The 576716-nt window shown below is 48.2% G+C and overlaps 4 protein-coding genes, 2 long non-coding RNA genes and 1 pseudogene across 13 annotated transcripts; 2 read left to right on the forward strand and 5 right to left on the reverse strand.

Moving 5' to 3' along the window:
• Nucleotides 1-49491: 49491 nt before the first annotated feature.
• Nucleotides 49492-294571, reverse strand: ADARB1 (adenosine deaminase RNA specific B1). Of its 6 annotated transcripts, XM_039494225.1 has the most exons (13): nucleotides 294437-294571; nucleotides 212453-212489; nucleotides 194685-194705; nucleotides 188245-188427; nucleotides 141893-141967; nucleotides 133976-134907; nucleotides 109865-109979; nucleotides 98214-98382; nucleotides 97315-97463; nucleotides 96368-96536; nucleotides 84435-84616; nucleotides 57067-57245; nucleotides 49492-53707 (listed from the first exon to the last, which is right to left on the reverse strand). In XM_039494225.1, the coding sequence occupies exons 5-13, from the start codon at nucleotides 141918-141920 to the stop codon at nucleotides 53531-53533; spliced, it is 2100 nt and encodes a 699-aa protein (XP_039350159.1). In that variant the 5' UTR covers nucleotides 141921-141967; nucleotides 188245-188427; nucleotides 194685-194705; nucleotides 212453-212489; nucleotides 294437-294571; the 3' UTR covers nucleotides 49492-53530. The 6 variants fall into 6 exon arrangements, with proteins under 6 accessions (XP_039350159.1, XP_039350161.1, XP_039350163.1 ...); XM_039494227.1 differs by lacking the exon at nucleotides 194685-194705 and having other exon boundaries at nucleotides 141893-141963; XM_039494229.1 differs by lacking the exon at nucleotides 194685-194705 and having other exon boundaries at nucleotides 98259-98382.
• Nucleotides 294572-395356: 100785 nt separating this feature from the next.
• Nucleotides 395357-498415, reverse strand: FAM207A (family with sequence similarity 207 member A). Of its 2 annotated transcripts, none has more exons than XM_039494030.1 (6): nucleotides 498135-498415; nucleotides 485641-485749; nucleotides 409663-409731; nucleotides 403505-403658; nucleotides 397436-397504; nucleotides 395357-395986 (listed from the first exon to the last, which is right to left on the reverse strand). In XM_039494030.1, exons 1-6 carry the CDS (start codon nucleotides 498255-498257, stop codon nucleotides 395863-395865), a joined length of 648 nt encoding a protein of 215 aa, XP_039349964.1. In that variant the 5' UTR covers nucleotides 498258-498415; the 3' UTR covers nucleotides 395357-395862. The 2 variants fall into 2 exon arrangements, with proteins under 2 accessions (XP_039349964.1, XP_039349965.1); XM_039494031.1 differs by lacking the exon at nucleotides 498135-498415 and adding an exon at nucleotides 486461-486681.
• Nucleotides 498416-514157: 15742 nt separating this feature from the next.
• Nucleotides 514158-525144, reverse strand: LOC120374404 (prolactin-releasing peptide-like). 2 transcript variants are annotated; one of them, XM_039494033.1, is made up of 3 exons: nucleotides 524727-525144; nucleotides 516954-517114; nucleotides 514158-514865 (listed from the first exon to the last, which is right to left on the reverse strand). In XM_039494033.1, the coding sequence occupies exons 1-3, from the start codon at nucleotides 524735-524737 to the stop codon at nucleotides 514702-514704; spliced, it is 336 nt and encodes a 111-aa protein (XP_039349967.1). In that variant the 5' UTR covers nucleotides 524738-525144; the 3' UTR covers nucleotides 514158-514701. The 2 variants fall into 2 exon arrangements, with proteins under 2 accessions (XP_039349967.1, XP_039349966.1); XM_039494032.1 differs by lacking the exon at nucleotides 524727-525144 and adding an exon at nucleotides 519022-519136.
• Nucleotides 525145-529747: 4603 nt separating this feature from the next.
• LOC120374402 lies at nucleotides 529748-531514 on the reverse strand. Its single transcript, XM_039494028.1, has one exon. The coding sequence runs from the start codon at nucleotides 531484-531486 to the stop codon at nucleotides 529834-529836; it is 1653 nt and encodes a 550-aa protein (XP_039349962.1). The 5' UTR covers nucleotides 531487-531514; the 3' UTR covers nucleotides 529748-529833.
• An 11808-nt stretch (nucleotides 531515-543322) lies between these two features.
• Nucleotides 543323-545293, forward strand: LOC120374406. The gene is made up of 3 exons (XR_005586073.1): nucleotides 543323-543556; nucleotides 543905-544047; nucleotides 544133-545293. It is a non-coding gene; the product is annotated as an uncharacterized LOC120374406 (long non-coding RNA).
• A 1092-nt stretch (nucleotides 545294-546385) lies between these two features.
• On the reverse strand, nucleotides 546386-549466 carry LOC120374405. The gene is made up of 3 exons (XR_005586072.1): nucleotides 549338-549466; nucleotides 548332-548472; nucleotides 546386-546781 (listed from the first exon to the last, which is right to left on the reverse strand). It is a non-coding gene; the product is annotated as an uncharacterized LOC120374405 (long non-coding RNA).
• A 22410-nt stretch (nucleotides 549467-571876) lies between these two features.
• LOC120374483 overlaps nucleotides 571877-576716 on the forward strand; it is a 5485-nt pseudogene continuing 645 nt past the window's right edge.

Consider the following 576716-nt stretch of genomic DNA (forward strand, 5'->3'; position numbering starts at 1 on the left):
CTAGCAGCTGGACTGCAACTCAAGATGTGAGTTATTAAACCTAAGGCCCAGTAGCTTCAGTTAGCTGAGCTGTCTGTGGTTAACGTAGCAGACACCTTGTCATGTGTTACAGCATCACTTGTGTACAATATTTGTAGTTACGTGTTTTGGTAACAGCTGGGTAACAAGTACTGACAGAGGCTGGTGTGCTGTCGCCTTGCACCGTGAGAGCGCTCATCAGCCATGGAAATTTCTCCTGTCATAACGTCTGGTCAAATCACAAGGGCATTGATCAGCTGAGCAAGTCCACTCCCTGCTGCTTACCATGGCGGTGAACTACGCCGAGGACTGTTCTCGCTCAATGGGTTTGGAATCCAATGGAAGTTGTGCCCGTTAAGCCAATGATTTGCCCTGACGTAGACATGATCTGTGAGTCTAATGTGTCATTCATAAGCAGTGTGTGACGTAGAGCTGGTCACATGACTTAGGCAAAGCTTTTTGGCTCTAGATATGTTTTTTGTAGGTTTGTTCATTATACTTCATTTTTCAGACTAACTGCAGCCTCTGGGTGGTTTATGGACTGTCACCCCCAATAGTGCCAGCCCCCGCAGCTCCTCATAGACTTAAGGTCAGAAGGGACCATTATGATCATCTAGTCTGACCTGCTGCACAATGCAGGCCACAGAATCTCACCCACCCACTCCTGTAACAAACCCCTAACCTATGTCTGAGTTATTGAAGTCCTCAAATTGTGGTTTGAAGACCTCAAGCTGCAGAGAATCCTTCAGAAAGTGACCCGTGCCCCACGCTGCAGAGGAAGGCGAAAAACCTCCAGGGCCTCTGCCAATCTGCCCTGGAGGAAAATTCCTTCCCGACCCCAAATATGGTGATCAGTTAAACCCTGAGCATGTGGGCAAGACTCACCAGCCAGCACCCAGGAAAGAATTCTCTGTAGTAACTCAGATCCCATCCCATCTAACATCCCATCCCAGACCACTGGGCATATTTACCTGCTGATAATCAAAGATCAATTAATTGCCAAAATTAGGCTATCCCATCCCCTCCATAAACTTATCAAGCTTAGTCTTGAAGCCAGTCTTTTGCTCCCACTACTCCCCTTGGAAGGCTGCTCCAGAACTTCACTCCTCTGATGGTTAGAAACCTTCGTCTAATTTCAAGTCTAAACTTCCCAGTGTCCAGTTTATATCCATTTGTTCTTGTGTCCACATTGGTACTAAGCTTAAATAATTCCTCTCCCTCCCTAATATTTATCCCTCTGATATATTTATAAAGAGCAATCATATCCCCCCTCAGCCTTCTTTTGGTTAGGCTAAACAAGCCAAGCTCTTTGAGTCTCCTTTCATAAGACAGGTTTTCCATTCCTCAGATCATCCTAGTAGCCCGTCTCTGAACCTGTTCCAGTTTGAATTCATCCTTCTTAAACATGTATAACGGTACTAACACCTCCTTATCTTTACTGGAAATACCTCGCCTGATGCATCCTAAAACTGCATTAGCTTTTTTAACGGCCATATCATATTGGCGGCTCATAGTCATCCTGTGATCAACCAATACTCCAAGGTCCTCCTCCTCCTCTGTTACTTCCAACTGATGTGTCCCCAGTTTATAACCAAAATTCTTGTTATTAATTCCTAAATGCATGACCTTGCACTTTTCACTATTAAATTTCATCCTATTACTATTTCTCCAGTTTACAAGGTCATCCAGATCTTCCTGTATGATATCCCGGTCCTTCTCTGTGTTAGCAATACCTCCCAGCTTTGTGTCATCTGCAAACTTTATTAGCACATTCCCGCTTTTGTGCCAAGGTCAGTAATAAAAAGGTTAAATAAGATTGGTCCCAAAACTGATCCCTGAGGAACTTCACTAGTAACCTCCTTCCAGCCTGACAATTCACCTTTCAGTTCGACCTGTTGTAGTCTCCCCTTTAATCAGTTCCTTATCCACCTTTCAATGTTCATATCGATCCCCATCTTTTCCAATTTAGCTAATAATTCCCCATGTGGAACCGTATCAAATGCCTTACAGAAATCTAGCTAAATTAGATCCACTGTGTTTCCTTTGTCTCAAAAATGTGTTACCTCCTCAAAGAAGGAGATCAGGTTGGTTTGGCACAATCTACCTTTTGTAAAACCATGTTGTATTTTGTCCCAATTACCATTGACCTCAATGTCCTTAACTACTTTCTCCTTCAAATTTTTCCCCAAGACCTTACATACTACAGATGTCAAACTGACAGGCCTGTAGTTGCTCGGATCACTTTATTTCCCTTTCTTAAAGATAGGAACTACGTTAGCAATTCTCCAGTTCTACAGTACAATCCCTGAGTTTACTGATTCATTAAAAATTCTTGCTAATAGGCTTGCAATTTCCTGTGCCAGTTCCTTTAATATTATTGGATGAAGATTATCTGGGCCCCCTGATTTCATCTCATTAAGCTGTTCGAGTTTGGCTTCTACCTCGGATGTGGTAATATCTACCTCCATATCCTCATTCCCATTTGTCATCCTACCATTATCCCTAAGCTCCTCATTAGACTCATTAAAGCCTGAGGCAAAGTATTTATTTAGATATTGGGCCACGCCTAGATTATCCTTAACCTCCACTCCATCCTCAGTGTTTAGTGATCCCACTTCTTCTTTCTTTGTTTTCTTCTTATTTATATGGCTATAGAACCTTTTACTATTGGTTTTAATTCCCTTTGCAAGGTCCAACTCTACATGGCTTTTAGCCTTTCTCACTTTATCCCTACATGTTCTGACCTCAATAAGAATGTAGCTTTCCTTGCTGATCCCTCCTATCTTCCACTCCTTGTGGGCTTTCTGCTTTTTCTTAATCACCTCTCTGAGATGCTTGCTCATCCAGCTTGGTCTACAACTTCTGCCTATGATTTTTTTCCCCTTTCTTGGGATGCAGGCTTCTGATAGTTTCTGCAACTTTGACTTGAAGTAATTCCAGGCCTCCTCTGCCTTTAGATGCACAAGTTCTTCAGTCCAATCCACTTCCCTAACTAATGTCCTTAATTCTTTAAAGTTAGCCCTTTTGAAATCAAAAACCCTAGTCCCAGATCTATTTTTGTTTATCCTTCCATCTAGTTTGAACTGAATTAGCTCATGATCACTCAAACCAAGGTTGTCCCCTACAACCATTTCTTCTATGAGGTCCTCACTACTCACCAAAACCAAATCTAAAATGGCATCCTCTCTTGTTGGTTCTTTAACTACTTGGTGAAGAAATCCATCGGCTATCACATCCAGAAAAATCTGAGCCCTATTATTGTTACTAGCACTTGTCTTCCAGTCTATATCTGGGAAGTTAAAGCCTCCCATGATCACACAATTTCCATTATCATTTACTTCATTAAAAACATTAAAGAGGTCTCTATCCATCTCCAAATCAGATCCCGGCGGTCTGTAGCACACCCCAAGCACTATCTCAGGGGAGGCTCTAGTAGCTTTCTTTCCCAATGTGATTTTTGCCCAGACAGACTCTGTCTTATCCATTCCATCCCTTCTTATTTCTTTACAGTTAACCTCATCACTGATATACAATGCTACTCCTCCCCACCCCCGAGCTCCGGGGTCTACTCTCCCCTCTCCCATGGCTCCAGCCAGAGCTTGGGGTGCCTGGGCTCAGGGCTGCTGTTCCCGATGGCTCCTGCCCAGGCTCTGGGCCACGCAGGCTTGGGGCATCCCCCACCCCACCCCACAGCTCCTGCCGGGGATTGGGGCATCCATTTTTCAAACTGTCTGGGGCCCTTGGGCACAGGCCCTGGGGGCCCATGCGTTAATCCACCCCTGGCCCTGACTAGCAGCTAGGAGCCCCCGGCTGTGTCGCTCCCAGCAACGCTGGGGAGATCAGACCTACCTCCACCTCCAGGAGCCTGCTCCAGCTGCAGGAAACTCCATAGCTGCTTCCATTAGAGCTGGGCTCCGAAGGCCGCACAGAAGGGAGCATGGGACTCCTGCAGCCCCCCTACAGCAGCTTTTGGATCAGGACCCTCACGGTTACAACACGCTGGAATTTCAGATGTAAACGTGCAGTCGTGAATGTGACCGATTTTAAGACCCCATGGCTGTGAAATTGATCAAAGTGAACTGTGAATTTGGTAGGGCCCCAGGTAGGAGAGTGGTGAGGCTAGTCCCATGGTACCGTTTCTGTTCCCTAGCTGGATAATAGTGACTGTAATAAGGTGGAAGTGGACAAGAGGTTTGATTCTCTTCCGGAGGTCCGGGCAGCGCCCTCCACCAGTGCCAGTCAGCGCGGCGGAACTGGCTGGCTCGTGTCTTAGCTTCACTAGCCCACAGGCCCGTTGTAGCCGTCTGTATCCTTGGCTACGCTTCAGGGCTGCTCATGTGTTGGGTGATCAGCCTGTCTGACAGCTGCATTTGATGGTGTCTGTAACTTGTGGCACATGTGAGCTGTAGTGAGACCCTTGGACTCCCCCGTGTCAAAGGGCAGCACGTCTGATTAGCCGGAAAGGCCAGGCCCCACGGGAACTGCTGCTAAGGAGACCCACCCATGGGCCAAACGAATGGCTGGGCCATGCTGTGCACGTCAGGTGGACTATGTGGCTTCACACAGGGCCATGCTTTACTTGATGTGCCTGAGTTTAGCTTCGACATTCCACTCTGCTGGCTCAAGTGTCTGGTTTGCCACTCCCACTTCCAGCGGAAACCAGTCTGCTTCGCAGTCACACGATAAAGTTTGTGTGCAAGCCACACACAGCTCAGCTTTTTCACAAAGCCTGGGGCAAACAAAACATTGTTGGCACATTTGTGCAAACGAGTGACTAGCAAGAGCTTAGGAATATGGCAAATCAGCTTTAATTTTCCAATTTCCCTCTACTCGGCCCCATGATTTTAAACACTGGGTCTCCACTTGTAAGGTAACTCCCTTCTCTCCGTGTGCCAGTATATTTATGCCTGTATCTGTAATTTTCACTCCATGCATCTGAAGAAGTGGGATTTTTACCCACGAAAGCTTATGCCCAAATAAATCTGTCAGTCTTTCAGCTGCCACCGGACTCCTCGTTGTTTGTGAGGATTTTAAATGTTTGGAACCTACGTAAACACTTTCATTTCTTGTTAGTGTATAGAGCTATGAAGCTGACACTGACACTCATGTGCGCAGTGTGTCTTGCTGCAGACCCAGTAATACTCACATCCCCATTAACTTGGGGGTGGAAATATTTACACCTCCAGCGTCTTTGAGCCATGTGGACTATCAGTTCACATTCCCACTCATTTGCCAATTGCCTGGAAACGTCTTTGTTTCATTCATTATTTGTCAGATTTGATACCACAGAGCAAAGTCAGCAAGAGGCTAATTTCTTTGGCCCAATCCCAGCCCCTCCCACTGCTGATGCCTTTTGGACAGAGCCCGGCTGCCTGTATTTTGTATTGTACTGGACATAACAAGGTATTGGCATGGAGGAAGTTAGTTATTACATCTTTAGCCAAAGAGTTTCATTCGGGGTCCTTGAAAAACTGACCAAGCGTTTAATCCATGCCCAGTTCTGCGTGAGCAGCCAGGAGCTGAAAAGACTGTTTTGGTTTTGGAGGGGAACGTGGCACGGGAGGAGGATTTTGCTTGGCGCCGTGGTCAGGGAGCCTGTGAGTGGAGCTCCCCTGAGCTGCAAAGAGACACAGTGCAGGAGAACGAATTGCAGGACTCTGGTGGGCAAGTTGCAGCGTATTGTTGCCATGCCGCCGAGCATGTTCCACTGCTACTCGGATCAGGCAGTTTTGTGTCGTTTGCTCATTTATAAGAAGGAGCCAGGCCAGACCGGTGGCTTCCAACTAACCAGGGTTACTAGATAGACGCAATGTGCCAGGCCAAGCCACAGCCACACACTGCCGCTCTCCGACACGGGAACGCAGGGAGCCCAGCGCGAGGGCTCAGAAACTATTTAAAGGGATACTCCCCTATTCTTCCTCCCCCATGCCTGTAAAATGACATACAAAGTATTAAAATATATAACACGCTGCAAATCCAGTGTGAGAGGTGGATCTCAGCTGCCATAGGCATCACAGCTCTGCATTGGTCGCTCCTAGGGAGGATAACAAGACGGCTGTGTTCATGGGGACGTGCTGCTCTTGCTTTGCCTGGTTCATCTGGCTCCCAAGGTGCAATCTCTGATCTAGAAGTGAAAGGACTCAAAGTTGCAGCTGTCCTCTGTGTTAGCGCCCAGCCCCAGCCTGCACTGTCGGTGCACGAGGCGTTCTCCCCAGGCATTTGCAGGCTATAGCCGTGAGGGTTTTCTTCTGTCACAGGAATCTCCCCCACTCAAATTAGGCCCAGTGCTAATTGGGAAAGGGTTTAGCAAGGCATCAAGGGCTTGTTCCTGCAAGGGGCTGATCACTGGACCTGCTCCAACCGCCACTTCAGCAGAGGCCGCGCTTCACATGTGTCAGTGGGGCTCTTGGGGTGCTTAGAGCTCAGCATGTGCCGACGACGTGCTTGGCTGGCACAGCCCCCAGGCAATGAACTGGAGGTTAAGGGGTGCATGTACCCGGCTCTGCTCAAACAAAGGCGACGCCCATGGCTGCATTGCCTCAGTTTCGTGTGCATGGCAAAGGGGCCAGAGCTGGGAAATCCTCGCACTGCTGTGCACAAGAACTGCCCACAGGGCGGTTTTAACGAGTGAAAGGCCGGTCTAGTCCCCCTTTACGGGGCGGCGAGGGAACCTGGCTTGACATTTACTTCTGCGTATTTTAAAGCAAATTCAGTGACCGTGTCCTGCCCTTTCACCCGTGTTCGTCTCTGTGACTGCTAGAAAACAACCCGCCCTGCAGAGAGGAGAGCAGCAAGGGGAGCATCAGTGAGGAGTGAGCCCCAACTTCCATAGAAACCCGGCGCAAATCTCCCCTGCGCTCACAGCTCGTGTGGATCTTTTCACCCAGAACCTCTTTCTAGCCAGGACGTGCTGCTGACAGTCTCAAGAGACTCGGGGGGCTTCAGGCATGTGTTTATTCACTCTGCCAGAATCAGTCTGGGCAGCGTGGTGCCTGCCCACAGTGGAAAAGCACCAGGGGCCAGAAAGCTAGAAAGCCTGACCCAGTTGTCAGAGGGAGCCTGTGGCTCAGAGCTCGCCCAGCTCCAGGGGTGGCTGGGGAGCAGAGAGAGCCCCCTGCATGCCTGCTCTCCCCTCACGGCTGCTCCATGACAACACAACGCAGGCGGGAGTTGTGCCAAGTCACATGAATGAAATATTCCAAGATTGGCCCTGAGCCCCAGAACCCAACTCTGTGGCAGGTCAATGATGGGGCTGTTTCCCTCAGCTCATCGGGCTGGCAGCAGCATCTTACAGTCACACGGCACAGCCAGTGTCCTACACCCCAGTCACTTTTCCTGCCCGTATCCACGGTGTCTGCGGGTGATTCTTAGCGGTGTGGCTGCAGAACCTGACCAGGGTGCCGATGCTGGAGAACGGCCGTGAGAAGGTCACGCATGCAGCTAACATTCCCTGTCTCCAGCTCTGAGACATGGCACAGTGTGAGAAATGTCACTCGCTCAGCCCTGGGGGGCTCCGAGCCGCCTGCTTTACAGGCCACAATTACTTCAAATCTCTCCCCAGGAAACGAAGTGACAAGCACGAGCCACTAGCAAATCCTGCTTTGTTCAGGACAAACACAACACACAGACTCCTAGCAAACATGGTGAGAGCCGGTCAGAGCCAATGCCACGAGACGCACTGACCTGCCCTCACACCAGAGCCAATGGCTGGGCCAGGAGCAGAGAATGTGCGGCGGCACGCGCTAAAAGGCAGAAAACCCAACCTGTCCTAAGTGGGCCATGAACTGATTGTTGAAAGAGGGAGCCATTTAGCTGTGGAAGCCCATCCCCGGTGTGTAAGCCCAGTGCTGAAGGGATGGTGACATTCCATTTGCACTACTTGATTTGCTGTGTGACCTTGGGCAAATCAGGCCCGCTGTGTGCCTCAGTTTCCCCATCTGTAAGAGAGCGAATATTAGCCTACTTCCTTAGTAGGGGGTGTTGTGGGATTACCTAGTTACTGTGTGCAGAGCGCTTGGTCTGATAAAGCGCCATGGGCCGGGTTCTGATACACTCACACTGCGTTGTACCTTCGCCCTGCACTCGATCCATTCGTTCAGTGGGGCCGTTTAAGGCATGGGGCTCTCAGAAGCTGACCCATATAAATGCTGTGGTTTGCCCAGCACAGCAGCCCGTCTCAGTCCAGCACCCTGTAAATAAACTGCTCACAAGCCCCACAGATAGCGTTTTAAAAGTCAGTACCCAACGGCTGCCCTGTCTGCTCTGGAGAGTGCAGCTGGGCGAGGGAGCCACTGCTGCAAACCGGCTCCTGCCACAGGCGCTAGGTGCCACCCTGCAGCGTAGACAGGCCCTTTGCCGGTTGTTCAGCTGAAGATTTATGTGCAAAGCTGAGGTGGCAGCAGATCAGTTCCTTCATGGAACCAGACGAAGGATCCCGCCACCTGCCAGTGGGAGCCTCGTTCAGGTGCCAGAACACGCTCAATCATTGGTAAAGTCCAGCTTTGTGCTTCACCCTCCACCCCACCATTACTGCCCAGCCACGGTCTTGCAAAGGGGAACCTCCAGGCTGCAGGAGTGAAGGCAGCAAATTGAATTTGCAAATAAAGGCTGATGGGAGCCTGAACATTTTACATAATGACAAAAAGCAGCTGGCGCGGCCATGCCAGAGCCAGGGAGTGGAGTCGTGGCACTAGGAGCATGGAGGCTGCCTGCCGTATCAGCCATCTCACACCGCTGTGCATGCCTGGGGGATGTGGCAAGTAGCTGACCAGAGGGGGCAGCTCTGCTTTCTGCATTGTTCACGTTACATTGCCAAGAAGCCTGCCTGCATGGCTGCTGCACAGCCTGGCGTGCTGGGTCAGGGCAAGCTGGGTCTGCCATGGAGCGCGCAAGCAGCTCACTAGCATGGAGCCTTTACACGTGTTCTTTTTTGCTGGGTTGTTTCCCTTAGGCTTAAAGTCCTGGCGTCTGTGACTCAGCAGAGACTGTTCTCCTGTCTCCAATGCAGCTCTTAAAAACCTATTTCCAGGCAGTATTTCTGTGGTGGGAGGCAGCCTGGAGCCTGGGTGTAGGCTATGGCCTTTGGGCTTGATGGGGAGAGAAGAAGGAGTTTGAGTGCCTGCCCTGCATCACTGGCCATGTGTCACCAGGTCCCAGTGTGCTGTGTTGGCAGCTGAGATTGGTCTTTAAACCTTGGGATCTTAAAGCACAGGCCAAGCTCTACCAGCTCCCACTGTAGCTGGGTCAACCTCAGTGTCACCACTAGAGGGGGACAGAGCACCACCAAGAGTGGGTTACAGACACCACTGTGTCCACTAGAGGGGGACAGAGCACCACAGTTGTGGGTGTGGGTTACAGACACCAGTGTGTCCACTAGAGGGGGACAGAACACCACAAGGACTGTGCGTGGGTTACAGACACCAGTGTGTCCACTAGAGGGGGACAGAACACCACAGTTGTGGGTGTGGGTTACAGACGTCAGTGCGCCCACTAGAGGGGGACAGAGCCCCACAAGGAGTGGGTGTGGGTTACAGACACCAGTGTGTCCACTAGGGGGGACAGAACCCTACAAGGACTGGGTGTGGGTTACAGACACCAGTGCGTCCACTAGAGGGGGACAGAACACCACAGTTGTGGGTGTGGGTTACAGACGTCAGTGCGCCCACTAGAGGGGGGACAGAGCCCCACAAGGAGTGGGTGTGGGTTACAGACACCAGTGTGTCCAGTAGGGGGGGAGAGAGCCCTACAAGGACTGGGTGTGGGTTACAGACACCAGTGCATCCACTAGAGGGAGACAAAGCACCACAAGGAGTGGGTGTGGGTTACAGACACCAGTTTGTCCACTAGAGGGGGACAGAACACCACAGTTGTGGGTGTGGGTTACAGACACCAGTGCGCCCACTAGAGGGGGACAGAGCCCCACAAGGAGTGGGTGTGGGTTACAGACATTTATGCACAGTAGCTGAGAGTTTCCCAGACAATGGAGGCATAACACTGGCTGCTTTCCCTGTGTGGGATGGATGGGTCTCAAAAGGTCCTGATTGGCTAGTTCAGAAATACAGTGTCTGTTGCAGGGTGTGTGTGTGTGTGGGGGGGTGCGGGCTCTGGCTGGGGGGGGGGAATGAGGGGTTCAGAGGGTGGGAGGGGTATCAAGGCTGGGCCAGGGGGTTGGGGCCTGGGAGGGGGCCAGGGCTGCAGGCTCTGGGCGGCACTTACTTCGAGCAGCTCCTGGAAGCAGCGGCATCCCCCTCCCCATCTCCAACATGGTTCCCAGCCAGTGGGAGCTGCGGGGGAGGTGCTTGGGGCAGGGGCAGCATGCAGAGCCCCCTGGCTGCCCCTACGTGTAGGAACCGGAGGGGGGGACATGCTGCTGCTTCCGGGAGCTGTGTGGAGCCACGGTGCACACAGAGCAGGGCAAGCCCCCCCAACCCCACTCCCCAGCTGGAGCTCCCTGGAGCAAGGCCCGGCCCCTTCTCCCTGGTGGGAGCGCGAGGGCAGGATTAAAATGGCTGAAGGGCCGGATGTGGCCCCCCGGGCCGTAGTTTGCCCACCCGTGGGGTACCTATAAAATGAAATCATAACATGCTTTCTATAGCCTAGACTTAACCTAGCTACCTCACATCTTGCAGCGTAATGCTTGTAGTGCAGAGAGCCTGAGACAGGGGCCTGGTCTGAGGCCTGAGGCCTGAGCTAAAGTAGTGGGCAATCTTTGCTGATATAAAGCAAAAGTCAGGCTGTGAGCACAAGGCAGGCCCTGCTGTAAAACATGCCTGCGTGCAAGCTCACAGACCCTGGCAAGAACAGGGCTGGTACTGCAAAAACACATTCCTGAGACATGCTAGGCACAGGACACTTGTGCAAACACCTTCCAGCAGGGTGGTACCAGAACACCCCATACCACGTATGGTACAAGCAGCCCCCACCCAAAGCTAACAGGGACACACTGACCCCTCCCAAAGAGACGGTCAGGATGACAGCGAGCTGGGTAGAGCTGTTTTGCTCAAACCAACATGTACAAGGTAATGGGTGGTAACTAACCAGGTCAGAGGGGCAATATGTAACGTGTTTGTATCTATGTATAAAGCTGTATCTCAGCGGGAGCTTCTTTGGCCAGCCGCGGGGGGCAGTGGAGACTCCTGCTCCTGACTGAGGGTATGTCTACACCACGAAATTAGGTTGATTTTTTAGAAATCAGTGTGTGTGTGTGTGTGTGTGTGTGTGTGTGTGTGTCTGTGTCTGTCTGTCTGTCTGTCCGTCCCCCCACTAAGCACATTACGTCAGCGGAGTGCATCCATAATACTGAGACTAGCGTCGACTTCCGGAGCTTTGCACTGTGGGTAGCTATCCCGCAGTCTCCACCACCCATTGGAATTCTGGGTTGAGCTCCCAATGCCTCATGGGGCAAAAACATTGTCATGGGTGGTTCTGGATACATGTCGTCACCTCCCCACCACCCAATCAGTGAGAGCAATAGCAGACAATCGTTTCTCTCCTTTTTTGCGTGCAGCCGCCATACCACGGCAAGCATGGAACCTGCTCAGATCGCCGCGGCAGTTATGAGCACTGTAAACGCCATGTGCATTATCCTGCAGTGTATGTGGCACCAGAAGCTGCAAAAGCAGGCGAGGCGGTGATGGCAGTGCAGTGACGAGAGTGATGAGGACATAGACATGGACACAGACGTCTGTCAAAGCACGAGCCCTGGCAATTTGGACATCATGGTGGTAATGGGGCAGGTTCATGCTGTGGAACGCCAATTCTGGGCCCAGGAAACAGGCACAGACTGGTGGGACCGCATAGTGTTGCAGGTCTGGGATGATTCCCAGTGGCTGCGAAACTTTCGCATGCGTAAGGGCACTTTTGTGGAACTTTCTGACTTGCTTTCTTCTGCCCTGAAGCGCAGGAATACCAAGATGAGAGCAGCCCTCACAGTTGAGAAGCGAGTGGTGATAGCCCTGTGGAAGCTTGCAACACCAGACAGCTACCGGTCAGCCGGGAATCAATTTGGAGTGGGCAAATCTACTGTGGGGGCGGCTGTGATCCGAGTGGCCAACGCAATCACTGAGCTGCTGCTACCAAAGATAGTGACACTGGAAAATGTGCAGGTCATAGTGGATGGCTTTGCTGCAATGGGATTCCCTAACTGTGGTGGGGCGATAGACGGAACCCATATCCCTATCTTGGCACCGGAGCACCAAGGCAGCCAGTACCTAAACCGCAAGGGGCACTTTTCAATGGTGCTGCACGTACTGGTGGATCACAAGGGACGTTTCACCAACATGAACGTGGGATGGCCAGGAAAGGTACATGACGCTCACATCTTTAGGAACTCTGGTCTGTTTAAACGGCTGCAGCAAGGGAATTACTTCCCAGACCAGAAAATAACAGTTGGGGATGTTGAAATGCCTGTCGTTACCCTGGGGGACCCAGCCTACCCCTTGATGCCATGGCTCATGAAGCCATACACAGGCAGCCTGGACAGTAGTCAGGAGTTGTTCAACTATAGGCTGAGGCTATGGCTACACTTGCAAATTTGCAGTGCTGCAGCAGGGTGTGAAAACACACCCTCTCCAGCGCTGCAAATTGCGGCACTGCAAAGCGCCAGTGTGGTCAAAGCCCCAGCGCTGGGAGCGCGGCTCCCAGCGCTGTCCGTTATTCCCCACAGGGAGGTGGAGTACAGACAGCGCTGGGAGAGCTCTCGCCCAGCGCTGGCGCTTTGACTACACTTAGCGCTTTGAAGTGCAAGTGTAGCCATAGCCTGAGCAAGTGCAGAATGGTGGTAGAATGTGCATTTGGACGTTTAAAAGTGCACTGGTGCTGGTTACTGACTCAGTTAGACCTCAGCGGAACCAATATTCCCATTGTTATTACTAGGGGAGACGTTTATGGCGACGTAGGAGGTTGAGGCAAATCGCCTGGCCGCTGATTACGTGCAGCCAGACACCAGGGCAGTTAGAAGAGCACAGCAGGGAGCGCTGCGCATCAGAGAAGCTTTGAAAACCAGTTTCATGACTGGCCAGGCTACAGTGTGAGAGTTCTGATTGTTTCTCCTTGATGAAAACCTGCCCCCTTGGTTCACTCTACTTTCCTGTAAGCCAACCGCCCTCCCCTCCCCCCTTCGATCACTGCTTGCAGAGGCAATAAAGTCGTTGTTGTTTCAAATTCATGCATTCTTTATTACTTCGTCATACAAATGGGGGATACCTGCCAAGGCAGCCCGGGAGGGGTGGGGGAGGAGGGAAGCACTGGGTGGGGTGGTGGAGGACAGGAGGAGGGAAGGACAAGGCCACACTGCACTTCACAACTTATTGAATGCCAGCTTTCTGTTGCTTGGGCAGTCCTCTGGGGTGCAGTGGCTGGGTGCCCGGAGGCCCCCCCACTGCATTTTTGGCCGTCTGGGTGAGGAGGCTATGGAACTTGGGGAGGAGGGCAGTTCGTTACACAGGGGTTGCAGCGGTGGTCTGTGCTCCTGCTGCCTTCCCTGCAACTCAACAATACGCCGGAGAATATCAGTTTGATCTTCTAGTAGCCTCAGCATTGCATCCTGCCTCCTCTCATCACGCTGATGCCACCCATCATCTTGATCCCACCACATGTCCTCGCGTTCATTTTGTGCTTTCCTGCACTCTGACGGTGTCGGCCTCCATGCATTCTGTTGGGCTCTTTCAGTGCGGGAGGACTGCGTGAGCTCAGAGAACATTTCATCGCGAGTGCGGTTTTTTCGCCTTCTAATCTTTGCTAGCCTCTGACACGCAGATGATACGGGGAGCATTGAAACATTTTCAGCTGCGGGCGGGAGGAAAGAAAGGGAGAGCAGTATTTAAAAAAAAGACACATTTTAGAGAACAATGGGTAGACTCTTTCACGGTGAACCAAGCTGTTAACATTACATGGTTTCAAACAGCAGCACCCTCATTTCCCATACCAGGCACCCATCGGGTTGGCCATTTAAAAGGACGGGCTGCAGTTTTGGGGTTAATGTGCAGCACAAACCCAAATAACCCCCCCACCCCCCCATTCTCTGGGATGATCGCTTCACCCCTCCCCCACCACGGGGCGCACAGAGGGGATGATTTCTGTTCAGCCACAGGCAAACAGCACAGCAGGAACGGTCACCTCTGAATGTCCCCTTAATAAAATTCCCCTATTTCAACCAGATGACCAGGAATTATATCACTCTCCTGAGGATAACACAGAGAGATCAAGAACGGATGCTGTTTGAATGCCAGCAAACACCGGGACCATACGCTGCCATGCTTTGTTATGCAGTGATTCCAGACTACGTGCTACTGGCCTGGCGTGGTAAAGTGTCCTACCATGGAGGATGGAATAAGGCTGCACTGCCCTGAAACCTTTTGCAAAGACTTTGGGAGTACATCCAGGAGAGCTTTACGGAGATGTCCCTGGACGATTTCCGCTCCATCCCCAGACACATTAACAGACTTTTCCAGTAGCTGTACTGGCCACGAATGCCAGGGCAAATTAATCATTAAACACTTGCTTTTAAACTGTGTGTAATATTTACAAAGGTACACTCACCAGAGGTGTCTTCTCCACCTGGCGGTTCCGGGAGGCAGCCTTGGGTGGGTTCAGGGAGTTATTGGCTCCAGGTCCAGGGTGAGAAACAGTTCCTGGCTGTTGGGGAAAATGTCTTCTTCGCTTGCATGCTGTGGGCTATCTTCAACGTCCTCCTCCTCTTCATCTTCCTCGTCCCCAAAATCCGCATCCCTGTTGCGTGAGAATCCATTGACGGAGTCCACGCACAGGGCTGGGGTAGTTGTAGGGGCACCCCCTAGCATGGGATGCATCTCATCATAGAAGCAGCATGTCTGGGGCTCTGACCCGGAGCGGCCATTTGCCTCTCTGGTTCTTTGGTAGGGTTGCTTGAGCTCCTTAAGTTTCATGCGGCACAGCTGTGGGTCCCTGTTATAGCCTCTGTCCTTCATGCTCTTGGAGATTTTTTCCAAATATTTGGGCATTTCGTCTTTTGGAACGGAGTTCTGATAGCACGGATTCCTCTCCCCATACAGTGATCAGCTCCCGTACCTCCCGTTCGGTCCATGCTGGAGCTCCTTTGCGATTCTGGGACTGCATGGTCACCTGTGCTGATCAGCTCGCCACGCTGGGCAAACAAGAAATTAAATACAAAAGTTCACGGGGCTTTTCCTGTCTACCTGGCCAATGCATCAGAATTGAGAATGCTGTCCAGAGCGGTCACAGTGGAGCACTCTGGGATAGCTCCCGGAGGCCAATACCATCGAATTGCATCCACACTACCCCAAATTTGACCCAGCAGGGTCGATTTCAGCACTAATCCCCTTGTCGGGGAGGAGTACAGAAATAGATTTGAAGAGCCCCTTAAGTCGACAAAAATGGCTTTGTCGTGTGGACGGGTGCAGGGTTAAATCGATCTAACACTGCTAAATTTGACCTAAACTCGTAGTGTAGACGAGGGCTGAGCTGCACATTGTCCCGGGCATACGTGTATAAGGGTACTTGTAGCAATTATAGGCACTAATACCATGCTCCGTCGCCAATAAACCTGCCCGGGTCTGTGGCTATTGGGCAGTTCAATCGGAGCCTGCTGTCCAGGCTATTGGGCCAGAGCCAGTGCAGCCGGCAGCGAGAACACACACGCAGCCAACATCTGACAACACCACTGACCCAAAGTCCACGCAGGGCTTTATGGCCCAGCTGGCTGCGACCCTCCTTCCCAGAGACACGCATGCTGCCAGCTTAGCCCTTTGGGAAGGACCCAGTGCCTTGCTCTGCACTCCGATATACCAGCCCCAGCCTCTGTCTTTATTCAGAACCCCCTGCTGTGTGGTTCAGTCTGTAGATTTCCTGGCTCGGAGATTTCAGTCTCTTATTTAGCCCTGACTGAGGATGCAAATAGGCCTGCAGTGTCCAGTGCCCATTGCTGGCGAGGGGGAACCTTTCCAAAGCACGACGTCTCTCTTGGGTGGAGACCTGTGTCCCTCTCTCCCCCCGAACAGGGATTCCAAGGCTGCATTGCTCCCTGCCTACACTGTGAATTCCCCAGGGAGGCAGGCCAGCGCCTGCACTTTGCGTTCTGACCATGGCCTATGACCCGTGTATTGCCGCAGTTATGTGTTCCCACACTGCTCCTAAGCACACACACCCATTCTTAAGCTAAAAGCATTTACACCATAAAACATCCGCCATGCAGGCGAGAAAGTTTTCCAGAGATCACCCCAACTCCAGCTAGGGCTCTGGTAGGTCCAGTCCTGCAGACACTCCTCTGGCTGTAGCTGGGTGACATGTTCATCCAGCTTAGCTCCAGAGCCAGAGTTGAGACCGGACAGATCAGCCATCTCTTTATACAGTCTGGGCCCTGGAGCGACCAGCGGACACTAACCACTCCCCGTAGGGCGGATCTTGGAATAACCAGAGGTGGGGAATTTGCATTCGCCTCCGCCTAGGGATTCCCCAGGAAATCCACTTGCCCCCAAAGACCACTCACTCTGGCACATTTTCAATCTTTTGAACTGCCCGGTCTCGTGCCTGTCACACCTCCCCGCTCAGGAGGCTACATACAATCCCAGCTCACTGTAATACACACACTTGACACAATAAGGTCTTCCAGGGATTTTGCTGTTTCCGTCACATTGAGCAACAGCTGCCATGGCTGATAGCGCCTGCAGGGCACTGGGGGCACGAGCCCCTAACTCAGGGTGAATGTGGAGTGCAAGCCAAAGGGGGGGTTTCAAAGGGAAAATAGCGCCTAGACTCCCTCATCTGCAGAGCAGTAACGAGACTTTCCTAGAAGATTCTGGAAGAAAACTGGCCGCTTCTGCACCAGGACTTATTGCAGCATAGGCTGTTTTAGTGCAAACAGTCTAGCAACCGACAAGATGGTGGGGAACAGAAAACCCAGATTTGAACAGGCTCTATTAATGGGAGACAAGATTACTTCATCTGCAACCCCCTCAAAGGCTGCAAGCCGTGCAGAGACGAGCAGGAGTGCTGTGTCTGCCCTGTAATTCTACCCCAGGGGACTCCTGCTCTGGGGCTCAGGTGCTGCATATTCAACCAAAACGCAAAGGCTTCTTTCTGCCGCCTGCTGGACGAGAGCTGTGCAGTCAGCATGTTTATTGGCACAGGACAGACATTAAGACAAGAACTCCCACCAAGCACTGACATTCCCTCTGCCTTTGGCTAATCCCCCGGTGAGGGTTGGAGCCTGTGGTGTATGGGCTCTGATTTGCTCACCGCTCTTCACAGGAGCTCAGGCGTGGGCAGCCTTGGACGGTCGATACCAACCAACGTGTCAGTGAGGAATTACAGACACGGCATTTAGCTATGACGCAGCCGCTTTGTGTGAGCACTAACGCCGGGAAAAGCAGGGGAAGAGAGCAGAGGGACCTTATCACAAATAACCTTTCCAATCAAAAAGAACCCAGGAGTAAAAATGCCATTATACATTTTAATTATTGCTGCTGCCAAGACAGAATTGGTAAGGCTCAAAATCTCCGGCAGCCTGATCCCCAGCGGGTGAGAGCCATCGGAAACCTGCCATTTAACCCATTATCCCTGCAAAGCCGCTGCAGGGAGTGGCAGGGAATCACACCCCAGATCCCACCTCCTGCTGTACTTGTGCTGAGCTCAGACTGGAGAGAGAAGAGCTGGTTAGTTGCAGGATCAGTCTAGCACTGCAGAAAGGAATAAAGGAATCGCACCCCCAGGGATGGGTGGGTTGGCCACCTCTGACCTACAGGGCAGGAGATCTTGGGTCCTTTCTCACACCAAATACTGTCCTGCCAATACAGCACAGTGTGAAGGAAGAGCTACCCCTGTGAGAGGGCAACTGAGTTCCCTGCACCTATTTCCTGATGACACATGCAAGGCCCCACAGCACTTCTTTGAAAATCACCTGAGGCAAACCTATCCAGGCTCCATTCTCTCTTTCCAGGGGGCCAGCATGGTGCTGAGTGTGTCCCAGCGCTCCTGTAGCCAGCAGAGACCCTGGGCTTCCCAGGCTATCCAGAGCAAGCCCCTCCAGTTCAGTAGTGAAACTGGGATCAGAAGTTGGTTGCCCGTGTTCAATCTGTGTGGCCTTGCACCAGCTTTAGTCTCCTCAGTTTGTCCCGCCCCCAGCATGAATTAGAGCAGCCTTGCAGCTGCTCTAACTTGCACTGGCTTGTAACAGAAGCCTAGAGTTTAATGCCCAGCTCCTATCGCCCACTGAAGTCAGTCACTTTGGGAACGTAACTGAAACTTGGGCTCCATCGCTTTCACAAGTGCAGCTGAGCAACAGAACTGAGTCTGCCTCAAACAATCCCCCCTCTCCACCCCATTCCCCAGGTACTGTGCCACGGGAGCTTTAGAAAGGCCAGAGAGCAGAAAGGAAACACTAACAACGGTCAGGCTGCAATTGCTAAGGCAGTTAAATGAAAGTAACAGCCCCCCAGCCTCACTCCTGGTCTGCGGCACCCTGGAGTCAAGCTGTGCCCTGCGGCGCAGGTGCTGGGCTGCAGCAGCCATTAATGAGGGTCCTACAGAATTTGCACCCAGCCCTAGGGCTGCTGGGGATTCTTGCCCTAATGGCATTGCTGCGTAGGGCCCATTGCAGGCTTCGTAGTGCTGATCTTGACCTGTCACTTTGAAGCCTGCCTGGCCACCACAGGTCTTTCAACACTTCCCTTAGTGTACCCAGGAGTGCAAGAAAAGGTTTTCAAATGCTGCCCGAGGCAGCACGAAATCAATTTACCTCAGAGGCATTAGATGACAAAACCAGGGTTTGCATTTGATCCGCTGCCATTACTGTAATAAAGCCATTGATCAGAGGCCAGGCCTGAGTGAGAAATTACAAAAGAAGATGCAGTAGGAACAAAACCTCCTTCCTGTGTTCAATATATGGAACAGATGAACAATGAAAGCTTCTCGCTACCATCATCATCATCATCACTTCAGTTCTCCGCAGAGAGGTGAGGAAATGGGCGAATTGATTTTTAAATTCTCTGTGATCTGCATTCTCTACAAGAGCTGGATGCAACCCCTTCTTCAGCCGGCTTTCGCAGAGACGCACGTAATCGCCCCCGTGGCCCATGCTGGCGGAGGACGGTAGATCAGAGCGGCACAAAGCACCGTAATGCTCCCTCACTCACCCCGGAGGAGGGAGGTCACTGAAGGGCTGGCAGTAGCCTGCCGCCAAGCTTGTCGCAGCTTAACTAGGGCCAGAGCCTGCCTGGGTTCCGGCAGCCGGCGAACAACAGTCTCAAGGGGCTGGCTACAGCCTGGCGGGGCTCAGGCAGCCAGCAAACAACACAGTCTCAAGGTAGGCTGGGGCCACTCGTCTTCAGAGCGAGCGCCCCTTGCAGAGGCATGAGGGTCAGCCACCCAGGGGAGAGGGGGCAGGGGGACATGGGCCCTCCCTACTCCACTGCGTCCCAGCCCAGGGCCCTGGCAGGGGCAGAATCAGATGCCCCGGAGTCGGCGGGGATCCAACCGCAACATGCCAACCCGGGGGCCCAGGGCTTTGCAGCCAGTCCTCCGGGGGCTGCCCCTGGGCCACTTCCTGCCTCCCCTGGGGTGGGTACCTCTGACATCCAGTCGTCGTCCGGCTCCTCTGGGTAAGCGGCGGCAGGCACTCCGGGCCAGTTGTCATCTGTGTCCGGGGCTTGGGCCGAGCCAGGCAGGGGATCCGCTCCGGAACCGGCTGGACGTCCTTCTCCTCTGCAGGCTTCCCCCTGAATGGGCTGCGGGTCTGCCCTTTTATACTGCTGGCCACACCCCTGTCCTTCCAGCAGGGGCGGGGGGGGGCTAGGCTCCGCCCTCCAAGGGGTGTGTAATACTCCCTCACTCACCCCGGAGGAGGGAGGCCTGTCCGCCTCACTACAAACACACAAAGAAGAGATTCCTCCGGTTTTAGACACAGATTCCACTGTTTTGAAAGAGAAGCATGATTGGCTCGGAACCAGTCCCCTGTCCCCACTGGAGCAGGGCTCAGCTCCTCCTTTGGGATGGCGTTCCCAGAGCTGGAAGCTCCCAGAGACCCCATGGCCAGTTTCCAAGGCCATTCAGCACCCTGCATGGCCCCAGGGGGGAGGGATAGCTCAGTGGTTTGAGCATTGGCCTCCTAAACCCAGGGTTGTGAGTTCAATCCTTGAGGGGGCCACTTTGGGATCTGGGGCAAAAATTGGTCCTGCTAGTGAAGGCAGGGGGCTGGACTCAATGACCTTTTGAAGTCCCTTCCAGCTCTAGGAGATTGGTATAGCTCCAATTATTATTATAACTCTGGGCTTGAATGTGGGTGCCAAGCCTCAGAAAATCAGGGGCTTAGCAGACAATCAGCCTGACAAACCTCATCCAAGTCACCCAAAACGGAGCAGCCTAGAGCAAGGGCCCTCTCGTTACACTGGCTCCTGCGATGGATCATGCTGGGGCCTCACATCAATGCGTGTGTTTGATGGTTTAGGTTTTCACACCGAGGCTGTGGGCCTGCAGTGAATCCAGCAGCGCTACCAGCGGCCAGTGGTTTCACAACGGCAACAGCTAGGGCTATGGGGCCGGTTCTGACCATGCCACCTCTTGTCTTCAAGTATGTAGCTGGAATATACGTCACGCCAGCCTTGGCCTGCTTGTTCGTGGGTACCGAAGCACTTCACAGCACGTGCCCATAGCTCTGTCCATCTTCACGGACCAGCCCAGGAGCACCGTCCAGCCAGCTGCACGTTCCCACGATGGCCGTGGAGCCTGAGGGCTTGTTTACACTGCAGCTGAGCACGCAGCAATCTGGGGTGTAAATCTACAGCACACCGGCCTGCCGCGCACTAACTGGCCATGTGGACCCTGCTCCCACGCATTCAACTTCCCGAGCGTGCGACGACATCCCCGCTTCGAGCAGCAGCTCATCAAGGCACACTGGGAACGTCTAGGCGGGAGCACAGCACCTAGCGCACTGTAGAGTCGCACCACAGCTTGGTGCGACAGAGGCAAGCCTTTAGAAAACCAAGGCTACCTTAGGCCATGGCTACACTAGTGAACGTACAGCGGCACAGCTGTCCTGGTGCAGCTGTGCGAGCGCCGGTGTAGCCGTGTTATGCCGACGGCAAGAGCTCTCCCATGGACATCATAAAAGCACCTGAACAAGCAGCGGCAGCTGTGTTGGCAGGACAGCGTGTGTGCTCGGGGTGTATTTTCACACCCCTGAGTGATGCAAGTTCGGCTGACATAAGGGAGAGTGTAGACACATGGCCTTACTTACCCACCAAAGCCATTACTCAGCTCCACCAGAGAGGCAAGGAGGATTGTGCAAAGCTAATCAGGGCCGGTCACTCCCCACCAGAGGGCTCAGCATGGAGGGCAAGCAGTGCCAGTTACCCCTTTGCAGCTGTTTCTAGCCTTGCTGCCTAGAGTGCTTCATGACGGTGAGTGCCAGCCTCAGGGCAGAGCCCCACACTGGGCGGTGTGTTCTGTAATTACATTTCACCAACTCAGTAACAACTGCAAACTCCCGAAGCACTCCAACAGTTTTACCACGGAGTCACAGACAGCCCCCTTGGGCACTCCAGTCTATCTTGACTTATTCAGGTTGCTTCCTGTCCCAAGAGACCAGTCATAGAATCATAGAATATCAAAGCAGGACCAACCCCAACTAAATCATCCCAGCCAGGGCTTTGTCAAGCCAGGCCTTAAAAACCTCTAAGGAAGGAGATTCCACCACCTCCCTAGGGAACCCATTCCAGTGCTTCACCACCCTCCTAGTGAAATAGTGTTTCCTAATATCCAACCTAGACCTCCCCCACTGCAACTTGAGACCATTGCTTCTTGTTCTGTCATCTGCTACCACTGAGAAGAGCCGAGCTCCATCCTCTTTGGAACCCCCCTTCAGGTAGTTGAAGGCTGCTACCAAATCGCTCCTCATTCTTCTCTTCTGCAGACTAAATAAGCCCAGTTCCCTCAGCCTCTCCTCAGAAGTCATGTGCCCCAGCCCCCTAATCATTTTTGTTGCCTTCTGCTGGACTCTCTCCAATTTGTCCACATCCTTTCTGTAGTGGGGGACCCAAAACCAGATGCAATACTCCAGATGTGGCTACACCAGTGTTGAATAGAGGGGAATAATCACTTCCCTCGATCTGCTGGCAATGCCGCTTCTAATGCAACCCAATATGCCGTTAGTCTTTTTGGCAGAAGGGCACACTGTTGACTCAAATCCAGTTTCTCATCCACTGTAATCCCCAGGTCCTTTTCTGCAGAACTGCCGCTTAGCCAGTCGGTCCCCAGCCTGTGTCAGTACATGGGATTCTTCCGTCCTAAGTGTAGGACTCTGCACTTGTCTTTGTTGAACGTCATCAGGTTTCTTTTGGCCCAATCCTCTAATTTGTCTAGGTCACTTGGACCCTATCCCTACCCTCCAGCATATCTACCTCTCCCCCTGAGCTTAGGGTTATCCATGAACTAGCTGAGGGTGCAATCCAGACCATCCTCCAGATCATTAATGAAGATGTTGACACCTGGGGCACTCCGCTTGATACCGGCTGCCAGCTAGACATTGAACCATTGATCACTATCTATTGAGCCCGACAATCTAGCCAGCTTTCTATCCACCTTATAGTCCATTCATCCAATCCATCCTTTTTTAAACTTGCTGACAAGAATGCCATGGGACACCATATCAAAAGCTTTGCTAAAGTCAAGATATTTCACGTCCACCGCTTTCCCCATATCCACAGAGCCAGTTATCTCCTCATAGAAGGCAATCAGTCACTTACCCATGGTCAATTTGCACCTTGGATCTCACACCAAAGACAACACTTGTAGCCAATCCTGTACTACGTTAATTAAGGATTTATGAATTAGGCACAAGAAACGAGAGTTATTGAAAGGTTAAAGTAGGCAACATACACAAACCTGAATTACAGTCTATGGTTCCAAAAGGTGACCGTTGCAGTAATCTGGTGGCACTGAATGTCTTTTGGGGCTAACCTAGGTTGACCCTGGGGGGTGGGGGGTATCTCTGCTTTTGTTTCCTAGCTCCAGCCCTGTGAGGGTCCAAACAGCCAGGAGACAAAGGATTTTCATGTCAGCTAACGTTAGTTCCTTCTTCCAGAATTTAAGTTGATGGGACAAGCTTCCTTAAACGCAGCACCTCCATGGGTGGGAGAGCACCATTAGCCAGTCTTTGCATTGTGATGCTTCCCAATGGCCCACTTAGGGGACGTTTACACTTACCGGGACGGTCGACGCGGCGAGTTCGACTGCTCGTAGTTCGAACTATCGCGAGTTCGAACTCCGGTACTCCACCGCGGCAGGAGGAGTTGCCGGAGTCGACCTTGGAGCCGCGGAGTTCGCTTCCGCGGCATCTGGACGGTAAGTAAGTCGAACTAGGGTAGTTTGAATTCAGCTACGTTATTCACGTAGCTGAATTCGCGTACCCTAGTTCGACCCCCGAGCTTAGTGTAGACCAGGGCTTAGTTTTGATAGTCCTTCTCCTGCCTGAGTTCACAAGTTCAGAACAGGCATTTGTACAGTTCTAAAGCAAAACATACATATTACCTTACAGCACGTGATACAGACACTATCAGTAAGATTAATGCATGCAGCAACTTACCAGCATTTCATAGAGTCTAAGTACAAAACTCACCCTTATAAGTCTAACACCGAGAGCATACAGGTGAGCTGGCCTGGTTTCCAGCTATCAATTTGTCAGTGCTCAGCTGATGCCTACAGGCTTGGCAAGAGCTGGTGTAACCTTTGGATGGGCTAGTTTACTTCATTGCCCTTCTCCAGTGCCTAAAAAACCCGTGTCCCATAGAAAAGCAGCTGGGGACCCGGAATTCAGTCTCTAAGGATTTTCAGCAAGGATTGTACAGGGTCAACTTTCCCACATTCAAACCCCCAAAGGAGTGAAAGGAATGAACTTAATTCTTAAGTATCGGCTTTATAAAGTCTTAAGAAAACATACAACAATTTAACATGGCTACTTTATAATCATTATCTACACAGTTATACATAAACATATATAAAGAAGGTAAATTAAATCTAAACAGGTCAGTCTCCACAGAAACACCGTGAGAGGAAACTCAGAGTTCCCAAAAGTTCACCTGAGTCTCAGAGACTTTGATCATCAAATCTATACAGTCTGCTGAGTCAAAAGCAACATCTTCCCTCCACTTGCTTGTAGAAATTTTCAGCTGGAATCCATGCAGTTTCTTCCTCCTCCTCTGCTGAAGTCACTCAGGGCTTGTCTACATGACAATCTTAAGTCGACCTAGGTTAGGTTGACTTACAGCCACCACAGTAATTATTGTGGTGGCTGATGTCCACGCTACCCTCCTTCTGTCGGTGGTGCACGTCCTTACCAGAAGCGTTTCCACCGACTGAAGAGGGGCAGTGAGGGGTCTGAGAGCCAGGGCTTCTTGCCTCTGGCAGGGAGATCTGTGCCCAGAGTCAGGTCGGCTGCCATGCTCCCAGTGGGGAACCCAGAGCCCGGGGGGCAGTCAGACTCTGAGCCAGGAGTTTTGGTGCAGCCAGGCTCCCAGCTTGGAGAAGAGAGCTGGGATCCCAGGGGGCAGCGGCCCATGTAAGTAACCCGCAGGGTCTACACAGACATTGCGTCATCTTAACTACACCGACATTAGCCCTATGCCTCTTGTGGAGATAGAGTGATGATGTCAGTGTAGTAGGTCTGACGGGCTTTCCCAGGGTGCAGCCTGGAACTGGGGTGCCGCTGAGCCCTCTGACATACCAATCTGGGCCCCCCTCACACTGTGAGGCTGTGACAAGCTGCAGGCTGCTCCCGCTCCTGCACTCACACAAGCATCTACACAGGCAGGGACACACCCAGCTGCAATTACATGAATGCTTCTCATCAGCCACTCATGAACCAACAATAGAGAGGCTCTAGCCAATTCCCCACAGCTCCCCAGCCTTGCACCCCTGGACTGTACCGTCCTGCCCTGGTCAAAAGCCTGATCAGTGTAAGATTAATACCCAGTCCACCCCTCCCTCAATGTGGAGAGGACAGGCACCAGTTTTGGTTCACTGAGTAGATTTCCCCTGCACTTCAAGCAGCACGCTGCTTTGGGTGAGAAATATAAAACAGATTTATTAACTACAGATAGATTTTAAGTGATTATAAGTGCTGAGCATACAGATCAAAGCAGATTACCTAAGAAATAAAACAAAAACACAATCTAAGTTCTATGAACTAGACAGGATTTGAATCAAGCAGTGTCTCACCCTGGTGGTACAAACAGTTCACCAATCTTCCCTACACTGGCAAGGCCACCTCCTTTCCTGCCTGGGACCCCCTTCCCCAGTTCAGTCTTTGTTCCTAAGGTGTTTCCAGGTGCTGAGTTGTAGGGGGAAGGAGTCGCTCTGGTGATGTCACTTCCCCCTTTTATAGCTTCTTCCACATTGTCCCAGGCAAATCCCCCAGCACAGTTTGTGGAAAAGTACAGGCACAAGAAGGAGTCCAGTATCACATGATCTAGTCACATGCCCTTGCATGCTTTGATGAGTCATGGCAGCCATCACTTATATACTGGCTGAAGTCTCCACAGGAGAACCCATCAGGTGAGGATGAGCTTTTCCCATGGTCCATTGTTTTCGCTGATGGGCCATTACCTTGAATAGCCCCTTCACAGTGTGCTGGCTAGCCTGGATGTAAACTAACTTGCGCGAGTTACCCAGGAGAAAGCACATTTGAAATACAGATGCCAAGTCAATATTCATAACTCCAGATACACCAACGATACATGCACACAAATAGGAAAATCATATTTAGCAAACCACAACTATTCCATTGGCACCTCACATGACCTATTTAGTACCAGACGCATCATAAGCACATCATAGTCATGGCACTGTGGTGAATATGGGCTGCAGAGTGTCACAGCAGGGTGCTTACAGTGGCAGGAGCAAGGCTGCAGTGTGTACACTGGCATAGGTCAACCTAAACTGCCTTATGTGCATTTAATTGTGTAGTGTAGACTGAGGCTAGAATCGCCACAGCACGTGTGGCGGAGACGCTCTATGCGGACAGGAGAGAGCTCCCACCAGCACAATACATCCCTCTCCGTGAGCGGCTGTAGCCGTGTTGGCAGGAGGCGCTCTCCTGTGGCCATAGCACTGCTCATGCCGGCACAACTGACATCGCTGGGGGCGTGGCTTATTCACACCCGAGCGACAAACATTACACGACCTCAGGGGTCGTGTAGGCCCGGCCTCAGTTAGCCAGCAGCTAACGAGTGACCCAAGCCCTCAGTTAAGCATCTAGGTTTAAAAAACCCAGTTACAAGAAACTATAAAACGGAGACCAGCAAAATATAACTGACTCTTTCCCCATCGTCACACTGAAGAGAAGTCGGTGAATCGCACTGGTTGAGACAATTTAACTAAAACATTTCAGCTAAAATCAAATGACAATAAAAGAAATTCGTTTTCCCCTCCCAATTTCCCCTTTCTATAACAAACGCTGCCAGGGCTTGGCGGGTTATAACAGTATCACTAACCTGCTGCAAAATGCTCCTGAGTCAGGGAAAACCGCCTGATCTCTGCTCCTGGGCTCAGCTTCTCCCAGCTCACACAACAGGGCACTTGGCTTTGCAAAGCACCTGCCCTGACTCCTCGCCCTCCCCAGCAAGGGAACAGATTGGACCCGAAACTACCACACCCAATCCCAGAAGCTTCTGGATGTGGAGAGCTAATTGGCCACCGGCCTAGCAATAAGAACCCAGGTGCAGCTCACTCCTATCCGCCCCCCCCAATAAATCCCTTAACGAGATCGCTCCCTATTAGGCGTGTGGATTGCACTGGCCCCTGGTCTACCAGTGCCACAGGAGACACAGTGTAAACACAAAAATCCTTTTATCACAACACTGCTCTCCCTGTAAGGACTTTGGGAAATTCTCTCGCCTGTGCTCACCTGCAGATGAGCCGCAAGCCATGACGATTACTCAGATTCAGCTGTTTGCCCATCTGGTGCTCGTCTGTGCTTCACCTCAGTCTGTTTTAAAATTACGAGCCACAAGTTTCAAAAATAGTCACCGAAAGCTAAGGCCCTAAATCCGAAAGTGGCCTGGCCTCCCAGAGCACCAAGCACTCAGCGGCTCCCATCGCCGTCTTCCCCATCCCCGGGCTTACGCTGTGCGGGGAAGTAGGGCCGGCCTTGGCTTTTTTGCCACCCCAAGCAAAAAAAAAAAGGGGGGGGAGGAAGGGGGCGGCCAGAGCGGCAAAGCGGGGCGGAAACCCAACCCAACCCCAAAAAAAAAAACCCTGCGGCACAGCCGGAGCGGCAAAGCAGGGGGAACCCCCCCCCCAAACAAAAAAATGGCGCAGCCGGAGCTGCAAAGCAGGGAGGAAAGAAAAAAACAAAACAAAAAAAGGGCGCGGCTGTGAGAGCCCAGGAACCAGGCCCAGGGGGTCACCACCCCCAGAGCAGGGTGTGAGGCCCAGGCCCAGGGGACATGAGCTGCTGCTGTGGGATGCGTGCAGGGTGGGCTTGCTCTCCGATGCCTCCCACCCCTGGGCCTCCCCTCCACACTGGGCTGGGAGACGCGTAGGTTTGGCTAGAGCCCAGTGAGGCATTAACCCAGCCCTGGGCACGGTGCCCCATCTAGACCCATCCTGGGAAATACCATCTTACAGCACTGCACTGCACTCTTCTTAAATACAATACAGGCCGAGGGAACTGGAACTGGCCACAAGGACTGGAACGTTGCCTGTTCCCGGCTGAGGTTATCAGCACAAGCCAGCGGGTTTGACAGACCTTGCACTGCAAGGTGAAGTGTCTCTCTCTGGTCCGCGGAGGCTTGCAATAATTCTCGATTAGCTAGAGCACCGCTGTGCAGAGGTATGCGCTGATGCCAGGCACAGAATTTCAGAACCTCATTAGCGAGGGATTTACTAGAGGGTAGTGAGGGTATAGAGCAGCAGCTCAGGCCTTGTATGCCTCTGTGGAGCCCATTCCCCCAGATCCACCCAGCTAGAAATAACTGGCACAATCCATTAGGCACCAAGTATATGTGGTCGTTCATCCCCACCCCCTCCCAGAGGGCTGACCGCACCAATCCCCGATTGGGGGAGCACATGACACAGACTTTGGGGGCAAACTGATCACCCGGCCTTTTCACTGTTTGGCTTTGTGCAGCCTCCATCAACAGCAGCGTGATATTGCACAGGCGACAATGCCAGCGCCATCGTCACCGCTCTCTCTGCAGACACATTGAGTGGACAAAACCAACCCGCCTGGGGGAGAAGAGGAAATGACAAATGCAGGGCACAGCCTGGTGGGTAGGGCTCTGGGAAGGGAAAGGCCCAACTAGAGCCCTCGTTCAGAGATGTTCAGGTCAGAAGGGGCCATTATGGTCACATGTAGGGATGAAGTGAGAAAGGCTAAAAGCCATGTAGAGCTGGACCTTGCAAAGGGAATTAGAACCAATAGTAAAAGGTTCTATAGCCATATAAATAAGAAGAAAACAAAGAAAGAAGAAGTGGGATCGCTAAACACTGAGGATGGAGTGGAGGTTAAGGATAATCTAGACATGGCCCAATATCTAAACAAATACTTTGCCTCAGTCTTTAATGAGGCTAATGAGGAGCTTAGGGATAATGGTAGGATGACAAATGGGAATGAGGATATGGAGGTAGATATTACCACATCTGAGGTAGAAACCAAACTTCAACAATTTAATGGGATGAAATCAGGGGGCCCAGATAATCTTCATCCAAGAATATTAAAGGAACTGGCACATGAAATTGCAAGCCCATTAGCGAGAATTTTTAATGAATCTGTAAACTCAGGGGTTGTACCGTACGACTGGAGAATTGCTAACATAGTTCCTATTTTTAAGAAAGGGAAAAAAAGTGATCTGGGCAACTACAGGCCTGTCAGTTTGACATCTGTAGTATGCAAGGTCTTGGAAAAATTTTTGAAGGAAAAAGTAGTCAAGGACATTGAGGTCAATGGTAATTGGGACAAAATACAACATGGTTTTACAAAAGGTAGATCGTGCCAAACCAACCTGATCTCCTTCTTTGAGAAGGTAACACATTTTTGAGACAAAGGAAATGCAGTGGATCTAATTTAGCTCAATTTCAGTAAGGCATTTGATACGGTTCCACATGGGGAATTATTAGCTAAATTGGAAAAGATGGTGCTCAATATGAACATTGAAAGGTGGATAAGGAACTGGTTAAAGGGGAGATTACAACGGGTCGTACTGAAAGGTGAACTGTCAGGCTGGAAGGAGGTTACTAGTGGAGTTCCTCAGGGATCGGTTTTGGGACCAATCTTATTAATCTTTTTATTACTGACCTTGGTACAAAAAGTGGGAATGTGCTAATAAAGTTTGCGGATGACACAAAGCTGAGCGGTATTGCTAACACAGAGAAGGACCAGGATATCATACAGGAAGATCTGGATTACCTTGTAAACTGGAGTAATAGTAATAGGATGAAATTTAATAGTGAAAAGTGCAAGGTCATGCATTTCGGGATTAATAACAAGAACTATTGTTATAAGCTGGGGAGGCATCAGTTGGAAGTAACAGAGGAGGAGAAGGACCTCGGAGTATTGGTTGATCACAGGATGACTATGAACCGCCAATGTGATATGGCCGTTAAAAAAGCTAATGTGGTCTTGGGATGCATCAGGTGAGGTAGTTCCAGCAAAGATAAGGAGGTGTTAGTACCGTTATACAAGGCACTGGTGAGACCTCATCTGGAATACTGTGTGCAGTTCTGGTCTCCCATGTTTAAGAAGGATGAATTCAAACTGGAACAGGTGCAGAGAAGGGCTACTAGGATGATCCGAGGAATGGAAAACCTGTCTTATGAAAGGAGACTGAAAGAGCTTGGCTTGTTTAGCCTAACCAAAAGAAGGTTGAGGGGGGATATGATTGCTCTTTATAAATATATCAGAGGGATAAATATTAGGGAGGGAGAGGAATTATTTAAGTTTAGTACCAATGTGGACACAAGAACAAATGGAAATAAACTGGACACTAGGAAGTTTAGACTTGAAATTAGATGAAGGTTTCTAACCATCAGAGGAGTGAAGTTCTGGAACAGCCTTCCAAGGGCAGTAGTGGGGGCAAAAGACATATCTGGCTTCAAGACTAAGCTTGATAAGTTTATGGAGGGGATGGTATGATGGGATAGCCTAATTTTGGCAATTAATTCATCTTTGACTACTAGCGGTAAATATGCCCAATAGCCTGTGATGGGATGCTAGATGGGATGGGATCTGAATTACTACAGAGAATTCTTTCCTGGGTGCTGGCTGGTGAGTCTTGCCCACATGCTCAGGGTTTAACTGATCGCCATATTTGGGGTCAGGAAGGAATTTTCCTCCAGGGCAGATTGGCAGAAGCCCTGGGGGGTTTTCCCCTTCCTCTACAGCCTGGGGCACGGATCACAGTTGCTGGAAGAATCTCTGTACCTTGAAGTCTTTAAACCATGATTTGAGGACTTCAATGGGTCAGACACAGGTTTGATACAGGAGTGGGTGGGTGAGATTCTGTGGCCTGCATTGTGCAGGAGGTCAGACTAGATGATCATAATGATCCCTTCTGACCTTAAAGTCTATGATTCCATCCAGTCCAACCCCCTGCTCAAGGCAGGACCAACCCCCAACTAAATCATCCCAGCCAGGGCTGTGTCAGGCTGGGCCTCTAAAGTCTCTAAGGATGGAGATTCCACCAGCTCCCTAGGGAACCCATTCCAGTGCTTCACCTCCCTCCTAGTGAAATAGTGTTTCCTAATATCCAACCTAGACCTCCCCCCACTGCAACTTGAGACCATTACTCCTTGTTCTGTCATCTGCCACCACTGAGAACAGTCTAGATCCATCATCTTTGGAACCCCCTTTCAGGTAGTTGAAAGCAGCTATCAAATCCCCCTCACTCTTCTCTTCTGCAGACTAAATAAGCCCAGTTCCCTCAGCCTCTCCTTGTAAGTCATGTGCTCCAGCCCCCTGATCATTTTTGTTGCCCTCCGCTGGACTCTCTCCAATTTGTCCACACCCTTTCTGTAGTGGGGGGCCCAAAACTGGACGCCGTACTCCAGATGTGGCCTGAAGGAGGGCCAGGGAGCTCCCTGCCAAAGGAGAGCAGGTAGGAAGCGGGTTTGAAATGGCACAGGAGGGAGAGCGAGGGGAGTCTTGGAGAAGTAGGCGCCTCTCCCCTGGGTAGGGGGCACAACAGGAGATGAAGGGATGGGGAAGCGCTGGAGGCCAGGGTCCAGGAGATGGAGACAAGCACATGGAGAAGATGTTTCCTGCAGCATTTGAACTGCAGGACAGAAGCTGCGCAGTTCGGGTGGGGAACCTGCAGCCCAGCCAAGCATGACCCTTCGGGGGGGGGGGGCTGATCAAACGGTGAGTCACTACTCCTGTGTGGCCTGCCCTGGCTCCTTGCGGCTGAGCAGGCAGCGGCTGTTCTGTAGCCCAGGAGAGGCGCTGAGCTGGGGAAGTGCTCAGCCTGAGGCCACTTTGAGATGCTGATCTGAACTGGATGGAGGGGCGCCTGTCACCCGCCCTGCAGAGCTCACTGGGCGCCTGGAGTGGCGCACGGTCTCGGAGACCCTCTCCCTCTCAGGCACATTCCTCGAGCTGCTGTTCGCACTGTCCCAAACTCTTCCCTCTTCTTAACCCTTCTCCACAAAGGAGTCGGAGACCTCAGAAACCTGGCATGAGTCTGGCCCGGGGATTGTAGTCCTGAGCCTCGCCATGTGCGTAGGATTCAGCTTCTTCTCCCAGTTACTGGCTCAGAAACCAGCATTAATACGACTCAATCAATGTAAAGCCGGAGCTGCTGGCAGCTGCGTACGTGACGGGGCTCTGGAAGGGCCAGGCTAGCTCCGAGGACTTGCCGGTGGTGCACCCAGCCTCCACGGGTCACTGGCTGCACGCCAGCCCGGGTGTTACTGACTGGCCGTTTGCTCGCCGGTGTGAGCTGATTCAGAGACCCGAGCTAGCGGAGTATGAGAACTAAGGCCAAGGCTCGAATGCGTGACCCAATCGGAGCACCAGAAGACAGGAGCTCCCCTTGCACGGCAAGTGATTGGGTTTAAAGAACATGCATGAGACATGTGTAGTTCAGTCAGTGTGCGAGGTAATGGGAGTGCGTTACTACACCCAGCCGGACCCTGCTGGTTGGGAGCTCGGGACATGTCCCACACAGGTGGAGAAAGGCAAGGAGTGAGCGACAATAATCCTGGGGACAAAGACAAAAGAGAGGACAGAGTCATATGTTTGCAGGGTAGAAGGGGACGGTCTGAACTCCTGCCTAACCTGGGCCAGAGGGTGTCACGCAACGATTCTTGCATCCAGCCCATCGCGGCTGTTTCAGCGTGCAGGGGAGAAGTCAGCATGTGCTCTGGAGGCAGGACAGAGCCCCACGCAGGCCTCTAGGCTGCGCCAGAAGGAGGTGGAGCATTAGCGCCAAATGGCAACAGGCTGGAGGTACAGGACTCTGGGTTGGTGGTGACACAGCCAAGGACACCCAGCCGTAGGATGACCTGTCACCTCTTCGCCAAGCACAAGCCATTTTGAAGGACTCAGAGTGGGCTAGTTTCTCATTGGCAGAAAAGTGAGTGGCACAGAGACCCCCCGAGTATGGCCCCGTTTCCTGGATTGATGTAAAGTACAGGAGTCTCGATTCAGGCAAACGAGCCAGTTCAAGCCACACAATCCCCGTCCTGGTTGCCACAATCTGGCCGCAGCCTCTGGCTCTTGGGCTTTCTTTTGGCCAATGATTTATTTGTTTAGCCTAGAGCTGCTTGAAATCTTTTGTTAAGAAAAAAGAAAACCCTGTCCTCAAAGATAAGTGGGGTTGTGTTGAAAATTGGGGGGAAAGTCTCATTTTCAACTAAATCTTTGACCAGAAATTTCATTTCTGGGTGTTTTGCATCGAGATCTTCGTTTAGTTTCAAATTGGGACAACTGAGATGTGCTGCACGTGTCAAACTTTTAGGTTTCCCCCGTTCCCCAGTGAATGCAGCAGAACCAATGACACCCAAGGCTTGTGCCGTGTTGGGTTTGCTGCTCTGTAAGCTGTCCAAAGTGAGAGAAGTTCTGAAAAGTTCCAGCAGGGGAAAAGGCAGAGGGGAAAACAGAGGAAAACGTGTCTCTCCTCCCACACACAGCCTGGTCCTTTGTCATTTGGTTGTATTCACAGGTAAAAAAAGGAGGAGAAAAGAATACAATGAAAATTCCAATCGTTGAGAAAATATTTTTGATTAAAAAAATTAAAAATCATTCTCTGGGAGCTGAGAACAGGGTCAACTGGGGACGTGTTCCCTTTTCTGACCAGTTCTTGGTTCACTGTTGGCATAACAATTCCTCCCCTTTTAGATTGTGAATTTGTGGTTTCTTTTCTGGCTGTGTGTGAAGTTGCTCCACTAGGGTGACCAGATGTCCCAGTTTTCTAAGGACAGTCCTGACATTTGGGCCTTTTTCTTGTATAGGCTCCTATTACCCCCCACCCCGTCCCGATTGTTCACACTTGCCGTCTGGTCACCCTATGCTCCACAGACAATGAAAACAAAACAAACAAAGCAGTAAAAGGGTCACCCCCTTCCCTCCAGCGACATTGTGACTTTCCTCTCCCAGGACTCCCCGTGTTACCATTTCCAAAGCCCCTTCCGTGCCAGTCTTGAGGTGCATTGGTGTGCGTAGCACGTGGGAGCATTACATTCCACAGCACTCTCAAGATAGTTAAGACCAAAGCAGATTGTGAAGAACTTCAAAAAGATCTCACAAAACTAAGTGATTGGGCAACAAAATGGCAAATGAAATTTAATGTGGATAAATGTAAAGTAATGCACATTGGAAAAAATAACCCCAACTATACATACAACATGATGGGGGCTAATTTAGCTACAACGAGTCAGGAAAAAGATCTTGGCGTCATCGTGGATAGTTCTCTGAAGATGTCCACGCAGTGTGCAGAGGCGGTCAAAAAAAGCAAACAGGATGTTAGGAATCATTAAAAAGGGGATAGAGAATAAGACTGAGAATATATTATTGCCCTTATATAAATCCATGGTACGCCCACATCTCTAATACTGTGTACAGATGTGGTCTCCTCACCTCAAAAAAGATATTCTAGCACTAGAAAAGGTTCAGAGAAGGGCAACTAAAATGATTAGGGGTTTAGAGAGGGTCCCATACGAGGAAAAATTAAAGAGGCTAGGACTCTTCAGCTTGGAAAAGAGAAGACTAAGGGGGGACATGATAGAGGTATATAAAATCATGAGTGATGTTGAGAAAGTGGATAAGGAAAAGTTATTTACTTATTCCCATAATACAAGAACTAGGGGTCACCAAATGAAATTAATAGGCAGCAGGTTTAAAACAAATAAAAGGAAGTTCTTCTTCATGCAACGCACAGTCACTTGTGGAACTCCTTACCTGAGGAGGGTGTGAAGGCTAGGACTATAACAATGTTTAAAAGGGGACTGGATAAATTCATGGTGGTTAAGTCCATAAATGGCTATTAGCCAGGATGGGTAAAGAATGGTGTCCCTAGCCTCTGTCCGTCAGAGGATGGAGATGGATGGCAGGAGAGAGATCACTTGATCATTGCCTGTTAGGTTCACTCCCTCTGGGGCACCTAGCATTGGCCACTGTCGGTAGACAGATACTGGGCTAGATGGACCTTTGGTCTGACCCGGTACGGCCATTCTTATGGTCTTATGTTCTTATGTTACTCAGGGGCCCAAGGTGGGGGATCGCCTGGCAGGGCTGCTGCTCTGCACACTTGAAATCCAAACGGCACCTTTTAAGGGCTAGATCTCAGCCACTGCTTTTTCCAAAACATACCTGGGGAAATGAAAAGACAAATGTGAAAGCCAGGGAGCATGGGAGCGACTGCATCAGTGAGCCAGGGTGCTTTTCTTTGGCAGAACATTGCTCTGATTTGCACTAGATTCTCAATAACGCAGAACAGTTGTGTTTGCCAAGGGCATTGGCTGGGACATAGAGGAAAGAGTTACATTAAAAGCTAATAAAATCCATGTCTGAGAAATGTATTGACAGGCTAGTAAATTCAGTCTCCGGTTTGAAGAAGTAGCTAGAAAGCACAATTGTGGTGCTGGTCCTATGCCTGCACATTTCTGCTAGGGTAACAAAGTGCCATGTTTTCACGCAGGCCAGTCCATTACTCCTCGCCACCACATTAGCTAACTAATGAACTTTGGATCCTGCAAGAAACTGCCTGTGACAAATTAAATCTCCTGTTTCTACTCAGGGCTACTGCAGAATGTGGCTCCATGTCCCATCTGTTTGCCAAGTCTCTCCAAAAATATGCTCCTGGATTGTTTTAAACAATGGTTTCCTACTGATCCTGTGCAGAGACTCAGTTATGACATAAAACATGGGATTCCTCCATGCTCGGGAATGTCAGTGGAAATAGCCTCAAAGTTCTTGCTTGTATTATATGTGCTAGAGAGGGACAAAGAACTTCAGAGGAAGTAACCAATCCACTTCCCTGCTCTGTTCCCCCCCCCCCCCCGCCCCGATCACAAGGTTTGGAGAAAGTTCGGTTTACCTTTTTGTATCTTCCTGTGTATCTCGCCTCCACACAGGACTAGACACGTGGGCTAGTCCTCAGCTGGTGTAAGTCTGCCTGGTTCCATTGATGCCAGTGGCACAATGACAATTTACACCCGCCAAGGATCTGGCCTTGATCTGACCAACAAGAGACGATTCTTGATTCAGCCAAAGTCAGATGTGCTGGAAATCTGCCAGGAACCCCCGCTCGTGTGTAGCGTTCAGTCCAAGGCGGTGTAATCTCAGCCCCGCCAAAGTTCCTGAGTGTTACCCACAGAAAACACAAGTCTACATCATGTACGTTTCTTTCATATTTTCCTTGGTTATCAATTTTCTTATTTTGGGCCTGATCCTGGATGCTGTCAGAACCTCCATTGATTAGGTGCAGTGTAATGGGGGAAAACAACTTATTGGGAAATGTAGAAAACCTGCCAAACAACTGCCACAAATTCTTTATACCAAATCTGTCTAGACGTTACCATCAGTGCTGATAGTAACACTTCCCGTTATCACCCTCTTCTCAGTTCAGTAGAACTTTGCCAACCTTCAGCTGTGTAGGCTGACATTTCCCAGGCTTGTTCTCTGCCGCAAGCGGGGCGGCTCTAGGTATTTTGCCACCCCAAGCACGGCAGGCAGGCTGCCTTCGGCAGCTTGCGTGCGGGAGGTCCCCGGTCCCACGGATTTGGCAGCACGCCTGCAGGAGGTCCATTGAGCCGTGGGACCAGCGGACCCTCCACAGGCATACTGCCAAAGGCAACCTGCCTGCCGCCATCGCGGAGACCGGCAGAGCGCCCCCTGCGGCTTGCCGCCCCAGGCACGCGCTTGGCGTGCTGGTGCCTGGAGCCGCCCATGGCCTCAAGTTGTACAAAAACCCTGCAGCCTTTTCTGAGAGCGAGGTTAGTGAAAAATAAAGGAAGTAAATAATCTTTCTTTTTGTGAATGCCTCAGGAGTCTGGAGCAGGAACTTGAAATTTGGCAGGGGGTAGTCCTGGGGTCAAAGAGTGCCTTTTACCAGCTTTATGAAAATTTGTTCAGGTTATGAGACACAGGGAAACTCCCCCCTCCATTTTCACATACTCAGTAAAACTTCTTAGACACATGCTCAAATTCTCTGAAAATTTCAACTGCACTTTGTGTGCTCTCAAGCCCAACGGCACCTCCTGGCTTTGCCTCCAAACAGCTGAGCAGAATTATAGCTCCAAAGGTGACCCTGCTGCCACAGGTCATCAAAACACCCTTGGCCTATGGGAAAGGTCACTGAGCTGAGAGTCTGCTGTGGAAAAAAGTGTCCAATAAACATTTAAATCAGGGGTGTCCAAACTACGGCCCGCGGGCCAACTGCGGCCCGCGGGTCAGTTTTTATTGGCCCGCAGCGGCTCCGGTTGAGCTCCCGCCGGCATGCCTGCGGCAGGTCCACCGGAGCCTGGGACGAGTGGAGCTGCCGCAGGCATGACTGCGGCGGGTCCCGTCTTCCCGCGGCTCCGGTTGAGCTCCCGCCGGCATGCCTGCGGCAGGTCCGCTCGCCCCGGGCTCCGGTACACCTCTTGTGTGTGGCCCGGGCCTTTGCTTATTTTTCTATATTTGGCCCTCACCAAAAAAACTTTGGACACCCCTGATTTAAATACAATTTTAAACCTTTTTTTAAAAAACAGACCATGAGACCCAATGCACCCGGAGCAAATGGCTTGTGGCCCTGACACACTGTGACGGCTTTGCCGGTAGCTCTGCTAGCCTCCCCTTGAGGATTCCACCGTGCACTAGCTAATTGCACAGAGTACCTGGATTTGTGTTACTCTGAGCTAGTGACATTTCCTACTGCAAATGCTCGATTCACCATTGTCAAACGTGCCTCAGCTGGTTACATCCAACCCCCTAGTTTTCTCCCCAAGCAGAGGGGCCGCTCCTTCACAGGGGCAGCTCTAGCTTTTTGCCACCCTAAGCACGGCAGTCAGGCAGCCTTCGGCGGCTTGCCTGCAGGAGGTCCGACGGTCCTGCGGCTTTGGCGTACCCGCCACCGAATTACCGCTGAATCTGTGGGACTGGCGGACCTCCCACAGGCAAGCCGCCGAAGGCAGCCTGACTGCCGCCCTCGCAGGGACCAGCAGGGCACCCCCCGTGGCTTGTCGCCCCAGGCACGCGCTTGGAGCGCTGTTGCCTGGAGCCACCGCTGCTCCTTCATGTGGGCTAGATTCTGGCTGCATTTCAACTTCCAACCAGTTTGGTGACAGCTGTTCCTAGAAAAAAACCTGTGCTTGGAAATGCTTCAAGCCTGAGAAGTATGTTACTCTCCCCGAACTCAAACTACTGAGCAGCGTGTGCCCCATAGTTCCACATGAAACCTCCCTCCGTGCCCAGGCTATGCATGGCAAAGTGCTCCCCACAGGGGGCACGTCACAGGCGGCACGTCACAGGCTGCACCCCACAGGGGACACGTCACAGGCTGCACCCCACAGGGGGCACCCCACAGGGGACACGTCACAGGCTGCACCCCACAGGGGGCACCCCACAGGCAGCACGTCACAGGGGGCACCCCACAGGCAGCACGTCACAGGCTGCACCCCACAGGCGGCACGTCACAGGGGGCACGTCACAGGAGGCACCCCACAGGAGGCACGTCACAGGCTGCACCCCACAGGAGGCACCCCACAGGCGGCACGTCACAGGCTGCACCCCACAGGCGGCACGTCACAGGAGGCACCCCACAGGAGGCACCCCACAGGCGGCACGTCACAGGCGGCACGTCACAGGCTGCACCCCCCATCCCAATTTTTCACACTTGCTGTCTGGTCACCCTAGGCTAGGGGAACCCACTTATTCAACAAAGAGCAGAAGAACAGACGATCTCTGGCCAGCTGGCCACTAAGGAGGGTGGGGTAGCTACCTCCAGACAGGGCCTGAGGGAGAAAAGTACAGGTAACTAGAGATACTGCGATGAAATGGAGCACGGGTGATTGAAATGGGCTGCTAGCACTGGGGTCTGCAGGCGCATGGAAGAGTCTCCCAGAGAAAGTGGTGAAGAACCTATTCCTGTGAAATGTAGAACTGGCGACTAAAAAGCCAGGCGTGCTTAGGACAGGCCCTGGGAACAGCCTGAACTGGCCAGCAAGGGACGGCGACCTAGGATGGGTATCTGCTCCCTTGGAGCAGTGCGGAGCCCGGTAATAGATGAGAGCAGCAGCCCAGGGCCAGTTCCACCCCTTTCCTCAGACAGGGCCAGAACGGGCCCGACTACCTATTGTTCCACTGGCTGGCAGGGGCAGGGAGCTTGTCCGGAGGCCGGGAAATCCTGTAGCAGGTTCTGAAGACAAGAACCGTTCTGGTGTTTCAGCTCTTTGATATTATAAAATGCTCCTTGAGGCAGAGACGTTTTGTTCTGTTGGTCCAGCGTCTCCTGGTCTCAGTGAGGTCCTGGTTCCTGACCGGAGCTCCTGATTCTTCTAGCATTATACTAATATGATTAGAACGATCAGCCTAACAGGACACCTCCGCCTCTATTCATGATGATGAGGATGATGGTGCTAGTTTGGAACATCTTTGCACTGGAATAAACACTGTGCAAGGGCAGGACAAGGCTGAACTGGGAACAGAACCATTGGTACAAAAGGTGTCTAAACTCGTTTTTCTCTCTCCTTGTCCCTCTATCTAACAAGAGTCTGGCTGTGCCAGCCAAGATGCTCCCCCTGTGTGCCACACTGTAAGCCTGTGACCAGAAAAACAGCTAAACCAACGCCCACTGCTGGGAAAAGTATGACCCTGGGCTGGGTCTGTGTTTCCCAGCAGCTAAACTACCATTTCAAATAGATGTGGCATCCTTGATCGTGGTTATCCTTTTTCTAACCTCTGTGTGCGTTTTCTCACAACAGCTGCTCCAGCCCACCTAAGTCGACTCTGTTCCCCTCTACAAGCTCCCCAAAGAGTTTGCAATCTGATCTGAGAACACAGCAGGGCAGTGCGGGCAGGGGAAGGAGAAGAAAACCAAAGATGTGATCCCATGGTCACATGGCCTGGCTGCTGTGCAGCTGCTGATGGTTTCAGAGCCCTATAATAATAATTGGAGATATACTGATCTCCTAGAACTGGAAGGGACCAAGTACTGATTTTTTGGCTCCAGATCCCTAAGTGGCCCCCTCAAGGATTGAACTCACAATCCTGAGTTTAGCAGGCCAATGCTCAAACCACTGAGCTATCCCTCTCCCTTTATTTTTTATTAGCCCTGAGCCCTGTGAGGGAGCCTGCCCTCACCACTCACTCCCAGCTGGCACTGGCTGGGCAGGAGGCGAGTTGGGACTTGTCTGTTAAACTCTGTTTTGTTGTTATGCAGCCTCCAGTTCCCCCTACCCTCCACTGGGCTCTTACATCCACCTGTTGCAACCCGTCTGACGTGCAACATCTGAGCTCTCTGGGGCAGGGACTGTCTGTTTCGTCTGCACGGCTCCTAGCCCAAAGGGTCACTGACCTTTGACTGGGGCTCCACCGTGCTACTGCAATAAAGCTAAGACATAATAATAATGGTCCCAGGCCAAAGTCAACCACCTCCCAAAACATCCCAATCCCTCTGAGAAATCCAACCCGAAATGCCCCGTTAAAGTGATTCGTCCTCGCGGGTTGACAGGAGCTGTCACAAGGGAATGGAAGGAAAATCTGAACAGCCATTTGCTTTTTCCTTCTGGTTGACGATTGCTCAGCACTGCACACAGCAGTCCTGGCTGCTCTAGCTGGCTTGCTCCTACCCACTCCCATAGGTCAAAAAAATGTCGGCACTTTTGTCCTTAATCTGCAAAACTATTTCCAGTCTCGATTAAATATAAATAAACTGTCAGTTTAAATGAATTCCAGCAGCACAGGGGCTTAGTTAAATGATGTGTCTCAGCTAATCCAGTTTGCTCCACTCCCTGCACAATTCCTGTGAGCAATTTCAGGACGTTTCAGTTTTTTGAAGGGGAGGGAAAAGGCAACAGACAGTACAAGTATGGAGAAGAAAACGGAGACAAAAAAGAATTTTCTTAATGGGTTTCTTCTCCATAGACTCGTCTACTCACTATTAATCAGCACTATCTTAAATTACCTTCTTTGTTACCAGGAACCAGCATTTATTCATGACATTTTTTGCTAGTCTCCAGTGTACATCCAGACAGGTAATCCTGGAGAGATTACTTTCTGTCTCATTTATGTAACACAGGTGCTGGGTGCTGATATGACACAGAATCATATCCCCCAATTTGCCAAGTGTTGATTGCCATGTGGATGGAGCAGATAAGAATTATTAAGGTGTTGGGGAGCATAATACTTGGCAGGTGACAATATCCAACTTCTAATCAACAGAAATATTCCAAATACTATCATTTTGATGGTGTTTGCTTTTGCATGGTTTGAAACCTGGCACGTGCCTGGCCTTTGATTTCCCTGTATTAACGCTGGTGGTTTGTGAGGAAGGCTCAGAGTGACAGATAAGTGCCTCTTACAAAAAGCCTGTTTCTAAAGGTGCTTCACCAATACAGAGATCTCCTATCTCTCTCCTTCACCCAACCAGGAGCTAAGCTGATTAGCTTCTAGGTAAGAGGAAAAGCAAATTGTGGCTTGAAGGTCATCCCTCTCGGGCTTTGGGTAAACATGCCTGTCAGCTCTCAAAATGCAAGCGTCTCCTTCTGCTTTGAGCTAGTCTTCCCCTCCCTTATCATCACAATAAAAATATACGGGAGTCCATCAGCTTCAGTTAAAATCCTGATCCTTTATGGAACGTGCCCCATTCAGGAGGGTGAAATGCATCTCTCAATTCCTTAAAACCAGCCCTGGCAACAGAGCGCACCCTTTACAGCAAATCGTCTTCACTGAGAAGGACTTCTGCAGACCCTGGCTCTCAGGACTGGGCACCTGAGCCCCGGGAGGCTCGGCCCCAGACAGAAAGCGTGAGCCGCAGGCTGCAGGCACAGCCTTTGGTGAAAGTGAACATCTGGGGCAAAGGGGCACGAGGGTATCGTGTCACTCAAACTTTTCACCTCCTCTTAGTGCTGCCCCCTGGCCAATCAACACTAGTGGTGTGACATAGGTCCCACCCCCAAACGTATGCTGTGGTGCACAGGTAGGTCTCCTGGTGTTAGCGCTTCCTCTCCCCTTGCCCAATCCACGCTGAAACGAATCCGACGTTCCCATCTCCACCTCAGGGTTCGGGCCCTGTCAAATTCATGGCCATAAAAATTGTATCACGGACCGTGAAATCTGGTCTCCCCCTGTGACAGCTGGCCTTTGGTGTGCTTTTACCCTCTACTATACAGATTTCACGGGGGAGGCTAGTGTTTCTCAAATTGGGGGTCCTGACCCAAAAGGCAGTTGCAGGGGGAGTCACAAGGTTATTTTAGGGGGAGTCATGGTATTGCCACCTTTACTTCTGCGCTGACTTCAGAGCTGGGCAGCTGGAGAGCGGCGGCTGTTGGCCGGGTGCCCAGCTCTGAAGGCAGCGCCTTGCTAGCAGCAACGCAGAAGGGTGGCAATACCGTACCATGCCATCCTTACTTCTGTGCTGCTGCTGGCAGTGGCTTTGCTTTCAGAGCTGGACTCCCGGCCAGCCGCCGCCGCTCTCCAGCTGCCCAGCTCTGAAGGCAGCGCCGCCACCAGCAGCAGCACAGAAGTAAGGGCAGCAGTACTGCAAACTCCCCCTACAATAACCTTGCAACCCCCACACAACTCCTTTTTTGGGTCAGGACCCCTACAATTACAACTGTGACATTTCAGATTTAAATAGCTGAAATCACGACATTAACGATGTTTAAAATCCCATGACCATGAAATTGACCAAAATGGACCGTGACTTTGGCAAGGCCCTAACCATACTGTTTGTTTCTACTTCCAAGGGTGACCCAGTCCCTTGCCCCATTCTGTGACCTGCCCATGCTCCGCTCCACTGATCTGTCTCGATCTAGGTCGCCTCGTAGGCCCAATCAGGAACGTTAGACAATGGGTGTGGCACTGTAGAAGGTGGGACCTTCAAGTCCCAGACCAACCATACAGGATATCCAGGGTGGAAATCTGGCCTCTAGTGCTTCCCTGTTGGCTGTTTGGTAGCACCGCCCCAGAGGCCCTCGAGGTGCGAGAGCACATTTTCAGAACCTGGGGAAATGCAGACAAAACATGGACCCCTCAGAACTTCTGGGGGAGCTGCTCTGGAGTTGGTTTGAGCTCTGATGGTGCGTGGGTGCCTGCAAGGGAAAAGGGAAACATTTCACAGCATTTAGGAAATACAGGAGGAAATTGCCTTATCGCAGATTAACAAAATAATGAACCAATCTAGAGTTTCCATGAGAAAGTGAACAGTGACTCATGCTGCAACACGTGCAGCTGAAATGATGCCCAATGTGGCTGTCAAGCACCTTATTCCCATGCCAAGGCTTTTTACGGAGCTAGATTTACAAAGATGTCATCGTATTGACACCTGGGAAAAGACCAGTGAGAGGCAGAGCTAGGATATCCCTCTGGGCCTCCTCCTCCCCTCCCCCCCTTGTTTTGTCTCCCGCTGAGACTGCTGTGGTGAGTGTGACTCTGGACATAGGTGTTGTGCAGACACTGACTCTCACATACCTGACTCAGTGACCTGCCTGGCACTCCACCTCCTGGATCACTCGCTGCCCTTTGGATAGGCCCAGCCTCCCTGCGATTGTTTACCTCCAGCCTCCAGGCTGCCTCCTCCTGGGCTGGTCCCCTCTGGCCTGGAGAGAGCAGGAACCTCTCTCAGCAGAGGGTACAGGGCAGAGGAGAGGCATCTTCGGTTAAAGAGGACGAGCAGGGCTTTAAAAAGCCCGTTCCTAAGCGACCAGGAGAGCTAGCGAACAAGAGCGGCTAACAGGGGAGTTTTACGAGGGCGTATGTGTACATTCGGTGCAAGGAGCTCCTGGCCCTCAGAGACCGTGTACAGGTTTGGAGACCAGGGTGGCTGAGTTGGAGGAGCTGAGGGAGACAGAGAGGTACATAGATGAGACTTGCCGGGACACAGTAGAACGGTCCCAACCCTGGTCTGACAGCCTCTGTGCTGTTGAGGGGGATGAAAGTCTCACACAACCTACAAAATTTGGCTTTTGTGTACAGCATAGTGGGAAGAAAATGGAGTGGTAAGAGCAATAACCTGTCTGCTCGTATTTGGGTTTGAAGAATCATAGGAGAAAGCTGGTTCAGACACTATCCCTCTCCAAGAGCAGAACAGCAGAGAGGAGGGGTCTAGGGCTGGGCCAAAGGTGAGGCAGTGAGGGCAGAAACCCAGGAAATCCTACACTCAGAGGCAGTGCCGCAATTGGGTGTTATTTACCCCGTGCAGCTCTGAGCCGGTCTCTCGCACAGCTCCAGCAGGACGTCGGTGTGACCGACCGGGAAAGCTCACACTGCCCCTATGGAGACGTAGAAGGCGAGTCGGCACGGGCCGACTGGTGCTGCAGTAGCTGTACCTGCTGGCCAGCTGACAAAGCCACAGCCCAAAAGAAGGAAGAAAAACAAGCAGAGAGAAGCTGCTCCCTATAAAAACAACGGTGGGGCTCATGCCCCTGCATGGGGATCGGTTCAGTTCTGGTCTCTTAGTGGGTGGCTCTGGTCTGAACTATTGCTGTCATTTATTATTCGCATTGCAGCAGTGCCCCAGCCAGGCACCAGGGCTCCCTGGAGCCAGGTATGGGCCAGTCAAAGCGCAAGGAGGCGGTCGCGGCCCTGACTCCCCTTATGGTGGAAGGCGAGAGAACAGATGCGGGGCGCACACAGCTGCCTCATCAGGACCACATGAGGTGTTTGCGCCGGAAGTTGCAGGGCTGTGGATCAGGGCAGTGCGCAGATTAACTATTTTAAATTGGTAACAGTGTCTGCTCTGAGATCTACCCATGGTTCCCAGCACTCAGGTCCCTGAGCAGGCGTCCTGTGCAAGCCATGCTGCTCGGCTTATCCCCGTGGAAACAGCGGGAAGATGGGGGATGGCTTGACAGTGTCGGTGAGGGCTGCAGTGTATATTTTAATAGTCAGTGGTGATGAAGCTTTTCTCTTGGACGAGGGGCTGGCTCTCAGGGCCCCGAGGTTTGCAGGGTGCTCTCTGGGAGTAGCTGTTTCTGGAGCACCATTGTTCAGGGTGACCCCTAGTCAGACTCCCCGAGACTCACAGCAGAGGCTAATATTGTCTGCAAAGATGCTCAACCCTATCCAGGAAAGAGTAAATCTGCTCTGGAGCTGGCCAAGCTCCCTGCCAGCCAGGCTCACTGGTGTGCTTGACAGACAAAGGAAATTGTGCACAGGTGGAATTGAGGTCACTGTTGCTGCACACCAGGGCCTTGTGTTCCCTGTGCACCTCTGGAACCCCGGAGCAGCAGGGGTCCTGTGGGTGGGAGAAGCAGCTGGAACTCTGCCCCCTGGACCCTATGCCTAGTGGTGCCAACCTCAACTCCCCATGTAAGTTGACCAAGTAACCAGCAATAAGTCCCCAGGACCAGATAGTATCACCCAAGAGTTCTGGAGGGACTCAAATATGGAACTGCAGAACTTCCGACTGTGGTCTGTAATCTATGGCTGAAATCAGCCTCTGGACCAGACGACTGGCAGATAGGTGATAAGACAGTAAATATCATAATGCCATGATACACCCACAGCATGCAGTTCTGGTGGGGCCATCTCAAAAGAACTGTATTCAAATTGGAAAAATTACAGAGAAGGGAAAGAAAAATGATTAAGGGGATGGAACAGCTTCCATATGAGGCGAGATTAAAAAGACTGGGACTGTTCATGTTAGAAAAGAAACGACTACGTGGGGATATGATAGAGGTCTCTACAATCATGACAGGTGTGGAGAAAGTGAATAAGGAAGTGTTATTTACTCCTTCTCATAACTCAAGAACCAGAAGTCACCCAATGAGATTAACAGGCAGCAGGTTTAAAACAAACACAAGGAAGTATTTCTTCCCACAACGCAGAGTCAACCTGTGGAACTCCTTGCCAGAGGATGTTGTAAAGGCCAAGACTATACAAGGGTTCAAAAAAGAATTAGATACATTCATGGAGAACAGGTCCCTCAACAGCTCTTATTTAAGATGGTCAGGGATGTGTCTCCATACTCTAGATGTCCCTAAGTCTCTGACTGCCAGATTGCGGGGGCTGGATGACAGAGGATGGATCCCTTGATTACTGCTTTGTTCTGTTCATTCCCTCTGCATCACCTGGCCCTGGCCACTTGTCGGAAGACAGGATACTGGGCTAGATGTGCAGATCTGTGTGTGAGTTTCTCCCCTCCCTTTCTCAGTAATGCTGGTACTTAAATTACTGTAATTAGGCATTTGTGTCAGCATGCCATTGGGGCACAGGGGCAGTTCACACTTCTTACAGCGATTGTTTTAGGTTCTCTACAGATTACGGTTGTACACATCAAGGATATTGGTGTGTACTTGGTTCACATTTTCTGGTGCAAGAGACCCAGGGTTTGTCTACAGCTGGAAATTAACCGCAATAGCTCTGTGTGGACACACTTATTTTGGACTAAGAGTGCCCATTTCTGATTTAGTTTGATCCACTTCCATAGTGGATTTGGACACAGATTAAGCTAAGTCAGAAAAAGGCCCTCTTATTCCACAATCATGGGGCACTGCTCTGGCACAGATATTTTTGTAAATTTCCAACTGTAAATAAGCCCTTACTATTTGTTTTGAGTTTTTGTTTTAAATGAAAGCTGAGATTACAGAGAACAAGATGGTAGCCTCAAAAAATGTACTGAGACCCAACCCAATTTGCGCCCTGAAATTGTTGTGGTGTATTCCTCATGATGTAACTAACATGATAACTAGGCATTGGAAGGACCTACACAATGTTTTATGCTGGGTGTGTTGTATCTAGAGCTTCTGAAAAGGGACACAGCTCCCTGATCTGGATACATTTTTCTGACACTGACAGTAGTGATGTACAAATAATAATTCTTAGTATTTATATAACTATGTATTTTCAAATCTCTGTACAAATATTAAAGGGAGGGCTGGACTCGATGACCCTTTGGGGTCCCTTCCAGTTCTAGGAGATAGGTATATCTCCACTTATTATAATTAAACGAAGCAAGGTAGTATGCAAAGCAGAGTCATTAGTTAGGATAATCAGTGGAGTGTGCTTCAGTAGCAGTATGGGGTGGAGTGGGGAGTGTTTGTGCCCCAAGGCAAATAACATGTCTAGAGACACTGCTACGGTGAATATTCTGAGGAGGGGTTAGGAAGGATGGCGAGGACAACCAGAAATAAACATCGTCATGGAAGTATTTGACAGTGCTCTTTTAATGTCTCTTTAGCAGTTAGTAAAGGCAGGTGTGTTGTCTTCACAACATCACAAAGTCAGAAATAGGGCAAGAGTAACTGCTTCATGCAAATAACGTAGAGCAATTTATTTACATTGTATTTTAATTTTCTAACCATGTATCTGCTGACTGCAACTAAACTGGTCTGTGCATGATAATATTGAAAACATTTTAAAAAGCAACATGATGACATTTTGGGCTTCCTAGGCTACAGACTCTGTCACTCAAAGATAAAAATTCTTTAAAATGTCACAACTGCTGTCTCCAAATGGATTAGATTATGTACATAAATTACATTTCTTATATCTGTTTTATAGTTTCACTAAACAAAAACACAGCATGACCCCTCACAAAAGCCTTCTGCTGTACTGTTGGCATGATTAGCAGCAAGAGTACAAAATTGTCAACACAGGGATTTCAAAATCTGTGTTACTTTTGATGTTTATTTAAATGATTTTGTTTTGCTTCATTATTAAAGTCAACAATATTTAAATGTATAGGATGAAATCCTGGACTCACTGAACTCAATGGGAGCTCTGCCATTGACTTCAATGGAGCCAGGATAACACCCATAATGTTCTTCTAGTTCTGTTGTCAGTACAGCTTATTCAGCCATTACAGAAGTAGTGGAGGGGAAAAAAAATCTTTACAGTTTATAAAAGACACAGGGCCAGATTTTCAAAGGTATTTTTTACACTAATAGCACTTACCTCCTTTGATACATTTTGGGAGCTGACAGTGCAGGGAGGAATGAATGTTATATCCTATAAGGCCATTTGTGCTTTAGGAAGAAAAACAAGAACTTCCTTCTATTTTGTCTGTTTCAGTCAGAAACTGATTAGGCAACAAATCTAGTGTTTGAAATTGAGCCACCTTCCTCTGACAGTCTCTGTGCTTGTCATAAAAGACTTCTGCCCAGAACAAACAGTGACAATGTCAATTTTATGCAGAAGATTACAATGAAAACTTATTTTAAAAATTAACATCCTTAAAAGTATATGGCAGAATTATATAATAACATTGTGCAAAATAAGCCCACAGGACCATCTGAATATAAATGCTGCCAGGCACATAACTATGAGAGCAGCTCTGGTTCCTTTCCTGCTTGTTTATCAGAAGGCGGATGCCTGCTGAGCTATGTGCTATAATGTAATGATGAGTGATGCTGCACGATGGGTCAGATGATATAAAAGGTTCAATTCCTAATTTGGACAAATGAATTCCAAAACCAAGTTCCAGAGTTCTGGTCTCTGCGCTGTGGCTTCTGAACTCCCACTAGCACAGAACACAGGCATTACCAGGTGGGGCCAGACCCAAGGTCCATCCAGTCCAGTATCCTGTCTCCGACAACGGGGGATACCAGGAAGGTGTAAGAACCCTGAGTAGCACACGTGGGGTAATCTGACCCTCAAAGCACTTAGGGCTCATCCTAATCTGTAATTGGTTTAAACTTTGAAGCATGAAATTTAATATCCCTTCCAAAACTGCTTAATTACACCTCTACCCTGATATAACACTGTCCTCAGGAGCCAAAAAATCTTACCGCGTTATAGATGAAACTGCGTTATTTCGAACTTGCGTTGATCCGCCGGAGTGCGCAGCACCGCCCTCCCCGGAGCGCTGCTTTACCGTGTTATATCCGAATTCATGTTATATCGGGTCGCGTTATATCGGGGTAGAGGTGTAATTATAACTCTGGATATTCAACAAAGACAAGTGCAGAGTCCTGCACTTAGAAGGAAGAATCCCATGCACTGCTACAGGCTGGGGACCGACTGGCTAAGCGGCAGTTCTGCAGAAAAGGACCTACGGGTTACAGTGGACAAGAAGCTGGATATGAGTCAGCAGTGTGTCCTTGTTGCCAAGAAGGCTAGCGGCATATTGGGCTGGATTGGTAGGAGCATTGCCAGCAGATCAAGGGACGTGATTATTCCCCTCTATTCGACACTGGTGAGGAGTATTGCGTCCAGTTTTGGGCCCCCCACTACAGAAAGGATGTGGACAAATTGGAGAGAGTCCAGCGGAGGGCAATAAAAATGTTTCGGTAGCTGGAGCACGACTTATGAGGAGAGGCTGAGGGAACTGGGCTTATTTAGTTTGCAGAAGAGAAGAGTGAGGGTGGATTTGACAGAAGCCTTCAACTACCTGAAGGGGGGTTCCAAAGGGGATGGAGCTTGGCTGTTTTCAGTGGTGGCAGATGACAGAACAAGGAGCAATGATCTCAAGTTGCAGTGGGGGAGGTCTGGGTTGGATATTAGGAAAAACTATTTCAGTAGGAGGGTGGTGAAGCAGTGGAATAGGTTGCCTCCATCCTTAGAGGTTTTTAAGGCCCGTCTTGACAAAGTCCTGGCTGGGATGATTTAGTTGCGGCTGGTCCTGATTTGAGCAGGGGGTTGGACTAGATGACCTCCTGAGGTATCTTCCAATCCTAATCTATGATTCTGTGATATTCTTAACATGCATATAAATAAGTAAATAACAATCATATCACACTCTTATGCAGAAGTTTTCATCATGCCCAGTCTATATCTGATTGGGATTGTACCCAAGTATTATTGTAAATTGCACCAAAAACCTTTCAATTCAGCTGATATCATACGTTATTTTATAAGGCTGCCTGTTTTTAAAAAAACAAAACCAAAAACCACACAGCAATTTGGAGACAGGATAATATATTTTATACATTTTGTATACATTTTATTTCTGTGGGCTCACTTTTATGTTTTAAATAACTTTAAACATTTTGTTTCCCATCACATATCTGAATCACAGCTCACCTTCCCGTTCAAAAAACTTCAGGATGGTTTTTATAACAGACACTCTATTATGATAAAAATGCAAAGACTTGAAAGTATCCCCTCGGAGTGAAAAAGCTTGCTTTGGCAAAAGGCAAACGGATAATTTTCAGTGTATGGAGAGCCGTCAGCATGTTATTAAAAAAAAAAAAAGAAGGTTAGTTCCACTTCAGTTATGTAGCAACCTCAACTCAAAATGTCCCAAGACTCAAGTCTTTCTCCCTGTGAAAAATAATTTGTCTTTGGGAGAGATGGGAAAGAAAACAGTTTTCATGATGTCACCTTTACTCTTCCATTACAGACATGCAAATTGAGTGCACAACACTGTGTTAGCTGGGATCAGCAGCCTACAACTAATAATTTTACTCCCTCGCCAGCAGAAAGCATTATAATTTGTATATACAAGGTATCCAGTTGGAAGATTGTTTATATTTCTAGGTGGTTAAAATACTTAAAATCCGAGATGCATACTGGTAAACAAAACACCAGTGATGCAGCTCTACGGTGCCTGAAATTTCAGTCGTGAGCTGTTTTAGGTTTTAATGATGACACAGGAGAGGCACCATATAAAGATCTGCTGCTACCCCATGAATTAGTTTCTACCCTATAATAGTGTGTTTGTACTATCTAGCATGAGGAAGATACTAAAACTGTCCCCTGTGCAGGGAGCCCATTGTTGTACATGTCTAAGTTGCACACTATTTAACTATCACTAACTACACTAAAGGGTTGGGAGCTTTGTGGGGGATAGGAAAGAGCTAGCATATTAATGTGAAGAGAGTTTTTAACTTAAAGAACTCTGTATAGTATGATTCATCATCAGCAAGTGACAGGAAATGTTCTATCGGGTATTAAATCCTGAGCACGGACATAATCAAATGTTTCAAGTTTCACCTCCGGGTCCAAGTTCCTTTCTACACCCCTACAGAATATATATATATTTTAAAAATCCCTACATTTACAGTGTTCTATGTTACTAACCTATTATCTTTTATTGTAGCTAGAATGTAATTTGGAAAAACATCTTAAATTATATTTCTTCAAGTATTTATTAACTTTAAAGTTGTTACTCATTTAAATTTTGTGATGAACCTGAGATATACACTTATATCAACCTAAAAAAACCCAAGAACTCCCAGGATAGAATAACAAATCCTTGCTAAGATTAGCCACCACCACCATTACATACTAAATCGCACAATGAAGATATTCAAAAAGACCATCCAACCTTTTAAAATAAATGCCAAGCTAAATGCTTGATAGAGAAAGGTCAACCCCAAATTTCAACAGCTGTTGGCAGCCATGTTGCCTTTAAAGTTAAATGCTTAAAAAGCCATCCATGCTCGATGATGGTGATCTGTAAAGAATATAGAAATATTACAAAGAATACAAAGGGGCACAGAATAATAAAAAAGGGACATGGCAGAATTTAGCTGAATATAACAATCTCAAACAAATCTTTTAGAGGAACACTTTCCCCCCCTACAACTTCTGATTTTCACATATTACTGAACAAAAATGAATAAGCAGGTGTGTGGAAAGCCATTGGCTCCCAGATGACAGATATGGATTGCACATGATTCTGGAAAACATTTTTGAAAACATTTGGAAACTATAATGAATGAGAACTCATTCCTCATATCAATCAAATGCTGCTCTTTTATCAAAAAGAATTCTGCATGGAACTTTCACTTATAGTTTCCATATATTCATAGTAAATTTGAATGTCTTAAAATTTATGCCTATAATAATACTTAAATATATTACTCACATTCAGGACTTCATCAATGAAAAAATAATCTCATCTAATAACTGCCTGAACTTCAAAATAAAATCTGAAGAAAGCTCTGAATGAATCTGAATGAGAAATTTAAAAAGATTGGTAAAAATAGATAAAGATTCCAAAGTGAAATCATCAGGAGACAGAGTCCCTTAAAAACAGAGATTTCATTTAATAGTAAGACTAATTTAAAGAAAATCCACATGGTTAGACCAGCTAGAAAATTCACAAGTTGCTCTAATTTACAGTTCTCCACATTTTGGCTTCAATCCTGAAAATTTATGCACGTTTCATTTTGAGCACATGAGCAGTTCTGTGGGTCTACTTGTGCTTAACTTTAAGCAACTGCAAAAGTGTTCGCAGGTTCAGGGCCAAAGACATTTGCAAAGACAGATACAATGTAAATCTTGTATTTTGAAATAGCATGGATATTATTTGCCTTTACACATTCTGAATGTTTTTTGCCTACCAGAGTTTATTTTACACATTAATGTATTGCTACTAAGTCTCTAATTAGGAGGTTTAGTACAATATTCAGGCAACTTTTAGTCTTGATAATTTTTTTTCACTTTGATTCATAATTGAGCAATAATGATTGCAGGACAGGGCATTTCCAGCACATTGATTACTGGATGGAAAGAGTTTTTGCATCACTTTCCACAACACCCATGGAGCCACTACTCTCCAGGAAATGCCCCGTGCTGAGATAGTTACTGCTATTATTAATTTATTTTTTTAAAAAATAGGACTTAAAAATACTTTGAGGTGTTTTTCAGAATTTTTACACGCAATATATTTGATACACACAGGTCACATCATGTACTTAGACATATTGGACGTAACTAGAGAATTATACCTGGTATGCTGAGAAAAAGAGGATTTCTCCAATCCATTGTCTGACTTCCATCTTGCTTACAAATTGTTCTAAAAGTGCTGTCTATGCACCCGTTGACTTAACAGACCTGGCAGTATTTTCCCTGCTATTTTTCATTTTTACATTTAGCATATGTGAAAATTTTAACGTAAAAGAGCTTTTATGAATAAAATACCATTCTAAATATATACTAGAGCAAACAAAACTTAGAATTAAGACTTTTCTAGATCATCATGTATGTGAGGCTACAGGCAATACAATCTTCAGGGGACACAACAGTCCAGTGGTTAAGTCTCTGAAGACCACAAGAAAGAAGTTTAACAATTCTTTCATCTTTAGTAGGCCTCTAATTTCTTTGAGAAAACCTGTAATTAATATTTTATGAATTGGTTATTTTTGGCAAATCAGAATTATTTCCCCAAAATGAACAACTGTTTTTTTGAAGTTGCCACATTACTGTTAATGTTATGGTGGTGTTCGCATGAGTTCCTGGGATATACTTCTAAACAGGTTTTGTACACTACAGACTAAATTTCTTAACTTACAAATACTTATTTTTTGTTTCCAGTTTACAGTGGTACAAAATGATGACTTTACAATGCATGTAAATGGGAGGTAAAGGTATTTTAAAAAACAGAATAAAAAGCTGTATGTTAAAAACTAGGTCACAGACTAATAAATACATACATCAAAGACATAAAGTTTTCAGCAGCTGGTTTTAAAGAGCAAGGAAGAAGGGAAAAGCTAGCTGTCCAAAATCCATTCTGGCTTTGTCACCTATATGCTCTGCAATTAAACCTCTGCAATTAAAAAAAAAACAAGCTAACAGAAGAGCAGAAATTAACTTTGTAGCTTTTTTTTGATTAAATTAAGCGACGGACTAAAAAAAATGCAGTGTAAAACCTAATGCAATCTACATGTTTTCATGCACTTGCTTATATTGCATTAAAAAAGGGAATTATTTCTAACCCAGAAAAATATGAGTCATCTGGTACAGTTAAAGACAGCCTTACTGAATTTTTTTCTACAGTAAAAGGATTTTCTAGAGAAGTAAACCAAAATGATTTTTATAACAAAATATAGAATTATTGTAGCAACTTATCATTGACTTCCAATATTTGAGCAAAACATAACATAAATTTGCTAGTTAGTTTCAAAGTGTCAAAAAGATGCTTTGACAGCTGATGCCAGAAAATGATGCCGGACGCCAGGATTTCCAGAATGACCCCCAGTTCCAAAGTGATGTGCAGTCCATGAATTAGACAGTGAGAGAAAACTGATCCTGCTCTATTGGTTTCTCCACCCAGGCTCCAAGCCCTGCCTTCAGGAACGCTTTAAACAAACACTCTTTGGCAGTTTGATACTTAGTGGCCACCTGCTTAGTGTCATGGTACAGGTTCGGTTTGAGGATCTTTGAGCGCAGGCTAGAGGAAAGCTGCACAAATAGAAAAAGAAAGAAAACAAACTATTACACAAAGCCATTCCAGGAACCAAAATCAAGAAAAACGAGAGAATGAGTGCAGCAATTTGAAAGAACAACAAACACTGTATTCTACCCTTTTTGGATAGAACATTACTGTTGATTTGTATTCAACTACGTATCACTTCACAGCTCATAGCAAAACTATTGGTCCAGTGGGAACCCTGAGGAGCTACTCATTTCCATAAGCACTTTGAAGGTCAAAATGAAACCATCATTATATTGCTTGATACCAACTGGCTGGAATTCTCTTTGAAACCCACCCCGTCTACTCTTCACGGGACAGTTCACACCCACCTTTGTGATTGCAAAGGCTCCCCTGACAGCAGGGCTGGGGGCAGGAAGCAGTATTCCAGGGCCTTAAGCAGGAGATACACATACCCTGTGCAGCATGGGTGGAAGGCCTACGTGTAACCTCCTGTCAGCCTCCCTGCCCCATGAAAGGGGGGTGCATTACAGCAGGACCAGCTGAAGCAGCTCTGCAGCTTTACAGGATAGATTAATAAGCGAAATACTGAACAGAAGCTTCCCAAAGCCGTCGGTTCTGCTCCTGCAGAATGTAGAAACTCTGCAGGAGTGGAACTTCAGTTAGCGTCATCTCAGGGAATTTCACTGGTTTTTGGTGAACCTAGATTATTGGTCAACTGTTGCTCAGAAAAATCAAGGCTGTAATAACATTTCGAGTTTTAGGTCAGAAGGGACCATCGGATCATCTAGATCATACTAATCTGCCAAGTCTGTCTGAAACCTGTCAATTGCCCTTGTACTCTCTGTAGCTCTTTACTGTGTAAAATACACACTGGCCTTTGACAAAGGCACTTCTTGTGCTCAGTTCAAGCTTTAACCTAGCTGGACACAAGTGCAGACTTCCTGAGAATTCTCTCCTGGGGATGCTGGGGCACCAATCCTCCTCCTTCAAACAGATAACTATAAGGGTTATGATGGTTACAGGAGAATTTTCCCTTCCATCCCCCTCTTTAGGATTGTTCATTACTACTTCCTACTCAAAGAGGTGTAAATGGTGCTTTGAAAACTCATGTGTCAGATATTGGGGATAACTGGACCCAAGAAAGACTCTTATCTTTTTCATTTTTTTTATTGTCCTGTGAGGCAATGGCAACTCTTTTCTGTGCTACAGGATGATATCTTCAGCAATTTGGACACAGCATTCTGCATTTTTCCCTAGATGTAGAATTAATACCATTAAGCATGGATAGGAAAGCATTTTCTCCTGAACTGATGCTAGAAGCTATCAGTTTGTTTCTCATGTTCAGCCAACTAGCCCATCTTTCATTAAGTCAGTGTAGTTCTTTTTGTTTTCCCTTTAATTTTTCCAGTGTTTCTTCACTTGCAGCCTGCAGGAGTGGATCGGTGAGAATTTATATCTGTCTGGAAGAGACATCCAGGGTGAAGTGCTTTAATCGTTTCTTAAATTGTTCATCTTCTGTTACACGGAAGGTGAAGTTGTTAGCATAAAAGAAGGTTGCAACTTTCTTATCAAGTCCAAATCTGCATTTTTTCAGTTGTTGTATAGCACAATCACTGACTGGTCTACTTTGGGATGTCAAAGAAGGACAGAGATTACTGTTGAACAAGACATGTTAAAAAGCTGCTGGAAAGACTGGAACGTAGATTTAAATTATCAGTGAGAATATGTTTAGATGGTGATGATAGCATCAAATTTCTCACTTGCACAATCAGTAAACTCATCAGTGTTTTGCTCTTCTATTTCAACATAGTTTCCTTCAATGGCACATTTAATCTTGAAGAATCCAGAGAAAAATATTTGTTGCATTCTCTGAGATAAGCACAAATCCTTTCTAACATGCTATTTTACACATTCGGCAATGGTTACCTTTCACTTTGGAAGAATTATCTGTTTTCATTACTTTAGTTTATTCAATTGCTTGTTTCCTACCACTTCCCTCAGCATCAGCCAGTTAAATTAATGTCCTTATGTCTGCTGATCTCTAAAGACTAATGAGCCCTTTGCAGTATTGACATTTAGAGCTTTCACATTTACTAGAGTAGGACTGAGAAACAGCCACCTAGCCAATTCAGCACCGTGAAGACTGAAAACTAAGATGAGCTGGCCCAATGCATGTTATTAGGGACCCTGTCTACTCTGCAGAAGTTTCTAGATTCTAGTGAATTAATACCGCATAATGTTTCACAACTCCTCCCAATCCTCTCTCACCAACACCAAGTCATAGTGGATTCCACCCACTAGGCAGCACCACTTTGTCAAGCCATCACTTGTGACCCCACCCATTCATATCTGTTCATGAAAATATTTCAGAGTGACACGTTAACAAAGTTGGGGAGAGGAGGATGAAAAACATTTAAACCTAAGGGGTTATTATTTTTCTGAATAAGGCCCCCCCCACAAATCCTGCCTGCTCTACTGCCCTTAAAAAGACAGAAACGTCTTCCTTCCACATATTCTGGTGAGAAGGATCTCTGAACAGCGACAGGGGACTAAGAAGATGGCATGGGGTGAAAGTGACTGACAAGCTTATGCTACCATCTCAGCACCCGGCTGTCTATATTGCAGTAGTTCAGTGCCTTGCTGCACTACAGTAAGAAATGACAGACTCCAAAGGACTGTTCTAGGAATACTGATTCTGCTCAAGGCGCTGTTTGCTTCCATCAATACAGATGCTTTGAAGAGAGGACTGGGAGAACCCTAAGGATCATGGTTTACTGCTTGTACCTTTCCATTTTTATAAAGGATCAGCTATCATGAGGCAAAGAAATCCAAATGTTCAAAAGCAATTCTTTGGCCTTTACCTGCACCTCCTGGGAAAGACCAGGGGAGAAACCTGGCCGCACTTAAGCCACTCCCTTTGACTTCAATGGGGCTAGGATTTGACCCACAGGAGTGCCTCTTCACACTAAACGACAGCCCCCCCAGATGTGGCTGCCTTGCCTCATATGTCACAGGATGGACTCAGAGTCTGATCTGGCAAATCTTTGTAACCTTAGTAGTCTGTGGGCTGGGCTCCAGAAGAGCTACTAACAGAGTCTGTCTTGTCCAATACATTAAAATGATAAGCAAAGCTCAAAGGAGTCAACATTTTCACTTCACTTGTTCTAGAGGCAGGTAATTAGATCTTCACATACATTTACGCTAGAAATTATCATATTAAAGAAAATGTGGAACAAAGACACCTCTCTCTTCTCCATTGTTACCCAATTACTAACCAGCACATGATAAGCCAGCACATTACAATCCTTTATCAGAAAGGTGGTTATGAGACTGAGCAAAATTGAAACCCAACAGTAAACAAATACTCCTCTCTTTGGACGTGTACCTTTGCATGAATACGCATCCAGCGACTGTACAGAGCGTGCTTACAAAGGCGAGATGCACGACCCATCTCATCCTTGCCAGTTGTGGCATTAATAACTTCAAGACCAGTGTCTCCTACTGTCCAGTTTACACTGAAATTAGGTGCTTTTCCTGGCTGGCGGGCTTCTGCATTGCTAATACCTGAAAGGGAAGAGGTACATAATAATGAAAATGTGAAAATTCCTGCTCAGTTGTTTATAGATGAAGGAGTGACTGGATAGTGCTATACAGATCATACTGTTAGGCATTCTTATAGCTGTGGTTCTAAAATACCTCCATGATTTTCAACAGCTACTTCAGGATTTAGCCACGTCCATTCCATTACTATTTATGGGGAATGTGCAGCTAAAATGTCATCTCCTGCTATCACGCTCAGTTGTGCATGTCTGCTTGGTCAGAAATCTGAAAATCCATGCACGCTTCTATTGGTGATGGTAGGGAAGATAAAGAGATTATAGACAGATCTGTAACAAGATCACATTAAACAGTAATACTGGAGCATCACAGTATGCAATACACCTTGGGTTGATCTTAGTTTAGCTCATAAACTAAGCAGATTTGGGCCTATTGAGTAGCTGAATAGAGGAATGCCCAGGTTCCACAGAGTCTCACTAGCAACCCTGTACTGTACATGTCTGAATATTATTAAGTAGAATTAATGTCCTTAATCAGTTCCCAGTTTGAATTTGTCTAGCTTTAACTTCCAGCCATTGTATCATGTTAGACCTTTCTCTGCTAGGCCAAAGAGCCCATTATGAAATATTTGTTCCCAATGAAGGTATTTATAGACTGGAATCAAGTCACCCCTTAACCTTATCTTGTTGAGCTAAATAGCTTGAGTTCTTTGAGTCTACAAGGAGAGGTTACTCACCTTGTGCAGTAACTGGAGTTATTCAAGATGTGTGTCCCTGTGAGTGCTCCACTTCAGGTGTGCCTGTGCCCTGCGCCTTTGATCATAGCAATGCCTCATACACATCCTTGTGCCCCGCACTGAGGTTATATGGGGCTGTGTGGACCAACTTCCCTCAGTTCCTTCTCCTCTGCAAAGTCCCAAAAGGGAGACGCCGAAGCAGCAGAGAAGGAGGCTGGGTAGCAGATCACCCACAGCGGCACACATCTCAAAGAACTCCAGCTACTGTACAAGGTGAGTATCCTCTCCTCCTTCTCTGAATAGCATCCCTGTGGGTGCTCTGCTTCAGGTGTCTCCTAAGCAGGACCCCGCTAAGGATGCAGATGGTTCGGAACAGAGTCCAATACAGAAGAGAGAACTACATTGCCCACAGCAGTGTCATATCTTGCAGCAAGGACCAAGGCATAATGGATAGAAAAAGTATGAACAGAGGACCAAGTTGCCACTCTCTGGATGTCTGCAATTGGTACATCCTTAAGTCAGAATACAGATGCAGATAGTGCTCTTATTGAATGTGCAATCACTCTCAAAGGAGTTGAAAATGAGTTCAGTTGTAACAGATCTTCATACATCCAGAGATCTACTTTGATAACCCCTGTTTTGAAATAACAGAATGCTTGTTTCGGTCCACAAAGGATACAAATAGTCTTGCAGATCTTTTATAAGGTTTGGTCCTATCTAAGTAAAAACCTAATGCCCTCCTGACATCTAGGTTCTGATGTAGCTTTGGGGAAAAACAGGAGATCAATGATTAATTCATTCTGAGGACACCCAAGGTAAAAATCTTGGATGGGCCCATAACAAAATCTTCTCTCTGATGAATACCATAAATGTGTGTGTGGGTGTCTGGCATTAAAGCCCCTAATTCCCCAGCCCTTCCGGCAGAAGTGATTGCCACCAGGAAGGCTGTCCTCACTGAATAAACTAACAAAGAACAGGTAACTAGCGGCTCAAAAGGATGCTTCATAAGGCAATTAAGGACTAGGTTTAGGTCCCAGCAAAGCATAGGATCTCCAATATGTGGAGAGAGATTTGCCATTGTTATTGATCAGAACCCATCATCAGCATGGACGCATGTCCTCTGGAATGGTCGCTGAAGCATGCAGGGATTATGAATCTTTAGCACATGTGGCACGTAAATATCTTGCGATGCCGGCTACAACAGTACCATGCAAATGCCTGTTCTCATTTTCAGGTGACACTGCGAACAAGAAGTGGGCAGCATTATCTCCTGCAAATGTAAACAATCTTGTTTGTCTGAGTGATTGGCTGAACGAAGTAGTACTGAGTGAGCTTGTAGGCTCTAAAGTTTTAATTTTTTTTTCAAATGCATTTTTTTTGTACATAATTCTACATTTGTAAGTTCAACATTCCTGATAAAGAGATTGCACGACAGTACTTGTATTAGGTGAATTGAAAAATACTATTTCTTTTATTTTTACAGTGCAAATATTTGCAATAAAAATAAATATAAAGTGAGCACTGTACACTTTGTATTCTGTGTTTTAATTGAAATCAATATATTTGAAAATGTAGAAAACATTTAAATGGTATTTTATTATTGTTTAACAGCACAATTGTGATTAATTTTTTTAATTGTGCGATTAATCGTGATGAATTTTTTTAATCGCTTGACAGCCCTAGCTGAGACTCAGTCAATCCATCAGAACTGTTGCTTGGAGAATGCACATGGCTGAGAAGCAGCTACAGTGGAAGGAGGTTTCTTTTTAGAGTGTCTTCGCCTGCTGGAAAGGGGCGCAGCTGGTCTATGGCAAGTTGAATATGGGGCTGGTGTCCTCTCTGTGCCATCTGAGACCTACTAAATCGCCTCTTATTTACAAGACTATAAATCCCTAAGGATCACAGTGTGTCCTTTAAAGTGTGGAGATATGTATCCATCGAGTCTGCACAGAGCTTGCAACCATCAAAAGGGAGGTCTTCAATGGTACTCCGAACCCCTCTTGGGAAGCCCAAGATCTGCAACCAAGACACTCTTCTTATGACCACTGCAGTGGATACAGATTGTGCTGCAGTATCTGCAGCATCCAAGGAGGCCTGGAGGGATGTCTGCCAGGAACTGACCCTGTTGTACCTTAAATTGGTCACAATGTTCCTCTGGCAGGTGCTCAATAAAATACTAATTTTTTTTTGTAGTTCAAATAGTCATATTTGGCCATGAGCACCTGATGATTTGCTATTCTGAACTGAAGTGTAGCTGAAGAGTAAGACTTCTGTGTATGCGGTGGACTTTGAGCTATGCTGTCTGCCTTGTTCATAAATGGACTCCACTTCCAGGGAATTTGGAGCTGGGTGCAAAAATGGAAACTCTGATTCTCTGGCAGGGACATAATGCTTTTTGCAGGTAGGCAGTGCAGTAGCTGGGGATTGCCAAACAGCTTCAGTGGGCCCCATAAGAGCTTCATGGACCAGAGTGGTAATCTTCATAGATGAGGAGGTGTGTAAGGTATATAGCAGTTTATGGTGGGACTCCTGAACTTGCTCTAAAGGAATTTGTTGAATGTCAGCAATTTGCTTCAGCAGTTCCTGAAACTACCTGAAGTCATCCACCATAGAACGTAATGGAGGCATCACAGCTTCATCAGGTGAGGAGGAAATACTAGTAAGAAGTGTCACCTCTTTATCCACTCCTGCTTCTTGCTCCCCAAAGGTCTCCTCCTCTGGCACAGGTGGTGGTAGAGGATGTTGAGGAAAATGGGCCCTTCTCTGCTCCCTCAGGTGGTGTGAAGATTGTGTTGCAAATTGTTGATGACAGAACACCCAAAGATCCCATCAAGGCCACTCAGGGGGGCAAATGACATAGATGGAAGTATTCATGTGGATGCCAGTTGAGGTCTATTCTCCTCTAATATGTCAGCTTGGAGGGAGAGAGATGAATCTTAGAATAGAGAGGGGATGCCTGAACCAATATGTGAGAGTCTGAGGTGTCCTCTTCCACATACTACAAGTGGGGGAGGCAGATAGCTGTTCCACTTGCAAAGTAGATGAGGGTGAGTACGGTATTCTAGGAGCCAGAGGAGTGAGAGAATCTTGATGCTGATAACCCCCAGCACTTGTTAACAGAGGAGATTCTGGCTCCGATGATACCATCAGGCCTTTAGGGTACCTACATTCTTGTGGAACTGATGGTATCAAATACTGGGTCGAGCACGGACCTGTGGAGGATGTCTTCAGTTGTGATGCAGGTGGTTGGCATGGGAGTGTGTCAGCTCCAATTCCATTGGTACCACAGGTAGCCGAGCAGTCTTTGGTACCACTGACTTTCTGGTTGTTGATACGGAGTGTTGTTCAGGGATGGACCCAGAACTTTTCTCAACTGTGTCTCTGCCACTTTGGGTATGAATACCCAAGCTAGATACCGAGTCTCTCTAAGATAACTGACTCCACTTTGCATTTGCAGTACCAGCATCACTTGGAGCCTGTGTGGAACTCCTCTCGGGATCTGAGGTCTCCATAGTCTGCTTGTGCATTGGAGATTGATATTTTCTTGAAGATTTATTCCTCACCTCCTCTTAGACCAAATATTGAGGCTGAGGTCTGTGGTACTGTAGATATACTTGGTGCTGCAGTACCATGTATATGTCTTGCAGCCTCCAGTGACTAAGATCTTGATGTTGACAGGGCACTAGTGTTACTCGGGGGGTCTACATATGTGGGGCAGGGGCCTTCACCATGGATCCAAAGCTGATCATAAAGCTTTCTCCATCATGAGGAGTTTAAATTTGATCTCCCTATTTTTTCTGGCTCCATCCTTGAAGGACGTGCAGGTCTTGCACTTACTGGGGATATGAGTATCACCCAAACAGCAGAGTAGGGTGACCAGATGTCCCAATTTTATAGGGACAGCCCCATTTTGGGGGCTTTTTTCTTACATAGGCACCTATTACCCCTCACCCCCTGTCCTGATTTTTTACACTTCCTATCTGGTCACCCTACAGCAGAGACACTAGGAATGGAATAGCCTCATGTCAGGAGAGGCACTTTTTGAATCCCAGGGTGCCCAGCATTCTCATGTAAATAAACAAAAACTGACCCCTATGAAGGGAAAAATCTTAACCACCATCTAACTATATCTAGGAATAATTTTTATGGGGGGGGGGAACAAATGTTCCTACAACTAAAAACCACTAAAAAGGTATTTAATTATATGGTAAGTGACTAATTGCTGAATTCTACAGAGAATAGACACAGGTAAACTCTGTCTCAGGCCCAAAGTGATTAAGAAGGAACGGAGAGTGGTTCACCCACACAATCCCATATAGCCTTGGTGTGGGGCACACGGATGTGTGCGGCACATGCATAGGCCACGTGGGCACTGTTATCAAAGGCACAGGTGCACCCACAAGAACACTTCTCAAAGAAGACAGCATGTTTTCTAATCCTTTAATCATTCTCGTGGTTCTCCTGTTGATAAATTGGACCCTCTCCAATTTATTAACAACCTTCTTGTATTGTGGACACCAATACTGGAGACAGCATTCCAGCAGCAATTACACGTGTGCCATACAGAGGTGAAATAACATCTCTTCTCCTACTTGAGATTCCCTGTTTATTCATCCAAGTTTTGAATTAGTCCTTTTAGCCACAACGTTGCACTGGGAGCTCATGATCAGCTGATTATCCACCACAACACCCAAATCTTTTTCAGAGTTACTGCTTCATGGGATAGAGCTACCTGTCTTGAAAAGAGACCTAAAACTGAGATCTAGGCCACTCATGGTCATTCATGATTAAGGCTAAGATCTTAGAATCACAGAATATCAGGGTTGGAAGGGACCTCAGGAGGTCATCCAGTCCAACCCCCTGCTCAAAGCAGGACAAACCCCAACTAAATCATCCCAGCCAGGGCTTTGTCAAGCCTGACCTTAAAAACCTCTAAGGATGGAGATTTAACCACCTCCCTAGGTAACCCATTTCAGTGCTTCCCCACCCTCTTAGTGAAAAAGTGTTTCCTAATATTCATAATGTAATTCCTAATACTGTAACCTAGATCTCCCCCACTGCAGCTTGAGACCACTGGCTCTTGTTCTGTCATCTGTCATCACTGAGAACGGTCTAGCTGAATCCTCTTTGTCCCCAACAACTTCCTGGATTGTCTGTGCAGTGTTGTTGTCAAGGTTCCTTCCCCACTCTGAACTTTAGGGTACAGATGTGGGGACCTGCATGGACACTTCTAAGCTTAATTACCAGCTTAGATCTGGTATCGCCGCCACCACCCCCAAGCACTACCTTTTTTTTTTCTTGGGTAGTCTTGAGGGACTTCACCAATTTCCTGGTGAACACAGATCCAAACCCCCTGGATTTTAAAACAAGGAGAAATTAACCATCCCCCCTCCTTTCTCCCACCAACTCCTGGTGGATCCAGATCCAACCCCCTTGGATCTAAAAACAAGGAAAAATCAATCAGGTATTAAGAAAAAGGCTTTTAATTAAAGGAAAGAAAGGTAAAAGAAAACCCTTTGGGAGAGATTAGCATACCAGCTACTCTCACAGACAACAGATTTAAAACACAGAGGATGTTTCCCTGGGCACAAATTTAGTTACACAAAAAAATACCCAAATACCCAATTTTGATAATTCCCTTAATGATACCAAGACAAGTTACAAAGAAAATAAACATAAACCTATTTATTTATTTCTAAAACTTACTACTCTGATAAAAGGCTGGTTCCTTGATCTTTTTCACTCCGGCTGAAACTGAAACTCTAAACAAAGGAAAACTTCCCTCCTTCCTTTTGAAACATCTTGTTTCCCCCATTGGTTCCTCAGGTCAGGTGTCAGCTAGGCTAGGTGAACTTCTTAACCCTTTACAGGTAAAAGAGGCATTAACCCTTAACTATCTATTTATGACAGTTGTATTGCTCTCCCAGTAGATGACAGCAATTTGTCACGAATATTTTTAGTAAAAGTCACGGACAGGTCATAGGCAATAAAGAAAAATTCACAGAAGCCCGTGACCTGTCCCTGATTTTTACTAAAAGTATCCATGACAAAATGGGGAGCTGCTAGGCAGCTGTGGGGGCTGGCTGGGAGCTTTGGGGCCCCCCACCACCCGTGGAGGCTCAGAGCTTCAGGGTTCCCTACTCTTGGTGGCTGACACAGGCAGCAGAACTACTCAGAGCAAAACCTGAGCAAAAATCTGCTCAAACTTCCTGTGGGTAAGAGGACTTTTCACTCCCTCCATTTCCCCATGTAAGATTGCAACTTGGGGGCACACACTGGACATGACAACTTCCAAATAGCTACTGTAATATGCTTCAGGAGCATAACAGATACTAGCAGTTATATAACATATCTTCCATATACATATCAACAAAGAAGGCCTACTCTTTCTTACGCTGCAAAGAGTGTATAGACAACCATGCATAAGAACTACTGACTACTGTAAATTTAGCTTGCACACATTATAAAAATTCCCCAAAACAAGGTTCCTGCTTCCACTGACTTTGGAGAGACCGGATTAGGCCCAGCAACTTTTATACAGGTCACAAAAATGATTATAACTTACCTTCTAGATGTATCCATTATCTCCTGTCTCATGTTGGATACAAATCAATGATTCTTTTAAAAAAATATTAAAAGTTGGATTTTTATGTAAATAATTTTATTTACATTAATGTGCTATTTTAAAGAAAATTAAATTTAAAATTATTTAAAATTAAATTTGAAATTATGACCATGTAAGTTAAGGTCTAAACGTATTATAATCTAGTGAAATCATTTATTTTAAGGAAATAAAATAATATTCAAGCCTTTCATGTTGCTGTCAAAGTTTTAAAGAAAGTCAAACCACTGAACTGGCAGAAATCTCTAAGAACCTGAAACCAGAGTTTGTTAAGTGCTAACCCAGCTTTTGACTAGCCTCTTCTGCAGAGATAATATTTCAGTTTACTCAACCAATTCAGTTAAATAACTAGTTCATTCAAAGTTGAGAAAACAATTGGGGTTTGAAAAAGCACAAATGTTTATTTTCCTCTTCCAAACTATGAACAAAAATCAGGTGTGAGGGGATGAGTTCTACTGGTTCTAAAACCTTGAAGGACACGGAGACTGGACATAATCAGTTCAATTAACTAATTACAGATACTACTTCCTCTGTTTAATAAATGAGTTAGTTTTAAATGCAAAACATGTTTAATAAAAAAGTAAGTTTATGTACCCAGCACATGTGAGTTAGTTTTATTTAATTAATAATCAGTTTTAAAATGGTATTTTTGGACATTTTAACTGAATTCCAATTTCCATCTAAATGCAGCTTGACACAAATCACTAGTAAAAATCATCTAGTAAATAAGACATGTACCTGTCATTCACCATTTTCTAACATAATAAAAACTGTAACAAATAAGAATCTGAGTGAATGTATGTTAAGTTACATAGGTGCTTAAATATATATATATATATAATGTAGTCTCCTGGTTCGCAAAAAGTAGTACCAATTTATACCAATCAATGAGAATCAACCTTACTTTAGGAAAATAATGTAACAATATAAATGCAATACAAGATTAAAATCTATGATTTAAATCAAGGTTTCCTGCTTGCTGATTTAAATCATGATTGTAATCGGTGATTCAGGTCACTTTGCTTTAAATCAATCCACCCTGTTCCGTCAGCATTTTCAAAGCTCGTTTCCACTATGTGATTCCCATTTCAAAAACCCTGTGAATCTTTCAAAAACGTACACCTAAACTCAGGGAGGGTGCAAGGATGTTTCGCGCCCTAAGCAAAACTTTCACCTTGCGCCCCCACACCCCCCGTGGCAGCTCCCCCGCCCTAAGGTGCCCCCCCCGCAGCATCTCCCCACACCCTCCCCGCCCTGAGGCACCCCCATAGCAGCTCCCACTCTGCCCTAAGGCACCCCCGCGGCAGCTCCCCCCGGCCGCTGCTCCGCCTCCTCCCCTGAGCACGCCGTCGCTGCTCCACTTCTCCCGCCTCCCAGGCTTGCGGTGCCAATCAGCTGTTGGCACCGCAAGCCTGGGAGGGAGAGAAGCAGAGTGGGGTGGCATGCTCAGCGGAGGAGGCGGAGCAGAGGTGAGCTGGGGCAGGGAGTTCCCCTGCATGCTGCCCCCCCCCACTTGCTGCAGGTGGCTTTCCCCGTGCCCTCCACCCCAGCTCCTTCTGCCTAAATGCCGACGATGACTGGGGCGGCCGAAGATCCGGCCACTGCGGTCGCCACCAAAGGACCCGAAATGCCGCCCCCCAAATGCTAGTGCCCTAGGTGACTGCCTAGGTCGCCTAATGGGTTGCACTGGCCCTGCCTAAACCATAATTGGGCTTGTCTGGCAGATCAAATGAAAAAGTCTTCAGTTCTGGGTCAGGTGCTAAGGTTTGCAAGTTCTTCAAAAAACTTTAAAGCTGCTGCTTTAAATGCACCAATTCCAGAGCTGCATGGCTTCCTGACAGAGTGGGGATGATCTGGTCAGTTAATGTGATGCACAGCTGTGGTGTTTGTCAGCACCTGTATTGTGGAACCCAGAAGAGGAGGCAGAAATGCTTGGTATACCAGACAGATAGCTCTGAGCAACAGGACATTTATATGGAAGCAGGTTTCTTGAGACAACCTCAGGCTCTGAATTTAAGACTATCTATCTAGATGAGCTCTCCATATCTGAGTAGAGTCACCCAGTGTCTTGCTAGGTAGAAATGCAAAGAACGGGTACTCTGTTGCACACCTGATGAGGGTCTTTCCACCACTTTAATGAGAAGAGGACTTCTTGCAGGACTGTGACCATCATGCAGTGTCTGCTGAGTGGATACACTGATTTCAACCACCTTCACATGAAGCATAGATGAAGCCTAGCAAATAGCACCACATAGGTGCATGAGGCCATGTGTCCTAGAAGTCTGATACATATTTCACTGATGTTCTTAGGTGTGCTTGAAGTTGGTTGATAAGATCTACTATGGTTTGGAATCTCTCCTGTGAAAGATAAACTCTTGCTATCCTGCAGTTTCACAGTGCTCCTAGGAATGCTGTGCTCTGAGCCAGTCAGTATGAATTTTTCTCTGTTGACTCTGAGGTTCTGTGCGGTAGAGAGCTTTAGAATTAATTAAATGGAGTCAGTCACTTGTTGGGGTGATCTTCCTCGAATCAGCCAGTCGTCGAGGTAAGGATAGACCTGGATTCTGTGTTTCTTTGGTTGAGCTGCCATGATTTCCAAGCATTTGGTGAATACTCTGTGTCCTGTACAAAGACCTAAGGGCAGGAACTTGTGCTGGTAGTGAGATGTTCCCACCAGGAATCTGAGGTATGCTCTATGGGCTGGATGGATTGATATATGGATATATGCATCTTGCAGGCAGACATCTGTGAACCAGTTCTGAGGGGATTAGGGAGGCTAGAGTCACCATCCTGAACTTGAAAGGGCAGATGAAGGTGCTGAGATGTTGAAGGTATGGGATGGGCTGCCAACCACCTTTCGTCTCTGGGATGAGAAAGTAATGGAAATAAAATCCCTGCCCCTGAACACAAAGGGCACGTCCCTCCTCCAGTTGTAGAAGGGAGTCTACTTATTTTCTAAACAGTCTCTTGTGAGTAAGGATGGAAAAAGGACAGTTACCTGTTCTGTAACTGGTGTTCTTCGAGATGTGTTGCTCAGGTTCATTCCACAGTAGGTGTGCACCCATGCCGGAAGTTTTTCCCTTAGCAGTACTCGTACTGGGGGAGCGCTGCTGCGACCCCTAGCATGGTGCCTCTATACCACGCTATAAGGGGAGCTGCACGCTCCCCCCACCCTCGGTTCCTTCCTGCCAGACAACTCTGACAGAGGGGAAAGAGGGCGGGATGTGGAATACACCTGAGCAACACATCTTGAAGAATGCCAGTTACGGAAAAGGTAACTGTCCTTTCTTCTTCGAGTGATTGCTCATGTGTATTCCACAGTAGGTGATTCCAAGCTATCCCTGTTGGAGGCAGGTAGGAGTTCACGATAGACTGGGACGGAGTACTGCCCTGCCGAACCTGGCGTCATCCCTAGACTGGGAGACGATTGCGTAATGCGAAGTGAACGTGTGAACCGAGGCCCAACTGGTCGCTCTACAAATGTCTTGGATAGGGACATGGGCTACGAAGGCAGCTGATGAGGCCTGAGCCCTCGCTGAGTGTGCCCTAATGACTGGTGGTGGGGGAACCCCTGCCAGGTCATAGCATGTGCGTATACACGAGGTAATCCAGCGGGAAAGACGCTGGATGGAGATAGGTTGCCCCTTCACCCGCTCAGCCGAGGCAACAAAAAGCTGTGAGGATTTCTGGAATGGTTTGGTCCAATCCGGGTAAAATGCCAGGGCTCTATGTACATCGAGCATGTGAAGGCAGCGTTCCTCGTTGGAGGAATGGGGCTTAGGACAGAGCACAGGAAGAAAGATGCTCTGTTCCACGTGGAATGCGGAGACCACCTTCTGGAGGAATGCCGGGTGTGGGTGAAGCTGGACCTTATCCCAGTGGAAGACCATATAGGAGTGTTCCGAGGTCAAGGCCCTGTGTTCCGAGACACAGCGGGCCGACGTGATTGCTACAAGGAAGGCCACGAATGGTGAGACCAGGAACACGTGGCCAGGGGTTCAAATGGAGGACCCATGAGATGGGACAAAACCAGGTTCAGGTCCCATTGTGGCACGGGGGTCTAGCGTATGGGAATGAACGATCAAGGCCCTTCAGAAAGCGGGAGGTCATAGAGTGGGGGAAGACCGAGTGCCCTTGCACCGGCAGGTGGAAGGCCGATATGGCCGCCAGGTGTACCCTGACCCAGGCGGGTGCCAGTCCTTGGGTCATAAGGGACAGGAGGTAGTCCAGGATAAGCTGGAGAGGAGTGGAGGAGGGGGAGACTCGCCACTCACTCGCCCACTTGGAGAACCTGGACCACTTTGCCATGTATGGACAGCGCGTGGACGGCTTCCTGCTTTCCAGGAGGACCTGCCTTACCTGCTCTGAACACCTGCCCCTCCTCGTCTAGCCACGGAGCATCCACGCTGTCAGGTGGAGCGCGGCTAGAATGGGTTGGAGAAGGTGGCCCTCATCCTGGGAGAGGAGGTCCGGGTGAAGCGGCAGCGTCCTCGGGGGGGCCACCAAGAGGCGAAGGAGGGTCCCGTACCAGTGTTGGCGGGCCCATGCCGGGGCTATGAGGATGACTCTCGCCTTGTCTGCTTTTACCTTTTACTTTGTCGGTGAGGGGGAACAGTGGGAAAGCATAAAGGAGCCGGCCTGACCACTGCAGAAGGAATGCATCAGAGATCACGCCTCTCCCCATCCCTCCCCTGGAGCAGAACTGGGGGCAACGCCAGTTCTGGCAGGTTGCAAAGAGCTCGACCTGGGGAACGCCCCACTCTCGGAAGAGCTGGTGAGCGACCTTTGAGTGGAGCGACCACTCGTACTGGGGGGAGAAGACCCTGCTGAGGTGGTCTGCTTATGTATTGCATCCCGGGAGGTGTACGGCCCTCAGGGAGATATTGTGGGCTATACAGAGCTCCTATAGGCTCAGGGCTTCCCGGCAGAGGGTTAGGGAGCGAGTCCCACCTTGCCTGTCTGGGGGGAGAGAGGCTGTGGCCCTCGAGGAGTCCAGCAGCGCCCCGATGAACTCTGGGCGCTGAACTTGAACTAAGGTTGATTTGGTCTTGTTCACCACTAGACCGAGACCAGTGCATGTCGAGAGGAGCAGCTCCACGTGGGTCTTTACCTCAGAACGGGAGTCACCCTTGAGAAGCCAATCGTCCAGGTATGGGAAGATCTGTACCCCTTCCCACCTGAGGTAGGCTGCTACCACAGCCATACACTTCATGAAAACCCTGGGTGCCGTGGATAGGCCAAATGGAAGGACCGCAAACTGACCCCACTAGGAAGCAGAGGAAGCGCCTGTGCCCCTTGAAAATATGGATGTGGAAGTACACATCCTGGAGGTCCAGGGACACACACCAGACCCCCGGGTCCAGGGAGGGGAAAATTGAGGCCAGGGACACCATGCGGAACTTGGAGCGGGCCTGAAAACTGTTTAGGCCCTGGAGGTCCAGGATGGGCCTGAGGCCTCCTTTGGCCTTCGGGATCAGGAAGTACCGGGAGTAGAACTCTTTGCCCTGGAATTCTACTGGTACTCTTTCCACTGCCCCCAGGTGCAGTAAACAATCCACATCCTGCCCTAGGAGGTGGGCATGCTCCGGGTCCACCGGGGAGGGCGGGTGGTTTGGAGTGGAGGAGGTGGACTGCAACATGTAGCCCTTGGAAATGGTTCTGAAGACCCACTGGTCTGATGTTATATGGGACCACGCCATGCGGAAGGCAGACAAACGGTTGCAGAACACAAACTTTATTAATCAGGGGGTCTCCCTGGCAACTGACCCAGTGCCCCCCTGCAAACAGGCAAAACCTCTTTCCCTGTCTCTAGCCCTTAGAGGGCCCAGGCTGCGGGCTGGAGCGGGACTGTTGCTGAGACCAGCGTTTCTGGTCTCTCGGTCTCTTATACAGGGGCTCATATCTGCTCCATGCAGGTTGAGCCGATGGTTGCGGTTTGGCCTTGTCCTTAGCTGGAGGGACGTAGAGGCCCGAGGTCTTCATCCCATGCAGCCTGACATCCGTCTGGTCAGTGAAGAGCGCTTTCCCATCAAATGGGAGGTCTTGCATAAGGGATTGGACCTCTGTCGACAGTCCAGACAGGAGGAGCCACGACGCCCTGCACATGGAAATCGCGGAAGCCATCGAGTGGGCTGCAGTGTCGGCTGCGTCCAACGCCGCTTGCAGGGCCGCTTTCGCCGCTGCCATCCCCTCTTCCAACAGGGCCTTAAAGTCCCTCCTGTCCTGGTCTGGAAGGAGAGACTCCCACAAATTAAAGTCATATCTGCTCAGCAAGGCCTGGTGGTTGGCTACGTGCCGAGGAGTAAATTTTTCTACCAAAGGAGTTCAGTCGTCTGGCGTCCTTATTTTTTGGGGTAGGCGCGGGCTGGCCTTGTTGCTCTCTGTGGTTTACCGACTCTACCACAAGCGAGTTAGGTGCCGGGTGGGAATAGAGGTACTCATGGTCCTTGTCCGGCACAAAGTACTTCCTTTCAGCCTTCTTGGAGATTAGGGCCAAGGAGGCAGAAGTTTGCTGGAAATGTTGGCTACACCCTGGTGCAGGGGCAGAGCCACGCGGCCCGGTGCTAAAGGGGACAACACATTAAAGAGGGAAACGGAAGGGCCCTCCATTTCCTCGGCCTGCAGCTGGAGGCTGGATGCCACCCGCTTTAGCAAGTCTTGGTGCGCCTTAAAGGGACAGCTCAGTGGGGGAAGGGATAGCTCAGTGGTTTGAGCATTGGCTTGCTAAACCCAGGGCTGTGAGTTCAATCCTTGAGGAAGCCACTTAGGGATCTAGGGCAAAAATTGGTCCTGCTAGTGAAGGCAGGGGGCTGGACTCAATGACCTTTCAAGGTCCCTTCCAGTTCTAGGAGATTGGTATATCTCCAATTATTATTATAAAGTCCTCCTGAGTGATTGATGGCAGGGGAGCCGTTATGGTGTCGTCCATTGCCAGGGAAAAGGCTGGCATGGAGCTGTGGGCCTGGGCCAGTACCGGCGGGTTGAGCCCCAGATCAGAGACTGGGCGTGGGTCCGCCGATCTGTCTCTTAGACGGTCGGACGAGGCTGATGGGGCCTGACACACTCCGGTGACTGAGCTGGCCCCTGTCTGGGTGGCCATTGGCGGCCACGGTGCCCACTGGCTCCAATGTCCCTGCCATGGGGCTCCTTGCCACTGACCTGGCTGAGGGTCTGGTGGCGGTAGTTGCCCCAGCTGGTCTGTGTGGGCCGGGGATGGGCAGCTGGGTGCCAAGGCCGAGGTCACCGTCGAGTGCACGGTCTCACAGGAACATTATGAGTGGCGGTTCCTGTGATGTTGCCTCCCTCGGGACCTGGACCTCGATGTCGAGGACTGGTACCCGTCCAAAGTGCTACTTCGGTACCCATGACGGCAGCGGGAACTCCGGTGCCCCGGTGCTGAGTCATCACGAGGGGAATCCTGAGAGCAATGTCTAGCTGAGCTGGAACTGGAACAAGACTGACGACGTCTATCCCGTTGCGAACGGCTGAGGTAGTCGCATCACGAAGGGAAAGGTTCCTGGTGCCTTTCTCGATGCCTGTGCTTGCTGGCAGGTGGCATAGAGGGTCTCAAGACTCCTGTGCGGGTGATGACCGGGATGGCCTTATTGTCATCGAGGAAGGGCGCGAGTTGCCGGACGATCGGTCGCTGTGCGCCGAACGGTGCGGGGAGTGGCCCTCGGAGTGGGAACTGCGACCCACAGGAGAGGTCTGATGGGCACCCAATGGGGGCTTGCCCCGAGACCGGGGAGTCGTCACTGGCTGCGCGCCTGGAATCTGCAGACTCATAATGTCCTTCGCGGCCCACATAGCCTGTGGCATTGACGGCATCCATACCGGCAGAGACGTGCGGGCGCACGGTACCGGGCTGCTCCACTCAACACGAGTCAGAGGCCTTGATGTGGGGTACCGGGCTGCCTGATGTGGGACCAGCCTCCCCTCTTTCCTTATCTCGGCGCCGCTGCGAGGTAGGGCTCTTTCCCTGTTTCTTGGAGGGCGAGCAGTGCCGGCTGGTAGAGGGGGCCTCGCTATGCACCGACGATGCGGCGCTGGGTGCCGAGTCCACCTGGTGTGTCGGAGTTGGGGCCAATGCCGATTCCATCAGGAGAGCACGGAATCTAATGTCTCTCTCCTTCTTGGTCTGTGGCTTGAATGACCTGCAGATCTTACAACGTTCGTTGATGTGAGTCTCACCCAAGCAGCAGAGACACTCAGCGTGTGGGTCACTCCTAGGCATAGAATGGCGACAGGAGTCGCATGACTTGAAGCCTGGGGCACAGGGCATGCCCCGAGCCCACTCTAACAACTGAAGTAACAATTCCAGGAACAGTACCAATAATGTCAAGTAGAAAGGCTACAGCAGAGCTGGAGCACAAAGTTCTGACTACCTTTACTGGTGGCAAGAAGGAACTGAGGGTGAGGGCAGCTCCCCGTATAGCGCGGTACAGAGGCGCCATTCTAGGGGTTGCAGCGGCGCTCCCCCAGTACAAGTACTGCTAAGGGAAAAACTTCTGGCACCGGTGCATGTGGTGAGCATGCATACCTACTGTGGAATACACATGAGCAATCACTCGAAGAAGAAGTGGGGAGGAGATGGGAATAGACTGGAACCAAACATAATTCCCTGTGCTTATGATCTCCAAGATCCATCAGTCCAAGGTAATCCCAACCCAAGCTTCTAAAAATAAGAGAGACAGTTGCCAAAGAAGGAGTTGAATGGAAAGTTTCTCAGGTGGCCCTACACCTGGTGCTCAACACTGGTCTCAAATATGCTGCCTGTTGGAAGCCCCAGACTGTTGGGTAGCAGAAGAGGAGGCAGTGGGTAATTTATGATGGAATCTGTCTCTTCCTTGGTGGCTCTGAGATTCTCTAACATACGTGACAGCAACTGCACGTATATTCCTCCTCCGCTGTCCACCAAGGGCACCCAATTCTAGGCTTCCAATTCTTCAGCCATCACCTCTTTTGGGCAGAGACCCACGTCTCTCTCCCTTCTGTGTGGGATTTTTCCAGCTGCACAGTTCCCTATGTACACTGTCTTATTCCCAACAAGCCAGAGGGCCTAAACAGGCCAGCATCTGTGCTTTGCTTTCTCTCTCCGATGTTTTATGAATAGTGATTGGCAGCAGTTATAAGTTACCACACAGCCCTTGCTAAGCAAACACACTTATTCTTAAGGTGAAAACGTTACAGAGAAAAGATATAAAAAACAATAAAAGAACTTAGACCCATGTTTATAAGCTTACTGGAGATCTCCCCCCAACTCCAACAAGGACACTCATAGGAGTTGCCCCTTCAACCTCACAAAGGGGGTTTTCTGTGCAAACAACTTCGTAACGGCCTTGGCTCAGAAAGAGCACAATCATGAATAGTTCCATCGTTCTTTTATATAGCTTGGGCCTTTGATCTTCAGATTCTGGAAACTGGCAATCAGGAGACAATGGTCCCCTCCCTCAGGATGTAGCTTCAAAAGGCTGGGTTTTTGCATAACTAGAGGTGGGAAATTTGCATTTATCTCTTAGAGATTTCCCAGGAAATCCACTGCATGCGTATTGTCCCCAAAGACCATTCTTGTCTGCCACATTGTTCAATATAGTCCTTTGATCATCCATGCTCACAATAATACATTAAAATACAATGGTCACCAAAGATACTTAAACTTAATTCTATAAAGTTTTTCAAGGATATTACAGGAAATTGCCGTATCTGTCACAGTAATATTGGTAGGGCTCTACCAAATTCACAGTCCATTTTGGTCAATTTCATGGTCATAGGAGTTTAAAAATCGTAAAGTTCATGACTTCAGCTATTTAAATCTGAAATTTCATGGTGTTGTAATTGTAGTGGTCCTGACCCAAAAAGGAGTTGGTGAGTGGTGGGGAGAGGGTTTGCAAGGTTATTGTAGAGGGGGTTTGCAGTACTGCTACCCTTACTTCTGGGCTGCTGGTGGTGGTGGTGCTGCCTTCAGAGCTGGGCAGCTGGAGAGCGGTGGCTGCAGGCAGGGACCCTAGCTCTGAAGGCAGAACCATCGCCAGCAGCAGCACAGATGTAAGCATGGCACAGTATGGTATTGCCACCCTTACTTCTGCACTGTTGCCTGCAGAGCTGGGCCCTCAGTCAGCAGCCGCCACTCCCTAGCCGCCCAGTTCTGAAGGCAGCAGCGCGGAAGTAAAGGTGGTGTGGTATGGTATTAGAACATAAGAACGGCCATACTGGGTCAGACCAAAGGTCCATCTGGCCCAGTATCCTGTCTACCGACAGTGGCCAATGCCAGGTGCCCAAGAGGGAATGAACAGAACAGGTAATCATCAAGTGATCCATCCCCTGTCAAGTGATGCCATGCTTACTTCTGTGCTGCTGCTAGCAGGGCGCTGTCTTCAGAGCTGGGCACCCGGCCAACAGCCATCATTCTCCAGCCGCCCTGCTCTGAAGTCAGCGGAGAAGTAAGGGTGGCAATACCACGACCCCCTAAAATAACCTTGTGACCCCTTTTGGGTCAGAACCTCAAAACTGAGAAACACTGGTCTCCCCCCATGAAATCTGTACAGTATAGAGTAAAAGCACACCGAAAAACAGATTTCACGAGGGGAGACCAGATTTCACAGTCCATGACGTGCTTTTCATGGCGGTGAATTTGGTAGGGCCCTAAATACTGGACAGGAGAGCACTGTCTTAAAGGACAGCTGCTAGTGTGACGACTTACTCCTTGGGGTTGGGACACACAGACCCAAAGAGCACACTGTCACATGTGAGTCCTTCAAGGAGTGGAGGGTCTCATCCATTCAATTGTAAAAAAGTTCATTACTCTGAAATGGGAAGTTCTTAATTGTTATTTGGACCTCTCTGGGAATCACAGAGGCCTGGAGCCATACCAACCTCCTCATAGCTTTTGTAGTGGCCACAGTGCATGGTGCAATGTCATACATGTCCAGAGTAGCCTATAATGAAGTGCAGACAGTCAGCTGTTTCTCAGCTGTGACAGACTTCATCTCCTCCTGATATTCCTTTCAGAGCTTGTCTATAAACGGAGGCAACGTGTCCCAGTTTAAATAGCCATATTTTGAGAGGGGGTGTAGTATTAACCACCCTCATCTGATGAATACACTTTGCAGCCAAACAGGCTGAATCTCTTAGCAGAGACTTGGTACTTCCTGTCAGCAATTTTCAGCAGGGCTGGGATGGATGAAAGTGGATGCCAAATATTTTTGCAGACTCCAGTAGACCTTTGTTAATGGGTATGGCAAGTCTCCCTGGTGTAGAACGTCCAAGTGTTTGTGTTGCTTCTCTTAGATTCCTTCCTGAGGTATATCCAAGGTCTCTGCGATGCACTTCATCATGTCCTGGAATATCTTGAATTCCCATATTGAGTCAGCATGAGTGGATTTACTGCAGGCTTCCTGGAGAAAGGCTGTACACCCCAGGCCAGCCAGTAAGGTCACAGTGATCACAGATATGAGTATTGTGGTGGAGGGCACATGGGGTGGGTACCAGGAAGATTGATCCTTATGAACTACTACCCTCATGGACTACTCCCTACGATCCCCGTCTGACTCCCAATGAGCTACCCAGAGAAGGGAAGGTGGACATGTAGGATATGAGTCTCTACAATGCCCAGCAGAAGAAGGGGAAAAAGAATATGCTTCCTCCAGGGAAAGGGACAGTTTTGTCAGGTGTGCCATGTCTTAGCATAGGAGAGGTCAGTACCAGGTATACACTTCTTTAACCTGGCATATCAGTGACTCCAAAGCTAGTGGTTTGGATACCATCACTCTCCATCTCTCAAGGAGAGGTGACTCTGGTGTAGGGCCCACCGACAGTACTCAGTACCACTTATGGTTTCAGGGCTGAGATAGCTGGTGTCGAGGTAACAGGCACTGTCACTGTGCCTCCATGGGTCACCACTGAGAATACCAAATTCAGGACAAGCTGCTGGGGGAAAAAAAGCACAGGCACACCCCAAAACTGGTAGTTATTCTTCCATGAGATATACCAAACCAGCAACAAAAGTAAACTTCTGTCTCACCACACTGGTTAACAAGAAGTCAGAAATGCAGCCTCCTTAGGTATTCCAGTCCTGGATTCAACTCCCAGACACTAGACTTAACGATGTGCGGTTATTTAAAACCAATTTCATAACAAAAAGGTTCTTCTGATCCCAAAGGACCAGCCACATACCCAGGTCAATATATAACTCAGATCTTACCCAATAATCATGCTGTTGCCGATCCTTTAGTATCTAACATCTAAAGGTTTATTTATAAAAACAAAGAAAGTGAGAGTTAAAATTGGTTAAAGGAATCAAATACATACAACAATTTCAAAGTTCTTGGATCAGGCTTGTAGCAGTGATGGAATAAACTGCTGGCTTGTTAAGTCTCTGGTTGCTTCCAAATCACTGGAAGGTCCTCAGTCCCTTGTTAGAATGTTCCCATTAGTACAAGTTCATCATAGTCCAGAGGTCTGAGCAGGAAAGAGGCCAAATGGAGATGTTTCCAGGGCCTTTTATAGCTTCTGTCAAGTGAAAAGAAACCCATTGTTCTAGTTTGTGGAAAACAGGAGTCACATGGGCAAGTCACATGTCCATGCATGCTTCACTTAGTCATAGCAGAAGCCATTACCCGTACTCTAGTTAGAACATCCTCAGGAAAGTCCATTAAGTGTAGATAGGCATCTTCCATGGTCCATTGTGAGTTAAGTGTTCTTTGATGGGCCATTGAACTTGACTAATTCCTTCACAATGTGCTGGCTAAATACCTTGTAAGTGTTACCAGAAGCAAACACATTTGAAATACAGGTATAGAGCCAATACTCATAACTTCAAATACAAAAAATGATACATGCATACAGATAGGATAATCATATTCAGCAAATCTTAACTTTTCATAGACACCTTACTTAACATACTTTGCATAAGATTTGCTGTGATTATATAACAGTGGTAGCAACAATGATCTACATGCTCATATTTTAATCAGATGTCACAGGCACCATAGAAACAGTTGGCACTCAGGTGGAAGGAATGAAGGCTACCATCACAGGCACTCATTGCTGGGCTTCTGAGTACCGTAATAAGGTACTCGGTGTTGGGGTTGGTGCTGAAGGGTCAGTACCAGGGTACGTGCAGTGCAGAGATTTACACAGTACTGTATGTGCTGACTTGGAAATTGGTACTGGCGTACCAGAAGGGGCCTTTTCAGGCTTTGGGCACTTGTCATGTATCTGATGACCCTTTTATCTCAGTTTATCAGATGCCCGGGATGGCTCATCTTCAGAGCAGTGCTTCCTTCCGCCCCTGGAAGATGTCAATGCTGATGTAGTGGCAGATGAACAGGGCTTCTAAGTAGTTGTGGACTGGTAGCGTGAGATGAAATCACAGCTCCCCAGGGCAATTACAGTGAGAGACTGAACCAATGGCTGAGTCCTGGTTGTATAACCTCTCATAGATTCCAAGAGTTCTAGTCTGAGCTCCTGTATAACACAGGCCATAGGACTTTCTGGAATTAGTTCCTGTTTGAACTAAAGCAGATCTGTTGGGAAAATATCCAATCTTGATTTTAAAATTGCCAGGGATGGAGAATCCTTCACAACTCTCAGTAATTTGTTCCAATGGTAAATTACCTTCACTGCTACAAAATGAGCACAACTTCCAGTCGGAATTTGCCTAGCCTCAACTTCCAGCCATTGGATCTTGTTATACCGTTGTCTGATGAAAAGCCCATTATCAAATTTTTGTTTCCAATGCAGGCATTTATAAATTGTGATCATGTCACCCTTTAAACTTCTGTAATGCAGAAGCGCCCCCTGGCCGAGTGTGTGTGCCTGCACTCTCTCTCTCATTATGGTAGGTCTTCGGCGACTCAGCCGCTGGCTGTGTCACACAGTCTGTGCAAAATACAAATCAACCCCCTTCTGGGGCAAACAGTCCAACAGGGGACTATCTCAGTACCCCTCAGCTGGCATGTCTCTGTAGCCCTCACTGGCCGTGCCTCACAATCAGTCCAATAGTCCCTTGGCCCTGCTATGGGGCCATGTTCCCAGGGCTTCCTCCCTGGAGACTCTTCGCCTCTCTGGGCTTTTCTGGCCCCAGCTCTCCAGCTGGGCCACTAAACAATTCAGTTCCCCTTTCAGGGCTGTATCACAGTTTTTCTGGGCGACTTCCCTGTGGCCCCTTCCCCTTCTCCACCCTTACCTGAGGGCTTACAACTACCAAGTCCCAGAGGCCAGTGAGGGGCTCCTTCTTTGCTCCTCATGTCCCTGCCAGCAACTGCTCTATCTGTAGTCTTGTAGCTCCTTCAGCCAGCCATGCTCCTCCAGCTCCAGGCAGCAACTGCCCTCTGTTCTGCACTGCAGCTCCCTTGATATGGGCTTGGCGGTCCCTGATTGGCTGCTCCCGGCAGCCTCTCTGATTGGCTGATTTTCCAGCAGCCATTCTAAGCAGGCTTGAGGACTTTTCTACTGCTCCTTTCTTAGATGGAGTGTGATAGGACCACGAGGCCTCCAGCAGGGGGCCTCAGGGCCTGGTACAAACCATCACACCTTCTCTTTGTTAAACTGAGCAGATTGAGCTCCTTGAGCATACCACTATAAAGCATGTTTTCTAATCCTTTCATCATTCTCGTGGCTCTTCTCTGAACACCCTCCAATTTATGAACATCCTTCTTCAATTGTGAACAACAACACTGGACACGGTATTCCAGTAGCCAAATACAGAGGTAAAACGACTTCCTTACCAGAGTTCCCTCTAATTTTTTCCACGCATGTGCGGAATTAATTTTGTTATGTGCACCAATATGGAGGTGATTCATGACAAATCATCTCCATATTGGTGCACATAACAAAATTCATGTGGCGGGGGTGGGGTCAAGGGGTTTGGAGTGTGGGAGGGGGCTCAGGGCTGGGGCAGAGGGGCTTGGAGTGTGGGGGGTGAGCGCTCTGGCTGCGGGCTCTGGGGTGGGGCGGGGGATGATGGGTTTGGGGTGCAGACTTCCCTGGGGCTACGGTGGGGAGAGAGTTCTCCCCACAACTCTCTCTCCCTGCAGCAGCGCCTGGGATTGGGGGAGAGGCACTTCTCCCCGCTGCAGCAGGTCCGGGCTGGGGTGGGTTGGGGCTGCAGGATAGGCACCTCTTCCCTGTCCGCAGGTCCAGGCCGGGCTGGGTTTGGGCCGCGGGAGGGGTGCCTCTTCCCTGGCTGCGGCAGGTCCGGGATTGGGGGAGAAGCATCTCTGCCCGCCGCAGCCCTGAGCACCTGCGCAGTGCTTAATAGGATGCTGCGTGGCTTCACAGCTTAGAGGGAACTTAGCTCCTTACTCCTACTTGAGAGTCCCACTTATACTTTCAGAGATTGTATTAGTCCTTTTGGCCACAGCTTCAGACTGGGAGCTCATGTTCAGATGATTAGCCATCACGACACCTAAGTCTTTCTCAGACTCATTGCTTCCCAGAATAGAATCCCCATTTAGTGCCTGAAGAGATTTGCATTAATTTTTTTAGGAGGAACAGCTTCAGGCAGGCTTTCCTTGCTCTCTGAGTGTGGTTGGAAAAAGAGCAACAGACAGCACATTGCTCTGGGATGTGTTCTCACAGGCACATCAGACACCAGGAGAGCCCATCATTAATACCAATTGAAGAATCACATGAGGGACAGGTCTCAAATGCTGCTGATTTGACTTCTGCCATAACGCTAGTACCACTGTGAGGAGTGGGAAGTCGTAGGCCAAAAACCTTATTTACTAAAGAAGTATGTAGTTGTATATGTACTATGTAAATATTATATACAAAGCTAAGGAAAAATAACACAATGCTCAGAAAAAGTGAACACTGCAGTATTTGGTCTTGCAGTCATGTATGGTACGAAGGAACTGAGGGATGGTTGAGACTTCTCCTTCATTTATGATCTCACTTGGGGATCAGGGGGCGGTGGGAGGGCACCTAGGTTGCAAATGTGGCCCCTGTGGAGGCTGCTGGCAAAAGACCATGGAGTACATGCACATCAAGAATGGAATCGTGTGAACAGTCACTCAAATTTCTATTGCCAGTGGTTGTGCTCCCTAGTGAAGAAGTGCCTGACCTTCACGTTTGTCTGGAGGCAAACAGGTCCACCTGAGGTAGCTGGGTTCAGGGGCCATTCCAATCTGTCTATTTGCTGATAGCTTAGTCAGTCCACTGTCATGCTCAGTGTCTCTTTTATATTGATTGCCTTCATGGAGGCTAAGCGAGCTTCTGCCCACAAGAGACTCTGCTGATTTACTATTTAGATCTCAGCTTCTTGTGCCTGCTTGTTGATTTATATATACAATGGTCACGTTGTCTGAACGGCAGTGTGCTTCTTTCTCCGATGATACTGGAAGACCGGAAGAGGCAACCTGACTGCTCTCTGTTTTTGGATGCTGACTCTCTGTGACTGCCCATGTTCCCCCGTGCTATAGCTCTGCAGGTGTCTCCTCCATCCTGAAAGGCTGGGGTCTGCAGTCAAGATTTTAGGGGTCTTAGTGGTGGACAGAGTATCCACTGCATGGGCCTCTTGTTCCTACCAACTGAAGGAAAGGCACTCGAGACAGTACATTCAGGTTTAACCTTTCTGCTCACTAAATTTTCACAGCAGGCGCCTATGGATAAAGAAAGATCTTTATTTTTGACAACAATGCTGATTTCTAATGGAAGAGCGGAGAATGAAACTCATTTGATTCCAGTGTTCTCCAGCTATCCCTGCTGGCATTAACTGAGACTTAATACAAATTGTGTTTACCAGAAAGGTAGGTCAGAGCGTGAGTGTGGAGAGAAAACACTATCACTAAAGAGATCATTTTGCCTCTGAAACAAACCACTATATTCTCGCTATTCAAAATACAACTGAAACCTTCACCCAACTGAGCAAGGGGAGGCAGGATTGGGGGGCCTAAGTTTGCACAGCCCTATGTGGCTTCATCTGCACCTCCAGAGAGGAGGTTATTAGGAGAGGTGTGGACTGGCCAGTGGATCTGTGACTAAACAGATACACCATCTGAATCCAACTGTGCTGGGCTCTGAACACTACTGCTGCCCCAAACAAAAGAAAATCCATGAATCTATTTAATCTAACTCATTTTCTTTTTGTGGTTTCATATCCAGTCTGAAAGGTATTTTTCTGAAAATGCTGTTCAAACAGCCCAGAAGATTTCAGACTTCTATCTATGAATAATAATGATAAAGTTCTGATAGGAGTCTTAAAACAGATAGAACTATTTTATGTCAGATACATGAAGATTGCCCTTAAAATCCCGAAGCTGGAATATACCGAGCTGAAAATGCACTAAATACTCTACAGAGCAGTGGTCCCCAACACGGTGCCTGCGGGAGCAATGGCGCCCACTGGGGCATCTATGTGCGCCCAAGTACCGGCCAGCGGACAAGCATCCGTTGAAATGCTGCCGAAAAGCAGCGTCATCAAGAGGTGTTACCGCCGAAATGCCACCGAAAAGCGGTGTCGAAATGCTGCTGATTTTTGGCGGCATTTTGGAGGCAACGCCTCTTGATGATCCTACTTCAGCGGCATTTCGGCGGCGATGCCTCTTGACGTTGCCGCTTCTCGGCGGCATTTCAGCGGATGCTTGTCCGCTGGCCACAGTCCTCGGTGGCTTGTTGTCCGGCGCCCGCCACCCGGAAAAGGTTGGGGACCACTGCTACAGAGAATATGACAACAAACATTCCATCTCAAAGAATTTACAATCTAAATATGGAATCAGAAAAGCATACATGAAATCAGACAGCAACTATAATTGTCAGTTATTATGGTCAAAACAATTGACTGTGTAGGATTTAGTGTGCTGTAACTACTAGTTATTATTACATACTAATGTTTGTGGGAAGTCCATCATTTGACATTCTACTGAAGAGATGGACAAACTCCAGCCCGTGGGACCGTCCTGCCCGGCTCCCGAGCTCCTGGTCCGGGAGGCTTGCCCCCAGCCCCTCCCCTGCGGTTCCCCCTCCCCCACAGCATCAGCTCAATCCGCCACCAGAGCAATGCTCTGTGTGGCGGAGCTCTGAGCTCCTGGGGCAGTGCAGCTGCAGAGCCCAGCCTGACCTGGTGCTCTGTGCTGTGTGGTGGCGGCATGGCCCAGCTCCAGCCGGGTGGCGCGGCCGTAGCGCTGCCAGCCATCGGTGCTCCAGGCAGTGTGGTAAGCTGGCATGGAGTGGGGGGGTTGGACAGAGGGCAAGGGAGTTCAGGGTGGTGGTCAGGGAGCAGGGGTGTGGATGGGGTCGGGGCGAGAACAGGGGGTTGAATGGGGGCAGGAGTCCCGGGGGGGGGCAGTCAGGAAGGAGGGATGGTTGGATGGGGCGGCAGGAGGCAGTCAGGGGCAGGGGTTCCAGGGGCAGTCAGGGACAGGGAGAAGGGGTGGTTGGATGGGGCAGGGGTCCCGGGGACCGTCAGGAATGAGAGAAGGGGTTGGATGGGGCGGCAGGGGTCCAGGGGTGGTCAGGGGACAGGGAGCAGGGGTGTGGATGAGGCAGGGGTCCTGGGGGGGGGCTGTCAGGGAACGGGGGGGTTGGATGGGGCAGGAGTCCCCGGGGGAGGGCAGATAGGAGGTGGGGGCCAGGCCGCGATCCCCTCCCCTAACTGGCCCGCCATACAATTTACGAAACTTGATGTGGCCCTCAGGCCAAAAAGTTTGCCTGCCCCTGTTCTACTGTATCCTAAGCTGTGTGACCCTTATTAATGAACTTTCATTATAGCTAAATGGATAGTGGTTAATTTGATGTACCTGTTCCCATCCCCTATGCCTGTATGCAAAATTCATGTAATTTGTTAAACATGCTTTAAAAATTAGGCTTTTTCTGAAAAATAAAGAAACACAGGCTGGAAACCAAGTGCTATAAAACAAAGCAGTGTGACTAGCACTGGGGAATCACCCATGTTGTGAGGGAAACATTTCACTTTTAAACTTATCATGGCATTATTGTAACTAATAGAGACCTTCATTTTTAAAAGGGTTAAAAAAATACCTTAACAGTTTCTTTTTAAATAGAGATGAATGCAAAATTCAAATGCTGCCATTCCGCTTAATCCTACTTAACAACATTCTAAATAAAAAACAATATTCAAGGGCTTAAACAATATCTGGAACAAACAACTGCAACATTAGCTAATGACGGTAGCTGGAGATTATGAACAGAAATCTGACAAGCTATTTAAAGGTAATCCTAAGGGATGTGCTGTTGGGCTCCAAATGCAGCATGTGTGCACCAAGCTATGAGGTGGAAGTGATATTATTATGGTAGTTGGGCCATGCAGGCAAGTGGAGCGCCATGCTAACTAAAACATATGCTGCATCCAGCAGAGCCTGATGACAGGAAGAAAATGCAACCAATGGCAGCTGGGACGTTTTCTCTGTCATTCTAAGAATCGAGAAACAAATGTTCATGTATCTTGGCACACTGCTAACGTGATGGAGATGGCTCAACAAACAACTGCAATGGCAAGAGCAGTAACACTGAAACCTCACACTATTCTGTGGGTGGGAAAGGAAGAGCGATTTCACCAAACCCAGGCTTTCATCTTTGCTAATGTATTGCTGGGGCACCTGCGTTCTCAAAACAACAGATAAATACAGCCACATGAAATGGCTCATATAGAAGAGTTCACAGAAACTCCTGTTAGGATCTTGGAACACACAAAGAAGGTCCTGTAATAGTAATTCTAGCTAGTTATAGCTTAATTTCAGGTTTGGGTCATAATTTCCTTGCTGTAGTCATGAAACAACTTGCTCACAGTACATAATTTGCAAAGATTTGAGAATTGCAAAATTATGTTACTGTTGGAACAGATTCAGTTACCGTACAGCCTTCTCCATTAGATACTTGCCACTAAGTAAAGGTCTGTTGAGCGTATACAGAGGTGGTAGATCTTCTATCTCTGCTATCCGCTGGTATACTGCTCTGGATAGATGGTCCCCATGATATAAACTCCCCAAGATGATGCTAGAGAAGTAAATTGGCTCCACAAAGAGGCTAAGTAAGGATCCTTGAATACCCAACACGTTCCACCTAAGGGGAAGGAAAAAAAACACTTTCTTTTTAACGGAACAAGTAACCTCTACTAGAAACAAAAGGAGACAATCTCAATGGACTAGACTTTCAGTCTCCCCTATTGCCCAGAGCTTGACTTTGTTGTAGCTGTGTACCCAGCCAGAGTTCCACAGCATAGCTTTACATCATGCCTGTGGAGCACATATTGGAATCCCAAACATCAGCAGGTGCTGCAAATCTCCAATACGGCAGCCAAGGCCCAATTTCATAGGCAGAGTCCATGACTGTGGTTCCCCACTGCTACAGCTAGTGGGGCCTCTCCAAACATCCTAGTGTAGGGAGAGGGATGAGATCTATCCAGCTGAGTGAACGTCAGTCACACAGGACAGGATGAGAGCTCTTCAGCTTGAAGTGAGCACTGATGTCTTCAAAACAGATCCATCAGTGGGGAAGTCCCCTTTCCCAGGGTCGGCATGCAGGAGAGACAGGACACTTCCCAAAGATTCTCCTCCTCCCCATAAGAGACAATTCTGTCCCCTTCACCCACAAATCGCCTTTCCCCTATTGCTGCTTTGAACGGATAACTACAACTCCACAGCTGCGGCAGTGGCTATGGGCTCTGCACAGGGATTCTCTAATCTAGGAGCTCATATGCACACATTCTTTGCCCTTTTCAGCAGCTTCACAGATTTTGACTGGGGAAGCCTTGTCTGCATTGGTCTGACCATCCTCAGGGTGGGTCAGGTTGGTAGGGAACCAATATGTGAAGGAGTAAAGACCCATGTTCAAAAGCATCAGGATTTAGATGACTGCCAAGCATCTACAAGACTTTAAAGAACCTCAATCCCCATTCTGGGGTATTTGAGTCAGTCTCTGTCTTGCAGTTCACCTGCAGAATACTGCTGCAAAATTAATGTATCAAATTAAACCATGATGGCCTCCGAGTGGATGAAGAAGCAGGGGAGGTTCAATCAGGTTTCCTCTGGTGCCCTTGCATAGGAACTTGCTACAATTGCAGTTCTTGCGCTCATCTGAGCATGGGGCTTGTGGTGCTAGCCAGCCTTAGTAACAGGAACAGTTGGGGCAGCAGAGGGAAGCACACACTTGAGGCACAGTACTTCTTTGAGCTCCTGCTGGGATGGCACAGCTCCACCACATTCTCAGCACAGGCCAGAGATTACAGGACCCAACTGAACACATTGCTAAAAAGCGTCAAAGAAATAATAAACGTATAAGACTGTATAAGAGCCTTGTAAAATTACTAAAAAAGCTCAAGGCAACAATCTACTCACATACCCTTACTATAATGAGGATGAAAATGAAAACACCATATACCAGTTTACTCACCCGTCATTAAAAATGTTTGTCTTAGGTTACTGGGAGAGCAAGTAGCATTTTGCAGTAATGCAAAACGTGTAAGGGAAAGATTAAGTCATATTTTATATTCTATTGACATTCTATTTGCCAGCCAAATATTGGAAAATAAAAATAAAGGAGTTGTGAGAAAATTATTTCAAATCTATTTAATTAGTTTTAAAGCTAAACAAGGTTTACAACAGAACAACACTTTACATACACATTATATATAAAAGACTACATTAATGATCATCTTTATATGTGAGAAGTCAGTCACAATTTTAGAATTAGACCCACTGAGAACATTTCCAGACTTTACTAGAATTAGAATTTTCCTGGCACAAGCAGATATTTAGATGACCAAATACCTCATAATGGTTCTCCTTACCAATTTTCCAATTGCCTCAATATTTGCAGTATTCCTAATACCAAGTACAAGGAAGTATATGGACTACTGCAAATACAGATGTAGCGCTATTTAATACAAAACTGAAATGAATTAAAGGGCAAAGAATGTAAATTTTAGTCTTATAATTGCACCTGTAATCTATGTGCACTCAAATTAAGAACAGTTTCCCCAAGCGCAGCCTATTACATTTAGATTTCAAAAACACTACCAGGAAGACCAGAATGCATAATGTGACACTAACCAAAACCTTCCTGTGCACACCCCTGTGACCCTAACCAAAATCTTCCCCTGCCTCCTTTCTCATTGCCTTTGTTAAGTATCTCTAGTTTTTCAACTACACAATTTGGTGATCCTACCCAGTGTAGACGATGAAAACTAACATCTGCGCTGGTTTAAAAAGTATATTGATTAAAGCAAAACGAAATGTGTTTGCTCCTAGAAAACTAGATTCAAATTTGATTTAGATCACAACTAACAATGATCATACTAGTCCCATCAGAATCACTTGTGGATATTTTTCAATACTTTAAAATGATTGAGCAATATACTATGATTCAGGCATGCCTGGCTGGTTCTATGTGAGAAAAACATAGGACTTGAATGGAAATACTGTAGGTCGTAACCAAGACACAATGGCAGGGCTACGTGGGGAAAGTTTTTACAGCTGATTTCCACATTATACTTGCTTTTGAAGTTAATACTATTTGTTTTCACTCTCATTAACACAAACATGACATCATGTATTAACATTTTCTCATTTTCTAAATATACTGCAGTATTATTTTTTAAAAGGGTCACAAACATCTTCTCCTCAATGCAATGTCATGTGGATTGTCCCTCTGATTTTAAACTCCGTAGCTGTAGGAATGCAGTTGAAACCATGAAATATGTTATTTCATGGATATATACATTTAGGGCCCAGTATGGTGTTGTGCAACCTCCACAAATTTTGAAGTTAACAGGCCAAAACTCTCCCCTCATCTACATCCATTCATCTTCACTGCAAACAATGAGGTTACAAAGGTGGGAGAGCAAAATTTAGCCAAAGAGAAGTTTAGTTACCTCACAGGATGCATCATGTCCCTGTAGTATTATGGGGTCTATGAAAATTGCTCTCTTCAAATCAATGTATAAAATATTACGAGAAAGTGGCTGCCTCCAAACCAAATGTATCATAGAATCACAGAATATCAGGGTTGGAAGAGACCTCAGGAGGTATCTAGTCCAACCCCCTGCTCAGAGCAGGACCAACCCCCAACTAAATCATCCCAGCCAGGGCTTTGTCAAGCTGGGCCTTAAAAATGTAGGTGGCCTTGCACCTGTTTACAAACCAAACACAAACCTACCCCTCTCCCATGTGGCTTAAGAATAGGTTTATAATAATAGGTTTATAATAATTGATTAGCTTTTCAATTTTACACATTGTAGTATGGAAGACACAAGATCTGGCCCAAGGGCTCAGTGCTATATTTAGGGGGACTGGATGGCTCATGAAATTGGAAATGAAAAATAAATATTTCACCACTAGGTCATCAGTTCAAATTCATTTCAGTTTAGCTGTGAGCAAAAGTCCACAAAGCCTATGTGGAATAAACTGGTGATCAAAGTTCAGTTCTTAGTGGCCAGAGAGCCAAGTCACAAACACATGGCTACCTCTGTCCTTCAATCCTTTCTCACCCTTAACAGAGAGAATGAGGACTGAGGCCCTGGTCTAGGAAAATACTTAAGTGCATACTTACCTTCAAGCACACGAGTATCCCACTGAAGTTAATAGGACTGACTACTCAAGTGCTTAAAGTTAAACATGTGTTCTCATGTTTTGCTGAACAGAGGCCTCAATGGGCATGAAGCCTCCTCCCAACCTAAGAGCTGGTTTCTGTGGAACAGCCTTAGGCACATTAGCAGGGCAATGCACAAAACCTGCGCTGCTGGTGCTTGTGTGTTTAAGTTCATAGGGCTGGCAATCAACCCCTTTTCATGAGCATTTCTAACGCTATAAAATAGAAATGACATTTTAAACATATATTTCCATTTTAAACATCTGTGCAGCCATACGAAAAGGTAAAGTAATTGGCAATATGCAACATTTCTTTAACTACAACTCTGCACTTTTGTGAGTTACACACAATGCAAGGTGAAGCAATTCAAACTGACATGGGGAAGTGCTGCCCTCAAATACTGGCATGCAAGCATATCCTGAAGGGATTAAGAACTGATGTTAATTTCTGAGCAGCCTTGCATGAGGTAGGCAGTGTTTCTCAACCTTTTTGATACAGGGGACTGGCTTGCTGCCTTCCTAAGCTGTGTCATGGAGATCTCAGGGACTGGCCATTGAGAAATACTGATGTAGAGCACTCAGTGGATAGGAGGCATTTGTCAGGCATTCATTTTAATAATCACCAAGGTTAGCCAAGGTTATGTTTAAAAAACCTGTTCGATCAGGCATCAGAATTTCTACTGCTTTGAAATCATGTCCTAGAAACAATTAGAAAAGGTGCCTAAACATGAAAATGGAAATTAAAAGCTACAATTCAAAGTAGCAGTCCAGCCCTTTTTATAGACTCATAGACTTTAAGGTCAAAAGGGACCATTATGATCATCTAGTCTGACCTCCTGCACAATGCAGGCCACAATCTCACCCATCCACTTCAATAACAAACCCCTAACCTATGTCTGAGTTATTGAAGTCCTCAAATTGTGGTTTGAAGACCTCAAGGTGCAGAGAATCCTCCAGCAAGTGACCCCTATCCCATGCTGCAGAGGAAGGTGATAAACCTCCAGGGCCTCTGCCAATCTGCCCTGGAGGAAAATTCCTTCCTGACCCCAAATATGGCGATCAGTTAAACCCTGAGCATGTGGGCAAGACTCACCAGCCAGCACCCAGGAAAGAATTCTCTGTAGTAACTCAGATCCCATCCCATCTAACATCCCTTCACAGACCACTTTTTCACAGATAAGAGGTTGCAAGTTGCATTATAGTGACTCTCACTATCACCACTTTGGTTAAGAGTTTACCATTGTTCTCACTACTATGTTTATTAGCTGCTGCTGCTTCTCTTCGAAAAAATAAACATAAGTGATGCCATTTTATTTAGAAATCTGGTTACTGAATAGATCCAACAATTAGGAGTTTGCAAGCACAAGGCAAAGATTAAGGTGATTTGCTTGTATGATTCACGCTTTAAAGTTAGCTTTTAGAACTACAGAACAGCTGAACCTGCAATTCCTACTCATGCAAGTAGTCCTACTGATTTCAACTGGGCTACTCAACTGAACAAGGAGATGCAAGATTAGATTTTAGATTGAGAGTAGAAATTAGTTCTGGTCTGTCATATGACCTACCTCTTTATTATTATCTGATTTAATAAAGTTCCATAATCACTGTTTATTTTATGAAGAAGGAATTGCATAGCCTGTAATACAGCTTTTATCTTTGTTATCAGCTATACTGTCAACTAGGGCTGGTTGGAAATTTTCCATCAATTTTTTCTCTCACTCTCTCTCCATCTCCCCTTTCTTTTTTCTTTTTGTACTGATAGAAAGTTTGTTTTTTTGGCTCAAAGAATTTTTTTTAAAATGTCTTCTTGCTATGGAAAATTATGATGTTCCATCAAACCCGCCCCCCCCCGAAACACCTGAAAAATTTCATCTAAAATTGAAAAACACTGATTTAGAAATGTTGCCGCAGAAACTCATGAGAGTTGTAGTTCAGGTGCCTCATGTCCCCTTCTCCTCTCTGGACTGGTTTTCCAGCTGGACTAGTGGCAGTGTGGCCACAGGGTTCATATTTGTCCTGCTTCTGAGATCCCTCCAATACTCTCTGGAAATCAGTCTCATGTTCAGGGTGTGCAAAAGAGAGTGCTGGCTCTTTCCTGCTATAGAGTGCCCCTCTCACCTCCTTTGAGAAGACCCTTCTATGTGTCAGTCATTTTCTCAGCCCAAAGGAAAAGAGTTTCCAGTTAATACATAATTAAACTCCTACCAGCTGATTGTTGCTGTCAGTGCAGTTGTTTCAAGGATTTGATCAGACAAGCAGTTAATATATATACACAAACATATATAACTGCTCTTGTATCACTGACATTACAAATTAATTTTTTTAAAATTCTAATATTTACTCAGTTTGAAGAATTTTCTCTCTACGGCACATTAGATGAACTTTACAGAATTGCCATATACGTTCCTTTTCCCTTTATTCAGAATGCACTTTTTATCTGTGCTACTAACACTGCCTCAGCCTTACACACGTGTTCTTTTTTGTACTTCTTGATTTTTTCTATTTTCAGTCTTTTCACATTTAATATGAGAGAAGGGAAGCCACAGGTTCATATCAGAATCTTTCAAATGAGGAGAGTCCTGGTTTCCCTGCTATACTGTCAAATTTCTGCCTCAAACTAATATATGCCCATGGCCAAGTGGGCTGCAAGCGCTTGACATTTCTGAATGTATTTATTTAAACCAATTTCATCTCTGAACACAAGAGAGATAAATATATGCCTAATTCTGCATCAATACACTAGCACAGACTTTTCCAGTGTACTTGCTGTAATAAGAGGATGGGAATTTATGCTGCAATTTTTAAAAATTGATTATATAGAACACTTGTTAGAACTACTCTGGAGCAACAACAGGAATGAGGGTGTGTAATTGCAGCAGATGACAAAGTATAATGTTCATGACTCTCTTCCTAACATCCTGTTCTTTGTACGGTAATAGAAGTACACAAGGAACTGCTTTACACAATTAACATTCGTAACTTCAGAATGTGCAGTATGAGAGTTTATCTCAGACCTCAGTCTAATGCCGAAACAGTTTATAGACCTCAGTCTAATGCCGAAACAGCACTGGTTGAACAATGAAATTATATTTACCATAGAATGAAAAACTTGATAAAAAGTGGTATTTCCAGTGCTCAAAGTTATTCTTATTAATATCATTTGTGAGATCAACAAATGTGATCAATAAATGTGATAAATCTTTTGAAGCACTTGAAGGAGAAGAAGGTGATCAAGAACAGTCAACATGGATTCACCAAGGGCAAGTCATGCCTGACCAAACTGATTGCCTTCTATGATGAGATAACTGGCTCTGTGGATATGGGGAAAGCAGTGGTTGTGATATACCTTGACTTTAACAAAGCTTTTGATACGGTCTCCCACAGTATTCTTGCCAGCAAGTTAAAGAAGTATGGATTGTATGAATGGACTATATGGTGGACAGAAAGCTGGCTAGATCGTTGGTCTCAACGGGTAGTGATCAATGGCTCAATGTCTAGTTGGCAGCCGGTATCGAGTGGAGTGCCCCAGGGGTCAGTCCTGCTGCCGCTTATGTTCAACATCTTCATTAATGATCTGGATGATGGGATGGATTGCACCCTCAGCAAGTTCGTGGATGACACTAAGCTGGGGAGAGAGGTAGATATGCTGAAGGGTAGGGATGGGGTCCGGAGTGACTTAGACAAACTGGGCCAAAAGAAATCTGATGAGGTTCAACAAGGACAAGCACAGAGTCCTGCACTTAGGACAGAAGAATCCCACGCACTGCTACAGACTAGGAACCGACTGGCTAAGTGGCAGTTCTGTAGAAAAGGACCTGGGGATTACAGTGGATGAGAAACTGGGGTTGGTCCTGCCTTGAGACGGGGTTGGACTGGATGACTCATAGACTCATAGACTTTAAGGTCAGACCTTCTGAGGTCTCTTCCAACCCTAATCTTCTATGAGTCTATGATAAGGGAAAGAGCCTAAAAATGATTTACTAGTAATTCTGTTTGTGATAGACTCCTCTAAGCCTTATGGTGCCACCAACTGGGAAGCAAGGAGATAAAGTGTTGTGCGCTCCCACTCCTGATTATATAGGCCTCAGCCAGTCCCCATCACTCTTGTTAAAGAGACCTGCAGACTAAGAACAGTATGCAAGGCAGTGAGACAAATAATTCACAAATAAGCAATGGCACCAACCTACGACAAACGGAAAGGAGATGACAAACAGAATTAATAGGAAGTAATATCCTCTTGCCATATGTATCTATTTTCTTCTATCCAATGGAAGTGGATTAAAGTCCAGGCCACAGACATTACATGCAGTAACTTCAAAAGGCAGGCATTCCTTACTGTGAGACTGCAAGACACTGTGGCTGCTGGAGGTCTCCTGAGAGCAGAGAGTATGCAAAGACGTTCTTGCAGCCATCCAGATATAGGGGAATCAAGGAGAGAAATTCCCAGAAATATAACCTGTGAAAAGAGGGGTACCTTGATAATTACCCTGGCAGGTGACAGAAGTCATCACAGTTAGACTGTCACAGTGGAACAGGATGTAATAATTCAAGTACCAGGGGCTCCGACGGCAGAAGAGCAAGATGAAAGGTTGAGCTTGAGAAGACCGATACGCAACCTGCATTGCTCCATGGACCAGTGACTCTGGGATGGCCATCTGTTTACTGTGTCACCCCAGCCCAAGAGTCTCACATTGGTGGGGAATACAGAAGTGAGGGATGAAGAGAAGGCAGAAAGAAAGGGTGGATGGAGAAGCCCACCAGTCCAGAGAGACAAACCGCTAGTGTAAAAACAAGGGTTCCTCCAGAGAAGAGAGGGGGTGCCATATGGGCAACAGGGAAGCTACAAGGGAAATAGGTCCTGAACTTACTCCACCTCTCAGTGCTTAAGCCTCACCATCATCAAAACAGGGACACAAATACTTCCCTGTCTCAGTGAGATCATGAGGCCTGTCTCATTAGTATCTGTAAAGTCCTATTAGAACCTATACGCTGATATTTGCAGACAAAAAACCTACATGAATATGCAGTTATGGTGCAATGTATATAGCAGTATTGTAAGGGTAAAAAACACTACCAGAATGTTTTAGTTATCCCAAAAGAAGTCTCACAAACCCAGGAAATTCAGTGTTAAGGTTATACTTAAAAGAAATCTAAACATGTTACTGTATGGAAATGCACAGCGAAGGCACTCAAGCAACCTTAACACTGCAGTACAGCACACCATGCAATAACCATATGATTACGATCAATCCATTTAAGTGTCTGTGATCCCAGACTGCATTAACCTGATTTTTAAAGACTCAGTTTTTTCATATCTTTTCCTCTCATGGTGTCACTACAGGGTAGCATTAAGGTTGGGTGTCCTGGCTTGGAGCTCTGCTCTTTCACCCTCTCCTTCCAGCCTGAAGCAGAGCTCTCAAGATTTCTTGCCTCCTTTTCTTCTCTAGTGACCCTGAAACAAGGAAATAGAGTGAAAGAGGCAGCAGGAAGGAAAGAATAGGAGACTCAGGAGAAAAGGCAAACAACATCAGTAAGAGGATTTTCTGGCTGAGGCTAAGTGATCAGGGGCAGGGCTTCACAACTCTTTGCTTCACAGTAGTGGGCATCATCATGCTGTTTGTCTCTTAATCTATGGATGTAGGATGACAGAGGATTGATATAGAACAATATGATCTTGTGAGTAGCATTCAAATACAAAAGAGTCTTTGGATATTCAGATCTCCTTGGGAGGATATCCCTATGGAGCAAAGAGTTATCGAGGTTGGGAACGGAATATCTGTAGCTCGAGAGACTCGGGCAGGTGTAAGTGAGGTGAGCTAATTTTGATGAGTGGTGGGGCTAGCTCCCCACCATCACAGAATATGGTCAAAGGTTTGCACTGAGTTTGCAGCACTGACCGCTCCAGACTTCTTCATTGTGAAGGCCGGAGAGAAGACAAGAATGAAGAGGATAAAAGCATGAATGGAAAGCAGCACTTCCTAGAGGCCTGCAGCATTCTTAACAGGCTCATAGCTGAGCCAGCCCAGTAGCAAGCTGCTACTGAGGGACCAGAGGCAGAGGACAGGGCTGTAATGTTGTAGCTTAGTTTAGAATATACAGAGGGAGCTGTTCAGGAGCCAGAAAGTTTAATCAATGAGTTGCCTGTATGACCTTTTATGGGCAGAGTTAACTCAATAGTCTTTGTCAGACTAGAGGATTTACTATGCAAGTAATCTTCACCAAAATACATCAAGTTTGAACATAATGTTACTTTTGTATCATTACTGAACAGTTTTTATGCATTAAATTATTTCAATAATGCAAATAGTGTCATATCTTTTGTTAAATCCCAATAAAAACCCAATGGCATCTGAAATTTGTTAGTAATGGTATGGTACTGAATACTGGAAATTACATAGTAATGAACCCATTAAAGTGAAATTGACAGAACATGACTATAAATGTAAACACTGGGCCTCCTTATTCCTCATACAGCTTCTCCTCTATGTGTCTCAGGGTTGCATGTGCTTTCTTTAGTGACACACTCAAATTTTTACTCTGGTTACCCCCCTGAATTACAACAACTAGCTATGAGAGAGTCACCTGGGTTCTGTTCTGCGTCACCCAGAATCAACAAAATAGTCAAATGAACTCTGGCTGAGTAATCTGTTTTGGTTTTTAACTGGTGATGAATACAAACATAGTTTTCATGTCTCAGATGGAGTTTACGGAGTTGGCAGTTAGGTATGCCACCTTGAATTGTGAGCTAGGCAATTTGCTTGGCCAGTCATTATAAAGAATAAATAAGGAATGCATGTCATTCTTATGGAATCAATTTTCAGTGTGTAACCATATTTTAATCAGTGGATATTCTGGAGCCAGTATGGAATGGAGGTTTGTAAGTAGTGTAACATTTTTAAAATGGAGCTTTTACCCTCTCCCTACAGGTCCGGACTTATTCATAGAAATGTAATATATAAAATCATACTTTTCTCATGCGCTATAGGAACCCTGATGGTTCTCCCACAAGGAGAATGGAGAATCAAGCAAGTAGACCTCTCTCTGTGGTTTTAATTCTCATATAGCGCTTACACAGACAGTGAATAGGTTCAACCCACTTTGTATTTTACAAATGTATTTAACAATATTTTAATCAATTAATCTTGGTTTGATAAAATGCATAAACTACTTTTTATTAAAAAAATAAAAGGACATGAACAATATCCTCAACTAAGAAAGGCTGCCATTTCTTTTATGTGATTTGTGGGACCCTATGGGGTACTGTGAAAATGGAGCGCTGATTTGAAAAGCCAGCTTGCATTTTCCTGAAATTCCCCTGAGGTTGCTACACTTTTCAGAGGATACAGCTGTTTAATTTTGGGGGCATGGGTTGGTTGAGCTTGTCTGTTTAAATTTTAACAAAATCCTTAACTAATGAAAGAGCACAGTAACTAAAAAAAAAAAAATCAGTGTCACATTTTCACAAATGAAACCACTACTTTTATTGAAAGATTTTCCAGTCATTCAATTTTTTTTAAAAAGGTCACTTTTAACTGTATCAGCCAAGTAACAGGTTCTTAACTAACGATGTTTTGCCATTTAAAATGATAGTGTACATTTACACTTACATATGCAGTATGTAGACTATATCTACAACACACTGGAATAGTCTATATTTTGATAAAAGTTGTATACAAGTATGACTTACACAACATACTAATGAATTTTATATTTTGCCAATACCATACTATGTCTGATGAAAACTGCATGTTTTAATCAATCATCATCAAGATATTAACAATACAAAATGAGGCAGATATAACAAAGTAGCAAATTTGGTAAATTAGAGTATATGGCCCTCTAGCACCTTGAAGAGAGAAAATATGCTTGTGGGACAAGTTGATTCCTATTCTTCTTGGGCCTGAGCCTCACCACTGAAGCCAATGGGAATGTTGTCACTGACTTCAATGGGAGCAGAATCAGAGCAGCTAATCTCATGCTGGGGGGCTAGACCACAAGCCTCTACAGTCACCTCACGGGTCAACTAATGAGTGACTCAGACAAGACACTGTCAACGTGACGTCTGAAAACAATGTCGAATTTCCATCCATCCAGGTGCTCAGGCTGTGCGCAAAGCAGATATGAAGTACGCCCTCCAGCGACCTATGTTTTAGGATGCAAGCTGTAACCATGTTTCAGAATAAACCCAGAATAGTAGGGAAGAGACGCCAAACACTTAATATCTTACCTCGCTATCTTGTCACTGCAAGACATAGTAAGCAGTCTCTCTCCCTGTAACACTCCATCCCACGTCTGGATGGTAGTAGTAGATCGCACTGGAATTGTCCCTTCTCCAGATTCTATTTTCGTCCGTAGCTGTCCTCTTGCTTTACGGTTTGGATGTCTGTCTCCCTGATCTAAGTGACAAAAATTGTTTTAAGTCAATTGAGAAACAACTGTACAGAAGGAGTGGTTATGAAATGAGAGAAGGCAATGTATTTTTATGCTGGTAACCATCTTGGAAAAGGTCACAAAGTTTGGTACCAATTTCAATTACTCATTTAAATTTAGCTACAGCATCAAATATCTTTCTTGTATACAATATTCTCCAAAATACATTTGCTATTAAACCAAGCTTTTCAGGAAAGAACATCTCAGATATGGTATTTAGTTCTGAAGTTCAGTTCTGGGCATTTCAGTGCTAGAATGAAATTAACAAGTTAGTGTAGTTTAGCTATGTCGGTCCCAGGATAATAGAAAGACAAGGTGGATCTATGATTGGACCAATTCTCTCACTGATAGATGTTGGTCCAATAAAATATATTACCTCATTGACTTTGTCTCATTAACAAATCAGGAAATTCAGAGAAGAGCAACAAAAATTATTAAAAGGCAGCAATAATGAGGAAGCCCAATGAGTTCCATAAAGACTCACTGTGAGTTATTGGCTTATCCTTAACAGAATCCAGGATCTTCCCGGCTCTAGCCTAAATGGCCAGTTTGTCTTTTTATATTTAGTTTAAAGTAAATGGTCCAGATTTCCAAGAAGAGATCTTTCTTCCAAATAATAATAATAATAATAATAAAAAATCCATATACAAAAGGCTAGAATTAAAATGACTGCTTATTTCTAACGTTGCCATTTGTCTGTAATCAAATAAACTCTAAGCAATTCCTTTATAGCTAGAATCATACCCTCTTGTGCTGCTTCATGTGGTGAGAAAATCCTAGCATCTCCACATGGAGAGGTGCTGATATAGAGATGAAATTGCACATTTTCTTTCAGTTTAAATCCGCCCCGTTCAGACTTGATAAAGATGGATTTTTGTTGATCTTCTTTATTACTGGAATATAAACAAAGAAGAGAACTGTAGTCAAAACCTGAAGAGAAACAAATGCTGGAGATTAAGCCCAGTCTAACTTACTATACATTAAAATGATTAAAGTAAGGCATCAAATGTGGCACTTGAGAGTTATTACAAACCATACAGAAAGGAAAGAAGTTAGAAACAAGAAATAAAGAGTACTTGACACTGCCCGGTGAACTTATAAAGCACCATTAGTCAATGAAACAAAACTATCCATTTGCTAGTCCATAGAGTGGAAATCCATCAACCTCATGAAGAACCTGGAAATTTCCACTACATGCATCCGACAAAGTGGGTATTCACCCACGAAAGCTCATGCTCCAAAAGTCTGTTAGTCTATAAGGTGCCACAGGACTCTTTGCTGCTTTTAGTCCATTTGATGGCATTTTAATTTTATTTCCACTAATTCAAAGAACAGTTGAATAACTAAAATGTGTTTACACTTTAAAGAACTACATGATTAACTCATAACTCACTATTTCTGAACCATAATAAAAATATAAGAGTTCAATATAGTTATACATATTCCTCATTAAATGAGTCTTTGTTTGTTAAACTCACACTGTATGACAGGGACCAGAGTTTTCAATTAAAAATTTCAGTAGCTTCAGCTATTTTTTATGATATTTTTTTGCAATGGGACTCCTTAGCTTTGTGTTATGATTCAAGTAATCATCAGATAGACACATGATGTTCATAGCACAATCTCAGCCTCCTTAAGCTTACCTTACAAACAGCTCAAGTTGTGTGTAAAGAAATTTAAGCAGGCACCTGCGAGATATAATTTCTGCATGGCAATCGTTTAATGCAAGACCACGGTCACTCATGTATTCTCCATTTATGCATTTTGTCCCCGTGGAAACACTTATAACCTGGGCATCCTTCACATCTGTACCTGGGAAACAAATTTCAGAAAGAAAATGTAATTAACTGCACACAAATTTAATAACTGACTTCTTTAAAAGAACGTGTTTGAATTCCAAAAAATTAAGTATTTTTCTTCAAACATTTTCTTTATAAAAAAAGCTTCAATCTGAAAGCGGAGGTTACTTACCTGGAACTGGAGGTGCTTCGAGATGTGTGGTCCCTATCTGTATTCCACTGAGGGTAAGGTGCATGTGCCATATGCCCAGAGCCAAAGCTTTTCAAAGTAGTAATGTCCATGAGTCCATGCATGTGCCCTTACATTGCCTCGTGGTTTCGACTAGGTGGTAAAGGGCAGCAGGGCTGGCCTTAGGGGTGTGTGACCGCCCAGGTGCCGTGGTCAGGGGGTGCCGTGTGCAGTGCAGAGGTGTGTGCTGCTGGTGGGAAGGGTAGTACCTGGAACACTGAGTGACAGCAAGGAGTGCTGCGCATGGGTGGAGTTTCAGGGGGCATTGCCCCCCTCCCAAACTCACAGAAGCAATGCATGTGGGGGGGGGTACACCCAGATTTCTTCCTGCTTCCTCCCCATGGAGAAATGTGTTCGGGGGGGTGAGCGGTGACACTTGGAGCACCTGGTGTTGCTGCCCGCCTACCCCCCGAAGGTTCCTCTGGACTGGGAGAGGAGGGGATGAGCAGCAATACCAGGCTCTCTGTGCGTCCAGGTCACTTTCCCCACCTGGGCTGTGTAGCATCAGGAGCTGCTCTCCTGCCCTCCCTTATGCCGCCCACGTGGGGGAAGTGATCTGGACACAAGGAGCACCTAGCGTTGGAGGGGGTGCAGGGGCTAGGGGAGAAGGGAGTGCAGGAGGGTTTGGGGAAGAAGGGGCACAGGAGAGGAGTGCAGGGGTCAGGAGAGAAGGGGGTGCAGGAGGGGTTAAGGGAGAAGGGGTGCAGGAGGGTTTGGGGGAGAAGGGGCACAGGAGAGGAGTGCAGGGGTCAGGAGAGAAGGGAGTGCAGGAGGGGTTGGGGAAAGGGGTTATTCATTATGATAGTTATTACTGTCTATTTTACAAATAATTTCAGACATACGTTTCAGATTAGATGCCTGAAATCACACTCAGTTTTATCAGTGACACCATCTCTCAGCTTCTCTGCACTAGCACAAAATGAGTCCATCTCCCCCTCCGTCTGCCTAGGTTCTCTCCTTCCCTTATTCTCTTCTTGGGAGTATGCAGAAACCTACCAGAAGGAGCCAAAGATTTGACCTCCTTGACGCTGTAAGGTGTCCTTATTTATACACTTAATCCCATTTAACTCAGGAAGGTTCCAGAATCTGTCCCCAGCTCCTGCTGCAGCTCAGCAGTTCAGAGTTTTTGAGCAGCACTCTATTTGTGTTGATTTGTCTGCAAATATTTTAATGTTTGCTGCTGTCATGAGGAATACAGAATGATTCTATGCTCTACCATACAGTCTTTGTATCCCGAAGTAAAATCACATATGGCAGACTCCGATTGGCTATATACAGCACATGTTGCAAGAGATAAAGCATATCTTCTTGCTGATTCTGAGACAGACATTGGAGCTGTGTAATGCCATTAAAGCTAGAATGTTAGAATTTGCACAGGAATTACCCTACAAATTAATTCCTAACAAAGGTAATTTCTTCAGAATAAGCACTGGAATCATCTTTTGTAATACTAATTAGCCTAATCAAATTATTTTTGTTAAGATTGTTTAATAACAGACAATATATGTCCAAGTCCAAAATTTATATCCTTGATGCCATTGTTTTTGCACTTGTTTATATATATTTTAGTATTGCTTTTTGTTTTTTAGCTAACATAGAAGTTGCTGGGTGGTTGCTGTACAATAATAACAAGAGAACCCAGGCGAACCAAGCGCTATGTTCTGTATTGCGTTTGACTGACTATCGTGTATATGTTTTTTAAGCCTTAATCTCTTGAGACTCCAATTCCACAGCTATGGATACTGGAAGTTCCTGGAGTAGGTGATGGCGTGCTCATCCTGTTTTACAGGAATTTGTAAAAGAGTGCTCTTCTGCTTTAGATTACTTACCTCCCACTTTTTTTTAAAATTACAAATACAAAAACAAAACAGGTAAAATAAGTCTTTATCCTATTTGTTTGTTAAAATATTAACTCTGCAATTACAGACCAGCAAGAAGGAAAGCTGATCTATAAAGGATCCTTTCTCATGGCACTGTATTAAACCAGCTGGACAGAGAAGAGATATGAGACAAGCTCTAGGAAGTAACATCTTTTATGATGTACTGAAAGATTTGTTGTTCTGTATAGCGTTTTGAAGTTGAAACTTCCCCTCCCCAAATCATGTGATGTGACAGTGTGACAAATTTCTTGTAACTTAGCAGTTCTCCCACAGCCTCAACTATACCCCAAGTGAACTCTGGAACTCAACCCATTTAAGAGTTCATTTCAAAAGGGGGATGGGTAGCCCTTTGTTCTGAATCTTCCCTTATCTGTGATGTTTTCTGTGGTCTGTGATTTCAGGAGCATTTTACCTGATGGCTCTCTTGCCTACAACTTTTCAATCCTTAAAGTGTCCTGTGGAGTTCATCTTTCATCAGTAGAGCATGAATAACTCCTACCGTTGAGTCCTGAAATAACTACCAAGCAGGGGAGTTTCAACTGTCTCCAACTTCAGGTTCAGTTAGCTATGTAAGCAGCAGACAACATTTTTGCCCAGCTACTACACAATGAGACTAGGGGTGTCATGGGAAGTCTTCCAGTCACTCCAGAAGACCCTTCCAGAATTCAGGAGGCCGGGTGTGCGAATACTGAGAGCCCGGCCGCACCTGGGTGAAACACAGAGATGGCTGCGAGGTGAACCTTAAGGGATCCAAAGGCTAGGTGCTGATCCTTTAAGAACATCAAGTAGTCCAAGATGCATGGGATCCAAGCTTGGAGTGGTGCCACCTGCTGCTGAGCGCACCAGCAGGAAAACCTATTCCACTTAGCCTCATAGGTAAGCCTAGCTGACGGCTTGTGACTTTCTAGGAGCACTCGCCTTACTGAGTCTGAACAGGTGTGTTCAGCCTGGTTCAGCCACGGATCCTCCAGGCCGTGAGGTGGAGCGACTGAAGGTCCGGGTGCAGGAGGCGACTGATTCTGAGAGATGAGGTCAGGGCTGAGAGGGAGACGTAGGGGAGCCTGAATTGACAGGTCCAGCAGGATCGGGTACCAACACTGGCGTGGCCAGGCAGGGCTACCAGTATGATATCCGCCTTGTCCTGGCGGATCTTGAGGAGCACCTTGTGGACAAGCGGGAACGGTGGGCACCTTCAAAACAAGCGCTTAGGGTCTGGGGAAGGCTTAGACTGTCCTTGACCCTGTCCAGAGGGGGGGCGAGATGGTCTATGTCGGGAGTATCTGTTTCTCCAACGAGAAAAGTCCTGCCTCGGTCTAGGCAGGAAGGTGCGCTGCTGGGTGGTCTGGGGTTTAAATGACTTTCGTTGGTTAGCCGGGGTATGCATACCTAAGGATTTGATAGTGTTTCTCGTGTCCTTTAAGGTATGCAAGTGGGAATCGGTTTGCTTTGTAAACAAGCCCTGACCATCAAAGGGGAGGTCTTGGATGGTGCTTTGAATCTCAGGCGAGAGACCTGAGGATTGTAGCCAGGCATTCTGCCGCATGGCAATGCCAGAAGCCAGAGTGCACGCAGCTGCAGCTGCATCCGCCGCTTCGAGGGAACCCTGGAGAGAGGTCCGGGCCACCAATTTACCTTCCTCAGCAATGGCCCCGAGTTCCGTATGAGCCTCCGCTGGGAGAAGATCTTGTAATTTTAGGACCGAAGACCAAGAGTTAAAGTGGTATCTACTGAGGATCGCCAACTGGTTAGCGATCCTAAGTGGGAGACCCCCAGTAGAATAAACCTTTCTCCCAAAAATGTCCAGCCGTTTCTCGTCCTTTGATTTGAGTGCTGACCCTTGCTGGCCCTATCTTTCTCTGGTGTTTACCGCATACACTGCAAGCGAGCATGAGGCGGGGTGAGTGAAAAGATACTCGTAGCTCCTGGTGGGAACAAAGTATTTCCTTTCTACCCCCTTGGCTGTAGGAGGGATAGAGGCAGGGGTTTGCCAGAGAGACTTGGCATTACTTTGGATAGTCTTATTCATGGGGAGGTCCACCCTGGAAGGTCCTTCAGGGCCCAAAATGTCCAACATGGGGTTCTCCTCCTCCACAACCTCCTTAACTTGGAGGTTCATATTAAAGGGCCAAGCAGTTCATGGAGGATCCTAACGTCCATTGGGGGTGAACCAGACATGGACGTGCCAGCCACGGCCTCATCAGGGGAGGACGAAGACAAATCCACTGGGAGAGCTGGGACAGAAATAGCCTTTAGTCAGCCCCAGGTATCTCCTCTTGGGCCCCCGGGGCAGCCCCTACCACGGGTGCTGACTCCGTGGGTTGGTCTGGATCCGGAAGGGGGCGGCTGAGGGTCGCCTCGGGAGGACAGGTGTCCGCGTGTGACAATGGCTGGGCCCCCGGAATTGCCACTGAGGCTGCCAACTGGGCACTGAGGGGTCTTGTCCGAGGCTTCCCGGGCCTGACTGGGGAATGCCCAAAGCCCCTGAAGCTTTCCCTGACCTGCCGGAGGGGGATTGGGACCACAACGGTCAAGGAGGGGCAGTGCGTGAGGGGAGTAAAGGCGGCACCGAGCCCTTTGGTAGCCAAGGGTCATGTGGTGATCAGTGCCGTGAGGTTGATCACAATCGAGAGTGGTGCCGTGATGAAAAATGGTGATGCGATGAAGAGCAGTGCCGAGATGTGTAGTGGTGCTGTGTTGGTGAACGGTGCCATGTTGGAGAGCAGTGCCGCGATGGAGAGTGATGCCGCTTGGGTGTCCGGTGCTGCTTGGTTGACCGGTGCCGCGATGGAGAGTGGTGCTGCTCAGGAAACCGGTGCCACAATGGGGGGGCAGTAGCTGGCCGCGGACCAGTGCCGTGGCAACAGTTGAGTCGGGGATCGGTGTTCCGTGTGGCAGCGATCCGAACGGTGCCACGAGGTTGCTGAGCGAGACCAGGACCTCAAGCGGGACCACGTTCCAGCAGTCAACTGCGACCTCGAGCAGGAATGGCTCCGAGGGTTGGGGCTGTGAGACCAGCGCCACAAGTCTAACCGGTGCCATGAGTCAGACCGGTACCTGGGGCGGTGCCAGGACTCTGAATGACGCTGGGACTCCGAGTGGCATGGAGATGCTGGTCTAGGGGCATCACCGAACATCGCTGGCTTGCCCTTGGATGGTACCGGAACTCGGGCTGGGGCCAGTGCTGGGACTGGGGGTACAGGGACTGTCATTTCGATGAGCCCTCTAGTGGCCTCAAATGTGTCCGGAGTGGAAGGCAATGTAATCTCCTCCACTTGAATGGTACCCTATTCAGGGCTGGCGTGTTGCTCAGTCAGGGCCTGAACAACTGCTTCGACCCTAACGAGGGGTCCTCCCAAGGCTTGCTTCTTTCCAGCAACCGGGGAATGAGAAAGGTGCCGAGGTGGGCGTTTTTGGGCCCACGAGATCGTTGGTCCCAAGGTGGGCGTGGGATCTTCTGTGGTGCCGTAATCGGTACCGCTGGGGGAGCACTGCGCACTGAGGTGCTCGGGCCTGCGTCTTGAGAGGGCCTCAATGCAGACTCCATGAGGAGTTGCTTGAGTCGAATTTCCCTCTCTTTTCTTGTCTGTGGCTGGCAAGCCTTATAGATTTTACACTTGTCAGCCTGATGGCCCTCCCCCAGACACCTAAGGAAGGAGTCGTGGGGATCGCCCGTGGGCATGGGCTTGTTGTAAGACTTGCAAGGCTTGAAGCCCTGGGACGGCATGCCCCAGGGCCCCGCAGGGCAGTTGATGAGTGCTAAACTGCCCTCAACTACTAAGCTACGCTTAACACTACAGAGAAAAAACACTTACACTAACATTAACAATTAACTAACAATGATTAAGATAAGCTAGGGATTAGTGGAGCACTTAAGAAACTAAGAGACCACTGTTCCAACAACCGTCACGGGCGGTAAGAAGGAACTGAATGGGGGTTGGGCCAGCAGGGTCTTATATAGAATGCCATATCGGTGCTACTCCAGGGGGCTCCCCAGCCGGCCTGATGGGTAGCTGCTAGGGAAAAAGTTTCCGACTTTCGTGCACATGGCATGCACACACACCTAACTGGAACTGATACGAGCAATCACTCGAAGAAGAACTGAAAAGATTTAAAAGGCAAACAGTACATGACCTAGTTTATGTATGAAATGTATTGTAGTATAATGATATATATGAATTTACCATCCTGACAATTATTTTCAAAGTGCATTTTAAAAGGTTTTTGTATTTTATAGAATGTGGTTTGTCTTATAAGACTCACTTAACTTATCTGGAGATGGTGAAACAGCTCAGTGAAAAAGAGAGGTGTTTGCAGGAATAAGGAGAGGTTACTCACCTTGTGCAGACACTGGAGTTCTTTAAGATGTGTGTCCCTCTGGGTGCTCCACATCAGGTGCGCATGCACCTCCCATTGGAGATTTTTGATAGCAGTGCCAATTCAAGCCTGTGCCTGTGGTCTACACACCCTCTTGCCCTGCACCGAGGATATACAAAGCTGCATGGGCAAACCACCTCAGTTCTTTTTCTACTGAAAAGTTCTACAGAGGAAACTCCGAATCAGAGGGGAAGAAAGGAAGCAGTGTCGCATCCATAGGGACACACATCTCGAAGGACTCCAGTTACTGCACAAGGCAAGTATCCTCTCCACCTTTGGAGAAACGTCTCTGCGGGTGCTCCAGGCCAGGTGACTCCCAAATACTATCCCCACAGGGAAGAGGGAGCATTGTAGCAGAGTCTAATACTGAGAACACAACTGCATTGCCAATCGAAGCATCTGATCTAGAGCATAGTGCGTGGAGACAATACGTTGCAGTTCTGCAAATTTAGCAACTAGAACATCTTCCAGTTATGCCACAGAAGTAGATTGCAACCTTGTAGAATGGGCTTACAATCTAAGAGGCTGAATGTTGGCAGACTCATAATGTGAGATAATACGCCAAGAGATCCACCTCAAATCTTTGAGTGGATATTGTGGATCCCTTGGATCTGTCTACAATTGAAACAAACAGTCTGAGAGACTTTCTGAATGGTTTGGCTCTGTTCAGATAGAAGGCTAACGCCCTTCTGACATCCAAGGTATAGAAGGCAGCTTCTATAGAAACTTAGAATGTGGCTGTAGTGAAATTTCTTCCTTGTAATATATTGTAAAGTGATGGCGGGATCTGCCATTAAAGCCCCCGGTTCTCTTACCCGCTGGGCAGAAGTAATGGTCACAAAGAAAGCTTTTTTCATGGATAGGTGAAGCTGCAAAAATGTAACTAATGGCTCAAAGGGGTGTTTCATAAGGGAACTAAGGAGAAAGTTCAAGTCCCATATCAGGGTAGGTTCCTTAATCTATGGAAAAAGATTAATCAGTGCTGTGAGAATCTTGATGTTGTGGGGTGAGCAAAAATTGAAAAACCTTTCACAGAAGTATCGATGTTGTTTCAGCCACCAAGAGAACCTTAATGGATATCATAGTAAGACCTGAGCTTTTAAATTCCAAAAGATAGCCCACGATTGTGGAAAGACAAGAGTGAACAGGAGAAACTCATTGATGGGTACAAAGTGGGGAAACCTCTTCCATTTCTGACAATAAGTATATCACGCAGATGCTTTTCTACTGTTTAACAATACCTGTTGTACCTCTATTGAACAGGAAATCGAACCATCTAGGAGCCATGCCTGCAACTACAGAACTTCCAGTTTGGGGTGAAGTGTCTGACCAGCATCCTGAGACAATAGGCATCAACTGGTTGGAGTTCTCAGCAGTGGAGGAGAAGTCAAATCAGGTAAAGATATCACACTTATCTTGGACAAGTTGGTGCAATTAAAATTATATCAGCCTTGTCCTTCTTGATCTTGTTCAGTACTTTCAAAAGCAATGGTGTGGGTGGGTATGCATAAAGGCAGCCCTTCATCCTTGAAATAAGGAAGGCATCTCCTAGTGGCAGATTGTATCTTTGCAACCGAACACACCTGGTTACAACTTCAGTGTTTCTAGTGATGCTTCAATTGCGTCCCACTCTCATGAAGAATTTTTTGCACTTTGTGTTGAGGGCGGCAAAAAAGAGATCCACTTCTGGAAGCCTCTCGTGGTTAGAAATATGCTGTTGAGGACTTGTGAGTCCAGGAGAAGTGCCTGCTGAGATTGTTGGCCATGGTGTTCTGTATACCTGGAAGGTAAGAAGCACAAATTCTAGCGTTTTATTCCTTCGGCACAAAGCAAGGGAGAGCATGCCCCGCCCTGTTGATTAATGTACAACATGCAGGCCATGTTGTCTGTCATGACCTTGATAAATTTGACTCTCATCAGTGGAAGGAAATGAGTGCAAGCATTTCTGACTGTTCTCAATTCTAGAATGTTGATTTGAAGAAGATGCTCTTGAGAAGACCATTTGCCCTGAATGGTATGACACCCTAGATATTCTCCTCATCCCAAAAGGGACACATATAATCTTATAATCATGGTAGTAGGAGGTTGAATGAAAGGGACTCTTGCACAGACGTTAAAGGGGTCCTTCCACCAATTGACTGAGTCCAAAACACAATGGGGAACAGACATCTGTTTGTCTTGACTGCTTGCTTGGCATATAAACTGCCTTGAGCCATCCCTGGAAGCTTTGAAGATGTATCCAGGTGTGTTGGGTTATAAAGGTAGCTGCTGCCATATATTCTAATAGCTGGAGGCAATTTCTTGCTGAGTTTCAAGGACTTACCTGAACCTTTGAAATGAGATTTTTTTAGGGTTGCGAACGTGTCCATGGGAGCACATGGTACTGGGAATGATCGTGGTTGATTGTAAAATGAAGAAACCTCTTGTGACATGAAAATACATGTCAAGGGTCACAAACCAATCACTGGAATCTAAAGAAGGAATTATAGCTGCAAGGGTCACCATCCTGAATTTTTGTGGTTTCACTTAGTTGTTTAGATGCAGTTTGAACTAATATTGGTCTCCTTCCTCCATTCTTTTTGGGACCCAGTAAGCACTTGTAATAGAAATCCTTTTTCCTGTGCTGGACTAGAGCTGGTTCTGTGGGCCCTAAGCATAGAAGAAAGGCAACTTTCTGTCTCAGCAATTGATCAGTCCCTGAAAAGGGATGGGGAAGGAGGGAGGGATGGAGATTAAATGGATGGAATAATCAAGCACTGTGACCAAAACCCATTTGTTGGATATTATTCTCTCCCATGTAGGCTGGAAATGGGAAACATGGTATCCAAAAGGGGGCTGGGAAAGGAGGGTGAGACTGTAGGCTCCAGTAGAGTAAGTGATTTAAGAGTTTTGAGGAAACCTTTCAAAGTGTGAAACTCATCATCAGACTCAGAGAATAGCTTGACTCATCAAAAGGAAGGTCCTCAACAGTACTTTGTACTTCCATAGAGAAGTTAGCCAACTGGAGCCGTGTCCTTCATCAGCTCCTGAAATTGTCTAAACTCATCTGCAATGGAAGATGGTGGAGGCATTACAGCCTCATCTGGTGGTGATGAAGAAATACTTATGTGAAGTGTTACTTCCTTGTCAGCCTTTGTCTCCTGCTCTTCAAAGTTCTCTAATGGTTCAGGTTGATGAAGTGGTAGCGAAGATGTAGGAGAATGCCTCTACCTGTGCTCCCTCTGAGAGGGACTTGGGACCTTTAAGAATTGTTGGTGATATAGGGCCCAGGGATACCAATAAGGTCATTGGGAGGGCTCCAGAGCATAGGAGAAGGCACCCATCACTGGTCACACCAACTAAATTGGGGTCAAGATTGCCTGTCCCCAACAGTCTCTAAGTAGCAGTGTAGTGACTTCTAGAGTAAAGAGAAGATCCCTGAATTGAAACTTGAGTCAGAAGAATCATCCTCAACATATTTCAGAGACAGTAATAACTTTCACCCTAGATGGTTGATGCTGGTGAAGCATGAGGTCTCGATGAAAAATGTGAAGTCTGTAACTCAGAAGATCATGGTACAGATAACTGTTCGGTACCACTACGTAATGGAGACGCCAACATAAAAGGATCTCTTAACTATCTAACTCCTGCAGTAGTGATGATATGTGAATGGGAGTTGAGAAGGATCCTGTGGAGACTGACATCGGTCCCAAGGTAGGGACTTATCTAGAATGCACCGGTGCTGTGGGCACTAAATGCTTCCACTGAGTATGTTCAGACTCAGGCAGTACCAATAGAGCAGTCAGGGACTGTGTATGGATATCAAAGATACAGTAGAGTCTGATGGTGCAGACTTCTTTGAAGTTGAATGTCTACTAGAATGAACATGACCACCCAATGCTGAACAAGTTTTTGGTACAAAATCCATCTTATTGATAGAGTGGCTTTTAGAGGAAGCCTTAGATGATTTCACGGTACTGGAACCACTCAAATTCTCAACAGTACAGCTTTTGGGACCTGAGGTTTCCAGACCTGTTTTTTCAATTGGTGAATTAAACTTCTTAGTAGGAGACCAAACATTCCTGCTCCTCTTATCAGAACACACAGTCTTACTGCACAAGCCTCTTGATACCACAGATGCAGAAACAGGTGCTGTATCCATCGAGGGTCTTGGTGACCAGGATCCAGAGGTAGAGGGGCACTAAATGTGCTTGGAGATTGGTGTACAGGGGGATTCTCAGAGCCTGGGTCGGTGGGCAGTCTTGCTTCATCATTAACAATTTAAATTTTATTTCTCTATTTTTACAAGATCTGCTTTTGAAGGAGAAGCAGATCTTATATTTGGCTTGTCTATGGATGTCTCCCAAAAAACGGAGGAGCCGAGAGTGTCTGCCACTGATTAGGATAGATTTCCAGAAGGAAAGACAGTGCTCAAAACCTGGGTATCCTGGCATACCCCATATTCCAGAATAACCCCTCAAGAACAAATGGGGAAAAACCAACAACAGACTCCCTGAATTAAATACTACAACTAAACTAAACTAAACTAAGAAACAGAAAAAACTATGTTTAACTAACTACACGTAAGTGAAGCAAGCATGCTTGATGTTCCATCTCAGGCTGAAGGTGATCAAGAAGGAACTGAGGGAAGTTTGCCTGTGCAGCTCTATATATTCTCAGTACAGAGCATGAGGATGTGCATAGAGCAAGTGTGGGCAGAAGGGGCACTGCTACTGAAAATCTCTGATAGAAGGCGACTGGTGGCACATGCACACTGAAGTGGAGCTCTTACAGGGATACTACGAGAAGAACTTTGCTGCAGTGCCTACAATAAAGACCTTGCAAAGGTTTGACTTCAGTTATTCTGTTGTTCACTCCATCATTATGATTATGCATTAAAAATGTCCCAGAGCAGTTTGAGGAAAGAAAAATTAAGTGTAAAGATAAATGTTTTCTAACTATCAAGGTATTTATATTGTGTCCATTACCATGGCATCTGAACACTTAAATGTAGTACTGATTAGTTTTTTTACCTGTTGTCATGACAATTCCAGCAAGAACTTTTCTACGTGCATGGGGAGATGTGAAATTATCAGTCAGATCACTGAATTTATCCACAACCAAGCGTGCAACAGCATCAGCTAAAACCTGCAGAATCACAGAAATACATGTTAGAGAGAATCAAACAAGAAACAACTATTAAATACTGGCATTTAATATGATGGATTAAAAAAAAATCATCCACACTGTTAATTTTTTATCCTCTACTGATTAGGGCCAAGATTTCCCAGTGTCCACTAACTCTTGGTGCCCTACTTGAGATATCTAGCATCTGATTTTCCAGGATGCTGCACAGAACACCTCCTAATGAACTTGCGTACCCTAGTTCGACCCCCGCCCTTAGTGTAGACCAGGCCTTACATAATGATCACATATACTTAACACTCAAGGGGAGAGGTGAAGTAATGGAACCCTGAGGTCCCATCCATGAGAGAGCTATTGGGGCTAAGAAGCATTTGTTCTCAACTACCCTCTGGGTCCTATCAGGGAAGAGAAAAACCACTCAAGAGCTGTTCTCCCTATCCTAGACAGGATCACAGGCATTCATGAATACCGTATGGTCAACAATACCAAAAGTTGCTGACAGATCTAAAATAAAAAATAAGGACATGAGAACATAATCAGATCTAACACCAGATTCTCATAGGTCAAGGAAACCCAAGGGCTCCAGACATTGTCAGAGTTGATTCACCACAATCTTCTCAACAATCTTCCTTGGAAACTGAGTGATGAGAAATAATGTGACAATTAACAGAATTCTCAATGCCTGTTTCCTTCCTGGCTGACTTTACTGGATAAGGAGGACATGAGTCCAGCTTGCATGCGATACCCTAAGCTCTGACTTTTTCCAAAATCTTGGTGAGTGGCACCGGCTAAAACTCAGAGAAAACTGCATTTGTTGCTAGCTTCAGTCCTGGTTCTGTCGTTATAGACACTGACAATAATGTCTGAAGACCAGTAGTCATATATGCAAAGCAGATGAGAGGGATATATCCAGCAAATTTAAGGCCTCCTTGTTATTTGTTCTTTTTGAAAACTACACTTTTTCATGCTTTTTGCTGGCTAACCATTGCACATAAGGATTCAGTTATGAAGAATAATGACAATAGATTAAAACAAGATAGCTATTACAACTATGGCTTTTTTTATGAAGAACAGAATTTGCTATTGAGAAAGCTGGGCACGTGCACAAAGAAACTCGTCTTGGTCAGTGTAGCTGTTTTGTTGCAGATCTTGTAACTTGTAAAACCATTCAGCCAGCCTAGGAATTCCACTACTGAACTTCCTGAACAGTTTCACAAAGACTAGGATCTTCTTTAAAAAGTTCAACCAACTCAGGTGGGGAGGCTCTTGTGCCAACCGAACAGTTTCATGATGAACAGGATACTTGACACAGAACCCAATGATCTGTTGAAGATCCCCGTCTTTGACTAAGCAGATGTTCTCTGTTGAAAATCATCTTCTCTGACAAAACACAGATGCCACTGGGCTAACAAAATCCATTCCCTGTACACCATAATAACCACTACTTTCAATGCAGGAAGCACTACTGTGTGCAAATGACAAAATATGGTGGTGTATTACTCTCATTAACTATGCAAAAATACTTCTCAATACCATATCACAGAATGGCAGTAGCCAATAGAGAACACGTTCTCCAATGATCTGATTGTGATGAATAATGCTGCCAATTTTTTCCTACTTTTTGTTCATTAACAAAATAATTAAACGATGCCACAAAGACCTCTAAATAAACTCTCACCATGTAAACATTTCTATTATCTCCAGTGCTTAGTTTTTAAGCTAGAAAAATCACGAGCTGCAGAATGTGAATTTTTCTGACCCATCTTAAATTATTAGAATTCAGATTTTATGGAAGCGCCTCAGAAAATTTAAGCTTTACTTGAGGCCCAGCACTGAACAGGCCCAGTTCAGTGCTTAATCTCAAGAATACCACCAAGTCAACAAATTGGGTCTCCTAGCTGCAAAGCTGGAGATCTAGTTTTTACCATTACCATACCTAACCGCCCAACCTGTCCCAAACCACAACTTGACGGATCTTCCAGAAGAACTTGGCTTGCAGTCAAGCCACCAGTCAAAGGGATGTCATATGTGATGGGGTCAGGCCAGATGACTACAGGAGAGTGCTGGAAGGCAGATATATTAGCCCCAGGATAAGTAGGTCCCTTGTGGGAAGGTTCAACCGGACCCTCAAGGCCATGATAAGTAAAGTGGCAAGTTGGGATGGGAAAGACTGGGACACACTACTACCTTACCTCATGTTCGCCGTCCAGGAGGTTCCTCAGGCTTCTACTGAGTTTTCCCCTTTGAGCTATTATACGGGCACCATCCCTGGGGCATATTAGACATAGCCAGGGAAATCTGTGAGGAAGAACCCAATGTGGGGAGAAACATAATTGAGCACATGCTACAGATGAGAGACTAGATAGCCCAAGTTACCCCCATCATATGGGAGCACTTGGAGAAAGTGCAGAAGGCCCAGTGAGCTCACTACAAGCACCAAGCAAAGATTTGATGGTTCCAACCTGGAGACCGGGTGATGGTATTGGTACCCACAGCAGAGAGTAAGCTCTTGGCCCAGTGGCAAGGGCCCTACAAAGTGTTCGAATCCATGGGAGAGGTGAACTAAAAGGTGCGACAGCCAGAAACAACAGCAGATCTATCATGTCAACCTCCTGAAGTCTTGGCATGCTCGAGAGGCATGCTTAGTCCCCAAGAAGCCCTGCCCCGGGAAAGCAACTAGACCAAGCAGGTGAGGATATCCCCCGACTTGACGCCGGAAAAAAAGGCCGAGGCATACAAGATGGTCAACTGAAACCAGGATGTGTTCTCAACAAGACTGGGCTGGACGACCGAGGCATATCACCACATCCTCCCGAACCCTGGGGCCAAAGTGATTATAAGGCCCTAACGGGTCCCAGCAGCTAAAAGGGAGGAAATCAAGACTGAAGTGAAGAGAATGTTAGAATTAGGGGTCATCGAGGAATCCCACAGCTAGTGGTCCAGTCAGATCGTGCTGGTGCCCAAACCCAATGGCACCACAAGGTTCTGTAATGAATTTCGTCGACTGAACAAAGTGTCCCAGTTTGATGCATACCCTGTACCCTGCTTAGACAAAGCAACAAAGAGTCCATGCATGTCTGACGAAGTGGGTATTCATCCACAAAAGCTTATGCTCCAATACATCTGTTAGTCTTTAAGGTGCCACAGGACTCTTTGTTGCTTTTTACAGATCCAGACTAACACGGCTACCCCTCTGATACTGCTTAGAGGAGTTAGTTGACCGACTGGGCAACGCCTGGTTCCCTGACCACCCTGGATTTGACAAAGGGGTACTGGCAGATCCCACCAGCCAAAGAAGCAAAAGAAGAGACTGCTTTCTCCATACCAGAGGGGCTTTTCAAGTATACTGTTCTCCGCTTCGGGCTGCATGGGGCCCCAGCCACCTTCCAGCACCTCAATGGATAGGCTGTTGTACCCCCGTGCCACTTATGCCATCACATACCTGGACGAAGTGCTTATCCATACCCCAGACTGGGAGACCCACCTGGGAAAGGTGGAAGCGGTGCTGAACACGCTAAGGAGGGCTGGCCTCACAGCCAATCCGGCCAAGTGTGCCATAGGGCTAGCAGAGGCTAAATACCTTGGAAACATCGTAGGAAGAGGCATAGTAAAGCCCAACTAAATATGCTGGAAGCTATACAAATTTGGCCCTGGCCGAGCCGGAAAAAACAAGTCTGAGTGTTCCTAGGCAAAGTGGGGTACTACCAACGATTTATCCCCCATTTTGCCACCAGTACAAGTCCCCTGATGGACCTGGTAAAAGCCTGGGGCCCTGACATGGTGAGATGAACCGACACAGCAGAGGAGGCATTCACAGACCTGCGGACAGCCCTCTCTATTAACCCCGGGCTCATAGCCCCGGACTTTACTAAAGAATTCATTTTACAGATGGATGCATCCGAAGTGGGGTTGGGGGCTGTCCTGTCACAGATGGTCAGAGAGGACGAATATCCAATCCTTTACCTTAGCAGAAAACTCCTTCCAAAGGAACAGAAATATGCAGTAGTAGAGAAGGAGTGCCTCGCCATCAAGTGGGCCACGGAAACTCTACGATATTACCTGCGAGGCTGGTGATTTGTCCTCGTGACTGATCATGCCTCTCTCCAATGGATGCAATGGAACAAAGAGAAGAATGCAAGGGTGACCAGGTGGTTCTTTTCCCTCCAACCGTACCACCTCAGCATTCAACACAGGGCTGGAAGCCACCATGGCAATGTGGATGGCCTGTCACAGGTACCCTGTCTGATGACCCAACACCATGGTGTTGAGCAGGAGGGAGGGAAATGTGATGGGGTCAGCCAGATGGCTACAGGAAAATGCTGGAAGGGCGATATATTAGCCCCAGGATACGCAGGTCCCTTTTCCCTTGGTAGCTGAGCAGGGGTTACTCTAGGTTAATTAGGACATCTGGGGCCAATTAAGGGCCTGCCAGAACCTGTTAAAAGCCTCCCCTCCAGCCAGATAGGGTTGCGTGATAGGCGGTAAGGGAGGAAGGCGAGCTACTGGAAAGCTGGGCAGTGCAGACACTGAAAACATAAGAACATAAGAATGGCCATACTGGGTCAGACCAAAGGTCCATCCAGCCCAGTATCCTGTCTACTGACAGTGGCCAATGCCAGATGCCCCACTCCTGTTAGGGAGTGAACCTAACAGGTAATGATCAAGTGATCTCTCTCCTGCCATTCATCTCCACCCTCTGACATACAGAGGCTAGGGACACCATTCCTTACCCATTCTGGCTAATAGCCATTAATGGACTTAACCTCCATGAATTTATCTAGTTCTCTTTTAAACCCTCTTATAGTCCTAGCCTTCACAACCTCCTCAGGCAAGGAATTCCAAAGGTTGACTGTGCGCTGTGTGAAGAAGAACTTCCTTTTATTTGTTTTAAACCTGCTGCCCATTAATTTCATTTGGTGGCCCCTATTTCTTATATTTTGGGAACAAGTAAATAAGTTTTCCTTATTCACTTTCTCCACACCACTCATGATTTTATATAGCTCTATCAAATCCCCCCTTAGTCTCCTCTTTTCAAAGCTGAAAAGTCCTAGCCTCTTTAATTTCTCCTCATATGGGACCCGTTCCAAACCCCTAATTATTTTAGTTGCCCTTCTCTAAACCTTTTCTAATGCCAGTATATCTTTTCTGAGATGAAGAGACCACATCTGTACGCAGTATTCAAGATGTGGCTGTACCATGGATTTATATAAGGGCAATAAGATAGTCTCGTGTCTTATTCTCTATCCCTTTTTTAATGATTCCTAACATCCTGTTTGCTTTTTTGACTGCCGCTGCATGCTGCGTGGATGTCTTCAGAGAACTATCCATGATGACTCCAAGATCTCTTTCCTGATTCGTTGTAGCTAAATTAGCCCCCATCATATTGTATGTATAGTTGGGGTTATTTTTTCCAATGTGCATTACTTTATATTTATCCACATTAAATTTCATTTGTCATTTTGTTGCCCAATCACTTAGTTTTGTAAGATCTTTTTGAAGTTCGTCACAGTCTGCTTTGGTCTTAACTATCTTGAGCAGTTTAGTATCATCTGCAAAGTTTGCCACCTCACTATTTACCCCTTTCTCCAGATTATTTATGAATAAGTTGAATAGGATTTGTCCTAGGACTGACCCTTGGGGAACACCACTAGTTACCGCTCTCCATTCTGAAAATTTACCATTTATTCCTACCCTTTGTTCACTGTCTTTTAACCAGTTCTCAATCCATGAAAGGATCTTCCCTCTTATCCCATGACAACTTAATTTACGTAAGAGCCTTTGGTGAGGGACCTTTCAAAGGCTTTCTGGAAATCTAAGTACACTATGTCCACCGGATCCCCCTTGTCCACGTTTGTTGACCCCTTCAGAGAACTCTAATAGATTAGTAGAAGACTGAAGCAAAGAATTCATTTAGTTTCTCCGCAATGACTTTATCGTCTTTAAGCGCTCCTTTTGTATCCCGATCATCAAGGGGCCCCACTGGTTTTTTAGCAGGCTTCCTGCTTCTGATGTACTTAAAAACATTTTGTTATTATCTTTTGAGTTTTTGGCTAGCTGTTCTTCAAACTCCTTTTTGGCTTTTCCTATTACATTTTTATACTTAATTTGGCAGTGTTTATGCTCCTTTCTATTTACCTCACTAGGATCTGACTTCCACTTTTTAAAGAAAGTCTTTTTATCTCTCACTGCTTCTTTTACATGGTTGTTAAGCCACGGTGGCTCTTTTTTAGTTCGTTTACTGTGTTTTTTAATTTGGGGGTATACATTTGAGTTGGGCCTCTGTTATGGTGTCTTTGAAAAGTGTCCATGCAGCTTGCAGGGATTTCACTCTAGTCACTGTACCTCAGGATAAGCATTAGGAGAGAAGCCACACAGGTACAGAGGCAAAGGACAGGAGATCCCTGCCCAACAGGGCGGATGGCCCTTCTGGGCCCCAGAGGTCTGAGGGAAGAGACCCCGCCAGAGGGGAGAGACTGAACCAGGTGTCTGGTCTTTTGCCACCACGCCCCAGAGGGGCTACCAGAGACTGAGAGGCTCCCTGTGCATCCCTGTCAAGGAGGCCGGGACAAACATTACTCTGGCAGGGTGTGGACAGTAAACCCAGGGGCATGGGGAAAATCCCAAGGGAAAAGAGGAATATCCCAGCCCACCGCTAAACCGAAGTGCGGGACCCACCGAAGCAGAGAGGAAGCTCTGTCACACATATTGATGTTATGACAGAGCACAATACTGCTGGATGGAATTGTGCAATGGACTCCCCAAATATGGGCAAGTCTCAATTCCCACACAAAGAACTCAGGCTTTAGTCTAGCTGGCAGAGCAGTCCCTAATCACTGTGAAATATCTGCAAATCACAAAGACTTGCCGCCTCTCCCCATATTAACAACCAGACAAGGAAAGACAGCTAAGGCTGATGAAAAAGGGCTGAGTAACACTGCTTGTTCTTCAAGCATATCATCTCTTGTCACAAGCTACACTTGAAAAACATAGCCACTATCACACTCTCTAAAAGTATCTAAACATCTACCTGATTTCCCACTTTTGGTGGTTGTCTCCTCAAGTACCATTGCATAAATGTGTAAGAACATCCCAAAGGATGCAGCAACACAGTAGCACGGGATAAAAAACTGTAAGTGATGACCCAGATACGCAGCTACAAAGAGCAGCAAATGGTAAAGTAGGAAAGAAGGTCTAATGCAAAAAAAATGGCACCGAGGAAGAGCAGTGCAGCTGCCACGTTAAATGTCTGAATCACACATTGTAATCTTTGTCCCATGTACAGTATCTGCTGGGCACAGATAGAGCAAGGGAGTAATGAATCTTCTGCTGAGTTGCACCAGCACTCAGCCTCTATGAGACTGCAAAATGACAGCTAGCCTGTCATTCATTAGATAATCAGATTGAATCACATCAGCTATCTCAAAATGTGAAGGGGTTTTCCTTCCACAAACACACGGGTACTTTGGGGCTCCCTGCTGAGAGCTGTTTACCCGGAAGCACTTTGCTACACACAATAGTCTCCTCATGAGCTTGGTGTGCACTGATGAACATCACTGCTCGATCGGCACACATGTAGGTGCTCAGGCACAAATAAGGGCAAACAACGTCCACATCTACTCCTCAGTACCCTCAGCTGCCATACAAAGCTGGGAGGGCCATGCCTACTTGGATAAAAAATGGCTACACCTGAAGACAACAGTTAGTGAGCGGGGAAAAGATCTAACCAGCAGAAAGGAAGAGGAAACAAAACTGGGTTACAACCGGAATGGGCACTAAAGATCTGGAAGTCCCACTACACCTCTGAGAATCCATGAACGATCACATGCCATTGGCTGGGTGGAGAGCTGCCAGAGTGGTGTTCCTAAAACCACTGTAGGAAGCGATTTCCTCACTGCTTTCTCTGTTATCTTGTGGTCCTCTGTTGTACGTCATGCTGTAGAATGTTATTGTTGGTTATTGTGTGTTGCAATATGAACTAGTAGTCTGTATTTTTCTAACTGTGTTTCATTCTGTTTTAGAATCTGGAAAGTATATGGAACATATTTCTGAATGTCACTATTTTTTTTTCCACCCAGGTTAAGCCATACAAAAAGTAGTAAATTTGAGATTGTGTAAAAGTTCTCAGTTGTCAAGGTGTTGCAGAGATAGTGATGGAAACTGGAGAATGCTGTTGTGCAGACAGTATACTAAACTGTAAATCACTGAATGACCAAATAAATGATTTTGGTGTGGGTCCACAGGACCTGAACACATACCTCAATGGAGGGGAGTGGTGACAAAAACATGATTTCAAATACACATTGTGGGTCACATAAAAAGAAAACAGACAGATGTGAGGTAAAAAGGCTAAAACAAGGAATCTGGAAAAGGGGACTGAGCAAAGAACCCCAGAAAACAGCAGCCATATGCAATCACAGAGTTCACCAAGGCTCATGGATGTGAACAGCTGGCCCTTTGTGAAACATGTTTTTAATTGCAGCATAAGGTGCAGGCACTGATGGCTAGAAAGTAGCTATGTGAGGGTTATGAGCAGCAGCAGCAAAGTGCAAAGATCATACACAATACTTTTAGCTTTCTAGGACTTCCTGCCTGAGCCCCCCACTGAGTCACACAGGACCTGCTGAGGGTTTGCACAGCAGGATTTCTAAGCATTTAATGACTTTGCTTCAGAGACACAGAGTTCAGGACCCAACTCTGCTAGGCACTGTTCAGACTTCAGATAAAGACAAAGAGCTCACAATTGAATTTACATGTCACTGAGAATGGAACAGGTAGACAAAAAGACAAATGGAGTGGGAATTAATTGAATGGATGAGATGAATAAAAATGAATACAGTTTATCAGAGAAGCAGAAGTCAAGGTCACCATTTGCCTGACTAGTGCCAGCTGGCAGTGATTTGTAGCCATCACAGCAGAGGGAAGTTTTAAGGAGGTATTTATGAAAGGATAAAGTGGCAACTTTACGAATTTTGACAGAAAGTTTCCCGCACACACGGAGCTGTATGGGAGAAAGCCTGGGGGTGTCTGAGGGACAAGTGAATAAACTGAAGCTGGCATTTTAGCAAAGTGAAGGCTGGGGTCGACAGCTCAATAAACTAGTAGATCAGTTAGACAGAATGGTGTCTATGGGTCTTAAAGACAAAACACTTGCATTTTATGTGGTGAAGAGAAGGGGCCAATGGAGAGAAATGAAGAGCCAGTGATGTGGTCAGGGATGAGCCAAAAAAATGAAGAGAAGAAATTATTTAATTGCCTATGCAACAATGCTAGGAGCCTGGGTAATAAACAAGAAGAATTAGAATTGCTCATTTATGAGCATAAATGTGATGTAGTTGCCATTACTGAAACCTGGTGGGATGATTTACGTGACTGGAATACTAAAATCAGTGGTTACAACCTGTTTAGGAAGGATCAAGTAGACAAAAGAGGAGGGGAAGTAGCACGCTAGATCAAAAATGGCATTACGTGCTAGTGAGTCACTAATAACAAGCAAGAAAATGCTCTTGAATGCTTATGGATAAATATCCTAACAGATAAAGCACAAGATGGGCCATTAGTTGGTGTCTGCTACAGACCCCAAATCACACTAGGGAACTGGATGACCAGCTCCTTATGCACCTATCTACACTGTGTAGGAAAAAAGGCTGTGTGATCACGGGGGACTTCAATTTGAGTGACATATGCTGCCAATACTAAAACAGCCTTAGGATGCGTAAGTATGATCTATGACAGGGATGGCCAAACTTACTGACCCTCCAAGCGGCATATGACAATCTTCAGAAGTTCGAGAGCGAGGGCACACACCTGCCGGAGCTTGGGGCTTCAGCCTGTGGGAGGCGCCTGCAGGGCCGCCCAGAGGATTCAGGGGGCCTGGGGCAAAGCGGGGGAGCTGCGGCGCTTGTACTCACCTGGCGGCGGTCCGGGTCTTCGGCGGCATTTTGGCAGCGGGGGGCCCTTCAGTCACTCCACGTCTTCAGCAGCACTGAAGGGCCCCCCGCCGCCAAAATGCCTCCGAAGACCCGGACCGCCGCCGGGTCAGGGCTCGCAGGGCCCCTGTGGGCCCGGGGCAAATTGCCCCACTTGCTCCCCCCCCACCCCGGGTGGCCCTGGGCACCTGTAGGGCTTGGGGCTTCAGCCCCACTCCTGCTGAAGCCTCGAGACCCCCTTTCCCTCTGGGCAAAACAGAGGCAACGCGTGGGGGAGGCACGTGGGGTCATGATTTTGGCCAGGGTTTGCTAGCCCCGCTCAGTCACATGATACCACAGGGCCCCCTTCCTGTACAGCAGCTGCTGAAGCCAGCAAGCTGGGAGCTGCGGCTATGGGGAGAGGCAGTGGGAGCTGCAGGGACACCTCCTCTCAAAGCTAAAGCAGCAGCCCCTCCCCGCAGCTCCCAGCAGTTGGCTGCTGGCTCTCCATGCAGAGCTAACACCTGGGAGCTGCAGGGAGGGGCCACTGAGGGTAAGAGGGAGGGCATGCCAGAGAGTGTGTGATCAAGCTCTTGGAGTGGGGGGGAAGCAAACCTTTAAATCCCCCCAGCAGCCACCAGTCATCTCTGGCAGAAGCCCATAGTTCCACCACCCTGCTGCAGGGCAGAAACCCCGAGCTTCCCGCCCCCCGTGCAGTCTGGTAGGCTAAGAATGGGGGAGCTTGAGGAGCTCCACAAGCTGCATTTTAACACTAAAAGAGCCACATGTGGCTCACAAGTGGCAGTTTGGCCACCCAGATCTATGACAACTTCCTAACTCAAGAAGTGCTGCAAACAACATGAGGGAATTCTATATTAGATCTCATCTTGACAGACAAAGAGGAACTGATCACAGAACTAAAAATTAATGGTAGCTTAAGTACAGGTGATCATAACTTGATCACATTTATAATGTGCAAACAAAATAAAGTCCAGACCAGAAATATATATATATATATATTTGATACTTTAAAAGGGCCAATTTCACAAAGCTGAAAACAACCATGAGCCATATCACCTGGGATGAAGATTTTAATCAGAAAAAGATGTGAATGATAATTGGGAATAGTTTAAGAACATGTTACTAGATGCCCCAAAAGTCACACTCAAGGAAGAAGGCCATATTGGTTAAAAAACCCCACCTGGTTTAGAAGGGAAGTGAAGGCAGCTATAAAAAATAAAATATAACAAACAGAAGAAAAGCAAAGTAATAGTAATGAATATAAATCAGAAACTAGGAATTGTAGAAGATTGATAAGGAAAGCAAATGAACACAAGCAGAAATTTATGGCCAGCAGCATTAAGAACAATAAGAAGCAGCAAAGAGTCCTGTGGCACCTTATAGACTAACAGACGTATTGGAGCATGAGCTTTCGTGGATGCATCCGACGAAGTGGGTATTCACCCACGAAAGCTCATGCTCCAAAACGTCTGTTAGTCTATAAGGTGCCACAGGACTCTTTGCTGCTTTTACAGATCCAGACTAACACGGCTACCCCTCTGATACTTAACAATAAGAAGGAATTTTAAACGTATATTAGAAGCAAAAAGAATCCTAACAATGGTATTGGTCTACTACTAGACATAAATGGTAGAATTATTGATAATAATTCAGACAAGACAGAAATGTTCAATAAATATTTCTAATCTGTATTTGGGAAAAAAACAGATGACGTAGTCATATCATATGATGATTCTATTCCACTAGTATCTCAGGAGGATGTTAAACAGAAGCTACTAAAGTTTTAAGTTAGACATTTTTAAATCAACAGGTGAGGATAATTTGCACCCAAGAGTTTTAAAAGAGCTGGCTGATGAGCTAACTGAACAATTTATGTTAATTTTCAATAAATCTTGCAACACTGGGGAAGTTCCAGAAGAAAGCTAATGTTGCACCAATTTTTAAAAAGAGTAAATGGAATGACCCAGGAACCTATAGCCCTGTCAGTCTGACATCAATCCTGGTCAAGATAATGGAGCAGCTGTTATAGGACTTGAGTAGTAATGAATTAAAGAAGGGTAATGTAATTAATGCAAATCAACATGGATTTATGGAATTAGATCCTATCAAACTAACTCCATATCCTTTTTTTTTTAGATTACAAGTTTGGTTGATAAAGGTAATAGTGTTGATGTAATATACTTAGACTTCTGTAAGGTCTTTGACTTTGTACCCTACAACGTTTAACATCTGGTTAAAAAAACCAGAACAATATAAAATTAACATGGAACACATTACATGGATTAAAAACTGGCTAACTAATGGGTCTCAAAATGTAATTGTAAATGGGGAATTATCACTGCGCAGGTCTGTTTCTAATGGAATCCTGAAGGGTTAGGTTCTTGACCCTATGCTATTTAATGCTTTTCTCAATGACCTGGAAGAAAACATAAAATCATCACTGATAAAGTTTCCAGAGGACAGAAAAAATGGGGGAATGGTAAATAATGAAGAGGATAGGTCACTAATACACAGTGATCAGGATCGGTTGGTAGGCTGGGTCAAGCAAACAATATGCATTTTAATAGGCTAAATGGAAATGTACAAATCTACAAACAAGGAATGTAGGCTACATTTACAGGATGGAGGATTCTATCCTGGAAACCAGAGACTCTGAAAAAGATTTGGGGTTTGTGATGGATAATCAACTAAGCATGAGCTTCCAGGGCTAATGAGATCCTTGGATGCATAAACATCTTTAAAAAAGGGAAGAAGGAAGATCCAGGGAACTACAGGCCAGTCAGTCTCACCTCAGTCCCTGGAAAAATCATGGAACAGATCCTCAAGGAATCAATTCTGAACCACTTAAAGGAGGGGAAAGTGATCAGGAACAGTCAGCATGGATTCACCAAGGGCAAGTCATGCATGACTAACCTAATTGCCTTCTATGATGAGAGAACCGGCTCTGTGGATGAGGGGAAAGCAGTGGATGTGCTATTTCTGGACTTTAGCAAAGCTTTTGATACGGTCTCCCACAGGATTCTTGACAGCAAGTTAAATAAGTCTGGGCTGGATGAATGGACGGTTAGGTGGATAGAAAACTGGCTAGATGGTCGGGCTCAACGGGTAGTGATCAATGGTTCCATGTCTAGTTGGCAGCCGGTATCAAGTGGAGTGCCCCAAGGATCGGTGCTGGGGCCGGTTTTGTTCAATATCTTCATTAACGATCTGGAGGATGGTGTGGACTGCACCCTTAGCAAGTTTGCAGATGACACTAAACTGGGAGGAGTGGTTGATACGCTGGAGGGTAGGGATAGGATACAGAGGGACCTAGACAAATTAGAGGATTGGGCCAAAAGAAATATGATGAGGTTCAACAAGGACAAGTGCAGAGTCCTGCTCTTAGGACGGAAGAATCCCATGCACTGCTACAGACTAGGGACCGAATGGCTGGGCAGCAGTTCTGCAGAAAAGGACCTAGGGGTTACGGTGGACGAAAAGCTGAATATGAGTCAACAGTGTGCCCTTGTTGCCAAGAAGGCTAATGGCATTTTGGGTTGTATAAGTAGCGGTATTTCCAGCAGATCGAGGGATGTGATCATTCCCCTCTATTCAGCACTGGTGAGGCCTCATTTGGAGTACTGTGTCCAGTTTTGGGCCCCACACTACAAGAAGGATGTGGATAAATTGGAGAGAGTCCAGCGGAGGGCAACAAAAATGATTAGGGGCTGGAGCACATGACTTATGAGGAGAGGCTGAGGAACTGGGATTGTTTAGTCTGCAGAAGAGAAGAATGAGGGGGGATTTGATAGCTGCTTTCAACTACCTGAAAGGGGGTTCCAAAGAGGATGGATCTAGACTGTTCTCAGTGGTAGAAGATGACAGAACAAGGAGTAATGGTCTCAAGTTGCAGAGGGGGAGGTTTAGGTTGGACATTAGGAAAAACTTTTTCACTAGTAGGGTGGTGAAGAACTGGAATGGGTTACCTAGGGAGGTGGTGGAATCTCCTTCCTTAGAGGTTTTTAAGGTCAGGCTTGACAAAGCCCTGGCTGGGATGATTTAGTTGGGTTTGGTCCTGCTTTGAGCAGGGAGTTGGACTAGATGACCTCCTGAGGTCCCTTCCAACCCTGAGATTCTATGATTCTATGATTCTATGAACAGGGGAATTTTAAGTAAGAGGAGAGAGGTTATTTTACCTCTGTATTTGGCACTAGAGAAACTGCTGCTGGAACACAATGTCCACAATTCAAGAAGGATGTTGATAAATTGGAGACGGTCCAGAGAAGAGCCACAAGAATGATTAAAGGGTTAGAAAACATTCCTTATAGTGATCAACTCAACAGCTCAAATCAGTTTAGATTAACACAGAGAAGGTTAAGGAGTGGCTTGATTCCAGTCTATATATACCTACATGGGGACAAGTCTAGCAGGGGAAGGTATAACACAACTTAATGGCTGGAAGTGGATGCTGGACAAATTCAAACTGAAATGTATACATTTTTAACAGTGAGGGTAATTAACCATTGGAACAATTTACCAAGGGTCATGGTGGATTCTCTATCACTGGCCATTTTTAAATCAAAATAGGATTTTTTCTAAAAGATCTGCTCTAGGGATTGTTTTGGGGATGTTCTATGGCCTTGGTTACACAACAGGTCAGACTAAATGATCACAGAGGTCCCTTCTGGCCTTGGAATCCATGATCCTTGCAGCAGCATTCTGTAACTGACTTGGTGGCTGATGTCAAGGTCAGAAGGCCGGAGAAATTACAATAGTTTGAGGTCTTGTCTACACGCACAAGTTGCATTAAAGTTGTATGTTCTATTAAAGGTATGATGTTAAACTGATTCAATGAAGCTGGTGCCAAAATCTGTGTGTGGACACTCTTACGTCAGTTTAAACTTGACTTATGTAAATTTAGCTTGCACCTGTAAATTACATGAGTGATTTGATATACCTGTAATTAATTTGCATCAAATTACCAATGTAAGATAAACTGACATAAACCTGATCTTAAGTGATGTGTTGCCACTTACAAAACTGTACTAGTTTAATATCACAATTTAGTTGAACTGGGGTAATTTTATGTCTAGATCAGTCTTAGGTAAGAGATGATGAGGGCATACATGAAAAAGAGTCTAGGACAGGCAGAAAATTTTAGAAATATTATGTAGATACAAAAGGCAAGACTTGGAAATGGCCTTGATGTGTGGGTGAAAAAAGAGAGCTAAGTTAAAAGTGATGCCCAGATTAAAAATCTGAATAGCTGGGAAAAGAATGGTGTTATCCATGTCAATGGAGAGAATAGGAAAAGAGGAAGACTTGAGGTGTGAGGATCAAAAGCTCAGTTTTGGCCATTTAGAGTTTAATATAATGGCTGGTCATCTATGAAGAGAAGTCAGAGACAGGGCCAGATTCATGACTGGATGGACTAAGAGTGATAGGAAGGAAGGGGAGAAGGAAGGTGGAGAGAGGAGATGAGGAGTCATGTAGGAGTTTATCAATTTTCTCTTTGGGTGGAGATGTACAGTTGCTTGGCCAGGAAAATGTCACAACTGGAAGTGAGAACAAATTTGCAGGGGTGAAAGTCGGCATAGTCATTGGACTTCTGCCAGAGACAGTCAGCTTTCAAGGGCAGGAGCTGAGGGAGAAGATGTGGGGAACAAGCCAAGGTATATTTTGCAGTGGGAGAGAAGTGTAAAGACACTGAGGGCAAAGGATTTGCCAAGTGCTTGTAACTCCAGCCAGTTTATACTCTTCCTGCCTTCCACTGAGGACAAGTGGGGACCTACTGTACGCACCCAGTCAATCAGTTACATGTCTGTGGTGATCCTGACTATTAGAATTCTCATCAATTGCTTCCCTCTGGAAAGATTTCTGGATTTGGTCCACAATACCAAGGACTGAAGGACTGCAGCTGGCATAATGATTTTCCTGTGATGTCGCCAGTCAACAATTCCCCACTGAGGGAAGAAATACCTGCAGATATATCATATGGAAGATAATCCACTGAACTATACCTGCACAGTAAGCCGTCTGACTGAACTAGAAGCTTGAAAGGCTTGCCAGAATATTGTAGTAGAGAGAGCCAATCTGGATTTGATCCAGATCCCTGATTTGGGGAAGGGCTAAACCAAAAACTAACATTGTGACACTCAATCTTCAGAAAGGCAGAGGTTTACAAATGAGGAAGCTACCTAGAAATATACCAAAGACAGACTATAAACGATTAACATCTTTATGATAAGCATGGAAGTTATTTAATCACAGCTAGAAGACATGCAATCTTCTAAACAAAGCAGAACAAGGAAGGCAAGGAGAAAAAAGTAGGGTTAAATGGCAAAGAGCTAGGTTTAAGAAATTCCAGCCGAGTGAAGAGAGCAGTAAGGAACATAAATAGGGCCACTTCCAAATCCACGGCCATGAAAAACGCGTCATGGACCATGAAATCTGGTCTTTTACCCTGCACTCTACAGATTTCACAGGAGAGACCAGCATTTCTCAAACTGGGGGTTCTGACCCAAAAGGGAGTTGCAGGGCAGTGGATAACAAAGTTATAAAGTATGGGGGTCGCAGTACTGCCACCCTTACTTCTCTTCTGCCTTCAGAGCTGGGCAGCTGGAGAGTGTTAGTTCTTAGCCGGACGCCCAGCTCTGAAGGCAACGTCCACCAGCAGCAGCGCAGAAGGGTGGCAATACCATACCATGCCACCCTTACTTCTGCACTGCTGCTGGTGGCAGCTCTGCCTTCAGAACTGGGCTCCCGGCCAGCAGCTGCCGCTCTCCAGCTACCCAGCTCTGAAGGCAGTGCCACTGCCAGCAGCAGTGCAGAAGTAAGGGTAACAGTACTGCAAGCCCCCACAATAACCTTGCGACCCCCTCCCCAAACTACTTTTTGGGTCAGGACCCCTACAATTACAACGCTGTGAAATTTCAGATTTAAATAGCTCAAATCATGACATTTAGAATTTTTAAAATCCTATGACCGTGACATTCACCAAAATGGACCCTGACTTTGGTAGGGCTCTAAACATAAACTATGGCAAATAAAATCTAAACAGGAATTTAGAAGATAAAAGAGGGAATTTAGAGCATAAAGAGACACGCAGAGAAAAACAAACAAGCAATTCCATTTCCTCAGCTCTTGCTTTTATGAAGTAGGTCTTCTGTGATGGCAGTCCTGGACCAGGCTGACTTCCACGCTATAAACTTGTTCTCTCAGCCTTCAGTTTTGCCATCTTCCTGGCCAAGTATGCTTCTCCACCCTGACTGACTTCCCACCTGAAACCTCAGCTACGTATTCACCACTTCTAATTCTCTCCTTAAGCCCGTCTCCCTTAACTTCCCTGTCTGCTCATACTGATTTTCTCAAAAGATGTATTGAGAAGGAGTGATGTTATCTGATTAAAACATGACCACATAGATCATCTTTGCTGCTTTTACATAGATCATTGTTGCTACCACTGTTATATAATTGCAACAAATCTTATGCCAGTAAGGTGTCAATAGAAAGGTTATGATTTGCTGAATATGATTATGCTATTTGTATACATGTATCATTTTTGTACCTGAAGTTATGAATACTAACTATGTACCTGTCTAGCAAATGTTTGCTCATGTGGTAACACCCACCAGGTGTTTAGCCTGCACATCTTGAAGGAACTGGTTGAATGGCCCATCAAAGAACACTTAACTCACAATGGAAGATGCCTATCTACACTTAATGGACTTTCCTGTGAACATTCTAACTGGAGTATGGGTGATGGCCTCTGCTATGACTAAGCGAAATCAGGCATGGAGATGGGACTTGCCCATGTGACTCCAAACACCATCTTGTTACCTGTAATTTTCCACAGTGAGAACAATGGGTGCCCCTTCACTTGGGAGAAGCTATAAAAGGCCCTGAAAATATCTCCATTCTGTCTCTTTCCTGCTCAAACCTCTGGACTATGATAAACTTGTACTAATTGGATCATTCTAACCAAAGGACTGAGGACCTTCCAATGATTTGGAAGCACCCAGAGACTTAACAAGCGAGCAGTTTATTCCATCACTGCTACAAGCCTGATCCAAGAAGTTTGCAATTATTGTATGTATTTTAATTCTCATCTTTCTTTCTTTCTTTCTTTCTTTCTTTCTTTCTTTCTTTCTATAAATAAACCTTTAGATAATAAAGGATTGGCAACAGTGTGATTACTGGGTAAGATCTGAGTTATATATTGACCTAGGTATGTGGCTGGTATTCTCAGTCATGACCCACGGATACATGCTGACAGAAGGTTTGAAATGGCTACCGGCTTCCCTCTTCTATCACTCTCTCCTACTTCTCCTGTGTCACAGAAACCAAGGTTTGTCATTCACTTTCCTCCTCTTGCCCCACCTGCTTCATTGACCCTATCCCACCCCATCTCCTGGCTTGACACCAGTTTTCATTTCCTCCCGTAGCGCTCTCCACTTCTCCCTCTTTTCAGGGTAATTCCCCTCTCAATACAAGCATTCTTCATTCCTCCTCACCTTAAAAACCACTCACCCATGACACTCTCTCCAATTACGATTCTGTCTCCCTTCTTCTCTTTATCTCTAAGCTCATTGAAAGTGTTATCTATAACTACTATCTGGAATTTCTTTGCTCCAATTCCATCCTAGATTCTTTCCAATTTGGCCTCCACTTTCTATGCTTCACTGAAACTGCTGTCACCAAAGTCTATAATGCCCTTTTCATGGCCATATTTCAGAATATTTCACTCTCATCCTCCTTGACTGTCAGATGCCTTTGACAGAGCTGTGATCATCTGTAGATCTTGTTCTACTTCTACTTTGGTGACTCAGTCTTCTCCTCATTTTACTCTTACCTCTCTAATCACTCCTTCACTTTTTGATCTGGAAGATCCTCGATATTCTCCCCTCCAACCTTCAGTGGGGATCCTTCCTCTTCCCCTGCTACATCTTACATGCATGTGAACACTTCAGCTATCATCTTTATGCTGATGAATCACAAATCTACCTGTTTACTCTGGACCTGTATCCTTTCATTCAAAGTAAAATCTCTGCCTGTTTTTCTCTATGGATCTTCAGCTGATAGCATAATGTCAACATGTTCCAAACTGAGCTTGTGATTATTTCCCTGCCAAGCCCTCCCCTTCATCTCTTCCTCAGTTACTGTGGAGAAAACCACCATCATAACATCCCCATGCCACCTGTCACTCAGACCCATAGCCTGGGCTTCAGCTTTGACTCAGTCACCTCTCTAAGTTTACAAATCCAGGCTGTTTCTAAATCATGTTGCTTCTTACTACATAAGTTCTCTAAGATGTGAGCTTTCCCCTTCATCCACACAAAAATGAACCTGTATTTAAATAAAAAGCCTGATTTAAATTCATATTATTTATAAAAACTACAAAAATCTGATCAAATTTTATCCACCCTGCTTGTTGCCCAACGTTAAGATTCACTGCTTGAGGATCAGAAACTTCTCCAATAGGCATGTTATTTTACAGTGGTCCGTTATGGGATTTTACACCTTCTGAAGCTTCTGGTATTGATCACTGGTAAGAATTAGGATACTAAATTAGATGGCTCGCTGATCTGATCAGGTGTGGCAATTCCTATGTTCCTAATCAGGAAACAGTTTTATGCTACAGGTATATTCCCAGAAACAAGATCTTCATTACAAGCAGGTCTTTTGGGGCACTACCTGCCCATCCAAATCTTTGAAGTATGGAAATACCAAGCAGAGAGGGATAATCCACACATCTTGCCACCCAGACATCATTTTATCTGCTGCCAATATAAAACACTCAGTCTCCAACCTGTATTTCCACCAGGTGGAGAGAGACACTACACTGGCCATATTTACCTGACTTGCAGATTAAAGTTAATGGAACAGTACACACGACTAGCAACTGCACTGGAGTAAATGTTTGCTGGATAAGGCTCTTAGATACATCAGGCTGCTCACAAATTTTCCATTTCTCTCCTTTGGTCTTCATAATTATATGGAAAGCTCAACTGAGAGACCTGATGAACGGAGCTGCTGAGTTATGTCTAACATACTGAAAACCATAGGTCAGATTCTCAGCTAGTGTGAACTGGCACAGCTCCACTGAAGCTTCATATTGTAACACTATATGGAAAAATTAATTTCCCATTTACACCCATTGACATCAATGAGACTTACTCTTGTGGTTAAATTTAAGCACGTGCTGGAAAGCTTTGCTGAATAAAGGCCATAGGCAGGATATGCTCTTTTAGATTGAGATTTCTGTGATTTCTTTAGTTACTCTAGGCAGAGAAAATTTACCACCACTCTTTTGGTTGATTACTAAAAGCAGATTTCCAATCATAAATAATAAGTCAGAGCTAAAATAAGAGAGAGAGAGAGAGAGAGAGACTATTCTTACTGCACTGAAAGATCAACAGCTTAGTTCTTGCAATACAAACAGAAACATTGTCTATTCCCTCAGGCCTGCTCTCCACACTATTTCTGACCAAATGTGATATACTTTTACCAGTAAATTGAATACATATCTTGACAACACCAAAGAAATTAGGTAATTAGGCAGCTGTTCTGTCCGTCAACATTTTTTAACAATAAATTAGAAAACCCTACGTAATTTCAAGAAACAAATAAGAGGACACAAATTATAGACGTGTTCAGCATGATGTCAACATCCACACTGCTCTCAATGTAAGAATATCTGAAGTAATTATGTTTTTTTATTTCTGGGTTCTGCAGAATAATAATGCATAAAAGAAAAAACAGTATGAAAACTCCTATGGCTAGCTATTTATTAACTGAGGACCTTTGGGGGGTTCAGATACTTTTTGCAACAGCAAAGTATTACACTACAGTTGTAGGCCATTTGTGTGCTGAAACATAACCCTAGTAAGACGAATAAGACTTGTTTCCTCCTATCTTGTCAACTCTCTGAAATGCAGACAATTACAAATACAAAACTTTTCATGTCATTGCTTCATGAAATGTTCAATTCCTATAAGCCTAGGTCTTGGTGCATGAACACATTCATTTCTTCTAATATCAGATACCAAAACGTATGCTCACAATTTTCAAATATCTAATAATGTTAGCGCCTGCACTTTGACCACAAAGATTTGACATTTTTGCCTTCTGAGGTAATCTCAACGTATTAATCACACATCTTAGAACTGCTGAGTTCTCCATTCAATTCTCTTCAGCTTCAGTTGCTTGCCAGTTCTACAGATTTATGATAAGCCATGCACTTTAAAGTTTCAAAGACACTAATATCAACTGAAAGAGGATGAAACGTGAGTATTTTCCGACATGGAAATAAAGGTAACTTGAATTGCAAAAGATCTAAAGTTTTTAATATTTTATACAGTTTGGCCTATTGCTAACATGGGTGGTAATCTTAAAAAACTGATTTTTTTTTAATTTACAGAATTTAGCTCTTACCAATAAAAGTGTTCACTGATTAGGCTGACTTGACCTGTTCTCTGATAACATTGCCGGACTGCCAGGGGAGAAACGCAAAAGGCCCGATTTTAAAAACTGGCCTCTTTTTTGTTTCAGAGGCAATTTTACACCTGCAAATTGCCAACATGAACTGTAGGTGCAAATACGAGTATTTAGATTTCTAATTACAGTAGTAATATTCCTAGGTTCACTGCAGCTGCAAGGATGTCGGTATCATGACTTGTGGGTATAAAACTGTGCTGAGAAAAATGGAGACTGGGATGAAGATAGTTAAAAATTGTTGATTTTCACCCATGTTTACTCAGTGAAATTTTGTGTGTTCTGAGGGGTCTGGGCTGGGTGTGTAGGCTCTGGGGTGGGTCCGGGGATGAGGGGGTTGGGGGGGACTCAGGGGCTGGGGCAGGGGATTGGGGCACAGGGTTGGGGTGCAGGCTTACCTCCGGCGGCTCCTGGTCAGCGGTGCAGATGGGGTGCAGAGGCAGGCTTCCCGCCTGTCCTGGCACCGCGGACCACGCTGCGCCCTGGAACGGGCTCCATGTGGCTCTCGCCTGCAGGCACCCCCCCTCCAATGGGAGTGCAGAGCCAGTGCTTGGGGCAGGGGCAGCGTGCGGAGTCCCATGGCCCCCCTGCCTAGGAGCCAGACCTGCTGCTGGCCGCTTCCAGGGCACAGTGCGGTGTCAGAGCAGGTAGGGACTACTAGAGTGCTGAGCAAGGTGACCCAGTGCTTTGCACACCGCAACCCAGTACTGGGTCGCAACCTGAAGTTTGAAAATCACTGTTCTAGACTATAAGTGAAAAAGTTAAATAAAGCATGACCTAACACCAATACCTTAAATACCGACATACTAACAAGCTACAACTGCACTATGAAAGTACAGAAAATAATGGACTGAGAGGGGAGGTAACAAAGTATGGTATTTTCTCCATTTAACTTCATTAAACCATTCTAGTTCCTCTTGAACTTGGAAACAGAAACTGCTTATTTCAGAAAAAGAATGGGATTCAAATCCCTTTCAGAATTAGTTAGAAGGAATCACCTGAAGGACAAATATTAACCTCTTTGTGATATTGTTTAAGTACTGGCAACTATTATATAATTAACTTTTCACAACAATGAAAACACTGGAGATTCTAATTTCTGACACACATAATTTGAAGTTCAATGTTAAGCGAATTGCCGTGATGAACAGTGTAAATATTTTCAAGAACAGTATAAATTTCTAAACTCTGGTCAAGGAGATTCCTGAGTCCTAGCAAACTAGGCCACTCGCACCCAGCCTCCAGCAAAACCCTTTTAGTACGATACACCTGCATCCAGTAGCCACAATCATCAGCATTATGAGGGGATGAGATATCCTGTGCTTGTAGCATACCAACCTGGTTTCTGACTCGGCCAAGACTTGGAGAGCAAGGAGAGCAATTGCTCTTGGAAAGCAATTAGGGAGACAAGGTGGGTGAGGTAGTATCTTTTATTGGACCACCTTCTGTTGGTGAGAGAGACAAGCTTACACAGAGATCTTTGGGAAGAAGCTTGCCTCTCTCATCAACAGAAGTTGGTTCAATAAAAGATACTACCTCACCCACCTTGCCTCATTAATATTCTGGGACCAACACAGCTACAACAATATTGCACCTAACAAGAGGCAGACCATTCAAGCTTCTTCCTTACACAATAAGCCCCACTAAAAAGGAAAGCTAAAATGTGTTCATAAAACCTGTCCTTTGGAACTGTTGGTATCTATCATTATATAGTTTTTAAAGACTTAGTTTCATCTATCCTGAAGGAAGGAGCTTATTTTCAAAACCTCAATATTGTTCAATGAATTCATCCTGCTGGACCTAGAGGAAATAAGTGGAATTTTTAGTCTCCAGGACTGTAGACTCTCTTTTAGCTTTCTCATTGATAGCTCAATAAAGTTACCTTTGCAGTTACCAAATGTTAGAGTACTACTTTTGGTATGCTCAATACTTAGGATATCCTATTAGTTATTTTGTTAAAAATATTTACTTTACACATATTTTTGAAGGCAATTGTAAACTTCATTGTAACTGCTATAGTAGTTGATTGCACAGTCCATTTATACCATAAATATTTCAAGATTTCTTTGGTCTTGTGTGTTGAAATGTTGTCTTTTAGTCAAATAGTCAAAATAAGGAACTCCTGTATTAACCTTATTTTCCCTCGTATTTTAATCTCTCATTGAGAACCACTATTCAACACCTTTCATTCTGAGCATTTGTTGCAGCTGAAAGTGATTTTCTTCTTTGGTAAAAGTTGTTCTCAGGTAGTCAAACAATCTGGAGCAATAAATCCTCACTTCAACTCACACTCCAGGCTTTGCAGCAGAACAAGAGACAAAACAATTGTTCCAAGATTCCCTTAACACCAGCCACCACTAAACTAGAATTTGAATTGTATTACAGCATGCAATTAAGATCAACAAAATCAACAATGTGGCATTTTTTCTTTCTAATTGAATAAAATGATTCCACACTGGTAGATCATTAGTGGAGAAATCACATAATGAAACAAAGAGCATTAACACCAGAAATATTCTTTCAAACGTTTCAAAAATTAGTAGCTGATATATTCCTAGAAACTGTCTAAACATATTAAAGAAAAATGCATAGGTTTCTCACCTGTGGTAAATGTAATTGGAGACCCTCGCTGGGAATGGGCTGGCGAGATGGCGTCTGATCCAGCTGCATGTTAAATAAGGATGCAAGGGCTGACTGAGCAGCTCGAGCCTTTGCAAGCTTTTTGTTCCTTCCTGATCCTTCAAAAGTTTGACCATCCACTGCCACTGCCATCACAAAGTTCTTAGCATGGCTTTCTCCACTTTCTGAGAGAAACTCATACTTCAACCCTGGCCGCAGCTCGTTCAGAATCATCACAGGGTTCTTTCCACTGGTGGATGGGTATGGTGATGGTGTGGGAAGAGGGGATTGGATAAGACTACCAGCAACAGTGGATGAGGACAGACTGTAGTCTATACTGGAGCTATAGGATCCATCTCCATTGGACCCCAAATAAAAGGAATTGTCAGTCTGAACTGGTGTTTCAAATCCATTGAAAAGTGTGTCTGGAAAGTCTGCTTGGTCAGATGTAAAGTCTGTGTTTACAGACAGTGTTCTCCCCATTGCTAGATGTGCTTCAGATGCATTTGGAAATTGAACAAATGATCTCAAAGCCTTTTCAGCAGCATGAAGCTTTGCCTTCTTTTTTGTAGGGCCAGATCCCTCGAACACCTGTCCATTAACTTCAACTGCCATCACAAAAATAGGGGCATGAACTGGTCCTGTTTGGGATAGAAGCTTGTACTGTAAACCAGGCTTAATTTCATTCAGTTGCATCAGAGCATTCTTTGGCAAAACAGGCCCTGGTGTTTTCTTCCTCTTCTTAGGGCGGAACTTGGAGTGTCCATTGCTGCCCTCCTCCAATGGGCGTTTTCTGCTGCTGCTACCACCACCATTGGAGAGTTGAGACCCCTCCCCGGTATTTTGCACACTGCCATCCTTAGGTGGAACGTTGTCCATGTTGCGGTTTTCTTTAACATCAGTGCTGCTTGAACCTGTGGTGCCCAGAAAGAGTAACTTACAATGCCTTCGTTGCAGGATCTTGTAAATGCAAAATTTATAGATTCCTTTATCTATCTTTGTAACTGGAAGTGATGTGTGCTTACAGGTTTATGTCTTTGCAGGACAAACAGAAAACCATAATTTTAATAACCCAAGAAATATCAGGTGCAGGTCTGAGTTACAATTTATGCATTTGACATTTTTATTAATACTGGGATTAAATGTTTGCACCATTTTTATTTTGCACTTAAATTACTTTTGCGACAAAAGATCTATTTTAAAATTACTTTTGTTCTGAAAAATGTTCTAAACCCAGAAAGATTATAATTTTAATCCACATTTTTGATACTTATATTTCAAAATCCTTCAATTAATAACTAATAAAATGAACATTTAAGATGAGTACAAGTGAGATATATGTTTTCATAGTAATTAAAACCGCTTCACTTTTATTTAAGCTCATGTTGTGGCTCAAGTAAGGCATCTTACATGATTTTTATTTATTTTAAAAAGAGAAGTTATATAAAATCTGAGTAATTTAATTAATTTAATAAAAATAACATGCTCTTTTTGTAGGTTCACTGGTTTAAGAGTGCATAAATATTGTATATACCTACTTCTTTTCATTTGCTTGAAACAGCCCTACTTATATATCACCTATATAGATGTTCAACTGTGTCCATTTTAACAATATTGCTCATTTAAATGACTAACTTCTGGTAACTGGGCACTTATCTAGAATCATTTACATTTTCATCCGAGAAGACTCCAACAAGAAACTAGAGCTTTTCACCCAACCATGATGACTTGTTAACAGCCTGAACCAACTCCCACTGAAGCCAGTCAGACTCTTTCTTTCTATGGACTTCAAAGGTAGTTAGATTAGACTGTAAACATGCCCTGCAGAGTGGAATGAGCCAAACTCAGTGCCCACATTTATTCTTTTGATATCAATCCTCAAAACTTGGAAGTAAAGTCTGTAAAAGACATACTTCATCTCTCCTCAGAATTCTGTTAAAAAATCAATTCTTAAATTATGTTGTTCCAGAAGAATATTTCATTTACACACAACTTTATAATTCTTTGCAAAGGAAAAGCAATTGCTATTATTTTAGACAGAGTTCCAATTCCAAACATCCCCATTAAGACACAGCAATCCTTTATTAAGATAGCAAAGAATCCTGTGGCACCTTATAGACTAACAGACGTTTTGGAGCATGAGCTTTCGTGGGTGAATACTTGCATCCGACGAAGTGGGCATTCACCCATGAAAGCTCATGCTCCAAAATGTCTGTTAGTCTATAAGGTGCCACAGGATTCTTTGCTGCTTTTACAGATCCAGACTAACACGGATACCCCTCTGATACTTTATTAAAATAGTATTAGAAAGCAAGATTTGTAATACATGTTCAGGTTAAACCTGACAAATTAATCATGTTGTACACTGATAATTAGTCATGGAACTGATTTGTTTATATAAAAACAAATTAAATTATTAAATTACTTTAACAAAATATTTCTGAAATTAGGAACGTGGGTGGTGATATCGTACTATGAGTTGATTCAAAGAATTGTTCCTGCTACAGCTTTTAAATCCTAATTTTTATTATGTGAAGAAACCGCTGTAAATAAAGAGTTTGAATTTATATTAGTCTATGTAAACTAAAATGCAATTTTAGTAGTCTAAGAGCTTCCAGCCTTTCAGTTTTAAAGATTTCAAATATCTAGCAATATAATACACCCTCAATGATAACAGATTATACAAATTAATCCAGAATTTAAATAAAACAAAATGGAAATTTTCTTGCACTTGGATGGATTTCAAACTTTTGCTTAATTTCCCCAAATACTGGTGCACACACACCACTTCACCCAGTTTACAAAGCTGATGGAATGGTTACTAAATTTTCATTTATAACATCCTCCAGCAAAAGCTCGATAGGTTACTCCTTTCGGTGCTCGAAAAGAATAAAAGATCAAAAGAAAGAGCCAAAGTAGAAACATACATGTTGTTAACAAACAGGTATTGGACAATAAAGATAGGTACAATATTGGCAAATAGAAGTAAAATAAATATTGTTGGGGAACACTCATATTCCCAAATTACTAATAGTTTGATCTTTAGAAACATGCTCTGGCAATTCATTTTATCAGAAAAGGATTTCTGAAGCTGAACCTCAAATGGTATTGTATACAGTATATATAATAGTGAATTATAATAGTCAACACAACATGTTAATTCATGAAGTTTTGTTTCGTTTATAATACTGTAGTACTGCTTTGAGGGAATTTAAGTAACATAATTTAATAAAACTACTAAACGAACAGTGGATTTTTTAGCTGGAGTTGTGATCCTTTGAAAATTGTATCTTCTGTAGAACCATATTTTTTGATCACTTGGTCTGTATCGTGGCATCAGGAGTTTGCTATCAAATGGTACAATTTATAAACTAAAGGGAAATGATTAGATATATAATACCATATCATGGCCTCCATCTATAAATTTATTTTCATTAAGGGTTCTAAAACAGAAGCCAACAGTAGCAAAAAAAAAAAGACCAACTCCTGCAGGAAGTTGTGAAGGAGAATGTGGATCTAATTGTCTTTAATATTACAGTAGAACCTTGGGGTTACAGACACCTCGGGCTCCAGGGAGCGGGGTCTCGGCTTCTACCCCGAGGGAGCACCAGAGCTCAGGGCCTTAAACCTGGGGGGAGTGCTGGGGCTTCAGCCCTGCGGCTCCGCTCCCAGCTTCTGCCCTGTGGGGGGTGCCAGGGCTTGGGGTTCCCCAAGGCTCTGCTCCTGGTTTCAGCTGGAGTCTGTGTGTGCCAGGGCTCAGGGCTTTAGCTACGGGGGAAGTGCTGGGGCTGAAACTGGCACTCCCCTCGTAGCTAAAGCCCTTAGCCCCGGTGCCCCCCACGGGGCTGAAGCCCTGAGCCCCAGTAACCCCCGCGGGTCAGAGGCCCTGAGCCCCGGTGCTCCCGAGAGTCAGAAGCCCTGAGGCTGCCCCAACCTGGAGCCCTGACCCCCACCCTGTGGCTGCAGGACCCTCCCCTCCCCCATGGCTGAAGCCCTGAGTCCCAGGGCTAAAGCCCTGAAGCAGTATAGTACTTGCTGGTTTTAATTTGTCTCCCCTGCTGCCTGATGTATTACTTCTGGTTCTACAGGGTATCCGGCTGACTGGTCAGTCCGTAACTCTTGTGTTTGTATCTTTGAGGCTCTACTGTAATTTAATCTGGAAACAAAACCTTTTATATTTAAGTATGAATGTTTATTTAAAGATTATGGATCAGATTTTGAAAAAAGCTCAGACCCCTATATGAAGTGGTAAGCATTTCAAAAGTGCTCAAAAGTGCTCAGCCTACAGCTGCTCCTATTGTCCTAAATGGAAGCTTTTGAAAAGCTGGTCACTTCATAAAGGTGCCTAAATGGCAGCTGAGATCCTCTGAAAATCTAGCTCTAAATTAACTCATTTGAATGTGAAACCGGTACTAAAACATGATGAGAAGAAATTGGTTTATAACCTGACATTAGATCTTGTGCTGCTGGTGTCACAGTTTTCAACAAAATATCCATTAGAACCAGCAGCATGCTCAGAAATATCAATACCCACAACTGTACTGGCAAGTACAATTCTTAGCTGATAGACTGAAAGAAAGGCTTCACTATCTGAACTGTTAAAACACCGCACTGAGCAAAATGGATACAACTTCTTTAAAATCAGCTTTTGTGTTGACCAGGTGAAAGATGTCTACTTGAACCTCTCCTTGGTGAGGATACACACTCTTCCAGTGGTCACTTAACCACTCGGGTCAAGATTTTCAAAAAGTTAGACTCTAAACATGTATTTAAACATCTACCTGATTTTCAAAATGCTGCATACCTCACATTATGGTCAATGAGAGCTGTTCTGTGCTCAGCACTTCTGCAAACTAGTTTAAATATGGAGCTATACCTATCTCATAGAGCTGGAAAGGACCTTGAAAGATCATCACGTCCAGTCCCTGCCGTCACTAGCAGGACCAAGTACCGATTTTGCTCTGGGTTCCTAAATGGCCCCCTCAAGGATTGAACTCACAAGCCTGGGCTTAGCAGGCCAATGCTCAAACCACTGTGCTACCTCTCTGGATTTCAACAGCATGCTGCAGGATCCAACTTTTGGAAATCTTAGCCACAGATAACTTGAGCACGAGCCATTTCTCAGACAAGCTAATTTGTTTTATGTACACTAAAAAAATATTCCAGGGTCGACAGGAGATTTCAGGCATTTTTGTCATATCTGAGTTGGCAAAAATCAAGTCTGATAGGATCAGCCATTGACATTTTCAGCAGAAGAAGAAACAAGTTTTGCCACTGAAACTTTCTTTCCCCGGAGCTTTACTAAGTATAAGGCACCAGAGCAAGGAAGGAAGGTGTGCTACAAAGAAAACATTTACCTCTTTGAAGAGAGGAGGCATCCATTACAAGTGTGCTTGTTTATTTTTGAGAGTTTCCTGGTCAAAGACATAGTTAATATGCATGCAGGTAAGTTGGTCCATGGGGGCAGTCCCCTCATCTGATGAGAAATAATGTTCACTGTGTTCTGCTTCCCTTGCCTAAATTTCATCCTCTTAGTTAAGGCAAAGCTAGCAAAAATGTTGTCATCCTCTTTATTGCTGTTCTCATTAACTTTCTTGGGGAACTCTTACCAAGGACAACTTCCCTTGCAACAGGCATGTGGAGCAGTGATGAGACCAATTACACATGTGTGAGCACTCTCTGGATGAGTTTTGTGGGAAGAAACTTGGAAAAACAGAAAGAGATCAGTACAGCAACAAGGGGATCCATCAAACTGAATTGGTTCGAATGCAGGGTGTGCTGCAAGGCCCGTCTCTTCTCCCTCAGCCACAAACTGATGGATAGGTCTGGGCAATGGGATGGATTTTGTGGGGAGAAGGGATTTTGAGGGGAGGTCAAATAATTTTTGATATTTTGATTCTGTTTCAGGGTTATCTGATTTTATACGAGGTAACTGATGGGTCTTTTTATTATTATGAACATTTTTAAGAGATTGCCAAGGACACTCAGAGCACTGGATGGACTTAATGTGGAGCAGTAAAAAAAATTAAAATCAATAAATAAATTATAACTGTTTCCTCTGTTTCTGTTGTTATACCACCTTCTCCACACCTTCAATGCATAAAAGAAAAAAAGGCACTATACCCACTTTCACCTGAAATCCCAAGAAATGTTTTTTCAATTTTTTCTGTATTTTAGAAAAAATATATAACCATTGCATTAAAATTTTGCACAATCAATTTGATGTGAGTTTTAGTCTCTGCAGGTAAAATAGATATTATAATTGGAGGCTATGATATTGCATACGTAGCAAACACAGGCCAACTCAAGCTAGTAGTTTAATTAAAGAAAAACAGGCCAGAAGAATGAATTTTAATAAAATGAAGCCATTTTACAGCAGTCCAGCTTCTTGATTTCCCAATAAAAATGCACTGTAACTTCCTGTGTAAAACTGTATCTTTCCCATACAAGGCCTTGCTGTACTGTTAGGATGTCAGTACCTTTGTCAAAGAAAACGTATGATATATGTTAGCTTTACAATTCGGGGACAGAATAAACAAATGCTCGTGTTTAAACAGCATTGAACAATTTACAGTAAAGCATGGGAGATTTTCATGCACAGTACTTCAAGAGCAACACATATACACTACTTCATTATCATTCACAAAAAATAAGGATGGTTAAAAGACCAAATACCTTTAAAATGAGATAATTGCATAATGATATGGTTGCGGTATTTCTTTCTGTAGGTAATTAGGGCTCAACCCTGCACGAGGCTGAGTACTTTCACACCAATCCAACAATGCATTTAGACACGTGCTTAACTTTAAGCTCTTGCATAGTTCCACTGAAGCCAAGGGGCTACTCATATTTAAAGCTACACACTTGCTTAAATGCTTTCCTGGATCTGTGCCAGAGCAAGACAACCTTTAATGAGAACAATCCAATTCTAAATAGCTGGGGACCAGAGCACTGTACAATCTTCTTCCTTTTCTTTCCTCCATTACTTGATTTCTCTCCTTATACGTTCCCTCTTTTTTGTTTCACAAACCCTTATATTTGATCTCCTTTATACTCCCTCCCTCCATTCTCCTGTATCCCATGTCCTCACAATTCCTGTCCCTTTCCCAGGTTTCTCAAACTCTCTTTCTTGCCCCATTTACCTAGTTTCCCCTTCCCCAGGTACACCCCAAAAGTAATAATGATTTCTGTTCCCTTCAAATCTCATTCCACCTATCGCCTGGCCAGCTACAGGCACACTCCTGGTGCACAAAGGCTCTGATCTTTAGGGCAGCTAAGAGCTCTGTTCAGCCTGTAATCTAGCTGGAAGACTGTAAGAGGCAGGAGCTCCTCTCTTACATTAACCCAGACCTCATATAAGTTTAGGATAGTCCTGTAATCTCTACTTCCAGTTCTTCTGCAGGCTGGCATTTGGAGATATTAGGTGGAAAGTACATAGAGCTAGGGGTGTTGGGACATCTAGAAATGTTTTTTGTAGGAGACAGTATGCTACACAGGATACATGTGTGCATGTTGTATCAATACAGTATACCATCCCCCCCATTTCTTCAGTGCAAGCCCTAGATGTATTAATTAATCATCATTACTTCACTGTAGGAGAAAACAGGCTAAGAGGGAACATGCTGTTTTGAAATACAAATATGTTTGATGATTAGTGATCATGGTATGAAGATGTAAATCACGTGAAGGGTAACTGGATTATGTGTTAATCATATGTATTTGAAAGCTTTCCCAGTACGGAAATTCTTCTTTAATGAACACACATATAAAGTGAACTATACACACACAGAAATTTCCTCTCACTGAATTCACATCATTTCCTTATGCCACCCAGCTGCAAGGAAAATGGCTCCTGCAGAAAGGACGATATTGTTTATTATGTAAATATACACATCTTACTCATATTTTCTTCATCATCTATATCCATTGTGAAATACTTTTGCTGGTTTCTTGACTGGCGTAGATGGCTTCTATCTGAAAGATAGAGAGTGGGTGTTTTAAGCTTATATAATGTAAAATGCAAGAGCCCACATGATGAAGGCATGGGAGTCAGGAGAAGGGGGTTGTTTCCATGGTTCTCTCTCATATGTTCATGTGCAGTCACAGACAACTCTTTCTCCCTGTATGTCTTTCCCCCACAGAAGGGTAATACTATTTCTCTAGCGCAAAGGTATAGAGATGCTAAGAACTCATTAATGTTTACAAGCATTTTTACATTTTGAGATGGCACTGTCTAGAAGTGCATACTGTTTTTAATCTGTTGTACTTTCCCTGGTTCATGTACTTACAAGATATAAACTATGCACTCTCACTGGAAAATGTGGTCATTTCCTTGTCTATTGCAACAACTATTTTAAACAATGTGATGAGTTAAAAGGTCACATGTGATAGCACCTCTGGAACTGGTTCAGTGAAGAGATGCCCCCACCCCCTCCAGCAAGCCAGAGGGAAAAGGACTAAGATAAAATACTGGCAACTTGATGTTGCAGGTAACATCTAGAAAATCCAGGCAATTCATGTGCAGGGTAGAGCAGGTACTACTACTTAAAAGGACAGTTCCTGGAAAGGGGGTTTGTGGTAAAGACTGGGTTTGAATAGACATTTGTATACATAAAGCCAGTGTCATAAAGGGAAGGGTAACAACATTTGTGTATGCAGTAACATAAAATCTCTCCTGGCCAGAGGTATAGACAGAGGTACAGAATCATTTTACCTGTAAGGGTTTAAGAAGCTCAAATAACCTGGTTGGAATCTGACCAAAAGGACCAATAAGAAAAGAAGATACTTTCAAATCTGGGGTCGGGGGAGAGTTTTGTTAGTGCTCTCTTTGTTATTTCTCTGTACGACAGAGGGAGCAGGCAGGAAAAAACATCTCCTGAAATGAGCATCTAAGATTACAAAAATTGTAAGTAAAAGCAAGGAAATGCATTAGATTATCTTTTGTTTTAACCTGTGAATTTTCCCTATGCTAAGCTAAACCTAGAAGGGAATCCTCTCTGTTTTAAATCTTTTTACTTACCCTGTGAAGTTACCTTCCATCCTGATTTGGCAGGTGTGATTCTTTTACTTTTTTAAATAAAATTCTTCTTTTAGGAACATGATTGATTTTAGTGTCCTAAAGATAAAGGATCTGGTCTGTACATTTATGAAAGGCAAACGGTTGGTATATTATTCTGAAGCCTCCCCAGGAAAGGGGATGAAGAGGTTTGGGGAGATATTTTGGGGAAATAGGAACTCCAAGTGGTCCTTTTCCTGAATCTTTGTCTAAATCACTTGGTGGTGGCAGCAATATCATCCAAGGACAAGGAAAGGATTTGTGCCTTGGGGAAGTTTTTAACCTAAGCTGATAGAAATAAGCTTGGGGGGGTCTTTCATGCGGATCCCCACATCTGTACCCCAGAGTTCAGAGTGGGGAGGTAACCCTGACAGCCAGCCTTTACTCTGACATCCTTCTAGAAACTGTGCTGCTGAATAGCGATTGTGAAGACCATATCCGCAGGAGAGAGAAACAGATGCTGCTGTCTCTTCCCTACATGTGGACTGCCTGAATATCTTGGTGTTACTTGCAATACTTGGAGGTTATGTTGTAAGAATAATGGCCTGGATTTTCAGAAGTGCTGAGCACCCATTCACTTTAATGGGAGCAATGGATGCTCAGTGTCTTTGAAAATCAGGCCAGGCCAGGGAAGTCTATAGACATCACATTACAACAAGAGACAAGACCATTAAAATACTACTACTTTGCACTTTTACAGCACGTGGTATCTTCTCTATGCTTTCCAGACATTTAATTATGCTAAAAAATCAGCGTAAGACTCCCCTCCTCAGCACATTTCCCACTCACTCAGCCCCTGTCCCCAAGAGCTGGGCCCGGGCGGGGAGAGGAGCCGGGCTCTCTCACAGAGACCCTAAGAGGAATCAGCAGGCATGAGAAGCGTCTCTGTACCACTCCCTCAGCTTCCTGCCCAGGCCCGGCTGCCAAGGGGAAGGGCTGAGCGACCTGGAAGTGCCGGGGGCAGGGGGAGGCGCAGCAGCAGCAGAACAGAGCACCCATCCCTCACCAGCAGGCCAAGCATATGGCTCATCTGTGACTGCTAGTAGCAAATATCTCAAATGGCTGAAGATTGGACACTAGATGGGAAGGGGTCTCAGTTACTACAGTGAATTCTTTCCCTGGTGACTAGCTCAGGGTCTAACTGATCACTATATTTGGGGTCGGGAAGGAATTTTCCTCCAGGTCAGATTGGCAGAGACCCTGTTTTTTGTTTTGCCTTCCTCTGCAACTTGGACACGGGTCCATTACTGGTTTGAAATGGAGTAAATGGTGAATTATCTGGAACTTGAAGTCTTTAAATCATGATTTGAGGGCTTCAGTAACTCAGCCAGAGGTTATGGGTCTATTACAGGAGTGGATAGCTGAAGTTCTATGGTCTATGATGGGCAGGAGGTCAGAATAGATTATCACGATGGTGCCTTGTGACCTTAAAGTCTATGGAAAGGTCTACACTACCGCTTAAGTCATTGTAACTTGATACAGTGATACAGGCACCTAACAAATGCATGTATTGATCAAATCAAAGAGTACACACATTTTCTTATAAAGGCAGGAAATGAAAATGTATGAATAATAAATATGGTTCCTTGTACTTCATCTTGAAAAAAACCGTGTGAAGCTCTCCATACAATGTCCACAGCATTAAAATAAAAACAGTAGAGGCCATTAGGGAGAGGGAAAGGAGAAGGAGGGGGTTGGAGAAGAGAAGAAAATGAGCTGGATTTGTGAAAGAAAGAAGAGACTGAGGGAGTTAGTCTTGGATAGAGAGGAGACACTAGGCATAGTGAGGAGAATGAGGTGGTTTGGAAGGAGAGGGATGAGAGACTGGAGGAATTAGGGGAGAAGGGGGAATATCACATTGATTAGTGCAGTATAACAACAAACAATAAAATAGCAGAAAAATCAAAATGAAGAGTAAGGTGGTTTGGGATAAGAGAGAGGAAAGACTGGTGAATGTGGGGAAAGAGAAGAAAAAAGGAGTAAGGGGCAGAAAAAGAGGTTGGGAGGTGAGGCATTTTGAAAGGAGAGATTGGCAGATTTGCAGAGAATAGGACAGTATGAGGGGTTTGGTGGGAAAAGGAGAGAATGAGGCAAGTATGAGGAAAAGGAGGAGAGACTAGGGAAGTTTTAGGTGTTCCAGGAGACTGGGATGTGGAAGGAAGGAAAGTTTAGAAAGAGGTGGTGTTGGAGAGAGGGGGGAGTCATTAGAGGAGTTGGGGTAAATAAAGAAAATTGGGACAGGGAGGGGAGAATTTCACACAGAGCAAAGGCTGGAGGGGAAAGAGAAGAGACGGTAGCATTTAGAGGGACAGTGGAAACTTAGCACGCTTTCCAAAGATTGCTGCAGCAGAGGAAAGGAGCCAGACCACAGTGACATATAGGAAGAGAAATGAGAGGATGCCACAGGAAGTGCTAAAGGTCTTTTTTATTTTTAAAATGGAAATGAGGACAAAGTAACTTGCAGTATTTGAATCTTTTACAGGTGGCAGGAAAGGGGTGGCAGTGGTTTCACAGGGCCATGTCCTTTCCTCTCAGCATTTGAGGCAAAATTCCTCTGTATGTGTGTGTATGTGATAGTGTCATCCTCCTTTCCTTGAAGGATGTCTTCTCCCCCACCCCAAAACTACCATTACATGCCATAGTTGCTAAACAGAGAAGGATGTATTTAGATTAGCTGCAGTATTACCACCGTGTGTCAGGCAACCCCAAAGCAGGTCTATTAAACATGAGAACAGACAGTGCTAAACTCAAGCACCATCCAGTCTCTTAACTGCCATCTTTAGTTAGATCCACTAAGTCAATTTAGGCCTACATCCTGGGTTGAAGTCTTAAGTGGAAAAAAAGTAACCAAAGGCCATCTTACCCTATCAGCATGTTGAGCTAGATTCAAAGGTACGTAGGTATTCCAATGCTGAGCACGGAAACACCCAGCTCCCAGGAACCCTGCTGCCTACTGCAATTCTCTGCCCTAAGTTGAGTGCTCAGGCTCCCTATGCATTATATGGGGAAAGCTCAGCACCTAAGAAAAGGATTCTCAGAAGCCAGCAACTGAGCAGGTAGTCACCTAAACAAATCAGGAGTGAAATGCAGAGAAAAGGGCTGGGGCCTTTATGCACCTGACTTATGGGCTTATGGAAAGAGCCTCTCTCTACTCAGGATTCTCCACCATGAATCCTCTCCTGGAGTTAGGCACCTAAGTCACGTCAGTCCTTTCTCACAAAAACAAAAACCACCACCACACACCCCAAAGAAAGGGGGAGAGAGACAGTAAAACCCTACTGTATTGTAGCCAACAGCTCAGTAGTTAGGGCACTCCTGTAGGATGTGGGAGACCTAGGTTTGAATCACCACTCTTGCATCCGAAGAAGTGGGTATTCACCCACAAAAGCTCATGCTGCAAAACGTCAGTTAGTCTATAAGGTGCCACAGGATTCTTTGCTGCTTTTACAGATCCAGACTAACACGGCTACCCCTCTGATACTTGACACTCTGCCTGAGTTAGAGCACAGACTTGAATTCAGGTCTCCCACATCCCAAGTGAGTGCCCTGATGCTTGGGTATTTGGGGAGGGGGTTCTCTCTCCTCTAGCCTGTTGAAGCTATTCCACTTTGTATAAATAACTAAATATTCATTGGGCCAGAGGGAGGCTCTGTAGCACAGTAGCTACGGCATTTATCTGGGATGTAAGAGAGTCAGATTCAAGTCCCTGCTCCAGTAAAAGAGTGATTACTAACCTGTTTTATCAGTTGCTCTTTGAGATGTGCTGCACATGTCTATTCCACTTTAGAAGTCAGTGTGCCCAGTGAGCCAGTCAGATTTTTCCCTTAGCAGAACCCGTCAGGGCAGCGTATGCTGCTGCATGATGGTATAAAGGGTGGAATTGCCCCCAACGTCCCTCAGTACCAGAAAGACTCCAATATAGAGGGGAAGGAGGGTTGGTCATGAAGTGGACATTTGCAACACATCTCAAAGCACAGATTGTTTTTTTTTCTTCAAGTGATTGCACATGTCCATTCCACTTTAGGAGACTCACAGGCACTTCATACGGAGGTGGGTTTCGAATTCTACCTGAATAAGGACTGAAGAACTACTTGCCCAAACTTGGCATCATCTCTGGAATGTGGAGATATAGTGTAATGAGTAGTAAAAGTATGCACTGATTACCAAGTTGCAGCTCTACAAATGCCTGCTATAAGTACTTGAGCCAAAAACGCTGTAGAAGTTGCAGATCTGGTAGAATGAGTTACCATGGTGTGACAGAGGGAATCTTCTGTAATATTTTCATGAATGACAGTGACTTACTTGACTAAGAATTGCTACCCAGTGGACATAATAGGGTTAATTACATGATATGTTGGATCACCTGTCTGTGGTGGAATGAATGGGTCCTTAAATGACTGGCTGAAACCAACCATATCAATGGAGTATCTGGAAAGACAGTGGGAGCCCCAAGGGCTGATCAAATAAATCCAGCAGTGGGAAACCTGTCCTTTCATCCTGTCCACACCAGAGACAAAGAGCTCGGATGACCACCTAAAAGACCTAGTCCTGTCCAAGTAAAAAGCCAACACCTTTCTAACATCCGAAGTATGGAGCCTCTCCTTGTCCTTATGAGAATGGGGCTTAAGAAAGAATGTTGGTAAGTATATGTCTTGACTGAGGTGGAATTCCAAAACTACTTTAGCCAGGAATTTTTGATGCAGACATAAGAGTACCTTGACCTGGGGGAAAAAAAACTGTCAGGAGGGTCAGTCACCGACACTCAGAACTCCGCCACCCTTCTCATGGAGGTAAGAGCTACCAAAAATGATACTTTTGTAGAGAGATGCAGCAAAGATTAGGTACCCACTGGTTCAAAGGGCAGACCATCATCTTGTTAGCAACAGATTTAAGTCCCAGGCAAGAATGGGATCCATGACATGGGGGTATAACCTGTCCAGATATTTTAAGAGTCTGATATTGGATTGGAATATATTGAGTGACCTGTTATAGGAGGGTGGAAAGCTGGAGACAGATTGATTGGATTGATTGGAACTAACTGATAAGCTTTGTTGTTCCAGGTGGAACAAGTAGTCCAAAACTTGTTGGACAGGGGTCAGGACTGGCGAAACATCATTCTGTGACCACACTCGTGATCTCTGCTGAACAATCTGCACAGGTGAACCACCAAGCTGTTCTGAAAACCAGGAAGATGAGAGACTGAGATGTATTGCACTGGTGATACAAAACTCCCAAAGATGTGTCACCTCTTGACAGAGACCATCTGATTTGGTCCCTCCCGGTCTGTTTGTAGTGTCGTCCATGAGGACTTGCAGAGCCTCTCCCTTGATGTGAGGGAGAAAAGCACGACAGGATAGATGAATTCCTCACAACTCCTGCATGTTTATGTGGAGAGCCAAATCTTCATGAGACCATAGACCCAGAGTTTGTAGGTTTCCTAGATGAGCTCCCCAACCTACAGAAGAAGTGCCTGTAACCAGAACCAATGTGGGCAAGGGAGGAGTGAAGGGACCTCCCATACACAAGGAGACTAGTAATCCTGTAGATACCTGAATCAGCATATTCAAGAAGTGATGAGCCAGGGAGCACACTGACTTTAACCAGCTATGCAACCTTCTAAGAAGTCTGGCATGCCAAACCACATATGTACAGGAAACCATGTGCCCCAGTAGTCTGAGGCAGTTTCTTACTGTTGTGATTGGATAGGCTTTGAAATGTATGGAAATGTTTAACATTGTCTGGAATCTGGCTTGAGGTAGGAGTGTCCTGGCTACTGTAGAATCCAGGGGTGCCCCTATAAATTCTATTCTCTGACTGGGTAGAAGACTTGTCCTTGTTGATCATCAGACCCAGAACACTGAAGACAGATCAGATCCTGCCTTGACTGAGTTCTATTTGGAACCTGGATTGGCCTCATACTAGCCACTCATCCAAGTAAGCAAATATTTGCACCCCTGCTTTCCTTAAGAATGCAGCTACTACTGCCATGAATTTTGTAAATATTTGCGGGGCAGCAGACATGCCAAAGAGCAGGACTGTAAACTGATGATGGGAGTTGTTAACTAGAAATCTTAGGAATCTCCCATGGCTTTGCTGGATCGTCACATGGAAATAGAAGGCAACATACAAGGCACTGGGATCCAGAGAGGGGATAATGGAGACTAGGATGATTATGTGAAGCCTTATTTCAGTGGCTCTCCACCTTTCCAGACTACTGTATCTCTTTCAGGAGTCTGATTTGTCTTGCATACTCCCAAGTTTCACCTCACTAAAAAACTACTTGCTTACAAAATCAGACATAAAAACACAAAAGTGTCACAGCACGCTATTAATGAAAAATTGCTGACTTTCTCATTTTTACCATATAATTACAAAATAAATCAATTGTGCAGGAGGTCAGACTAGATGATCATAATGGTCCCTTCTGACCTTAAAGTCTATGAGTCTATGAGTCAATTGGAATATAAATATTGTTCTCACATTTCAGTGTATAGTATATAAAACAGTATAAACAAATCATTGTCTGTATGAAATTGTAGTTTGTCCTGACTTCACTAGTGCTTTTTATGTAGCCTATTGTAAAACTGGTCAAATATCTAGATGAGTTGATGTACCCCCTGGAAGACCTCTGCGTACCCCCAAGGGTACACGTACCCCTGGTTGAGAACCATTGCCTTATTTTCTTTATATATTTGTTCAAATTCCGCAGGCCTAGGATGTGTTTGAATCCTTCTTTTGTCTTGGGATCAGGATGTAACGTGAATAGAAAACCTTTCGCATGATGGAGAGGGGGAACCTTACAGCTTTCCAATAGAGGAGAAACTAGGCCTCCTGGAGGACAGCCTTGTGAGAGTTGTCCCTGAAGAGGGACAGGTGGAAATAAACTGCAGGGTGTATCCCTGTTCCACAGTGCAGAGAACTCATTGAGCCATGGTAATATTGGATCAAGCACAGAGGAAGTTGGACAATCTGCTTGAAAAAACAGGGTAGGAGAAGCTACTATGTAACAATGTGATACCCTGTCTTCAACAAGGCAGTCAAGCAGACTGCTTGGGATTTCCAGGCTGTCTTGAATGACCCAGTGTAGAAGAAAACTGAGGAGGTTGAGGTCTTCACCTGTGGTTCTGTTTCCCCCCCACCCCCACCCCCATTTTCTGGGTGGTCAGGCTACACAGATGGGAAAATGGGTATCTTTGGTGACACTGAGCAAAGAATTGCTTTATTTTAGGGAAAGGACCATAAATTCCCAGTGATTTCAGCATGGCCCATGAATCCTTGCCACTAGAGTGCATCCATCTTCTCCAATAAGAGTGTAGGACCTTCAAAGGGAACATCTTGGACAGGAGGCCCTTCAACTGAAGCCACACACATCTCTGCATAGTTATTGCAGAAGCCATGGCTCTGGCTGTGAATATGCAGCATGTAAAAATCCTAGCCACCAGTTTGCTCTCTTCTAAGAAGACCTCAAACTCCTGCCTGGCATCCTCTGGCAACCTGTATGCAAACTTCAGTACATTGTCCCAGGGGAGAAGTCATATCTGGCCAGCAAGGCTTGATGGTTAGAGATGTATGACACTGTGGGCCAGCTATGGAATAAACCTTTCTACCAAAAAAGTCTAGTCTCTTTGAGATAGTGCACATCATAGATGTCTTTCTTTCATTCACTGCCAAGACAGCTAAAGAATCATAGGGGACTTTTCACCTGCTCAGGGTGACTACAGGGCCTACCAGGAGTTACCGAAGAGAATAGCTACCTTTCTTGCTATTCAGGTTGAGGTGGTTCTGGAGAGTTCCTATAGGCTGGTGGATATACTGGGTGTGTATAAAAATGTTCATAGACCTGGAAAGGGGCACGGTACTCTCTTTCAGTCTTCTTAGCTGTCGGTGGCAGAGATGATTGAGTTTGCTACAAAGATTTTGTGGGTTCTAGAATGGCTTCATTTATAGATAGAGCCTCTCAGTAAGGTCCTGCTGAACCCAGTATATCCACCAGCCTATAGGAACTCTCCAGAACCACCTCAACCTGAATAGCAAGAAAGGTAGCTATTCCCTTCAGTAACTCCTGGTAGGCCCTGTAGTCGTCCTGAGCAGGTGAAAAGTCCCCAGACACCACAGCCTCAACAGGTGATGATGATGATGAGGAGGAGGAATTAAAGGAGGTTGTACTGAGTTGGATCAAGGGTCTGATCTCTGATCTCTTGAGGTTCCTGCTCAGTACCTGGGCTACGGTCATGAACCTCCTCATCTGGTATTTGCTTGGGAATCTAGATGAAGGCAGAACCATGGAGGACTGTGGTGGTTGGGATGGAAGCCCCATTGGTTTCCAGAAAGGCCATTGGTAGAATATAGAACCTCAGCTGCTCCAAGGAGCAGAGTCTCTGGAACATCTCAGGACATCCAATGAGTATCAGAAGCACAATTCTTGTGATGAAGGTGTCACTTTCTGTCCTGGAAGCGAGGGGAATGGGACCCGAGCTCAGACTCTGAGGAGGATCCTGAGTCACCTGACCACGGAGATGCTGTACGAGGCAGTGCTGAAATCTGGTGTTATCCCTCTAGAGATGTCAGTACTGGGGATAGCATGTTGGGTTTACCCTTTGACTGTACTGTGTGCCAAAGTGCTGGACACTCTGAAGTAGTCACTCACAGCACCAAGGGGTGAAACTTTCTTGGAGGTAAGGCTGTAGATGAAGTCTGAGGATCAAGCAGTACCAGCTTGTTTGTCTCCTGCACTACTGGAGAATCCATCACCAACAGATAGAGCAGGTCCCATGCTGCTGCATAGACTCCAGGATCATCAGTACTGAGAAACTTCCCTGATGTGGCTGTTGTTGCGTCAAAGGAATTGGTACCACAGTGGGTGTTGGTCTCAATAACCTGGGCACTGGTGCTGATGACACTTGATGAGATGAAAAGGTTGGTAACAAGGAGCATTTCTTCCCAGTGGATGCTCTACCTTGTCCTCTTGCTTGTTTACTGGTGGACAGTACTGAGGGCCTCAAACTTGTAGAGGAGCTTGGCTACTTTGAGGATTATGGTCTGGGCTTCTTCCTCAGTACTGGAAAATGGGATCAATGCTGACTCTCCACAAAGTTCAACCAAGGCAGAAGTACTTGGTCGTGTGCCGTGAATGGGACGGTTCAGAGGAGGATGCAGGATGGCCTCCATGAGAAAGTGATGCAGTCTGAACCTCTGTCTTTTTTTGGCCAGGGTTTGAAGTTGCTGAAGATCTGGCAATGGTCTCAGATGTGATCTTCACCAAGGCACTTTAAGCACCTGGAATGAGGATCACTCACCCACACAGATTTTTTTGCAGCTGCCACAAGGCTTAAAGCCACGAGACTGAGGCATACCCTGATGACAGTAAATGGCACACTTTGTATAGAAAAGATCCAATGCCCAAAAGTTGAGAAATAACAAAGAAATAACAAAGAATACCAACACTAACTTAAATTAAGGTATAGTGCGAACAATTTACAGAACTATTACTAGAGGGAGAAAAATCACAGCAGCAAGCTGACAGGCTCTGACTACCAGTTATGGGTGGTAAGAAGGAACTGAGGGAGGTCTAGGGCAGCTCCACTCGTTATATCATTATGCAGCAACACAAGTCAGGAGAGGGCACTTGCACCGTCCTCTGACTCTGAGGTGCGCACACACCTAACGTGGAATGGACATGTGCAATCTCTCAAAAAAGAATATTTATTTACGGGGGTCCCCTGTATAGGTTGGGGTTGTGTTCTTGAAAAGGGAGATGTATACCAAAATGATGTATACTGGGGAATTTTTCCCCATAAGAAATAATGGAATAAGGAGAGATGTGTTCACAACTTCACCACACTCGCCTATGACAATGCTCGTTTCGCCTAAACAGTGTAACTTTTTACAATGACAGGTTACACAGTACACATTTTACACATAAAACATTGAATACAATAATGTAGAACCCTACTAACACCATTCGAACACATAGAACATTTTAATACAGTAAATGCAATGTAGTATAAAACCGTGTCAATTACGCTAAACTTAAGTAGGGGTGGCAGCTGAGTTTTCTTGGGCTGGCTTTTCCATGGCTGGCTTTTTGGTTGTAGAAGTCTTAAAAAAGGATTGTATCAAGGTCCGCTCTCCTCCACACATTGAGTTTGAGAATCTTGCCAGGACTCTGGATAGAATGAGGGTTCTGAGCAGCTGTGGATGTCAGCAAGATTTAGGTAGCTTTGTGCATATCCACCAGCAGAAACTTAGATGCCTATAGGAATAGAGGCACCTACAGGTTTAGGCAGCAGCTGAGTGGTGGTTTTGAGAACATCATTTGCACCTAAATATTCAATTTAGGTGCCTAAAGAGGCAGTTAGACACCTAATGGGCTGGATTCACAAATGGACTGATTTGTTATTAGAAGGAAGTATGGACTTAACAAAAACAGATGTCACAAACTGATTACATTTCAAATTTGAAAAATGGGACTTAGGAGTCTAATTCACTTGTGTACTTCTGAAAATTTCACCTTGGATATCTTTCTAAAATATTTGCTCTAGTTCAACCGCAAGTTATTGGGCTCGATGCAGGAGTTATGGGGCAAAATTCTATGGTCTTTCTTATGCAGGAGGTCAGACAAGATGAGCATAATGGTCTCCTCTCTTTGGCCTTATCTGGTTCAGAGAATTTTCCATTTGCAGGGATATTAATAGCATTTTGCCCTACTTCTGGTTATTTTACATATAGGTCTTCAGTGTTATCCGGTATGGATACAAAATACACTTCAGAAAGATTCCTTCAGATTGTCCCTCCCTGAGATTGCACTCAAGGACAGCAACTTCAGGGAGAAACAGAAAGATACCCAGTTCTTTCTGTCAAATAATATTCCTAAGCAAAATAGAGAAAGGGGTATTATTGCAGGAATTTCTTAATACTTAATAAATCAAGAAGGCTCTACGCCCATCTTAGACTCAGAGACCTTAATTCTGAAGGGGAAGATCACTGGTTTTGTAAACTGGATCTCACAGCCATCCAATCTTGATTTAAACCTGTGGAATTATTTGCCAGAGAATGTTATGAAGGCCAAAACTATAACAGGGTTCAAAAAAGAACTAGATAAGTTCATGGAGGATAGGTCCATCAATAGTTATTAGCAAGGATAGGCAGGGATTTAAAACCATGCTCTGAAGTGTCCCTAGCCTCTGTTTGCCAGGAGCTGGGAATGGGTGACGGGGGATGGATCACTTGATGATTACCTGCTCTGTTCATTCCCTCTGGGGCATCTGGCATTGGTCACTGTTGGAAGACAGGCTACTGGGCTGGATGGACCATTGGTCTCACCCAATATGGCCATTCTTATGTTCTAAAGGCTTCAAGTAATAAAGAAGCCACCCATCCCTAGGTAATTCACTCTGGAACATTTCAAATGCCAAGACGATCCTTATGCTTGTGAACAGGCTACTTGGAATATTTCAGCTCCCTTCAGAAGGGAGTCTAGTTACTCTGGAGTTTGGCCATATTGAGCCACAATGAACACTCCCCTTACACCAAAGAGGTTGCTCCATCACATAGTAGGTCCACCAGCTTCTCATGTACTTCCAGGCCCAATGAACACAAGTATAATGATACCATTGTCAGCTACTCTTACAAGCATCAAATGACATCCACACAACAGGCCTGCTCCAGCGCACATCCTCACAGGTCACAGTGGTAAGACATCTTCATGTTTCTTCTGGAAAAAGAATCCATAAAGAAACACTCTTTTTCCAAAGCTCAAACTGAGACAGAAGGGGCATGTTCCATGCACCAAACAAACATCCCACAACACTTATACATGACATCTGAAAGACCAGAGGGCTCAACCAGTGCCCTTGCTCTAGTTGTACAGAATGGACAGCAGCTACCATTCACTATTAACATCCATACTCTTACAGTGCTCTTTAATCTATGTCAGCACTATTCAATCATCTTCTGAGAAGCGTTCAGTTAATCCCGTCCTGCTCTATTATTTAATGTACAAATACAAAATAAGCCTTGAAAAATTGTTGACGCCCACCACACTCTTCTGAAAACATGAATGTGCTACTGGCCACAAAAAGGTTGGGGACCACTGGCTTAGAAAATGTAGCCCACAGAATGCTGACTGAGGTCTTTTTCGCTCCACTCCGAAACGTAGGGAGACAAAATGGGGAAAACTTTCATTTTCAAGAAAAATGAAAGCTTCCAAAAGTTATTTCATTCCAGGGCTGACATCTAACAGCAGAATGTTTGAGAGTGAATATTAGTACTACAATGTGGTGTTTGTATTCACAGCCACACAATGAGATTTCTAAACGGTAAATGGTAAAACAATAAGACTTAAGTGTTATTATGAAGGCTGATGTGTATTTTGGGGGGTCATTTATCATATTCTACCTTTACCTACTAATCTAAATGTCCAAATTTATCTGAGCTATTGGAGGATGACAGCAAATATGTAGTAGCAATTATTAGTGTATTAAAGATTAATCGGTAGGTATCTTAAAAAATGAAGAAAAAAATACAGTCTCTGCTTCATTTATATCAACGAACAACTGTTCCAAAACTGCATGTAGTGATGAATGATCATAATTTCATTTTGTATCTCATGTGCTTGTTAGGGTAGGTGTAAAACCAGTCCTTTTAATTAAAAAAGCAAAAATGCTTAAATATCGAGATACAGTGATTAGTACTTTTCATTTACCTTCTGCAATAAAGAGGATTGTTTACACTGCTTACTTTGGCTTTCTGAAAGCTTTTTCACATTCCTCATCCCTCATATGCTGGGCCATGTACACCAAAAAGATGAGAACAAAGTCTAGAAGCTGAAATATAATATTTGAAATTTAGAAAGTGATAGAATTTGAAAGAGAACTAACTTCGAAAATCCTTGTCTCATCTTCCCACCCTTTCCTCTCGCAATCTCCTGCAGTTGCAAAATTTTTATAGGTCAAGGCAGATCAGCAAAATAAAACTACTGTATCAACACCATATGTACATAGCTATATGTGAGTGAAAAAAGCCTCAAGTCAGAGACTGATCTTATTCATACTGAGAAACCTTGGAGTAGAAGGGTGTAGAATTCACTGAGGCACATCAGACCTATACAGAGGAGGATAAATTCCTATGAGTATCTCTAATTTTTATGAAAAATTAACATATTCCTGGTAAATAAGGCCCCTGAGATTTATTTAAAAAATAGTTTTTATAAAAATAGCATAACTGGTATCTCTGGATCAAACTGCCGATAGTATCATGTGGACTAATATGCTGGGTAGCATAATAAATCATATTAATAATATGTGTTATCAGCATCATACATATATTAGTATGCATTAAGCACCAATAACAAGCACAAATACTGAAACAATGATATAGAAAAAGTGGCCTATACCGTAAACCTATTCATTTATGCTAAGCATCCCATAACACCTTGCATTTGTTGAAGCAAGAATTTCAAACAAGCAGATAGGAAACCTGTCAAAATCAAGATGCATTTGTTCTATGTCATAGTACCTTCACTGGCCAGTATGTGGAATGCTAGTACCCAAAACAAAGATAAGTAAGGAACAAAACAGTAAGTTAGAGAACTGGACAAACTGATGGGTTAGATTTCAGTGACACGTAAGGAGGTATAACTTGTAAAAATCATCATATAACTAATACCAGCTGAAATGTGTAACATGGGGAGCACACCTTCTGCCTAAGAGGAATGTAACATCGCTGCATGGGACTGCTCTTTGGAGATTGGCATCGTATAAAATTGTTTTCCTATACCATATTAATAAACCTGATTTACATTGGTTATTCGTTCTCCAGTATATTTCAAAACAAATCAAAGTGTGGTCAATCAATTGACTATACAATTTCTCAACAATTAGTACATGAAAAGCAGCAGTCCAGTTACTCAGATAGCCTGCCTATCAATATAGCACTTCTAACACGGCCGAAGTTAAAGAGAGTGATTTAGACTCAAAACTTAAAAAAATTACATCAGGGCTCTAAAAATTTACTCCAAAACTAAATATATCAGCTAGGGGAACAGTCTCCAGAGCATAGGATGGATTCCGATAGCTTTGTAAATTTAAATAAACTTCTATATTACACTCTCAGATGAGTGCACTAATAACTGGGCTAGAGAATACCATGGGGTGGCTGTGTCTCATTCTCTCCTGTTAAAGTTGATCCACTTTGTATAAAATAACTTGAGTAGTCACTGGCCAGAAAGCACATGACAATGACCCTCTCTAGTCCAGCAGCTACACCACTCACCAAGCAAATGGGAGACCCAAGTTCAAATCCCCAATTCACATCAAGCAGAGACGGGGAACTGAACCAATGCTTCTCACATCCCAGTTGAGCGCCCTAGCTACTGGGCAAAAGGGGGTAGGGGAGGCAGTTCCTCCTCTAGCTGTTTTTGGTTGCAACTATTTGGTGAATTCACATCAACATTGCAAATAGTTTTGGATTTACGGGTTTGCATTCTTTGGTAAATAAAATATTAGTCTGAAAAATTTCACCCAACCTTAGTCTCAGTAACTTTAAGATGATTGACTTGGTGTTGACAGACACACAGGAATCCAGACTGGATTGTTGACAGACAATCCAGGAAGTTTTTGGAAAGTGTAGGGGACAACTTCCTGGTGCAAGAGCTGGAAGAACCAACTAGGGGAAAAGCTCTTCTTGACCTGCTGCTCACAAACCAGGAAGAATTAGTAGGGGAAGCAAAAGTGGATGGGAACCTGGGAGGCAGTGACCATGAGATGGTCGAGTTCAGGATCCTGACGCAAGGAAGAAAGGAGAGTAGCAGAATATGGACCCTGGACTTCAGAAAAGCAGACTTCGACTCCCTCAGGGAACTGATGGGCAGGATCCCCTGGGAAAATAACATGAGGCGGAAAGGAGTCCAGGAGAGCTGGCTGTATTTTAAAGAATCCTTATTGAGATTGCAGGAACAAACCATCCCAATGTGTAGAAATAATAGTAAATATGGCAGGCGACCAGCTTGGCTTAACAGTTAAATCCTTGCTGATCTTAAACACAAAAAATAAGCTTACAAGAAGTGGAAGATTGGACAAATGACCAGGGAGGAGTATAAAAATATTGCTCAGGCATGCAGGAGTGAAATCAGGAAGGCCGAATCATACTTGGAGTTGCAGTTAGCAAGGGATGTTAAAGCTAATAAAGCTAATAATTGGAGATATACCAATCTCCTAGAACTGGAAGGGACCTTGAAAGGTCATTGAGTCCAGCCCCCTGCCTTCACTAGCAGGACCAATTTTTGACCCAGATCCCTAAGTGGCCGTGGGACCCTTATTGAATGAGGGAGGCAACCTAGTGACAGAGGATGTGGAAAAGGGTAATGTACTCAATGCTTTTTTTGCCTCTGTCTTCACGAACAAGGTCAGCTCCCAGACTACTGCACTGGGCAGCACAGCATGGGGAGGAGGTGACCAGCCCTCTGTGGAGAAAGAAGTGGTTCAGGACTATTAAGAAAAGCTGGACAAGCACAAGTCCTTGGGGCCAGATGCGCTGCATCCGAGGGTTCTAAAGGAGTTGGTGGATGTGATTGTAGAGCCATTGGCCATTATCTTTGAAAACTCATGGCGATCGGGGGAGGTCCCAGATGACTGGAAAAATGATAATGTAGTGCCCATCTTTAAAAAAGGGAAGGAGGAGGATCCGGGGAACTACAGACCAGTCAGCCTCACCTCAGTCCCTGGAAAAATCATGGAGCAGGTCCTCAAGGAATCATTTCTGAAGCACTTTGAGGAGAAGAAAGTGATCAGGAACAGTCAGCATGGATTCACCAAGGGCAAGTCATGCCTGACTAACCTAATTGCCTTCTATGAGGAGATAACTGGCTCTGTGGATATGGGAAAAGCAGTGGATGTGTACTCCTTGACTTTAGCAAAGCTTTTGATATGGTCTCCCACAGCCTTCAACTATCTGAAGGGGGGTTCCAAAGAGGATGGAGCTAGGCTGTTCTCAATGGTGACAGATGACACAACAAGGAGCAATGGTCTCAAGTTGCAGTGGGGGAGGTCTAGGTTGGATATTAGGAAAAACTTTTTCACTAGGAGGGTGGTGAAGCACTGGAATGGGTTCCCTAGGGAGGTGCTGGAATCTCCATCCTTAGAGGTTTTTAAGGCCTGGCTTGACAAAGCCCTGGCTGGGATGATTTAGTTGGGGATTGGTCCTGTTTTGAGCAGGGGGTTGGACTATATGACCTCCTGAGGTCCCGTCCAACCCTGATATTCTATGATTCTATGATGCAGAGACTCTGTCGGTTGGATAGTGCAGAGAATATCCTGGAATCTGCCAGAGGCAGGTAGACTTCTTATCATGGCATCTACAACTGCCCTGGTGAATGCAATCAGTTGAGTTGATATAAACTGTGACTGTTCCAGATTTATCCTCAAATTTAGGAGCTGAAAAAGAGAGCATGTCTTTTGTAGAGTGACTACATTTATGAGCCAGCTATTGAGATGTGCGACACATGAATGTGTTGTTATCACTGTGAGACACTTGGTAAGTATTTGTTCTATAGCAGACAGGCAACCTGTAGGATTCTGTACTGACAATGCACCTTGACAATGTAGAAATGGAGGCTTTGGGAAGGGGTAATGAATATATTGGAGATAAACATCTCTGAGCCTGAGGGTTGCAAACCAGTCTTGCAGATTTTCAAAACAAAAACTGGAGACCAGGGTCACCATGCAGTGTCTGCACCTGTACATTCTGAGTACTCAGATACAAAATGGCACAAAAATTTCCTGATTTATTTGGGATAAACAAGTACCAGGAATAGAAACCTTTTGCTCGTTAAGTCTGAAAAGGAGTTGATCTTATGTCTGAGTAGAATCTCGTAAGAAGAATCTCTGAACAGAGAAGGGGAGAGAGGATGATTCAGAACCAAGGAACATAATTCAACAGTTTATCCATTTTTTATATCTAGCACCCAATTTTTGGTGGTAATTCCACTCCATAATTCCAAAAGGAAAGAAAGGCATTCCCCAAAAGAAGTAGTAGTATATTCAATGAGATTTAAATTCACATGAACTGATCTGGGGCTCTCAAATGTACCAGCAAAGCATTTGCTTAGAAGTCACCAAAAGAGCTGAAGTAAAAAGGAAGGATAATCTTCTTTCTGGCAATGTGGTTTAGTTTTTTCTTCTGCCAGAATAACAGGAAGATCTTGAGAGGAAGCTGAATGAGGTATGTGGTACCTGAAGAGCATCTTTATTAATTTTTTTAAGAAAGATTGAGAGTTCTACAGATTCAGAGATTCATAGGGATCACTGTGATCATCTAGTCTGACCTAAATTATCTACTCTAACCTCATACCTGTAAAACACACGACACAGAACTCCCCCAAAGTAATTCCTTTTGAACTATAGTATATCTTTTAATAAAATATTCAATCTTCATTTAAAAATTCCCACTGACGGAGAATCCATCATGACCCTTGGTAAACAGTGCCAATGGTTAATTAGTCTCACTGTTAACAATTCACACCTTATTTCCAGTCTGAATTTGTCTAGCTTCCAGCCACTGGATCTTGTTATACCTTTGTCTGCTAGACTGAAGAGCCCAGTATGAAGTATTTGTTCCCCATATAGGTCCTCATGGACTGTGATCAAGTCCTTCAAAAGGGAGGCCTTCTAATCTGACCTGCATGTCCACAGGCAGCCTTAACCACTTCTGCCATGCAGGCCTTCTCACTGTTATGGCTGCCATGGCAGAGTGACAAGCCATATCCCAAGTGTCTCCTATGACCCACCATCACTGTAAACTAAATTAGGTAGGATGAAGAACAAATAACTCAGTGGTATTAAGGGTATTAATCCTATGGAACTATAACTGCCTAAAAGCCCCAAATGCACTATTAAAAGGAAAGTTCTAATTTTTGTATTAAATATGTCTAAACATAACTTTTACAGTGGAAAACTCTCACAAAGCTTGGAGGAAAATGGACAATGAAGTAAGTCAAAGGCAAACAGAACTGGGACCCATATTAACAGCATGGTGTCACATTTTCTTTTCTTCACATACTCGTTTAGCCTGTGTGATAGTTATACAACTTAAACATAATTAGTATTTCATCAAATAAACTCGTACAAATGTACAACAAATGTATAAACATAATGTCTCTTACTGTAAAGAAAATGGTATTCTTTTGGGCTCTCGCTCTGTCTTTAAATAGAGCCAGACTAGGCCAAAGAGAGGAGATTACGTCACCTCCCTTGGATTTTGTTAAATCCCGAAAATGTGAACCCGAGGGATTTCCTCCATAGTATGTCATTTTCTTTCCCTACCTTATTTGTCCTCTTTCCTACCTTTCTCTTGTTTTGTCGAACATGAGTCTATCTGAGTCAGCTCAGACAACTCCATCTTTAGCAATAGTGCTGTAAAAAGCCCAATATATACAGCCCAATGCTTGTAACAGTTTTCTAGGTATCAGAGTTGAGACCAAGCATCCTGCTTGTAATTTCCCAACAGCAAGGCTGCAAGGAAAAGTAAGCAAAGACAGATGCTGCATTCTCTATCTTTTGCTATCCTTTTCCCTCCTATTTAATGTGTTTGTCCTGTTTCTTCTTAAAGGAAGCACGGTTGGATTACAGCAATAACAACTGTTTAAGACCATCTAAACTATTTTTTTCCTTCCAAAAAGGACTGTGAATGCCATCTTTAATGTCATCAAAAGAAAGACAAGCAGGAGTTTTCTCCTATAAATCACCATAAAACTAAAAAGAAAGAGAATAGGGAAAATTGTTAATAGGAAAGCCTATTATTTTCAAATAATTTAACTCTCTTCCTTTCTCTTTCACTTCCCAAAAGCTAAACTAGATAAGGTATTCTCAGCTTAGTTACACAGAAAAGGAACACTAAGAACATCGCTACCCGAGCCAGGCTGCCGGAGCCCCGGGGTAGCGGTAGCAGGGCTCGGGCGGCAATTTAAAGGGCCTGGGGCTCCAGCTGCTTCAGGGAGCGCCGGGCTCTTTAAATCACTGCCCGAGCCCTGCCGTCGCTACCCCAGGGCTCCGGCAGCCTGGCTCGGGCGGCGATTTAAAGGGCCTGGGGCTCCGGCTGCTGTGGGGAGCCCCAGGCCCTTTAAATCACCAGCCTGGGGAAGCCGATCTGGTCCAGCATAGCATACCAGCTCTTGCCAGTACGCCGTACTGGATCGTACCGGTTTACTTTCACCTCTGACAATATCTTTAAACACTAGAATCACACTCAGCATGGCGAGATGCTCACTCTATGAGAGGCACCTGGGAACTGAGACAGACTGAAGGAACAGCAGATTCACGTCTCCCATCTCACACTCACTCCAGGGCACAAGCTCATTGAGTGGAATGGTGGGTAGAATCGTTGTTTGTTTTTTTTTTTCTTTCTTTTTCTTTTTTTTGTGTGCCAAGTGCGTATAGTTGAATTTGTGTACGTTAAATGCGCGTATGATGCGACTCCACTGTAATTCAGCTAAGTTATTTACCGAGTAGGTCAAAAAGACACTGTGTAATGTTGCAAAATTAGGACCACAGAGAATTACCTATCTACAGTAAGGCTTTTGTCCATTCTACAATATCAGTTAACCTTCCAGAGGCACATCTGTTGTACCTAATAAAAACCTGAACACCACAGAAAATGGGATAATAAATCACATACACAGTTCTATTTGTGGAAAGTAACCATATAAATAGAAAAGCGGAATGGAGACCAAATTCAGCATTTTCTTTCTAGGCAGAACACTAACTGTAACCAAATGACTAAGGAGAGAATGCAATTCCATCGTCTGTAAAAGCCCAGCATGCTAGTGACCTATTTATAGAAACTCTTATGTATAATGAGAACCCTGAAAAATGACTGGAAGAAATCCAGGCAATGATGCTTTTTATTTCTAGAACAAGGTGACGGAGAATTCATCTATCTGCAAAGAGCATATGTGAAATATATCTTATAGTGGCAACTTATTTTAGGGGGAGCTCAGCTAGCATGATAATGAACTTTCACCCATGCCCTCATCACCTTGCATGTTGACCACTGCAAAGTTCTCTCTGGCCTTGAAAAATCCCATATTGCCCCATTTACATCTATTCATAATGCTGCTGCAAGACTTTATCCTGGCTGATCACCTCAACCTTGTCTCTCACATATCCCTTTTGCATCCCTGTACTGGCTCCCCGCACTCCAATGAATCAAACACAAAGCTACTTGTACTTGCTCTCAAAGGTTTTTATGGCCTATCCACACACTTGTATCATCTCATATGTAGAGAGACACTGACAACTGCCCCCTTTGCACTGCAAATGGTGCCAGTCTTCATTGATTATTTGTAAAATTTTTCAACACTTTCACATTCTCTCCTATGCTGCTACTTCTGCAAAGCAATCACTTTGCCCTTCTTCAAATCCTGCCAAAAATTCTCCTCTGGCATGATGCCACATTCACCTTCAGTAGCAGCCTAGATATCCTTGGGAGTGGATAAGCTGTTGTGGAGAATTAGGGGCCTCCTACTGCTGTGTATCGAGGGGTCAGGATATGTCCCTTAGTAGAGACCTTTTAACTGTCATGTTCAAAATATCTATTTAATGTGTGCCAGTGTATGAAGATTGCATAAATAAAAGTCTGGAAGAAGTACTAACTGCACAGTCTCTGTTGGTAAAACAAAACAAATTTTAAGGGAAGTGTGTCTAATGGTTAAGCATGGGATTTATGAGACGTTCTAGGCTGTATCCCTGGCTGCCTCTACCAGTCATTGCTGTGTGAATGTAGGCAAATCATTTAAATTCTACCTGCATCCGTTTTTCCAAATGTAAAATGAGGTAATACTACCTAATTAGTTCACAGGGTGTTGTGGCACTTAATATTTGTAAATCCTTCTTTACATAACACCTTATATCTTCTTAGCTCAAAGTATTAATATTACTTCCAACAATAAATATGTACTGGTATTTTTCAGGTTTACTTTTTAAACTAAACTGAATGGGCAAATAGCAGTGAATTCAGAAAATATTCCAAGTGGACCAAGATAGTCTTTTGCTAGTGCACAGATCATTACATGTCTAATTAAAATTTCAATACAACACAATTAGTACCAAAAAATGGTGTGGAATATACTTAGCTCTACAGTGTGCACAAGTGTCAGACCAACAGAGATTTAAAACTGCATTTTAAAAAGCCAATAGTGACATGGTATTAACATAGTCACAGAAAAATACTAAAAGCATCATGCTCGCATTGCTTCCATGCAATTTCAATAATATATAAATATAATAAATGTATCAAATGCACAATACAAATATACTCATTATGTAAAAAGTGACAGAGTCCTGTGGCACCTTATAGACTAACAGACATATTGGAGCATAAGCTTTCATGGATAAATACCCACTTTGTCACTCTCTTTGGGGTCAGGATTTGTGTGGTGCAGGGATTAGGAACTAGAAAGCTGAGATGAGACAAGGGGAGGGAATGTACATTGCCCTTGTTTCCCCCCTTCAACCCCACTAATTGTTAAAAGGTAATACAGCCTGTTGTGTGGCTATACTGGAACCAAGAAGGTAGAGATAGGCAGGAGCCACAGAGGGACTCCAGGCCAACACAAAAATATAATGTCTCCATGTTGACAGACTTTACCTTCGGTAGATCCCTAGAGAGCTGCAGGGTTTAGGGGAGGAATCCGTTCCGTTGGCGAGCAAGAGACCCAATCAGCTAAAAATGGGTTAAAGGAAATGTTGCAAGGAGACCCTCAGTTTCCGCCCATCCTTAATCCCCCTATCAGTGTTTTTTCTAGAGGAGGCAGAAATCCTGGGGAAAAAGCTGCAGCCTGCATGTGTCCCTCCCTATGCACATAGGGATTGCAGTGTTTGAATAAGATTATTATGATGGAGGTAGGTGTGTGAAATAAGTAGGAAAATTCTTAACTTGCCTAAAAAGTTTTCCCTTACCATAGAATCATAGAATCTCAGGGTTGGAAGGGACCTCAGGAGGTCATCTAGTCCAACCCCCTGCTCAAAGCAGGACCAAACCCAACTAAATCATCCCAGCCAGGGCTTTGTCAAGCCTGACCTTAAAAACCTCTAAGGAAGGAGATTCCACCACCTCTCTAGGTAACCCATTCCAGTTCTTCACCACCCTACTAGTGAAAAAGTTTTTCCTAATGTCCAACCTAAACCTCCCCCTCTGCAACTTGAGACGATTACTCCTTGTTCTGTCATCTTCTACCACTGAGAACAGTCTAGACCCATCCTCTTTGGAACCCCCTTTCAGGTAGTTGAAAGCAGCTATCAAATCCCCCCTCATTCTTCTCTTCTGCAGGCTAAACAATCCCAGTTCCCTCAGCCTCTCCTCATAAGTCATGTGCTCCAGCCCCCTAATCATTTTTGTTGCCCTCCGCTGGACTCTCTCCAATTTATGCACATCCTTCTTGTAGTGGGGGGCCCAAAACTGGACACAGTACTCCAAATGAGGCCTCACCAGTGCTGAATAGAGGGGAATGATCACATCCCTCGATCTGCTGGAAATGCCCCTACTTATACAACCCAAAATGCCATTAGCCTTCTTGGCAACAAGGGCACACTGTTGACTCATATTCAGCTTTTCGGCCACCGTAACCCCTAGGTCCTTTTCTGCAGAACTGCTGCCCAGCCATTCGGTCCCTAGTCTGTAGCAGTGCATGGGATTCTTCCGTCCTAAGTGCAGGACTCTGCACTTGTCCTTGTTGAACCTCATCATATTTCTTTTGGCCCAATCCTCTAATTTGTCTAGGTCCCTCTGTATCCTATCCCTACCCTCCAGCATATCAACCACTCCTCGCAGTTTAGTGTCATCTGCAAACTTGCTAAGGGTGCAGTCCACACCATCCTCTAGATCGTTAATGAAGATATTGAATAAAACCGGCCCCAGCACCGACCCTTGGGGCACTCCACTTGATACCGGCTGCCAACTAGACATGGAACCATTGATCACTACCCGTTGAGCCCGACCATCTAGCCAGTTTTCTATCCACCTTACCGTCCATTCATCCAGCCCAGACTTCTTTAACTTGCTGGCAAGAATACTGTGGGAGACTGTATCAAAAGCTTTGCTAAAATCCAGAAATAGCACATCCACTGCTTTCCCCTCATCCACAGAGCCAGTTATCTCGTCATAGAAGGCAATTAGGTTAGTCAGGCATGACTTGCCCTTGGTGAATCCATGCTGACTGTTCCTGATCACTTTCCCCTCCTTTAAGTGGTTCAGGATTGATTCCTTGAGGACCTGTTCCATGATTTTTCCAGGGACTGAGGTGAGACTGACTGGCCTGTAGTTCCCTGGATCTTCCTTCTTCCCTTTTTTAAAGATGGGCACTACATTAGCTTTTTTCCAGTCATCCGGGACCTCCCCCGATCGCCATGATTTTTCAAATATAATGGCCAATGGCTCTGCAATCTCATTGGCCAACTCCTTTAGCACCCTCGGATGCAGCGCATCCGGCCCCATGGACTTGTGCTCGTCCAGCTTTCCTAAATAGCCCCGAACTACTTCTTTCTCCATAGAGAGATGGTCACCTCCTCCCCATACCGTGCTGCAGAGTGCAGCTGTCTGGGAGCTGACCTTGTCTGTGAAGACAGAGGCAAAAAAAGCATTGAGTACACTAGCTTTCTCCACATCCTCTGTCACTAGGTTCCCTCCCTCATTCAGTACGGAATATAATAGTGTGATGTGTTGAACGGGAAAGAGGGATAAACCCAAAGATATTGAAACTGAGGGTATTATATATTCTGGTTACTACTGCAGATAACTTCATGGCTAAAATGGTAATGGAAGTGGGTCAGACCAAAGGTCCATCTAGCCCAGTATTCTGTCTTCCGACAGTGGTCAATGGCAGGGGTCCCACAGGGAATGAACAGAACAGGTAATCATCAAATGATCCATTCCCTGTTGCTCATTCCCAACTTTTGGCAAACAGAGGCTAGGGACACCATCCCTACCCATCCTGGCTAATAGCCATTGATGGACCTATTCTCCATGAATTTATCTAGCCCTTCTTTGAAAGCTGTTACAGTCTTGGCCTTCACAACATCCTCTGGCAAGGAGTTACACAGGTTGACTCTGCGTTGTGTGAAGAAATATTTCCTTTTGTTTGTTTTAAATCTGATGCTTATTAATTTCATTTGGTGACCCCTAGTTCTTGTGTTATGAGAAGAAGTAAATAACACTTCCTTATTTACTTTCTCCACAGCAGTCATGATTGTATAGACCTCTATCATATTCCCCCTTAGTCGTCTCTTTTCCAAGCTGAAAAGTCCCAATCTTATTACCGTCTCCTCATATGGCAGCTGTTCCATACCCTAATCATTTTTGTTGCCCTTTTCTGAACCTTTTCCAATTCCAATATATCTTTTCTGAGATGGAGCGACCACATCTGCATGCAGTATTCAAGATGTGGGCATACCATGGATTTATATAGAGGCAATATAATATTTTCTGTCCTATTATCTATCCCTTTCTTAACGATTCCCAACATTCTGTTCACTTTTTAACTGTCACTGCACAGTGAGCGGATGTTTTCAGAGAACTATCCAAAATGACTTCAAGATCTTTTTCTTGAGTGGTAACAGCTAATTTAGACCCCATCATTTTATATGTATAGCTGGGATTATGTTTTCCAATGTTCATTAATTTTCATTTATCATAAGAACATAATACCATAAGAATGGCCGTACCGGGTCGGACCAAAGTTCCATCTAGCCCAGTATCTGTCTACCGCCAGTGGCCAATGCCAGGTGCCCCAGAGGGAGTGAACCTAACAGGCAATCATCAAGTAATCTCTCTCCTGCCATCCATCTCCATCCTCTGACAAACAGAGGCTAGGGACACCATTCCTTACCCATCCTGGCTAATAGCCATTTATGGACTTAACCACCATGAATTTATCCAGTTCTCTTTTAAACGCTGTTATAGTCCTAGCCTTCACAACCTCCTCAGGTAAGGAGTTCCACAAGTTGACTGTGCGCTGTGTGAAGAAGAACTTCCTTTTATTTGTTTTAAACCTGCTGCCTATTAATTTCATTTGGTGACCCCTAGTTCTTGTATTATGGGAATAAGTAAATAACTTTTCCTTATCCACTTTCTCCACATCACTCATGATTTTATAGACCTCTATCATATCCCCCCTTAGTCTCCTCTTTTCCAAGCTGAAGAGTCCTAGCCTCTTTAATCTTTCCTCATATGGGACCCTCTCCAAACTCCTAAACATTTTAGTTGCCCTTTTCTGAACCTTTTCTAGTGCCAGTATAGCTTTTTTGAGGTGAGGAGACCACATCTGTACACAGTATTCAAGATGTGGGCGTACCATGGATTTATATAAGGGCAATAATATAGTCTCAGTCTTATTCTCTATCCCCTTTTTAATGATTCCTAACATCCTGTTTGCTTTTTTGAATGCCTCTGCACACTGCGTGGACATCTTCAGAGAACTATCCATGATGACTCCAAGATCTTTTTCCTGACTCATTGTAGCTAATTAGCCCCCATCATATTGTATGTATAGTTGGGGTTATTTTTTCCAATGTGCATTACTTTACATTTATCCACATTATATTTCATTTGCCATTTTGTTGCCCAATCACTTAGTTTTGTGAGATCTTTTTTAAGTTCTTCACAGTCTGCTTTGGTCTTAACTATCTTGAGCAGTTTAGTGTCATCTGCAAACTTTGCCACCTCACTGTTTACCCCTTTCTCCAGATAATTTATGAATAAATTGAATAGGATTTGTCCTTGAACTGACCCTTGGGGAACACCACTAGTTACCCCTCTCCATTCTGAGAATTTACCATTAATTCCTACCCTTTGTTCACTGTCTTTTAACCAGTTCTCAATCCATGAAAGGACCTTCCCTTTTATCCCATGACAGCTTAATTTACGTAAGAGCCTTTGGTGAGGGACCTTGTCAAAGGCTTTCTGGAAATCTAAGTACACTATGCCCACTGGATCCCCATTGTCCACATGTTTGTTGACCCCTTCAAAGAACTCTAATAGATTAGTAAGACACGATTTCCCTTTATAGAAACCATGTTGACTATTGCTCCACAGTTTATGTTTTTCTATGTGTCTGACAATTTGATTCTTAACTATTGTTTCGACTAATTTGCCCAGTACTGACATTAGACTTACCGGTCTGTAATTGCCGGGATCACCTCTAGAGCCCTTTTTAAATATTGGCGTTACATTAGCTAACTTCCAGTCATTGAGTACCGAAGCCAATTTAAAGGACAGGTTACAAATCTTAGGTAATAGTTCCGCAACTTCACATTTGAGTTCTTTCAGAACTCTTGGGTGAATGCCATCTGGTCCCGGTGAATTGTTAATGTTGAGTTTATCAATTAATTCCAAAACCTCCTATAGTGACACTTTAATCTGTGACAGTTCCTCAGATTTGTCACCTACAAAAGCCAGCTCAGGTTTGGGAATCTCCCTAACATCCTCAGTCGTGAAGACTGAAGCAAAGAATCCATTTAGTTTCTCCGCAATGACTTTATCGCCTTTAAGCGCTCCTTTTGTATCTTGATCATCAAGGGGCCCCACTGGTTGATTAGCAGGCTTCCTGCTGCTGATGTACTTAAAAAACATTTTGTTATTACCTTTGGAGTTTTTGGCTAGCCTTTCTTCAAACTCCTCTTTGGCTTTTCTTATTACACTCTTGCACTTACTTTGGCAGTGTTTATGCTCCTTTCTATTTGCCTCACTAGGATTTGACTTCCACTTTTAAAGGAAGTCTTTTTATCTCTCACTGCTTCTTTTACATGATTGTTAAGCCATGGTGGCTCTTTTTTAGTTCTTTTACTGTGTTTCTTAATTTGGGGTATATATTGAAGTTGGGCCTCTATTATGGTGTCTTTAAAAAGCGCCCATGCAGCTTGCAGGGATTTCACTTTAGTCACTGTACCTTTTAACTTCTGTTTAACTAACCCCCTCATTTTTGCATAGTTCCCCCTTTTGAAATTAAATACCACACTGAATTTCATCTGCCATTTTGTTGCCCAGTTACCCAGTTTTCTGAGATCCTTTTATAGCTCTTTGCAGTCTGCCTGGGACAAATTTTGCCACCTCAACGTGCACCCCATTTTTCCAGATCATTTATGAATATGTTGAACAGGACTGGGCCCAGTACAGACCCTGGGGAACACCACTATTTACCTCTCTCCATTCTGAAAACTGACCATTTATTCCTACCCTTTGTTTCCTATCTTTTAACCAGTTACCAATCCACAAGAGGACCGTCCCTCTTATCCCATGACAGCTTACTTTGCTTAAGAGCCGTTGGTGAGGGACCTTGTCAAAGGCTTTCTGAAAATCTAAGTATGCTATATCCTATGGATCCCCCTTGTCCATATGCTTGTTGACCCCCTCAAAGAATTCTAGTAGATTGGTGAGGCATGATTTCCCTTTACAAAAACCCTGTTGACTCTTCCTCAACAAATTATGTACATCTATGTGTCTGACAATTTTGTTCTTTACTATAGTTTCAACCAGTTTGCCCGGTACTGAAGGCAGGCTTACTGGCTGGTAATAGCTGGGATCACCTCTGGAGCCCTTTTAAAAAATTTGCATCACATTAGCTATTCTCCAGTCATTTGGTACGGAAGCTGATTTAAATGATAGGTTACAGACTACAGTTAGTAGTTCTTCAATTTCACAGTTGAGTTCCTTCAGAACTCTTGGGTGAATACCATCTGGTCCTGCTGTTTAATTGCTGTTTAATTTATCAATTTGTTCCAAAGCCTCCTCTATTGACACCTCAATCTGGGACAGTTCCTCAGATCTGTCACCTAAAAAGAATGGCTCAGGTTTGGGAATCTCCCTCATATCTCAGCCATGAAGACCAATGCTAGGAATTCATTTAGTTTCTGCACAATGGCCTTATCCTCCTTGAGTGCTCCTTTAGCATCTTGATTGTCCAGTGGCCCCACTGGTTGTTTAGCAGGCTTCCTGCTTCTGATGTACTTAAAACATTTTTTGCTATTAATTTTTGAGTCTCTGGCTAGCTGTTCCTCAATTTCTTTTTTGGCCTTCTTAATTATATTTTTATACTTCATTTCTCAGAGTTTATGCACCTTTCTATTTTCCTTAGTAGGATTTAACTTTTTTAAGGATTCCTTTTTACCTCTTACTGCTTCTTTTAGTTTGTTGTTTAGCCACGGTGGCCCTTTTTCGGTTCTCTTACTATGTTTTTTAATTTGGGGTAAACATTTAATTTGAGCCTCTGTTATGGTGTCTTTAAAAAGTTTCCATGCTGCTTGCAGGGATTTAACTTTTGGTGCTGAACCTTTTAATTTCTGTTTCACTAACTTCCTCATTTTTGTGTAGTTCCCCTTTCTGAAATTAAATGCTACAGTGTTCAGCTGCTGAGGTGTTTTCCCAGCTACAGGGGAAATATCTAATCTTCAAAGAGAAATGGCAGCATATAGGAGGTAGGTACATTTTTGGTACCTGCTTCAGTTCAAGACATCTTTTCCTGGAACCTCAGTTTGGTGTTGGCTGCTCTGATGGAGCCTCCCTTTTTTTGGATCATTAGCTACTTGTTCTCTTTACCAGCTGTGGATGAAGACTGCCCTTTTGGTGGTCATATCATCAGTTAGGATAGGAGAGACTCAGGGCCTTACGGCAGGCCCCCCATATAGGGTCTTACATACAGTTGCTCTCAGGGCTCACCTGATGTTTCTGGATGGTTAGGGTTAGAATGTGTGATGTTGCATCCCATAATGCTTTATAGAAATATGCTTATGAGTGTAAATATGACATAACTGGAATGTTTTATGCTAGATATGCCATGTAACATATCTTTGCAAAGGTTATGTTCTTCTGAGAGTATTCATCCTATTCATATGCATGTATCATTTTTATATCTGAAGTTATGAGCATTAGCTCTATGCTTGTATTTAAAGTATTTGCTGTAGAAAGCACCTAAGGCAGATTTGGTCAACATAGTGTGAAGGGGTTATTCAAGTAATTGGGAGTAACTGGTTAACAATGGACCTTGATAGACGCCAATCCACATCTGAGCTTTCCTGGGAATGTCCTGTAGAAAACAGAGCCATGCATGGACATGTGACTTACCCATGTGACTCCAAAACTCCTTTTGGTAGCTGGATTCTACACAGGGGGAGAGAGGGGCTTCCACCCACAAGAGAGAGACTATATATGCCCCTGGTAAAACCCCTCCATTTGGTCTTCAGCTGGTACAAAAGATAGCCTCTACACCCCAAGGAGATACCAGAAAGAAACTGGAACAAAGGACACTAACTACAGGTGTGAGACTGACTGCTGGACCCAGACTAGGAGGAAGTCTAGTCTGTAAAAGAGGCCTATTGGAACATCTCTGAGGGTGATATTTACCTGCATTTAGTTTTTACTGCATAGGCTTAGACGTGCGTGTTTTTGTTTTATTTTGCTTGGTAATTTACTTTGTTCTGTCTGTTATTACTTGGAACCACTTAAATCCTACTTTTTGTATTTAATAAAATCACTTTTTACTTAATTAACCAAGAGTATGTATTAATATCGGGGTGTGTGTGTGTGTGCAAACAGCTGTGCATCTCTCTCTATCAGGGTTATAGAGGGCGAACAATTGTGAGTTTACCCTGTATAACCTTTATACAGGGTAAAACAGATTTATTTGGGGTTTGGACCCCAATGGGAGCTGGGTGTCTGAGTGCTGGAGACAGGAGCACTTCTTAAGCTGTTTTCAGTTAAACCTGCAGCTTTTGGGGGATGTGGTTCAGACCTGGGTCTGTGTTTGTAGCAGACTAGCATGTCTGGCACAACCAGGCAAGGTCCTGGAATCCCAAGCTGGCAGGGAAAATGGGCTTAGAGGTAGTCTCAGCACATTCAGTTGGCAGTCTGTGATCCAACCCGTCACAGGATGGTTTCAGACTCCCACATCAGTCTATTCCCCCCCCCGCCCCCGCTTTTCTTCCCTAACCCACATTCCTTCCCACCCTCCAAGCAAAATGAGACTTCAAGCACTGGACGTTGTGAGAGCTTCATTTGGACAGGACCAAGTCATTCATGTGTACACCTAGACTCTTCATGGCATTTGCTGAAAGGGTAAAGGGACAGCCAGAGCCACTGGGTCTCACACTGTGTCGGAACTTTCCAGATTTTGCTAAAATACCCACCTGGACAGTTGAACTCATTCTCTACGGCTCAGGCAGCCCCTGTGGCTTGCTTGGGTAACATTCTGTATCAGAAATATGTAAACCAGCCGCGAGGTGTTTGATCCACATTATTACCATTTGTTATTCCTTGATGCAAGCTGCCAGGTCAAATGTTTATTTTGAGAGGGTAGTCCTATACTCATTCTACAAGAAGGCCTGTGCTCACCCACCTCCTGGCACTAGGGTAACTGCTTGTTAGTCACCCAGAGTGGAATACGCATGAACAATCATTTGAAGAAAGAACAGTTATTGTAAGTAACTGGTTCTTTGAGATGTGTTGTATGCCTGAACTCCAGAGTTTGCCCTCCATTCCTGCTGATCAGAGTCCTACCCCTGGGGGATTCTTAGTGAAGGAACTGACTGCAGGTTGTGCCTGCCCTGCCTTTATGCCCTCAGCTGTCGGGACTGAGTGGGCACTTGGAGCACAAGTGCAACCCCATAACTATTCAAAAGAATCTGATTTCATACACATAATGGCTTCCAGTTTTTAGGAAGAGACAGGTAATAGTTATGGGTAATTCGATCATTAGAAGCATAGATAGCTGGGTTTGCAACGACTGGGAGAATCGCATGGTGCCTTGCCTGCCTGGTGCAAAGGTTGCGGATCTCTCGAGACATCTACATAGACCAGGGGTCAGCAACCTTTCAGAAGACTGGGAGTGGCTGGGTCATTACAAAACCTAAACCTAATTTCCCCAATATTAATTTCCCTCTACTGTTACTCACACCTTCTTGTCAACTGTCTGAAATGGGCCATTCTCATTACCACATCAAAAGTTATTTTTCCTCCCTTGGTATCCTGCTGTCAATTGAATTGTCTCGTTAGACTGACCTCACACTTGGTAAGGCTAATCACATCTTGTCATGTATTTTATACCTGCTCCTGTATTTTCTACTCCATGCATCTGATGAAGTGGGTTCTAGCCCACAAAAGCTTATGCCCAAATAAATTTGTTAGAAATTAAAGGTACAGTGCCAAAAGTGAAATCCCTGCAAGCTGTATGAAAACTTTTTAAAGACACCATAATAAAGGCTCAACTTAAATGATCGGTAGACAAACTAATCAGAAGACGAGCTATTCCACCCATCACCCCTTTCTGGAGTCCTTAAAAAGGGAATTTGAAGGCTAGAGTGGAAGGATTTTCATCATAATACACCGTCCTTGACACATCACTTGGGACACCTAAGAATCACCGCTGCACCAGTGAGAACCCCAGCATGGTAAAAGTGCTGTCTTCCCCTCCCTCATGTGTCCATTTCTGTCCTCCACTATCTTCCTCTTGTCCTGTCCCAGCTTTTTACCTGACACTGAAATCAACTGCACCAACATAGTGAGAGGAGACAGCCAATTCAACTCCACTCACACTACGGCTGACTGAACTGCCAGCCCAAAATCTGTCCATGACAGACTAGCTACCCTGTATCCTGAGAACAACAACAAAAGCTGTAATTGCCTCTAGCTTTACTATCCTATCTCTTCTCTCCCTTGTGTCTGTCTGTTTTGTTAAAAGCAGAAAAGCAACTAGCATTCCTGACTCAAAGATTGAAGAGAACCAACTCCTTTCTTCCCCTCGAGGAAGAACTTCTTAACAGAATAACAGACTAATCAATATTCCTTCTCTCTGAAGAGACTTTGATAGGTTTTGGTTAATTTTGTAATCAAAATTACACAATTAGACCAATATGGCCAAAATTGGTATGGGTAGTTAGGAGGGCACATAGGTGAATATCAGGTGGGTGATCCTGATGAGTTCCCAGTTACCTTCCTGTTCCTTTCAGAGTCCACCCTGGACTCTCTGGCAGACCTTCATTGTGCCACTCATGGTCTGGAAGTGACATGCTCCAGGAAGGAGCCTCTGAGAGAAAGGACAAAGACTAAGCCTCCTCAAAAGGAGACGAGATCTCTCCAGCGCACTCTGTCTCAGTGTCTGGTACCAATCTGACACAGGTGTCTCAGCGCTATGTATGGTAGCAATGCCAGCACAGACTGTTTGTGTACTGCTGGAACAGAAGACTAACAGTGCCAAGGAGGTGACCAGTGCAGGATCTTTGTGTGGGTGCACCATGACTCAGTGTTAGCAGAGCTGGTGTAAAGGTGCTTGGCATCAACTTGCTCAGTGCCAAAGACAAAGACTTCTTCTTTGTACCAGAAGCAGCACTGTTTTTGAACCAGGCAGAGATTTTTGTTCTTGGTATGGAACTCTACCTTAAGATCTCAGCAGCCATGAGTCTGAGGTTTTCTGTCCTGAGGAGGGGGATTGGTGCCTGCTCTCATCCTCCATAGGCAGGGGCGGCTCTACAAAGTAGGCTGCCCCAAGCAGCGCGGAGCGCTGCGCCGCCCTTCCCCAGTCCCGCGGCGGGTCCCCTCTTCCCGCGGCTCCGGCATCCTGGGGAGGGCGGCATTTGGCTCCGGTGGAGCTCCCGCCGGCATGCCTGCGGCAGGTCCACCGGAGCCCGGGACGAGCGGACCTGCCGCAGTCATGCCTGCGGGAGCTCAACCGGAGCCGCGGGAAGACGGGACCCGCCGCAGGCATGACTGCGGCAGGTCCTCTCCTCCCGGGCTCCGGTGGACCTGCCGCAGGCATGCCGGCGGGAGCTCCACCGGAGCCAAATGACGCCCTCCCCAGGATGCCGCCCCAAGTGGGCGCTTGGCCCGCTGGTGCCTAGAGCCGCCCCTGTCCATAGGGATGCTGCTTGCAACCTCTCTCCGAGTGTGTCATTCTTTCAGCTGATAAGTAGGGCTTATGCAATGCAGCCCAGGAGCCTGAAGAGGCATCTCAGCTAACTAAGGTGCTGTCCACATGAGAATGACCTGAAGTTCCTCTGATAGTCTTCCCACATCTGATAAGACTTGCCTGGATCTTTCACTGAAGAAGAGCTTCAGCTTCACCTTCCTGGTCTTACAGATCAAGCAGTGTGCCAGGGCATTGCCCTCACGAAGGCACAGCAGGCACTGAGAGTGCCCACTATTGATGGGCATAGAAGCATCACAGGACAGGCAGATCTTCAAGCCCAATGACTCAGGCTTGGTCTACACGAGCGCTTACTTTGGTATAACTTATTCGCACCCCTGGGTGACGTAATTCACGTAAATTACTCCAAACTAAGCACCAGTGCGGACAGCACTATGTCAGCGGGAGAGCTTCTCCCGCCATTATAGCTACCGCCTCTTGTGGAGGTGGAGTTATTATATTAATGGGAGAGCCCTCTCCCATTGGCATAGAGTGTATTTACTAGATGCGCTACAGCAGCGCAGCTGCATCATTGTAGTGCTTCTACTGTAGACTAGTCCTTAGGATCAGTCACTTTAGGCTTCTGTTCAGGAGGAGAAGGGGTAGACTCTTGTGCAGTGTGTTCTATACCAGGGAAACATCCTCATACAGCAGGTAATCCTATCACCATGCTGTTCTAAAAGTTAAGCAACTAAGTTAATTGGCAAATAACAAACTTATCAGTACTGAGTTAAAACTAACAAACTGAAGAACAACTAAACTACTTACTGAGAGCAAAAACTACAGGGTTCAGTCTCGAAGACAAGAGTGGTAAGAAGAAACTGAGTGTTGATTGCAGTGACACCATCCTTTATGCCCTCAGCTATAGGGAGTGAGACAGCACTCAGGATACAAGTGCATGCCCCACGCACACTGCTATTCAAAATAATCTGATCTCATCTGCATGGGAGTATGCAGACCAGTGGAATCTGTGTGGACAGTCACTCGAAGAATAAAATTTCAGCATGCACTCAAAAGTTCACTGCTACTGAGGAGTTAAGTCAGACTCTTTAGAAAACGTAGTTTCCTCTTTATTATATTTTAATGGAAGGAAAACATGCTTTAAACTGTGAATTAATTACTCTCTCAATTACATAACCATACATTTTGAAATGTTTTAATGATTGAGTGAAGATACAACCAATCATATATAGATAGATATCTGATCTTTTAAAAATGTAGATTACTTGTCCATATTTTAATATTTTGAAGCCTGTCATTTAACATATAGTTAAACAATGGAATTATCTGAGTAACACTTTCATACTACAAAGAAGCCTCAAAATATTCTAGTTCTAATTGTGCTCAGCAACATTACAACATTTAATATGACAACATATTCATTAGAACAAGGAGTTTATAAATTACAGTAGAACCTCATTAATTCACCCTAACCACTGGCAGACCTATTGGAAATTCATGAATTTTGTGAAGTAACAGCTGAACAAAACAAAAAGAATAATGCACACAAAATGTATTTTGCTTCATTTAGTTTGCTAATTGACTATTCATTTTAATTTCCTGTAATACTTCTCAGCATGCCAATAAAAAAAATTTATGCAAGTGGCAAGATCTGACTTCTACTTTTTATAATAACTTGTTTTATTGTTACCTCATCCCTCTCCCATCCACATCTGTCTATTTTGTCCATCTGTTGTGTCCTGTTTAACATCTGATTTATAAGCTCTCTGGGATGATGACCGTCTTATTTAGTTATATAGTACCAGGCAAAATGGGACACTGATCTCTCTGAAACAGCAATAGTAAGTGCAGTGCTGCACACTTTATTAAAATAATAGTTAGTCCTGCCATGAGCGTAGGGGACTGGACTAGATGACCTCTCACAGTCCCTTCCAGTCCTGTGATTCTATGTCAGTGAAAGTTCATAAAATGACACAATATATAACTTTTTGTCTGTCTGAAAATTAACTATGGAAAAAAGGTCAAGTTGTTTTCAGTTATGAATGTTATGAACAAGTATAAGAAAACTAGACAGAGAAAGTGGATTCGTTCAAACAAGAAGGGGCGACTGATATGATTCAAGGACTGTTTAAATCATACTTGGTAAAAATAGAAGATGTGGAGCCGGAAATTAATGAATCAAAATGGGTGTGGCGGATATTAACCCTAATTGGTGGATAAAATAATAAGGGGGATGAACTATGCCGCCCACTTTTACCCATTTTGGGATTCTTAAAAAGAGACTGAAAAAAACCACTATCATCTCTCATCCCACCTTATGTACTAGCCTGTCTTGTCTCATACTCCCTGGCCCCAAGACAGAATAAGCAGACCAGTCAAAGATTTTCTTCCTGAGAGGAAGGCCATTAGGCCTTGTTCTTGTTCAAAGAACTTTGTTCACTGGTGAGTTCTGAAAATCACTACATGATCATGAGATAAAAGGTGGGTGAGGTAATATTGGACCAACATCTGTTGGCAAAAAAGACAAGCTTTCAAGCTACACCCAATAAAAAGATGTTACCTCATCCACCTTGTCTCTCTAATATCCTGGGACCAACACAGCTACAACACTGCAAACATCACAACATCATGACATCCAGTTCTCAGCCCATCAGTGGGGATACCTAATTACTAGTACCACAAAGACATATAAGCCCCTGTTCTGTTACCTTCCTTTTATGCTGGTCCCTCCACCCCCACCCCTTCACTCTTCCTCCCAGCCTATCTTTCTCTCTAGGCTTTCCATCAAATCCTGAAATCAATTGCATTACCTCAGCACAGTATGATGAGATGACCACAACCCAGCACTATCTAAGAAGAAAAGATGAAACCAGATGACATCCCTGACTGGAATGGGGACCAGAGTCCAAGCAACAGGTGCTGTAGTTGACCCGCCAGCCAAAGCATCCATTTGTGACTGACCAGCCACTGTTCCAAAAACATCAACAAAAGCTATATTTCCCCATCTTTTCGATCCTCTCTCTGCTGTGTTTGTTAGAAACAGGAGAAGTGAACGCACTTTAACCATCAGGACTAAAAGTAGAATTAATCCTTTTCCTTTTCATCAGAGACAGATTGTTCTGAAAATGACACACTGATATTTTGCCTCCAAAACGGAGAGAGATTTTAAAGGTTATGATTGTTTGTTTTCCATAATCACTCAATTTCCTTGTTTCAATATACATGCTTGTTTTAATTGCTTATTCTTTCTTGTGTTTGAACAATAAAATTTCAACGTTAGAATTAATGCTTTTGGGTGTTTGGCAAGGAACCAAGTGAAACCAAGGCCTACGTAGAAAAAAAATCCAAACCTCTGTAACGCTGTTTCATGTTGGGCCCTGGACAGATTTTACAACACCCTTTAACTCTTGATCTCTGAAATTAATAGAGCAGGACAGTAAAGAGCATGGTTTAGGAAAGTATGTATGACTACAGGTCTAATTTTGCTTTCCGGTTCCCAACAAAGTCAATGTGAGTTTTTCTACTGGCCTCAGTCGAAACAGGATTGGGCCATAAGGGCTAGATTTTCATGACGGCTCAGCACTCAACAGATCCCACTGAGAACAGTACCTGGTGGGTGATACAGACATTGGGAAATCTGGATTACAGGTTTCAGAAACAGAAGCCTAAAATTAAGCCATCCACCATCCCGAATCAGCTCCCCTTTTGAACAAACCCAAACTTGATCAATTTTCAAACCACTAGCAAATTTAATTCAGATTACATTCTGAAGAACAACATTTTGATTTATCATGTCTTCTAATCAATCGCATTACTTAAAATAATTAACTATTTTATAACAATATCCTAAAATATAAAAATGTTTTGGTAGATTAATTTGGCATTTAAAAGACCGAGGAATCTAAATTACTGTTTATTAATTATATAAGAACAAAAAACGTCCACCTTGTGAAATTCACATTTCCACTTCATTGGTGTCAAATGTAAACAAATGTTCAAGAACAGAATAAAAACATTACCGGCTACTGGCATATGAAGAATTACATCTAGAACCAAAGGGTACATTTAGACAAATCTGAGCCCCACTGAAGTTAATGACAAACATCCACTGAATTCACTGGAACCAAGATTTGGCTCTTTAGAAATCCCTAACATTATTTGAAAAAACACTGTACAATAAATCTAGTCTTGTTAGCAGGTCTCTAAAGGGATTTAGAAATCTCTGGCTTTTTTTTTTTTTTTTTAAAGTGAAGTGTGTGTTGATTTGGTAAAAAGTAAGTATTTTTTGTTGAATCCTTAACTAGTCTATCTTCTATAGCACTTTATTCACTGAAGCTTTAATCTTTTAACTGTTTTATTTCTTCATCCCTATACAGTTATTCACAGAGCTTAAATATTCCTTCCATACAGTTCTAGTGTGGCTAAAACAGATGTATTATTTTACAAGATTCTTTGATCATGTCACCAGTCTACTTTGATAAACATATTTTTTTCTAAATACATCTAAAAGATGGGACACATGAAAGAAAAAACGAACATAGCTTGATTGGACTTTCCAATACAATGTTCACATTTTATTTTAAGGATCTTAATAAAAAACCATTTCAGGATCAATTTGAATGTATGTGCAATAGGGAATATGCACTTCATGCAATCCTACTAAGCCATTACTAACCCAGAGAGCTTTCAGAACCTGAAAAATGAGTAATACTTACATGCACTAGAATCAAAACTAAAAATGATCTATTTTATCAGTCAGTGATTTTTAGTGAAATTTGTTCAGTGACAAAATGCAGAGTCCTACCCAGATTCAAGCTGTCTTGTTAGATCATCATTATCTTCTCACTATAGGCATGATCCAAAGTCCATGTAAGTTGTCTGGATGCGACCCTTAGCCTTCCCCTTAATTTTTCCCCTACTGCCTGTTCTAAAATATGATCCATAATGTTTGAATACTAAACTTTGAAAGCACTGTGAGAAAATGTATTTTCAAAGAAAAGACAAGAGTCAAGAAAAAATGTAAATGTTATTTGCTTAGCAGGGATTTGCAGTAAACAAAAATGATTAGGGGGCTGGAGCACATGACTTATAAGGTGCCACAGGATTCTTTGCTGCTTCTACATGATTTATGAGGAGAGGCTGAGGGAACTGGGATTGTTTAGCCTGCAGAAGAGAAGAATGAGGGGGGATTTGATAGCTGCTTTCAACTACCTGAAAGGGGGTTCCAAAGAGGATGGATCTAGACTGTTCTCAGTGGTAGAAGATGACAGAACAAGGAGTAATGGTCTCAAGTTGCAGAGGGGGAGGTTTAGGTTGGACATTAGGAAAAACTTTTTCAGTAGGAGGGTGGTGAAGAACTGGAATGGGTTACCTAGGGAGGTGGTGGAATCGCCTTCCTTAGAGGTTTTTAAGGTCAGGCTTGACAAAGCCCTGGCAGGGATGATTTAGTTGGGTTTGGTCCCGCTTTGAGCAGGAGGTTGGACTAGATGACCTCCTGAGGTCCCTTCCAACCCTGAGATTCTATGATTCTATGTAAGGTAGAGGTACCATAAGATATAGCCAACATACCGGCTTTTAGTATACTCAACTGTGTTAGTGATTTGGGTTGAGTTACTCAGTTTTTATACAAATTCATTACCACTTATGGAATCTAAATGATGAAAAACCTAATTACAGTTTGCAAAGCCATTATTTTTCCCTAGAGATATTGCTTCAGTTAGTAAAGTCTTCTGCTATATTTTTCAGTTATAATATGATCACTGTATTAGAGTTGTTTGATATATTTAATCACAAACACAAAATAGATATGGTAAGTAAATACAGTTACTGTGGTTAATGTCATCTGTATAGGGCTGTATCTACTGCCATATTCTAAAATACAAATAGCAGCATTTGACGAGAATGCTTGTAATTCTAAATACATTACATGCCAGCCATATCGATCAACCAGATACAAAAATGACATCCAGAAGAGTTACAGATATTCACAGATACAAATGGAATCAGAAAAATAACATTTACAGCAGCGGAATTACACCTTTCTATACGGTTTTTATATTTTTATGAAGTGCCATATATGAAATGTTCTGTTTTTCCAGATATCATATTATTCTCCAGAGACAATTCAGTATTTTCCAATTATACAAAGATACAAACAGTACAAAATACTTCAAGAAATTATAACAAGCCTATACCAGGGTTCTCATTAATGCACTTTGTTTTCAAGAGATATGTAACTAGTTGACAGATTTTAAGGAATAAAAGAATTCCTTCTTTGCCTAATCTAAATGTGTTAAGCAGCAAAGGTGTAGCTAGATGAATAGCAATGCAATCTAAATGAGATTTTAATAGTTTGGATACTTTACAGATTTCTTACAAGTTTAGCTAAAAGATAAAGGAGACTTTTAGTAGCTCTTGATTTATACTTGCTGTTCAAGACAGGCTAATTTTAAAGACAGAAAAAGCTCATTTTATGAACTGATTAATGAAAATCCAGTGACAAGACACACAGCTTACAGTCCGACCCATGAAACAATTCATTAGGGATAAAACAAGCAGTAAAATATAAAAAGCTGTGCAACTTTAAGACTTCCACATATTTGTCTAAAAATAAATACTTTGAATTTTGAAAGCCTGGAAGCAAAGTGAAATATATTGGAAAATTGATTTCCATTTGAAGCTTATTGCTTTTGGTGTTCAATACTCAAACATAATAAAAAAGTGTTACAGAATTTATTGTTTTAAAGATATGTATGAAAAAAATTGTATTTAGTATTTACATTTCAGTATAATCTGAAAAAATTTCTACAATGCATTTTTCTATTTATAAAAGCTCACCACTATTCTGTCTTGACAGTACAAAAATTAATATATTACCTTTCCTCTCAGAACGTTTCTTACGCCTCCTTTTATAGCGACGCCTCACAATGCTGAAGAAGGACCCCATGTTCAAAGTCCCAGTTAGCAGAGATGCCATGCAGGCTAAGTGCTACAATCCACAGTCAGCTCAGGCTGCCAGAGTGCTAAATCTCGCTCTGTCTCAATAACTCACTGTATTAATACAGTGATTTATTTCAGTAAGTCATAGAAGCAATGAGAACAGTTAACTCTGTGTTAACATGTCAGGACTACAAACTCTCCTGTCTATTCAAGGTCCATTCATCAAACTGCAGGATTAACTGCACAGTACACTAAACACTGCAGTTCATTCCTACTATCCGCAAGAGGCACATGTGACAGTTAACCCTTACATATTGTTTTGAAAATGAGAGAGCAAGGAGGGACAGGTTTATGAAACTGAACATGTATTTCCAGCCATGAGGACACCAACACCACACCAACTAGTTACAGTCTGTCTTTTCCTTTCACCATTATAAAATGGAAATAACCTGTATCGCCATTACAGTAAAATTAAGCAAGAAAACCCAAAACAACAAGGTTAACTCAGACTGTAGCCCTTCCTTTATATTTTATGGCAATTATCTGAACAATATATTAAAGGTATAATGTGGCAAGAAAAACAAAAACACTACACAATAGGCATAAGCAACATATTAAGGTTCATGCATGAATCTTCATTTTGACTTTTGTTGATTCATTTTAACTGTTCCAACTTAATGCAGTGCTAGTGTAGTTTGAGCTTTCAACTTTATATACCACACACAGGTATGTATATGCTTATATTTTACACAAATAAATATGCATATATTATGTGTATATATGGATAGCTGTAAAAAAACAAACAGTTACATGCCTTTCGTAACTTGTTCTTCGAGATGTGTTGCTCATGTCAATTCCAAGCAGGTGTCTGTGCGCCGCATACACAGTCGCCGGAAGGTTTTTCCATAGCGGTACCCATCGGGTCGGCTGTGGAGCCCCCTGGAGTCAAACGTTCATAGCGATCTGTATAGGACTCTTTGCTTAGGGGTCGGCCCCAGTTGTCCCTGTCTTTCTTTCTGGTTGGCCCCCTCCACCACCAGAGTACCCGCATAAGGATGGGTAAACAAGTACTCATACTCCTTGGAGGGCACAAAATATTTTCTCTCTACCCCTTTCGCCGTGGAGGGAAGAGAGGCAGGTGTTTGCCACAACACCTTAGTGGTGTTGTGGATAGTCTAAATGAGGGGCAAAGCCACCCTTGAAGGACCTTCAGGGACAGAATATCCACCATAGGGTCAGTCTCCTCTGAGACTTCCTCCATGTGCATGCTCAAGTTTTGAGCCATCCTCCTGAGCAAGTCTTGGTGTGCCCTGGGGTCCATGGCAGGCAGTGTGGTGGTGTCCGCCATCGCTTCATCTGGGGAGCATAAGGAAGATGCCCGCAGGGGCACTGAGTCTTCCTGCCCCTCTGGTTCGTGGGGATCCCCTTGCATTGAAACGCCCTATGTCGTGCAGGGGGCAGCGCTGGTTCCCGGGCCCACACCCATCTCAGTACCGCCCCCAGTGCCAGGTCCCGCAGCAGTCTCAGTGTCAACCTGCGTGCCCATCTCCTGCCCTTGCGGAGGTTCCCAGGCTACTTAAGTCGATGCCTCCAAAGGCACTGACAAGGATCTGGACCCTGGACCTTGGACTTGGTGGTAGGCCCACGGGGTCCAGAAGGGCCACTGAGCCAGCACCTTTCACTGGGAAGGCCAGGACATCATGGGTGGCAACTGCCCTTCCTCTTGCCTCGAGTGATATCGGGGAACAGTGCTGGCTTCGCCTAGAGGTGATTACAGCTCCGAGTCCGATGAGGACTCCAACCTCAGCAACCGAGGTGGTGCAGAACGAGACAATGCCAGGGAGCGGTGCCAAGGTGAGGATGAATGGTGCCTTATCATCATCAGCTTGCGCCTAAAAGGCACAGTGCCTCTTTGCGGCGCCGGTGCTGGTGACTGCACCGTCATTGCAATGAGGTTCCTAGCTGCTTCAAAAGTGTCCGGTGTAGAAGGAAGGTCTATGTCCTCCTCCCGACTCTCCCACACTGGGGAGTCCACTAGAACTGGACATAACAGACCTCCCAGTGAGGCTGGAGTCAACCATACCAGCTGAGTCAGAGCTGGAGCAGGGTGTCCCAGCACAGGACACACCCCACTTGTGCTTCCTCGCTCCACTACTTTAGTGGGAGAGTGACCTCTCTCCATTTTCTTCTTCTTGTGCAGCACCGGTGAAGGGAACAGTGCCGGGAACTCGCACTGGAGGAAGTCTTCAGCGCTGGGGAATGGCGGTGCTGAGAGTCCCTGGAGCCAGAGTCCTTTCTTGGCACCGTGGTTTCTCTTACTGAGGCCAGCACGCTCTGCACCAAAGTACTGGGCTTGGGGTCGGATGCTGCCTGGGGATGAAACTAACTAGACTATTTGAACTAACTAACTCTACAATTTTAATTATTTACAGATAACAATGAGAAAAAAGTCCACTAGGGGATTGCTTGCTGTTAGCAAGAGAGGAGTTCCTCCAACGAACATCACTGGCAGTAAGAAAGAACTGAAGAGGCGGTGGGTCGGCAGGGACTTATATAAACCTCCATGAAAACGCAACTTCAGGGGGCTCCACAGCCTACTTGGAATCGACATGAGCAATCACTCGAAGAACATAATATAAACATGAGTATGTATACAGACACTTTGTTAGTAGATGGATTAACACTACACAGATTCTAACTTTTGAGTGCTGGACATTGCATCATTAACATTGTTTATAAAAAGGCTAGAAAATTACATACACTGAAGAAAACAGGGTTTATAGCATGTGAAACTATACTGAAACCCGACGCCTGGTAATTCAACAAGGTTTGACAACAGGCCCTATATCCACATCAGACTAAAGGAATAACTAATAGCAATAGTAAACTGTTATCCTCTACATAGCCCAAAGCACTACAGGAACAGATAACATCTGCTATCAGAGGGATTACGTAGGACCCCACACAGAGTGAGACTAAATTCTTCAGCGGCTGCCCTACATTTTCCTACCACATTATTCTGTCACTATGAAATACGTGTCATTCCTATCCTTCTCCCCAACACCCAAACACAACTACAGATCATAATTTTGTGATAAGGTAAGCTTTGGCCAACTGGTAGCCAACATGTTACCAAAAATGAGCACAAAAATGAACAGATGACTTAAGTAATTGAAAAACTATTTTGATAGCATGTATTTTGATAAGCATGCACTTTCAAATGATGTTTTCTTTTACTGTGCATTCTCTCACTGGCATCTTCAAATTTTCCTAAAACTCTGATAAAAATTATTCAGGCTCAAGTTGAATAGGTCAACAATCATGCAATTCCCCCCCCCGCCCCCAAGGTTGCAATCTTGTTCTCCAGAATCTCAGATTTATTATTATTATTATTATTATTATTCATAAAGGCTCTAACCCTTATGGTTCAGAAGGAAACTTTCACACTAAATGAATGTAACTAACATAGTGATGTCTACCTGGGTCTGCAGAAAGCCGAAAACTAGTACTAAGATAAGTGTGAACTTTCCCCTTTCTCTCAATGGAGCATTAACTTGCATGCCCCGTGATGACTATTTAAATATGAGCACTTCATTACCTCACTACTGATCAAAGACTGTAAGAAATGAGAGGAACAATCCATTATAAAAGAGTTCTCATTTTGGTGCAACACATGGATGATGCATGAGGGAACCACCACACTTCCCCACCACCACTCCCAGCTGAATCCTAGAGCCAAAAGGCCAGAGGAGCCAAGAAGGGCATTTGAGTCCCATCAAGGAGAAGTCAACATCACAGAACCCAGAAAGACATCTAAGACACCCTCCTAAACTGACCACATCCATTCTGGTAGAAAGTCAGTAGTCTGAGTAGTTATCAATGGTTTGCTGTCAAACTGCAAGAACGTAGCTACTGTAGTCCTGCAGAGGTCAGTCCTGGGTCCAGTACTAGTCAATATTTTCATTAATGACTTGGATAATGGAGCAGAGAGTATGCTTATGAAATGTGCAGATGACACCAAGCTGAGAGGGGATGCACGCATTTTGGAGGACAGGATTAGAATTCAAAATGACCTTGACAAATAAGAGAATTAGTCTCAAATCAACACAATGAAATTCAATAGCAATAAGTCCAAGGTAGTACACTAAGAAAGGAAAAAATCAAATGCACAGCTACAAAATGGGGACTAACTGCTAGGTGCTGCTGAGGGTTATAGTGCATCACAAATTGAATATGAGCCAACAATGTGCTGCAGTTGTGAAAAGGCTAACATTCTGAGGTGTATTAACAGGATTGTTGTACATAAAACACGGGAGGTCCTGCTCTACTTGGCAATGATGAGGCCTCAGCTGGAGTACTGTGTCCAATTCTGGATCCCACACTTTAGGAAACATGAGGACAAGCTGAAGAGAGTCCAGAAGAGAGCAACAAAATGATAAGAGATTTAGAAAACCTGACTTATGAGCAAAGGTTAAAAAAATTGAGCATGTTAAGTCTTGAGAAAAGAAGACAGAGGAGGGACTTGATAAGTCTTCAGATATGTTGAAAGCCATTATAAAAAGGATGGTGATCAATTGTTCTCCATGTCCATTAAAGATAGACAAGAAGTAATATGCTTAATCAGCAGCAAGATTTAGGTTAGATATTAGGCAAAACCTTCCCAACTATAAGGGCAGTTAAGCACAGGAATAGGTTTCCAAGGGAGGTTGTGGAATTCTCATCATTGGAGGTGTTTAAGAAAAGGATGGACAAACACCTGTCAGGGATGGTCTAGGTTTATTAAGTCCTGACTCAGTGCAGGTGGCTGGACTTGATGACTTCTTGAGGTCCCCCCAGCCCGTACATTTCTATGATTGTAGAGCAGCAGAGGCCTGGTCTTCTCTGGCAGTAAGAGTTGGGACAGGTAGTTTTCTTTCTGACTGCAGGGGCTGCTGCTCCCCCCTCTGCTAAATGCTGTGTGCAGGCTCAGGCAGACATCATGCATTAGTTACATTCAGTTTACATTCTCAAGTTTTTTCCTTCACAATCATGAGGACTAGAAACACTTCCATGTCCCTTATTTTAAAAGAGGAAGAAAAAGCCAAAGCTTAGGGCTACCAATATACTTTCCCACCTTCCCCACCCAAATCAAGCCCTGAACTTACGGAACTACTTTTTACTGGTAAATTATTCCAGGCTAAATTTGAATTATCAGAGTTCACAATAAGTGACACATGGGGAGAGGGGAGAAGAAAGTAGGGAGATGTATTACTCAGAATAGGAAAATATTTTTACCTTCTTATAACTCAAAAAGGTTAACTTAAATTTTTTAATACACTGAACAGCAACAATCAATTTAAAAGTATGTCAGTAGTCGCTTACCTGGAGAGCAAGGAAGATAGCTAACGTCTCTATGGACCTGAGGAGGATTAAACCATTCAGAAATGTAGAAGAGGAAAAACTATTTGTGAGAAGGGAATTCCCACATCGATTCACAGAAGATGGATACTATTTGTTAACAGTGGTTGGGAGACTCTCTTCTAAATTGATCACAGCAGTGGGAATCTGGAAAAGAAAAGAAGACGTTACCTTGTGCAATGACAATGGTTCTTTGAGATGTGTGTCCACTGTAGGTGTATCTGCACCCCTGCTCCTCTAATCAGAGATTTTAGGTAACAGTGTCTGTTCAGCCCGCGCATGTGCCCTCATGGTTTCCCTCGAGGCGATCTAGCACTGCGTGGGTGAACCTCAGTTCCTTCTCTACCGCAGAGACCCTTATCAAGAATTCCAAAGTAGAGGGGAAGAGGGAGGGTTATGGAGCACCCATAGGGACACATCTCGTAGAACAATTGTTACTGTATAAGTAAGTAACTTCTTCTTCAAGTAGTGCTCCTATGGTTGCTTCAATGTAGGTGACTTCAGAGCAGCATCCCCTATGGAGGACTGTGGCTTCAGAGTGGGGTCTATTATTGAAGACAGTACTATGGAGCTGAAGATGGCGTTTGAGGCTGAGTCTCCAGTGATCACATGGGCAGAGGTCCAGGTCGCTGCTCTGCAAATTCCCGAGATGAGAACATTTCTAAGGTAGAAACTGATCTCATGGAGTGTGTGCAGGTTCCCAATAGGAACAGCAGGTTGTGCACCTGGTAACAATGATTAATGCAACCAGAGACTCATTTGGAGAGTCTTTGAGCTAATATTGCAGAACCTTTGTATCTTTCTGCGAATGAAAGGAAGAGTTTAGGAGACTTCCTAAAGTCCTTAGTCTTGTCCAAATAAAATGTTAGGGCTCTTCTTACATATAGCGTATATAGAATTGGCTCCCTGTTGTTACAATGATATTTTTGGAAAAAATTAGAAGATAGATTAGTTGATTCATATGAAAGGTGAGGAGGCTACGGAGAAACTTGGGATGCGGCCTCAATGTGACTTTGTCTTTAAAAAAGACCATGAAGGGCAGGTATGCCATCAGGGACACTATTTCTCCTATCCTTCAACCTGAGGTAATGGCAACTAAAAATGTTTTCCTGGGCTCTGAGCTTGCAAGCTTGTCCCCCTCCCAGCCAGGGGGGGAGGGAGACAGGAAAACAGTATTCACCACCTCCTTCTTGTAAGTGGCTGTCCCGCGCTGTGGGGAGTAGGGGGTGAGGGTGGGGACAGTCAGCCCATATGTGCCTACCTTTAAGGTACAATATAGGCACAGTACAGTATTTGCTGGTTTGTTTTGTTGGTGGTGGGGTTTTTTGTCTCTGCTGCTGCCTGATAGCTTACTTCCAGTTCCCCATGGTGTCCGGTTGACCGGTAATAGAATCATAGAAGATTAGGGCTGGAAGAGACCTCAGGAGGTCATCTAGTCCAACCCCCTGCTCATGGCAGGACCAACGCCAACTAAATCATCCCAGCCAGGGCTTTGTCAAGCTGGGCCTTAAAAACCTCCAAGGAAGGAGATTCCACCACCTCCCTAGGGAACCCATTCACCACCCTCCTACTGAAATAGTTTTTCATAATATCCAACCTAGACCTCTCCCACTGCAACTTGAGACCATTGCTCCTTGTTCTGTCATCTACCACCACTGAGAACAGCCTAGCTCCATCCTCTTTGGAACCTCCCTTCAGATAGTTGAAGGTTGCTATCAAATCCTGCCTCACACTTCTCTTCTGTAGACTAAATAAGCCCAATTCCCTCAGCCTCTCCTCATAATTCATGTGCCCCAGCCCCCTAATCATTTTTGTTGCCCTCCACTGGACTCTCTCCAATTTGTCCACATCCTTTCGGTAGTGGGGGGGGGGGGACCAAAACTGGACGCAATACTCCAGATGTGGTCTCACAAGTGCCGAACAGAGGAGAATAAGCACTTCCTTCGATCTGCTGGCAACGCTCCTACTAATGCAGCCCAATATGCCATTAGCCTTCTTGGAAACAAGGGCACATTGATGACTCATATCCAGCTTCTCGTCCACTGTAATCCCCAGGTCCTTTTCTGCATAACTGCTGCTTAGCCAGTTGGTCCCCAGCCTGTAGCAGTGCCTGGGATTCTTCTGTCCTAAGTGCAGGACTCTGCACTTGTCCTTGTTGAATCTCATCAGATTTCTTTACGGTCAGTCCGTAACTCTGGTGTTTGTATCTTTGAGGTTCTACTGCATAATTATTCTTATGACACAGAAAAAGGAAGAGAACTACCTACTCTATTCAAGGCCAAAGGCAGTAGAGAAGGAACTGAGGGCAATTCACCTGCACAGCACTAGATAGCCTTGAGGCAAACCATGGGGGAGGGAGGGCGCATGCTCAGGCCGAACAGACGCTGCTACCTAAAATCTCCAATTAGAGGAGCAGGGGCACAGATGCACCTACAGTGGAGCACCCATACAGACACTACATGAAGAACAGGAACTTAGCAGAAAGAGGACCCAGCCCTTCTGTCCACATGAGAAACCAGTACCATTTTATTTGAGAGAGATGAGTGCCCCCTCTCTTCTCAGCTCCTGCATTTTCTTTTCCCTTCTCCATTCTGCTCTCAGGATATGAACTGCAGACTAAGTCTCTGAGAGCTCAAGAGCAGGTCAAGCTGGCTCCACCCCAGCCTCAGACCTACCTCCCTCCTGAAGGCTCAGCCCTACTTTGGAGAGACAACTAAGTCCCATCCACAGCTTTCAGGCTTGTCTCTGCACATATAACAGTGAAACACTAGCAGAAAGTTTGAATTTCTCTAAAATCTCTGAAAAGGTGATTTTACAGTTCTACATAGAAAAGGGGCAACTTCATATGAAAGGTAAGAGGCCCATAAAAATAATAGCCTTATACAACACCACTAACAATAGAGACTCCGTAAATGGAACTTAAATTTGACAAATCTGTTGTTTCATGAACCAAAATATAATCTTACTCCCCCACAACTGTATTCACTCTGCAACATTAAACGGAACAAACAGCCATGATTTATTTTAGTCAGTAAATATTAAACTGATTATTTAATCTGTAGTTGCAGTCACACGCAGAGGCCCCATTGTGTAAATTACTGTAAAAAACACATAGTAATAGACAGTTGTGCCCTAAACATCTTCTCAGGCAGTTTGGGCCAAACCCACAGAGGACTTCAAATATCACAACAGAGATACTAAATATTACTGTATTCAGTGAGGAGCTAGTGCAAAGAGGGAGATACATTGCAATGGTCTGCTGCAATCCGTCCCAACTGGCCAGTTTTCAGGGCTGTTGGCTTCATTTTTAAGTAGGAGTTACAAAACCATAATCTTTAGTAATATTTACCAAATTGGGTATCTTATTAACCTTTCCTTTGGTTAGTAAATATACATATTGTGCAGTCTTGAAAGAACTACTGTAAGATTGGATATTTATTGTTTGACTTGCCCCTAAGTTCAAAGAGTTAGATTACCCAATGCTCCAACCAAGATCAGACCAGAACAAGGCAAATCTATAGTGCTCAATTTGAATGCACCTTAGAAACAGTAAAGCCTCTAGCACATCTCTCTGCTTCTCAGCTACAGACTTGAAGCCCACACAATCGGAGCACTCAGCTAGGAAATTGGCGTATGCCCTTACACCACACAATGGCAGCAAGCATGGAGTTCTGTGACACAACATACACAACCCTCCCCTCTTGTAAGTATTAGCCATGGCAAATCATCAAAAAAAGGCCAAACAGCTAAGGCAGTCACACCCCTGACTAAAGTTTTGATCTGCTAAGGAACCATAATAGTCCAGGTAATAAACACAAACCAATTAACCCTTACTCAATCAGAAAAAAGTAAGATACCTAACTAGGGAAAAACCAAACTGATTAAGAAACAGGCAATAAAACTGTCAAGACACATAGTTAACTGTGGTAAGGCAGCCCTCTGCCTCTTTTTGCTGGGCTTCTCAGAAAAGGGTCTCCCATCTCTTGGGGACCTTCCGATGGACCCTAACAATGCCACCACTGACTTTTGTTGCTTACTTTCTTCCTTGTGTAGCCAATTCAAAGCCCACCTACAGGGTTACTCCCATACAACCCCTTTTGCCTTTATTTCTAAGCAAATGTACTGAACCCAAGCCACTGCCTCTTCCGCCCTTAGACAAACTGCCACCAGACAGCGGCCTCCTTCTCTATTCCGTAGAAATGTGGCCTTGAACCCTCCACTTCAAGAGGTGATTTCTTGAATTCTCAGTAGTGTTTCTCCTGGGTTCTCATCCCTTAAGTTTCCATCCCATCCTTTAGCCCAGTGATCCCAATAAGCCCTCTGCCCTCCAGATCAGATATCTTGGTGCTTCAAAAAACAAATCAACCTGCCTATTCCTTCTCAATAATGGGACTAGGTGTTTTCCTCATGGTATGTCCACATCCAAAACTGGACAGGTGAGTTATATCCTGTCCTATACCTGCACAGCCCAGCCAAGTTGATCCTAAGGAAGAAATTCTGTATCAAAACTTCCAGATCCATCTTCCAGTACTTTCAGCAGGACATCTTTCCTGAAGAATGCTTATCCTCATCGCAATACTTGCATTTTACACTGGGAGGTTCTCATTTTCATTTTGACACCCCCACCCCCGCCCCGCCCCTTGACCTGTCTTCAGCCCAGGGGCGGCTCTAGGAATTGCGCAGCCCCAAGCAGGGCGGCATGCTGCGGGGGGCGCTCTGGCGGTCGCCGGTCCCGCGGCTCCGGTGGACCTCCTGCAGACATGCCTGCGGAGGGGCTGCTGGTCCTGCGGCTCCGGTGGACCTCCCACAGGCACGCCTGCGGATGCTCCACCGAAGCCGCGGGACCAGCGGACCTTCCGCAGGCATACCTGCGGGAGGTCCACCGGAGCCGCCTGCTGCCCTCCCGCGGCACACCGCCCCAAGCACGCGCTTGGCGCGCTGGGGTGTCTGGGGCCGGCCCTGCTTCAGCCCCTCAAGCTTTTACCTAAAATTGGGAGCGAAAATTGGGTTACTGGTCCCCAGCCATCCTCTTCTGAATCTGGTTCTTGGACATCACAGAACTAGCAAAATATAAAACCATGATTTCTGCCAAGATCCCTACCCCTTTCTCCCGGGATCCAGGGCCAAATACTCACATAAATCTGCTCAACCTAACAGGCTGCAAATTGAGTAACGTTGCTTCATAGCAGAGAATCTTCTCCTATGAGGTTGAATGTTTCCTGTTTAAACACTATCTCAATTAGCAGAGAGTGGCATACAGATAACAGAGTTTGCTCTCATTTGCTTTATAGCAGCACCAATCCAGCTGCTTTGCCCAAGGCACTGAAAGACACGTGGTAAGAGACGGTCCCTATTCCAATGAGTTCACAGTCTAACACACAAAACAGACAAAAGACAGGAAGTAATATCCCCATCGTATAGATGGAAACTGAGAGACACAGTAAACGACTTGCCTAAGGTCACACAGAAAGTCTAAACACAGATTCAGAAACTTAGTCCAAGTCTTGTAGGTCCCATTCCAGTGCCTTAATCTTATACTTAGTGAGGCCAGTTTTTCTCCCCCTCAATAGAAGATTTCATTAGATGGGGGTGATGACCATAAAGGAACTGATACAGGAAAATATTTCGTAAATCACCCTTTGCCCAAAATGGAGTGATTTATATTTAATAGCTGCTCTCTTCTAGAGATCTCTTCTAGCACAAGAATAATTTTTTTCACTCAAGTTGTCAATTACTCAATTTCAGCATTATACTTCTCTCACTCATAATCACTTACAAGACAGTCTTACATGCAGATCAGTAGCTACTACTGAGGGCATGTACTGTATTAGTAAAAAGAAAACTTTGAATATGTTACTATTGTTACCCATTGTTGAAAAAAGTTCAAATATATAATATAAAGATTCTTCTGCCCTGTGTCTTCAAGTGCAATTGTTCTCCTCAGTGACAGACTGTTTGTATCAGAGGGGTAGCCGTGTTAGTAGTCTTCTGAAGAAGAAGCAGCAAAGAATCCTGGCTGTTATAGAACAAGCAGCATTTTGCAGCATGAGCTGTGGGTACTTACCGGGATGGAAGCAAGCAGGATTTTTCCAGCAGTGTGTGTATATATAAGCAAGCAAGAAGCAAGCTAGAGATAACGAGTTTATCATCAAGGAGGGAGGGGGCCCCCTGTTCCAGCTGTGGTGAAAAACCAAGGGAGGAGAAACTGGTTCTGTAATTGGCAAGCCAATTGTACTTCTTGAATAAAAAAATAAAACTGAAAACTAGACTAAAAATCCTCTTTATGAAAAGCAGTAATAAGTTTAGAAAAAAGGAATACTGAATCTATATTTAATACTAATCTTATGGTAAAGTACTAGAATACTAACTTTTGCCATCTGTAAAATAGGGATAATATTACTGACCTTTGTAAAGCACTTTGAGATCTATGAAAGAAAAGCAAAAAGGAAAAGGAGGTGTTATTTAAGCAAGAACATAGCAGGGCATGGATCAGCATCTCCGCATCAGTACCCAGCCTGCACCGGGGACGCTAATGATCCAACCAGTGGACCAAATTCGGTGATGAATCCTGATCATGTGCACTTGAGGCATGTTGCGCATACGCTAAGAAGCAGCAGCAAGAACATACATTACAATCCTTGGTGCTAAATTGGTTTTCATTTTACGGTCAGTATCAAGATGTATTGGGTTAGATTCTTACATCATTTACAGTAACACTGGATTTACACGAGTGTAACTAAGATCAGAATATAGCCCACTGTATTTTCTTCCCTAACCCATAAATGTATATGTTGGGCCAGAGTCTCAATAGGTATAAATAGACATCACTCCATTGGCTTCCCCAACTGACAACCTGGTCCCTTATTGACCTGCATTATTTGAGGAGGAAGAACACACAGTAAATCTTCCCAAATGCCATATTTTTTTCCTTTATTGAAAGTCTGAGTAATTTAAAAATCTATCAGCATGTCAAAGCAAGCAGTACCCTAATTATGTTAAATTTGTGTGCCATGAACTGCAGATTACATCTAATGGTTCATCAGCTCTCTTGTTGTGTATTAATTTATTTCAGATCCATTTCTCAAAAGAGTTCCCATAATTTAGGTTATTTCCTAAATGTGTATCTTTACTACTACCTGTCTCCGGGGTACATTTACATAAACTCATTTTGGCTTAGGAGAAGGTGAGGAAAAAAACCACTCATTTTCTTGTAAGTGTTGTTCTGCAAGATGTGTTGCCCATGTCCATTCCAATTGGGTGTGCGTGCACCGCACGCACAGTCATCAAAAGGTTTTTCCCCCTAGCAGCACCCGTCGGGTTGGCTGTGGATCCCCCTGGAGTGGCGCCTTCATGGCAGTGAATATAGGACCCTGCCAACCCACCACCTCTTCAGTTTCTTCTTGCTGGCTACTCCAACAAAGGGGAAGGTGGGTGGACCTGGGAATGGACATGAGCAACACATCTCAAAGAACAACAGTTACGAGAAGGTGAGTAACCATTTTTTCTTCTTCAAGTGCTTGCTCATGTCAATTCCAATTAGGTGATTCCCAAGCCCTAAGTAGGAGGTGGGGTCGGAGTTTATGGAATTACAGATTGGAGCACCACTCTGCCGAATACCACATTGTCCCTGGCATGCTGGGTAATAGCATAGTGAGAGGTGAAAGAGTGTTCCGAGGACCATGTCACTGCCCTGCAGATCTTCTGAATCAGTACCTGAACCAGGAACGCTGCCAAGGAGGCCTGCGTTCTTGTGAAATACGCTGTTAGTGCAGTGGCCCGAACTTTTGCCAGATCGTAGCATGCTCGGATACAGGACGTGATCCATGATGAAATTCTCTGTGACAACACCAGGAGGCCTTTCATTCTATCTGCAACCACCACAAACAACTGGTTCGACTTATGGAAGGTCTTCGTGCGGTCAATGTAAAAAACCGGTGTTTATCAAACGTCCAAGGAGTGTAGTCTTTGTTCTCGACTATCCACGTGAGGCTTATGGTAAAAGGCCGGTAGAAAAATTTGCATGGAATTGGTAGACAACCTTTGGAAGGAAGGCTGGATGAGGCCTAAATTGCACCTTGTCCTTATAAAAAATGGTATAAGGAGGGTTGGGGGTTAGGGCCCTAAGCTCAGACACTCTCCTTTCTGCTGTTATGGCGACCAGGAATGCCACTTTTCATGATAGGTAGAGCAATGAACAAGTCACTAGGGGCTTGAAGGGGGAGACGGGGCATTAGTCTGGACAGGAACAGATTATAGTCCCAAATCGGGATCGGTTGTCTAACCTGCGGGTATAGTCTGTCAAGACCCTTCAGAAAATGACTGACCATCAGGTTGGCGAAGACTGAACAGCCGGCCACTCCCAGATGGAATGCCAAAATGGCTGCCAGGTGGACCTTGAGAGATGATACCAAGAGGCCCTGCTATTTCAAATGTAGTAGGTAATCTAAGATGAAAGGTATAGGTGCCTGCATCAGGAGTGTGTGAACTTGAGAACACCAGGTTAAGAATCTTTTCCACTTGGCTAGGTGGGTGGCCCTGGTGGAGGGTTTCCTACTGCCAAGTAGAACCTCCCTAATGGCCTCAGGGCACATTAGCTCCGTTGGAATTAACCATGAAACTTGCAAGCAGTGAGGTGAAGAGACTCGAGGCTGGGATGATGGAGGCAGCGGTGCTCTTGGGTGAGCAGGTGTGGAAGCAGGGGCAACGAGATTGGAGTGTCCACCAATAGCTCCAAAAGCATGGCATACCAGTGCTGGCAGGGCCAGGCTGGTGCTATCAGAATGACCACAGCCCTTTCCCTGCAGACCTTGAGTAGAACCTTGTGTATGAATGGAAATGGCGTGAAGGGAGGAGGAACGCGTCCACAAGGGAGCCCAGACTATGATTCCGGAAGGAACAGAACTGGAGGCATTTTCTGTTGCTCTTTGTGGCGAATGTGTCGATTCGGGGAACTCCCCAAGTTTGGAAAATGTTGTTCACCACATCCGGGCGAATAGACCACTCATGATTGTGAAAGAATCTGCTGAGATAGTCCGCCAACTCATTCTGAGAACCTGGGAGGTAGGGTGCTTCCAGGTGAATTGAGTGGGCTCTGCAGAAGTCCCACAGCTTGAGGGCTTCCTGACATAGGGGACAGGAATGAGCTCTACCCTGCTTGTTTATATAAAACATCACAGTTGTGTTGTCTGTCATCACCTCTGCGCATTTCCCTTGCAAGTGGGCCTAGAAGGTCTGGCATGTCAGGCAGACCGCTCTCAGCTCCTTGACACTGATGTGGAATGAAAGCTCGTCTTGTGACCAGAAACCTTGGGTCTGAAGGTCTCCCAGGTGAGCACCCCACACCAATGCTGACGGCATCTGTCACCGGGGACAGGGTGGGCTGGGCCTTGGCAAAGGGAACTCCCACGCATACCTTCTGTGGGTTGAGCCACAAGTGGAAAGATTCAAGAACTGACACCAGGATGGTGATCACTTTGTCCAAACTGTTGCGCCCTGGCCGACAGGCTGATGCCAGCCAGGTCTGGAGAGGTCTGAGTCTCAACCTCGCGCACTGTACCACATATGTACATGCTGCCATGTGACCAAGGCGCTTCAGGCAATTCCTCGCTGTGGTGGTGGGGCACTGCTTGAAGCTTTGTATGTCTGTCTGTCATTCTGACCCAAGTTTAACACTGCTCCAATAAACTCTATCCTCTGCGTAGGGGATAGAATCATAGAATCTCAGGGTTGGAAGGGACCTCAGGAGGTCATTTAGTCCAACCCCCTGCTCAAAGCAGGACCAAACCCAACTAACTCATCCCAGCCAGGGCTTTGTCAAGCCTGACCTTAAAAACCTCTCAGGACTAAGACTGACAACGACTCTAACTCAATCCCGCAGGCTGAACGAACAGAAGTGTTAATTTCTTGGAAGCAGAACTGCAGTGAACATTTCTTGCTAATTATTTGATTTGATATCCACTTCTCATGCTACTCAGGTCTGCTCTGCACCACAATGGACCCTGGTGCTTGTCACACAGGACTTAAGTAAATTACAGCAAGCTGCCTAGGGGTTGGTTTGCTTCGTTGAGAAGAGAAGAAGAAGCCTCAAAAAGGTAGATCTTACCAAGTTGACATGGAGCTCCACTCTCTGGCTCCCCTTGCTCCTCGCCAGCCAGTGCGAATAAATACCTGCACCCTGCTTCATTGCTCGGAAGGCCTGCCATGACCATGCATTTTGTAAACACTTGAGCTGGGCTGCTGACAAACACAAAACAAACAAATTAAAATTGTAATGGTTGACCACAAACCTGAGGAAACATCTGTGGGCTTGAATTATAGAGATGTGGAAGTATGCGTTCTTGAGGTTGAGGGCAGGTATCAGTCTCCATCCATCTCCAGGCAGAGAGAAGCAGCAGAATAGAGAGAGAAAGCCAAAACTTCTTCTTTCTCACTGAGATTTGAGACCTTGAGGATGATGGATGAGAGAGAGACCCCTTTTGCTTGGGGGGATGGGGGGGGGGAGGGGGAGGAAGAAGAGGGCGGGCGGGGGGGGGGAGAGGAGGTGGGAGAGCAGAGCCCCCATGACAGAGCCGGGGGTTTAACACCCCCCGGCACTTTGGAAAGTCGGCGCCTGTGCCCGATGCGCTCTACTATCGATCGGGGATAGCCCAGAGGATGAAGACCCCACTACCGCTTTGTCCAATGAGGACAACAACGAAGCTAAAGGCAGTACCAGACCCTCTTGGCCCTCCGCTCCCTGGACTCATCCTGCTTGGTGCAGTGCTTCTTGGCGCTGACCGTGGCCTCGGAACTGGTCATGGACTCAGGACCTGGACATGGTTCCGTGCCATTCACTAAAGCTGTTTCAGAGCCCCGAGGGGTGGGATGGTCGCTGGCTGGCAGGGGCACATGTCCTTCCGATACCTCAAACTGGGAAATCCTGGAGTGTGTGCCCTGGACCTGATGGTAGGCTCATGGGGATCTAGAATGGCCATTGCACGGGCCCCTGCCACTGTGCCTGCGACAGCACCATCCTCACATCCTGCCTGTGTCTGTGCCAGTCTGATCAGTGCCGGCTGCACTGCAAATAGTAGGACTCCATCTCTGAGTCCGATGACTGGGACATAGAGCATGAAGACCATGGTGGTGCCGAGTGAGACAGTGCCGGAGAACACTGTCACGGAGAACGGTGCTGCTAGGGCGGTGTCAGGGAACGATGCCGCGGGGACGGCGAGCGGCATCTCATAACTGCAGGCTTTCCTCTGGATGGTGCTGCTGACGGGACTGTGGAGCCATCATGGCAATCAAGTCCCTGGCCGCTTCAAATGTATCCGGGGTGGAAGGCAGCTCCAGCGTCTCCACCTGGCACACTCTAGCAGGGGAGTCCAATGGCACTGGACTCGACAGAGCCCCTTGCGGGTCCAAAGTTAATGGAGCCGGCTCCTGCAAGATCGGCACTGAGTGCCCATGCATAGGCCGCACCCTGGTGACGCTGTCCGACCCGGCCGCTCTGGATGTGGGCAAACACCCTCTGTCTGCCTTCTTGTGCCACTTATGCAGCACCAGATAATGCGAGCAGTGCCATGCTGCCTACACATGCTTCAGCACCGGGGAGTGTCGGTGCTGAGGATCTCTATGGCCAGAGTCCTTCCTCAGCACCGTTTCTCGAATGGAGGCCGAAGCGCTCTGCACAGAAGTGCTCAATGCCAGCTCCTGCCAGCCCGGAGCCATCTCGGGATGGAGGGCCGCTTCCATCAGGATCTGCTTCAGCCTGAAGTCCCATTTTTTTTGATCTGTGGGTGGAACTCTTTACAGATCTTGCACCAATCTGTTGGAAGAACCTCCCCCAGACACCTGAGGCAAGAGCCATGGCGATCGCCTTTAGCATGGGCTTGTGGCAGGTTCCGCAGAGTTTAAACCCTTGGAATCAAGGCATGCTCCAAACTCCAAAAGGGGAGACAAATTGGGGTGGGGAACGCCCCCCACTCCTAGCTAACTAACTTATTAACTTACACTAACTAAACTATTTACAGAAAGCTCAACTACAATCACTAGAGAAAGCACTTGCTAAGGCAAGCGACCACAGTTCCAATGACCGTCACTGGCAGTGAGAAGGAACTGAAGAGGCGGCAGGTCAGCGGGGCCCTATATTCACTGCCATGAAAGCATCACTCTAAGGGGCTCCACAGCAGACCTGACAAGGGCACTAGGGGTAAAACCTTCCAACGACTGTGCACGTGGTGCGCACACACCTAATTGGAATCAGCATGAGCAAGCACTCGAAGACGAATAAGAACAAGCCCTATGTACAGTTCACAAGATCAAGAGATCTGTAATAAGATACACAAGATTTACTGCTTCAGATGTCACTTTATACTAAGATTAACTTAACTTCAGTTTAAACATTAAGTACATAACATAAATTAAACTCTATTTGTTTTGCTTAACAGTATACATTAAGTTTCTAAATTCCAATGAAAGTACTTGTATAACATTTTCTTATCTCCAGTTTCCAGTTAGACAAGTTTTATTTTTGCTTATGCCATTACATAAGGTAAATTAAGTTTTTATCTCAGTTACCATTATAAGCCTTTTAATTCACACTTTCTCAAACATTCAAATAAATTCTTTTGGGGCTGAAATTTGCTAGGTTGCCTCTGGTGTCAAAGCAGAATGTGTAAAACTTCCGTGATATCAAATAGAATAGGAGGTGCTAGAGCTACACTTCCATAATATTTCAGCAGGTATTGTTTGAAAAATATGAATTTGTTTTACTTAATCTTAACACAGTATTTGAAGTGCAGACTTGAAACATAGATAAGTGGAGAACCCTGACCCCACAGTAGTGCCATTCATTGATTTTAGGCACAACTCAAGAATGTGGGGGAATAGTTGGGGAGCAGGTTGGAATGAGAGCTATGCTTCACAGTCGGAGTATTGCCTGGCTCGTGAGAGGTCCTCAGGTTTCTTAGAGACCACTAGCTAAGCATGTCACCTAAAAAGAATGACAAATGCCTCAGGACAGAAGGATTTAAACACTCAGCCAGCTCTTCGTCTTATAGCATTACTGAGGTTTATATAGTCCTATATCATCCAGTTTACTTCTCTCTTCCCTGGATTGGCAATTACACACACAGCATAAACAAGGCATGGGGGTTAGTATGCAGAAAAGCAGAGAATGACAATACACACAGATAATCAGGATGGGGTCAAACACTGATATTGATAAAGTCCTGATTACACAATCCTCTTACATGCATGTCAAATAATCCTGCCTATTAGACCTGTCTCCCCTTCTCTATCAGTTTTCCCAGATCTCTTCCCATCCTCTCTCATTACTTCCCCTTATCTATTTGTATTACAGTAGCACCTCAAGGTCCCAAATGAGACAAGACAAAGGCTGGGAGGAGAAAAGAACCACAGGGTGGTAAAGTAACTTGTGTAAGTTCACACAGCACGTCTAGCACACAGCTAGAAGTAGAATCCAGGTCCCCCAAATCCCAGTCCAGTGTCCAATCCACTAGACCACCCTCACTTTTTCCCTAGTTCATCACCCAGATTTCATTGCTCCCCCACCCACCCCGGTACATAGCTGGCAACACATGAAAATTTGCCAGGACAGTTATCTTAATAAGGGACTGACTTGAGTCCCTTGACAATTGACTCGTCTCTATCTGCATTCTGGCAGTTTCTGAATTACTTTCTTCTTAGGTGAGAAAAACCACCCAGAACTCACCTTGCTGACTATTGTTTTTCAGGCAGAGTTTAGGTCCTTTTACTAATAAAACCCTAAATGGCTTGGAATCTGCCTAACACAGTCTGCCTCTCTCCGCTGCTGCAACACTGTTGCAGTGAGCTTTAGTATAGGTGTTCAATCTCCTACAGTTTAGGAGAGAGCTGCTGGCAGGCCATTCTCTTTGGGACCTGAACACTGGAACTCATTCCAGATTCCCCTTTGTCCAAAACAGTCCAAATCCACTGTCCTTGGGGAAACACTCTGTTACAGATTGTGGGTTATGTCTGTCACAAACTGTTTGGTGAATGCCATTTTCAATTATACCCTTCACCTTGCATTGTAACCTCCATCTTAGGTTAAGACATCCAGGTGGTGTTGAAAGCCACTCAAATCTTGACAGGGTCTATTCTGGATGTTGTGTGCTTAGGGTAGGGGATGGAACACCTTGAAGAGTACAACGAGATAGCTATCAAGGACCATCAACAATGAATGACTCTTTTTTACTGGAACACTGGGTGTTCTCCTAGCACTGCCATTGCCTTTGAATGGCTCAATGACCATTGCACTTCCTTGGGACAATGGACTCTACACAGAAGCCGATGGAGGCGCACATGGAGCTGGAGCACACCTCAACCCTAGCGCATAAACAGAAATTAGATAGACTATTTTGAAAGGAAGCTTCCAGGAGCCATTTCATCAGCATGTGTAAGCAGACCAGGCTGGAGAGAAGAGAAGCCAGGAGTGACTCTGCCTTGCCTAAAGACATTGACCAGAACCAGGATTCTCAGACAGGGTGAGATCAGATTGTCAGGACTTTTCCATAGATCTGTAACGCTCTTGTGCTTTAAGAGTCAAGTGTTTGTGGTTAAGAAATTCCTTTGCTAAGCCTTTGTTCCTTGCTTTACTGCCATCTTGTCCCTGAAGGGTGTAACTAGGATATCAGATGGACTTTGGGGGTGAACAAACAACTGGGGGCTCAGGAGGACTGTGACACTGGTTCCAAGGTCTAGGTGGCTGGACTCTGGAGTCCCACTGTCCAAGAAACCGGGACTGTACCAGAGAGCCCCAGAAGGAGGATCAGTGATTAATCACTACCAAGACCCAGGGGGATTAAAAGCACATTTGAGTCAGCCATTGGATCCAATCACAGCAGAGTGGTGTCCATCCAGAAGGTGGTACTGGGCCAGACTGTAACTTATTGATGGCAGTGTTGTGGAATAAGTGTGATGATGGGTAAAACTTTTTAAAAGGAGGCTTTTGCAAGGAAGTAAACCACTGCTCTTAAACTGAAAACAGAAAGTGGATCTTTTAGTCTGTTCATAGGACAGATAGCAATGTGAATTACAAGGCCCCTAAAAAGATTAGTTTGTGCTTGCAGAAGAATCTGCCAACAGCTGATCATGAAAAGACAGAAAGGGTGTGTTTGCTGCGTGTAGATGACCAGAGGCAGAATGGGGTACAAGCCCCAGACCAGGACCTAGATGAGGTTTCCAGTTTTCTTGCAGGCCATGCAGGTGTCCAAGGAGATAGAGGCCACAATGACAAGAAGGCTGAGAAGATGATGAGTTCCCAGAGGAAGGCAGGAAGGATGATATGAGTGTAAACAGCAACCAGAGGAAAGACTGACCTCCACATCCAGGCCTAGTTCCCCAAAATTAGCAAAATCTGTAGTGGCAGAAGCCGAAGCTGGAGCAGGAAAAGCTGCATTTGAGAAAGAAAAGTTGCACCTGAGAGACAGAGATTAGCAGACCAGGAGCAGGAGAATCAATGAAAGCATGAGGAGTGCCAGCATGAACTGAACTTGGAGCAACAGAAGCCAGAGATTGGGTGGCCCAATAATTGGGGATGGAACACAGAATGCCAACTCCACAGGGAGCACAGGTGCTAAATTGATGCCCCACTTTAAGGAAGGAAGGTATTAAAGCCCATCGCATCACCTTTGATAAGAGGTTTGAGAAGGCTTTTCATCTGAATCAGATTTTCTTTGCAGATTGGCTCCCTCTTCTAATCCCATTACTGGTAGGAAAAACCACAGGGGGCTATAACCAAATGGAAGGTACAGACTGTGGGGATTATGAGCAATATGCTGTTCTCAATGGTGGCAGATGACAGAACAAGAAGCAATGGTCTCAAGTTGCAGTGGGGGAGGTCTAGGTTGGATATTAGGAAACACTATTTCACTAGGAGGGTGGTGAAGCACTGGAATGGGTTCCCTAGGGAGGTGCTGGAATCTCCTTCCTTAGAGGTTTTTAAGGCCTGGCTTGACAAAGCCCTGGCTGGGATGATTTAGTTGGTGTTGATCCTGCTTTGAGCAGGGGATTCGACTAGATGACCTCCTGAGGTTTCTTCCAACCCTAATCTTCTATGATTCTAATATAGATTTTATTCATAGATTTTAAGGGCAAAATGGGCCACTTCAGTCATCTAGTCCAACTTCCTGCATGACACAGACTGTAGGACATCCCTGAATTAATTCCTGTTTGAAAAAAAATCCAATATTGATTTTGAAACTGCAAGTGATGGAGATTCCACCACAACCCTTGGTAATTCATTCCAGTGGTTAATTCCCCTCACTGTTAAAAATGTGCACGTTATTTCCAGTCTGAATTTGCCCTGTTTCTACTTCCCATCAGTGGATCTTGTTATACCTTTGTCCACTAGACCAGTGGCTTTCAACCTGTGGTCCACGGACCCTTGAGGGCCTGCAGACTATGTCTAAGGGGCCCGCGGAAGGTTGTTGTTACCATAGAACAGTGGTTTTCAACCTGTGGGCCATGGAACCCTGGGATCCGCAGACAATGCCTAAGATTTTCAAAGGGGTTCGCACCTCCATTCGAAATGTTTTAGGGGTCCACAAATGAAGAAAAGTTGAAAACCATTGTGCTAGACTGAAGACAATCACATTTCTGGCACTCACGTAGATACATCTAGACTATGATCAAGTCACACCTTAATCTTCTCTTTGATAAGTAAATTGAGCTCCTAGAATCTCTCACTATAGGATATTTTTTTCTTTTCTTTGATCTTTCTTGTGGCTATTCTCTGGACCTTTGCCAATATTTGAACATACTTTTGGAACTGAGAACACCAGAACTGAACACAGTATTCCAGTAGTGGTCAGGGGGAGGGATAGCTCAGTGGTTTGAGCATTGGCCTGCTAAACCCAGGGTTGTGAATTCAATCCTTGAGGGGGCCATTTAGGGTTCTGGGGCAAAAAAAAATTGGTTCTGCTAGTGTAGGCAGGGGGCTGGACTCAATGACCTTTCAAGGTCCCTTCCAGTTCTAGGAGATTGGTATATCTCCTATTATTATTATTATAGACCAGTACAAAACAGAGATAATAAATCCTCCTTATTACTACTCAATATTCCTTGAAAATGGAGCTGATCTGCAGCGAAAACCTGATTCAAGTCACAAGCCTTCTCAAATGCAGTGAGATATCAATGTCTATCTCCCCCTCCACCCCATATATACATCCAAAGTGACTGCACCACACCTTAAGCAGACATGCCTTTGTCTGGCTTGCTAGGGGAAGGGATATACTGCTTTAGGATTGGGAGTGGAATAGAGAGATACGGACACTGCTGCAGAAGCAGAGACGATCAGCATGGTGATGCTGTCTCATTCCCCAGGAACTGGAAGGGAAGGGAGATGATAAAGGACAAGGCCTTTTCCCCAAACCAGGCAGAGCAGCACCCACCCTCCCACCCTTGGAAATGGCAAAATACAGATTTGGTCAGGCCCCACTGTGAGCATTCTACAAGCTGCTCCTTTCTCAGGGAAGCTGGGAAGGAATTTTTCCCTCACCACCAGATTGGCCAAGGGGGACTTGGGGCGGTTTTCACATTCCCCGCAGCAGGTTGATGGCTGGGGGCTTTGTTAGGGTGAGTAGGGAACAGGAGTTAGGCTATGATATCACAACTCATTGTGTAAATGTGGGGTGGATGTCCTGTGCAGGTACTCCATAAGGAGGGACTACAGTGATCAGACAAATGGTTTGTTAAAGGATTTAAATGAGGTATTTGTTAAAGGAGTAGAACACAGGGTGTTTAGGGTGCCTATGACTGGCACCTTTATACGCAACCTCAACTCTCATTCAAGGGAGTGGGGAGATGGCAAGGTCTTAGCAGCAGGTTGGCTGAGGGCGGGGGAGCTGACGGAAGCCTCCAGGTCAATTTTGAAATGATGGAGTTACCTGTCCTGTACACTTTTATCTGCCGAGTAGTCCCAGACATCTAATAATAAAGGTGGAGCTTAATTAAACCATATCCAGCCTGTCCTCCTTCCAGTACAGCCAGACAAATCCCACAAACCCTTTTAGCCACATCATCATTCTGTGAGCTAATGTTCAGCTGATTATCCACCATGACTCCCATGCTTTTTCATAGTCACTGCTTTCCAGGATATAATCCCCCGTCCTATAAGTATGGTCTACGTTTTGTTTTGTTGTATATTATCTTACATTTGGCCAAACTGAAATGCATATTGCACCCACTCTATAAGTGACTTGTTCGCTTCATTGCTGACCACTCCCCAATCTGTGTCATCTGCAAACTATCAAAAACAATTTCATGTTTTCCGCCATACATTGACAAAAATATTGAATGGCATAGGGCCAAGAACCAGTCCCTGTAGGATAGGAGTCGGCAACCTTTCAGAAGTGCTGTGCCAAGTCTTCATTTATTCACTCTAATTTAAGGTTTCACGTGCCAGTCATACATTTTACCATTTTTAGAAGGTCGCTTCCTATAAGTGTATAATATATAACTAAACTATTGTTGTATATAAGGTAAATAAGGTTTTTAAAATGTTTAAGAAGCTTCATTTAAAATTAAATTAAAATGCAGAGCCCCCTGGACTGGTGGCCAGGACCCAGGCAGTGTGAGTGCCACTGAAAATCAGTTCACATGCTGCCTTCGGCACACGTGCCATAGGTTGCCTACCTCTGCTGTAGGACCTCATTAGAAACATTCCGCTCAGTGATGTTTCCCCATTTACAATTATACTATCAGACTTATCAGTTAACCAGCTTTCAATCAATTTAATATGCGCCAATATAAAATATTTAACTGACTCCAGAGGCTTAAAGAAAGAGGGGCTTTTTCGGGGGGGGAGAGGTTCAGAAGAATAAGAGGATGCTTTATATCTAGATTTGATTTTGAAAAATAGGGAAGAACTGGTTGAGAATTTGAAAGTGGAAGGCAGCTTGGGTGAAAGTGATCATGAAATGGCAAAGTTAATGATTCTAAGGAATGGTAGGAGAGAAAACAGCACAATAAAGACAATGGATTTCAAAAAGACAAACTTTAGCAAACTCAGGGAGTTGGTAGGTAAGATCCCATGGGAAACAAGTCTAAGGGGGGAAACAGTTCAAGAGAGTGGGCAGTTTTTCAAAGAGACATTATTAAGAGCACAAGAGCAAACTATCCCAATGTGTAGAAAAGTTATATGGCAAGAGACCCCCCTGGCTTAAACAGGAAATCTTCAATGATCTGAAACTCAAAAGAGAGTTCTATAGAAAGTGGAAACCAGCTCAAATTAAAAAGGATGAATGTAAACAAATAACACAAATAAATTGCCCAGGGAGGTTGTGGAATCTGCATCATTGGAGGTTTTAAGAGCAGCTTAGACAAACACCTGTCAGGGATGGTCTAGATAATACTTAGTCCTGCCATGAGTGCAGGGGACTGGACTAGATGACCTCTTGAGACCCCTTCCAGTCCTACAATTCTATGATTTTATATGGACTTGGGGACTACCGCCACATATGGGACAAAAGTAGCGAGTCACTACCTTATGACTTGGGTTGTATGAAATGGTTGTGTTGTGAGAGTTTTATGGTCTGTGTTTCCATGACTTTAAAATGTAGGCAGTGGATAAGAAGCCAAAAGGCCACTGGGCCACAAGGTGCCTGGCAGACAAGTATGGGGACAGTAGGTCTGGTTCTGGGAGGAAGCCCAATAGAAAAGTGCTCAAGTATGGGACCCAGGAGCGGGAACGTGCAGGTGCATCCCAGCAATGGAAAATGGTTAATTCCAAAATGGAAGCAGCTACTTCTCCAAGCTAACCCCCTCGGAGAAATCCCAAAGATCTGAGGCGTTTTAACCATCAAGGAACAAAGAATAAGTGAGCTAACTGCTCAGGAACCACATATTAAGCAGCTGACAGTGCACCACAATGGACTAACATATCAGCAATCCAGGCTACACCTCAAATTTATGGAGTTAACTGTGTGACTTAGTCAGCTCATCTGAGACATAAAACATACATGGGGCTGAGTTCATTCCTCAGACACTCTAATGGGAACAGAAACACCAGATCCCCAATGGGAACAACATGTGAAAGTTAATGGGGAGACATTCTGGGAATGGAGATACACAGGCACTGCTCAGACCCTAGTCAAGCCCCATGTGATGAAATCAAATCAGGTTCTGGAAGGCAGCCAGATATAGATAAAAGTTCCAAGGGTAAAGCTATTTGCCTTGCCTTTCGCCCTGATCTCTGGAAAGAGCCAGGAAGGCTTTAGAATGATGGTGGGGGAAACATTAGAGGATATTCCATTTAATATTTTATTGGGGAATGATGTTGTAAGTCTGAGCCAGGGTCCAGTCCTGCTACTGGAGCAATCTCAGGCAATTCTATTCACTCACAGCAGCTGAAGGATGTAAGAATACAAATGAATTAGCTGGGAAAAGTAGGTCGGAGATGTCTTCCCTCTTCCAGTGACAAGGAGGTGACCTTAGGATACTGCCCAGGTGTGTGTGAGAATACAAATGGACCCATGTTGGGAGGGGAAGCAAGGAGAAAATCTGCCCACTCCCCTACAGGTTGAGTGTGCCAAACTGGCTTAAGTGCAAACACACAGAGGCGAGAGTCAGTGGCTATGGAGGCAAATCCACTGCCTCCCCCTACTGTGGAAACTGGAGTATTGCCACAGGGGACCCTGACTCTTGACCCTTGAAGAGGTGGAACAGAAAACAATCCTTGGGTAGGGAACAACAGATTGTTCCTGGGGTGGAAAACGGCTGTGATACACTGCAAAACCCATCTCTTTTCTCAGTGTTCTCGCAAAGGAAGAGTGTGTTGAAGGCTGGTGTTTGCTCACTGAGGGAGTACCTCTTTTCTTTCTTGTTCTGAGCAGGTTGTTGAATTGAGCCCTTAAGAGGTACTTGTTTATGTTTTACATAAGTTTAAATAAAATAAATGAAAAGCGGATTTTAAAAAGTTACCCCTTTAATATTGTTCCCCTTTCTGATGTTCTAACTTCCCATTAGACCTCTATCGTCCATGGTGATGAATGTGCAGTGGACGCACTAGGTAACAGAAGAGAAGATGATGAGTAGGACAAGGAATTGAAGAAAAATGAGACGGAAAGGGAACCCACTTCAGTGGTAAGTGGGCCGTTAAAGAAGATTTGATGGTCATAAAAAGGGTATTTGATTATGAAAAGATCAGAGAAGGTTCAGTGTTCACTGAGTGGGAAAACACATCTACGGCTGAAGATGAAACAAGAAAATGAATGCAGGAAGCTAGAATACTAGATAGAACGCAATCCTCAATAACTTCAATTTTCACAATGAAGGTGAGAGTAGCTAGAATGATGGAAAGATAAATATTGAAATCAATGGGAAGATTAGAGGTATGAAATTACTGGATGCTTCCTACAGTCACCTGGAATGATTTAATTTTGAGAAAGGTTGGGTTCAAATTTTATATCCTGATAATTCTCAAGACTGATAAACACTTATTTTCTCAAGTAAGGTACAGAACCACTAAATCAGAAAAGAGAATTAGATGCAATATCAAGATAGAATTGGAAACTTATGTAGCAAAAGGATATCACTTCACGTTTGATTGAGCGCATATGTAATACACCACTACCTCGATATACCGCCATCCGATATAACACAAATTTGGATATAACGCGGTAAAGCAGTGCTCCGGGGGGGGACGGGGACCCTGCGCACTCCAGTGCATCAAAGCAAGTTCAATATAACACGGTTTCACCTATAACGCGGTAAGATTTTTTGGCTCCCAAGGACAGCGTTATATCGAGGTAGAGGTGTATATCTCCACAAATCAATAAGTTTCACTCTCACTTGCATGTTCAGCCACTACTATCTTGCTTCTACTCATTCCCACCAAAGTTAAACCAACTACGATAATGGGTTAAATATGATAATAACCAACATCAAAGGGACCAATATACCGGTAATCCAAGACTGAGTTATTTAACCAAGTGTTCCATCACTTTTTCACAACAGAATAAAGGAAAATGGTTTCATATGTTTCATTACACTACACCAGCACCAACCTTCCTGCTATTCTAGTCAGCCAGCTCACTTGACTCCAGATCTATGCAGTCTTACTACAGTAAGTTAGTACAATTGCTAAACATTGTAATAGACCAAATAAGATTTGCACTGTAAAACAAATTCTCATGTCACTAATCTAGAATACCTGAACTGTACAGTAAAACCACTGATTTAGTACTGTAAATGATAGACTACAGAGCATGTTTTGTTAAAATCCTGAAATACAGAAGTGCAATCCAACAGCACCCTCTAATGTTACAGTCTAGGTACACAACTGTATTTCAGTTTTAATGCTCCAATGAGTGAAAAAAGCTCTAAAATTTTATTTTTTTCCCCAAAATGTCTTTAACTTATTTCTATAGTAATATGTTCAAAAAAACCTGAATCTGAAAAGACTGCTTTTAGCTAAATTGTCTCTTAAAGGGACGGTTATATATATATATATATATATATATATATATATATATATATATATATATATATATATATATATATATATATATATATATATATATATATATATATAATTAAAAAGGACAATTAACACAATCACATTGCATATAATTAACACCACTCACAGGATTCCATTTAAAAAATTATGTTAAAGCATTAAAATTAAGCACACAGAAGTCAGGAAAGCTAAAGTTAAGATTGCATACAAGTCTTTGCATATTACCACACAGCCTTTAATTACATGAAAGACCTCTGCCAATTCTTGACCCCCAATATACTGCCAGATGGAAAAAATAGAGATGTAGGGCTTGGAACCAAGAAAACAACATTTTGAAAGTGTGCTGCTGTAGCCAAGGATGACATACCATTTCAGCCAGGAAACCAGAATATTCTGGATCTTTGGGTGAGTATTGTTGGCATTTTATTGTATTACTTTGGGAAAAAAATATAAACTAGCTACAGCCAAGTATTGCTGTGTAAATAAGGGTAGTTTAAGTATTTCAGTTGAATTAATATCTAAGGCCCTACTTGAATCGCAGGACGATTGTCAAATAATTGCAGCTGAGTTGCAGGCAAGACATGGAGAACTGCGGAAAAATAATAATGACCCTTATTATTTGCAGTAATTTGGAAAAGCTGACAGTGGGGACTCCCGCTGTTAGCTGCCCAGAGCTGATAGCCGGGACTCCCGCAGTCAAAATTGCAGTCAAAGCTTAATATTGCGAGATTTGTAATTTCCACAATATCGCAAATTGAGTAGAACCTTATTAATATATATTTAAGTGGTTTTGAAGGTTAGAGGCTTACTATTAAAAGAACAGCAAAAAGGACAGAATGGGGGGGTGTAATTGAAAGAGTATTTTGTCTATTTTCCCATACCAGAAGAACTGCTAATGGGATTTTTCTCAAACACTAATGAAAATATTCACCTTCAGCCACAGACCTTGCTTGGAAAATTTCAGCCTGAAAGGTGAATGTTTTTTAACCAACAAAAAAGTATTCAAACAAGTCACTAGAATGCAAACTGACTTAAAACATTACTACAGTGGGTACAATTGGTACCCGCTACAGTAGGCTAACAGGCCTTATTTCTATGATGAAAAGGTTGCAGGATGTGGCCTCTAGTTCATAAACAAAACAAAAAACATTGATTATGTCACAAGTTTACCACTAAATCTTCCAAAATCATTTGCACTGACTATTCTGATGCTAATTGCTACAATATACTGTACCAAACTAGGGCCCAAATCTTTCAAACCTCTCTTACAGGAGAAGTCCTTGCTCTCACAAGTAATTTCATTATAGTCAATGTGTGAATAAGAGTTATTTATGAGATAAACACTGATCTGCAGGATCAGGACTAAGTGAACTAGTACATTTTTAAAATGCAGTTTCACTTGATAGAGATATCAGGTATTTCAGGATCATGTTTCTTATTTTCAGTCCTGATTCAGGATTTTATTGTACTGAAACATTTGTTTTTGGTTTTATAAATTAAAAAGTTGTACCTTTTAAATCTTCAATGAATTTATAAACAAGTGTTTTAAATGTTTGATTTTTAATACTTTTTTTTAAAACAGAAGAATTCATTCTGTGTACACACAAATTTTCTTCCATAAAAAACTTGAATGTATATCAATTAGAAACCACACAACCTCTCAGTAATAATTTTGGCTCACTGACTGCTTACCTCTTCAACTCTTAGAAGCCCGTGCTGGTCCTGCAACCTACAAAACAAAAAACAACCACACTTAGATTCTTCCAATAATAAACACATTCCATTTAGTAAATGGCAACTTTTTGTCCATAAAGGGACAATGCTGCTTTGGTGGTGATTTGGCCCATAATCACTAAGTACAGTCTGATGTGGCAACATACAATTATTGGCTGCACAAAGGGAGGGAGACTGGCCACAAGCTGCCAGCTAAGGAGTCCGCACAGCAGACACAGCTACCAGAGCCAACTACTGCGCAGCCCTCAGGCGCAGGGAGGGGACTAGGAACAGCACCAGTAGAGGCACAATTCGCTCTGGAAATCCCCAGCTGGTGGAGAACCTCTTGGGAACGCCTATCAGCTGGCACAGTTTAGAGCAGCCCCTGAGGTTACTGTAACCTGCAGCCAGGGCTGGGCAGAGAATGAGGGAGCTATAACTGGCCATCTAACAGATCCACTCATGCTCTCCTGCATCTAACATAAGAGTGCAGAAGAGAATCTGGCCCACCATGGCACACAACTGCAAGCTATATTTAACTTTAACCACCAAAATAACCTAGAAAAATGAAGCCCGCAGGACTGTCACCTATATAGAATAAAAATCTAGTTGGATCTTAATACTTGCATCTGTGCCTAAAAATATTTTTTCTGTTTATGTTGACAAATTCCAAAATGGCTGTGGGGATCACCAGGCTGGAGTTGGTCCTGCTTTGAGCAGGTCTCTTCCAACCCTAATCTTCTGTGATTCTATAAACCACAGAAACTATTTCCACAGTAATGTTTGTGGTTAAACAGCTGTGCAATCAAGAATTCAGAAATTATGTATTGCTGCAGAAGTACAATTTGAACATCACCTCTTCGGTATTCGGATAAATGTTTTTCTACTAAGCAAGTTTAATTTCTTTTCTTATTCATAAACTAGAATAATATTTCTAATGCTAGTTTTGTCCATAAGAGGGAGATGCTGCACTACATAAGATCACTTAAAATAAATTAAAGGCAAGAGCCATTTTTTAAAATATTACATTAACTCGGGGCTTGTCTCTATGAGGACACTCAGGAAAATTAATCTGAATTAATGAAAGGTGTGAATTTAAAATGGATTAGTTAAACCACATAAAAATCCTGTGTGGATACTCTTATTCAGAATTCAAGTGGCCTTAAATTGGTTTAGCTTTAATTCAGTCAATTAAACTAAACCAAATTAAGGGCATTTAAATTCCAAATAAGAGCATTCACACTGGGGTTTAATGTGGTTTAACTAATCCACTTTAAAAATTAATCTGGGTTAATTTTCCTGAGTGTCCCCAGGTAGACAAACCCACAGTCTGGTTAACTCACATCAGATTTTTTTTAAAACACTTCATGATGTTCAGAATCATTGGAAGATACAAGCACAGTTGAAGTGACAGAATATCTTAAGGATATTTCCCAGATGATGATGCAAGGAAGTAAATGACATGGAGACAAGGCCAAGTCTAACGTTCACTGAAGTCAGTGAGATTTCCATTTACTTCAGTGAACACTGGATTAGATTTATCAGCATGTTGTAAGCACCATTTCCTGTGCCCCTTCATCAATCCCCTCCCCACCCCAAATAGCCCCATAGACACAAAGCTCAGTTGATTTTGCACACACATATTTGACTCTTTTGTCTTTAGTTCACAGAAAATACTTTATCTTGAATTCAAACATCTCAATGGAACCTTGCTTTTAAACAAACATTTTTTCTTCTGACAGTTCCGATTGTTATATAAAATTATAGTTTCCAATACTGGGTTGCCACATATTTCTGGTGTCCTTTCTTAAGAAAATGTCATTTTTTTAATATTTAGAAATTTATTCCATATTTTCAGCTGTTATTTAATGTAGCTTCCCTTGATTTCAGTGGAGCTAACCTGATATACAGTTGCTAAGAATCTAGTCTAAATTTAAAACAATTTGACATTTATAAAGTATATAAGCTACTTCCCACCATAGATGCTTACAGAAATATATAGGATCAGAATCAGGCAATAGGGATTTCATGCCTGGAACTGTTTCATAATATCCTTTATGTTTTTAATTTTATATACATTTTAAACTTTAAAAAATATTAAAAGTATTTAATTCAAATTTTTCAAAAATATTTGTGCCACACTCTGGCAACTCAATCCCTTGCCAAAAAAGCTTGATCAGCAAAAAATTCTCTGTTGTCCCACAAAAAAGTTGGTCAGCTACTCCCAAATACAAACACGGATGCTCATCTGACATATTAATATTTTCTTTATAATCTGTTTTTGCCTCACAATCATTCAAAGGACATAAAAGGTATTAAGAAGAGGTTCTTTAAATACATTACAAGCAAGAGAAAGATGAATTAAAGTATAGATCCTCTACTTAGCAGGAAAGGAGAGCTAATAACTGATGACATTAAGAAAGCTGAGGGGTTTAAATACCTATTTTGCTTCAGTCTTCACTGAAAATGTTAATGGTGACCAGATACTTAACACAATTAATATTAACAAGGAAAGGAACACCAGCCAAAATAGGGAAAGAACAGATTAAAGAATATTAGATAAGTGAGATGTATTCAAGTCTGAAGCAATCTCAGAACCATTAGTAATTATCTTTGAGAACTCCTGGAGAAGGGCTAACACAGTACTTATCTTTAAAAGGGGGAACAAAGAGAACCCAGGGAATAATAGACCAGTGTTACATTATCTGATTAAAATATGACCATGTAGATCGTTGCTACCGCTGTTATATAATTGCGACAAATCTTGTACAAAGTATGTCAAGTAAGGTGTCTATGGAAAGGTTATGAGTTGCTGAATATGATTATCCTATTTGTATGCATGTATCATTTTTGTATCTCAGGTTATAAATATTAACTATGTACCTGTCTAGCAAATGTTTGCTCATGTGGTTACACCAACAAGGTATTTAGCCAGCACACTGTGAAGGAACTAGTTGAGTTGAATGGCCCATCAAAGAACACTCGACTCAGAATGGACCATGGAAGACGCCTACCTAAGCTTAATGGATTTTCCTGTGAACATTCTAACTAAAGTATGGGTGATGGCTTCTACTATGACTAAGCAAAGCATGCATGGACTTGTGACTTGCCCCTGTGACACCAAACACCATCTTGTTACCTGTAACTTTCCACAGTGAGAACAATGGGATTCCCTTCAATTGGCAGAAACTACAAACGGCCCTTGAAGCATCTCCATTTTGCCTCTTTCCTGCTCAAACCTCTGGACTATGATGAACTTGTACTAATGGGAGCATTCTAACCAAGGGACTAAGGACCTTCCAATGATTTGGAATCAGCCAGAGACTTAACAAGACCGCAGTTTATTCCATCGCTGCTATAAGCCTGATCCAAGAACTTTGCAATTATTGTATGTGTTTGATTCCTTTAACCAATTTTAACTCTCACCTTTCTCTTTCTTTCTTTCTTTTTATAAATAAACCTTTAGATTTTAAGATACTAAAGGATTGGCAACAGTGTGATTATTGGGTAAGCTCTGAGTTGTATAGTGACCTGGGTATATGGCTGGCCCTTTGGGATCAGAAGAAACTTTTGTTTGATTAAATTGGTTTTCAGTAACCATTCATCATTAAGTCTAGTGTCTGCGTGTTGAATCCAGGACTGGAATACCTAAGGAGGCTGCATTTCTGACTTCTTGTTAGCCAGTGTGGTGAGACAAAAGTTTACTTTTCTTGCTGGTTTGGTACATCTCATGGAAGATGAACCACGAGTTTTGGGATGTGTCTGCCCTTTTTCCCAGCAGCTTGTTCTGAATTTGGTATTCTCAGTTGTGACCCACGAAAGCACAGTGACAACCAGTCAGCCTAACTTCAGTATCTGGAAAGTTATTGGAACAACTTAGTCAATTTGTAAGCACCTGGAGGATAATAGGGTTATAAGGAATTGCCAGCATGGATTCCCAAGAACAAATCATGCCATGCCAGCCTCATTTCCTTCTTTTACAGGGTTACTGGCCTAGTAGATGGGAGAACCAGTTGATGTGATATATTAATTTTAATAAGGCTTTTGACACAGTTCCACATGATATTCTCATAAGCAAACCAGGGAAATGTGGTCTCGATAAAATTAGTATAAGATGGGTGCACAACTGGTTGAAAGATGATACTCTAAGAGTAGTTATCTGTGGTTCACTGTCAAACTGAGAGGATATATCTAGTGAGGACCCAGAGGAGTCAGTCCAGGGTCCAGTATTCTTCACTAATGACTTGGACAATGGAACGGAGAGTATGCTTATAAAGTTTGCAAATGGCATCAAACTAGGAGGGGTTGCAAGCACTTAGGAGGACAGGATTAGAATTCAAAATGTCCTTGACAAATAAGAGATTTGGTCTAAAATCAACATGCAAATTATTACACTTAGGAGGGAAAAATCAAATGCACAGCTACAAACTCGGGGTTAGCTACCTTCACGGTTGAACTGCTGAAATGGATCTGGAGGTTATAATGGATCTCAAATTGAATACATCTCTACCCCATTATAACGCCACCCGATATAACACAAATTCGGATATAACGTGGTAAAGCAGCGCTCCGGGGGGGCAGGGCTGCGCGCTCCCACAGATCAAATCAAGTTCAATATAACGCAGTTTCACCTATAACGCAGTAAGATTTTTTGGCTCCCGAGGACAGCGTTATATCGAGGTAGAGGCGGATAAGTCAACAATGTAATGCAGAAGCAAAAAAGGCTAATATTTTGGGGTGCATTAACAGGTGTTGTATGTAAGACACAGGAAGTAATTGTCTACTCACTATTGGTGAGGCCTCCCCTGGAGTGCTGTGTCCAATGCTGGGCACTACACCTTAGGAAAGATGTGGACAAACTGGAGAGAGCCCAGAGAAGAGCAACAAAAATGATAAAAAGTTTAGAAAATCTGACCTGTAAGGAAAACCCAAAAAAATCTGGGGATGTTTAGTCTTGAGAAAAGAAGACTGAGAGGGAACCGGATAGCAGTCTTCAAATATGTGAGGAGCTGTTATAAAGAGGACAGTGATCGATTGTCCAGCATGTCCAGTGAAGGTAGGACAAGAAATAATAGGCTTAATCTCCAGCAAGGAAGATTTAGGTTAGATAATAGGAAAAGCTTTCTAACTCTATCGGTAGTTAAGCTCTGTAAGATGCTTCCAAGGAAGGCTGCGGAATCCCCATCTCTGGAATTTTTAAAAACAGATTGGATGTTTTACAAATAATGAAGACTGAATTTTGTTATTCATATGGTATTTCCATGTTGTGCATATATTTACCTTTTTTTCATTATATGTTTATATTTTAAATAAAAACAATAATAAAGTTTCAAAAACAGAGATGGTCGAGGTTTACTTCAAGGTCCCTTCCAGCCCTACATTTCTATGATACTATGTTAACCCAATTCACTGAACTAACATGATTGGGGGTGGGGGGGGGAAAACAACCCTTTGCTTGTCAAGATGGGGCTAGTGGAATGCTGCGGTGAGGTACTGGGGAATGGTGCATGCACTGAGCTCTAGAACTGAATGGATTTACCTGCAATTAGCAAAAGCCATATCCCTAGCCACCACCCCACACCCCTGGGCAAATTTCAAAGGCTTGCTGCAAACAATGGAAGCGTTAGAGCTATTGAAAAGAAAAGTCACAAGAAACTTTCATGATGAAAAGTGTTAGGCGGAGGCTAGGAGGTGGAGGGGCTTTTGTTGACTTACTTTTGCATCTGGCCCTTTTCTTATTTTCCATTGAAGTTGCAAAGCTAAAGGGTGTCAAGTCACCTGACCCTCAGACCATGGTGTCCATTGGGCTTTGACAATGTGCCCTAGCAATCTTGGATGCATCTCTGCCACTATCTAAACACTACTTTGGTTGACCCTGCTGCTGGGAGAGGGAGGGAAACCTCACCTGTCGAACTGATGTCATCTCCCATTCTATGAACAAGGTCTGATTCCTCCCTGTCCAAGAGACGAGTAAAATCTTCATTCTGATGTAAGCTTCAGTCTCATGTAACTAACAGAGCATACTTATTTCCTTCTATCTTTCATTTCTGTTTTGTTGCGGGGAAACTGATGTAATAAAATTACAAGTTTGTAAGTGAGCTGAAAATTTTTGGACTGCAATCTATTTAACTGTGTCATCACAACCTTGTTGACACTGCAATCAAATTTCACATTACCATCGTAACTTAAAGATGTAGAAAACAAAATTGATTTGTAAGTTAACTATGTGCTACACAGAGAAGTTAATAAAGTATAGAAGGTTTACATCTCAAATGGTTATGATAGATATCCTAAAATATAGCTTGGCCTGGAAGGTTTAGATTTTTATCCATAGATTATTTACTAATATTTATTTCCCCATATATACACACAAATCTATGAAAAAATATTTCCATCAATTATAACTGAAATTTACATATAGGCAAGATAAGAAAAATGATGTTTGATAATTTGGAGTTTGATTAAAGGATATTTACCTTGTATATTTTGACATCTGATGTTGATAATTTGTGTTCTAACAGTTATAAAACTTTAACTTTCTGAATGTCAACATCTACTACCATTAAATTCCCCACAACTGTAAACGTTATGATAAAAATAGAATACTTAAAAATAAACATCAATATTATAAAAATTGAATTCTGCCAAACCTAAATATAGCACTAGCCGTGGAGTGCAAAGTCAGAAAAATTAATCCTACAACCATGACAGGGTTCAGGTTAGTCATATAAAGACTGACCATATTACTCAACACTGCAGACTTTAGCGTATGCCTGCATGCTGAAATGTAAAGGCATAACTATACTCGTATAATTATATGCTACAGTTACACCAGCATAACTACCCATGTGAACACACTTCTTACAGAGTAAGAGTATCTTTTTTCCAGATTAATTTATAGTGCTTTTAAAGTGACAAATGAAATGAGAAAAAGGCACTCCACTCTGGAATAAGAGTGTCCACACAAGTAGTTACAGAAGCATAATTATATCAGACAAGTTTACTGCCATAAACAAAGAATGGGGCTCCACTGTATTTGGTACATACAAAGGGACAGACAGCACCTGCCCCAAATAGCTTACAGTCTAAATAAACATGACAAACAGAGGGTGGGCAAAGGGGTAAAGCACAGACAGAGTAAATAATATGATGGCTAACGTCATGTTAGTTCCACAATTTATTTTTGGAGGTGAGGGGGTTAGTTAGGAAGGGATATATTAAATGGAAAGAAAGAGAAGAGACAATAGAGCCCTGCACAACCTGACCTGAATCCCGTGGGACCCAACTTTAAGTGCTGGATTCAGGCCAGGTCAGAAAACAACCTTCCCCTCCTAGGTTCAGGCCAGATCTGCTTTCCTTCTCCTGCCTATGGGGTCAGTGCGGTAGCAGTTGTGTGCTCCACTTCTGCTGACCACTGCCACCTCACTGTGCTGTGGAGTGAGTATGCTGAGGAGTCACAGCCCCTCTGACTCCGCAGCACACACAGCACAGCAGGGGGTGGCTGTTGGCAGGGGTAGGACATGACAGACACCAGCCTGCCAACCCCACGGTCTAAACGATGTCTCCTCAGTCAGCTGTCCAGTATCTGTACACTTCATTTTGCAAACAACATTTAAGTGAAAAAGAATATGAAATGCTGTGGTGCATATTATAACCCCATATACAAGCATGCTATAAAAACAGACTACCGTCATTTACACACACTTCAACAGGTGCTAAATGAAAGGTAACCACTTGAGGGCACTGAAGACTAAGCAGAATGTCTACTAGCTTCATAAATAATTTCAATATAAATATGGTTTATAGTTTGAATTAAAAAAACACCATGTAATTTTGAACTAAAATTGTATCCACCATGTATGGATATTTTAGTTTAGTGTGGAATCAAATTTGAAATGCACATAATTTCTAAGTTTAAATTGCTCAAATATTAACTTACAACAATCTCAAATCACTACTTCTCAAAAGGTTTGAGACTCAATTTATTAAAGTTGCCAACTTTTTTTCAAATGGTATACCATACACTATTTCAAATCAAATTAGCTCTTCTGCTTCATTAACACACACTTATATAGGCCTTTCATTCAGAATAAAAATACCGCACAAACACATACACACACGCATAGAGGGGATCACTTCATCTCAAATTACAGCCAACTGATGTCAAATTCTGTAATGTGTGGTCCCTATCTGGATTCCAAACGTGGGTACACATTCACACTATGCACCAGAGCCGGAACTGTACATAGTAGTGACCACTGACCCGCACATGTGTCACATGGTGCACATGCATACCCATGGTTGGAATCCACATAGGGAGCTCATTTGAAGGACTTCCAGAAAGGCATCCACTTATTACGTGAACGCATAAAGAGATGGAGACTCCACCATTTCTATTTGTTTGCTCCAATGGTTAGTCACCCTCTCTGCTAAAAATCCGTGCCTCATTTCCAACATGAATTTGTCTGGCTTCAGCTTCCAGACAGTGGTTCTTGAGCCATGCCTTTCTCTGTTAGTTTAAAGAGTCTTTTAATACTCAGTATTTTCTCCCCGTAAAGGTACTTAAATTCTAATCAAGTCATCTCTCAATCTTTTTGATAAGCTAAAAGCAGACTGAACTCTTTTAAGTCTCTCACTGTAAGGCATTTTCTCCAACCCTAGAATAATTTTGAAGCTCTTTCCTGCACCCTCTCCAATTTTTCAACATCCTTTTTAAAATGTGGAAACCAGAACTGTACACAGTAGACCAGTATCTATCTCACAAATGCCTTATACAGAGATAAAATCGCCTCCCTACTCCTGCTCATGGTTCCACTGTTTAAACATCCAAGGACCACATTTGCCCTTTTCTCCACAGCTTTGAACTAGGAGCTCATGTTCAGTTGTTTGTCCAGTATGACCCACTGCTTTCCAGGATACAGTCTCCACATTCTATAAGTATGGTCTTCATTCTTTGTTCCTTTCACTTGGCTATATTAAAATGCCCTTTGTTTGAATGGGTTCAGTTTACCAAGCAATCCAGATGGATCTGTGTGACTGCCTGATCATCATTTATCGTTCCACCAATCTGTGTGTCATCCACAAATTTTATCAGCAGTGGTTATGCCATTCTGCAGCTGCCCAAAGTTTTGCTATCTTTGCTGTTCTCTTCTCTCTCACTCTGTGTTTGCCTTGTAGGAAATAGGGACGGACTTCAGCAACAGAAACAACAGCTCCAGCCCATCTGAATATTTTTCTTCCCCCAACCTCCCCCCCCCAAAAAGGACAGTTTTCACCTTCTTTAATCTCATCAAAGACAGACTTTCACAAGAGGTTGAGGGTTCTTCTAAAACCTCTCTACAACTAAAGGGAATATTGTTAAAACAAAAGGCTTTCTTTGCACTTTACATTTCAAATGTTTTAACAGTTTCTCCTTTTCTGAATCTTTTAACCTTTTATTAATAGTGTGTGTGCCATAAGACTAAGCAAGTCAAGTCTCTGTATCTCAGGCCTTGTATAACTGTTTAATATTGTACACTGACAGGGTCATGTGAATACCTTTGACTCTCTGGGCCTGTTTATTCTATTGAAATTAATATAACAGGCCTTCTGTGCTCTCAGGAGGTGAAAGAGAGCATTGTGACAATACTGTGAATGGAGGCATGGATTATTTTTTTCTGATGGCAGTGTGGCCTCAGTATTATTGACAGTTATAGGAGATGTCAGCCATTTTGAAAATGGACAGTTTTTCATAGAATTTTTTCAAGCAGAACTATTTTCTTGACCTCTGCTGAAGGAGAAACTGTCAGTTATGAAAAATAATGGATAAAATTGACCATTACTTCAAAAAGAAGTTCTTCAAATGTAGCTTACCTACAAGATAACTACATGGGAAGGATGTAAAATCTGCATTCCTCCATTAGGATAGTATTAGGACAAAAAGACCTTACACAGAGTACCAAATCTCTTAAAGGAGTCATTTATTTATTTTTTAAATTCATAGAATCAAATAATCATAGAAGATCAGGGTTGGAAGGGACCTCAGGAGGTATCTAGTCCAACCCCCTGCTCATGGCAGGACCAACCCCAACTAAATCATCCCAGCCAGGGCTTTGGCAAGCTGGGCCTTTAAAACTTCTAAGGATGGAGATTCCACCACCTCCCTAGGGAACCCATTCCAGTGTTTCACCACCCTCCTAGTGAAATAGTGTTTCCTAATAGCCAACCTAGACCTGCCCCACTGCAACTTGAGAGACCATTGCTCCTTGTTCTGTCATCTGCCACCACTGAGAACAGCCTAGCTTCATCCTGTTTGAAATTCAAACTAGTCAATTTGTAAATCTTGATAAAATGCATCCTGTACTCATAAATTTAGGGAAGGATACACTATTTTTCATACATGAAGTCAGAGCTGCTGAATCCTTTCTTTAAGTCAAAACTCAACTAAGCCTTGATTATGGAGTTAAAACTTTTTGTCTAGAATTATTCAGTTGTCTTTCATTAAAGAAATCAGTGTCTATTAAAGCATTTGTAACAATAATTATGGCTGCAATTTTGAAAGTGTTTCCATTCCAACCCTCTTTCCCCCTCCCACTCTGTGAGTTACTCATATAACTTTCTCAAATTATTAGGTTGAAACTTTCCTCACTTGTTTATAGTTAAAAACCCACTGAATGTATGTACAAAATTAGCTCATCCATTCATACTGAATACTGAAATATTAAAATATTTTGCCCACCTTTTAAAACTTTTTTGCTTAGATATAAACTTTCAAATGGCAGAAATTATAAACTTCAAATTTTAGTTGTTTACAATATTCATAAAATAAAAGAAATATTCCAAATCGGGAGAAAATTGGTTAAATTTATTTACGATATGAAGATTTAAAGATGTGTATGTGAAGATAGTTCTCTCTAGGTCAACTCAAAACTAAAATCAGTAAGAAGGTTGTGGGTGTTTGTAACTTCTTTAGCTTTGGGGTGCCTTCACTGCTTAAACTGTCTTCAGGATAAAAGGTGGCTAAGCACTTACAGCAAGGTAAGTGCTAAGCTGACAAAGTCTTATGGAAGCTTAAAATTTCAAACCACCTTAAACTCTAAAGAATAAACTACAAAACAATAATAATGTTATGCCCTTTCTTGCTTATAAAGACAGCGTCAGCAAGGGTTGGGTTTTGGAGGAGTTTTTTTTTTGTTTTTTTTTTTTAAAAGACCTAAGTCCTGACTTCCCTCCAATAAAATTAATGAAGGGAGACTGGAATGACCTACTAATCTGAAACCTGGGCTGCAATTATCCCAGTTCTACAGTAAGAGGGAACTGCATTCAAATAATTCACACTGAATTTGACTACCCAGCACTCAACATTATCTCCCCCTCAACAACAACAGATCTGCATTCATGCTTCAGCTTATCCTGATGCTACCACTCTAGTCCTCCAAACTTTGCCAGAGTTCACCAACAAAGATGGAAAGTCAAAACATTTTCAGAAATACATAAAACAAATGTTGACCCCATTCTATATATTAAACGATTAGTAAAAGGGTTTAAGATAATTTGGTCCTGACCTGTGAATTTGCCTTCTCAGATCAGAAAATGTATCACATCAGTCTGGATGATACTGTTGGGTAAGCTCATCTACAAGCAGTTAGGAGACAGCTCAATTATAGAAGGTCTGGCACCCAAGTGCTCCCCCTGTACAAACCAAATCAGCATCACAGGCCCAGCAGATCGCTTCCAATGCTTGAAGTTCTATAATAAGCCTAAAATATATTGTCACAAGTAGGTGGAAAAAATAAAAACTGATGAATTTCCTCATTCAGAGAAGACAAATGTACAAGTAAGGACAAAGTTGTCTTACTGTCATACACAGGCAATCCATCAGTCTGAAATGGACTTTTAGGAATTAGGAAGCAGCCTAACAAGAAATGTTTCAGAGTAGCAGCCGTGTTAGTCTGTATCCGCAAAAAGAACAGGAGTCCTTGTGGCACCTTAGAGACTAACATTTATTTGAGCATAAGCGTTCGTGGGCTACAGCTCACTTCATGGGATACATAGAATGGAGCAAGTGAAGTAGCCACAAAAGTCAAGGACAGCAGGCTGCAGAACCCGATGACCAAGTGCCATATCTGAGGATGATGATACATTTACGGTGTAATGATTTAAGAGCATTTTGGGTATTTGGAATACTTGCAAACAAAACAAAACTATTAGGCAATAAGCCTACTTGTGTTCTTTATACACTTCTCCATCTTGTTGCTGTTACAAAATTTCAATTTCAATGCAAGGTTTCAACAGAACATGTACACTTTTATACTGTAGACATATTCCCCTCTGATCTTCTCACAGAGACAATTTCTGTGTCTATAGCAGGGATAGTCTATTTTTTCTCAAGGTCCAAGTTTCTTGATCAAGGTATAGTCAAGGTCCAGACTTCAGAGAAACACTTTTCACACCACAACAATAATGATAATAAGTAAGTAAGTAAGACTTTGCAGTTCAAAAGCATCTGGTTGTACGGATTTGGCCTGTGGTCCACCTATTGATTACCCCTGGTCTACAGCATAGCCTCAAAACCTGTGTCTCTCCTGAATTCCCCCACAGGCTCAGGAGAATGGTTCCTGGCTCCCCTCCAAACACTTCAGAACCTCTAAAGCAAAACAATCCAAAGATTCTTTCAGCCAGCAGCAAATTTCAATCCCTCAGCTAATAGCTGATTATTTCTTTGGTGCCTAGCAAATCAGGGACTCTTTAGCCCACATATAAAGTAGTCGAGTACTGGGATGCAGTCTTCACAGAAGACCTCTTTTGGTTTTGCATTAAACAGGTGCTGAGTCCCTAGGGCTAGCTCCAGCTCCTAAATGCATAACCTTTTCCCCTGAACTCTCACTGCCTCATTTCTCAGATGGTCAATGTAGGAAGCCTGCAAGACTGTTTGCCCTTAGTGGAATCTATCCGTACAACTTCAGAAACAGTTATCAAGCGTGTCCAGTAACTACACCCCTCCTCTAGATGCCTCTGGGCTCTTTTAACCAAGTGCTCTGCCCTGCTCTCTGCACAGGTGCAGAAAGAAAGGATTTAACTAAAACCCATGTTTCCTTCTCCCCCACCGCTTGGCTCCCTTTTTTTTTTTAGCTAAAAAAAATCAAATTCTGCAGCACAAGTATGTGGATTACAACTGCTTTTCTAGTTCCCTCTCACAAATCTGTTTCTCTGTTCAGGAAGGGGAGTACATCTTGTAGAATGTGTTCTAAGGCTAGATGGCGACATTTTCCAGAATTCTTCAGTCTCAACTGCTACACAAGATTACTGAAAAACTGCATGTTGCTTTCAAAGCTTAGAGGGCCTTTATTCTTACCAGAGAATTAAACTGACAAACCATTTTTCCAGAAAATGTTGTTTGGTTCAAATAGAATTTAATGGCCCAAGAAATCCAGGCGGGGCTACAGCTTCATAAGAGTAAGGTGGACCAGGACAACATGAAGATAACATAATATCCCGATTTAAACAATAAGATTAAATAAATGTAAGTATAATAGGGCTGTCAAGCGATTAAAGATATGAATTACGATTCATCGCGCTGTTAAACAATAATAGAATGTCATTCATTTAAATATTTTGGATGTTTTCTACATTTTCAAATATATTGATTTCAATTACAACACAGAATACAAAAGCAGCAAAGAATCCTGTGGCACCTTATAGACTAACAGACGTTTTGCAGCATGAGCTTTCATGGGTGAATACCCACTTCGTCGGATGCAAGTAGTGGAAATTTCCAGGGGCCTGGAAATTCACCCACGAAAGCTCATGCTGCAAAACGTCTGTTAGTCTATAAGGTGCCACAGGATTCTTTGCTGCTTTTACAGATCCAGACTAACACGGCTACCCCTCTGATACTTGACAGAATGCAAAGTGTACAGTGCTCACTTTATATTTATTTTTATTACAAATATTTGCACTGTAAAAAAGAAACAAAAGAAATAGTATTTCAATTCTCCTATACAAGTACTATAGTGCAATCTCTTTATCGTGAGTTGAACTTACAAATGCAGAATTATGTACAAAAAATAACTGCACTCAAAAATAAAACAATGTAAAACTTTAGCGCCTATAAGTTCACTCAGTCCTATTTCTTGTTCAGTCAATCACTCAGAGAAACATGTTTGTTTACATTTGCGGGAGATAATGCTGCCCACTTCTTGTTTAAAATGTCACCTGAAAGTGACAACACTCATTCACATGGCACTGTTGCAGCCGGCATCGCAAGGTATTTACATGCAAGATACACTCAAGATTCATATGACCCTTCAAGCTTCAACCAACACTCGAGAGGACATGCAGCCATGCTGATGATGGATTCTGCTCGATAATGATCCAAAGCAGTGAGGACTGATGCATGCTCTGCCACCAGCAGAAGGCCGATTTTCTTTTTTGGTGATTCGGGTTCTGTAGTTTCCACATTGGAGTGTTGCGCTTTTAAAACTTATGAAAGCATGCTCCGCACCTCATCCCTCTCAGATTTTGGAAGGCACTTCAGATTCTTAAACCTTGGGTTGAATGCTGAAGCTATCTTTAGAAATCTCACATTGGTACCTTCTTTGCATTATGTCAAATCTGCAGTGAAAGTGTTCTTAAAATGAACAACATATGCTGGGTCATCATCCAAGACTGCTAAAACATGAAATATATGGCTGGTGTGACGTAACACCCCATATTCTTCATAGAAATATTGTTATGATATAAATATGGCATAAGATATGTTTTATGCAAGATGGGTCATGTGAGATATCATTGAAAAGGCTATGATCTACTAAATGTGATTATCCAATTTGTATACATATATCATTTCTGATCTGAAGATAGGAATATTGACTATGTAACAATTATAACTGTGTGTGTACTTGGGGGAATGCCCACCAGACAATAGGCAATCAGCCTGAATGAGACATTTAAAAAGGACAATAGAACTTTGAAGATACTAATCTCCCACTGTCCTGAAGAACTTCCTGGGATGTTGCTTTGACACTGCAGGGTCATCAGATGATGTCACCTGGTATGAAGTACCACTTTGGACACTGCTGGCATTTTTCCACTGGAAACAAAGGGTTCCCAATTTATGTAAATTCTAGTTAAGGCTGGGAAGTATATCAATCAGGGCTCTTCTCCATTGCCTCCCTGTCCAAGAAGGGAGATTGCTAAAAACACCTGAACTGAAAGGCAGGGGGCTGAATCCAGGCTTAGACAGGGTCCAGTCTGTAAAGAGAAATAAGTGAAACTCTAAGCTACAGAAACTCTGCAACCTGCCTAAAACAACATTTAGGGTGAGAAATTATATTTTGTAACCTGGTCCTTGAGTGTATTAAGCTTAGGCCTGGTCTACACTGGGGGGGGTGTCAAACTAAGGTACGCAAGTTCAGCTACGTGAATAGCGTAGCTGAACTCGAACTACCTTAGTTCGAACTACTCACCCGTCCAGACGCCGCGGGATCGAAGTCCGCGGCTCCCCCGTCGACTCCGCCACCGCCGTTCGCGGTGGTGGAGTTCCGGAGTCGACGGGAGCGCGTTCGGAGTTCGAACTATCGCGTCTAGAAGAGACGCGATAGTTCGAACTCCGAGAAGTCGAACTCTACGCGTCGACCCGGCAGGTAAGTATAGACCTACCCTTAGTTTGTGTGTTTTATTTGCTCAGTAATCTGCTTTGTTCTGTTTGCGCTCCCTTTAATCACTTAACATTTACATTTTGTAGTTAATAAACTTATTTTTTTGTTTATGACAAATCCCAGTTTGTACAATTCATATCTAAGGGAGGGGGCAAAAAGTTGTGCATCTCTCTCCACATTCAGGGAGGGGGGCAATTTTTACTAGTTTGCGCTGTGCAGATCTCTTAATACAGCACAAGACATTATTATTTTGGGTTTACACTCCAAAGGAGGTATGCATGTCAGTGCTGAGTAAATCCTCGAGCTGAATCTTCCCACACAGAGCTGATTACAGTCTGTGTCCGCAGCTGGGTGTGGCATTACCTGTATGCGTGCTAGAGAAGGCTTGAGGGCCTGCCACAGCTAGAACAGGGTGAGGAAATCCAGGCTGGTGGAATCGGCAGAACCAGTGGGACCCCAGCACAACAGGTGACACCCCAGACAAGGTAAAACATAGAGCAGGAGACATACAATTCTCCCCCAAGGAGTTCAGTCACAAATTTAATTAGCACTTTTTTAATGTGCATCATCAGCATGGAAGCACGTTCTCTGTAATTGTGCCCGAAGCATAAAAGGGCATACAAATTTTTAGCATATCTGGCATGTAAATAACTTGCAATGCTGGCTACACAAGTGCCATATGAACACCTGTTCTCACTTTGAAGTGACACTGCAAATGAGAATCGGGCAGCATTGTCACCCATAAATGTAAACAAACTTTTTTGTGTTAGCAACTGGCTGAACAAGAAGTAGGACTGAGATACTCCTGAGGGAATTCTGCGCTACTGTGTGCACACATAATTAATGAGTCACGCATATTTTTATTTTATATATTTATATATTTAATGACTCATGCATATTTGCGCAGAAAAAAGCGTCTGCCAAAATGTTGGTGCAGTTCCACCTTTTGCCCACCAGAGGGTGCTGTGGCAAGAGAAGAGGGAAGAGAAAGAGCCTGCCTTTTTCACAGTGCCTGTCAGGCCAGGTCAGGCGATGGGGCTATGGGGAGACTGACAGTATGGGGTGCTGGGGAGGGTCAGAGAGGGCTCATAAGGGCTAGTGGGGGAGGACAGACTGGGGCAGGGGCTGAATGGGAGTGGAGGCACAGGGCCACAGCAGGGAGGGAGGTGCAGGGCCACATGGTGATGGGGAGGATGTGCAGAGCTACATAGGGATGGGGAGTGGCTGGGTGGGGGCACAGACACACATAGGGACAGAGGGAGGGGGAACAGGGACACATAGGGACAGGGGAGTGGCTGGGTGGGGGTACAGAGCCACATGGGGATGGGGGGGTACAGAGCCACATTGGTCCAGGGGGAGGGGTGCAGGGCCATATGGCGATGGGGGGAGTGGGTGTCACAGCTATATGTCGCCTCTGTGCATGAGCTGACACTGAGCTGGGACTGAAGCCACACAGAGCTGTGCTTGTGCTCCAAGTGGTCCCTGGAGCCCACGGCTCCAATCCCGTGTCCTCCATCCCCAAAGCCCACCCCCCTGCACCCTGACCACATGCTCCTGAGCAGTCCCTAGAGCAATCCACGCTGGCCTCATGTCCTCCCACCCCCATCCTTCGAGGCCAACCCTCTCCAACCCTTCCCCCTCTCCCCCAGCCGGCCTCTTTCCCTCCTCAGTCTGCCTCCAGTCACCTGCTTTTGCCACATCCCAGCCTCCCCCCCCCCATCTCCCCAGGGTGCTATCTGGAGTCTCCTTGGTCCCTCCTGCTTCCTGGAGCCTCCTTCTTGCCCCCTCTTTTATCCTAGCCACCAAAGAGGCATCACACTGCTAGCTGGATCATAGTCCAACACAGCTTTGCCTCCTGGCCTCAAGCTCAAAAGTACTCACACATAATTCACACCCTGCTTTGCTACCCAAATCCCAGCCCATACCCAGTCCTCTCCCCTTGCCCCATCTCTGCTTCTTGGCTCAATTGGGGACACAGAGGAACATTTGGAGGGGGCGAGCAGGACATCAGGGAGCTTGGGGAGGGGGGACAAGCGGAGGGTTAGGGGAGGCGAGTGGAGCTTGGTGGGGGTCTGGACCTTGACAAAAAAAAATTACTACCTCTGCCCTAGATGCAAAATGCTTTCAGGAGTGTAGGATATCAAGTAGCTGTTTGGAGTACCTGAAATCTAGAAGATTCATACTTAAATTCCAGGCTATAGCTTGAACTTGTCCAGGAATTCACAATATACTGGTTTCTTCTTCAGGTCTTTGAAGAGAGGTCATTTCCAAGGAGCACAACATGACACCTCCATCAATTGGGAGGAACGAGGTCTACAAGGCCAGCATAATGTTATAAGAGGAAACAAACCCAGTCCTTCCTTACTTTCCTGGCCATCCAAGCTGGGTGGGTAAAAGAGGATGGAAGAGAAAGTTTCTTACCACAAATGTCCTTGTTAGTAGCTTCTCCACTAATTCTTTATGGATGAATGGACTGTGCCTCTTCTCTGTGGAAATCAGAGGCAGTCAGATGCTGTTTGGGCCCTAGGACTAGTTCCTGCCCCATATTTTTAGCCACCAGCTAAGTTCTTTCATTGCTGGAGTAACAAATGTGGGTTGTTTTATTTTTACCATTAAGAGAATTTGAAATTATATTATCTTTAAAGTGCACATGTATATATATACACATCTCCCTTTAGAAGATAAATTTCAGTTTGTTACTAACTATATTCCAGTAGCTGCCAAATTCAAACAGGATAAATGTCGTACATTTGTCATGCCTCGAGAAATGAAGTGGAATATTTTCGCATACATACTGTCTCAAAGTAAATTAGAAAGTGGCCCAAATTAAATGAAAAGAACAGACTTCCATATGGTAAAAAATATTGGTCTGAGGAGATTTTCTGCAGAATTGATCTAAATATTGAAATTGGTAGCAATGGCACTATATTATGTGCACAGGAATTCTTGTTCAATTCAAGAAGACTGAGAAACTTTTACTAAACTGCATTTAGATAAGGTGCAGTTCATTAAAGTAACATCTCAGCAGCTAACTGCTGTGGCTTCTTCTGCAGGTGCCCAATAAGTACATTCATCATTAGGCCTGAGGCACCCAAAGATTAGAAACTTCATGAAAACAGATCATGCTTCAAAGCCGGTTTTCCTTTTCAAGAATTCTTATTCTGATTGACTTAAAAGCACCCTCAATGAAATTTAACAGACTCAGTTTTAATTGATTTTTGACCAGGATTCCAATTATGTTTAAAATGCTGCATTATGAAAATATTTAGTAACATCTGAGATTGTGTATAAGAAAAAATTCACAAGTCCCAGTTTTCATTTGTTAATACTGAAGTAATTTTGTTTTGTAGTCAAAGATTTTATGCCACTTTGGTGTTATAAAGAGAAAGTTCTGATCCCGCAAATATGTACGCACTAGCTTAACTTTAAGCACAAGTAGTGTCACTGAAGTCACTGGGACTATTCATGTAAGTAAAGTTATTTTGTGCATAAGTGTTTCCACAGGATCCAGGCCTAAATTTTCCAATATTTTGTTCACTGAAATTTTGTAAGCCTCAAATGAGATACCCCCACTCTAGGTGACGTTTAAAAATAGCATTGATAATTTAGTTTGTTATGAATGTTAGTCTTCCACTGGAATAGCATGAGTTTTCAAATTAGGTTGAGGCGTTGAGGATTTTAAAAGTGATTTAAAATTGAATTTAAAATCGCTCCACTGTTCAAAACCAGTATTTTGAAGATAGCCTCTAGAAAAGCAGAATTTGATCTACAGATAGTATGAAGTAGCTGCCAGAGTTTAGATACCCAGAAACATCTGATTTTAGGAAACAGGATTTGCACGCAGTCTTTTTGCTCTGGCCTTTGTAAGGAGTCTTGTGGATGTTAAGGACGCTGATGAGCCTGCATAAAGTATACTTCTGAGGGATGTTTTTTTCCTTGCTACATATTGCTTGTTTACAGGAGTCTGCTGAAATCATCCTGAAGAAACTCTCATCCAGTCAGGATGCCCAGACCTGTGAGATTCTTGTTCCCCTCATACCAAAAGTAAAAGCTGACCAAACGAATAAATAGGCTTTCATAGTTGAGTCCCATCTGGATGCTAAAAGCATATCAATGACCCTAACAGAGAATCACTGGTGAATTACACTTTTCTTCTGTTACCCAAGCTGTCAATTGCAAATACTCTAGGGATCAGGATTAAGAAGGGACCCTTGATTCATAAGGTCTGGGTCTTTTTTCGCATGTGCAAATGAGGTTCCTTGTCTGGTTTTGTAAAGTCTGAAAACAATGCCTTCTGGGACAGCAGCAAACTAGGATTAAGATCAAAGCAGAGAAAAAAAAAAGCAGCAGCTGAGGTGTATCCTTTATATGACCTTCCTTGAAAGATACTGCATTTCTCTCTGCCCAGGACATTATTTCTATTAATTCTGATAAGAGGTTTGATAGTCCCTCTGGTTTTGCTTCTGAAAAAGTCAGACCCCGAATGTCTCAAGTTGGGCACCCAGAACACAAAGATCACACAATCAGTGCATTTAGCAGCTTGCTCAGGAATACATAGCAAGTCAGTAGCAAACTCTGGGATAGAGCTCAGTTCTCACGAGTCAGTCACCACCTTAACCACAAGACCATCCTCTCACTTCCTGCCTCATTCAATACACACCAGCCAGCTTTTGCAGAAAATGTAGTGAGAGTCCTAATACTTCAGCCTCATTCACTACACTACCCTGGTTAGTCCATCCTAGACATAGAATGAGGCAGGATTTTATGTTAAAAATAGTTTTTAAAGACATGATGACATACCATCATAATGTATATATATATATACACACATACAGGGAAAAAGAATTAAGGAAACCTTAGCTTTTTAAATTTCCTGACTTTTGAGTTTGTGATTTTGCAAACTTAACATTCTTTTAATGTAGCATATTTTAAGATACAAATTCCAAGGTGTGGATGTGCTAGTGGTTTTTTGTTTTGTTTTAAAGAAAAATGTAAGTTCATGTGTTCCTCTCATGATCATCAGCAGGGTTTGAACCCAAGACCATCAGCAATGCAGCCCAGACTCCTGAGCTAGCATCCTTATCTGACACCAGAAGTAGGCTATTGTATCAGAGAGGTAAACGTGTTAGTCTGGTTCTGTAAAAGCAGCAAAGAATCCTGTGGCACCTTATAGACTAACAGACGTTTTGCAGCATGAGCTTTCGTGGGTGAATGCCCACTTCGTCGGATGCAGAAGTAGGCTGTTATTTTCTGTGGAGACTCAAAATACTGAAAGGTTGTAGTGAGTAGGTCCATTTCACAAAGTATAGCCAAGCACAAAGATTTAACATTCATTCTTAAAGGCAGTATGCATAAGCAGATAAGATTTGGGTCTGCCACATTAGAGGTTTGTGCTCTATGCCCAACTAGGATAGAAGTGAACTTCTTTGTCAGAGTAAATAAGAGACTGTATAATTCTGTAAAATGGGATGGTTTGTACAGTTGACATTTGCCTCCCTTCAGAGAAAGATGTTACCCTTTTCACTGAGCAAGGCCTTAAAGTGCACCATCCTTTACACAATTGAGCAGAAGAGGTGAGATTAAAACTCATGGACTCCTCACTCCCACGGCAAAGCATTTTGGCAGTGGCGGTGGCAGTGGCATTGAGAGGAACATGATGAGAAAGATTTGTTATCTGTGTCCCATCGAGACCCAGTTCTGTCTGCATGGCAGTTTCAGGAGAGTCACTGGTCTGGGGAACATTCTTCAATGGACAAGGAAATTTCTGAGAATTTAGGAGCATTCCTCTAACAAGCTTTATTGTGCATGTGCAAATGGTTATTTTTTTTTTTTTATTTTTTTTTACTTAGTCATTTTTTCAAAGGAATAGCAAAACAGCACCCCTGTGACCACAGGACTAAACCCCTGGCAAATTTCAAGTGCTTGCTGCAAACCTCTGAGATACTAGTGATATTTTAACAGTCCAATAAACTATTTACCATTGCCAAGACTACTTATTTTTCCCTAATCTCTTCCTTGAAAATGGTTGAACTATTTTTGCTCAAACTTCCCAACGATTCAAAATGAGTCAAAACACAAACATGGAAAATTTCACCCCAAAACAGCTAGAGTTCATCAAAGTTATCAGCAGTTGAGAACAGCAGGTGTTTTGCACCCTTAAATGCATGAATTTCCAGACAAAAATTATATTAAAAATGGAGTTACAGTTGAGAATGTGTATCACTACAATACATTACAGGAATGTTGATGTTATCCCAAACCAAGCATTAACCCAGTAAATTTGGAGGTAACGCACTTAAGAAATCTAAACATATTAAGATATAGAAATGCACAATAGAGGCACCTAAACACCCCTACCTCATTCTTCCAGTGACACAATGCAACAGTATGATTATGATCAAGGCATTAGAAGAAAGTGATCTTTAAAGATTTTTTCCCATTCTCATTGTGTCACTACAGGGAAGAGTTAAGGTCTGAGTGCTCTAAATGTGTATTTCACATTTAATAAATGTCTTAAAGATATCACCTTTATAAAAATATATCAGAAAACAATAACATTTAACATTTAGTTCAAAAAAACACAAGGCACTACCTAAATATACTAAGAGTATTTCCTCTCTCCAACAAAAAACCAAAACATAACTTTAGTCCTCAAATCCAGTCATATGAGCCCTAAAAAAAGTAAGTAAAAATCTAGAAAGCCACTCAGCTTAGTTCAGTTTCTCTGCACCCTTAAAGAGAATATTTCAACCTCTCTCTTTTAAAGCATTCTGAACTTCACTGGGGTGCTGAAACTAGTCACCTCTTTTCTGAATCCCTCCCATTACACTTAAGTGCCATGCCACCATTACACTCAGGTGGAAGTTATGTGTTTATATTACACATCAGTCCTCTGAAACGTTTCATTAGCACGCTAGGTCACCATTCTGCAGCTAAAAATATTACCCGCCTCTGGGAAGGCGTGTCCTTTCCATCCCTGACAATTCTATGCTGCCCTTCACTTTTCTTCACACAGTCTCCCCTCCCACAGGAAAGGTAAAGTACACTGCCAATATACTTCTTGAATTGACAATGTAAATGACCATTAGATCATGGAATCATAGAAGATTAGGTTTGGAAGAGACCTCAGGAGGTCTTCTAGTCAACCCCCCTGCTCAAAGCAGGACCAACTCCAACAAAATCACCCCACCAAGTTAAAGTGCTATTTTAATATTCTCTCAAATGATATTTTAATCCATGATCTAGAATAAAACAGTCATTGCTGATATAGTCGGCAGTGATGATAACAGATTGAAGTTTGCATTTTAATACAGTCAAATACAAAATCAAACATTTAGGAACACAGAATGCAAGCCCAAAGCAATCCCATATTTCCAAGACAGAGAAGGATATATTGGAAAGCACTGACTCCTACATGGACTTCAGGGTTATGATGGATAACCAAAAGAACAAGCTCCCAGTGCAGCTGTGTGGCCAAGAGGGTTAATACTATTGCAGAACAACGTTAAGGAGGAGAGGATATTGGTATAACCTCTATCCATGGCATTAGCAAGACCACTACTGGAATAGTGTTGCCAGTTCTGGTATCCGGAACACTTCAAAAAGGATGAATAACTGAAGAGGATGTTTACAAAAGACCCACAAGAATGAGCAAATAATTGGAAAACAGCGAGAGATAAAGGAGTTCAGTCTCCTTAGTTCATTGAAAAAAAGGTTAATAGGTGACTTGATCAAGATCCAGTATTGGCTTGGAGAGATGATGAGAGCAGAGGGCTCTTTACAACCCCTGAAAATGTCATCACAAGATTCAATGTCTACAAGTTGAAGCTAGAAAAATTCAGATTGGAAATAAGGCACACATTTAAACACTAAGGGTAATTAACTGTTGAAAAAAATTACCAAGGGATATGGTGGATTCTCCATCACTTAACCTTTAAATCAAGACTGCATGTCTTCTTGAAAGATATGCAAAGTTCAACAGCAAACTGTTGGGTAGTTGAATGAATTACTGCATGAAATTTTAAGGCCTGTGTTATGCAGGAGGCCATATTAGAAGATCATTAGTTCCTTTAGGCCTAAAAGAACCCTATGAATTTTAATCCGGAAGGGAATGAATTTCCTGCTGTCAGCTTGTCTTTGGAGTAAGTGGACTCTTAGCCAGCCATGACAATATTCAACCTGTCTGCACTACTGAGCATGTTGCAGTGATAAACACTTACAGACATAATATTAGTACATAATGTCAATACTTTCAAAAAATAATATTTAGAGCATCTTGCTTCTATACAGAAAAGGAAAACTAAGCTTTCCCTCTTCTTGTCCTCCCAAACAATATTCCAAAAACCACATTTTCTTACTTCTCAGATACAGAAGCTGCTTTCTATATTTAGACTTCTCTGACAGTACCATTTATACACATCAAGAGTGAAGTCCTTAATATTAATTCCTTTAAGTTCAACTGCTTGCAATATCCTATATAAGACTTGGAAAAACTAACCAGAAACCTAAAGGACCAAATACTAGCAAGGCTGATACAAAGGACAGACCTCATTCCAAGATCTGCAGATATCGAGAGTTACCTAAACAACTAGTATCTCGCCTCTCATATCAACATTACCTTAGTTTTGAGTTAGTCCTGACAAGTAAATGTTAGGAGCAAGAGAAAGGAAGGGGCCTTCCCCTTCTCCTCATTCCTGCCTCTTCTCCCATTCCACTCTCCTTGCTGCTGAGGTTGACTTTGGGGGAATCTGGGGGAATGTGAAGAGTTTAGCTCCATTGTCTTACCAGGCAACAAATTTAGGTCATTTATTTGACATCTAGTATATTGCCCCCTGGTGGAGAAGAGCAGTTGTAACTTCTTGTGAAAGAAAGTGCTGTGGGAAAGCACTTTTGGTACTTCTACAGATGCCTCATTGGGTCTCCCTCAGAGCAAATAGAGGGAAAAGAGCACGAAAAGCTGTGCAAGTGTTTTTTCTTGATAACTTTTATTGGACATTATTGACATGAACTGTGACCGTATAAATCACTGTTGCAACCAATGTTATATATTTGCAGCAAATATTATATAAAGATTGTTGTGTGAGGTGTCTGACAAGGTTATGATTTGCTCGTTATGATTATGCTGTCTGTATGTGTGCATCATTTTTGTATTTGAAGTTATGAATATGGGCTATGTACTTGTATCTCAAATGTATTTGATTCCAAGTAGCGTCAGTGAAGCATTTGGTCAGCTTCTTGAGAAAGGACTATTCTCAGTAAGTGCCCAATCAAGAAACACTTGGCTGACAATGAATTTTGGGAGACGCCAATCCACATCTGAGAATGGTCACACCTGGGAACATTCAAACTTAACATGTAAACAATGGCATCTGCCTATAAATAACTGAGTCATGCATTGATATGTGGCTTGCCCATGTGACTCCAGGCTCTATCTTGCTGCTATGATTTCCACAGTAAGAACGGAGGGATGTCCTTCCACAGGGCAAAGGATATACAAGGCCTTGTAAATCCCTCCATTTTGTCTAGCCTCCTGCTTCAGACGGGACTTTGCTACAAACTGAAGTTCTGAACGACCCATACCAGCTGTGGATGTACTCCAAAGACTTGATTTGAACTTCCAGTTTATTCCATCACTGCTATAAGCCTGAACCAAGAACTTTGCCATTACTGTATGTAATTGATTCCATTTAACCAATTTTAGCTCTCATCTATATTTCTTTCTTTTATGAATAAACCTTTAGGTTTTAAATTCTAAAGGATTGGCAACAGCATGATTTGAGGGTAAGATCTGACTTGTATATTGACCTGGGTCTGGGGCTTGGTCCTTTGGGATCGGGAGAACCTTTTTCGTTTACTGAAGTATTGGTTTTCATAACCATTCGTCCCCATAACAAGTGGCACTGGTTGTGATACTGGGAAACTGGAGTGTCTAAGGGAATTGCTTGTATGACTTCTGGGTAGCCAGTGGGGTAAAACTGAAGTCTTCTCTGTTTGGCTGGTTTGGTTTGCCTTGGTGTGCAAAGGAACCCCAGCCTTGGGCTGTAACTGCCCTGCTCTAAGCAATTTGTCCTGAATTGGTACCCTCAGTTGTTTCCCACCAAAGGCAGCATCATTACAAACCAATTTCTACTGGTGAGAAAGAAGCTTTCAAAGTACACAGAGCTCTTCCTCAGGTCTGGGAAATGTACTCAGAGCTTCAAGGCTAAATGCAAAGTGGAAAGGATTGTTTAGCATAATAGTTAGCACATATTCTAAAGGGACCACTCAAGGCAGAGTGGCCCATTACCAGCTCTGCAGTCATAGGACAAAAGTGGGTTGTCTTATGACTGCAGAGGTGTTAACGGATCACTATGGCTTTGGCTACACTTGCAGCGCGCGCGCGCAGCGCGCAGCGGCAGCGCGCGCTAGCGCTAGAGCTAGTCAGCGCAGCGCTGGGAAAGAAAGAAAGCCTCTGTCTGTCTGTCTGCTCTCTCTCTGGGTGGGCGGACAGCGCTGGGGCGCTCCAGCGCTGGGGGGGCTGGGCACTGGCACTGGCGCGCTAGCGCCGCCATTTTGCGCGCTGCAGCAGAGTGTGTTCACCACACTGCAGCGCTGCAAATTTGTAAGTGTAGCCAAGCCCTATGACACTCAAGACCTTTCCTAGTCATTGCTTTCCACAATACATCTCCCATCCTATAAGTGTGGGCTTTATGTTCTTTGTTCCTAGTTGTATGACCTTACATTTGGCCATATTAAAACACTCCTCTTACCAAGTGTTCCAGATCACTATCAAACAACATTCCCAATTAATCTACCAGTCAATCTTTGTGTCACTTTTAAACTCTATCAAAAGTTGATTTTAAATTTTCCTCCTAAACAATTATAAAGATAATGTCATATATTGAAGCCTCCTTTCTGTCCAGTGAAAGCTTGTAAGAGATAGCAACTGTGCAGAGACCCAACAAACTACGGGGCTCTACTTTTCTCATATGGTTCAGACCAAGTATTTCACTCCCCTGGCCTAAGTGACCAGACAGCAAGTGTGAAAAATCGGGACAGGAGGTGGGGGTTAATAAGAACCTATATAAGAAAAAGACCCAAAAATCGAGACCATCCCTATAAAATTGGGACATCTAGTCACCCTATCCCACACACACACACACCCCACTGCACGCGCATGCGCACACATACACACTTTATTTACAATAAGTAATGAGTCAGAGATAGTAAGAGCCTGCTCTGTGGACATTAATCACATGTGAGAACTAAAGTTGGCTGTACAACCTTATTTTGGCACCCTTGTGTGTATGCACTATGATGCAATCTTTAAACAATCGCATATGCTTATTTCCATATTAAGTTCATAGAATGGATGTTCCCATCTTGGAAATTACCTTGTTCTCATTCTCTATACTATTACAAATGATAAAAAAGACGGTTACTCACCTTTGTAACTGTTGTTCTTCAAGATGTGTTGCTCATATTCATTCCAATTAGGTGTGTGCGCGCCGCGTGCACGTTCGTCGGAAGATTTTTACCCTAGCAACACTCGGTGGGTCGGCTGGGGTATATACCGGATATATACCCCTGCCGACCCATCCGCCCCTCAGTTCCTTCTTGCCGGCTACTCCGACAGTGGGGAAGGAGGGCGGGTTTGGAATGGATATGAGCAACACATCTCGAAGAACAACAGTTACAAACGTGAGTAACCGTCTTTTCTTCTTCGAGTGCTTGCTCATATCGATTCCAATTAGGTGATTCCCAAGCCTTACCTAGGCGGTGGGGTCGGAGTGAGATGTCGCAGAATGCAAAACTGCTGAGCCAAAGGCTGCATCATCTCTAGACTGTTGGATCAGAGCATAATGTGAAGCAAAGGTGTGGACCGAAGACCAGGTAGCCGCACGACATATCTCCTGGATAGGTACATGAGCCAGGAAGGCGGCAGATGAAGCCTGAGCCCTGGTAGAATGTGCGGTGAGGTGGCTCGAGGGTACATGAGCCAAGTCGTAACAAGTACAGATACATGCCGTTACCCACGATGAGATCCTCTGGGATGAGACCGGTAGACCCTTCATTCGGTCTGCCACTGCGACGAAGAGCTGGGGCGTTTTACGAAATGATTTTGTGCGCTCGATATAAAATGCGAGCATTCTACGGACGTCCAGGGAGTGCAATTGTTGCTCCCGTCATGATGAGTGCGGCTTCGGGAAGAAGACCGGAAGGAAGATATCCTGGTTGACATGGAATGCTGATACCACTTTAGGGAGGAATGCTGGGTGTGGACGTAACTGCACCTTGTCCTTGTGGAACACAATATACGGGGGTCCACCGTGAGAGCCCAAAGCTTGGAGACTCGCCTTGCCGATGTAATGGCTACGAGAAAAGCTGTCTTCCAGGACAGGTATAGCAATGAGCATGTTGCCAACGGCTCAAATGGGGGAGACATAAGTCTGGTTAGAACCAGGTTGAGGTCCCATGTTGGGGCGGGGCGTCGTACTTGTGGGTATAGGCACTCCAGGCCCTTAAGAAATCTAGAGACCATAGGGTGTGAGAACACGGAGCGGCCACTCCCCCCTGGATGGAAGGTAGAGATGGCCGCCAAGTGTACCCGCAATGAAGATACCGCCAGGCCCTCCTCTTTGAGAGACCAGAGGTAATCCAAGATGGTTGGGATCGAGGCCTCAGTGGGGGTAACACTGTGCGACCCGCACCAGCAGGTGAAACGCTTCCATTTGGACAGATACGTTGAACGGGTGGAAGGCTTCCTGCTACCCAGGAGTACTTGCTGTACTGAGGCAGAGCAATGCAACTCTGACTGGTTCAGCCATGCAGTAGCCACGCCTTGAGGTGAAGGGCCTGCAGGTCTGGGTGGCGAAGTCTGCTGTGGTCCTGCGTTATGAGGTCTGGGTGGAGTGGCAGGGTAATCGGGTTGGCTAGTGACAGATCGAGTAGCGTGGTGTACCAGTGCTGCCTGGGCCACGCTGGAGCGATCAAGATTAGGTGCACTCTGTCCCTGCGGAGTTTCAGCAGGACCTTGTGAACCAGCGGGAATGGCGGGAAGGCATAAAGCAGCTGGTTCGTCCACGGCATCAGGAATGCGTCCGAGATCGACCCCGGTGAGAGGCCTTGGAAGGAGCAGAACATCTGACATTTCCTGTTCTCGCGGGAAGCAAACAGGTCTATGTGGGGAAATCCCCACCTCTGGAAAACCAAATGAATAACATCCGGGCGTATCAACCACTCGTGGCAGAGGAATGACCTGCTCAGTTGATCCGCCAGAATGTTCCGAACCCCCGGGAGAAAGGACACTACCAGGTCTATCGAGTGGGCTATGCAAAAGTCCCAGAGTCTGATGGTCTCCTGACAAAGGGGGGAAGATCAAGTCCCTCCCTGTTTGTTTATATAGTGCATGGCCGTTGTGTTGTCCGTAAACACTGAGACACCGCGGCCTTGTAAATGTTGCAGGAACGCCTGGCACGCTAGGCGGACTGCTCTCAGTTCTCAGACATTTATGTGACGTGTCAGCTCCTGAGATGACCAGAGGCCTTGCGCACGAAGGCTCCCGAGGTGCGCGCCCCAGCCGAGAGAAGACGCGTCCGTCGTCAGGGACACTGAGGGCTGAGGCGGATGGAACGGTAGCTCTGCACACACCAGGGAGGGAGTCAGCCACCAGTCTAGAGAGCCTAGAGTGCTCGGGGGAATGGTGACTATTGTGTCTATTGAGTCCCTGCTCGGGCGGTACACCGAGTTGAGCCAAGTTTGTAACGGACGCAGGCGGAGCCTGGCGTGCTTGGTTACGAACGTGCATGCCGCCATGTGGCCCAAGAGACCAAGACAAGTGCGAACCGAGGTCGTCGGGAAATTCTGCAGACCGCGGATGATTGTTGCCATTGCTTGAAACCGCGGCTGTGGTAAGCAGGCCCTGGCGAGATTGGAGTCTAGGGTCGCTCCTATGAAGTCTAACCTCTGTGTGGGAACTAGAGAGGACTTCTCTATATTGATCACCAGGCCTAGACGAGTGAATTGGTCCCTGACGACACCCACATACTGGGTGACTTGTGTCTCGGCGGTCCCCTGGAGGAGCCAATCGTCCAAATACGGAAATACGTGTATCCAACGTCGGCAGAGATATGCAGCGACCACGGCCATGCACTTCGTGAATACCCTTGGGGCTGTGGAAAGGCCAAAGGGCAGGACTGTGAACTGGAAGTGCTGATGGTTGGCTACGAAACGGAGGTACCTACTGTGCGGAGGAAAAATGGCGATATGAAAATGTGCGTCCTTCATATCGAGGGTGGCATACCAATCTCCAGGATCCAAGGACGGGATAATGGTCCCCAGGGATACCATATGGAACTTCAACTTTACCATAAACTGGTTGAGTCCTCGCAGGTCTAGGATGGGTCTGAGACCACCCTTTGACTTGGGGATTAGGAAATAACGGGAGTAAAACCCCTTGCCCTTTTCGTTCTTTGGCACCTCCTCTATAGCCCCCATGGCGAGGAGCGACCGCACCTCTTGCAAGAGAAATTGCTCGTGAGAGGGGTGGGAGGGCGGGGTTGAAACAAATTGGAGGTGGTATCCATATTCCACCGTGCGTAGGACCCAGAGATCCGAGGTTAACTGGGACCACGCCGGGAGGAAGTAGGAAAGACGGTTGGAGAAGGGAGGAGAAGGATCCTGGCCTATAATTGGTACACCGTCCTCGGGCGCACCTTCAAAAGTTAGATTTTGGTCCCGCTGGTGGTTTTGAGGGACCTTGATTTTGGCCCCTTTGGGGTCTTGATTGGCATCTATGCCCACCTCGGCCGCGCCGGCTGTCAAAGTCCTGCCTATTTCTAGGCACAAAATACGGACGGGGAAGTTGGGGGTGGAAGAGTCTGCGTTGGGTCACCAGCGTGTGCATGCCTAGCGAACGCATTATGACCCTATTGTCTTTCAGGCTTTGCCGCCTAGGGTCAGTCTTCTCCGAGAAGAGGCCTTTACCATCGAACGGCAAGTCCTGGATGGTGTACTGCAACTCGGGTGGAAACCTGAAGCCATGAGATACGCCTCATGGCAACACCTGAGGCCAGAGTCCTGGCTGCTGAGTCGGCTGCATCGAGCGAGGCTTGGAGGGAAGTTCTGGCCACCTTTTTTCCTTCCTCCAAGAAGGCTGCGAACTCCTGGCGGGAATCCTAAGGGAGTAAGTTCCGTAAATCTCCCCACCTCCGCCCATGTATTGTAATTATAGCGGCTGAGGAGGGCTTGTTGATTCGCCACCTGGAGCTGTAAGGCGCCCGCCGAGTACACCTTACGGCCGAGCAGGTCCATTCACCTAGCCTCCTTAGATTTTGGGGCTGCCGCCTGCTGGCCATGGCGTTCCCTCTCATTAATTGATTGAACGACCAGTGAGCAGGGAGGAGGATGGACATATAAATACTCGTACCCCTTAGAGGACACCATATACTTATGCTCGACTCCCCTGGCCACAGGTGGGGTGGAGGCCGGCGATTGCCATATAGTGTCTGCATTGGCTTGAATGGTACGAATAAACGGTAGGGCCACTCTGGTGGGAGCATCAGCCGACAGAATGCTCACTACTGTGTCCTGCACCTCTGGGACCTCCTCCACCTGGAGGTTCATGTTGAGTGCTACCCTCCTTAGGAGGTCCTGGTGGGCCTTCATGTCATAGAATCATAGAATCTCAGGGTTGGAAGGGACCTCAGGAGGTCATCTAGTCCAACCCCCTGCTCAAAGCAGGACCAAACCCAATTAAATCAGTTCTTCACCACCCTACTAGTGAAAAAGTTTTTCCTAATATCCAACCTAAACCTCCCCCTCTGCAACTTGAGACCATTACTCCTTGTTCTGTCATCTTCTACCACTGAGAACAGTCTAGATCCATCCTCTTTGGAACCCCCTTTCAGGTAGTTGAAAGCAGCTATCAAATCCCCCCTCATTCTTCTCTTCTGCACACAAAACAATCCTAGTTCCCTCAGCCTCTCCTCATAAGTCATGTGCTCCAGCCCCCTAATCATTTTTGTTGCCCTCCGCTGGACTCTCTCCAATTTAGCCACATCCTTCTTGTAGTGTGGGGCCCAAAACTGGACACAGTACTCCAAATGAGGCCTTACCAGTGCTGAGTAGAGGGGAATGATCACATCCCTCGATCTGCTGGAAATGCCCCTACTTATACAACCCAAAATGCCATTAGCCTTCTTGGCAACAAGGGCACACTGTTGACTCATATTCAGCTTTTCGTCCACCGTAACCCCTAGGTCCTTTCCTGCAGAACTGCTGCCCAGCCATTCGGTCCCTAGTCTGTAGCAGTGCATGGGATTCTTCCGTCCTAAGTGCAGGACTCTGCACTTGTCCTTGTTGAATCTCATCATATTTCTTTTGGCCCAATCCTCTAATTTGTCTAGGTCCCTCTGTATCCTATCCCTACCCTCCAGCGTATCAACCACTCCTCCCAGTTTAGTGTCATCTGCAAACTTGCTAAGGATGCAGTCCACACCATCCTCTAGATCGTTAATGAAGATATTGAATAAAACCAGCCCCAGCACCGACCCTTGGGACACTCCACTTGATACCGGCTGCCAACTAGACATGGAACCATTGATCACTACCCGTTGAGCCCGACCATCTAGCCAGTTTTCTATCCACCTTACTGTCCATTCATCCAGCCCATACTTTTTTAACTTGCTGGCAAGAATACTGTGGAAGACTGTATCAAAAGCTTTGCTAAAGTCCAGAAATAGCACATCCACTGCTTTCCCCTCATCCACAGAACCGGTTATCTCATCATAGAAGGCAATTAGATTAGTCAGGCATGACTTGCCCTTGGTGAATCCATGCTGACTGTTCCTGATCACTTTCCCCTCCTTTAAGTGGTTCAGAATTGATTTCTTGAGGACCTGTTCCATGATTTTTCCAGGGACTGAGGTGAGACTGACTGGCCTGTAGTTCCCTGGATCTTCCTTCTTCCCTTTTTTAAAGATGGGCACTACATTAGCCTTTCTCCAGTCATCCGGGACCTCCCCCAGTCGCCATGATTTTTCAAAGATAATGGCCAATGGCTCTGCAATCTCATCGGCCAACTCCTTTAGCACCCACGGATGCAGTGCATCCGGCCCCATGGACTTGTGCTCATCCAGCTTTTCTAAATAGTCCCGAACTACTTCTTTCCCCACAGAGAGCTGGTCACGTCCTCCCCATACCGTGCTGCAGAGTGCAGCTGTCTGGGAGCTGACCTTGTCTGTGAAGACAGAGGCAAAAAAAGCATTGAGTACGCTAGCTTTCTCCACATCCTCTGTCACTAGGTTCCCTCCCTCATTCAGCAAGGGGCCCACACTTTCCTTGACTTTCTTCTTGTTGCTAACATACCTGAAGAAACCCTTCTTGTTACTCCTAACATCTCCGGCTGGATGCAACTCCAAGTGTGATTTGGCCTTCCTAATTTCACTCCTGCATGCCTGAGCAATACTTTTATACTCCTCCCTGGTTATTTGTCCAATCTTCCACTTCTTATAAGCTGTTTTTTTGTGTTTAAGATGAGCAAGGATTTCACTGTTGAGCCAAGCTGGTCGCCTGCCATATTTACTTTTCTTCCTACACATCGGGATGGTTTGTTCCTGCAACCTCAATAAGGTTTCTTTAAAATATAGCCAGCTTTCCTCGACTCCTTTCCCCGTCATGTTATTTTCCCTGAGGGAGTCGAAGTCTGCTTTTCTGAAGTCCAGGGTCTCTGTTCTACTGCTCTCCTTTCTTCCTTGTATCAGGATCCTGAACTCGACCATCTCATGGTCACTGCCTCCCAGGTTCCCATCCACTATTGCTTCCTCTACTATTTCTTCCCTGTTTGTGAGCAACAGGTCAAGAAGAGCTTTTCCCCTAGTTGATTCCTCCAGCACTTGCACCAGGAAATTGTCCCCTACGCTTTCCAGAAACTTCCTGGATTGTCTGTGCACTGCTGTATTGCTCTCCCAGCAGATATCGGGGTGATTAAAGTTACCCATGAGAACCAGGGCCTGTGATCTAGCAACTTCTGTTAGTTGCTGGAAGAAAGCCTCGTCCACCTCATCCCCCTGGTCTGGTGGTCTGTAGCAGACTCCCACCACGACATTACCCTTGTTGTTCATACTTCTAAATTTAATCCAGAGACTCTCAGGTTTTTCTGCAGTTTCATACTGGAGCTCTGAGCAGTCATACTGCTCTCTTACATACAACGCAACTCCCCCACCTTTTCTGCCCTGCCTATCCTTCCTGAACAGTTTATATCCATCCATGACAGTACTCCAATCATGTGAGTTATCCCACCAAGTCTCTGTTATTCCAATTACATCATAATTCCTTGACTGTGCCAGGACTTCTAGTTCTCCCTGCTTGTTCCCCAGGCTTCTTGCATTTGTGTATAGGCACTTAAGATAACTCGCTGATTGTCCCGCTTTCTCAGTCTGAGACAGGAGTCCTCCCCTCTTGCAGTCTCCTGCTTGTGCTTCCTCCCGGAATTCCACTTCCCCACTTACCTCGGGGCTTTGGTCTCCTTCCCCCGGTGAACCTAGTTTAAAGCCCTCCTCACTAGGTTAGCCAGCCTGCTTGCAAAGATGCTCTTCCCTCTCTTCGTGAGGTGGAGCCCGTCTCTGCCTAGCAATCCTTCTTCTTGGAAGACCATCCCATGGTCAAAGAATCCAAACCCTTCTCTCCGACACCATCTGCGTAGCCATTCGTTGATTTCCACGATTCGACGGTCTCTACCATGGCCTTTTCCTGCCACAGGGAGGATAGACGAGAACACCACTTGTGCCTCAAACTCCTTTATCCTTCTTCCCAGAGCCACGTAGTCTGCAGTGATACGCTCAAGGTCATTCTTGGCAGTATCATTGGTGCCCACGTGGAGAAGCAGGAAGGGGTAGCGATCCGAGGGCTTGATGAGTCTCGGCAGTCTCTCCGTCACATCGTGAATCCTAGCCCCTGGCAAGCAGCACACCTCTCGGTTTTCCCGGTCAGGGCGGCAGATAGATGACTCAGTCCCCCTGAGGAGAGAGTCCCCGACCACCACCACCCTCCTCCTCCTCCTCTTGGGAGTGGTGGTCGTGGAACCCCCATCCCTAGGACGGTGCATCTCATGCCTTCCAATCAGTGGAGTCTCCTTCTGCTCTGTTCCCTCAGGTGTATCATCCACTCCACTCTCTGCACTAGTACCTGTGGAGAGAACATGAAAACGGTTGCTCACCTGTATCTGTGTTTCTGGTACATGGATGTTTCTGGTACTCTTTCCCCTTCTGGAAGTCACATGCTGCCAATTATCCTCGCTGGCCTTCTGTCCCCGCTGCGTAGCCTGCTCTGAATCTTCAGAACATTGTGCCCGCTGAAGCTGATCCTGACGTCTATCCAGGAAATCCTCATTTTCTTTTATGGAACGCAGGGTTGTTATTCGTTTCTCCAGACCTTGAATCTTCTCTTCCAAGATGGAGATCAGCTTGCACTTTGTACAGACAAAGTCGCTTCTATCCTGTGGAAGGAAGACAAACATGGCGCATCCTGTGCAGGTCACAGCGGCAGATCGCTCAGCATCCATGGTCTCTTCCTTCTAAGAGCTTCCTTACTTGTGCAGACGCTACTCAGAGAAACCTGCGATGGGGAGCCTCAGTAGGCTCTCTCCAGGCGCACTCCCAGGCAAACTCCTTCTGTTTGCCTCTCTGCTGTTCGCTGCTCAGCTGGTTCGCAGCTGACTGCCTTTTTATAACAGTCAGGCCCAGCTGGAACAAAGCACTCCCAGGTCACACTGGTCAAACAAGCAATCAAACAATCAAGCACACAGTCAAACTGCCAAACTGCCCCCCCAACAGACACTCAGATACTCACCAGTGCAGTCCCCCTACTGCAGCACTTAGCGTACCTCTGCTCAGAGGGATCCCAGGCAAACTCCTTCTGTTTGCCTCTCTGCTGTTCGCTGTTCCAGGTCGACTGGAGGAGGGCCCGAGGAGGATGTCCCTGCCACCGCCTCGTCTGGAGAAGAGGAAAGGAGACACCTGGGACGAGAGGGTCCTGCGTGGCCTCTTGCTCCTGAGCAACCTCCTGCTCCAGTGGGACTGGGGAGTCCGGTGGGTGGACTGGAGCTTCCTCCGTACCAGCGGGAGGCGGACGGCTGATTGTCACCTCTGGCACCTGGTGCTCTGATGGTGCTGAGCGGGATGGGAGTACTGGTGCCCCTTGGGCCTGGTGGTATGCCCAAGGCGTCCAGAAGAACCACTGGTGTGGGCCTAGGTCCTGGGCCTGTGCCTCGTGGAAGACCCCGGTGGGCACATCAGACTCGCGGTCCTGCGCATAATAGCTGTCCACGCGGGACGACTCTGAAGCGTGCCTGGAAGGCCATGAAGGAGCGGAGAGGCCCTGAGCAGAGTCCATGTCTCTAGCAGGCCTAGCTCTACTCGGCACCGGATACCGGTACCGGGAGGCATACCGGTACCAGGAATGAGATCGGGACCTGCGACCGGAGCGGTGCCGGGAGGTCGACCTCGATCTCAAGGCTCGGCGTCGGGAGCAGCTATGGGAGTCACCATGCCTGGAGCGGTGCCGGGAGCTGGAGCGGTGCCGAGAATATCAGGCCGGTGACCGGGATGCCGACCGGAGCTGCGAGTGCGACCGGTACCGCAGAGGAGAACGGTGCCAGTCTGCTGTGCCGACAGAGGGTGGCCGAATCAAAGCCGGCTTGCCTATAGACTGTATCGCCCGCACCGGCGGTGCCGGGGGCAGAGGCAGCATCAACTCTGTCATCAAAATCAGATCCCTCGCCGTTGAGAACGTCTCCAGCGTGGACGGGATATTAAGCTCTATCACGGGTCTAGCTGGGGAGCTGACAGGTACCGGACTCAACGGCCCTTGCGGGACCAGAATCGACGGTGCAGACGTCGTCAATGCCGCGGCGGGTGTCGGCGCTGGGCGGTCTGACTTGGACGAGCTCTCTGGCTGCGGTGCAGGTGGCACGGAAGCAGCAGGAGTCTTAGTCTTTCTTGACCTCGGGGAGAGGGAACGGCGTCGAGCTGGCCTTGCTGCCGGCGACGGGTGGTCCCAAGGAGCCTTGGCCGTACCGGTGCGGTCCGGTGCCGAGGAGGTGCTTCTGTCCGAAGAGTGACCAGCGCTCGGTGCCGAAGGCTGAGGGGTGAGAGCCGCCTCCATGAGGAGCTGCTTTAGCCTAATGTCCCGCTCCTTTTTTATTCTTGGCTTAAAAGCCTTGCAAATGTGGCACTTAGCTGTTAGGTGCGACTCCCCGAGGCACTTCAGACAGGAGTCGTGTGGGTCTCCTGTCAGCACCAGCCTGCGGCAGGCCAAGAACGGTTTGAAACCCGGTGAACCGGGCATGGGCCCCAGCACCGCGTGCGGGGAAGGGGCTTTTCCCCAACCCCCTCAACTATTATTATACTAAATATACTATAAAGTAATAAACTAAAGTGAACTATATAAAAAGTTTTTAACTATATACACAACAAGGAAGAGAGAACTACGAGTAGCTAGGGAAGTGGAGGTCAGCAATGCCGCGCTCCACTGTTCCAACGACCGTCACGGGCGGTAAGAAGGAACTGAGGAGCGGATGGGTCGGCAGGGGTATATATCAGGTACCATAGTGGCGCCACTCCAGGGTTGCTAGGGTAAAAATCTTCCGAAGAACGTGCACGCAGCGCGCGCACACCTAATTGGAATCGATATGAGCAAGCACTCGAAGAAGTATTACTTTCTCCATCCATCTAGAGGAAACAAAAGCAATCCATATGTTCTCATTAAATTGCAGTAGTTGGTTTTCTTGAAAGAAGTTGGTTGCCTGTCTCACACAGATACATTCTAGTGCATTCACTTTGCTCTTGGAGCTATTTTTAACTCTGCCCCAAGAGCTTTTGCTCTGCTAATACTTTTTTCCAAAGTACATTTGAGACACAAAGTAGTCTACTAGCCATAAGCTTCAATTCCTCCTGCAGCATACGCTGAAGTTCTATGTTCAATTACAAGTAGAATAGTTTTAATCTCTTCTACAATGTTTATATTTCATTTTAAACAGCTCTATTTCTATTCTTCATTATGGCACTTTAATTAACCAAATTTGAAGACACTTAGTTTAGCTTTTCAGCAATTTTTATTCAACCAAAATGTGATTTTTATGGCTAAAGCAATACATGGTTGCTAAAAAACAGTTCCACTCTCAGTGTCTGGAACATCCATGAATGAATGAATGACCAGTTTTGCCATCAAATCTCTGTCTTCTCAGATCTGTCTTCTCAAGATTTTCACTGAAGCTACTTTGCATAATTTAGATACAATAGAAAAATAGTGAAGGCTTCAGTATCTCTGCTCTTTTATTACCACCCTAACCAATGTTTTAAGTTAACCATGCATCACTACCTTAGGCTACTGGAAACAGTTTTTAATGCTCAGCCACAAGTAATGATTTAAATCAGGAAAGGCATATGTTACATTTCATCTGAACTCAAAATGAAAAGCCCTCTGGAACATGAAAGGACAGTTTAACCAGCAATTGCTGCTGTAATTTTGTCATAAGAATTCTTTAGAAAATTTTTGTACAGTCTATTACAGACTCTTCCTCTTCTAAAACGAAGGTGAGCTGAAAGGGGTAAAAAAAATCGGTTGTAACAGGCAATTAAAGTTTTTCAACTCAAAAAGATATTAAACTTTTGGCTTAAAGTAAAAACCCATCTACTAATGCATTTTTCTTATGAAAAAATGATCTAGGAGCAGAAAGCTGCCTTCTACAGTTTTCTAGTCTTGGCTTGCTTAAGCTCACAGGTTTTGGGCATATGGCTCTTAACTAGTAAGATCTGTCTTAGAATCAGAATACATAAGTGACCTCTCCAAACCTTACAGTTAAATGAAAAGGTTAGTGTCTTATTTTACATATGCCATCTTCCATTTTCTGTATAGCTACTAGCTTCATGAGATATGTTCCTCCCCAAGATCCTTTTAGAAAACTTTTTTCTTAAAAGAACTTGAAAACTGGAATATAAAATAATTACCTTTATAATATATGGTAAATATCAATAACAACAACAGTAAGGTAAACATTCAGACAGGTTATTTTGTACATTTACATCCCCCAAAATCCTGAGTCTCTAACTGCTGTTCTCACATGCTGGTTATATTACACTCACTTGGGACCACCACTAAACAGGGTGTGGCTTTTTGGGATGTGAAGGAGAGACTGTCAATTTCTCTGCATAGTACTATGGATTTGTAAATTCTAATAAATATTAGGGCTGTCAAGCGATTAAAAAAATTAACCGTGATTAATCGCACTGTTAAACAATAATAGAATACCATTTATTGAAATATATTGGATGTTTTCTAAATTTTCAAATATATTGATTTCAATTACAACACAGAATTCAAAGTGTACCGTGTTCACCTTATATTTATTTCTGATTAAAAATATTTGTACAGTAAAAAAAAAAGAAAAAGTATTTTTCAATTCACCTAATACAAGTACTGTAGTGCAATCTCTTTATCATGAAAGTTGAACTTACAAATGTAGAATTGTGTACAAAAAAATAACTGCATTCAAATATAATACAATGTAAAATTTTAGAGCCTACAAGTCAACTCAGTCCTATTTCTTGTTCAGCCAATCGCTCAGACAAACAAGTTTGTTTACATTTGCTGCCTGCTTCTTGTTCACAATGGTCACCTCAAAGTAAGAACAGGCATTCGCATGGCACCGTTGCAGCCGGCATCGCAAGAGATTTGCATGCCAGCTACGCTGAAGATTCATATGTCCCTTCATGCTTCATTCACCACTCCAGAGGACATGCGTCCATGCTGATGACTGGTTCTACTTGATAACAATCCTAAGCAGTGTGGACTGACGCATGTTCATTTTCATAATCTGAGTCAGATGCCACCAGCAGAAGGTTGATTTTCTTTTTTGGTGGTTCGGGTCCTGTAGTTTCCGCATCGGAGTGTTGCTCTTTTAAGACTTCTGAAAGCATGTGCCACACCTCATACCTCTCAGATTTTGAAAGACATTTCAGATTCTTAAACCTTGGGTCAAATGCTGTAGCTATCTTTAGAAATCTCACATTGGTACCTTTTCATGTTTTGTCAAATCTGCAGCAAAAGTGTTCTTAAAATGAACAACATGCCTGAGTCATCATCTGAGATTACTATAACATGAAATATATGGCAGAATCAGGTAAAACAGCCGGAGACATACAATTCTCCCCCAAGGAGTTCAGTCACAAATTTATTAACATATTATTTTTTTAACAACCGTCATCAGCATGGAAGCATGTCCTCTGGAATGGTGGCCAAAGCATGAAAGGGCATACGAATGTTTTAGTATATCTGGCACATAAATACCTTGCAATGCTGGCTACAAAAGTCCCATGCGAATGCCTGTTCTCACTTTCTGGTGATATTATAAGTTAAAAGTGGGCAGCATTATCTCCCATAAATGTAAGCAAATTTGTTTGTCTTAACGAGTGGTTGAACAAGAAGTAGGACTGAGTGGATTTGTAGGCTCTAAAGTTTTGCATTGTATTATTTTTGAATGCAGTTATGTAACAAAAAAATCTACATTTGTAAGGTGCATTTTCATAATAAAGAGATTGCACTACAGTACTTGTATGAGGTGAACTAAAAAATGCTATTTCTTTTGTTTATTATCTTTACAGTGCAAATATTTGTAATAAAAATAATATAAAGTGAGCAGTGTACACTTTGTATTCTGTGTTGTAACTGAAATTTCAATTTGTATTCTATTATTTAACAGTGTGATTAAAGCTGAGATTAATCATGATTAATTTTTTGAGTTAATCACGTGAGTTAACTGTGCTTAATCAACAGCCCTAATAAATATCCTATTGTGTCCTGAATTTTACCAGGAAGGAAAAAGTGGCATCAGATATTGCTGGTATGAAGATGGTTTGACAAAATAATCCCCTTAGATCACCTGGGGGATGGAGAATGGCTGACTCTCTCCTCCCAACATCCTAGCTCACACAGGGGCAGGAGAAAGGCTCAGTATACTCATCCCCGCCAACCCCAAGGAGTAGGGACACACAGGGGGCAGAGAGAGGAGCTCAGACCCCAGCTTACATTTGGGGGGCAAGGAGAGAGGCTCAGACCTCCCAAAAAGGCAGTCTCTCCCAAATCCTGGCTCATACATGGCTATCAGAAACCCCATGACCAAGGACTCAGTGACTTGCTTTCCTTTGATTATACTCAGTTCCATTGCTCAGAAAATGGGTGAAGTCATGAGTCAAGCACCCTGTCTAGCGAGGTCTCATCTTAAACCAGAAATGCTGGTCTCAGGCCAAGATTCGAAAAGTAGCCCTTGCAAAATGTAGTCAGAGAACAAGGAATATGCACATTCCATGAAAATTGCAAAGGACAGGATTCAAATTCTCAGTTCACAGGTGTTCAGATTCAGTGATTACAGTATGTCATCTTGAGCCACTCAAATACTGAGAGAGATTTCCTGGAAACCCTGTTGCTGTTAACAGAGCCCAGATCTTGCTGTACATGTGCAATTCAATCTCTATGGCCCATGCTGACCTAGAGTTCCAAAGTAAGGTTAACAACTTCTTCCAACATTGCTCCCCGAAAAGGGCCTGGGTTCCTTTCACAAGCTGAGAAAAATACCAAGCAACATAGATCTCTTGAGGCATTAATTAAAGCCATTGTCTGAGCCACAGGGATGTGGGAAAGAAGTTACAAGAACCACGTGATGTTTGTAAAAAGCTGTTCTTAGGGAGGCTGTATTTTACTAATCCTTTGCTCAAATCACCCCAAATTTGGACCACTGACCCTCTCTCTCAAACCCATGAGGGACAGCCAATTTTAAGAAAATCAAAGCAAGCATACAGAATTTAGAGCATTTACAATAGTGGACCTTTATACAGAAGGGGGAGCTTGCTTCACTATAATGTTAGGCAGCAAAAATTAGGATTAATGTAATTGGTTTCTTCTTGGGCTATCCTTTAAATTGACCACAAACTGCAATAAATTTATTTTTTATTCAAATTTATCTTACACATAAGGGCACTCATAAAATAAGAGCGCAATTACCTGTTAACACCATTCCAGCAACAACATAAAGATTTAATATCTCCCCGTCTAACAACTTCCCAATCTTATCTATCTCATAACTCCCTACAGGCCAAGAGGAAAGACGAGCCTTGCAATGTGCTATAAATTACAGACCGGGCAGGATGGGAGAGGATGGAGGTGGAGATCAAAGGGGACAGAGAGTTGTAGAATATAAGCAGGCAAGTGCCAGAGTATGGTTCATAACCTCCATGGCCTTCATTGCAGCAAACTTCAAAGCCTTATTGATAATGCCCTTAATCTATACCATCTTCCACCTTCTGTCCAACCTCTCCCTACCCTCAGAATGAGCCATAATCCCTAGGACTGAGCTCAGTCAGGGGCTAAGATGTATAAGATAGAGGCAGTACAGTGCTCAGCTAGCTACTGGGATGGGCTTTGCCTGAGTGTGTTACCTCACTTAAGATGGGAGTTTTAACAAATATGAAAGTTGCCCTTTTCAAGCATTTTATAATATACCTTCTACCTTACTGTCAGATGCTGTAGATTTGCTCAAATCTTAGACATATTTAAGTATGTTACCCTTCATAAAAAGAGTAGGTTTCCTACCTGGGAGACAGTGAATTTTTTATATATATATATATAAATTTCTGCTTTTTGCTCTGCAAATTCCATTCTTGCCTTCCTAATTTTATCTTACATATTGCTTACTATAGTTTACTTTCCTTCCCATTGGATTCAATTTCCATTTTCTGAAGAACAACTTTCACTTGAACCTTGTCACTTAGACATATTGGCTTACTTCTGGGCTTCTTGCTTCATTGTTCAGGGATATTCATGCAGTTTATGATGCTTACGGGTTTGTTTTTTTAAAAGAAGCCTCCATGTACAGCCTAAGTATTTTATTTTTTATTCTAGGACCTTTTTGGACAGCAAAGTTTGTATTTTAAGTCGTTTTTTCTAAAGGTTAGCATGCTAGTAAACATACAACTTCTCCTGAAAGAACCTTTCAGGCCTTATTGCGTGGTCACTCTTACCGATTATTATGTGCTAAATTAGGATTCTTTTGGGTGGCCACAAAAGAATCATGGTACCAGCAATCTTCCAGAAAAGGCCATGCAACTGTAAGATCAAGGCACCAATGAACTAGACATACTACAAACAGCTGCTGACCTCCATTATTGACCGCCCTCCAGGAGCCTCCACAATCACCTGCATAAGAAGGATGGTAGGGTAAAGAGAATAAGATGGAGAATATCTTGTTGCCCTTATATAAATCCATGGTATGCCCACATCTTGACTAGTGCGTACAGATGTGGTCTCCTCATCTCAAAAAAGATATACTGGCATTAGAAAAGGTTCAGAGAAGGGCAACTAAAATAATTAGGGGTTTGGAACGAGCAGAAATTAAAGAGGCTAGGACTTTTCAGCTTGGAAAAGAGGAGACTAAGGGGGATATGATAGAGGTATATTAAATCATGAGTGGTGTGGAGAAAGTGAATAAGGAAAAGTTATTTACTTGTTCCCATAATACAAGAACTAGGAGCCACCAAATGAAATTAATGGGCTGCAGGTTTAAAACGAATAAAAGGAAGTTCTTCTTCATACAGCGCACAGTCAACCTGTGGAACTCCTTGCCTGAGGAGGTTGCGAAGGGTAGGACTATAACAGGGTTTAAAAGAGAACTAGATAAATTCATGGAGGTTAAGTCTATTAATGGCTATTAACCAGGATGGGTAAGGTGTCCCTAGACTCTGTTTGTCAGAGTGTGGAGATGGATGGCAGGAGAGAGATCACTTGATCATTACCTGTTAGGTTCACTCCCTCTGGGGCACTTGGCATTGGCCACTGTCGGTAGACAGGATACCTTTGGTCTGACCCAGTATGGCCATTCTTATGTTCTTAAGATTAGGAGATCATCAAGAGGTAATTCAGCACAGGAGAGATCAGTGAGAAATGTTCTATGTGAATACCAAGTTACAGCTCTCGATTAGCTGTTTCAACTCAAATGACGTTTGGAAGAGAAAGCAAGAGGCAGAAGAATCAAGGGTACTGTCCACATGAAAAGTAACTTTGCCTAGGATACAGGTAGGGAACGGGAAAGAAAAGATAGGGCTGACTCAATCAGAATCTGGAAGAAGAGGAGTGAGGGGAGAGCACTGTAGGAAGGACAGCAGTAGGGACAGAGAGGGAGAGCCAGTAGGTAGAGGAAGAGTAATTGAAGACATTATGAATTATGGACAGACTACTGGGGCAGATGCTGTGTAACAGGCAGGAATAAAGGAGTGAAGTTTTGGATCTTCCTCAACGTTACTTGACTTAATCAGTGAATTCTGACTTAAAAATTCATAGGAAGTGTCCACTGACAGGCTAGTGAAGGGAGGGTTTTCAGTGGGAAGGCTATGACCGATACAGAGGCAGCAGTGAAAGGCACAATGAGGATGACCGGATGTGGAAACTGCGGCATGTATATGATCCTGGAGGGGGTACCTGAAAAGAGTTTCGTCTGCATGAAGTGCCACCTGATAGAGCTGATGGAAGAAAAGATCCGAGGACTGGAGATGCAGGTGGAAACTCAGGTCGAGTTTAGAAAGGGGTTCGAGCAGATGATGGAGCAAAGAAATGAGGCAGCTGAAGGGATAATCTCAGACTTGCAGATAGAAGCAGGACCAAAAAATTCTGAGGGGAGACTGCTGAGTGAGGAAAGTGGACGGTGGAAGCATGTAACTAAGAGAACCAGGCAGAGGAAAAGACAGGCCAGTGAAGGAGAAATAGAGCTCAAGAACACGTTTGCAGAGTTGGAAAATGAAGGGACACAGCAGGTGGTCACTGAAGGTGAGAGGGCAAGGAAAAAGAGAAGAGCAGCTAGCCCTACAGGAAGAGGGGAAGAGTCAATGGAGACAACACCAAATATGAGCCCCAGGAGAATACAGGATGGGTTGCGGAGGATTGCAAGGGTGAACAGGAATCGAAAGGGCTTGCAGCCAGTGGGAGCAGGGGATAGACCAGAGAATCATACTGTCACCAGGAAAAGGCAGGTCTACGTGATTGGGGACTCCTTACTGAGAAGAATAGACAGGCCTGTAACTAGATCTGATCCGGAGAACAGAAGGGTGTGCTGTCTGCCAGGTGCTAAGATACAGGATGTGGACCTGAGGCTGAAAAGGATCCTAACAGGAGCGGGAAAGAATCCACTGATTGTCCTTCATGTACGAATGAATGATACGGCTAGGTTCTCGCTGGAACGTATCAAGGGAGACTATGCCAGGCTGGGGAAGACGCTTAAGGAAATCGAGGCTCAGGTGATCTTCAGCAGGATTCTGCCTGTTCCTAGAGAAGGGCAACAAAGGTGTGACAAGATTATGGCGATCAACAGATGGCTCAGGCAGTGGTGCTATAAGGAGGGCTTTGGGATGTACGGCCACTGGGAAGCATTCATGAAGAGAGGACTGTTCTCTCGGGATGGACTTCACCTGAGTAAGGAGGGAAATAGACTTCTAGGATGGAGGCTCGCCCAACTGATTAAGAGAGCTTTAAACTAGGAATTTGGGGGAGATGGTTGGGAGATGTCCAGGTAATCTCCACGCCGGAATTTAATACCGAGAGGGAAGAAAACAAAGTAAGAGAGGATACAGCCATGAGCAGAAGAATGGACATAAGGAGGAAGGGTAGTGTAGATACCAGTCTAATAGGTGATACTGGTGGTAGAATGTCTGTGCCTAACCGGATAAAGAATGTCAGTGAAGCCAAACGGCAAAAATTAAGCTGTCTGTACACTAATGCGAGGAGCCTAGGAAACAAAATGGAGGAACTAGAGCTACTGGTGCAGGAAGTGAAACCGGATATTATAGGGATAACAGAAACATGGTGGAATAGTAGTCATGACTGGAGTACAGGTATTGAAGGCTATGTGCTGTTTAGGAAAGACAGAAATAAAGGCAAAGGTGGTGGAGTAGCATTGTATGTCAATGATGAGGTTAACTGTAAAGAAATAAGAAGGGATGGAATGGATAAGACAGAGTCTGTCTGGGCAAAAATCACATTGGGAAAGAAAGCTACTAGAGCCTCCCCTGAGATAGTGCTTGGGGTGTGCTACAGACTGCCGGGATCTGATTTGGAGATGGATAGAGACCTCTTTAATGTTTTTAATGAAGTAAACACTAATGGGAATTGTGTGATCATGGGAGACTTTAACTTCCCAGATATAGACTGGAGGACACGTGCTAGTAGTAGTAATAGGGCTCAGATTTTTCTGGATGTGATAGCTGATGGATTTCTTCATCAAGTAGTTGAAGAGCCAACAAGGGGGGATGCCATTTTAGATTTGGTTTTGGTGAGTAGTGAGGACCTCATAGAAGAAATGGTTGTAGGGGACAACCTTGGTTCGAGTGATCATGAGTTAATTCAGTTCAAACTAGATGGAAGGATAAACAAAAATAGATCTGGGATTAGGGTTTTTGATTTCAAAAGGGCTAACTTTAAAGAATTAAGGAAATTAGTTAGGCAAGTGGATTGGACTGAAGAACTTGTGGATCTAAAGGTGGAGGAGGCCTGGAATTACTTCAAGTCAAAGCTGCAGAAACTATCAGAAGCCTGCATCCCAAGAAAGGGGAAAAAAATCATAGGCAGGAGTTGTAGACCAAGCTGGATGAGCAAGCATCTCAGAGAGGTGATTAAGAAAAAGCAGAAAGCCTACAAGGAGTGGAAGATGGGTGGGATTAGCAAGGAAAGCTACCTTATTGAGGTCAGAACATGTAGGGATGAAGTGAGAAAGGCTAAAAGCCATGTAGAGTTGGACCTTACAAAGGGAATTAAAACCAATAGTAAAAGCTTCTATAGCCATATAAATAAGAAGAAAACAAAGAAAGAAGAAGTAGAACCGCTAAACACTGAGGATGGAGTGGAGGTTAAAGATAATCTAGGCATGGCCCAATATCTAAATAAATACTTTGCCTCGGTCTTTAATAAGGCTAATGAGGAGCTTAGGGATAATGGAAGGATGACAATTGGGAATGAGGATATGAAGGTAGATATTACCACATCCGAGGTAGAAGCCAAACTCGAACAGCTTAATGGGACTAAATCGGAGGGCCCAGATAATCTTCATCCAAGAATATTAAAGGAACTGGCACATGAAATTGCAAGCCCATTAGCAAGAATTTTTAATGAATCGGTAAACTCAGGGGTTGTACCGTACGACTGGAGAATTGCTAACATAGTTCCTATTTTTAAGAAAGGAAAAAAAAGTGATCCGAGTAACTATAGGCCTGTTAGTTTGACATCTGTAGTATGTAAGGTCTTGGAAAATTTTTTGAAGGAGAGGGTAGTTAAGGACATTGAGGTCAATGGTAATTGGGACAAAATACAACATGGTTTCACAAAAGGTAGATCGTGCCAAACCAACCTGATCTCCTTCTTTGAGAAAGTAACAGATTTTTTAGACAAAGGAAATGCAGTGGATCTAATTTACCTCGATTTCAGTAAGGCATTTGACACGGTTCCACATGGGGAATTATTATTAAATTGGAAAAGATGGGGATAAATACGAAAATTGAAAGGTGGATAAGGAACTGGTTAAAGGGGAGACTACAACGGGTCGTACTGAAAGGTGAACTGTCAGGCTGGAAGGAGGTTACTAGTGGAGTTCCTCAGGGATCAGTTTTGGGACCAATTTTATTTAACCTTTTTATTACTGACCTTGGCACAAAAAGTGGGAATGTGCTAATAAAGTTTGCGGATGACACAAAGCTGGGAGGTATTGCTAACACAGAGAAGGACCGGGATATCATACAGGAAGATCTGGATGACCTTGTAAACTGGAGTAATAGTAATAGAATGAAATTTAATAGTGAAAAGTGCAAGGTCATGCATTTAGGGATTAATAACAAGAATTTTAGTTATAAATTGGGGACGCATCAGTTGGAAGTAACAGAGGAGGAGAAGGACCTCGGAGTATTGGTTGATCACAGGATGACTATGAGCTGCCAATGTGATATGGCCGTAAAAAAAGCTAATACGGTTTTAGGATGCATCAGACGAAGTATTTCCAGCAAAGATAAGGAGGTGTTAGTACCATTATATAAGGCACTGGTGAGACCTCATCTGGAATACTGTGTGCAGTTCTGGTCTCCCATGTTTAAGAAGGATGAATTCAAACTGGAACAGGTTCAGAGACGGGTTACTAGGATGATCCGAGGAATGGAAAACCTGTCTTATGAAAGGAGACTCAAAGAGCTTGGCTTGTTTAGCCTAACCAAAAGAAGGTTGAGGGGGGATATGATTGCTCTTTATAAATATATCAGAGGGATTAGTATTAGGGAGGGAGAGGAATTATTTAAGCTTAGTAACAATGTGGACACAAGAACAAATGGATATAAACTGGACACTAGGAAGTTTAGACTTGAAATTTGATGAAGGTTTCTAACCATTAGAGGAGTGAAGTTCTGGAACAGCCTTCCAAGGGGAGTAGTGGGGGCAAAAGACATATCTGGCTTTAAGACTAAGCTTGATACATTTATGGAGGGGATGGTATGATGGGATAGCCTAATTTTGGCAATTAATTTGGCAATTGATCTTTGATTTTCAGCAGGTAAGTATGCCCAGTGGCCTGTGATGGGATGTTAGATGGGTTGGGATCTGAGTTACTACAGAGAATTCTTTCCTGGGTGCTGGCTGGTGAGTCCTGCCCACATGCTCAGGGTTTAACTGATCGCCATATTTGGGGTCGGGAAGGAATTTTCCTCCAGGGCAGATTGGCAGAGGCCCTGGAGGTTTTTCGCCTTCCTCTGCAGCATGGGGCATGGGTCACTTTCTGGAGGATTCTCTGCAGCTTGAGGTCTTCAAACCGCAATTTGGGGACTTCGATAACTCAGACATAGGCTAGGGGTTTGTTATAGAAGTGGATGGGTGGGATTCTGTGGCCTGCATTGTGCAGGAGGTCAGACTAGATGATCATAATGGTCCCTTCTGACCTTAAAGTCTGAGTCTATATTTTGCATGACAGCTTTCATTCTTGGGTTTCTCAGTAATCCATTGAATCATTTATAGGTAGCAATAACACTACCATCCAATATATCTATATATAGTGCAGCTGTTTGTTTTACAGTATCTCTCTTTTATATGCAATAGTTTACGTTGCTGATAATACCTACCCAATAATACTGTATCATCTAAAATATGTTTAGTACCTACATTTTAAAAAAATACTGCATTCACACCAAGGAATCAGACATTGCAAATTTGTAGTCACCAAGTGCTATTAGTGCATTACATGGTATACACAGTGAAGTTGCCTGTGGAACAATTATAAGCTAGTGTCTTGAACTGCATGCTAATTTTTCTTTTGATTTTTCTTTTAAAGCGTAATCTCAGATAATTAAAATTTTTATTTATAACTGGATGTAGCTCAAGCACCATAAAGCCAAAGCCAGACAAGTAACTGGTTGGATGTTTCCTACACATAAGAGATCAGCATGGTAGAAAAACAAAATAATTCCACATGTAATTTTTATTAATAACTGGAGATATACCTATCTCCTAGAACTGGAAGGGACCCTGAAAGGTCATTGAGTCCAGCCCCCTGCCTTCACTAGCAGAACCAAGTATTGATTTTTGCCCCAGATCCCTAAGTGGCCCCCTCAAGGGCTGAACTCACAACCCTGGGCTTAGCAGGCCAATACTCAAACCACTGAGCGATTATCCCTCCCCCCAGTATTCTATATGTTAACATTTACTAAAAGAATATACCACAGCATTCTAGGTCATTATGGTAAGTAAAATAAACTTAAGACCAATTATGATAGCTTTTTACAAGAGCTCTACATCTTCCATCTCCAATTCACTCATGTTGTGAAGAACGAGTAAGTCATTCAACTCAACAGCTAGTTCCTTGGTCTGCAAATCTACATCTAGTGACAGAGGATGTGGAGAAAGCTAGTGTACTAAATGCTTTTTTTGCCTCTGTCTTCACAGACAAGGTCAGTTCCCAGACAACTGCACTCTGCAGCACGGTATGGGGAGGAGGTGACCAGCTCTCTGTGGAGAAAGTAGTAGTTTGGGGCTATTTAGGAAAGCTGGACGAGCACAAGTCCATGGGGCCGGATGCGCTGCATCCGAGGGTGCTAAAGGAGTTGGCCGATGAGATTGCAGAGCCATTGGCCATTATCTTTGAAAAATCATGGCGATTGGGGGAGGTCCCGGATGACTGGAAAAAGGCTAATGTAGTGCCCATCTTTTAAAAAGGGAAGAAGGAAGATCCAGGAAACTACAGGCCAGTCAGTCTCACCTCAGTCCCTGGAAAAATCATGGAACAGGTCCTCAAGGAATCAATTCTGAACCACTTAAAGGAGGGGAAAGTGATCAGGAACAGTCAGCATGGATTCACCAAGGGCAAGTCATGCCTGACTAACCTAATTGCCTTCTATGATGAGATAACCGGCTCTGTGGATGAGGGGAAAGCAGTGGATGTGCTATTTCTGGACTTTAGCAAAGCTTTTGATACAGTCACCCACAGTATTCTTGCCAGCAAGTTAAAGAAGTATGGGCTGGATGAATGGACGGTAAGGTGGATAGAAAACTGGCTAGATGGTCGGGCTCAACGGGTAGTGATCAATGGTTCCATGTCTAGTTGGCAGCCGGTATCAAGTGGAGTGTCCCAAGGGTCGGTGCTGGGGCCGGTTTTATTCAATATCTTCATTAACGATCTGGAGGATGGTGTGGCTTATGGCTGGGCAGCAGTTCTGCAGAAAAGGACCTAGGGGTTACGGTGGACAAAAAGCTGAATATGAGTCAACAGTGTGCCCTTGTTGCCAAGAAGGCTAATGGCATTTTGGGTTGTATAAGTAGGGGCATTTCCAGCAGATCGAGGGATGTGATCATTCCCCTCTACTCAGCACTGGTGAGGCCTCATTTGGAGTACTGTGTCCAGTTTTGGGCCCCGCACTACAAGAAGGATGTGGACAAATTGGACAGAGTCCAGCGGAGGGCAACAAAAATGATTAGGGGGCTGGAGCACATGACTTATGAGGAGAGGCTGAGGGAACTGGGATTGTTTAGTCTGCAGAAGAAAAGAATGAGGGGGGAATTTATAGCTGCTTTCAACTACCTGAAAGGGGGTTCCAAAGAGGATGGATCTAGACTGTTCTCAGTGGTAGAAGATGACAGAACAAGGAGTAATGGTCTCAAGTTGCAGAGGGGGAGGTTTAGGTTGGACATTAGGAAAAAAAATTTCAGTAGGAGGGTGGTGAAGAACTGGAATGGGTTACCTAGGGAGGTAGTGGAATCTCCTTCCTTAGAGGTTTTTAAGGTCAGGCTTGACAAAGCCCTGGCTGGGATGATTTAGTTGGGTTTGGTCCTGCTTTGAGCAGGGGGTTGGACTAGATGACCTCCTGAGGTCCCTTCCAACCCTGAGATTCTATGATTCTATGATCTGCCCAATCACCTAAGGCACCCTCCAGTCTTTGATCATTTCTGCCTACTTTGTCTGATCAACAAGTGTGCTGACTACTTTATGATATCATTAAATACTAACTTTTTTTAAATCTAGCCCAAGTGCAGCCAATAGCCACCTAGGAGGACCGTCTTCATATCTTACTGGGTTTCTTTTAAGGATCAAGTACAACTCCCAACCCCACCACATTTAATGGATTCTGCCTTAACCTCAGCCCATCCCGTCCTTCAGCCCATTCCTACATTCCCCCAGATACCACTATCTTTCTGTATCCTTGTCCCTCAACTATAAGCTATTCAGTGTCTCCCCGATACTGCTGTACCACCTGGAACAAATTCTCCTTCTGAGCCTAGGTCCACGGTACCTTTCAGGTCAATACTCAGCATCTGACCTGAATAGCACAAATTAATCAAATCCCCAAGCTTCAATACATTGCAAAACACAGCCTACTTCCATCATACCTCTAGATATTGTTTGTATACTTACTCTATATCTAAAATGAACTTGTCTAGACTAATAAGCACTGTTAATTTTCTACAGCTTCTCAAAAATATTGTGTTTTTACAATGCAATGCCACGATGTAGCAAGAATTATGCTTCCAGTCATCATTCCTCAGGCATGTCCACTAGAGGGCAGCAACTGAATATTTTTCTGAAGGCTACTGTAACAGCAACTACCAGACTGCCCTATTTCAGACTCATTATGAATATTAAACACCAGTGATTATATAAACTGCCCCTATTGCAAAATATTTGCACACTGGGAAAGCTAAGAAGCAGGGAAACAGATCACTCAGGGAAGCTAGCCAAGTACTCATGAGGGCTATAGGTTCTGGTGGATGGGACACAAAAAGCATGTGAAACACAGGAGCTGTGCAGATATTCTGAGCTGAGGCAGTGGAGGAAATCCTGGGGAGTTTAGACTATCCGTAGGGTTGATAAAGTCTCCAGAGACACAGAAAGTCAGTCCAGCTGTCTGTGTTGGGCTATGCTGCACAGCTGCTGTGGCAACAGCCTCTCCCACAATTAAACTGTAGACTTGGTGACACACTGTAATGACGACTTTGGATGTCATGAATTCCATGATTCTCCACCTCTCTCTTCAGCCCTTTTAGTTTCCACTTCTATTCCACTTGGGTCAAAAAATTCTATTACTTTGGGGGAAAGATACCAGGAGAAGCACCTCTGTGATGCAATAATTCCGCCACCTACCCCTTCTTCACAGGGATTGCGGAGATGCTGCTTCCACCTCCCTCTTCTCACACCACAGATTACACCATCGTATACTGAAGGATGAAGGTTTGAAGACTGCTAATAAAGGACAGCTGCTGCTGTACTTCTCTCTGCTGTCTCTAAAGGGATAGGCAATGGCCTGGTTCTCTATGCCACAGGCTCAGAGGCAATATAGTGTTCTGTTTGTGAACAGATGATCAAGTAGTCTGCCAGTGAAAACTTTTGACACTTGTACAGGTCCCCTCAGACTCACTTCAGTCAACACAACCACACTATGAAAACTGGAAGGAAAGAGTGATTTCGTTGTGTTACCTCTGATGTCACAATGACACTACTTGAGACCTGAGTTATTGACATGAATACAATTGCTTAAACTTCTTTAGCACAACTTAATTTCCTTGAATATAGCCTATGCATCAGTTTCCAGTGATTGCATTATTGTACTGAAAGATTGGATAGTGTTTTTTTTCCATTACTGAGATCATCCAAGTCAATTATATATCAACTGGATCTCAAAGCAGATGGTAGCTGACATAACCTGAAGTGGAGCAGGAAGAACAGATCTATGAAAACATGCCATACTGGCATGTTTTCTGGTAGCCTGGTAGAGAGGGGCCGGAACTACTGGAGGCAGTGTCCGCTCCCTGTACAGAAGTGGGATGTCTGTCATCTCCAGTATCAAACCGCGGATAGAAGGGTAATGACTGACTCTCAAATGAAAACCTGTCTTCTGTTTTCCCTTTCTGCTTAAGTTTCCCCAGCTGGAAGAGATGTATGGAGTGCAAGAAATCTGATTGTCACATATTTGTCTATCTTCTTAGTAAAGGATGAATGAAGAGATATGAAGGAACAGAAATAGACAGTAGAAAAAAAAAGGTGAGGACTTCATTCTTTCACATAAAAGGTAGCAAAAGAACTGGGAAGAAGAGACTGGGGAACAATGAAATTGTCCATTCTTTTCCTCCTTGCTTCTTAGTAGAAGGAGCTATCATGCTATTTCTTCCATCTTTCATTCTACAAAGTGACTGGCAGTCAGGAGGATCATATAACAATTCTTATATTTGCTATTTAGTATCAACAAATTATTTGCTTCACATTTGCATATGTAGGAAAATAAACACTGCAAATTATTCACCTATGCACAACTGAGGTTTTGCTCTTCAACATTTACATTTCATATATGTATTTTCACCAAAAACACAATAAATGTGAAAATTTACATTAACTCAATATTCCAGTTAAGAAATTAAACACAAAGATTAAAAAGCAGACTTCTACAGCAATATTAATGGTTACATTGCATATACTATCTTCTCTCTGCCTAAGCAGGTATATCTTTAATATAATATTCAATGTGATTGAGTTAGAGGAGTTGCAAGATCTTTAACTTTTGAGTTTATTGATCCTGTTTTAATTTTTCATCCTTAAGGATTCATTAATGTAGCCTTTTACATTTAATAAAGTCTGAGGAAAATCCACGAATGTATGTCTATCAACTCCTCTCACCCTTTCAACATTTCACCAAGTAGTAAAATAAAATTTAAAAAACTTATTTCACTTAAGCTTCTGTGTCATGAAAAAATTTAAGTGTTTAATGTCAATGATGTTGTAAAGATTAAAACAAGTGGACTGGGAACCATGAATGATATTTAAGTTGACTATTTGAATGCTTACTGTTTTCTAACTGCCCAGATATTGTTTCAGAATGTGAGAAAATATTATAAAGCAAACCAAGCTACTCAGAATGTGGCACATGCCATCAAGGATAATTCTTTAAAAAGGCTTACTATCAAGAGTTCATCCCTTTCTGAAGAATGAGAAGGCTCTTAGAAACACAAGTAGCACACCATCAGGATGAAAAGAATGAAATAATCATCTAAAAGCCAAACTAAGTTCTAATTTGCTCAAAGGACTTATTTCTAGTGTACAATTATTAATACTTATGAGTCACAATAACTAAGCAGCACTGCTGTGAATATAACCGGCTTTTATAAGCTGTTGCACAAAAGAGTAAGATAAGTTCATTTCCTATTCCTTCCTCTTGCATTTCTGTTCAATTACCAAAAAAAGTCTTTGCAGGAAGAAGAGGTGTTCTACCATGCCTTAAATAATTATATAAGTGAGTGCCCTGTATATCTCACAATATGTATTTATGAATCAGTCAACTGGATTTCAGGTCTATAATTTGATCAAAGGATTTTAGAGCAAAGCTAGAGTTGTCTATATATTTGCCATTATGCAAATTGGACTTCTATTTTCATTTTAAGATTTGCCAGTTTTTAATTTTATAATACTAGGATTCAAATCCCATTTCAAGAATACTGAGCAGAATCTCTCTCTCTTCCCAGGGTACCATGGAGAGCTCCTACAGCCATTACTTTGTCTCCTTTGCCCCCTCCTTTCTTCCCCTCAGACTCCACAGTCTGTCGCTCCTCCTGCCACCATCAGCAGGCCTGATCTGTTCAAACAGCTTTGTCCTAACTACCACAGATATTCTGGCACCCTCTGGCTGGTCTTTTTATAATCGCTATTACCACTCTTCCAATTGCTTACCAAGTTATTTTCAATTTGAACAATGCCTGAGCATTCTATCTGGATGCCAACTAAATGTCCACTTCGCTGTATCATGTAATTAGTGGGTGCAATATTGTGTAACTACCATTTAATTCTGATTGTTATTTCAGACAGCTATATTAAGATGTCACAGTTATGTTTTCCAAAAAAGTCAGGGCATTAAGTTGCAGATTCACAGCCCAGACAGCAGACCCAAACACTAACCACTGAACAGCTGTCAGCATACTTCACTGATAAAATCAACCAACAAATCTGTCCCACCATCCTGACTGATTTTGGCACCATCACACATAATGAATATAATTTATCAAGTCAGAACCTGTGACACTGATCCATGTTCTCTCATGGTTTGTACAAGCCAGCGAAGAACAAATATACCCATTACTGATGGAAATAATCAATGTTGCCTTCAGAGAAGGACTCCTACCAAACTCCTAAAAAATGCAATCTTCAAGAAGCCAACTCTCCAACTACCATCTCATCTCCAGAGTTCTGTTCCTGGATAAACTGACAACCTAATTTAAACAAAGGCCCAACCTGTGACATCATTCAAGATCCTTGAATCCTCACAATCAGGGTTCAGACAGGGGCATAGCACAGAGACAGCCCTAAGTGGCAATAAAAAGATGACCTCATGGTCATGGGCACAATTAAGATTACAATTCTCATATTGTTGGACCTGCGGCCTTTGACAGAGGGGACACACAAGGTACTACTGACACCTACATGACATCACAAGGGGTTGACAGTCCAGCACTGCAGTGGCTCCAATCGTTCCTATACAGCAGAAATTAGATTGGTGATGGTAACTGCTCCTTCCTCAGGTCCATCATGTGCAGCATCCCACAGGGATCCATACTATCCCTGCTTCTCTTCAATATCTACATGATGGCACTGGGTGAGACAGTGGGACACCAAGGGCTTTGCAACAAATGACACTCAACTCTATACCTTATTCTCAATGGATACAAAAACTGCCATTTCTTCAATGTCTGAATGCCAACAGGAAATTAGGTCTTGGATAAAAAAACAACTAGCTGAAGCTGAACACAGGCAAGATGGAAGTGATGCTGGTCAGAAACAGGAAACACTTTGAGAAGAGCTAGCCAATGATGTTTCTGCCTTCCACTGAATTTGTCAAAGAACCCTTGGGGTTCTGTTTAACTCGTTGCTAAGCTTCGATGATCAGGTTGCATCAGTTTGCAAATACATCTGTGATGCTGTCTAGCAGATTGCCAGCTAATTCACTTGCATGCTAATAGGAATCTAGGAAGTGTCAAAAGGCACTGTAATGTGATCAGGCCAATTCACTTTTTGTATAGTTCAAAGGAATAGTTCACTTACCTTTAACTTGTTCTTTACAATCGCATTAGTTTATGTATAGCCTGTAATTAGATGACCCTAGATCAAAAGTATATATTAACATTAGAATGAGAATTTACTTAATGTGTAAAACTTCATGAAAACTAATGAAGGCTTGTTTCTAGTAATCACATCGTGTTTACATGGTATTACCAACTCTTCCATGATATTAGAACACTTGACAGGGCACCGATGATGCTTTATCAACACCAAGCTGAAAAACATTGCATGGCATTGGTAAAATGCCCCAGAATAGGAAAATAAAGGGAATCTGTAACCGCATTATACTAAGGGCAAATCTGCATATTGTACATGATGATATATTCCCTTGCAATTTACCATCTGGTGATGGACTTCAATGACCCCATGAAAATGCCTGTCTCTGAGGAAGGAGCCTCATGTCAACAGCAGGCATCAAGTCCTGTTATTCTGAGAATGAGGAAATAGGCACCACATTTGCCTATGACAATGCTCTTTTTGCCTAAACGGGGTACCTTTTGTGGCAAATGACTGACGCTACTGTGGTGGGTCCCATGCTTTTCCTTAGCATGGGGGGTCAGGGTGCCTCCCCTTAAGTCTGTATATCAAGGTATTAGTTACCAGCAAAGATATAAAACAGGTTTTCCTCTAGACGGAAGGTAAAAAATGTGAACCTCTGTCAAGTAAAGTATACATTGTAAACTAACACAACGGATGGTTATTTACATACTAAGTCAAATGTTAAAGAGATGTGAAGACAATAGCGAAGCGGCACACTGGAAAAAAATGAGCCATGGGTAGGTTATCCTTTTTATGAGAAAGACAATTAACTTGGGGAGTCTATCTAGGAGGCAAAGATGACACCTCCTCTTCCTGCACCTGGGAAGTAAACACATACCATGCACTAGCATGTTATGATTTTGTTTTAGATGTAATCTTTTTTTTTCAGTCTTATTCACTATCAAAGATTCAAGCGATGATAAACTTATTCTTGTTTTTGCTATACATATAGCAAAGTGGTGTGTTGTTAAGTAAAGAGCTGATCCTGAGTTGAATCTTACAAGCTGGTATGTTCTGTGCATTTGGGAACAGTGGACCTGGTAGTTCTGTAAGTGGCCAATGTTAGGGGCTGGATATCACAAAGGAATACTTCAAAGGGACTTGGGGACTGTGGTTCACTTATCGCTAAATTGCAAGGAAAGGGCCAGCACAGCCAAGGGCAGAGTGCTTGTGGGGCTAACAGGCTGATGGTGTTAGAAGGTGACACCCAGCTAAGCACACACAAGACTCTCACGCTGGTGGCAAGGGATAAGATGACTCAGTCTTGGATATCTCAAGAACCAGCACAGTCATGATGGTATTGTCTCTCAATGTGAATTGTCATATCCCGAATCATGGGGAAAATGTCATACAGAGTAATCGAATCATCTTAGCTCTAATACATTATATGTAATGTTAAGATTTACTAAAAATAACTGTGACAAAGTCACGGACAGGTCACAGGCAATAAAGAAAAATTCATGGAAGCCCCACTGCCCGCTGCAGGGCGGGCTGACAGCCAAAATAGTCTAGGAGGTCTGTTAAAATCACAGAATCCATGATGAAATTGGATCCTTAATTATATGTAAATGCTTCTGAGACACCAACATCCATGAATTTGATTGCTTAAGTGCGCTGCCCACCCACGGTTGGAAGCATGTTACTGAAGTTTTCATGGGCAGAGGTGGTACACATGGTACTTCCTTGCCTACGTTATCATGGTCTGTAGTGGGGCAGCTGCCCCACTCTCTGAGAATTTAGGCTGCAGCAGGCCAGTGGGCCTGCGCAGATGGACAGCCAATAGAAAAAGGGCTTATTGGGAGCCAATCGGGGCCCAGACTGGAGATAGCCAATCAGGGCTGGGCTCAGCCATATATAAAGGCTGCCCAGAACAGCAGCAGGCAGTCTGTCCCAGGCCTTTGAGAGGGGAAGGTCTGTCTCCAGAGCGGAGAGACTAGCACCAGGGACAGCGCAGTGCTGGGCAGGCACGGGGGAGCAGAAGGGAACTCCAGCTTGGTGTCTGCCAGGCTGCAGGCCCTGAGGGGTAATAATTGGAGATATACCAATCTCCTAGAACGGGAAGGGACCTTGAAAGGTCATCGAGTCCAGCCCCCTGCCCTCACTAGCAGGGCCAATTTTTGCCCAGATCCCTAAGTGGCCCCCTCAAGGATTGAGCTCACAACGCTGGGTTTAGCAGACCAATGCTCAAACCACTGAGCTATCCCTCCCGCTAGGGGAAAGGCCTAGCGGGTGCGAGGGACTGAAGGGGAAGTAGCCCAGGGAAGTGGACAGACGAAGGGAGAGAAGGAGGACAGCGAGGCTGCTGCCAGAGGGTCCCTGGGCCGGTACTCAGAGTAGAGGGCGGGCCTGAGTCTCCCCCCCTCCCTTGCAGTACACCGAGCCATCAGCCATGGGGCGTGGCCATCACAAACTACGCCAGATCCCTGACAGGAGGGATTAGTCTTTGGGGGGTGGGGGGTTGGACGTGGTGGCTGGGGCATAGAGAGACTGCTGATCAGCACACCCCCCCAGAGGGGGGTGTAGATGGACTAAGGGGCACTGCCGGAGGGCAGTGGCCCCGAAGAGGACACCATGAGTGGACAGCGACGCGGGCTCAGACGCCAACCAAGGGCGAGACAACGAGCGGGACACCACTGAGAGAGACCCCTCCACTGGACTGAGCTAATTCCCAAGGACGTCCAGCAGGAGGCACTGCAGTGGTGAGTCCCAACCTTGTCACAAGGTCATTCCAACAATTTAATAAGAAGAACACTTGAGGAATTTGTACTATCATGTCTAAGTGGTGCCTGCTTGGAAGGCAGACATTGCAACCATTCTGGCATGCAACAGAAGTGAAATCTGGCTTGCTGAATTATGTACATGCAGAAGGCCATGTAACTGAGCATTCAGACATTCTTATGGATGCTTGAGGATGGTTTTAAAATTGATTTTTGAGATATGCCATGACTTCAAATCTGCTTTGAGGGAGGCATGCTGTCATTTGTTCAAGACTAGGACGGCGCCCATTGATTCTATGCTGTGGGTTGACATTAAGGAAAATTTCTCTTTGTTGATCCTCACTCCTAATGGTGAAGAGCTGGATGAATGGAATTCAGAAGCTGCCAAAATGAGTTTCCTTGAATGAGCAAACTGTCAAGGTACAGATAAACTTGAACTCCCTTTCTTCTTAGCTCTGCACCACTAATGACAGACATTTTCTGAAGACTCTTGTTCAGGTTATCAGATAATCTAATAGGACTCCACTGAAAATGGGAGTTCCTCACCTGCAATCTTAGATATTTCCTTTGAGCAGATGTGTGATCATATTAAAAAAATACATCCTAAAGGTTAAGAGCCACAAGCCTGTCCTGTAGATCTAGGAGGCAGCCATGTACCATCCTGAACCAGAATCAGTGAATGAAGGTACTGAGTCTTCTTTAAGTCCACAATTGGGCACCATCCTCCTTTCTTCTGGAAATGAGAAAATGGCAATAGAAATGCTTCCCCCTGCATTGAAGTGGAGCTTCTTCTATTGGTCTAAGAATCAGAAGTGAGAACATCCCCTGCTGTAGCAGACTCTCATTGGAGAAGTCCCTGTACAGGAGTGGTGAAGGAGAAAAAGGCGGCTCTGGAACTGTATCAAATATCCCACCTTGATGATTTTTCAGGATCTCATGGTCCAAAGTGATGAGTTTCCAGACCTCCAGCAAATAAAATAAGCAGTCTCCAACTGGGGTGGAAAATGAGTAATATGAGGAATACTCCGGCACATTGAGACCTGTTTTGGGCCACATAACTGAGCATTTGGGGCCACGTAAATATGAGATAGTTATGATATGAATATGGCATAACTAAGATATGTTTTATGCAAGATGCGGCATGAGAGATATCACTGAAAATGTTATGGTTTATTGAATGTGATTATCTTATTTGTATGCATGTATCATTTCTGTATCTGAAGTTAGGAATATTGACTATATATCAATTGCAAAAGTGTTGCACCTGAGGAACACCCACCAGACAAAATGCAATCAGTCTGGCTGGTTAGTCAAACCATTAGGGAGAACAATAGGTCTTTGAACATGCTAATCTGCCACCTTCCTGAGACACTTCCTAGGAGGGATCGCTCAGTGGTTTGAACATTGGCCTGCTTAACCCAGGGTTGTGAGCTCAATCCTTGAAGGGAGCCATTTAGGGATCTAGGGCAAAAATCTGTCTGGGGACTGGTCCTGCTTTGACCAGAGGTTTGGACTAGATAGCCTCCTGAGGTCCCTTCCAACCCTGATCATCTATGATGCTGCTTTGACACTGCAGGATCACGTCACTTCGTATTAGACCCCCATCTTGGCCTGCTAGTATTTTTCCACAAAAGGGGTGGAAACAAACTGGGAAACAAAGGATTCTCACCATATGTAAATCCTATTTAAGGCTTGTGAGTCAGTTAATCAAGGTCACTTCTTTACTGGATCCCTGTCCAAGATGACTGCTAAAAACACCTAAGACTGAATTGGGAAAGAACTGGACCCAGGCTCGAAGGTGTCTGGCCTGTGAAAGGAATATCTGGAATTCTAAGCTGCAAGCAGAAGTTTGTCTTCAAGAATCTCTGCAACCTGCTTAAAACCACATTTAGGGTGAGAAATTACTACTTGTAGCCAGTTTCTTTAGTGTATTAAGCTTCATTTGCGCGTTTGCTTTATTTGCTCAGTAATCTACTTTGATCTGTTTGCTATCCCTTATCACTTACAATCAATTATTTGTAATAATAAACTCATTTTTGTTTTCTATAAACTCAGTTTGGGCAATTCATAACTTGGGGGAGGGGGTGCAAAAAGCTGTGCATATCTTCCTCCACATTGATAAACAAGCCACCCATGGCCTGATACAATTAATTCTAGAGTATTTAAGGAACTAGCTGAAGCAATCTTAGAATCATTAGCAATTATCTTTGAGAACTCATGCAGGACAGGTGAGGTCCCTGGAGACTGGAGAAGGGAAAACGTAGTACTGTTCCTGTCTTTAATCTGGGGAACAAAGAGGACCTGGGGAATTAGAGACCTGTCAGCCTAACTTTGATAACTGGAAAAATACTGGAACAAATTACCAGCATTAAACAATCCTTTTTGTTTAATCATTAGGCACCTGGAAGATAACAAGAGTAATGAAGAATTGCCAACATGGATTTGTCAAGAACAAATCATGCCAAATCAAACTAATTTCCTTCTCTGACAGGTTTACTGGCCTAACAGATAGGTGGGAAGCAGTAGATGTAATATATATCTTGATTTTATTCAGGCTTTTGTCACAGTTCCACATGACATTCTCATAAACGAACTAGGGAAATGTGGTCTCCATAAAATTGCTATAAAGTGGTTCCACAACTGGTTGAAAGATGGTACTCAAAGAGTAGTTATCAATGGTTCACTATCAAACTGGGAGGGCATATCTAATGGGTCCTACAGGAGTCAGTTCTGGGTCTGGTACTAGTCAATATTTTTATTAATGACTTGGTATTGCTGCTGGAATGGGGGTAAATGCCATCAGTTATCCTTCCGATATGAAAAATTAAAACTCATCCCTGGATTCTTGTAGGAGCTTCTTTACAAACTCAGTCACCTTATGACAAGATAATTGTACATGGACAACACCACCTGATAGCTGATAGTTCTGAGCTGAAGCTAGCAGAAGCGTAACACTTCCAAACAAGTCCAGGAGTTTAGGCTCTCTCCTTGAGTATAGTCTTGATCTTTGGGGGCAGCTGTCACAACCAGAGGGCCAGGAAGCAGGTGTGTGAAAATACTCCAAACCAAACTGAGGCAGCTGGTATCGCTAGCTTGCTTGGATATAGATGGAATCAATGCTATTGTCTGCCCTGGGGGTTTATACTGGCTCCAGCAGGCCATTGTCGAGTGGCATGGCCAGTCTCTCTGGTACTGAAGAGTGGAGAATTTCTAGAAGCTTATGGGGCTTCTTCTGCACTACCTCAATAAAGATTTCTAAAGTGTCAGCCAACCTAGCGAGTAGATCTAGAAAAGTTCTGTAATCATCAGGATGGGATAGTGCAGAAAGACTATGACTTCATCTGACGATGAAGAGGAAATTGCAGAACTCATTCTAGTTGCTGTCTGTTGGTGCTCCTCATCAGATGGCTGCTGATGAGACTCAGTGTGTGACCCCTGGAGCAGATGATGTTGCTACACCCTAACGTAGCTTACTGGAGATGGAAACCAGGTTCTGAAGTGGGCAGTCAAAATGAGCTTTGTGAGTTGCAGTCTCCATGGGGCCTAATATGGCCAAGCTAAGGTATCATAGATAAAAGGAGCTGGGGGTGAGTACCAAGAATTCTGATCCTCTAAATCCCCTGTGTCTGCGGTGATGGTAACAGACCGAGAATCCCTACCAGAGGTATAGGGGTCATAAACAGAGTGGGGTTCTGGAGAGTACTCAGGCAAATTCTCTCCATTATGTTCTGAAGCTGAGAAGTAGAAGTAGCAAAGGCAGCTTTTACATGGGCCCCAGGATGCGGCACAGGAGTTCCTTTTCTGAGCTGCAGAGGTACTCGGTACTGAAGTCAGGCTAGTGGCCAGTACTGAGGGGGGTGATTCAGAAGTGCTGATACCTTGAGATCACTTGGTATCATGAACCTTGCTGCCATGAGCAACATGTGGGAAACTGATAGCACTAGTAGATAGGGTGACCAGACAGCAAATGTGAAAAATCGGGGTAGGGGGTAATAGGAGCCTATATAAGAAAGACCCAAAAATCAGGACTGTCTCTATAAAATCGGGACATCTGGTCACCCTACTAATAGAGGGTGCTGAAGACATCAGTATTGAAAAAGCTCATGCCCGTATCAAAAGCCTCAAACTGTGGTTTAAAAGGTGGAGGCTGCGTGAAGCTGCCTCTTCACCAGCACCACAGCTTCGTAACAAGAGTCTTTCAGGGTGCCAAAGGGACTCATCTTGGGCCTCAGACAAGGGAGAATGAAGCAACTTATGTCTCTTTTCTTAGCTGGTCCTGTTGTGACAACTGGTCCTCAAATTTACCTGGATCATGAACTCAACTGTAAAAAGTATGTAAAAGTTCATAACCTGTAACAAATAATGTTGATGAGGAAAGATACAAAAGGGAGACAGAATAACTGAACTGATCTAAACAAAGAGGCAAGATGTTATGATTCAAGGACTGTGTTGAAATTACGCTTGTTAAAAACAGCAGATGTGGAACCAGAAGTTATTGATCCAAAATTGGTATGTCCAATATTAGGCCTAACTGGTGGATAAAATAATGGGTCCTTAAAAGAAAGATTTTGTGAGGAAATTTTAAGAAGAACAGACAAACAGGAAGGCTACTGAAGTGAACTTCACAATCATGTCTGCCTTCACTCCCACTGTTTCCTGGGACCTTCATTGTCTCGATCCTGAAAAATGTCCTGACCAGAACGTGCCAGAGGGAAGGACCCACATGACATAGTCACCCATTCCAGATCTAGCTGAATCCCAAACACCACCTGAGATAATTATTGCCCTCTTTGATACCGTTTACGAGACTGTCAAACAACAGTGGGATTCTCCTTCTAAAAACTAGCCATAGCTAAAGGGAAAGGGAACAAGCAATGTTAAAATGAAGCCCTATTTCATATTTTACATTTCAAAAACTATTCTTCCCTCTCTTCTGTATCTGTAATAAAAGGTTTAAAAGATTTGTAATGGTGTGTTTGATACTGTGATAAGCAGGCTGGGGTCTCTGTATACCAAACCCCAGACCATGTTTAACACTGTTTAACTTTGGATGTGACTTAAAATTAAAAAGGTCATAGAGCCGCTTTAAAACTAAGGGGCTGGGGGAAAGCCAACAGGTGTGGAGGAGCACATAGTTAGGACAGAGACATCCCTTAGGGGAGGATCTATTAATGCAGATTATCTATGTCCTTGTAAGGAGGACAGGATGGAAGATAAAATAAGGATAGGATCGGATGAGAAACAGTCAAATGAAAAAGGAGTCCCATTCAATTACATTACAAAATGGCAGACAGCTGAAAAGTGACAATTTTTTAATCGCTTATATACAAATGCTAGAAGTCTAAATAATAAGATGGGTGAACTAGAGTGCCTCATATTAAATGAGGATATTGATATAATAGGCATCACAGAAACTTGGTGGAATGAGTATAATCAATGGGACACAGTAACATCGGGGTATACAATATATCAGAAGGACAGAACAGGTTGTGCTGGTGTGGGAGTGGCACTAAATGTGAAAGAAAGCAGAGAGTCAAATGAAGTAAAAATCTTAAATGAACCAAACTCTACCATATAATCTCTATGGATAGTAATTCCATACTTCAACAGTAAGAATATAGCAGCAGGGATATACTACCGACCACCCATCCAGGATGGAGATAGTGACTGTGAAATACTCAGAGAGATTAGAGAGGCTATAAAAATAAACTCAATAATACTAGGAGATTTCAATTATCCCCATATTGACTGGGAACATGTCACCTCAGGATGGGATGCAAAGACGAAGTTTCTTGACACCTTAAATGACTGCTTCTTGGAGCAGCTAGTCCTGGAACCCACAAGTGGAGCACATGATCTGGTCCAAAAGGTGCATATGGCTGGACCACTTGGTAATAGTGACCATACTATAATTAAATTTAAACATCCCTATAGTGGGGAAAACTCCATAGCAGCCCAACACTGTAGCATTTAATTTCAGAAAGGGGGACTACACAAAAATGAGGAAGTTAGTGAAACAGAAATTAAAAAGTACAGTGCCAAAAGTGAAATCCCTGCAATCTCCATGGAAACTTTTTGAAGACACCATAATAGAGGCTCAATTTAAATGTACACCCCAAACTAAAACCCCCTCAAAAGGGAGGTCCTGGAGAGTCTGTTAGACCACATACGGGAGCCCTGATGCCTAAAGCCAGGGGCTCCCCATCATGACCACCGCTGAAACCATGGTGCAGACGGCCCAATCAGCCACATCCAGGGCTGCCTGTAGCAACACCCTCACAATCAGTTTACCCTCCCCTCCACCAATGCAGAAAACTCTGCCCTAGACTCTTGTGGCAGAAGCTCTGTAGATTTAGACATAGTCCCGCAAGAGTTAAAGCTGTATCTACTGAGGACTGCCTGGTGGCTTGAGATTTGAAGCTGGAGCCCCCAGTAGAGTAAGTTTTCCTCTCAAGGAGGTCCAACTTTTTTGCATCACGTTTTTTGGGTGATGGGCCTAGTGTCCTTGGCATGCCCGCTCATTTACTGCCACTACCACTAGGGAATCTAGCAGGGGGAAGTGAGTATAAAAATATTAAAACCCCTTAGAGGGAACAAAATACTTTCTCTGTCCTCTTCACTGTCAGTGGCAGGGAGGCAGGGGTCTGCCAGAGCATCTTGGTGGTCTCCTGTATAGTCTTTATGACCGGTAGGGCAACCTGAGAGGGGCCCAAGGGGGACAGGATATCCACCATGGGATCTGATGTCTCTGCGACCTCCTCAACTTGGATGCCCAGGTTCTGGGCCACCCTGCTTAGGAGCTGTTGGAGGACCCTATTGTCCTCCACTGCAGGAGCCGTGGAGGTTCCAGCCACTGACTCGTCTGGTGAAGATGAGGATGAGGCTCTGACTGGGACTGGCTCTTGTTCCTGGCCTTTGGCACTGAGGAGATGGCATGATGCCGGGTCTTCCGATACAGCAACCGGTGCAGCATGGGGCGACTGGGCCTATGCCGAGGTGTATGGAGGAGGCGTGCAGGATTCTGAGGCCACCAACGCCGATCTCCTAGACTGGGACCCCTGGCTTTGGTAGAATGCCCAGGGAATCCAAAAAGGCCCACGGGGTTGGAGCCTGCCATTGCACAGGCCACAGCATTGGGTGGAATTGCTGCCTCTCCCTGTCCGACCTGGAGCGTCTGCACGCCGGTCTATGTCTGCTTCACTTGGACCGAAAGGAATCCACCTCCAACTCTGATTGGGAGGACTCGCTGTAGGAGGACCATGGGGGAGCAGTGCCCACCGGTTCCATGAAGCGGTGCCAGGAGCGTGGGGACCAATGTGGCTCCCCGGCCCGTCTGCTGCTAGAAGGTGCCAGTAACCGGCGCTGAGGGGATGGCAACCTCCGCATACCATCACTGGCTTGCCTCAGGACAGCACCGAAGGTCTCGCGGGTGCCACTGCTGCAGAGCTCAGTGCTGTCTCACCTAGCTGGAGAAGGCAGTGCTGCAAAGGCAATGAGCTCTCTGGCCACCACAAACGTCTCCGGTGTGATGGCAACTCCAACACCTGTTCGCGACCTTCCCAGAGAGGGGAGTCTTGGAGGCCTGGACTCAACTGGTCCCTTGGTGGGGCAGGAGTCGACGGAGTCCGACTAGGCGGTGCCATGTTTACGTGGCCCAAAACAGGTCTCAATGTGCTGGAATCTTTCCGTGCCGGCATGGGTGAGCGCCCTCATCATGCTTCTTTTTGGGGGGGCATGGGAGACTGGGAACAGTGCCGCGCACTGCCCTGCACGGAACCCCTGTGCAGGGAACTCTCTCAGTGCCAAGGGTGTCTGAGTCCTTCCTCAGTGCTGAAACTTCTCTCAAGACCGGAGCATTACGTACTGAGGTGCTCGGCGTCAGCTCAGCTGACCCCACGTCTGAGTGGGGATGGAGGGCAGCTTCCATGAAGAATATGTTCAACCATTGATCTCTCTCCTTTTGGGTCCTGGGGCGAAATCCCCTGCAGATTTTACAACAGTCTTTTTGATGCACTTCCCCCAGGCACTTTAAGCAGGAAGTGTGGGGGTCACTCCTGGGCATAGGTTTCACACACTGCATACGGTTTAAACCCCGGGGACCAAGGAGTACCCCTAAACAATATCCTATAAAAATCTAACTATACACTAACCACTACTATTACTAACTACTAATTTAACTAGTTACAGGAGAAGTCTGAAGACTGCTAAGGAGAGAAGCTTGCTGAAGCAAGAGAGAACAAGCGTTCCAGCTAACTATCACAGGCAGTAAGAAGTAACTGAAGTGGTGGCGGGTCGGCAGTGCCCTATATTCAGCACCATGGAGGCGAGACTCCAGGGGACACCTGAACTGACCCAACAGGTATTGCTAGGGGAAAGAGCTTCCGGCTGTTGTACATGTGGCACACACACACACTTAATTGGAATCGACATGAGCAATCACTCGAAGAAGAACAGAGCAGTTTTCATCTAAGTGCTCTAGAGAGCTCTCGCTCCGTTGCCAGCTGCCAGATCTCCACTTCTAAAAAGACCTCCTTGTTTTTTTTCTGTCCTCAGGTCCTAGTCATCAGCTGAGAGAGTTAGGAGAGGGCACCACTTTGGAAAAGAGCATAGAAATAGGTCACCTTCAGAGGGACTGTTATATTAACTTAGATTAAATAAATGGGCTAAAGATGTTAACATAAGAGTTCCACAGGTTGACTGGTGCGTTGTGAAGAAATACTTCCTTTTGTTTGTTTTAAACATGCTGCCAATTAATTTCATTTGGTGACCCCTAGCTCATATGTTCTGAGGAGTAAACAACACCTCCTTATTTTCTTTCTCCACACTAGTCATGACCTCTATCATATCCCACCTTAGTCATCTGTTTTCTCCTCCTTACTAGGTCAGCGAAGACATCGCTTTCAGAAGTGCAGTCACATGGGTCTAGCTCCCACCCCTGAAAAGAGGGTAGGGAGCTGCATCAAGCAATGCCTTCCAGTGTTGCCACTGTTATGTTTGCAATGCACTGCAAAGTAAGGCTCAATATGATAGCTCTTAAAAGGGATTAGAGGACATCAGCACTAATCTTAAGGTTTTTTTAAAAGAAATGAATGGTGAAAAGTAATCTCCATTACTGTACAAAATGGGAAAGTGCAAGTATTTAGGGACCAATCTCATTCTCCAATACACAAAATACTTTGTAAAAACAGTTACTGAAGTTATTTTTAACAGTTATATTCTATTATACACAGAAGATATGTCCAAACATACATTCTTTCCCACTCATCCCTGCAGCAATTTGGTGGCAGCTCAATCGGTTGCCACTGTTTCCGGCAGCACTTCGGCAGAGGATGCCCAACCTCTGTTCCGGATGCTGCGGGGCCCTCTTAGGCACAGGACCCAATTCCCGGGAATCGGGGGAATCGCCCTAAAGCCGGCCCTGGTTCTGAGGGTCCCCCACTTAGTCCAGCTCTTAGTGATTTCACTGGGTAGCAGGGAAACTCTGTGCTGCTGTCTCTTTGGAGCTCAATTAATAAAAGTATTCAAGAATGCACTTATTACTAAGTCTCATACTGCACATGGATTTGAAAGACAATGTCAGGTTTAAACACTTTTTATTTACTTACCTATTTTACTAATAATTTTTAATCTGTGCAACTTTAAATCTGAGTTTTATGACTTTTCACTACTTATAGTATTTACTTTTGCATTTCTATTAGCTTGCACAATTGAAGGAGGGAGGGATAGCTCAGTGGTTTGAGCATTGGCCTGCTAAACCCAGGGTTGTGAGTTCAATCCTTGAGGAGGCCACTTAGGGATCTGGAGCAAAAATTGGTCCTGATAGCAAAGGCAGGGGGCTGGACTTAATGACCTTTCAAGGTCCCTTCCAGTTCTAGGAGATTGGTATATCTCCAGTTATATATATATATATATAAACTAAACAATTTAACTTATGTAAACTTAGTTCACTTGTTGACTCTCACACACTAGTCATGCATTTTTCTAATTTAAACAAATAATTTCCCTTACAGTTTTGCAAAACACATTTTCCCAATCCATTTTTTAATCATGAAAACAGTGCAGTTTTGTAAAAGCTTGTTTTTACTTAGCTTAAATGTGGACCCAATATTATTTTTAAATGTGGTTCCAGAAAATCCTAATGAAAATATTCACTCTACATGCTCCAGTTAATCTTTGTGTGAACAGCTTCTAAATGAGCAGAGCTGGCTGAACAGCCTTTTGAGTGAAAGATTATACAAGATCCAATCAGTCGTGTAGCAGAAAGATTGTCTTTCATATTAGATCCTACAAACTCAATACTTTAGATAGAAGAAAAGTTGCATTAGAGAAAAATGCAAAGTAAACAGACTCTACAAAAACTACATTTTGGGCCAAACAAAAAGCTTTTACAAAACAAACTCAAATGTCACTGATTTCAAAAAATTCATGAAGTCTTGTCTTCAATAATCATTTCCTTTCAATTTGCAACCCAAACACTGCAGCATTATGCCAGTAGAGAGAACTAATAAATAAAGTTTACTAGAAATTGACCAAAATTTTCATGTGTAAAGTTAGGACTCTGAATATTTAAAACAGTAGAACCTCAAAAATACGAAAACCCGAGTTACAGACTTACTGGTCTACCAGACACCCTAAATCAGGCAGCAGCGCAGACCAAAAAAAAAGCAAATACTGTACTGCCTTGGGGCTTCAGACACTGCACGGGGGAGGGAGGTGTCAGGGCTTCGGGCTGAGGCGGGGGGCTCGGGGCTTCTGATGATCGGGATCTCTGGGGTTCAGGGCTTTAGACCAAGGGGAGCACTAGGGCTCGCGGTTTCAGCCTGGGGGGGGGCAAGGTTGCGCTAAGAGAGGAACACCTGTTTCAGCCCCCGCACTCCCCCCATAACTAAAACTCTGATCCCAGCGCCACTCCCCCTAGCTGAAACCGGAAGCAGAGCTGCAGGGCTGAAGCCCCAAGCCCCAGCACTCCCCCCCAGGTCTAAAGTCCTGAGACCTGGTGCTCCCTTAGCCCCCTCCAGAAGCCCTGGCGGCCCCTAGGGTCAGAAGCCCCAAGCCCCTCCCATCCTGAGCCCTGACACCCACCCCAACCCTGCGGCTACAGCCCCAACTCCCAAGTGGCTGAAGTCCATAACATTTTGTTCAGAGTTACAGACCATTTCAGAGTTACGGACAACCTCCATTCCCAAGGTGTCTGTAACTCTGAGGTTCTACTGTACCCGAAAGTGGCCTCATTTTGAGATGCTAAGGATCTGCAGGTCCAACTGAACTCAACAGGAATGGGAGCTGCAGGCTCTCAGCACCTCAGCAAAAACTCACTTAAATAAGAGCCTAAATTTGTAAGCAGAGACACAACAATGCCTGTAATTAAGATTGCGTATAAAACTTTCCATTTTAAACCCCATTTTCAGTTGCTTATAACTAAGGCTGTGAGTTTGTCACAGATTCTGTGACTTTCCGTGACTTCTGCAGTGGCCAGTGAAGCTGGTCTGTGTGCCGCCTGAGCAGCCCCCAGGCTAGCCGCACTGGCTGCTGCTGGGGCAGTCTCAGGCCACCACACCTCCCTCCCCCAACAGCAGCAGGAGTTTGGGTGTGTGAGGGGGCTCAGGGCTGGGGCATGGGAAGGGGTGAGGGCTCTGGGCAGCGCTTACCTCGGGGGAGCTCCCCAGAAGCAGCAACATCCCTCGGCTCCAAGCAGCAGCACAGCCAGGGGCTCTGCACACTGCCTCCACCTGCAGGAGCTGCCCCTGCGGTTCCTGGCCAATGGGGGCTGTGGAGCCGGCACTTAGGGCAGAGGCTGCACACAGAGCTGCCTGGCCACGTCTACACCTAGGAGCAGAGGGAGGGGGATGATACTGCTTCTGGGGAGGCATGAAGCCAGGTAAGGAGCCTGCCATCCCACCACCTCACACACCCTCCCCCAAGATTTAGTCAGGGGTATATAGTACTAGTCATGGACAGGTCACGGGCCATGAATTTTTGTTTATTGCCTGTGACCTGTCCATGACTTTTACTAAAAATACCTGTAACTAAAACATATAACAACTGTCAAACGGCATGAGCAGAAGTTTTCCATGTTTGGTGTCTGCCTCAGATTAGATATTTCCCCCCACCTTTTTGCTCAAGCTTAAATCAGTTCAGCCCTTTGCAAAAATTAGGTTGGCAAAGTTACATTAATATAGTGAAAAATAAAAATCAGATAGAAAATGTAACAACTCTAGTGTATCTGTGGTTGGAGTAAGTAGCTGAAATTTGGAAGGACTGTCCTGAAGTCAGAGAGATGCCATTTACTTTCCCTGTGAAAGTCTATCCAGATTTGACTTAGTTATAAACCACAGAAAATTGTTCTCACAACTTCAAGACTTTCAAAACAAAAAGCACAAACCTGTGTGAAATTCCGAGTCGGACACTGCAACTGGTCCCCAAACTCATCACCCATTTTCCACTCACTCTTAAAGTATTCAGATTCTGATTATTCCTACTATCCCTTCCTGAATGAGTGCACTGAGGACATACCTGAATTTTATCAATGTTCCTAAAAATATCAGATCCAAACTCTCAGCTCATTCCAACCCACGTCCCTTTAGAGAGATGAAAGGACAAAGCTGACTGTTGTATTGAAAAATCCCTTGAAAAGAATGACCTTAGAATGGACCACTCCAGAAAGGAAGAAAGGCATAAACATAATCTCCTTAAAACAGGAAAAAAAGTCATTACATGGTTGTTAATCCCCAAAATACATTCAACTTTTTTGCCAAAGCCCCTCAACATAGAAAAATCATAACTCAAGTGGCAGAAGCAGGATCGTTGAAGGAATTTTTGTAGACCGGATCATAAAGTTCTCTAAAGTGGAACTTCAATCCTCATCCATCTTTTTGCAAACAGCTCTGATCCATAGTATCTCTGCTCCAAGCCTTAGCTCTCGCTCTTTCCCTGTTTCAGGAAACACAAACTATTTCATACATGGGCTACCAAAATTCCATTAGATAAGGACAATTCATCCTGATTGAACTCGGCAGGATTCAAAACTGGTGACAGACAGGCAAAAGCCTCTATAGTTCATTATCAAAGCTTTAAGACATTCACTCCCCATAATTGTTAATGTTACATCTTTGAGAATGAGGCTTGTTTTTGAAAAATAAGCTTATCAAATCAAGTTCTCAGCCTGTTCCAGAAGCAGACTGTGGTCTTGTAGTTACAGATAGCATAACTAAATGTAACAATGCTCCTATTTTGGTAATCTCTGGGGAACGAACTCAGGCCCTCTAGATGTAAAAGCATGAACCTCTACCACTTGAACTGAAGAATCTGATCTCGTCTTAGTTAACATGTAAACTATGTTAGCATGCGTTACAGATTCCCCTAGTCTCAAAGACGGTGTGGTAAATTTGCTCTGTTATATTAGGAACTGGGGTTCTGTTCCCGTGTCTGTAGTGACCTTGTGCAAGCTCTTAGCTATCTTATCTCTGAAATAGGCTAATTACAGTTATACCCACCAGACAGCAGTTTGAGCCATATTCTCATAAGGGTATACAAAAATATTAACATCAGTCCATGGAAGAACTAGGACGAGAACTCATGATCTCTGGGCTAGCAGGGAATTGTTGGAGAAGTCTCTCTCAATCTGGTTGTTTCTCAAAATTGTGATGGCGAAAGCGTCTCACCATGGCTAGACTGTCTACAGCAGAGGCTACATCATATTACTCGTCATAAAAATCACAAAAGTTTGCAACAGTACGTAAGTAACATTCCAAAAATATCAACTGTCATTCAAGACATGACTGTTTATGTAAAAGATTCATTACACAGGAGGTCTGCATATTTTCAGAGGTAGCTAGCACTACAAGTGAGCGCTAGATAAACAATTAGTTTTAAAAAGGTATTTCATCATTAATTATTCTAAACATGTTCTGCTTCCCAAACGTTGGCCTGCTTCCATCCCCAAAAGTGTAGCCAGCTCCCATATTGACACTACAGCCTGTCACATGACACATTTTAACATCTACAGTAGAACCTCAGAGTTATGAACACCTCAGGAATGGAGGTTGTTAGTTATGAACATTTCAGAGTTACGTAGTCTCAATAAAACGTTCTGGTTGTTCTTTCAAAAGTTTACAACTGAACAAGGACTTAATACAGCTTTGAAACTTTACTATGCAGAAGAAAATGCAGTTTTTAACCATCTTAATTGAAAGGAACCCAGCACAGAAACAGTTTCCTTACTTTATCAAATCTTTTTTCTTAAACTTTCCTTTTTTTTTAAATAGTTTATGTTTAACACAGTACTGTACTGTATTTGCGCTTTTTGGGGGAGATCGGGGGTCTCTGCTGCTGCCTGATTGCATATTTCTGGTTCCAAATAAGGTGTGTAGTTGACCGATCAGTTCATAACTCTGACGTTGTACTGTAGATCAGTCTACTGATTGAAGAAGAAGCAAGGTTATAGGGGGCCAAACAGCATGACAAATGTGTTACTGTGTTTTCAAGTAAGCAAAATTGTACCACATACTTAACTCAAACCATTAGGTCCTGTTTACACTATGAAAAATGGAATCCTTTAATCACTACTGGTAAAACTAAGGGCTTGTCTACACTATCTTCCGGCTCAGCAGGCAGCGATCGATCCAGCAGGGGTCAATTTATCATGTCTAGTATAAACACGATAATCGACCACTGAGCACTCTCCCATCGACTCCAGTGCTCCACCAGAATGAGGAGCACAAGCAGAGTCAATAGGAGAGTTTCAGCTGTCGACTTACCGCAGTGAAGACACCGTGGTAAGTAGATCTAAGTACGTCAAATTCAGTGACACTATTCACGTAGCTGAAGTTGCGTATCTTAGATCAAACCCACATGATAGTGTAGACAAGCCCTCAATCAGGGGTAGTAGCAGACATTGCTCATGCATTTTTACCACTATGTCATCTATCCCCTGCCCAGAGCCCCCCCCAAGCCTCATCTCTATGCTTCTTCAGTAGCCTCAAAGCTAACGGGAAATTCCAACATGGTGCATGCTAGGTGCATCACATTGGCTCTGGTGCTAGTTGAGCCTTCAAAGTTGCTAGCAGAAAAATAAAAAGACTAGCTTAGAATCATGTGCGTGGAATGTCTCTTATCTTTGCTATTTAGCACCTAGATGAAGAGCTAATGGAAAGCACAGCTCAAACAACAGTTTTGCTTTTAAAGACTTCATCCAACTTTATGACTGACACTGCTCAAAACGACACACCTATTTCATGCTTTTGACAAGTTTAAGATGACATGGTTCCTTTGCTTATAACACTCAGCTGAATGAAAAATGTGGTCTGGATGAAAGCTGGAGGCATGTAGGAATGTATAGTGGTCAGCAGGTTTCCAGTATAGGGTGGTGTGTATGTGACCATTGCTTATTAGCACTGCAGTGTCTAGGAAGTGGATCTCTTGTATGGACTGGTCCAGGCTGAGGTTGATGAGGCTGAATAGTGTCTCCAATAATGTCAAGGCAAACCTAGTTGGCTGAACTTTGTCACTTTGTCCTCACCCACAACTATTTCAGATTTGAGGACAATTTATACCTTCAAGTCAGAGGGATTGCTATGGGTACCCGCATGGCCCCACAGTATGCCAAAATCTTTATGGCTGACTTAGAACAAAGCTTCCTCGGCTCTCATCCATTATGACCCCTACTCTACTTGCGCTACATTGATGATATATTCATCATCTGTACCCATGGGAAGGAGGCCCTTGAGGAATTCCACCAGGATTTCAATAATTTCCACCCCACCATCAACCTCAGCCTAGACCAGTCCACACAAGAGATCCACTTCCTAGACACTTCAGTGCTAATAAGCGATGGTCACATAACCACCACCCTGTACAGGAAACCTACTGACTGCTATACTTACATACATGCCTCCAGCTTCCATCCTGACCACATCACACGATCCACTGTCTGCAACCAACCTCTAAGATACAACCGCATTTGCTCCAATCCCTCAGAGACAAACACCTACAGGATCTTTATCAAGCATTCTTAAAACTACAATACCCACCTGCTGAAGTTAAGAAACAGATTGACAGAGCCTGAAGGGTACCCAGAAGTCACCTATTACAAGACAGGCCCAACAAAGAAAGTAACAGAACGCCACTAGCCGTCACCTACAGCCCCCAACTAGAACCTCTCCAGCACATCATCAAGGATCTACAACCTATCCCGAAGGACGATTCCTTACTCTCACCGACATTGGGAGACAGCCAGTCCTCGCTTACAGACAGCCCTCCAACCTGAAGCAAATACTCACCAGCAACTAACTACACACCACGCAATAAAAACCACTAACCCAGGAACCAAACTCCGTTGCCAACTCTGTCCACATATCTATTCAAGGGACCTAACCACATCAGCCACACCATCAGCGGTTTGTTCACCTGCACATCTACCAATGTGATATATGCCATCATGTGCCAGCAATTCTCCTCTGCCAGGTACGTTGACCAAACCGGACAGTCTCTATGCAAAAGAATAAATGGACACAAACCTGACATCAGGAATTATAACATTCAAAAACCAGTAGGAGAACATTTCAACCTCCCTGGTCACTCAGTAACAGACTTAATAGTGGCAATTCTTCAACAAAAAAAAAAATCAAAAACAGACTCCAATGTGAAACTGCAGAACTGGAATTAATTTGCAAACTGGACACCATCAAATTAGGCCTGAATAAAAACTGGCTGGGAGTGGATGGATCATTACAAAAACTAATTTTACCATACTAATTTCCCCCTATTGTTACTCAAACCTTCTTGTAAACTGTTTGAAATGGGCCAACCTCATTACCACTACAAAAGTGATTTTTCCTCCCTTGGTATTCTACTGTTAATTGAATTGTCTTGTTAGACTAACCCCCAACTTGGTAAGGCAACTCCCATCTTTTCATGTACTATCTATCTATCTATATATCTATATATAGATATATAGACACACACACACACCTGCTACTGTATTTTCCACTCCATGCATCTGATGAAGTGGGTTCTAGCCCACAAAAGCTTATGCCCAAATAAATGTGTTAGTCTCTAAGGTGCCACAAGAACTCCTTCTTGTTTTTGCTGATAGAGACTAACACGGCTACCACTCTGAAACCAATCTAAAAAGGGTGTAGGATGCATGCAGCTACAAAGTACTGTGGGATTAGGAACCTGGAAGCAAATAGCAGCTCTTTTGGGGGCTGTACGTGGGGGGGAAAGGTTGAAAAATCCTGATATATTTTAGCTTTGTTCTTGTCATGTAATTTAAAAAAAAATCAAGAAATGCTCAGGGATGGAAATAGACGTTCAAATATATGCAAAAATGATGAAATGTTAATAAGAGACCCTGAGCTAACTACTACATTTATTCCCTTGCCCCAATGGAAAGTGATTTGTTTCTAATTACATACATTTGAACACCACTTGCAGCAATATTGTGAGGAATTCCACAAAAAATATTGTTTTGATTCAGTATCTGATACCATCACAATGGCAGTTTTGACTTCAAACCTTTAAAACATTTCCTATCATCTAAAACTGGTCTGGAGAAAAAGCAGCGTCAAACAATTAGTTTTTATCTGCAACAATAATTAAGTTGAGAGAGAACTGAAAAGCCAAATGGGTATACTGCTTATGTTAACTTACTTTAGCTACGGTTCAAAGAATTTTAAATACAAAAAACTCTTTAACAAACAGATTTTACCCAAATTAAAATGTAACAGCTTGGCCTGCCAAAAAAAAAAAATGAAGCCAATTTAAAATCCAACTAGACCCAACCAAATACTCCAGAAATAATGAAACCTAAGTGTATACAGGCCAGAGAAACAGATGGCAAACCCATGTTAGGAAAATCCATGTAGCTTGTTTTAACCAATCAGAGAACAAAGCAAGATGCCATTCCACCTCAAAGAGCAGCCATGGTGCTCTTTATTCAACAGTAATTACTCTATAAACACATACACTTCTCTCCAAGAGAAAACAATACCAAACAGGAGTCCAAGATATTAAAAATGAAATTTTGAAGAGTAGGTAGAAATTATTAGTAGAAATGGATACAGCAATTCAGAACCTTTCTAGCAACAGCTCTCCTGACAGCATAAAGTCTGAAAAACTGACAGGGAATAGATCTCAGCTAGTCACACAGCAACTAACTCCGAAAAGTTATTAAAATATACCTTCTATGAAGTGAACAGTTCAAGGATCAGCAACTGTTCATAGAACTTTGCACCTCTAGGTCAGCAGTTCACATCCAGATGAGACCAGTACTTATGAGTTATCTAATGATCAGGGTGAAGCAATATAAAAACAACTTTTTTTAAATCTTTGATTTAATTGAGGCTGAACCTTTTTAAAACTAATTTATAATTAACTAAGCATATAAAGACATACTACTGAGGGTGTATCTTATTTGAATTTATTGGGCTGCCACAAGGAAAAAAAACAAAATACTTACAACTGAAGCTCTGATCTTGCAAATATTTAAGCAGATATGTAATTTTACTCACATGATTAGCCCCACTGATTTCAGTGGGGCTATCAATGTGCTTAAAGTTACATACCTGTATCTTCCTAACATTCAATGCATAACAGGCTAAAATTGTATTTTTATTAAGAACTTCTTAGTGGTGGCGAATCTTTGTCAAATCAAAATAAAAGTACAATAGTGCTAACAATGAAAATTTTAGTTTTTCCATAAATCAACAGTTATTGTGAACTACTTCTTATAAAGAGGCCAACATTTTAAAAAAACAGAATATTTAAGCACCTAAAGGTGGACTTTTCTGAAGAACTAAAACTAGTGGCACAAGGCTCACTGACTTCAAACTCAGATGAAGAAGCATAGCTTGGATGAAGCAATTCAACTTTCTTGATTTGTAGAAGCCTGATATATCAGCAGGCGACGCTGACTGAAAATACAGCATAGACTATTTTGCAATTGGAGGGATAGCTCAGTGGTCTGAGCATTGGCCTACTAAACCCAGGGTTGTGAGCTCAATCCTTGAGGTGGCCATTTGGGGATTGGTCCTGCTTTGAGCAGGGGGTTGGACTAGATGATCTCTTGAGGTCCGTTCCAACCCTAATAATCTATGATTCTATAATAACTATGTTAATGAGGTCCTGGACTTTTCTCTTCCAGCATAATGAACATTTTAAATGCGATACCTCCATGTAAAATATGAAATTCTAGGGAACTAAAGTACAAAACTCAGTTTAGCAATTTAAAACTACAAAATGAGAAGAAAGTAAATAAACATGCAAATAAAAATCTGCTTTCATTTAATAACTGAAGCAAACAATTTTTAAATTAAAAATGGGATGTTTTTAAAATCTTTTTTATCCGGACAGATTGGTATTTATTAAACATTTTGAGTCAGGCCTCTTGCTGATCTCTAAGGGCTTGTCTACACTTACCAGGAGATCGACGAGCAGTGATCGATGCATCGGTGGTCAATTTTGCGGGTCTACTGAAGACCCACTAAATCGATCGCAGATCGCTCTCCCATTGACTCCTGTACTCCACCGGATCGAGAAGAGTAGGGGGAGTCGACGGTAGAGCGTCTCCCATCAACATTGCGTAGTGTGGTCCCTGCAGTAAGTAGATCTAAGCTACATTGATCTGAGTTATGCTATTCACGTAACTCGAACTGCGTAGCTTAGATCGAATTTCCCCTGTAGTGTAGACAAGGCCTAAGAGGGCAATCAATTAATGTCCAAGATGACTAATTTGCCCTATGCACCATAAGTGTTCCTAGAAATCTCTAGAACAGAAGTACAACGCAAGTTGGACAGAATGGGGAAGTTTGTTTTGCATCTGCCATACTTATTCCACAAAGAAACAGAACACTTTACTGTCTAGTAATAGCTGGTATTTGTTAAGTGTTATAACCAGTTCCATACATTTCACTCTCCCTATCCCAAGAAGCTTACAAACTAATCTTTTCAAGTCCACTATATTTACTTTGAAAACATGGTTGTTCAGAACATAAAACTTTACTGTAAGGGTGTAAAGAAGAGCAATTACATTAAGCAATTAATAACTGTAGAATAATACCATGTATATTAGGTAGGACTACAAATACACCTCACTGTAAATGTTAACATACCAGCATAATTAATTTCTTTAACCACAATATTTCAGAAATCAAATGAAAAAATTAATAAGCTGATGATAGTTAGAATAGATTTTATTCCCTTTTTAGTAAGGAGTGTCCTTGAGGTTTGTAGACTATAATTTGTAATATATAAAGTAAATCTATGCAGCTGGAAGTCAACATGCAGCAGCCTGCTGGTGGCACACTTCAGTTATCCTGAGACATCACAAATTCAGAGCACTCATTGTGACAATAAATTCCCAATGCAGACTTGTGAAGTTAGTTCTAACAAACATACTTAACAGTAATAAAAAGACTTCCTTTTCCTCCTTCGCCACAGTACTTTGTTGGGTTATTTAATTTTCTCCAAAGATTTTAGAAATATAGTTTCTTACATCAGCTGACATTCAAACCACATAGTAAACCTTGAATTTGTAGCACTAAACTATTTTACAATTTTAAGATTATAGAACTGGAAAAGTAGAAACTTAAAGGTTCTTTGACCATTAGGTATGCAAAAGCGTAATTAAGCATTTAGGTACAACTATCTCACAGAATAGAATCATAGCATAGTGGCACAGTGGAAGTGTGCTGGGCCCATAACCCAGAGGTCAATGGATCAAAACCATCCTCTACTACGCATGTGCTTGTTTCTCAATCCTTGAGGGGACCATATAGGGATCTAGGGCAAAAATTTGTCTGGGGATTGGTCCTGCTTTGAGCAGGGCGTTGGACTAGATGACCTCCTGAGATCCCTTCCAACCCTGATATTCTATGATCTCAGCCACTAGGAGAACATATACTTGTTAATAACTAAAATGTTGTGATGCTCTCACCCCTTTTGGGCCACTCCAAAAGAAACATTGTATACCCCAATGAAATTCTGAAATTACAAGTAATTTAAGGAATTTATTTAATTTAGCCCAATGCTCAAATACCTTAATCACATTTCAAATTGCACAGCATAAATCTTCTTGGTAGTCCCAGTTTTCAGTTCTGTAATTAATTAAACCACATGCCCCATCACCAACTACTCTACAGGGCATTGTGCTTCTCTTTACATCACTATTGTCTGCTGGTTGAGATGTATGTCTGTGCCTGCATCTTCTTCAGTCAGCCCCTCCATCCCTCTCTAATTGTTGCTCTTTACAGACAGGATCCCTCAATTCTATTAGTTTCTTGAACTTGAGTTTGCTAGAGTAATACCACTCTGAGGGCTTGTCTACACCACACAGCTTTTAGCAACACGGCTGTGTCAACACAGCTTTGTCACTAAAACTCAGCGTGTGTAAACGCTCTTTTTCGGTACTTTGTCGGCACTTTTGCCAACAAAATACTTGTAGCCTCACGAGCAGCATTAGCTTTGTCAGCAGGATAGTGCTCCTGCCGACAAAGCCACGTTCACATTGCCACTTGCATCGGCAAAACTTTTGTTTTTCACAGGGAGGGTGGGCTTTTTTAAGTACCCGTGAAAGAAAAAAGTTCTGTTGACAACTTCGCAGTGTAGACAAGCCCTGAGCAACTAGTGCCTATGCATACACAACTCTAAATAAATCTACAGTTAGGGAATGCAAGAGCCTACTGCTGAAAAAAAAAACATTTTAAAGTGGAAGCCCCTCACCATACCCACTCCTTAAGACCATTGCACTGTGGAAGATTAAGCATGAAAATATTGTACTCACACATCAATGAACTACATTTAAAGATTAGATTATCCTGGTCAGTTTTTATAGTATTTCATCAACTTTTTTTAAAGGATAAATTTCAAAAGGTAATTTTAGTGAACATGGAATGCTTTAAACTCATTTTGATCCTTTGTATTTAAATCAGTGTTATAAATGTGACTGAATGATACTATTTTCTAATCCCAAAACAGAGCCATTGGTGTGTTTGCATGTTAGGCTCCTAAACTGCCTTTTAGTTAAGTATCAAGAAACCAAATCCAAACTGTAGCTTTAGCGATCGATATGTTTAGGGGAGAGAAGTGAGTATAGTTACAGAATTGATTTTAAAGGCAATTACCTATGATATAAATTGCGAGAACTAATACAAGTCGAGTTTAACTAGCATAGCACAAAAACAGATGCCAGGAATTGTAGGTAGATAGAAATGGACACTATGAACAGTCCTCAGGGCGGCTGCCTGCAGTCACCGTGCAGCTTGCTAGCTGGGGGGTAGCTCGAACACCCATCTGAAAACAATCAGTTATCCTCAGGCCCAAAGCCATCAGCCTTGTTTGAACTAGCGCCAGAACGAGCCACACAAACCAGACACCGTCACCCCGAGGCGATAGCCCAGCAAGCTGGACACTCCAGCCAACTTGCTCTATGGATTGAGCAATTCGCAGCCTCCCCCTCCCTCCCCAGATAGCCCAGGGCTGCAGGCGGCTTCCTCGGCCGCTTTGAATTCAGACCGTCGCTTCCAGCGAGTCCCGCTCTCCGGACAGACCGTCCTGCGGCTGGGGGCGATGCGGGGAGCGGCCCGCCTCAGCCGCGAGCCGCCGCAGCCTGCGGGGCCGGACCGGACCCTCCGCGCGGAGCCCCCCGCACCCCTCCGTGCCCAGGGAAACGAGACCGGCCCCGCACCTGCAGCCGCGCGGCTCCCCGCGCCGCCGCCATCGCCGCCCCAGCCCCGGGCAGAGCCGCGCCGGCTCCGGACCCAGGCCCGCGCCCACCCGCTGCCCGCCGCCCCGGCTCGCCGCAGCCCCCATCCCCTCAGCGCCCGCGGGACGGAGGCTGGCGGGCGGCCCGCCCGGGCACGGAGCGTCAGGACCTGGACAGGTCCCGGCGGGGCGGGGCGGGGGCGGGAGAGCAGCCGCGAGCCCCGCCCGGGCCGCCCCTCACCTGGCCGCGGCTCCTGGGGCTCCCGCGCTCCGCCACTGACCGGCCGGCGGGCGGGCGGCGGCGGCCTCGCGCTCCCCTCAGCCGACACGGAGCGCGGGCGGCAGCGGCTACGGCGCTGCTCGGCTCAGGCCGACCGGCCCCGCGCGCACGCGCGCTGCTCCACAGCCCCGCAGGCGCGAGCCCGCCAACGCGCAGGCTGCGCGTTCACGCGCCGGCCTCAGACTCCGCGCGCCACCCAGGGCCGCCGGCCAATTGGGCCGCAGCAGGCATGGGCGGGGCGGGGGGGGAGGCCTTGGCGCGCGAGCCGAAGCTAGAGAGGCCGCCGTGCGACCCGAGGGGCGGAGTCAGAGGAAGGAACCCGGCCGCTGATTGGAGGGAGGCACGGAGCCGTGCACGCGCCTCTTCCCCGTCCTCCCCCGGCTGCGGGGCTCTGCAGAGTGGCTCGGGAGCGCGGGGCGCGTGCCCCAGCGCCAGGGTGAAGCCGGGGGGTGGGCGGCAGGTGCAGGGGCCGCTCGGGCCGGTGCGGCTCGCGACAGGCCCCTGCCCTGCTGCTCCCGCCCGCGGCTGCGGGGCCCCCTTGTGGGCTGGGGCCGGGGGTCATGTCCTGGGTGCAGGGTCCCCCCCCCGGACCGGTGCATTTCGGTGCCGTTTTTCTGAGCACGCCTACGTGCCGTTACCGGGGGGGGGGTTAAACCTATCGCGTGCAGCGTGTGCCTGATTGCAAGGGCGGCAGGGGTTCGCCTCCCGGTGACTGCAAACTCACGGGGCCTCGCGTTCGTTTACCCCCCGGTCTGTGATGGGTGGGGTGTTAACTAGCTCTGCTGCCGTTTTTACACTGCTTGCTGAAACTTTCACTAGCAGCCACCGCTTTTGTCACTAGTCCCACAAATAGTCATAGCGTTTCAGGCCAGCAGGGACCATAAGATCATCTGGTCTGAGCACCTGTATACCACAGGTCACAGGTATCACCCAGCTCCGGCACACTACACCACTAACTGAAACTGGAACAAGGAATAACAGGCCACAAGAGGCTAAAGCATTATGTGCCACAGGGATTAAATAGGCCCATGCATTAGCAGGGAAATGGTTAAGTGAGATACACCCACCTAAACTTGGCAAGTGACCCACCCCCACCCCGCAGAGGAAGTTGGAAACCCCCCCATGGTCACTGGCAATCTGACCTGGGGGAAAAGTCCTTCCTGACCCTATGTATCAGTTAGGCCTTGAGCATGCAAACAAGAACCAACCAGCCAAGCACCTGAGAGAGAGAATGCTTGGTGCCGTTGAAACACTGACAGACCTTGGTCGTGGCAGGCAGGATTGAATCTGGGACCTCTGGAGCCAGTAGCATAGCTGGCGGGGTTCAGCGGAAGCAGCCGCTTCCCCTCAGGCCTGCAGGCGCGGAAGCGGCGCCTGCTGGCCGGCACTGCCAGCCACACAGCCAGAGGAGCCGCAGGGCGGTAGCCCGGCGCGGAAGCGGCGCTGCCAACCACATAGCCGGAGGAGCTGTGGGGCTGCAGGCCGGCGCGGAAGCTGCGTTTGCCGGCTGGTGCAGCCGAGCGCTGGGACAGGAGCCGGGGACAGGCGGTAGCACAGGAGGGAAGGTGAGCGGGGGGGTCCGGTCTGGGGGCATGGCCAGAGGAGGAGCCAAGGGGGGGCACCTTTTTTATGTTTTTTGCTCTCCCTACACTGAAAACCTGGCTACGCCGCTGTCTGGAGCTTAGTGCGTGAGCCTCTACAGTATGAGCTAAAAGTCTTGGTGCCACTAGCTGGGACAGAGCACCACACCCTGGGGGGTGTGGGTTACACCATCTCAGCACCCTGGCTCTCCCCATCTCCAGTTGTAGCCATCTCTGATGCTTCAGAGTAAAGAGACAAAATACATAGAGGGTGGGGAATCCCCTTCCTGTGGCCAGCTGGGAGCTCATGTTCAGCTGATTATCCACCATGACCCCCCAGATCTTTCTCTCAGTCACTGTTTCCCAGGATAGAATCCCCCCTCCTCTAAGCAGGGCCGGCTCCAGACCCCAGCGCGCCAAGCGCGCACTTGGGGCGGTGTCCCAGCGGGAGGGCGGCAGGCGGCTCCGGCGGACCTCCCGCAGGCATACCTGTGGAAGGTCCGCTGGGACCGTGGCTCCGGTAGACCTCCCGCAGACGTGCCTGCGGAGGGGCCGCTGGTCCCGCGGCTCCAGTGGAGCATCTGCAGGCATGCCTGCAGGAGGTCCACCGGAGCCGCGGGGCCAGCGGACCCTCCACAGGCACGTCTGCGGGAGGTGCACCGGAGCCGCGGGATCCGCGACCGCCAGAGCGCCCCCCGCAGCGCGCCGCCCTGCTTGGGGCGCCCCGAATCCTAGAGCCGCCCCTGCCTCTAAGTCAGGCCTACATTCTTTTTTCCTAGCTGTATACATTCAGCCATATTAAAACGCATATTGTTTGCTTGCACCTAAGTTACCAAACGATCCAGATCACTTTGTGTCAGTGACCCAGCATTATTTACTACTCCCACAATTTTTCATCAGCAAACTTTCTCAATAGTGATTTTACGTTTTCTTCCAGGTCATTGATAAAAATGTTAAATAGTCTAGGACTAAGACTCAATCCCTGTGGGACCCCACTAGAAACACACCCGCTTAATATTGTTTCCTTGTTTACAGTTACATTGAGATCTAGCAGGTAGCCAGCTTTTAATCTATTTAATGTATGTCATATTAATTTAATACCATTCTAGTTTTTTAAGCAAAACATTGTGCATTTGTAATACCAACAGACCCCAGTCATTGGGTGGGATCAAACCTAGGACCTGAGTGCATGAGCCTCTACTGCATGAACTAAAAGCCGCCAGGTTGTAGAGCACAGATTGCTCTCCCCCCCCTCCCTGGGACAGAACACCATACCCAGGAGGCATGTTACATACTTCCCCTAGCTGAGGCACCGCGTCCTGAGCTTCAGAGACTTCCCAGTTGAAATGCTGGACGAGTCCCCACTTGTAACGCCGACACACCTCGGTCATTGGCAGGAAGGATCAAACCTGGGACCGCTGGAGCTTAGTGCATGAGCCTCTACTGTGTGAGCTAAAAGCTATATATGATTGTTAGCTAAGGCTGTAGAGCAAACTTATTAATCTCTTTATCGCCTCGGTGCCACTAAATGGGACAGAACACCACACCCAGAAAGTATGTGGGTTACACATTATCAAGTCAAACACCTTACAGAAGTCTAAGTATATTCACACCAACATTATTACCTTTACCAACCACACTTGTAATCTCATCAATAAAAAGATATCAAGTTAATTCATCAGGATCTATTTTTTATAAAGTCATGTTGATTGGCATTAATTACATTACCCTCCTTTAACTTTTTATTAAGTCCCATATCAGCCACTCCATTAACTTGCCCAGGACCAACATGAGACTTATAGGCTTATAATTACAAGGATCATCTCATTTTCCCTTTTAAAATATTGGCACAATGCTAGCTTTCTTCCAGTCTTCTGGAACTTCCCCAGTGTCTCAAAACTTATTGAAAGAATCAACATTAACAGTCCTGTGATCTCCTCGGCCAGCTCTTTTAAAATTCTTGGATGCATGTGCTCCAGACCCGCTTATTTAAAAAATGTGTAACTTTTGTAGCTGCTGTTTAACATCCTCCTGAAATATTAGTGAAATGGAAAGAGTATTATGTTATTTACTCTTTTATGATGTAGAACTTAAGAAAAGAGATCTTGTTTCCCTCATTTGCATTACTTTAAAGATGAATGACTTTAAACATATTCAGTTTTTCCTCATGAAAAAGATAAAGTTGTCATTTTAACTAGTTCTCCAGGAGACTATTCATGCAAACTTTAAACTTTTGGGGCCAAATTCATCCTTGGTGTAACTCCAGTGACTCTGCTAGGTAAATTTGGCCCAAACCATCTGTTGGGAACTAGCTATTTTATGGCCAATGAGTTTGAGCTTTAGAAAATTTAAATTTAAATTGCACAGTTTAAAAAGAAACTTCAGAGTAAGTCATTTGCCAAAATAAGGCTAGCTAAATAAAGAATGTATTAGTCCAGGATAAAGGTCCAATTTAGAAAATATCGGGGAATTTTCTGGGAGAGTCAGAAAATATATGGACCATAGGATCCTACAAAATGTAATGTTCTAAGGCCTGGTCTACACTGCGGGGGGTCGAACTAAGGTACGCGACTTCAGCTATGTGAATAGCGTAGCTGAAGTTGAACTACCTTAGTTCGACTGACTTACCCGTCCTGACGCCGCGGGATCGAAGTCCGCGGCTCCCCCGTCGACTCCGCCACCACCGTTCGCGGTGGTGGAGTTCCGGAGTCGACGGGAGCGTGTCCGGAGTTTGAACTATCGCGTCTAGATTAGACGCGATAGTTTGAACTCCGAGAAGTCGAACTCTCCGCGTCGACCCGGCTGGTAAGTATGGACCTACCCTTAGACAGTCAGCAATGTTTTTTAAGAGATTACATCTGTAACAGCAGAGGAGACTTAAGATGGATTTCAAAATTAGCTGAGGAGTCTATATATTTTGCTAGAACATAATACTTAAGTTATGCTAAACTGTAGTTCCTTCCTCCACTGAAACCTAAGGCCATTACTGCACTAAAAGCCTAGATACATTGCAAACAGCAGCCTAATATCCTGATAGAACAGGAAATGAAAGGAGGCTTAGGAAGTGGTCAGACCAGCTCAGCAGTCTGTCTAAACAGTGGCTGGACCACGTAATACTATTTTCTGTGAAGTATCTGTTATTTCTTTTTCTTGAACATGGTTTTGCTATTTATTGTTACTATCACTCTTGATCAGCCATTCCATAGTGTCTACTTCATGGGGAAAATCCACTTGCTGTAGATTTTTTGGTCTGTTTCCTTATTTTCAGCTCAAATCTTTGCATCTTGGACTCTATCTTTTGTTAATATAGCTCATTAACATCATAGATACAATAACCATAGAATATCAGGGTTGGAAGGGACCTCAGTAGATCATCTAGTCCAACCTGCTGCTCAGAGCAGGACTAATCCCCTGATACATTTTTGCCCCAGCTCCCCTAAATGGCCCCTCCATGGTTGAACTCACAAGCCTGAGTTTAATACGCCAATGCTCAAACCACAGAGATATCCCTCCCCCTTCACTAACTCCTGCAGTCTTCAAGATGCTTCACTCATATTCCAATTTAACCTTTATTGCAACTGCTATTTCTCCAGTGAGTATAGTCAGTCCCACTATCTCTAGCCTTTCTGCAGCAGTGAACTCTTAGCCCCTTAGGGCAAACATCACTAACTGTCAGTACAGTGAATTCACTATCAAGCATATCAAAGGAAAGAGTATTTGAGGTTCAGATCATATTGGTATTTTTTCTTAAACACAGGAGTAAATTACCCTGATTCCTACTGAGGCTGTTCACAGGGCGTAATCACTCTAAAGAGTGTTTTATCAGAAGAATATTAGACTTGCATTTCTATGATCCAGAATATAAACACAGTACAGACTACAGTACAAAACAGAAAAGCAAAATGTAAAAAAAATGGATCATGGAGGAAATCTGGCAAAACTATTGTTTTAAACTGACAAATAATTCTTTATGTATGAAAATTGAAACAAGAACAAACCTAAAAGAATTATAAAATTAATATATATTTAAAAAATAGTTTCCAACCCAGTTTAATGGAATATTGTTAACTTGATTCCTACTCGTATTGATAAGTTAAAAGTAGTTTCAGATAATTGCCGTTCCTGCCAATATTTATGGCATTACAGTTGCATTTTTAAATGCTTGTCTGTCCCCCTGTTGCTGTATTAAAATCCAGTCAAACAGGAAGAAAAGATGGACTATACAGGAAATGCTGTCAAACGAACAAAATAAATACTGCAAAACAGAGAAAAATTATTTTTCTTTCTCAAGTCTCAGTTATAGAAATTATTTCTTGAACCAACAGTAGGAAAAAAGAAATTTTGGCTGCATGCGATTAAAGTTGGCAGTGCCCCTTTAGCAACCACAAAAACTTTAACTTTTCAATAGTTAAACTAAATAGTTATATAGCAAAGACTTCTGTTTTTAACTTATTATGGAAACTGTTTACAATAGTATCTAGGGCCACATCCATAAATATATATAGGTGGCTACAGATACAGACGGGGCCTTCAGGGATCATCAGAAGCACCTAAACTGGTCAACAAAGGGACCCAAAGGGATTTAGGTGCCTAAAGGCCACCTTAGCTATCCATGATCAAAGTTTAGATCCTCAAAACCCCCTGCTGAGCTGCATCCTAGCCACGTGAGCATTTCAACCGGTAAAGTCCCCTAAATTTGATATTGGGCATGCTCACAACCCCTACGTCCTGACACTGCTGAGCTGCTCAGCACCAAGTCCCCAGCTGGAGCCCCTGCTTTGCCTGTATGGCCTGAACCAGTCACTTTCCCCACCTGTGCTGTGAGGTGAGTAGCAGGAGCTGTCGCTCTCCTGTAGTATAGGAAACTGCTCCCTGTAGGAATGTGCTGCCTGTAGCAGTTACTCATGTGCAATGGATTGTAAGAAGCTGCTATTATAAAAAACTGCTATCTGATGTAGCAAATTCCTACAGATAGCAGTTTGTCCCCTGCACTCTTTTGTTGTTCCTTGCACTCATGGCAGGACTAAGTATTATCTAGACCAGGGGCCCCCAACCCCCGGGCCGCGGACCGGAACCGGGCCGCGAACCGACCCCTAGCACATCAAGCGGCGCGTCTCCGGCGGGGCCCCTGAGCCCCGCCCTGCTCAGAGCCATGTGGTGAGGGGGCGGGGCTGCGAGCTCCGGGCTGAGCTCCGCTCCCTCCGCTCGGCGTGGAGCTCCCAGCCCCGCCCCCTCAGAGCCGCGTGGTGAGGGGGCGGGGCTGGGAGCTCCGGGCTGAGCTCAGCTGCCTCCGCTCGGCGTGGAGCTCCCAGCCCCGCCCCCTCCCCACGCGGCTCTGAGCGGATTGGGGCTCAGGCCCCGCCGGGGACACGCTGCGACTGTCGGGCGAGGCGCTGAGGCTCCGCGTGAGGCGGGAGCCGGGGGTAAGAGGCTGGGGCCAGGGGGCGTTGGCTAAGGGGCAGGGAGTCCTGGGGACAGTCAGGGCACAAGGAGGGGGCAGGAAATGGGGGGGTTGGATTGTGGGTGTACCGGGGGGGGTCTGTCAGGACTCAGCGGGGGGGATAGGGGTTGGGGCAGTCAGGGGACAGGGAGCAGGGGTGGGGTCCCAGGGTGGTGGGGGTCTCTGGGGGATGGTGAGGGGACAAGGAGCAGGATGGGTCGGGGATTCTGAGGGGGGCGGGCAGTCGGGGGGGCAGGAATTGGGTGGGGGTCAGATAGGGGGCAGGGCTCCCACTAATTCTGCATTATGGTCAGTTGTATAATTATTTCATTATATATTACAATAATAATAGAAATAAAAGTACAAAAATAAATGTAATGCGCTTGAATCGTCCCAAAACCATCCCACAGGTCCGCGGAAATTTTTTTTTCTACGAAACTGGTCCCTGGTGCCAAAAAGGTTGGGGACCGCTGATCTAGACCATCCCCGATGAGTTTTTCCTAACGTCCAACCTAAACCTCCCTTGCTTCAATTTAAGCCCCTTGCTTCTTGTCCTGTCCTCAGCGGTTAAGAACAATTCTTATCCCACCTCCTTGTAACAACCTTTTATGTACTTGAAAACTGTTATCATGTCCCCTCTCTATCTTCTCTTTTCCAGACTAAACAAACCCAATTTTTTCAGTCTTCACTCATAGGTCATATTTTCTAGACCTTTCATCATTTTTGTTGCTCTTCTCTGGACTTTCTCCAATTTGTCCACATCTCTACTGAAATGTGGCGCCCAGAACTGGGTACAATACCCCAATTGAGGCCTAATCAGCGTGGAGTAGAGCGAAAGAATTACTTCTCATGTCTTGCTTACAATACTCCTGCTAATACATCCCAGAATGATTGCTCTTTTTGCAACCGTGCTACACTGTTAACTGATATTTAGTTTGTGATCCATTATGACCCCCAGATCCCTTTCCACAGCACTTCTTCCTAGGCAGTCATTGCCCATTTTGTATGTGTGCAACTGATTGTTCCTTCCTAAATGGAGCACTTTGCATTTGTCCTTATTGAATTCCATCCTATGTACTTCAGACCTAGTTCCCACTTTTTGTAGGACTCTTTTTTGAGTTTTAGATCATTGAAGATCTCTTGGTTAAGCCAGGCTGGCCTCTTGCCAGACTTCCTATCTTTCCTGCGCAGTGGGATAATTTGCTCATGCCCTTAATAATGTCTCTTTGAAAAACTGCCAACTGTCTTCAATTGGTTTTCCCCTTAGACTTGCTTCCCAAGGGATCTTACCTACCAACTCTCTGAGTTTGCTAAAGTCACCTTCTTGAAATCTACTGTCTTTATTGTACTGTTCTCCCTTCTACCATTCCTTAGACTCATGAACACTATCATTTCATGATCACTTTCACTCAGCCTGCCTTCCACTTTCAAATTCTCAACCAGTTCCTCCCTATTTGTCCAAATCAAATCTAGAACACCCTCTCCCCTAGTAGATTTCTCCACCTTCTGAAATAAAAAATTGTCTCCAGTACATTCCAAGAACTTGTTGGATAATCTGTGTCCCGCTGTGTTATTTTCACCACCAAGAGCATAAGGTTGTTCTTATTTGCTGACTTGTCCTAATTTGCTAAAACTCGACAGTGGTGTGGGATGGAAGCATAAAGTCTTCAGCTTCCAAATGATCCTGCCTTAATTCCCTTCGGGTTCGCCTTCAATATACTTCTATGCTGGTGTGATCTCTGACCATTACAGTTCATCAACTCAGCAGGCAGGCCCAGGCAGCAATGCACTTGTCCTGTTGCCTTGACCGAGAGAGGTTTCTGATCAAAGGGAGCATAGATTCCAGCAAGCTCCTGGGGGTAATATCTCATTGGAGATGCAAGAGCTTGTTCAGAAAGAGATTTTGAAGTCTGTAGGGTAAAGATGAGTCAGATGGGTTTGTCTCCATGCAGCTATATGTTATTATTTGGGGGGGTAGGTAAAAAGGAGAGGGAACTATTTTTCATGTCCTGTTTCCTTTACTGAGGGCCATCTATGCTCACCTGGAATTTTTCCTGGCAGAAGCAGTTCCTATCTATTTATTACAGGGTCAAAATATGGCTGCCATCACACAGAGGCATTAGTGGTGGTGGAGGTGAGAAGAGGGTCAAAATGTCCTTTCCTCCCCCCAAACACTCCCATGCATGTTGCTGCTGCCATAATGTTGCTGCTGCCTAAATACCCTGATGGCAAACAGGTAGGGGCAGAAGGCCCTGCCAGCTGTACTGAGCACCCCAGAGGAGCCAGGCACTGGGTGGAGTGTATGCTGCTACACCTATTCTGTACTCATGAGGGCAATCCTCACGCCACAGTGCTCCTGGTGGCCCCAGGGCTTCCCCTGCCTCCACCAGCACAAACACCCCTCCTACCACCACTGCCTGAAGATGTACCACCTTCTCCTCCCCCACACCATTGCTCAAGCTTTAGAGCCATAGCTGAGCCTGCCATCGGTAAAGTGCTCATGATCTCTATAAAACATGGCATAGGATGATTATAACTGTTGCTACTGAGGATCTCAAACTCAGACAAACCTTGATGGGGAGGCAAAGAGTTCTATTAAAAAACTGACATGGTGTTTTTGGTGAGGTGAATAGGTCTTTAGAGGTTCAGGCTTCTCCCACGAACAAATGAGCCAGCGAAGCAGCCTAGCAAAATATACCACCCTACCCTGCTATTTACATTAGGAGGAGAATTGATGCTGAATCCTGCTGCTGACAGAATGTATCACACATGTATCACACAGAAAATATATTTCACTGCCGTGTTTTCCACAGACATTGAAATTAGGGAGGGTGTGTTAAAAAATATAGGGGGCGGGGGGAGGATCCATGAGGCGTGAGACTGTGAGGGCAAAGGTGGGCTGTATGGCACCATAGTAAACATTGAAAAATGTTTCATGATCATTTTATTAGATTTAACTCGTGTTTTTAAATCATCACACAAATTAAAGTTGGCTACACAAGCCTACTATGAAGCACTATACCTACATCCTTCTTGGGTTCTTGTTGTAATTTTGCACAACTCTGTTAATGAATTTCTCGAATGCAGTGCATTCATTTTGGTGGCTTCTCATGTGTCAGGTACTTCCAGTCCTTCACGACGTGCTCATGATCAGGCAGAAGGCAACTTCTTTCAGAACACAAAATTCTAGTCAATGATGAAAAAGAACGTTCAACGGTAGCTGTTGTGACTGGGAGTAGCAAGAGATGAATTCCTACTTCTTTCATCCCAGGAAACAGAACAAAAATTGGGTCGAACCATCAGTGACGATAAAGAAGAAGTTGAAATCAAATCTACATTGGTTCATTGTACGATATTCTACTCTATTCAAATTCTCTATTCTGTCCTGATCATATGGCAGCCCCATTGCTGGCAGTGCCTCACTCCACTCAATTGTTGGTGTTTTATAAGACAGACATCTGTAAAAGCTACATAGAGGCTGATGGAATCCAAAAGTAGTAGTTGTAGAGATGTAAGAATCAAGTCAGTGTACTTTATTTTCAGCTGCCTTAACAAACTCTTCTTGTCTTCTTCATTTAAGGAGTTAATATAAGTGCCCTAATTAGTCAACTTCTGAACGGAAGTCTTTGTTTCTTCCAGTACATTTTCAATGGTTAGCTCTTGATCCAAGTGTAGCTTCCATTGCTGGACAGAGATCTATTACTGTTGTAGCAGATGCCTGGATGGCATTGTTTAATGACCCAAGTGGTTTCAACAGTAGACATACAAAAGAGAACGGTGATTGTCTTCTCTGAACTTAGCAGCAAAAGGAATCCACCAGCCTCACTACTTAGATCCGTCCCATCTCGGTAGATACTTTATAGTTCATTTATATTCAGTACTCATCCAGAAGGCAGAAAAGAACTGCCCCAGCTTTGGTCACCTCCCCCTCAACAACCCTGAGTGAAATTAACAAGGATGCCAGAAATAGCCCCAAATCCTGTGGTTCAGACCACAGAGTGAACAGCTAAGTTTAAACTGTTCCTATGCAGGCAGCAGGCTACCTGGGGAGGCTTCTCCCTCAGCCAGTCCCCCTGCTACAAGCTAGAGGGGAGCCCCTGAAGCCCCTGCTGAGTGTGGGGGTTGGGAGAACACGGAGCCTAGCCGCGTTGGGCAGCCTGGCTGGAGGAGGACGACAGAGGACAAGGAGAAAAATGTGACAGTGACTTTCAGTTTTTCAGGCTTATTCCAATAGTAAAGTTTTATTACAGACAGTGCTGAGAGTAGTAATAGTAGCTTTATTTTCTATATCTAAATCATGCAATGGGAGGGATCCATGAAGTATGTAGGAGAGGTGGGTTGCTTGTGTTTGGACTGTACTGGTAAGGAATGTAACTTACTTCCATCCCTGACCCCGCCCCTTCTGCCTGAGGCCCCGCCCCTTCCGGGGGTGGGGGGAGAGTGGGACCCGTACCGGTAAGAGCTGTATTTTACTTTCACCCCTGCCTTCAGCCCCTCTCCTAACCCTGCCTCCAGCTGCTTGACCCCCCTGCCAGTCAATTTTTGCCCCCTGCTCAGACCCTGGCCACCCCCCTGCTCTGATTCGCCCCCTTTGCCGCTTTTTAACCCTTGTAGAAAGCAGTCTGCAGAATCGTATGGCTAATAAGGGCAGGGTGAAGGGCAGTGGCTTCAGCAGATGTTACTGAGCATGCTCAGTGCACCATGAGTAGCGCATTCCTACAGGCAGCAGTTTCCTATGCCACAGCCATGCAGTGAAAATGAGCAAGGGTGGGGGAGAGCAAGCGATGGAGGGAGGGGGGCTGGAGTGAGTGGGGGCAGGGCCTCAGGAAGGGACAGGGCAGGGGGCAACCCTAGGGAGCCCCAGACCTTCCACCTACCCTGGATGGAGGACCAGGGTGCCTGAGAGCAGCCCTTGGCCCATATCCCTGCCCCCAGGGCAGGTGGAGGTTCTGGGGCTCCCCACAGCAGCCTGGGCTCCCTGGGCAGCTCTTACCACAAACCGGCTCTTGCTTCCAGCTTAGCCAAGGGATGGGGCCTTGGAGGGAAGAGGACTTAGCACCCAGACACAGAAGCCAAAAGCCAGACTGTCCCCAGAAAACCCGGAAGGACGGCAACCCCAGAGAGCAGGAGCAGGGGACAGGGCCTTGTGGCCAAGAGGGCTAAAGCCAACCACAGCCCTCCCCACTGGGAAGAGGCTGGCGCGTCTCCTGAGCCTTGGGCAAGTGTGGAGCAGCACCTCAGGAATCCAGGACCAGTCCTGTCCTGGAGTCATTCAGGCCGGGACCAGGACTTGAACTCTGCATTTCGGGACTGTCCCGCCCAATTTGGGATGTGTGGTTGCCCTACTCTGAACATGTCTATTAGGGCTCTCCCCTCCCCCACAAAAGCTCACGTGAGGAGGAGCTCTCACCCCCAACACCCTACAAGAATTGAAGTCAATTGGGAGTCCTATGTAGGCCTTGTAGGATTAGGCCCAATGCTTTTCACACCATTGGCATTTCCGACCCTCTTGCTGAAAACTGACAGTTGGAGACGGGGGCCTAGATTTTCAAATGTATTTAGGTGCCTAAAGACACAGCTAAGTACACAGGCTCCCTATACAATGGATGGGCAGCATTATGTGCCTGAGACTGGGATTTGCAGAAGCCAGCAAGTTGAGCAGGAAGTCGCCTAAGCTAGCCAGGCATGAAATGCAGGGTGGGAGGGGTGGCCTGAGTCCCACTTCTCCCAGGAAGTTAGGTGCCTAACTCCATTTTACTTTGTATGAAATACTGACTCCTTATTGGCCACAAACAGCGTGAGCACGTCCAGCAGGTAGGGCACTCACCTGGGAGACCCACACTCAAGTTTCACTGGTTGTGTGTTTTGTGCCTCAACAGGTACCTAACTCCCTCCCTGCATTTTATCCTGGCTAGCTTAGCATCTCCCCGCTCAGCGCGCTGGTTTCTGGGACTCCCGCTGTTAGGCTCCTAACTCTGCCCAGGCACTGTTACAGGGAGCCTGGGCTCCTAGCTATACGGTGGATAGAAAGCTGGCTAGATGGTCGGGCTCAATGGGCAGTGGCAGCCGGTATCAAGCAGAGTGCCCCAGCGGTTGGTCCTGGGGCCTATTTTGTACAACATCTTCATTAATGAACTAGATCAGGGGTCTCAAACACACAGCATGCGGCCCGCAGAGTTATTTCCTGCAGCCTGCTATAGCTCCCCTCACCCCCCGCGCGCACTGCATCCCCACTCCTCCGCCTACCGCCCAGCGCTTCCTACCACCAAACAGCTGTTTGGCAGCACTTAGGACTTTTCGGAGAGGGAGGGCAGCAGGGATATGGTGCACTCAGGGGAGGCAGCGGCGAAGAGGCAGGGAGGGGGCAGAGTTGGGGCAGGGACTTTGGGGAAGGGGTTGGAATGGTGATGGGGCCTCATGGAAGGGGTGGAGTGGGGGCAGGGCCAGGGGCTTTTGTATCTTTGTATGAAAAGGTGTCAGTGATGCAGCCCTCGGGCCAATGTACTAGTCCTCATGTGACCCTCGGGGTGATATGAGTTTGAGATTCCTGATCTAGATGATGGGATGGATTGCACCCTCAGCAAGTTCACAGATGACACTAAACTGGGAGAAGAGGTAGATACACTGGAGAGTAGTGATAGGGTCCAGAGTGACCTAGACAAATTGGAGGATTGGGCCAAAAGAAATCTGATGAGGTTCAACAAGGACAAGTGCAGAGTCCTGCACCTAGGACGGAAGAATCCCAGGCACTGCTACAGGCTGGCAACCGACTGGCTAAGTGGCAGTTCTGCAGAAAAGGACCTGGGGATTATAGTGGCCAAGAAGCTGGATACGAGTCAGCTGTGTGCCCTTGTTGCCAAGGAGGCTAATGGCATATTGGGCTGCATTAGTAGGAGAGTAGCCAGCAGATTGAGGAAAGTGATTATTCTCCTCTATTCGGCACTGGTGAGGCCACATCTGGGGGATTTGATAGCAGCCTTCAACTACCTGAAGGGGGGTTCCAAAGAGGATGGAGCTCAGTTGTTCTCAGAGGTGGCAGATGGCAGAACAAGAAGCAATAGTCTCAAGTTGCAGTGGGGGAGGTCTAGGTTGAATATTAGGAAACACTATTTCAGTAGGAGGGTGGTGACGCACTGGAATGGGTTACCTAGGGAGGTGGTGGAATCTCCATCCTTAGAAGTTTTTAAGGCCCGGAATGACAAAGCCCTGGCAGGGATGATTTAGTTGGGGTTGGGCCTGCTTTGAGCAGGGGGTTGGACTAGATGACCTCCTGAGGTCTCTTCCAGCCGTAATCTTCTAGGATTCTAAACTTGCAGCTATGGATTCCACTAAGCAGAAGGGCACCTACCCATTAAGCATTGCAACTATGAGCCTAAGTCCCCTTTGAGACTAACACATTTATTTGGGCATAAGCTTTTGTGGGCTAAAACCCACTTCATCAGATACATGGAGTAAAAAATACAGTAGCAGGTATAAATACACAGCACATGAAAAGATTGGAGTTGCCTTACCAAGGGGGAGGGGGTCAGTGCTAAAGAGCCAATTCAATTGGAGGGAGGGGGATGGACTGAGCAGGGTCAGGGCCTTGCAAGGCTGAGGCAGGGCCTCAAGGAAGGGTGTTCGGTTTTGTGCGATTAGAAGTTGGCAACCCTAATCTCTATCCAAATGGCAGCACTTGTGCAATGAAAATTTGCATCACACTTATTTTGCACTGTGACTGTTTGAGCTCACAGGAAGCATTGCCTAGTGGTCAGGGGGGTTGTCCCTTGGAAGTGCAGAGGGGTGGTTTGGTAAGGGAGCCGGGGCCCTCCCACTCCAGCAGGCTCCAGGCCAGGGCCCTGTGAGGGCTATTAAAGATCTGACACCCAGGAGCACCTTAAGGCTGCCCTCCCTGGGCCACATCCCACCCCGCTATTGCTCACAGCCTGTAGCAAGGGGGTGTGAAGTGGGTCAGCTCACCATTGGGTGCCTCCTCGTGGCCAGGCGTGGCCGTTCTCTCTCTCAGGGTGGCAGCTGCCTGCTCCTGTGCCTTGACCCTGCAGCCAAGTCAGAGCCAAGTCTCTCCTCTGCTGGGGCAGTCCCTAAGCCAAACCAGGGAATTAACACAAACAAACTGAGTTCATATGGGAGGGAGAGTGTCTCGTCTCCCTTCCCTCATGGAGGGACCTGCCTGCAGTTCCTCTCAAGAGCTCCTGCCTGCCCTCAGGAGCTGCCCAGTAAAGATCCTTCCTCTTCCCTGTCCTGCCTGGCAGTGGGTGGGTCTGCTCCTTTTAACTCCTCCCACAGCCTGTGCATCTCTCACAGGTGTGGTGGATTTACCTGCCTGTAAGTAGGTAGTGATGATTTCAGACTGTACCCGTGCAGGCTGATCTGCGAGCTCCGCAGCAGACAACTGTCTTCATGAAGGCAGTGCTTGGCTCCAGCTATATTTTTAGTTTAACTGTTACTGTAAGAAGGATGATTGAAATAAAGTTCAGCTGTAGAAGACTTTGCACCAAACGCTGGTGCATATATTTACATAGACTCACTTTCCCCAAGCCTTCAGTATTGACTAATTGGGGATATGAATGGCTCTGTGAGGTCATCGCTTGCCTTCTGGAGCAGAGTGACCTGATTCTCTGCTGCCTTGCACATTGCACACTCATTTATACCCGCGTACGGCACCCTCTGTGCATCTTTCCGCACTCCGCCTAGCTGCAGAATGCCAGGGTGAGCTTGTGGTTAGGATGCTGACCTGGGGCCTAGGAGACCTGGGTTCCATACCTGGCCGTGCTACTGAGCCTTGACAAGTCAGTTCACTCCTCGATGTCTCGCTTGTCCATTTAGACTCTAATGTTGTTGGGGGCAAAGACTCTTGCCCTGTGTGTATAGTGCCTGGTGCAATGGGGCTCTTTAAGAGTTACTGTAATGTTCCTGGTCTTAGGGGGGAAGTGAGCTGTTAGAGACAGCAGAACAGTCTGGCGGGTGTCTTACTGCATCAGGCATGGAGATATTGACAGACACTAGGGCACAGTCATGCAGTGGCAGGGGGTGGGCTGCATCACCTTTTCCATTTCTAAATATGGAGAGCACTTCTCACAGAAACACCACAAGTGCCTCTTCCATTGATTTTGCAGAGCTTTGGATCCAACCCAATGGGCGCATCCCCTCCAGCAGCACACGCCAAGCAGCTTTTGCCTAGCCTGCCTTGGAGGAACCCAGGCAATGGGGAACTCCAGCAACTCACTCCCATCTGGTGTGCAGCTGACAGTCTGAAGTGGCACTGCCTCAGCTCCAAGCAGCCCCTCTCCTTCTCCCATCCGGAGGCAGCTGCTGCAGCAGGATGTCGGGAGCTGTTCCTCTGTCTGTGTCTCTGCTTTCTGAAGTGGCTCAGTGAGTGAATGCCTTTGCCTTTCCTTTCCAGCCAGGATAAGGCAGCTCTGCTCTTCCCCATGGCAGGAAGCCAGGCTGGAGCACAGGAGTCATTCCAAGCTCATTCCCACAGCCCCCACCATTCCCATTACTTCCTGGGAATCCATATCCAAGCCATTGATCTGGGAAGGCCAGGGTCCCCAGGGATTCCTGCTCACACACTGGAGGAGGGAAGTTCTATGAGCAAAGCCGATGTACCTGCAGGTCTAGGAAGTGCTGATGTGATCGTCTCCATTGTGTAGCCTGCAAGATTTTCCCCGTGTCTCCCTCGCAGACATCAAGCCAAAGGCATAGTCTGTGGAAAAAATGGAAGAGTGTAGGGACTCTAGAATTTAAAGGTAAATTGCATGTCAGAAAATATCCTTGTGTCCTTTGCTGCTCATTAATGATGTGTCCTTGGTCTCAGAAATGTGATTCCCCATCTGAGTGAAAAATAAAGTGAGAATGGAGCTTTTTAATATTAGAAATGTCAGGGGTTAACATTCTTCTTTTTTCTGGAGGCCACTTTGATTTAAAAAAAGGCTGAACCTTGAACTGTTGCTTTCCTGACCATGAACAGAGGGAGGGGAAGATGTTAAGTCTTAGATAGTTTTGGGAGCCATCTACGTCAGTCGTAACGTTTAGCAGTAGAGTGACAGTTGTCAGGTTTCCTTACAACAGTGATCGTCCTCTGATCTAACTGCAGCATGGACACGGTTCCATTGTTTCCCACAGACAGAATCTCAACCACATTCCCTAACGGTGCTGAAGCCTGAGTACGGTTCTAGCATGGCTAGGCCCCATCTACACCACACAGTGGAGCAGTGTTGTAACGGGTTAAGAAAAGACACATCTGTTGTTTCATTGTCGTGCAGATGGGCTCGAATACTCAACAGCCTCTCTGCCTTGTTTCCATGCTAGGGAAGCTAAACCTCAGTTTTCAGCCCCTTGTGATAACCTCATTCCATCCCAGTCAAAGTGTCTGCTAGCAAAAGAGAGATGACTCCTTGGTATTTAATTGTAATGTAAGAAACTAGCAGCTCTTCTCCCACCCCCGCTGCACATAACCTCTCATACCTCACTACAGGAGGGAGGGAGACATCGTCGGCCACACGGGGGCACAGACAATTATTTTTGCCTCTCCATTTCCTTTGAAGAGAATTGTCCCACGGAGTCTCTAGAAGAGCACAGTGATGGGCAGTATGTTGGTGCAGTGAAGCGGTTAGACACATGTCTAGACTTGGTAGGAATCTGCACACTGAATTCACCAGTGCTACTGCCTTAAGCCAGCCCTTCTCTTCATTATGTGCAAGGCGATGTGCACATGCACTAGTGTAACTATTTACACCACTAGTGTGCATGACTGTAGCAGGGTCGAGACTCACCGGCGCCTCCTGCTGGTCATCTTGGAATTAGCTCTTTTCCAGCCTCAGAGCACCCTCTGCTGGCCGGTGGTTCGCCTGCCTCAGGTCCCCATGTCCCTCCCAGACCCCAGTGCCCTTTATCTCAGGGTTCTGCCCCCAGCAGTGCCCCCAGACTCTAGGTCTCCCCTCCTAGGGGAACCCGCAACCCTCTAAGTCCACCTTGCCTTAGTGGCTACTGCCAGTCACCAGCTAGCCCCTGTTCACCGGGGCCGAGTGCCGTCTGTCATGGCCACTCCTCATCGGCAGGGGGTTGGACCAGCTGCCTCTGCCTATCCCCAGGCTGCCCCTCTGCAGCCCCAGGACCTCCTTGGGCCTCTAACAAGGCCTCCACCTGGGGAGTTGCCAGACTGGAGCTTCCCAGCTCCTCTTGCCTAACCCCAGCCCAGCCCAGCCCTGCCCCGCCCCGCCCCGCCCCGCCGCTCTCAGGCAGCCAGCCCTTCCTACACCAGCCCTAGAGTGAGACTCCTTCAGCTCCTAGCCCTCCAACCCCCTTTTCAGGGCCAGCTGGGCCCTGACCGAGCTGGCCACACCTGTGTCAGCGACTCCCTCAGCTGCTCTCACTGCCTTTCCCCAGGGCTGCTTTTAACCCTTGTTCTGCAGGAGTGGGGCAGCTGCCCCACTCCAATGACCCTCGGTATTTAGATAACTGACATTTCCTACAGAATTCCCTTTGCAAACGAGTTGTGTAGAACACAGAAATATTCCCCGACAGTAGCAGAGATGAGACTTGACTTCGCCGGCTCCTGTCTCACAGTCCAGTGCAAATCAGCTTAGGGCTCCAGGCCAAAGGGTATTTTGATAGAGAAAGTAGCTGCTGCTGCTTTGCCTGTGCCCAGAACATCTGCCCTAGGTAGGGCTGTGCAGAAAACAAGAGTTCCGTTGTGTGGAAAATACTGATGTTTCAGAATTTGTTTTTGTTCTGCATCAGAACCTTTTGGTTTTTTTTTTTATGTGAGAGGCGCTAACCACGAGGAGTGGTTAGGATACTCCTCTAGGTGGTAGGAGAGCCAGATTTAAATCCCTCCTTTGGAGTAGGGGCTTGAACCTGGGTCTCCCAAGATGGGAGCCCTAGTTAATATTTAGTTATTTATACCAGGTAGAACAGCTCCAACAGGAGAGACAGAGAAGTTTTACAGTTGCACAAAATGAAATTTATCTTTGCATTTTTACAACCACCTAGGAAATGACATTTTCAAACCCCTGCTTTGAAGGAACGTTAGCAGGTTGCAAAGGCAAACATTCAGAAGCCAGGGACCACCAGCATTAAGGTTGCCTGAGCGCTTTTTATCTAAGTCTCTACCGGTCTTTTCCTCTTCCAGACCCTCAATGGGAATTCAAAACAAATGAGACCTAAATAAAAACCCTGGCCCCTATCTCCAGTAAACATCACCCTGATCACACCTGCCTTGCTAGGGTCTTTACTCCCTTTCCCCAGCTCGAACAGATAACAGACAGAGACAGGCTCCCTGTCCGCCAGCTCAGCAGTTCCTCCTTCAGAAAATCATGGGGCAGTTGAGTGCAGCAGGCTGAGCTTGCAAATGGGACAAGGCTCTTCTGTTGGGTATGGCAGGGTACTGGGAAGGCTTTTATGTTTCTATTTAAAAATATGTCCACTGACCTTAGCACTCATGATGGCACTGAAGAATCAGTAGCATTTGCTAGACTCAGGCAAGTAACTGCCCACACATTTTCCTTCTCCATACAGCTCTGAAAGTGCACTGCAATCCTGACCCGCAGCACCCCCTGTTAGTCTAAACACCTCGCTAGCTCTGCTGTGGTAACCTGCAGAGCCTCTTGCTCCTCCAGTCCTGGCTCTCATTCGGGCAGCTTGCCAGGCGAGCAGAATTGTGTGAGGGGTTTCTGACATGTACAAATTGAGGCCTGGGAGACAAGGGAACACAGTTTTATTTGCGACCTGGGAAGGATTCAAACATAAATCCCCAGAGACGAGGGCACTGCACCACTTAGCCCCAGGGGAAGAACAGGCGAGAGAGGAAATATGGATTGAGGAGCAGAGGGTAGAGAAGAAATGTGGACTAAGACAAGGTGGAGGAATGGAGTGATTGAAAAAGTGGGAAAAGAGGCAAAGGTAGAGAGAAGCAGTGGTTCTCCGCCCGCAGGCCGCCTGCAGCCGAATCAGCACACGGCTGTGGCCCATGTGACCCGGGCCATACAGGTAGCATATCTATTGTGTGGGTGCAGCCCACATAACACAGAGAGCGGCATGTGTGGCTCACAGTGGTAAATAGGTTGAGACCACTGGTTAGGCATTACTGGAGAGCATGAGCTAGCAGGACCTGAGGGATGGACAGTCAGAGCACAGGGACATGGCGGGTGGGGAGAATAAAATGGAATTATGGCTTTCACCTAATCTGGTGAATGTTGCTCCCTGTGTATTTTTCACTGAGTCAGGCTGCTGCTCAGCCTGGGTTTCTGAATGTATCCACTATTCTGATTGTGCCTGATATGGATTCCTGGAGATTGGTTCTGCCGAAATATCAGCTAAGTTATGTTCAGTGGGATCAATGCAAAAATTCCTCTGTCCCATGATTTCAGCCTGTCCTGCTGCTGCAGTGGATGGCCATGTGGAGACGACAGTCAGCCTCCCGGGCCTCTCCAGCATCCCTACTAGCTTCTGTTCTCACTCTCATTCCCACAGCCCCATCTTCTTCTGGCATTGTGTGCGTGCTCTCCGGTGGGGAGCGACATCAGCACCCTAGTGCAGCGAGGGAGCCCACGGGCCGGTACTACCATTCCCCAGCACAAACCTCAGGCTCCTACTCGCCCCCAGGAGCATGGTCCTGTCATTATCAGCCTGTTGTCTATTTGTGAAGCAAAGGGGAATGGCTACTGGCGGGCAGGCAGGGGGTGGGGGTGGACTGGCTCTCTGCTGAATTTAAACTGCCAGACACAAGGGCTGTTAGAAGAGCCAACCATGGAGTGATACAATTGAGGGAGGACTTAAAATATCATTTGAACAGTCAGCCATAGTACTGTTGTGTGACGCATGCGCGCCCTGTGCTGTCAGGTGTACAGATCTTAACTGTGGGGGTGGGGATTATTGGTGCCCATCATGAATTTTGGGGGTGGGGTGGTGCTTGCAATGTGGCATGTCTGCTTGGCACAAACTAAGACATAAATATGCTCTAATTCTCAAGAAATAAAACCCTCGTATGGAATGGTAGGGAAGGGCTCATGCCAAGCTGCCGTCTGTGATGCTGGGGGGCATAAGGAGCAGTGATCACGGAGTTTTCCATGGATGGGAAAGGCTGCTATGTACGGGGATTTAGCTCAGTAATGTTCTGCACCATCTGTGGGTGTTGCCTGAGCAAAGCCATTGTGTCCTGGTGCACCTCTGGCCCTTTGCCTCTCTTCTAGCATCTGATCTCTCCATTCCTGATCCTTCATCCTGCTCTTGGCCATTCGGCCCCTCCAAGCCCTGTGTTCAGAGTCAGCAGCTAGAGAGGACTAGACGCTCTCGGAGAACATATCCTCCCTGGTCCACTTCCATCGTCACCTGATTTGGGTCAGGCATTCACCTGGTAGTGGAGGGAGCATGTCTCAAGGCCACCAAGTCAGAGGATGCTGATAAAAACAGACAAATACACTGCTAGATTTACAGTCATAACAGAAAGGGAAAGAAAAGTCTCCAACTCCCTTACATTGTTCCCATAAAGATCTTTAGTAAAAAATGCTAATTGGCAGTTTCAGTTTGGAGCACCGCGTGACAGCACAAGCCATGGTGAATATGGAGAAGCACAGGGATCGGGGGATTGTTGCATGGGAGGTTTAGCTGCTGGATGCTTCTAGGTCTGGATGTAAGGGAAATGCAGTGCATATCGGCAATAGTTTTACTGGCAGCAGTGATTTGGGGTGATACGTCACTCCTCAGTGCAAGGCCCAGAGACCTCTGCTGCTCCTGGCGCCTCAAAGCTGTCCTGGCCCATATGCTGCTAGCCTGGTTCCTGGGATGGTGCCAGCAGAGCTCATCATGGAGTGGTGTGGGAATGTCTCCCATTGCAGAGGAAGAACCAAGGCTGTTATCTCTAGCAATGTTTGGGAGAGAGTTGCAGAGTATCTCCATGAGCATTTCATCAAGATCGTTCAAGAGGACAAAAGGGACCTCCCTGTTCAGATAAACACGGTACCCCATGGAGGGGAGAACTGTGGCATCCATCCTAGCACAACAAGCCAAAGAATGGAAAAGCAAACGTCCCCTCTCCCTCTTTCTTCTGCCTCTGTCCAAGCACAGGACACTGATCTGGTTCTAAAAGTAAAGTGAAGAATCAAGAGTCTCTGCCTTTATTCTGTAAGCACCACGGATGGGCTGGGCGCCACTTCTAAACAGGGAAGAGAGGGAGGGAGGGGAAGTTTGGGGCACAACACAGGCAAACAAAAACGTCTCTTAGGAGCGTGGCTTTACTGGGGTAGGGGAAGGAGGAGACCAATTGAAACAATTACTCCTAGCGGGTTCTCAGAGTTTTGCTGATGATTAATTTCCTCCACCAACCCCCCATGCTCTGAATCTAAATGAAAAGTTGCGGCTGCTTTTCAAAGTGGTATTCTTGAGCCTTCTCCGTTTATGGGGCTTATCCTGCACTCCGTGTGCTCTGAAGCAGGGCAGCCCCATTTACCGCTTGCAGGGACAATCCGCACAGCAGGTGTTCGGGGCTTGGGCAAGAGGGGATTGAAGGTGCAGGAGGCGGGGGAAGGCAGGATGGGATGGGAGCAGGAGCAGTGGGTGCACTGCATGGAGGATGGGGCAGTACAGGGAATCAGGGGGCAGGGGGAGAATTGTGCAGCTCTGATGGGAGAAGGGAGGCAAGGGGACGTGAGCAGAGAGGGAGAAGTTGAAGAAGGACACAGGGAGTAGTGAGGGGGCGTGGCCTGGGGCAGAGTGGGGGAGGAGCGTGGGCAGCCATGGGTGGAAGAGGCGGGAGTGGGAGCCAGCCTCTCCAAGGGGAAGCGTCATCCACCATCCATGAGGACAATACTGACCAGCACATTATGAGTTTTCAAATGCTACCTCACCAAACATACTTTGTACAAAGGTTATTACAATAATGTGTAGAGTGTGAACACAGGGACATTTTTGTTCTGTCACAGTGTGCTCGCCAAGGTGAGCAGCCAGGAAAAGCCATTTCATAAACATCTTGGCGTTACTGAAGGAGTGGGGGGGGGCAGTACCTGTGACCCCTGAGCAGTGGAGTTCAAAATCGTGAGCGGAGCAGCTGCTATCTCAGGGATGGAGACATTGAGTCAGCTGCTGGAGGACCGTAATACCGAATCTACATTGACAGAAGTAGGTGACTTTAACACCACCTCTCCAAACAACACAGAACCAATGGGTCAATGTAACAGGTTGCCCACATTGGCAGGAGACTAATTTAGATGTTAATTATGCAAAAGTAAAGTAAAAGCAGCAAAGAGTCCTGTGGCACCTTATAGACTAACAGACATTTTGGAGCATGAGCTTTCGTGGGTGAATACCCACTTTGTCGGATGCATGTACAAGTCAACTTAGGTGGATGTAACTTTGATAGTATAGACCAGGCCACAGACTCTAACTTTCCATACAGTTAAAGCTCACTGAAAACTCGCGCATAGATCTCATTTGAAGAAATCAGATTTTGAGTAAGCCAAGTAATAAACGACTAATATCCAAATCTTACATATAGATACTTACACTTACAGAAGTCTAAGTATATTATGTCAACAGCTTTATCAGCCAGACTTGTAATTTTATAGATTACAACCATGTTTAATAAAGGTAAGTGAGCAAACATAATACACGTAGACTTCTTTAAAGCATTTGACTTGTAGCACAGAACAGTCTCATTACAGAATGAGCACTGTACAAAATCAATATGGCACAAAGCAGAAGGATTAAAAATTGTTTGATTATCTAAAAATATTGTGATGGGTTCCCCCTGGTGCCACCTGGAACTGGGGTACCACTGAGCCCCCCGACCCACCAGCCTGGGCTCCCTCTCACACTGTGCTGCTGTGACCAGCCTGCCCTTTACCAGCAGACATACAGGTAGGGACACACCCAGCTGCAGTTACATACAGATGCCGTGATCAGCTCTGCGTGGGGAGGCACAGCAAGGGCACCTCCCAGTTCCTACAGCATGCATCTCCTCTCTGGAGTGTAAACCCAAATTATACCATCTTGCACTGCAGAGAGAACGGTACAGTGTAAGCTCATGAAATTCGCTCCCTCCTGCAATGTGATGAGGAAATATACAACAGCTTTCTGACCCGAGTTGATTTCCCCACACGCTGGTTTTAGACAAAGCAAAAACAACTGTATTAACTACAAAAGATAGATTTGAAGTGATTATAAGGGATAGCAAACAGATCAAAGCAGATTACCTAGCAAATAAACAAAACACACAAACTAAGCTTAATATACTACATAGATCGGATATGAATAGCAAATTCTTACCCTAAATGATGATGCAAGCAGGCTGCAGGCTGGTAAAGAGTGATCTGCACTAACTTGCAGCTTGGAATCCCCAGGTGTTTCATTCACAGGCTAAAAATCCCTTCAGCCTCCAGCACTTACCTCCAGTTCAATCATAACCTTCCCAATGATGTCTCACATCACCTGTCTTGCTTAAAATACATCAGAATTATGCCGTAATCAGATCATAACAATATCTTTATGAAGAATATGGGATGCAGTGTCACAATATTGTGGTTAGAGAATCCTCAGTGAATGAGAGTCTTTCCAGAGTGTTTATGCAGGGATCAGTTCTTAGCCTAATTTTGTTCAATACGTTTAGTAGTGATCTGGAAGCAATATAAATGAATTGCTGGTGGCCTTTTCAGAGAACACAAAATTTGGTGGGGTGGCAAGTAACAGTGAGGTGAGGTTGTGGATACCGAGCAAACTGGACTGCTTGGGAAAGAGCTCATCCCTACAACATGCGTTTTAACACAGGCAGAAGCAAGGTCCTACATCAAGGAAGAAAGACAGGAGGTCACACTTAGTGGATAAAGGGGCTTCATTCTGGCAAGCTTGTAGATGGGGGGCAGTTGGTAGCAAGCATGTGCTTGGGCCTAGAGGAAAGAAGAGATGTGTGTGTGTGGGGACAGGAGCTGTGTTAGGGAGACCAGTGCTATGTGATGGTGGGTTGGGGTATAGAGACCAGACCCTGAGTCCCAGTGTCTCTGCATTTCACAGGCTGCCTCATCCTGCCCCAGCTCCCCCAGCGGTGCTGCCTCTGCGTGCGGCACTGCCAGGGGGAGCCTTTCAGGCACTCATTCCCTGGCGCAGAGGGATGGGGTTTCCCACTCCAGAACTCTACCCTCCAACATAGCCCCCCCAGTATAGCCCTCTCCCCAGAACAGGCTGTCATCCCCCTGCTATCCAGGCACCGATTCTCCCCGTGCCCCTCTCCAGCCCCATTCAACCACACTCACCCTTTCAGAGCAACCCCCTACCCCCTGTCATCCCTAGTCACCTCACCTCCCTGCTCCTTGTACCACCTGCTCTGAATCTGCACCAGGCTTTCAGACGGAATGAAAATCAAACCAGTGAATACTATCTATTGCCTCTCATTTAGGATGGCCAGATTCCACAGATTTGCACACTCACTTGGCAAACTTGCTTATAGATTTTTTTTAAATTAATGATTTTTTAAAAATTCCTCAGTATCCCAGATAACGAAACCAATCAATCAATTTCAGATTAAGATAAGGCTATCTAATTAGAGCTGGTCAAAAATTTCCAACGGAACATTTTCCTGAGAAAATACTGATTTGAAAAAATTTGCAACTGTTTTTTGTAATTATTGTAGCTGCTGAGTACGTCACGTCCCTAGGGCACGTGATACACATGGCAGGTGTATCACGACTTGGGAGCAAGCACTGTACGTGCTTCAGCAGCTAGAGGCACTAGCCCTGGTGGGTCCCAGTAACCACTCAGACAGGCGTCCATGGGAAAGGGTATTTTACTAGGCCTGGCCGGAAAAGGAAAGGTTGCAAATACAATAGATATAGAGGCTTAAATAGTTACAGTTCAAAGTGAGAAAGAGCAGTTCTTGTTTGGGTCTCTGGGGCAGTCCAGTGAAGAGTCAGGACTCTCCAGACCTCCTGCCTGGGGTATTCTCTCCAATCAAGTCTCTATTCAAGCAAATAAGGTGTTGGGGGTTTCCAAGCCAGGCTCAGTGTTTCCCCGGGGACCCTCTGCACTGGCTCCCTGCCCAGTCACTGCTACTCCCACAAGACCCATTTGGACCTGCACCCAGCTGTAACGTCTGACAGTCACAGCCTGTTCTACATGCAGCTCTGCATACAGTTCCTGAGGATTTGCTCTGAAATCAGCTTCTCTCCAGCTCCCTGCTTGCCATTCAGCTGCTGCTTCAACTTTCTTGCAACTCCGGGCTAGCCATGCAGCCATTGTCCCCAAACAGAGCCCGGCCACTTGCTGATTCAGGTCCTTTCCCCTTACCTGGCCAGTAGGATGGGACTGTGCAGTGGGGAGAGACTGATGGGAGTTGTATTTCTCTGCTTAGCAGACCTATCACACTTCACCACAAAGGATGTTGGGGAAATCCTACCCTGGGCCGGCTCTTTTCTGGTAACAGAGATGAGGTATTGACACAAACTGATATATTTATAAATGTCATCAGGCCCAGCCAAGAGTTCTGAAGGAGCTTAAAAACATAACAGCAGAGCTGTTAGCACAAATGTGCAATCTCTTGTTAATACCAGAGAATTATTTGGTAGTAAATGTTGCAGCTATCCTAAAAAGGCTTTAGGTTGATCCAGGCAAATATATACTAGTAAGCCTTACCCCTGTCCCAAATAGACTGATTGAACAAATAAGTAAAAATAAAATCATAAGACACCTGGGAGAGTATGCTATGTTTCTGCAAAGTAAAATCAGACCTCACTAATCTATTACATTTTTTTGACAATGTGAATAAATTCATGTATATAGGAAAACCAGTTGACAATTTATTTAAACTTTCAAGAGGCCCTTTGACAAAGACCCTCACAAGAGGCTACTAAAGCAGCTACACCTTGGGGTGAAGGGGAGTGAGCAGTGAGGTGGCCAGATTTGCAGATGGCACCAAATTATTTCGGTGAGTCAAATCCAGAGAAGACTCTGAAGAACTTCAGAGGAACCTAACCAAGCTTCGTGAATGGGTAACACATTTGAAGAAGAAATTCAGTGAGGACAAATGTAAAGTAATGCAAGTTTGAGGGGGGAAATTGAACTCATACAACTGAAAGGGTTCTAAATTAAGAATATAAACCAGGAAAAGGACCTGGGCATCATTGCAGACAGCTCAATGAAAACCAGGGCTCAAATTGCAGCTGTAGTCAAAGAAAACAAAGAACACGGTAGGATGTGCAAGGAATGGGATGGAGACTAATACAGAAAATATTATAAGGCCATTGTAAAAACCACTGATTTGCTCTCATGTGGAATATCGAGTGCTGTACTGGTCACCCCGTCTCTCAAAGGATATTGCAGAATTAGAGGTGGTTCAGGTACCGGGGATGAGAATGATTAAAGACCTGGAAAAACTCATATAAAAAGAGATTGAAAAGATCGTTACCTTAGAGAAGAGACAAACAAGAAGAGTCATGATAAAAGTATACAAAGGAATGAATGGTCTAGAGAAGGTAGATTGGGAATTTCCATTCACCTTGTCTCAGCACAAACACAAGGGGACCGCATGTGAAACTGAAATGTGGCAAAAGCGAAAGTGATCAAACAAAATACTTTTTCCACACAACACATAATTCAGCTGTGGAACTCAAAGCCACATGATGTTGTTGAGGCCAAGAAATTAGCAAGATTCAAAGAGTTGTTGGATGTTTATATAAATAATAAGAATATCCTGAGTTTTGGAAGGGAGGTAAAAACCTCCTGCTTTATGGCTTAAATAAATCTACTAGGGGTTAGGATGAGACTTTCATATGGGGCAGATTATCCCACATCTGCTGAGTTCAAGGTTCTTACACTTTCCTCTGAAACATCTGGCACTGGCCACTGTCGGGTTAGCTAGACCTTGGGCCTGATCCAATCTGGCAATTCCTAGATTCCTGCGTTTTCTGACTGTGATCTTTCTTCTAAATGACCACAGAGGAATGTGAATATGAAGTGACTATGATGGCCCATGATGTCAGTATGAAATGACTGCAGAGCTCTGTTCCTTTGATGTGAGTGCAGTGTCACACCAGATCTGATGTTTGCCAGTCATTCATAAATGGACACACAAATAGAAAAAAGAGTATATGTTAGACAGGAGATGTTAGCCTGAATAGTAATCTATGTGACTTAGTACATTCCTTACTCTGTCAAGAAAGCTTGTGCTTTAGCTTCTGAATGTGCTTCATTCTTCTTAGCCAAAGTGTCTTATGCAAGTGCCTCCAATATTTACATAAGCATAGGCAAGATAGGTAGATTTCTTAATCTTTGATATTATTGTTCTTGAGACAGTCCTGTGACGTGATTTTTTCATTATGGTTTCTCTGACTTGTAGGAATTACAATACGGGATTTTCTTTTAGGGTTGAATTTTCACACAGCAGCAGCACACAGTGGTGAGCCTGCAGATTCATTAGTCATCGCTGTGCCATTGTAATGCTGATTTGCTTCCCTTTTGTCCCATTTGTCCATTGTCTGCAGGCCCCGATAGTCTTAGCACTGGATACTTTTATTCCTTCCAATTTTTCCTTTTGTTCAATGGGATTTTTCATCGTCGTGATTTCCTTATAACCAGAGTGTGACTTTTTAAAAAACAACACCCCCCTCCCCCAATTTTCTGAAAACACGGAAGCAAGTAAAGGCCTAGAAAATACTGATTATTGCATTGTGCTTCTGTTGTTTCCATCTAAAGCAGGAGTATTTCCCAGTCCTGGCTGAAATGTGAGAATTTGGGCTTGTCTACGTGGTGCATTAGTCTGCACTAGGATGTGGGGCACTAACGGGTCCAGGTGGACTCTGGCAGCATGCACTAAAAGTTCCCTAGTGTTTATTAGTGTGGTCAAATTTCAAACACTAGTGTGCACTAGGGAACTTTTAGTGCACACCAGCAGGGTCCACATAGTGCGCAACATCCTAGAATGTATATATCCCTCTAGTGCAGACTAATGCACAGTTTAGACAAGCCCATGGTGAACTCACTCATCTTGCTTCCTTTTTCGCTACCTCCAACTATTTGTCTTGGCTTTTACGGTACTTCATGGTCCATTCCCACACCCTACCCATCATCGCTCATAAAATTAGTTTCCAACCTGTTTTAATGCTGGTTAAAAATCAGTCCAGCCAGTGGGACGACTCATGCACTAAAGGCAGGCATGTGCTGCAGTGCTTTGCTGCACCCGGGCCAGACACTCTACTGTATGTGGTGGAAACGAAACATTTTGTTTGGTTTTCTGCCTAAACACTACAAAAGCAGATTGACAAGAGACTCACACTCTCTTCTCGTGAGCTCTCACTCTGCCTGGGTCACAGAGGAGGTTACACTTCAGCAGGGAAGCCCTTACTAAAACCCTGCATCATAACCATTTACAGGCTTTGGGGTGACTGAGATATACACGGATACAACAGCCCTAAATATGGAGCTCATCCTGCTTTTCGGGAAGATGGCACTAGACTTGCAAATACCAACTGTGATTAAAAAAAACCTTGAAAACACACATCTCAGTACCTTCCTGGTGCTAAGGAGATATCCAGCCTGCACGGCACTGGAGAGAGTTGTTAATTAAATCAGCTACGCTCAAAGGGAGGGGATATTTCAACTAAAGGAGAGGGTTTAGCTCTGCTGTATTATGTTCAGTTCTGGTTTTAAGAGGATGCTTAATTGTGACCTTTTTACGCCCTGCAGTTAGCTCATCCTGATCATTGCTCATCGTTCTTGCTTTGCCTAAATGCCTGCCACATCTCGTCACGCTTGATGGCTGCACTTTCCATGAACAAGCAGGAAAGAAAGAGGATTGCTTTTTAATTATCATTGTTTCCAAAACAAGTCATCCCTGTACTATCAGATGCCCAGAGTGCATTCATCCCCAGGACCAATCAGGTCTGAGAGCCTGCCAGGTTTGAGAGTTCGGAAGCTGCGATGTGGCAGGCAAAGACACTGCTGGTAGTCCTGGCTGTCAATCTTCAGCCCGCCATTGGCAAAGGGAAGAAAAGGAGGGGGAAGGGCAGATTAGCAAAAGCCCTTGAGTCAGAATAGTGTTTAGAGCAGCTTTCTGGATCCTTTATTTTGAGTTTACAAGGAGGGATGCTATGTGATGTTCAGCCTTTCACCTGTAAAAAGTGTATTGATATATGGATGGGGGCAGTAATTTACAGAGTCAGAGACACATTTAAAAAGTCATAATCCATCACTCCCACTTCAGAATGCCAGAATCTACCGATCCAATATCTGTAGATCATAAAGCCATCATTCAGTCCTTCCAGCGCTAGAGGAATGGGGCATTTCAAACATTTTCAGTTATTGTAAATCTGTGCACTGAAAAGCTCCATTCAGAAAACCACACACCCCGCCGGCAGCAAACTCTGTGTGTGTGTGTACAATCATGTGCAGCGTTAGACGTATTTAATCAAAATCCCATCATTAGAACATCTCGTAAAAGGAGCCTGACTTTGGCATTCACCGTGAGACTCCAGCCCATTAATGGCCCTGTTTGACAGAACGATGATTAAACACTCTCAGTTCAGTTATTCTCTCAACACTGAAATTCGATAGCTAGTCTATTGTTACTGGCTCAGCTGAGAAGCTGGCACCCGGGACAGAGCTCCAGCACTGACAGCTGCAGGAAGAGGTAACTACCATCTGCTCAGCTCCCGGTTACCAGGGCTACCGAAGGGGCAAACCCTCCACAAACCTTCTCAGTCTCTCCCTGGAGTCACAGCTTCTGCCTCACCAGGTACTTGCAGTGACCTTGGCAGCCAGATCTTAAAGGGCCAGTACCTCTGTAACTGCCTCTTCTTCGTCTGCGAATTTAGGACGTACACCTCAGGGAGCTACCATAGCATGGGGATTATTTAATGCCACCCTCTATATAGCAAGCAGCCAGATCTTGTCTCTCCTATAGACTGCAGCTCTGCAAAGTGGTAGGCCCCACTCCTGCAGTCGGATCCATTCAGGTGTTCCTCTGCATCTGCACGGACTTCAATCCAGATAGGTGCAAGGGTTTGCTTATGTTCATTAAGGGAACAAAGTGTAGGAATTAATGGTAAATTCTCAGAATGGAGAGGGGTAACTAGTGGTGTTCCCCAGGGGTCAGTCCTAGGACCAATCCTATTCAACTTATTCATAAATGATCTGGAGAAAGGGGTAAACAGTGAGGTGGCAAAGTTTGCAGATGACACTAAACTGCTCAAGATAGTTAAGACCAAAGCAGACTGTGAAGAACTTCAGAAAGATCTCACAAAACTAAGTGACTGGGCAACAAAATGGCAAATGAAATTTAATGTGGATAAATGTAAAGTAATGCACATTGGAAAAAATAACCCCAACTATACATACAACATGATAGAGGCTAATTTAGCTACAACGAGTCAGGAAGAAGATCTTGGAGTTATCGTGGACAGTTCTCTGAAGATGTCCACGCAGTGTGCAGAGGCGGTCAAAAAAGCAAACAGGATGTTAGGAATCATTAAAAAGGGGATAGAGAATAAGACTGAGATTATATTATTGCCCTTATATAAATCAATGATACACCCACATCTCGAATACTGTGTACAGATGTGGTCTCCTCATCTCAAAAAAGATATACTGGCACTAGAAAAGGTTCAGAAAAGGGCAACTAAAATGATTAGGAGTTTGGAGAGGGACCCATATGAGGAGAGATTAAAGAGGCTAGGACTCTTCAGCTTGGAAAAGAGAAGACTAAGGGGGGATATGATAGAGGTATATAAAATCATGAGTGATGTTGAGAAAGTGGATAAGGAAAAGTTATTTACTTATTCCCATAATACAAGAACTAGGGGTCACCAAATGAAATTAATAGGCAGCAGGTTTAAAACAAATAAAAGGAAGTTCTTCACGCAGCGCACAGTCAACTTGTGGAATTCCTTACCTGAGGAGGTTGTGAAGGCTAGGACTATAACAATGTTTAAAAGGGGACTGGATAAATTCATGGTGGCTAAGTCCATAAATGGCTATTAGCCAGGATGGGTAAGAATGGTGTCCCTAGCCTCTGTTTGTCAGAGGATGGAGATGGATGGCAGGAGAGAGATCACTTGATCATTGCCTGTTAGGTTCACTCCCTCTGGGGCACCTGGCATTGTCCACTGTCGGTAGATAGGATACTGGGCTAGATGGACCATTGGTCTGACCCAGTACGGCCGTTCTTATGTTCTTATGTAACTGCATTGGGATCATAGACTATAGTTTAGTTTAAGTGGGGAAATGCCATGCCTTGAGTTCCCATTGCTCAGAATACATTACATACAAGTGCCTGTGGCTGGACAGTGCAGTCCTGTGTCAGGAATGAACGGAAAATGTTGTGCAATGCATCAGCATCTGCTACCTCCCAATGCAGCTCGTCCAGATACATAGGGCTGGAGTCTCTGGTCTGCTAAATCTGCTCTGCATTGGGGAGAGTTTCTGGAGATGGCAGTGCTGACCCACAGAAACCCTCCACAGAACTCCACCCTTCGGCAGAGACTAGAAATGGAAAACGTCACACACACACCCAAAGTGAAAGTTTGGAGGCGTCATCATCACTGAACAAAGAGTTTATATAATAGAAACACTTAGGCAACATTAACTCCAGCTGTTGCTGCCCATTTCAGCTTCATTAGTAATTTACTGTCTGGGAGTCTCTAAAGAAGAAGTGAAACTAAGTCAATTTGTTGGTATCCTTGTTGTTTTTACAAAAATTATTTCCTCCTTGCTAAATACTCACACCTTCTTGTCAGCTGTTTGAGATGGGCCACCTTGTTTACATTGGCCTCATTAACACTTCAAAAGTGATTTCCATCCCTTCTTGTCAACTGTTGAGAATAGGCCACTTCCACTTTAATTGTATTGGATCGTTAGCGCTGACTCTCCACTTGGCAAGGCAACTCCCATCTTTTCATATGCTGTGTATTTATACCTCCCTATTGTCTGTTACACTGCATGCATCTGATGAAGTGGGTTCTAGCCCATGAAAGCTTCTGCCCAAATAAATGTGTTAGTCTCTAAAGTGCCACAAGGACTCCTCGTTGTTTCTGACGTTAGTGTGGGCATTGGGATTAAGAGCCCAGGCTGCTGCAGCCTCATCGTCCACACGGCTCTTTTGAGCTCACTAGCAGGAGTCTATCTAGCCAGGCCAGGAGGGTCGCTCCCCGCAGCAGGGGGTAGATGGACCCGTTCACTTCTGCCCTCTGGCCCAGTGACTGCCTAATTATTTATACACAGTGGAAGAGTGGAGATGCCCACCTCAGAATGACCCATAGCCCGGTGGTCAAGGCGCTCTTCGTCCGCTCAATCCCGTCTCCGCAGCAGACAATAGGGGCGGGTGAACTCAGGTCTCCCACTTTCCCCACGAGTGCCCTAACTCCTGGGCTAACACTTACAAGGGAGCTGCTCCCTCCTTCTCCAGACCGCTAAGAAAACGCCTGGAAACAACGTGCTTCAGGTCCAGAGAAATGCTTTGTTTGACCCAAACTGGAGTTTTTTGACACATTTTTCACATTCAGCTAGACTCTAACGGGCTTTGTTTTCAGGACCTGCCGACAAACCAAAAAAAAATCAGCTGATTCATCCAGCTGTTGTCAAGACCCCACTGAGTGAGGCAGCCACGTAGGGACGTGAGCTGGGGCACAGGGATGCAGCTGCCTAACTTATTCCTTATACATCATGCTGAGTCTTTACCATGTCAGGTCAAGTGAATCAGAATGTGATGAATAATAGTTACAGACGTCTAACTAATGGTTAGCTCATCCCTTTGCAGTCTAGCCCATAGTTAGGGACGGTCCATTGCAGATTGGGCAGAGATTCTAAATAGGCATTCATTAAAAAAAAAAGTAAATGTAAGTTGATGATGTTCCTTTAAGTATCAGTTACTTTAAACAAATAATTGGCAACCGTTCCTCATGTCAATTTCTGTAATGTGCCCATGTACCATGATGAGAAGTGTCGTATAAAAATCAAATAAAGATTATAAATACTATTGTATCAAATCTATTATCTAGATATTGCTAAAATAAACATTTTTTTCTTTGGCGTTTACCTTTTCCTGCCTATTTTTGTAGACTAGCAACTCCTTTAAGTTGCTATCAGACATCATATTATTTCATTCTATTTTTTCTTTCTTGCCATACTTACTGTATTCTGTACAGAATACAGCTTCGCTGGGAGTCTGAAGCTGGGACATGTAAAGCAGCAAGGTTTCACCTACTGCCCTCTCTGTTCATTGGTTGCTCTGAGTTCGGTTCTTTTACGCTGTTTGCCACACACACACTCACACACACACACACACACACGCACACACACACACACACACGAATAAAAAGTGAATGCAATGAAAGCCTGCAGTAGAATCAACAATCTATTTTTACATTTCCTCCTGTAGAAGGATAATAATCTCTTTTTCTGTCCTGTTTTGGAGATGGTTTGCCATTGGGCTGTACTCATGCAAACTCTTAGTTGATGTAATTTTGCTTTTGGGAATGTCTGTCTGCATTTCCTTATCTTATCCCAGCTACAAGACTTTAACACTAGATATTTGGGATTTTAGAGTCAACAGCAAAATTGGCAAGTATAAAACTACATTCCTTAATTCCACTTCAGTGACATAAACCAAATGATCGATGTCTTGCTAGGAAAAATAAAAACACTGGGAAATTCACAGGAAAGTCTACCAGACCCTGTTAATCCTAAAATTAACATACAGAATAAAAACATTGGTGGTTGGGGCTGTACTGCTGTACCCTATGAAGACCCAGCTGGTCCTAGGGCATGGACTGAACCTTTTGAGCCGATGTATTAAAGCCTTTGGAGGTATAGTACTTTGGCATTAAGAAAGCCACTTCCCAAGCGTGGAAGAGGGGAAAGCAGGCCTGAGAATTAATTATCTTGGCTTGTAATTGCAATAATAATCATTGGAACCGCCAGTCACATATACTGCTGACTGAGGATCAGGACAGACATCCCCCCAGGAGGGCTCTCAGTGGGGTCCAGAGGAAGGAGTGAAAGATCCTGGGGACCACTGGCTCTGCTGCCCCTCCAGCATAGGGAGATCCAGGCGCCTGCCTAACGCTGGAGCAGCAAAGCCAGAGGAAAGGCAGCAGTGTACCTCGGAGGAAAGTCAGCGACACCAGGATTCCACCCCTTGTGTGCCGATTAAAAACACGAACAACAGTGAAGTGGACTCCTGCGGAAGAGCAGAAATGGACTTGCTGCCCCTCTGGCCGTGGCTGATTGGAGACCCCTGGGCACTGTGGGGAAGGAGCAGCCTGTCATGCCCATTAGCACAAGAAGAGAAGGGAGATGCAGGCTGGAACCAGACGGCTGTGAGTGTGGGTCTGCAAACCGGTAATAGCCGACAGGCAGGCACTGTTGTACTGGAGCAGAGTTGTGTGCAGTGGAGCCAGCTTTGGCAGCAGCAGTGCACCACAGACACACAACGAGGGGATGCTTGTTTGGGAAAGCTTTGAGTGTCCTCCCACGACTCTTGATGACATGGAACAGAACCAGTATCTGTGCAGCCAAGGGGTTAAAACTGCCAGCTCGAAAGGGTGGACCAGAGAAGAGAGAGCAGTAAATGTTGGCCAGACGAAGACACAGGCAGTTCCTGGGGAGTTTGTGGGTGAAACATGTGAGTTTTGCCACTGGAATGCAGCACATGCGGCTCGGCATTCACTCTGCCCAAGGGACGCAGCGTTCCAGAGGGATGGCCGCCGGGCAGGGAACGGAGACTGGGGACTTCTTTGCTCTTGGCGGCATTAAGGTCTAATAGGTACAGGATTGGGCCGGGACTCTGGACACCTGGGTCTGTTGCTGGCTCTGCCAATAACCTGCTCTGTGACCTGGGGCTGGTCCCTTCCACTCTCTGTCCTTCTGTGTCCCCTCGCACCCTTCGTCCTGTCCGAACTGTAAGCGCTTGTGGGCAGGGCCTGTCTCTCGTGTTAATTCCGATGGACAATATGGGCCCACAGAGTCAAGGGTGTTAACATGATCCCGTCACTGGCCAACATGAAACAGTGTTAAACAGGGTTTGTACACAGAGCCCGTGGCCTGCTTAGCATCACAGCAAACGCTCCATTAACAGCCCTGGCATTAAAGATACAGCAAAGAAGGAAAAACAGTGTCAGCTTTGGAAATGTAAAGTGTTAAGTGAAGATTTCATTGTAACAGCTCCCCTTCTTCCCTTCCCCTTGCGCTGGAGAGTTCCTAGAAGGAAAAAGGCCCTTGTCTGGCAGCCTCTGAGACGGTATCAGAGACGGGGCCAACTTTGGGGGCAAAGACAAGTTAGTAGAGATGGGCTGGAGCTGTCATTGCTGCAGTCCAGTCCCATTGCCTGAGGAGACAAGACAAGCTGAACACACAACGGGGGAGAGAAAAGAACAGCAAAGATTGAAAATGCAGCTTCTGTCTCTCGTGCTGACTCTCGCTTACAACATCACCGCTGGGACACCAGAGGCCCAGCACACAGTTGATCGGCCACTCCAACACCTGACAAACTTAGACCAGCATTGGGCTGCTTAGGGCATTGCTTTTAGCTGCCCCTTTATGGTCACAGGCTTACAGCAGTGCTGCAAAATATACAGCCCTGGCCAGCTAAGCCAGCCTCGTTTTGGACAGAAGGAAAAAGCAGAAGGAGAAGAAATAAAGTGAGGAGAAGGGGAGGGTCCGGTGGGTTGGGGCAGGGGAAAGTGACAATGCCTCACCTCCTAGGTAGTGTTGAGGATTTAGCTGGAGCCAATGGAGTCGCAATGTCATCGGGCTCCCTCGCGGTGGGCCGGTGTGGCCAGGACATCTCTCAGGAGTAGGTGAAAGAAGCTCTGGGCTCCCAGCAGACGCTGAGGACTGCAGACGTGATGGTGATGCTCGCTCCACTGGCTGCGCATTCAGGACCCCCAAAGGGAGCGATGGATGGACTAGCCCGTCCCTTCATTAGTTGGTCCACTAGTTAGGCCTCATTTTGGTTGGTTGATTTCCGCATTATGAGTGAGGTTTATTAGGGTGGTGCCTAAGGCCCAGCCATTGTGCTGGCCCCCATAGTGCCAGGCACCGCCCAGACACAGCACAGCAGCGGCCCCTGCTCCGGAGAGCGGGCCCTGGGCCAAGACCAGCCAGCGACAGGGTGGGGGAAGCGTAGACCACACCGGCAGAGGGAACAGCGCGATGGCAGCCCCTTTGGGTGGGTTTAGTTAGGAGGGATCAGCTGAAGGGAAAGGGTGGGGGGTGAGAGGGAGGAGGAACAGGTGATGTGGAGCGACGCTGAGGTGGAGAGAGTGGGAGCGGATGCGGGGCGGGAGTTGGAGCAAACAGCCAGTCCAGCACAGGCCAGTCAGACTGCAGCAAGTTCTCCCCATGTCCAGAGGTCCCTGCTTCGGCTGCTGCTCCAGGCTGGAGTCTGGCTGGATCCACCAGCAGTATGTCCCCAAGGCCACATGGTGGGGGCAGGGAAGGCACCACCTGGGTCCTCCTGGCCTGCACAGTTCTGGGTCCAGGGGGATGCTTAGGGATGGGTGGCCTCAGCTGGGCCCAATTTTGTCCCTTTTCCCAGTGCAGTTGTCCCTGCTTTGACTCCCAGCTGGAGTCACTGGCGGGTGTGTACGATGCCCGTGGGGCATGGACTGCTACGCCTGGGGACGATAGAGCGCTGCAGCCGAGATGTAGCCGTTCCAAGAACCAGCCATTTACGGCTTCTCTGAACCGTGTCCCATTGCAACATTTGACCAGTTTATACGTGTGTACCTGAAGTCTCCCATGATTATTGTCTTATTAGACTTTGCTGCTGCTTTGACTGCTGGCTGCGTTGTGCACGCACTGTCCTTTGCCTGGTCTGGCGGTGAGCAGTCTAACCGTAGGAGAATGTTTGTATTCGTTCAGGTTGGGATTTGTATTTATACAGTCAACTCTGTGGTCCTTGCCGTTAAACATTTTTATCTCGCTAGAGTCTACGGAAGCTTTTCGATACAGTGCAAATTCCCAGCCCCGTCCTTTCCACTCAGTCTGTCCATCCTGTGCAGTTCATAGCCAGGTAATGTGGCATCCCACCATAGTTTTGGCATTCCTCCATGTTTTAGTAATGCCCATTATGTCATGGTCCTCTTCCATTACCAGGCATTCTAGTTCCCCTACCTTTGTTTTTATCTGTCTCACATTTATATGTAGACATTGGTGGTCTATATTTTTGACTATGTGCCTGCTTTAATTAGCCCTGTAGTCTCTCACCTTGTTGGTTTAACAGAAATTCCCTTTGTGATCTTGACCTGTTCAGTGCACCCTTTACAGGAGACAGAGTATACATCTCCACTGCAAAAAATAACCCACAGCCGAGTCTCAGACCCTGGCCCGAGTCTCAGACTGATGCATGCGCGTGGGGCTCCTGGTATGGGGTTAAAAATAGCAGGACAGACGTTCCCACTCAGGCTGGATCCAGGCTCTGAGGCTCTCCTCCCAGCGCTGGTCTCCACCTGAGCAGGACTGTCTACACGGCGATCTTAGCCTCGTCGTGCAAGCCCCATGAGCCCAAGTCAGAGTGAGGCTCTGAGACTTGCTGCTGTGGGGTTTGTTCTTTTGCAGTGTAACATACCCAAAGGTACCTAGCTATCACTGACAACCCTAGCAGGTGTCTTTGGGCCAACATCTGGTTCCACTTTGGCAAAGGTGCAGCCCATCCATTCTGTGTAGGCTCTCACTCCCCGCAAACGCTTCTCACTGCCTTCTCTTGACAACAGCTTCTCGACCATGCACTGTAGCCTGGAAGTTTCCCTTGACACATTGACCCTAGCATGGAACCAGCAGCATTTCAGAGGAGGCTGCCATGCAGGACCTGGACCCAAGCTTCTTTCCTACCATCTACAGTTAGCTTCTAGGCTCTCTCTCCTAGGGGTCCCTGCACACTGGGACCTACATGTAGCATACCCATGTCTCCTCCCCAGCTCTCACTAGAAGGCCCCACTGGCAGGGCAGCCTCCACCTGGGGTGCCTCCCTGCGGCAGGCCACGGCGTAGCCAGTACACCTGGGTGCTTTTCCCCTTCATTCACCCACCGAAAGGAATGGGGTCCCAGTGTCCAATTCCAAGCCACCTTTGGGCATATGCAAGTCATGGAAACATGCACTGGATAATATTTCCATGAATGGCTTGGAGTGAAGAGAGTGCTTCTGAAATCTGCATCTCACCCCAAACTGGGGGTGTTGTGAGCACTTTGGCAGCAGGACTAAAATTCAAAAAGACCTTGACAAAGAGGAGAATTGGTCTGAAATCAACAAGTTGAAATTCAGAACAGACAAGTGGAAAGCACTGCACTTAGGAAATTAAAAATCAAATTCAGGACTACAGAATGGAGAATAACTGGCTAGAAAGCACTACTGCTGCAACGGATCCAGGGGGTAGAGTAGATCAAATACTGAATGTGAGCCAACAATGTGAAGCAGTTGCAAAAAAGGCTAATAGCATTCTGGGGTGTATTAACAGGGGTGTTGTATGTAAGCCATTGACGGTTACTGTCCTGCTGGTCTCAGCACCGGTGAGACCTCAGCGGGAGTTCTGGGTCCAATTCTGGGAGTTTAGAAGCGATAGGGTCAAATTGGAGAGAATCCCGAGGAGAGCAACAAAAATGATCAAAGGTTTAGAAAACCCGACCTGTAAGGAAAGGTTAAAAATCTGGGCATGGTCAGTGTTGAGAAGAGAAAGCTAAGGAGGGCCCGATAACAGTCTTCAAATATGTTAAGGGCTGCCACAAAGAGCACAGTGATCAATTGTTCTCTGTGTCCACCGAGAATAGGACAGGCATTAATGGGCTTAAGCTGCAGTAAGGGAGATTTAGGTTAGATACTAGGAAAAACTTTCTAACTCTGAGCATAACTAAGTACTGGAACAGGTTTCCAAGGGAGGTTGTGGAGGTTTTGAAGAACAGGTCAGCTAAACATTTGTCAGGGATGGTCTAGGTTCACTTGGTCTTGCCTCACAGCCTCTCAAGGTTCCTGACAGCCCTACACTGATATGATACTATTAAATAGTCCACCGAACCCTTTTGATAAAACCATCCTTGCAAAAGCCCAGAGTGCAACAGGTGCAGTCACAGCAGTTCTCCACCTCCCCACAGACACTGCATGCAGGCTGCCCACTCAAGAGTCAGTTTCCATTGCACCTGTTCCAGGGAGTTCCCAGGTTCACTTCCTTCCCGTAATTCTTCTCCGGGAGCCCCGAGTCAGGTCTCTGACAAGAGAGCTCCCCAGCATTCCCCTCACCCACAAGTTCTACCCCTGCTCCAGGAATATCCCTCCAGGGCCACCCCCTAGGCCCTGGGCTCAGCTTCCATTCAGGCCAGCTGCATGGTGGTTTCTCATAGGCTTCCACTCACCCAGGCCTCCCTGGCTGTGGGTCCTACCCCTCCTTGTCCTGGGATCCACCCTCCAGCACCTACCCTCTTGTCTCAGGCTCAGCGTCCCCTCAGCAGGCTGATCGTGCCATTTGCCCAGCAGCCTCTGCACAAGCTCTCCCTGGCTGTGACCAGCACTCACCAACAACTCTCTTCACTGCTGGCTCTTCCCACCAGCGCTCCTCTGCTGCTCCTGTTACTCCCAGGGTCTCTCCTGTGCAGCACCCCTCAGGCAACTCTCCCCAACCTCCCTTCCCGGCTGACTCCCCCATTTATATGGCCCAGGTGCCTTCCCTTAAAACCAATGGGGAGGCAGCTAATCATCCCAGGTGCACAGGACCCTGCTCCTTCTTAAAGGGGACAGTCACCTGGTAAGACCCACCCACATTTCTCATGATATTCCCCACTTTTTCCCATGTCAAGCAAGTCATAGAATCATAGACTCATAGACTTTAAGGTCAGAAGGGACCATTATGATCATCTAGTCTGACCTCCTGCACAATGCAGGCCACAGAATCTCACCCACCCACTCCTGTAACAAACCCCTAACCTATGTCTGAGTTATTGAAGTCCTCAAATTGTGGTTTAAAGACTTCAAGGTGCAGAGAATCTTCCAGCAAGTGACCCATGTCCCACGCTGCAGAGGAAGGCGACAAACCCCCAGGGCCTCCGCCAATCTGCCCTGGAGGAAAATTCCTCCCTGACCCCAAATATGGCGATCAGCTGAACCCTGAGCATGTGGGCAAGACTCGCCAGCCAGCACCCAGGAAAGAATTCTCTGCAGTAACTCAGATCCCAACCCATCTAACATCCCATCACAAGCCATTGGGCATATTTACCTGCCAATCAAAGACAAATTAATTGCCAAAATTAGGTCATCCCATCATACCATCCCCTCCATAAACTTATCAAGCTTAGTCTTGAAGCCAGATATGTCTTTTGCCCCCACTACTCCCCTTGGAAGGCTGTTCCAGAACTTCACTCCTCTGATGGTTAGAAACCTTCATCTAATTTCAAGCCTAAACTTCCTGATAGCCAGTTTATATCCATTTGTTCTTGTGTCCACATTGGTATTGAGCTTAAATAATTCCTCTTCCTCATCAAGTGGTTCTCACAGTTTCCCCAGGCCCAGCTGTCTCAGGTAGGTGACTGATTGCACAATCAATTAAGGGTGAAATAAAACAGGTTAGGATTGAGATTTCAATTGCAATGAAAATCAGCTGATTTTGCAGACGATATTTTTAGCAAAACTAACCAAAATAGTTAAATTGGTACAAAAACTGTGTGTAGACCTGACTTTGTGCTTTTCAGTGATAAACCTAGCTATGCTGGCAGATACACAGGCACATAGGAAGGAGCACTATCTCCCTATTAAACTCTGCCATGATCTTAACTCTTAGGCCATGTCTACACTGGCAGAGTTTTTTCACCAAAAGTTTGGTTGACGATGAAAAAGCGCTAAAAGAAAACTGTTGTTGCATGTTCACACTGTTGTCCTCTGTCGGCAGAGCGTGTCCACACTTGGGGCAGTAGCATTGACAGTGAGAGCAATGCACTATGGGGAGCTAACCCACAGGTCAGTCTCTCACCTTCTGCTGCTGGGTCTCGTGAGAAGGCGGAGTGGATCGCAGCGCATCATGGGTCCAGGTTCCATGTGCTTCCATCTTGGCATTTTTCAATGTCCCTTGTTTGCTGCTCACCCCGCCATCTGTGTCTGAAAGAATGGATCCCGCACTGCTCTCCAGTGCTCTGCTAGCTGTCAGTAACACATCACAAATGGCAGCGCAGTTAATCGTGAAATTTCTATCTCAGTAGGATTCACAGTTGCCTGACGCAGTGTCCAGCATGGAAAGCAGTAACATTAGATTACTTTTGGCATGCACAGAACAGCTGAACATGGTGGACCATCGCTTTTGGGCTTGGGAAACTAGCACTGAATGGTGGGATCAGATCATTATGCAGCTCTGGGTTGAGGAGCGGCAGCTACAGAACTTTCAGATGAGGAAAGCAACCTTCCTGGAACTGCGTGCTGAGCTTGCCCCAGCCCTGCAGTGCAAGGACACCAGCATGAGAGTTACCCTCTCGGTGGAGAAGCACATGGTGCTTGCTGGTAACTCCAGACTGCTACTGACTGGTTGCAAAACAGTTTGGAGTTGGGAAGTTGACGGTTGAGGCTGTGTTAACACAAGTGTGCAGGGCCATTAATCGCATCCTGCTGTGAATGACCGTGACTCTTGGCAATGTGCGTGAAATAGTGGATGGTGGAGGGGCGATAGATGGCACACATATTCAAATTTTGGAACCGGATCATTTTGCAATACATCAATAGGAAGGGGTATTTCTCCATGGTGTTGCAGGCGCTTGTGGATCACCTCGGGCATTTTGCTGACGTCAATGTGGGATGGTACGGAAAGATATATGATGCACGTATCTTCAGGAACACTGGCCTGTACAGAAAGCTGCAAACAGAGGCTTTCTTTCCAGACCACAAGTTTACAGCAGGGGATGTTGAAATGCCCATAGTCATCCTGGGAGACCCGGCATACCCCTTAATGTCATGGCTCATGAAGTGTTACACAGGAAACTTGTGTTAAGGATAAGTAAGGAGCTGTTCAACAATAGGCTGAGTATGTGCAGAATGACTATGGAATGTGTATTTGGCAGATTAAAGGGTCGCTGGTGCTGCCTTTATGGCAGGTTAGACCTCAATGAGGATAATATTCCCATGGCCAGAGCCACATGGTGGACGTTGCACAATATTTGTGAAGAAAAGGGTGAAAAGTTTGCGCAGGGGTGGACTGCTGAAGCAGATTGCCTGCCTGCTGATTTTGAGCAGCCAGATACCATGGCTATGAGAAAGGCACAATAGGAGGCAATTCAAAACAGGGAGGCTTGAGGAAACACTTTGAAGATGAGAACCAGTAATATATGTTGCTATGCTCTGGACTATAATGCTTAATGAAATCAAGTTTTGCAAGGAAGCACTTGTGATTTTTGTGGCCTAGGTGTAACCATGCCTTTGTGGGTCACAACTGAGAATACCAATTTCAGGACAAACTGCAGAGAAATAGGGCAGACACACCCCAAAACTGGTGGCTCATCTTCCATAAGATATACCAAACCAGCAACAAAAGTAAACTTCTGTCTCACCATGCCGGCTAGCAAGGAAACTGCTTTTCTGACTTCTTAGGCATTCCAGTCCTTGTATCACCACCAAAAACACTAGACTTAAAGATGAGTGGTTCTTTACAACCAATGTAATCAAATAAAAGGTTCTTCTGATCCCAAAGGACCAGCCACACATTCAGGTCAATATACAACTCAGAATTACCCAATAATCACACTGTTGCCAATCCTCTAGTATCTAAAATCAAAGGTTTATTTTTACAAAAGAAAGGTGAGAGTTAAAATTGGTTAAAGGAATCAAATACGTACAATAATTGCAAAGTTCTTGGTTCAGGCTTGTAACACTGATGGAATAAATTGCTGGCTTAAGTCAAGTCTCTGGTTGCTTTCAAATCATTGGAAGGTCCTCAGTCCCTTGGTTAGGATGCTCCCATTAGTATAAGTCCATAGTCCAGAGGTTTGAGCAGGAAAGAGGCAAAATGGAGATGTTTCCAGGGCCTTTTATAGCTTCTTCCATGTGGAGGGAAACTCATTGCTTCAAACAAAGCCCTCAGCACTGCTAGTGGAAAATCACAGGTAAAAGATGGAGTTTGGAGTCACATGGGCAAGTCACAGAAGAAGCCATCACCTATACCCCAGATAGAATGTCCACGTCCATTCAGTGTAGATGGGCTTTGTGAGTTAAGTGTCCTTTTGATGAGCCACTTAACTTGAATACTTCCTTCACAATGGGCAGACTAAAGACCTTGTTGGTGTTTCCCAGAAGCAAGCACATTAGAAATACAGGTCTAATACCGTATTCAATATATGTGCAATATTAATGATGTTAGAAAATTATTATACATCATTTGCAGAAACTCCAAGGATATTTTACTATGGACACCATGAAAAGTCCATCATGTGGCCTTCTGGTTGAAGTCCCACATGATGATGCCATTTTTTCCCCTACACTTTCTGCTGCTGCTCCATAAATACAGAGGTTATATATGTGAGATAAGGAGGGGGAGGTAATGTCTTTTATTGGACCAATTTGTTTTGGTGAGAGAGAGAACCTTTCGAGCCACACACGGCTCTTCCTCAGGTCTGGGAAACTAACCCAAAGTGTCACAGCTAAATACAAGGCAGAATAAATTGTTTAGCATAAGTAGTTAACACATAATTCAAGGGACCGTTCAAGGTGAAGTCACCCCTTACCACCCCTCCAGTCACAGGGAGGAAAAGAAGGTGGGGAGCAGCTTGGGGAGGTGGTGTTAGTGGGTTACAGATTGTTGTAGTGCTGATTGTTTTTAGTGTCTAGCATACTTTGCTAGACTAGGCCAAGATTTCAGCCTGGTTTTAAAAGTTCTCCTCAACAACATTAGTTGCTGTCAATCCTCTTTTTATTTCTGTACCATTTTAAATTAGTTTTGTGGTGCTCAACCACTGATTTTCCTGCAGTACCCAGTGAGCTCAGTAACGGGGACCCCCCGCCCCCAACCCGCAGTGCCGCAGAGCCACCTCTTCATTCTGCTCAGGGAGCGAACCCAGATCCCCTCAGGAGTGAAGCTTAGAGCAGACACCAGGCCCCAGTTAACAGACGACAGCTGGTGTCTGAGCTGTGTGAGTCCTCCCAGAAATGCCATCTGGAGGCTCCATGTTTTTGTTCAAACGGTCATAGAAACCAGATGGGTTTTCATGGAATCCGGCCCTAAAACCACTGCCTGAGGCTGCACAGGAACTCCTCTGCCAGTGGTTAGGGCCATGAACCGGGGGCCCAATGGTGGAGTCAGCACAAGTGCGCGGGACTCCACCAGTGCCTCAGACGGTCACAGTTCGGTGCCTGGCTCCCCCTTGCCCCTGGGGGCAGGCCAGGCCTTTCAGTCTCAGCGGTGACAGCCAGCACGGGGAGGGATCTGCTCATTCCCCCCCCCCACTTGCCAGGGAGGCTGCTCTCCCACCTGGGCTGGGGCCTGCAGTATGGGCAGCCTATGCAAGGCAGAGCGGGGCACGTTACAGCCGCTGAGTCCTGCAGGCCATGCTTCACCCCGTGAGGGCTACTGTCCTGCCATACTCTGCCCTCTGCTGGGCTGGCGCACAAGGGTGGGAAAGGCCTGTGGTGCCCCTCCTCTCCCCGCAGCCACACAGGATCGCTCCAGAGTGCACCGCAGCATGCTGGGATGCAGAGCAGCCGCAGGGGCCGTGGACTCTTGTCTTGCATCCTAACAAGCACCAGCTGGCAGTCGTTAGGGAGGGCCTGCCTCTCCTGCTGCTCCCTGTGTGGTGCCAGTCACTGTGAGACATCCTCCCCTGCCCTGGCACATGGCCTCAATGCTGGATGCAAGGTCACGGCAAACTGGACAATCCAGAGGGACAGGTGTGAGCGTAGGGGCAGGGCTCAGCTCATTTCTATGGCTGCCAATGGCTAGCTGTGTATCCACCGCCCTTCTACTGGGGGCTTGCTCTGCCTCTCCGGCCCAGCTTTAGCGACTCAAATCGACACAGATTCAACCTCCAGTGACAGGCTCCTACGGAGCACCTTGTGGGACACAAAGCACCATCTCCCTGGTCGAACCCCAGAGGAAGGGTGCCGATGGAATCACTGCCTACCTTTCTCCAGCCGGGAATCCCCCAACATGCAGGATCCTCCTGACGCATGGCGGCGAGGGGAGGGTGCAATCTGTGCTGTCCAGCTGTCTCTGTTTTCCAAATCAGGGTTATAACGTGAAACGTTAGGTGACCTTCACGATAGGCATCATCACTACGGTTCTGCCTGTGGTTAGCCAATGTGCAGCAGCGAGTGCTGCTAATTCCACATGAGACACACCCTGGAGACATGCAACAGCTCACCAGGCCCAGCGTCATGCGGGATCCAGGCCAAGGCTCCGGAGGCCAGTTGCTAGGCCGAGGGTTAGTTGCTCCTTTTTTCCATCGGCATTTAACATTTTCACACTATTTTTCAGTCATGTTTTGAAATTTGATTTTTTTAGCCATCTATATTGCTGATTAAAAATGGGATGGATTTTTCATGAAAATGTTTGTGAAAAATTCATGCCTTTTTTAGGGAGTCAAAATTCAAAACGTTGACAAAAAAATTACATTAAGAAACAGAATTCAAAAAACTTCAACCAGCTCTGCTTATAAATGTGCCACACCGCAAGGATTAGTGCTGAGATTATCCATGCTGCTCTCAGCCTCCATTTATGTTTATAACTTTGGGCAAAACCAGAGCAGCTGCTCCAAAGAATGAGGCTAGTGAAAAATAAGTCAAAGCATTCACAGGCCGGCAAGTGTCATCCCTCCCCTCTCCCCGCCTTCCTCCTCCCGCCCCGGGGAGGACGTGAGAGGTTACACAAGGTCACTTCTGGCAAAACTGGGACTAGAAGTCAGGCCTCTAGCACAGCAGAGCTCAGTCCTGTCCACTTAATCACAGCAATGCCCAGAAGGAAAGGACCAAATCTAGGTGCCTTGCGATGCAACCTATAACATGGTGTTAGCCCTGCATATCCACCTTCGCAAGCTGCTTTGAAACCCACAGATGGGTGAGCAATGGGGACACACAAAGCATCATTAAGGAACAAAAAATAGCCAGGAGTTCTAATTCTCAGGTTACTGCTCTACCCATTAGACCGCACCACCAACCTGAGCCAGGAACGGAGCCCAGGATTCCCAATCCCCAACATTCTACTGCTCTCTAGCGAATAGACATAAAACAACCTTGTGTGTTATGTCCTTCGTGCTGGCTGGTGCAGAGTGAGAATAACAGCCTGCCAGTGCCAGCACTTGCTAGAATGCCTCCTATGGCTTGTGTGGTAAGGCTCTGGCTCGAAGTGCTGGGTTCAAATGCTGCTGCTGCTCTATGGAGGGCTGCTGTAATTGCACATGATGGAATAGCTTTATCTTTTCCGTGTAACTACAGAAAGATCGATGTTAAGTGATTATAAGTAATGAGGCATAAAAGTCAGAATTGGTGACGAAAACATAAAATGCAAACTAATACCTAACTTAGCAGGCTAAATGGATTCCCGGCCAATGGGAGCTGCGGAGCCAGCACTCGGGGTGGGGGCAGTGTGCGGAGCCCCCATGGCTGCCCCTACGCCTAGGAGCCGGAGGAACATGATGGCTGCTCCTGGAAGCCATGCAGAACCAGGTAGGGAGCCTGCCAGCCTCACACCAATGAGGCTTTTAACAGCCTGGTCAGTGGTGCTGCCCGGAGCCACCAGGGTCCCTTTTCGACTGGATGTTCCAGTCCAAAACCGGACACCTGGCAACCCTACCTAAGAGATGGGGCTCCACCAATTCTAGTGCATTGGTTTCTACCCATGCTACAATGTCAGCTGCTGGGCAGGATGGGTGGGATCCTCATAGGACCTTCGGCACGGTCCTGCAACACTTACCTTTTAACCTAGAAAATCACAGGACCACCCCTGCAAGCCACAAAGCCTGAGTCAGGCACCAGCGCTCGCTCCACAACGCAGAGGAACGCGTTGTGTTGCGTTGTGACAACCTTACCACAAATGCCAGCAGACTAGGCGGGGAGCTGCCTAACCTAGCCAGTGGGAGCTGCTGAGGCACGGGCTGTGTGGTAAGCCCTGCCCCTCTCTTGGGGGTCAGATGCCTCGGGGCAGGCTGCAGGGATGCTCGGTAGAGGGCCCCTGAGCATGCCTACCAGACTGAGGCAGCCAAACGCCTGTCATCCCTCAGTTTGTGAATGACTCTGGGGCATAGGTAGGAGATGGGCACCGGGCGCCTGGATGGAAGCAGCAGTGTGCGTGCTCAGAGGCAGGAACATGGGCCCCGAGGGAGTTTAGGCACCTACCAGGAGTTTTGGAGATCCCAGTGGAGCCAAAAGTGGGACATAGGCACCAAATCCTGAGATTTAGGGGTCTCAGTCTGGGGATCAGGTAACGAAGAACCTGCCTGGATCCCACCCTCTGTGCTGCTCTCTGCTGACTGAGAGCACTGTGCCCATAAACTCAGCCTACTGGGATGGATCTAGCAAGGCCCTGGCAGGGGCACAACAGGACACCTCCATCTGCTATTTTCCAAGGCCCTGCACTAACCCAAGTAGCAGACATCTCCCCTGCAGCATTCGCCGCTCCCCGCCCAGGCCCTCCAGCTGTCAAGGCAAACGCGCTCAGACTGGAGGGTGCAAAGAAGGACACAAACGTGTCTCACTGAAGAGCTTCTCAGGCAACCTCAGGTTAATTTGGATTGGCCCTATTTACACTCTGCCTCCTGCATGCTGGGGCAAGGCTCGGAGGGGTGAGCCAGTCCTCTGTGAATACCTTCACGGTGCAGATGTGCTGCTGAGTACCTCGTTACTGAGTTCCAGTGCCGTGACTGACCCCCGGGACACAACGTACCTTGCTTGGTTTTCACAATTTTTTCATATCCACATGATGCAGCTGGGCAATGAGCAATCCCAGGTCTGGAGTCTGACATACCCCTCTCCATGGTGGGGAGCTGCATGGCCCTCTGCCTACATAGTGATGGCATCAGGGCACTCGAATCTGCCCTTTCTTGTTCCCGCTTGTTTCTCAGGCCTGGGAGCTGCAAGTGCAGTTGATGTCAGCTCCTAACGTTGCGGGTCCTGGCATACCTTGAGGCAATGACCTACTTAGGAGTAAGTCACATGACACTTATGAGTAATAAGTTACATGGCACTTATGAGTAATTGTGTTTCGAGTTTGGAGAAGGAAACTCTTGGAAGAATTGATTCAAATTTCAGACTAGCTGATGGCTATTTTTGTTTCTTTACTCACCCAGTTTCTAGAACTAGTAATATACTCTCTCGTATATTCACTGACCATGCTCTTTGATGGATTTGGGGACATCTTAAAGGTTTGACAGATAACTATTGTCATTATAGCCCCAGCTCTAATATTAATCATACCTGCCTGTACTATTATCACCCCATGCCACTGACACTGTCGTTACAGTACAATAACTACAGCATTTAGCACTGGGGTGCGTGCCTGTGCGTGTAACAAAGCTTGTAGGACAATGGGCAGATTGCTCTCTGAGAGTCCCCCAAGGGACAGTAAAGCATATCCTGAGGAGGTTTGAACAGCCAGGATACTGTAAGGAACATTTCTCTCCCACGTTCAGGCGATATCAATATCGTATAAGAAAAGTCTCCTGACCTCTGACTGGTTCCTTTCACACACTGACCCCAGCTTGAGCAATGCCAGAGCGCTCAGATATCACTTAACAAGGAAAGTTGCTGTTCCACACGTATTCACCTCTTCCTGTTGAATGTGGTGCCTGGCTCCCGAAGGTGTGTGTTGGGACTGCGCTCGCTAACACATTTCCAAACCCTAGCGTGGCTGGCTTTTAGCACAAGTTTGTTGTGCCTTTTGCTCTTCACACAGGATACCAGAACGGTACCACCCAGGCAGAGGGATGTCCACAGAACTGTTCTAACAACATGCCAGGCCTAGCTACATAGACACACCGCTGTTCTGCCTGGCTTCTAAAACCAGGGGGCCCCGTGGGAGGGTTTGTAACTGTTGAAAGGGATACTGCACAATTCCCACACACTGCAAAGGGGAACCACAGGGCAGAGACTAGGTTTGACTCTGACCAGCTAACACGAGTTAAAATCCAACTTGCCCTTTGTAGTGGACCTTTAGGAATGGGCACCATTAGTTTGGGGCTCACTAGGGCTCAGGCTTTTAAAGCCAGGGAATTATGGGAGATGTGATCCCAGGGTCATATGACACAGCGAGAACCATTGTAGAAGAAGAGATGCTTGTACTTGCTATGGACAAGAAGCTGATGGTAGCTGATGGTTGGGAGGGACCCGTGGGACCAGAGGACAGGAAGTGAAGCATGCGGCACAGGAAAGGCAGCTGAGGAGGAGCCTAGAGCTGGTATAATTGGGTAGCTGGAAAAGCTTTGTAAGAAATGGTCCTGAGGATAGAGGGTCAGGACAGTGCTAAGTCTGAGGATGCACAACTGGAGCTTCAAGTTGAGGAGAGGTAAGGGAGCACCTACGGGGGTGGTGCAGACTCATTTACTAATGGGGTGAAAGCTGTGGCCTAGGGCAGACTCAGAGCTACCAGGCCTGAAGAGAGCCTGCAGAAACTGCTAACCAAGAGCCGGGGTGGAGTCTTCTCTGCACCAGTAGGGTTAAAGTTAAACTGGTGCCTGGCCCTGCACCAACAGGGAAGGAGGGCTGTATTGTTTGGGGACCATCTTTGTTTCGTTTCTCATCAGAAGAGGGAGGACGCTAGTGTGAGGCAGAAAGCAAACCCTCGGCTCTTCACCTGATGAGATGGCAGGCTGCCACCTGGAAGAGGGGAAACGGAGGCAGACATGTGGCCAGATGATGGAGAGGTAAGAGATTTATTTACACCTGGTCTACACTAAGGTTTTGAAACGTTGTCTAGTTTTCATCTCAGTGAGTCCCTATGCTGCCTGGTCTGGTAGTGACTCCATCTCTTCAGAAAGCTCTGAAGTGCGTGATGTTGTCTTCTTCATCTTTTCCACAAGTGCAAGATGGTAGTGGCTTCTGATCCTTTCTTAAGGCTGAACACGCCAGCGTCACTCTTTGTATATATACTCTTTGTATATATGGATCATGTTACCGTCTTTAATCACAAGATTACATCATATTTGTAAAAAAAAAATCCCCAAACAATGTAAAGTTATGTTCTTCCTGCCACTTTAGATTCACCCATGTAACACTGCCAACCATAGTGTAACAAGTTCAGTTTGATTTACACGATTCATGGGCCTTGTGTGTGCGCTTTCTGAATTTGACCCACAATTAACAGTTTTCTGGCATGTCTGAGTTAGCAAATATCACCTGCTACTCAGAGGCAACTATCATCTTTTAAAAGCAGGGGAGGGATACTATATGATGGAGATGCAGTGGTGCTTAAATTAAAGCTGGATTTCATTTTTAAACACAAAGGTGGAACACCTGTTTTAAATTAAATATTGAAACCAACCCTATGTGGAAGTGCTACCACACCTCTATAAAAAGAATTAAAGGCTGTCAGTGTGGTTTTTATGGAAAATAGGTCTTGTCAAATCAACTTAACACTGTTTCTCAGTGAGATTACAAGTTTGGTTCATAAAGGCAAATGTGTTCATTTAACATAATTTGATATCTCTGAGGCACTTGACTTCAGATTGCGCAACATTCTGGTTAAAAAGTAGCACCACACAAAATAAGCATGGTACATATTAAGTTGTTTAAAAACTGGCTAACTGATAGAGCTCAAAACAAAATTGTTAGTGAGGAATCATCAGCGAGTTGAGGATGTTTCTAGTGAGTCTCCCAGGGACTGCTTCTCAACTCAATATTCAATATTTTGATTGATAATCTGAAAGAGAACAAAGTCATTGCTGACAAAGTTTGCAGATGACACAAAAATTGGTGGGGTGGTAAATAGTGACAAGAACTGGTCCCATGAGTGATCTGAACTGGTTGGTAAGCTGAATGCAATCGACATGCATTTTGACACAGCTAAATGCAAGGTCCTATGTCTAGAAACAAAGGCTGTGGGTCACACATACAGGATGGGGAATTGTATCCTGAAAAGTAGGGATTCTGAAATGGATTTAGAGGATTACTGTGCAAAATCAACTGAACATGAGCTCTTAGGACAACGCTGTAGAAAGAAAGTGCTAACATGCTCCTTGGATGTCTAAACAGAAGAGCACTGAGGCGGAGTAGAAAGGCCTATGAGGTGACAGCAGCAGCAGCACCCTGACCACGGACATTGCTGCAGCACAGAAAAGGCTGCAGGCTCAGCTGGGAGCAATTAAACACTCTCTGTTAGAGGATTACGAGCACCTGGGTGGCGGTTCCTAGGCTATTGATACAATTGGCCGTAGCTGGGAGGAACAGGAAGCAGGGGGAGGAGCTCAGAGGGTGAGCTGTGTGGAAGGCTCCTGCTGCGGTGGAATACCTCTGCCATGTTGTGTTTGCTGGAGAACTGAGGAATAACGGCTCATGTGTTGAGAGCCTGGATGTGTTTGTGACTGAGGGACCACGGAAACAGGCCAGGCAGACAGGCATACCGGCTGGCCCAGCGAGCACCCTGTCACATATGGCGTTGGTGAGACCAGACTGGGACACTATGTCCTGTTCTGGTGTCTACACTTCTCAACAGATGTTGCAAAATTGGGAGGGGTCCAGAATGATTCAGGGTCTGAAAAACCTGCTTTTACTCTGAGACTGAGGGAGCTCAGCCTGTTTGGTCTATCAAAGAGAAGTTCATGAGGTGACTTAAGCATGGTTTAGAAGTACTTTCATGGGGAGAAGATTTCTAATAGAGAAGGCTCCTATATTTAGCAGCCAAGGGTGGAATAAGATCAGTGGCTGGAAGTCGTAACTTGACAGCTTTAAACTGGAAATCTTAATGGCGAAGGTAATTACCCATTAGACTGGATCACGGAGAGATCCGTCCCTGGAAGCCTTTCAATCCAGGCTGGATGTCCTTCTAAAATACAGTCTAGCTCGGCCGCAGGTTTCTGGGCCCAAGGCAGGAGTCCCTGGGTGACATTCCCTGGCCTGTGCTATGCAGGAGGTCGGACTAGAGGACAGCATGGCCCTTGCATGCCTTAGAATGTCTGAAATCCAGAGCTGCCGTTCTGGGAACCGTGCTGATGGGGTAGGGGAGGAAAGCTCCTCACTCCCCCACTGCCACAGAACTGCCGGAAGACGTGGGTGCAGCACAGCCAAACCCAAGATCAGATACCCTGCCGGGAACCGTCCCAGGCTGAGCTCTTCCCAAGCTCATGCAGACCTGACACGCTCCATCTTTCTGTGCTCGGTGTACCGAAGGAATGGCCTGACTGGGGGTGGGGAGGTCTGGTTCCTGTTCTGAACAGCTGATGCAGTGAGGTTCAGAGCAGGACAGCGTTTCTGAAGGGAATCCAAACGCAGTCAGAAAATTCTGCAGACGCACCAGACAGGCTTCAGGCACAATGATAGCTCTGTTGATCAAACACGATGCATTCCAGACAGCAGAGGGGGGGATGAGACGTTTCTGATGAGCTCCCCTCCTCTGTGTGTACCATCAGTGCAGATTTCAGGGACAGAGCAGGCACTGTGGAAAAAAGCCACCTATTTACTATGCGTTGGAATAACTGAATGCTAGGGACCAGCGTGGTGCCAGTGCCCAGGCACTGCTTGAGCTCCCCTCCCATGAGGTTTCATTTGATTTATAACATCACGAACCCTGTAAAATCCCAGCAGCGCTGAAGCAATCACACCAGCAGGATATCAGCCAGCCACCTACAGAAACTCCGATCACCTCTTCAAGCAGACAAAATCTTGATCCCAGTTAGGCCGCTGCGCTGAGACCACTGCCCATCCTGCTGAGCCGTACTGTCCCTTTGTAACCCCCCTCAGCAGTCTGTCTGTCTCCTCCTGCCCTGTGCAGCAGCGAGCACAGCAGGTCTGGTCCATGACCAGGGCTCCTAAGGCTGCACTAATACAATCACTCACTCAGCCCTCTCGGGAGCAGCTGGCTTTCGCGGTGTGCCTGGAAAGTCACCAAAGTGGGGCTGTGGTGGCCCAGGGTGGGGGGAACGTTCCAGTCTCACACCCCTCACAGAGAGGGCCCTGCTAGCCACCCCTCATTGAGAAGGAGGGGGAGCTGGCTCAGGTGCCCCTGCTGAGGTAATGTGGCCTGGGCAGAGAGGGGGATCCCTCAGACAGGCCAGCCCCAGGCCAGCTAGGGCTTTATGGGCCATAACTGACACTGTGAACTCCCCACAGAGACCAACGAGCAGCCAGTGTGGATCCCGAAGCACAGGGGTTGCGCTCCCAGCGAGACGCCCCACTCAGTCTGCAGACACCGTGTTCTGCACCTGCGCTCGTCTCTGACTGGTTTTAAGGGGAAGGCCCATGTAGAGCACGTCGCAATAGTCTGGCCTTGAGGTGACAAAGGCCTGGAGAGCGGTGGAAAAGGCGCAACGCCTAGCCAGAAGCAGACGGTAGAGTGCTGACTGGGCACCCCTCAAGAACAGCCTGCTGGGCAGGGCACTCACCTGAACAGTAGGACCAGGACGTTCAAGTCCTCGCTCTGCCTCAGTCAGCCATCATCAGGAGGAGACCCATTGACCAACACAATCTCGGTGCCAAATCCAGGCCTGTCTCCACATTGCCAAAGGGCCTTGAATCATAGAATCATAGAATCTCAGGGTTAGAGCTGTTGGGTTCCAAAATGGGGACCTGCACTGGTTTCCCTCTAAACTAAAAATCCTAGTTTAGATCTGGTAAAAGCTGCCACCACCCAATCAGGTACGTGGATTGGGACACAGTCCTTGCCCAAAATCCTTGGGGATCCCAAGAGCCCCAAATCCATGGAGTTCTTACACCCAGGAGAAATAAACCATTCCCCCTGCTTCCTCCCCCCCTCCCTTTTCCCAGGAGAGATACCGGGATCCAACTACAGAGGGATGCTTCCCTCCTCCCCTTTCCCTGAGAATCCACCTGTTGCCGGCCCAAAAGGCCTGAGGCAGCAAACAGTGGTTCGTTGCCCGGTGTGCTTCGTTCCAAATAACACACCAAGGTGGAGAATGCAGAAAAAGTTTATTTGAGACCAAATAAAGGTGCAAGGGAGATATTACAATCTCAAATCCTGCACACAGATGCAAGCTGTGTGTCTCTTCTTATACATGACTTCAACTAGGCATCCTCATTACCCCCCCACTAGTCTCCTCCTCCCTCCTATATAGTACACACATTGTATAGTTGACAATTAAATCATCCTCGACAGCAAACAATTCATCTCGTAACTTTTCAAGGCTGTTAGGTTGGTTTACTTCTGGATTTATTACTTTGCCCCCCTCCCCTCCTTCTCCTCCTAAGCTAGATACAAATAGGCTTTCAGTGTTACACTGATAAGGAGCAGTTACACATTCCATTCTTAATACTGGCCTGGGAGTTCAATTAAAGTTTAATATGGAGGCACTCTGGATAAGCATAGCATGAACTTTGGTTCATTCAGGCCTGGTACAGAAAAGCTTCATTAATACTGTGGTTTTCCACCCTCCTGAGTTATCTAGGGCTATGCTTAATGACACCAACACACCCAAGGAAAGATTAACCAAGTTCTTAACAGAAAAGATTTATTAAAGAATAAAAAGAAAGTAACTTGTCTCTGTAATCCAAGATGGAACAATACACAGAGTCTAACCTATAAACCTGGAGAGCATTCCCCCTCCCCCTTTCTTTCTCAGTAAAAGCAAAGTAACAGCAAACAGGAATAAAGAATTTCCTTTAGCAAACACACAATTGCAAATGTAGAAATCAAATTATAAGACTAATCCGCCTTTCTAATTAATACTCACTAGTGGATAGTAGGAACTACTCCAGGAGAACTTGGAGACATGTCTGGCCTCTCTTAGATCCAAAAAGAGAACACAGAGCCAACAAGGCTTCCCTCCACAGAGATTTGAAATTATCCTGTCTCTGATTGGTCCTCTGGTCAGGTGGTCATCAGGTACTGCATGTTAACCCTTTACAGGTAAAAGAGACCTTAACCCTTAACTATCTGTTTATGACAGAAGAGACCTCAGGAGGTCATCTAGTCCAACCCCCTGCTCAAAGCAGGGCCAACACCAACTAAATCATCCCAGCCAGGGCTTCGTCAAGCCTGACCTTAAAAACCTCTAAGGAAGGAGATTCCACCACCTCCCTAGGGAACCCATTCCAGTGCTTCACCACCCTACTAGTTTCCCTTAGGTGCCAGGCTGAAGCTGCAGGTAGTGAGGGCTTAGGTGAGCTGATCTTAGCACTCAGTGGCTCCCTACCACAGGGTCTGAGTCAGTGCCATGGAAGGGAGTTCCTCATCTCCTCTGGAAGGAGAAGATACTCCTGAGCAGGAGGGAACAGAGGAGCAGATCAAACTGAAAGAGCCTGTGCCCTCCCGTCGCTTCTCCCCACCAGGAGACCTCTCCACCCGTGGTTAGAAAGGCTGGGAAGCCAGTCCCTGAGCTCTGGCACCACCCTTTGCAGACAAAATCTAGCACACTCTTGTCTCCTAGCACTCTAACGCATCTCTGACACCTCCTGTTGCTTGGTAGACGTCCGGGTGTCGTACTATTGCCCCACCATGGTTTTACCTTGGCAGAGAGAACTCTCAGCGGTGAATACAACCCAGGATGGGCATCAGGTGCACAGCAGTTTCCCTTTGCAGTGAGACACTGTGGGTAAGAGTCACTGGGGCTGGGCTTGTCTGTCTCATTCCCAGACAATAATGGCAGCAGGCCACAGCTAAGGGTCATGGGGCATGGCTTTGCACTCTGCTGCAGAAGGTTGTTTTGAGGTGGGCTAAGTCTTGGAGGGGGGAAGGAGAACCTGGAGAGAACTTCCACCTAGCTTCTGATCAAGCGCCCCATTCTGTCTTAAAGGGACAGCTCCCATTAACCAAACCACAGGCCATAAAGCAGATCCACTTCTAAAGACAGCATTTGGAATCTGTAATTAGTTCTACAGTTTTTCAAGGGTCTTCATACTAACCTGAGAGGGGCCCCTCCAATGCTGTTGCATACACAACACTACATTAAAAGACCATTAAGGGTGTGAAGTCAATCTCTACAAATTAGGAAATTCTGGAATTAAAGTAACCTGTGTAACCTTAACTCTGCCCTGCCCCAGCCCAGAGCCCACACTCCTCACCCAAACTCCCTCCCAGAGCCCACCCCACCTCCTGCCCCCAAACTCCCTCCCAGAGCCTGCACCCCTCACCCACCCCCACCCACCCCAACCCCCTGCCTCAGCCCAGAGCCCGCACCCTGCACCCAAACTCCCTCCCAGAACCCAAACCCCTCACCTCCTCCCGCACCCCAACCCCCTGCCCCAACCCAGAGCCTGCACCCCGCACTCAAACTCCCTCCCAGAGCCTGCACCCCTCATCCCCTCCCACACCCCAACCCCCTGCCCCAGCCCAGAGCCCACCCCTCACCCAAACTCCCTCCCATAGCCCAACCCCTCACCCACCCCTGCACCCCAACCCCCTGGCCCAGCCCAGAGCCCACCCCTCACCCAAACTCCCTCCCATAGCCCAACCCCTCACCCACTCCCGCATCCCAACCCCCTGCCTCAGGCTGAGCCGGGAGCCACCGCCTACACTCCAAACCCATCAACCCCCTGCCCCAGCCCGGGGAACGTGAGTGAGGGTGGGGGAGAGTGGGCGATGGAGGGGGGAGACTGGATTGAGCGGGGATGGGGCTTGGAGAAGTGGCGTGGCCTTGGGGAAGGGGGGCAGGGCAAGAGTGTTTGGATTGTGCCATTAGACAGTTGGCAACCGTATCTACCAGTCTCGTTTCCCTGCGTGGCCTTGGGCAAGTCACTTCATCAACCCTGTGCCTCAGTTCTCCATCGGTAGAAGGGGCCTGGCTCTTCCTACCGCCCAGGAGTGCTGGGAGGACAAAGCCCATTCCTGACTGTGTAGGGCTTCGGTGTTATGGCAAAGAGGGCCGGATAAGTGCAGCTACAGATGGGAACCGATTGCTTCTCTCTCCTGGGCTCTACGCTGCTCTGCTGGAGTGGCAGGCCGCTGCGGGAGAGGGGAGTGTAGGAGTGCCTGTCACTGGAGTGGGAGGGGAGCAGGGGCTCTGACTGGGGCCACTGGGAGGGGAACAGTTTCATTTGGTCACCACCTCTAGCCTGTGCCCCAGACCTGGCGAGCGAGGGCAGGACGGCGGTGCTGACCGCTCGCTGCACTCCTGCCCCCAGGCATGAACCCTGCTCTCGTACTAACCTGCCCGGACTCTTCCCAATCCACATTCAAGGCAGGTCTGGAGACCCTGCATTTAAAGCCTTACCTGAGACTGTTTCTATGAAGCACTTCAGTGTTTTTACTGCTTCGCTTGCCCAGTGTGAGCATCTGGCTGGCTGCTTTCTCCCTGTGCAGCGCTTATGTCTGGGAAAAATTCCTGTGTTCCCCTTTTCATGAAAACTTGGTTTTCACTCTTCAAAAGCCCTGTCTTCCCGCCGCCCCATATTCCTCGGCATTGCTTTGCAGCTGCTGGCTGAGTTATGCCAAACCCTGGGCCAGGCCACAAACATCAGGGTTTGATTCACCACCACACGAGGCAACTTTTAGGCTAGAGCTGCATGACGGAAACGGGAGTCACCCTCGCATGAAACTGGAGCAACACTGGAGAGAATTGTGCCCAGTTCTGCCACCCTTACTGGCACCGAGTAAGGCCCTGCTCCTTGGTCCTGAGTTCCACTAAATCCTGGACTCACGTTCCTCAGGGGTGTATTTAGCAGCAGCCACTGTCTTGTCCTGCTCTGTCTACCTTTCCTTTGCTGTTCATTGTCCACTTTTTAATGCTGAGAAACACAGTGACAATTAACAGGATTTTAACAGAGCCCACGCCCCCAGCCTCAGCCCTCCCCCGCCCCCACTGTGGCCCTCTTCCCCAGTCGGGAGCCCCCTCCTGCACCCTAAACTCCTCCTCCCCGGCCCCACCCCAAGCCTGCACTCCCAGCCGGAGTCCTCACACCTCTCCAAGCCCCTGGCCCAGCCCATAGCCCTCTCCCACCCCCTGAACCCCTCATTTCTAGCCCCACCCCGAGCCCACACCCCCAGCCCGGAGCCCATACCCCCACCACCCCAACTCCCTGCCCCAGCCCAGAGCCCTCTTCCGCACCCCAAACCCCTCATCCCTAGCCCTGCCCCAGAGCCAGCAACCCCAGCCAGAGCCCTCACACCTCTCCAGCCCCCCAATCCCCTGCCCCAGCCCAGTGAAAGTGAGTGAGGGTGGGAGGAGGGATGGAGTGAGCATGGGGTGGAGCCTTGGAGTAGGGGTGGGGCAGGGGCAGGGCCTCAGGGCAGGGGAGGGGCAGGGTGTTTGGTTTTGTGTGATTAGAAAGTTGGCAACCCTAGCTTCACCTCCTGCTCTGTAAACCTTCCTGCCTCTTACTGCATCAAACCCACGCATCTCACCCTCACTTACCAGCCCCTGCCTACAGCTCTGCTTTCATTCCCTCGGCTCTCTTCCTTCCTCTGCTTTCCCCAGGCTTGTGCTGCCTTGCGCCCATTCCCATCAGGCTCTGTGCTTCCCATCCTGCCAGAACAGCCTCGCAGCGCTCATCAGTGAAGTGCCCCCGCTCTCGCCTTCTCCAGAGCCCTCCTTAAACTCACACCTTTCAGCAATCGGTCTTCTCCTCAACAATAATGCCACACTCCTGCCCGGGAGCTGTTCTCCTGAGACTTTTCCTCTGGCCTGCACTAGAGGAGGAGGGCTTCGGAGCAGGGAACACATATAATCTTTGTTTTGCATGGCACAGATTACATTTAGGTATTACATCATTTTTTAGAAATGCAATAATTAATGCTGTGTGTTATAGCAAAGGGCAATTAGCAGGGAGTGCAGAGCTATATTTAGAGAGGAGTGAATAGTCTGCAGCAAATGATTTATTCAGCAAACCTTGCCTCCTTTCCTTGAATTTCCCATAAGCAGCTTATGAGGGTCTTGACTGTAGCATTAATTGAAATGATTCTCCAAATAACTGGTACTGGTTATTCTTGGTCTGGAGGTTCGTGTGCAAGCAGTTTGTTGCGAGTATCCACAATTTCATGCCTTGGGTTAGCTGTCTTTGGACACAGAGGTCAAGGAGTCTGTTCCTGGTTTTGGTTGTGTGCAAATATTCACACACACTTTGGCACGATGTCATTAATGCATCTAGAAAACTCGGTTCTAACAGCATTATTGAAGTTGTAGAGTCAGGCACTTCAGCCTGGGGAAATGCCAGAAGAAAGGACCATCCTGTACACTGGATGAGGCAGGGGCCGGTCGGAAAGCTAGCATATGATCATGTAATTAACGGCTGCCTCATAATGCAGATGCACAAGGGGGCAGATTGCACAGCCAGGCTTAAATCCGGCATTTCCTAACTTGTCATGACCCCGGCCTGGGCTAGCAACACAAGTAAATGCCCAGCAAGCTTGTTCAGCCTGTGGCAGGGTCCGTGCTGCTGTGTCTTCATGGATATTTTTAGCCATGCCAGTTAAATTAAAATGGACATGGGTGTGACTACATGAGCAGAACTCTCATGTCTGACTGCAGTGTAGACGTACCCTTTGAGTGTCCCTATCTCTAAACACTTCCTCCCACTTCCCCATGTGACCACTCCCACCTGCAGCCCCAACCCTCCTGGCATCCGTTCCCCAGACCTCTCTGCCTCTGCCGGCTGCTGCACCGACCCTTGCAGTTCCCCAGATGGCTGGTGGGGCTAGTTCTGAGCAGCAGGGAATGCTGCTCCACCCTGCCCATCACGCCTCCCATGGGGGCACTTTTAAAGGCCCAGGCATTGCTTCTGGAGGCCTCAGGGGAAACTGCAGGAGAACAGCTCCGTGCCCCTCACTCACTCCCCTGGGTTCTCTTCCCACCACCGGGGGGGCAGGGGGGAGGTCATGCAATGGTTCTGCTGCCGATCCTACCGCGACCCACCCGTTGCTCATCTCTGCCATTGCTTGTGCTGCTAGCGGCGATGCCGTGTTCTGCAGCTCCACCACTTAGCCCAGGTTTGGGGCTTTCACTAGGGAGCCAGGGACCTCCCAGCGGCTGCACCCTCTGCATTGTCTCTGACCACATCCCTGTCCCCACACCCATGCTCAGGCACAGCCCCGGAACCTGCTCCTCAGCGGCTTGTACTCTAGTGCCCACAAGGATGCACAGTTGTGTCTGATCGGCTCCGTCTTTACCTACCGGGGGAAGGGTAAATGCCACCCACGACTCACAGCACCAGACAGGAACATCTACCCTCCACTGCCCTGTAGTTGGACGTGGCATCGCTCCCCCTGCTCAGAGAGCGAGGTAGAAGCCCAGTAGCCATCCTGTAAGGAGAACCACCTTTCAGTACCCGTGTTCAAGAGCAAGTGAATTTGAACCCACGTCCCGCAGCCAGAACTGATCACCTTGGCAAAGCAGCCCTGTCTGCTCACCACCTAAAGCAGGTAGGTGTGGCCGCTCAAAGACGGCCTGCTCCTGCAGGCTCTTCCCCCAGTTCATCAACGGAGGGCAGGGGAGCTCATTCAGACCCTGCCTGCTCATGGCACGAACACCCGCTTGGAAGCTGGCCAGTGCCCTCTGGCAGTCACTTCTCAGCACAGCTCATTAGCTCCCTGGGCCAGGGCTTTGCTCTCAGTACAGAGCTCTACCAGGCTTTGGTTTGGCCATCTGACTCCTTTCCAGCATACCGGCAAAAGGGAAAGCTCCCCTGCTGCTGCAGAGCCCGTTCTCCCTGCAATCCCACTAGCCCGGGTCCCCCAGCCAGAGCAGTGCTGCTGTCTGCCTGTCAGGAACCACAGAGCATTTAGGTGCTTTGCAGACTTTACACTCTATAAAATGACAAATTCTCCCCCGCTTCCTCCTGTGTAACTGTGCCGAAGCCAGTGGGGTCCCCAGCTTGTGTCAGTCAAGGCAGAATTTGACCCAATATGTGAAGAACTGCACAATGAGAGGCAAAAAGAAACAGCTGCTTCTAAGCATTCCTAATAGGCTCCCTCCTATGCTTTCTCCATGACAATCAACAGGGATCAAAGAGTCCAGTGTTCAGATTACAGTATTACAGGCAACACACTTTGTTCCCAAACCACTTTTAACACACCCTGTAAGGACAGGGTATCTTAACTTTCCCTTCAGGCAGAGTTTGGTCTCCTAATTATGGATTAACAAAATACCATTTAGTAGTTGCTATGGACATCTTTGTCACCAAAAAATCATAGAAATGTAGGACTGGAAAGGATCTCGATGGATCATCTAGTCCAGTCCCCTGCACTCAAGACAGGACTAAATAATAACTAGACCCTCTGTGACAGGTGTTTGTCTAAACTGTTCTTAAAAATCTCCAATGATGGAGATTCCACAACCTCCCTAGGCAATGTGTTCCAGTGCTTAACCACTCTGACAGTTAGGAAGTTTTTCCTCATGTCCAACCTAAACCTCCCTGACTGCAATTTAAGCCCCTTGCTTTTTGTCCTGTCTTCAGAGGTTAAGGAGAAAAAAAAGTCTCCCTCCTCCTTGTAACAACCTTTTATGTACTTGAAAACTGTTATGTCCCCTTTCAGTCTTTTCTTCTCTAGACTAAACCACCCAATTTTTCATAGGTCATGTTTTCTCACAGGTCAGGTTTTCTAGATCTTTCATCATTTCTGTTGCTCTCCTCTGGACTTTCTCCAATTTGGCCACATCTTTCCTGAAATGTGGCACCCAGAACTGGACACAATACAGTAACTCCTCACTTAAAGTCATCCCGGTTAATGTTGTTTCGGTGTTACGTTGCTGGTCAATTAGGGAACATGTTCATTTAAAGTTGTGTAATGCTCCCTTCTAATGTTAAGTATCAGAGGGGTAGCCGTGTTAGTCTGGGTCTCTAAAAGCAGCAAAGAATCCTGTGGCACCTTATGGACTAACAGACGTTTTGCAGCATGAGCTTTCGTGGGTGAATACCCACTTCGTCGGATGCAAGTAGTGGAAATTTCCAGGGGCAGGTATATATATGCAAGCAGGGCCGGCTCCAGACCCCAGTGCGCCAAGTGCGCGCTTGGGGCAGCATTTTGCCGGGAGGGTGGCAGGCGACTCCGGTGGACCTTCCGCAGTCATGCCTGCGGGAGGTCCACTGGAGCCGCGGGACCAGAGGACCCTCTGCAGGCACATCTGCAAGAGGTCCCCCGGAGCCGCGGGACCGGCGTGCTTGGGGCCAAATTCCTAAAGCCGCCCCTGTATGCACCCCTGCTTTGTCCACTGCTTGCAGGAAGAGCAGCCCAGTGGAGCTAGCTGGTGGGGGCTTGGAATCAGGGTGGACTAGCAGCCCCCCTGTCAGCTCCCCGCTCCCCTAAGTTCCCTGTGCTGCAGCTGCCCAGCAGGCTACCAGTTGCCTGCATTCAGCTGTCCCTCCCCCTACTGCCATGTGCTGCTTCTGCCCTCTGCCTTGGAGCTGCTTCCTGAGACTCCTGCTTGCTGTATGGGAGGAGGGGCAAAGTGGGGGGCTCTCAGGGTGTCCTCCTTCCCCCTGCTCCTGCACCCCGCTTACCCCATTTCCATAGAGCAGGGGGGACACACAACAGGGCTCAGGATGGAGGGAGCTTCTAGGCAGCAGCTGTGGTCTCAGCAAGCTGATCTAATTAACAATGCAGTGTACTTAAGAGTAGGGTCAGCTCTCTCACATGGTGTGTGTCTCTATCTCTGTCTGCTATGCTCTCTCCCCTCCCTCCATTCCTGCTGCCTTGTAGAGTGAGGCTACATTAACAACCAGTTAACCCTTGAGGGCTCAGCCAAATGCTAGTTCACCATTTAGCAGTAAGGCATTCCCTGGGAAATATCCCACCCTCTGACTCCTCCACCTCAACCCAGCTACACAATCATCATTGCTGTGTACAATATTATATTGTTTGTTTAAAACTTATATTGTGTGTGTGTGTATATATATATATATATATATATATATATATATATATATATATATATATATATATTAGTTTTTTGTCTCGTGAAAAAAATTTCCCTGGAACCTAAACCCCTCATTTACATTTACAATTCTTATGGGGAAATTGGATTCACTTAACATCATTTTGCTTAAAGTTGCATTTTCCAGGAACATAACTCAGCGTTAAGTGAGGAATTACTGTACTCCAGTTGAGGCCTAATCAGTGCGGAGTACAGTGGAAGAATTACTTCTCGTGTCGTGCTTACAGTATTCCTGCTAATACAACTGTATTGGGTGCTGCTCACCTCACGCGAGCGCCGCTGGCCGGGTGTGCATGTGCCTGCACTCTTCTTAGCTTGTGCTGTTTGCTGTGGCCCCTGTGGGCAGGGCGGCCCCAGGGGAGGGGGGGAGCAAGTGGGGCAATTTGCCCCAGGCCCTGGGCCCCACAGGAGCCCCCATGAGAATATAGTATTGCAACTTTTTTTTATGGACGGGCCCCCCAAAATTGCTTTGCCCCAGGCCCCCTGAATCCTCTGGGCAGCCCTGTCTGTGGGCAGTGTCTCAGGTAGATTTCACTGACTCAGACCTCTGGCCGAGTCACCCACAATCTGTATCTGCACAAACACCATGGACTCCTTAGAGGGTTAGGCCTTTCTCAGTGCCCTTGATCATGTCTTTATCTGCAGCCCTCTGCCTGGGCTCAGTCCTTAATTAATGCAATAGGGTCTATCACCGGACCCTTAGTTACTAACTTCTGCAGCCCCAGCCGGGCTAGCTTTCAACTGTCTCTCAACCCTGGTAGGGGCTGGACCACCAGGACTTCCTCCCTGGGGACTCTTTGCCTGTGGTGGCCTCTCTGATCCCAGTGTGATGGGTTTGGTCACAGAGACCCCCTGGGTACTGTCACCTGACATGCTGAAATTACCTCTGATCCCATTTTCCCTGCCAGCTTGGGATGTCCAGAACCCTGCCATGTTGAGCCAGACACGCCAGCCTGCTGCAACATAGACCCAGGATCTGGTCCACACCCCCAAAGCTGCAGACTTAACTGAAAACAGCTCAGCAGGTCACCTATCTCTAGTACAACAGGACTTCAGAGTAATACTTCATATTTCTAGTTTCAGATACAAGAATGATACATTCATACAAATAGGATGAACACCCTCAGTAGATTATAAGCTTTGTAATGATACTGTACAAGAGACCTTTTGCATGAAGCATATTCCAGTTACATTATATTCACACTTATAAACTTATTTTTCTAAAGCATATGGAGTGCAACGTCACAGAAGCATAGAGCTAAAGCCAGATATTTCTAATCTCAGGTCATTGCACTCTTATAAAAAAAGTCAGTACCTTAATTATTCAGCACCCTCCCACAGCTGCTCACACTTGCATGCTACTGTTTCCATGTTATTATTGGGTATCAAGTGTTTGCCATTTAAATGATGTTGATTGCAAGGACAGACATAGAAAATATATGCCATAATTTCTAGCAAGCGACTTGCTGGCTTTTTTAGTGGCGCTTGATACTCAATTATTTAGCACACACAAAGTGATTATACTACAGTAGCATACCATCAGACACATATCTGTGTTGAGTAATGCTCAGATATTGTATACACACCTATTTACAGACTCAGTTCTTACACATTTGTCCATGTGTAGACTTAATAAAACTGCCTTTATGTTTGCACATCTGCTGCAATACAGTACGGCACACAGGCAGGCCAATGAGTATAACAATACTATTCACTAGTGACACAAACACGCATGCGGTAATGCACCTGCATAAACATGTACATACTCTTGTACAGTGCCTGCAGGAACAGCCTTACATAAGCCACTAACTATTTGGTAAAGTAAGGTTGATGCAATTTTGCATTTCCTAGAAGCTTTGTGTGGACTCATAGACTCATAGACTTTAAGGTCAGAAGGGACCATTATGATCATCTAGTCTGACCTCCTGCACAACGCAGGCCACAGAATCTCACCCATCCACTCCTGTAACAAACCCCTAACCTATATCTGAGCCATTTAAGTCGTCAAATCATGGTTTAAAGACCTCAAGCTGCAGAGAATCCTCCAGCAAGTGACCCGTGCCCCATGCTGCAGAGGAAGGCGAAAAAACCCCAGGGCTTCTGCCAATCTGCCCTGGAGGAAAATTCCTTCCTGCCCCCAAATATGGCAATTAGTTAAACCCTGAGCATGTGGGCAAGACTCACCAGCCAGCACCCAGGAAAGAATTCTCTGTAGTAACTCAGATCCTGCCCCATCTAACTCAATTCTGCATTGTGTGTAGTAGTCATTTCAATAGTGCAGCATTTCAATATTTGATTTGTAAGATAACAAATAGCACTGTAATCTAGCATAGCTGCTATTCACACTCAGTGCCTGAATGGTGACACCTAACCAGGACTCTCCATTTACCTCCTGCTGGAATGGCTGATGCCTACTGACTGTGAAAGCCCTTGTATGAACCTTGGATATGATGTTGTTACAAACACGGGGGCAGCACATCCACAAATGACCGGGCTGAAGACTGGGGCTGAGGCAAAAGGAATTAATTCCTTTCATGGGCGAGGAGTGGGCAGATTCTCGGAGTAGGAGGTGACTGTTCAGAGGGCAGCCAGGGCATGGGGGGGGGGCTGCAACACCAGCATTGTGGCTCTGGCAGTGGCAGGGTTTGTTCCATCGCCACGAGGCAGGCATCCCGATTTCCAGCAGGTTGTACCTATGCGCATGGGTGGAGTTGGGAGAAGCAAACTACAAGCCTCAGGGTCAGGCAGCCCAAGTGTGCAATGTAACGAATTCTGCAGAAGATGCAGAAGACTCTGCTTCCAGTTTGTGCCCCTGAGGCAGGGAGTCTGAATTTTGTTGATAAACACAGCGATTAACAGGTTATTGAGACAAGAAAGGGCTGTTAGAATGTTTTCTAAAGTTAAATGATCTGTTCCAAGCCTGGTGAACTGCAAAAAGTAAGTAGCCTAAATGATAGAAAGTAATTGTAGATTTGTCTACAATTGTTGCATTCAAGAAGTGGTAACAAAGTTACTAATATCATTTTTGAGACGATAACTCATTTTTTAGACAAAGGAAATGCAGTAGATTTAATCTACCTGGATGTTAGTAAGGCATTTGATACAGTTCCACATGAGAAATTATTAATTAAATTGGAGAAGGTGGGAACTAATATGAGAACTGAAAGGTGGATAAGGAGCTGGTTAAAGGGGAGACAACAACGGGTCATATTGAAAGGTGAACTGTCAGGCTGGAAGGAGGTTACTAGTGGAGTTCCTCAGGGATCACACTTGGGACCAATATTATTTAACATTTTTATTACTGACCGTGGCACAAAAAGTAGTAGTGCGCTAACAAAATTTGCAGATGATAAAGCTGGGAGGTATTGCCAATATCATACAAGAATATCTGGATGCCTTTGGAAACCGGAGTCATAGAAATGGGGTATTTAACAGTGCGAAGTGCAAGGTCATGCATTTAGGGACTAATAACAAGAGTTTTTGCAATAAGCTAGGGACTTATCAATTGGAAGTGACAGAGGAGGAGAAAGACCTGAGTGTATTGGTTGATCACAGGAGGACTATGAGCCATCAGTGTGATGTGGCCGTGAAAAGGCTAATGCAGTCCTGGGGTACATCAAGTGAGGTATTTCCAGTAAAGACAGGGACGTGTTAGTACCATTACACAAGGACCAGTGAGACCTCATCTGGAGTATTGTGTGCAGTTCTGGTCTCCCATGTTTAAAAACAATGAATTCAAAGGGGAACAGGTGCAGAGGGGGGCCACTAGGATGATCTGAGGTATGGAAAACCTGTCTTATGAGAGGAAACTCAGAGCTTAGCTTATTTAGCCTAATCAAAAGAAGGCTGAGGGGAGATAGGATTATCTGTATAGATACATCAGAGGGATAAATACCAGGGAGGAAGAGGAGTTATTTAAGTTAAGCATCAATGTGGATCCCAGAACAAATACACACAAACTGGCTATCAACAAGTTTAGGCTTGAAATTAGGTGAAGGTTTCTAACCATCAGAGGAGTGAAGTTCTGGAGCAGTCTCCCAAGGAGAGCAGTGGGGCAAAAAACCTAACTGGCTTCAAGACTGAGTTTGATAAGTTTATGGAGGTGAAGATATGACAGGACTGCCGACAATGGCGTGTGGCCCAATGGTTACTGCCTGTAGCAAAAATCCCCAACAGCTGGAGATGGGACACTAGATGGGGAGGGCTCTGAGTTATTTCAGAGAATTCTTTCCCAGGTGTCTGCCTGGTGGGTCTTGCCACATGCTCAGGGTCAAACTGATCGCCATATTTTGGGTCAGGGAGGAATTTCCACCTGGGTCAGACTGGCAGATAACCTGGGGGGTTTTCACTGTCCTCTGCAGCCTGGGGTCCCTTGCAGGTTTAAACTAGTGTAAAGGGTGAATTCTCTGTAACGTGAAGTCTTTAAACCATGATTTGAGGACTTCAGTAACTCAGCAGAAGGTTGGGGTCTATTACAGGAGTGAGTGGGTGAGGTTCTGTCACCTGTAATGTGCAGGAGGTCCGACTAGATGATCATGATGGTCCCTTCTGACTTTAGTAAGAGTATCTGAGTAAGAATATACCGTACATTACAATGCTACCTCAAGGGGAATAAGGCAACGCTTCGAAGGAAAACGTTAGAAATGGTAGGGGAGAAATAGGAAAGGAAAGCCCCTTTTCTCAGAAGATACAAACTCGACTCCCTCCTGTCTCTATCACCAGTGGATTTAGCCTCCCTCCTTATGTGGTGTAAATAAAATAAAGAGGAGACAAGGTGCTTTGGCACAAACAAAGGTCAGTGTAGTCAGGGTAAAGGCACAGAAACCTGGGGGAATAGGGGAAAATGCAAACACAGTTAATACAATGAAACAGCGACTGGCTTTGGGAGCTTAACGCTCAGGCCCATAAACCCTCCCTTGGAAACTGGAAAACACTAAATGATGCCCCAGCACAGAACCCTTTTCCCACTGTGCAGGTGCAGTGGATCCCACGGGCCGGCGCGATGCCCAGGACCTTCCACTCTCCGGCTGGTTGAGAGCCGTTGAGGAGCACTGGGGAGTCCAGACGACGGGTGGGTTTCGTCGCTGGCCGGGAGGCCCTGTGGGAGGCTGGACACCAGGAATGGTGGTGACAGGCCTCCAGTTCCTCAGTCTCACGGCGGGACCGAGGGGGTTCATCACTCTCTGGCTCGGGAGCGCTGGGAAGACCCGACCGTGGAGGGGCCGTCACTGGGGGGGGGGGGGGGACGGCCCCGCGCAGGCCCTGAACACGTCCTTATATCACTTTTGTGGCGGGAAAAGTTCTGAGGAGATCGAACGCTGAGGGCTGGTTTTGGCGGGAAAAACCGGTTTGGACTGGTTTGAGCCTGTGTCCCGATGGTAAACAAGTCCCCTCTCAGAGATGGCGTCCAGGGGTCAATAGTTCATATGCTCCATATTGGATCGTATTTTAAAGCCAGTGATTTACTTCATAAACACCTTATTAAACAACTAATTTAACATATTAAACAGTTTATACTTCTTACACCTAACAACAATTTTAAACCTAACCAGTGTCCCATAAGTGACCTGCCACAAGATGTCAGAACATGTTAGTATTGGAGATGAGTGGGTCTAATACTTATTTAATTTTCTTTCTTCATATAGGAATTAGATATGGTGCTCCTGTCAGCTATTTCAGTGTTGTTATCTGCAAAAACACTGGAGTTTTCAGTTGCCTAAGTAGCCCCTGGGCTCATGGTTCAAGTTGCCCCCTTCCCCGAAAATCCGAAATGGTGTCCCTGTCGGTAGGCACAGAATTTGTCCCTCCCCCCACGCCGCCCCGTTGATCTGACTGGAGCCGCCTCCCCCAAATATAGACGTCAAATTACACCTATGCACTGCCATGAAGGCTGCTGGACACAGGCCTCTGAGCATCATAATGGGAAGCCAAGTACATGAGTCTGTGCAGCCCAGGGCTGGGCGTGAATGGAGCTACAGCAGGGGCCGCAGAAGGGGCCCTGCCACTGAACAATCCCTGCCCCTTCGCTCTGGGACTGTCACGCTGCAGATGCCAGATGCCAGGCTGTGCCTCTCCCGCGGAGCCTGGCAGCAGCAGCAAGGGATCCCCTGTGGGCTGACCCAGCCGTGGCGCAGGACAGGCTGGTAGCTCTGAGTGCTGCACAGGTCATGCCTGGCACTGGCACTGGCACTGGCACGGGGTCAGGCAGAGCAGGCCAGGTTTGTGTGTGTGTTGCTGGCAGCGAACAGAGTGGGCAGCGCAGGCCGGCCACCTAGGGAGGTGTGAGGCTGCTTGCCACAGAGCACCCCGCACGTCCGAGCTAGTTACCCCGGGGCCAGGCCTTGGGCCCCAGCGCTGGCATTGCTTGGAGGTTGCTTTGCACCCCGAGGCAAGGCTTGTTGGGGGCTTTTTTACCCTGTTCAATGGTGCCCGCCAGCGATGTGCCGGAAGGGCTGTTTAACAGCTCACTTGGCAGCACTGGCTCCTTTGTGAAGCTCTGAGGGAGCGACTGATACGTTAATGACAATGTTAGTAATGAGGTCTGAGCCAGGCTGTCCTCAGGCCCCCCTACACACCTATGGTTTGTTCAATCGACCAGCCACACACCGAGGAAAGAGAAGCGAGGCGAGGGCTCTGTTAGGTACAGCGGCCCCAGCCCCACCCACTGCAGCCAGGCCAGCCCAGACTCGGGCTGAGGAACACCCTGACCCACGGAGGCTCGGCTAAGGCCGTGGGTGAAGGCAGGTGGACGTGAAAAGTTCCTCTGGCCCAGCAGCAGGGACAGCGTTCGCTAAGCAGACAGGGATGTTGGGAGCACGTTCACACCCTTGTTAACACCCCACCTGAGACGCACTCGGCCTCACACCCACAATGTCAGAGCAGAAAACAAGGAATGGCTCAGTGCCCAAACGCCCACAAGCCAGCTGAGAAAAGCCGCCCCCCACCCTTGGAGTTCTTGGGGGGTTTATGTGTCCAATATAAATGTGTTCACGGATATTTACCAGCTGTCATGGGAAGCGCCAGGAATCCTACTTCACAAGACCCCCCCAGAGCACTGGCACCTTGGCCTGTCACAGAACACCATGCCCCCCTTTCTCACTAATGCCCCGGTGCCTGGCCGCAGAAGACCTGCTTCCCAAGCCAGGCCAAGCAGGGCCCAGGCCGCGTCAGGGGCTTTAGAACAGGACTTGGGTTCCATGGCCTCTTTGGCCTTCCCTCAGTTCCAGGGACAGCTCAGCCTCTCTCCGGGAGGCAGGTGAAGTCTGTGGGGTTTGTTGTGCTGCTCCCCAGTATGATAAGAAAGTCAGGGGTTAAATGTGCCAACTGGCAATGTGTGTGTGTAGCTGGAACGAGCCTGATTCCAGATGCCCGCTAGGCATCCCAGCCCTGGGACGGTGCTCTTGGCGATGCAGGACAACATCCCAGACAGAGACTGGAAGGTTCATGATGGCCCCACGCCGAAATGCATGTACTCTTTGGGGTTATGCAGCTGGCCCCAGCACCGGGCTGACAGAGGCTCTGGGCTCCGGGAATAGGTGTGACTGAACTGGGATCGGCCACTCACTGCGGACCCTGCAGTCCCAATCGTCTTACTGCCTCGCCTTTGGCCTGCTGCACAGTCAGACCGAGGCCCGGGGACAATGGGTGGGGAGCACTCTCTAGGAAGGCCCTTTGGGGCTTCCCCCAAAACTGAATGAGGCAGCTCTAGCATGGAGGAAATGTCCATGTGTTGATGCATCCCAGCTAGAGCCACACTCGGCCCGTGACCCCAGGCTCTCCCTGCGGCCCCACAGGACCTGACGCCAGCAAAGTGTGTTGCTGTTACAAATGTTGTCACTAGGAGCAGCACTAGTGAGGAGGGGGGTAGCTCCTCCCCCACAGGGAGTGGGTCTTTCACGTTGGCGCCCGGGGGCTCGGGAAGAGAACCCGGCATTGTGTCGTACGCGGAACATTCTCCTCACAACTAGAAGACACTGGGCGCTTGGTGGATTGAACTGCAAAGGCGAGGGCAGAAAGGCAACCGAGTCCAGCACTACCACACGCAGAAGGGAAGGGGAGCGGGGGTAAACGTGCCCTCCAGTAGCTATCTGCACGGTTTTTCTCTATCAAATCCAGCCGCATTCGGGGCCTATGTGTCTCCTTGGAGGAATACCCAGCCCATTCCACAGACACTTGTTTGGAAATAGTATCTGTGACGTTCCTTTGCTTGGCCACTTGCTTCTCTCTCCCCCTGGACAGAAGCACCCTGTGCAGTGCTGCGCCCCCCCCCAACCACTGGCCTCCTGCTGCAGCGATGCCAGGTGTCTAGAGAGGAGCAAGTGCTCTGGGTGCAGCCAGAGCTTGTTTCTACCAACACAGGCGGGTGAATTCTGCAGAGGACCCCCCCCCCACACACACACTGACTTGATTTATTAGCCAGGGACATCCAATCCCTGGCTAATGTAAACAGGGGCAGACAGAGGGTTACACCCTGGGACCGAGGGAGGAAACAGGAGGGAGTGCTTGTCATGTTCACAGCTCGCAGTTGGCTGGCTTTCAGAAGAGGGAGGAATCTGTCAGCACCATTTCAGGCCAGCAGCTAGATTTCTGCCTGCTTGCCTTGTCGCTGGAGCTCCCTTCTGGAGGAGGGCGGAGGGAAGGTTGATTCTGGTTTCTCTTGCGAGGCCTGTCTGTGCCCACTGGAGAACTCTGACCTCAGTGTTAATCGCAGGCTGCTGAGGATTTAGCCAGGGCAGAGCTGGCTACAGGGGCACGCAGTTACTCAGCTGGGCAGCAGCAGGGCAAGCCATGGGAAAGGAGTGTTTAAATGGTGCTGCTGCTGCTGCAAACTTCTGGGAGCTGCGCTTGCGAAACAGCCACTTGCCACCTTTACAGCCCTGCCTCCCAGTCCTGATGGGCTCCAGAGAAAACGAGCTCGTTGTCTAAAGCTCTTTGCTGGCTTGCAGGCAGCACAGTAGATCTGGGATGGACACACAGTGCCTAGCGGATGTTCAGTGGACGTGCAGGTGGATGTTGATGGGGCAACACTGGTGAGCCCTGCTTGTCTGCTGTGAGTGGTGCTGGGGTCTCTTTTCCCCTGCTCCTGAAGCTCCATTGACCTCGCTTGGTGGGTCTATGCTGGCTCAGCCCTCCAGCCAAGCCCCACAGCTAAGAGATGAACGGACGTAACAAAACTCAACCAATGGTTGACCCTTCTCTGAGCCGGGCTTTCAGTAACGAGTCTTGTCCCAGTCTCAGTAATGAGTCTGTCCAGTGCAGGGACCTGGGCCTGCCCCCTACTCCAGGTCCCAACACAGCAGCCTTGTCAGTAGCAGCCATGTCCTGCTCCCTTAAAGGCTGCTGCTGCTGCTGCTGCTGCATCCCCTGGGCTGCTTCCCACTGGGTCCCATCACCATGACTCATTTGTTACCTGAGGGATGCAGTCCCTGGGGGCCGCTCCATCTGTTCCCTGCTTGTGCAGGGTCTCTCCCAAGCCTCCCAGCCCATTCTCCCCTTTTGGTCCCAGCCAGGAACTGACCTGCTCAGCCCCTGCAGCTCATTTTATCGGAGCCTGCTGGGATCTCATTGGCTGCTTCTAGGCAGGCTCTCTAGGCAGGCCTGGAGGACCCACTTTCACTGCTCCTTTTTTGGTGCATCCCATCACAGGGGAGCTCTGGGTTACAGCATGAAATTTGTGCCATTGGCTTTGGACACTGGAAATCATGGGCACCTTCAAGGGCATCCGTGGGTGGTGCTTGGATTTTGAAAACGTGGCCGTGATCTGGGCATGCAGGCTGCCTGGGTACCTGGCTGTAGCTGTGGGCTCAGCCACTGGGGGTTTGTAGGAGCCAGCTGTCTCCTGAGACCCAGCCTCACTGTGTGCCTCCTGCTCTGAGCCCCAAACACTCCGCAGAAGGCCATGCAGAGGCTGTGTGCTGACCACTGGGTAATGGGCAGCACTCACACACCCAGCATATACCTGGGGACACAGGCGTGGCCAGACTGGATCAGACCCAGCATCCAGCTAGTCCAATAGCGAGGGCCCTACCAAATTCACAGTCCATTTTGGTCAATTTCACGGTCATAGGATTTTTAAAATCGTTAATGTCATGATTTGAGCTATTTAAATCTGAAATGTCACAGTGTTGTAATTGTAGGGGTCCTGACCCAAAGAGGAGTTGCAGGGAGGGTTTGCAAGGTTATTGGGGGCTGGGGGGGGTTTGCAGTACTGCTGCCCTTACTTCTGTGCTGCTGCTGGCGGCAGCGCTACCTTCAGAGCTGGGCAGCTGGAGAGCGGCGGCTGCTGGCCGGGAGCCCAGCTCTGAAGGCAGAGCCGTCGCCAACAGCAGCACAGATGTAAGCATGGCACAGTATGGTATTGCCACCCTTACTTCTGCACTGCAACTGGTGGGGCGCTGCCTTCAGAGCTAGCCACCTAGCCCTGAAGTCAGCGCAGAAGTAAGGGTGGCAATACCATGACTCCCCCTAAAATAACCTTGTGACACCCCCTGCAACTGCTTTTTGGGTCAGGACTCCCAATTTGAGAAACAATGGTCTCCCCCGTGAAATCTATGTAGTATAGGGTAAAAGCACACAAAAGACCAGATTTCACTGGGGGAGGGCGGGGGCGGTGCGGGGATGATGACATACCAGATTTCACAGTCTATGATGCGTTCTTCATGGCTGTGAATTTGGTAGGGCCCTACCAACAGCCCATCTCCAACAGTGCCCAGCACCAGATGCTTCAGAGGAAGGTGAAAGAAACCCCACAGTAGGCAGATGTGGGGTAATCTCCCCACCCACCCCATGAAGGTCTCCTAATAGTTAGAGATTGCCTTAAGCCCCAAAGCAAGAGTTTTATCTCCCTTTCAACAAATTTTTGTCAGCAATAACTATTATAACTCCAGGTATTCTTGTTATCCATATAAGAATTCAGTCTCTGAATCTTGCCTTGAGTTCTTGGTCTCACCATCTCGTGGCAGTGAGTTCCACAGTCTAATCCTGCGTTCTGTGAGACAGTCCTGAGTTTTGAATGTTCTGCTTTTCAATTCCATTGTTTAATTTTGATTCTCTTGACCAATGTCAGGTACATCCAACCTGAGCCCCTCAAGGCTCTGAACTGCAGCTGTCAGGAGTGAGCATGTTGAAGAAAATGTGTATTTGATGATGAATTGAAATGTCTGCGTTGCACCTTGAGACTGTTCCGCTGCCGTGTATGAATCAGCCCCACTACTGCAGGGAGCGTAGGGGGCATTGCTCTGGAGTGAGTCAGGAGTGCGCAGAGTAGCGGCCATCCCTTCATCTGCTTCACAGGGATGGGAGAAGAGGGTCATTCTGGCTGCTCCATGCCTGCTTCCCTGCAGGGCTGTGGATGCCCCAGGGGGAGGAGGGGAGGGGCTCAATGGGCTCTACCTGAGCCTAGGGGGAGCCCCTCGCAAAGGATGGCTCTTGTCCCCCCCACAGACAAGCATGGCAGCCCAGGAGAGGGGGAAGGATGAATAACTGAGAACCCACAATCAGTTACAGCTCCCTGGTTCTCCGTCCCAGCCCCAGGATGAGCTAAGGCGCTCAGGCCACAGCCCCACCCCTGGAGCTAGGGGTCGCAGGCACAGAGGTGCATGTGACTGTGCTGATTTCCCTCCTTCCCCGCCCTCCCCACCAGGGGAATCCTCGTCAGGGTGATTTCCGTCCCCTTTGCACTTCTCAAGCAGAGGAACAGGACTGGAACCTGCCCCAAAGGCAGCTCCGAGCGCCAGGCCGAGGCACACGGCTGCATGTGAATGTTTCCCTTCCCTCGCTGCAGTGAACAAAGATTCCCAGTCGTCGCATCTGTCCAAGGCCCTGGTTGGTTGGTTGCATGGCGTGCTGGGAAGGCCCTGACTCTAGTTGGAACTCTGCTAGTGCAGCCTTCGCCTGCTGTGATTAGCACAGGGATTGCTGTGCAGCACCTGAGCCCCGAAGCCGGCATGCTCGGTAGCGGGGCTGGCATGGCCTCGCAGGCTGCACACCGCTCTAGCGTGCTGGGGAGATTAAAAAGAAGCATTTCACAACACTTCTCTGTGGGCGCAGCAGCCAGACCAAGTGACCTCCCAGCCTGGAGTATGCTGATGGGTTGGCCATAAGACATGGGGCTGGTTTGGGTGTCTGTGTTCAGCCAGGAAGGCTCTGAGAGAGCCAGAACAGAGACCATGCTGTTTCTTGGCACATAATTAGATAGCTACGCTATCATTAAAACGAGACCCTCCTCCCTACTAGCCGTTGTGACACTGCACCCCATATTTGTCATAGTAATATTATTATAATATGGTTCTGGCATAATTATGATGCATATTGTTCAAGACGGGACATGTGAGGTGTCATTGGAAAGGTTATGAGTTGCTGAATACGATTATCCTATTTGTATGCATGTATCATTTTTGTATCTGAAGTTATGAATTGACTCAAGATCTGTATTTCAAATGGGCTTATTCTGGAAAACACCCACAAGCAGCCTTTCTGGTACAACAATGAAGAAGCCAGATATGGCTGATGGCCCATCAGCAAAGACAATGGACTGTGGAATAGCTTAACCTTCCAATGGGCATTTTGGCCAGCCTGTAACCAATGGCTGCTATAACACTGCAAGAGCAAGGGACCAGACCACATGTCTCTGGACTCCAGCTTGGGATGTCAGTATTTTGCCACAAGTTTTGAAACAAAGGGTTCCCGCCATACGCTAAAGCTCTATAGGACAGTGACTGACATCATCTGTTGTTCTTCACTCCCCACACAAGAAGACTCTTGGAAACACCCGAGGAACAAAAACTGAACTGGGGGAAGTGCTGGACCCAGGTAAAGGGATTTCCAGCCTGAGCATGAAAGACCTGGGGATTCCAAGCTGTAAAGCAAGTGCAGCCTGCCCCGTAAGAATCTGCAGCCTGCTGGTAGCATTAGTCAGGGTGAGAATTTGTTAATTCATCTCCAATCTTTCTAGTATGTTAGACTTAGTTTGCGTTTTTTTTTCTAGGTAATCAGCTTTGATCTGTTTGCTATCACTTATAATCACTTAAAATCTATCTTTGGTAGTTAATAAACTTGTTTTTGCTTTATCTAAACCCGTGGGTTTGAGTGAAATGCCTGGGAAATTGTAGCTCAAGGGGCAAACGCTGTTGCATATTCCTCTCCACATTGGTGGGGGCAAACTCTATGCGCAGACAGTGTTCAAATCCCTGTGCAGTGCAAGACGGTATCATTCGGGGTTTATACTCCAGAGGGGGTGCGTGCCTGGGGAGCTGAGAGTTACCCTGCCTGTAGCCTTTCTACTGTTGATTCATGCAGTGGCTGGTCAGAGAGCCTGCATGTAACTGCACCTGGGTGGGTCCCTACCCGTGTAAATGCTGGTGGCAGTGTAGGCCTGGGAGTGCATCTGCAGCTTCTCACAGCAGCACAATGTGAGAGGGAGCCCAGGCTAGTGGGGTAGAGGGCTCAGTGGTACCCCAGTTCCAGCTGGCACCCGGGGGGGGGACCCGTCACAGCCGTGTCCTAGCTGACACTCCCCTGGCCCATTACAGCTCAGGCTCCCTGCTGGCTGCACAGCTGCATGCTGAAGCGCAGAGGCCTTCCTCTTGCCATGGCTGCCTCTGCCACCAGGCTGCCAGGGGACAGCGGGAGCCGGTGCTGGCACTTGCCTCCCTGAGCTGATACACCTTTACATGTCTTAATGCCCATAGGTGCTGCAGGAGGGATCATCCCTCCCTTCTCCACAAGCAGGCCTGACCAGGCATGGAAACCCTAGAGCACAGCGGCTCCTGGGCCTGGTAGCTGTGTGAACCTGCTGCAGCAAAGCCTGGGGGAATACGGGCTCCTTTGCTGCAGCCTACTTGCCAGGGTCTTTCTCTCTGGTGCTTTGGCATCACACAGCACCGGGCTGCACTGCGTTCGTCAGCCTCCCCTTCCTTGCGCTGGAAGAGTGCAGGCCCAGGGGAGAGCTGCAGTGCCAGGATAGGAGGCAGATCCAGCCAGGGCTGGCTGGTGCCCTCCGCACTGCAGGTGCCAGTTTGCCACTGTTGTGACTCCAACGTGCCTGGAATATGTGTCATGCACAAGAGCTGGAAAGTGTCACTGAGTGACTGTCTAGGCGTGTGCTACCCACAGCAGGAGACAGCAAGGACTGGAAGAGCCATGTGAGCTGTCCCGGCACAGCACCTCTTCCCCCCCGCCCCCCGAGCTGGCTGCAGGGAGGAGGTGTGACCTAGACGCTGGGACAGCCTCATTCTGCCACCCACGGATCCTGCAGTCACCAGCGGACCTGGCTTCAGGGCTCTGTGCACAAGGATCAGCCCGCTCTGGCCGTATCTCTGCTGCCCAAGGGGAGAGCCGGGCCCTGGGGAATATGTGCACTGGGCCTGTGGTAAAAACGACAGGTGGGATCCACAAAGGTACTGAGGTGCCTACGTCCTGCTGCGAGCCCCAGAACTCCCACTCCGCCGCGGCTGACACTGTGGGCGCCGACATTCACCCAGCACCAAAGTTTCCGCAGTAAAAGTTCCCATGTAGCCTCTGGGCCTCAGCACAGCTGCCTCCCTCTGGGCCTCCTGCCTAAGCCCCCCAATCCACAGGCTGGGACAGCCAGGCCTTTGCCCGCCTTCAGCATGTGCAGGGCCCGAGCCTGGAGGCATGGCAGGAGCCCCCGTAGGCTGGAGCACTCCCCCAGCGCTAACTTGCATTTGAGCTGCCCTGCTTAGGGACGGGTGGACTGCGTGGCCTAGCAGGCTGCCCTGGTTTTACACCCATAAACAAGGGCCGGGAGCTGGGCCGGTGGGCAGTGGCTGTATTACATTTAGGGGGACACAAGTGAGTAGCAGCATATTTGGAGGCAGCTGTGGCATAGCTGCCCCTCAGTCCCACGCAGCCTCTTGTTCAAGTGACTAAATCCCCAGCTGCAGTTAAAATAACGGACCCAGAACGTAGCACAATGCGGATGGGGACGTGAACAAGGAGTGGGCGTGACATTGCCTCTGTGTGTTCGCTACAACTTTCTTTGAGCTCTCCGGCCTGCGAAGGTCGAACCGGCACCAATGCTCAGAGCTGCTGCCCAGAGGAGTGGCGGCGGGTGGGGGCAGGCAGACGCTGCGCTCGAGCATGTTGGTCGTGATTCGGGGCTTGCAGTACTTCCCAGCTGCGGAAGCAGTTAATCAACACACTGCTTTAAAGAGCTTTGAACTGCGCTAGCCCCTTCCTTTGTGCAGTCCGGGCCCGGGAAGGGCTGGGAGCAGAGGGACCTGGACGGGCTTTGCACGGCTCAGCAGCCAGCCTGTAGGAACCCCTCCACACTCGTGTCTTCCCAAACTCCCGGCTGTGGGTTCTGAGCAGAGCTAAAGTTGTTTTACTGACTAAAGTGGCAGACGAACCTTAATACTGTGAGCTGTGAAATAACGTACCTGAAATAACTGTAAAGTGTAAAGGAACGTTCGCTCCTTGGAATAGCCTAGATATTATTGTAACCATTTGCTTCCAGGCAGGGAAGAGAAGCGCTCTCCAGCTCTAATTGTGCATTGAAAACCACTGTCTCCACGGGGGGCACTAATACAATACATACATTCCTGCCACGTAGCCCTCCAGCCCCGCTCACAGCCATACCCTACCATACAGCTCGTCTACCCGCAGTGCAGCCCGGGGTGAGATGGGCTCTCCGGAGTCCGGCCCTTTTCGAGCACATGCAGCACCTTTCAGCCGGAGGCCTGTGATTGTGGCAGAGACCCCTGCACCGAGGAGCACCGGGATACACCCGATGGCATCGCTCGGCTTGCGATGCAGCCAGCTTTGGGAGGTGCCCCAGCTCTTTGACCACACTCAGCCACGTTACACCACGGCTTAGGGCAAAGTGAAGACTAACAGTACTCACACGACCGCCATGCGGCTTTTGGGTAGGCCTAGTAGCATTACTCAAGCTGGCTTTTCTCAAGGCCTGAGGGCTAACACACCTGCTCTGGCAGTAAGCCCCTGCCTCGAATCTTTAACACCGCCACGTGGGCCAGGCCCTCGGTTTTCCTAGTCACTTTGATTCACAGATTTCAAGGCCAGAAGGGACCATACTGATCACCTAGTCCAGTGCCCTGCATAACACAGGCCAGAGAACCTCACCCAGTAATTTCTAGGTCAAGCTTATTTGGATATTAGGAAACACTATTTCACTAGTAGGGTGGTGAAGCACTGGAATGGGTTACCTAGGGAAGTGGAGGAATCTCCTTCTTTAGAGGTTTTTAAGGTCAGGCTTTGAGCAGGGGGTTGGACTAGATACCTCCTGAGGTCTCTTCCAACCCTGCTATTCTATGATGCTACGACACTGTGTCCCATATAGCAGCCCCTACTGGGGAACTGACTCAGAGGACAGTGCCACCTCCTGAATTCCTGTGCTGCCCTCAGCTTCCCATGGACTCCCAGTCAAGCACTGACGAGGCCAGCTCTGCTCTGAGATTTGACCAGATCCCATCCTGTAACTGTATGTTACTGCAGCCAAAATGCAACTTGGCAGTATGTGTAAACAATGGACACAAAGGATCTCTCCCGGTCGCCCCGGTGAGAAGGGTTCCAAGCCACCTTTCCTAGCTGAGCTCCGCAGCTGGCTGAGTAGCACTATTGTCCGTATACATTGATTAGAAAAGATCGATTACAAAGAGGTACGCCCGGTGCCCGGTGCTTCTGGGATGTGGGCTCAACACTGAGGCATGACAGGGACTAGGCAGCTCGAACGAGCCTCTCTCTCTCTGCTATGGAGAGGCAGCAGCCAGGTAACTGACGTGCGTTATGTCTGGGGAGGGGGGGGGGGCGCAGCAGGAGTGGGAGAGGCCAGAGGCAAGACACCATTGCGGCCAAGATCAGAGCAGGATTCTCCAGAGAAGCCAGTGTGACATTCGTTACATTACATTTGAGAGGAGTTTTATACAGAAGTTTGGAAGGGACATTCACCCTCGTGGTTCAGGCTATAACCCAACCTGTAGCCAAGGGGCTGGGGACAGACAAGCCCCGAGGGTCAGGTTAGCCCGTATTAGCCCACTTCCTTAGCCTGGCCCCAGTCACAGACAGGACACTGGGCTAGATGGACCTTGGCTCTGATCCAGTCCGGCCGTTCCTATGTTTATCTCCTTGTTCAAATGGGTTACAGCATTTTCGGCTCTAACACTGACCGGTCCGTGGGATTGGAGGTTACTGGTTCTCATTACTTCCCCAACGTAAGAGGGAGATCTCCACCTCCGAACACTCCCCACGCTCCAGGGCACCCAGGAAAGTGGCTGTTACTCACGGCTTCTCATCCTGCCCCACCCTCCTAGAGCCTCAGGAAGCAGGCACTGCTCAGGAAGGGGAGCACGTGGGTCTGGATTGCAGGGAGGCTCCAGGCCCTCTTCCTACTGGACTTACCTCAGGTTTAAGCCAAGCAGATTTAAGCCCATGACGGAGGGTGGAGTAGGTGGTGGTGCTCTGCCAAACTCCACCCACTAACAAGCTCCATCCACAAGCATCCCCAGAGTGCGACGCTGCTCACAGGGGATTGTGCAGATGTTCAAAATATGACTCTGCTTCACTTGGCTCGGGCTTGAACAGGGCCAAGGGCTCTGCCACGCTCCTTCTTGATTTGGGGGGAGGGAGAGTGGTGGCCTCTCCTGAACACCACCCGCTGGTCAGCCGTCACTCTCAGTAAATGGTGCAGATCTCTGCGCTCTCCTCACCCGAGGAACAGCAGAGCTAACAGTGCTGACATTTCAATATTAGCCTCACTAGGCACCTGAGAGAACACCAGCTGAGAGGAGTGGGGCCACCATTCAAAGCTACTGTTCCAGACTCAGGTCTGCTCTGGCTACACTCGGGTCACGTGGCCCAGGTTTTCTTCCCAAGCAGAACATGTCAGGTCTACACGAGAAACGTTTCTCGATTTAATAATGTCTGTTGGTGGAGGGGGGAGGGATTGGTTTTCTGAGCAACATTTCTGTACCCATCACGGTGCTAGTTCCGACACGGTTACACCGGCACAGAAACACTTTAGACAGTGCAGCTTATTTCACTCGTGGAACTGGCATAAGCGATCCTGGCAAAAGCACTCTTCTGCCAGCAGCAATTCTAGAAGTTGCTCATTGGCCTAGCTACACCACAAACTTTCCTAGCGTAGGCCTGGCCTTTAGGTTTTAAAAAATGTAAACTGAGGCTTGTCCTACACTACAAAGCTTTGCCTCCTCTTAGCACAGCTGGGCACGCAGCCACGCTCAGTTTCAAGTCCTGCTGCCAAACCCTCCGGTTTTTGCCACTGAAGTTAAACCAGTTCTTTGTGTGACATCGCCCCACTACCGGTACTGCTCCCTTGGATCAGGCCTGCGTGCACTGGTGTGACATTACCCAGGGTACAATCTGGGCTGCTGGGTCCCCTCAGTCCTCCAACCTGGGGTGCCTTTTACACTGCTTTGCTGTAAGAGCCACCACTCCTGGTCTGCCCACAGCTAGCTTCCAGCATGGAAATCACCCCCAGCTATCCTGTCTGAGCGCTAGAGCCATGCATGACACTGCAGGGCAACATCAGCAAACGCCCCGTCCCAGACTTCCCCAGAAACGTGTGCCTTCTACTGCCCAGCACCCCCCTAGACAATATAAGCTCGTATAAATCTGTCATTTATTCATAGAAAACGATATGCACAAATCTTGTTATCCCAGCTTGACTTTCCCAAACATTCCTGTGGCAGGGCGCACCTACCCTGCCCTGCCTCTGCAGGGGTTAACTGTGCATTGCGGGCTGAGGAAGCCACACCCCTTCACCTCTGCTGGGCGTGCTCAGCCTGGAGGCAAGATATAAAAGGAAGCAGCCAAGCTCAGTCTAGGCAGGCTATGTATTGAACACGCTCAGCTCTCGGTTTCATTGTTGCTAAAAACCATTGCTAGTGTTTTCATTTTGTTACCCTGAAATTGCATTTCATTGGCTCAGAGCAGGTTTTGTGGAAGCGTGGAAATGCCCCCCACCCCCACGTCCCAGAGAGCCAGGGCTGCCCGGGGGTGGGGGGGCAAGTGGGGCAATTTGCCCCAGGCCCGGGCCCCGCAGTCAGGCAAGTCCATTGTATCAAATCCATCAATTCAATCCTGCCCATTGGCCAGCAGGACATGCGGAGTCACCTCCCAGGCCTGGATGACAGCCTCCCGCCCACGCTAGATTTTGCCTCCCGAAACGGGTTGCCCGCTGCCCTGTCGCAGGCAGCGACGTGTGATGGAGCGGTGAGGGTAGCAGGGCACCCGTAGTAGGACTTCTGCCAGTAAAACGGCATAGCGTAGACCAGGCCCAAGGTCCTGGAGCCTGGTGCTGCCTGGAGCAGGCTGGATACCCACAGCTCCCAGCCCAAGCCAAGCCTACCTGCCACTAAGATGGTCCAAAACGGGCACCACAGGCTCGGCTCGCCAGGATCTTTGGAGCCTGATTTTGGGTGCCCGTTTTTGAAAACCTTGGCCCATGTCTCCATCGAGGTTGGTCTGCTGCCTGGCACAGCCTCCGGCAGATCTTTTAGGGCCTCCAAACAGTCGTTTTGTACATCCGGCTTCCGGAGTGTTCGCTCCCTCGAAACATTCCCCACACGGGATAACAGCACATCTCAGCTCGTCTGCAAATGCAGCATGTGGCCGTGTGAGACATGCTGACATAATAGGCACAGTGGGAAATGCCTTTATCCCCACTGCAACCCAGTATGGGGCCTGTTTAGCAGTTAAACATGAGAATAATTATATAAAGTGGGCTGGGCTATGTGGCGGAGACGGACAGGGCTCAGCAATCCTTGGGGATCACATGGAAGCACTAGTGCCTTGAGATTTCACTAGGGAGTCAGGGTTTGGTGAGCAAACGGGGAAATCTCAGAGCCGACTGTGACAGAAACCTCCCCACAGATGATTCGGGAGATACGGACACTGGGCCTGTGCTGAACGCCCATGCAAGGGTAGCAGTGCGGAGGGAAGAGCAAACTCTGCAGGGCTGTTATGTTCCCCCACCTGCAGCCAGGGGTGGGGAATGGGTTAACACGAGGTTCTTCCTCTCCCCTTCCTGCCCTGGGCCAGCGGAAATCAAGATGCAAGTTGTGACGGAGTCTGGCACCAGGTCTGCCCCGGTGGTAATGCAGCTGTTTATTTTGTTTTACCAAAATAATAAAGACTCCTATCCAAGGTTATAGGCACCTCAGCAGAAATACTCACAGTCTATTCAGTTCCATTACACCTCAGCAGCATTAAAATCATCAGTTCCACTAGGACTCTACCTACCCCTTTCCTCAAGTAGGAAGCAGCCTCTCAATGCTCTCCAACCGAAAACGTTAAACAGTTAAGTGCTTCCTATTACATAGGGCTTGTGACAAAGTTCCAATAGACACCTCTACAGTATCATCAACTCCACCCAATCAAAAATCATGAGTCAGGCCTAGAAAAAAAATCAGATTGTTTTTTAACATTACATTTTGGGTTCATTTCCATTTCCTTCTAGTTTCTGAGCTGTTAGCACACACTTAGGTCCCAGTTTCAAGCTTTTCTCCCCAAAGAGGGCTAGACACTTACTTTAGCATTATTAATGAAAATTGAGAGCTATACATATTCCCATGACTCCAAGAGCTAGGGCTTGAAGAAAAATACCAAATATCACAAGACCCGCAATACAATCAGGAGAATTGGAGACACTGCATCTCGGAGCCAAAGTAAGGTTGTAGTTGGCCATATTGCACTTTCTTTCAGCTTTAAACACAATAAACTCCCTTTTTTTACTTCCTGCAGTCAGTATACATCCTGACTGAAGGAAGGGTGGACATGAAAGTCAGCAGTTTCCAAGTGGCTGGTGTGATACACACACACAAAAGAGGAAATGTGTTTTTTTAAATAAAGATCCAAATTTCTGCACATCATTTACCATGAGATCAAGGCACCTGCATAAACTTTTCAGTTTAATTCTGTCTCAATTATTTGAATTTAGTGTGGGGAAACGGGATATGTGCATTGGATTGGAAAGTTTATCTGTTCCTTCAGTCATCTTCCTGCAGAGAAATATGCTGGCATGATTTACCCTTCGCCTTATTGGCTCACGTACATGGTGACATTTGTTCTCATTAGAGAAACTTCCTGTTATGAATATTTTCTTTGTCATTGCTTCCTGCGCTGCTGGTGCAGTTGATAAATGAGATCAGTCATGCAAACTGTTACAGTTATTTAGAGTGATCAACCCTAAGCTAGACACGGTTCATTACTCTTACCTCCTACTAAACAAAATACATCCCAAGTCGATTTGTCAGGTGCCAGTGTGAAAAATGCTTTTAAAAGCATAGACACCAAAACTGGGCACAGTATTCCAGTAACAGTCTCACCCGTTCCACAGGCAGAGGGAATAGCACCTCCCTACACCTACTCGATAATCACCAGTTTAAACAGCCAAGGGTCATGCTGGCCCTTTTTGCCAGTGTCTCATGGTCACTTGCTTATGTACCATCACTCATAAGTGCTTTCCAGCAGACAATCCCCATCCTAACAAGCATGGCCAACATTCTTTGCTCTTCATTGTACAATCTTACATTTAGCATGATTAAATAGTGCATGTGGTTTGACTGCACCCAGCTTGCCCAGGGAGTCAGATTGCTCTTTATCAGGGACCTGTCCTCTTGGTTATATACCACAACAATCTTCTAGTTACAGAAAATGACTGCAGAGTCTGACAGCAAATGCAATTTTAGCAAATGCATAGAGAAGATTTTCCACACAGTCGATACACAGAGCGGTCTGTGAGATACAAGGTCCTCCTCACATTCTAGCTGCAGCCAGTTCAGCCAGGGTGTTGTAGAACTGAATGTTGAATACAGACTCACCCATTATTGCTCTGAGATGATTGTTTAAGCAGAGGCAAATCCGTGGATTATATTTTTGTGTGTCCTACTTCATATTAAGAAAATCCTCAAGCATTTAGGAGCAGAGACCTAAATCCATTCTTAATACCATTTAACTCTCCTGGAGAAGTTTGCTATTCTGTTCTGCGGTTTTGTGGGGGGGTGATTCTGCTTGTTTGATTTTAATCAGAAAATTTATATTTACTTAACTATGGAACAAAATTACTTGGAGCTGCTGTTTGTTTGACAAAGAGTCATTGTGAAAGTCAAAGCACTTGACGCTTGCCTCATTTGGGGTTCCTGGAGTGGCTGAAAACATTTAGTGGGCAAAATTCTTTGCATCAGGCAAATGTCACCATTGTACAGCCTGTGACTTATGACACTATCTCAACATCAGCAAAAGCATCAGAGCAGATCTCACTTTGTATCACTGATGAGTGGCTTGAAGTGACCTGGTACAGGCTGCAGGGTCTCTGGTGAGCGGACCGTGCCCAAGCAGCAGGTACGGTTGACACAGGCCATTTTGCCTTGTTTTTCTCATGTTTGAATGGGAAGAGAAGGGAAGCTGGGGATGTGGGGGGAAGTGTGGCCCTCAAGAGAGATCAGTGTGGGGAATGGGCCCATCCTTCAAAGACTGGACTGGGTTAACAGGCCAGCAGCCTTGGGCTAGTGGGGCTCACACTAGCGCTCCAAAGAGAGCAGCGTAGCGCGCGTGCGCGGGGAAGTTACCGCTCAGGCTGAGCAGCCTGGAGGGCTGTCTACACAGCTGTTTTTAGAGCGCTAGCCCGAGCCCCGCTGTCGGCCCAGGCTGGGGAGCTCGCTCACGCAGGCTCACAAGGCTGGTGGACATGTCCCAGGAGTCTGCTCCCTAGAGCTGCGTAAGGTAGGTAAGCTCCAAATTCTGCTGCTGCCGGGCATCACCTGCCTGCAGTGGGACTCGACCTGCTGAGTGGCTGCAGCTTGCGCTACGTGGACTGCACCATGGCCGTGGGATTGCCTCAAGGAGGCAGACTGGAGATCCAGCCAGCAGCCTGGCCCCCAGTCTGGGCGAGCTGCCCTGAGAGACTCTTCACAATGCCCATGTTATAAACAGCAGCAAGGCCTGGCCTGCCTTACACTCCAGAGGCTCCTCCGTCCTCAGAGAGGAAGGAAATGGAGACAGTTAAATACAACTTTGTATTCAAAATACAAGCTGTGTTTCCTGCTGCCCTGAGGCCCATGGTGTTATTAATAATCCCGGGGTCCGGGAGACTGGCTTGGGAACATTACAACCTTGGGAGTGTTCCAGACAGTGCAGACTGAGCCACTGGCCAAATTTTTCTCCGCAGACACCTCATCATCCGGTCATTAAGCCCAGTGACTGCATCGAAAAGGAACTGCCATTAACTGGAACAGCGGCGGGAGACCAGGCCGCACAGACATGGTAGGAGAGCAAAGGCATGGCTCGCCAAGCTCAGGCTGCTGACCTGGGATTGTTGTGTTGTGCCCCAGCAGTACAGTGCAGGATCTGTCACTGGGCGTGCAGGAAAGAGGAAGTGACGGCTGCTTGGTGGTTGTTACGACCAGGATGAGGGTGGGCAGACCGAGCAATCGGAGCAAGAGTCAGAGGCGGGCCAGAGGGCAAACGGAGAGTTAGACAGCAGGAGGCAGGCAGGGCCAGGTTACCAGGACGGGCTGGGCACCAAGTTACAGACAGTAATCGAATAGCGAAGTCGAGGCCAAACCAGGGTCAGAAGCTGGAGTCTAGGGACTATCACAAGCAGGGTCTGGAGCAGCGAGTCTGTGGTGTGGTTCAGAGAGCTCCCCTGCATGCTTCCTGGTTTATATCCTGGTATTGGCCAATCAGGGGGTTGCGAGGGCCACCACTCCGGTCCTGCTGGGTGGTACTTCTTGCCGAGCCCAGCCTCACGGGGTCCTCCCAGGGGAGCCCAGCCTACGCCTGCTGTGGTGATGAGGAGACATTAGTGGCCCAGAACCCACATGGCCCCAGGTTCTAAACCTGCAGAGTCTAACTTCATCCCCATCCCCCTTCAGGCCCCCCTTTGGGGAGGTGCTTGTCTGGGGGAGCCTGGCGGGATTCCACCGGGTGTGGACATGGGAGGCAGACTCCCATGTGCATTCTTCATGGCCGTAGCCTTCCCAGTCCACCAGGCAGTAGAGGCGGCTGTGTGCCCATCAGGAGCTGAGGATGGCCTGACTTACGTATTCCTCGTGACACTGGCTATCGACAGGTTGAGGTGACAGCGTGGTTCAGTCAGGGAAGGGGTTCTCAGTGCAGGGCTTCAGAAGGGAGACGTGGAAAACAGGGTGTATTTTGTGGGACTGGGGACGCTCGTGTTTGAAGATAACTAGGTTAATCTGCTGGCATATTGGGAAGGGTACCAGGAACGGTGGTCCAATTTGCAGGAGGGTCACTGGTCTGGAGGTGTCTGGCAAGCCAGGCCTACTGTAAATACTGGAGCTTTTTGTAGCCAATGGTCCGCATGCCTTTTGTAGGCCTTCACCACCTCTTCTAGGGGTTCTTGAGCTCTTCCTGAACGAGATGGATCTGTTGAACCCAGTTGGTGGTGGCAGGGTTCAGAGAGGCTGCGGGTAACATTGGTCGGAAAGGGGGTGGAACTCGTAATTAGTGAAGAAGGGGCATGGAGCCATGGTCAGCGTTGTAAAAGACTCTGCATATGGCAGGAGTGTGGACCAGTTATCTTGATGATAATTTACAAAACACCTCAAGTACTGCTTCAGTGCTTGGTTCACCCATTCAGTTTGTCCAGCTGTTCGGGGTGGTAGGCAGTGGAGATGGATATGCAGATGTCCAGTAGCCTAAACACTTTGCTCCAGAAATGAGAGGTAAACTGTGGGCCTTGATCAGAAACTGTGTGGTCTGGGAGTCTCTGGAGCCGGACCACGTTTTGAAGGAGTGGGTGGTAGCCTCAGCAGAGGGCAGCTGGTTGTATGAGATGAAGTGGGCCATTTTGGTCAGGTGCTCCACAACCGTTAAGACTACGGTGTGGCCAACAGATGTTGGGAGTTCCACAATAAAGTCTAGGCTGATGGCAGACCAAGCCTAGCTGGAGTCTCCAAGGGTTCTAAGATGCCAAGGGGTCTGGTTTGGGGTGGCTTGCTACGTGCACAGCACTCACAGGAGTCCTCATACACTTGGACCTCAGCATGTGGGGCCACCAGACAAAAAATGCACAACCACATGGGAGGTCTATTTGGCAGCCAAAGTGCCCTGCCATTAGAGCGTCATAGCACAGCTGAAGCACCTCCAGCCTTGGGGGCAAATATATATGCTTGCCAGAGTACGTTATCTCTTCCCACACTGTAGTGTGCATCTTAACCCCCAAATGGCATGGACCGTGTCCCTCAGGCAAGAGCGTCTTCTTTCGGGAAGGACTGGATAGAGGAGAGCAGGTCTTGCCGAATTGTGGCATTAGCAAAGTTACTGGGCTTGAGGAAGTAGAGGGGCTCAGAAATTGGTTCTTTGCTTCCCCGGTAGTATTTCCTCTCCCATGATAATGCATTGGCTTTCCCATTTCACTTTCCTGGATGGTAGGTAATTCTAAACACAAACTAAGAAAAGAACAAGGCCCATCTTAAAAGCTGCTGGTTCAAGACTCGGGCTTGAGGTACTACTTGAGGGTCTTATGGTCAGTGAAGACCTGTGCTGGGTGCTGAGCTCCCTCAAGGTGGTGATGACGTTCCTCAAAGGCAGTTTATAGAGGGATCGGCTCTTTGTCCAATATTTCATAGTTCATCACGGCAGGGGTGCGTTTTTGAGAATAGAATGCACGAGGGTGCAGAACTGACTGAGGTCTGAGTCTCTGCGAGAGTACAGCCACTAGGGCCAGATTGGACACATCTGCTCCCACTATAAATGGAGCAGTTGGGTCAGGGTGTGCCAGGATCGGGGCCTGGTGAAAGGCGTCATTAGCTGGTCAAAAGCAAGCTGGGCTTCGGGCAACTAAGTGAATTGCACGGCTTTGAGGAGGAGGGAAGTCAAGGGAATTATTAATTGGGAGAAGTAAGCTATGAATCTCCTATAAAAATCTGCAAAGCCCAAGAAGTGCTAAAGTTCCCAGAGGATCCAGGGTGCTGTCCAGTTGTGAATGGCTTCCACCGTCTGCAGATCCATCTGCATTACCCCCAGGGAAATAAGGCACTATAAAAATTCAATGGTGGCCTGGTGAAAGGTGACTTTTCCAGTTTAGCATACAACCCATGCTTCCATAGACTCCCCAGGACAGACCAGACATGGGGGTGGTACTGTTCTGGTTTCTCAGGAAATACCACTATATTGCTGAGGTAGATAATCACACACTGGTCCTGGATAGCCTTTCATTCGTCCCCAAGGCTAATGTGCACTAGATTGTATGCCCTCCAAAGATCTAGTTTTGTGAAGTCCCTGGCAGTCCTCAGGCAGCTCACCCAATGAAGCTCTTAGCAAGGTTTTCCTGGATATACCCATGGAGCACCTCCAGCTCTGGTTCGGTCGTGGAGCATGCTCATCTGTAGGGCATCTGTGCTCTGGGCTGTAGGTCTGTCGGGCAGTTGTAATCTGTACGGGAGTAGTAAGTTTGCATTTTTCTTTTTGAACACATCCACATAAGTTACGGTACTTGTTAGAGATGATGAGGTTCTGGCCTGGAGCCACTCTTGTCTGGCTAGCTGCCCACTGTCTGGGTTTCCGCTTCCACAGGTCTCCTCCCATCCTGGGGACCTGAGTGTGCATCTCTTGGGGGTTGGTTGCTTCACTGGAGGCAAGCTTTCTGACAGTATTTGGAGGAGAAGCTAATGTTCCTCCATCACCAGGAGATACATGGGTCCTGCCACTCTAACCAAGGAATGCCAAGAATTATCACGAACACCCTGCACCCCCATATTCATTCTTATGATTGTGTGTATCCAATGCAAAGTTTGTCATGTTGGGTGTCTGCGGCAGGCTCATGATGCACTCAGCATTGTTGTTATAGTCATGTTATAGGTTGTAATTTCAGGTATATAGTTATGAGGCTGAAAATGTGTCCTCATGGCTTAAAACAAGCCCAGGCAAAACTCTCCAGGAGCAGAGGGGCAGTTCACACCTCATCAGGGCATGGATGGGACAAACCCAGTCCAGCCTCACAGGAACAAAGGACACTGGCCTAGGCAGCAACAAAGGGTCTGTTGGCCTCTTGAGTGAGTCACCCCCCTTCCCTTGGTCAGTTTGGGACTGCGATGAGGTGATGCTCATCTGACCCTGAAGTAGGGGGATGGGGAAACAAAGCCAGGAGGGAAGAAAGGACATGATAAAAGGGAGAGACATTTGCCAGGCTCTTCCCCTCTCTTCCACCTCCATCTACAGACACCACAGCAAGCGACTGAAGCGCTGATCAAAGGGGAGAGCCTGGCTGAAGGGCAACCAGCCAGCCTGTGGTGAGAAGCATCTAAGCTTGTAAGGGCACTGAAAGTGTTATGAGCAGCTTAGAATGTGTTCTGCTTTTATTTCATTTCACCTAATCTGACTTCTTGTGCTTTGAGTTATAATTACTTAAAATCTATCTTTTGTGGTTAATAAATTTGTTTGTTTATTCTACCTGAAGCAGTGTGTTTGGTTTGAAGCATCTCAGAGGCTCCCCTTGGGATAACAAGCCTGGTACATATCAATTTCTTTGTTAAACAGATGAACTCATATATAAGCTTGCAGCGTCCAGCGGGCATAACTGGGCACTGCAAGATGGAGGTTTCCAGGGTTGTGTCTGGGACTAGAGATATTGGCTAGCGTCATTTGGTTGCACAATCCAATCAGCATCTGGCCCAAAGTGCTGGGAGCAGCTTACATGGCAGAGGCTGTGCATGAACAGCCCAGGAGTGGGGATTCTCACAGCAGAGCAGGGTCAGGCTGGCTCCCAGAGTCGAGGATTGGAGTGACCTCGCAGATCACCGGTCCAGATAGCACCAGGGGAACATCACAGTGGTGCAGTGAGCACGGAGTAACAAGCTGCACATACACCAAGCGGAGTCCACACTTTAAGCACTGATATTTGTGATTTTAAGTGAGGCTTAAATGCAGTGGCTAAGAACAGTCGGGAGGAGGTCACAGGTTTGTTATTTTCTGTTTGTTTATTTCGGGTGAGGGAAATAAGCACACGAAAGCAGAAAAATGACGACCAATGAGGCAGCTACAAAGCCAGAGCTGGCCAGACTGGAAGCAGCAGAGAAGGCAAAGGACCGGGAGTTTCTAAATGAGGCTCAAAGAAGCAGTTGTGGCCAGGGAAACTATGGAGGCGGAGGCAGCCAGAGAGGGTTTCCAGACAAAAGTGCTCTCTGCTTCTCCCAGCGCGATGTTTTGTACCATCTGAGCAAGAGCCTAGGGCAGCCCTGGCAGCTACCACCAGGGGACAGGGGCAGTCAGCAACCCCGGGAGGACAACTCATTCCACAAATTCCATTAAGTGCAGAGGAGGAGCCCTTACTGCCTAATGGATGCTGGCACCTCTGAGAAATAAGTCACACTCTTGGCTTTAAAGTAAGAGGTTTTAATTCTGTGTTATCTAGCGGGGTGAGTGTATGGCCCAGAGTGGTGCCCTGGGCAGCTGGAAACTTGAGCCTTCCTGCTGACTCTGTGTCAGGGTATTTGGCGTAAACACACAGTGAGACAACGGCTCGCTCCCAGAGGACATGCTGTTTGTAAGTGGAGTTTGGAAGCCAAGAAAGGATTGTAGCTTTCAGAAAGACAAGATTGAATGGCTGTTACAGAAGAAATGGAGGACAGGGTCTCTTCTTTGCCAGCCCAGCAAGATACACTGAGGAGAATAAAAATAAGTTTATTCTAAACACGTTCTCCTTGTGCTTCTCAGTAGACTAAAGATGTTACTGATCTCTGTCCTGGGGAATAAAGCAAAAGAGGCACTGCGTATGGTGACTGGGTGGTTTTGGATGGGTTGGCTAGGAACAGATACGGGCCTGAGGAGCAAAGTTCAGCTCCAGATCTGTCCTTCCTTGGACTTCGGAGCGTTTAGTTCAGGTCCCACCTCTAGCAAAACGCAAGAGGGCCAAGATGTGTTTGATTTTCCTTCAATATTCTTCTACTTTCCTTCAACGTTTGGCTTTTCAGTGAGCGGGTGGGAGATCAGGGCAGCTTCTGTTCCTTATGGCTACGTCCTCTTCCTTTTCATTCCACCCCCTCCCCCCCACACACACACACCTGGACTTTTCCACTAAGAAGGAAAAAAAAAAAGAATAAAGAAGGAGGGGAACCCAAAGAAATCAATATGAAAAAGCAAAAGTTCTTTGTTTTTCAAAACCAAACCAAAATCAATTTTTCATTTCAAATGAAAAATTGTATTTCAAATTTTTCCAACAATGAAATTTGTCACAAATTTCAATTTTTTCAATTTCAGACATCCATTTTTATTAAGAAATAAAATGACAAAGTGGTGATTTCACACAGGCACAACTTTAAGGACTGGTCTGCACAAATTTTATCCTGGCATAGCTATTGTAGTTAGGGGTGTGATTTTTTTAAAAAACTCATCTATAGATATGCAATTTCTATACCACTATAGCTTATTCCCTTTTCCATATGGAAATCATTATAGAGGCATGAACACCCTTATACTGATAGAACTGCCTGCACACTAGGAGGGGTGGTGCCACTTTAACCATCCAGCTGTAATGAAACTACAGTAACTTGGGTGTGTAAATAAGAGAGATCTAACTAGGGAGAAAGTACCGCCTCTGTGCTGCGATTCTGCATGAGTCAATCAGCACAAGGAGCAGATAGACTCCAAGAGCACTGGGAATCCCATTTTCAGACAAATGTTCTTAATAGTAAGAGAGAGACAAGGTGGGGGAGGTAATACTTTTTATTGCACCAACTTCTGGTGGTGGGAGGGACAAGCTTTTGAGCTCTTCCTGAAGAAGACCTCTGTGGAGTTTGAAAACTTCTTTCACCACCAGCAGTTGGCCCAATAAAAGGCGTTACCTCACCCACGTTGTGTCTCTCATATCTTGGGACCAAAACAGCTACACCAGCACTGTAAACGTAATAATAACAGAGAACAAGCAAACCCGACTGAGTCAGAAGTCCCATCACTTCATGCACAGCTGGACGGCGCTCAGATGCTACAGTGGTGCAGACAGGATGAGAGAAGAAAGGAATACACAGAGGAGAGAGGTTCTCCACAAATACCCTGTAGTCTAAGGCCTGGTCTACACTAGGTGGGGGGGGGGTCGATCTAAGGTACGCAACTTCAGCTACGTGCGTGAATAGCTGAGCATGAAAGAGATAGCTGCCTCGCTTCTTACCCGTCCTCCGCGCGATCGACGCAGGATCGCGGCTCCCCATCGACGACTCCTGCTCCTCGCACTTTCCGAGGGAGTTCGGGGTCGGCGGGACGCGTTCGATGGAGTATCGTATAGAGACGGAGATTATATATCGAACTCCAAGAAATCGATTGCTACCCGCCGATCCGGCGGGTAGTGAAGACGTACCCTAAGGGAAGGTGCACTGTGCTGGGAACCAGGTGACCATGAATTCTGATCGCCTCTTGAGTTACTGCTGGTTCTGGCCCCAATTTAGCAAGGACCTTGAGCACGAGAATTAGAAGTCCATCTGATTACTCACATGCTTAAGTGCCTTGTTGAACTGGGCCATGTGCCTTCCCTTATCACTGAGCAAGTGTAGGAGCGTGGCTCACTGTCCAGCATGCCGCTTCCTAGCTGGGTGTGGCGTAGCAGGCTCTCCTCCTCTGGTGCCCCCTGCTGACAGCTGCTCTGACCCTGCAGTGGTCCACTTCAGCGGCTCTCAACCTTTCCAGATGACTGTACCCCTTCCAGGAGTCTGATTTGTCTCTCGTCCCCCAACTTACACCTCACTTAAAAACTACTCACTTACAAAATCGGACATAACAATACAAAAGTGTCACAGGACACCGTTACTGACAAAGTGCCGACTGTCTCATTTGTACCATATATTTATAAAATAAATCGACTGGAGTACAAAGGTTGTACGTACATTTCAGTATACAGTAAATAGAGCAGTATAAACAAGTCATTGTATGAAATTCTGGTTTGTACTGACTTTGCCAGGGCTTTTTCTGCAGCCAGTTGTAAAACTAGGCAAATATCTAGCTGAGTTAAGGTACCCCCTGGAAGACCTCTGCGTACCCGCAGGGGTACGCGTGCCCCTGGTTGAGAACCACCGATCTACTTCTTCTCCTGACCTGGCCCTCCACTCAGCTCACGTTCATCCCACCCCTTCCTGGGTACAGAGTCCAGTGACCTCGCACCAGGTCTTCAGCCCAGCTCTGGGTACTCCTTCCATCCTTATCTCAGAGGGCTTTCACCCCACCTTCCTCAGTGGCTGGCAGGAGAACCCTGGCCCGCCTCGACTCTGGATCCCCGTCCCGGGCCTCTGGACCAAGCAGCTACTGTCTGCTGCCTCAGATGCTTTGCCGGGTCCCTGGACCACTTTCTACCCCCGCCTGTCGCTAGGCCCTTTCCCCCAGCCCCTTCCTGAGCTCAGTACCCTGCAGTTAGACACCGGCGGCTGGCCCGTGCCCGCGGACTCAGGCTAAGGGCTGTTTAATTGCGGTGTGGATGTCCGGGGTCAGCCTGGACATCGCAGGGTCCTAGAGCCCAAACAGGGATCATAATAATGACTGGAGCTCATATCCGAGCAGGACGACGGCTGGAAATCAGTTTCTATGTATAGGGTTCAGGGAACATGCCAACATTGGTGCCTCCGCTCCTGCCTACTGCTGGCCAAGGTGGCGCAACGATATAGTGTTGTACGTTCTCCTTCCATCGTAGCCAAGCGCCAAGCGCATCCATCATGGGTCTTACCCAGGCCATTAAGTCTAGCCCAGCGTCCTGCGTGTGCCACTTGATGCAATCCTCGTGGCAGAGCTTGGGCTGGCCGACCTTCCTACGGCTGCTCTCTAATAAGCACAGAAGACGAGGGAGCACAACAGCTCTGTAAACTTGGCCTTTTGTGGACACTTTGATCCTCCGTCTTGCCCAAAGTCTTTCTTGTCGCTGAGGCAGCGACTTTAATCGTGCTGAAAGTTCTTTGTCAATGCTGGCGTCGCCGGGAACTGCGCTACCGAGGCAGCAGAAGGACTCAACATTGTTTAATTGGCAGCTGTTCAATTTTATTTCTGGTGGTGATGGGAGTGGTGGGTTTCTGCCAGGAGAGGGCTGGTACAGGATTTCTGTTTTCTTTACATTAATACAGAGGCCAAACAGGGACAAAGGAATTCAGCAAATGTTGCAGGTGGTTCTCGGAAAGGGTGACAAACGCTGAGTCGTCGGCATACAGTCGCTCCTTTACTTCACTTTGCTGGGAGTTGCTTCTGGCCTTGAATGGGCCGAGGTGTAGAGGTCTGTGAGTGACTCCTGTAGTGGTGACTTCTAGCACTCCAGCCAGGTACCAAGTAAATAATGTAGGGGGCAAGCCCACAGCCCTGCTTAACCCCAGGGGCTACAGGAAAAGGATCGGATGAGTCGGCCCCAACTGACACATGGACCTGAATGTTGTCAAGGAAGCAGCATATAAGGTTGATTATATAATCTTGCAGCATCCAAGCGGGCATAACTGGACATTACAAGACGGAGGTTCCAGGGTTGTGTCTGGAACCTGAGATATTGGCTAGTGTCATTCGTTTGCACAATCCCAGCAGCGGCTGGCCAAAGTGCTCACTCACATAGCTGGGAGCAGCTTACATGGCAGAGGCTGAGTGTGAACGGCCCAGGAGTGGGGTTCTCACAGCTGAGCAGGGTCAGGCTGGCTCCCAGAGTCGAGGATTGGAGAGGCCTCGCAGATCACCGGTCCAGATAACACCAGGGGAACATCACAAACACACGGGCATTTATTGTTCAGCAGCTTTCTCCTGTAACTGGCGTAGGGTGAATAGCATGTCTGCAGTGCTGTGTGATGAACGCAAATCACGCTAGGATTCAGGGAGAACCTCATCTGCAATAACCTAAAGCCTCTTCAGCAACAGCTTACCTGGGGCCTTGCCAGCGAGGGAGCGGAGCGAGAGGCCACAATAATTACCGCAGTCGTGCCTGTCCCCTTAGCACTCGTAGATTGTTACGATTTGGGCATTTTGGCAATCTTGGGGTAAAACCTCGTTTTCCCAGCAGAAAGCGAATCGGTCTAGCAAAGCTCTGAGACATGTAGGACCCCCGTGTTTCAGCTGGGATTTCACAACTCCAGCTGCCTTTCTGTTTGCCATTTCCATAAGCATGTCCTTAGCCTTCCCCAAAACCGGTGGAGCTTCAAGTTCAAGTCAGACTGCGCCGCAATGAAACAGCCCCTTAGCCGGAGTCCGAGCCTGCTGGCAGGGCAGCCACGGTGTCTAACTGCAGTGTAGACGTCCCCTCGGGCTGTTAGCCCACTGCAGGCTCTGCGGAGCTCTCTCCAGCTCTCATACTGAGTGACAGCTCCCAGGGCTTTCCCCCCGCAGGCCTGGCTCCCGCCTGCCTCCCCAAAGAGCCTGTGTCTCTTTCTTCTGGAAACCCAACCCTGGCTTCCCCCCTGGGGTCTTGCCTCGCCACAGGAGCTCATGCCATCCCGGCCTTCCCAGTCTCTCTGGCCCTCTGCCAGTGCTCCCTTCTCAAGAGAGGATCCTACTACTCTCTACCTTAGCCTCCTGCCTCCTTCCTACTGCCCTGATGTCCTTCCTTTATTAGCCATTCAACTCCTCTCCAGCTGGGGCTGGTCCTAACAGGGGCCTGCCCCACAGGCCAGGGGCATAAAGTGTCCCCTGTCTCCCACTGTCTCTGCTGTGTGTGTGAGTGTGTGTCTATATCCCATCCCAGCACAGCTTCAGCATCTATCCTGGATGTCAGCCACATATTACTGCCCCCTTTGATAAATAAGGTCCCCGAGAAGTTGCTGCAGGCGGGGCAGAGAACAGAGCCCTGGCCTGTAACAGAAGAGAGCCACGTTTCCCCCACACTGCCTTTAATAATACTACTACTAATAATAGGAGATATACCAATCTCCTAGAACTGGAAGGGATCCTGAAAGGTCATCAAGTCCAGCCTCCTGCCTTCACTAGCAGGACCAATTTTTGCCCCAGATCCCTAAGTGGCCCCCTCAAGGATTGAACTCACAACCCTGGGTTTAGCAGGCCAATGCTCAAACCACTGAGCGATCCCTCCCCCTTTTGGAAGGGAGATACCGATGTTGGGGCTTGGCTCTCCTGTGTCTAACTACTACACCACATGTCCCGTCCACAGACATTTCCCTCAGTCCCTTAGCAGTAGTGAGTCTTTCCCTTTAAGGGAAAAGGGGTTGGGTTTGGTCCCTGCTGCTGTATCCGTGGCTGCAGTTAGATCCTGTTTCCTTTGAGGCCCAGGGAGAGAGAGCGACTAGCAAAGAGAGCGAGAGCCATTTCTGTCTAGGGCGCGTTCGTTCACCTGCGGCCTAGCAGCTGGGAGCCACAGGCAGAGCCCATGGTCTGATCAGCCCCTCTGAGCCCTGGCGAAGAGCAGCGCCCGGCTGCGGAAGCGTTGCCTTAGCTGCCTCTCTGGCTGCCGCTCCCCGCAGTGCCAGGGGAGCTGTGCCGGCTGGCGAAGGAAGAGGCTTGTTAGCCGGACGGGGAAATAAGGGGGGAAAGCAGGAAGATGACACAGGGGAGGGGGCTGCAGGCTCACATCCCAGGGGTAAACATGGAGCAGGCCTGGAGGAGGTGGTGCTGTTGCTCTGGCCTGGGGATCTTTCAGAACCAGGACCAGGACGGCCCAGTAGTCCCACCTGACGGGTAACAGCTGCCAGAGGGAGGTTTATTTGCTCCAGCTGGCCCCTCCTGGAGCTGCCCAGACCCCCCGCCCAGGCAGGCGTGGCAGTCTCCTCTGCCTGTCGGTACCCAGTGAAAGTGCACTGCTGACAAGAGCAACCACGAGCATTTCCGGCAGCGCCGCTCAGCTTGCAACCACGTTAACCTGTGACCTCAGCAGCAGCCTTAGATCCCTGAGCTCTAGATTGAGTTCCAAGCTTGTACAGCTCAGTCGCCAGCGTTTACTGATTTCATAAACAATTGTATAACCAGCCGAGCTGGGCTTGTTACCCTTCACCCCTCCGGGCAGCCCAGAACAGAGCCTCTGCACAGCTGCGGCCCAGGTGGCGGGACGCTATGCGACAGCGCAGGAGAAACGCTCTCCGTGCTGCCCCCTAGGTGCAGAGCCGCGCACACGGCAGCTATGTCTACACTAGAAATGTGAGTCAGGAGCACTTCCACTCACCTAGCAGGGGCAGCGCGTGGAGCCGGGAGCCCAGCTCCACTGGCAGCTCCGGGAGCCCGGCTGCCCCACAGGCTCCTGGCGGGCTGCCCACCCCTTCCGCTCCCCGTTCCCCGCTGGGAGCCAGGGGAAGCCACCCAGGGCTTCTCGCCTCTGCGGAGCGGGTCCAGCTGCCCTGGCTTCTCGGCCCCCCTGCCCGTTCCCTGCCAGGAGCCTTGTCCATTTCACAGCTCCCAGCCAGGAGCAGGGTCCAACCGCCCAGCTCCCCCCAGGCCCTGCGTCGCCCTAGCTACGCTGACAAGCCCCACGGCTCGCAGGGCGGTGGCGCGATGACGTCCGTGTAGCCGGGCACTTACACCAGGCTGTAGCACGTACACATACGTCATTAGCTGCCGTCTGTCGACCTAACTGTGCAGCGCGGAGCAGCCCAGAGCTCTCTGCAGAGCAGCACACACTGAGTTACCTGCAGGTCACAGCATCAGCCTGGGCTCTGCACATTTCAATTTGTTTCATGTCATTCTAGTTACTCCCAGCATTAACCCTTTCAGTGCCGGAGACCTAGGCCACATTTCCCAGCTTATAAAAGACACGGCATCCGGAAAAGGGAAAACACAGACGCCCAGGATCCTCCTCAAAAATTGCACAAATCAAGGAAGTTTGCGCGCAGTTGTGTGGGGGCAGGCCTGGGCCCAAGCTCAACGTAGGTGAAAGTTCGGCCCTCGCTAGGGAGAGCTGCTTAACTTAGCATGTGCTTGACTGGGAAGTCCCAGGAGTTAAGAAGCTGAAGAACTCTGGCACCGACATCACAGAATCATAGAATGTCAGGGTTGGAAGGGACCTCAGGAGGTATCTAGTCCAACTCCCTGCTCAAAGCAGGACCAAACCCAACTAAATCATCCCAGCCAGGGCTTTGTCAAACCGGGCCTTAAAAACCTCTAAGGAAGGAGATTCCACCACCTCCCTAGGGAACCCATTCCAGTGCTTCACCACCCTACTAGTGAAAAAGGTTTTCCTAATATCCAACCTAGACCTCCCCCACTGCAACTTGAGACCATTACTCCTTGTTCTGTCATCAGGTACCACTGAGAACAGTCTAGATCCATCCTCTTTGGAACCCCCCTTCAGGTAGTTGAAAGCAGCTATCAAATCCCCCCTCACTCTTCTCTTCTGCAGACTAGACAATCCCAGTTCCCTCAGCCTCTCCTCATAAGTCATGTGCGCCAGCCCCCTAATCATTTTTGTTGCCCTCCGCTGGACTCTTTCCAATTTTTCCACATCCTTCTTGTAGTGTGGGGCCCAAAACTGGACACAGTACTCCAGATGAGGCCGTGCCAATGTTGAATAGAGGGGAATGATCACATCCCTTGATCTGCTGGCAATGCCCCTACTTATACAGCCCAAAATGCCATTAGCCTTCTTGGCAACAAGGGCACACTGTTGACATCTATCCCTGCTGGCTGCTAAGTAACAGTGCTCAGTATTGCAACAATATAAAGAATTTTCAGAGGAGTTTTTTGAATGTTTTGCCATTGTTTAGGAACTTCTGTTCAGCTCTCCCAGGCGAACTCATGTTCAGTCTCTTCGCGATCCTTCCCAGATGGCAGGCCAGGTGGAGAATGCACCGCCGACCTGAAGGCAGCAGCGCCCCCATTTGAAATGACAGAGGTTCAGTGCTGCTGAAAGACAAGTTCTCTAACTTGCTGAAAGTCAGATTTGCAACCCTTTCAAATGGGGGTGCAGCTCCTTTCATTCCTACACCACAGTATCAGTTTAGTGGCTTTGCCTATAGAAAGACAGGCTTGGGGGGGTTTGTTTAAGTGATCTGCTCTTTGTAACCGGATACAGTAATGGCTTTATGCTTATACCGGCCTTTGCCAAAACACAATCCAGACAAACTCAGTGAGACCAATGTCAAAGTGGGTTTATTTCCAAGTTAATAACATACTAAGTGTCTCTTTAAACAGCGGCGCTGACCTTTATATAAATCTCTACACAGATGGTTGGCACGCTGCAGTTCCAGTATCCTGTGACGTGCCGTTTGGACCATCACTGCAGGTTACTGGAGGAACTCTTTATTAAGGGTGATCACAATGGGAAGCAGCAAAAAGCAGGTTCAACACCCCTTGAGAGTAGACACAACATAAAACATAAAGGTGCCTTTTAACAGGGAGGGAGAAGCTGTCCAGATTTCACCGTGTGTGACGTGGGCACACAGATACTCGTAACACACGCTGCCTTCTGTGGGCTGCTGGCCAAGAAACAGCTGCCACTGTCCAGAGCGCATCACATTAGTCCTGCTGACAGAACAGGACCGCTGGATTTCATCACCCGCTGGACTGTTTTCAAGGAGCCGCTGGTGGTGACTAGCTGGCCTCGTTTGCACCAGGCTCATCCAGTCCTCGCTGAATTGTCAGACAGTGTTTCCTGCCTCCTCTTTCAGTCGCTTGCACAGATGCTCACTGATGGCTGCCAGGGGATTGGCTTTGTACGCGGGGTTTGCGATGACCTCGTGAAACCTGGCCACTTCCTCCTGCCTGAGAGAAGCAAGAGAACTCTGAATGAGACTGTGCAGGTATTACGCTGACCAGCCAGAACCGGGCCGGGCCCATCTCCGCGCCCGCGCTGGGCCGATCGGGGCTGACTGGGCAGGAAGCCTTGTAAAGTGACTCCAGACACACAGCAATGGGCATCCGTAAGTGCTTGCAATGAGAACAATTGTAGCTCTACAGGGTTTTCCCTTCTCTATAGTGAGAACTGGGGGAGTCTCCTGAAGATTTTGGAATCATTTAAAGTGTTCCCCAAAAGCAAGAACTGGGACAGTTTCCTCTTCTAAAGCTACTGTCCGGAAGTATCAGCCCCAGCATGTGACCCGTGTGTAGCTGAGAACAGCTAACACTGTCTGTGCCCCTACCAAGGACACTGCTTGGCCAGTCTGTGCAGATGGGCACTAAATACTCACTGCTTCTGCAGGCTACTTGCAAGCCACTGAGGGGATTTCTTAATTTAGCTGCTTGTTAGCTTCCAGCGTGGACAGTTACAGGGGCAGCGCTGGCCCCACACTCTGCCAGACCTGCCAGCTTCCCTCTGGTGAGAAATGGGCCCTGAACCAGACACACGGGGAGAGCACGCAGCTGGCACATCCTTTCCCCAGGGCCTGGCCACTCAACCCCACGGCAGCCGGCCAGTCTGCATGCAGGCTCCAGGGAGGGCGTGCAGCAGGCTCGGGCTAGGCCAGCAGGCCCGTAGCCCCCGAGGCGGAAGGACGAGCTCTCCAGGACTAACTCGGGCTTGTGTGGTGCACAGGAGCAGACATGGGCTGATTCCATCAGGAGACACAAGAGGGGCCAAGCAGGGGCCGGTCGCCGCCAGCCCCATTCTCCCTAGGTCCCTCACGCTCCGTTCTGAGGGCGCCCCGGGGCATCGGCCTCATGCCGACCCTCTGCATGGGGTCACTCAGAGGAGCCCCCGCTCCTGGCACAGTGCTCCAATGCCCTGCACTGGGGCCGTCCTTCACACCAGGGTAACGTGGGGGCCGATGCTGCCAAACCCAACTGCCCTGGGGACATGTGTGTGTGACACAAAGGGGCCCATTCTCCCCAGTACACACCCCAGGCAAATTGCGGCAGGCGAGGAATGGCCACCCCCGCCCAGAATGCAATGGCAGGTTTGGCTTAAATGTGTGACGCTGCGCTAGGAGACGTGGAAAACCACGCCCCAGGTAAACCGACTCCTAGCCGGGCAGCCACACGGCCACGGGGAGCAGCCACACGGCCACGGGGAGCCGCGGGGAGCAGCCACACGGCCACGGGGCGCCGCGGGGAGCAGCCACACGGCCGCGGGGAGCAGCCACACGGCCACGGGGAGCAGCCACACGGCCACGGGGAGCAGCCACACGGCCCTGGGGAGCAGCTGCGGAGAGCGGGTGCGTGAGCATCGCCAAAGGCAGCTGTTTCATGCATTCACTCTGTTAGCCGGGTACTTACAGGAGCTTGCGCTTCTGGGCTGGCTTCATTTGGTTGAAGTCGGTGGGTTCTGCCTTCGCTCTCGCGTGGCTGCAGAGGGGAACAGACGGGAACAGGTCTGTAGAAGGAAACATTTTGCCAAAAGCCCCTGGCACTGGCTGCAGACAGCCCATTGCTCTGCCCCAGTCTGGCTGTTCTTACGGGCCGGATGGCGAAGGGAGGCAAAGGGATCAGCGATTCGGAAGCTGTCCCCACGAGGGAGGCAGAGGCCAATCTCTGCCATGCATGTGCCCAGCCACAAGCCCACACAGCGCGGTTCTGGGGCTGTGCCCGGCGGAGGGGCGGAGAGGGGAATTCCGTGTCACAGGACGGCAGGCGGAGGCACTTCCTCACCACCATCGCTCGAGTTCTGTACTCTGCAGCGGGGTCACTTCCTACTTGTAACTAAACTAGGGGTCAAACTGCAGCAAAAACCTCCCCAGGTCCTTTGGAGTGACCTGTCCAGTTACCTGCCCCAGCCACCCACGAGCTCCCGGCTGAATCCGTGGACGCCCCAGTGAGGCAGGCGGGTCAGTGGCGTATGCACTGGACCACCCCAAACAAACAATGTGTGATGTTAGTGGAGGGGAGGGTTGGCCGGCCCAGCTGCCTTGCGTAGCTATCCAGGGAGCACGTCCCCCCACCGCTGTGTCCGTTCCTGCACTGCCCCACTTCGGTTCAGAGCCAGCCCAGCTCCTTGGCGTTAAAGCAACAGGAGGCTCTCTCCACACATACAGCGGGGCACAAACACCACCACCGCTTCAGCTAGGAGAGCCGGAGTCAGGCGGGGGGGGAAGCACTGGAACAGAAAGTCCTGTGTCTGTTTAGCAGCTCTGCCTGGTTACTGCCGATGACTGACCAAAGGGGTGGAAAGACGGCACAACATGCTACCGCCTGGCACCAGGCCATGAGAACCCACAAGAGGGGACGCGCTTTTAGACTTGGTTTCAGTAAGTGGCGAGGACAACAGAGAGCTGGGCATAGGCCAGGAACAAATTCAGGCCAGGGCTTCGAATTGGCGCCAAGCAGTCTCTGTCCCAGGTGCTTGGCTGGCTGGTTCTTGCTCACATGCTCAGGGTCTAGCTTATCGCCATAGGTGGGTTGGGAAGGAATTTTCTCCCAGGTCAGATTGGCAGGGACCCTTCCAGGCTTCACCTTCCTCTGTGGCGTGTGGGTGCGGGTCACTTGCCAGGATTACCTGGGTGTATTGCAGGGTGTTTCCCTGTCATCGGTGCACTCGGGGGCCCCCCGACTCGCTGCCTGAGGCCCATCACAGTCAGGTCTCAGGGTTGCTGGGTGCAGCGTGAGGGTGCTGGGTGGTGCTGCGGGCCAGTGCCAGGCAGCTCGTCAGACCGGGTGACCTGGGAGCCCCTTCTACATGGCATGTTCCTGAGGTGTGAGCAGAGAGGCCCAGCGAAGCCTGAGCACCGTCCAGGGTTTGTGCTCACAGTGTCCCCCCCACAGAGCTGGGACACATCTATGCGGATTGTAGGCGACTTTAGGCGCCTGTGCGGAGAACTGCAGGTGGCAGCTCCCTGGTGCCATGCGGGGCAGAAGAAAGCTGGAAGCCAGCCCTGGTGACCAACTGAAGCACGTGCAGAAGGGGACGGCGTGTGTGTCTGGAATTCATGGAGCACTGGGATGGCTCCTTATTACCTGGAGAGAGTCTGGTGGAATAGCAGCTTCCTGCTGTCGGTTACAGGGAGCCTTTGGCAGGGAGCAGTGCCCAGAGAGTCAAGGGGGAACGGGTCAAATCCCAATGAAAATACCGGGCACGTACATCCAGCGGGTAACACTGGCTCCCTGCCGGGGGCAGAAGAGAAGGAATGGGCGGAGGAGGGTACTCGTGCCTGTAGACAGATGCTGGGAGCACAAGGAACGCACAAGATTTGCAGCTGCCTAACCAAGGGTCTGACCTCCTGGAGAGACTGTCTGGGTCCCGCCTACCGAGGAGAGAGCCGAGTGGCGCTATTTCAGAAGGCTCTGGAAAGCCGAGGAGAGCTGACTCGCCGGTGAAGAGGGAGTTTCGTTAGCAGGGAAGCTGGCTTCCGGGTGCTGCAGCACCGGAGTGATGCTACGAACGGGAGGGGACTCGGAGGAGAGGCGCTGGAGTGATTAAGGGGCTGGAGGGATTGGCTCACGAGAACAGCTTAACCAACCGCCCCTGCACAGCTTGTCTGCGAGTACTGGGACTGTTCCCCCAGTGAGGGAATTCAACGGGCAAAGCGAGGAGTAATGTGGACCACAAGGAACCAAAGCAAACGTCTGTTCTTAGGATCTGAACATTTCCCAGGGGTGTGGCTATTAGCCAGCAGCGCAATCCACAAGGAAGGAATTGTCACTCGAGTCACTAAGCGTGGCCTCCCCGAAGCACCAGAGCACAGACTGCAGGGCTGAGACGAGAACGACTCCATCTCCAGGCCCAGGACTCCCACCACAAGAGGGGCTGTCAGGCCCAGCCCATGTTTGGTCATGAGCAGAGCTCCTGAGCACTGTGCCAGCAACACGCACTGTAGCCAACTGCAGAGAGCGAGGAGGGTTATTCCACTCGAGGGCCAGCAGAGAGATACAGGCGGCTGCTGGCACAAAACAGCCAGAATAAAATGGTTTGGGGGGGACCTGCTCAAAGTTTTGAACCCCCAGCACGGCCAGAGGGGTGGGGGTTGCTCCCCCAAGATAGTCCCTTTAATGCGGCCTGTACTAGTTGCCAGCAACAGCATCCTGCTGGCCTACACTGGGAAAGCCGTTTCCACTTCCCTCTTGGTCAGGTCTCCCAGCCCCATAGCAGCTTCCTGCGGCAGCAGTTCCTGGCCTCCACTCCATTTCTCTGCCTCGCTTTACTACGTTCTTCCTGTTCTCCTCCCTTTGTTCTGCCTCTCCTCTGCCCCATATTCCTTTGTGCTCCGAATCCTGGCTCACATACAGCAGACACCACAAGGTTCCTGAATGACACCATCTTCCGGATCAAGTGGGACGACCGACGCACCAACATAAGCGTTCTGCCCCAAGCCCAACCCTCCAGCGTGGACACTGTGATCTCGTGAATGAGACGTGGGGGGCTGTCCACACAGCACAGTTCCTCGGGAGGTGACAGCTGACCCCCAGCTCGCTGCTCAGAGCCACCGGCCAGGAAGTGATGTAACGCGACAGTCATTCGTCATGTTCCACAGACAGGACTCCGAATTCGGGAGGGGAACAAACAGAAAAGCAGACAAACTCCCACAGGGGCACAGTCAGCGTGACACACGCACGCAGGGTGTATGCAGCCATCGCGCTGCCACATCCACTATTGTTAAAGGAACATCAAAAGCTACAGTCCCCAGAGGAGAGGACACAGCTCCGTGTGCTCGGGGTATTTACGCTGTGTATGGGACAGCACCCTGCGAGCAGTAAGTCCCTCCCTGGCACTGGCACTGTCCCCTGTTTACCTGGGTCACTGACAGCAGCAGGGATAGAAAACATTTGTTTTTTACAGTGTGATTGCAAAGCTACAAACACAGGCAGGGAGGGTTCAGAAGCAGAGGCTGGGCCTGCTCTAAACATACTTCACACTCAGTTTCTAAAGGATTAGCTTTGAAGTTGGCATCTCTCCAGGAAACAAATCCCATTTAAAGGAAAGTGTTCCTAGAAACACCAGCCTCTGAAAGCACAACACCTACTGGAGGCAGAATTGCTCCTCACGGCGTCTCTCTGGGCATTTCCCAGGAGAATCCAGCAGCTCCTGAGAATGCACAATTCTGGCAGAAATTGCAGCAGTTCTGTTTGCAGGCATACTATGCTTCTGATCCATACCCAGACCCAGGAGACAGAATCTCAGAAATATGGGGCTGGAAGAGTCTCGAGAAGTCATCAAGTCCAGCCCCCTGGGCTGAGGCAGAACCAAGTAAACTTAAGACCATCCCTGGCAGGCCTAACCTGTTCTTAGAAACCTCCAGTGACGGGGATTCCACCACCTCCCTGGGAGGCCTGTACCAGCCCTAAACTATCCCTGGAGTTAGAAAGCTTTTCCTGCTATCTATCCTAAATCCCCCTTGCTGCAGTTAAGCCCATTAGTTCTTGCCCTGCCTTCAGTGGACGTGGACGAAACAACTGATCCCCATCCTCTTTATAACAGCCCTTAACATATCTGAAGACTTATCAAGCTCCCCCTTAGTCATCTCTTCTCAAGGCCGAACGTGCCCAGTTTTTTAACCTGTTCTGGTAGGTCAGGTTTTCTAAACCTTTGATAATTTTTGTGGTTGTCTCCCAGACTCCAATCTGGCCATCTCTCTGTCCTCCAGCTGAGGCCTCACCAGGGTGGAGTCCATGGGACAATGGCCTCCCGTGTCCAACCCAACACTCCTGTTCGGACAGCCCAGAACAACATTAGCCCTTTTCGCAATGGGTTTGCCAGCTGTAGTGCCCGGAGAAGCGCTTGTTCCCCACTCCGGCAGCGCGGTGCTGAGATGCCGGTCGGCTCGCTCTGGCTATGAATGGCAGCCTTGTTTCATTACACTTTGTTGCCTTCATTCATTATCAATGAGAATAAAAACCTCACTGTGATGCTCTCTTACCCAGCAGGAGATCAAATTCCTGGAGAATCTAATCTTTTATTAATAACACTGACAAACCACTGGAGCATCACCCTGCATTTATGCAATGCTTCTAATCCTATCAAAGCCTCTTCTGGGGATTTCAAACAACCTCCGCGCACTGGCACCACATGGGGAGAGCCCGAGCTGGGGTGGGGGCTCTTCCCTGGATGGCAGGCAAAGCTGCTGTTCCTCCATGCCACTGACCCTGCCTGGGGAGCAGGCAAGTAAATTGTGGCTGGGCTGCCCAGAAGATCTACAGCAGGGGTAGGCAACCTAGGGCACGCGTGCCGAAGGCAGCACGCGAGCTGATTTTCAGTGGCACTCACACTGCCCGGGTCCTGGCCACCGGTCCGGGGGGCCCTGCATTTTAATGTAATTTTAAATGAAGCTTCTTTTAAAAACCTTATTTACTTAGTTCTATATTACAGACTTATAGAAAGAGACCTTCTAAAAACGTTCAAATGCAATGAATAAATGAAGACGCGGCACACCACTTCCGAGATTCAAGTGCTTCGCCAGGGCGTCTTTGGAGCCCGAATGTAAATCCCTGCCCGTGATGGTAAATGCACGTTCCCGGCTGCAGGCCCAGCAGAGCGTGTGCCGATGGGGATACGTTTACATAGAGCAGGAAGGCTTCTCTCTCCGATTTGGCTACTCGCAAGAAACCCCCTCCCCCCCGACACACACAACACCAGGGAGGCAACGGACACTGGTCAGAGGTCACGGCTGGCCTGGGGAGACAGGCGCTGTGCTAGAGAGAAGTCCCAGGGACAGGTCCACACTTGCAGGGGGTAGGGTGGGAATTCAGAGAAAGCTCAGAAGGTCGGAAGAACAGGAATGCGCACGACTGCTCCAAGAGAGGCTGGCTGCTGCCAAAGGAAGCCCCTTGTCTGCCTCTGCCCAGCTCTGCAGAGTCAGCTGCAAGTGGCGCCCTTTCAGCCGGAGATGCCAGCCCTAATTCATCGGGCACTTCTGTGACAGACCCACCCCCAGTGTCCCTGGGGAACTGGGCGGAAATCCCGCGCTGCTGTTACGGCCAATGGAACATGCTCTCGCATTAACCCGTCGCCGGCGCGTGGCAGGAGCCTCAGCATGGTTGTGCTGCGACACTGGCTGTATGCACGGTGCTGTCCTGCCTTCCGGGCTAGCTTGGCTGTTCAAAGCCTGCTCCCGCCGCTGCAAACCCTGCTCGTCTCCCCCTGCTGGGCCACGCCAGCCTCCCTCTCCCCCCCAGCAAGCGACACTCGGTGCTCACAGGGACGCACCATGTCACCCTGGACACCCAGGCGAGCTGCTCTCGGCAGCATGCTGCCGCCACGTGTTTCATGCAGAGCAGAGAGCACGGACAGTCAGAGGGACTGGGCGAGGGGAGCGGTCCACTGTGTGCAGCCACCAAGATGACCGGCTGGTGGTGCCATGACAACAGTACCCGCTGCAGGAAGTAGCAAAACAGAGCAGCCCACCAGATGGTACCTACCTCTTGGGCTGCTTTCTGGCCTTGCTGGCCGTGGTCAGTTCGGAGAGTTCAGGCAGGGCTTCCATCAAAGGCTGCATGTCTCCCACCACCGGCGTTGCTTTCCGCTTTGCCTCGGCTTTTTGCTTCTGTCTGGCCAGCTTCACACCTTCTATTTCTGAGTCACAAACAAAACCGGAAAGGGACTGTCAATTCCCAAGCACCCGAACCACAGCTAAGGGAGGACAAATATGATTTGGATAATGGCCTCGAGCAGCGGCTCTCAAACTTTTGGACTGGTGACACCTTTCACACAGCAAGCCTGAGAAATTAAAAACACTTGTTTATATATTTAACACCATTATAAATCCTGGATGGAAAGCGGAGTTTGGGGTGGAGGCTGACAGCGTGTGACCGCTCCCCCACCATGTAATAACCTCGTGACCCCCTGAGGGGTCCCAACCCCCAGTTTGAGAACCCCTGGCCTAGAGAGTACACTGAAAAAGTTTGCAGACAATACCAAGCAGGCACTTTCGAGGATAGGATTAAAATTCAGAATGATCTGGACAAACTGGAGAAATGGTCTGAAATAAACAGGATGAAATTCAATAAGAACAAATGCAAACTAGTGCATTTAGGAAGGAACAATCAGTTGCACACATACAGAATGGGGAATGACTGCCTGGGAAGGAGCACTGCGGAAAGGGATCTGGGGTCATAATGGATCACAAACTAAATAGGAGACACTGTTGTAAAAAAAAGCGAACAGCATTCTGGGAAGTATTAGCAGGAGTGTTGTAAGCAAGACACGAGAAGTCATTGTTCCACTGTACTCTGCGCTGACTGGGCCTCAGCTGGAGTGTTGTGTCCAGTTCTGGGCGCCACGTCACAGGAAGGATGTGGACAAACTGGAGAAAGTCTAGAGAAGAGCAACAAAAATGATGAAAGGTTTAGAAAACATGAGCTATGAGGGAAGACTGAAAAAATTGGGTTTGTTTAGTCTGGAGAAGAGAAGACTGAGGGGGACGTGATAACAGTTTTCAAGCACATAAAAAAGTTGTTATAAAGATAAATTGTTCTCATCTACCGAGAACAAGACAAGAAGCAATGGGCTTACATTGCAGCAAGGGTGGTTTAGGTCTAGGTCGTACATTAGGAAAAACTTCCTAACTGTCAGGATGGTTAAGCCCTGGAACAAACTGCCTTGGGAGGTTGGCTAGTGAGAGAACCGTGTTTCCCTCCCATGCACCGCGAGGGGGGAACTGCTAAGACCCTCCAGTGAGGTTGGAGAGAGGAAGGGGAGGGTCCAGGTTTCGCCTCCCATCCTTGACAGATGTCTCTGTAACCATGAACCTGGCTGACTCCGGCTTTACGCACAAGGGGAAGGATGGTCTTGTGGCAAGTGCACTGGGCTGGGACTCACAAGACCCGGGTTCAATTCATGGCTCTAGCCAGTCACCCGGGGCTCGTCTACACTGGGGACTTCAACTGATTGGCCAAAATGCAGCATTTGCAAGCCAGGCACCCTGAGTGAGTGCCGAGCCTGGGGCCCTCGGGGCAGGCAGGGCGCCCAAGAACACGGGGACTGGTGATGAACTGAAAGCATCTGAGCAGCCCCCCGGGACTGTTCCAGTGCTGTGTGACTCGGCCCCAGCACTGCAGGGAGATGGGGGGGCTCTCAGCTGTGCTCGCCTTCCCGCTCCCCAGCTGGCTGCCGGGAGAGAGAGCCATGGGAGCACCTCCCCTGCCCACGGCCCTGCAAGGCCGGGGAGCCCAGGGAGAGCAGGCTCTGCCTGAGTCGAGGGGAGCCCCTAGCAGTGGATCCAGCTGGGGAGAAGAGGAGGAAAAGAGTGGAGAACCAACAGCCAGTTACAGCTCCCCAGCTGGCACTGGTACCCCAAGAACCAAACTCAGGTGGGGGTGCACAAGGTGCTCCTGTCCCTGCAGCGTGGGGGCTGGCTAGGCACTCTCTGAGCCCCTGGGGACTCCCCAGGAGGGAGCTCCGTGGAACGTTTCTGCTTCCTTGCATTTCCTGAGGGATTCAAAGGCTGTGGAACCTGCCCTACAGTATCAGAGTCAGCCAGTTAGTGCAGTAGCACGGCCCTGACCGTGGTCATTGCCTGATACGTCTACGCCAGTAATCTTGTGGGCCAAGATTTTTCTTTTCTTTGTACCAGCACTAAACTAGCCCTGGATTTAGAAACCAGTGAGGTGCTTGGGTCTCTGCCATCACCAGTCCTGGGTGAGCTGTGATTTCTCCAATGCACAGAGGTTTGTGAGAAATCTGGATTGTAAACACTGCTCCTTGCAGGCGGCTCTGCCAGGGGCCCTGGCTTCTGTTCTGCACCATTTCTTTTTTTGGTCTGGCTTTCTGGAGGTGGCTACTTCACAGTGCTGCCACGCATTACACGCCTGACGCATCACCCTGAATTCTTCTGCTATGAAGTCTCCTTCAGTAAAGGGACCGTGCATGCCTCTCATGGCCAAAGCCTTGCATCAGTTTTTCCTTGAGACTCTCTTTCTTATGATTTATTTCTGTTGGACTGGAATATGCGCTGAGAGTTTTGCATTACACTACTGGGCTGAACTTCACTGCACTGGGTACGGGGACTGGATGCCAAGACATGCAGGGAGAAAGGGCACCCAAGAAAAACATTTCATTCCAAGGTTACAAAAACAAACAAAAAAGAACCAGTAGCAAATTGCTCCCCACCACATGTAAGGGAGTTTTTAGAGGATAATCCTGGTGGCTTTGTAGGGAACAATGTAATAAACAGTGTCAGATGAATTCACTGCTCAAGTGAAACCCAGATATTTACTCCAACTCAGAGCCATTTAGTGCACGTAGCCCATACCACACTGCACGGAAAGGCCTGCTGATCTCTCATCACCCAGACCACGCCGGGTGAAAAAAGGTGCAGTGCTGCTTATTTTCTTGGATTTCCCCTGGGGCTGTGAGTAAAGGCTGACTGACCGCTCAAGGGCTAGTCTCCAGCCTTGGAGTGAAAGAAGTGATGGACACGCAGCAGCTAAAGCCCTGCCCCCACTCCACCCCTTCCATAAGGCCCTGCCTCTGCCCCACCTCTTCCCTGCCCCCAATCCAACCCCTTCCCCGAAATCCCCACCCCAACTCCGCCTGCACCAGGGGGTGCAGGAAGGGTGTGGCGTGCGGCAGGGGCTCAGGGCAGGGAATCGGGGTGCAGGAGGGGTGTGGCAGGGGGCTCAGGGCAGGGAGTTGGGGTGTGGGGTGCAGGAGGGGTGAGGGGTGCGGCAGGGGCTCAGGGCAGTGGGTTGGGGTGCAGGAAGGGTACGGCAGGGGGTTGGGTGCAGGGTGCGGCAGGGGGCTCAGGGCAGTGGGTTGGGGTGCAGGACGGGTGCGGGTGCGGCAGGGGGTTGGGTGGTGGGTGCGGCCGGGGGCTCTGGGCTGTGGGTTGGGGTGCAAGAGGGGTGTGGCTGGGGGTCGGGGTGCAGCAAGGGGCTCAGGGCAGTGGGTTGGGGTGCAGGAGGAGTGCGGGGTGCAGCGGGTCAGGGTGCAGGGTCCGGCAGGGGGCTCAGGGCAGTGGGTTGGGGTGCAGGAGGGGTGTGGCAGGGGGCTCAGGGCAGGGAGTTGGGGTGTAGGTGCAGGAGGGGTGAGGGGTGCGGCAGGGGGCTCAGGGCAGGGGGTTGGGGTGCAGGAGGGGTGCGGGGTGCGGCAGGGGGTTGGGTGCAGGGTGCGGCAAGGGGCTCAGGGCAGTGGGTTGGGGTGCAGGAGGGGTGCGGGGTGCAGCGGGTCAGGGTGCAGGGTCCGGCAGGGGGTGCGGCAGGGGGCTCAAGGCAGTGGGTTGGGGTGCAGGAGGGGTGTGGCAGGGGGCTCAGGGCAGGGAGTTGGGGTGTAGGTGCAGGAGGGGTGAGGGGTACGGCAGGGGGTCAGGGCAGTGGGTTGGGGTGCAGGAGGGGTGTGGCAGGGGGCTCAGGGCAGGGAGTTGGGGTGCAGGAGGGGTGCGGGGTGCGGCAGGGGGTTGGGTGCAGGGTGCGGCAGGGGGCTCAGGGCAGTGGGTTGGGGTGCAGGAGGGGTGTGGCAGGGGGTCGGGGTGCAGCAAGGGGCTCAGGGCAGAGGGTTCGACTGCAGGAGGGGTTCGGGGGTGGGCTCTGGCCCGGTGTGCACCTGGGAAGCGGCTGGAACGTGGGGGAGCAGAGGTGCAGGGGTGTGTGTTGCTGTTGCTTTAGGCACCACCTCCAGCAGCTCCCATTGGCCGGGAACGGGGAACCACAGCCAATGGGAGCTGCTGGGGGCGGTGCCTGAAGCAACATCACCAGACACCCCTGCGCCTCTCCTCCCCCAGGTTCTGTCCACTTCCCGGAGCGGGGGTGTGGGGGGGGGCAGGGCAGGCAGGCAGGGAGCCTGCCCTGCCCCCAGTGTGCGTCGGGCCGGAGCCGCTCTAGGTAAACCCTGGGGGAGGGGGGGGGCACGAGGAGCTCGCGGGCCGCGTGTTTGAGACCCCTGATTTAACCTGTGACAGAATGAAGTTCTGCTCTTCGACAGGAGTTCCGGCAAGCACTGTAAGCCAATGGGATGCAAGGATACACTCCAAATTAAGCACACGCTTACCTGCTTTCCTGAATCAAGGCCTCTATTAGTGCTGGGGCTAAAGGAACTAGTGTTCCCGAGCTCCAGGAACCCGGCTATGCAATCCAGAGAGGAGAGGACTCTGCGGCTTCTTGCAGCTAAGCAAGTTACCCAAGCAAAGAGTAAATTCCAGGCAGTGGGATGGACATGAGAAATGGCCGACTCTGGGACACAGAAAGGAGAGAAGCAGCCAGGGAAGGTTTGAAAAGTTCCTGTGAAACTCTGGAGGAAGCCTCACAACATGTTTGAGGCAAGAGACGATCACGTCCAAGCAGGACCTTCGCATCACTACTTCTAAGAGCCTGGCAGTGCGACAGCTCCCCAAATCCTGGCCCGGGGGGGTCCTGGCCCTTCGCTTGGCTCGGTTACTCCTGGGAGCGAATCCCTCAGGCACACCGCACACTTGCTTTAACTCACAAACCCCGTGTGAACCTGCCAGCATGTAAAGAGTTTGGGGAATTTGGCCACACCTCTGCGTAGGAGGTGAAGAGGGCACCTGCTGCTGCTTCTGGGAGCTGCGTGGTGTGGTCCCCGACCGGAGCATGGGAGACCCAAGACTCCGCTCCCCAGCAGGAGTTCAACGGCCAGATTAAATCGGCTGGTGGGCCGGATGTGGCCCGTGGGCCGTAGTTTGCCCACCCCTGTGTTAGAGTGCACAGCCAAGTGCCAAGGAGAGCAGGGTTCCTAACAGAACACGGCAGCCTGGCATGACAGGCCAAACTCAGCCAAAAGTAGAGCTGCCAATAAGGGAGCTCACGCCTCTGAGCTTCTAGGAGAGACCAGCAGCAAACCTCACTCCTCCCAGGGCTCTCCAGGGCTGGTTTCGTAGTCCCATATTTTCCACATATGCCATGTAGGCAGTAGCGTAGCTAGCGGGGTTCAGTGGAAGCAGCCGCTTCCCCTCAGAGCTCCCCGCCCCCCCCGTCCCCGTCCCTTGCTAATGCAGCGGGCGAGGGGAGGCGAAAGGGCCCCTGTGCCTTTAAGGCCGCCTGGCTGGCGAGCCCCGCGTGGAGCGCGCCGAGCGCTGGGAGCACACTGGGGACAGGCAGCGGTGCAGGAGGGAAGGTGAGCGGGGGGGTGGGGTGTCCGGTTGGGGGCGTGGCCAAGGGAGGGCGCCTTTTTTACGTTTGCTTCCCCTACACTGAAAACCTGGCCATGCCCCTGCATGTCGGACTCTCGGAGAGACAGCACTTCCCAGCACTCACTGCTCTCCGGGACAGGGAGAGAATCACTGGGAATTCTCTCCAGCCAGCCTTGTCCTCGACTTGGGAGAGAGGAGGGGGCTTCCCACCCACCCTGCTGATGGAACTCAGAGCAGAATCAGCAGTCAGGGTTTTCCCCAAACCACACAGCGCCTCCCTGAGTCCGCTTCCTCTCCCTCAGCGACTGCACCTGCCTGGTCCCCAGGGACCATTCTTGGGCTCACGAAGTTTCACTTTCTAAGCCTCAAAGGGCCAGTACACTCTGCTACATGTGGCATGTACGCTGCTTAGGAAGCAGTGCAACGCAGAGCTTCTACTGGTCCCCCGATGAGACAACCACCCTGAAAGCCTGATCTTATTGAGGGAATACTTACTCTGCAGCCACCTGTCTTTTCTCAGCTTCATTTTTTCTCTTTTTGACAGAAGTGTTTTTTCTTCTACACCTGAAAAATAAGAACACACGGCAGTCTGAGTGGTGCTTCCCGACGTGGCTTTTCCAGCTCGTCCCCCAGGAGGTCAATGGATGTTCTCCATCGGAACAGGCCAGACAATCTGCAATAAGAGTTCTGCTCAACCTTTGCCACGTGTGTAATTAAGGAAGCCGGAGAGGCTGGGTACTGGTGGGCGGCAATACAGCATCTTGTGAAACCATCATTCAAAAATTCATGACAATTAGTTTGAAGGGACCTGACTGAAGGGCAGAGTGTCAATGAGGGTCACATTTTCAATAAGCCCAGGGCCGTATTTTCTAGTGCTGAGCAGCCACAATCTGGGCCAGTGTTTCAGAAGATCTCAGGATCTCGGTGCAGCACACTGGGAGCTATGACAATCTGGCCCTTCTTCAGTGTTGCCTTCAAACCCCAGGAAGAACTCAACACGCTATTCAGGGAAGAGCAGCAAACACGATGAACAAGGACTTACTCGTAGGGAAACGCCGCAGACTCGCACTTAGCTTGGCTCCACGGGGAAGCACTAAAGTGACGTGTAAGCACTTGAAGAGCTCAAACAAGAAGGGAGGAGAGGAAAGGTCTAGGGCTGCCAGAGGGGTACAATGAGCAGGAATGGGAAACAGTCAGAGGGGGAGCTGAGCCTGGTAAGCAAGACGACTTCCTTAAAGCAAAGTCTACTACTGCTGTGCCATCAAAGTCTCCAGGGAGGGAGTGGAAGCTCCTGCGCCATCCAACACTAGGCTGCACTAAGCGCTCAGCAGCGTACCCCAGGAGACAAGCGCGAGCTAGGGAGGGGGCAGCACACCACAAACACAGGTTTATCCCTGCTCAGAGCTATGAGACACCTTAGGCAGCAAGGCAAGAAACGACTTTGCGAGATGACTTGAGAGGGCCAGAAGTGCAATCGTCCCCTAGAAACACGCTCCCTGCTTGTCCTGGCCTGACGCTACCACCAGGATCTATTGATACGTTTGGACTCCGCTGGCTGTGCCACTGGACTGGGAGTCCGGAGACCTCGTTCGATTCCCATCTCTATCACTGACCTGCTGCGTGACCTTGGACGAGACGCTTTCCTGAGCGCCTGTTTCCCTGCCCCCAGCCGTGTCTGTCTTCTCCAGTTACACCGCGAGCTCTTTGAGAAAGGGGCTGCCCCTTACTCTGAGTCTAGGACAATGGGGTCTTGGTGGCAGCAGCTCGGCACTAATTAATAACAATAATCTGTGTGCCTAAGAGCAGGGCCGGCTCCAGCGTTTTTGCCGCCCCAAGAGGGGAGGGAAAAAAAAAAAAAAAAAAGCTGCGCTCGGCGGCACTTTGATGGCAGCTTTTCCGCCGCCGCTTCATTCTTCGGCGGCAATTCGGTGGCAGGTCCTTCCTTCCGAGAGGGACTGAGGGACCCACCGCTGAATTGCCGCTGAAGAGCCGGATGTGCTGCTCCTTCCCCTTGGCCATCCCAGGCACCTGCTTGCTGCGCTGGTGCCTGGAGCCGGCCCTGCCCAAGAGCGAGGCGACAGCCAGGCATCCAGCTGAAAATGAACGTCTGCATTCTGAAGTCCAGTACTGCAGAAAACAAAAGGGATTGAAGAATTTTACCTTATGGCAAGAGAGGAAAACCTGACTACAATCAGCTTCCCACAAAAGCAGCTACGGTGCATGTCTGTCCCAGGATGGACCATAGCCCTGGGAATGTTGACAGAGGACGAACTTTGCATGCTGAGGAGTTATTTGCTTCATAAGTGTTTGCTGCCTCTCCCGTGCAGAGGAACTATTCTTAAACACGGGAAAAATATATAACAGGTGATTTACAATCTGGATGGATCAACCCAATAGGATTTCACAGAAATGTAGTAGGGTTCTGTCAACAATTCTCTAAAAGCCTATACAAGTCAACAGAAGACAATGTTTCTGCAGTTTTGTTTAAACCATTCTGTAGAATTCTAAGGCAGGGATATAATTTTAAATTTTATACCTATCTCCTAGAACTGGAAGGGACCCTGAAAGGTCATTGAGTCCAGCCCCCTGCCTTCACTAGCAGGACCAAGTACTGATTTTGCCCCAGATCCCTAAGTAGCCCCCTCAAGGATTGAACTCACAACCCTATAGTGTTGTTAACAACAACAACAACAAAAATCTATAGAATGTAATGATAGCTTTTTCTATCAAGACTTTCCGACAGGGCTAGACTTTAAAAATAAACCCAGGTTCTATAGAAAGAGGAAATAAATATTTTGGTATTTCAGACTATGACAACTTAAATCAGGCTTCAATTAGAACAGGTTTTTGTTTTCAAATTGCATTTTCCTGTGGCTAAAACACAAACCAAAACTCCAATTTACATCCACAGCAGTTACCGAAGGCTGAGAAATAAACCCCTCTCTGGACCCTGCAGTGTGTTCACTATGGTTAGGATCATAGGGTGGTATTTGTCATGGCTGAAGAAGTCTCTGTGTCTTGACTAAAACATCCGATAAAGCTGTGACATTGCCCTGGGTACAGTCTGGGCTGCTGAACAGCTGTGTCCCCTCGATTCTCCAACCTGGAGGGCCTTTTACGCTGCTTCGCTGTGAGAACCACCACTCCTGGCCCGCTCCCACACAGCCTCTAGCATGTAAATCACTCCCAGCTGAGCTATCGACGCGTGTTCTAGCCAGCCACTCCTTACATTGCAAAGTGACACCAGCAAATTCCCAGTCCCAGACTGGTCTCCAGAAATACGTGTATTGTGCTGCCCAGCTCTTTCCTTCTGAACACCACAAGCTCATAGAAAGTCTGTCATTTCATTAATAGAAAATAATATGCACAAACCCTGTTATCTCAAATGAAGTTTCCCAAACACTTCAGTACAAACATATACTGGTTTAGATAGAACAATAAAACAAGTTTAACAACAGAAAGTTAGATTTTAAGTGATTACAAGTAATGAGGCATAAAAGTCAGAATTGGTTACAAAGAAATAAAAGGTAAAACAAAAACTAATACCTAACTTTACAAGTTACGTGAAATCAAAGCAAAAAGGTTTCTCTCGCCACATGCTTACAGCAGTCTGGCTGGATTCCTTCAGCCAGAACCCGTACCCCAGTTCAGTGATGCTTCCTTTGTCTTTTAACTGCTGTTGATGCCATGAATAGAAATGAGGGGAGAGAGGTGATCTGAGAAGTTTGCTCCCCTTTCTTACAGCATTTCTCTTCTCTGAGAATCATCTCCAGCTGGGGCTCAGGCGACAGCAAGCCGGTGGGATGGGAACTTCCAGCTGTTTCTTTGCCAACATGTAAATTTCTCACTCACACCCTTTTTCCTGACAAAGAATGGCCGCTTAACCAGGTGATAGTGCATTGGATTATTCTGACACCTGGCCGAGGTGCTGGCTAGCCTTTTGTCTCTGAGGAACTGGTTTAAAACTGTTTCCCTAGACTTAGAAAATGTCTTCTACAGTCGAATTTCATAACTTTACATACAATGTTGCTGCACATATTTTACCAAGACAATAATGTTCAGCAGATAATGAGTTTTCAAATGGATACCTCACATCGCATACTTTGTACAAAATGTATCACAGTCTTGTAAAAAGGACGACCATAAGGGGACAGACAGTCACAAAGCACACTGTGTTCACTGCTGGGTAGACATTTAGCCCTTGAACCTGTACACACTAAAGTTTGGCATGTGACTAAAGCACGTGACTAGCCCCATTGGCTTTTGTGGCACTGCCTATGTGCATAAAGCCAAGCACATGAACATGCCTCCAGGACTGAGGCCTTGATCTGTGGTTTCACCTACTTATGCTCCCACTGACTGATTTCCAGACACTGCTTCCTTGCACTAAATCCTTGTGACTGAAGCACCAGGAAAGCAAGAGTGACTCACTAGAACAGGATGGAATGTGAATAATAAAACATATCCCAACGATTGCTGAACAACTGCCCAGACTTGACAAACACACACTTAACATTCATGGCTGACGAATACTGACCGAACGGTTCTGTATTTCAGTGGTGGTTTTTTCCTGTCTGAAAACATGTTCATTACTTCTCTGGAAAACAGCGCCTGGTATGATTTGTTAATGAGAAAGACCACAACCAGCTGGCTGGCTCTAGTAATAACAGTAATTCAGATATTTATTTATTTTTGCCAAACTGAAGCAGAATATTTAAGGAAACTCAAAAGCTGCCGGCTTGGCCGAATTATAGGGCTCCCTGCACAAAGTCCCAACAGGAAATTACTCACAGACTGGGGAGAAAAGAATCCAATGGGCAGAGAGCGAAGTCTCTCTAAAGTGTTGAGGCTTTTTATCCTGAAATGTAAATACCTTAATGAGACAGAAACACAAGGAACCCCACTGTGTTAGCGCCACGTTAGATCCCAGAGCTGAACCAGCCCAGCCAGGTCACGCAGCAGGGAGGGGTCCAGCAGCAACGTTAACTCCATCCCACTACACGCTCCGTATACTGTTTGTGATCGGTAGGAATTTAAACTGCAGGGCCCCTGCCTGCAGCTGGACCTTTGAGCCCACATGAAGCCAGTAATGTCCATGGGAGAAATCGTCTGGTGATGCTGAACTGAAGGCAGGACCGGGCCCTGGGAAGCCATCCTCTGAGCCACGCATGCACTGGCCTGGGCGGGGCTCCTCCCAGCAGGGCGCGTGTTCGTGCATCTCACACATGCTGAGCCCTGTCAGTGTAAATACCCCCCGAACATACATTGCATTCAAAGAGCGATCAGGTGTTAGAGTCGCACAGATACAGACGCGAGCCAGGAACTGCCAGTGTTAAAGGCTGTATGTTAAGGTATAATCAATTAATGAAACAATTAAAATATAATAAAATACAACATTTTTCTGTCACTTTATCTGGACACGTGTAGCGTCTTCTGCTCCTGCGTGCTGCCCTGTGCAGGCCAGAGTTCATGAGAGTCATTTACACCCGGGACAGGCAGTGAATGAGGCAGGGCTACCGTCAGCTGGGGCTGTCCTCCTCTGCTGGATGCCAAGGCATTTTTGGGGGGTGGAGAGAAGGGGGAACATTTCTCTAGGTTTACTTCACTGAAACAGCTGCAACCTCTCTCCTGTGCACTGTCCCCACCTCAGCACCTGTGCAGCGAATGGGGAATGTTCAGCATGACCACGAGGGCACAGAACACGCAGGCGAGACAGCCTTGCATTCGCCCCGACCCTGGCGTGCTGGAGCTCTGATCTCTATCTGGCGTGAGAAGAGGGACTGGGACAGGCTCCACAGGGTCAAACCCCTGGCAGCTCTGCCTTCAGGAGCTCACATCTGGAGAAACGATTCACACGAAGAGGGGAGAGCGCAGGGGCGTGCCAGAAGCCCTCAATCCTGCTGTGCCAGCAGGAATCATCTGTCAGAACTGGCATCATCTTGTTGCATCGCCAGGTGGATCTCCAGTGCACCCGTCACTGTCTTGAGACTGACCCTGTGAGCAACAGCCCGCTGCCCACACTGCCATGCCCCCTTCAGATCCTCTCCCTGCCAGGAGGCTGCCAGCAGAGACGGACGGGCTCCTGCATTCCTGCGGGACCACGGAAGATCTGGAGAATTGAAGAAAGTCCAAGACGAGTAGCTACTGTCTTACAAGGGCAGAATAAACCCAACACAAGCTGCTGGTCTGGGCCGTCTGCCTGGCCCTTCGCAGGACTTGCTCCGTCTGGCTATTTCTCCGCTGTCACGCGTTGTTCTTCAGATACAGGTTTGCTCTTCCGCCCCATTTCAGAAAGGGGGATGTGGAGTCAGCTGTGCACACGTAGGGGGACAGCGCAGGGAGGTATGAGCCTGTGGACACAGCAAAGGCATCTGTGCCATCTCTCCAGCACCATGGGGCGCCTGATGCTGGGCAGAGGGGGGCAGCTCCCCACCGGGGCAGGGCTGTCTCACTAACGCGCTCACACGCCCGCTCCCCAAAATGGCTTCCTTCGAGTGCGGCTGCTGCGGTGCCCGGGGTAAAAGCAGGCAGGGCGAGGGGACAGCACAAAGGGGGAGCGGGCTCAGAAGCACAGACTTGCACCTTTGTATCCTGCCAAACCAAGCTTGGCCCTCTTGCGAAATACTGGCTCCCACGCCAAGTCACAGAAAGTCTTCAGGGCCAGTTCTCCACCTGAGCCCCGGGGAGTTGAGTATCCACGAATGTTAGTGAGCAGCTCAAATCCAGGACGGAAGAGCTGGGCTTTGGATAAGCTTCTAGGAGTCTGGAAGAGTCTCCAGACAAACAGCGGTCCCCTATCAGACCCCAGGAACCTCCTTCCCACTACACTCCACCCATATAACATCCCCCAGCAGTGGTCGGCTTCTTGCTGAAGACAAGTAAGGAGCAAAGTGCTGCTTGGCCTGCAACTCTCTTGTAGGGTTTGGTGGTGGGAGGAGGGGAGAGTCGCCCTGTTCCCCCCACACACTCCATAACCTTCTGGAGCAGAGCTGCCCCCTCTCTTCTGGACTCCACACACAAAGGGGCCATATGAAGGGTCCCACATCTCTCTTCTCCAAGGTCTCCCCCCTCCCCCCTTCTTTGTCTCCTCCCCTCCTCAATTCTGGGGCACCCTCCCAGTCTCTCCCCATTCCTAAAATCAGGGGGAGCTGGGTCCCTCCATCTTCATTCAAATCAGATGTTGCTGAAAAGATCTGCTCAGACTTCAACAATAAACTCTCTCTCCTTCAGGCAAAGCTAAGCCTGGAAACTTCAGCCCAAGACCCAACACCACGAACGAGGAGCAGGCGAAGACAGCGGCTGGAAGAACAGTATGTCACACATCTAGATAGCGGGTGCTACCAGACCCTGCCTCTCGGGACACCTCAGCGATGCTGGAGTCTCACTCCAGGATGCAGGAGGGGTCCGAGAACTACACGAGCCCACAGAGTGACCCCACAGTTGGCTTGTTCTTCAGTGCACAAGCAAGGCTTCAGGGACTGCTGTTGCCAGGATCTGCTGCTGCAGCCAGGGGCCTCACCTCCGTATTCAAGCCAACGGCCCCCACAGTGGGCTCCACGCTACGCAAGTTACACAACTTGCTTCTGGCCAGCTGCCATCACAGCCCTAGTGTCGCAGTCTGCAGGCGCTCCTGGGCTATGGCACGGCACAGCCGCTCACACGCCTCTTCCTCCAACATCACGGCAGCCGAAGGAAAAAGCAGCTGACGCTTTTCCAACATGCACAAAGCAACCGGCAGCTCAGAAACGTTTCAGACAATAAATTCCTCCACCTGTTTAATTACAGCCCGTGCTCTCTCAGCATAGCTTTGACTTTCTGTCAGCTCACAGGCATCTCTGAGAGCCCAAGATAAACTCCTGCTCCATTGTACTTCTGTTACTAAGTGAAATCCAGAGGGTTTGGGTTTCTTTTTTCCTTCTAGAAGCAGTCTAGTGAAATTAGCCCTTAAAACCTTGGTCAGAGAACAAGTCAGCACACACCTACTTACATTCATTGTGTGCCAGTTACATTCTATAACCTTGACACTTACTCCTCTGAGCGGGGAGGTGTTTTTCTGTGGGATCTATGCAGTAGGGAACATTTTAACTGTAAACACACAAAAGGCTTGGTGCCTCCTGCATCAAAATGCCTGCTTCCTACTCTCTGCATCTCTCCAGATGCTGCTTTCGTGACAGATGAGAAAAGCCTCATTTTCCATTCCATTCCTGTATTGCTGAGTGGCTGTAGGTGAAGGAACACTGTCACGCTCGGCAGACTAAAGAGCTATTTTACCTTGCAGTTGCGGTTATCTCCGTACTCCCCACCCCAAGCACTCAAATCGCATGAGTCAGGCCCCAAACGATCATGAGATTGGCTTAAAAACTATTAATACCTCTTGGGTTCTCTGTTTGGGTTTGAGCCTTCCGGGTCCACTCAGATCATGTTTTCAAATATTCCCCCTAGCCAGGAGGGCTAGAAATTTATTTAAGAAAAGGAAAGAAAACAGATGATCACCAAATCCCATGACTCCAGGAACAGGGCAGTAACAGAGCAAATATCAGGCAGCTCAGGTGCCAGGTTATTGCTGGCACCGTTACAACGTAATGAGGACAATTTAACTAAACTGGAGAGCTCCGAATACTATGCAAAGCCAACAAGCAGAGCACAGCCCCCATTTTTGTGTCAGTTCTGCAGGAGCTGTGATTTAACAAACGCTCTTCCCAGAATCAGAGGGGTAGCCGTGTTAGTCTGGTTCTGTAGAAGCAGCAAAGAATCCTGTGGCACCTTATAGACTAACAGACATTTTGCAGCATGAGCTTTCGTGGGTGAATACCCACTTCTTCGGATGCAAGCAGTGGAAATTTCCAGGGGCAGGTGTGTATATGTAAGCAAGCAAGAAGCAAGCTAGAGATAATGAGGTTAGATCAATCTGGGAGGATGAGGCCCTGTTCCAGCAGCTGAGGTGTGAAAACCAAGGGAGGAGAAACTGGTTCTGTAATTGGCAAGCCATTCACAGTCTTTGTTTAGTCCTAAGGTGATGGTGTTAAATTTGCAGATGAACTGGAGCTCAGCAGTTTCTCTTTGAAGTCTGGTCCTAAAGTTTTTTTGCTGCAGGATGGCCACCTTAAAATCTGCTATTGTGTGGCCAGGGAGGTTGAAGTGTTCTCCTACAGGTTTTTGTATATTGCCATTCCTAATATCTGATTTGTGTCCATTTATCCTTTTCCGTAGAGACTGTCCAGTTTGGCCGATGTACATAGCAGAGGGGCATTGCTGGCATATGATGGCATATATTACATTGGTGGACGTGCAGGAGAATGAGCCGGTGATGTTGTGGCTGATCTGGTTAGGTCCTGTGATGGTGTTGCTGGTGTAGATATGTGGGCAGAGTTGGCATCGAGGTTTGTTGCATGGGTTGGTTCCTGAGTTAGAGTTACTATGGTGCGGTGTGCAGTTGTTGGTGAGAATATGCTTCAGGTTGGCAAGTTGTCTGTGGGCGAGGACTGGCCTGCCACCCAAGGCCTGTGAAAGTGTGCCAATTACAGAACCAGTTTCTCCTCCCTTGGTTTTCACACCTCAGCTGCTGGAACAGGGCCTCATCCTCCCTGATTGATCTAACCTCGTTATCTCTAGCTTGCTTCTTGCTTGCTTATATATACACACCTGCCCCTGGAAATTTCCACTGCTTGCATCCGAAGAAGTGGGTATTCACCCACGAAAGCTCATGCTGCAAAACGTCTGTTAGTCTATAAGGTGCCACAGGATTCTTTGCTGCTTCTTCCCAGAATGCTGCTGAGGATATGTCGTCCACACTGCTGTTGCACAAACACAATGTTCTGGCACAACGGGGTACCATATAAATGGAAGTTGAACAATAACAGATGTGTTAATTTCAGCGCCAGTCATACAACAGGAACACAAACCTTCTGGGAAAAGCTATTCTTCCCTCCAAATGCTGCACACACGCACCGCGTTTAAGAGGGTATTGAGCAATAGAGAGTAATTTTTTCATTATAAAGCATTGCTTTAAACTTGTTTGGGGTCCCTTTAATTGAAAGGTTTCTGAATGGGAGAGAGGGGCGGGGAAAGGCATCCACACCACAACCTCCTGCATGCCCCAGGAATGGCTACAAATGCAGCAACATTAACAAACATTCTCTTCTCTTCCTAGAAAAATACTTAGCAATAAAGTTACAAATAAGCTAGCTGGAAAGTTATTCATAAGATCACGGCCATAAGGAGGTGGCTAAACCTGCCCTTACCCATCAGCTAGACAAGGCTAGATTCCTATCACCTGCCGGCTGGCTTGCTGTACTGGCACATTCAATGCAATCCATCTGCCACTGCAGATCTCCTTCACCCCTCCGCCCCCAGGAGTCACCACAGCCACGGCAGTGAGATTGCACACACCCCGACAAAGACCAAGGAGGTGGGAGGGTTAGTTTGGAGAAGGCGCAGAAGCCATAGGGTGACCAGATGTCCCATTTTTAAAGCATTTAAGCCCTCCTGCAGGTGTCCCGACTTTTTCTTAAAAACAGGCAAATTGTCCTGTATTTTCTGTCCCCCCCGACCAGTACTGGTGGGTGATGCTGCTGGCTAGATCCCTGCTTGTCAGCCGCCTGCCCACCAGCAGCGGGGGAGGGAGGGTGTCCAGTGGCTGACAATGTGGGTGGGTGTGCAAAGTTTCTAGGAGTTTGGATGGGGGGGGTGGGGATGGGCACAGCTGCAGCACATGGGGCTGGCCACTCCCCCGGCTGGTCCGTCAGCACAGCCCCCACTGCTGCCAGCTCTCGGCCAACAGGGCCCCACCCCCAACTCGTTTCCAGCCGGCACTGGCTGCGCTCTGCAGCGGCTGGTGCGGCTGGGCAGGCGCCAGCCAGTTACATGTCGCCTCTGCTGCCATCAGCCCTTCACATGCTCCCCCTCTCGCTGTTCTCTCCCTTTGCCCCTTCGCCCCACAGCCCTGGTGCTCCTCCATATCACGCCAGGTCATTCTCCCCCCAACACACCCCGTGGCTGGAAGTTGCTCCTGTCCCTTCCCGTCTGTACAGTGCCAAAAAGGCCACATTTTGGTGTGAACCCTGGCAGAAATCTGGGGAGGGGGACATATGACCCTGCATGCCCCCCCCCCCCCCCCAGGACACATGGCACCAGGTGAGGCGGGTCCCTCCCGGGGACCCAGCCAGGCCTGGAGGGCAGAAAGCTCCAGGCAGGGAGGGTTGGGTCAGTCGGTCACCCTTCCCCACCCCGTTGAGAGAGGTGTACAGGAGTGTGGATGTGCCACCTCTCCCCATGTGTGTGTGTGAGTGTGCGGGGGGGGGGTCACCCCTCCCGTGTGAACCCTAAAGCCTTAAAGAGGAGGCAAATAAAAAGAATCCAATGACGCAGTATTTCTTTTTAACAGAGGCTCAGTCACCTTGAACGTTTGTGCAGCCTAGTTCTGACTGATTGCCGCTGAACGCCCTTGAACACGAGCAATTTTACCAGGTGTCCTGTACTCAGCATAGGGAAACTCTACAGAAGCCAGCAGGTAGCATTCCAAATTCTGGCCTCCCTAATGCCCCACCAGACAGACTCTGCTCATGGGTTTCTGTATTCAGCACGAAGCAGATACAAAAGCCGCAATTCTGGGGCTTTTTTTTTTTTTAATCGTCTGTATTAAATTATAGATCTTCTATATAAATGCAGGATATGAAAAAGCAGCCCCAGAATTGCTGCCTCCCTCTGCTATATGTAAAGATCTCTCTTGGCCTAGCCGTAGCGGCGGGGTTCTTGGACACCTCCCCCCTCCGGTGACTCCTGCAGGGGTTGGCAATGCTGTATTGCATGAACGGCTCTGTAGCGTAGCAGATACACAAAGGCACCCTCCTGCCACAGGCTGGCAGTGTGGGGCACATGGACGTACAAAGGGGCAAGGGCTCTCTAGACAGAGGACCTAGGGTCTGGGCTGAGTGGGCCCACAGGAGCTGCAAAGCCTGGGAGAAGATTTTAGCTGAACCTTGTGTTCCCTTTGTTAATGAAGCCAAGCCCTGGGACGGGGCCATTTGGGGCTAGCCACACACTGTGCGCTGTCTGTAGGGCATGTCGGGAAAGATGCCTATCCAGGAAATAAACGGTGTCCACCCCAAGCCCCAGCAACGTCAAAGAGAAGAGTTATACAGAGACTGTAGCTCTTTAACGATGGCAGGAGCTGCCCTGCTGGCGTCTTCCATTAACCCCCAGGAGGGGAGGGACCAAGCCTGACATCTCGGCCAGAGAATCAGAGCGTGAGAAGGGACCACAAGGGTCGTGGGGACTTTAACAATTTACAGCTGAATCCAGAGGGCAGCTCTGCCCCTAAGCGTCAGGCTCTTCGGCCGCTGCTGCTAACCTCATCCCCAAGGCTAAGGTTTTGTCACGGAGGTCACGGGTTCCGTGACTTTCAGAGACCTCCAGGACATTTTCCACTTCAGCTTCAGCCCCGTGCCCCAGGCTGGAGCTGTCAGCCATCGCAGGGTCCCTGAGCTCTGACCCGCCACGGGGCCCCCGAGCTGTCAGCTGCCACGGGGAGCAGGGGCCCTGGATCTCCGAGCCACCAGCCCTGCAGCTCTGAGCCGCTGCGGGTAGCAGAGATCCTGAGCTCTAAGCTGCCAGCCCGGGAGCTGTCAGTCTCCCCCGTTATTTTTAGTAGAAGTCACAGACAGGTCACAGGCTTCCATGAATTTTTGTTTATTGCCCACGACCCGTCCGTGACTTTTACTAGAAATAACCATGACAGAATCTTAACCTTAATCATCACAGACATTTTATTGCTTCAAGAAACCCATTCCAGCACGGAGCCTCAGCCCGAAATCAGGGGTTACCAGACTGCAGCCGTCGCTCATCACGGACCGCTCGGATTTGCACTTATGTGAAACCTGGACTTAAGTTTAAGAACTTGGACAATGGGAGGAAGGTGACATCACCACCTGGCACCGCAATACTTGCAAACAGTGCCAAGCTCATAAATGTTTCGTGCCCCCTTATGACCAGTGGCAAGACCCAGGACTCCCTCTTGTTCTTTATCCTGCAGTGGTGTGTGGAGATTTCAGTTCACCTCCAGGAACTCCAGCCATCCCACTGATTCTCCTGATAGCAAAACTCTCCTTGATTGGGCCTATCCTGCCATTGTGATCCCAAGCAGTGTCCTACTTCCCATGCAGCCCATTGGGGTTCTTGTTTTCACCTCTGTAGGTGGCTCCATTTTCAGTCGCTGAGTGAACACTTGGAAATTACCCACAGTCTCAGCATTGCCCCCTCTTAACGGCGATAGCCAAAGCTCCCCTTTGCCACCCAGCGTCGTAGGAGGATCCTAACCAAAGCGCAGCTCAGTGAAGACTGAAGGCACCTGCGTGAAGCGCTGTCCTGGCTGGGCCCTAGAGAATAGCACAGCCTGGCTGCCCAGCATTGCATCTCCATGAAAGAGAAGGGAACACCGCGAAGCAGAAGCCACTGACTCCTTAATCGGGCCTTCTACTCCCTGGCACATACAAGCCAGTCCTAACCACCAGGAATCGCACAACTTGGACTAATGCGCACACAGGCACGGAGCATAAAGAGGAGTTGTAACAAAACAAAGCAAACGGCTGGAAGCAGAAGCAGGCAGTACGCCAATTGCTGCCCCGCTCTGCCCCCAGCCTTCAAGGCTTTTTATGAGAAAAAAATTGTTCGACCATTTTTGCCCCATTCCCGCCTCAGGTCTGCTCTACCTCCGAAGAAATGAAGGGGCACATTTAAAACTCAGCTCTGGTGATTTGCAAGACGCTCAGAACAACAAACAACCCGCTATAGCCAATGGGGCTGCAGGCAATTTGGACAGACCGCCCCCAATTTACCCCAGTGGAGGATCTGGCCCTGGATAAGCCGCTCCCTCTGCAGCTAGAAGTGCATGCATGGTAGAACCAGGAAGCCCTGCTGCCAGCCAGGACTGCACTGCTTCAGCCATGCCGCTGGACCTGCCGGAAATCTCTCACTCCAAAAAGGGGGTTTTCAGACAAGGCAGAAAATTGAGAAACAGTTTCAGTTGTGTGGAAATTTTTTGTTTTTCAAAGAAAACAGGCTGTTAACCCCCACCTCCTTCTCCCCTGCTGGAAAGAGGGGGAAGTGAGGCCCTCCTCAGCTCCTCAGTCAAAAGTTTTCCAGAAAATTCAGAAACAGGTGAAAGATTCCATGAAAAAATGAAATGTGTTGGTTTTCCCTCTACACTTTCTGTGAAACACACAGCGCCGTTTTCAGCCAGCTCTGTAGATTGCACAGCTCCCCGGAGAGTCTCCGGTTAATGGATCTCTCTGGCCTCATTGGCCAGAACTAGCCCCACTAGTCCCTAAGGAGTGCCACCCTTGCTTGCTAGAGACACGTTACCTCTTCCTAGTCCAACGATACAGCACATGATAAAAACGGCAGCGACATACAGAATTATCCAGAGACACGTCTAGCCCCTCTCTTAGTTCCCTGACTAGCACCCACTTCCTGCAGATGCCTGCAGAGGCCCCGTCTGTCCTGCCAGCACATCTCTCGGGTCATGCTGACGAACGCAGAGCGAGGCCAAGTGAGAGCAGAATCGGCCCGGCCTTCTCAGTCTAGGCAGCTGCTCGGCCTCACAGGGCGGCTGGGTCAGAACAAGCTTGGCCAGAGCAAGACCACGAACAAATCTCTGTTTCTCCGCTGGCCAGAGGGAAGTGCTGGTCTGCCAATTTCTATTACCTGCTGCCATTACAAAGGCTCAGGGACTGATCTGAGGTTGCAAGACGTTTAATGGCCATGACGCCGCGCTGTATCCGGTGGAAGTGGGACGCAGATGGGTCGAGAGGAAGGCGAGCCAGGTACCGCACCCTCATCCTGCTCCTGGTTCAAGAGCAGAGGGCTGCTCTAAGCTATGCTGGATACTTACAGGTCCCCAGGAGCCCGCTGCGGATCTGGTCATGTGCTTCCTCCCCACAGGAGTCAGTGGCAGGCAAGGGGATCTAGGAGCTGGTTATGCTAGTTCTATGCCCATTGGGAAAATCTGGCCAGCTTTGGGGCCTCATACATGGCTTGAGCAGCACAGAGGATGGTGTGGACAGTGGATCTCGCCCTGTGTGTAAAAAGGAGCCAGTTTTAAGAACTCCAAATGCTGGCAGAACCCCATTTCAATAGCATCCCCTGAACGGGTCTTGAAACATCTTCCTTTCAAGCACAATCAGGGTTTTCTGCGTCCCCAGTGAAGCAGAGAAACTGACTGTATGTCAGCTGCTGTCACACGCACACAGTACATGCACTGAAAATGGTTTTTCTTTTCTGCCAGTTTCTTTCCATTATTGTGATCTTACGCGCTGACTCTAACTGTTTACTGACTGTTGACAATTGCCAGAGAAGTGTGATTTCCCAGCCGAGTGTGTCCCTTTAAAGAAAGCCAAGCCCATATCATGCTCTGCTGCCAGTTCTACGTGTCACTTTAGGCCTGTGAAGGGATATGGCACACGCTACACGTACACCTTAGCAATCAGGGTGCTGTTGGGCCAGGGGCAGCTCCTTGCTGGAACCCAAGAAGCCTGCCCTTAAATAGGCTTCCCTGGTGGGAAGGGAGAGCCACACACCTCTGTGGCATCACCCCTAGGAAGCGACGCAAATGCTGTCCACAGGGATCGGTTCCTCCCCTCTTCAGCCAGGACGGCGGCTGTTGAGCTAGAACTAAGGTAAGGACGGAAAAGGGAGCAAATAAGAGAAAACGGGGTCCCTTCAGGAGACAGGCCTGTGAGGAGGGACTGCGTCTACCCGTGCCGACAGCGCTCACTAAACACAGATAACATTCATGTGGTTGCACAGTAAAGTCACTTCTTCCCTATTTCATTTTCCTTGTGTGAGGATCTGTCCAGCTAATAACCTTTTCAAACAGAAGAGATCATCAGTGTCTCTGTAAGACCAGATAGGCTGAATCCTGTTCACAGAAATGGTGTAATCCTATTAAGGCGCGGCAGCTTCTGCAATTTACAGGAATAGGAGGGGGGGAAATCCAGAAATTCAATAAAGTGTCATTGCAAATGCAGTTTTAATTCATCGCAGAAAGGCTGCAATTCTTAGAGTCAGGCAGCTGGAAACAAGCCACAACACGGTAAGAAAGTGTGTTTGGAAAGACGTAACTTTCCCGAGGTTTCACTGTCGCTCTCATTAACTGTAATGCCGTTATAAATGTTATTCCATTACTGGAGTGGTGACATGATCTTTCATTAGGACATGAACTCCTGTGGAGTGATTAACGGCCAGATCCCGTTCCCATTGCAGTTGTTGGATTTTTTTTGCCATTGGCTTCAGTGAAGAGGCACCGGCTCAATGCCCGCAGTCTATTACAAAGGTGTGTGGGGGCACTTGGCTTCCAGCAGGAACTGAAAGGGCTCCAATTCAGGGAAGTGGCTGCATTCCTTCAGGCCCCCAGGTAAGGTTGTTTTTCCAAGCTAGCCAATCCGGAGGGCCTGAAAGTCCCCTGACTTGGTTCGCGCTACCGGAGAAGCATCAGACAATGCCACATGGAAGTCGAATGGCAAGGTGCCCTCAGCACAACCAGGGCCAGCAGCCGCTCGAGTCCCTCAGTATCCCTCCTTCGTGCCTTCCCTGCCCGAACTGGCCAAGCCTCCACCACGTTCCCAGTTACACGGCTCAACCCATCACGTTCGCTTCCATCTTTCCTTCCACCTGACATTAGCAACTGGCCCTGCTCCCCCAGCCGTGCCATGTGCCGCGCAGTCTCTCAGCGAGCAGCCTGCAACAGGGTGTGGCTGTTTCTGGCCAAGCTGCCACGCTTCCTTAGCTGGGAGGAGCAGGAGAAGGTGTTTCATGCAGCTCCAGAACCTAAGGGGGTCACCTTCATTTATACTCAAGCCAAACGGAGGAGCCAGATCCCTGCAGCACAGCCTTGCATTTCCACTCACAGCTCCAGTCTGCCACCTGTCTCCCAGGACACGTGGCAGAACCCACCAGCCAACTCCCCAGGACGGCCACAGCTCCCCTGCAGAGACAGACGGGACGCAGCCGCCGAGCAGCAGTATGGTGGTGGGAAGCCAGCTGCCGCCCCCAGCTGGCAGCAGCCTCATTCAGGGTACAGGAAGGTACCCGCCGCCCTCCTCGCCCAACCCTCCACCGCCCGAGGACACGGACCAGAGGGGCAGTGGGGAACGGGGAGCACTGAGCTGCAGAGACGCAGGGCTGGCTGGAGCCCAATCACACCAGCACAGCTTTAAAGCCATGCGGACAGTCAGAGAGCACAGCGGGGGGAATGCTGCTTCCAGGGCCGCACGGCCCAGCAGATGTGTGCGGCGGGAGTCAGACACACTAGGGAGGGCTCATAAAAGCACCACAACGTTGTCAGGCTGCGCTGAGTGGAAGGACACTGCGGCGGAGGCCCCTGGCCTGGAACGAGACGGGTTAGGAACAAGAAACCTAACCCAGATCTGTACGTTGGAGCTCTCTGTGTGCTGCTGTTTGGGTCACCCAGTGCGCCAGCAAGCTCTCGAGGGCAGAGACTGTCTCTAGCACCCCTAACTGCCCAGCGAGAGCGAGCACTGAACAGCTGCAGGATCCGGGGAACGGGGAGCGCAGCCCACTCTGTGCTTAGTCTGAGAAAACGGCGTCACTAGCGAGTCTGAAAAATGGTACCTAAAATCTAATGGCAAATGGAACGGCTCAGCAGGGCCTCCCACTGACCGCGCAGCAAACCCCTGGGCTGGGTCAGCAGGCAGACATCACCACGTGCCGTCTCAGACACCACGCCCCCTGCTCGATGGCACAGACCTGGCTTGCTGTCCCTCCAGCTCACTAGCTACGGCCTGGAACATTTCCACACATGGGCGCAGTTCCCGCCTCTCCCAAGGGACATCGCACCAGAAAACAAACCAACTAACAGGGTTAAACCAGGGGGGAAGACGACTCCAGCGGCAAAGGGCCCTTGACTGCAGTAGCACTGCCAGTGCTGCCGTACACCAATGGAAGAGAAAACAGGAATTCTAGCAACAAGCCTAATGCAGGAGCCCTGCGGCAGGCGCACCCAGCATGCCGCTCTCCCCCTGCAACGCCTCCTGGAGCTTAGAAACAGGACTCACAACATCTCTGCTCCCTCCCTTGCCTGGGGCCCGTGTCCTCTGCTTGTCTGGGGGAGATGGTTATTTCTGTAAAGTACCATGCGAACTTGTGGAGCTGTAGAAGCATTAGAAACAGTACCAGCCACCCCAAGGTTTGGCCAAGCAATGGCGGGGGGAGGGGGGAACCGAACCGTTTCAGCTCTGTTTAAAAGCCTGGGTTCTCGCGTTCTCCGGCCAAGCTGTGTGAAAGGGACAGAGCAGGAACCGTGTTCAAGGAGGATTTTGTGACCAGGTTTCTGGCCCGGAGTGGATTGGGCCCCCCTTATCATTCACTGCACAGAAGCAGGGCACGAACAATGCTTGATGGCCATTGTGTACAGGCCAGCTCAGGTCTGACCCAGGGCCATCGGTGGGGGGAGGGCCGTGGCCACTGGAAAGCAGGAGGGAGGTACAATCAGACCCTCTTTCCTTTCTCTGACCTGTTATTCAGCGTCTTTGCACCATTTGATGTTTGTTCAAATGACACAGAAAAACCGTGTCTCCCTTTGTCAGGAATGCGGGCACTCGGCCTCTGCCGGGAAAACGGCTCCCAGGAGAGCGCTCACTTTGCTAGCTAGAGTTCAGCCCCTCCTTAGCCACTAATAAAACGCCATCTCAAATGCTGTGTGTGAAGCCAAACAACCGTTCAATGTCCACGATAGGATTTCCAGGCTGCCCAGTGGGGCGCAGACAGGCTCACAAGCAGAGCTGCTAGACAGGCCGACAGTTCATTGTTCAAACTGACGGCAGAGTTAATCCTCTGCCCCTGCCCAATCAGTCACAAGTGCACAAGGGCAGAAGGCCAGCAGCTGGAAAGAGAGAGCCCTGACCGTGCCTTCACCATGTGTGAGAACAAAGGGGATTGGGACGGGCCGAATGGGCTGCGCTTGCCTGCCTGAGCATCACGCTTTGACGGCATTTGTCCTCCTAAATCCTTTGGGTGCTTCTGAGATCTCCCTCTGGAGTGGCTTTGCGGCTATGAAATTACAGCAGTGGGAATTAGCGAGGAACCAGGCGTGGAGAAACTACTGCATGAGAGACCTGGAGAGGCCAGAACAGACAGAGAGCAAATCTACACTACAAAATTGAGTCAACCTAAGTTACGGCGACGTAAAGCCACCGCAGTCATTAAATTGCTTGTGCACGTCCACACTACGCTCCTTGTGTCAGCGGTGCACGTTCCCATCAGGAGCGCTTGCACCGATTTAACTGGAAGTGTGGGGCACTGTGGGACGGCTTCTGAAAGGCAGCAATGGTCAGTGGAAGCAACACAGTGACTACACGGACACTGTGTCGCACTAACTACGTCGCCTAAGCGCTACACCTTTCGCGGAGGTGGAGTTATTACGTTGGTGTAGTGGGCGAGTTACGTCGGCGGGAGCTACGTTTCAGTGTAACGGTTACAGAGGTAGGTCAACGTAAGCTGTGTAGACCAGGCCTGCGGGGTTTACATCTGACAAACACCTTTGTGACTTTTACAGCTCAGACACCAACAGCTGCTTCTGGAAGGATCAAGTGAGTCTGGGACTTCCCGTCCATTTCACACACAAACACACCCTTGTCCCTCTTGTCTCTAGAAAAGCCAGTCAAGTTATCCAGAAACCCACGCTGCAGGTGGATTCTCCTATTTAGAACTTAACAGTCCGGCTCTGCCCCTCTCCTCCTTGTCCCAGATTGTCACCCCTTCCTGCCATCCTCTTTTCTCTGTTCACTTCTGCCCTGTCTCTTACTTACAGCTAGTGTGAAACCAAATCATCTCCATACTTGCAATTATCAAAGTGCAAAATAAAACTTGATTTTCAACTGGTTAAGCTGGCCATTGCAGGTCCTGCTTTGCCGGTTCCCTCCCAGCAGCTGAAAGAGAGCAGAGTATTGTGTGTTACTGGTACACCGGTCACAAGACCTGAATTAAAAGGCTGTGGCGGCAGCAGTAATGCTACAACAAAAGAGGCAGCTTGACTTGAATTCCTTTGAAAATACTTTTAATGAAACCTGGAGATGACATTGTGCATGTCGGTAGCAGGAGTGAGCCAGCGAGTGCAGCAGAGGTGCTAATGAAAAGAAGAGTGTCAGCATGAGATTAGTCTCATTTACAGAAATCTAACAGCAAGGGCTCCAAAGGAGAGTCCATCTGTTTTCACTTGGCTACCACAGCTGACTTAAAAATAAAATCCTCCTCTGCTAGATTTTTAAACAGCCAGCCGAGCGTGGAATGGTTACAGAGAGAAGTTCAGTAGCAGGACAATACATTTCTGTAAGGGAAGCTTCTAACGGGCAAGACCTTTTAAAGAGTCCAAAGGTCTGCTGTATTCATGAATACAGCTGTACCTATTTTTACACACACACACACACACACACACACACACACACACACACACACACACACACACACACTTCAATAGGACTACTTCCAGAGTACGCCTCACTCACGCTGAGTCGCACCTATCAGAACCTGCCACAATGCCCACAGACTGACTTCCGGCAGCTGAAGGCCACCCTAACCAATGAACAGTTCCCAGCTACCAAGGATCTCCCGGGCGACCTGCAGAGGGGCATTTGTTAGACCGGTGTCTCTTCTCCAGCACGGTGTTTAATCAGCCTCTTGTCAGACCCTGGGGAAATATCCTGGTTCATGCACTTCTCTCACAAGTAACAGAACAGGCCGGAGTGCAGAGGAGGAAGGTGGGAGAGAGATACTGGCTGAACAATGACCTGAAAAAGAGGCAGCAGAACTCTTGGCAATCGGAGGAGCAGACGTCCAGTGGAAAGCGTTGGATAGTCACTGCCATGCCTCCATGATACTCAAGTGCTGCAGAGCTTCACAGCAGTCTCTGAGCTACGGCACAGGAAGAAACCAGGGGCAAACACTCCAGCACACACCAAAGAAAGTTGTCTTGAGTTGACCTAGGCTGGCACATCCATGCTTTGAAACCAGCTTTCCTCCTTCTCTTGCCCCTGCCCTCATCCGCTGATGGGGTTTTCCACACAACATTTCCATGGTCCGCAGGGGAACCGTGAACAGCCTTACGCTGCCCAGAAAGCATGGGCAGGCGTCCAGCGTTACCCTGACTGATTTCAAAGCCAAAGGGCACCCAGGCAGGAGTGCCTTTTTATCGCATGGTTCCATTCTGGCTTCCAGCATCCATGGACTACAAAGCTGCTCCTTTGCCCTCCGTTCACATGCAAGTTCCCCAGTGTCCTAGCTCATAACCCCAACAGAGACAACTGTGACGCGGGCAGACCCACCCCACTTCGAATCCATCGGATATTTGTGCCAAGAGGGGAGCAGACACACACATTCCTGGCTGCCTGTACATGAGAAACCTGCCTTCACACAGCAAGACTTTAAAAAGTGCCTTGGCAACAGTGCTCCTTGGTAAGTACCTCCAGGGCAGCGAGTCACTGGGCTGCTCGAGGTGAAGAGAGAACTCCGCCAGGGACACAACGGAGCTGCACAGTTCCAAGCTCTCCCCTCCCCACTCAGGTAGCAAGTTCCCCATAACGTCTGCAGAAGCCGCAGGGACAGACCAGCTCCTTATTGCTGCCACCCAATTCAGTGTCGTCCAAGAGCGCTGAGGGGCAGCCTGTTCCCTGGATTGGCCACCCCTTTTCTACCCACAATTCCATGCTTTGTGACATCACTGGCAAGCCCTGCACCCATGGCCACGTAGACCACAGACAGCCACAGGAGTCCCCTGGGACACTGAATAAAGTGCTGCTTTCCAATAACGAGGGCAGCTTCCACAGGAGACATGTGGTCTGTGGGTGGGGCAATGGGGAACGATGCTCACACGGAGCTCCTACAACAGCAGGGAATGAGGGCGACGGCCCCCACCGAGCTCCTACAGAAGTTCCCAGAGTTGAAACACAAGAGACACAGCCAGGAAGCTGTCTGATTTCTCCTGCAGAGCCCAGAAATAGCCACGTTTACCAACAGTTCAGACTCCTCCGGGTTTAGTGATGTGAGAGGAAATTGTGACAGCCCTTTTGACAATGCCTTGCAGGCCTGCATTTTAAAACCTCTCCCCGAAACCTTCCATTTGCACACAGGTCACTTTCTTGCCTTCCAGTAAATTACCCATCACTCGACTTTCTCCAGAAGGTGTAAAAGGGATCAGGAGTCTGGGAACCTCCACGGTTACTGAGAGTCTCTGGCTGTAAAATCCTTGCTAGCTGACTGGGCAGCCAGGGCCCCTGTGTGGGGAATCCGTGCAACCTTCACTGTTTGCCTTTTGTTCAATACAATTCTGAATTAGTTAAATAGATGAGAGCGACAAGGGAATACCCCCTTTCTGAACTACATCCCCCCTGCACACACACCTCGTGTCTCCAGAGAGCAGCTTAAAATGAGAGGAAACATCCCTATGAGACAGGTGTGGCTGTTTGATGTGTTCAAGCCACATCGCTAGGGAAGAGCCAACGTTACACCTTTCGACACAGAGACGGCCTTTGATTTCCTGCCGAGTGACTGCACCAGGCTCCTTCCGAGCGCTCCGTACAGCTCAGAGCTTGGAAACGTTCCCAGGCTGTTGCGCAATCTCCCGCAGCGACCGGCTCTGAGGCCTGCCTGCCTGAAGTAGGCGAGCTGCTGCATTCAGAACCCAGTGGCACTTTCTCCCCAAGCGAGGCTGCATTGCAATAGCTGAGATTCACTGCAGGCCCCCACAGGCACGTCCCAACGGGACAGCCGTGGCACAGTGCAGGAAGGTCCGTTTCACTACCATCGCTATTTGGGTACCCAGAGAAGACCCTGAGGCCAGGAACTAACCTGAGGACCTGATGGCGTCCGAGGTGATGACAAGACCTCCAAAGCACCTCCCCCGCTCCCCAGTATCACCTCTGCAGAGCTGCGAGACGATGCTCTGCTGGGGACGTAGGGACGGTGTCGGCGCTTCATTGATGGCTTTGAGTCTGTGTTGTCCCCAGTCCCCCCCAGCAGCTCCACACAAAGTGTGAGCAGGGCAGGAGGAGAGACTCGAGCCTGGTGGCACTCCACAGAGGGACTCCAAGGGCAGAGAAACAGCCCCTACATGGGGTGGGCTGGAAGAAAGCGCAGCAGGCCCCTTAGTGCGTTACCTCTTTACGGGGGGACAGCAGCATCCCATAGCGATGGTCTCTCATCCCATGGAGAGCTCCAGCAATGATCTGAATGCCCCTTGCCGACGGCACCATCAGCATGGCTGACTGGCAGCCGGCAGCCACAGCTAATGGAAGCCCTTCGTTAGTGTCTCAGCACATGCAAGAATGAGAAGGGAGAGTCTGGGGTCGAATGCATCCAGCAGCCTTCCTTGTTTGTTTCCTATTTCATTACTGGTCAGACTATTGTGTACTTCGGGGTGATGATTTAGTTACCTCTGTACAGAAAGAGAGGCGGATCCGCTCATGGCCAGGAAGGCAAGGATCAGAGGGCTAGGTACAGTCTGGGATTTCCATCAGTACTTGCAGAATTTCCCATCAGAGGTGTTTCTATGGCCCCCATTACCACAGTGTCTGATCGCCTCACAGTCATTAATGTGTTTATCCTACAGCCCCAGGGCAATTACCCCCAGGATACAGCTGGAGAGCCGAAGCACAGAGAAACTAAGTGATTTGACCAAGGTCGCACAGGGAGGATGTGGCAGAGCATGGAACAGAGCAGAGCAGGTCGCCAGGGTCCCAGCTTAGTGCCTTAGCCACTGGACCATCCTTCCTCTCTAGACAGGGAGGGAGTCCTAGGATTGGATCTGAACTCAAGGTTCCTGGCGTCCAGAGAAGTCATCTGGAATGCAGGCAAATTCTCCTGTATGGCAGGCAGATTTCTTGATGGGGAGCGTGGTTGCTACTTACTTCTGGAGCTGAGCGAAGGCTGGCAAAGCCATTCATGCCCAAGAATAGTTCAGCGAGATACAATTTAGTGACTTATGATGGGGAAGTAGGATCTCTTGGCCTCTTCTGAAGTCTAAGACACCAGCACAAGGAATTCCAGGGCTGAGGTAAAGAATCTGCTTGTATTTTTCACCAATGATGCACGAATTTTCTTCTTTACAGCTCTATCTGCCACTGAGATCCATAGGAGTCATGCGGGGGAGGAACTGTTTCCATGTCAGAGTGGTCAGTGTCTCTGCTAGTTGATATCTCACTTGGGTAGATTTGTTTATTGACATGTTTGTATTTAATTGGTTCCGGGCGCTTTCTGCGGCACCCCGTGACGACGGGACATTCCTCTTGCCCAGAGACCGGGAGAGGTTGGCTCTCTACCTCTGGAAGGTGGCAGTCAAACCAGCACTGAAAGGGGAATTTTTCTCTTCCCTACATCCAAGGCCAGTTCAAAGGCCTGACCCAGGGGAAGGATGGAAACTGCTGTAGGATTCCAAGTGTGGAAGGGTAGAGAGGAGACTTGGGCCACTGCATGAGACACCTCATTGCGAATGCTGAAGTCTCACAGCAGGATGATTCATGGGAACTTCCACTGTCATTGTCACAGAGTCTAAGGCCAGTAGGGACCATTAAACCATCTAGTCTCACCTCCTGTATAACACAGGCCATTACACTTCACCAGTTTCCCCGTACTGAGCCCAACAAAGCACAGCTTCCTTAGAGGCAGCCAGTCGCCACTGGAAGGCTTCAAGAGATGGAAAACCCAACACTTCCAGTGGATAATCACCCTTGCTGTGAAACATTTGTGCTTTATTTCCAGTTTGAATTTGCCTGGCTTCAGCTTCCAACTATTGGCTCGTGTTCTGCCTTTCTCTGCCAGACCAAAGAGGCCTTAGTACCCAGTATTTTCCTCTCTGAAGGTATTTAGACATTGGTACCCCTGCATGTTGTGCCCCCTTAACGTTGGAGCAAGTCTCCTCAGCTCCTTCAGAAACCTGTGCTGTTCGGATGGCCAAACACGTTTCGTCTCTGAATGCACAGATTAAGTGGTTGCATGCCAAAGGATTTTACTGTGAGAAAACGTTGTTTGCATTTGAGTTGGGTGGGAACAGATGGATCCCCCATTCCTGCATGTCTCCACTGCTGGTTTTTAGATTCTGAGTTTGTCTTATCTCAGCTGTTGGTTTTACACGATTATTTTTAAATATAATGAATACATGTGCTTCCTGCCTTCTCAGGCTACTGTTTAATTCAGGAGAGTGGCACACACACGATGATAATGGTAGTGTCTAAACCAAGCTGCAGATTAAAACTATAACTGGGACAGGACTGGAGCTTGCAATGTGCAGCACAAAGGGAGCCAGAGAACACAGCAGAGTCCATAGCGAACGAGCTGCTCCTGTGTAGACATTTTCAGGCATCCAGCAGAACAAAGTAACACTTTCACCCTGCAACTGTCTGTAGGATGGAACTATGAGGCTGGACAAGGCAAACATTTCAGCTTTTATCTGTTACAGGAAGAAAAGTCCAGCAGGGTGGCGGCAGAAAGATATCGGTGCCTTCAGGGCGAATTGCAAGACCGTTATGCATTACCTAATTATAGCAGGGGCAGCAGTAAATGCTATGGGTTAGGCTGCATATGGAGTCCTCCGTTTTCCAGTGGCCCGAGTTGTTTTTGAAGTGGTTTGTTCTTTCTCACCGAGCTATTCCAGGCTCAGAGCCTGGAACGATTTATATAGCGATATCTTTTAGAAAGTTTGAGGAAAAACAGTTCAAGCTACGGAGAAGGGTGACTGTGAAATGATGTGAATATTTTCTAACATTAGACAAAAAAGCACTAGCACCAAAATAGCTAGGCTTTGACAGGAGGCAGCGCTTCCAAAAAGGCAATGCCTTTGAATATTTCAGTGAACACTGGGATCTGTTGGACTGAGTCACGACTAGTAAGATTATACACCCCAGCCCTGGGAAGAGTACAGCTGTGGTAGGGTGCACGTAGCTAACCCAGATGGGAGAGAACCGCATGCTGCAGGTGTGCATGCACATAACAGAACAGGTTGCATCATCAGAACGTTGTATTGCCAGATGAAAAGAAATAGGAACAGTACAAGGTTGCCAAAAGAACTCCTAAAATACTAGCATTGGGCAGGAAATGCTGTTCTTGGCCTGGGAAAGTTTTCAAGAATTTGAATTTTTTTGCTGTCCTGAATAGGAACAAAAAAGTCAAAATCTCAAAACAAAAAAAAAAAAAGAAGTGCGAGCACACAATCTGCCAAAGAAACAGTGGGGTCAGGTCAATCAAAATGTTTCATTTACATTTCAACCTTTAATTTGTTAAATATATTTTATTACTATAATTCATTTATATTTCTAAACAAAAAAAGTCATTTCAAATTGAAATACAGAACTCTTCATCTGGAAAACGTCGAGATGAGGAGATTGGACAGTTTTCAAACTCTTCCAAACAAGAAATTCATTGAAACTGACCCCTTCCCCACAAACAATTTTGGTTCTGACAAACTGACATTTCCCAACAAAAAAAGTTGAAACAAAATTCCCAGCCTGCCCTATAAAATAGGTTTTCATAGGACATGCTCCTTTCTGGTTTGTTCAATAGTGAAATACTACAGCATTTAAGACATGAAATTTGCCTAAACATAAAACTATCAATGAAAAATAAGACTACAAGACACTATGTGTGTGTCTAGGTTTAAAAGAAAAATATTGTACAATATTTGTGTTCTTTGAGAAACAGTATGTGAGTGTAATTAAGCCACACACAAAGAGGGGCAGAAGTTAACATTCCGTAGACAAATTTAGCTTTGGCATATCTTGACTCAGCAGTAACATTATCTAGGTATTATAGACCACCACCGAGAGAGAGAGAATGAGTGTGGAGGAAGTGCTTACATCTCCACAGACACATCCCTAGACGCAGGTCACAGTCTCTGTTTTCAGGCAGACCCCAGCGCTAACCACGGCTCTCCTCTGCATTCACACTCCCCCCGTGACTCGCTTCCTGGATTACATTCGCAGGCCTGGTCTACACTAGGCGTTTAAACCGGTTTTAGGAGCATTAAACCGATTTAACGCCACATCCGTCCACACTAAGAGGCCCTTTATATTGATATAAAGGGCTCTTTAAATCGATTTCTGTACCCCTCCCTAACGAGAGGAGTAGCGCTAATATCGGAATTGCCATATCGGATTAGGGTTAGTGTGGCCGCAAATCGACGGTATTGGCCTCTGGGTGGTATCCCACAGTGCACCACTGACCGCTCTGGACAGCAATCTGAACTCTGATGCAGTGGCCAGGTAGACAGGAAAAGACCCGCGAACTTTTGAATATTTCCTGTTTGCCCAGCGTGGAGCTCCGATCAGCACGGGTGGCGATGCAGTCCGAAATCAAAATCCAAAAAGAGCTCCAGCATGGACCGTATGGATGTGATCGCTGTATGGGCAGGCAAATCTGTTCTATCCGAGCTCCGATACAGAAGACGAAATGCCAAAGCCTTGTTAAAAAAATCTCCAGACAGACGCCATAGCAGGGACTCAGAGCACTGCTGCGTGACAAGCGTAACGGAAAGCCAAAGAATCAAATGGACGCTCATGGAGGGAGGGAGCGGGGACGGACTCAAGCTATCCCACAGTTCCTGCAGTCCCCGAAAAGCATTTGCATTCTTGACTGAGCTCCAAATGCCTGTAGTGTCAAACACATTGTCCGCGGTGGTTCAGGGCATAGCTCATCAATTTACCCCACCCCCCACCCCCAGAAGTAAAAGGGGAAAAAATCTTCTCTTGACTCTTTTAAATGTCACCCTATGTCTACTGAATGCTGCTGATAGACGCGATTCTGCAGTAGCGAGCTGCTGTATCCTCTCCCCCCCTCCTTGGTGGCTGATGGTGCAATATGGCTGATATCCATTGTCATCATCAGCCTTGTGGCAGAGGGTGCAGTGCAGTAGGACTGCGCTCCCATCCTCATCATCAGCCTTGTGGCAGATTGTATAGTACAGAAGGACTGGTATCGGTCCTCATCATCAGCCCATAAGTAGACAGTCTGGTAACCGTCTTCATCATAGCAACAGGGGGCTGAGCTCCATCAGCCCCCGCCCTTCATGTGTAAAGAAAAGATTCTGTACTGCCTGGACTATCATAGCAGCAGGATGCTGGGCTCCTCTCCCCCACACTGCTAAATGTCCTGTCTGGACTATCATAGCAGCTGGAGGCTGCCTTCTTCCCCTTATTTTATCTCACTAACAAGTCACTGTTTCTTATTCCTGCATTCTTTATTACTTCAGCACACAAGTGGGGGGACACTGCAACGGTAGCCCAGGAAGGCTGGGGGAGGAGGGAAGCAACAGGTGGGCTTGTTGCAGGGGCACCCCCTGTGAATGGCATACAGCTCATCATTCCTGCGGGATCTGACACGGAGCAGCTGTGCTCTCTGGTTCTCTGATACACTGGTTCTCTAGTACACTTGCCCCATATTCTAGGCAGGACTGATTCTATTTTTTGATACCATAAAGGAGGGATTGACTCAGGGAGTCATTCCCAATTTTGTCTTTTGCGCCCCCAGCCGATCTCAGCCAGGGGCACCTATGACAGCAGCAGAGGGTACAGCACAGAAGGACTGGTAACTGTCATCATTGCCAGTTTACAATGGCAAGATAGACGGTACATCTCTATCATCATGCAAAAGCAAATGAATGCTGCTGTGTAGCGCTGCTGAATTGCCTCTGTCAGCGGCATCTAGTACACATACGGTGACAGTGACAAACGGCAAAACAGGCTGCACGGTTGCCATGCTATGGCGTCTGCCAGGGAAATCCAGGGAAAAAGGGCGCAAAATGATTGTCTGCCGTTGCTTTCCCGGAGGAAGGAGTGACTGAAGACATTTACCCAGAACCACCCGCGGCAATGTTTCTTGCCCCATCAGGCACTGGGATCTCAACCCGGAATTCCAAGGGGCGGGGGAGACTCCGGGAACTATGGGATAGCTGCGGAATAGCTACCCACAGTGCAACGCTCCAGAAATCGATGCTAGCCTCGGACTGCGGACGCACACCACCGAATTAATGTGCTTAGTGTGGCCGCGTGCACTCGATTTTATACAATCTGTTTTACAAAACCGGTTTATGTAAATTCAGAATAGTCCCATAGTGTAGACGTACCCTCAGACTCCCTGCTGACCAGGAGGTGGACTTTGAGCGAAGTCCAGAATGTGCCCAGCGCCAAAAGAAGTTCTGCAATGAAGGCTACGCATGCCCGGACAAGAGAGCACTCCTCGATTCACTAATCCACGCCACCCGCTATGCAATGGCTCTCGGCTACAGGGTACCACGGTGACTAGTGAGTATTTTAAGGGTGCTTGGGGTGATTGTGCACCAAAACATCCGATGGCGCACAGCTCCCTCAGGAGGGCTGCTAGTGGCATTCCAGGTCACAGCAGAGATGCAGCGTCCCAGCTTCAGCCAAGCAGAAGGCCACACCGCTCAAACTTGAGCATTACGTGCTTGGGCCAATACCCATTGGCTTTAAGTCTAATCAGTCTCTTCCATTTCATGCCAATTAAACTGCAGCCCTTAGGCTCATGGCAATCTACCAGTGCAGCCACCAGCTTGGGAAAGGCTTTTTCCATCAGTTCCAAGGCCAGAAGGGACCACTCTGATCACCTAGTCTGACCTCCTGCCTAGCACAGGCCAGAGAGGTTCCGCAACATAATTCCCAGCGCAGATCCTTTAGAAAAGCATCCAGTCTTGATTTAAAAATGGTCAGTGATGGAGAATCCACAGCAACCCTGGGTAAATTGCCCCACTGGTTAATTACTCCCACTGTTAAAAATGTGCACCTTGATTTCCAGTCTGAATGCGTCTAGCTTCAGCTTCCAGCCATTGGAGCGTATTAGATCTTTCCCTGCCAGACTGAAGAGCCCATTAGTAAATATTTATTTCCATGTAGATACTCACAGGCAGGGCCGGATTAACTCTCCAGTGGGCCAGCGGCTACTAGATTTTGTGGGGCCCCTGAATACAAGTCTTTTTCCTAATTTAAAATAAAATGATTGCAATTATGGCCTCGAGGCTATTAACGCAATACTAAACTTGCCTTTTCATTAATTTCACATGCCGTTAGCACTGAGCTGGTGCAGGATTTTTTGTTTTCTAAAGAAATAGCTTTTTTGCGGGGGAACATCGAACACTGAACACTTCTCGCCGCCAGCGAGTGCAGGGAGGTTGGGGAAAGGACGCCCCCCGGTACTCACCTGTGGCGGGAAGCGGAGCACTGTGGCTGGGAGCTGGCGGAGTGGAGCGGGCTGGGGCTGGGCTCCGCTTCCACCACTGCGGGTGAGTGTGGGGGGATCCCTTTCCCCAAGCCCCCTCCCCCGAGCGACACGGCTGGGGCTGGGGCAGCAGAGCGGGCTGCTCCTGGCCCCCCGTTAATCCCCCGGGCCACTCTGAGACTGCAGGGCCCCCAAAAGTGTCCTCCCACAGCTCCTTCCCCCCAGACCCTGGGGGGGGGGGAACCCCTGACTGTCCCCGAGACCCTCTGCCCCTTATCAAACCCCTCAGCCCCAGCCTGGTCAGGCACTCTTAACACGCTGCTTAGAGCAGCATGTCAGAGCTTGACCACGTTGTCTGCGAACCCGCGTTCTATCAGGTCGCGTTATATCGGGGTAGAGGTGTAGTTACAACTAAGAGACTGAGGCTCATTAATTCCGTCCCTCTCTGACGAGGAGGGTTGGTAGAGGAAAGCCTCTTGTGGAAATAACCGCCCGTCCATCGTCCATCACTGAGAGCAACATTTCTGCCATCAGCTCCTCCACAAACAAGAAAGAGAGAGATCCCATCTCTTTTGTTAGGCAGTTCGAAAGGAGGTAGAGCCCTGTGCTGGCCTATTTCTTAACCCATCCATCCACCGCAATCCCCACTCCCACCCGCTCCCATATTGTTTCTTGCATTTTTATTCCGTTCCCACCCGCAAAAACCTTAGATCCCGCAAGAGAGAGAGAGATCCCACCAGGCTACTAAAAACCCCCACATTCGGTTAACATATTAGAGAATTCAGACAATTTTTACCACTAAAAGAATAAAACAAATCTTGCTTAAACCACACAAAACAATACTTCAACTCGTTATAATAGACATCAAATCTCTTTCTATCCCTCCCTTAAATTTAAGTCTTAAAATCTGCATTTAAAACAAAAACAAAAACAAACCAAAGGCCCCCTGGACGACTTTAGGGAGCATCAGAAAAACAAAACCTATGAGTGTGATTCGCTGCCCTGACTTGAGCCAGTGCACTGCACCGGATCTGCAGCGAGGGAGATAAACACGGCTAGAAAAGAGAAGCTCAAACACAATAATTAGCAATTTCCCAAATAGGCCACGCTTGGTAACCTGACGAGACGTTTAGTGTTTTCCTGCAAATTCCCGCAGTCTGCTTTCTTTGCCCACCCCATCCTGCCCACAACCAAATACATTTCACCCACTCCTGCGATTATGGCAGCGGGTCCTGCGGGATCCCAGTCCTGCTGTGGGGCTCTAACAGAGGCACCCAAACGGCTGGGAATTGTGACTGCAGATTACACCTCTACCCCGATATAACGCGGTAAAGCAGCGCTCCGGGGGACAGGGCTGCTTTACCTCATTATATCCAAATTCGTGTTACCGCAAGCGGTTCCTCTGTGCAAGTAAGGGGGGGGGCACAGAGGAACCGCTCCCGCCCCCCCCAGCTCACCTCTGCTCCGCCTCCTCCCACGAGCTCGTCGCAGCTCCGCTTCCAACCCTCCCTCCCAGGCTTGCCGTGCCAATCAGCTGTTTTGCGCGGCAAGCCTGGAAGGGAGGAGAAGCAGATCTGAGCGGCACGCTCGTGGGAGGAGGCGGCGGCGGGGCGGAGGCGAGCTGGGGCGGCGGCGGGGCGGAGCGAGCTGGCGCGGCGGGCGGAGGCGAGCTGGGCGGCGGCGGGCGGAGGCGAGCTGGGCGGCGGCGGGCGGAGGCGAGCTGGGGCGGGCGGAGGCGAGCTGGGGCGGCGGCGGAGGCGAGCTGGGGCGGCGGCGGGGCGGAGGCGAGCTGGGGCGGCGGCGGGGCGGAGGGAGGCCAGGCTGACATACAACCTGCTGCTGTCCCTGGACTAGGAGGAGCGGCGGCACCAGGAGCGATGCCGACCATGGGACCGCGATCCCGACGTGGAGGACCCGGTACCGTCAGTAACAGCTGCTTCGCCATCGGCTCCAGCGGCCGGACCCACGATGGCGAGACGACAGCGATCGATGCCCAGGGCGGCAGAGGCGATGCCGTTGCCGTGGTGGGGTCCTGGAGCGGGACGGCGAACTGGAACAACGTCAACACTCATGCCGTGACTGGCTGCAAAAGCCCCTCCAAGACGAGGACCTTTGGCGATGTCTGCCTTGGTCCTGTCGGAGTTCGCTCCTCGAGGCGGAGCAGTGCCCAGAGTCTTGGTCAGATGGAACCCAGACAGACAGCAGCCTGGTGGGCGTCGAGGACGATCCACGAGGACTTTGCCCTGAACGGCCGCTGGGCAGCAAACGGCATCAGGAACATTCTCTCAACTGAGACCAGTACCGAGCCAGGGGCGACTGCGGAGATGCCAGCGGTGGCTTGCCTCTGGAGCGCAGGGCTGACATCAGCAGTGCTCCTGGTACCGGCATGGATGTAACATCCCAGGCCGCCTGCAAGGCCTCCGGTGTGGATGGCATCTGCATATCTGGGGAGGCCTGCTCTGAATAGGCCGAACTACTCTGCTTGAATTGAGTCGGAGGCCTAGAGGCCAGTGGGGATCGGGGACTGCCCGACGTGGGTCTAGCCTCTGTCCCAGGTTTACTCTAGTGCCGCAGCGAAGAAGGCCTCTTCCTAGCCTTGTTGGCCTGCCCCATGGCCGGGGAGTGGTGCTGACAAGTCGATGGCACCAGAGGGTCGCCGCACACCGACTCGGAGGTGCGCAGCGGAGCCAGGGTCAGCGCCGACTCCATCAGGACAGCCCGGAGACTAATGTCTCTTTCTCTCTTGATCCGAGGCTTAAACGACTTGCCAATGTTGCAGCGATCGCTGAGATGGGTTTCCCCCAAACGGCATAGACACTCCACGTGCGGATCACTCAGTGGCACAGATCGCCTACAAGTGTTGTGCGACTTAAAACCCGGGGCACGGGGCATGCCTCAGCCTGGGCACTCTAGCTAAACCAAACTAAACTACCTACAGGTACCATACACTGAATGAACAAGCCGTTTCAGGGACGAGCTACAGCAAACCTGGAGCAGGGCAGTTCCGAAGCACCTTCACTGGCAGCAAGAAGGAACTGAGGGTGGGGGGAGCGCGCAGCCCCCTTTATACCGCGCCACAGAGGTGCCACTCCAGGGGTCGCTGGGGTGCTCCCCTATGGGTACTGTTAGGGGAAAAACTTCGGGCACTGGTGCACGTGGCAAGCACGCACACCTATTGTGGAATACACATGAGCAATCACTCAAAGAACTCCAGCAGATCATTAATCCCAGGGACGTGCCTTGGGCCAAAGTAATTACTGCAATTACTGAGGAAAACGAAAACTGATACATACACAGGCACACATTTTTTAAACCATGGAGAAGCAGTTTAAATCAGTGTGTACACAGCTTTTCTAGAGCAGTAATAGAATTAATGCATGAGCCAATTTGATTGTTCAGCAATCTCTTTGCTTTCCATTGAGTTAAGGCGATCAATACCTCTCTATATTCCCAGGCAAAAAACTGGAGCTGGATGGAGTTGAGAGTACAAATCACTAACTTAAGTGTAAGAACCATCCCAAGAACGTAATGATGCTCAGGGCTTAGACAAGAAAAGTTTTGGCAGTGTGGGCAGACAGGAATGGTCAGATCCCAGAGATTTTAGTGCAGGAAGAAGCAGCAAGATTGACGTGTGGGTGTTTCAAAAGAGAGGGACGAGTCAAAAAACCAGAGCTGAGATTACGGGTGAAGTGACAGGGAGGACAGTGGTGCTCTCCACTGTGACAGAGAAAGGGGGTGAGGAGAAGGAGCTGGGATGTAGCCATGTTATATTTTAGTTGACAGCTGGACATCCACAAAGAGATGTCAAAGGCAGGCGGAGATTTGAGTCTGGAGAGAGAGAGAGAGAGGTCCTGAGTAGAGATGTAAATCAGTGAGGCATCAACACAGAGAGAAAACTTTCTCCAACTGGTCCGGGAACTGTATGAAGGCTGCACCACCACCATCCACTCCATGGAGGGAGAGACGCCCGAAATTCCTATCCATAGTGGCATGAAGCAAGGCTGCCTCCTGAGCCCCATCGTTTACAACTCAGCCATGGAGCCGCTCATTCGAGTGATCTCCAGCGATGTCGATCTATACAGCAACAGAGTGAATATCCTGGCCTACACAGGCGGCCTGATCCTGATCGCAGACAACCCCGAGAGTCTCCAACAAATGCTTGACATCACCAGCCAGGCTGCCAGCTGGATGGACCTCCACTTCAATGCCAGGAAGTGTGCATCCCTGCATATCGGTGGCAGTAGAAGGGATTTGGTCCAGGCGACATCTTTTCAGATCCAGGGTGAACCCATGATCTTCCTCGACGACAGGCAAGCAGACCAACATGCCGATGGGTTTCCGCATCAAGCAGACACCTGAGGATACCATCGCGGAGATCCTACAAGATGTGGCCAGGATCAACTCCTCCCTACTGGCACCATGGCAAAAAGATCAATGCCATGAACATATCTCACTCATCCTGAGGGCATCTGCTGTGGTGAAGGTACCGCTGAACAAGGCAGATAACACCATCCAGCAGCTGGTGAAGAAGTGTATGTTTCTTCCCCTGAGGGCCAGCAATGAACTGGTGTACATCTCGCACAGGCAGGAAGGGATAGCTCAGTGGTTTAAGCACTGGCCTGCTAAACCCAGGGTTGTGAGTTCAGTCCTTGAGGGGGCCACTTAGGGATCTGGGGCAAAATCAGTACTTGGTCCTGCTAGTGAAGGCAGGGGGCTGGACTCCATGACCTTTCAAGGTCCCTTCCAGCTCTATGAGATAGGCATATCTCCATATATTATTATTTATTTTTATATTTAACGTCCCTCAAACGTGTGATCTTTCACATCTTCCGCCTTCTGACGTGTTCGGACGCCACGGAGAGGAACATCGCGGAGAGCGCTCTGCAGGATGCCGTCAAGATGCGAATTGCCAGGACCCACTCCAACCAAGATGTCACCACCCACCTGAACGGCTTGCTGGAAGGTGAATTTGGAAGAGACGAGAGACTTTGCTTTGCTCTGGACTCGTGCCCGCAACACTACACAACTACTGGAGAAGTGTATCAGCTGCCACTGGGCGTGGTGCAAGGAATGCCAGGAGCTGGGAGTCCTAGTGCCACAGGTGAAGAATACAGATTACACGATCATCACTCCAAGAGCTAGAACCATGCTGGAGAGGACCCGGAAGGATGCCATCTGCTGCCAATACGTGGAACACCTGAAATGGAAGCGAGACCAGGGCAAGGCCTTTGAGGTGCACGTGGAACACCAGCAACCACTTCCTCCCCAGGGGCAGCTTCACCCGATTTGCTGACTGGAGGTTCCATCCACAGGGCCCAGCTCAACTGCATCCCCCTGAATGGAGCTTTCTGCCATGGGAATCGGGACAAGCAATGCTGGAAGTGTGGCAATGCCAACGAGATGCTACTCCACATCCTGAGTAGCTGCAAGTCCCATTCGAGAGCTTGGCAGCTGCGACACAACACCATCCAAGATTGCCTGGCCAGAGCCAGCCGGACATCCATAGGGAAGGCTGCCGTAAACTCAGCCATCCCTGGAACCGACAGCCAACTGCAACCGGACATAGTCATCATCGAGGACTAGAAGAAGATCATCATGGTGGATGTCACAGTGCCATTAGAGAACAGGAGCCCAGCCTTTCATAATGCCCGAGCTCGAAAGGTAGAGAAATATGCCCCTCTGGCCGACACCTTGAGAGTTAAGGGTTCCCAGGTCCAGACACACGCACTGATCGTCGGAGCCTTAGGTGCTTGGGACCCTGGTAACGAGCGAATGCTGAGAGAATGCAGAATCGGTCAACGCTACACTCGGCTGATGCGGCAACTCACGGTATCGGATGCCATCAGGTGATCGAGGGACATCTACATACAACACCGGACATTGACAATACCAGGAGGGATGAGCCGGAGTGCCGATGAGAAGTGGAGACCAGAAAGTAATTCAAATACTTTCTTGATGGACTGTTCTTTTTCTCTAAATGGACAACCTATCCTAATTCTCAGTTACTGAGGGACAATCTCCACTTGCTGATATATTTTGCTTTTCACAACCAAATCTCTCTACAACTTTTCATGAGTGATGTACCCGAGTATTCGCATTCTAATAGCTAAACTGTATTGTTAAATCTATTCACCTAAATTTGGATTATTGCTGATCATGTATTCTATGTATCATATGACTTTAAAAACAAACTTTGTATTTGTGGATAATCCAAGTACTATACCCAGATGTACAGACACTCTTTTCCCAACCTATGTATTATATAATTATTTTAACATTAGCTTTAATACAAAATTTAAATCTGTTCTTGTCAATTGAAAATGGGTCAGCTAAGAAAATCAGCCCTTGTCTCAGCTTTTCTTTGGCTCACAGGATCTTACCGGAAAAACCCAGACTCTTCAAACATTCCCAGTTACCAGTCTCCCTGAGAGGGGAGGGGGAAGGAGTGGGTTGGGAAGGTGTTCAGTTGCTGACGGGTAGGATGCATGGAATATTGGATTACTTCTCTCTAATGGAACTAGGGAAATAAATCAATTACTAATTGACTTCTCTGTTAATGACATGGAAAGGCAGGGCTCACAGCGTCACTGGGAAAACCAACATGCAGTGTGGGGCAGCGTTAACCCAGACGGTCCTGAGCACTGAGCGAGGAGGCCCGGAGCACTTTATATGGCCAGCTACATAAGACTAAGGCGAGAGGCCAAAGACAGCCGGTTACTACAGACTGAGAAGAAGCTCAAAGCCACCACACTTCCCTTTACCCCGCATTTTACAGAACAGTGACAAATATTTAACAGCAACATGCCTCTCTAGGCTAACCAGCTCTCTGCCCTTTCTTTAGCCTGATGTGAATTAGCACAGGCGAATGCTAAACCCCTCAAAACCAGGTTTATAGAGCAACAGGGAGAGGTACCTTCCACTGCAGCAGGAAGCCCTGGGCTGAGCCAAGAGCAGAACCAATATAAGCAGCATCTAACAGAGGGACTCTATTGATCTGGGGCTTAGCAACGTGACAGAGCCTTTGTAGGCCACTAGCACCCGCAGGTCATTGCTGTCCTCTGTGGCACTGCACTCAGACCTGCTGTTCTTCGAGCAGGGTGTGTCTGTAGAATGCTTTGGGACAAGGGGGCCCTGACCGGAGCCCCTGGCGCTACTGTAACAAGTACAAGTCGTTCTTTTTACAAGTAAAGTGGAACGTCAGTAATCGGAGCTCAATTCCCAGCAGACAGCTGTTCAGTGCAAAACGCGTCAGCAGGAAGCCAAGGAAGAGCAGGAATTCTTTAATATTACGGTAGCCTGAAGAGGCCTCAGATCAGGAGTGAGATCCCATGATTCTGGGCACTGCAGTTCAGACCCTCATCCTACAGGTGATCCCTCTGGACCCAGGACAGCACCCACTTGTGGGGATGCTGACGCTACCACCTCCCTCTGCAGGGGCTGTTCTGGCCTGTGCTCTGCCAAGGACTTTCCCCCAGTGCTACGGAGTCTCCTTTACAAAGCTATCAAACAAAGAGCTCCCCACTAGCTAACCCTGCTATTGATCTGTTCCTATCTTTAATTATGTCTTACTGTAGCTGGAGAAAACCAGGAAGCCAGCTCCAAGATGCCAAATTGGATTTGACTACTGCTATTACCTTTAATTACCCTGTGTCCAGGGAAAGGCAAACCAGAGAGCAATCTTCTGAGCATTTCTCCAGAACGGTCGGTAACCTTACACATACCGCCAAGGGTGCGCGGCCAGGCTGTGACTGGCACTGCAATGCTACAGCACTGCCTCGCACTCCTGGCCACACACGCCCTTTACAAAGACACAGTCCTGAGCACAATTTCATGCCGGATCACCCCCCAGACAAACAGCTAATCCTGCTTACCTCCGTGCCACTCCGGGGCAGCACGTGGTGGTGCTGGCTGTGTAGGGGAAGGAATGCATGAGGACGTGCTACAGAGGAGATTCTGAGTAATCACTGTTGTAGGCATATGCACATTTGGGGATGTTTTAAATTATGCTTTCCTGGTCTCCAGGTATCAAGCAAAAAGCTTGAATCATCTGGTTTCTGCAGAACTGTTTTGGTCCATGTGTGCAAGGTATTTGCTCTTTTTTTGGCTTCTGCTAGGAAATGATTCATATGAAATTCCCCCAAGTACTTGTGTCTGCCATTAACAGCAAATCTAGATTTCTGGTAAAGCTTGGGGGGAAAAAACCCCAGACACCCAAACTATAACATGATGGGGATATGAAGAGCCAGAGAGCCTGCCTAGGGAGGTACTGGGGGTGCTCTGGCATAACAAGAGTATTGGCAGCACCATGTTTCACTGCCGGGGGGGGGGCCCTTTTTATAGGCAAGTCCAGAGACAAGAGAATGGCTTCGAACAGGTCCAGTTTTACCACCATGCCCCTGTCCTCGAGGCTCACCCCAAGAAGGACGTATAACTGGCAATGGAATAAAGTGCCTTGGCCGACAGATTTTTATATTCTGATATTTCAAGGGACCTTGGGTGGATTTCAGCAGTTTGCTTAGTGGAAATAAATAAATAAATAAAAACCACTGTATCCTCCTCTTTCCCCGCGCTCCTCCTGGGAAAAAAATCTGTTTTTCAATAATCCATTAAATTCACACTAAAATAATAATGAAGGGATGAGAGGCTGTAATCTGGGACTAGCATGGCCTTGTGTCTGCCTAAATGACTCTAAGTAGATTAGCTGAACTGTCATGGCATTAGACAAATCTGCTCCAACGGCAGTTCTGCAGGGAGATCAAACCCCTCCCTCCTGGAACACGCTATCACAATCCTAGATGTAAAGGTGCCGTTCGCGCTCCGGTACGGAGGAGACTGGAGTATCAGAGGATAACAACGAAGGGCCTGGCTAGACGAACAGTTAGTGCCTCGCACGCTGGGACGTAAACCCATCTTGCACCGGCGTGCCACGGGCTAACTGGCCACATGGACCCTGCTGACACACACTACAGGTTCTGTCCTGCGTTGGAGCTACTCCTGTTCCAAAGCAGGGCAGATCACAGCACACTAGTGTCCAGTGGACAGTCAGTGAGCGGGAGATTTATACCCCAGCATGCCGCACGCTGACTGTTCAGACAAGCGCACAGGGAAGCAACGTAAGCCCCTGAAATGTAGCCTCTTGCCCTGACGCTTTCCACACACATTTTTTAATCCCGTCGCCAAAATGTTTCCAAGCACCAGCTACTCTGCGCCAGCGCTGACAGCCGGCCGTGGTGGCAAAGCGAGCTCTTTGCGGCTTCAACACGCCAGAGCGGCCCTGTCCGCAAGCATGGCCCAGCTCTCCCCCGAACGTGGGTAAGGCGTCAGAGGCTACTCAGAGGTGACTAGGAAATAAAGCACGAAGGGCAGCCAGCTGGGAAAGGCACAGGAACTGCAGTTAGCTGCAGCCCACAGTCCCAACATCAGATTTACCATTTCTGGGCTGCATTAACGCCAGCTCATGGAGCAGAAGAATGAACCTTTTTTCCAATTGAATCTAAGAATGTACCAATCAAGTTTCCCCTTTGCCTGACAAACCAGCCAGCCAGGAGGATGAGGCAGCCGCCACAGCTCCTGCCGTGAGGGGGGCGTACAAATTAAAGTAGGGGGCAGGAGAAGCTGAATGACCCAGCCCACTCAGGCTCCAGCTTCTGTGACCAGACTAAGGCCATGTCTGCTCTACAGCTTATGTCGGCATAAGTGTGAATAAACCACCCCCCGAGAGACATAAATTACGCCAGCATAAGTGCTATGTCGGGGGGAGGGCTGGGGCTGCATGGGTGTCACAGTGACAGCGGAGACACACGAGAGAACAGAGCCCAGCCTGGCTCACCAAGCCCTGGCCGCGTGTGCGAAACAGGCATCACAGAATCTCAGGGTTGGAAGGGACCTCGGGAGGTCATCTAGTCCAACCCCCTGCTCAAAGCAGGGCCAATCCCCAGCTATTTGTTTTTTGCTCCAGATCCCTTAATGGCCCCCTCAAGGATTGAACTCACAACCCCGGGTTTAACAGGCCAATGCTCAAACCACTGAGCTATCCCTCCCCCTTTACTTGTAAGCCCAGCATACCTGATATGGACTTGGAGTCGACTGGATCCCAGTGGCTCCATCATGCCCAGGTTACAAAGAAAACATCTTTTTACGGCGGCCAGTCCGACACATCCCACCTGGGATCTGAAAGCTGGCCCTTCCCTTCACCACAAACAACAAAGGTTCTGCAAGGACACCCAAGCCCCCTGCCTTCAGAACCACCCTCTGGGCACCAGTCCCTCTGCAGTCACTTCTCAGGTGTGCGCTAAACATGACTGCAACACACAAAGGCAACAGGGTGACTGAGAGAAACAAAAAGCCCAGGTGATCCATAGCCGCACAAGAGTGGCAGAGTAGTGCTGAACACAGAGGCGCTCCACAGAATTTTTACAAAGAAACCAAAGATGCAAGTTACACGAGCAAGCAAAACTAGTTAGTGCAAGGGATCCGGTGAGCGTTGTGTGTCCAGAACATACTTATCCTAATGTGTAGTGGGGCATCAGTAGTGTTGCGCTGGGCTTTCCCCGCCCCAAAAACAAGCTTTTCAGAGATACTAAGCGGCTAGTATTTTAATATTCCTGCTCTGAACCCCAGTCACGTAACACTTAATTGAATCCCATCTATTGCACAGGTCTTTGTGCGGCTACAAAACAGAGACATGTTGGTTAACCCTCAGCCTGGCCCCCTTTGGTCTCCCACTCTGCCCTCTGGAGAGGACCAGGGAGCGTGCCTGCTCCTACCCTAGGGTGAGGGGCTCCTTCCTCCCCAACTCCCAGCTGTTCTCAGCTGAAATCCTGGCCTGCGAACAAGCCAAACCCTGAACGTTCCCATCCCAGCAGAACTACGGAACACAAGCTGCACTTTGTCAAACACGAGGGCCATCCACAGAACCGGGTGCCAGGTAGGCCACCAGCAGAAGTTACCTAGCAGAATGAGTCCAGCTGCTGGGAAGAGAGGCAGAGTTAAAGTTCAATCCTTCACAGAACACGTGTTCCAACTCCGAAGAAGGGAACTCCGGGGGCTGGTGCCTCCGGTGAGGGAAGTCGGAGCACGCTCCGTTTCTCGCGGCTCCCGCCATGGGAGTGTGAATAATTAATGACGGGGGTTGACTGTTCGGTCCATGGTAATTAATCCAATTGATTTCAGCCCTACTTGGTTGACCTTTGTATCCATTTACCACTTGACCTTCAGACAGTTGTTTCTGAGTGCGGGTCAGCCCGGAGCGCTGGGATACTATTTCCTCACACAGCCAAACATCAATAATTCCACTGCCTTCCGTTTTAAAAACCAGCTTTTCTGTGCCTGGACAGTGCTGGGCCCATGCTCCCACTCTTGGCCGCAGCGCTCACCTTGCAGACAAAAGCTATGCAAGCTAGGTACGCTTCACTCCAATCACATTGTCACTAGATGAAAGGGAAAACGGGTTAAACCCTAGTCCCGCGGCAACCGCGGGACAAGCTCCTATTTGGCCCCATGTGACTAGGCTCGGTCCAACGTGCAAGTAGGGCTTGGCTGAGCAACCATTTAGTTGATGGAACTTGCACCTGCAGTTCCTTAGCACACTCCGATCAGCTCCCGCGTTGAACCAGGAATAGACCAAACTGCGGGGAGTGACTCTAGTACGCAGCAGGCTTGCGTGGGGAGCTGTACACCTCAGCTTACCGTGAACTAAATGATTGTGCAGACAAGCCCCTAGTTTAAGGGGCTACAGTAGCACTCCTCACCCAAACATCCATTCATTTCTTTGAGACCTAGCATACTGCAGCCCAGAAGTTGTAAAATGAAGCGGCAGCATTCACACCAGTGCGATAGAAAAGAAGTGTTTTGTGCTCTTAGGCTTCCTTGGCCGACTGCTGTAGCAATGAACTGACAAAACAGCATTACCTGCATTTTACTGCCATCTTTGGTGATGCTAGTGCATAGATGAGGGGAGAGGGGGAAATTGGAAAACATGCAGGAGAAAAGGCATCAGTGGCTGAAAAACAGCTTGCAAAAAGGTTTATTATTTTCAGGCATTTAAGAGGACTCTGCAGACAATGGAGAGACACAGGAATGGCCATATTGGGTCAGACCAATGGTGCATCTAGCCCAGAGCATGGCCCGGCATCCCTGCCCATCCTGGCTAATAGCCATTGAGTGCTCAAACCTCCATTGAGCGACCTATTTGCCATGAACTTATCTAATTCTTTTTTGACCCCTGATATAGTCCTGGCCTTCACAACATCCTCTGGCAAAGAGTTCCACAGTTTGATTGTACATTGTGTGAAGAAATTCTTCCTTTTGCTTTAAACCTGCTGCCTAGTAGTTTCATTGGGTTCTTGTGTTATGAGAAGGAGTAAATAACATTTCCTTATTTATTTCCTCCACACCAGCCATGATTTTATAGACCTCTACCATATCCCCCCATAGCCATCTCTTTTCCAAGATGAAAAGTCCCAGGCTTATTAATCTCTCCTCAGTAATTTGTTCCATACCCCTAATCATTTGTGTTGCCCTTCACTGTGCCTTTTCCCATTCTAGATACATTTATGCTGAGATGGAGTGACCAGAACTGCAGGCCGTATTCAAGGCGTAGGCGTACCATGGATTTATATAGCGACATTAGGAAAGGTTCTGTCTTATTGTCTGTCCTTTTCCTAATGGTTCTTCACATTCTGTTGCCTTGTTTGACCACTGCTGCAAGGGTATCTACAGGGGCCCGAAGAAGCCTGGGCCCTTTACTATGGACACTTGTCAAAGTCCTTTTAGCCATCAGCCTCCAGCGCTGAGTTTAGCTACAGGCTCCAGCAGGACATGTCACTTATCACATTCAAAGCAACGCTGCAGAACCACGCTGCTAACATAATGGACAGCATTTGGCATATTACTTGCCACGTCAGCTTCACTTCCCCTGGATCTTGGGATAAGTAAATCAGTGATATAGTGGGGGAGGGGGGGCTTTGTCCAATCCACAGTAAAACACACAGAGAGCAGCATCTTCAAGAACAAGCACAGCTGCATAGGCGTTTGGGGTGGGGTTTTTCTGGAGTTGTGTCTCCTGATCGAAGCTGCTTATCGGCTCCCGCGCGGTGGGGAAGTGAAGGGGTGGGTGGGTGTATACAGAATTCCGATGAATGAAAACGTTTCCCCAGGGGAAGTTGGTGAACACCGAGAGGGGAGGGAAGGCAGCTCACAGCACGTGCCGCCGCTGCATTTGGAGAAGCTTCTAGGGCAGCTGGGCAGCACTGACCATCGACATGGTCAGTGCCACAGAAAGTATCTAAAGCTCATGCTCAAATAAATGTGTTAGTCTCTAAGGTGCCACAAGGACTCCTGTTCTTTTTGCGGATACAGACTGACACGGCTGCTACTCTGAAACCTGTCTAGAAAGGGGCTCCCCTAACGCTCTATCCCCAGACTAATTGCCCTCCCCCTCCTCCTGTCTGGATCTATATGGAGAGTTCTTCCAGCCCACTGCTTGGCCCCCCAGAGACTTGCACAAGTTTGATCACAGACGTCACATCCGCCACTACTGATCGGCACTGTAGTGATTCAGGATCTGATCAGTGTGTGTCGGTGAATGGAAACACCCGACAGCGCTTTCCCACACTTCCTAGCCATGCAGCCAAGGTGCTGGATGGGCTGCTCCGCCAGGGAAGCAACCAAAGCATCTGTGAGAAGCCACACAAAGGGCCAACCGCACTGAAGCTGGAGCCAGTGGATCCGGTGCTAGACAGGGAGCCTAGACACGGGGATTTTCCTCCCAGCTCTGCCCCGACACTGCATGGTGTGTAACCACAACTCCAGCTGGGTCAGTGACGGCGGCAGGTGCTCTGCCGGAATCACCCCTTCACTATTTAATGCTGCCTGCCCAAAAATGAGAAGTCGCTTTTGAAAACTTGGGCCTTAACCGCCATGTCCAAGCTACGCCATCGGTATCATGGAGCGAATGGGGTTTACTCATCAGTGAATACACAGGTGACTACAGCCCACGATACAGGTCTAGTTTTGTTGCTAGTCCATAGACAGGCTGCCCACCGCAGCACTTCCTCTAGATGTGCTGCTCATGGGCTGCGGTTTCTGCACTCTCATTTTGAAAGCAGCCAGTTCAAACAGTAACTCAGCAGACCCACTCACATTCTGTCCATCTGACGCCATGGGAACAGAGACGGAGCACAGATATCAGTGGAAATAACACAAGCAGAAGAAGCAGAGATCTTAAGAGCTCCCTGTTGCTCTGATTAAAAAGCTGCATGAAGTAATTACTCAGAACCTTTATTTTAGAGCTAATTAGGACCCGAGAAACATTTTTCACCAAGTTACTGGCAGCATTGATTAAACCTATTTTTCTGGCAGATTTCCTTGGCGTTCTTTTACCATATCCATTCTCAATCTCCCCGTGGTTAGTTTTCTCTGCTACCAGCACACTCCATGCGTTCAAAAGAAGATGAAAAAGGTAATCACATGTCAGAGCTTGCCCTTGATTTTTAAATCTTTGCAAAAGAGAGGTCAGAACAGAAGAGGGAAGGGCAACACACTAATCTATTGCACAACTACACGTCATGAGTTAATCCAGCAATCTGCAGCTGTTAAGAGTTATAGCACATCAGGAAACCCAAAAACCTACCAGTACAGCGGGAGGCAAAGGGCAAACTCACAGACTTCCTTCCACAGGTTAATTTCTCTCTTCTCCACTCACTTGCTTCACCGCTGGGGGAAGCGTGAAGGTATTTTTAGCCTCTACCCGTGCCAGGGCTTCCCTAACCCCTAGCCAGCCTGTTTAGTGCCAACACAGATTCATTGTTTCTAAGATCAGCAGGTTGATCACTGGACAGATGCTGGCCACTTTTCACATTCCGTTAGCACCACATGGTTCATGTAGCTTTACTAAAACGAAGGAGGTGCAGAGAGCTGCAACAGTGAGGCGAAGAACGAGTGTGAGGTAGGAGGAGTGTGCTGGATCTGGGACAGAGGGGCCCATTACTCACCCACCTGGAGACAACTGGACTGCCACTCCTTCACCATCGCCCCCGGAAAGGCCAGCATGGCCATACCGTACTGGCGAGTCCCAGCCTGGCTCTGGGGTCCACACCTTCAAAAGGACGTTGACAAAGTGGAAAGGGGCCAGAAAAGAACTAGGGGAATTACTCGCAGTCTGGAAAAGCACCCTGACAATGGCAGCCGGCCCCCTTTAGCCTGCTTAGCTTCTCAGAGCGAAGGGTACGAGCCAATGTGGTCACAGTCCCCACGTGTCTATCACAGGGAGAAGACACCTGGTGCTGCTGCAGGGTCTTTCACCCAGCAGCAGGGGCGGCTCTAGACATTTTGCCGCCCCAAGCACGGAGGGTCCGCTGGTTCGCCAAAGCCACGGGATCAGCAGACCCTCCGCAGGCAAGCCGCCGAAGGCAGCCTGCCTGCCGCCCTGGCGGTGACCGGCAGAGCGGCCCCCGCAGCTTGCCGCCCCAGGCACGTGCTTGAAGCGCTGGTGCCTGGAACCGCTCCTGCCCAGCAGACAAAGGTACAACAGATCGTGGCTGGAAGGAGACGCTAGACACATTCAGACTGGAGACAAAGTGCACATTTTTAACAGGGAGGGAACTGAGCCGTGGACTACACCATCAGATACGGCAAACTGTCTCTCACTGGAGCCAGGCTCGGTACCTTACTACAAAATAAGCTCTAGTTCCGCTACAAATTACTGACGACTGTAGGAATGACTGAAATACCATGGTCCCTGCTAGGCAGAGGAGCAGATTATATGATCAGAATGGTTCCTTCTAGCCGTAAAACCTCTGAGTAACCTGGTTCATGAGACAGGGGCGGCTCTAGGAATTGACAGGGCAGCATGCAGCGGGGGGCGCTCTGGCGGTCACCGGTCCCGCGGCTCCGGTGGACCTCCCACAGGCACGCCTGCGGATGCTCCACCGAAGCCACGGGACCAGCGGACCCTCCGCAGTCATGCCTGCGGGAGGTCCGCCAGAGCCGCCTGCCGCCCTCCCGCGGCACGCTGCCCCAAGCACGCGCTTGGCGCGCTGGGGTCTGGAGCCGGCCCTGTCATGAGACACCCTGCAGCAGACTACAGAATCCAGGAGAGAAATGCAGCCTGATAAGCGTGAACTCCCCTCGGTTCCTCCATCAGGGCAAGTCTTCCAAGAATTCAGTCTGAGACAAAACACCACTCATCCCAGAGACGCTGAGTGACTGACATTTACTTTATTTCCCCGCCCCCCTCCACATCCCCGTGGGCAGGGGCATAGACTGTCCCCTCAGCAGAGCCAGTCTGCTAGAACCCTTCCTTAGCTCCTCACAGCTTGCTGGGGGTGCTGCTTTCGTTCTAGCCGGGCTCTTTCTCCCAGAACGAGCAAGTCCTAGTTTTAAAGCCAAAGGGACCGTTATGAGTATCTAGCCTGACGTCCTGCCAGAGACTGTCACCCCGTGTCCTGTAGTGCGGGGGATCATCCTTCCCCTCTCGAGCCAAGCAGAGCTCATCTTGATGGCGAAGCCAAGCCCCCTGCTCCGGGAAGCACGCAGGGACCGTCTGCACGAGGACACTGGGTGGTCAGATTTTAAGGGCCCTGCCCGAGCGCACACACAAAATGGGAGGACTGGTACTGCAGCTACTCCCGCCTCTCGCAGGTGGACATTACGAGCTTGTCACAGGACCCTTCAGAAACCCCCGGAGCCCTTCCAGCAGGGTTCCTGTGCACCACCCTTGCTCTGCTGCTGAGTCTGTCAGCTTCCAGCTCCCAACTTGACTCAAACCTGCAAAATATGGGGATCATTTGGGGGAGAGGGAGGAAGCAGCAGCAGCTGCCAGACTCTGGCTCTCTGGAGGGGAGAGAGCACCTAACCCTTTCTGGCAGGCCCTGGTCTGCTCCCTCAGCTCTGTCTCTGAGCCTGCTGGCGAGGAGACGCTCATTCCCCCCAGACTGGTCCCTGACATGGAAACAAAAACACAACAGAGGGCTCTGAGGCTCAGCACTCGGCATGTGCCCTCACGTTCCCTGCTGCCACCAGAGACAGCAGCAGGCTCAGCGAAACACAGAGGAAGGCTCTCTCACCACACAGCCACCCGCGCCCCACCGGCACCCCCCACCCGCCACACAGCCACCCTCACACGCGCCCCGCTGGCACCCCCCCCTCACCACACAGCCACCCTCGCACGCGCCCCGCCGGCGCCCCCCTTCACCACACAGCCACCCTCACACGCGCCCCTCCTCACCACACAGCCACCCTCGCACACGCCCCGCCGGCACCCCCCACCCGCCACACAGCCACCTCACCCGCGCCCCACCGGCACCCCACCCGCCACACAGCCACCTCGCACACGCCCGCTGGCACACCCCGCCACACAGCCACCCTCGCACTCGCCCCGCTGGCACACCCCCCCGCCACACAGCCACCCTGCACACGCCCCTCCTCACCACACCGCCACCCTCGCACACGCCCCGCCGGCACCCCCCCCACCACCACACAGCCACCCTCGCACGCACCCCGCCGGCGCCCCCCCCTCACCACACAGCCACCCTCGCACACGCCCCGCTGGCACCCCCCCCCTCACCACACAGCCACCCTCGCACACGCCCGCCAGCACCCCACCACACAGCCACCCTCGCACACGCCTCCTCACCACACAGCCACCCTTGCACACGCCCGCCTGCACCCCCTCACCACACAGCCACCCTGCACGCGCCCCGCCGCACCCCCACACAGCCACCTCGCACGCGCCCGCGCACCCCCACCCGCCACACAGCCACCCTCGCACATGCCCGCTGGCTCACCCCCGCCACACAGCCACCTCGCACACGCCCCTCCTCACCACACAGCCACCCTCACACGCCCGCCGCACCCCCACCACCACACAGCCACCTCGCACACGCCCCGCTGGCACACCCCCCCGCCACCCAGCCACCCTCGCACACGCCCCTCCTCACCACACAGCCACCCTCGCACACGCCCCGCCGGCACCCCCCCACCACCACACAGCCACCCTCGCACACGCCCCGCTGGCACACCCCCCCTCACCACACAGCCACCCTCGCACACGCCCCTCCTCACCACACAGCCACCCTCGCATGTGCCCGCCGCACCCCCTCACCACACAGCCACCCTCGCACGCGCCCGCCGCACCCCCACCACCACACAGCCACCTCGCACGCGCCCGCCGGCACCCCACCACCACACAGCCACCCTCGCACGTGCCCGCTGGTGCCCCCTCTCACCACACAGCCACCCTCGCACGCGCCCGCCGGCGCCCCACCACACAGCTACCCTCGCACGCGCCCCCCCCACCACACAGCCACCCTCGCACGCGCCCCGCTGTGTTCCTTACGGCAGCCTCCACACCAAAGATCAGCATGGAGATCTGCACGACAAGCCCCAGGGCTCCGCTCACTCTACTGCCCAAGAGTACGTACACACGAGAAATACTCCAGCCCGCCGCTCTAGCAAGACAGGGGTCACATTTCCTTTCCACCACGCTGCTCTTCACGCTCTCAACCAGACACTGAGCTTCTACAGTGAGACTCCCTGTGATCACCCCACCAGACAGTGCAGTACCCCAGCTCTCATCGCTGAATGGACAACGCCCACTGCGCAGCTCACTTCTCTGGCTCGCCCACCGCAGAGCCTTGTCAGAGGACGGCTGGGCTCGTGGTGAAAGGACAGCTCTGGGACCCAGGAGCTTAGAGGTCTGTTCCTGGCACCAGGCCTCAGTCTCCCCATCTGTAAAATGGAAACACAGAGCAGGAAGACAGCAGCATCGTCTATCTTCTCTTCAGGGTCAGACTCTCTCTCACTGTGTCTATGCGGTGCTCAGCAGCCTTGGGGCCTTATCTCAGCCGGACGCCAGGTATATATTGCTCTTGGAGCCGTCCGTTATGCTTCTATACAAGGACAGCGTCCAACTCAATTTGCTGTTCTCTTCCATTATTTCTGACACCACCGTTAGCTGTCCAGATTCCTAGGGGGTAACAAACCCGTGGCCATTCCTCTCTGCTGCACACCACGCAGGAACGTCAGGGCAGCCACAAGCTGAAACTCATTCCCCAGGCCCTGTGCCGTGGGCTCACACACAAGCGGGGCCAGCCTGCCACCAATGTTCTCACGGTGCAGACGGGCACGGGGGCTGCGACTGCGGGGAAAGGCACATGACAGCACACCCTGCCCCACACAGGGCAGAGAACTCAGGCACAGCATGTGGCAGAAGCCGCCATCGCTCCCAAGGAAGGAGGATTTGGGCCCGCAGAGGCATCCTGGAAGGGCCACACTGCAACAGCAGCACCACCCGGCTAACTCTGCAGTGGTACAGAGCCACCCCTTTGCTCTCCACCGGGACAAGTGCAATCCTCGTCCTGGCAACGCCTGCATTGCTGCATACCCCCGGGCGTTCTGCTCCCGGTCTCTGCTGGGAGGGTTGCTACCACGGACAGGATGCTGGTGGAGCTCACACCGGCCTGCTCTGAACAGGGTTAAACAAGGCGGCGGCCACCCGCTGCCCCGTTTCCACCAGCTCTCCCAGTAGGGCTGGACCGCCGTAACAGCGCTGTGGTGGGAGTGCGCTGTAAAATATAATATATAAAATCTCAGCCTCCTTCACTACTGATCGGCAGGCACCACCTCACGGGGAGGCTGGCAACGACCCTCCTGGGCTGGCACAGGTCAGAAAACTGTTGCAAAAACGCCCACATGCTAAAGGGCATCCACTAACTCCAGGCGCCTGAGCCAAGACACCTTGGGCCTGATCTCCAGAGATGCCAACCATCCACAGATCCCATGGGCCTCAGCACCATCCAGGGGTAGGACAGCAAACGGAGCCAATAGAGACCCATTCCCACCCACTGTGTGACCTTCGCACATTCACTTCATCTCTCAGGCTTCAACCTCCCCAGCTGTAGAAAGGGGAGACTGATATTTCCCCTCCTGGGTAAAGTGCTTTGGGGTCTATGGATGAGAATCGCCGTGTACGTATTGTTCACAATCAGGGAGTCAGGCACTTGACCGTGGCCCTTTAAACAGGACCTTTCCCTGCACAGTGACTTTGCCATATTTATCTTTGTGCCCAAAATAATCCTTTGAAAAGCCAATACCCACTTCCTCCTCTCCACCTCTCCAAACAAAAACATGCACACACTCTTCCAACAACAAGGGAGGGACCCAAGTCCCAGGAAAGCAGCCCCTTCTGTTCAGGAGAAGCGAGAGAGCCCTGGAAGTGACACTAAGTGACACTAGAGACATTGTCAAGAAGTATTTTGCTTTGTACAAAGAACGGCTGGGACAAATCCCAGCATCCCTCACTGCCCAGTACAGATCAATCTGTTCTGTGTTTAGAGTCTCTTTCTGTACGTTTAACGGGGACGCACCTTATGGCTTTGTTGTTCCACATTAAGTTAAACCTGTTTTATCTGTTGACATCAAAGTCCTTCTCCTTCACTATTGAATAACTATGCAAAAAAAATACCCACCCAATTTGCAAACACGGCTTTGCCATTAAAGAGCTGTCAAATGGGATGCCTCTGATTTTCAAAGCCTTGTTCCACTTCACCACCCCACTGCCTGACATGTTGGTTCCTCCCCATCCACTTCACTGCCATTTGCCCACAGTCTCGCATTAATAGCCACAACCTGTTCAAACAGCAGCAAAATCAAGCAGAAACGCCCTGCCAGGATGAGGTGGGCAGGATGAAACAACCCAGGGATCTGCCTGCACTAGAGCCTTCCCAGGTAACATGTCAGCAAGTGCGAAGAACACACAGGCTGGGGACAGGCTGAGCAAACTACAGCCTGACCTCCAGAGCGCCTGGAAAAACTCCTGGGCGAGGAGGGAAGCTGCAGTTTACAAATGGGAAGCAGCTGCAGAGATACATTTCTGTGATGGCAAAAATGCATCCGCTCCAACTCATGGCATCCCTCCCATACAAACAGACTTGGACTTCCCTAGGTCAAGCAGTTTAGCAAAGAGTAACCGGGGGCAGGGGAGGGGTGTCTTCCCTGGAAAACGTATATTTGTACATTTTGGAAGCCTCCATCTTATCTTGCTACTGTAGCTTGTTTCCGCTGAAGACCCAGGAGAAGCCGATCTGACTGTTGCTCGCTAGCAGCCCATTTTGCTAAAGCCTAAGATCCCTTCTCCCTGCCATTCCAGTGCCTTGGATTTGCATGTGTCCCCGAGGGTGGGCAGCATCACGTCTGCGAACCACTGCTAAGCAGAACGTGCGCTAGAGCGATTCACCTCCAGCCAGGGTTTCCAGACAGCCTCTGTCCTAGCTGGTGCGTCACTGTCGACGGCGGCAAAGCCAAGCAGCACTAACATTCTATTATGCACATTACATAATAAATAATACATTCAATAAAAGCAATGTGACATTGGGCTGTGAGTCCCGGCTTCGCTTGGCCTGTGCCGTATTTATTGACAGGAGTTATACTCCAGAGGCTCCCATGCAAACCTCATTCAAAAACGCCTTCCCATAAGGAGTCGGCTGATGTACACATGTTCTGAGAGGGGACCAAGGAGGCAGCAGCTGGGGGAGCTTGGTGCAGTGGACAATCAAATAGCTGCTGAATGGACACAGTCCAACTAAGAATTAGGCCGTGTGGAAAGCAAGCGGGTTGCTAACCACATGTCTGCGATGCCTTTCACATGCCCACGCTGCATTAGCCTGCCTGTTTGAATGCTGCCCAGCTCCGGGCCTCTCTCAGTTCATGTTTTTTCTTTTGCCCCTAAACAGCTTCTGAGAAGCAAGTTTTACTATCAGAGAAATCCCTGAACCATTTGCGCGGGGGGGGGGGGGGGAAGAGAGAGAGAGAGAGAGAGAGGGAGGGTGTGTGTGTGGGTGTGTGGGTGTGTGGGTGTGTGTTGCAGAAAAAGACGTCTTGCAGAAATAGAGAGCTGACCTAGAAAAAGGCACAGCTTTTCACTGCCCCCTAACGTGCATATTATCTAACACCTACAGCACGTGCGCTTCAAATCAGAAAGGATACCCAGCTCTGTTTACTTCCTACAACACCCCTACGCACACGCACACAGAGGAGAATACCGTCCACAATCAGGATGTGCAGGCCACAGGAACAGTGTCGGGAAGTGTCAGCCCTTTGGGTGTGTTCCTGGGACTTACACAGCGCTTCCCCACTATGAAATTTCTTTCCCAGCTCAGAGCTTTCTGTGTATCAATAGGTAAATGAGCACAGCAGTCTCCTGTATCCAGCACAAGCACAAAACACCCCGTCACTGGACCTCTCTCCCTGGGCCACGCCGGCTGCATTTGGCAAACAAGTAGTCACAGATGACACTTCATGCTGATCTGGGCAGTACCCATGGGTTAGGCCTGCTCATTCAAAGGATAAGAAACCGGTTTCACCCGATACGAAGTCAGACGGCGGAACCGCGCCAGGTGAAGGCACTGAAGTGAAGAAAGGGACTGGGTATTTACATGGGGAACATGAATATCCAGAGTTGTTAGAATAAAGACTCATGGAAGGGATATTAAACCTCATGCTGCAAGGCTCAAGCCAACCACTAACTAGCAGCAATTACGCAGATTATCCCACCCCTGTCTCTGCAGGGCTCTTACCCCCTCCTCTGAAGCACTGGGTGCTAAGCACGGTCAGAGACAGGACACTGGGCTAGACGGACCTGGCCTCTAATCCAGTCTGGCAAATGCCATGTTCCATTGCACCCATAGGAGCCGTCTCAGCTCCCCGACACCCCTGAGCTCTGACTCCCTCTGCCGGACCATGGCAGCGCTGCACTGACCCCAGCAGATCACTTCCAAAGCAGAAACCACACCCTCTGGGTCAAGGTTATCAATCCCACTAACTGTGCTGCCGGGGACACATTACCGGAGCATGTGATCTGACACACAGGGATGGTTTGCCTCAGTACTGGATGCCCTCCAGGATGAGAACTAAAATCACAGCCAAGGAAAAGAATTCGTCTCCTGGTCTTGGGAAGCACCGAACAGCAGCAGCCAAAGTCCAGGGAATAAAGGCTCGAAAGGGCAAAGCAACAGAAATGCTGTTTGATACCAAATCTAGTCACTGTGAATTCTTGGTTTTATTGACCTTGGGGGCACATTCGCCATCCTTCTGTGTAGCACGAAGGTAGGAAACATGAGGACGTTAGAATCCCAGTGGCTATACAGAGAGCATATGCAAATGAGTGTGTGTGATCTGCATACACAGAACAGACAAGGGACCTAAAGCCGTCGTGCCCACACAAAAAGATCCGGAAAACTGCCTCAGGAAGGAGAGAGAGGACTGGGACTAGGACAGATGAACAGCAACGCCATCCGTCATGCTGGTTGTGCCGTTCAAAATGGCCTGCGTCTCCCAGAGACTACACAGCAATCGGTGATACCAGAGCACCAACGAGACTCAAGAGACGCAGGAATTGCCGAGAAATCACCACTGATGTTCTAAAGCAAATAAATGCACTGGCTGAATAAGTGACTTGCATTTGAGATTTTGGTTTCTATTTTTAGTCTGATGGCTCCTGCAGTCTGGAACAGCCTCCATCTATCTTCCTGCCTCATGAGCTCTCCAGCACAGTTCACATCTCTGCAGGCAATCTCTCTTCTCCCTCGCTGCTGCTTTCTCTCCCTAAGTTACCATTTCAACTCTAAAGGTAGTAGTAATTTTGTAACGCATTTGAGACCCAGCTTGTATTCAGAGCAGCTGGGAGCATATTTACAATAAGCAGCATTTAAAAATAACTTTGTAATTTCAACAAGAATAAAAGGGGAGGAGGAAAATCACACAAAAACTAAACCAAATGAACATCCGAAAATGAAAGACACCATACAGTGGAGTTGTAGTCACACACATTGCTGCAGTCTGTTTAGCCTATGTGCAGATGGAGCTTCCCAGCAGAGGATGCACAAATTATTTTGCTACAGTCAGGCAGATTTTCTTTTTTCATGCCATCACTTTCCACAGAGGGAGAGTGATCAGGTCAGTCAATACGGTGTGACTGGCACGCACGCACACACACACACACACACACACACACACACACACACACACACACACACTAAATCCATCTTTCCTACCTGTCCACACCATATGCCACCCAGAGCCCTGAAAACCGTCCACTTCATTGCACTCCCAACCCCCAACTAACACAGCTATTTCTGTGTCCCGATTTGTAACAGGGCACAGGCTTAGGCTCTGTGTCGTATGGGAACAACTCTCCAAAAGGACTGGCTTCTCTTTCTTACACAAGAAGCTCACAGCCCGTGCCATGCAGCCAACATGGCTACCTTGGGCAACTGTAAATCTGGCTGAAGTCACAACCGTAACATGCCTGGAGCACTAGCCATTTCATCTCTGCTGGATTACCTTTCAGAACTCAGGAGGAACAACATCCCTTTAGATCTACGATCCCCAAATTTTTCAGGGTCACGCCACCCCGCCTTACCTTGTCCGCATCCCCGGCCCAGGAGCAGGGGCTGTGGCTCAGGGTAGGGGGACGCAGTCAGTAGTCAGGGGGCCGAGGCTTGGGCCATAGCTGGAGGGGGGCTGCCTGGGAGCAGGGCCGGAGCGGAGCTGGGGGTGTGGTGGGGCTGGATGGGCCCAGCCCCCACAAATGTTCCTCTGTGCCCCCTAGGGGGGCACACCCCTCAGCCTGGGGACCTCTGCTTTACATCTATAATGTATAGCTGCCAAACACATTTCTGAAATACACGTCACAGGGCTTTAATATACCACCCATTAAAAAACCCCAACAATACAGAGGTAAGGGAATATAAAAGAAGGTTTCCCTCTCTTTAACCTCTTGGCTGCAGTGTTAAAGCCAAATTATCCATTGTCACCAAACACGCTATAAATAAAGTATTATAGAATCATAGAATCTCAGGGTTGGAAGGGACCTCAGGAGGTATCTAGTCCAACCCCCTGCTCAAAGCAGGACCAACCCCAGCTAAACCATCCCAGCCAGGGCTTTGTCAAGCCTGACCTTAAAAACCTCTAAGGAAGGCGATTCCACCACCTCCCTAGGGAACCCATTCCAGTTCTTCACAACTCTCCTAGGGAAATAGTTTTTCCTAACATCCAACCGAGACCTCCCCCACTGCAACTTGAAACCATTGCTTCTTGCTCTGTCATCTGCCACCACAGAGAACAGCCGAGCTCCATCCTTTTTGGAACCCCCCTTGTTCCTGCGCCCTCAATAAGGCTTCTTTAAAATACAACCAGCTCTCCTGGACTCCTTTCCCCCCAGGGGATCATAGAATATTAGGGTTGGAAGAGACCTCAAGAGGTCATCTAGTCCAATCCCCTGTTCAAAGCAGGGATCCTGCCCATCAGTCCCCTGAGGGAATCAAAGTCTGCTTTTCTGAAGTCCAGGGTCCATATTCTGCTGCTCTCCTTTCTTCCTTGCGTCAGGATCCTGAACTCAACCATCTCATGGTCACTGCCTCCCAGGTTCCCATCCATTGCTTCCCCTACTAATTCTTCCCCAGTTTGTGAGTAGCAGGTCAAGAGGAGCACGGCCCCTAGTTGGTTCCTCCAGCACTTGCATCGGGAAGTTGTCAACACTCTCCAAAAACTTGCTGGATTGTCTGTGCACCGCTGTATTGCTCTCCCAGCACGTGTCAGGCTGATTGATATGCCTCCTGAGACCCAGGGCCTGTGATCTGGAAACTTCTGTTAGCTGCCCAAAGAAAGCCTCATCAACCGGACCAGGAAGATGAGGTAGTCTGTAGCAGATGCCCACCACAACATCCCCCTAGTACCAATAATGTCACTTTTCAGCAGCCTCTATGGCACGTTTCACCCCAAGGGTAGTAAGAAATTCAATCTCTACATATTGTGTACAAAGAACACTTGTAATCCTGCTCTGCTAGTCCACGGATTCCCAGAACAGAACAGGGCTCAGCACAGAGGTGAAATCCCCCATGCTCCTTGGGAAATGCCAGACAGCCAGGGAGGGAGGGGTTTGAGAGGCATGGAAGACTCCATGTTCTGGAGAGTATCCTGTTTTCCCATCATTATAACTCTAAATGCCATCTCCATTGTAACTGAAGTGCTCTCACTAAGGGACTGAATACTCACAGCAGACTTCCAGTAAACTAACCCTATTAGTATTCCATTTAAGGATAACTTCCAGAGGACAGTAACATAGATTATGCTTAATTTGATTGTAAGAGATTATTATAGGACTAGCTGTTTCTAGGGATCAGTAGTTAGATACATGGCCTCTCGGTCAGAGATTCAAACCTGATCTGAGTCAGCAGCGAGTAAAAGGTGTTACCACCTTATGCGTACCGGCATTCCCTCTCTGGGAAATGAGCGAGTGATCTCAGTCCCATATCAATGGAAAGTGCACCCACTCGCACTGGGCATTCCTGCAGGCACGGGCAAAAGAGAGAAGACTTGATGGCCTCTCACCCCAATTGGCCATGCCCTCTAAATCAGGGCCAGGAGAGCGCGGAGGTAAAGAAGGGGAGCTTTCCTTCACACGCCTTTCATCCTGCTCCCTGTCATTCTCTGCCCGTTTCCCAAACAGACTGGGCATTAAATATTCAGCTCCCGCCATGCGGAGCCCAGAAATAGACTTGATAGCTCGACACACCTCTCTGGGCTGTCCCCATTCTGTTGGTAAAGACTGGACTCTAGCCCTCCAGAGCGGTCAGCCCGGCTTCTTTCCCAAGCTCTATGTGCTCCCTCGGGGGATCCTCGCTTTAGGTTCTCTCACTGGTTAATTGGTCCCTTTGTGCCTGTGCGGGGGCCGACCTGGAACTGGGGCTGTAAGTGCGAAGTTCTGCTCTCAGTCTCTTTACCGAGCTGGTAATATCAGAATCGCAGGGTTATGTCAGAGCTACGGAAAAGTCCAACAGCAACGCCAGCAATTGCAATACTTGCCCTCTCTTGCGGTAATAGCGCTCTGGCCCTCTCCGAAGCCAGGCTGATGGATTTTGAAGTCAATAATGAGACCCGACCATACTGAGCTGGTTTGGTAAGAGAAAACCATCCTAGTCGCCCAGAGTGAGACAGTGAGTCAGGGGACAGCGGTCATGTCCCACAGAGGGCTGCAAGGTGCGGCGCACTCAGGCCCCCATTCAACAAAGCACTTAAGCAGCCCGTGGGACTAGCCATGTGCTTAAAGCTAAGGCAGACACTGAAGTGGTGCGTTGGATCGGGGCCAGCTCTTATAGAACTGAGCCTTGTAAGACCAGGAATCGTCAGAGACCTCAGAGCACAAACCTACCAGGGTGGATTCCATATTCCAGACATTCACAGCCACACATTCACCACCCTTAAAGGCCACAGAACATGCCCGGTTCCACCCTTCCCCTGCATGCAAGCTAAAATAACCTTATAAAGGCTGCTACTGCAGCAGCCTGTGAGAGTTTTGCCTTGGCAACTAGTAGGGTGGATGACTCACCTGGCAGCCAGATCTCAGTTACAAGCCCAGCAACCGGCCCCCCAACCGTATCAAGACGGCCCTATTCATCAAGTCAGGGAACACGTCAGGCAGATGACATTGCAAGAATATCAGCCCTAATAGGAACACACTGAGTAGTTCACTGAACCCTATTTCTCACTACCCACTGGGAGAGCTGAACAGAGTTCCAAGGACAAGCGCTCTAGAGGAGGGAGATCATGGCAGATTTTCCCCATAGCTACACAGCCTGGTCCCCCTAAGGAGTACTGTGGCATTCCTGGCAGCTCAGACTTTGCATTTGCCCAATATGAGAATTGTAGACGTTTATATGTGCCCATGACTACCAGAGAATGGAGGGTTGGTTTTTTGTTAAAGTTTAGGCTCCAAGTCTTAGCTGGTACTAGAAGAGAGCTCTCAATTCATTCTTCCCATATACTTCACAATATGGAATCTATTTCTACAGCCTGGCGTGAGACACTGAGTTCGGCCCTTCTTCTGCTGAACAATGCCCTCATTTTCCACAAAGGGAAGTCAAGGCACCTGACACAATGCAGGTGTTAAGATGAGAGAGCACAACGGTGATTCGCCAGCCTGACCTCCTGCACAGCACAGGCCAGAGAAACTCTCCCAGGGATTCCTGCAGTGGAGGGAATTGTTCTTCCGCACTGAGCAACCACCATCCACGCCAATAACCTGTGGTTGAACTAGAGCATATATTTGATAAACAGACACTCAGTGCTGACAAGGGTGGGATTTTCAAAAGTAAATAACGGGGTTAGGCGCATAACATCCCATTGATTTTCACACCTAAATTCTTAGGTGCTTCTGAAACTCCCCCCTAGAGATTTCCCAGGATGACGGCTTGACCACTTCCCTCCGAACGCTGTTTCACTGGCTGATAGCCCTCGCTCAAGAACCTGAGTCTTAGTTCAGTTTGTCCAACTCCTACTTCCAGCCACTGAACCTCATATGACTTTGTCCACTATATTAAAGGGCCTCTAATGTCAGATATCTTCACCTAGATCTCCTTTCTGTTTGAAAGCCGACAGACTGAGCTCCTTTAGTCTCATCCGAAGTTGTATTCTCCCAACCACAAGTCACGGCTCTCATGGCTGAGCCCTTCCCAGTTTCATAGTATCCTTTTTAAGAAGTGTGAACACCACAACTGGATACAGTTTTCCAGCTGTTGTCTCACTAATCCCACATACAGAGGTAATACCACCTCCTTAAACCCGGGCGATATTCCTGTGTTTATACAACCAAATATCACATTATCCCCTCCTGCTAAACTGGTTATTTACCAGGACCCCTAAATCCTTTTCAGATTCACAGCTCTTTAGGATACAGTCCCCCATGCCGCAAGTATGGCCAACAGTCTCAGCTCCTCGATCGCCGTACACCCCTTCTTCTCTCTTTAATCCAAGGTCTTTACAGACTTTTCACTGCAAGGCACAGGCAGCTATCTGGTGGCCACTGGATTAACAGCAGTCCTGAGAAGGGGTGACTTAGGCTTCAACTCTGGGGTCCTCTCTCCAGCTCCATGAAAGAAGCGTTTCCACCACTGCCAAACCAGTACATTTTAAACGGGAAATCATCTCATGAAAACAAATGAACCAATGCTCTGCAAGGAAAGAGAGCCCTCCTTTACTCTAGACAAGCACAGACACTGCCATCTTCCCATGCTCTCTGTCCCCAGGAGCCTGTGCTGAGAGTTACAAGAGCAGCATGGTCCCATTCCAATTCGAGTGGGACCAGTGACAGATCCAGGAAATCACAGGGCACATCTCCCTGAGTCACAAAGTGCTAGAACCTCTCCAGTGAGCACTGGATTACAGGAGCGTTATCTGCTGGCTGGCCTCACTGCATTTCTCTCTCTCTCACCAGGCGCAGCAATCTAGCCAACAACCAGGACTGGATTTCCAGTTAGGCACAGCAGGCAAGTACCTAGGGGCGTCAGCATTCTAGGAGCATCTAAAAGTTAAAAATGAGTTAAAAGTTTCATTTTTTACGGAAAACACGAAGGTCAGTGTAATAGTCCGAGGTAGGGGCCGTGCCGTCTCAGGGGCTGTCAGGAGCCAGGCCGCCTCACTACACGGTCCCAATCAGTCTCCGGGTTCTGAAGGTTTTGGGGTTCTGCCCCTCAAGCAGGGGCGGAACAGAAGGCACACGGTTAGTGCAAGGAGTCCCAGCCCTCAGTCAGGGCGGGACAGCAGACACTAAGTCTAGGCTCAGACCCTTTCCGCAGGCTGAGCGCCCACAAAGTCAATAAGCCACGGCCCTCGTCCAGGGCGGGCCAGCGAACCAGTTCTCAGCTCCGGTCCTGGCAGCCGGAGCTGAGCAGTTACAAAGTCAGTAAGCCCCAAGCCCTAGGTCAGGGCGGGGCAGCACACAAGAATCCAGGGAGCTCAGATCCCACTGCAGGGAGGAGCAGCAGTCTAAATCTGTAAAGCCCAAGCCCTAGCTCAGGGCGGGGCAGCAACACAGCAGTTCTAGCTCAGACCCTCAGGCAGGGGCTGAGCAGTACTAATAGTTCAGGGCTCAGGTCCTTCAAGCAGGAGCTGAGCAGTAACCAAGTCAAGAAGCCCAAGCCCTCGATCCGGGCGGGGCACCAAACACAGCAGTCTAGGCTCAGCTCCTCACAGCAGGGGCTGAGCAACAATAAGAGTTCAGGGCGCAGGTCCTTGCATCAGGAGCTGAGTAATAACGATAGCTCAGTAATCCCCAGCCCTAGGTCAGGGTGGGGCAACAAACAAGAGTCCCAGGGGCTCAGGTCCTTGTCCCAGGAGCTGAGCCACAAGAGTCAGTAAGCCCAGCCCTAGGCCAGGGTGGGGCAACACACAATAGTCCAAGGCTCAGGTCCTTGTAGCAGGAGCAGAGCAGCAAGAGTCAGTAAGCCCCTGCCCTAGGTCAGGGTGGGTCAATAAACTATAGTTCAAGGCTCAGGTCCTGGTAGCAGGAGCTAAGCAGCGGCATCAGTCTCAGGAGGCCCAGGCCCTCAGTCAGGGCAGGGCAACAAACAATAGCTCAAGGCTCAGGGCCTTGTAACAGGAACTGAGCTGTGGCAGCAGTTCAGGAAGCCCAGGTAAGTGCAGGCTTCTCTGCCTGAACGCTGGTAGGAGGGGGAGGCTGCCACCCGTGAGTGGGGTGGCAGGGGGGACACAGGCCCACCCACTCCACTGTGTCCCAGCCCGGGGCCCTAACAGCGGCGTGGATCCGCTGCAGTCAGTGGGGATCCTGGCCGCAACACACTGACATGGGCACGTCAGTGCCCTCAGCCGGACAGGGGTCGGCTACCCCCGGGCTACACTCCATTTCCCCCTCCATGGGTACCTGCTCCTCGTTGGGCTCTGCAGCGGGGTCCCACACCATGGGCTCCTCGTCGTGCTGAGGGCTCTCTAGGTCGGGCTGCTCCTCCGGACTCGGGTCACGGGAAAGCTCGGGCAGCTCCTCGGGGTACCAGGCTCGGGGCAGGCTCGGCCAGTCCACCTCGGGGTACCTGGCTCGAGGGAGGCTTGGTCGGTCCACGTCCGGGTACCTTGCTCGAGGGAGGCTCGGTCCGTCCGCGTCAGGGTACCTGGCTCGAGGGAGGCTCGGTCCGTCCGCGTCAGGGTACCTGGCTCTGGGCAGGCTCGGTCCGGCAGGAGCCTGAACAGGAGCGTCCGTCCTCTCTGGCCGCTGGGCTCCAACTGAGGGTTGAGGCCGGGCTTTTATACTTCCTGTCCCGCCCCTTGACTTCCGGGGGGCGGGAACAGGCGGCGGTGGCTCCGCCCACTGAGGTGGCTCCGCCCACTGAGGTGGCTGTTCTGGTTCCTCTCTCTCTGGGGCGGTCGGGAGCCAGGCCGCCTCACTACAGTCAGTTATAGGCATGGGGGCGCTGAAGATGCTGTGCCTAGGGGCGCGTAAGGTGTAAATCCAGACCTGCCAACAGCTAAGAAAGCTGAACTCTGTGAATTAAGCAGCAGCAGGGAACAGAGCTTAGATCTAGCATTTGAGAAAAGGCCCAACCCAAGTGCTTCTCTCTCAAAGCTTATGCTGAAAAACGCTGAGAGATTTAGGGCAAAGTTCTCAAACAAGGGGCCCAAAGCTGGACTCCTTCAGGGATCTAAAAGCCTGGCTTTCAGAAGCCTAGAGCAGAAGTGAATCAAGTTAAAAAAGGATGGATTGGATGAATGGACTATAAGGTGGATAGAAAGCTGGCTAGATTGTCGGGCTCAACGGGTAGTGATCAACTGCTCAATGTGTAGCTGGCAGCCGGTATCAAGCGGAGTGCCCCAAGGCTTGGTCCTGGGGCCGGCTTTTGTTCAACATCTTCATTACTGATCTGGATGATGGGATGGGTTACACCCTCAGCAAGGTCGCGGATGACACTAAGCTGTGGGGAGGGGTAGATACACTGCTAGGGTAGAGATAGAGTCCAGGGTTACCTAGACAAATTGGAGGATTGGGCCAAAAGAAATCTGATGAGGTTCAACAAAGACAAGTGCAGAGTCCTGCACTTAGGACGGAAGAATCCCATGTACCGCTACAGGCTGGGGACCAACTGGCTAGGCAACAGTTCTGCAGAAAAGGACCTGGGGATTACAGTGGACAAGGAGCTGGATACGAGTCATCAATGTGCCCTTGTTGCTGAGAAGGCCAACGGCATATTGGGCTGCATTAGTGGGAGCATTGCCAGCAGATCAAAGTCCAGTTTTGGGGGCCCCACTACAGAAAGGATGTGGACAAATTGGAGATAGTCCAGCGGAGGCCAACAGAAATGATCAGGGGGCTGGGGCACATGACTTCTGAGGAGTGGCTGAGAGAACTGGGATTATTTAGTCTGCAGAAGAATGTGTGTGTGTGTGGGGGGGGGGGGATTTGATAGCTGCTTTCAACTACCTGAAAGGGGGTTCCAAGGAGGATGGATCTAGACTGTTCTCAGTGGTAGCAGATGACACAACTAGGAGTAATGGTCTCAAGTTGCAGTGGGGGAGGTTTAGGTTGGATATTAGGAAAAAATTTCTCACCAGGAGGGCAGTGAAGCACTGGAATGGGTTCCCTAGGAGGTTTTTAAGGCCCAGCTTGACAAAGCCCTGGCTGGGATGATTTAGTTGGGGATTGGTCCTGCTTTGAGCAGAGGGTTGGACTAGATGACCTCCAGAGGTCCCTTCCAACCCTGAGATTCTATGATTCTATGAATCCCCAATGAAGTCAGCTGGGGGTGCTCTAGGCTCAGATGATCCTGACACTGTAGATCTGGGGGCCAGGGCTGAACTTTTCCACCATAACTCCTCTAACACAAATCACACCAGGCTGCGTATTATAGAGGTAAAACCCCCATGGCTTTTGCATTTTTTGAAGTTAATTGTTTTTAATTTTGCTTTGCTCTGCATTTGCCATTCGTGCCTGCCCCACCCACACTGCACCCCAGTCAGCCGTGTGTCCCAGAGCCTCTTTCTTGCCGCACAAGCGGTAGGGCTGGGCTGCCAGGACTTAGCAGTTCTGAAGAATGAACAAGCAGCCAGCGTCTGCTAGCCCAAGCAACTGGAAGCCTTCGACCAGCCCTGAGCCCAAGTGCTCAGACTGCAGAGTGGCTAAGGCAGTTCATTGTGCTTTACATTAGGCCAGCACTCCAGGATCACAGCTTCCCAGATCACCTCTGACATCCCCCGAGCCCAGCTGCAGATGAGTCAAACTGTCCTTAAATTACTGCCAACAGCAAGGAGATGCAGCAGAACAGCAGCAAGGAGATACAGCAATTGCAGTGCATTGGTAGAAAAGCCCTAGAGATTCGCTTCTTCATTTCCTCTCTGCCAGGGGGTTCACCCTCCCTCTCGCACCGACAGGGAAGGGGTGCTGGGAATGAACTATTCCTAAATGGGGCTTTGTACACACAGTGTAATCTCCACAGCAGGGGAGAGGAGGGCTGAAAGAGAGCAGACTACCACCAGGGCGCCTCATCGCAACTGTGATGTGAACCAGACTGGTGCTAAGTCGGCTTGTGTTTTGAGACAGCCTCTGAGAAGCGGATGTGAGATGACACTTGGGCACAGGGCCCTTCTTCAGGCAGTGGGAAAAAGGAGATTAGGCCAGTGTGGAAAGAACACTAGCTTGGGCCCAGTCAAGTATTAAGCACAGCACTGAACTCCCCAGGCAGTTACTGAGGCAGGCGCCTTGCTTTAGAAGTAAATTGTTGCCAAGGTGTCAGCTCGTGCACCAGCCCAAGTGTCAGGTCAGGACGAGATCCAGGAGGTGTTGCTTCCTGCAGCACATTTGCCATTTTAATCCCACGTCAATTAAGCAAAAGCCAAGGGGGTGTCATAGGAAGCAGGACGTGACGGCAGTGAAAAATTACACTTACACCTTTCTGCAAGGGACTGAAAGGAGGAACAACACGATCTCTCCTTTACTGCACTCCAAAGCAACCGCCAACGTCAGGTTTTCTAAGAGGACACGCCCACGTAGAGTCACACCAACCACTCGGAGCTGCATTTCATTATCTTGTGGGGAGAGCATCTCGCTCCCTTCAGCCCAGCGAGCCTTTCCCCTCTCCAGGCACATTCCTGTTCTAGAGCCTTTATTTCAGGGGTGTTCAAACGTGGCCTGCCCTTCCGAGCCCCCTCCCCTTTCACCCACACTCCAGTCACTGTGGGAATGGCTAGGGCTGAGGTAATATCTGGTACTGGACCAACTTCTGTTGGCGAGAGAGACATGAAGAGCTCTGTGGGGCCCGAAAGCTTGTCTCTCACCACCAGAAGTGGGTCCAATAAAAGATATTCCCTCCTGCACCTTGTCTCTCTGATATCCTGGGACCAGCCTGGCTAGAACAACCCTGTGCAGAACAATGGAAGAGGAGGGTAGTCACGGACCTGAACAATGTCTAATGAGCAGGTGTTACGTCCCTATGGAACACAATCACAGTGCCGTCCCTGCCAACCCGCCCTTCTCCTCTCCCTGCACACGCTGCCAGGGCTCCCTCCCGTCCTGTCCCACGGGGGCTCTATCCCCCGCGAGGCTCCTGACTCCAGGCTGAGCAGCAGCTCAAGGACCTTCTCTTTTTATCGCAGTGCCTCCTGCTGGACGCAGATGATGCCAACTCCTCTTGTTCCAGCTGCTTCGGAAGGAATCCAGGTTTTTATGCAATGCAGAAGCAGCCAGAAGAGAGGAGAGGCCATCCCTCTGGGGCCCTGCCTGCTCTCCAGGAGTACATCATGGACCACCATTTCAGGATGGCCGTTCTACTCCACAGACAGGCTCTGCTTGAAGCCCATGTAACAGTGCGGGTTTTTACACACACACACACACACACACCCCGCACTTTTGGGAATGCGACTGCCTCAGCCGGAGCACAGGGCTGCTCTAACTGCCAAACTTATCTGCGGGGGGGTGGAACGTGTTGTTTTACACAGCTCATGAGGCCAGAACTGGCACTCTGGGGCGGGTTCTGCTCCCTTTGTGCTGCTCAGGCAATGCCACGGGAGCAGAAATCACCCCCCAGACCTCTGGCAAGGATTGCCCTGTGCGGGGCACTTTGTGGGTGTACCCCAGCTCACACGCCTCCCTCCTGGCAGCCCCTGGGCCTGCGTGTGCTGGGGCAGGCCTTGGGCACACGGCACGCTCAGTACCCCCCGCCGGTACAAGGGAGAGCAGGCCCCAGCGGAGACCAAGGAACTGTAACTGGCTGCCAGCTCTCAGCTTCCCCTCCTGCCGACAAAGTGCTGTTCACACCGGCAAAACTTTGTCGGCGGCAAAACTTTTGTCCTGGTGGGAGGTGGTGGTTTAAACACCTCTGAAAGACAAAAGTTTTGTCGTTCAATTCCCAGTGCAGACAAGGCCTTAGTCCTTCTATTGAAGATCTCACAGCACAACGAACCGTTTTCCCTCCCTTTCTGTTTCTGAGAGCAGCGCAGTAGGACATAACACAGTCCAAAGCAAACAGTGAGCAGGCCTGACAGCTATTAACAGAATATAAACACTGAAGGAACCTGACAGTAGCAAACTTCTGATGATCTCACAAGTCTCTGTGCCAAGGACACTGAGCAAAACAGGCTTTAAAACTATCCCACCCTTGAATTTAAAAAAAGCAGCAATAGTTTAAAACCGGGCTTGCTGAGATGGAGGAAGGGCGTGTTCACTGGAACAGAAATAGGATCAAAACCAGACCGTAAAGCTTCTGAAGCCGAGGTGAGGAACCCTGCCTTCCGCCTTGCATTGCTGAGCGGTGCCCAGGCCCCAGAGGAAGACGTGTTCCTGCCTCACAGACACACGCTGGGGAGCTGGAGGAAGGCCCAGGACTGAAGGTTGTGGGAATGTTCTTTGCCCCACAAGCTCTGCGCCTGCAGGGGATTATCCCCGGGAGGCTGTACGGAGAAGGGGCAGGTTTTAATGCCGTGGGCTGAGGAGAGAGGAGTGAGCATGGCAGAGATGGGCAGTGCCGTGCCAGTGGGGCAATGGGGAGCTAGCGACGGCTTTGAGACAAGCCAGGGCAGGCTAGGCCTTGGGCAGCGGAGTTCTGCAAAGGGCACAGGATTAGCAGTGAGAAGGCCAGGAAGGAGGGAGCTGCAGCTGTAATGTGAAAGGCAGCCAGAGCAGAGGCAAGGCTTGGAGAGGAGAGGCTGGGGAGATGGCAGAGTGGGAGAGGCTGGCGCTGGAAACGTTCAGTGGGCATTGTCCCCACTGAGTTGGCAGCCAAAGCCAGAGAGCAAACGAGGACGCATGGCGAAGCCAAGCAGACCATGGCATGACCGCAAGGATGACAAGCTGCGAGCAGGGGGTGCTGCCGGAGCCGCCCAGGGAACCATTTGAGGGAGAAGAGAACCAGGAAAGCAGCCGCAGAGCCCGAGGAGGAGGCAGCAGATCTGAGAGGGCACTGGGAGAGCGGAGTGGCTGGGACACAGGAAGGACAGTCAGGGATCCGGCAGGAGCAGAGTCAGTGACTGCGTGGGCAGGAAACGGCCCCCAGGGCACCTCAGGAAGGGCGTGCGGGCGAGAGGCCCAGGCAGTGGGACTAGGCTGGGAGACGGACTGCTGGCCACGCAGGCACACGGACAGAGCACTCCCTCCAGCACTGCCCTCACCCTGGGACTCACGCCAATAGGTCCACGCAGCTTCTTCTGTCAGAGGCTGATCCCACTCCCCGCACCTTCTGCCCCTCACCCACCCACCCACCTCACAGTAACTGAGTACTACAACAGAGCTAGTGTCACCTCAGGGCGACGCCTGGGGGGGGCCAAGGCTAGCCCTTCAGAGGCCAGGTGGGCCCTCCGCCAGCATGGCCTCCACAGAGCCACCTTCGCACTCGCGCCCTGGGCCACGTGGGGCTAGACTCTCTAAGCCCAGAGGGGGCGCGGTGGCTAGCACGTGCCCTGACCCAGGCAGGGCCAGTGGGATGCCCTTGGCTCACTGAGCAGTGCCTTGCTCCCAGCAGGCACAGAGCGCCCAGCCTCCCGGACTGAGAATGCATTCAAGGCCAGGCAATGCCACGCAATGGGGGCAGGAGGGAAGTCGTGTGCACTTTAAAGAACTCCAGTGACTGGTAAATAACTTAGCTGCCTCCTTCCGGTAACTGCTCCATTCTCTAGGCCTAGAAACAGCAACAAGCCAAAGGAGGAGAGCTGGAGAGCGTGATGGAGAAGGAGACTAACGGCCCCACACAGCTAGATGCAGCTGCTGGCTATGGAGAGCTGTGAAGAGACAGCGTGTGCGGCGTTTCACACAGCAGCTCGGGAAGCCCCATGCAGAAGGGTTTAGAGGCCGTCACTGCCCTGGTAGAATGGGCGTGACAATCCCGCTAGAACAAGCGATCTGGCTGCAGGGAGCAATGCTCAGGAAATGCAGTTTCTTCACTGGGATTCTCCCTATAAATGGATCAAAGAGATCCAAGAGTTTCTGTAAGTTTCCTGGGCAGAGGATCCCTTGACCCTCAGGGGCTGGCGGGATGAGCCTGCCCAAGGCCGAGAAGCGACGGGTTTCGATGGGAATCTTACGCAAAGCGGGAAGGTTTTCGGGGGAGGGCAGCGCATGAAGAGCAAGGGGGGAGCTGGACACATGGGGGTGGAACGTTCTCACCCTCCCCACAGAGGTGCTGGAGTGACAGGACCAGAGCAAGACAGGTGTAACTCCTATGGAGCAGTTCAGCCACAGCTACGCCATCATGGCCCCAGGACCACAGCGAAGAGTCAATTCGGGTTCAAAGCGGCTCCGCCAGCTGCCCATGCACCAGATTCAGATCCGTAAACAGAGCGAAGGCCCTGACTTGCCCATCTCCCGTTGGATCCCTTAAGGGGTTACCTGAGTGGCTGAACAAAGGACGCTGACTTACTCCCTCCTGAAAAGCAAACACAGCTCGTGTGGGGAGCTCTGGGAATCCACCTGGGATGGCAGCAGGCAGGAAGCGAGGGATGGCAGAGCCTCTCTCTCGTGCCCAAGGAGTGCTCGGTTCTGTTACACACACGAGCGGGGCTGTGGGGAAAGGCTTCCTGGCGCCTGAGAAAGTCACCTCCTCCCCCGGGGAAGAGATGGAATTGGGAGCTGGGATCCAAGTCTAGGTGACCGGGAGCTGCAGAGTCGTGAAATGCCCTGCCCGACCCAGAGCCCAGCGTTGGCCCCGCCTGGCGAACAGCGAGATGAGCAGCGCTGATGAGTTCAGCTGAGTGCAGAGGACAAGCATTTTCCCAGCTCAGCTGCCGGGCTCCCTACTGCTGGGCCTTGGCTTGAACCTAAACTCCCCCCCGTGGGGTAAGGCAGCATTGCAGCCTCACCACCCTCCACTCTTCCTTCAGCAAAGGCCAACTCATACCCACAGACGTCTGCTCCCCCACATCCATACTAGACGCCCCCAGGCAGGGGGGAGCAGCCACCCACGTAGCCCTTTTCATACCTCTCGTACGTTACAAGCTGCTAGCCGCCAACTGTGCGCTTACTCGCCTAGGGAAGAGCACGGCCCTGGTCCCCTGGCCTGCCTCCCTGCCCCAGCCCTGCCAGCAGTCACCCCCCCACCCGCCGGGGGTGTTTTTCACTGCATGCGCATTGGGGCGGGGGTTGTTTCTGCTATGCCTGGGTACAGCACCTAGCACAGTGGGGCCCATTGTCTGCATTACAGCAGTACCGACAGGAGCTGAGATGCGATAGGGCAGGGACAACAAGGCAGAGGCCACGGCTGTCTGTGCACTTCCCAGGTGCAAACCACGCCATCGACTGGGACTCTCCAGGGAAAGTCAGTCAGATGTTCCTCCAACCAAAATCCACAGAGACAATCTCCGGGGCTTCAATTGCCAGCTGGGCAGATATTTTCTACTTTGAGCCATATGCAGGAGAGTCACTTCAGCTAAATGGAGACATTAAACATCGCTACCATCTGGCCTTTATGTGGACCAGGAACCTAAACGCCAGACTGGTAGGGTAGGGTAGAAACAGCTGAGCACAGTTCGGAAAGCTGCCCGGATGGCCACCCTAAGGCGCTGGATGGGAAAGCTAAAGGGGCCTCTGTTTGTGAGGCAGAACCATTGCTAGAGGTCGGCTTCCTTCCCAGCGGCCCAATAAACAGCCTTCCTGAGACTCTGAAGGCAACCTGCCTGGGGTGGCCGAGGGGACTCAGGCAGTAATGAGAAAACACCATTCCCCCACGGTGGTACAGCCGGGTTCTTGAGATGCAAGTAGTGCCACGAGTCCAGAGATGCCTGCCTGGAATGACGACCCAGGAGACTCTAGCCTGCGACTCGGAGATAAGAAGCTCCCACGACTGGAAAGCCCCTCGCAGTGAACGGGAGCGTGACAATGAAACGTGCTGGGCAGCGGGGCACCTCCCCGCTCGTGGGCCTTTGACAGCCTCCCCCCGCACACAGCTGGCTGGAAAGAAGCAGTCAAATATCTTCTGTACTCCCCTTGGAGGGCAGGCAGCCTTCCCCACGTCGCAACGAGGGGGGCTACTGGAGCCCAGCACTTAACACTATTCAGAGGCAGTTCCCCCACCCCAAATACCAAATTCCGTTCACCATGTTCAAGGAATGCAAAATGCCTATGGTCTGTCAGAACGACCTCACCCTAGTACACCTGGTCGGGGGGGGGGGGGGGGGAGTGCTGGGCATTTCAGACAAGATACCAGGTGACCGCAGAAAGGCGGAACTAGGAGGAACAACACAAGAGGCACAAATGCAGCCCACGGCAAAGAGAGAGGATCAGGCTGGCTGAGCAGCACGAGAGAGCCAGAGGCCCTTGAGGAAACAGTGCTGCCCTCAGTCAGATACAGCAGAATGAGCACAACGCTGCCTGTAGCGTTAGCCCATCCGTCACAGCAAGAGAAGGGAAGAGGAGCTGTTCCTCTAAGGCAGAGGTGGGCAAACCATGGCCCGGGTGCCACATCCAGCCCTCCAGACATTTTAATCCAGCCCTCGGGCTCCCGCCGGGAAGCGGGGTCAGGGTCTTGCCCCACTCTGCACAGCTCCCGGAAGCAGCGGCTCATCCCGGATCCGGCTCTTATGCGTAGGGGCAGCCAGGGAGCTCTGCACGCTGCCCCCACCCAAAGCGCAGCCCCCGCAGCACCCACTGACCAGGAACCGCAGCGAATGGGAGCTGCAAGGGCGGTGCCTGTGGACAAGGCAGTGCGCAGAGCCACCTGGCCTCGCCTCCGCATAGGAGCCAGAGGGGGGATATGCCGCTGTTTCTGGGAGCTGCTTGAGGTAAGCGCCGCCCGCAGCCTGCCCCCCCAATCCTCTCCCATGCCCCAACCCCCTGCCCCAGCCCCAGCCCAGAGCCCGCACACCCAGCCAGAGCCCTCCTGCCCTCCAACCCCCAATTTCATGAGCATTCATGGCCCGCCATACAATTTCCATACCCAGATGTGGCCCTCGGGCCAAAAGTCCGTCCCCGCTCCAAGGCTATCAGTCAGGAAATCAAACCTAAATGCTTCTCATGCGATTCTCAACCTAACCAGTCGCAGTTTCTGCTCCTTCCCAGCAGCATTTCTCGTGGCCATTCCCATGCCCAGCGAGTCGGAGGTGAAGGCAGAGGGAGAGGGAAGTTTCTCAGGGTAGTCCGACGTTCATAGCATTCCACAGCTGCTGCTTCATCTGCTCTTGGAGCAAGGGGTTACAGGGTGATGGGCTGTCAGATCAACACTGATAGCTCAGTTTCAAGAAGCCAATGTGAATAAAGAATGCCAGAGCATTCACCCTCCGTCACTCCTGCCTCTGTCGGAAATAGCTAATTCCCACGCTGCAGGGGCTCGCCCGGCTGAGAGTTACTCTCTCACAGAAGCAGAACACGGCTTTGCCTGGATTAGACTACGGGACAGCATCTGACTTACACACTGGCAGTGTCTAAACTCAACTGTACCAGCAGAAAGGCATCATTCAAAGGGTGAGTGACTCAAGAGCTTAACTAGCTAGTAGAGGCTCCCACGCTGGCTGCTGTTATCAACCAGCGTGTGCCAGTCAAGACGCACCAACGATGGAGAACCGGCTCCAGGGAGCTTTGGTATGAATGGTACACGGCCGGGTGAGCACGGACGACCAGCAGAGCTCCACACATGAACACACACACTTTCCTTTTTAACACGCACCAAAAGGATGCACGTTTCTTTGTCTTTATACATTAATTTTCATTTTCTTCTCCTCGGCTCTCTGCAGGGATCGTGAAGAGTTCTGGTGAAACGATTGCTAATGCCGACTGGACACATTCGCCTCCATTCCTTGCGTAACGCTGCCACAGCAGCACACTGCTTACTAGCTTGGCCAAACCCTTCAGTGCACAGGGTAAGAGGGACGCACGGTGGAGTGACGTTACAGCCAAGGGTGCCAGCCAAAATAAATAAATAAATAATGGAGAAAGGCAGCATGCCCGTAACCAACAGGAACAGGGCCAGTGTGGGGAGCCCAGGCTCTCAGCTCCGTGTGCAGCTCCCCACTGGGAGCCCAGCTACCACCCGGCTCCCGGCTCCCCGCCGGGAACGTGGCTACCCCCTCCCGCCCGGCTCCCCGCTGAGAACGTGGCTACCCCCTCCCGCCCGGCTCCCGGCTCCCCGCCGGGAACGTGGCTACCCCCTCCCGCCCGGCTCCCGGCTCCCCGCTGGGAACGTGGCTACCCCCTCCCGCCCGGCTCCCCGCCAGGAACGTGGCTACCCCCTCCCGCCCGGCTCCCCGCCGGGAACGTGGCTACCCCCTCCCGCCCGGCTCCCGGCTGGGAACGTGGCTACCCCCCTCCCGCCTGGCTCCCAGCTCCCCGCTGGGAACGTGGCTACCCCCTCCCGCCCGGCTCCCGGCTCCCTGCTGGGAACATGGCTACCCCCTCCCGCCCGGCTCCCGGCTCCCCGCCGGGAACGTGGCTACCCCCAACCGCCCGGCTCCCGGCTCCCTGCTGGGAACATGGCTGCCCCTCCCGCCCGGCTCCCGCCTCCCCGCCGGGAACGTGGCTACCCCCTCCCGCCCGGCTCCCGGCTCCCTGCTGGGAACATGGCTACCCCCGCCCGCCCGGCTCCCGGCTCCCCGCCGGGGCCGTGGCTACCCCCACCCGCCCGGCTCCCGGCTCCCGCCGGGGCGTGGCTACCCCTCCCGCCCGGCTCCGGCTCCTGCTGGGAACATGGCTACCCCCTCCCGCCCGGCTCCCGGCTCCCCGCCGGGAACGTGGCTACCCCCTCCCCCCCGGCTCCCGGCTCCTGCTGGGAACATGGCTACCCCTCCCGCCCGGCTCGGCTCCCGCCGGGGCGTGGCTACCCCCTCCCGCCCGGCTCCCGGCTCCCTGCTGGGAACATGGCTACCCCCTCCCGCCCGGCTCCCGGCTCCCCGCTGGGAACGTGGCTACCCCCTCCCGCCCGGCTCCCGGCTCCCCGCCGGGAACGTGGCTACCCCCTCCCGCCCGGCTCCCGGCTCCCTGCTGGGAACATGGCTACCCCCTCCCGCCCGGCTCCCGGCTCCCCGCTGGGAACGTGGCTACAGACCAAGGCCTAGCATGCTCCTGTTGAGCCTCCTTTCAGCCCCCAACGTGCCTGTGTTCCTGCCGCAGACACCTCCCAGCGCTGGTGCTGCGGCTGTGCATTTGAGAGAGACCTGGGCGAGGCTCCCCACACAACGCGAGAATCGCTACGGCTGCCACCCTCCTCGGCGGGCAGAACAATCACAGCTGGCAGGACCGCCATCGCTGGCCAAATGGCCAGTCAGGGCAAGGCAGCGGTGAGAATTAAGTCCCTTGGGTTTTGGGAGGTTGGGTGGGGGGACGTGATGCTGCTTCCAATGTGCGTGTATTAGAAACACCCCCCTCCCCCTTGCAATAGCAGGGGCTCAGGGCCATGCTGGCATCTTGCTATCCCTGTGTGTGTGTGTGTGTGTGTGTGTGTGTGTGTGTGTGTGTGTGTGTGTGTGTGTGTGTGTGTAAAAAAGTGTTAGAAACACCCCCCTCCCCCTTGCAATAGCAGGGGCTCAGGGCCATGCTAGCACCTTGCTATCCCTGTGTGTGTGTGTGTGTGTGTGTGTGTGTGTGTGTGTGTGTGTGTAAAAAAGTGTTAGAAACACCCCCCTCCCCCTTGCAATAGCAGGGGCTCAGGGCCATGCTGGCATCTTGCTATCCCTTCCAGAGAGAAGGGGGTGGGTGGGGGCAAGTCTTCGTGTTCTCCTACGCTGCTGTTGCTACTGGCATGAAGCCATGGGACAGCAGCCAGGAACCCGTGCAGGAAGGGGGGGAGCATGGGCCTAGCGATGGAGGGGCGACAGCCCCCTGCCAACTTCGAGTCCCCCTGCTCCCCACCTAACAAAAGCCAGCCCAGCTGCTGCCCCCTGGGAAGGGGTGAAAGGGAAGAAGCCATTGACACTGAGCAGCTGCTGAACAAGAGCGCCCCCCACCCAAAGCCACGGGCAGAGCACCTCTGCAGCTGGCCGCCCGGGGGAGGACGTCCGGGGAAGATGATGATCCTAATGCCCAGGAACCCCAGGCTTCACCAAAGGCCCCACTCGGTCAGGTGTTGTACAACCTGTTCCTGCCCCACCCCGGCTGCACTCCGGAGCAGCGGGGGTCAAAAACGTCCTGCTGCAGACATGGGAGGGAGAGTCTCTGGTCTGGTGGAGACTGGCTGCTGGGGGGCGGGGGGGGGGCAGATCAAGGGAATGTGGGGCGCCAGAGGGCAGGACTCAGGACGCCAGGAGAGGAGGGAGAGGAGGAGACCTGGGACACCGGCCGGCTAGACCACTGGTGGGAAGCAGAGACTGCGGCAGCCAGTCTCATTCTCCACAGAGAAACAGGAAGGGGAACCCCAGAGCCCTGTGTCCCTCCCACGCAGCCCCCCAGGGCAGCAGCTGTTGGGCTCCCTGCCTCTGACCAGTTCGGAAGCACTAAGAGCCTTTCCACACTCCCGACTAGTCAGGAGCTGCAGAGACGGGGCCTCCCACTCCCTGGCTACCGGGCCTGTGTCTACACTGCCATCCAGGAACCCACGCAAGCAGCAGCCAGTCTCGGAGCCCCGGTCTGCAGCCTAGACATAGCGGGGTGGCTGTTCCCCTTGGCAGGAGCACAGGTGCCATCACACCCCCGCCCCAGCCCCCGAGCACCATCCCCCACACTGCTATTGCTAGCACTGCAGCCTGGCTCTGAGACGCTGCCGTGGCAGGTTTTGGCAGCGTAGACGGAGCCTGGCCACACGGAGCCCACCGGAGCCACAGCGGCTGGAGCCCAAATCCACCTCTTCCCCAGCAGTGGGGCCATTCCTGACCCTTGCCGGTGGCGAGGCCCCTTCCAGCCGCGGAAGCACCCCAAGCAGCCAGTGGGGCTTTGCCTGGCTCCTGCGTTCACTTCTGCACGGCAGCCCCACCGCAGATGCTAGCACGTAGCTGGGAGCCAGACAAGAGCTCTGCGTGAGGCGCTGCCCACAGTACATTGGGATTCACACAGCTCCGGGCAGGATCGGGCAGCCCAGGCCGCGTCGGGCTTACAGAGTGCGGCACTCTCCTGCAGCACGGGCATCAGGAAACAACAGCTTCAAATGCACCGTAGCAGCTTTCGAATGGAGCAAAATCCAGCCTCTCCTGTGCTCTTCGTGGACCTGCAGCAGGGTACCGGACCCGACCTTCTCAGGGCTGGGAAAGTGGGTGGGAGAGAAACACTTTCGGGCTTTTCTACTGAGCCTTAAAATAACAGTGTGTGTAGGAGAATTCCTATTCAGCCCCACCCACAGAGCCAAGACCACAGGAGAAATCAGGCTGAACTCCCCATGGGGGGATGCTCTCCCCTGAGCACAGAGATCCCTGAGGACAAAGCACATACCTCTAATACTGCTGACCCTTCTCTTCTACCTCTGGGGTGCTCAGCTGCTGCAGGCAAGACCCAGCCACAGTTCACTGAATTCACACAAAACACGTGACCTGATTTCCAAAGCAAGCCAACCCCGTGGGTTCCAGAGCAACACAAGAGGAAGGGGCACAGCCGCCGGGGGAGGGAAGAAAAAGCACCTCCTTTCTGCCCCACTGGTCTCCAGTCACAGCCCCAGCCTGCGGCCCCAAAAGCATCAATCAAAAGGAAGAGACTGAACCGAGGGTGGGGGTCAGCGAGTTGCTGTCTGGAAGGAAACAGCCTTTAGAATCTCCGGGGAGGGTTAAACATTGCCAGGCACTGCACATCTGCACCAGCCGCGCTCCCCGGAGACCAGCAGCACAGAGCTATTTATAAAGCAGCGGACAGCTGTGGTCTGCAATGCGAGACTAAGACTGCAGATGCCAGCCTATGGTTTACTCAGATTAGAAAGGTAGGTTATGTACAACACCCCCAGCCTCCCGACACACACACACACACACACACACACACACACAGAGAACAAAGCACCTGTACAGAAAGCTGCATTCATGGGCTAACGTGTCCCTATCCAACCTTGCTGCTCCCTCACTCCACAGTACCAACACAATCAATCCGTGCACTCTGGCTGCTCCAATTCACCACCAGTCATTATCCTGCCTAGAATATTGGCAGGTTTTGTTTATAGCCCGTTTGATGCAAGAGGACTCAGGCTGGCTGTAATGGTGAAGGAAAGCAAAGCCTCTGTATGCTATTTGTTACCACTGTTAATTTGCAGGAAGAAAATAAACTCATGAGAATCAGTGCACATTGAGCCATAGTCTCCAGCCCCAGGACAGAGATTAGCATTGCAGCCGCTTTCTGCTTAGGGACACGAGAGTGGAATCAGCTTGACCTGCCACTAGGCAGTTTAGGGAGACGTCTCCCTGTCCTGTGGAGACAGAACAGATGAGGGTCCATAGTGCTCCCTCCTTGCCGCAGGCTTTCTTCTCACAGTTTGTTTTATGACGGACCCAAAGGAGGTCAGGGAAGGCTCAATGAATAGCAAGGCAAACACAACTGCCACCTCCAACCCTCACTTGGAACCCAGTTTTAAAACCCTCTCCTGGGACCCAAGGTCATACCTGGGTCAGAGTTTAGCAGGTGGTTTCATTCTCCCTGTATGAATTGTTCACAGGCACTGCAAGGCCAGATGCTGAATGCACACATCCAAACACAGCTAGGGTAAGTGAGGTTACTCGTAGGAGTCTTTCCACAACCTAAGCTAGTGCGGATTCAAACAGTAGCCAACTGCTAACACGTGTATATTCTGTAATTGCACACCTGCGCTTCCTTCAGGCCACCACCAGATTTCACCTGGGCTCAGAGGTGCAAAGGAATAATAGAACTGACTTCATGTTTGCTTCTGGTGGTCACCTGACTCAACATGCACATGCCATACGCCTAGCTATGAGCATGAGACAAGATCCCAGTGGGTGCAGAACCTCAGACCTGAGATCACAACCAGGTGACTGAAATCCAGCCAAACCCGCAGCAGGTACAAGCACCCCCCTCTCTTACAGCAGAGAGGTGCTCACTCTGGCAGTTATTGCGCCCTACAGAGCACCCCCCCTTACCTGTCTGGGCTGAGACAACGCTTCGGGAGTCCGAATCCAACTTCTTCACCAGAGTTTTGGGATCAATCTTCATCCCCGCAAAGACGTCAGAGGACAAAAAAGCCCAGTCCTGAGCCAAAGACAAAATTAAACACGCACTTTAATATTGAGAGGAATAAAATAATTGCAAAATTCAGGCCCAGTAGCCCATTGGTTCATGATATGTAAGTGTGCACCGTGCCTCAGAGGACACGGCCAAAATACTGGTTTCCAGCTCATTGTTTTTTACTACAAATATTTATGGGTCTCTGTGACAGGCATTCTCGGGGTGCAACCTGGAACTGGAGTACTGCTGAGCCCTCTGTCTCACCAACCTGCACTGCCTCTCACACTGTGATAATGTGACAAGCTGCAAATCCCTCAAGGTCCTGCACTCACACAAGCATTCACAGGCAGGGACACACCCAGCTTTCACCAGCCACTCATGAACCAACAAGAGAGAGGCTCCAGCCAGTTCCCCCCAGCCGAGGAACCCCAGAGCTGCACTGTCCTGTCCAAGTCAAAAACTTGACCAGTGTAAGTTTATTATCCAGTCCACCCCTCCGTCAACGTGGAGAGGATATGCACAGGATTGTATTAACTGAGCTAAGGTTTTTTTCCACGCACTTCACTCAAACTACACTGTTTTTAGGTAAAATATACAACAGATTTATTAACTACGTATAGATTTTAAGTGATTATAAGTAATAGCATACAGATCAAAGCAGATTACCTAAGAAATAAAACAAAATTGCAAACTAAATTCTCTACACTAGACAGGATTTGAATCACTACCACTCACCCTGGTGGTATAAACAGTTCACCAATCTTCCATATACAGGCTGGGATTCCCCCTTTCCTGCCTGGGACCATCTCCCCAGTCCAGTCTTTGTTCCAGGTGTTAAGTTCTGGGGGGAGATTATGTCACTTCCAACTTTTATAGCTTCTCCCATGTGGCAGGAACTTCATTGTCCCAAACAAAGCCCACAGCACAGTTTGTGGAAAACTACAAGCACAAGATGGAGTCCAGTGTCACATGACCTGGTCACATGCCCTGGCGGGATTCAATGAGTCATAGCAGCCATTGCCCACTGGGTGGACATAAGCTTCTTCTAAGGCCTATTGTGTTACTTAATGGGCAATCAGCTTGAATAGTCCATTCGCAATGTGCTGGCTAGACTGGATGTAAACTACCTTCTGGGTGTCATCCCAGGAGCAAACATATTTTAAACACTGGTATATAGTCAATATTCACAACTTCTGATACAATTATAGCATACACAATCCAACAGGATATTAATGTTCAACAGATCAAGACATTTAGCATGATCCCTTACAAAGCATATTTTGTACAAAACATATTCTAATTATATCACTATGGTGAATTTGGGGGTGCCAGGTTCTTGCTTTAGGGTACAGAGTATCACAGTCTCTTCTAAGCACATTTAAGGATAGCCACAAGTAGCCACCTGTGGTGTGGTCTCGTTTGGTTAGCCAAGCCCGTTCAGTCTGGAAACAGGGTTGCAAGTCACCTAAGAGCCGTCTTCCCCACCAGATTTTCAGCACTTCCAGGTTTGAGCACAGCATTTCCATAGGGAGTTTCACAATCACCCATAGACAAAACCAAACCACATCTTAGTCACACTGAAAAAACACATAATGCTATCATTACCCACAATCATCCCACCCTGCCTGCTAGAGGAAGTACGGCAAGCAGCTCCTTCCTAAGGCCTGGCGCCAGATCACAGAGACAAAACTGCAGAGGTGCCTAGTGGCATTTGCAGAAGAACTGAGCAGGTTGGGCACTTGACTTCTGAGCCAATGAGAGTTAGGCACTGAACCCAATTAGGTGCTTCTGAAAACCCCACTAGGCACCTCTCTGCATCGTTAGACACCTAACTTTTGTAGAACCAGCCCCTGGTTTGCACATGGTTTCTGTACTGGCATGATTGTTTTGGTTAGGAGTCGTTGCTGTAGTTTTTTTAAGAGGAGTATCCCAGACTTTCTCCTCAGAGTATATTCTGTGGCAGCTGAGTGCCTGGCTGTAGATAGCAGATTGGTTGGTGTGTTTGGGGTGGTTATGGGATCTATGAAGCTGTGGTGATCCAGGGGTTTCTTGTATACAGTTTTCTGTAGAGTTCCATTGTTGAAGCTATCGTGGGGTCCAGGAAGTTGGTGGTTGTGTGGGAGTGTTCCAGAGAGAGCTTAACGGTGGATGTTGAAGCTGTGGAGGAAATCTATCAGGGCATTTAGGTCATCTGTCCAGAGGATGAAAATATCGTTGTTGTATCTTAGGTTATCACTGGTTTCGTGATGCATTTGTCCAGAAATTCTTCTTCAGGGTGGCCCATGAAGAGGCTGGCATATTGGGAAGCCATCCAGGTACCCACGGCTCTTCCCACGGTTTGGACAAAGTGTTCATCATTGAATGTAAAGCGGTGATGGGTGAGGAAGAAATGGATGAGTTTGGCAATGTGTTTGCGGTGGAGATATGAGGTTTGTTGATTGTCTCGTAAATATTTATGGCAGACAGCTATGCTGTCATTGTACGGGATGTTGGTGTATAGGGAAGTGACATCCACAGTGGTGAGGATGGTTGTGACGTTATGACTGTGATATAATATCTCATTGAAAGATGACAGGGCCAGAAAGAGTTAATTAACTCACAGACTGACCTGACCCATGGGTGAACCTTGAGGACGGTTAGGAAGATATGTAGATAACTAGAGCTTTGAAATGCAAGTCTGCATTGTTAGAGGTAGAAGGGGAGATGTTTGCTCAGGTCTTGTGATGGCAGCAAACAAGTCTTGTCTATTGCTATAGTTTTAATTCAAAGATCAAAAAAAGGAATATTAACATTTATAATGATACTTGAGTAAAATAGTATTATTGTCTCTGTGTCTCTTTGAAGGTTGTGCTAACCTGTATCTAAACTGTTTAATGGGTAAATTACTCTGTGCTAATTGCCAGGATGTTTGGGAGAAGGAGTTGAGCCTATTGTGTTCTCAGGCCGAAAGGCTGCTGGAAATGTATAAGAAGCCTGGGACACGATCCTTCTTCATCTCAGATCTGCTTTGGGTTTCAAGAGGGGGAAACCTTAAGCCATAAGGATTGAGATCCCCAGTCATTGACTGGAGCCACCCTGAATATAGACATTGGACTATAACCTATGGACTATTTCTAAAAGGACTTTTGGCAACTACAAGCTCATCTCTGCTGTGTATCTGAACCTCAAGAATTGAATTCAAGTCTGTCTGTAGATTAATCTTTTAACCAACACTCTCTCTCTTTTCTTTTTTAATAAATTTTAGCTTAGTTAATAAGAATTGGCTATAGCGTGTATTTTGGGTAAGATCTAAGTTATAATTGGACCTGGGTATGTGGCTGATCCTTTGGGATTGGAAGAACCTTTTCTTTTATATGATGAAGTAAGATTCTTAGGAATCATCATCATATCTGACAGGTGTGTCTGGACGGAGGCCTGAGGCTGGGCACTTTAAGGGAACTGCGTGGTTTGGGCTTCTAAGTGACCAGTGAGGTACTGGAGAAGCTGTTTTGTGCTGGTTGGTAAATCTAAGTATTGGAATAACCACCAGCTTCTGGGGTTTGTCTGCCCCGTTTGGTTTGCAGTTCACCCTGATTGAGTGACCTCAGCTGGCTCCCACGGGCAGCACCGTCACACTGGTGTTCTGAGGGAGGCTGTTAATGTTGCAGAGTTTGGAAGTCAGTTGTGTCCTGGAGGACGCTGGCCCTTTGTGTGGTGCGGGGCTTGAGGATGGTTTCTATGAATCCCAATGTTCCTTCAGAAAGAGTGCCATGGCCAGATATGATGGGTCTGCCTGGATTCCTTTGTTTGTGTATCTTGGGAAGCATACAGAAGGTTCACGGGGGATGAGTTTATAGAGTTTCTCTTGGATTTTTTGGGGGAAGGATTTGATGATATCCTTAAATTCCTGGGTAAATTGTGGTGTGGGGTCTTCTTTGGGTTCTTTATAGTAAGTGGTGTCAGAGAGTTGTCAGTGGCCTTGTTAACGTTGCCATCATGGTTGAGGATTACAATGGCGTCCCCTTTGCCTGCTGGTTTGATCACTATCTGGTGGTTGGATTTCAGGGACTACATGGCTGTCCTCTCTGCGGTGGAGAGACTGTGGTAGATATGAAGCTTGTTAAGGATTTCAGTCATTTTTTTTCAGAAGCAATCTATGTAATGATCAAGAGTGTGGTTTCATCCACTTTGCGGTGTCCAGTCAGATGATTCTTTTGTCTTATGACTGTTGGTGGTTAAGAGAATCATTTCTTACCGTAACAGTTATACCAATACACCCCCTAGTGTGGGCACAGTACTGCAGGACTAGACGAGCAGTCTCCAACCTTCTCAGTCCTGGCATCCACCTATAACTACTGCCTAACCCACCGAGCTGAGAAGCAACACTGAACTCCTGCAGCATTACTGAAGGACAGGCCATCAGGGCTGGTTCTAGGGCAGACAAGCAGCGCGGTCATGCTAGGTGCCCTCCAGAAGGGGGCACTGAACTGCTGTGCTGCTCAGCCCCTTTCCCCCCTCCGCTCCTGATTGGCTAGCCATTGTTTGTTTGACTGGGGGTGTGAGAACGAAAACGTTTTCCACCCTGGCTGGCAAAACAGAGCAGTGTAAAAGACACCCTGGGCTGGAGAATTAAAGGGACACAGCCATTCAACAGTCTAGATTACACCCTGGGCTATGTCACAGACATTTAAAAACAGACACTACCTCAACACAATGAAGGAAGCGCAAGTTCCTACTTAATGGTGTGTTGTCAAAAAAAGACTCCATCTAGAAACGAGAGCACAGAACAAATCAGAGAGAAGGACAGCTATTTCGCCGCAGAGACCTGCACTGTTCCCAACTCTTCAGTACTACAAGTCTCATAATATTCAAAGCCCCAGCTACTGGAGTCATGTGATTTTGAGAATCTTGGCTGTAAAAAGAAGTTAAGTTTCTTGTCCTCATAGTTGTAGGGAAAAGCTTGAAAATGTGGCCTCTGAAAGGCACATTTTCATTGTTGCTCTCTTAGTTGTTTCCATAGCATTCTTCCAGCAATGTTCTAGATCTCATTCAGTAAACGTGGGGGGTGAAAAGAAAACGAGGGGACTTCATGCAGCATAGTTCCCTTATTCAGACGTCTGATTTTTCTGCTGGGTACATGTCCTCAGTTAAACAAGGGGATACAGCGGGGTGGGCAAACTCCGGCCCGCGAGCTGTTTTAAGCTGGCCTGCGAGCTCCCGCTGGGGAGCAGGGTTGGGGGCCGCACCACGCGGTTCAGCCCTGCTCTGGCACTCCGGCAGGGGCACTGGGCCGGGGCTGCACCACACGGCTCCCAGACGCCGCGGCATGGCCCCACTCTGGCTCCTATGCACTCCAATGGCCCCCTCCGGCGCTCCAACAGGAGCTGCAGGGGGCAGTGCCTGCAGACGCAGCAACACGCAGAGCCACCTGGCTGCACCTCCGTGTAGGAGCCGAAGGGACATGCCACTGCTTCCTGGAGCTACTTGATGTAAGCGCTGCTCGGAGCCTGCACCCGAGCCTCTCCCCAGGCCCCAACCCCTCACCCCAGCCCAGAGCACGTACCTGCACCCCAAACCTCTCCTCCCCAGCCCCACTCCAGAGCCCACACCCCCAGCTGGAATCTGAACCCCTTCTTGCACTGCTGCCCCACCCCTGATCCCCCTCCCACCCTCCGAACCCCTTGGTCCCAGCCCAGAGCACCCTCCTACACCCCAAACTCCTCATCCCAGCCCCAGCCCAGAGCCTGAACCCTCTCCAGCACCCCAACCCCTATTTTGTGAGCATTCATGGCTCACCATACAATTTCTATTCCCTGATGTGGCCCTTGGGCCAAAAAGTTTGCCCACCCCTGGGATACAGTGATGTTACAGTACTACACAAGGAACAGTCGTAGAAATGTAGAATTTTGCACCTTGCTTGTTTGTTTTTAAATATTAGCATATTTAAGAAGTCTGAGGAAGAGACTGCTCAGATTTGGCTGAGCAGGCCCCAAAACATTAACTGCACCTGCACCACAAATTATACTCCTTCCATGAGAAAACAGTCCTGTGACTCATGCAGGCAACAAGGTGTGGGGGAAGAGGAGATGGCAGAGGGTGAAAGATGACAGCTGAACTCCTCCCCCCACATACACATTAAACACACACTGTCAGGATCACTGCATATGAGAGTTGTTGTGTGATTAACGAAGAGGGAGAGACCAAGGCAGATTTTAACAGAAAATGTCATACTCGGCTACACCAGGATATGGTAATAAGAGCCAAATAAAGAGAGGAGAGCACTAAAATTCAATCTCTCTCTTACTGTACATGCGACATTCCTTCTTAGGCCCTTTCATGTTACTGATGCATGAACATTGCCTGCATCGCTTGGAAGAATCTGATGGAACAATCCATTTTCTGTTGGCTAGAGTCTAGCAACACACAAATACAACCACGTTCAAAGACTGTTGTTTAAGTTGCAAAGCCAAGCACCCAAACGTCAGGAAAGCTAAAATTCAGGCTGATAGTGCAACCTTTAATTTAGCCCTCTTGTGCATGTGCACTGGGATACAGTCTTTAATTACATTATCAAATACTAGCTTTTCCAGAGGCCCCTGCCTCATTCAGTGCACTGGGTGGATGGGCTCGCGGCAGAAGAGGCAGCTGTTCAAGATTTGTTTTTATCCTCATCTCTCAGTGCGTGGTCCCCACTTCATTCACTGCACACCAGCCAAACCCTGGACCAAATACAGAACTGGTAATTTCCTCGTGAACTCTGTGGTGCTGACCGCTGCATCACCCAAGCCTCACAAACAATAATGAATTAGCTGCACAACATTCCTGTGAAATGACGAGGGGTTTTACAGCAGGGGAAATGACTGGGAAATTTAAAGCCAAAATCCACAAGTGACTATTAACTTCAGGTGCCTCAGTGATCGGACACCCCTAATTTTTCAGCATACTGGGCATTTCTGTAGCCTTTCTACATTCAAAGCAGGGCACAGAAATCTAACAGCCCAGTGAGGTCAGTGGGTAAGAACTGTCCCTGTTTTATAGAGGGAAACGGGAAGGCCACAGAGACAGCCAGTGGCACTGCCAGGTTGCCAGAGGTGCTAAGCAACCACAACTTCTAATGCGGTGGTTTCCAAACGGTAGGTCACAACCCCTTTCGGGGTGATGGCGATCCCTACTGTGCACAAGACGCCATTTTGCTCTGTACAGAATGACCTCGCATGTACAGTGTGTGTGAGGTCACTATTCATGGAGGATGTGGAAAAATTGGAAAGAGTCCAGCGGAGGGCAACAAAAATGATTAGGGGGCTGGAGCACATGACTTATGAGGAGAGGCTGAGAGAACTGGGATTGTTTAGTCTACAGAAGAGAAGAATGAAGGGGGATTTGATAGCTGCTTTCAACTACCTGAAAGGGGGTTCCAAAGAGGATGGATCTAGACTGTTCTCAGTGGTACCTGATGACAGAACAAGGAGTAATGGTCTCAAGTTGCAGTGGGGGAGGTTGAGGTTGGATATTAGGAAAAACTTTTTAACTCAGAGAGTGGTGAAGCACTGGAATGGGTTCCCTAGGGAGGTGGTGGAATCTCCTTCCTTAGAGGTTTTTAAGGTCAGGCTTGACAAAGCCCTGGCTGGGATGATTTAGTTGGGAATTGGCCCTGCTTTGAGCAGGGGGTTGGACTAGATGACCTCCTGAGGTCCCTTCCAACCCTGACATTCTATGATTCTATGATTCCTCTACAAAATGGCATCCTCTGCACAGCATGAGCTCACATACTCCATACGCGCGAGGTCACGGGGTGCAGAGAATGCCTTCTGAACAGCAAAATGGCGTCCTCCTTGTGGCGTGACCTCACATTCTGGTGCATGCAAGGTCATGCTGTGCGGAGGACACCACTTTGCTCTTCAAAATGGCATCCTCCATGCTGTCTGGGGTCCCAGGTGGAAATAATTCATTAAAACAGGGTTGTGCCAGCAAAAAGTTTGGGAACTCCTATTCTAAGGAGTTCAGGTGAGTGCTCAACACTGCTGACAACCTGGGCCCAGCTGTCTCAAGCTGGGCACCTGGCCATGCAGAACACTCTATTAGCGACCACCTGTGCAAGGGGTTTGAAACTGGGAATGGGCAACAGGGGATGGGTCACTTGATGATTGCCTGTTCTGTTCATTCCCTCTGGGCACCTGGCATTGGCCCTGGTCAGAAGACAGGATACTGAGCTGGCTGGACCTTTGGTCTGACCCAGTATGGCTGTTCTTATGAGTCTGAAATTTGGTTTAATAGGTCTGAAGATCAAATGACATTTTCAAGGTTCTTCCATCGTTAAAACCAACATCCTGCTAGTGCTATTTTCCTTATGAGCTCATCTGTTTTACCTTGGGGCAAGAGGAATTCCAATTCTGCTTACCTCAGACAGGACAAAAGTCACGGGCATTTGATCTTGCCCACTGTTCATCTGCAAAGCCCTGCTGGTGAGAAGTCTTTTTGGTTGTGCTCCAGTGTCTTCTACAGAAATGCTCTTAAGAATCCTAACGAACAGAAAGCAATTCACAGCACCTTCAGCGGTGCAGGAACCCTGTAGTGTCTCACTCCCTTCCATCTACCAACACACCACAGTCAACATCTCTGACATCTTTCGCAAAACCAGCACTGCCAGCCAGATGGACTTGTAAGCAGCTAAGATTTATGTAACATCTCAGCTAGACTCTGTTCAAGATCTCAGGTTTACAGATTCTTACTCGAAGGGCTTGTCTTCACTATGGAGCTAAATTGGCACTGCTGCAATCGATGCAGGTCTAGTGAAGACACGCTCAATCAACTGGAGAGCGCTTGCCCATCAATTTCGGTACTCTACCTCAATGAGAGTCGGAAGCAATATTGGCGGGAGAGCATTTCCCATCGACATAGCGTAGCATGGACCCTGCGGTAAGTAGATCTAAGCTACATTGACCTGAGTTACGCTGCTAACCTAACTCAAGAAGTGCAAGAAATCAGTTTGCAAAACAGTTTGCAAAACACACACAAAAAACACACACAAAAAAAGATAAGCCACGCATAGGTCTCTGCCATTCAGGAATATTTAAACACAGGGTTTGAAAAAAAGATCCAATCTCATCTGCTTTTCTGTTTGTTGAGACAATACCCGAACATGCCTCAAACAGATTCCAGGGAGTGGCTTAAAGTTCGCCCATTTGCTCTGGAATGTGATGTGTTCACAATGCTTGTGCCTACACTAGCCTTCTTTTCCCAAAGTTCCCCACTATTTCAGCTCCACCAGTGCAAGGACAGTAGATGCACTACTGTAGACAAAAACAATGAGGAGTCCTTGTGGCACCTTAGAGACTAACAAATTTCTTTGGGCATAAACTTTCATGGGCTAAAAACCACATCATCAGGTAGACAGGCAAGCTCCTTTTTAACCACAAGTCTAGGCAACACGGTGCTTACAGAGCCAGCAGCCTGTTTGCACTAGCATTCCCATTATCACTGCCACTGGTGGAGCTGAGCCAGTGGTAGCAACGATGAGGAAACTTTAAGGGACAAAAAGCTAATATACAGAAAGCCAGGGTGGTGACCTACACCTGACACTGTTTTAACTTGAAAATACTTTCCTGTATGAATTGCCGAAGAACCTCTATGGCAAGTCTGTCTGTTCTTAGGTGAGTTTCTTATAGACTCGTAGACTTTAAGGCCAGTAGGGACCATCATGATCATCTAGTTTGTCCTGCTGCACATTGCCGGCCACAGAACCTCACTCTCCCATTCCTGTAAGAGACCCCTAACCTCATGCTGAGTTACTCAAGCCCTCAAATCATGGTTTAAAGACTACAAGTTACAGAGAATCCCACCATTTCCAATAGTTTAAGCCTGTAAGTGCCCCCTGCCCCATGCCTTGTTGTCTTATTCCTATCTCTGTGAAAGAAAAAATTAAAGTATTTTTCTAGAGTATCTCATGGGGATGTTCCAAAATGTTTGTAACAACTTTAAAGATTAAAAGTGCCAAATACACTAAACGCTCAATGTCATTACATTGCATACATATGTCATTACATATGCATCCGATGAAGTGGGTATTCACCCACGAAAGCTCATGGTCCAATATGTCTGTTAGTCTATAAGGTGCCACAAGACTCTTTGCTGCTTTTAATGTCCTTACAGATACTTAAACAGAGTACTTTTTGTTACTGCTCTGAACAAGGCTGAGACTAATACCTTACACAATCCCTTAAATCAAAAGCTTTTACACCCTTTTCCCAGACTCTCCACTATTGCCTAAGGTCAGCGATCAACTATAAAGCAAACAGTCACTATAGACCTCCCAGTGTCACCCACTCACCATGGATTGTCTTTCCTGCTTCTCCCAGAATGTGACAAGAGTTTTCCTAAGAGCTCACAACCCAGCATTTAAATAGCAGGCAGGTAAAGAGACACATAAGCAAGGACCAAAGTGTTGGCCGCAGATGGAAGACTGGAGTCTCTGGTGGCTACCAACGTAACTGGTGCCAACAGGAACCATGTGTAGGGATGAGGACAAAGGCAAGTTGCAAGGGGAGATTTAAATGAGGATGGAGCAGCTTTGCAAGTCCTGATGGACAGGGATGGGAGAAAGCAGAGGTCCCTGCAGGAAAATGAGGGGATCAAGGCCAGCATTATGGGAAGAGCAGAGGTTGGACTTGTGAGGAAGGGCATGGCTGAATGTTGCAGGAGAAGACCAGCTGTTTGGAGGAGAGAGGTGATCACACACAGGCCATGGACCTGGGCCTAGCAGCAGCCTCTGGGAGGGAGACGAGACGGCCAAAGTGGAGGAGGTTCCAGCAAGGAGGACAGGACACGAACAGGTGAGACAACTGACAACTGACGGTGAAGGACACGGGCTGAGACAGCGCAGGGGGCTCCCACGTGGTGGCAGGATGTGAGGCCAGGGCCAGCGGCCTACACCTGGGTTTCCCGCTGCAGGGCGCTGGGTAACAAAGGCTGCACCTTGCTGTCAGCGTGGGCACTGCTAGGCCCCACAGCTCACACGGGCTGCATGCGCCAGAGACCCAGCAGGGGTCCAGAGCAGCCACGAGCATGGACATGCCCTAAACCAGCGCTAGAGCTACACCAGCGCTGCGCGTGCCCGCCAGACCCCACGCCTCTGCCACCCCACATAGCGCCCCTCCGCTGGCATGGCGCGGCCCACCGCCCCCCAACACTCCCCTCCGCTGGCATGGCGCGGCCCGCCACTCCCCGACACCCCCCTCCGCTGGCATGGCGCGGCCGCGCTCCCGACACCCTCCGCTGGCATGGCGGCCGCCGCTCCCGACACCCCCTCCGCTGCCATGGCACAGGCCGCCGCTCCCCAACACCCCCCTCCGCTGCCATGGCACAGGCCGCGCTCCCAACACCCCCTCCGCTGCCATGGCTCGGGCCGCCGCTCCCCAACACCCCCCTCCGCGGGCATGGCGCGGCCCGCCGCTCCCCGACACCCCCCTCCGCGGGCATGGCGCGGCCCGCCACTCCCCAACACCCCCTCCGCTGGCATGGCGCGGCCCGCCGCTCCCCAACACCCCCTCCGCGGGCATGGCGCGGCCCGCCGCTCCCCAACACCCCCTCCGCGGGCATGGCGCGGCCGCCGCTCCCGACACCCCCTCCGCTGGCATGGCGCGGCCGCCGCTCCCAACACCCCTCCGCTGGCATGCGCGGCCGCCGCTCCCGACACCCCCTCCGCTGGCATGGCGCGGCCGCGCTCCCGACACCCCCTCCGCGGGCATGGTGCGGCCCGCGCTCCCGACACCCCGTCCGCGGGCATGGCGCGGCCCGCGCTCCCCGACACCCCCTCCGCTGCCATGGTGCAGCCCGCCACCCCCTCCGCTGGCATGGCACAGCCCGCTCTCCCGACCCTGCTGGCACCCCCTTTTCTGGCTTGGCGCAGCCGCCCTAGCCAGCACCCCTACCTCCACGGGCATGGTGTAGCCCGCCTCCCCAGAACCCCCTCCGCTGCCATGGTACAGCCCGCCCCCGGGCAGAGCACATGGCACAGCCACGCACTAGTACCTCCTCCTTCCCCGCATGCGGGATGGTACAGCCCGACAGGCTCCATCCCCCTCCCCGCACGCGGGATGGTACAGCCCGACAGGCTCCATCCCCCCCTCCCCGCACGCGGGCTGGTACCGCCCGACAGGCTCCCTCCCCCCCTCCCCGCACGCGGGATGGTACAGCCCGACAGGCTCCATCCCCCCCCTCCCCGCACGCGGGATGGTACAGCCCGACAGGCTCCATCCCCCACCTCCCCGCACGCGGGATGGTACAGCCCGACAGGCTCCATCCCCTCCCCGCACGCGGGATGGTACAGCCCGACAGGCTCCATCCCCTCCCCGCACGCGGGATGGTACAGCCCGACAGGCTCTATCCCCCTCCCCGCACACGAAATGGTATCTCCCGGTGCGCCCCTTTTTACCTTTCCGGGCTCCGCCCGCCCACCGCTGGTCCCGCCCGCCCCCTCCTGGCTGCCCGGGTCCCGCGGGCCCCTCAGCCTCGGGGCCGCCTGGTGCAGCCGCGGACGCTTCGCTTTCCCCACCATGGCCGGGCTGCCGGGCTCGGCGTGTGTGCAGCGGCGATGGGCCTCCCCGGAACGCGGCGCCGCACAGCGCGTTCCCCCTCCCGCAAGGGCCGGGGCATGGGGCGGGGCCCGGGCTCCGCGGTCCGATGCGCTGGAGCCGGTCCCGGGTCGGACCCGAGCGGCGCCGGGTGCTGCCCCCTTCCAGGTTTAGGCAGTTGGGGGCCGCGCCCGGGCTGGAGCCGCTGCGCAGAACAGCGCCAGCCGCTGTTAACTCTGAAGCCTAATGGTGCCGGGCGACAGGCCCGTGACTGGCTGCTGCGGGTTGCAGCCGCTCTCCGGAGAGGTGCCAGGGCAGCCTGCTGCGAGGAGCTGGTTACTGGCAAAGATTGCTCGGGTGGAGAAAATGCGACCCCCCTTCCCACAAAATAATTACTGCCTATTTCCCCCTGCCCCGGCAGAAAAACTCCTTCCTAAGCCTAAGCCCGGTGATCCCTGGGGCCCTGAGCCAGGAACCTCACAGCAATCAAACAGCTTCCAGGTATAGACTAGGATGACCAGACAGGAAGTGTGAAAAATCAGGATGGGGTGGAGGGTAATAGGTGCCTATATAAGAGACAGCCCCAAATATCAAGACTGTCCCTTTAAAATTGGGACATCTGGTCACCCTAGTATAGCCTGTCCTGGTGCTCCTGAGAGTAGGGGGAAATAACTTTATAGAATTAGACCAAATACACTTACTGCTAGCAGATGAAAAGCAACATTTCTTATTTAGAAACATATTTCTGTGCTCTTCCTACTCTCCAGGGAATGGGGAAAGCAGAAACACTTACACAGATGTCAAATCAAAACACATTTGTTCTTAGTGTGGTGCCCTCCCCGCCCGGGGAATTTCCTCGGCGGCTTGTTGTTTCATAGATACATATGGAATATGCAGCACAAATGGTAAGAGGTGTGATGGAACGAGCCTCTTGCAGAATATGTTTTTCTCTCCAATTTACTGAGGGGGCCATTTTCCATTTTCAGTGCATCTTATGACGCTCACCAAAAACACTTTCCCCCATTAATGTTAGTGCAAGTTATCTCCCTTCCCCTTGAGAAGAAAGGGGCATTTTGTTTCAGCTGTTGACAAATGAGAGTGAACTCTTAGCCAGAAGGCTGTAGGGCTTTGTTATACTGCAATCTAAGCATGTGGTCCAGGGTGTAATAAACCAATTTAGGGAACTGACAAAAGGCATAAATAGCCAGCCCACTGGCTAGCTGTATCTAGGTGTGTGAGGGTGAAATAAACAGCTTCTTATCTTCCCCCTCCGGAACTAGAAGATGCAACCTCACAAAATATATTCCTTCTGCTTTTCTTTGTGTCTTCCACTGCTGAGTACCTGCCGGTCTATCTCCCCACAGCAGGACTGCATGCAGTACTTGACAATGACTCCCTCTGCTGGATCTGCACCGGGCTGGATAAAAATCAATGATTTTTTTTAATCGGATTTTTTTTTTATTTAAAACAGATTTTGTTGATAAAATGCTTTTTGAGGAAAAAACTATCTGAAGATTTTTTTAATTAAGATACATTAGAGCTCAAAGATATCTCATCATGGAATAGGGATTATAAATTCTAATTCTATAGTACAAGACAATATATTCATGTAATGTTTAAGAAAAAATTTGTAAATGAGTTCCCATAGTTCATGGATTAGGGACCCAACCTTATGGGGTTTCAGGGGCTTCTGTATAGATTATTTAGGTTGATCTTTCTGTCTACCCAAAGGGACTCAGTGCTCAGTCTAGAAGATACCATCAGAGATGCTTAGTTTTGCAGTTCTCAAACTGTGGATTTGTGTCTCCAGAGATAACATGCTTGTTAACAGCAAAAATGTTTTTAAATAAATAAAATATAGAGGTGAGAAATAACAAACCTCAACCCTATTGTACCTCTGCAAATTTGTGTACACAGAGTCAATCTCTGACCTCTCTCTAAAAGTGCAAAGTTTCAAAAAAGTTCAATGAATAGAAGATTGTTGGGGGCGGAATAGATCTGGACAAGGAGAAGAAGTCTGGAGATAAGTGTGAGAAGGGAGGGACAGGCAGTGGAGACAAAAGTGAAACTGTTTGAGCAGCATATTCCAGAAGTCTTGAGGTCTTTCTGAGTGTAGCCTTCATTGATTTGAGATCTACCATGCCATTCTCTCACTAGAAGGGAAAACCAATAATGGCAGCTGGCTGTAAAAGAGACCCAGTTTGGGAATATTTTAATGAAGTTCCTCTACCTGTGGGTAAGACAGGCATGCGTGCAAACTTCAAACAATGCAACAAAGAAATGCAAGGCCTGGTTGTCCGAATGAAACAACATTAGATGTGTTCCTTCTCAGGAGGAAGCTGTTTTGAAGATGATGAAAGGAACATGTCTGAACATGCAGGATCTTCAGGTTGGTAAACTTTTTTATTTCATACTTTTTTCTTAAGGACTGCCTGTCTTCCCTCTAGACTATTCTTGAATTCTCATGTTTGAGCAAAAAAAATAGCTGTTACTCTATGGTACTATCATTTTAGATGCAGTTGTGATAAAAAAATAAATAGCTGAAATGGGCAGATCTTCCTTTTACAATTTCACCTTTAAAGTAGTACTGAGTGTCAGTGCATGCAATGAGTAATACTAAATGAGCAGTATGGTCATAATAATTAACTAACAGCATTGACTTATTTCGTTTAGGAGAATCCATCCTCAACATAGAAGATTCTGAAGACTATTCACCTTCAAGATCACCATCATTTTCTATCGTTTCAGAGTTATCTGCCAATCATAATGTTTCAGTCACATCATGTATGTCACATAGCCACAGTATATCACCTGCAGCAAAAAGAAAAAAAATCTCCATCATCCAGAAACAACCATAGATAAGTTTGTGATAAGAACCAGCAGATTATTAAAAAGGGTAATTGATGAAAAAATTGCCCAGTTTGTTTATGCAACAAACTCTCCTTTCCCTATGATTGAGAACCCACACTTCATTAACATGGTTCAGTCATTAAGACCAGGATACAGCCCACCCAACAGAGCAGATGTCACAGGCAAATTGCTGGATAAAGATAAATTGAGTAGTGTGCAAAAGGTCTAGAGGGTGAAATTGTTAACCTGAGTCTTGATGTCTGGAGCAACGTCCACAATGATCCTATTGTATGTGCTTGTGTGACAACAGAAGACGGGAATGTCTTCCTTACAGAAACCATTGACACGACAGGAAATGCACACACAGCAGAATGCTTACAAGAAGTAGCAGTAAAAGCTATAACAAACCGTGAAAAAAAATTCAAATATCTAGTGTGCAGCTTGGTCACATACAATGCTGCAAATGTATCCAAGATTAGAAGAAATTATTTAGAAGAGAGTGAAGAGAGTCCCAAGCTAATAACATATGGTTGCAGTGCTCATTTGATGCACCTAGCCAAAGACTTCAGTGTTCCAGAAATAAAGGCTAATGTTGTTGAAATTGCAAAATACTTGCGTAACAACCACTTTGCAGCAGCTGCTCTGAAAAAAGTGGAAGGAACCAAGCTAACTCTCCCACAGGACATGCGATGGAACTCAGTAGTAGACTGTTTTGAGCACTATATCAAGAACTGGCCTAATCTGATGACAGTTTGTGAACAAAATCGTGAAAAAATAGACGGCACTGTCACAGCCAAAGTTCTCAACAGTGGTCTTAAGAGAAATGTTGAACACATGCTGAGTACCCTGAAGCCTATTTCTGTAGCCTTGAACAAAATGCAGGGAAATAACTGTTTTATTGCTGATGTTGTTGAAATTTGGAAGTGAGATCTTAAAAAGAGAAATGTGCAATGACAGAGTTAAATTACAAGCATTAAAAAAATGAATGGGACAAACACTGTCTCCAGCTCATTTTCTTGCAGATATTCTCAATATTCGGTACCAAGGTCAAACCTTAACTGCTGAAGAAGAGGAGTTGGCTATGACCTGGACATCCAGCAATCATCCCTCCATAATGCCAACTAGAATAAACTTTTGAGCTAAGGGTGTGTCAGAGTCTACCCTCACTTGAAACTGGGGGGTTTCAAAGTGAGGACCCGCATGTCTTCCCCCACCCCAAAATCCTAGGGTAGGTCTCCCTTTTGCTGCCACCACCTCGGTTAATTACGTGGGCCGGGACACCCCTGTTTCCCCCTGTCTCCCTCCAAAGACACTCCCTGGGGAACACAGATCAACTTACAGAGGAGGAACCTCCCCCCTCCCCTCTCTGCCCGGAGATAAGCTGTCTCACCACCGAGAGAGAATGTCTTAGCCCCTCCCCCTATATCCACAGTAGAAGGGATTTAATTAAATCTTTATAGAAAGAATTTATTAAAAGAAAAACAAGAAAATACAGAATCTCTATGAGTCCAAGCCGGACACTCATAGGGTATAACCTTGCTAAGTTCTGGAGAGAATCCTCTCTCTCAGTACAACAAAAACAGGCAGAATTAAGAATAATCAATAACAAACACACAGAATTGCAAACATAGGATTATTAGATAATGACACAAAGTATCTTTCTAATACTCACTATCTTGACTAGAAGAAATTAGTTCAGAAAGGTAGAAACCTGTAGACTTGATTAAAACATCTGGACTCTTGTAACTCCAGACGGCTAAAGACAAAAACCACAGCAACAGAGGGAAAAAGTTCCCTCCTAGAAATTTCAAATTCTTTCCCCTGATTGGTCCTTAGGTCAGGTGCCTACCAGGTACTATTTTTAACCCTTTACTAACTATTCATGACACGCCCCCCAAATCGCTACAGTGGGATCCACTGGCGGCGATTTCCTCCTAGAACTGTAAACAAACAGAGTAATAAAACACATGCACTATTACATAGACTACAAAGCATGAAAACATGTTAAGAACAGTTTTTAGCCACTTGATTCCGGGAAACTGTCCCGAGAGAGTGCATCAGCAACTTTGTTGGAAGCTCCTGAAATGTGTTGAATGTCAAAGTCAAAGTCTTGGAGAGCTAAGCTCCAGCGGAGAAGTTTCTTGTTGTTTCCCTTGTTGGTGTGAAGCCACTTTAGCGCAGCATGGTCAGTTTGTAGCTGGAAGCGCCGGCCCCAAACGTATGGGCGTAGCTTTTCCAGGGCATACACAATGGCGTAACATTCTTTTTCACTGATGGACCAGTGGCTTTCCCTCTCAGACAGTTTCTTGCTGAGAAACACGACAGGATGGAAGTTGTGATCCGGTCCTTCCTGCTACTACCACTCCTACCCCACGTTCAGATGCATCGGTGGTAATTAGGAAGGGTTTGTCAAAGTCCGGGGCCCTTAATACAGGGTCAGACATGAGCATTGCCTTAAGCTGGGTAAAGGCTTTCTGACACTCATCAGTCCATTTAACTGCATTTGGCTGGGTTTTCCTGGTCAGATCAGTTAGTGGGGCAGCGATTTGGCTGTAGTGTGGTACAAATCGCCTGTAATATCCGGCCAAACCTAAGAAGGATTGGACCTGTTTCTTTGACCTTGGGACAGGCCACTGTTGGATAGCCTCCACCTTGGCCTGTAGGGGGTTGATGGTTCCTTGACCCACCAGGTAGTCACAGTGCCTACACCAAGGAGTGCGGTGTCATTCGCCAACGTTACTTGGCACTCAGAGAAAGCTTCTGTCCCTCCCAGGCTCTCTGGAGAGCTTGGGCTCTGTACTGCCCCCTTTACCTCAAGCCCGTGTATTTGTCAGACAATCTGGCCCTTAACCGATGGCTTCTGCCTGTCTACTGTGCACAGCCGCACATTTGAGCTGCTATAGCACTTTCAGACCAAGGATCTTCAAACATTTTGCAGACATTTGCTGGCTTTCGCAGCACTCCAGGGAGGTGGATTTTAATTAGACCCATTTTCCATCTGGGCAAGCTGAGACAGGAAGGTTAGGGGCTAGGCTGGGACTTGGCCCACACATTTGCCTGGGGGAGTATGGGAGAGCAAAGGCCTCTGCCCCCCTTTACGCCTCTGGGCCAGGTGTGCAGGAGCAAACGTGCACCTCTCACTTCCCTAGAGCAGGGAGAGAGGGGAGCAGGCATGGCCTTGGTGTCACCCCCGCCCACTGGCCAGCAGAGCCCTGCCAGTTTGGGGGTGGGGCAGGTTTGCTGGCATGGGCTAAGAGCAAGAACAAGCAGTTGTAGCTCAGAAGCATCTGAGCACCTCCCCGGGGCTACTCCTGGGACAGCGCTGCTTCTGTATAATCAGGGCTGTGCTTAGGGGCCCACGCGAGCCTTAAGTGACTTGCCCAAGGTCATGCAAATCAGTGTCGGGGAGATTGCAGTATTTCTGTTACAGCAGCACCCAACAGGGGCCAGGCACTGTACAGCTGGATTAGAACTCAAGACTCCTAATTCCCACCCTGCCATCACATTTCCTCCAGCTAGACAGCTGCAAAACCAAAGCTTGCTAATGCCACCAATATTGATGGATTGAGCAAGAACCATTGTTCTCATTCCTCTTCCCCTCCCCATCTCCCAGCTACACCCTGCTGATGTGCATTGGTGTACTACTGGGCTGTGATTGGGTAAGACCAGTTCACCAGCCTGTTTGTTACATTGCTTTTGGTGGGGGAGGGGGTGTTTTAATTCTCTCTCTCTCATCCTACCTCCCCCTGCAGCCCTTTCCAACCGAATCTCGACACCCATCTTTCACACAGATCACCGAGATGAAGGTTAACATTAATTAAGGTGCATGCTATGGCTTTATCAAGGAGCTGTCCCATCTCTGCGCTTCCAGGTTCTTTCTTCACCCAGCTGGTATGTTTAGAGACTGCCACGATCAAGCTTGTGATCTGGGACACTGCAGGACAGGAGAAGTACCATGAGGGGTTTGCCATCTTTATTACAGGGGGGCGAGTGCTGCCCTTCTTGTATTTGACATAGCCAGAAAGGTAAGAGCAGCGATGGCTTGTTCTCCTGCCTCTCTCCTCCAGAAGGGTTTGTCTTTATCTTTCTAAAATATCCCAACTGAATCTTGATTATGCAGCCACGCCGCTGGTAGGCTGCAATAGTTCTAGTGTAGGGTCGCTTCCCAATACGTCTCCAGACATTTCAACCAAGACTGCTTTTTCCTGCGCACATCACGTAAGGGCTACACATCATGGGCAGGTTTATCCTTCTCTTCTGGTAAAGATGGGTGAATTCATGCCAGGAACTGGTACAGACATTTCACTGACAGTGGGCAATAAATGCTCACGCTTTCCCCCTCAAAGCCAAGATTTCTCTGTCTACCCCTGCCTCCCAGCCCAGTCCAGCTCACCAGCCAAGTAGGTAATGAGGGAGCATCACTAAGTGCTCTTTGTTCCCCTACCCTCATGTAACCCCACACCTGGGTGTGGCGTCCTGTCCCATCTAGTGGCACCGACACCACTTAGAGCAGAGGTAGGCAACCTATGGCAAGGGTGCCGAAGGTGGCACGCACGCTCATTTTCAGTGGCACTCACACTGCCCGGGTCCTGGCCACTGGTCCGGGGGCCCTACATTTTAATTTAATTTTAAATGAAGCTTCTTAAACATTTTAAAAACTTTATTTACTTTACAGACAACAATAGTTTAGTTTATATATTATAGACTTATAGAAAGAGACCTTCTAAAAACATTAAAAGGTATGACTGGCACGCGAAACCTTAACTTAGAGTGAATAAATGACTCGGCACAGCACTTCTGAAGGGTTGCCAAGCCCTGACTTAGAGAGAGATAAAATGAGTTACACTAATGTCTGTTTCTGATGGACTGTTCCAGGGGGACATGTCGCATGATCTCCCACTACGTTATGAAGGTTTTTTCCCTTTTACTAGTAATATGCAACACACAGGAACCGCAACACCGAGGGCCATATGTCTGTATTACTGCCATGGTAGTTACAGAAGGAGGAGACCATAGGCTGCTGACGAGTAACATCTCACAGTAACAGAGCTTTATTGAAGAGGTAGACCAAGCTACTAAGAATCCTTGCCCCATCACAAGAGAGCCCAATCACCTCAGCCCATCACCTGTAGGCTGGGTCTATGACCCACTGGGGATCCATGGTGGTTGGGTCATGTCTGATGGAGGAGAAGTCATCCTTGGCTTTGGGGAAGCAAGTATATTTAGAGCTGGTTCCATGCTGAGTAGTGCTCCTAGCATCACTATCTGTCAAGTGCATTACCCATTTGTTTCTACCATTTTTACCCCTCACCTGCCAATCTCCTTTGGGCCATGTGACAGCTGCTGAGTATCTGTTGGTTTAATGTCGCTGTGTGTGTGTCTCTCTCTCTCACCTTTCCAGGCAACTTTTGCGAGAGCAAAGCTATGGTTGAGGGAATTAGAGAAGGAATTTCTTCCCGATGAGCTCGTGATTGTTTTAGTCGGCAATAAGATAGATCTGGCTGCTCAGCGGGAATTCACCTTTGAGGTAAGTGCACTGCAGTAAAATCTCAGCACTTGGCAGATTCTCTCTTTCAAAAACACCACGGCAGCGTGTTTCCCAGGTGCTGCACTTCAGGCTTTCACACTGAACAGTTTATAAGTAAATGTTTACGTGAACGCCATTCTCCTAGCAGTGAGCAATATAGCAAGGCCCCACTGGCTGCCAGCGATGTTAGAGGTCATAAATCCCATTTTGCCATCTGTTTCAGCTGCTAACTTTCTTGGATCTTAGAGACTTTTCTGAGCTTTGGTGGGTTTGTTCAGAGGGTTCAGAGTGTGCATCGGTAGGTTTCCATGTCAGACAGAATGTTCCCAGATGTTGCTTCAAAACTTGCCATCGACGAGTCGATGCAAAGAAAAATATATAGATGCTTTGAATTACATTAAAAAATTCAGCAGCCTCACTAGAAGCTGATGCTGCATCACTGACCACCAAGTTCAATGAATGAGAACCGCATGGGACAAAAGAAGCTCGAGGGTTTAACTCTCGGATCCGTGTCTGCACTCCTCTGTTCTTTCCTCTCACGTTGGCACCATGATCGTAGCCCTGACCTCTCATGTCAGCTATCGCAATTCCTGTATCTTCCAGCTTTTTAAGAAGCACATTTGTCATACCAGCTCCTGGAGTATCATCAATGTCAATAAATTCTAGAAAATGCTCTGTGACAGTCACCATTGCAAGGACATTTTCACTAGGTTCTTCTCTTGTTACAAAATGCACCATTAAAGTCATTTATTGCATATGGCTGATGTTAGGTGTGCAGCCCAGAAGTCAACTGCTGCAAATGGACCATTTTGAGTACCACTACAAATTCTTTTTCCCCTCTCCTGCTGGTAAAGGCTCACCTTAACTGATCACTCTCATTAGAGTGTGTATGGTAACACCCATTGTTTCAGGTTCTCTGTGTATATATAGCTTCCTCTTGTATTTGCCACTGCATGCATCCCATGAAGTGGGCTGTAGCCCACGAAAGCTTATGCTCAAATCAATTTGTTAGTCTCCAAGGTGCCACAAGTACTCCTGTTCTTTTAGTAATATCTTGCTGACTTCAAATCTGCCACAATCTTCTGTTTGATTTTTGATACCAGTAACTATATGATCTCATTTTGAATGGTTTTTCCAAGGTACTGGTGTATGTACATTTCTTGAGTGGTGACTCTTCTTAGATGCTCCTGGAGTACAGCATCAAACTCAGCCATCATCAGCGCCACAGTTTTAAGGAAGTTTCCATTGTTTGGCCCAGACAGCTGATCTGAAGTGGTAGGTTTTGGGTCGGAAGCATTTTCAGAACATTTTGCCAGTACAGAGACTCTGATGCAATCTTCTCTTGATGCTGATCATCTAGGGTGGCCTTTAACCTTAGTCTCATCTCAAGCTCTTTCCACCTATGCAATGTTCTCTGGTGATTTGCTGCCTTCTCATGACATGCCAGATTTCTTGCCAGATTTTTCCAGTCCTTTGTTTCTGTAGCACCCAATGAGGCTGGAACATTAGACTGGAAGAGTTTGCAACAAAAACAGTATGCAGCATTCTGGGTTTCTGAGTACATAAGCCGTGGCCTCTCCACTTTGTCACCATTGGGGATTTCACGCCAGTAATGTGTTGGATGGAAACTTCTATTTTCATTGTCTTTGGGGAACATGAAGTTTCACTTGCTGTGGCCCATGCAGAACAAGGAAGTCCCTCAGGCTACTGCTCAAGTGGGTCCACAGTCCTGGATCATCTAGACTTAAGGAACTAAACTCAGCAGCAGCTGCTTCTTGTGCCTCCACCACACTCTTCTCTGATCTACGCTTTTCTTCAGGAATGTGCTTGCTTACATCCATTTGAGATGGGAGATATGGATGCTGCAGTAGCTGCCAGGTCACCTGCACTCTGACTAACTGGAAGATCAGGCATCTCCTCACCACTCACATCATCACTGGGGCCGGAAGGCTCACGGTGAACATTTGTGTCTATGTATCTCAGGAGAGCTCCTTCCTGCTTAGATAGAAAAGCTTCCTTTGCTTTCTTTCTTTCTCTGAATGCTGCCCCAGAGGGGCGTTTTCTTCTTTCACTCATGACTGCTGTTCTGTGCCAGCTAGAGTGGCTGTCCTTGGCATAAATTGAAAGAGCCCTGGGGCTGCTCTAAGTTTCACCACCAGGAACCATTCTGCTGGTTGGGGATTAGGCCACACCCCAGCCCACTGCTGATGGGAGGGGGACACAGCAGGGGACCCCGTAGCTGCTCCATTAGCGGATGGAAAGTTGCCCTAACAAAGTCAGAGCAGGCTCCGAGTATGTAGCACAAAATGTTACAATAGCTCAGCAGAGAAGGACCGAGAATTTCTTATTCTGAGTTTCTTCACAGCTCCCGAGTTATTGAAATAGGAACAACAGAAGGAACCAGCCCCTCAGCCTCAGCCCTGGAAGAAGTCACGCGTGGATCTGCGAGAGCCAAGCAATCACACTAAGAAGTGTGCATGAACTAAAGGAAATGGCAGACTGACCTAAGGTTACCATCAAGTGTGTTTTTATTGGGGGGGGGGAGAAAGGGGGGAAGGGAGGCTGGCCCTATGTATTGTGTGCAGGCAGCATGGTTCTAGGGGGCAGCTGGTGTGTCAGACCGTGATTATTGCTTTTATTTTTCATTATTGTCAGTGTTCGATTGAAGAACTGTACGAGAGGAGATATTGCCCAATGCAAGGAACCTGAAAAGTGCTCCAAGTCTCCTCTCGCTTGTGTTTGCTCAGTGTTATCATTATACAAGAATACAGTGCAAAATAGCTTCACAAATAAAAACAGCAAAAAGGAGGAGTAGTCTCTCTCTCCCCCCCGCCCCCCTTAACCTTTGCAAATTCTATAAAACTTTTACAGAGGCTGTTAACATTTAGGTCACCAAATCATTAAATGCAAGACATGGAATAGCCAGAACATGCAGCTCCAGTTTAATATTGCCTTAAGAACTCATGATTTTGTCATAAGTCTTGTGATTTTTGGGGCGTTTCTTAAAGCTTCAGCTGCTGGAGTCAAATGATCACTTGGGAATCTTTAAACAAACAACAAATCCAAAACTAACATTTTCTGGCCCTCCTGGTTGTGGAAAAAACTGAGACCATGAAACAAGCACACCCTGAAGGTCCAGAAACCAGATTGTAAATAAGGAGACTCTGAACATTATTTAAAAGTCTCGTGAATTTCTGGGAGGAGATGGGGGCTGATTTCTCAATTGAGTACCTGGGATTGGCAATACTTCAATAGTATAGATTTATAGAAATAAACCAGGGCCTGATTCTCCTCAAACTTACACATTTGCAACACTAAAGCGAATGGGGTTAACTTACATTGGTGTAAATAAGAGAATCAGACCTTCTCATTTAGGCCACGTCCACACTAGAAACTCCAGCTGGCACAGTGGTGCTGCATCTACACAAAAAGGGTTTGCCAGGATGCTACCCAAGCCCAGCAAACTTTTTCTGTTGCAGACTATGCAAAAAAATCAAATTTTGTCTTGCGCTTGTCAGGTAACCAGTTTACTAACATATCTAACCTTGTTAATTTCAGCACACTTAGTTGTGAACTGATCACCGATGCCTCAATGCTAAGGGCATGTCAAGATTCAAAGATCATCTACTTGTGAATTCAGCAAAGAGTCCTGTGGCTCCTTATAGACTAACAGACGTATTGGAGCATGAGCTCTCGTGGGTGAATACCCACTTCGCCGAATGTATGATGTATTCATCCACAAAGCTCATGCTCCAATACGTCTCTTAGTCTATAAGGTGCCACAGGACTCTTTGCCGCTTTTACAGATCCAGACTAACACGGCTCCCCCTCTGATACTTGGGAATTGTCCTCTGAAGAGAGGCAGTAGTTTTAATGGTGTGTGGCGGAGGAGTTGATTCACTTATGTCTGAGGAGCACGAAAGAGCTGAAGGGACTTTGCTCAGGTTTACTGAATTTTTTACCTAAGTTCCAGTGGAGACCAAGCATGGAAAGCTTGATCTGAAAAGGCACAGGATCATGAGCTTGTGAAAACGGACTTTAACTGAAGCCATTTTACCATCTGAGCTACAGTATTTACACTGCAGCCAACGTTGCAAGATAAAGCCAGGGTGAGATGTACTGTCAATAGGAGCACTGCACATGCAGCGAGAAAACACCCCTGGAAGGGGTCACAGCTGAGGGTCTACAGGGCATTTGCTATAACCAGTGCTCAAGACTCAGTGAATTGGTTCAATGACCCCACATTTGGGAAGTGCAGGGGCTCATTTCACTGCAGCTGTAGCAGCCACCAGCCAGTCTCTGCTATTTCAGGAGGGTGAAGTCATCCTCCTGTACACATGTGCTTACAGCACGTCACATGATCTCACCGCTAAACTCCTGCTGTTGCTTATACACATCATCCCACCCCAGACAGACTCAGCCCGGGGAACCGTTACAGAGTTCCATGGCTGAAGTATGCCACATTGACTCAGCTGGGGCTGAACCTAGCAACTTTGCTTGCACTGTGGTGGGTTCACCACAATTAGTTACTGACAAACGGCCACACTCCTGCACTGAGGTGCTGCATCTTGCAGCTGGTTTTGAGCTTCATTGCTTTGCAAAGGTGTCAATTGTATACGAGCTTCTCCTCTAGACAGACAGTACGGAAAACTTCCCAGCTTGCTTCCTATGTCAGGGTATAGGGAATTCAGAGGCCGTCACTGGCCTGTGTTGAGATACAGCAAGGGGGGCCACCTTGCTATTAGCATCAGACATCAACTCAAGTATTACAGACAAGTGCACTTAGCACCACATGGAGAAAGAGGAACCTCCCATCACCTGTGTTGAGGCCAGGACAGCTCCTAGCAGTGTGCAGGCTTGGTCCTGGATGTGTCACACAGGCATGTCAGGCGCCCCCATCCCCCTGGTGTATTTTCTCAAGGAGCCAGGGTGGATCTGTTTCGATGGTGGGCTAAGCATGCTTCTCTCTTCCCCTCCTGCTTGGGTGGCACATTAGCCCCCCTTGCAGTGGGTTTTGTTGTAAAGACACATTTAGAGGCATGGGGCAGTTCACACCTCTCAGGGTGGTTGTTTCTGGCCATCTGCTGGCTCAAGCCAGGTCTACACTACAGCCTTCTGCCAGCATGGCTGGATCGGGGGGGTGACCCCTGTGTAACACACCTGTGCCTGCACCAAGCCTGGAGTGCCGATACACAGCAGAACTGCACTTCTACTGGGACAGCTTGTTTCCCCTGCGGCGGCGGGGAGAGTCTGGAATAATCCATGGGGGCAAAGCCTTTCAAGGGAGGGCCAGACCCCAGGCAGACATCGCCACGTTGGTTAGTCTCAGGTCACATTTTCCATCCACTGCCCTGCAGCCAGGAGGGTCAGAAGTGGGACCCCAGGCACTGAAGCCTTAGGCCTGGGTCTATAGTTTTTCTATGCACTGATCTGGCTCTGGGAAGTGAATCAGCCCTGCCTCCAGCATAGACCTGTCAGGCACAATCCATCACCCACATCCCAGGCAGCTCAAAACCAAAAGGGAAGGGAGAGGCTTATCTGAAAGGGTCCTCAGGAGACAGGCCACCCTCCAGCAGGAGCAGATCACTGGCTGGGCTCTGGGTCACACAGAGAATCCAGGGGTTTGTCTAAGGGGCTTTCCTCTTAGGAACTCCTAGGCTGCTGCCTCTTCCTGCTTAAATACCTGCCCTGCTAAGCCCAGCTGGAAGCTGGCTGCCTCTAATTGGCAGGCTGAGCGGGGCCTCTGGGGCCTGGCTCCCTTTGCAGAACATTAACCCTTTTCCTCTCTGATTGAGCGTGGGACACATTCACCCCAGCGCTGACACACTCCAGAAGCCTTCTCAGCCCCTGGGCTGTCGTTCCATTTGCTTCCTGCCCAGCAGCCTCACTGTGTGCAAGGCTTGTGTCACTTTTGGAGGTGGAGAATTTCCCCCACCCGCTTCAGTGGAGTGACTCCTGAGTTACCCTGGGGGGAGAAAGGAGAATCCGGCCCCTAATTATGTAGTAGTTGCTGCTTTCCCCAGCAGCGGCTGTTCATGCTGCAGGAGCTCAGGGCTGGGCTTTCTCCCTGGGCTTCTGTTTCCCCGCAGGCTGCACGGTGGGGCTCTCCATGGTCATTAGAAGCAGAGGCCAGTGGGCAGCTCTCAGCACCCAGGTTGCTCCCCCAGAGGACAGAGCAGCCTCCTGCCTCCTTCTGTGCTGCCTGCCCAGCAGCCCCCTTCCTCGCCCGCTCCAGCCCTCTCTGCCCCGGAGCCGCCTGAGAGCGCAGCCAGGGGAAGCGCCGGCCGGCTGGGGGGGCAGCTCGTGTTCCTTCCCGCCCGGGGAACGTTCTGTGCCTGCTGAGAGCCCCTTCCCCCACTCGCCAGGGGTCCCGCACGCTGTCTCCTGCCACAGCCCCACAAGCCAGGCTCTGCAAAGGGGCTGCCTGCCGCCCAAGCTGGTGCCTGCTGCCGCGGGAGCCGCCACTTCAGGGCTGGGTAACAGGCTGCCACTACCCCCCCGCCCGCAGTAACCAGGCTGTTAGTGTCCGGTCACTACGTCTGACCGAACACGCCAGGTTCCCTTTTCAACTGGACTTTCCGATCAGAAACCGCACACCTGGCAACCCTCATTTCTGATTCTGTGCTAGCGGCTGCGTATTGCTCCCACTGCCAAACGTGGTGCGTGACTCGTATCCCCCTTTTCCAGAGGCGCTTGCAGCCCCACTGAAGCCAATGGCGCTAGGCCGAGTTTCACCCGCAGCGGATCTGGCCTACTCCGCAGTGTTTCTCAAGTACCGTAGCGCAGCCTGGCACTCCGGGCTGGCTGCCAGTGGGCCGCAGACGGCAGGATAGCAGCGGGGAGCTCAGCCCAGCCAGCTCAGTGCGGGGCAGCAGGCATGCAGTGTTTAAAAGGAGAGCAGGGACATTGGACATGGCAGTTTGGTGGAAGGGGGAAGTCAGGCCTACGTGGATTCAGCAGAGGGTGACCAGATGTCCCGATTTTATAGGGACAGTCCCGATATTTGGGGCTTTTTCTTATCTCCTATTACCCCCCCCCCCGTCCCGATTGGCTATTACCCCCATCCCCGTCCCGATTGTTCACACTTGCTGTCTGGTCACCCTAAGTCAGCACCTTCTAGACTTTTAAGCCAGAAGGGACCATTAGATCATCTGGTCTGACCTGACGAATAGGCAAATCTCATGCAGAGCGGCAGGGGTGGCCCGCAGTGAGTGACTAACAGAGCTGGGAATTAGAGACGCCAGCTCAGGCCTCAGCAGAGCAATAAGTGTTTGTTGTCCTAGGAGGTGGGTGGAACTGCACAGATGCACAATGGCAAGATGGCTGCCATCTGGACTGCTGCAGAGCCAGCTGTGTGGGGCCTGCTGAAATGGTCATCTTGATTCGCCAGCGTATTACTCCTGCTGGCATGACACATTGGTCAGGGGAGTAGGGCCAGTTATATTCCACCTGCTTTCAGATGGATTCAGAATCCAGACTAAAACGCTGGCTCCTCTGCCCAGTGATCACGTCAAAAGACTTTATTGTGTGGAAGAGAAATTGTTCAGGAAGAGAGACTCAATCTCAGGGGAAAGTGACGCCACTCGGTTCTAAAGATCCTACGGCCCAGGAGAGTTGAGACAAGTCTGATACGTTTCAAGTCACAGCAGACACGTGCCGGGCTCGGTTTCTCAATTTTTTAAATTATTTTTTTGGTTTGTATAAAAGAGCCCATGTTCTAGGAAGATAATTAACATGGGAATTTGTATTTCTTTCCCCCAGCAATTTTCTGGCACAAATCATGTTAGATTTAAGAGCAAAAGCCAGAGATGGGGACAAATGGGGAACAGGGGAGAGAAAAAGGAAAAACAGACAAGAGGGAAATTGTCTGCAAAAATACTGGAGTTATCAACTGCTCTTTGGTTTCTATCATTTATAGCCACAAAGATACTGTACATTGAAATGAGACCAAACATTTTCATGTGCCTAGAAGAGAGGCTGGGATGTGGAAGGGAGAGAGGAGAAGGGTCTTTTCTTATCATCATTCAAATTCATTCTTTGTCTTGGCCATTTCATTCATCTTGAAGGGATTCACTGCTTTCTTCTAGAGGGAAGCAAGCTTGCCTGTGTCCATAGCCCGACTTCCGGGAGCTCTCCACGACAGCTCTCCTCCGGCCAAACCATCCCACGGGGCTGATCCCACGCCCCGTGTACCAGGAAGGGTCGATATCAGGGTCTAGAAGGCAAAGGCCAGGAAGTCTTTAGAACGTGAGGCTGAGGACTAATTCTCCTGAGCATGTGTCACAGCCACCTGCTTGGGATGGAGAAGGAGGGACTTCCCGAGCTAAAACCATGGACTGGTCCAGCTGGAGTTAAAGCTCCCAAGCTCTAGGCTGTGATCGCTCATATCCTCTGTGGCTCAGGCCCCGACCTGTAACATACACTTGCCAGTGGTTGCATCTGCCTTGTCATTGCCGGTGGTGAGCAGGTGGCGTGGCCTTCGCTTATTTTAAAATGACAATGTCTTTTGCACAGTAATGAAGGAGGGAAGGGGGTAGCCATACAGAGGAGGGACTGGGTGACTCAGGGCACTGGGAATGGGGTGCAACCCTCTTCCCCTGGCTGGTTCCCGTTGTGCCGGCCCTATGGAGAAGCACAGGACTCGATTCTCCGGGGCCTGCCGTCCAGCCCCTTTCACAACCACTGCTAAAAACCAACAGCAGGCACCCTGAGCCACGCAGCGCAAACAGGGCCCTGCTGGGGTGACGGGAACCAAGGGCCACATTCTCGGCTTGGAGCAGATCCGTTGAAATCAGTGGGGCTCCGCTGATTCACAGCCGCTGAGGATCTGGCCCATGTGCTTAGTTCTCTGGCTCTGCAGTGACTCACTTGCTGACATGCGACCTGTGCATCCTCGCGGCAGTTAGAACATGGGCTTTGTGCTATGAGCACGTGGGGCCCTGTCATCCTGAGACTGCCGACAGCCCGGTGTGTGTATAGGCTGCCCCACCACCAGAGCACCAGGCAACTCCATTGCCCAAGCTAATTCAGGTGGGCTGGGGAGTCAGGAGAGCTGGGTTCTAACCCTGCCTGTGACCTCGAGAAAGTCACCGCCCCTGTGTCTGGTGTGTTTATATTGCAAACTCCTTCAGGAAGGGCTGTTACTGCCAGGGGTGTGCCTGGCGCTTAGCACAGAGCGGCCTGATCGCGTCGGGTGCCACCGGGTGCTGCCGTGACACACGTTGTAGGAAGAGATTTGCTGGACAGGCTGATTAAAAACTGCACGTTTTTGAGTTCTGCTGTCTGGAAAGTTCCTCTAGACTTTTCCTGGCTCATGGAATCTGCAACGCGGCTGGGCCAGGAAACTCCGTCTGTCGGCCCTTTGTAGGCCTTGCTGGGGAGAACGGCCTTTGGGGTGGGCGGGAGGAAGGGGGTGAAAAGATGTAAGGAATTGTTTTAGAGTGTCTGAAGTCTCTCTAAAGGACCGTTTTGAAGTCCAGCTCCTGGACTGAGCCAGAGCGGAGTGGCTGGGTGAGGGGGAGGATGGATTGGGTTGCAGAAGATGAGAGGGAAAATGCAGAGGCAGGAGGGGGAAGCTATGGGGAGCAAGAGGGGGATTCTGGAGGGAGAAGAACAAAGCCTAGATAATGAAAGGACAGAAAGCTCAGCCATCTCACGCTGCAGCCTCTAGCCTGGCAGTGACCCGCAATGTTGCACGTTCACCGGCAGAGGGCGCTGCTACACAGGCCCGAGCACACTGTGGCTAGCAATGACAGCCTTAACCCAGAGGCCTTTTCAAAAACTTTTGCTGCATTTGAACAACCCCACGTGTTTGGGGTCAGGTTGGGACAAGTCCTTACACAGGTGTGTGCGTGTGTGCAAGGAGACCCTGCTCCTGCCATGCCAGGCCCACGCCTGGCTGCGGTCAGTGTGCACGGGGAGATACAGGGAGGAGGCAGAGCGTCTTGAGCTGCTCTGAGTGCGGGCAGGCTTCATACGCACACAGCGCTGCTCCTGCACCTCGGCACTACACCCTGTTCAACGCCTGGGCGCTCTGGAGACTCTCCACCCGGTGACTAAACCAGGCTCTGAACATAGGCTACCATGGGAGAGAGACAGGAGAAGCCTCTCTATTAAACACTGACCCTGCCATGCCACCCACTGATACCGTCACCGACCTCCTAGGCTCTTCTGTGCTGGGTCCAATTATCTGGGGAGGGCAGAGATAACAGGGGTGGGGGGCAGCAGAGCCATTTGGGGTGTCTCTGCGCCAGTCTGCACCAGCTGAGGAGCTGGCCTGGCTGCTGCAGTTACAGGGACTTACTCCTGATTTCCATGGCTCGCTCGTGGAGTCGGCATTCGGCTTTGGGCAGGGCCAGACAGGTGAGCTGCAGGTACATGAAGCAGGCAGCCAGCAGTTTCATTCCCTTCAGCTCCCCCAAGGCTTGTGGCTGGTGCCGGAATTTAGCAAGGTGTGAGTCCAGCCTGCAGAAACAGAGACCAGGAGAGTTAATGAGATGTCATCTTGGGTGGGGGTGGGGTGAGAAAATCAATCCACTCTCTGGAGAGACACCCACTGAATAACAGGAATTACAGCTGTTCCCGGGAAACTGGAGCAAACATGGAAGTGCCAACGTTCTGAAACGGGTTTTTGTTCCAAATTGGACTGAAAAGCTGAAATTTCCCACAAAATAAATTCCAAAACTTTAAATTTGGAACCATTAAAATGTTTTGTTTAGTTAATGTCAAAGCAATACACACTATTAAACCATCAATCTTAATTACATTAAAATTAATGGTTTAATATAAAAGTCAAAACGAAACAAATCACAATGAGGAGATTCAAAACGCTGTGTTTGACTCTATCAAAATGAACCACTTCAACATTATCGAAACGAAACCAGAAAGTCAAAATGGTTCATTTTGGTTCTTTATGTATCCAAAATGTTGTCAGAATTGACACATTCCCGCAAAACAGTTGGACTTTGACAAAACTGCATTTTCCAATGGAAAAAAGGTTCCCCTGAAAGTGTTTTGCCCAGCACCAGTGGGAACGGATGCATGATCAGCATTGTCAACCACACCTTAGCCATTCTAAAGTCATGAGTCAGGTCCCCTTTTCATGAGATTATGATCATAATATACATATATATATATATATATATACACACATTTCTTTTTATTTGTCAGTCTGGCTTCTGAGCTGCTACAGTGCACTTGGGTTATATTTTCAAGCTTTTCTCCTCAGCCAGTAGAGCGAAAAAACATTTTTGATGAAAGCCAAGACTCTTGTGCGATCTCTGGATTCTGAAAACTGGATAAAACATCTCGAGAGTTGGCATCACTCTAAGCAGTGAGTGAGTAGTTGCCTTTTTGGAGCTGCAACTAAACCTGAGACCTAAACTTACCTGTGAAACCACACACAGGTGCACACCTGAGCGTCTCCTCTGTGGGCATGTAACAGGGCGGCTTGCCTGGGTTCTGGAGTCTGGGCTAAGCCAGGCCGGAGTACAAGAGGAGCCTCACCTGAGCGGATGCAGGTGATTTAACATAAGAGGCAGCAGGATGCGGCAGGTGTGTGGCTGGCTGAGAGGGAGGAAGGAGCAGGAGGGCAAGCAAAGGAGCCAGAGGGCTGAGACCCGGCGGCTTTGGGTACAAGACTCTCTGGGGTGCTTAAGGGGCCCATAAGGGGCTGCTAGAGGCAAGACACTGCAGAGGCATCCCTGGCCACAAGGGGGCGCTTCGGCGGCAGCAACACTCTAGGGCAGCAAAGGGCAGTGAAAGGGCTGCAAGCCGTACCACCAGAGTGACACGGGCACCGATGCCTTGAGCTGGTAACTGCATCTGTGACATGGGTCCAAGGAGCTGGCTGGGGTAGAGGCAGGCGGGGGGGGGTGGGCAGGCCAGCATTGTCCCACCCATTTGCATTGCTCATGGCAGAGATGTAACACAGCCAGGGCTAATACGTTTCTGCTGCCCATCCATCCGTAAAGCCGCCGAGTAGCTGCTGGCTTTGGAAGTCCTGGCAGTGCAGCCACTGGGGAGATCCGTGACCTTTGCTCCCTCCATCAGGGGTGTTGGTGCGAGTGAATGCCCTGGGCCCAGAGTTTTGAGAGTACTCTGCCCTGGAGATGATTGAGCCCTGCACCAAAAGCTACATATTTTGAAGGCACCAAGGACCATAAAAACTCTCTGAGCCCTCGTCATCTCTGGCCTCGATCCTGCAACCTCCTTTCCAGGCCTCCCCGACAGCCAGGTCAAGCCCCTCCCTCCTGTCTGACGGCTGGGATTGTCTTCTGACCTTCTAGCTATGACCACGTCACCCTGCTTCCCTGCAGTCGGTTAAACGTCTTGTTCTCACTGTTAATGTCGTTCATGGCTCGGCTCCTTACCTGCGCTTCTTTTTGTCTGAGCCTACTGCTTCCACTCTGCCGACGATGCCGCCCTTGTCGGCCTGTCTGTCCACTTCTCCCATGCTTCCCCGGTGCAGAGAGTTCCTGTCCCAACTAGCCCTCAGAACTGCCACCCCAGGCCTCCTTCTCCTCAAGGCCTACTTGTGTGTCACGAAGCCACTGGTGGTGACAACTGCTAATGGCTCATTAATGGACAGTAGGGATCGCACAGAGTAGAAGTGGGTATTCACCCACAAAAGCTCATGCTGAAAAACGTCTATTAGTCTATAAGGTGCCACAGGATTCTTTGCTGCTTTTACAGAACCAGACTAACACGGCTACCCCTCTGATACTTGACAGAGTATTTTGTGCATTTGTTTGCATCTCAAAATTTATTTGGACTTGTAAGAAGACTCAGACCCATCTACAGTGCACATTCATCAGCTGTGCACCCTTCGGTCACCTTATCTATTGTTCCATCACCTCATTCCCTCACATTGTTTGCTACGCTTGTTCGATTGCTTTTGACTTTCTCTGGTGTGTCTTGTCGTAAGTTGGGCCCTTACCCTGCAAGCGGCTGTGTGTGACCAGAACCCTGCATTGCGTGGCCAGGGTCAGGACCTCAGACCGAGTTCATCGGGGCCTGGTCTGTCTTTTACCGTGTGTTTGCCACAAAGGGGCTGTGATCTGATTGAGGGCCGTGGGCACATAAAGAATCCAAGACACCTCCTCTGAGCACAGTTAGAGGCATGTCAAGATCTTAAGGATCATAGAACAACTCTCCCCCTCCATCCATCTCCTGATGTGCTACCTGGAAAAGCTTGAAGTCAAGGAACAACCGCAGCCACTATACTGTCCTAAGCAGACTGTCAATTCCCAGTGTGTGTAGACTCATAGACTTTAAGGCCAAAAGGATCATCTAGTCTGACCTCCTGCACATTGCAGGCCCCGCAACCTCACCCACCCAACTCCTGTAATATTTATGAAGCACCAACAAAGTGCTTTGCCTATAAATGAAATACTCCTGTCATCCTCCCTACCCCCTCCGCTGTTTATTTTTCTGCCTTCCTCTCTAGGAGCAAGGGGTGAACTCCTGCCCCTCTGGCCATGGTTACTGGAAATGGGAACAAAATGTTTTCCTCATTCCATAAAAGTATTTCAATATTTAAAATTTTTTCCCCATCCTGACTCGGGATGAGAAGTCAAAATCTCAAAAATTTCCTGAACTGAAAATTTGAAAAAAAAAATCAGTTTGGGTCAATCAAAATGTTTCATTTTGATCATTTCAAAGTGTTTTATTTCAGTTTTGACTCTTAATTTCTTTAACTATCGCTAGCTGAAATTTTGAAATGAAAAGTTGTTTAGGAATCAGAACTTTTCATTTCAAAAAATGCTAAAATAAAACATTCTGAACATTTTCAAAAAAAGTCAAGTCGAGAAATTAATCAAAACTGACCCTTTTGCATGAGAAATTTTGGTTTTTGATAAATCAGCATGTTCTGATGAGAAACACTGAGTAAAAACCATTCCCGACTAGCTCTGATTGCTCTTCCTTTTTGTATACTCCTTGGTGAATGACCATAAGACATTGTAAGAAAGGAATTGCTTTGAAAAGCTTCTTGGTCTATTACTTCTGTTCATTGTTATTTTCTATCCAAGTTACTGACCTGCTTAAAACACTGAAGTGGTTCAGAAATAGACAGATGTCTTCAGCCTAGGAAATAAATGACCAAGTCATCTGGCTGCGTGAGGCGTCAACACAAGTGTAAGTGTTCATTGTAACCTCCAGTCTCAGTGGCAAGTCCTACTACCTTGTTAATTCTTTCCCTAGCACATCAGAGAGGGCGTTTTGGAAGCCATTTCTTATTGGTGTGAATAAAAAGGAAACTCGTGCTGAGGGGTGCGGGGGGAAGGCCGGCTGTCATTTAATGAAGCAATGGTTAGAAAAATATAGGGGAAGCTGTAGGGGATCCAAGCTCTGGCCCAATGAGCCCACGTGCATGACTAAGGCCAGCAGAACCTCAAGCTGGATGGGCTAGTGGTGAGACCATTGGGCTGGGGCCCAGAACTGGTAGATTTCTGGTTCTGGTTCTATCGCTGACCCTTGCCAGGCCCTTACTCTCTTTAGTCCTCACTTTCCTGTCTGTCAAACAGGCATCACAATACTTCCCGGCAGCAGGTTCTGAGGCCTAATGAACGTTTGTTAAGCAGGCTGAGATCCTTGGGGGGTGGGCGGGGCTGTACACCCGCAAACTATTGGTCTGAATCATGCTAGGAAATCTATGTAATTGGATGATGCCATGAAGGTGTTCGGTGGGGACGGCTACCTACTGAAAGCTGTGCCTGGGGAAGGAGCCACGCAGTTCCCAGTGACACCGAAGGCAACTGTCAGACTGACTCCTCCTGCACCCCTACGTCTGACACTGCAGACACTGGAGCTCTCGGGCCCAGCTCAAAGCCCACTGGGAGTCTTTCCATGGATGGCAGCAGGCCCTTAGCGGGCATCCTAAGAAGGGTTTCAGGTGCCTTAGTGAAGGGCTGGAAGTCAGGTGCTTTAGGACTTGTCTGCACTTGAAATGCTACAGCAGCAGAGTTGTTGCACCGCTGTAGCGCTTTGGTGTAGACGCTCCCGATGCTGACAGGAGAGATTCTCCCATCGGTGTAGTTAATCCACCTCCCTGAGAGGTGGTAGCTAGGTTGATGGTTCCAGCAACCTAGCACTGGCTACACGGGAACTTAGGTCAGCTTAACTACCCACGGCAGGTTGTGCATTTTTCATACCCTTGAGCAACGTAAATTATCTAGTTTAGACTAGCCCTTAGTTGCCACCTCCTTATTTCTCTGAATCGCAAACCATTAATTCCTATGAACTGCAGGAGCACCCCTTTGGGAGAGCAGGAGGAGTCCCATGACAGAGCCGCACAAGCCCTGACTCTCACACCTGTAACTGGCTGAGCCGTCAGTGGATGGCGGTCCTAGGCTCGATTTGCATTTACTCCGATGCCTCCCACCACCGAGCTGGTGTGTGGTTTCAATTTGTCAGCGTGATTTACTCTGACAAAGTCACACAGCCTTTCCCCTTGCCGGGAATCACCCTGGGACTCCAGGTAGAAACGAAGTGACGCTGTTTGGCAATCTCTTACCAGAAAGGCCAGCTGATTGCAGTTATAGCGCTGCCAGCAGGCTGCTGAGTTTGAACCTTATAGCAGCAAATATCCAACGGAAGGAAATGTGCTAATCGTTAGAGAACCTTCTGTCCATCCACACCTGTTCTTTTCCCCTGGGCTGTATCACCATTGATCGCCTCCTTTTTAGCACTCAGGGTTTCTCTCCTGCATGCGGCGATAATTGTACATGAAGTTATGCACCCGCCGCTGGGTGCACTCCATTTTAAAATGTGAAATTCTGTGCTACAGATAACAGATGCATTCTGGAACCTTGGGAGAGACGGACTCTGAGCACTGAGGCTTCTTCACACCCCTTATGGCACAATTTCCACCGTGCTTCTTATGTTCTCATTTAAATTGATGGCAACCATGCAGCCGAACATACCGGGCATGGGAGTCAAAACTCCTCACCAGTGCTTCCCCGTGCAACTGGCACACTCTCACTGCATTGCCCTCACCATTCAAGTGGAGTGTGGACATTTAAAAGACGGCCACTGGAGCCGATGCACTAGGAATGAGAGTGGGATCTGGCTGCAGGTTCTGCTGCATTTGTCCATTGTCCCATTTGGACAAAGACAGACTTTTGGGCAGTCCACACCCAACTGCTGCAGGACATGGCCCGGGGACACCAGTTAATGTGCAGATGTTTAGGTGGTAACTCTGAGTATCAGTGGAAGAACAGCATTCCCACCCAGCCCATTTCTAGTTCCTACGGCTCCTGGGAGGCTCAAGTGTCATGTAGTTGACCTCCCAATGACAGTGATGGCACCTGTGGCTGTTCTAGCTTGAGCAGAGTGCTCAGTTCAATCAAAAGGCCGTTTCCCCCTGAAAAGTGCGAGACCTGAACATCCAAGCCAGGCTCTGAAAATCAAAGGGCTTTTTACATCAGCAATAAAGATTCTGCCATCAGGACGTCCAGAATTTGGCAATTCTGCCGCTGATACAACAGACAGAAGAGATTCCACCTTGCTTTTCCAGAGCTGGCTCAATCTGCAGTGGGAACTTCATGCAAAAACTGGGTCAGCGAAGGAAGCAGGTGTGACCTAAGACACACAGGGCACAGTTTTTAACACCGAGCGCACCCAGCTGCGGGTGTCTAACTTCATGCACAATCACCATCCTTGCGGGTGATAATACGATCAGAAACTGAACACATCATTTTACTCTTTTCTGGCTTCCCCACTTTTTATTCCAATTGGGTTTTACTAGAGGTTTCATGGGTCTTAAACAATGAGGTTAATATCTGAGTATAAATGCACAGGCTAGATGCCTAACATGTCCAGTGTTGTTTTCTTCAACCGCCTGGAATTCAGGAGCTAACCGAGCATGTACAACCTACAAGGGATGAGAGGTATTGTTTCAGAAGTGGTTAGCATCGGCTGCAGACTCAGACAAAGTCAGTTTTCCTTTGCAGGCCTTTTGAAAATTCTAAGGCTCTGAACTCAATCGACAGAAAATACCTGTTTTGCCATGCAAACAACATTGTAGTAGCGGTTATAGTTCAGTCATGGGAAAACAGAATTAGAAGCCATTTGGATATAAGCTCAAAGGCTCGAATTGTGTATGGACACTTGCCTTTCGTTGCAGGCTTCATGTACTTTCAGCAAAGAACACATTATGGGAAATACTGTTTGCTGAACGTGTAACACTGCTCACATGGATGGATAGGACACAGACATTCATGTGCAGAAAAACTCACACCAAAAACTTCAAACATGCGAACAAGCACATTGCCACAGCACATAAGGGTCACTGCATGAAAACACCTGGCTGCGTCCCCAAGATAACAAGCAAACAAAGAGTGGAGGAAAAAACCAGTGGATTCAAATAAGGTGCAGTTCCAACCCCTTCCAGTTTACCTCTGGCTGCGAGAGTGTGGCTGGCACACAGACATGCTAAAGTACTTACTGTGTGTCAAGCAGGAGTTCTGGAGTGCGATGCTGCTTCCTTCCTCCGATGATTGGACTCTGTGAGCCAAAGAGCCCCTGTTTGCCTGTTTTATGCCTTGCCTTAGTGCTGATGTCACAGACAAAGCCAGCCCTGGACAAAGCCAGGGCATTTTCACATCAGCTCCCCTCCCCATAACCCATTATGTTAATTTGTATCAAATCAAGAAAGGGATTTTCATGACTCATGAGGGCGCCTATTTTATCTTGGGATTCTAATATTTTCTTCATTTGGACAAATCAGATAGCTTGGAAATACGCTAATCTTTCCCCCACGTGGGCCATTATTTCCCACGTAAGGAGCTGGACCTCATCAGGGAATGTATGTTGTGCAGACGCATTCCAGAAGGTGCACACTGGTACGTATCTGCATGTGGTTGCTGAATTAAGCTACAATGGTGTAAATCCCACTTGGTGCTTCTATGTTAGGAGTTTGTATCAGTGTCAATTTCTTTACTGCCGACAAGCCTGTACAGTTCCTCCATCCCAAACCTAGGCCCAGGCCCGTCCACTCCATTGGGGGTCAGCTCAGCTCCCTGAGGGGCTCTCAAAGTGTCCAGTTCAGGTACTGACCAGCCCCAAAATTTGTCACCTCCTACCCATCTGGAGCTCCTCAGTCTGGGGCACGGTCGCTGGCTTAGCAGATTTCCCTCTGTCTCTGTGTCCAGTTCAGTCAGTCCATCTCTCTCAGGCTTTCATCTCCCAAAGGGGTGGGGGTGGGGAGGAATCCACGTCCCTGCTCTCAGCACCAGCCTTGTAGCCTGGTGCCACATGCAGTTCATTCCCCCTTCCCCTCGGCTACCGGTGTCCTTTTAAATTCTTCCTCCGCTGGGAGCAGGCCCTGCACCTGTTGAGGGGCAGGGCACCCCTAGTCCAATACTGGATCAGTGAGGGGCCCATACACCCCATCACCGTGAACAGCGTATCCCCCCTTCCTCCTCCGCAAATCAGCCTGGGCTGACAAAAGCCAAGAGAGTAACATGCCGTAAGAACAGCTGGTCCAGGGGAGGAAGCTCATTCAGCCTTGAGACAGAGCCTGCTGGGACTTTTAAGAAACTGTTCTGATAGCACTGAACAGCTTAATCTTTAGCAGAATGCTGCGTGTCTAAGGAATGGCAGAGTAGTGATGCTTAGTGCTACAGAGTAACCACCTTTGTGAGGCCAATAAAAGATAAAGTAGCTACAAAGCTAGAAGCAACTGATTTGAACTAACCCCAAACCTGGGAGGGGAGTTAACATGGAAATAGGGTGACCAGATGTCCTGATATTATAGGGACAGTCCCGATATTTCGGGCTTTGTCTTATATAGGCGCCTATTACCCCTTACCCCCGTCCCAATTTTTCACACTTGCTGTCAGGTCACCCTACCTGGTAATGAGAAATGTCTAAGAAAAGCTTAACAAAAAGGGATCAATACATTTGCGAAACCAACGGAAGCTGAAGCTGCATTGTCCGGCACTGGAGGCAAGTGTGACGAAATCACTGCGTGTTTTGCCGTTATCAGAATCTGTTAGACCTACTGGCTGAGTAAGTGAATGTCTCTATCCAACAAGCGGAAAACATGCTGGAGAAGGAGGCCTGTTCGTGTATGTAGCGGCAGGACAAAATGACATGGCTGGGATATTGCCCGCCTTTGGAAATCTGTCTTCAGCAAGAGAGACAATGAGAAGATGTTTGGGCAATTAATAAGAAATGGCGACATGTTAGAAACCTAAACAGCAGGTCCTACTTAGCATCAAAGTGGGTCCAAATAGTTAAAATTGCTCCTGCCAGCGAGGCCAGTCCTGTCGTCTGCAATAATGATTTTTCTGTTTGGTTTGCTGATTTTTGTGTGTGTGTGCAAAACTTCCAGTGAAGCAAAAAGTCAGTTATTTGCCCAATACTAAGTGCAACTAAATAGGCTCCAGTGGTGAGAGTATCAATTTCCAAGGAGCAATTCCTTTCCTTTCATAACAACCATGGCTATTCTGGTCCGGTAACAGTCAGTATGGACGTGACTGACATCCATGCCTAAGAGCTATTAAAGTCGCTGGGCATCTGGATCCTGAATCCCCACTGCAGCTTGAGATCCCTTCCGCTCTTGCCGCCTGCCCCAGAGCATTTCCCCTCACAGCACCATTTGGCTTTCACTCTTCAGTTGAGTTTCCCGCCACTTTCTCCAGGCTTCTGCCCTTACACTGGTTTTACTTTATTTTTTCTCTTTTATTCTTTCATTTCTTTCCCCCGGTTTGGGTAAACCTACCCTGTACTTGACCCTCCACACCCTCTAACCGCTTCCCACTAGAGCCTCCCTTCTCTCATGACTTGTAGGTCACACTCTGCAGTTTCTGGGTCTCCCTCTCCCAGGCTCCCTGCTCCTGGGGAGCCTCCAGCTTCTCCCCCAAACCCCAACTCCTAATTCATTCTGTGTCCCTGCCACCCCCACATCTGCCTGTCCCCAGCCCAGCTGTCAATTCTCCTCCTCAACCCTCCCATCACTTCTGCCCCAGCCCCTCCCTCAGTTCTGCCCCTGCAGCCCCACGTCTGCCCTCAGGGCCCCTCTGCTCCTGTTGGGGGGGAGGGGGCTGCAAGGTGGAAGTTTTGCCTAGGGCGCAAAATCTCCTTGCACCGGCCCTGCTGCTTGGGCTGCTCCATCCCCAGCGGCAGAGACACAGCAATGAAGGGGCCAGAAGCTTTTGGTGAGGAGGGATCAGAAGAGGCAGGTACCAGCTTTAAACCCCAGAGGGAAGCTCCCTCCCCTAATGCAGCCTCAACGCCCAGGCCAGGAAACAGAGACTTATTGGTACTGTTTGAAGACAGGATACTGGACTATGTGGACCTTTGATCTGACCACTCGGGCCATTCTGATGTTCTTATAACTAACCGAGCTGTATCTGCCCCCCACTGTAACCCACTAGACCCCAGTCCCCTCCTAGAGCTGGGATCGAACCCAGGACTCCTGGCAGGGTCTCTCCCGACAGAGTTAGTAACAAAGTAGGGATATACAGTCACATTTTAACCAGTGTCCCTACAGTGATTTTCAGACCACATTAGTATTAGAGCTCAGTGGGTCTAATATCAATTTAATTTTCTTTCTTTTATAAGGAAATTAAATACAGGGCTCCTGCCAGCTCAGGTGCGCAAGTAGCCCCTGGAATCATGGTTAAATTACCCTCCCCCCACCATTTGAAATGGGGCTCCTGTGTGCACAGTCCCCTACCGTGCTCCCCCAGAAGAGCTGCATTAACAGGCAACTCTGCAATGACCCCCAGGCCTCTCTAGTTCCTTGGCCACATGTATCCTGTCCCTATTCTGGCGGCTACTCCGGAAAAAGACCTCGCCCCTGCTCCCACCTGAGGGACGTGTTGGGTTGAGATCAGCTGATCCAAGCAGGCAGTAGGGACAGAATCTGAGACTTGAAGCTCCTAGAGTGACCTCTTACCTTTATAGACCTGCCCTTCAGCCATCCCCAGCTATTTTCAAGTGTAACGTGATCGTAACAAGACCCATTTGAAACCCTTCACCACACAAGACAAAGCCTGTAGGATTCCTCATTAACTATTTATTTCTCCTCCCCTGGCTCCCTACAGCCACTAGCCACCTTCGAGCTTTGCCTCTTCTCTCCCAGGCTCTGCTCACTTGATTGCAGCAGCTCAGCGGATGGTCCAGCTTTGCTCTTTCACTTCCATTCTTCACTTCTTTGGGTGGCTGCATTTGCAACGGAGCAGCCTGATGGAAATCCCTGAGTCCTCTGTCTCGGCAGGCAGGCCAAGCAGCCAAGGGAGGTTAGCCTGAACTGTCAGGAGTGGGCGCTTGGCCCATAGGGTAGGGTTACCATATTGGAACTGTCAAAAAAGAGGAGACTCCATGGGCGGGGGAGGGGTTTAAATGCTCCAGACAGACGCCTCGCAGGTAGGGTTGGGGGCGTGTAAGAGTCCGGTGTGGGGGCTCAGCCCTCTCGGGTGTGGCCGGGAGCCAGGCCGCGTCACTACACGGCCTAAATCAGCAGTTCAGTCTCCGCAGGTCCAAGGGCTCAGAGCCTCAGGCAGGGCTGAGCAGAAATAAACAGTCAACGAAGCCCAAGCCCTCAGTCAGGGTGGGGCAGCAAACAGCAGTTCTAGGCTCAGACCCTCAGGCAGGGGCTGAGCACCCAGAGTCAGTAAAGCCCTAGCCCTAGTCAGGGCGGGGCAATAAGCAGTAGTTCAAGGGGCTCAGGTCCTTAAGCAGGAGCTGAGCAGCAATAATAGTTCAGGGCTCAGGTCCTCGAAGCAGGAGCTGAGCAGCAACAATAGGTGAGTCCAGACTTCTGGGTCAGAGCTCTGATGTGAGGGGGAGACTACCACCCGTGAGGCGGTGGCAGGGGGGGACACAGGGCCACCCACTCCACTGTGTCCCAGACCCAGTTAGTCTGATGCTGTGTCGGTGGGGTCCTGACCGCAACACACCGACATCGGCTCGAAATCTGAAGTAGCCAGACTGGGGTCAGCTACCCCCGGGCTACTTCCCATCTCCCCCTCCATGGGTACCTGCTCATCGCGGGTGTCCGCAGCGGGGTCCCATACCATGGGCTCCTCGTCGTGCTGAGGGCTGGCTAGGTCGGGCTGCTCCTCAGGACACAGTTCGGGGGGACGCTCGGGCAGCTCCTCGGGGTAACGGGCTCGGGGCAGGCTCGGCCAGTTCTCCTCAGGGTACCGGGCTCAGGGCAGGCTCGGCCAGTCTTCTTCAGGGTACCGGGCTCAGGGCAGGCTCGGCCAGTCTTCTTCAGGGTACCGGGCTTGGGGCAGGCTCGGTCCAGCAGGAGCTCGGTCAGGAGCGTCTGTCCTCTCCAGCCGCCGGGCTGCAACTGAGCGCTGGGCCGGGGCTTTTATACTTCCTGTCCCGCCCCTTGACTTCCGGGGGGGCGGGGACAGGTGGCAGTGGCTCTGCCCACTGTGGCAGCTGTTCTGGCTCCTCCCTCTCGGGTGCGGCCGGGAGCCAGGCCGCCTCACTACACGGCCCCCCACTCAAGGCTGGCTCCCGTGCAGCGGGGCCAGCCCCTTCCATACCCCCCAGCCGGGAGAGGAAGTCCGCATTAGCATGATCCTTCCCGGCCCGATGACGCACAGTGAAGGCATAGGGCTGCAGGGCCAAGTACCACCGCTGCAGCCGCATATTATGGTCCTTCATGCGAGCCAACCATTGGAGGGCGGAATGGTCGGTGACCAAGGTGAAGGGGGCTCCCAGGATGTAATACCTCAGGGCTTCACAGGCCCACTTCACAGCGAGGGCTTCCTTTTCGACCACCGCGTAGTTTTTCTCTCGGGGGAACAGCTTCCGGCTGATGTAAAGAACCGGATGCTCTTCCCCCTCTACTTCTTGGGAAAGGACGGCCCCGAGTCCCACTTCCGAGGCGTCTGTCTGTAAAACAAATGTCTGGTGGAAATCAGGACTATACAAGACCGGCTCGCTGCAGAGGCTCCTCTTGAGTGTCTGAAAGGCCTTGTCGCACTCGCGGGTCCATTTCACCTGCCGCGGGCTATCCTTTGTCAAGAGCCCCGGTAAGGGGGCGGCAATTGCCGTGAATTGAGGAATAAATCGTCTTTAATACCCTGCCAGCCCCAGAAACTGGCACACCTGGCGCTTCGTGGCTGGTGGGGGGCAGGTTGCGATGGCCTGGACCTTGCCGACAAGAGGTTTTACCTTCCATGCCTGATAGTATACCCCAGGTACGTGGTCTCTTGTCAGCCGATGCGACATTTCTTAGGGTTGGCTGTTAACCCGGCCTTCCGCAGGGACCTCAGGACCGCTGCGACCCTTTCTAGGTGGTTCTCCCACCGAGGACTGTAAATGACCACGTCATCTAGATAGGCGGCCGCGTAGTCCTGATGTGGCTGGAGGAGGCGGTCCATTAGGCGCTGAAAGGTGGCCGGAGCCCCATGGAGGCCGAAGGGCATCCGGGTAAACTGGTATAGGCCCGTGGGTGTGGCGAACGCAGTCTTCTCCCTGGAGGCTGGTTCCAGGGGGATCTGCCAGTACCCTTTGCTTAGATCAAGGGTGGTGATATATCGGGCCTCCCCTAAGCGGGCCAACAGCTCATCTATCCGAGGCATGGGATAGGCATCGAACTTGGAGATAGCATTAACGTGCCTAAAGTCGATACAGAATCTCTGTGAGCCGTCGGGCTTCGGTACCAGCACTACAGGGCTGCGCCACTCACTTTGCGATGGTTCAATCACCCCTAGATCCAGCATAGCTCGTACCACCTCCTCAACGACCTGCCTCCTGTGATACGGCAAGGGCCTGGTCGCGCCCCGGATCACCACCCCAGGCTCCATCTGGATCCTATGGTATACCAGGGTGGTGTATCCCGGTTGGCCCGTAAAGGTGCAGGAAAAGGCTTGCAAGAGGCACCGGGTCTGCTTGAGTTGGTCGTCTGTTAGGGTCTCCCCGAGCTGGGGTTCCCCGGGGTCCTCGGTATGGGCTACCTGGGGTCCTAGCTCAGGTTCTGGCGGGTAGGGGTTGATCAGGAGACTTTCACGTTCCCGCCAGGGCTTGAGGAGGTTGACATGGTACCGTTGGGTCTTCTTTTTCCGGTCTGGCTGATTGATTTCATAGTTAACCGGGCCCACCTTCCGAACCACCTCATATGGCCCTTGCCACCGGGCCAGGATCTTCGATTCACTGGAGGGAAGGAGGAGTAATACCCGGTCTCCGGGTTGAAAGTCCCGAGTCTGGGCGTCCCGGTTATAAGTCTGGGCCTGCGTGTCCTGGGTGGCTTTCAAGTTCTCCTGCGCCAGGGCCCCCGCCTGCTTAAGGTGCTCCTGAAGCTGGAGTACATACTTTAAGAGGCCCTGGGCCGGCGATGGGGCTTGCTCCCAGGTTTCCCTCATGAGATCCAGCAGGCCCCGAGGTTGCCGACCGTACAGCAACTCAAAGGGTGAGAACTTGGTTGAAGACTGGGGGACTTCCCGCACCGCCAGGAGCAGGGGTGGAAGGAGCTGGTCCCATCGGCGAAGGTCCTCCTGGGGGAACCTACACAACATCTCTTTCAGCGTCCGATTGAATCTTTCAACCAGCCCATCTGTCTGGGGATGGTAAATGGACGTCTGGAGTTGCTTTATCCCCAAGAGTTCGCACACCTGCTGGAGCAGCCGTGACGTAAAGTTGGTCCCCTGATCCGTGAGGATCTCCCGGGGCAGGCCGACACGGGCGAAGACCTTCACCAGCTCAGCTGCGACGGTGCGGGCTGTGATGGTCCGGAGAGGGATTGCTTCGGGGAACCTGGTAGCATAGTCCATTATCACCAAAATGTATTGGAACCCTGCGCTGCTCTTAGGGAGAGGCCCCACCAGGTCCATGGCCACACGTTCAAAGGGGGTCTCAATCAGAGGCATCGGGACCAGCGGTGCCTTGGGAGTTCGTGCTGGGGCAGCCAAGTTGGCATTCCGGGCAAGAGTTGCAATAATTCTTTACCTCCTGGTGTACCCCTGGCCAGAAGAAGCGCCCCAGGATCCGAGCCAGGGTCTTCTCGTGACCGAGGTGCCCGGCCGCAGGGATGTCGTGGGCCAGTTTCATGACCGCCCAGCGGTGACACCGAGGCACGAGGAGTTGTGTCCGGGTATCCCACGTGCGGGGGTCCCTCTCGACGCGATACAGGCGCTCCTGCCGCAACTCAAAGTGCGGCCACTGCGCCGCTCGATGGGGTTCGAGGACCGTCCCATCCACGGAGGCCAGCTGGTCGTATGTCCGTGTGAGTGTACGGTCGGCCCGTTGATCCCGGCAAAAGTCCGTGGGCGCCGAGGGATCCTCCCCCACTCCGGGGGGAGGATCTTCACATCCTTCCGTCGGGTTGGTGTGGTCGGGGGCTTCCACCTAGTCTTTCTCAGTCTCTGGGGTCTCCCCTTCCAAGGCTGGCGTGACCTGCGGGCTGCCCTCGGCGTGGCGGCGTAGTACGGCGGGGAACTCGGGCCAGTCCCGACCCAGGATCACCGGGTACGCCAGCCGTGGAGCAAGTCCCACTGTCATCAGCCGGGTGACCCCATCAATAGTCAGTTGGGCCCTGGTACTTGGGTAGGGCCGTATATCCCCGTGGATACACTGCAGCTGAATCTTCCCCAGGCGGTTGTCAGCCTGCGGGTCCATGGTTTGGCAGACCAGTGTCTGGCTGCAGCCTGAATCGAGGAGGGCCACCGTCGGGCGCCCCTCAACGACCACGGGCACGGTGATCTTGGCCGCTTGCCAACGCCGGGCACGGCCTTCCCCTGAGTAAACCTGGCCAAAGGTACACTCCAGTCCTGGGCAGTCCCGCTGTAAATGGCCATACTCTCCACAGGAGAAACAGGGCCCCAGGTCTGCTCGTCCCGTCCGTGACCGGGTCCCGGGGTTACCTCCAGGCAGGTTCCGGTAGTCCCCTCTCGCCACGGGAACCGGGGTCCGAGCGGGTCTCCCAGAGGACGTGGCGGTACGGGTCCGGGCCTCCGCTCCATGGGAGGAAACTTGTACGTCTGTGAGGGTGGGCGCCCCCTTCTTTTCTGGGTTGGGGTGCTCCGTCCGGGGCGGAGCTGTCCGGCCAGCCGAGCCCAGCGGGGTTTCACCCGCGAGGAAGTCCTCCATTAACGTAACGGCCGCGGCCACTGTCGCCGGCCTATGGCGGAGGACCCAGGCTCTTCCTCGCGGCGGGAGTACATGGGCGAACTGCTCCAATACTACCACTCGAAGCTCCTGGGCCACTATCCGAGGTCGGGCCCCTGGAGGATACGCCAGGCTTCTAAAACGCTGTCGGTAGGTCTCTGGACTCACATCCAGGGCGTCTAGGATAGCGGCTTTCACCTGGCTGTAGTCCTGGGCTGCCTCCACAGACAAGCCTCGATAGACCGTCTGAGCAGTCCCCGTTAAGTATGGGGCCAGGATGGTGGCCCATTGGTCCTGGGCCCAGCCCGCGACGACGGCCACCCGCTCGAATGTGACGAGAAAGGCTTCAGGGTCGTCGCCGGGCCCCATCTTCGTCAGCCGAATTGGGGGGCTGGGCCGCGGGGCCCCTGCAGCATCTCCTGGCTGGGGTTCCCCCGGTCGAGTCAGCACCGCTGCGAGCTGCTGGACACATTGCCGCTGGAAGTCCTGGTGCTGGGTAACCAGGTCTTGAATGAGCTGCCGTTGTTGCGAACCTAGCTGCTCGACGAGCTGCTGCTGCTGTTGCGACTGGGCCGCCTGTTGTCGCTCCTGGCTCTCCGTCATGAGGGCAGGAGCTGGGACAGATCCATCTCTCTGGGGGGAGGCCTCTCCCGCGGCCCCCTTTTCACCGGCGTCAAGAGCTCGCGCCCACATCCTGGGCGAGAGGTCCTCAGAGAAGGCACCACGTGTAAGAGTCCGGTGTGGGGGCTCGGTCCTCTCGGGTGTGGCCAGGAGCCAGGCCGCGTCACTACACGGCCTAAATCAGCAGTTCAGTCTCCGAAGGTCCAAGGGCTCAGACCCTCAGGCAGGGCTGAGCAGAAATAAACAGTCAACGAAGCCCAAGCCCTCAGTCAGGGTGGGGCAGCAAACAGCAGTTCTAGGCTCAGACCCTCAGGCAGGGGCTGAGCACCCAGAGTCAGTAAAGCCCTAGCCCTAGTCAGGGCGGGGCAATAAGCAGTAGTTCAAGGGGCTCAGGTCCTTAAGCAGGAGCTGAGCAAACAACAATAGTTCAGGGCTCAGGTCCTTAAGCAGGAGCTGAGCAAACAACAATAGTTCAGGGCTCAGGTCCTTAAGCAGGAGCTGAGCAGCAATAATAGTTCAGGGCTCAGGTCCTTAAGCAGGAGCTGAGCAGCAATAATAGTTCAGGGCTCAGGTCCTTAAAGCAGGAGCTGAGCAGCAACCACAATAGTTCAGGGCTCAGGTCCTTAAAGCAGGAGCTGAGCAGCAACCACAATAGTTCAGGGCTCAGGTCCTTAAAGCAGGAGCTGAGCAGCAATAATAGTTCAGGGCTCAGGTCCTTAAAGCAGGAGCTGAGCAGCAATAATAGTTCAGGGCTCAGGTCCTTAAAGCAGGAGCTGAGCAGCAACAACAATAGTTCAGGGCTCAGGTCCTTAAAGCAGGAGCTGAGCAGCAATAATAGTTCAGGGCTCAGGTCCTTAAAGCAGGAGCTGAGCAGCAACAATAGGTGAGTCCAGACTTCTGGGTCAGAGCTCTGATGTGAGGGGGAGACTGCCACCCGTGAGGCGGTGGCAGGGGGGGACACAGGCCCACCCACTCCACTGTGTCCCAGCCCGGGGCCCTAACAGCAGCAGTCAGTCTGCTGCTGTGTCGGTGGGGTCCTGACCGCAACACACCGACATCGGCTCGAAATCTGCAGTAGCCAGACTGGGGTCAGCTACCCCCGGGCTACTTCCCATCTCCCCCTCCATGGGTACCTGCTCATCGCGGGTGTCCGCAGCGGGGTCCCATACCATGGGCTCCTCGTCGTGCTGAGGGCTGGCTAGGTCGGGCTGCTCCTCAGGACACGGGTCGGGGGGAAGCTCGGGCAGCTCCTCGGGGTAACGGGCTCGGGGCAGGCTCGGCCAGTTCTCCTCTGGATATCGGGCTCGGGGCAGGCTCGGCCAGTTCTCCTCTGGATATCGGGCTCGGGGCAGGCTCAGCCAGTCCTCCTCAGGGTACCGGGCTCGGGGAAGGCTCGGTCCAGCAGGAGCTCGGTCAGGAGCGTCTGTCGTCTCCAGCCGCCGGGCTGCAACTGAGCGCTGGGCCGGGGCTTTTATACTTCTTGTCCTGCCCCTTGACTTCCGGGGGCGGGGACAGGTGGCAGTGGCTCCGCCCACTGTGGCAGCTGTTCTGGCTCCTCCCTCTCGGGTGCAGCCGGGAGCCAGGCTGCCTCACTACAGGGCCGTACTGTCGCAAGAGGTGGGAGGAGAACACCACCCCATTTTGGACCTGAGCCACAAGCTGTTCCCCAGAGAGATCCGGTATTCCACCACAGAGCGGGAGGCCCTGGGAGTGAAATGGGCATTCGTGGCGCTGAGGTACTGTGATGTTCGTCCATCGTTGTCGATGAAGACCTCAACAACTCATTCGTTCAATGACCGGACTCTGTGAGTCCGGAGATGACTGATCAGTCCGATTCGGGCGTGGAACGTCCTGCCACACCTTGGACAGACATGTGATGGCACTGTCGATGATGTGCGGGCAGCTCTGGACTCGCGCAGCTCACGCTTTCTTTCAGCCTCAGCAGTACGCCTCGCCTCAGAGGTATTACTGCCTGTGTGAATGAGGCTGCGCCATGCTGGACGGTTCAGTGCGAGGGTTTCCCATGTGGCGGTGTTGATCTCGAGGGAGTTCAGAGAGGTCTTCAGCGTGTCCTTGAACCGCTTCTTTTGTCCTCCATGGGAGCGCTTTCCCTGGTGAGCTCTCCGTAGAAGAGCTGTTTAGAAATGCGCTCCTCTGACTTTCTCATGACATGTCCAGCCCATCTGGTCTGGGCTCTCATCAGCAGTGTGTGAACTGATGGCAGACTGGCTCTGGTAAGGACTTCAGTATCGGGCACTTTGTCCTGCCATCTGATTTTTAGAAGCTTTCGCAGACAGGAAATGTGGAAGTGATTGAGCCTTCGTGCATGACTCTGATAGACAGTCCACGGCTCGCAGGCCTACAGCAGAGTTGGAAGCACCACTGCTCGGTAGACCATCAGCTTCGTTGGTAGGCTGATCCCTCAACGTTCCCAGACGTTGGAGCGCAATCGGCCAAATGCAGAGCTGGCTTTAGCAATTCTGCCGTTTACTTCATCATCGACTGACACTGCTTGGGAAAGGGTACTGCCCAGGTATGTGAAGTGCTCCACTGCCTGGAGTCTCTGTCCATTTACAGTGATGGACGGTTCTGAGTACGGAGCGTGGGGTGCTGGCTGGTGCATGACCTCAGTCTTCTTGATGTTAACGGTGAGACCGAAGTTGTTACATGCAGATGAAAACTTGTCCATATTGCCTTTCATTTGTGGCTCTGTACTAGCATTCAGAGCACAATCATCGGCAAAGACAAAGTCTCGAAGTACAGTTTCCTTCACCTTGGTAATGGCACGCAGTCGCCTCGGATTGAATAGTTTCCTGTCAGTTCTGTATTTCAGGCCTACTCCTTCAGTGCAGTGTTGAAAGGCATCAGTCAGAGTGGCAGAGAATATCATGCTGAACAAAGTGGGTGCTAAAACACACCCTTGCTTGATGCCGTTGGTGACTGGGAAGGCCTCAGATGTTTCACTGTCATCCAGGACACGAGCCATCATACCGTGATGAAATTGACGTACCATTGGTATGAATCTGTCTGGACAGCTGAATTTCGACATGATCCTCCACAGGCCCTGGCGACTGACAGAGTCGAACGCTTTCGTGAGGTCCACAAAAGTTGTGTAGAGTTCACAATTCTGTTCTTGACATTTCTCCTGTAGCTGACATGCAGCGAAGATCATGTCAATAGTCCCACGTCCCTTGCGGAAGCCGCACTGTGATTCTGGCAGTAAGCCCTGCTCCAGGTGAGTGATCAATCGGTTCAACAGAACCCGTGCAAGAATTTTCCACGCTGTAGAGAGCAGCGAGATTCCATGGTGATTGTTGCATACCTGGCGATTGCCCTTCCTCTTATAGAGGTGCACCATGGACACATCTCTAAATTCCTGTGGAATGGATCCCTGCTTCCAGAAGGACTGAAACAGCTCAGTGACTTTCCGTAGCAGCACGGGTCCACTGACTTTGTACACCTCTGCTGGTATGGCATCTGACCCTGGGGCTTTGCCACTTGACAGCTGGTTGATGGCTTCCTTCACTTCATCCTCTTTTGGTGAAGCATCCATGGAGTCATGGACTGCAACCTGGGGCATCTTGTCAATGGCCTCATCATTGATGACTGAGGGGCAGTTGAGAACTGCTTCAAAATGTTCAGCCCATCTCTGGAGAATCTGTGTCTTCTCTGTAAGGAGCACAGTGCCATCAGAGCTCAGGAGGGGAAAGCTCCCAGAAGACTGTGGACCATAGACTCTCCCTCACTTTAATCCAATTCACGCGCAAGTCTCGACATCATAACATATCAAGTCCTGTGGTGATGGGCAAGCGACGAAGCAGCAGGTGTGGATACACTGGGAGCTGTTGCCGCGGACCTGCACACAGGCGGCTCAGGTATAATGGTCGTTCCTCACTGACCGAAGCAGCAGTGGAGTGCGGCATCTTCTTGAGCGACTGAGCAGCCCTATTCAGGACTGCACTGCTCACTTGGCTAGAAAAGGTGCCCTAAACATTGCCTGCTTCACCTTACCCTGGCCAGCATACCGCGGCTGGTGGGGATCCCATAAAAGCGGTTGAACAAAAACAAAACTTAGAGTGACACCGATCCCCATTGGCACATGGAATGTGCGCACGCTACTGGACAACATCACGGCAGACAGACCGGAGAGAAGAACAGCACTTGTTGCCAGAGAGCTCGCACGCTACAACATTGACATTGCAGCCCTTAGCGAAACTCGCCTTGCTAATGAAGGACAGCTGTCCGAGTCAGGCGGAGGCTGTACATTCTTCTGGAGTGGCCGCAGCAGTGATGAGCGTCGCGAATCTGGAGTTGGCTTCGCCATCAAGAATCATCTTGTTCGGAAACTTGCCAGTTCCCCCAAGGCTGTGAATGACCGACTCATGACAATGCAGCTTCCGCTTCAAAAAGGAAAACAAGCTACTTTGATCAGCACATACACTCCCACAATGACCAACCCAGAGAATGTGAAGGATAAATTCTACGAAGAACTAGGTGCTCTGTTATCATCAGTGCACCGCAGAGACAAGCTGATCCTGCTTGGCGATTTTAACGCAAGAGTCGGATGCGATGCCGCAGCCTGGGAAGGAGTCATCGGGAAACATGGGTTGGAAAGTGTAACAGCAATGGCCTGTTACTGCTGAAAACTTGTGCAGCACATGACCTTCTGATCACCGATACGGTCTTCCGCCTCCATACCCTCAACAGGACATGGTGGATGCATCCCCGTTCCAAGCACTGGCATCTGATCGACTATGTCGTCATCAGGAGAAGGGACAGACAAGATGTCAGGGTTACAAAAGCTATGTGCGGCGGTGACTGTTGGACGGATCACAGGCTCATAGTATCCAAAATGAAGCTCCGTATCATGCCGAAGAGACGACCACAAGGCTGTAAGGCTCTCAAAAGGATCAACGTGTCGAAGCTGAAGAATAGCCGCAAGGCTGAAAATCTAGCAGAAGACCTAGAGAATGAGCTTGCTGATCTTCGTATTGAGGATGACGCTGAGAAAGACTGGGAGCCATTCCGCAACACTGTCCATACAGCTGCATCGAAGGTATTGGGTCCCTCCACACGCAGGCGGCAAGGCTGGTTTGACGAAAATGATGCAGAAATCCAGGTCCTACTTGCAGAGAAGCATCGCCTGCATCGTGCACATCAGAACGACCCATCCTCAGCGGCAAAGAAGACAGCCTTTATCAACGCTCGCAGAACAGTACAGCACCGACTGCACAAAATGCGGGACTTGTGGCTGAGCGCCAAAGCAGATGAAATACAGGCATATGCGGACAGGAATTACTATAAGCAGTTCTATGAAGCCCACCTTCTCCTTGGTAATAGAACATGCACCCCTCAGGTGGATTAACAGCATGAAGGACTCAAACACATGGATCATGTGGTGGTACATGTCCCTCCAACCCTATTCCTTCCGAGTGTTACACCGGCCGGGAAAGGCTCATGCGGATGGGGGGGGTCGGAGGGGTAGGGGGAAGGGGAGGAGACGACCAAGGGTCAGGCTGCCCAGGGGACTGTCTTAAGGGGGAGAGTGTGTGATGGGGCAGAGCAGCCCCGCACTGGCATAGCAGGGGTTAACCCTTCCTCCCTGGCAGAGGAAGCCCCGCCCCGGAAGCTCTGCTGGGCATGCTCCAACTGGAGCTCAGATATAAAAGCCTGCACATCAGCTCAGTCTGGGCTGACCGCCAGAGGGGAAGGACACACGCTGTTAGCTCCTGCAGAGAGAGGGCCTGCGAGCCAGGATCCAGGCGTCAGCCCTGTCGAGGCTCCACCGGAGACCCTGACGGAGGACGACCCAGGGGCGGAACAGACCGGAGGACCCCTCGCTGCAGAAGCACTGCCATTCCCAGGGGAAAGTAGAGATAAACGGTGTTAAAGCTGTATTAGCACTCGGCGTGTTGCGGGCAGATCCCTGCCGAGCGAGCGGCAAGTAGAGCTTGCAGCTATCAGGGCCCTGGCTTGGGGCTCAGAGGAGAGGGTGGGCCCGAGTCCAACCGTGGAGGGTTATGTGGACTCTGGCCGCGCTACCCCGCCTGAAAGGGGGGATTATATCAGGCCCGCACAACTTGTAAAGCGGCGAGGGCCACATTCCTCCAAAGAAAACAGCCGAGGGCCGAAACCTCCCGGCCCCGCAGAAACACCCTGCCCCAGGGCCGCCCAGCCCTGCGGAAACAAACCCTCCTTCCCCAGCGCCGCCCCACCAAAACTGCTGTGGGCCAAAAAGGAAGGTTGGGCGTGGGGAGGTGATACTTTATTTTAAATCAACCGGGGGCTCCCAGCTGAAGAGGTGGCTGGGAGCCCTCAGGGTCAAATTAAAGGGCCCAGGGCTCCGGTGGCTGGGGGAACCCGGCAGGGTCAGCTCTAGGTGTTTTGCTGCCCCAAGCAAAAAAAAAACTTGGCTGCCCCCCGTCCCAGCCCTGGGCTCCCCCCTGTACCCTCCTGCTGCCCCAATCCTGGGCTCTCCCCCCACTGACCCACACCCCCTGCCGCCCCAGCGCTGGGCTTCCCCCTTTCCTCCCCACCAGTGCCCTCCCTCCACCCTGCTGCTGCCCCAGCCCTGGGCTTCCCCCACCAGTGCCTCCCCCCCCACACACACACCTCCTGCCTCCCCAGCCCTGGGTCACTAGTAACGCTCCCAGGGCAGGTCATTCAACAGGAATTTTGTATGTGCACAAAACACAGACAGGATTGGTTCCCATATGGTTACAGAGCTGCAGTAAAGTGGAACAATTTTCAGCTTGTGTGATTGGAGGATATCTGGATGCATATTATAAGACTGTCCTCCATAAATGAGGAAAAGTTGAGGTGCCTTTATTATTCTTTTGTTCCACTCTTTCTTTCTATGGGGAATTTGCCTATGCAATATCACTGTCTTCCTTAAACAAACAAAAAGGCAATGGCTGCTGAAAATAGCAATTCCAGTCCTAATAAGCATTTCTTGCTCAATTTTATCCTGCTTTTTCTACAGCAAGTGACAGTGGATCAGTATATTTGATTTGGGAGAAATGAAGTAACAGCTGCCCAAACTGAGCTTGAGCACTCCTGAATCCTGAGGTGTTCAAATCTGGAAGGCAGGTGCTGGGGGGGAGGGGCTGTGGGCTCCACGGGGGAGTATGGCAGCAATGTGTCTGGAGCTGCACGGAGCCAGACACGCTGGTCTGAGTGGCACAGTAAGTGGGCTGGAGGTTGGAGAAGGGGTAAGGAGTTCCAGGGGGCCGTCACGGGACAGGGCGCGGGGGGGGCTGGAGGGGGCAGCGGTCCCGGGGGGCAGTCAGGGGACAGGCAGCAGTAGGATAGGCATGGGAGTCCCAGGGGTTTATCAGGGGATAGGTAGGGGGTGGGGTCCTGTGGGAAAGTTGGGGGGGGGGTCACAGGAGGGGGCAGTTGGGGACAAGGAGAAGGAGGCTTAGATAGGGGCTGGGGTCCCAAGGGGCAGTTGGAGCAGGGGTCTTGGGAGGAGCAATCGGGGACAAGGATCAGCGGCATTTAGATAGGGGTGGGGTCCGGGGGCAGTTAGGGGCAGGAGTCCCAGGAGACGGGTATCAGGGGACAAGGACCAGCGGTGTTAGATAGGGGGTGGGGGTTCTGGGGGGCCGTTGGGGAGGGTGCAAACAGCGGTCGCATGCCGGGATTCAAACCGCTCTGGGCTGCTGGCAGCGCGGGAGCCCAGAGCCCTTTAAATCCCAGCCGCAGCCGGGAATCTGTGGGCAGCCCAGAGCCCTCTGACTCCCAACTCTGGCTGAGATTTAAAGGGCTCTGCGCTCCCCGCGGCTGCCGGCAGCCCAGAGCCCTCTGACTCCCAGCCGCGGCTGGGATTTAAAGGGCTCTGGGCTCCCCGCCGCTGCCGGCAGCCCAGAGCCCTCTGACTCCCAACTCTGGCTGAGATTTAAAGGGCTCTGCGCTCCCCGCGGCTGCCGGCAGCCCAGCGCCCACTGCCACCCGGCCCCGGCAGGGCTTTAAAGGGCTCTGCGCTCCCCGCGACTGCCGGCAGCCCAGAGCCCTCTGGCTCCCGGCCGCGGCTGGGATTTAAAGGGCTCTGGCCTCCCCGCGGCTGCGGGCAGCCCAGAGCCCCCTGACTCCCGTCCGCGGCTGGGATTTAAAGGGCTCTGGGCTCCCCGCCGCTGCGGGCAGACCAGAGCCCTCTGACTCCCGGCCGTGGCTGGGATTTAAAGGGCTCTGGCCTCCCCGCGGCTGCCAGCAGCCCAGAGCCCTCTGACTCCCGGCCACGGCTGGGATTTAAAGGGCTCTGGGCAGCCCTCCCGCAGCTCCCCGCGGCTGAGATTCAAAGGGCTCCCGCGGCTGCCCAGCAGCCCAGAGCTCTCTGCTTCCTGGCCGCAGCCGGGATTCAAAGGGCTCTGGGCTGCCCGCAGAGCTCCGTGTGCGGGGGATTTAGAATCCCCTCGCGGGCCGCACAGTGAGGCTCTGCGGGCCGTATGTTGTGCAGGCCTGGATTATATGAACGTTGGCCGCTAGGCTGTTCTACCCTGCTGCAAAGAGGGATTATATGGACTTTGTCCGCTAGGCTGTGCTACCCCACCCTTAAGAGGGGTTATATAGATGCCGCCCACGAGGTCGCGCTACTGCAAATACTGGGGGAGGGAAGAGCGTAAGACCGAGTGACAGTAACAGACGGCCCGTAGAGAGGCAAACACCGAGACTAGAGAGACGCGAGGCCCCAGCACTGTTCTGGCACCTGCCACAAAGGGGCGCTGCGGTGCCAGGTCCACTACAGACTCCTAGACTTTAAGGTCAGAGGGGACCATTTATGATCATCTAGTCTGACCTCCTGCACAATACAGGCCACAGAAACTCACCCACCCACTCTTGTAATAAACCCCTGACCTATGTCTGAACTACTCAAGTCCTCAAATAATGGTTTCAAGACTTTAAGGTGCAGAGACTCCTCCAGCAAGTGAACCAGGCCCTGTACTGCAGAGGAAGGTGAAAAGCCCAGCTATGGCGATCAGCTAAACCCTGAGCATGTGGGCAAGACTCACCTCGACCCAAGAAGAGCAGGCCTGGGCAGAGCAGGTCTGTACAAGGGAAAGGAGAGTGCTTTCCCCTGGGCGGCACAGCCTGGGGCTTAGCCAAATTGATTACAGAATGAGTCCTACCTCCGAGGGACCATGTATTGGCCCCGAAAGAACCAGACTGCAGCGGCGATAAAGCCTAGCTGGGCTATGCACTGGAATGAGAACTAGGTAGGAAGTTGAAAGCAGTAAGGAAAGCCTAGAAGGGAACTTGAGAAGAGAGGTAGGATGTGCCAAGGGAAACCTGCAGCAAAGAGAAAAGAGCAGACCTAGCTGTTGAGCACAGAGCCCTGGGCTGCTACCAGGTTCAGGATGGGACCGGGTTCCTCTACTGACCCCAAAGAAGGGGGCATAAATGCCCCCAGAGAGGTTACCAAGCCCAGCAAGGGGGCTGCAGGCTGAGCCAGAGCGCCAGTGAGAGGAGAACAACTTTTTTCTCTGGGAAGACCTTTTTGGACTTTTACTGTGTGACAAACTGAGCCCCAGAAGCGATTATTGGCATCGTCAGCAGAAATGAATTCCTCCAGTCATCTGCGATGGCTCATGGAAGTCTTGGATACTGAAGGAAGGTCCGTCCCCACAAGTGGGAATCCCATTTGAGTTCCAGGGACTGGTTAAGCAGGCAAAGCAGGGCTCGGGGTTTCTCCAGCAGCTCCTAGAAACTCCCCAGAAGCAGAAGGAAGTGCAGGCAGAGCTGCAGATGCAGCTGGTAATCTTGAGGGAGCAGCAGCAAGACCTGTCAGAGATCCTGCAAAGGGAAATGAACCTGCTACGCCCATGGACAAACAGAGCAGCCTCGGATCTAGTGGCCAGTGAACTCTGGTACAAAGCTGCTTCCATTATGGAAACAGCCTGGTACTGGCGAGTGGGTGGGGAGACCAGGGAGATGGGAGGGGTTACTGAGGCTGGGGTGGGGAAGAAGCTGTGGGGCTGGGAGGGGAAGGACATGGCCCAGCTTGTGGGAAGGATCCTGCTGGCTGTGTCTGGAGCACTGTGCAGCCTCTTCTGTGGGAAGTTCCCATGGGTCAGTGTGGCCTGAATCTCTCCTGCTCCTTTGTTCTCTTTGGGCTTCACAGGAGATGTCTGGTGAACGGCCTGTGGACTCTGTGCCCCGCACCGCTCCGAAATTATTCGCTACCTTGAAAGAAACAGGGCACAGCTCAGCCTGGTAGGTAGGCTGGAGACTCACACTTCACTCACACACACAACACTGAGGGGCTTTGGGAAGCACAGTAACAAAGAAGAGATTTAAGTGATACTAAGCAAGAGAAAGAGACAAATTTCAAACAGACAAACAAAACAAAACACACTTTGTAGTGACTCAAACTGAATCATAAGAGTCACAATTGTGGCCTTAGCAGTTTCCAGACTAACATCTCCGCTTTCCTAACAGACCTTATTTGATGTCCCTGTACAGCACAAAAATTCTCTGTCGAATCTGCTGATTTGATTGCTTAGCCTTTTGGTTTCAGACCCTCTGTTCTCTTTCTGGGGTGCCTGGACCCTTCTCTTCCAGTCTCTGGCCCAGCCTCTTCCACAGACGTATGCTGCAGCCAGCCCAGCTCAGAGAGCAGTGGGGACACATGATCTCATCCTGTCAAACCAAGCAACATGGGTCCCATTGAGGCTTAGATGGAAGATCCCAGGTATCTCGTGGAGGTAAAAACCATTCACTCTTCTGGGCACTTTGGGCTTCCTGTTCCATAGCCTAGTTGTCATCATGACTTTGTTTTATTATTCTCAGAGGACGTGTCTGGGATCCTGGAGACTGTTTCCTGCTGGAGGTTTGAGCGGGGAGAGATCACTCAGAAGATCACTCGGGTCTGCAGGGTTCATGGGAGCAGCCACACTCCAGCAGGCCATCTGGAAGCCTACTAAAAACTGCTTACCTACGACTTACAAAGTCCAGACCCAGTTTGAGGCTCCATCCCTGAGGCCTATTGGCAGAGTCCCAGAGCAGCTAATCGGCCCCCGGGACCTCCTTAAACCAACAGCAGGAACAAGAAGCTGTCTGCTCACCGGGGCTCCCCTGTCTTCTGGACCATGTGACTCGCTGTGGCTCATCGGATTTGAGGGTCTGAACACAATTTGGTCTTTTGCTTCTGCTCTTCCAGTATCCTGACCCAGCTGACTCTCGACTCCTGTCTTCTGAGTGTAGACTCTGCCTCTGAGCACTAGGTCTGGCTGCTCATGACCCGGCCATGACACTGACTTTTCTACAATTCCTCCAATGCCCTTTTCTGCTCTCCAGCTCTGCTCTCCCAGCAAGACACACCAATCCCCTGGCTCCCAAAGTCCTAGTTGCTGCTATTCAAGGGCTCAGGGGTAGTGCTTGTATTGCCCCATCCCGCACCACAGCTGCTTTTCCTATGAGAATCTCCCTAGCGCAGAGGAGAAATCCGCTCTTCTCTTAGAATCAGTCCTGGCAGCAATTCAGGAAGTCATAGAAGGGACGGTCTGCTAAGCTCCCTCTGCAATGCCACTGTCAGAGACCATTACTGGTGGGTGCCAAGTGAGTGCGCAGGCAGCTCCTTGAGAGACTCCTAGGGGCAGGGTAGTCGTGTTTCACGGTGACCTCTGAAAGCCATGCAAAGAGTGCAGCATTGAAGAGACTCTCCTGCAGTAACAAAGGGTTTCTGTTCTCCTACATAGTCAGCCAGTGAGGCCAGTTTGCAGCATGTGGAAGAGCTGTTTGGTGCCTTGTTGGAGGATTCACCATATAGCTGGCAGCAGCTTCAGATCCTGGAGTCCCTATGATATGGTTACCATGCATCCGGATTTTCCAAGACATGTCCAGCTTTTTGGTTTTTAAATAGCCGTCGGGGAGGAATTTGTAAAAATCTAAAGGTCCGTGATTTCCCTCCCAATGCCCGGGCCACCCAGAGGGGGAGCAAGTGGGGCAATTTGCCCCAGGCCCTGGGCCCCGCAGGGGCCCTCCCTTTTGTTTTTGGGGGCCTCTGGAGAAGGGTCTGTCACTCACGCCGGGGGCCCCAGAAAACTCTCGTGGGGCCCAGGCCCCCGGAGCTTCTTCTGCTCTGGCTCTTCAGCGGCAATTCAGCGGTGGGGGGGTCCTTCCGCTCCGGGTCCCGCCGCCAAAGACCCCGGGACCCCTGAATCCTCTGGGCGGCCCCACCCAATGCAGAGTGTGACTCAGCTGAAACGGCAGCCAGGCCCAATTGAGCCACTCACATCCGGGCCTCCAGTAGTCAGAGCCCCTCCCCTGGTCTCCCCCTCCCCTGGCCTCCCTCTCCCCCCTGCAGCCAAAGTCCATTTAATCCTCCTTTGCAGGTGGGGTAGCGCGGCCTAGCGAGCAGAGTCTATAAAATCCCCCCTTGCAGGCGGGGGAGCATGGCCTAGTGGCCAGAGTCCATATAATCCCCCTGTACACATGGGGTAGCACGGCCTAACAGCCAGAGTCCATATAATCCTTCACGGTTCAGGGTGGGGGGGTAGGGGCACTCGGGCCCACCCTCTCCACCGAGCCCTAAGCCAGGGCCCTGGTAGCAGCAAGCTCTACTTGCCGCTTGCTCAGCGGGGATCCGCCTGCAACACGCCGAGTGGTAATACAGCATTAACACCATTTATCTCTACTTTCCCCTGGGAATGGCAGTGCTTCTGCCACGAGGGGTCCTCCGGTCTGTTCCTCCCCTGGGTCGTCCTCCGTCAGAGTCTCCGGTGGAGCCTCGACAGGGCTGACGCCTGGATCCTGGCTCACAGCCCCTCTCTCTGCAGGAGCTAACAGCGTGTGTCCTTCCCCTCTGGCGGTCAGCCCAGACTGAGCTGATGTGCAGGCTTTTATATCTGAGCTCCAGTTGGAGCATGCCCAGCAGAACTTCTGGGGCGGGGCTTCCTCTGCCAGGGAGGAAGGGTTAACCCCTGCTATGCCAGTGCGGGGCCGCTCTGCCCCATCACACACTCTCCCCCTTAAGACAGTCCCCTGGGCAGCCTGACCCTTGGTCGTCTCCTCCCCTTCCCCCTACCCCTCCGACCCCCCCCATCTCGGGAAAAGAAATCTGCATCCACATGAGCCTTTCCCGGCCGGTGTAACACTCGAAAGGAATAGGGTTGGAGGGACATGTACCACCACATGATCCGTGTGTGTGAGTCCTTCATGCTGTTAATCCACCTGAGGGGTGCGTGGTCTGTTACCAAGGAGAAGGGGTTCCCTATTAGATAGAACAGCTTGTGGCTCAGATACCAAAGACCGTATTTTCCCTCGGCCCACCGTATAGCCCGGGTAGATCAGTTCTTTCTGGCCCAGGTGACATTTGGTTCGGTTTGCGGTGAGTCCTGCTCTGCCCAGCGCCCGCAGCTGGAGCTGTTCCTTCCAGTTGGCACTGTAGATGATGATGTCCGCCAGTGTCTCCTGCAGCAAGCCGACCCGTGCGAAGATCTGCAAGAGTTCATTGGCTATAACTGGAGCCGTGGCAGACCATAGTGGTACCACCTCTGGATACCGTGTGGCATAGTCAGCCACAACCTGATATACTTATGGCTGGAGCTACTCTTCTCCAAAGGCCCCACTAAGTCCAAGCCCATCCGTTCAAAGGGTGTCCCTCCTGCTCACCCACAAGGGGGCCGTGCCCCCTCCAGGGGTCATGCCCCATCTAGCCCCCCATGTTCCTTGACGCCCTCCCCCAGGACCCCTGACCCATCCACCCCCCTTCCCTGTCCCCTGACTGCCCCCTTGCCATCCCATCCAACCCCTCCTCTCATTCCTGATGGCCCCCCAGGACCCCTGCCCCATCCAACCACCCATCCCATTGGCCAGGACCGGGACTGGTGCAGTGGGGCCCGACTCCACAGGCTGGGCCGAGCCAGGCCGGAGCTGGTCAGTCAGAACCAGGACCGGCGCCGCGGGGCCCGACTCCCTGGGCTGGGCCGGGCAGGAGCCGCTCATCCGGGACCAGCACTGGCGCCACGGGGCCGAGCCGGGCAGGAGCCACTGGGGCCAGAGCCGGGGGTGCTTGGCCGGGACTGGGCTGGGCCGCTCGGCCGGCGCCAGGCCAGGGCCAGGGGAAGCCGCTCTGCTGGAGCCAGACAGGGCCGCGCTGTGCCTCCCTGGAGCTGTACTCGCACCCCCCAGCCCCAGCCTACCTGCCTGCTGCTTGTTTCAGGCTCCCAGCGAACATCTGATTCGTGGGAAGCAGGGGTGGGGGAGGAGAAGGAGGGCGGAGCGTTCAGGGAGGAGGGGGAGGTGAGCTGGGGCGGGGGCGGGGGGGGACGCTTGCCCGAGCTTTTGTTAAATGGAAAAGCTTTTTCAGAACCGGTTGTCCTGGAACAGCTGGTTCTAAAAGGGTTTCTAAATTTAACAACCGGTTCCTGCGAACCGGCTCCAGCTCCCCACTGCCATCTGCCCAAAGCAGTCAATGGCTCTTCCCTCCACGAGGGAGCGGGGTCTCCCTCTCAGCCTCTCTGAGAACTAGCACTGCTTGGTTTCCTAGGACAAGGTGACCTGTCCCCACTGCTCCCTGAGGTGGCCCATCTGGGAGGCTGTCACACACCCCAGGGCCTAGCAGACAGGTGGGGAGGAGGTTCCCGTTCATGTCACCCTCTGAGAGCCCACAGAAGGGCCAAAGGAAGAATTAAGGGCAAGAGGTGAAGCAGGCCCTGAGCCTCTGTCCCATCCTCACCTCCTCAAATGTGGAGCTTCCTGAGCTTCAGTTGGGCAGACGGAAAATGTAGCTCTGGCACAAAGGTGCTTCTGCGCCATCTGGGGCAGGGAGAGCTCTGCCTGGGAGCCCGGGGAATGGGATGGGGGTGAGAGCAAGGAAAGAGGGGAGGGGTATGGGAGTGAGGGGAAGAGCTCATGCCCCAGATGAAGGACGTTTGGGGTCAGAGGGAAGGACCCTGCTCCACAGAGAGGGGAGAGTTTCTGTCAGTGACAGGGGCCTCCATTTCCCCTTCCACTAGCCCCCCATTTCCAGGGAGACAGAGCAGTACCTGCAGCAGGGAGCAGGAGTTGCTGAGGGGGGACCTTTAAGGGCATCAGGTGAGGCTCAGCCCTTGCAGCACCTCAGGCACCTGGTGCAGCTGCCGGATGCTGCGGAGCTGACCCATCACCTTGGCGGTGGTGTCCTCCAGCTGCAGGGGAAGGAGAACATGTCAGAGACTGAGACACTGCCCAGGAATCAGGGAGGATTAAGGGCACCTGGAACCAGCACCATTTCCACCCAGCAGCTGCTCATGTCTGAGTGGTGGATTCACCCTCCTGATCCTCAGGATGGAGGCTTCTTGTCCTCTCTAGTGACCTCCAGTGCCAGCCCCCCTCCTTGTAGGGTTAGCTCCTGCCGCCTCCCCCTCAGTGCCCCTGAGAGCTGTTCCACCTCCAACCCACCTGGGGACACCGCTCAAGTTGGTAGAACCCTCTCCTCCACCCCTGCCTCCATCCCCACCCAGGTAGGGCAGGAGGGATTCTGACAGCAGTGAAGTGGCCTGCGGGGAGGTTGAGACCTTTCCCCAAGTCACCCCAGTGACAAATGCTGAAGCCAGAGGATGGCAGCCCTGGTGAACGGGGCAGGTCAGCAGCCCCTGCTGGCTGAATCCTCCCATTCTCTCTAGAGCGGGTCCAGCCCTGCCAGCAGCAGGACAAGCTTCCCCCACCCATGTGCCTCAGAACTGCCTGGCCGGTCGCCATCACCCATCAGTCCTTGGCCTCCCAGGCTGCCAGTGATGGGAGCAACTCTGGGTGGTGGCTGGGGTGACATGGACACTAGGCCATGGGGAAATGGGTGCAGCTCTGTGGGGCAGGAAAGGTTCACACAGGGCACTTAGGGGACTCTCCTGCCCTTCCCAGGAGTGAGAGCAGAGCATCACATCCTAAGAACACAAGTCCATGAAGTCCACAAGTCCCCACTAGGCTCCTTGCTCCCAGGCCAGCAAATGGTGATAGGATGGGAATGAGGCCTGGGCCCCGCTCCAATCTCCTGAGTCGAATGCAGCTGCTTACCGTGTACCCCAGCAGTTGCTCGGCTTCCCCCAGGATGGCGTACGTGAGGAGAAGCCCAGCCTGGCTAATGCACAGCAGGGGGTTGTAGATCGCTGGCACGGCTGTCTTGAGGAAGCATTTCCTCTGCCCGCAGAGAAGAATTTTCCAAAGACCTAAAACCAACAGGACAGGAGGCTGTAGCAGATTGCCCAGAGCCAGCCTCCAAGCCCTGGAGATAGAATGGCCTCAGTGTCCGGTGCCCCAAAGGAAGGGTAAGAGAGCTGCTGTAGCCAAGGCCGTTCATTCCCCAGGAGGCTTTCAGGGTCCCATGGCTCAGGGAAGCCCCTTTATGAAAAGGTGGCAGATGCTTAGGGACCAAAGCCTCCAGTGGCTCTTTCTGGAGGGCAATTGATCGCAGGGGCCATGATGGGCTGGAAATAGATCTCTAATGTGGGTGAGCAGGGCCCACTCTGCTGTGCAGCGCACCGAGATGATAGGGGACCCTGTATTGCTTCCAGCAGAGAGATCTCCTGCACCTCAGTGGCTAGAGGAGTGTGCGTGGGGGGGAGGGAAGGGGTTGGAGCTGACAGACCAAAGGTCTATTGCCCCCAAATTAGTGATTTCTCTAGTAGCTGGCTATGGCCTCGGCAGCTCCTTGGTTTCTGCCAAAGGGAATCCCATCTGCAACCTGACCAGGATAAGGAGACTCATGTCCCAGTCCCCATCACAGACACTCCTAGGAAACTTTTCTTCTGCTGCAGCAATTCAGCTTGTGGGAGGCAGGACAAGCTCACAGAGTCTCTCTCACGTGGCGTCTATAGGGCAGCATTCTGTAGATGCACTTGGAGATCCAGGAGCCATTCCAAGGCCTCCTCTGTGATGTTGTGGAAATCACCCATTTCACCTTTGACTCCAATCTGGGGGCACTGGGTTATGGTGTGTTCCAAGGTTGGGATGTTCTCAGCACAGGTGTGAGACAGGGGGCCGGGAGGTCTTTGATTTTCTACTTGTGCAGCAAGTAGTCACAACATCGGACAGTGACAATGTGCTTCTTTGGCACAGTGGCTGAGGTCCAGATACTCTGCCATTCCCTGGCCGGGACTGGAGACATGAGGAGGCGCATGTGGTGCCTATTGGCTCTGGAGCTCACTGTGTTCCCTCCCCAGTTCTCGGCTTGGGGCATTCTGCTTCCTGACTGGCAATGGACTTGGGCAAACCCCACCTCCTTTCTCTGCTTCTACAGGGTGCAGGGAAGTAAACAAGGGTCTGCTCAAGCACTAGTGACTGACGGACCCAGTGCTCTTCTCTCAGACACTTGGGGATCAGCCAAGGGGACAAGGAGCAGAGAGACACCCAGAGCCATAATCCTCTATTAACTCACCCACCCGGGGATTCGCCTTATGCCACGTAGCAACGGCTCCATGGAAGACACTCAAATCACAGCAACTAGCGAGGTTCCAATGTGGGACCTTTAGCACCAGCCTGTCCCACTGGGTGCTGGGTGAGGAACTCTGAGCTGGAAATAAGGAGTGGGCTCTTGTCCTGTCTCCAGGAGGCATCCACTGCAGGGACCCCAGCCAGCCCCACTCCTGAGCTGTGTCCTACCCTGCCACAGTGTCCTTACCTCCCCCACCCTGGCTGTGTTTTTATAGCCCAGGAGCCTGCTGTCCTGGTACCAGTTGTGGCACCACAGATCCTCCACCTCGTGTATGCTCAGCCCTGGAAGAGAGAGAGAGAGACACTTTGATCATTCTGGTTGCAGTTTCTGTGTCCTTCCAATCCCATTGGTGGCTGCCCAGTGGAGTGGAGAAGAACAGAGGTGGAGAGAGACTTGTTCTCCAGCTGGGGTCAGGCTGAGGGAAATTGTCTGGGGTCCCATTATCCACCTGTGGTCCCTTTCAGTCCCCTGATGGGTTCCGTGTCCCAGTGGGTTCCTTACCCCTCTGTTCGAGCAGCAGCTGGTACAGCCGGTAAGTCCCCTCCTGGCCTGCCGGCTGATGTCCTGGTCTGGGTAACTCACAAAGAGAGCCAGCTGGGCCACGTGCTGACCCAGCCTAGGGAACTCTGCTGAGATCTAATGGAAGGGAGAGGAGAGGAGACTCCATCAGCATTTTCCTGTCAGCTCCCTGTCCCCCCTGGGCCAGAAGGCTCCTTCTGCAGGAGATGCTGGGGGAGAGGAGCCTGAGACAGACCCTTCATTTGCTCTGCTGCCAAGGGAGCCAGGAGCTGCTTTGGGATGCCAAGCAGGGGCTGGAACATGGTCCCTGTCAAGGTTCCTTCCCACTCCGAACTCTAGGGTACAGATGTGGGGACCTGCATGAGAACCTCTAAGCAATTACCAGCTTAGATCTGGTTTTCTGCCACCACCCAAAGCATTTAAGAGTTATTTGGGAAACTCTGTCGACCTCCCCCCTAGAATATCTCCCTCCCAAATACTAGAACCCTTCCCTGGGTAGCCTTGAGAGACTCCTCCACCAATTTCCTGGTGAACACTGATCCAAACCCTTGGATCTTAAAACAAGGAAAAATCAATCAGGTTCTTAAAAAGAAGGCTTTTCATTAAAGAAAGAAAGGTAAAAATCATCTCTGTAAAATCAGGATGGAAAATAACTTTACAGGGTCATCAGATTCAAGGAGCCCAGAGGAACCCCCTCTAGCCTTAGGTTCAAAGATGAAGCAAACAGAGGTAAAACCTCTTAGCAAAAGGAACATTTACAAGTTGAGAAAACAAGAGAAACCTAACACGCCTTGCCTGGCTGGTACTTACAAGTTTGAAATATGAGAGACTGGTTCAGAAAGATTTGGAGAGCCTGGATTGATGGCTGGTCCCTCTTAGTCCCAAGAGCGAACAACCCCCAACACAAAGAGCGCACAAACAAAAGCCTCCCCCTCCCACCAACATTTGAAAGTAGCCTGTCCCCTTAGTGGTCCTTTGGGTCAGGTGTCAGCCAGGTTACCTGAGCTTCTTCACCCTTTACATGGAAAATGATTTTGGTGTCTCTGGCCAGGAGGGATTGGATAGTATTGTACACAGGAGGGCTGTGCCCTTCCCTTTATAGTTATGACAATCCCCTTCAAGGCCCAGGGACGACACTTGACCAGGACAAGAAGAACTTGACTCAAGCCTATCTCCTTCCCTGCTCTGACTCTGCCTCCCCAAGAGGAACACTGCGAACCCACAGCCCCTGCAGCAGCAGATCCTACAGCCCGGTGGAGCCAGCCCGCCTGCGCCTGGAGTCAGGAAGCTGGGGTCAGAGGTCACTTACGTCAAACTCGGGGAGGGTGACTGCAAATCTCAGCAGGGCTGTGCTGCTCTTAATGGCCCTGGCTCTCTCCTGGGGCACCCTGGACACGATCCAGCGGTTGACATGCTGTGGGGAAAGGAGGCAGGTCAGGATGAATGGGCAGGTGGTGCTTTGCAAATGAGCCCCACCCCCCAGCCCAGCCCCAGGGGCCCGAGACATTATGCACAGAGAGAATAGCTGAGTCATTGATCACAGAGCTTTAGAAGGGGATTCTTTCCCCCAGGTCGCAGCTTGTATCCTGCAGGTCACAACTTGTCAGGGTCTCTCTAGATTGGTCCCATCCTCCCAGAGCTCCTGATTCCTGAAGAGTTCACCAGAAAGGAGACTGAATCCTCGCCCTTCCCTGCCACTAAAATCTTTGGTGGGATGTAAGGAGTCACTGAGAGCACAATCCCCCCAGGAATTTCAGAGCATATCAGAGAGAAGGGCTGATTCCCTGGGGTCCTCCTGTTTCTCTAGGAAGGAGCGTGTGCCTCTTCTCTGAGAACCATCTCTGGAAACTCGTGGGGTGTGTGTGTTGGGGGGGCGGGGGACGGGGGGGTTTCAGACTCTCACTCCCCAAGACAACCAGGGGCCCTGTGATTAGTGTTCAACAGAAGCAGGCAGAGCTCTGGCTTGATGTCCCAGCTCCTTCCTCTGTCCCTCAAGAAAGCAGGACCTGACACTGCATTGCACTGACCTCCCCAGCCAAGGACGCCCCAATGGGGACCCAGCTAGGAGGACAGAATAGAAACTGGATCTGCCAGTCTCTCCTTACCAGCCCCCAAAGAGTTAAGGTAAAATTGGTTCCCACCCCTCCTTATGGGACTCACCTCCAAGATGACGTGGAGCCTGCCTGCGTCTGGGGACTCTGCCAGCAGGTTCCCCAGCACAGCATCCAGGAGCTCTGGCATGACTTTGTGTAGAGCCTGCAAAGCATGGGTCAGAGTTAGGGAAACTGGGCCGACCCCTGCCACAGGATGGGAAGAGGGGTCTCTGGGAAGCACTGGTGAGACTCCCAAACACATCTCCTGGCCTCGCTCATTCATGTCCCACTGCAGGCAATTAGCAAGGATTGATGACACCTGGATCTTTGATCCATGAGCTTAGCAGGTCTCTGCAGATGGCCTTGTAGGCGGAAGAGTAGGATACAGCCAAGTTGCTATGGATGGAAGCTGGGCTGCTGGGCAAAACACGGCATATGGAAGAGAAAGAAAGAAAGAAAGAAAGAAAGAAAGAAAGAAAGAAAGAAAGAAGGGGGTAATCCTCTGGAGGGAAGGGGGGTTATCTTCTGGAGGGAAGGCTCCAACCCTGCAGCTTGTTCCATCTCTGCCTACCCCACCCCTAAATCTGGAGCTCCAGCGAATCAAGGGAGCCCGGACAAGGACCACTCTGGAAGAGGCGGAGGATGTACCTGGATGTCGGTGGCGTCCGTCTCCGTGCCCAGGGTGAAGACCGAGCCAAGGGCAGCTTGCAAGAGGCGGGACTCTAGCTCAGGCTCAAGGGCTGGTTTCATGGTGCTGGCAAGAGAGAGGAGCTGGTATTAGACTGCGCAGTGCGGGGGTGGGACTGTCGCCAACACGGACACGAAACCACAGGGCTACAGGCACAGGCTGGCGAGAATGGAAACTGAGGCACTGAGCTAGGGAATGACAAGGCCGAGGCGTCACAGACAGACAGTGGCAGGGCAGGAATAGCGCCTGGTCCCTGGAGCCTGCTGCCCCTCCTGTATCTGAGCCCGGGAGTGAGCCCCTCCCCAAGGCCCCTGCAATGTTAGTGGGGTGAAAAGAAGAGCCCAGCAGGGAGAGAGTGACCCTTCCCGCCCCACCAGCTCTGCCAGAGGAGCCACTCCTGGGAGGTGAGCGACCTGGGAGTGGGAGGGACAGTCTCCCAGCCTGGGGCCTGAGCAGCACTGGGGGTAGGGGAGCCAGCGGGGGGCAGGTGGGGAGGAGGGGGCTGTCTCGGTACCTGAGGTTGCCCACAGCAGCCAGGCAGCTGGCGAGGATCTCGCTGGGTGGAGAGTCTTTAGGAAGCTCCTCAATGAGCTCCTGTGAGGCCTTGAAGGAGACAAAGGAGCATGAGGATTCGGGCCCTGCTGACACCTCCCCGTGAGGAGATGACACAGCCAGTGCCCCACATGGCCAGCAGGATCCCCCACTACCTCCCGCTCCTCCCATTTCTTCCTGCCCAGCAAACTGGGCCCCTTCCAGGATTCCTGCCCAGCTCAGTCCCAATCCCCTTCTTCCCTCCTCCCTGTCAAACCTGCCCCCATTCAGCACCATCCCCACCACCGAGCTGGGACCATGTGATTCCTTGTCCCCCAGTCACAGCTGCCCTCCAGCCCCACAATTCCCCCACTGCCCAATCTCACAATTCTCCCTTCTCTTCTCCCTGCCTTCAGCCCCAGCAATCCCTGCCCTCTGCTGCCCCGGCCCTCAGCCCCGAGCCCCCAGCCATTACCCCGGCCATACCCCGGCCAATCCCACGTCTCTCTCCCCCCTCCAGCTGCCGGATGACGGGTCTCACTCACCACAATCCTCTCCACCACAGCCGCCTTGCAGCAGTGCGGCTCCAGCGTGTCCTGCCCTCTGTCCTGTGCAGCAAGACACGCGGGGTAGATGGCCCGCAGGAACCTGAGCTGCTGCCCCTCATCCTGTACCCACCGGGAGTGGGGGATAGCGAGAGAGAACCTGTTAGCTAGGGACCTTCCTCCCCACCCACACCAGCTCCAGGGCTCAGGCCTCAGTGGGGGATTGTGGGGAGCCGCCTAGTGTCCAAATCCCCCACGACTCCTACACAAGCAGGACTGGGAACTGGGACAGTGCCTGTGGGGGGAGGAGACCTCGGCTGTTGTGGGACAAACACCCCCATCTTGGGGGTCCCACATCAAGGATGTACAAGGGCCCCATTAGGGGTGGTGGATCATCAGGGACAAGACCCTCGGCAGGGGGTGGGGATGCTGGGAAGGGACAGGACAATCTTGGTTCCAGCCCAGGTGGGGAACATTTGTACCTTGTCTCTGCCCTGGAGCTGCTCTCCGATGACCTTGAGAGCAGCTTCCTCTGTGGTCATCTCCAGCCATTCCTCCGCCGCTGACTCCGTGGGGGTCCCTGCACCCGGGAGAGAAGGGAACAGGGGGATGTCTGCTGCCCCTTGGGGGAAGGACAGGGGTGTGGTGGGGAGCGCAGGATTAAGGACCCCCCTTCCCACCTCAGGCACCCAGGGCAGATCGGGCCCCACACCTCCCTCTCAGGGCTGCCTTCAGCCCCCAACAGCTTCAGAAGCCCATAGCAGAGCCCCCCCCCACTGTCCAGGACTCCACGGGAGGTGCCGACTCCCCCAGCCCCGGAGCATCAAGGGACAAAGTGGCAGCAGCTCTTGATGCCCCCACCCCCAGCTCCCCTTGCTGCAGGGGCAGCTGTGTGACTGCTGCTGGTGTCAGTGGGGTTCACGTGGCTCAGGCCAGACACCTGGGCTGGGGACCCCCCCCCGCCATATCCCTGGGAGAGTGTCTGGGCCCAGGGTGTTCACATCCCCGTCCTCACCCCTCCCTCAGCCCAGCCTGGCTCCTCACCTGGAACAAAGCAGCAGCGTCCAGAGGCGTCGCTGCTGCTGGAGCCCCAGGCACTGCTGCTGTCCCGTGCTGAGCTGATGGTGCTGGTGCTGGGATCTTCCACCTCCTGGTCTGAGGGGGCTGAAAGATCCTCAGAGCCCGGGCAGGGCGATGCCCCCTGCTGGGAATGAGGGCTGGGCTCCTGGGGCCGCTGCTGCCCACATAACAGGCCCCAGAGCCTCCCTGCCCGGTGCCCCTCCTGGGCTGGGTCCTGTCTGCAAATCCTGATCCTGAACCAGCTCCACCTGGGCTTGGTCGGGGTCTCTCCCAGGTCGGCGCCTGCGCCGGGAGCTGGCTTTGTTCTCCAGAAGGCTGGGAACTTCCGCCTTCTGGGCTGGATGGGAGCTGCTTCCCCTCCAGCGGGGACGGAGAGGTGGCTCTGCCCCTTGGGAAGATGGCCGCTCCTTCCCGAAGGCTCTGGGGGCACCTGCAGAGCCTTCCTCCTGAACCTCCGCAGGAGCTTGGCCATCCTGGAATCGAGCGGGGAGCAGGTGTGAGTCTGGGGTCACTCCTGGGCCTTTTCGGTCCCTCCTCAGCCCTGCTCCAACCACAGCAGCCCCTTCTCCCCCCATAGGAGTGCAGGGAGTGCAAGCTACACACACTGGCAGGAGTTCATTGCATGATCTGCTCCCCCTCAACGTTCCCCCTCGTCATCCCTGCTGCTGCTGCCAGATCCAGGAAGTCTCATCCTTTTAGAGCAATGGGGTCAGTCCCAAAGGCCATCGGTTACTCTGGACAAGCAGCTCCCTCCAGGATCCTGACATGCCAGCACTTTACACACCTTCCTGCAGCCTCCCAACCCCCATGGCCTGTAGCCATGGGACCCCGACCCTACTGATGGCAAACAGGCCTCAGCTACTGGCTCAGGGTCACACCGAGTGTCAGAGCCATGGATGGACCCCTTCCCTAACCACTGCTGCACACTCCCTCCCACAGCTGGCAATCGCAACCAGGCCCTAGTGTCCGCTCCCCCTGCCTTTGAGAGGGAGTGTCACTCCTGGCTCCATTGCTGCCTATTGATCTGTGGGACTGGGCTCTCTGGGCCTCACATCCCCGAATGGGCTTTAAAGAAGACAATGGTTAAAGTTTGGCCCCAACTCTTTCTTGTTTCTCTACACTTGCCATTTTAGCAAAGTTTAGAATTCTTGACGTTCAACACCTGGAAACATCCCTTTCTCCTTCGCAGACAGCTTGAGCATCCCTCCTCACCCAGGCTCACTGCTGCCAGGAGTTAGAGAATCCACCCTATTCCCCTTGGACCTACCCAAGGAGTCCCACAGCAAAGCGGGGACAGAGCCAGAAAGAGAAGCCAACAGTCCTGACTCCTGTTCTAACTAACAGACAACAACCCCCACAGAGGCAGGGAGAGAGCCCAGGAAATAATCACTCAATTAGGAATCTTTTCTGCACCCTCTCTAATTTTTTTAACATACTATTCAAAATGTGGACACAAGAACTGGATTCAACATTCCAGTTTCAGGCTCACCAATGCTGGATCACTTGAAGTGGTTTCCCCAGGAATTGAAATTAGGGGGGGTGTTCGAATTTACAGGGGGGGTGTCAGGACCAATGAGATATATAAAAGAGATATGAATAAAGTAAATGTTTTGTTAGGATTATGCAAATTTAACATAAGAATTATGCAAGTTACACCAAAATACATAACAGGTCTAGATTTCTAAAAAAATATACATTTTAAAAAAAAGTATTTAATTTAAATTGACTTTTGAAAAGTAAGCCATCATGGGGTAAGAGGAAAGTCCTCTCATGGATCAGTAACTGGTTAAAAGATGGGAAACAATGGGTAGGAATAAATTAACAGTTTTCAGAATGGAGAGAGATAAATAATGGTATCCCTGAGGGGTCGGTACTGGGACCAGTGCTGTTCAACATATTCATAAATGATCTGGAAAAATGGGTAAACAGTGAGGTGGCAAAATTTGCAGATGATACAAAACTATTCAAGATAGTTAAGTCCCAGGCAGACTGCGAAGAATTACAAAGGGATCTCATAAAACTGGGTGACTGGGCAACAAAAATGGCAGATGAAATTCAGTGTTGATAAATGCAAAGTAATGCACATTGGAAAACAATCTCAACTATGCTTACAAAATGAAGGAGTCTGAATTAGCTGTTAACACTCACAAGAAAGAGATCTTGGAATCATTGTGGATATTTCTCTGAAAACATCCACTCAGTGTGCAGCGGCAGTCAGTGATTCCCAACATTCTGTTTGCTTTTTTAAAAAGAACAGGAGCACTTGTGGCACCTTAGAGACTAACAAAATTATTTGAGCATAAATTTTCGTGGGCTACAGTCCACTTCATCGGATGTAGCCCACAAGCTTATGTTCTTTTGCAATACAGACTAACACGGCTGCTACTCTGAAACCTTTGCTTTTTTAAGAAAGGGATAGATAATAAGACAGAAAATATCATATTGCCTCTATATAAATCCATGGCACATGTACACCTTGAATACTGTGTGCAGCTCTGGTTACCCCATCCCAAAAAAGACATACTGGAAATGCAAAAAGTACAGAGATGGGCAACTAAAATGATTAGGGGTATAAAACAGGAGAAGAAATTAAAATGACTGGGAATTTTCAGCTTAGAAAAGAGACGACTAAGGGGGGATATGCTAAAGGTCTATAAGATCTTGACTGATGTGAAGAAAGTGAATAAAGTAAATGTTTTGTTAGGATAATCCAAATTTAACATAAGGAAAATACAAGTTACACCAAAACACATAACAGATCTAGATTTCTAAAAAAAATATATAATTTAAAAAAATGTATTGAATTTAAATTGACTTTTGAAAAGTAAGCCATCATGGGGTAAGAGGGAAGATCCTCTCATGGATCAGTAACTGGTTAAAAGATGGGAAACAAAGAGTAGGAATAAATTATCAGTTTTCAGAATGGAGAGAGATAAATAGTGGTATCCTTGAGGGGTCAGTACTGGGACCAGTCCTATTCAACATATTCATCTGGAAAAATGGGTAAACAGTGAGGTGGCAAAATTTGCAGATGATACAAAACTATTCAAGATAGTTAAGTCCCAGGCAGACTGCGAAGAGCTACAAAGGGATCTCACAAAACTGGGTGACTGGGCAACAAAATGGCAAATTAAATTCAATGTTGATAAATGCAAAGTAATGCACATTGGAAAACAATCTCAACTATATATACAAAATGAAGGAGTCTGAATTAGCTGTTAACACTCAAGAGAGAGATCTTGGAATCATTGTGGATATTTCTCTGAAAACATCCACTCAGTGATTCTGTTTGCTTTTTTTAAAAGAACAGGAGCACTGTAGATCTCTGAAAACATCCACTCCATGTGCAGCAACAGTCACAAATGCAAACAATGTTGGGAATCATTATGAAAGGGATAGATAATAAGACAGAAAATATCATATTGCCTCTATATAAATCCATGGTACATGCACACCTTGAACAGTGTGTGTAGATCTGGTCACCCATCCTAAAAATATATATATTGGAATTGGAAAAGGTACAGAGATGGGCAACTAAAATGATGAGGGGTATGAAACAGGAGGAGAGATTAAAGTGACTGGGAATTTTCAGCTTAGAAAAGAGATGACTAATGGGGATATGACAGAGGTCTACAAAATCTTGACTGGTGCGAAGAAAGTGAATAAGGAAATTTTATTTAATCCTTCACATAACAGAAGAACTAGCAGTCACCCAATGAAATTAATAGGCAGCAGATTTAAAAAAAAACAAAAGGAAGTATTTCTTCACACAATATAAAGTCAACCCAGGGAACTCTTTGCCAGGGGATGCTGTGAAGACCAAAACTATAACAGGATTTTAAAAAGAACTAGATAAATTCCTGGAGAACAGGTCTATCTGTGGCTATTAGCCAGGATGAGAGGGATGCAACGCCATGCTCTGAGTGTCCCTAGCCTGTTTGCCAGAAGCTGGGAATGGGCGACAGGGGATGGTCACTTGATGATTCCCTGTTCTATTCATTCCCTCTGAAGCACCTGGCCTTGACCACTGTTGTAAGACAGGGTACTGGGCTATCTGGACCACAGGTCTGACCCAGTATGATCATTCTTATGTAAAAATTAATTATAATAAAAATGTTTAGTACAGAAACTCCCCAGCATAATGACCTCCCAAGATAGCAACAATGTGAGATAACAACCTTGGCAAATACTGCATTTTAAAAATCTTGGCCTACTGGGAAACATATTTATATAAGTTTCCATTCCCAGTCACAAATCTAGCATTCTGGAGCAAAGTGACTAAAATATAGTCCAACCATCAAATGTTTATTTAACATGCCCCTCACTTTTCCCTCCACCGCACTCCACTCACCGGTGTGGTCCTTGGTCAGTGGAGACTCAGAGTTCAGAGGTGCTTTCACGTGAGTACACCTTCCAGGTGGGGGACAAAAAGGCACAGTTCGCTCTGGCCATGGCTGTTCGTTGTGCCACCGTTCACTCCACCACTCTGTTGCCAATGGCCCTGCACAGTCACCTTCTGCTGTCACCTACCACAGTGACCTCTGCGAGTTGGTCTCTTGAGGTTCCACCAGCTCTCAGTGATTTCAGCTGAGCCCTCAGTGCGGGAACCTCGCTGCTAGTGCAGTCTGGGCTGTCTCTTACACAAAAACACTGTCCCCACAGGAACACTGTCCCCACAACAGGACTAAGCACTTAGACCTGATTGTCAGTGATTTCAGCTGCAGTGGTCACTTAACAAAACAAAAGACTATCTATGGAGCCTAATCAGCTCTGTCTTTAAACAGTGGAGAGGGACAGGTTCCCCACCCTCTCTCTAGATGCCTTCAAATCATAAGAACATAAGAATGGCGTGCAGGTCAGACCAAAGTTCCATCTAGCTCAGTATCTGTCTACCGACAGTGGCCAATGCCAGGTGCCCCAGAGGGAGTGAACCTAACAGGCAATGATCAAGTGATCTCTCTCCTGCCATCCATCTCCATCCTTTGACAAACAGAGGCTAGGGACACCATTCTTACCCATCCTGGCTAATAGCCATTTATGGACTTAGCCACCATGAATTTATCCAGTCCCCTTTTAAACAGTGTTATAGTCCTAGCCTTCACAACCTCCTCAGGTAAGGAGTTCCACAAGTTGACTAAGTTCCACATCACAGACTAAGTACAGTTCTACTGCCCTTTATTCATCAATAAGAACAACATTTCATCCCCCCTTCCCCCCACATTCAAGTGGTTTGTAACCCAACCCCAGCCAAAATCTATCACTTGGACAACACAGCTCTGTTTGCTGGATACCTAGGTAGATTAGGTGTGAATGTAAATATAATCTGTCCCTGAAGCCTTAGCCCCCAGCTCATCACTAGCTGTCAGGGAGAACTCATTTAGACTTTGCTTACAAATCATCATTTGAAATTATTAGGTTGGCCAACATCACCGAAATGAATGCACTGACACTGTCATAAAAAACAGCTGTATAAGGAAGCAAGGAAGCTAGTCTATGTTCATACTTTTCAAATCTATTATACTTTTTCAGATACACATATTTTATCATACACTGTATAAGCTTTTAAAGTGTGTATTAATGTTTCAGTTTAAATTCAGATTTCCAAACAGTCACTAAATTGGTATGTAACTAGCTCACAAAACTGGGGGGGGGTGTTGGGAAAATTCAGTGGGGGTGTACACCCCTAGAGATAATAGGAAATCACTGACCTTTCCATACTCACTACTCTATCCAGCCAAGAATGGCTTTAACCTTTTTACCACAGTTTCACATTGACAGATTATGGTGAGCAGCTCATCCACTATGGCCCCAAATCCTTTTCAGAGTCACAGCTTTCCAGCGGACTGTCCCCCATTCTGTAGGGTGCTGCCTGACTCCTCTGTTACTGGCAGGCTGGGTTTGCATGTGGCTTTATTAAAAGCTAATGATTCAGTAAGTAGTTTAGAAGAACTAGCCCATTAGAGAGAGAATCATGAATTGCTCAAAGACAACGAATGGAGAAAAGCAGCAAGAGCAAACAAACACGTTTGGTTCTGGCTTATTTCCTTGGTCTTAAAAGAGAGTAACAAGGACCTGAGTCTCCTCCCTCACAATAGCCCCATGCTCGGCCCAATCAGCATTGAGACTCTGAGACTCAGAAAGCGGAGAGGTCTCACCAGCTGTCGCAGGTCACCACCGGAGGTAGTCACGCTTAGAGCACTATTCCAGCCACATCTTTGGGAGGGCCTCCCGCAAGGAGAGTTGGAGCACAACCCCCCACCCCTGCCCCCCACTCCACATGCGCACACAGGTCCTGGTGGTGAAAGGAGAGCAGGGGGAAAGGACAAAGATGCAAGAGAAGAAGAGAAAGGAGGGAGAGACAGGAAAAGGGAAAACAAAAGGAGAAACCCCAATGTCCCCAGTGATTCTAAGGGACAAAGTCCTAGGTCAGAAATAAAATGCTGCCCCAACAATCTCGTGTTTTACTTTCCTAAAAATCAGCCGGCACCTTATGTATCAGACTTAACAGTTTCCAAATCTTTCAGATGCTATTACCTTCTATATAGTTACGTCTGTTTTCTTGCAAAATCAATAATTGAAGTAGAAAACTCTGAAGAGGGTCCTCGTTACGCTCACGTAGGTAAAGTGAATTATCTCGGTACTCAAGGAGAGACCTCGAGATGGAGGCAGCTGAAGCAAAGCCACAGGGATCTCCAAGGTTGCCCCTGTCGTGCACCCCTGTCCTGCCTGGATGATGTCAAGAGCTCTCTGTGAGATCATCGCCTCCCACCACCTTTGTCCAATAGGCTGAGGTCCTGCCAAAGGCCCTTGTGATGTCACTGCCACCCACCCCTCCCCGCAGTGCTGATGTCCTGCCCCTGTCCAGCCACATTGGATGTTTGTGCTGCTTCCCTGGATCACCCCACTCAATGACTCTTCATTGTGGGGATGACACCGACTATACAGTAGAACACGAGGCGCTCTTCCCCATGCTACGCTCAGTTGTTCATAAATTAGTAGACTTTATGGACAGAAGAGACAATTAGACCATGGAATCTGACACCCTGCATATCACTTGCTTTCTGTATAGCATAGTAGCTAGTTTTTGACTAAACACGTTCCATAAAGGCATCTAGTCTTCATTAGAAGACCTCAAGAAATGGAATTCCACCACTTCCCTTTCTAGTTTATTCCTTTGGTGATTCATCCTCACTGTTGACTATTTGTGCCCTATTTCTAATAGGAATTGGTCTCTTTTGAGTTTCCAGCCACTGGGACTTGTTATGCTTTTCTCTGCTAGATTAATGAGCCCTTTAATATCAGCTATTTTCTCTCCATGAAGTCACTTCAACACTTCAATGACATCACCTCCTGATCTTTTGATAATCTAAACATGCTGAGCTCTTTCACTAGTTCACTAGCAGGCATTTTCTCCAGCCCTCAAAACGTTTCATTGCTTTTGCTGCCCCATCTCCAATATTTCAAAATCTTTTTCAAAGCGGGCCTTAAAACTGGATGCAGTATTCCCGGGTCAGTCTTACTGATGGTGCGTCACCTCCCTGTGCTCCTCACTGCTCTTTTCATCCAGCCAATGATGGCGTTAGCCTAGGCACCACAGCATCACACTGGCTGCTCATGTTGAATGGCTTGCCCAGCATAGCCTCTCAATCCTCTTCACAGTTAGTGCTTTCCTGGATACACTTCCCCATTCTGCAGGTGTGGCCTGCATGCTTTGCTGCTAGGTGTAGGACCTTTCCTTTGGTTCTTTTCAAACTTGTTTTCTTTGAATGGGTCCAGCTTATCACGGGATCCGATTGCTCTGCGTCACTGCCCTGTCCTCAGCATTAATTACCGCTCTGCTAGTATTTGATCACCCACCCACGTTAGTGCAGTGATTTTATATTGCGTTGCAGTTCACTGATATTTATTTTCAAGAATTAATCCTTGAGAGATGTTAGGGGGCTTATTCCTTCACCCTCTCACTTCCCTGGTCCTTCTCGCATGAACAGAGAGCAACAATACCCGAAGTCTGAAGGTGCAAACAATTTGATGTTTATTGGGGTCAACTTCCAGCAAGCATGATTCCAGTTTCCTTCCTTAGTGTCTCCCTTCCCAGCTCTGACACCACAGAGCCTTGCCTGTGTCCCTGTTCCTATTCCTGTTCTCATTCCCCCTTAGCAAAACATGATCCCAATTCCCCACCCCAGCCCCTGTTCCCATCCCCCCCTTACTTCCTGACTGACTGCAGACTACATAGAAAAACTTGAGTTCTGCTTAGCTAGACCTTAACCAGTCATTGTACTGACATTTAACTAACCAATCCTAACATACTGTAACATGGTTATTTAACCAATTATATCCCACCAGCCTCTCTATGGCTCCCTCTACACCAGTGGTTTTCAACGTATTTACCATTGTGAGCTGCACATGCAGCTCTCTGTGTTATGTGGGCCGCATCCACACAACATATATACTACCTGAATGGCTCTGAGGATGTCACATGGGCTGCAGCTGTGTGCTGATTGGGCCCTGGGTTAAGAACTACTGCTCTACACTGAGAGATCTGGCTTGTTTCCAGGCCCCATTGCAAAACCCCAGTGTAAACAAGGTAATGCTGCTATTTGTCACCAGTGTAGCTTAGCCTGGTTTCATGCAGAGATAAGCTACACCAGTTCAACACACCATTTACCTTGTCTACAACGGGACTGTATTAGACCAGCTACACTGAAGACCGGAATCAGGGCAAAACCTCAGGATATGCTTTGCTCAGCTGGAAAAGCTGGATTCTAAAGGTCTTGGCTACAGTGGCAATAGACACAGATACTGCTAAACTAGTCATAGCGGGGGGGATATTCCGCCAGCGGAGCCTTGACGAGGAAATGTTACTTTATGGGCGCTTGTCCTGTTCCAGAATTGGCGCACTGCAGCGTTGAGAGGCGAGGATGTTTCTCATGGAAATTACTGTGTAACTGTAGTTAAGCTGCATAAATCAGCCGTTGTGTCCATAATTTGTAAGCCAGTCGTTAAAGAAAAAATGACCACAGCCCTTCTGGTTTGTGCATCCAGGAATCCTTTCATGGTTTTCAACTTTACAGCTTGCCATTTTGAACAGCTCACCAGCTCAGCTGATGGGATTCACCATGAAACCTGCCTGCTTGCAAACTGCATGAGCCCGAATTAGATCACAGCATCGGAATGTGATTTGTTTGGTCTTTGCAGAGGTGTGGCCATTCAAATAAGCAAAGAACTTAATGCACCAATAAATCAAACCTTTTTTGTTGGGGTGGGGGCAGGGTTGTTCTAAAGAATTTCTCCTGTTCCTACTTCCTTTTATGCATCAATCCCATTTGTTAATCCGCGGATGTTCTGGTAGCTCCTGTGCTTAACAGGCTCCAGATAACAAAATGCAGCCAATAGGGCATGTATGCTATGGGGCACTGTTTAATAAGTCTCCTCTGTAGCTCCTGAATGAGTGTGAAAACACAGGCCTGTGATCCATGCCAAGTTAATGAATGTATTTCTCTCCCCCCCGCCCCCCAATCCTCTGTTTCAACGCCACAGCTTCATTTCCTGTACTTTAACAATTGTATTTTGCAAATATGATGCAGTTGCACTGCCTGGTTAAGTGAGGAAAGTCAGCGGAGAGGCAAACAATTCTGCCGAGATCAAGAGGAGGAGCATGAGCGCAAAATGGGGTGCTAGGATCTCCTAACACAAAATCGGCTTTATTGTAAGACTTAACATATGTACAGATATATAGGGACAGAGGCGGATGAAAGCAGATAAATCAAAATGGCCTGAAAGCTAGAGTCTTATTTTACATTGCCGAGGTTTGTCATGAGATTCTGATAGACTGGTACTGAAGTAAAGGTGGAACTGCGGGTGACGGTGAACCCCATAAGGCTTCATGGGAATATGCTTATGAATGTATACATGATATAACTGGAATATGTTTTATGCTACACATGCCATGTAATATATCTACGTAAAGGTTATGATCTACTCAATACACTCCTCCTATTTGTATGCATGTAGCATTTTTGTACTTGAAGTTAGCAATATTGGCTGTATACTTGCTTGATTTCTAAGTAGCCTCTGTAAAGCATTTGAGCAGCTTCTTGAGAAAGGAATGTGCAAGTTAAGTGCCCAATCAAGAAGCACTTAAGAGACAATGGATCTTGGGAGGCTCCAATCCACATAAGAAGTCTACACGAGGATGTTCAAGGTAGCAGGTAAGCCATGGCTGCTGCCTGTAAAACTTGAGTCATGCAGGGACATGTGACTTGCCCATGTGACTCCAAAGCTCCATCTTGGAGCTGGACTTTGTATAGGAGAGAGGAGGAGGCCTCCACCCACAAGAGACAGTCTACTTAAACCCCTGGGAGACCCCTCCGTTTTGTCTTCAGCTGGCTAAAGAGAGAGCCTCTCCAAACCCAAGGATACCCGAAAGAAACTGGAACAAAGGACAGTAACTACAGGGGGGTGGGGGTGAGTGATTGCTGGACCCAAACCAGAAGGAGACTAGTCTGTAAAAGGAAGCTTACTGGAACTGGTGAGGTTATAGCTGTATTCAGTTACTTAGACATAGACTTGCGTGTTCTATTGTATTTTCCTTGGTAATTCACTTTGTTCTGTCTGTTACTACTTGGAACCACTTAAATCCTACTTTCTGTATTTAATAAAATCACTTTTTACTTATTAATTAACCCAGAGTATGTATTAATACCAGGGGGAGGGGCAAACAGCTGTGCATATTTCTCTATCAGTGTTATAGAGGGCAAACAATTGATGAGTTTACCTTGTATAAGCTTTATCCAGGGTAAAATGGATTTATTTGCTTTTAGACCCCACTGGGAGTTGGGCATCTGTGTGTTAAAGGCAGGAACACTTCTGTGAGCTGCTTTCAGTTAAGTCTGCAGCTTTGGGGCAAGTAATTCAGACCCTGGGTCTGTGTTGGAGCACACGGGCGTGTCTGGCCTAGCAAGACAAGGTGCTGGAGTCCCAGGCTGGCAGGGAAAGCAGGGGCAGAAGTAGTCTTGGCACATCAGGTGGCAGCTCCCATGGGTGTTTGTGTGATCAAACCCATCACACTGCACATAGCAGAGGATGTGTTTATAGTCAAGGTGAGACTGTACTGTGGCTTTAAAAAAACACCAGGCCAGGTCCTCAGCTGGTATAAATCTGCATCATTGTATTGACTTCAACTGAGTTGCCTTACACCAGCTGAGGATCTGGGTCACTGGGTTATGCTTGATGTCAGCTCAGTGGTGAGATATATACACAACTGGTCATTTAATTGACTTGCAGGGGGCTGTGATGACATGGTTGTGGCTAGAAGTTGGTTTCTAACAGAGAGATAATTATACTGGTTTCTTGGAACAGCCTAGCCATATGCCAACTTAAAGAGAACTCAGGATCTCAGCTTGGACTATACTAGTGAGAATGGAAGTGACTTCTAAAGGGTCATGAAGGGAATCTGAGCATTTAAGTAGCTTCTCCATGAATTATACTAAAAATGAGGCAGCAGCTGCGGAGAAGTCGCATTGGTTCATTTCAGCTATCGTGTCCGAGAGAATAAGAACAGTAGGCTGACGATACAAATACCATTAGTTGGTCACAACTACAGCTAGTTGGAAAATTTTCATCAAAATTTGCTTTTTTTAACCCCCAAAATGCAAATTTTGTCAAATCAGAATGTTTTGAAAAACATGTCGATTTTGATGAATTTTCTCCACATCCCAAGAAGCATTTTAATAACGTTGAAACATCCAATTTTGACATATTGGGACTAGAACATTTTCATTTTTCAGTTGAAGATGACTTTTTCAAAAAAAACCAAACTTTTTTATCTAAAAACATTTGAAAGGTTTGAGATCGAAATGGGAATTAAAGGTTTCAGTTTTATAGAAATGAAACGTTTTGATTGACCCCCAATCTTTTTTTGGAATTTGATTCCGCTGGAGATAAAATATTTTGTTTTTGTTCCATTTCAGAACGGTAAAAATGCCCCAAAGCACAGAATTTCCTGTGATGTGGTAACTCTGGATCCAGCTCACTGCTATTGCAATGAAGTGACTGCAGGACGGATCTGCAGAGGTTCGGTGCTTCCGCTCGTGACCAAAGCCTAATGCAATGACATGTTACTCACACGAGGATTCACATGGATCATTCTTAAACTAGATGTTTCCATTTTAAAATACTGAGGTGGCCTCCAGCCCTCTTTTAGGAAGCTTCTGTCGCTCCTGCCCATGGGGGCGAGAGGGGCGAATGGAAAGAACTTGGAGAACTGCAGAGTGACCTTTGCAAACATCTAGCCGCACAGTTTCAGAGTGTTGGGCTGGGTTTTAGCTACGTGACGCCCATTCGAGGCAGTGGGGAGTGGGCACTTTAAATCCACTGCAAACTCTTGAACACTGCTGGGTCCAATCACTGACTTCTCTGCACCAACCCAAGAGGAAAGCAACTCACTCCACTGAAGCCACCAGAATTACACCCAGCATGTATCTGGCCCACTGAGTTAACCCTCCCAGCTCCCAGCCTTGACAACGCTGCTTTCAAATGCAGACAGACGCGCTGGTTTCACAACAATGGAGACTTGCGGACGAGACAGAGTGGGTGTGTGCTGTAACAAAGAGCTGGGGCTGCTTTGCCAGACACTGTGGGCTGGAAATCCTGTCAGGAACAGGCAGCAAGTTTCTTTTCGGGACTTGATTGCTTGGGTAGCGAGGTGGAGCCGGAGCTCTGTAAGCACAACTCGGCAGGATTTCCCTGTCCCACGGGACTGCCTCCTCCTCTCTGTCCAGCCCTTCGGAGAATGTGTTGAGGGAAATAAAGGTGAAGCTCTGAGCTGAGGCCAGGCATTGTTAGTAAAATTGCAGTGTCTTGAGGCTCCATCTTCTTCAGGGTCGATGGGTCATCACAGGCTTCTGCAAGGCACCAAGACACTGAATTGAAAACCTCAGGGCTACAGGATCGAAGACATGAATCTCATTCGCCCCGGGACTCGCACTGTTTGCTTTCCATTTCCCTTCTCCCAAGCTGCGTGCCTCTCCTCCTGCAATCTCCACTCGCCGTGGGCTGCCCTCGCTGCCCCTTCCAGAGCAGGAGATGAAGCCACCAGCATGGCTCCCGGGGGAGACGCCCCTGGAAGATCCAACTGCCTCCTTTCATCATGCCCATGTCATGGTCTCGTGCGTGCTGCTGTCCTAGGCACATGCCTTGAGATCGGCTCTGCACTCAACAGCTCCATTTCTTGCCTAGCAGGCTCCAGTGACTGCACACTGGCCAAGGGCGGGCAGGCTGAACCACACCACAGAGGAGTGGTTGCTGCTCTCTGGGCACCATTGGTGTCTCATAGGTTTCAGCAGTGGAGCCCCATGGAGGCACCATGCAGGGGGGAGCTGGAGCCGGTTCCCACAGGTTCCCAAGAACCGGTTGCTAAAATTAGACCTCCGTGGAGAGCCGGTTGTTAAAGGGCCAGGGGTGGGCAAAGATCTGTTGCTCCCAGGAGTCCCAGCTGGGGAGGCTGAGTCTCCCCCGGTCCTTCCCCCGCTTCCCCCCAGCTGCAGCACGGCCAGCCGTCGGCACCAGCTGGGCAGCTGAGCTCGGGAGTCGTCCTGCTGCCGCTTTTTGAGGCAGCAGGTGTGTGTGGGGGGTCGTGCTGCAAGCTCCAGGGCTGGCCGGGGGGGAGGGGGCAAGTGAGACCATTGGCCCAGGCCCTGCAGGGCCCCTGGCCCCACGAGGATGTCTCCCCTGGGCCTCCCCTGCTTCCCCTACCCCGTAGAGCTGCAGCACGGCCAGTAGCTGGGCAGCTCAGCTGAGCTCTGGGCTGCCAGCAAGGTAAGGGGGCTGCAAGCTCCAGGCCTGTGTGTGTGTGGGGGTAAGTGGACAATTTGCCCCAGGCCCCTGGCCCCATGAGGATGTCTCCTCCCAGCCCCCCCAGTCCCCACCCCCCTGCAGAGCTGCAGCACGGCCAGTAGCTGGGCAGCTCAGCTGAGCTCTGGGCTGCCGGCAAGGTAAGGGGGCTGCAAGCTCCAGGTCTGTGTGGTGGGGCGGGTAAGTGGACAATATGCCCCAGGCCTCTGGCCCCATGAGGATGTCTCCTCCCAGACCCCCCAGACCCCCCGCCCCCGCAGAGCTGCAGCATGGCCAGCAGCTGGGCAGCTCAGCTGAGATCCTGAGTCGTCCTGCTGCTTTGAGCTGCCAGCAAGGTAAGGGGGGAAGGGGCTGCAAGCTCTAGGGTTGCCGGGGGGGCGAGTGGGGCAATTTGCCCCAGGCCCTGCAGGGCTCCTGGCCCCACGGGTATGTCTCCCCCTGCCCTGGCCCCTCCCCCGTTCCCCCCTCTTAAATCAGAACTTTAATAGGGAACCGGTTGTTAAGATTTTGGCAGGTCATCACTGGCACCATGTGTATCTTGACCAACATTAGAGGGGTGAAATACAGTTTGCTAAGACATCTGTGCTAATTTAGTGATGTAGCGAAATGCCCAGACCCTATATGGCCAATCAGCAAGAACTCTAAGCAACCCTCCGCTCCTAAAGTGCAGGACAGGACCCCCAGCTGCAGGAATGACCTCTTTGCACACCCCTCCCCCCCACACTCAGTTGGTGCACTGAGCTGAGCCAGACCAGAGACTGAATATAGCCTTGAAAATGTGGCCCATCTTCATAACACCAAGCACTAGAAACTGACTTCAAGAGAAGCTATTTGCTAGGGTTGAAAGTTCAGCCACTGATGGTTCGCCCCCCCCCCACGCCCAGGCCTCCCACCATAGCCAGCCTCCCCTGGCCTTTGAGACTCCTGAGAACCACAGGGATAGGGCCAGTGAGGTTTCTTGGTAAGGAAAAAGTCCGACTGATTCATGGCTGTGGATCCGGACTGCCCCTTGTGAGCCTAGCGCTGGAAGCTTTGGGACCACCTGTATCAAGTCGGTTCCAAGAGCCCAAGCCAGTGTATTGACGGAAGAGCTCTCTCAGGAGGTCAGGTATTGGGGGGGAAACAGGTTGGAGCGCTATGCCTAGTATTTAGGACATGGAGTCTGGAGTTCACAGTGCTGCTACGAGAGGCCACCTGACATTGTGACTGTGGCCACAGCAGCTCAGGCTGTTGATGAGTCTATGGATTAGACTTGGTCTACACCAAAGTTAGGTCAGCACGTTGCCCTGTGGTTGGCCACACTCCTGCGTGACATTGCCATGGCAACCTAACCCGCACGGTGGCTGCAGCTGTGTTGACAGAAGAAGGCTTCCATCGCTGAAGCGCCTGTCTGTCGGGGAAGTGGTGGCCTACACTAAAGGAAACCCCATTTCTGTTGGTGTGGGCTGTGTCTATACCATGGCGTCATACTGGCCAATACAGTGACAGAGCTATGTCGGTACAGCCCCCTGTACTGTACATGTACCTGTAGGGTTAGACTCCCATTAGGATTCTTTTAAGCATGTTGAGCTTGAATGATTGGAACGGGGGTGCAGGGAGGATCATAGAATATCAGGGTTGGCAGGGATCTCAGGAGCTCAGCTAGTCCAACCCCCTGCTCAAAGCAGGGCCAATTCCCAACTAAATCATACAGAATCATAGAATAGCAGATAGAATCATAGAGTATCAGGGTTAAACTGGAGCCACGTCTCCTGCTACGCTGAGTGGGAAATCGAGGCCTGGGGCCTAACTCTTTAGCGTGTACGCAGCTAATCATCCGAGGGCCCTGGAGCGCACTGTCAATGCCTTTTGAACAGGGTTCTCTCTTCTTTGCAGAATATGGCCCCGAGAAGAACGCAGCAGGTGGGGGCGGGGCCATCCACGGAGCAAGCCTACATCTCCAAGGTGGTTCTGCTGGGGAGCGCGGCTGTGGGAAAGTCAAGCGCAGCCTTCCGCCGTGTGAAAAACGACGTCAGGGAATCCGTGCCCACTGTGGGATGTGAGTGTGTGGCAGCAATGAACCAATCCTTTGGTGCAACACAAAGGGCCTGATCTGCGTCTCCCTTGTAGCAGGAGTGTCTCTGCTGAAGTCAGCGGAGCGACGCTAGCGTGAAGTCTGGTTTTGCTTAAGCTCTCAGGCCCAGCAGAGAAGCAGCAGGACGTCACTCAGCAGGCAGGGTTAGGGGCTCCAGCTGGCAGCTCTGGCGGCTAACGGAACGTGACCCAACAGACCCCCAACGGTACAGCCCGTGAGCACGGGGTTAGTTTGGTTTCTCAGCTCAGGCACAGGACTGACAACGGCGAGATCCGGAAAAGTCTGGTTAAGGCGGCGCAAGCTGTGCAGGCTGATGTGCCCATTTTAAAAGCTGGGCCTTGTCTGATGCTGCTCTTCAGAGCTGGATCTTTAGGCACCAACCTAAGAAGCACGTCTGAAAAAAGTCAGGCCTCAGCATCTCCTGCTCCACCGACACCAGTGGCAAAGGGCCTTTGGAGTTCACTGGCAGGGAGGCTCAGGCCACAGGCAGGACACATTTCTCTGCTGGGGTAGATTGGAGACAGGAAATCATGAACAGGGGACCAGCAACACAGCTGTGTTCATTGTGGAGTCAGAGTGACAGCTAGCGGTTCATTGCAGGTAGTGCAGCATTTAAATAGGTCACCTCAGCGGAGAGTTTTGGTCTACACCTGCAGTTCTGAGTAACCCAAGAGAGTGTTCACCATTTACTATTAAATGTTATAGATTTTCCCCTCTGCGTTCTCTCCGTGCTCTCCCCCTAGTCCTGGCTCTCCCAGCTGCCCCCACAGAAATACTACCAATCGCACTGCATTATCTCTGGATGGGTGCCAGTCCCAGTCCCAGCGCTCACTGCGACATTGCACCACGTTCTTACTCTCGCTGCACAAACTGACACAGGCGCATCCTGGAATCCCAGGAACTGCGCTTCAGAGTCCGATCTAGTGGGTTTGGGTTGGAACCACCCCTTGTAGAATTCCTGGGTGTCAGAAAAACAGACGTAACACTCTGTTCTGCCCTGTTTGTGACAGAGGACGTATGACAACGGAGCCTCAACGGATGACATTTAAAAGGCTATCTTCCCAGACTCCCAGCAGCTCTGCCCATGATATCGCTCCAGTCACTCTAGTCAAAGCAGCCCATCTAGCCTCTCCAATGTGATCAGCAAACCTGCCTTTGACATTTTCCTTGTGTTTCAACAGACAACCACTCACACTAGAACTAGGTGAAATTTCAGCAGAACATTTTTTCTGAAAAAGCTGCAGATCCAGGGACACGACCACATTTTAGGAGTTCATGGTAACAGTGTTCATGTAGCCAGGTTGGTCCCAGAATATTGAAGAGACAAGGTAGGTGTTTTATTGGACCAATTTCTGTTGGTCGAGAGGACTAGGGTGACCAGATGTCTCAATTTTACAGGGACAGTCCCAATATTTGGGGCTTTATCTTATCTAGGTGCCTGTTACCCTCCACCCCCATTCCGATTTTTCACACTTGCTGTCTGGTCACCCTAGAGGGGACAAGCTTTTGAGCTTTACAGAGCTCTTCGGGCTCTGGGTAGGAAGCGGAGGATTTAGCTGTAATACTCCGGTTCCTTCCTCAGACCTGAAGAAGAGCTCTGTGTAGCATGAAAGTGTGTCCCTTCCCCCAACAGAGGTTGGTCCGAGATAAGATCTTATCTCACCCACCTTGTGAGTTCATGGTAGTTTCACTGAATTGTTTTTTAAAAAAATCACAATGTTTCATTTTTTTGGTTTGAAATGACTTTCAAAAATTCCTTTAGTCTTATTTAAAAAAAAATTATTTAGAATGGTCCAAGTTAAAATAAATGTTTCATTTGACCCAGAATAAAATTTCTCTCGACGTAGAGTCAAAATCTTTGAAACATTTCATGTGGTGTTGGACTTGCAATCAATTTTGTTTTGACTTTTCAAATTGCCAACAACAAAACCAAACCACCATTATTCACCCAGTTCTGCTACGCGCTCCCATCATCAGAAGCAAAAACATTCATCTCAGTAGGCAACATTGGTGGAAAACATGGCTTTAGTTTTTAGTGGAGATGTCAACCCAAGGTCGGTTAAGTCTCTTTAGGAAGTTTTGCAAGCTTACAGACCCTGGTATGAGCTAGGGAGGCCATTGATGTTCATGGGACTGATCCCCACCTGTTAGATGTTGACTTCAATGGAGGCAAGGCCAATTTACATAAGCAAGGATCTGGCTCTGTGTCTTTACGTCAGAAATAGGCAGAAAGACCCTTTTCTTCCTGTTTTAAAGAAGGGCCCCGACCTTTGCCAGGAGAGTGGGGATGGAGGGCCCAAGGGGTCTCCCTGCTGCCACACACACCAGGCAGTCACAGTGCCTACACCAAGGAGTGCGGTGTCATTCGCCTACGTTACTTGGCACTCAGAGAAAGCTTCTGTCCCTCCCAGGCTCTCTGGAGAGCTATGGCTCTGTACTGCCCCCTTTACCTCAAGCCCGTGTATTTGTCAGACAATCTGGCCCTTAACAGATGGCTTCTGCCTGTCTACTGTGCACAGCCGCACATTTGAGCTGCTATAGCACTTTCAGACCAAGGATCTTCAAACATTTTGCAGACATTTGCTGGCTTTCGCAGCACTCCAGGGAGGTGGATTTTAATTAGACCCATTATCCATCTGGGCAAGCTGAGACAGGAAGGTTAGGGGCTAGGCTGGGACTTGGCCCACACATTTGCCTGGGGGAGTATGGGAGGCAAGGCCTCTGCCCCCTTTACGCCTCTGGGCCAGGTGTGCAGGAGCAAGCGTGCCCCTCTCACTTCCCTAGAGCAGGGAGAGAGGGAGCAGGCATGGCCTTGGTGTCACCCCCGCCCACTGGCCAGCAGAGCCCTGCCAGTTTGGGGGTGGGGCAGGTTTGCTGGCATGGGCTAAGAGCAAGAACAAGCAGTTGTAGCTCAGAAGCATCTGAGCACCTCCCCGGGGCTACTCCTGGGACAGCGCTGCTTCTGTATAATCAGGGCTGTGCTTAGGGGCCCACGCGAGCCTTAAGTGACTTGCCCAAGGTCATGCAAATCAGTGTCGGGGAGATTGCAGTATTTCTGTTACAGCAGCACCCAACAGGGGCCAGGCACTGTACAGCTGGATTAGAACTCAAGACTCCTAATTCCCACCCTGCCATCACATTTCCTCCAGCTAGACAGCTGCAAAACCAAAGCTTGCTAATGCCACTAATATTGATGGACTGAGCAAGAACCATTGTTCTCATTCCTCTTCCCCTCCCCATCTCCCAGCTACACCCTGCTGATGTGCATTGGTGTACTACCGGGTTGTGATTGGGTAAGACCAGGTCACCAGCCTGTTTGTTACATTGCTTTTGGTGGGGGAGGGGGTGTTTTAATTCTCTCTCTCTCATCCTCCCTCCCCCTGCAGCCCTTTCCAACCGAATCTCGACACCCATCTTTCACACAGATCACCGAGATGAAGGTTAACATTAATTAAGGTGCATGCTATGGCTTTCTCAAGGAGCTGTCCCATCTCTGTCACTTCCAGGTTCTTTCTTCACCCAGCTGGTATGTTTAGAGACTGCCACGATCAAGCTTGTGATCTGGGACACTGCAGGACAGGAGAAGTACCATGAGGGGTTTGCCATCTTTATTACAGGGGGGCGAGTGCTGCCCTTCTTGTATTTGACATAGCCAGAAAGGTAAGAGCAGCAATGGCTTGTTCTCCTGCCTCTCTCCTCCAGAAGGGTTTGTCTTTATCTTTCTAAAATATCCCAACTGAATCTTGATTATGCAGCTACGCCACTGGTAGGCTGCAATAGTTCTAGTGTAGGGTCGCTTCCCAATACGTCTCCAGACATTTCAACCAAGACTGCTTTTTCCTGCACACATCACGTAAGGGCTACACATCATGGGCAGGTTTATCCTTCTCTTCTGGTAAAGGTGGGTGAAGACATGCAAGGAACTGGTACAGACATTTCACTGACAGTGGACAATAAATGCTCACGCTTTCCCCCTCAAAGCCAAGATTTCTCTGTCTACCCCTGCCTCCCAGCCCAGTCCAGCTCACCAGCCAAGTAGGTAATGAGGGAGCATCACTAAGTGCTCTTTGTTCCCCTACCCTCATGTAACCCCACACCTGGGTGTGGCGTCCTGTCCCATCTAGTGGCACCGACACCACTTAGAGCAGAGGTAGGCAACCTATGGCAAGGGTGCCGAAGGTGGCACGCAAGCTCATTTTCAGTGGCACTCACACTGCCTGGGTCCTGGCCACCGGTCCGGGGGGCCCTGCATTTTAATTTAATTTTAAATGAAGCTTCTTAAACATTTTAAAAACCTTATTTACTGTACAGACAACAATAGTTTATTTGACATATTATAGACTTGTAGAAAGAGACATTCTAAAAACATTAAAAGGTATGACTGGCATGGAAACCTTAACTTAGAGTGAATAAATGAAGACTCGGCACAGCACTTCTGAAAGGTTGCCAAGCCCTGACTTAGAGAGAGATAAAATGAGTTACACTAATGTCTGTTTCTGATGGACTGTTCCAGGGGGACATGTCGCATGATCTCCCACTACGTTATGAAGGTTTTTTCCCTTTTACTAGTAATATGCA

Source organism: Mauremys reevesii, linkage group 11 (assembly GCF_016161935.1).
Source record: "Mauremys reevesii isolate NIE-2019 linkage group 11, ASM1616193v1, whole genome shotgun sequence".
Classification (NCBI taxonomy): domain Eukaryota; kingdom Metazoa; phylum Chordata; order Testudines; family Geoemydidae; genus Mauremys; species Mauremys reevesii.

What these genes read in the sequence shown, in the direction of transcription:
- ADARB1 (XM_039494227.1), bottom strand. Translation starts at nt 141,920, where the DNA reads ATGGATATAGATGATGAAGAAAATATGA. An exon ending in AGATGATGAAGAAAATATGA is followed by an intron (nt 134,908 to 141,892) that starts GTAAGATGTGTA and finishes TGGGCACCACAG; the next exon opens with GTTCAAGCAGCACTGATGTT. An exon ending in CAACTTGAGCTGTTTGTAAG is followed by an intron (nt 97,464 to 98,213) that starts GTAAGCTTAAGG and finishes TTTATATTCCAG; the next exon opens with TAATAAAGAAGATCAACAAA.
- FAM207A (XM_039494030.1), bottom strand. Translation starts at nt 498,257, where the DNA reads ATGGTGGGGAAAGCGAAGCGTCCGCGGCTGCACCAGGCGGCCCCGAGG. An exon ending in GGCGGGCGGAGCCCGGAAAG is followed by an intron (nt 485,750 to 498,134) that starts GTAAAAAGGGGC and finishes TCTTTGGCTCAG; the next exon opens with GACTGGGCTTTTTTGTCCTC. An exon ending in AAAAGACAGGTGGCTGCAGA is followed by an intron (nt 403,659 to 409,662) that starts GTAAGTATTCCC and finishes TTTGTGACTCAG; the next exon opens with AAATAGAAGGTGTGAAGCTG.
- LOC120374404 (XM_039494032.1), bottom strand. Translation starts at nt 519,104, where the DNA reads ATGGGAGAAGTGGACAGACAGGCCGACAAGGGCGGCATCGTCGGCAGA. An exon ending in TCAGACAAAAAGAAGCGCAG is followed by an intron (nt 517,115 to 519,021) that starts GTAAGGAGCCGA and finishes CTGTTTCTGCAG; the next exon opens with GCTGGACTCACACCTTGCTA. An exon ending in GCGAGCCATGGAAATCAGGA is followed by an intron (nt 514,866 to 516,953) that starts GTAAGTCCCTGT and finishes TTTGCCTTCTAG; the next exon opens with ACCCTGATATCGACCCTTCC.
- LOC120374402 (XM_039494028.1), bottom strand. Translation starts at nt 531,486, where the DNA reads ATGCCTCTGATTGAGACCCCCTTTGAACGTGTGGCCATGGACCTGGTG.